Source organism: Trichosurus vulpecula, chromosome 7 (genome assembly GCF_011100635.1).
Source record: "Trichosurus vulpecula isolate mTriVul1 chromosome 7, mTriVul1.pri, whole genome shotgun sequence".
Classification (NCBI taxonomy): Eukaryota; Metazoa; Chordata; class Mammalia; order Diprotodontia; family Phalangeridae; genus Trichosurus; species Trichosurus vulpecula.
In genome coordinates this window covers 26797054-27317481 of record NC_050579.1, presented here as the reverse complement: position 1 = coordinate 27317481, position 520428 = coordinate 26797054, and the positions used below count along the sequence as shown (strand labels likewise).

Below are 520428 nucleotides of genomic sequence, written 5' to 3'. Positions count from 1 at the left end.
CAGGTTATATCTACAATTGGAAGGTCCTCAAAAGCCCCTGAGTCAAATCCCTTCATTTGACATATGAGAAACTGAGTCTCAAGGAGGTCAAGTGACTTAATCCAGGTCTCACGCATAGTTTAGTGGTGCATTTGAACCCAGGTCCTCTGACTATATTTCTGGGGTCTTTTTGTCTTTGTTCCCCAGAACACTGGCCACAAAAAGAGGGAAAGCAGATGTAGAAACTTTTGTTTTAGAACAAAGGTGCTGGGCTTATCCCACTGAGTCATGATGCCCCCCCAGGCACCTCCCCCCCCAGCTCTCAGCCAGCCTCTGAGGCGCTACAGCACCTGTCATTCCTGTCTCTCAAACATCAGCACTTAACTTTAATCTGCAAAGAAGGCAAGGGGGAACCTGAATAATTCCCTTTCATTTTGTTCCATGAATAAACAAGTGAGCCCGGCTGAAATATTTATGGGGATGCTCTCAGAGCTGAATTCTGAGAAGCAGAGGCCTCCCCCTTGATCTGCAGGGCGCCTGTCTCCATTTCTGGAGGAACAGCTGAATTAGTTAAGAATAGGAGGGAGGCCCAGCAGCAAACCAAAGCGAGTCTTTTTGTGCCGTGAGTGTAATCTGTTAGTGGCATAGCCAGAACACGGGCCTGGCTCCAGGCCTCTCCTAAGGGGGTTCTTTTCTCATCCGCCTTTGTCGTTCTTCAGTTCTGACAGCGACAAGCTCCTAACAAGCCTGACCCGTGGTCCTGTACCCCAGGGAGCACCAAAGAAGTTGTCCAGGGCTTAGCTACAAGCTCCCCCACTACAGATGGGGCCTCCTCAGGGGCCTGCTTGCCCCAGCAAAGCCGGGATCTGGGTGTTCTCTAGGGTACCTGACTTAGGCTACATTATTAACTGACAACAGGCTGCAGAGAGTGCCCCCTCCCAGGGATAGTGTTCTTTCAATAGCTTCCTAAAGGTCTAAAAGCCTTTAAGATGCACGTGAATTGATCTGTAAGAGGAGATGCATCCTGGTTCGGGGAAAAGAGTCCTGATTCTTTAATCAGAGGACTTGGATTCCAGGCTCTTCTTGGAGGCTTGCTACCTGGGTGAGTTTGGGCACATCACCTAACATTCCTGGCCTTCACTTATTTCATCGGGACAAAAAGGGGATTGGATGGATAGGTAACCTCTGAGGCTCCTTCCTAGATCTAGAACTCTGTTCTTAATATTTGGGTGGGAGGGGGAATGGACGGGGACAGGGGCCTTGTTTCTTTTACACTTTAATCAAAGCCGTGGGACAGCTGCCAACTCGTTCTACTCAAAAGGCAGATTCTGGGGAGGAGGGAGGCAGACGATTCAATCAGCCAGGCCTTTTTAAGCCATCTATTATATGCACAGCCTTGCCATGGGATCTAGAGGAGGACAAGCCCCTCTCATCCCTCCCCCCTCCAAAAGGAGCCTTCCAGGTAATTGCTGCCTCATAACAGGACAAAGACAAATTCAGGTAACACAAGAGTGTCTGGAGAAGGACATTAGGAATCTGTGAATCAATTAAATAGCATTTAGTAAGTGATTATTCTGTATGAAAATTAAAGTAAAAGCTTGAGGAACTTGCATTCTACTGGGGGCAAGAAATGCATAAATAAGGAGATTCACAATATATACAGAATAAAAGAGGTAAAGGTTTTGAGGGGGGACTATAGAAGGTGCCCTCACTCGGTATGTGACCCAGGGCAGGTCACGAAACCTCTCTGAGCCTCAAGCAATGTCAGAGTTCATATTCTTGGGCTCCAAGATCACTGAAGATGGAGACTGCAGCCATGAAATAAAAGACGCTTGCTCTTTGGAAGGAAAGCTATGGAATCTGGACAGCATGCTAAAAAGCAGAGACCTCACCTTGCCAACAAAGGTTCATATACCAAAAGCTATAGTTTTTCCAGTAGTAATGTACGGCCATGAGAGCTGGGGGTACAAGGAAAGCTGAGCGCCACAGAATTGACGCTTTCAGATCGCGACTTTTGAGAGTCCCTCAGACGGCAACGAGGCCAAATCAGTCAATACTTAAAAAAAAATTCAGTTTACTCACTGGAAGGTCAAATACTGAAGCTGAACTTAAATACTTTGCCACAGAATGAGAAGACAGGGCTCATTGGAAAAGACCCTGATGTCGGGAAAGATTAAAGGCAAAAGGAAAAGCAAAGCGGAGGGCGGAGAATGAGTGGATAGAGGCGTCATGGAAACAACGAACATGAACTTGGACAGACTTTGGGAGATAGTGCAGGACAGAAGGCCTGGTGTGCTATGGCCCCTGGCGTCACGAAGAGTCCAAACTGACTGAGCAACAAACAAAAATGGGGGTGATAATAGCACCTGCCTGACAGGGTTGTTTTGAGACTCCAATGAGATAGCATTTACAAAACGCTTTGCATACCTTAAAGCATTAAATAAGTACTAGCTATAATTATTATCTAATCCAATCCCCTTCTTTTACATAACACCAAGGAGAGAAGTGTTTGTTTAATCATTTTTCAGTTATGTCTGACTCTTTGTGACCCTATTTGGGGTTTTCTTGGCAAGGATCCTTTGATTTGCCATTTCCTTCTCCAGTTCATTTGACAGATAAGGAAACTGAGGTAACCAGGGTTAAGTGACTTGCCCAGGACCACACAGCTATTAAGTGACTGAGGCTGGATTTGAACTCAAGGATGAGCCTTCCCAACTCCAGGCCCAGCATTCTGCGCACTATGGTGCCGCCTAGTGGCCCCCAGGAGATAAGTAGTTGGGAGTGAAAATTTGATAGGCATCTTGCCTTGCTAAAAAAAGCCTCTCTGGGCATGTTTGTTGATTAATAGTTTCACAAGCACAAGAGGGATGATAATGACGGACATGATGATTTATGTTTCTATGGGCTCACAGGCCTAGAGCTGGACCTCAGAGGACATTTAGTCCACAACCCTCATTCTACCCATGAGGAACTTGCAGGATGGGTCCCCTAGTGGATAGCCATCCCCGGTTCAAGGTCCTCTTGTATGATATCTCCCTGGAAAGACATTCCTTTGCAAAAGAGCTTTACTGTGTTCAAAACTTTTCCGCATCCTTTGAAATAATCATGTAATTTTTATTGTTTTTGTTATCAATTTAACAAATGAAGAAGAATGATGGATTTGGAGTTGTGGAACCTGAGTTCAAAACCTGCTTCATTTGTTTGCTATCTCTGTGATCATAGACAATCACTTCATCTCTTTACGTTTCAGGCTCCTTAATTAACCAAAGCCAAACATTTATTAAGTGCTGAATATTGTGTCAGGCTCTGTGCTAGGTACTGAGGAGACAAAGATATGTATGGGCAGGTAGGTGGTGCCATAGTGCACAGAGCCCCAGGCTTGAAGTCAGAAAAACTCATTTTCCTGACTTCAAATCCAGCCTCAGACACTTACTAGCTGTGTGACCTTGGACAAGTCACTTAATCCTGCTTGCATCAGTTTCCTTATCTGTAAGATGAGCTAGAGAAGGAAATGGCAAACCACTCTAGTGTCTTAGCCAAGAGGGGTCACAAAGAGTTGGACACAACTACAAATCAACACAACAAATACGTGTACAACAACAGGAGACCCACCTTCTGGCCAGGGGAGTCAACAGATACCTAAAGGTTAAGTCCTTCTCTCTCCAGAGAGAGAGAAAGTTAAATATAGACTCACTGTTAAGTAAGGGCTATTAGTCCATGGATTCCCTTTTGACCTTTCCCATTGTGTGGTCCACTCCTTTATAGCAAATCGATACTCAAAAGGCAATGATAATCAGCTTATCTTTATCTTAGGATAAAACCCATATAAAAGGACAGACAGAAAATAAAGAGACTTTAAAAGAACAGAAAACTTCAAGCATAATCAATGCCAATTTGCCAGGCAATAGAGAAGGAGAGAGGGAAGAAGTTCGGGGAGGATAAATGTACCTGGTCCTAGGGATATGTGAGGAAAGAGCAAAATTTAGTCCTGGAAGATGGCTCTTTACATGGCTTGTTATGCCAGGCGGGGCTCCAGCTGCTCACAATTATATCCAGTTTAGGAAAGGAGCACCTTTCCCTTAAAATTGGGTGGCTGCTTATATGGGTGCATATCTACCTTTCAGAGAGCTCCAAGATTCCTTGGTTTCCCTTCATCCCTGAAGCTTCTGCCTCCTATCCTGCTCCTGTCATTCCTTCTATCTGGGGGGTGGGGGGAGGGAAACCAAAAATTTCTGCTTCCCACCAATACAGGGAGCTCTCTCTCTCTCTCTCTCTCTCTCTCTCTCTCTCTCTCTCTCTCTCTTTGTCTCTCATATGTGTACACACAAAATAAACACACACGCACACACACACACAAAATAAACACAAGGTTATGAAGAAGGGACGTTAGCAGATGTGGAGATCAAGAAAGGCTTTGGTAGGTCAATAAGCATTTATTAAATGACTACCATGTGCCAGGTGCTGTGCTAAGCACTTGGGGTACAAAGAAGGGCAAAGGACAATCCTTGCCCTCAGGAGCTTACAATCTAAAAGGGGAGACAATATGTACACGATTGTAACAAGATATAGGTAGGTAAATTGGAGATAATCACTGGAGGGAAGTACTAGCTAGCATTGAGATGGATCAGAAAAGGGAGGGAGGTGGGATTTTAGCTGGTTTGGGGGGGGAACACAGGGATATAAACCAAACTTCAGAAGATGCATGAGTTTGGAGGGAAAGACAATGAATTCTGTTTTGGACCTGTTGAATTTAGGTTGTCTATTGGACCCATTTCAAAATATCCAATAAGTAAGTAGTTGGAGATGTGTAATTGGAGCTTAGGAAATAGATTAAGACATGGTGCCTGTACCTGGAAGTCAAGCACATAGAGAGAAGACTCTTAAATCCCTACCTGTAAAATGGGAACGATAAAGTCTCTTTTTGTTGTGTTCTTCAGTCAGTTTTTCAGTCAAGTCTTACTCTCTGTCACCCCATTTGGTGTTTTCTTAGCAGAGATAATAGAGTGGCTTCTCATTCCCTTCTCCAGCTTCTTTTACAGATGAGGAAACTGAGGCAAACAGGATGAAGTGACTGCCTAGGGCCGCACAGCTAGGAAGTGTCTGAGGCCAGATTTGAACCAGGAAGATGAGTCTTCCTGACTCCAGGTGCTCTCTATGCCCTGTGGTGCCATTTAGCTTCCAATGAAGTCTCTAGGACCTCTTATTTGTTCAGGAAATCATTCTGAAGACCCAAAGTGCTCTTGTTAGAGCCCAAAGACTTGTGATTGTACAATTTAGAACTAAAAATATCTAGTCTAGAAGGTGTGATATTCACTCAAGGTCAGTGGCAGAGTTGGGACTGGGCTTGGGAGACAAGAGGCGAGCATCTCACAGCTTCTAACCTGTTCTCACTCTACTTGGTAGCGCTGTAGGAAGGCAAGAGAAAAATGAGGGCTGGAGAGCTTTTTGGTCACGTACTGCTTGGCTGCTGAGTGGTTTCATAATGGCTCCACTTCGCTCATCTCTCTCCAGTGCAAATGTTCCAACCATTTTCTCTTGGGGGAAACAAAAATACCAGATCTCTAAAAAACTCGATCTGGGAGTTTGGAAGAAAGGGGGGGTCAAGTTGGAGTAGGGAAGAGAGTAGAAGAGAGAAAGAGAGAGAGAGAGAGGGGAGAGAGGGGGGGGAGAGAGAGGGAGGGAGGGAGGAGAGACAGAGAGAGAGCAAGTGAGAGAGAGAGAGAGAGAGAGAGAGAGAGAGGGAGGGAAGGAGGGGGAGAGACAGACAGAGAGAGAGCAAGAAAGAGAGAGGGGGGAGAGAGAGAGGGAGGGAGGGAGGAGAGACAGAGGGAGCAAGAAAGAGAGAGAGAGAGAGCTTCCCATGTTTCCATGTTTTCTTTTCACATACTGAGCACTTGGTGATACATCATGGAGGAACTAGACATGTAAATTTTTTTCATCTCTAATGGCAAATGAGGAATGTGATTTCTAATAATTTGCCTATTTTAACTAGACTGCATGGCAACAAACCAATTTGGAGTATGTTTCTTGTAGCAAATCTCCCTCTAAAAAATGGCTCCCATCATGTGAGGTGGGAAATTACCTTTGTGTTAAACATAAACACGAAGCCCCTACTAGATTTTTAATGAAAACTCGGCAACAACAACATTTCCATGCATCGGTCCCCGAGTGGCTTCATTTAAATTGAGAAAAGAATGGCTTCTTAATGAGTTTGCTTTCTCTCTCGAGTGCCCTCCTTGCCACTAATTTCCTGATAGTCACAAAAAAACATAAGTCTCCAGACACTGCTAGCTGTCAACTTCTCATTTCCAAAAAATCTATCCACCAGATGCCATTAATGTTCCTGTCAGCACTTATTAAAGAGTACGGAATCAAGATAGGAAAATATCAGGGGACATTCTCTACCATCGACTGTGTCAAAGGATCACAGAATTAGTGCTAGAAGGGAACTTAGAAGTCATTAAACCCAACTCCTTCATTTTATAGGTTGGGAAACTGAGGCAGAGAAGAATTCAATGCTTTGCTAAGGCTTGTATAGCTTGTAAGTGTCTGTAGCAGGATTTAAATCCAAGGTAGTGGTTTTCCTTTGTTCACACAGCTGTGCCTAAGGAAAGACTTGAAATCCATAGCTTCCTTACTTTAAAGCAAAGGGTCGAAGTTCATAACCTGTGTGGATGACATCTTTCTCTCTCAATGTTTTTAGTTCTGTTTCAATCAACAAGCCCCTATTACTACGTGCTAGACTTGGCATACAAATACAGACTGAAACAGTCCCTATCCTATAGAAACTAACTTTTCCTGGGAGGATCCCTCATGTCCACAGACAAATAAACATTTATAGGATATTATGCACAAAATTAATATAGCTATTTGGGGACATTAACAACTAGCAGCACCTCCATGTGCCATCCCCCACCTTCATACACTTGGACAACTTGTTTAGTCGAGTTGTGACTTGGCCAAGGTCGCATAGGCAGTAAATAGCGGAGCTAAAAAAAAAACAAAAAAAGCATACTTTCTACTACACTCCTTTATCACTTTAGCAGTAAGAGAGAGGGAGTTGTTCACAGGTGAATGACAGATAACAAGGACTTCCTTCCTCTCACGTCGCCTTTGTTTCCGTAGACTCTTATCCAGGGACAAAAGAAGGAAGAGCTAGAATTTCAACTGTTTTTCATCTTATTCTACAGCAGCATGGAAGGAATATAAAAGATGTAATTTACCAATGTGATCGCACAGCTCTGATATCCCACAAAGTCCCTAGCAGAGCGATAGCACATAATGGGCCCTTTAAAAAGCCTTGCTGAATAGCATTTCACAGTTTCAGGAGGGGCATCAGAGGCTCCCTAGATTTAGAGCTGGAAGAGACTGTAGATGTCATTTATACAATCTGCACTTTCAATTGGTTTGACCCAAGATCATAGCTCAACAGCTGGGGGTGACGAGAGATTCTAATCAATTAACTCCACAAACAGGTATTCAATATCTACAACGTATGGTAGTACACTAGCACTGTGCATGTCTGGGAGGGGGGCTCAAAGAAGGGGATTTAATTTTACCAAGGAAGAAGCTGGAGCCCAGAAAAGAGAAGGATTTACTCAATGTCATAGTTCTAGAATAACTGAGCAGACATTTGAACTCCACTCTGACTCCAACTGCGCTTCCTGAAATAAACCGCCCCCCCATCCCAACACTTTACTAAACACACACACACACACACACACCTATTGCTGAGGAGATCTGCCACTTGGATATAATGCTTTTCAACAACAGGCAGTGGCTGATTAGAGGAAATCTATCACAAACATAGGTGCATTTACATGATAATAAGTTGTCACAAGCAATTAATAGAAAGTGAAGTACATTGCACCTTAATAAAGGATAATTGGATTGGATGACAAAACTTGGAGTCCTGATTAGAATTAACTGGATTAAAGAGACACCCATGAGAAGTGGGCAAAGGATATGAACAAACAATTTTCCGAAGAAGAATTTCAAGCCATTAACAGCCGTATGAAAGACTGCTCAAAGTTACTAAAGATAAAAGAACTGCACAGGACCCTAGATGCCAGCTGGGAGAGACTTCAGAGGCCATGGAAACCAGTGCCGTCATTTAGCAGATGAGGGAACTAAAGCAATGTGAGGTTAGCTGTGCTGTCCAAGGTGCTAGGGCATATGTGTATATGTACATATGTATATACAATACACCTGTATATACATACACATACATATATTATATTTATTGGTGTAGATGTAGTATTTGCACATACATACGTACGCACATGCACATATTATATGATGTGTATATATACACATGTGAACACACATGGGCATACACACATATAATGTGCGTGCATGTATATTATATACACACATAAATATATACACACACTATAATGTATATGTGTATGTGCATAGGCATGTATATGTATTGTGTATATGTATATGCATATGTGTATATGTGTGTGTTGTGGGTGTGTGTGTGTGTGTGTGTACGTAAGAATGTATGTATGTATGTATATCTCCCAGGCAGAATTTCACCTGAAGACCTTAAATCCGTGCCACATGAAAGAAAGAACTGGACATGTTTAGCTTGGACAAGGGAAGGCTAAGGGCGGAGGGTGGGCACATAAAGGCTAGTTTGGAGCATCTGAAGGCCTGCTTGTTCCTAAAGGCAGGATGTGAGGAAGAAACAATGAGGCAAATTTAGGCATGAAAACTTTCTATTAGAGCTGTTGGAAAGTGAAATCTCCCCTTTCTAGGAGGTCTTCAAGCAGTCAGTCAATAATATTTATAAGTATGTACTGTGTGCCAGGCACTGTACTAGCAGGTGGGTATACAAAGAAAGGCAAAAGACAGTCCCTACCCTCAAGGAGCTTACCATCTAATGGGGAAAGAAAACACAGAAAAAGGAACTGAAAAGGACTAGGAGTGGAGGTGGGAAGGTTGCCTGGTTGGGGGAAGGGAGCATGATAGAAAAGTCCAAAATCAAGAGGTGGCTGGTATGTTTCCATGGGGATTCAGCTTTCTTAAGCATTTGATTCTAGAACATTGGGCCTGGGAGTCAGGAAGATCTGAGTTCAAATTCAGCCTCAGACTAGCTATGTGACCCTGGCTAAGTCACTTCACCCCCTTCTGCCTCAGTTTTTTTCATCTGTAAAATAGAGATATAAAAGCATCTACCTTGAAGGATTGTTGGCCAGGATTAAATGAAATAATATTTGTAAAGTGCTTAGGCACAGGGCCTGGCACATAGTAGGTGCTTAACTACTTCTTGTTTTCTTCTTCTTCCTTGCAGATATGAGAGACCATGGGTGTGGAATACTGAATATACTATCTGACACAATTGCTGTGTTGGTTGGTTTCAATGAACTGCTTTGTTTCCTCTTTCCTTTCTAATCTTTGTTCTAGGCAGCAGGGGATATGTTAGGAAATGAGAATGATGGAAAACCAAGCTACCCAAAAGAGGGAGAGACATAAAGGCAGAGACAGAGACAGAGAGAGACCAACTCCAGTCTAGGAAAAGAGCATAGCATTGACTTTTGATTCAATGGATCTGAGCTCTCAGAGACAGACAGACAGACAGAGAAAGAGAAAGAGAAAGAGAGAGAGAAAGACAGAGACACAGAGAGACAGAGACAGGGATGGGGTGTGGGACAGTGTTGCAAAGTGGATAGAGATTTGTTTGGTCTTCTTGACTCCATGAACATTTCACAGCTTCCTTCTCAGAGCTGTAACTAGCAATTTTGATAGCCAGGAAACAACTCTGCACCCCCTACCCAAACCCACCAGCAACAACTTTTCAAGACAAATTCAGTTGAGTTTAGGGGTAGGGGAAAACCCAATCCCCAAGGTTCCCCAAGGTCCAGAGATCATCTCTGGGACTCTATGTATCTGTTTCAGAGTTGGGGGGTGATAGGAGGAAGGAACAGAGTGGTGCCTGACTGGCGAGTAGCTCACCCGAGGTGGTGCTACCAGTGAGAGGAAGCCTGCCATCTGGTATTTTCCTGTTTTAATTAATCATTTTTGTTCTCTTGGTGCTAAACTCAGTTGTTATGATCCTGAAGGAGTGCTCAGCAATCTGGCTTCCCTCCTCGTCCTTCAACATCTATTGCTTTCTCTAAAGTTACCAACCAATCTTATAATTGCCAAATCTAACAGCCTTTTCTCAATCCTCATCATTCCCAACCTCTCTGGGCCTTTGACTGTGCTGATCCCCTTCTCCTCTGGACTAGTCCTCTCTTCACTGAGTTTTTCTCACCTGTGGTTCTCTCCTGGCTTTCATTCTCCCAGTCTGTTTGCTACTTCTCCATCTGTCTTGTTCTTCATTCATGCCACACCCAGTAACTGTGAATACCCCTCCTTTTCTTTTGGCTCTATTCCACTTCACTGACTGGTCTCAGATCCCAAGGGTTCAATGGTCATCTCTATATTGATGGTTCTTTGATCAGCAAATCTAGCCCTAGTGTCTTTCTTGAGTAAAAGTATCACCATTTGGTCTCAGACATCTCAAATGGATGGCCCATGGGTATCTCAAATTCGACACATGCAAAAGAGAAGTCATTGTATTTCCTCTACTCTGAAATTCTGAGCCACTGTCCAGCTCACTCCTCGCAACCTCAGTGTCATCCTCAATTCCTCACCCTCATCTCACATGTTAAATCTCTTAGTTAATCTTATCCTTCACAATATCTCTTGAATTCCTCCCTTCTCCCCACTTACAGAGCCACCATCTTAGTTCCCTCTCTTGCTTGGACTAATGCAATAATTTTCCAGTTGGTTTCCCTGACTCAAGTCTCTCCCCATTCCAATATATCCTCCACTTGGTTACTAAGGTGACTTTTCAAAATCAGGCCTAACCATGTCACCTCCTTCCCTCCTTCTCAATGAGTTTCAGTGACTCCAACCTCTAGGATCAATATAAACTCCTCTGTTTGTCATTTAAAGTTCTTTATAACCTGGTCCCTTCTTATCAGTCCAGCCATTTTACATTAATTTCTCTCCTTCAGCTACAATCTAGCTACCCTGGCCACAATTTCTGTTTCTCAAACAGGCCACTCCATCCCCATGCATTTACACTGGCTCTCCCCTGTACCTGAAATGCTTCCCCTCATTATCTCTTAGGATTATCTCTTAGGATCTCCTGGATCGCTAAAAGGCTCAGCTCACGTCCTACCTTCTGTAGGAGACCTTTCCCTGTACCTCCAGCTGCTAGTGTGGTCCTCTCTCAAACTTCCATTTTGTATTTAGCATGTGTGTGTCTAGTTATTTCTGCGCTGACTCCCATTTGGAATGTAAATTCCTTGAAGGCAGAGACTGTTTTTTGCCTTTCTTTGTATCCCAAGCACTTAGCACAGTGCTTGACATATAGTAATCACCTAATAAATACTTGCTGCCTGACTAGTATTTTGGTGCCCTGGGTAAAGTCCACTCTGGTTAAGACTCTCTGTGGCACTATAATTGGGACTTTCCAGGTAGTGGGGAATTGTTCTCAGCCCTGTATGCTCTGCCTCTTTCTTTGGACAGGTTTCTACATAAGGCTTCTCTCTGGTCTCCCATTTCATTACTTGAGAGCCAGGGAGCCCCATTAAGCTGTATGAGCCGCTATTGAGCTGGCCTTAGAATTGCCAGGTTGCTGACTTTCTACTGCCCACTGTTTGTTTGTCTGAGAGCAAAGCCTCATTACCTGAGTAGGGAGACAGCTGGGCCTAATGACACTGTTAGGGCCCAGTGCTGAGGAGCCCCACCAGGTAGTGACTATTCTGCTGGCTGCTACTGACCTCTGGCTGGGTGAGCCAGGTGGTCATTGATGATCCCTAAGGTCAAATATTTTAAAAAGAATGGCAGGTTCTCCCTCTTGGATTCTAAGAGCCCTGGGGTACAGTATCGAGGGTTGAGTTTGGTGTTGAAACCTGGGTTCAAATTTTGGCATTGCAAATTACTGTCCATTTTACCCAGAGCAAGTCACAGCCTCTCTGAGTCTCAATTTCTTATCCCTAAGATGAAAGGTTTGAACTTAATGAACTCTGAGGTCCCTTCCAGTGGTAGATCTATTTTCTGAGAATCTGATTTTTTAGCTAGTATCATTTTTAAAAATTTAACAACATCTTCCCCCAACTACATGTAAAGACAATTTTTAACATTCATTTTTTAAAAAATTTCGAGTAGCAGATTCTCTCCTTCTCTCCCTCCCCTCCCCCTCCCTGAGACTGTAAGCAATTTGATAGAGGTTATACATGTGCAATCATGCAAAACATATTTCTACAGCATGACTCATATGGAAATATGTTTTACATGATTACACGTGTATAACCTATTTCAAATTGCTTACAGTCTCAGGGTGGTAGAGGGTGGGGATAGAGGGAGAGAATTTGTTACTCAAAACTTTTAGTATATTTCAATCTGCATTCAGATGCCATCAGTTCTTTTTCTAGAGGTAGATAGCATTTTTCATTATGAGTCCTTTGGAATTGTCTTGGATCATTGTATTGCTGAGAAGAGCTAAGTCATTCACAGTTGATCATCCTTACAATATTGCTGCTACTGTGTACAATGTTCTCCTGGTTCTGCTCACCTCACTCTGCATCATATAAGTCTCTCCAGGTTTTTCTGAAACCATACTATTCATCATTTCTTATAGCACAATGGTATTCAGTCACAATCATATAACACATCTTGTTCAGCCATTCCTCAATTGATCGGCATCCTCTCAATTTCCAATTCTTCATCACCACAAAAAAAGCTTCTAGAAACATGTTTAGTATTTTTAAAGGAATGTTAAAGTTGTCTTTACATGTAATTGGGCATAGCCATGTGAAAATTTGACCGAGTCCCAAGAATTCATGGCCCAAGGTATAAAAGTGTACCATAGGAGATATATATATATATACACAGAGAGAGAGAGAGAGAGAGAGAGAGGTGGAGCAGGGGGAGGGATAGAGACACACAGACAGCATATTAAGGGAAAGAGGATACACACAGAGGCATGATATGGAAATGGACAGGAAGTTGTATGGAGACCCTCCCTCCCCAGTTTAGGACAAGATAAGGGAAAAGGGCAAAAACTCATCTATCAGAGCCTGGTTTCCCAGAAATGGAGTCCTAGTTTCCAGTGGGGGCTCAGGGGTGAGAGAGGTGGGGACAGAGGCTATAGTGCAGCTTTCATGATGTAGAATGTCTTGGAAGTGGAAGAAGAGCTACGATTTATGTATTGATAGAGACACAAAGTTGGGTAAGACATGGTACTCACCTTGTAGAGTCCATAGTTGAGTAGGAGGATGACACTGACACACATAACTAACTCTACCACATTACATACAAAGTACATTCAAGAACAACAAAACAAAGTGCTGTGTAAAGTGGGACAGGGAGACAGTGGTTAACAGCCAAGGGATAAGAGAGGATTGCTGAAGGCAGTGGAATCTGAGTTAATCTAATGGATGGTAAGTACAAATAGCGATTGTTTCTGTTTTGGCCAGAAACCCTGAGGATCTTCCCCTCCCAGGCTGATAGATTGATTAATTTTTTTGAGTAGGTAAAAGAGGCCAGTTTTTTGGCTTCATTTCTTACCTAGCCTTAATCATTGAATTGGTGTTGCCTCTGTCAAACTGAGACTTCACAAAGAGCTGAGCTTAAAAAGGCCAAGGTCCTCCACTGCATCCAGTCATCCTGATCTATATCTTGCCACTGGACCATTGAGGTTGGTGACTTTGCACAGTCCTCCCTCATTTAAATCCAATTTACTTGCATTACATGGCATCACCTTCCCGATTTCATGGTCCTTTTCAAAAATGAAGGGCAAATAAGAATAATAACAAAGGATGGGTAGAATTCAACAGGGAAATGTGAGGAAAGAAAGCATTCCAGGAATAGGAAACTGGGTAAAGGTACCTGCCAGACAGGTAGTAATGAGGTACAGTAACGCTCTCTAGATTGGTGGCAGTGAGAATGGGGAACTGGACTTAGGAGTCAAGAAGATCTGTGTTTAAATCCTGCTTCAGACACTAGTCCTGTGATCCTTGATAAGTCATTTAGCTACTCTCTGTGCCTCAGTTTCCTCATCTGTAAAAGGAAGTCTGGTAAGAAGGCCTTTAAGGTCCCTTAGATGTCTAAATCTTTGATCCTAAGTCAGATACGACCTCCTCTGAGCTTCAGGTTCCTCATATATAAAATGGAGAGGGAGAGTTTGGGCCAGGCTCTCTAATGTTGCTTCTAGCTCTAAATCTATGATTCCGTGAATGTGCAGAAGAGAATAAGAGATAAAGCAAAGGTGGGCAGGACTTAGTCACTGTTTGCTTGGGGTGGGTGAGTCAGAGGGAAGAGAAGGTTCTGAACATGGATGACTGGGTGAGGGTTGGGGTCTCTTCCATCCTTTCTCAATCTCATTACCTCAGGAAATGGAGCATTTTGGCATTGTTTGTCCGAATTATCTAAATCCAACTCTCCTCTGATCTATTATTCCTTTCATCCATGTTTCAGGAGGTGAGAGCCCTCTTGTGGTATGAGGAGTCTCAGAAACCAAAGCACAGAATCTTAGAAGGGACCTCAGAGTCCACTCTAACTTCTACCTGAAGAGAAATCAACAGCTTTTTCTATTAACAAGCATTTATTAAGTACCTACTGTGTGCTAGGCACTAGTGGTACAAAGAAAAACAGTATGAAATTATCCCTCTTTGCATTTTAATGGGGAGACAAGAATATACTTAAATACTGCAGAATAAAAATAAGAATGAAATCAAGGTAGTTTGAGAGGGGAGGGCACCACCATTGAGGGGCTGGGGGAGAGTAGGGAGGGAGTTATCAAACAAAGGCCTCATCTAAACGGTAGTGCTTGAGCTGTTTCTTGAAGAAAGAATAGGATCCCATGGAGCAAGAGTGAGGAGGGAGTGCATTCCAGGCACATGCTTGAGAGATGGAGTGGCCCTCTGAGATGTTTCCAGGGATTTAGGTTCTGAGCTGAAGGGCCTTCCTAGAACCATATGCTGGAATTCACAATGCCTCAACATTCTTCTCTTCCTTCCAAACTCTGTTCAATGCCACCTCTTCCATTGAGTCTTCCCTGATTTCCCCTAGTTCCTCATGTTACTCTAAAACACTTTAGCTGGATTTTTCTTCTGCCCCAGTGCATCTTATGATACTTGTCTGTGTCTGTTGCCTCTCCTAATAGAATGTAGAATGAGGCTAGGGGCCAGAGCAGGGGCTAATGGAGCTCATCTTAGGCTGCCTAACCAGAGGAACGGGAGTCCTAAACTAGGCAGGTGATTGTCCCATTGCCCTCTACCTTGCTAAGACCACGTCTAGAGTATTATGTAAGGCCACATTTTAGGAAGGACATTGCAAGCTAGAGAGTGTCCAGGGGAGGATAATGAGCATGACGAACAGCCTTAAGATAATGCTAGAATAGCATTAGTTGAAGAAATTGGAGATAATTGGCCTGGAGAAGAAAAGTTCAGGTGGTGAGACATGACAGCTCTCTTTAAGCATTGAAAGGGGCCATGTGCTGCACATGTATAACCTATATCAGATTGCTTACTGTCTCGTGGAGGGGAGAGGGGAGGGATAGATTTTGGAATTCAAAACTTAAAAAAAGTAATGTGAAAATTTGTTTTATATGTAATTTGGGAAAAAATAAAATATAATTTTTTAAAAAAGAAGGAAAGGGGTCATATGGAATAGAATTAGAGCTAGGAGAGACTTTATAGATCATCAAGTGTCCTTTTCCCCTCTTAATTTTGCAAGTGAGGAAACTGAGGACCAGAGAGATTAAGGAACCTCCTCAGAATCACGCAGCTACTAAATATTTGAGGTGAGACTCAAACCCAGGTCTTCCTGCTTCTGGGTCTAGCCCTCTTTATATCCCACCTATGCCCCTCCCTCTCCTAGACTAGATTCTCTTGGATTCCAAAGGACAGAAGCAGGAACAGTGGCTAGAAAGTTGCCAAGAGGGAGATTTCAGTTCCATGTAAGGAGCCCCAGAAGCCCCAGCTGGAGCTGTCCAAGGTCCCAAGGACTGCCTTGGGACTTAGCGGGTCCTCCTTCTTGGAAAGTCTCCAAGCACAGGCTGGATGACACTGTCCAGCATTCCTTAAAGGCCGTTATTGGTTAGTGATTGGATGAACTCAACAGCCCCGGAAATTCTGTGACTTAGAGATTTTTTTTTTCCTTTTTGCCTAAGCACCTAGCACTGGGCCTTGTACCTACTAGGCATTTAATATGTTCATTGAATTTTTTTGATCTCTAGTTCAAACCAACTGCTTTATGGGTCTGCGCTGTTTACAATCGATCTGCCTTTGGGCACAGTGGGGAAAACACTAGGAATCTGTCATGTTTCATTCCTATCTCCCTTACAATGCTTGCATTTGTCTGCACTCACACAACTATATCTGAGTTCAAGCCCTCATCATTTCTGGCTTGGACTAGTGCAATAACCTCCTAATTGATCTCTGCCTCAAGCAGAGAGACCCTCTCCAATCCCTTCCCCAATTCCCTTTCCAACCTATTCTCACCGAGCTGCCAAAATTATTTTCCCAAAGCACAGTGGGGTCACTCCACTACTCAATAAATTCTAGTGCTTCATGGTGCCTGTAGGAACAAATATAAATTTCTTTGTTTATATTTAAAACCTTTCTCAAGCTAGTCTCCTCCTACTTTATCAATATTACCACACATTAGGCCCCTTCATGTCCTCTGTGGTTTAGGCAAACTGGCCTTCTTCATGTTCCTCATTGACTTCCTTTCTTTGTGTCTTTGCCCTGGCTGTGCCCTATGCCTGAAATGCCCTCCATTTTCACGACTGCTTTTTTAGAATCCCTGGTTTACTTTGAGACTCAGCTCAAGCACCAGCTTCTATATGAAACCTTTCCTCCCCCCATTTCTGGTGCCTACATCCATCACGTTTTACATGTAAGTTTGTATACTTGTGTATGCACATTTAAGTGTGTAAACACACACATATATAAATGTGTATATCTACACGTTACATCCCCAGATGACCTGTGATATCCCAGAGGAGAGGGACTCTTATTCTTGTCCTTGTATCCCTAGCTTAGTGCCTTAGAGGGGAAGGGAACAAACATTCATGAAGTGCCTGCTCTATGCTAAGCGCTTTACAATTGTCATCTCATTCGATCCTCACAACAACCCTGGGAGGGAGGTGCTATTATCCCCATTTCGAAGATAAGGAAATTGAGGCAGACAGAAGTTAAGTGACTCCCCCAGTGTCACAAAGCTACTAAGTATCTGAGGCCAGATTTGAATTCAGGTCTTCCTGAACATAGTCACCAGGCTCTATCCACCACTGTGCCACCAAGCTCCCTCTAAACACCTATGTGCCTGGCACTCAAGTACTTAACAAAATACCTGTGGATTAATTGATTGGTTATTTGGAGATCAGGGTTCTAGCCGTGTGACCATGAGCTTGGCCAAGATATGTCACTTTTCTCCATCTGAAAAGGGTGAGCATCACTAAAGCCCCTTCTAGCTTTGACACTCTATGAAGTTATAAATCCCCCCAAAAGTGACACAGGAAAAAATAAAGTTTAAAAAAGGAAAGTAAATGTTTTGATTCCTTCCTCTGTAGAGCAGGGTAATCATCTCTGGTCTAACTCCCTTATAGGATGAATTCGAGGAACAATTGAAGTCATGGATATCAAACAGCGTTTAAAAAAACCCAAAAAGTACCATCCAATCCAGCTCCACCTTACACACACACACACACACACACACACACACACACACACACACACCTCCCACCAAAAGACTATTATTAACGCTAAGCAGTAGGTCCATGCTAAGCCAGCCAGGCATGGAACTTTAAAAAGGGATGTGTTCCAGTAGATGTAGAGAGATAACAATGGCTCGCATTGACGTGGTGTTTGAAATTTGGGGAGACACTTAATCATTCAAAATTTACAAAGAATTTGACACTAGTTTTCTCATTTGGTCTTCACCAACAGCCCTGGGAGGTAAATGGTGTTATCACCCCCATCTTATAAATGAAGGAAATGAGGTTTGGAGGGATTATGACCGGCCCACTTAACTAGTCGGTGTCTGAGGAGAGCCAATAGATTGAGAACTAGGACTTAGAGGTCTTCAGGACACAAAAGGTTCTGGGGGGTAAATTGGCTGGCCCAGGGTCTTACGGCTATTTAGTGTTTAGGAAGAAGAATTAGGACTCTTGTCTTTCTGATTTCAAGACCACTATGCAAAACTGCCTCAAAGATGACAGAAAACTATCCTTCCTAATGTCCTCTTTCCCTTCCTCACCACCAAATGTGTTCAACCCACTTCCAAGTCACAAAATTGCCGTGAAGTTCTATTACTTTCTTCCAGCTGGGCCTATCCCTGGCAGAAATCTGCCAGTGGAGAAATGAGAAAAGAAGGGATTTGAGGTATATAAAGAAAGTCCACTTGCTAGCTGGCCCCTGAATAATGAAACAAGAGATGAATTAATTCTGTGAGGTGTAAAAGGTGCCTAAGTATATGATGGGGTGGGAAGCCATGAGAAGGATGCTTCCTCATCAGAGGCAGTGGTCTGTAAGGAGGCAGCTTCAGACTTCCTTTCCATGTTCAACCAGATCCTTTGGACTTTGGTCCACAAGATGGCAGTGCAGAGATGGCTTTGAATAGGCTGCTCATCTTTAGCAGGGATCATTTCTGTGGGGACCACAGGAGGCAAAGTTTGGGTCTACTTCCCCTCTACCCCACTTTCTACATCTCCTGCTGCGGTACACAGGACTCTGAAGAAACTGGATGCCTAAGATAACCACCTTGAACTTTTGTTGTTCAGTTGTTTCAAGTATGTCTGACTCTTCGCAACCCCATTTGGAGTTTTGTTCATTTTACAGATAAGGAAACAGAGGCAAATAGGGTTAAATGATTTGCCCAGGCTCACCCAGCTAGTAAGTGTCTTTGGCTGGATTTGAACTCAGGTCTTCCTGACTCCAGGCCCAATGTTCTATCCACTGTGCCACCTAGCTGTCTACCTTGAGCCTTCTAATTGTAATAGAGCACCCTGCCATCCACATTCACCTCTTGTTTCCATCAAAATCTCCCAGTACTACCTTCCATTCCCTAGGGCCCTGACAAATGACTGAAGCTGAAAACTTCATTTGAAGTTTCTGAAAACTTAATGTGTGCTAAGTGGATAATCACTTAGTAGGTGGCCTCTCCCAATTAATGTGTCTTTACAAGGGCCTTCAAAGTCAATCAGCAAACATTTATTAGATATTTACTAAGTGTCAGGCACTATTCTGGGGGCTAGGGGTACAAAGGAGAGCTAACTATTCCCTGTTCTCAAAGAAGGGAGACAACATAGAAATAAATAGGGACATAGAAGAGACATACAGAGTAGATGGATGGTAATCTTAGAGGAGATGGAGCTAGCTTCTGGGAGAGAGGGAAAGGCCTCCTGCAGAAGGTGATATTTTATCTGAGTCTTGAAAGAAGGAAGGAAATCTGAATGGTAGAAGGGAGGAAGGAGAGCATTCCAGGCACGGGGACTGGCCAGTACAAAGGTCCAAAGAGAGGAGTTGGATTATTGGATAACTGGGAAGATGGCAGTGTTCCTGACAAGAATAAGGACATTCAGAAGAGGGGAGGGCTTAAGGGGAAAGATAATGAGTTCTGTCTTGGATTTGGAGTTTGGGACACTTAGGGGACTTCAGCTTGAGATATCCAATAGGCAATGGGTGATGTGAAACTGGAGTTTGGGAAAGAGACTGGGACTAGATTTATAGATCTGGGACTCTAGGTCACCATTTGTAGTAAAATAAGGCCCTCGACGGGGCCTTAGAGGGAAGCAATAACATAAGAGGATGTCTTGTTGGAGGGAGCAATTGCAGCTTCTTAATTGACAAAGTCACTAGACTGGTTGATCAAGGTTATGCTATGGGCAAAGTTTAATTTTGTTACTGTTGCCATTCAGTTATTTTTCAGTAGTGTCTGAATCTTCATGACCCCATTTAGGGTTTTCTTGGCAAAAATACTGGAGTGGTTTGCCATTTTCTTCTCCAACTCATGTTATATGTGAGGAAACTGAGTCAAGCAGGGTGAAGTGACTTGCCCAGGGTCACACAGCTAGAAAGTGCCTGAGACCAGATCTGAACTCAGGAAGATGAGTCTTCCTGACTCCAGGTGTGACACTCTAAAGCACTTAATAAAATCTCTAATCCTTTGTAAATAACATTGGGAGTTATGGGTTAGATGAGTGTAGAGTTAAATAGACTCAGATGGAATTACCTGACCCAAAGAGCAGTCACTAATGGATAAATGGCAACTTGGGAGAGCAACTCAAGTGGAGTGCCCTAGGGATCTATTTTGGGCTCTAAATTGTTTAACATTTTAATCAATGCTTTAGATGGCACAGATGGTGTGGTCATCAAATTTGCAGATGATAGAAAGCTGGGAAAGAAGAAAGTGGAGGAGAGGAGGAGGAGGAGCTGCAGCAGCAGCAGCAGAAGAAGAAGAAGAAGAAGAGGAGGAGGAAGAGGAGGAGGAGGAGGAAGAAGAAACAATGTTGTCAAGGAATTTCTAAGGGTAGTAGAGCCAAGATCCAAGAAAATTTCAATGAGCTAGAACAGTGGACCCAATCTCATAAGATTGTGCAACTAGGTGGCACAGTGGATGGAGTGTCAGGTCTGGAGTCAGGAAGACTCATATTCATGAGTTCAAATCTGGCCTCAGACACTTATTAGGTGAACAAGTCACTTAACCCTGTTTGCCTCAGTTTTCTCATTTGTAAAATGAGCTGGAGAAGGAAATGGCAAACCACTCCAGTATCTTTGCCAAGAAAACCCCAAATGAGATTAAGAAGAGTCAGACACAACTTAAAACAACTAAAGAACAACAATTAAGATGAAATGAACACATGACATCTCACATATGAATTTTTAAAAACCTTGCTGGCTGCTTGCAGTATTTTCTCCTTGATCTGGGAGCTCTGGAATTTGGCAACAATATTCCTAGGAGTTTTCTTTTGGGATCTTTTTCAGGAGGCATTCGGTGGATTCTTTCAATTTCTATTTTGCCCTCTGACTCTAGAATATCAGGGCAGTTCTCCTTGATAATTTCTGGAAAGATGATATCTAGGCTCTTTTTTGATCATGGCTTTCAGGTAGTCCAATCATTTTTAAATTATCTCTGCTGGATCTATTTTCCAGGTCAGTGGCTTTTCCAATGAGATATTTCACACTGTCTTCCATTTTTTCATTCCTTTGGTTCTGTTTTATAATATATTGATTTCTCATAAAGTCACTAGCTTCCACTTACTCCAATCTAATTTTTAAGGTAGTATTTTCTTCAGTGGTCTTTTGGACCTCCTTTGCCATTTGGCTAATTCTGCCTTTCAAGGCATTCTTCTCTTCAATTGGCTTTTGGAGCTCTTTTGCCATTTGCTTTAGTCTATTTTTAAGGTGTTATTTTCTTCAGTATTTTTTGGGTCTCCTTTAGCAAGTCATTGGCTTGTTTTTCATGGTTTTCTTGTACCACTCTCATTTCTCTTCCCAATTTTTCCTTTACTTCTCTAACTTGCTTTTCCAAATCCTTTTTGAGCTCTTCCATGGCCTCAGACCAATTCATATTTTTCTTGGAGGCTTTTGATGTAGGGTCTGTAACTTTGTTGACTTCTTCTGGCTGTATGTTTTGATCTTCTTTGTCATCAAAAAAAGATTCAAAAGTCTGAGTCTGAGTCTGCGTCCGCATCCTTCTTCACTACTGGCCATGTTCCCAGACAACTACTTGACCTTTGAGCCTTTTGTCAGGGTGTGACTTCTTGTAGAGTAGATAGTGCTTTGTCTCAAGCTTGAGGGGCTACACTGCTGTTTTCAGAGCTACTTCTACTCCACTGTGACTGCAAGTTCTGCCACAGCAGCGCTCTTCTTCCCCCAAGAACAGCCAACCAGGATTGTGACCCAGATCCAAGCAGGGCAGAGCAAGCCCTTGACTCCCACCCTGGTCTGCTGCTTGATTCCTCCCACCATGTGAGCCAGGGACTCAGGAAGCAGCTGACACTGGAGCTCCACTGCCACACCACCTCCACCACCCCCAGGGCTGGTGGCAGGACCACTCTTTAACCCAATCTAGCAGTTTACTCACTAACCTGCCCCATGGTCTTTGGTGTTTGTGGGTTGAGAAGTTTGATAACTGCCACAGCTCAATGATTCATGGCCCTAAGGCCTTCTCTGTCGCCTTCCAGTCTGGTCTGTGCTGGCATGGCCCAGGCTGGGCTGTGCTCTGCTCCCAGCATGGTGCGATAGACCCTTCCTAGTGACCATCCAGGCTACCCTGTGCTGGAGACCTGCTTCCCTCTGCTATTCATGGGTTCTGCAGCTCTAGGATTTGTTCGGAGCCATTTTTTACAGGTGTTTGGAGGGATTCGGGGGAGAGCTTAAGCAAATCCCTGCTTTCCAGCTGCCATCTTAGCTCCACCCCCTGAATTTTTAAAAATCAATCACAGGATGGGTAAGGCATAGCCAGAGCACAGTTTCTGTGAAAATGATTTCTTCCTTACCTAGGCCTTTCCCTGTCCTTGCAAGGACAAGTGGGTTGGGCCCCCTCCAGAGCAAGACCTTTCTAGGAGCCCTGACTATTCCAGGTTATCATGTATTTGAGAAGCCAAGACGGTTTGCTCCTGTATCTGCACAAACTTTGCCCTGTTCTTCCTTGGAGTGTTAGAGGAAACAGATGAATTCCCGCAGATTCTAATCACAAGTGGCTTCCCGGCCATAACCATTAGTGATATTGACTAGACTGTCTGGATCTTCTTTCTTTAAAGGCTTAACTGAGAAGAACACCTTGCAACAGTTTGTTCCCTTATTATTGCTAATAATATCAGCTTGTAAGTGGACAACAGTAATAACTTGTCATCACAAGAAGGTTGAGGAGAACAAAGCATCATCAAACATCCAGGCGGGGTTGAATACATATCATTGATATGTATAAGCCCTTCAATTGCAGAACTAGAAAGCATTTTAAAGATGTTTCATCCAATCTGTATCCCCCATTTTACAGAAAAAGAAACTGAAGCAGAGAGTTGATGAGTGCTTTGTCCAAGGCCACAGGTCAGTTAGCAGCCGAGGCCATACTGAAATCCTGGTGTCCTGATTCCTATCTAAGACTCTTCACCCTGTAATCCCCTGGCAGAGCTATGTGTTTGTCACCATTCCAGCCAGGAACAAAAGAATATAGATTTTGTTTTAGTTTTTGACAAATTATTGAGTTACTTTTTTCTGTTTTTAAAGCCAGTATGTTTCACCCATTGTGATTCACCCAGTTAAATAATCCATGAAATCTCAAACCTTCCCCTTCCTTCATATGGGGACCTGTGACTGACACCATTTTTATCACTTGGCTGTTGTGCGGGTCTCAGGAAAAGGGAAGGAGCTGGTGCCAACACCTGTCACCTAGGGACATGGCTTATGATCTTATTGAGGTTTAGAGGCTGGTGAGGTATTGATCACACAAACAGACTGGGTCCCATGACCACTTGTACCAAAAGCTCACCCAAGAGAACACAAAGGGGAGAGGCTCTCTAGGGGAAAGACCTCAGAATGCAGAGCTGATGCAAGAGCTGGGCATGCTTAGTCTGATGCAAGAAGATTATGGGATGCAGGTGGGAGAAAAGGAATGTGACCATTTTCTTCAAGCACTTTAATAGATACAGTGGAGAAGAGGGATTAATCTTGTTCTTCTTGGCCCCAAAGGGTGCAATGGGTGAATTTATAGAGAAAAACCAAACTGTGCAACAATGATTCCCTAGAGCTGCATGGATAACCTCTCAGGATGTATAGGCATCTCCATCATAAGAGGTCATGAGGGAGAAGCTAGATGATTTCTTGTTGAAGATGGTAAAGAGGACATTTCGGAGGTAGTGTCATGTAAGAACATAGGATTTAGTCAAAGAACCTTGGTTGATTCAATACCTTTTCTGACAAGGAGACCTGTGTTATCTTGGGTAAGTCACTTTACCTCAATGTTCCTAACTTTAAAATGAGGGAGTTGAACTAGGTGGCCTCTGGGACCCCTTCAACTCTGAGACTCCATGATTCTTTGAGGGACATGCTTTGGTTCCTCCATTCGGGGCTGAGTCAGGGACAGGACTGTCTTCTTTTGGTTCTAATCCCTCCTAAGTCTCCCTCCCTTGGAGTAAAAGGAGCAGACTAACACCCACACCCTCATAGGCACTATGGCTCCAATCAGCTCATTCTTGTAAGGGAAATCTAAGTGAGCCCTGAGTTCAAGTTTTAGGGTTCTGACTAGGAGACTTATAGAATAATGTGTATGATGTGATATGATATGATATGATATGATATGATATGATATGATATGATATGATATATGTAACATGACATGACATAATGTAACATATCATGATATCATATAATATCATCATCATCATCTCCCAAGTCAAAACAGCTGAGTCCTAGTGTAAATAGTCAGTGAAATATAAAGCCTCTCAGGGCCCTTCCCCCACATCCACTCCGATGTCAAACACATTTGCCAGCAGCCGATGAGAATAAAGTGATTCATGAAAAAGAATCAGGCCTAGAAAATACTGTCAGCTGCGAGGAGTGGGGTGGTGGTGACAGAAATACATAGCAACTTTTGGCTTTACCTCAACAGAAGGAGAGAGGAAAGAGGGGAAAAAGAAACATGTCCCTCAGTCTCTTGGTTTAAGAGCTGAAGGAGAGGAAGCGGAGAGTGGATTAGTTCACCAGTTCTCAGCAGTGCTTAGAGACAGGCACGTTCAATCCGACAGCAAGTTCTCTCCCAGCCATTTGCTCTTCAAGTAAATCGGTGAGATGCTCCCAATTCTGTTGACATTGATCATTTCACCCACCTCAGGTATTGGCACCCTTCGTTTGCAATTGGATCTGCCCCTCGTCTCCCCTACACTGGCGCAGGTTCTGGTCACCATTCTCCTCTCCCCATGGGTCACAGCAACCTTCATTGCTGAAAGAAGGTTACAGAGAGTACAAGTATATATACAAATACACTGATGTTATTATACATGTAGGGGTATGTGTGTGTGTGTGTGTGTGTGTGTGTGTGTGTGTGTGTGTGTGTGTGTATGCCTTGGGAAAGGCAGTAGGGTATAGTGGATAAAAAGTATTTAGAATGAAGAAGACCTGGGTTCGAGACCTATCTCTGACATATAAAGTACTGGCTGTGTGACCTTGGGAAAAGTCACAATTTCTTAATATCCCAGGCAACTTTCTAAGGCTACAACTTGCAATGGAGGTGTTGATTTACATTAGCCTATGAAGTTCCTTGCCCAGAGCTCCCTGTACTAATGAAATCAGAGATCCAGTTAAAAAAATAACATGTTCACCCACATGAACACATAAATATTCATATATATTTATGTATATCTGTAATATATGTGTACATGCACATGTACATATATGTATTCATATATACACTACATATACACATATGTGTATTGAATATACAGGTACATATAAATGTATGTGTCTGTGTACATATATACATTTACATACAGGCCTACATATGAATATAATTTTTTTGGACCGGACCTATGGTTTCTTGTTGGGAACTCCCAGCATATTGGCACCTTTTTTATGACTTTGTACAGTCTTAGAAGCAAAAATGCATGTACATGTGTATGTATGTGTGTACACAGATAGAGTATTGTATATGCACTGACTCCACATGCTATAGAAACACCGATTTTCTCCTACTACTCCGCCATCGTTCCTCTGTATCTCACAGCGGCTGAGTGTTAGCAGCTATTTACTATTACACCTCTGGGAAGCTGTTACATAAACTTGGAGCCTGAAGGAGAGGTAACTTCCTGTGGAAACAGCTGGCTCAGCAGCTGTAAGTGCAGGTGATGAATTGAGAGGCAGAATGCACGTACAACTGGGAGTCAAGTATTCTAGGCTCCACTGATGGTATCATTGGATTCCCTTATAGACCTGAGCTCCTTGGACCCAGGGCTGCTTGGTCTTCCTAAATGGCCCACACAGCACCATGCTCAAGCTTTTAGAAATGTCATATGACTTTGTTGGAAGGGACAAGGGCAAGCTTCAAAAATCCAGTAATACTAAACATAAATAACCAATATACCCATCTTGAAAAATCCTGAGGTAAGAAGTCACAAAAGTTCTTCGGTCTCCCTCTCCTCTCCCCTCTTTTCTCCCTCCCTCCTCCTTCCATCTCTCTTCTCTCTCTCTCTCTCTCTCTCTCTCTCTCTCACTCTCTCTCTCTCTCTCCCCTTTTCCTCCCCTTCCCTCTTTCTCCATTTCTTATTGCACATTTCTCTGAGAATAACTTTTATATAATCTCTTACATTAATTATAATATGCTATAGACCACTTATACCCATGCCCACCACACATCCTTTGGGCATCCTGAAACTTCAATTCATTGGTCAATGCAGGATTACACACTTTAGAGCCTCACTGGAAGAATACTGGTATTAAAAAAAAAGTCTGTGATTAGTCCAACAAAGAGAAAACTTGAAAGGACATGATAGATTTAGTCAAAGATTTGAAAGACTGTCATGTGGAAGACAGATTAGACTTATTGTGCTTTACCCCAAAGGGTAGAACTGATAACAATAGGTAGGAGAGAGAGGCAGACTGAAGCCTGATGTAAGGAAGAACTTTCCAACAATTGAAACTTGAAAAAAAAGTAATATGAGTTGTCTCAAGAGGTAATGGTATTTCAGGGATACCATTTAAGTCATTTAAAGTGCTGACCAATTTCCCAAACACAATCAAGCGCACTCTCTCCCACCTCTGCAATTCTAAGCACAATTGATCTTTGTTCAAGAGATATTCTCACGTAGAAATGCACACACATACTGAGGGAGAAGTTCTATGGGCTGTCCATCCAACTGTATATTATGATTTGGACAAAAGGTACTCTTCATCCACTTGGTTTTTCCCATGTGGATTGTTAGGTTGAAATCTTTTGTGTTTTTATGCATCTCATTTGGGAGGCTATTCAATGTTTCCTTGCTTAATACAATCAAGCATAATATGATCCTCAGACAGAAGCATCTGGAGGACCTCACCACAGAGAGGGAATTGCTCTTCTATTTGGTCCCTGCTCTGGACATCCTCCATGACAGTGGTCAACACATTTGGTGAGAAGACTTCTACCAGTTTTATTGGGGCTTCATACTAATTAATACTAATTAATTTGGAATCACTTAGGGTTGGAGCAGGATGGGAAAGAGAGTACATATGAACAAATACACAATATTTAATAAGAAATGTGATTGTGTTACCTTCAAGTGTATATATTAATTAGAAGTAAGCTAAACCAGTCTTCCAAGTAGTGGCTTTTTAGAGACCTAGTTCAATAGAAAGAAGTTATTTATAAGTACCATATGGTTTGCTTGTTTGTAAAAGGATGTTTCAAAGGAATTTAGAGGGGTTTTTTTCATAAGAAATAGAAACATCCACTGTGGTCACTCTCTCCCTTTGTTATTCATTCATTTTGTTTCTATGGTGAAATCTCTGGGTCCACTCTCCCAACTCATGCTCTGATTAGTATCTTGGATCTTTATAGAGTGGCTGATTTCCCTACAGGACAGTGCTGTTCTGGCAAATATTTAACTGGTTCTTAAAAAGAAAAACATACTACACACTTTTAAATTTAAATTATATTATTACCACTTCCTCCATCACTTTCTTAAGTCTAGACAACAAAATATTAAATCAAACTTTGATGTGTAGTGTTTGCTGATTTCCAAGGTATAAATGAAAATTTTATAATTGGTTCTATCCTGTCTAGGGTAACCCTGAAGGCTTGGGGGGGATTCTCTAGTACTGTAACTCATAAGCTCCCAAATGTGTGCTTCCCCCACTGATGATATCTATCTATCTATTTGTCTATCTATCTATCTATTTCTGTTGTTGCTGTTGAGTTGTTTTAGCCACCTGTGACTCTTTGTGACCCTATTCAGGGTTTTCTTGGCGAAGATACTAGGGTGGTTTGCCATTTCCTCCTCCAACTCACTTGACAGATGAGGAAACTAAGGCAGACAGAGAACACTGATTTGTCCAGGGTCAGACAGCTAGTTAACAGAGGCTAGATTTGAACTTAGGTCTTCTTGACCCCAGACCCAGGGCTCTATCCACTGTACCAGCTAGCTGTCTTTATCTAGCTATCATGAGCCAGATTTATATAGCTTTTAGAAATGGGTATTAATTAAGGTACTGTAATTAATGGTTGATATAAAACTTCTCTGAACTAGGGGTGTATGTTCTCAAAAGTATATGCATATTCTAGGAGAAAGTGGGCACATGTGAAAGTGCTACTCTTTGGGGTAAAGCAAAATTAGTCTAATCATTCTTCTATATGACAGCCCTTTCAAGTCCTTGAAGGAGTCTGTCATGTGCCCTCAAGTTTTCTCTTTGTTGGACTAATCATGGATTTTTAATATCAATATTCTTGCAGTGAGAGTGTGTTGTGGCAAAGGGGCTAAGCCTTTCAGCTGGAAGTCCTTTTCTCCCGTTGGATGCTCCTCCCCCTAAGAATTTCCCCATTGTCCTGGTAAAGCTTTCTACTGGGCTTACCATAGAATCCTGCTACTACCTTTCCTTCCTGTGTCTAGGTTGTCCTTGGTTCCAATTCACACACTGCAGTCAATCACTAATGTTCCAGGGACACGGCTAGGATGCCCTTTGAGAAGCAAAAACAAACCTTTTAACCTTTTTTAAGTTCACAAGGAGAAAACAAAGGGGTTTTCCCCTCCTCCCTCTCTTTAGTGATTCCCTCATAGGGACTTTGTATTTGTATCATGAGAGAACTTATTGTTTTACTATTATATTAATAACTAGTTGTTAAATTGGGATCCAGGCTTATCTCCTCTGTTTCTTCATTGAGGCCTAGCTCCTGTGGAAGGTCAGCCTCTGAAGGGCATGACTGATTGAGATCACCCCTAATCCTCCAAGTACATCTTGGACCAGACCTTACTTTTGTTTAGAGTGTCAACAGAATTCAGTCTAGGCAAGTTCTTACTTCAAGGAAAAGAGGCCTTGTCCTTGTACCCACCATCAGAGTTTAGAGTGACTCAGCTCATGAGGAAGAAAACCAACCAGAGTGGTCTGGATGGAGATGGCTTCCCCTGTCCAGATTGCAGGAGACTGCTGAGTCTCATGATCAAGCTACCTTCTCAACAAGAAGAACTGGAGACTTCTAGCCCACCTCCTCATTAAATATCCACCAACCAGGGTTGATTTAAGAGCTGTGTAGCCCACCTCCTCATTAAATGCCCACCAATCAGGATTGATCTTCACTTGTCAGGAGCATTCCCTTTTACAAAAGTATTTAAGGCTTTCAAGCTCTTCATGGTTTTGTCTTTGCTTTTCAAGAGAAACCACTGGCCATCAATTTATTGATTATTAACTAGCCTAATTTATAAATTATTAGTTACCGAGAAACTCTATCTCTCAGGGTTTTTCATTTGTTACAATCCCCAGCATTTAGCATAGTATGTGGCACATAGTAGATGTATAAGTGTTTGTTGACTGACTGACTTTTCAGCTCTAGATTGGCACATGTTCTGGTTCCAAACTGGTATGTTATTTTATCAAAACTCTGCAGTGTATAACTGAATTTATTCAACCAATCCCAATATACTTTTTCTGTGGCATCAATTCATTTAATAGCTTTTACTCCTTCCAAATTAAATAAGAACTCCTGTATTAATGGCAGTGGTTAATTGATTGGCTCAACAGAGGTTTCCACAACTGGTTAATGTAGTTACCTTGAGTGGGGTAGGATGGAATCAATTGAGTTATTCATAAATGATTAAAGAAGTTACTTTAACTGGGGTGGAGTGGGGTGATTGACTCAGTCAGTACTCACTCTTTCACTTTAAACAGACAGAACAAAACCAGCATCAACCTGTGCTAAGTTCTCAGGGATGTAAATAGAAAATCAAGATAGTCCCCCTTCTCAAGGAGCTCCCATTTTCTTGGGAGGGAATACAGCAAGTTCAGAAATATGTAAATAAAAAACATAAATATATATAATACATAAAATATATAAAAATACAGATATGTAAATAAATATATAATGCAAAAAATAATAATAAAAAATAACTAAGGAAAGAGGTTCCTTCCCCACCTAAATCTATCATTTATGATATTCCTGATATATGCCTGGAGGAGGAAATGAACTCATCATGTCTGATAAATGAGAGATAACTGATGGACAGCCCGCATGCTTCATTGGCAGCTGCATAATGTCATGTGTTCCAGGGGGAGACCCTTACAACCTTAGACATAAATAAAGAAATCCAACATACAATGGATTTATGGGAGGACAAAACTTTATCTGACATTTCTATAACACTTCAATGTTTATAAAGATCTTTATGAATATTGTATCATTTTAAACCTACAATGGCATGACATGGGACTCACCCATTTTACACCCATTTTACAGATGTGGAAACTGAGGGTCAGAGCAATTAATTGGCTTTCCCAAAGTTGATGAATATTGGAGGTGAGGTTTGAGCCCAGGTCTTCCTGACCTTATGTTCTGTGTTCTGTTTTACCAGGTTCTGCTGTCTCCCTGTGGACACGGATTTGAATGACATGGAGTTCAGAGATTCATGGAAATCACAAAGCAGTGGTTTGCTTAGTCCATAGATAGAGCTGCCCTTTCCTAGATATGGATCTCTCTTGACCTACAACATTCACATAGAATCATACCTTTAGAGTAGGAAGTAACTTCAGAGGCCATTTAGTCCAACCCTCTAATTTTACGAGTGAAGAAACTGAGGCCCAGAAAGATTGAGTGATTTGCTGTGGTCATAAAGGAGGCACATCCAGGATTTGAATTCAGATCCTGGGACTCAAAGTTCAAGACTTTTTTTTTCCCAATGTACCACTCAGAGAGGAGCATTCCTTTCTTACACTGTTGCAGTGATTTGGTCCAGCTCAAGGTCTACAGCAGATGCCATCTTGTACATCTGGGAGATTTTCCATGTTTGTTCAGAGAAATCCAGGGCCCTGGTTCCCACTTTACGGGCCCTGGATCCCATCCTTTATCTTGATGCCCTGGATCAGAAACAGAGTAAAAAGACAGGCTAATAGGAAAGAAGGTGAGACTTATCTCCTTTATTCTTCATCAAATCTACCAAGGAGATGGCCGGGGAAGGTAGCAAGTGAGCCAGTGGGCTTTTAGCCTCTAACTACAAATCCAGGTTAAATACAAGGTCTGATGCTGAAGAGACCAGGAAAGACTGAGAATTCCAAAGTCTGAAGTGCCTCTAGTCCATTCCATTTCCCTATTTCATGGCTTTTACTGGCATACCTACTCCCATCCCACTGGCTTCCCCCAGCTCCCATCGTGGGGTGGGGATCAAGAGTGAGACAGGGAGGTGACCACTTTATATTCTGAACCAGCCACATTTTTGATGAGAATATTAACAGAATTGGGTACAGATGGAGTACATGCACAGCTCCTTGATTGTCTGGGATGAAGGAGTCAGAGGGAAACTGGCTAACTAAAAATATACAGAAAATCCTCAACGATCATTTTCAGCATAAGTTTCCAATCAATTCCACCCCTTCTCCCTGCCCCCCGCCAAAAAAAAAAATCCAAAATCTGCCTGGAGGAAACAAAATGGACAAGATTTTCAGTTTGAGATTTCTGGTCCTCTGCCTTTTTCTATTGATTATATCTAATTTAACCTGCCACTTATTTTTATACAGTTGTTTACCTTAGCTAGGGGTGAGGAAATTGTGGCCTTCTAGGTCCTTGGGTGCAGCCTTTTGACTGAGTCCAAGTTTTACAGAACAAATCCTTTTATTAAGGGAATTTGTTCTGTGAAGTTTGGATTCAGTCGAAGGGCCACACTTAAAGACCTAGAGGGCAACAGATTCCCCACCCCTGCCTTAGACTATGAGTTTCTTGACAGCGGGACCATCTTTTGTTTTCTTTGTATTATCAGTGCTTAGCACAGTGCCTGGCACATAGTAGGCACTTAATAAGGTTTATTAAATGACTGACATGGTAATGTGGAGGCATATATCCTTCCTCCCCCTTTAGAAATATTAAATAATAATATTTGACCAGTATTTTAGTCTGAAGTACTTTGTCTCACTGTAATGAAAGATTTAATCAACTTTCCCTTAAATAGAAAATTTAATGACAAGGACCCAGTGTGCAGATCTTTTGTTTATGGTGATCAGGCTCAGAATGGAGTCTCTGGGTTTAATTCATTTAGAGATATCCTGACCTTAGTGAATGGGGAATCCTTAAAAAGACACAAAGACCCTTTTGTTAAGGGAAGGTAAGTGTCTTCTTTATCATTGATTTAAGGGAGCTGCGTTTTAAAGTCCTTCACAACAAGGCTCCATCCTACCCACCTTTCCAATTTTCTTAAGCTTTACTTCCCTACATGTATCATAGAATCCAGGGACACTGGCCTAGTACTGTCTCTCACACCTGACACTCCATACCTGAAATGTTCTCCCTCCTCTCTGCCTTCTGGCTTCCCTGGCTTCTTCCTTCAAGACTCAACTCAAATCCCACTTTCTTTTATAGAGGACTTTTCCCCTGGCCTTGCCCCTAGTTCTCTACCCCCAACCTGCAATGTCCTTTCTTTGAGATTACCTTCCATATGGGGTGTAAGGGATGTTCAGGGAGGTCTAGCACCTGTGGTATGAGGACTTGCCAAGCCCTTTTCAGGGCTGTTCACCCATCTTTGGTGTCCACCTGGCACTTAACTCTCACCTGTGGCTTCAAGAAGCTGTAGAATGAACAGCAGCCATATTCCAGTAAAAACATCTCAGCAGGTAGGCTTAACCAGGTTGAAGGCCTCAAACCCACCAGTGAGTTAGGGAGTGTCTATGTGAAGACTTTCCCTGGTGGGATAGGCAGATGAGAATAATTTGTTCCAATGGCCATGAAAGTGGAGGCCTTAGAGCTTGGTCAGACACTGGAAATGCCAAGGTCATCCACTGCATCCTGGGCCATTACCAGTTGTCTTGACTTTTGTCTTGCCACTGGACTCTGATGACTCTGATGACTTTGTGCAATTCTACTGTGCTGAAATCCAATTCATATTATCAAGGTGTCACCCTCGGACATCATTAGGCCTCTTCAAAAATGGAGAATGAACAACAAAGGAGGGGATCCTTTTGTTTGGTTCACTAACCCTTATTTTGAGGTACCTCACTGTTTTCCAGGAAGACCAATCATTTTTAAGCTAGACCTCATAAGAAATTATTTTTGTCTATTATCTATTTCTATAATATCATTTGAATAGTTGCTATTCAGTCATTTTCAGTCATTCAGATTTTCATGACCCTATTCAGGGTTTTCTTGGCAAGGATACTGGAGTGGTTTGCTATTTCTTTCTCCAGCTCATTTTACAGATGAGGCAACTGAGGCCAACTGAATGAAGTGACTTGCCCAGGGTCACACAGCTAGTAAGTGTCTGAGGTCAGATTTGAACTCAGGGAGATGAATCTTCCTGACTCCATACCTGGCACTCTGTGCACTGCACCACCTTGCTGCCCTTTGGCAACTATAGTATTGCTTGATGAAATCTCATATTTGGTAAATCCAGAAACCCTTAGCTTAAACTATGTAGCTTTTGTTTTATTATGGAATTTTGAATTTATGAAAGAAAAGAAACAGAAAAAAGAATACATTGGCTACCATGTTGTCCTAAACTTCAATAAATTTGGATTTAAAAAACATATGGAAAATATTTTTTGTCTTAAACCCTGGAAATCATAAGTGGAAAACAGTTTGAGTCAAAAGTATTTTCAAAAGCAGGTTGGAGTCTATTCCTTTAGATTTCTCAAGAATTGTTAACCTAAGGTTTTTGAACTTATATTTTAAATATATATATTCATTTTAATCACTATTTCAGTATAATTTTTTTCATTTTAATCTTTTGTATTTTATTTCATGCATTTGAAACTATTATGCTGAAAATGGGACTGTAGGCTTTACCAGACTTCCAAAGGGGTCTACAACACACTAAAAAGTTAAGAACATTGGCTCTAAGAAAAATGCTTAGAATTTAATTAATAAACAGCCTCTTTTGCCAAAAATAAAGAGTATTAAGATTTTCTTCTACATCATCAAGCAAAGAACCAAACAATGAACCCTAAGGCCCACTGGGTCTCTCCATCTGATCTCCAGCTGAACTCTCCTATATGAGAGGTCGTGGAGAGCAGGGACTTAAATGTTTTTTTTTAAATTTTTTCCTTAAGTGGTCTCCGTGCAGCCTGTCTTCAAGATTAGTTGATTGGCTTGTATAGAATTCATATCTTCTTTAAAGTTGTTGCCTTTTTGTTCTCTTTTGTCAAATTTTCCTCTACTTCAATATTTTTGCATTCCATATCTATTATTCTCTCTGTTTCTCTGTCTCTGCTTCTCTCTCTTGTCCACTCCTTCCTTTATTCTCTCTCTTTCTAGATATCTCTTTCTATTAGAGCATCTATTTCTTTGGGAAATTTTCTGTGACATATTCATGTTTTAAAAATCCAGCTATTTGTGGTCTTTTTCTGTGTTGGAAGCTCTGATTTCCAAAATAAATTTATTTCTATTTTCTTCTCCAAGACTTTTAGCATTCTTTTGAATAATTCTGGAGTTTTATTCCATGATCTTTGCAATGTCCACAGAATTATATCATTCAGTAGGTAATACTGGTTTATTTTTCTTCAAATTATATTTGTTAAAGTGTTTTAGTTTCTCTTGAAAGTTGTATTCATTTTTCTTCCTGATTTTGTGGTTCTCTCTTGGTTTACTTGCCTGTAAACTAGATTTTTATTCATGCTTTTCCCCTTGATATTTTTGTTATTTTAGCATTTCTCTTATATTTTCTATAACTCAATTTCTTACTATTTGGTACCCCTTCCACCCTTCCCTTTCATTTCCCATTGAGCTGTGTGTCCCCCAAGGCTCCTTTCTCTCTCTCTCTCTCTCTTTCTCTCTCTCTCACTAGGTAAAGAGGCCATTCTCTGCCTCATTTCTTACTTAACCTAACCTTAATCACTGTATGGGCATTGCCTCAGTCAAACTGAGAGCTGTTAAAGACCTTAGCTTAAAAAGGCTAAAGTCTCCCATTGCATCCAGGGCCATCTCCAGTCATCCTGATCTATATCTGGCCACTGGACCCAGAGGGCTCTGGAGGAGAAAGTGAGCCTGGTGACTTTGCACAGCCCTGCCTCACTTAAATCCAATTCACTTGCATGTCATGGCATCACCTCTCTGATGTCATAGTCCTCTCAGAGAAGGAAGGACAACCAGCAATAGCAACAACTCTCATTTCCCTGTGGTTTAGACATTTGAGGCTATAATGTAGTTACCTTATCTTCCTCACAATGATAGACATGGGAGTCAGCTGGGCCGAGGTCCCTGCCTTAAATGACCTCCAAAGGGAGAGTCCTGGCTCCAGCTGGGTTTCCAGTCTTCTTTTCTTCTGGCTTGATACTAACTACCCTCTAGTATGTGGCTCTGAATTCTGTCCATATGTTATATCATGACTGAATCCTTCTGCCCACCCTTCCTCCAGTTGCATGATCTATGAGGAGTCCAAAGGATTCTAAGTTTCAGTGGGCAATATGGGCTCATGTTTCTTCAAGTTATGTTGTTTGTCCTTTCTTCTTGAAGAGGACCATGACATCAGGAAAGTGATGCCATGACATGCAAGTGAATTGGATTTAAGTGAGGCAGGGCTGTGCAAAGTCACCACCCTCACTTTTTCTTCCAGACCCATCTGGGTCCAGTGGCCAGGTATAGATCAGGATGACTAGAGATGACCCCAGATGCCAGAGGCAACCTTCTTCGTGTTATAATATTTGTTCAAAGTGCTTTGGTTTCTTTTGGAGGTTTTACTCATTCTTAATCTTGTTTTCAGTCTTCTCTTCTAGTTTATCTCGTGTGAGCTAGGTTTTTATTCACTCTTCTCTTCCTTTTATTGAAAAACCTTTTGCATAATCTCTCATTTTCCTTTTTTCCTCTTTTATCTGTTAACGACGTGAGCCTTGCCACACTGTGATCAACTCTGCTGTCAATCCTGTGCCTTTGATTCTTTCCCCTTTTGTCTTATCTGTCTTTTTACAGATAAGGAAATGGACTGGTAGGGTTAACTGCCATGCCCCCAGGTCACACAGGTAAGAGTCAGAAGTGGGATATGAAATCTGACTCCAAAGCCAGTCTTAAGAGGCAGTGTCATAGTGGAGAACATGCTGACCTAGATTAGAATCCTACACCTGAGGCTCATTGTGTAAACACCAACAAATCAATTAACTTTTCTGGGCCTCCATTTCCCCATTTGTAGAACAGGGATAATCATACCTGTAGTGTACCTCCTTTACGGGGATGGTTTGTGATAATGTATGTAAAGTACTTGGAAAACTTCAAAGCACCCTAGAAATGTTGGCTGTTTTTGAGTTGGCTAACGAGTATCCCATTTGCTTGACTCAGTCTGTGAGCACTTATGCATACTCATGGCTGCCTAGCCCTGCAGTTTTCTCTGATGTGACTCCAACTGGGCTTTTCCCACTGCTCTGCCATCATTGTTCCCCAAGTTCATTTGGCAGCAGGGAGGGGCTCTTGGACTCAGATGCCAGGCAGAAAAGTGGAGAAACTCAGACACTCAGCTTAAGTAGCAGCTGCTGAGCGATTATAATCAACCAAGTTAGCAGTCTAAGTAGAGAGGCAGAAATGGAGGGCAGGTGCAGGCATGGGACTGGGGGACATCAGCCATCATTCCCACTGGAGAGATGGATAGACTCAACCCTGAAACTGGCGATGTGATTTGTTGTAGATAAGGACCCAGGTCCTGAATGCAAGCCAGCCAGGCCCCACTTCACTGCACCATCATGGCGGATTATAGATGTTAACATCAGATCTTGGCCCAAACGATTATACCCCAGGGACCTGTGAGCCTATTGTCCTGTAGGTTAAAGGTTTATTTTTCCCCCTCAATCCTAACTTGATGATTTGCTTCATCCTCTGACCTCTTGACCAACCATCACATTTTAGAACTTTCTAGTTTTCATATCTAACCCTTTACTGCCAGTTCCAGACCCAAGGTTACTTATAGTCCTAGGAAAATAAATTCAGATAGTGTCCCCAAACCAGTGTGCTCATAAATAACTGCTTAGTGTCTGACTCAATGCCTCTAATGTTTCTTAGCTCTATGGAAGCTTCCCTGGCCTTACCCCTCTGCCCCATCTAATACATTATGGCCCTCAACCATATATTAACCAGGATACTTGGTTCTGTTTCTGTGTTCTTGATCCTTTGCGCCACCAGGTACCATAAAGGAATTTCTCCTTTCTAAGGCTTTACAAATCTTAGTTCCATCGGATTTTTAGTTTCCCAGATTTAGATCATTAGTAGTTTTATAGGGGCACGATGGATAGAGTGTCAGGCCTGGAGTCAGGAAGACATCTTGAGTTCAAATCTGGCCTTGACCCTTATTAGCTGTGTGACCCTGGGCAAGTCACTGAACTTTGGAGAGGGAAATGGTAAACCACTCCACTATTTTTGCCAAGAAAACCCCAAGTGGGGTCAAGGAGAGCTGGACATGACTGAAATGACTCAATGACAACAATCAGCAGTCTATTCTGACCCTAAATGTTAACATCTCTCTTATCCATTGTATCTGTTGGTTGACAGTTAAGGAAGTTACACGTGGGAATACAGGGTAACCCTTAGAGTGAGAGAACAAAGGTGCGAGTGGAAGGAGAGGAGCTGGACTTTTAAGGCAACAGAGACCTTTTTTACATCCATTGTGGTTGATGGGAGAAAGGGAAGGTTTCAGTTCCCCACTCAGTGGAGAGAGGCAGGAGAGAAGCCCTATGTGTTGTCTGCCAGCTCCCAGGCATAAAGTCGTGCACTTTCGGAACATATAGTGACTGTTAGAAGAGATGATACATGGGGACGATAATGATGATGGACAGGGAGCCACTGGTAGGAACTCTTCTCCTCTCCCTTGCCTCTGAACCCCACTGCCTGGCAACCACAACCAGTCAGTGCTGATTTCTCCCTAGAGTGACCAAACCAAACCATATCGAGGAGACGTGTCAAGGCCCTGTGACCCTAATGTTTGGAATCTGATGGTTGTTAATGGGGATATTCAGCATTATTAGGAAATGCCATTACTCAGTCTCTGACACAATGTCAATTTTCTCCCAGAAAATCTAACCCATCAGCAGATTTTTTCCCTCAGATTTGTTTTGTTTCTGACCAGGCTCTCAGGGAACAAGCAAGGGCAGAGAATTCTCCACTTAGATTCATTTTGTTTAGGCTAAGCTAAGATCTCTGTGCAATTATGGGTGAGGTTTTGACATCTGCCCTCCCCTGCCCGCTGACTGTCTCAAGGAAGCTGAGCTGTCCTGAAGTTAGAAGTTCATTAACCTCAGCCAGTCAAAGTTCTGGCTTCTTCATTCTTTCTCCTCTTCTTCCTAAGGATATAATCTGATATCCAGGGTCTCCAGTTGGAGGGGTGGGGCTTTTGCCTCCTTTGTCCTCTGCTAACGCCAGGTTTACACAGTCCAAAGGCTGTGTCTTTTGGAAATGGGGACAAAAGAGTTGGAGGTGGGGAGGATGCTGGGAGGTGATGAGTCACCTTTGGGAACTGGAACATCTTTGGAGGAAAAGCATTGAGATATGCTGCGTTCCTGGCCCAGAAAGCAATTAAACTCACTGGGCATTGGGCAGAGGCTCCTCTGGGCTATTCAAGACTCTCCCCTTTGAGGTTTGGGGCCAATCATGACGGGAATGACCACTATCAGTAATGACCATTTCACAGCTACCATTTCTATAGTGCTTTTAGGTTTGTAAAGCACCTTCTATGTTATCTCATTTGAGTCTCAAAACAACACAGTGAGGTGGCTGATAAGATTACCTCCATTTTACAGATGAGGAAACTGAGACACAGACTCATGAAGTCCTTTGCACAGGGTCACATAGTTAGAAGAAAGTGCCTGAGGTGGAATTCAAACTCGTGTCTTCCTGGCTCCATGTCCAGGACTTTATCCACTGTGCCAACTATGTGATCACAGATTCAGAGCTGAAAGGCACCTTAGCCATTAGAGTCCATCTTGCTCATTTTATAGAAAGAGCAGTAGGAATCAGTTCTAACGCTAATAGGCTACCCACCCACCCATCCACCACCAACACACAAATAATTTAATGTCCTCTCTGGATCTCTGTTTAGTGACTCAAAAATGAAGGTAATACTTGTTTCTGAGAATTTAAAATTGGAAGGAACATTAGCAATAGCTGGAGCCTTAAACATCCTGTTGTCTTTGCCGTAGGATAATAAGAGACCAATCATAATGTGTATTTGTTTATTGCTTAATGATTTACAAAACATTTTGCATATATTATCTCCTGTGAATCTCACAACAATCCTGTGAGGTACTTGCTTGTATCATCTGGATTATTCAGTTAGGAAATTGAGGCAGACAGATCAGACTTGCCTAGGATTACAGGACTAGTGAGTGTCTCAGGCAGCATTAGAACTCTGGTCTTTCTGATTTCAAGACCATCACTCTATTTCCTATACCACCTAGGATCACGGATGTAGGATTGAAAGAGACCTCAGGAGCCAATGAATCTATCACCTTCTTTTTACAGATGAAGAAACTGAGGCCCACTCAGAGAGATGAAAGGGATTTTCTCAAGAGCGGAAAAATAGCAAAGCCAGGATTCCAAGGCAATTTCAAGGTCCCCAAATCTAGAGCTCTTTTCGCCATCCCATGTTGCTCTTTTGTCTCCCAGGGAAGCTGTTAAGGTAAAATTAGTTGATGATAGATTGAAGGAGTGCTTTGGAACATGAGTGTAAAGGATTGTGGGTGGCCCCAGGATGGTGATTACTCACAGTGCATCTCCAGGATCCTAATCAGAGCTCTGATGCTTCCCTTCTCTGTCATCCTCCCTGCCATGCAGACACGCACCAGGTGGGTTTGATGCCAACACTCAAATAAATGACATCTAAGAAGAAACTCAGTTCAACAAGGGACACAGATGGATGTGATTCAGAAATGGTGGCTTGGTGGCTTGGACCTTTCTCAAGAAGACCATCTGTGCCTTTTTACTGTATAAAAACGTGAGGGGGGAAAAAGAGATGCAGACAGAGAGAGAAAAAGGCAGGGAGAGTGGGAGATGAGAGTACCTATGTCAAGAGGGGCAGGCAGGATGACATAATAGATATTGGGCCAGCCTTCTGGTTAGAAAGCCCTGGGTTCAAGTCCTACACATGCAGGTTGTGTGACCTCATGCAACTCAAGCTTTCCTTGCCCCAGACATTATTTAAGGCTATAAAGTGATAAGTGTATGCCAATCTGCACTGGGGAAGCAAAGACAAAAAATGAAACAATCCCTACTCTAAGAAGTTTAAATAGTGTCAGAGCAGCATACCTACAGACATAAGTACATACGTAAATACACACACAAAATTAAAAAACAGTGCAGTTAGGGAGGGCATTAGCAAATGGGGGTGGGGGTGGGGGGACTAGGAAAGGAGCTGAGGCTTGAACTGCCTCTTGAAGAAAGTGAAGGATTATAGGAGGCAGAGAAAAGCAGTGAATATATTCCAGGCTTGGGGGAATGGCCAGTGCAAACATCTGGAGACTGGAGATGATTGTTGTATGTGAGGGGCAGAAATAAAGCCAGTTTGCCTGGATGGTAGAGTCTGGTAGGAGGAGTAATATACAGTGAGGCTGGAAAGATAAGTTGGGCCATATTGGGACAAGCTTTAAAAAATTCAATAGATTTAAAAATTTATCCAGGAGTTAATCAGAAGGAGCCAATGGAGTTCATGGAATGGGAAAGTGACACGGTCATACCTGCATTTAAGAAAGATATTTTGGGCAGCTGTATAAAAGGTGGGTCAGAAGAGACTTGGGAAGGGGAGACCAGCCAGGAGGCCATTGTAATATTCTAGGTTAGAAAGTGTAAATGAGGGCAGTGACCATGAGAGTAGAGAAAAGTGTTTGGATGGGAGGGCTATTGTAGAGATAGAAAATGGAAGACTTGGCAACTGATCGGATATGTGGCATCAAGGTCCCGTACTTGGGAGATTAGAAAAATGGTCTTGTCCCTGACAGAAACAAGGAGGTTTGGTTGAGGGGTCAGTATTCTGGGGGAAAGATAATGAGTTCTGTTTTCAACAAGTTGACTTTGAGATGTGTCTAAGATATCCGATTTGAGATGTCTCAAATATGGGAATGGAGCTCAGGAAAAGGACTGGATAGGACAGTTAGATTTTGGAGTCATCTGTATAGCCATGACAATTAAATCTATGGAAACTGGTAAGGTCACCAAGAGAGTTGTTGTTGTTTGTTCTTTGTTCTCCAATAGGACCATGACATCAGGAAGTTGATGCCATGACATGCCAGTGAATTGGATTTAAGTGAGGCAGGGCTATGCAAAGTCACCAACCTCACTTTCTCCTCTGGAGCCAACTGGGTCTGGTGGCAAGATATATATCAGGATGACTGGAGATGACCCTGGATGCAGTGGGAGACCTTGGCCTTTTTAAACTAAAGTTTTTAACAGGTCTCTATTTGACTGAGGCAATGCCCATTCAGTAATTAAGGCTAGGTAAGAAATAAGGTCTCTTTACCTAGTAGCAAAAGAGAGAGAGAAAGAGAGAGAGAGAAAAAAGGGGGGCAAGAGAGAGAGAGACAGAGAGAGAGAAAGAGAGACAGAGAGAGAGAGAGACAGAGAGAGAGACAGAGAGAGAGAAAGAGAGACAGAGAGAGAGAGAGACAGAGAGAGAGAGAGAGAGAGAGAGAGAGAGAGAGAGAGAGAGAGAGAGAAAGAGAGAGAGAATGAGCGCCTTGGGGAACACACAGCTCAATGGTATTGTACCAATGGTGAGCCAGCAAGAGACCAATAACAAATAGTCAGAAAAGTAGGAGAAACAGGAGATAGTAGAGTCACGAGACCCCAGAGAAGAGAGACACAGCAGAAAGGTTAAGAAAGATGAGGACTGAAAAGACCATAAGATTTGGCAATTAAGAGATCATGGGTAACTTTGGAGAGAGCTATTTCAGTTGAATGATAAGGCCAGAAGCCACATTTGTAGGGGGGGAGAGAATAGAAAGTGGAGACAATGAGTGTAAACATTTTTTTTTCTTCTAGGAGTTTGACTAAGAAAGGGAGAAGAAAGATGGCGGCTGGTAAGCAGGGAATAATGTGAGCTCCATGGGAAGACCCTCCAAAAACTTATAAAAAATGGCTCTGAACCAATTATAGAACGGCTAAACCCACAAAACAGCAGAGGGAAGTAGGGCTCCAGCCCAGGACAGCCTGGATGGTCTCTGGGTGAGGTCTATCCCACACGGAGCTCGGAGCTGGGAGCTGGGAGCTGGGAACGGAGTGGAGCAGAGCCCAGCCTGAGCAGCATGGACCATCCAGACCAGAAGCTGGGCGGAGGGGGCCCTAGCGCCCTGATTCAGTGAACTGCGGCAGTTACCAGACTTCTCAACCCACAAACACCAAAGACTGCGGAGAAGGTTAGTGGGAAAAGCTGCGGGAGTGGAAGGAGTTCGCGGTTTGGCTTCCAGCCCCTGGGGGGCAGCGGAGGTGGGGCAGCTACAGCGGTTGTTACTTCCGGCTCCAGGCCCACCTGGTGGGAGGAATTAAGTGGCGGATCAGAGCAGGGGTGCACAGCCTGCCGAAGATCTAAGCCCAGTTCGGGTTGGGGGTTGGGGAAGGAGCAGTGCTGGTGTGGCAGAGCTGGCACCTCCCCCCCAAACGTGGAACATAGAACTCTGTAATCTACAAGCAGTCGTACCCCACTGAAAAACTCAAGGATCAAGTTAGTTGGCTGGGAATATGGCCAGGCAGCGAAAACGCACCGAGATTCAGTCTCAGACTTTGCATTCTTTCTTTGCTGACAAAGAAGACCAAAACATACAGACAGAAGAAATTAATAAAGTCAAAGAGCCTACAACAGAAACCTCCAAGAAAAACATGAACTGGTCCCAGGCCATGGAAGAGCTCAAAAAGGAGTTGGAAAAGCAAGTTAGAGAAGTAGAGGAAAAATTGGGAAGAGAAATGAGAAGGATGTGAGAAAACCATGAAAAACAAGTCAATGACTTGCTAAAGGAGACCCAAAAAAATACTGAAAAATACACTGAAGAAAACAACACCTTAAAAAACAGACTAACTCAAATGGCAAAAGAGCTCCAAAAAGCCAATGAGGAGAAGAATGCCTTGAAAGGCAGAATTAGCCAAATGGAAAAGGAGGTCCAAAAGACCACTGAAGAAAATACTACTTTAAAAATTAGATTGGAGCAAGTGGAAGCTAGTGACTTTATGAGAAATCAGGATATTATAAAACAGAACCAAAGGAATGAAAAAATGGAAGACAATGTGAAATATCTCCTTGGAAAAACCACTGACCTGGAAAATAGATCCAGGAGAGATAATTTAAAAATTATTGGACTACCTGAAAGCCATGATCAAAAAAAGAGCCTAGATACCATCTTTCAAGAAATTATCAAGGAGAACTGCCCTGATATTCTAGAGCCACAGGGCAAAATAGAAATTGAAAGAATCCATCGATCGCCTCCTCAAATAGATCCCAAAAAAGAAATCTCCTAGGAATATTGTTGCCAAATTCCAGAGCTCCCAGATCAAGGAGAAAATACTGCAAGCAGCCAGAAAGAAACAATTTGAGTATTGTGGAAACCCAATCAGAATAACCCAAGATCTGGCAGCTTCTACATTAAGAGATCGAAGGGCTTGGAATGCGATATTCCGGAGGTCAATGGAGCTAGGATTAAAACCTAGAATCACCTACCCAGCAAAACTGAGTATCATGTTCCAAGGCAAAATATGGATTTTCAATAAAATAGAGGACTTTCAAGCTTTCTCAGTGAAAAGACCAGAACTGAATAGAAAATTTGACTTTCAAACACAAGAATCAAGAGAAGCATGAAAAGGTAATCAAGAAACGGAAATTGCAAGGGACTTACTAAAGTTGAACTGTTTTGTTTACATTCCTACATGGAAAGATGATGTGTATGATTCATGAGACCTCAGTATTAGGGTAGTTGAAGGGAATATGCATATATATATATATATATGTTTATGTATATATATAAGTGAATGTGTATGTATGTATGTAGCTATGTGTATATGTATGCATGTGTATGTAGGTATATATATGTGTGCTTTTGTATGTGTATATATATATGTATATGTGTATGTGTATATATATATATATATATATATGTAAAAGAGAGAGAGCAGACACAGGGTGAGTTGAAGATGAAGGGACGATATCTAAAAGAAATAAAATGAAATTAAGGGATGAGAGAGCAACATACTGAGAGAGGGAGATAGGGAGAGATAGAATGGGGTGGATTATCTCACCTAAAGGTGGCAAGAGGAAGCAGTTCTGTGGGAGGAGGGGAGAGGGCAGGTGAGGGGGGAATGAGTGAACCTTGCTCTCATCAGATTCAGCCTGAGGAGGGAATACCATACATACTCAGTTGGGTATCTTACCCCACAGGAAAGAAGAGGGAGGAAGATGGAGGGGAGGGCAGATGGGGGTGGAGGTAATCCAAACAAACACTATGGAAAGGGGACAGAGTCAAGGGAGAAAATTCAATAAAGCGGGATGGGTTGGGAAGGAGCAAAATGTAGTTAGCCTTTCACAACATGAGTAATGTGGAAGGGTTATACATAATGATACATGCGTGGCCTAGGTTGAAGTGCTCGACTTCTTAGGGAGGGTGGGTGGGAAGGGAAGAGGGGAGAGAATTTGGAACTCAAAGTTTTAAAAAGAGATGTTCAAAAACAAAAAAAAAAAAGTTTTTGCATGCAACTAAAAAATAAGATACACAGGCAATGGGGCGTAGAAATTTATCTTGCCCTACAAGAAAGGAAGGGAAAAGGGGATGAGAGGGGAGAGGGGTGATAGAGGGGAGGGCTGACTGGGGAACAGGGCAACCAGAATATATGCCATCTTGGAGTGGGGGGGAGGGTAGAAATGGGGAGAAAATTTGTAATTCAAACTGTTGTGAAAATCAATGCTGAAAACCAAATATGTTAAATAAATAAATTTAAAAAAAAAAAAGAAAGGGAGAAGAGACAGAGGATGACAGCTTGAGAGAATAGTAGTGTCACCAATAGATTATTTTTTTAAGAATGGAGGAGAATTGGGTGTCTTGAAGGACAATAAGGGAAGAAATCAACAGAAAGGGAGAGACTGAAGATCAGAGTTTGGGGGGGGGGAATATTTCAGGAGATAGTCTTCTGAGCAGGAGATGTGATCTAGGGCACATGGAGATGGGTTGGTCTTGGTAAGAAGGGCTACTTTTATGAGACACTGGAGGAAAGGAAGGTAGATAGGGGGTGATATACAAAGATTCTGAGATGAAAAGAAAGACAGAAGAAAGATCTTTTGATGAATGGCCTCACTTATCTCAGTAAACTAGGAGGTGAGGTCTTTAGCTGAGAGGGGAGGGTGGAGGAGAAGGTGTGGAAGGCTTAAGGAGATTGAGTAATCAGGCATCCATCAGCAGGAAGAGAACAGTGGAGGTTAAATACTAAGATCAGTCATCTGATTTTCTCCAACTTCCTTGGTCAATATGTGAGTAAAAGTGGAGGAGGTGGATGGCAGGCACAATCCAGGATTGGAGTTTAGTGATAGACCGAGGGAAGGGCAATTTATTTGAGAGTAAAAGATAACGTAGAGTTAGATTTGATTGCTTTAGAGTTGAGATTGCTAAGCAAAGAAAGTGATGGCCTGAGAAGGTTCTGCTTAGTGACTAATCCAGGCTGAGTAGAGGGGAGGTCATGGCATCTGAGGATTTGGAAGCATTGGGAGGTTAGGGTGTTGGAGGGAGCATTACCATGCATGCTGAAGTCTTGAATGTAAGGGAAGGTGTTGGGGAGGAAAGGGAGATAGTGAGGTCTTGGAATGACCTGAGGTAGATAGACCACAATGAATAATCAATCAACAACCATTTATTAAGAACTTACTATATGCCAGGCACCGTGACAGGTGCTGAGGATACAATACAAAAAAGGGGAAAATCATTTTTAAAGAGTTTGATCTGTGTAGGATGAAAAATGTTAATAGAGTGAATTTTAAACAATAGGTTTCTGAGTGATGGTGGCAAAGGGAATCTGGAATTGGGAGTGGTGAGCAAAGAAGATGCCAATTCTCCTTTTTGTTGGGGCATCTGAGAGAAGGTCTAGCCAGGGCTAAAGAGAAGAGCCAAGGATGCAGTGTCATTTGGGGGAGCTAGGTTTCTGTGAGTACAAGTAGAGGAAAAGAGTATGAAAGGAAGAGTTCCAGAATGAAGGGACATTTATTCATGATGGAAAGGGAATTCCAGAGGGCACAATAGAAGGTCTGGGCAGAATTAGAATGGGATGGGTATGGTAGGGTTGGGGAACATGGTGATGATGGAAGGTCTGGGCAGAATTAGAGTGGGATAGATATGGTAGGGTTGGGCAATGTGGTGATGATGGAAGAGAGATTGGGAGTTGGGGATAGTTTTACTCCCAGGCAGTCAATGATTAAACAATACAGGGACAAGGAGTTTGCTAATCATAAGGAAATAGTGAATAGGCAGATGAATCAGAATATTCAGTCTTCATGAAGTACCATTGTAGGACTAAGGCCCAATTTGGTGTAGGTGGCAGGTCTGGTGAGGACACAGCTGTATAAGGATGTTTGCTGGATACTTTCGGTGGGGGTGGGGCAGTATGGTGTTGCAGGGATGGAATTGGGGGGAGGGAGAGTATGGGCTCCTTTGTCCTCCATGTCTTTGCTTGATTTCTCTGTATTTTCCCCCCATTTCTGCTTTGCTGCCTATTCTACAAGGTTAAGAAGGTGGGTCCGACGGTTAGACTCACCATTCGTTGGTTAGAAGGGTGACACACCATTCCCTGGATTATGCACCCAGGCCCTTACTTTTCCTGGAGAAGAGGAAGGAAGCACTTATTAGTTGTCTACTATGTGCCAGACATGTGCTAAGTGATTTACAAATATTTCATTTGATCCTCCCAAAAATTATGTGAGGTAGGTGGTATCATCCCCATTTGAGGAAACTCAGACAGTTGGGAAATGATTTGCTCAAAGTCAAACAGCTAGTATGTGTCTGATTTGAGCTCCAGGCTTAGTATGCTAACTACTGGACTACCCAGCCCTGTTTACTCCCACGGCCACACAAGTTGTAAGTGTCAGAGACAGGATTTGAACCTTCCAACTCCAGGTCCAGGATTCTTTCCATTGTATTATGTTTTTTCATGGAGTTTCTCTTGTCCTTTTTGACTTTTACTAATTTTTTCCCTTTCCTTTCTTCACTGCTCCTATGCCTGGATCATAGGGGTCATCCCTGTGGCAGTGAATTGAGTTGAATTGACAGGCAATTTGCTCCACCCCCTCCCCACCACCAAGAAGCAGGAGGGTATGACCAAGACACAAACTCCAGTCACGCCTGATTTTGGTAAGTGCTAAAACATGTTTATTTCACAAGGGATGATGCAACAGCTAATAAGAAAGAGTCCAACTCTACCCTGAATGCCTCTCTTGGCAATTCAGGTCTCCTACAGGGATGCAATTCCTGGGGCGGGGAAAACAGAGCAAAGAGGATGGAGAGGTGGGGACTGGATACTAAGGGGTCCTGTCAAGTTTGAGGCTGTCATCGGCTTCTTCCACATCATCAGGTGCCACAGAGGGAACTCGTGTTTCAGTCCAGCAAAACATGGCCTTGGGTGTGGAGCCTTCACCCACCCAAACCCTGCCTCAGATGTCCTTGTCCCAAGCCAGGTGAAAAGGTGAAGCAGCAAACTCAGCGGCACTTAGACCTACATGTTCTAAACACACACACACACACACACACACACACACACACACACACATACACACACACACACACACACACAGTCATATACACACATGCACTCACACATTGACAGTCATACACAAACATGCACGCACGCACACACACACACATACACACACACATACACACATATATTAACTTTAATTTATAAGTGTACCCTAACCAGAGGGCATCAGAAAAATTATTACTCCTAAGACAGGAAATCACTGCCTTCTCCATCCTCAGCAGAGTTTGGGATGGAAATATAGACACAGGCATAAAATAGCTTTAGTATGCACAGCCCCATAATCCCATGGCCTCATTAGGGGGCTGCTGTATAGGCCCCAGCCCCAGGGCTCTGGGAAAAAAGTCTGAGCACCAGATCCTGAGGTTGCTGAGGGCACATGGGAAACTGAGGTCTTCGGGTTTTCTCTCGATGGGTCAGGTTCCAGATAATATAGCAGGCTGTGACGGTGAACTCCTCTCTCACGGTGGGGATATCAAGCTGCCTTTTCATCCTCTTCCCCCAGAACATATGGGGACACTCAGTGGGAGTTACTGCTCAGCAGTCCCCAACACATGGAGCATTACAGTTTGATTGCCTCTAGGTAACTGAGACCCAATGATACGGGCTTTTCAAAGCTGATTTCTCCTTCTCCAGCTCAAGTTAAGACAAGAAATATCTTTTCTCATCTGCCACCAGCTGGCTAAAATAAAAGCCCCAAGAAACAAGGAGAGGCCCAGCTTGGCAGAAGCCACATGGCAAGCATTTACCCTCCAAGCTTCCAGAACCCTTGGATTCCTTCTGGGCATGTGCTTGGGGCTAGGTCATACCGAATGGCCGTGTGTCTGGGAGGGCTCTGGAAACATCCAGCAGAAGCTCAGCCAATAGATACCATTTGGAAGGGCTTTGTGGAGAAGGAACATTTGGGGACAAGAATGCATTTCAGGACCAAGGCCAGCTAAAGGCCCTGGTAGCTTCCCTAGGGTGGGGGTGAGGTGGAACAGATGAGGGAGGAGCTTAGCATCTTTCTTCTCAAGAGGCTGAGGAGCAGGAGCCAAATGTGCCTAACACATTCACAGAGAGAGGTGGCATTTAACTCCTACAGCAAAGTACTGAAAAGAGAAATGATATAAGCTATTGGTCCAAAAGAGAGGATGTTCTTTATCTCTTTAGACTGGGATTTTGTGTGTGTGTGTGTGTGTGTGTGTGTGTGTGTGTGTGCTTGTAGAGAAGGGAGAAAAGAGAAGGAGAAATAAGGGGCTGAGGGGGCAGTTTCTTTCCTTTGAATTATCAGCATCCCTGGCCAGAGACACAGCAGCAGTTTTCGTAGAGCTGAGAGTAAGGATGCTTTCCGAGATCAAGGGTGAGATGCCCCAGTGAATGATTCTGAGCAAACCCATCCGAGGATTGTCTGATCCAGGTGGGCTCCATCCAAAAGAAGCTTCATTGTTTGATGAGACTCCAAGAAGGAGGCAGAATGAGGCGGGGGGGATTGGATACCCCCACCAGCTTCCCCACTTATGAGAGATGAAGTGGCCCCTCAGAAGACCCCAGAAGGCCAACAAAGCCCCTGCATGGCTCTTGATTTCTCTCCCAGGCTCTGAAAGAGAGCATGGGGGAGCCAAGGCAGGTTCTGGAGGGCAGGGCTCCCCAGCTTCCCCTGCTCTACTTTATGAAGTTCTTAATTGTCCACCTTTGCCCTGTGCAGCTGCGGAGGATAAGGTCGATGCTGGGCCGGCTCTCAACTTCAAGGCAGCGGCCTGTCCCCTTATTCATGATTGCTCCATTCTGCAGAGAGGGACAGAGAGAGAAAGAGAGTGGAAGAAAGAAACAGAAAGAAGGCAGGGGGAGGGGAGAGAAACAGAGAGAAGGAGACAGAGAGCGATAAATAGAGAGAGACAGAGGCACAGAGACAGAGGGAGGGGGGAGGGAGGGAGGGAGAGAGAGAGAGAGAGAGAGAGAGAGAGAGAGAGAGAGAGAGAGAGAGAGAAAGGAGAGACATGGGCTTAGCAACAGGATGAAGGGAGAATGGCCAACCTCACCATAGAATTTGCACAAAGAATCAATGCCAGAGTCGAGGCCCTGTATTACTATCATGCTGGTTTCCTGAGCCCAGAGCTGAGTTATCTGTTTACTTCCTCCTCACCAGCATCAGGATTATTTTTGTAAGAGATTTTATTGATAGCCTTTATTTTTGTCTCACCAAGATTTTCCCCTATATCCTTTCCCCTCCTCTCTCCTTCTAACATTCCTTCTAACAAAGAATTTCTAGCTTTTTTAAAATGTGGTATCCAGAAGTGGACCCAGACTGAAAGCTGAATGGAATACCAATATGTTGAAAATGATTCTCCCAGGATGATGACTCATCATGATGCAGAGAAGGCAAAAAAGGCCTTGGGTTAGGAGCCAGGAGAGTGAGGTTTGAATGTGGATTCTGATTGGCTGGTAATCACGTGGTTATGTGACCTTGGCAAAGTCATCACCTCTTTAGACTATATATTTTTTTCACACAATTCAGGAAGAAATAATGATAATAATAATCCCATTAATATTCATCATCATAATAGCATTTATATCGGGCTTTAAGGTTTGAAAGCCACCTTATATGCAGGACGTCCTCAAAGTTTTAGGACAGTTTGATGCTTTAAAAGCTTTGGAAACAGTTTGTATTTTATCCCATTTGATCCTTTGTGAGTAGGCACAATGTTATTATACTCATTTTACATGAGGAAACTGAGTCTGAAAGAGGTTAGGTGACTGCCCCAGGGCCGCAAAGCTAGTGAGTGTCTAAGGCAGAATTCAAACTCACGTCTTCCTATATCCCGGTCCAGCGTTCTGGACATTGTGTCCTTTGGGTGTAACTGGTGATGAGGAGGGGTTGGGAGAGGATCTAACCTGTATGAAATTCCAGCGTTTGTGTAGGCTGCTCTTGACCTTGTCACAGTCCAGGAGTTGGGGGAAGCGGCTCTTTGAGTTGTCCACAAGGCAGCGGGTGTCCGGCAGGAGGGTAGTGGTTCCCAGAGCGCCCAGGTGCAGAAAGCCTTCCCTGGTGTAGCGGGTGAGCTGGGGAAACAACACTGATTGAGCTGAATGACACTGGATCACAAAGCCAGGAAATACTAAGAATGGCTTTCCTGCCCTAAACACGAAACCGGATACATCCAGCACCTGCCTACGGAGCGATGATGCCTGTACATCTCTAAGCTGGAGCAGCCAAAGGCCAACACACCTGGTCAAGAGCAAAAACCATCCCACAACTGTTCTACCCCAACAGGTGCTTTTCCCCAACAGGACCATGCCTTTTCCCTGTTCTGAACGCTGAGTCTGGAGCCAGGAAGACCCGAGTTCAAATCCTTGGATCTGAGGGATCCCTTTTGTTGGATGAAATCCATAACAAAAAATATGATTAAACAGAGGAAAGTGAGAAGGAAGGGGGACAATGAGCAGCAGACAGAGAGAACAGGGAGAGAGCAGGGTTGTGAAAACCTAGGGACATGCGAGTAATAAGGAGGGCATGGCCCAATGCTGGTCAACACGAATGAAGATTGAGAGGAGACCTTTGGGTCTAGCAATGAGAAAACCCTGGAGAGAGGGGCTGAATGAAACATCATCCCTGTTCTCCAGATAGGGAGACAAAACACAGAAGGCTTCAGCTACCAGCCAGACAGAAAGCTTCCTGAGGGCACGGGGACCAACAGATGGAAATGCATCTTCCTTAATGTCATCTCGTTGGTATCTGATAGTCCAGCATCTAATGATGCCAAGGACCTGGGTGAGAAGGGGGGAGACCACAACGAAGAAGGAGGCAACATGTTTCAATAGCTTTTTCAAAGAGACTGGATGGTAGGGGGGAGGGAAGAAAGAGAACACTGGCTTGAGGGGATGCTATAGTCAAGTGAAGACCTTTCTGAGGATGGGAGTGACCCGGGAATATGTGTAGGAAGCAGTGGAGACAGGTGATAGGGAGAAGATGAGGGCTAGAGAGAGAAAGGGATGCTTGTGGGAGTGATCAACTAGAGAAGACAGGACAGGATGCACAAGCAGAGAAGACCGGAGCAAAAGGAGACAGAGTGAGGCGTTATACCGAAGAATTTTAAGAAGAAAACTGAGGGAGAAGGAGCTCACAGTGAATAGCCTACTTTTTTGGTAAAGTATAAGCTATATTATATTATATTGTATTATATTATGTCATATTATATACTGAGCACTGGGCATACAGATAGAGGCTCTCAAGGAGCTCCCATTTTAATAGGAGAGATGCAAACCATGGAAGGATTGAGGTGTGATCAGATGGAGAAGTCCCATGGTCCTTAAAGTATGGTGGTCACGGGGATGTCAGTACCTCTTCTTTCATGCTGTTAAAATGAAGTGCTGTATAAATGCTGGCTATCAGTGTTAATGAGCAGCTGTTGAATGAATGAATTAGCCGTTTGCTCCCGTCCTTGGTTTCCGGCAGCCCTACCCCACACGGTCCTCAGATAAAATCATGGCGGCTAGGAGCAGGCACCCAGAACTGATGGGGCCAGTCTTTCATTCACCTGGGTGACCCAGGCCTCCTCTGTCTCCCCTCTGCTTTCCAAACAAACTCAAAGAAAATACTGTTCAAACTTCCCTTCCTCTTCTTTTCACTCTCTTCTCAACCTCTCACAGTCACAGACATAACCTGGCCATTTTCTTATTTGTGAAGGGAACAAGAAGGCACCTCGGCTGAGAAAGGGGGACCCCCCTGCTCTGGGGTCTGGGGGTTCATCTCCTGGCCAAGTCTGAGCCAGAAAAACAGCTACGACGGCTGAGAGCGAGGGATGGAGGGCCCTGTGCCTTTTAGGCAATCTTGCTCTCAGAGAATAATGACATCAAATTGATTAATTGCTCTCAAGAAAGATCCGGATCTTAGATGCTTTGGCTCTAAATTAGTCTCAGACGAGAACAATTATGAAAGGCAAAAGAGGGACCCATTTCAATGGAGAGAAAATCAGAGCTCCTCCTGCTACCAGTCCAAATTTGATCAGATTTAAATTCACCAAATGAAAGGCAATGAACGACACCAGGCTGCCTTCTGTAGTTCAGGGGAAAGACAGACCCAGGTGCTTATTGAAATGGTGAATCAAGCTATTTTCCCACTGACGAGCAAGGAACATTCTGAACATTAATTAGATGGGCATATCGGTGACCCAGATGTTTAAAAGGAGGAAGTAATTCACGCTGGGAGCTATGGGTATCGTCTGTCTGAAGTCTATCAATCATTTAACCCAATCAATGAATAAGAATTTATTAAGTATGTCCATTGCACTAGGTACTGGGGATACAAAGACCAGAACGAAACAGGCTCTGCCCTCAAGGACCTTACAATCAAGTCAGAGAGACAACAGGTATGTACGTTGTTGTTGTTGCTGTTGAATTGTTTTCAGTTGTGTCTGATTCCCTGTGACCCCATTTGGAGTCTTCTTGGCAGAGATGCTAGAGTGATTTGCCATTTCCTTCTCCAGCTCATTTGACAGATAAGGAAATTGAGGCAAACAGGGTGAAGTGACTTGCCCAGGGTCACACAGCTAGTAAGTATCTGAGGCCAGATTTGAACTCAGGAACAGGAGTCTTCCTGACTCTATCCATTGCACCACCTACCTATCCATATGCATGCATTTATGCCAGAAGTTATATGACATGCCCAAGGTTTTATACCTAGGATCTTAGATCTAGAGCTGGAAGTGATCTACATAGTCTAGTCCTCTCATTTTAATGATGAGGCAGCTGAAGCCCAGGGTAGTTAAGTGACTGCCGAATATCACAATGGCAGTTTCAGAGGTGTGTCAATTCCTCTGCTGGGAAGGTCCAATAGTTTCAGATTGTGGAGGGTCTTGAATGCCCAGAAAAAAGAGTCTACTGAACTTGGAAAGGCAAGCTACTAAAGAGTTTTGAGTAGAAACATGAAGAAGGGCAATGAGTGTGGAGGCAAGAGGAAAGATGGATTAGAATGTGGAGACAATGGAGATGGGAGGACTGCTAGGAAGCATGACCAAAGTCAAGGGAGGTGATGATGGATCACTATGAGGATGGGCAGTGGGAGCAGAGGGGAGGGGATGGTTTAGAAAGATAGTACACAGACTAAATGGCCAGGACTCAATGAGTGATTGGGTGTGAGAGGGGAGGAAAAATGGGAGAGTCAAAAATATCATTGGAGACTTTGGTCAATGGTGGTGCCACCATTGACCAAAGTCTCCATGGGAGGAGGAGGAAAGAAAGATTATTCAGCATCCAAAATGGAACTGATTATCTTATTCTTCCACACTGTTCCCCTCTTCCTGTCTCTGTCATGGGCCTCACCACCTTTTAGGGTCCCAGGTTCATAATTTCAGAGACATCCTCCTCCATCCAATCATTTATCCATTTTAGTCAATTCTAACTCCATGATATCCATCATTTTCACCTCTTTCTTTCCCTTCACACATCCATGACTTAGAGGGAACATTACCTTTGGAGTCTGAGAATGTGAGTTCAAATTCCACCCATGGAACTCACTGCCTGGGTGACCTTGAGTAAGTCAACCTCTCTGGGCTTAAGTTTCATTGCCTGAAAAATGAAGAGGGCTGGACTATTCTAGCTCTTATTCTAGATCTTTGCTCTTGTGACCTTAGTCCAATCACCTCTAGTGCAAGCTTCCTGACTGGCCTCCCTGCCTCTAGTCTCTGACCTCTCCAATCCATCCTCTGGCTAACAAAGCGATATTGCTAAGTCTTAGATCTGACCATAGCTCTCCTATACTCAAGAAGTGCCAATGGCTCCCTATTCTAAGACAAAATATAAACTATTCTGGCATCTAAAGCCTGGACAATCTGGCTCCAATCTATTCTATCAGCCCTATTATATATACATCCCTCCCTTAAAAGCACTGTATGAATCCAACTGTCTTTCTTGCTGTCCCTCACATACAATTCTCCACTTTCCATCTTCCCACCTTTGTGCAGGATGCCATTCACACCTGGAACACACTTCATCTTGGGACCTTTGTTTACTCCTCAGCTTATGATGATGAGCCTCCCGATACCTGTTGAGATTGATCCTATTCTCATATTCTTCTGGGAAAATACTCAAAGCCCTTCTAGTGGAGCAGAATCTGCTTGGGCATAGGCAGCATTTTCTCTAGCTGCCCCCATGTCTGGTACTCTCTCTCCCTCCTCATTTCTACCTCTTGGCTTCCTTCGAGTCCTGGCTAAAATTCCACCTTCTATAGGAAGTCTTCCCTGACCCCTCTTAATCTCAATGCCTTCCCTCCATTATTTTCTATTTATTCAGCATATAGATTGTTTGGATATAATTAGTTTGTTATCGCCCCCTATATTAGGAAGGCAGAATTTATGATTTCAAAGAGAATCTCATATGTGCCTAAAAGGTCCGGAACCGCAGGATATAAGGAATTCTCTAGGCAGAAGGCAGGAGAACTAAAGCATGTATTTACACTCCACAGTAACAAGCCCACAAACCAGCGTCCCCATTTTGATATTTTCATCAAAAGCTTCCAGGCCCAATAAGTCCGCCTCACAAAGGTAACCAGGAGGCCACAGAGAAGCGAGATGGTATAAGGCAAAATCGTATACATGCTTCCCCTCTACGGTAAGAAGATTACCCACTAGCCTCCAGTCAGCTCTGCTACCGGGGGCAGCTCAGCTTCGGCTGTAGGCGTCTCTGGCTCCAACCGGAAAAGGAAAGGAGGATCTTCAAGCTGTCCTCTCCCCTCTTATAGAGTTTTTGACATCATCAAGCGCCACCTGAACGACCAGGGCCGATTGGTTCTTGACTTGGCCCCTCCCCCAGCATAGACCACGTTAACACACCTCCCCTCAGCCAGCGCCACGACTCATCACACAGGAAGCTCTGGTCCTGCCCCGGAAGAGCAAGCCCCAGCGTCCAGGGAAGCTCAACGAGGCAAGCTGAGTCATTCAAAGAAAACAAAGTCCATTCTGGCTACACCCCCATTAGACTGGGAACTCCTTGAAGACAGGGACTGTCTTTTTCCTCTTATTTTTTCTTAATATCGTCAGCCCTCAGAATGGTGCCTGGTACACAGTAGGTACTTAATTAATATTTATGGGATTATTGACTTTGAGAACTCAGAGTTATCTTTCATGCAATAATGGAACATCAGAATAGTCTAGGATAAGTCCTATTTATTCTAGCAATGCATGACATGGATATCAGGCTGGGATAAATCTTTATAACCCTTTAAAATCACTGGAAAAGAATCACATGGTTATCAATTATTTATGCCTCAATGCAACTGAGTATTAGCTCTTTACCGAGGGCAGGTAAGGAGAGCTACTACTTGTTACTGTTTAGTCATTTTTCAGTTGCATCTGACTCTTTGTGACTCCATTCGGGGTTTGCTTGGCAAAGACACTGGAGTGGTTTGCCATTTCCTTCCCCAGCTCATTTTCCAGACGAGGAAACTGAACAAACAGGGTGAAGTGACTCTCCCAGGGTCACACAGCTAGTAAGTATCTAAGGCTGAACTTGAACTCAGGTCCTTCTAACTCTAGGCCTAGTGCTCTATCCAGTGGTTTGCCATTTCCTTCCCCAGCTCATTTTACAGATGAAGAAACTGAGGCAAACGGGGTGAAGCGACTCACCCAGGGTCACACAGCTAGTAAGAGTTTAAGGCTGGATTTGAACTCAAGTCCTTCTAACTCCAGGCCCGGTGATCTCTCCACAGCACCACCTCTCTGTGCTTGTTAAAGTTTTAGTTGATTTGGTTCACACACTGTTACATTTCTTACCCTTAGTGGGGCGCCCACCATGGTGATGTAGGTTAGAGTTATTATCCCATGGAAAGGTCATTTGGCTCTGTGAATGGAATAAGATAAGTCAAGTGGCCTCCCCAGCCTCAGTTTCCTGATCTGTAAAATGAAGAAGTTGAAATCAATGGCCAATGTCATCCTTTGCATGTGTACTTCTTTGATGGTGGTGATCCCATGAATGGGCAACCTGTAGTACGTGCAAAAAGCATGTTCTACCAGTTGGCGAAATGAGAGGGACCCTCTGGTGTAGTGGAAACATTCGTGGATTTGTTACTGGAAGACTTGGTTTGCAATCATGGCTTTGCAACTTATTAAGGAAATGATTAGGGGAAGCTAGATGGCTCAATGGATAGAGCACTGGGCCTGGAGTCAAGAAGACCTGAGTTCAGATCTGACCTCAGACATGTGCAAGCTATATGACCCTGGGCAAATCGCTTAATGCTGTTTGCCTCAGTTTTCTCATCCATAAAATGAGTTGGAGAAGGAAATGGCAAACCACTCCAGTATCTCTGCCAAGAAAACCCCAAATGGGGTCATGAATTGGACACTACTGAACAACAAATGCTCATTTGTAAAGTGAGGGGCATGGACTCAGTGACCTCTAATGTCCCTTCAAGATCTAAATCTATGATTGTAAGTAGAATTGAAGGCTTGGGCTCCATGTGACCTGAGCAGGCTGGCTTATACACCGACTTGCTCTTTAGACCCACAGACAATCAGGATTACTGTTCCCCAAACATACATATATAAGATCTGTATCTCCATTGGGTAGAGCCAAGATGGAGGCTGGAAAGCAGAGACTTGCCTACAGCTCTCCCCCAGATCCTCCAAACTCCTATTAAAAAAAGGCTCTGAACAAATTCTACAACTGCAGAACCCACAAAATAGCAGAGAGAAGCAGGGTTCTAGCCCAGGACAGTCTATATGGTTGCTGGGTAAGGTCTATCTCATGGAGCTGGGAGCGGAGCAGAGCAGAACCCAGCTTGGGCTGTGCTCAGACCAACCAGACTGGGAGATGGGTGGAACAGGCTGTAGTGCCCTGAGTTAGTGAGCTGTGGCAGTTACCAGACTTCTAACCCACAAATGCCAAAGACAACAGAGCAGGTTAGTGGGAAAAAACTGCTGGGACAGAGCGAAAGGAGTTGGTGGTGGGCTACTGCCCCTGGGGGCAGCAGAGGTAGTGCAGCTCTGAGGCTGCTTCCAGAGCTACAGCTGCAGTTGCTTCCAGCCCCAGGCCCACCTGGTGGGAGGAATTAAGCGGTGGATCAGAGCAGGAGTGCAGAACCTGCTTGGATCTGAGTCACGGTCCAGTTGGTGGTTCTTGGTGGAGGAGAAGTACTGGAGTGGAAGAGCATGCTGTTTAGAAATAGCTTTGAAAACAGCAGCGCAAGCCCTAAAGGTTGGGACAAAGTACTCTCTACTCTACAAGCAGTCATACTCCAACAAAAAGCTCAAAGGTCAAGCAGTTGGCTGGGAACATGAACAGGCAGCAAAAACGGACTCAGATTCAGACTCAGACTTTGGAATCTTTCTTTGGTGACAAAGAAGACCAAAACATATAGCCACAAGAAGTCAACAAAGACAAAGAGCCTACATCAAAAACCTCCAAGAGAAACATGAATTGGTCTCAGCTCAAAAAGGATTTGGAAAAGCAAGTTAGAGAAGTAGAGAAAAAATTGGGAAGAGAAATGAGAGTGATGTGGGGAAACCATGAAAAACAAGTCAATGACTTGCTAAAGGAGACCCAAAAAAAATACTGAAGAAAATAACACCTTAAAAAATGGACTAACTCAAAAGGCAAAAGACCTCCAAAAAGCCAACGAGGAGAAGAATGCCTTGAAAGGGAGAATTAGCCAAACGTAAAAGGAGGTCCAAAAGACCACTGAAGAAATACTACCTTAAAAATTGGATTGAAGCAAGTGGAAGCTAGTGACTTAATGAGAAATCAAGATGTTATAAAACAGAACCAAAGGAATGAAAAAATGGAAGACAATGTGAAATATCTCATTGGAAAAACCACTGACCTGGAAAATAGATCCAGGAGAGATAATTTAAAAATTATTGGACTACCTGAAAGCTATGATCAAAAAAAGAGCCTAGATATCATCTCTCAAGAAATTATCAAGGAGAACTGCCATGATATTCTAGAGCCAGAAGGTAAAATAGAAATTGAAAGAATCCACCATTCACATCCTGAAAAAGATCCCAAACTCCTAGGAATATTGTTGCCAAATTCCAGAGCTCCCAGATCAAGGAGAAAATACTGCAAGCAGCTAGAGAGAAATAATTTGAGTATTGTGGAAACACAGTCAGGATAATGCAAGATCTAGCAGCTTCTATATTAAGGGATAGAAGGGCTTGGAATATGATATTCTGGAGGTCAATGGAGCCAGGATTAAAATCAAGAATCACTTACCCAGAAAAATTGAGTATCATGCTCCAAGGCAAAATATAGATTTTCAATAAAAGAGAGGACTTTCAAGCTTTCTCAGTGAAAAGACCAGAGTTGAATAGAAAATTGGACTTTCAAACACGAGAATCAAGGGAAGCATGAAAAGGTAAACAAGAAAGAGAGAAATCATAAGGGACTTCCTAAAGTTGAACTATTTTGTTTACATTCCTACATGGAAAGATGATGTGTATAATTCATGAGACCTCAGTATTAGGGTAACTGAAGGGAATATATACATATATATATATATATATATATATATATATATATATATATATATATATATATATATATATATATATATATATGACAGAGGGCACAGGGTGAGTTGAATATGAAGGGATGATATTTAAAAAGTAAAATCAAATTAAGGAATGAGAGAGGAATATATTGAGAGAGGGAGAAAGGGAGAGATAGAATGGCGAGGGGGAATGAGTGAATCTTGCTCTCATCGAATTTGACTTGAGGAGGGAATAGCATACACACTCAATTGGGTATCTTACCCCACAGGAAAGAAAGAGGAAGGAGATAAAAAAGGGGGACAATAGAAGGGAGAGCAGATAGGGTGAGGAGGTAATCAAAAGCAAACACTTTCAAAAAAGGACTGGGCCAAGGGAGAAAATTGAATAAAGGGGGACAGGACAGGAGGGAGCAAAATATAGTTAACAACACGAGTATTGTGGAAGGGTTTTGCATAATGATAGACATGTGGCCTATGTTGAATTGCTTGCTTTCTTAGGGAAGGTGGGTGGGGAGGGAAGAGTTGGGAGAGAGTTTAGAACTCAAAGTCTTAAAAGCATATGTTCAAAAAAGGTTGTTTTTACATGCAACTGGGAAATAAGATATACAGGCCATGGGACATAGAAATCTATCTTGCCCTACAAGAAAGTAAGGGAAAAGGGGATGGGAGGAGTGGGTTGACAGAACGGAGGGCTGACTGGGGAATGGGGCAATCAGAATATATGCTATCTTGGAGTGGGAGGGAGGGTAGAAATGGGAGAAAATTTGTAATCCAAAATCTTGTGGAAATTAATGCTGAAAACTAAAAATATGAAATAAAAAAATAAAAAGACAAAACAAACCCTGTAGCTCCAAATCCTAGGGAAAGACAGCCCAGAAAGGTCCACTAATGCCTACACCAGGATGAATAAACAGAGACTGAAGACTGTGAGCATCCCAGTTCTGTGGCCCTTGTGACCCCATCCCAGTCTGCAGAACAGGTAACCCATTTCAAAGCCTGTGTTCTCCAGGACCAAACGGACTAGTTTGAAGAGTGGCAGCCCGCGCTGAGGCTGTCTTCAGTTAATCTGCTTTTAATTAGTGAAGGTGGGGACAGCATCTGAAGCAGTTTTCTCTAGGAAACAGCAAGTGAAAGCAGTGTCTGAGTCTGGTGTCCTTCCTCCTGGTGCAATTTCATCATCCCTTTAAAGGATGGAGCAGCACTGCCTCCTGTGCTGGCCTTCATCAAAGACCCCAATATCATTGTGCTCCAGCCTTCCCATGGTTCTGCCTTCCAAAAGCACAGACCACCACCTCATGGTGATTTAGCTGATAGTCTTCAAGAGAAACCATCCTTCAATGCATTGATAAAGCTTTTCATACTAGGCAAAAGTGGTCCTTGGATATTTTTTGGCAGGGAGGTGGTGGTGTGTGTCTCAACCTGCGATTTCATTGGTGTTCAGAGAGGAAGCATTATCTACACCTTTATATCATGACCCCATTTGGAGTTTTCTTGGCAAAGATACTGGAATGGTTTGCCATTTCCTTTTTCAGATCATTTTACAGATGAGGAAACTGAGGTAGACAGGGTAAAGTGATGCAAACAGGGTCAAGTGACTTGCCCAGGGTCATACAGCTAGTTTCAGAAGCATGGCCTTTCAGATCATAAGGTTACCTCTGGGCTAAAGCAAGGAATCAAATGAAGGCATTCGTGGACATCCCTGTGCCTCACAGAGCAAAAGTGTCTATCCGCTGATGGCATTGCTGCTCAACATTTCATTTTTTGTATTTGTATGCCCAATGCCTCATAAAGTGCCTCCAGATTGAGAGAAACCACGTGGGAACCCTGGGAGCCACTTACATCATTGAGGGAACCGCCATCACTAGAAATTCACATTTTTCCACATGCTTGGCCACTGATCCTGAAAGAGAAAGCCCTTGGCCCAGGGGGAAGCAAAAGTATCTTTCCCAAAGCTCTCAAAACTAGCCAGATTCCAAGTACAATTAGTCTTCCCTTAGAGGGATATAACAAGAACACAAAAAAAATGAACCTTCTGTCTGAAATGATCTAAGAGACAAACATGGCTATTGTCCCACATTTACCAACCTGGGCAGACAGGACAGATTGGCTGTGCTGTCTACTGACAATTACAGCCAGATAAATAAGGTCCAGGAAGCAAACAGTCATGGAGCAGCCCGGGCACACTGGGAAATCCATTGGATTGTCCATAAAAACACGGCTTACGGTGGCCTTAATATCGAATATCCGTTTCATCACTTTGAAACCAGGAGCCGATACTCCAAGCAACCTTGGCTGCATGAGAAATGAGTTTTCTGCAGCCTCTGTTTAGAGGGAAAAGTGCCGATTTCCACTGATTTACACTTGCTTCGGAGTGAATGCATTTATTTATAAGTGTGTGCAAACCTACATTTTAAAGCCACACGTCGATGAGTTTTGTGGCTCGGCAGAACAAAGGTTTCATGGGCCTACTAAATATATATGTGTGTATTTAAATCAAATAAACCTCCTTCAGTTTCCTGGGACTGTGTAGAGCTCATCTTAACCCAGCCAGGCATTTGGGGAGAGAAAACCTTGACAGGGTCACCAGAGAGACCTGAGCTGATGTGCGTAACGCAGAAGGCCCAATTCTGAGCATTGTCATCCTCCCAGCTTCCCAGGCTCAAATAATAATAATATAAATATGGAATTCTCAGGCTTGCCAATGGCTTCATTGAGATAATTTCATCTGGGGCTCAAAACCACCCTATGATGTAGGTAGCATATGGGAGAGCCTGGATATGACTCACGCTCTCTCACCCCAAATCCAGAACTCCTTCCATGTTGCTGCCCCCTCAGAACCTGGGTTTAAATCCTGGTACTGCTATATAGGACCTGTGGGGATCTGGGAAATCACGTCCCCAGATCTGGGCCTCAGTTCCCTCATCTCTAAAATGGGAGGATTACACTAGGCATCCTCTAGGGTCCCTTCCAGCTCTGGATCTATTCTGTGTCATGCCATTCCGAGTCACAGAGTGGCTATCTTTAGAATTGTCTTAGCCTGCTTACTTCTCTCTGAGCACAGGCCCAGCATTGAATTTATCTTTTTTGCCCCTTCATTGCCTTGCACGCACATTTGGAGCCAGTTTGAATTTGAGTCTCTCCTTTTCTGCTCCTTGGCAGGAAGCTCCCTGTAAGCACAAGAATGCCCCATTCCAATCCTAAGACAACCTTGCACCCCATCACTTGGAGCCTAGGATCAACACAACGCATGCAGTCTTCAACCTCTACACTTCCCACCCTTCTCTCCTGCCTTCATAACTGAAATCCTGACTCCTTTGGGGGGAAGGCACATCCCCAGAAAGCCTAGGTTAAACTCTCATGTGCTGCTTGGGTGGTGACACATTCTCACCCAATTAGCAAATCCATAAGGTGAGCTTACTGAGCAGAGAGCATGGCCCAGAGGACTGGGAGGAGGGGGAGGGAACAGGTAAGATCTGAGGGAAGGAAGAGAGACAACAGTTGGGAGCTGGCTGGGAAGGCAGGAACGCCAACATGACAGGAAGTCAAAGATCCCCCACAAAGGGGATGGGGCAAGAGTGAAGACCGAGGTCACCCACTTCACTCCTCAAGGGGGCCTCGAGCTAACTAAGTCTATACAGAAAGAGCCTTGATGTCCTTGCAGGAAACCTAAGCTTTGATTTTATTATCTTTAAAAAATTACTTTTATTTCATTAAATGTTTTCCAATTACATGTAAAAAATGTTTAACAATAACTTTTTTAAATCTTGAGTTCCAAATTCTCTCCCCCTGTTCTATCCCTTTCTCCTCTTTAAGAGAGACACAAGCTTTTAGAAGTAGAGCTTACAGGTGGGGAACTACGTGAGAGAGGGGGTTGGGGCAGGGTCTACCAGGCTGAGGCTGGTAGAGCTCTGAGATACAGGCAGCTAAGGTGATCAGATGGCTACAATAATGTAGGCATTAATATGATGAACCTCGAGAAGGACGGGGCACCAGGTTGCGCAAAGAGGAGTGAACAGGCCCAGGTCAGGAACAAAGCAGGTGCCACCTTCTGTGCCAATTGAGTAGCCCCTGTAACTTCTAGCCTGGGTCTCTCTGACTCCAGGCCCAGAACTGGCTTGGGTACATCTTTACAATGGCCACACTGAGCTCTCTTTTTCTTCTAAACTCTTTCTTGCTGGGCCAGAGGGTGAAGATGGCAGCCTGTTCATGAACTGAATGGTTAAAGGGGGATCCTCACCTCTCTCCTTTGAGACCCCAAGAAATGGGCCTGGGGACGGGGCGGGGGGGCAGTTGTTTCTGTTCTCTTGTCTTTCTTATCTTTATCCTCCATGGTTTCAGGTCCTGGCAGCAGACCCCACCAGCCCAGAGGCTCAAGTCATGGTGACCCTGGAGCCAGGATTCCAGAAAGGAAGTTGGAGCCAGTCTGCCCAGCAAAAGCCCTGAAAACAGGGGCCCTGGAAATAGAGCCTGAGGGGGACTTTAGAGTCAAAACATGGGACTGTGCTACATAGGAAATGGGTCAAACAAATCCAACTCTTCTCTCTCCCCAGAGACTGAAGTGGTATCGACCAGGATTTAAGCCCCATGTGTAAAGGAGTCAATTTGTAAGTTTGTGATTATACCTTTGATGTAAATATTTATTGGTAAAAATTAATCTGACTGTTGGTAGCTAAATGGAACACCGTTTAGTTTTTGGTGGGTATAGGGCACCCACTCCCTACGATTAAGGGGACATCATTGGTGGGTGCTGGGACCATTTTCAGAGAGCCTAGTCACTTTCTAATCTCTGTTAAGGATACTGGAGAACCCTAGGGAAGGGGGAGACGTCACATCCCTGGTCTTGAGGCAATGAGGCCAGGGTAATTAGTTACACATTGTATATTATCATGATGCAAAGTCTATCCTGTGCCCTCCACTTTCTCCCTTCCTCCAACTCCCCACACACTCCCTGGAAATGAAACCTTCTCTCCTGTTCAATGGATTTGTTAACTAGTCATCCGTTCTGGCAACCTCCCTGAATTTCTCATCTTGGAGGTATAGGCTTGCTTCTCTCCTTATACTGGGCTCAGAGACACAGCCTGGGCTGCATTTACAATCCTGAGAGCGGAGGCCCCTTGGCCCTGTTTGGGGGTCAGAGGAACAATCCACTGCTCCCTCTCTGGTTCCACTCTGCTGCTCCTGCCTCCAGCACAGTGAGTGATTACAGATTTACTGCCCCAGAAACTGTCCTTCACTTGATTTCCGGGCCTTTCTCATCATAAGCTGTGTCCAGGGAGGGCCCAAGTGTATAGTTGGACCGTCTGAGCTCTGGGTCTGGTCCTCGGCCACATGTTTCTACGGAGCCTAACCCATAATTTTCCATCAGAGAAATGGCCGAAATCTCAGCTCCCATCTCCCATAATTTGACTTAGGGGGCTCTCAGTGGTTGATAATAGCTTTTCACAAATTGATATGGCAGAACCTCTACTTTGGGGCCATTAGCTCTCAATGTTCTTCAGATTTTCAATCAGCGTTTTGAAATATAATTAAGAGGGAAGGGCAAGACTGAGGGAAGGGAAAAATCAATCACTGAATTTACAAATGACTATAATTTTGTGTGTAGGGGGTGGGAGAGATAAAGAAAACACAACCTGTAATCCCTTTGGGAAGGAGAGACTTCCATTGTTGAGCCGTCCTCTCCAAGGTGACAATATGGCGGCAGGGGAGGGATAGCCTGGGGAAGAGTGACTGGGTTTGCTTATTAGGCCTGTGGTCTGGTTCATTGATATAACCTTAGGTGAGAGCTGGGTCCTCTGTTTCTCTGTAAAACCAAAGGGTCTGCAAGGCCCACTGGAGACAGCATGGCTAGAACAGAGTGATGGAATGTGTTGTGTTCTTAAGAAAAGGATTCTGTGAGCAATGAAGAATGCGTCAGAGGTTTGAAAAGAATGGTCTCTTCATGGAGATAATTGACAGAATGAGAGAAGAAATAACTGTCAGAGGTTAAGGACCCTGCTATACATATGCATATGAGTGCGAATATGTGTGTATGGAGAATGAAGGACCTGGGTTCAAATCCTGTCTTGGTTACTTATTATCTGTGCGACTTTGGGCAAGTCATAGAACTCCCTGGGCCACAGTTTCCTTTCCTGTCAAATGAAGGATTTGGACTAGATGGCTCCTGGGGTCCCTTCCAGCGTTAGAGCTTTGATTAAATGTCCAAACCCCTCATTTTGACAAGGAGGAATCTGGAGTCCAGAAAGGAGAAATGACTTTGTAGTTAGTAGGAAAGCCGAGACAATAATCCAATTAATCAATCATTTCACAGGCATTCATTAAGAGCCTACTAAGTGCTAGGTGTTGGGGATACCAAGGAAAAAAGGAAGCACATCCTATAGGCCCCTTCTCTAAGGGCATCCATCACAGCCAGTCCAGGCCTTTTCATCCTGTATAAATGTCCATGTCCACAGACAATAGCTAGACAATAGCTAGCATGTCCATAGACAATAGACAATAGCTATGTGGCCCTAGGCAAGTCACTTATTTCTGTCTTCCTCAGTTTCTTCAGCTGTAAAATGGGGATGATAAGAGCACTTCACAGGGTGGTCCTGAGGATCAGATGAAATAATACTTCTGACACATAGTCACACTTAACCCATGGTGGTTCCCTCCCCCTTGGCCCGCTCTTCGAGCCATTGACTTCCTTTCCTGGACATATGGACGGTGACTTTTATGCCACTTCTCAGTCGATCAATATAATTTTACTGAGCACCTACTATGTGCCCGGCATTATGCCACGTAGTAGGGATACAGATGGAATGGTCCCTGAAGGTTGTGTTCTATGGGGGAAGACAAGATGTACACACAAATAAATATAAAATATTAATAAGTATAAGGTCAGTTCTGACATGTCATTGGTCATGTCATATAGCTTATTTCCATCCAACACACATCTCTCCCATGTTCCTTGGGTCATCTGCAACCTTAATTCCCCAGGGACTCGCTTATCTTAGGCAGGGTTTGTAGCCATGGAGCAAACTGCAACTTAAAATATTACTGGGCTAATGTAGTAAAATTCTGATTCATCAAAATGCTTAGAAAATGAGGTCAGATCTGGTTAATTAAGAATTAACCACCAAGTGTTTTTTCAGATTCAGAGAATAAGAGTAGTGGTAATTATAGGCTATGAGCTCCTTGAAGGCAGGATCTGTCTTTTGCCTCTTTTTGTATCCCTGGCACTTAATAAAATGCCTGGCAGATGCTAGGTGTGTAATGAATGTTTAGTGACTGATTGATATAAGCTAACATTTATTTAATACTTTAAGGGTCCCAATAATCCAATTAGTCAATCATTTCACAAGCATTCATTAAGTGCCTACTAAGGGCTGGGGATACAAGGAAAAGAGGAAGCACATCCTACGGGCCCTTTCTTAGCCAGTCCAAAGTGCCTTACCCAGGCCTGATCCTCATAACAGCCTTGTGAGGGAAGAGTTTTTATTTACAACTGGGGAACCTAAGTGCTGAGAGAAGTTAAATGCTTTGCTAGTGAATGAGGTAGGATTTGAACCCAGCTCCACGTCTAAGCCCTCTAACCACAGCCTTAGGTAGGTTGTTTCCTCCAACTCCCCCCATTTTACAGAGAAGGAAACCAAGGCCAGAGATGCTAGTAGGTTTTCTAGCTAGTAGCAAAACCACCATTTTAACATAATCAATGAGCATTTACTAAAGCGTTTATGTTCTAGGCACTGTTCTAGGTATTGGAGGGAAGGGAAGGAAATGAGAATTTACACAGTGCCTACTATGTGCCAGGCACTTTTTTTAAACAAATAGATTTCATTTGATCTTCACAACTCTAAGAGGTAGATGCTACTGTTTCCATGTGCAATTGAGGAAACTGAGGTACAGATTAAGCGATTCCCCCAAGGTCTTGACGCAGTCCCTGCCTTCAAGGAACTTTCATTCTATCAGGGAAATAAAATGTACAGATTATAAACACACTAAATATACACAAAAATGTAGAGATGAGGTAATTTCAGGCCCTGGCTAGCCCTTCAGGGTTGTTTCCATCCCTCTTTTGCTGCTCTCCACTGGACTGTGATTTCATCAGCATGGGGATCTTCCATTGTGGAAACTCCCCACATTGGGGCAGCTCAGCCACCAGTCTATAACTCATTGTCAGAGAGTCACCTCCGCTGCTGAGACTTGATTTGGTCACAGAGTTGGTTAGTGTACGTCAAAGGCAGACCTTGGATGAGATGACCTGGACTCCTCTTTTTCCCCTCCCTGTCCTTAACGCATGGATGAGATAATCCCTAAGGCCATTTTCATCTCTAGGATTCTCAGGACTTTTTCTCTCCTCCTTTCTCCCCTCTCTCATCTTTCTTCTTTCCCCCCACCCCGCCCCATTCCTGCTGAACACAGGGGCCTCCCTTTCCACAAGCCTACTTCAGAAATGCTAACCTGGGTGTTTTCATCAGAAATAATGACCACCTTGCTCTTCTGAAGAGACACTTGGTCCTTGTCCGGGAATCATTTCAGAAGTTGTATTCCCCACCCCACCCCCAGATTTCCCATATTCTCTTCCCTGATCTTCAGTACATCCCAGTAGAAATAGCATTGATTCTAGAGTCAGAGACTGTGTGTTTAAATCCTGCTTTTGACTTTGAGTCACCTTGGGCAAGTGTCTTGACCTCTTTATTATCAACTGTAAAATGGGGTGGTGGGGGAAGGACCAGATGATCTCTGAGGCGCCTTTAAGTTCTATATTTATGATCCTATTGTTTCTCTGGGTCTCAGATTCCTTCCCTGTGATATGAAGGATTTAGATCCGATGACCGTCCTGCTCTAAGGCCGTGATCCCACGATCCTTTCCAGGTCCAGACCCATAATCTTCAAACAGACAGGGGCTGAGAGGCCTCCAAAATACAACAGGCAAACACAGACAGTGTAGATCTAAGAGGGTCAAAAAGAGGTGGATCCATTCTCCTTCTGCCCCTCACCTAAAGGCCTTTTCCCCAGGCCCTCTCTGCGTCAGATAACCAACAGTTTTGAAGGAGACCCCCTCCCCAAGGCTCAGAGCCTCTCCACATTTTCCATTCTCATTAAGGTCCCAACAAATGAGATCATTTACGTGTTCTCTGCTTTGATTGCCATCTCCTGGATGCAAACACTCACAGCCTCTCTCTAATCAGGAGAATGACCCTAGAAGCCTTGCCTTGTCATTCTGAAATCAGCTTTTCTGGGTCTCTAACAATTCAGGGGAGAACCTTTCCTGCCCCCCTCTCCTCTCCCCCTTTTTGGTTGTTGTTAACTTGGATGAAAGAACGTGAGCAGATGATGTTGGGGAAAATGCTGGGACTAAGGAGGGCATGGCAGACATGGTGGGGGTGGGCAAGGCTGGCCCAGCTCGACCCTTCAATTTGCTTTCCTTATTCTCATGGCTGACCATAACCATGCATCCTCTCTGGTGACTACTCTAGTATGGCTTCTTTGTGATACAGGAAAGTTAATTAGACTTCAAAGGAATTTTATTTCCGTAGATGCTTCTTTGACCTTTGTGGGCAGCACTGAAAAATAACTTAGGTTCATTAAGCTGCTTCTTCTCTTTTTTTATAGAGAAAAGTGCATCTAAGTACTATGGCAAGAAATGGGTTTCTGTCTCTCTAGTGAATGAGGAATGGCTAATGCTCAGTCTATGACTTGTTGGATGGGGGGCCTATAGAATCAGTCAATTAATCTATGATATTAAACTAGGTGTAGAAAAATCCCTAAGAAATTTGGAAGGACACTATACAAGAGGTTTGTATATTGGGACTGGTTGGGAAAAGTCAGTAATACCTTGTAGGGTCTAGTCCATTGGGAGCCTAGGATTACAGTGGCAGGTCGCTGCAGCTTACAGGAGAGAGAGGTTGTGGCTAGTCCCCTGAAAAGGAATCATCTGGCAGGGATGGGGAGGGAGAGGTCAAAGAGCCTCTGTCTCCTCCTCTTCTCTTGACCAGAGGATGACCTTGTGTGCCCTGAAAGGTTGGAAGATTTGGGACTTCCAATGGAAGTCCTAACAGAATCCCTGGATTAGCAGTGTTTAAATAGGACAAACTAGACTTATCGGGGAAAGGCAGCTTCAGGACCCTGTGAGGAACCCAGTAGAAAGCTTTGCTACACCTACCTGGGGCTTCATACAGACCTACATATCTGAGACAGGGAAGGACTTTTGGCAATTGGGAGTTGGGAATTAACTACTGCCACATGTGTTTTCTAAGTTTGAATCCATTTTCTCCTGGATTCTGTATATATTTGTGGGTGAGTATGCCCCAATTTAGGGCTAAGTCTCGGTCAGAGAGTTGAGAATTCAGATTTTACTAAACTCAGAAGTTTAAAAGCAGCCAACACTGCTGATTCTGTTTTCATTGTCATAGAGTCCAAGGGAATTTATATGCTATACTTGGAGTAGTAGCTCGACTTCTCAGGACATTTGACCCTGTATCTGTTCAATTCACATTTTCTTTTGTATAAAATATTTTCTAATCTCTGAATGAGTGAACAATCCTTTTAGGTCACACGGAGCTTGAAAGATTAGAATCACAGTGGAATGGAGGAAAACATGAACTAGATGAGTCATGAATTATTGTTCAGAATCTATTCTTATGCCTTAGGCTAAATGAGGATCAATCCAGGTTTAGGATTGGGAGGAAAGAAGCAGATCTCATCCATGCATGGCTCCTGCTTTGGGGCTTCTCCCTTAACTAGAAATCTCACTCAAAGACCAGGGTCCAAGGGGTAGTGAGGTGACACAGTAGATGGAGCACTGGGCCTGGAGTCAGGAAGTCTTGAGTTCAAATCCAGCCTCAGACACATACTAACTATGTGACCATGGACAAGGCTGTGTGCCTCAATTTCCTCAACTCTAAAATGAGGCTTATTAACAGCACCCCCTTCCGGGACTGTTGTTCAGATTAAATGAAATAATAACCTATGCTCCTAGTGCATAACCGAAGTGGTGGATGATCAGAAAAGGAGATTAAAGTGAGAGCTAGAGACAGCCTGTGTGCTGCAGTGATGTCCACATAACGCTGAGGGAGACTCCCAGCTCCCTTGCAGTCATAAAGCATAAGAAGGTGGGGATGGGTGGCTACCAGCACCACTGCAGAGAGATCAGATTCGCTGAAGTATAAATGGGCCAGCTGTGCTTTTTCCTCCTGAAGACACCTGCAGCAGCTCTCTGGGGGCCCTTTCCCCAGGGTCTACCTAATGTTCCTTGCTTGGCATTCTTTTTGAGACCCCTGCCACCCCAGGACAGCATCCCTATTTATAATCTTCAGACAATTAGGAGAGTTCTCTCTCTGCTGATAGCTCATCACAGCCCCGTCACCGCACTGATGCATGCATGCCTTATTGGACTAATATATCATTACAGCAAGGTGTTTGGATGATGCATGGCTTCAAAGATGGAGCTATCAAAAGAGTGAGTCTAAGAGTAGATTAAATTTAATTACAGGATAAAAGACTGCTCTCCGTCACTCTGGTGATGAATTAACTGGGGGAAGGAGCATCAGCTTCCCAAGAATGAAAGCTGAGATGCCAGTAAACCATGGCAGCTGGATGACAAGGATCCCCCCCATCCCCCACCAAGACCTGGAAAAGTGCCAGGGACAATAAAGATCAAACTGTAGTTGTTTAAGCATTGTGACTGCACTCCTGGACCTTTCTATATCCTGGGATCTTATTTCAGGGTGAAACTTTCTGTTGTGTTCACAGTCTAGCGGTGTAAAGGATAGAATCTGAAAGAATCTGAATTCAAGTCCATCTGTGATGCCACATACGAGTCGTGTGACTCTGGGCAAATCCCTGATGCTCTCAGCTTCAGTTTCCTTCTTTTCAAATGAAGGAGTTGGGTCCCTTCCATCTCTAAGTGTCTGAAAGCCAGAGTGCAGTGGGAAGCTAAGCAAATGCCTTGGTCAGTGTCTGCTCTAGCATACTGGGTACTCAGGTGGTGTGTGGGCCCAGTCTGACCATGTCCTATTCAGTACCTTAGCTAGAAATGGAGGACTAGATGGCACCAGACTATGACAACAGCCACAGTTCCACAGCAGAAGAGTGTAATCAGCCAGGGATTGCCCCTTGGCGGTGCGCTGATGGGGCCACTGAGCTCCATCCAATGAAGGCGAGCCATTCCTTTACATGATCGGGCTTAGACACAAACTAGACGTGTAATGGAAATGGTAACAGGCCCTTCCGAGTGAGACCCAGGGCTTTTTAAGAAATCACAGGTGTTTCTAATTGGCAGATAAAGACATACTCTGAGAAAGGCACCTCCCCTCAGCAGGGGTGACCTCACTCAGCATTACTATTCACACAGAATCCTGAACAAAAAACCCATGGGCATCCCATTAGAGAACCATCACCATCATTTTGGAGTAGCAAAGACCCGATCACCTGGAAAGGGCCAAACAAATTGTGATCCATGAATACAATGGGATCTATCTGGGTCCTAAGAAAAGATGGATCTGAAGAATTCAGAGAATCATGGGAAGACTCAATGGACTGATGCAGAAGTGAAATAACTAGAACCAGGAAAATTTTATATATTACTACAATGATGTACATGGGAAGAACCATAACAACAAAACCCTGAGAGCTGCTAGGTAGCACAGTAAGTAGAGTACCGGGCCTGAAGTCAGGAAGACCTGAGTTCAAATCCAGCCTCAGACATTTCCTGGATGTGTGACCCTGAGGAAGTCACTTCACCCTGTTTCCTTCAGTTTCCTCCTTTGTAAAATGGTCTGGAGAAGGAGTTGGCAAGCCATTCCAGAATCTTTACCAAGAAAACCCCAAACTGGAGTCACAAAGAATTGAATACCTACTGAAATGACTGAGAAACAGAGAAGGACAAAAGACTGAACCCAGAGCAATTACAATAACCAAGCCTGGTCCTAAAAGAGAGATGAGGAAATGTTTTACCTAATCGCGTTTCCTCCTCTAGCTTTCATTGTTATTCTGTGTTATAGACGATGTCGTGCTAGCACAAAGAGAGGATATTAATGCTTTTTTAATCTAAAAAACAAACATAAAAAGGAGCCTGTGACTCCCTCTGGTAGAAGTTTGCTCCAAACCCTCTGGTGTTGGGGATAGGCTCTTACTCAACCACTTCCAAAGGGCTCTTTGGGCATGACTTGGTGACTGAGGAATATGGCCCCCTGTTGCAAATGCACTACAAACAGATAGGTTTTATATGTATGTGTTGTGTTTACCTTGCTATTTTACAGCTTCCAAATAAGATGTAAGATCTTTGAGGACTCAGACCCTCTTGGATATTAGCCAGGTTGCTCTGGGTTGTAGGATTGCTTCAGGGCTAGCCCTTGGCATAGGAGTCATGTGGGAGGCCACCAGCACAGAGAGATTCAGTGTACACAGGGGGTTCTCAGCCAGCCTTCCCCCAAATAATCCCCATCATTACGATCATGCCTGAGGGCCCTGAGCACTGAAGGCTGCCCCCCTTCCCCCCCCAGCCCCCCACTGTTAGAGTAGATGCTTGTTCCATAGGAGAGAGAGCATGGGAAGTCATTATCAGTCATCAAGGCTGATGGAGGATCTCATTGATAGGTCCAGCATCAGTCATCTGCAGGATGCAAAGAGCATACTGCAATTAGAGTTGGGAAGAACTGAGTTCAAATTCAGCCTCTAACACGTAGTAGCTATGAAATCCTGGGTAGGTCATTCACCTTTCTCAGCTTCAGTTTCCTCCACTGTAAAAATAGCACCCACTTCCCAGGGTTGGAAGGATCAGATGAGATGAGATTAAGTGCTTTGAAAGCTGTATGTCACCTGAAAGAAGTCACCCCAGCACCAGGTGACACTATTTTGATGGAGGAAAAGGGGGTGGAGAAGGTACGAGCTGGGCTCAGACGGGGAGGGCCCCTGAGCTATGGGAGCTTTTCAGAAACATGCTTGGGAGCTTAGCAGACTTTTCCCCTCTTCCAGCAGATAGTCACAGTGCCCCCAAGGCCTCCTCAGCAGCTTAGGAAAAGCTTCCCTTGCCCCCAGCCCACCAAACACAGGCAAAAGCCTGTGCCAGCATCCCCACTACCTCTGAGAGGATTTCTTTGCCTGCTTTCTGAGTCACTGGAAAAGCAGAGGCCTCTGAAGGCAAGCAGCAGGCATTTGATTATGCAAATGTGTGGTAAGCCCTTAATGAGACTGTCTTTATCATGTTATATTTCATCATTTTGATCCTTATTCATAAATGCAGTTGCCACACTGAGGCAGTCTATAAAATGCTTACTAAAGAAAATGAATGAGTAGGAAAACAGAACCTCCAGCAGGCCCAGGCTCACAGGACTGCAGAGCCAGGAGAGCAGCATTTTTGAACCCAGTTCTCCCATGACAGCCAGCCTCAACAACTCAATTCAACAAGCATTTATTTTAAGGTCTCCTAGGTATCAGGCCTGCCCTCAAACAGCATGATGTGTCTGGGTCTTACCAACATTTCTTAATTACCGACCAAACCTCTAGTCTATTTGTGACCCCTAACTTTCCTCCTTACCTCCTACTTCTCGTCTCTCTCATTTCAGTGAGGTCTCCTTCTCTGACATCCCCCCACCTCCAGATCTCCATTAAAAAGTAAATTTAAAGGACAACAATATAAATAGTATTGATCACCAAACCATCCCAGGCTGTTCCGCAAAGTGGCTCCTGATTCCTTTGTCCTCTGTTCTAGAAAGTCATGAAAGACCACTGCAGATTTAATAATTGTCCCCCTTGAACATGAAACATCTCTTCTAACCTGAGGCCCCCAGCCATGACAGGGGTAGAGGATTGCAGTGTGGTTCTCTTGGGGCCCCTGGTCCAAACAAACATCTTTAGCCTTGTTGTTGCGAAGCTGTTGGGACAGAAACAAACAACCAATGTTAGCCCTCATCAAGCAGATGTTCCTTCACATCAACACACCTGGCTTTCTCTACCATGAGGGATGTCTTTTATCCAATCCTTTTTCATGGAGTCAGAAATATAGCCTCCTCTCCACACAGTAGGTGCTTAATAAATAATTGTTGGTTGATTGACTGATAGACAATCTCTAAAGTCCCTTGTAGCATAATTATCTTTTAGTAATATTCTTTGATGATATAAGATTTGAGAAATGTTAATTAAACTACCACATCTGCAGCCCGCTTGTGCCTTGGTCCTCATCTTCAGAGAGGGAGGCAGTCTGGTAGAGTGCTTAACCAGAGTTCAAATCTTCCCTCAGACACTTGCTTGCAGTGCATTCTGGGCAAGCCACTCAGTGTCCTCATCTGTAAAATGGAGGGTTGAATTTGAGGCTCTTCATGGTCCCTTAAGTCTACATCCTGCCCAGTAATGAAGAATGGGCACCAAGAGCAGACATTGATACCCCACAAGGAGGCAGAGTAGGATGTGGTCGGAAAGGTGCCCAGTCTCCTCCGCCATCTTTCCTTAACTGGCCTGAACAGGGCCTAAATTTCCTGCCATGAGCTCTCTTTTGGGAATAAAGTATTGAAGGTCTCAGTTAACATGGAAATAGCATCTGGAGAAGGATAGGGCAAGGGGCAGGATGATACTCAAAGAAAAGCTTATAAGCCTTAAACATCATCACTCTTTATGTTAGTATAGAGCACAAGATGGTGACATTAAGCCTCAGGCACCCAGAAGCGCCATGATGAGATGGGACATAGGCTAGGTTTGGACAAAAGAGTAGAGAAGTCCAGAGCATGGGAGCACAGGCATATATGGGACCCCTGAGAACATGGGGGTGGGCAGGAAGATGCCATTAGAGATGATGAGCCATGCTGAATTTAATGGCACATATAGTCAGAGTGTAGAAGGGAAATGTCACTAATTCCTAAACTTTTTTAAGTTAACTTAATTTTTTTCAATGAACAAAAATCTATTTTCTCTACTTTTGTTTTATTGAAGTAAAAAAGAAAACTAAAATGATTATGATAAATATGCGCAGTCAAATAAAACAAATTCCTGTATTGGACATGTCCAAAAAAGAGACACCTCATTCTGCATCATGAGACTAATGCCTCTCTTCCAGGAGATGGGAAGCATGCTTCAGCAGAAGCCTTCTCAATTCCTAAATTTTACCTCAATTTCACCCAGACCTTACTCCAAGCTTAAGAAGTCCCCAGGAGATTCTCCTGGTATATATCTGTCCTTAAGTATGAAGAGGTCCCTAAGTCTCAATAAATCCATATTCCTTGAGGCTTCCATAATTTCATGGACACTAAATCAATGCCCAAGTTAAATCATGCCACTTCATTGATGGCAATAATTCTGCAGACTGAGGCTAGAGATGGAGCATTGATCAATACAGAGGGGGCTCTAATTGCTTTAACTCATTCATTTACTTTTTCTGGCATTCTGATGATTCTGTTCACTGTTATGACCCAGCACTGAATAGCTAATGGTATCCCAAGTTGTGATAGGTGAACCAACCATCAGGTCCTATGCTTCCCGTAGCTGCTGTCGTGATTCATTGTAACACTCACCTCCCCATAGGCAATGGTGTTATTGTATCTCCGCATCTCGGGATAAACATGGTCCAGGTACCACTGGAAATTCTTACACTTCAACCTCTTCCTTAAAGCTCTCCTTTCTGAGACATCACCGATGTCTATTCCTGGATTCTGAAAACAGAATTTCAAAAGGCACAAAGCTCAGAACAGCATTGATGGGGATGGAAGGAATCAGAGATTTTAGATGGAAGAGACCTCAGAACTGCTTCAACTTGAGGACAGGACCAACCAATGTCAGCTTCAAGGGAATATCTGCCTCATAGCTCTCAGGAAACTTAGACACCATCTGGATTTACATCCTACTTTTGGTGTTTATTTATACCTGGGCTGATTTGGACAGCTCACTTAACATCCCGTAGGCATTTCTTTCCTTGTCTACAAAATGATGGAGCCCAACGACATGGCTCTGAGGTTCCTTCTAACTCTAGACCTTTGATCTCATGATCTCTCTGAGCCTCTGGCTCCTCATCCTCAGATAAGATGGATTGAACTAGATGACTTTAGAAATCTCTTCTAGATGCTAGAAGGATGCTCCTAGTGGCACTCAGAGAGTTCACAGAATCTCGGGCAGATACTCTAAAAGCTGAAGAGTCCAATCTGGATTGCTATTCCTGAGAAATGGTCATCCAGTCTTTCCTTGCTTTCCTCCAATGAGGGGAAGTTCACTACTCCCCAGCACCAGCCCCTTCCTTTTCTAGATAGTTCTAGACATTAGGACATTTTTCCTGATATCAAGCCTAACGTCTCATTGAAACTTGTAGCTATCATCCTTGGTTCTCCCTGGGGCCACCAGAAAAAAGTCTAACTCCTTCTTTCACAAGACAGTTCTTCACATACCTGAGGATGGCTACCATATGCCCAAGCCTTCTCTTCTCCCCGCTAAGCCTGCTCCACTCCATTTGGGGTCATCAACTCCATTCATCTAAAACCCCATTAGAGAACAACATGCCTCCCTGCCCGTGGTCCAGAACATCTCACTCATGCATTGTGAAACAGCCAGTGATGGTGTTTTCTCTTTATCCGCAATGACTCATGCTCCACATTTCTTTCTCTAACCACCAGGTGTAATTATTCATATAATGATTTTATAGAGGCAAGACAAGAGAAGCTTGCAACCACTTCACTGAGCTCTTTGTTAACAGGTGTGTGATCCACTGCCCCCCATAACCCCCACCCCACCCCTTAGTTCCCAATTCTGTCTTCCCTGAAGTTCATTATATGCAGAAGGGAAGGTAATTTTCCATAACAAAGCTCATAATGAACTTCTAATGAATTATTCACTTGGATTTTGCCAAAATGAACAGTTAATAGGCTTCTGTGCACAGAGGTAAAAATCAGGCAGCCAAAATGTGAAACATCAGACCTTGCTAAGGGTTGCCCTGGATCAAGGGAAACACAAACCTCCATCACTTGGTGGTCTAGTAATGACAAATATGGCAGCATCTGGAAGGTGGGGGAGATGGCACAAACTATTCTATTAAAGTTTTGGCAAAAGTATGAGCAGAATAGGCTTCTCAGCCCCACTAATTCTTAGAGGGAAACTAATCAGGGGTTTTAATTTTATGCCAGCTATGGATGAATAATCTGTCTTTTTGGCTTCCTGTTTTTTTTTTTCCTTTTAAAAGCTCTCTTGGAGGTCTCAAAATTTCTAAGTCATTTTAGCTACACAGATACCAATTTTATAATAAAACAAAATGGCAGTTCAAGTTTTCATGTAGGATTATGGGATCTGAGATTTAGGATAGAAAGGACCTCAGAGGCCACAGAGTGCAAGGAAGGAAGGAAGGAAGGAAGGAAGGAAGGAAGGAAGGAAGGAAGAAAGAAAGAAAGAAAGAAAGAAAGAAAGAAAGAAAGAAAGAAAGAAAGAAAGAAACAAAGAAAGAAAGAAAGAAAGAAACAAAGAAAGAAAAAATATATATGTTTAGGAACAGATAGGATTATTAGAAACTGGGGCAAAGTGATTATACAAAACATGTTTTGGGAGTCCTTACCCACCAGCACCCCCCGTCCTATTGTGATTGGAGTTGTTTGGTTCTGACTGAGATGTGCATCAGAGAAAGGATGCTTAGCTCATACCTCCAGGGGCAGGTTCCAGGCAATGTACACATGGGACTTGTAATCATCCATCCAGACCTCGGCCACTCGAAGAGCATTCCTTTTGGTGTAGAAGCCGATGTTGTTGTTGTAGGGCTTCTTCTTCCTCTCAATGTGGGCCACTCGGGAACAGGGCAGGACCTCCATACTGCCGCCACAGAGCCACACCTGGAACCGGGAAGGACGAGGCACACAGCTGTCATCCTGAGGGGTTCTCTGCTTTTCAGAGGCCTGGATCCCTCACATGGAGATCATAGGATCACAGATGTACTGCTGGAAAGGACCTTAGAAGTCACTCAGCTTATTTTACAGATGAGAAAACTGAGGCAAATAGAAGTGAAGTGATTTGCCCAGGCTCACACAGCTAGTAAAGTGTCTGAGGAAGGATTTGAACCCAAATCTTCCTGATTCAAAGTCTAGTACTGTATGCATTATAATACCAGGCTTCTGGCATGAGATGTCCTCGTTAGCATGCAATTCTTTCTCTCTAAGACAGGAACATCTCCTACGGTATTTTCCTAGTCCAAAGACTGAGTGTATTAAGGCACATGTTTATACTGAAAGAACAATGGCAGCAACCGCCCTCTGATGAGGAAAAGGTGGCCCCTTTGCTGAGGCCTCTAGCTGAAACCTAGAGGCAAAATTCAATGACATCATGCCCAAGGGAGCCACACCTGACAGTGACCACAAGTCCAGGACAGCCCTGGTAATCATGCTAAAGCATGCTAAAGCAACAAGAAGTGATGCCTGGCAGGGACTACAAATCATCTCCATGTAGCTAGTGGCTAGGACACATCAAGAACATACTGCAGATATGTTGTACGCTGTGTGAGACTGGCGGCAGAAGGCCCGAGAATAACTTGATGACACCAGAAAATGCTGAAGCATGGACTAGCCCTCCAAGTGAGTGCCTTGCTATACATACTTCTTATATGTGTGCTCCTTGGCATGTGAATTCCCTTTACTCCACATATGTTCTTTAGGTAATGTCCACTCTTTCTACTGATTTTGGGTAAAGTGTATACCATGTCTATGGGTGGGATGGGAGTGGAGACCTTTTATTGCTACTTTTCTTACTATATTATTTCATTGAATGTCTTTACTTTGAACTAATCATCTCCCCTGGATGAATGGAAAAAAAGTAAATACATTGGTGGGGGCTCATGGGCTATGGTTTCGAGTGGATTCAGACTAAATAAGGGGCTTGAATCTGGGGTAGCCTTGTGTGAGGGGTCCATGAAAGGATGCTCCTAGATATCTTATACTAGCTTTTTGGATATCATATTGCACTGCAGGCACAGACTAGCTTGTAGTCCACTAAAACCTTCATTTACTTAAGTGTGGTGGTATAATCCCAGCTGTCAGGCTGAGACTGGAAGATTGCTTGTGCTTGAGTTCTGAGTTTTGTCGGGCCATGCCAATCAATCAGATATCTGTTTCAATACGGTGAGCTCTCAAGTTGATCAGCAATGAGACCCATGAGTAGCCTCTCCACCTCCAGCCTGGGCGAGAGAAGGAGACCCAGACTTTAAAAAATAATGAACTGCTATTAACCATGATCACGTCTCCCAGATCATGTTACCTCCCCTTTTGGACTTTCGAATTTGATTTTTTTAAACCCAAGTGGGATAAGCCATGTAGTTCAACCCTCTCCTTTTACAGATGAGGAAACTGTGATCCAGGGAGGTCACAGGCATGTAGATGTAGAATTGGGATGAATCTCAGAGGCCATCCAGTTTGACCTTATAATTTTACAGATAAGGAAACTGAGGCCAACAGAGGTCATCTTCCTCTTCTAGTCCAGTATTCTTTCAGATCTTAACTCTGCTGCAGATTCTATAAGCACATGGAGTCATTAATTAAAATGTTAATTAAGTTAATTAAGATAGGAGAGGGTATGGTACTGAATTAGAGACCACCACCCAATTAGATGTCATCAGAGATATCTCTTTGAATCTGATTCTTCTGCCCATTTTAAATCCACCTAATTGTGCCCCGATCTAGTCCACCAGGGTTCATGTTTTCTATGAGAGTAGCTTTGCTCCAATCCAGGTAAATTCTATCCCCAGCTGCCCCTTGATCTAAGAGCTTGGTGACCCTGTAAGAATCTGAGGTGTCCTGTCCTCGCAGCCAGACCTCCCTTCTTCCGAGGCCAGCTCTGCTTTATACACAGCAACGTGGCCTTTCTCGAACTGAGGGTGATAGAAACATCTTGGTTTTCTCCTTCTTTTCTATTTCAGAGAGGAGGAAACTGACACCTACAGGGAGTAAGTGCCTCATCCAAGGTCGCCCGGCTAATAAGCACTAGAGGCGAGATTCAAACCCAGAGCTGGAGTCGGGTGCTCTTTCTCACTCTACCACCCTGAATCATCACTTACAAAAAGAGACAACTTTTAATCAGAGCTCAAAGGAGGACTTTTTGTCCCAGGCAAGGATGTTATAAACAGTTATAGGGGATAAAAAAATAGAAGCCCTGGTGGGGAGGTGAAGGCAAAGGAAGGACATTCTAGTGGGTCCCCCAGACGCCCAATGTGGCCACAGTCCTGCTTCAAACCAACACATGCAGCTCCCAAAACCTGTCCTCTCCAGGCTCCAGGTGATCGCTCAGGAAGCCGGCCTGTTACACATTTTTTGCATCTCTGGGACGTCTGGCCCAAGCTTTATGGAAGTTTGTGGAGCATGGCCAATTTCAGGCCCACGATTGAGTGGGAGGAGAGTCATGTCTTGGAACTCCATGGTCAATTCAACCTGGATCCCAAGATGCCACCGCTTACAAATGCCCATCACTGCTGTACCCGTATCCTCCAGGAATGCAAAACAGCCGAGAATTATGGATATGGATGTCAGAAGAACGAAAGGGTTTTTAATCTAATTTTATGACTGTCTTTTGGGGTTTTATACATTACCTTCATTTCCAAAGATAATCTTTTCTCCTCTCTTTCCCAAAGAATCATCTCTTTTTTAAAAAATGTTTATAAAATACAAACGTGTTACATTTATAAAATATAAGTATATTGTGTTTATAAAATACAATGCATTATATTTATACTTACAAATAGAAATATATGATGTGTTCTATTTGCAAAATGAAGGGCATCTAGGTGGTACAGCAGATAGAGTGCCAGGTCTGGAGTCAGGAAGGAAGACTCATCTTCCCGAGTTCAAATCTGGCCTCAGACTAGCTGTGTGACCTGGGCAAGTCACATAACCCTGTTTGCCTCAATTTTCTCATCTGCAAAATGAGCTGGAGAAGGAAATGGCAAACTATTCGAGTATTTTTGCTAAGAAAACCTCAAAGGTAGATGTGACTGAAAAATGATTGGACAACAATAAAAATTTGTAAAATGTATAGTATATTTATAAAATGTAAGCATTTTATATTTTAAAAACATTTTATGTTTATAAAATAGAAATATGTAATATCATCTGAAAATATATATTTAAAGGAGGGGGAAAGCAGCTCACTAAAACCTATCAGTACACCCACCCACTGTGTTGAACAGCATTTGTAACATTTATTCTACCTCTGTAGTTCCCCCTGCTTCTGAGTTTTCTCAATTTAGGGAGAACCAAAGTGTCAAACAAAGGCTTGTGGGGAGTGAGAGAGAACAGGTGCTGAGGCCAGTGACTTGCCGTGAGGCAGGGCTGCAGATAGGCAAGGCCTGGCAAGTCTGTTATGTTCTTATTGAGAGCTAGAGATAAGAGCAGATGGACGGCCACTTCGATGGTACTGCTGGTATTAAAGGAACAAGAAGAAGGCCTAAAGGGCACTGGGCAGAGTGGTCTTCCAGGAAGAATCACAGTATTAGAAATTTACAGCTGGAAGGTACCTTGGAGGCCGTAAAGTCCAACATCCATTTTACAGATAAGGAAACTAAAGTACAGAGGGCTTACGAATGAGACATGGGGAAAGGTGGATAAACTTCATACGGGGTCAGAAGAAGGCAGAAGGGTTTGGGGCCTCCTTCTCCTGATCGACACCTGTGTTTTCAGCCCCCAGGACTCCTGATCTGACAATCTGAGACTTGAGGCAGATAGAAATCAGATTGCTTCCATAGGGGGAAATACGGCTTTTTATGGCATTCACCATGCATCAACGAAATGGGTTCAGCAGATAAATAACAGAACCTTCCATGCCCTTCTATGACAACTTAGCTCCCTTTCTCCATCTTCCTTCTCTTCCTTTTTCCTACAGATCTCTTTCCTGTATTATAGGATCGTTCAATCAATCAGTCAATAAGCACATGTTAAACACAAAATATGCTGGGTCCTGGGATACAAGGGGGAAACTGAATACTTCAGGCTCCCTCGGAGAGTTCTCACATGTGTAATAAACTTAGAACTAAAGGGATCTTAGAGGTAATCTAGTCTATCCCCACTTTCTTTATACAGATGAGTCAACTAAGTCCCAGGGAAGTCTTGCCCAAGGAATTGAGTGTCAGAGCAAGGATTCAAATACTGAAGTTCTCCAATGCCTGTTTTCCTCTTTCCCTATCCTACCACCACCTCCCCATCTCCCTTCCTTCCTCTCCTCTCTTTCTCCTTTCTTTCCTTCTCTCCCTCCTCTTCCTTCCTTTCCTTGTCTCTTATTTTTTTCTTTCCTTTCCTTTCTTTCTCTTTCATTTCTTCCTTCCTCTCTTTTCTCTCTCTTCCCTCCTTCCTTCCTTGTCTCCTCTTTCTTTTTCCTTCCTTCCTTCTCCTTCCTTCTCTTTTTTTTTCCTCCCTTCCTTTTCTGTCTAGTTCTCTCTTCCTCCTTCCCTTCCACATAATAATTCTAGCTGTAATATTCCAAAGCTACCATCATCACATTTTAGAATTAGATGATCCATCAAACACCAATGGAAATATGAAGACAGAAACATTTAGCAGCCTTTGGTTGGGTCTGTATTGATGGACAGAATCAGTGTGTCTGGTGGGGTGGGAATCCTGCCCTCTATTAATCTGACAACGGTCTCTTCTTCAGAGTTTAACATTGGAATCAGAAGAATAAACTGAGAACAAGCTTGGAGACAATTAGAATTATTTCTATGGCATTGGGGGAGAGGGAAGATGCTGTTATCATTCTTCCAGCTGGCATTCATTGCCCAGTCTGTTAGCATTTCTTTTGCCTCTTGCATAGGAGGAGGGTGGTGCTGGGCAGTTGTAATTACAGCTGGGCTTCTCTTCTGTTGTGGAAGCTTAGAGTGATGGCAGGAAGCTATCGGGCAAACGGCAGTGATCTATCTGTTTAATAGGTTTAATTCTGTTTATCCAGCCCCCAAAGTGCCTAGATACCTTTCTGAAGGATTAGATGGGAGCATAAAGCATCTTGGGATATGCCTGGCACAGTTACATGCTTGGAAGAGAAAATGACATTAAGTCTCTCCTAAGGTTTCCCAAAACTGGCATTCACTCCTTTCTCCCTCCCACAGTGAAACTCCACTGCCCCCCACTTATACAGACACACACACACACACACACACACACACACACACACACACACGCACACACGCACACAAACACACACCAGCCATAATATGTGGAGTTAGGAATCAGCAGGAAATAACAAATGCTTTGGAACCAAATTAGACAAAATGAAATGCCCGGCCAAATAAACACATACTTCCTGCCCCATGGATCTCTCTGGTTTAATACCTGCCTGGTGACTGTCATAAGAAGTCAGGTCTCTGACAGATGGGCAGGGAGTGGGAAGCTCTAGCATGGTTCTGTGAGGTTCTCAGCCCATCTGCCTTCTCCTAATGGGGACCTTCATTCTCCTTTTTTTAATCAAACCACCTGGAACTTGGAACACACCATGGCTTTGGCCCAAAGCTCCATTTCTGAGATTATGTTCTTATGCTAGAATTAAGCCAACAATCACATAGGGGCGATCTTTCATAGTATCCAATGCCAAATTTCCAGTGTTGCTCATTTTCTCCCCAATGAATTGAAGGATTACTTTAGTTTGGTGTAGGAACTGGGACCAAAATGTTACTGGTATGCCCTACTTTAAAAAACAAAAATAAACATATGTAATAGAAAATTGGGAGAGTGGTGCTATCTTTGTGTGTGTGTGTGTGTGTGTGTGTGTGCGTGTGTGTAGGTATATGTACACACATACATACACATGTATATGTATATATATGTATATGTATAAATACACGTACATACACACGTACACACATACATACCAATATAGAAATCTACAAACCAGAGAGCAAAAGTATCATCGAAAACATTTGAGAATAAGAGAAGGGAGAGATAGGAAAAGGTACCATTGAACTGGCTCATGACAGAGTGTCCACCCAGATGGAAATTATGGATGATGCTTTTCTAATGAATAGGACAAAAACAGAACACAGACATTTCAAACTCAATGTCTCCTTTGTTGTTCAGGCATTTTTTCAGTTGTTCTGACTCTTCATGACTCCTTTTAGAGTTTTCTTGACAGAGATACTGGAGTGGTTTGCTATTTCCTTCTGCAGTTCATTTTACAGATGAGTAAACTGAGGCAAACAGGGTTAAGTGATTTGCTCAGGGCCACACAGCTAGTCAGTGTCTGAGGTCAAATTTGAACTCAGGACCTCCTGATTTCAGGCACAGCATTTTATCCACTGTGTCACCTAGCTGCTAGATATCCCCGAGGCATCTTAAATTCAATATGTCCAAAAGTGAATTTGTTATCCACCCCCCGCCCCAAGTTCTTCTCTCTTCTGCACTTCTCAACTGCTAGAGAGGGCACCTCCATTCTCCAAGCCAATCAGGAGTGCGCCCTCAGCCTCTTGGTCTCACTCATCCCATGTGGCCACTCCATCACCAAATCCTGTCACCTCTACACACACACACACACACACACACACACACACACACACACACACACACACACGCACACAGCCACCACCTTAGTTCAGATATTCATCCTTTCTCACCTGAACAGGTGCAATAACCTTCTAATTAGTGTTCCTGTCTCAAGTCTTCCCCCACTCCAATCAATCCTTCACTCAGCTGCTAAATGATTTTCCTAAAACCAAGGTGTGGCCAGGTCACTATCCAGCCCCCTGATCAATAAACTCCATTAGATCCCCACCGAGGTGACTAGGTGGCGCCATAGTGCACTGAACACTGGGCTTGGAATCAGGAAAACTCTCCCTGAGTTGAAATCTGACTTCAGACACTTACTAGCTGGGTGACCCTGGGCAAGTCACTTCGCCCTGTTTACCTCAGTTTCCTCATCTGTCATAAAAGCTGGAGAAGGAAATGTCAGACTACTGCAGTATCTTTACCCAGAAAATCCCAAAGGGAGTCAGGAAGAGTCAAACATGACCGAAAAATGACAACAACAACAAAGACGCCCACTGCCTCCAAGATCAAATATAAAGACTCTTTTTTTCTCATTTAAAGGCCTTCACAAAATGGCCCTTTCTAGTCTTCTGACACTTGAATTTCTTCCACGCACTCTATGCTCTCAGCTTATTGTAATACTTCCCCTTCATTATATCCAATCCTCAACATCTCCAGCCTTTTGCATTGGCTATACCCCATGCCTGGTATGCTCTCTCTGTCTCTGTCCCTCTTTGTCTGTCTGTCTCTCTGTTTCTGTCGCTGTCTCTCTCTCTCTCTCTCTCTCTCTCTCTCTCTCTCTCTCTCTCTCTCCCCTCACTTCTGCCTCCTGGTGTCCCTGGCTTCATTCAAGACTCAGCTCAAATCCCACCTTCTGCAAGAGATCCTTTCCTGGTCCTCCAGCTGTTAGAACTTTCCCTTCTCTGATTGCCTTCTATCTACCCTATATGTCTCTTGCAGATACCCAACTATTTATGTGTTTTCTCCCCTATTCAAATGTAAATTTCTTGAGTGCAGGGGCTGCTTTTAATTTTTTTTTGTATATTCAATTCTCTAACCAGTGCTTGGCATTTAATGAGTGTTTAATAAATTCTGGTTGGTTGGTTAGACAAGAAAAAGAAACCAAATGCTGTGAAACTGTAATGCCCAAGTTTGTTCCCAAAAAAAGATGGAAAACTGCCTCTTTTCCTTCTAGTACTGTTGAGCTCAGTAGATATGTTGGCTAGTTTTTAGACTGTTTTTCTTTGTTCTTTTTTATTTTTTGATACAAGTGATAGTCAACTGAATGGAAGAGAGCTATGTATTTTTAAAATGAAGGTAATACAAAGACAAAAGACACCAATTAAAATTAAAACTAGAAAAATGATCAAACCCAAAGTGAAGTGAGGTGAGGAAGGCACTAAGAGCACAGATTTTGGATTAAGTTTGGAGGAAGGAGGAGGAGGAAGGGCATTCAGTGTAACATGGCAGATGGCAGCAGGAAAACACTACTCGACTCCTATGGCGTTTCTGCTTTCGGTGGCAAGGATGATGATCTTAGGCTTGGAAAGTGGAGAAGGAATGTGATTAAGAGAGAATGCAAGGCCAAGACAGGCAAGCCAATAGCAATGAAGTACTTTCTTAGATGCCTTGAGAGAGTCCACATTTCCCGAAGTCTGTGAAGAGAGCTGCTAAACGAACTTGGAGATGTGATTAAGGAGCCACTCAGGAATCTCTGAGAGGCCGTGGGGGAAGGAAAGAGATGTCGGAAGAGTCAAGACTGGTAAATTTCATTCTCAAGAAGGGAAAAGAAAAAAAAGAGAAATGAAGGATTATGGAAATGACTGGCTGGTGTCAATCCCTAGCAGAATGTTAGAACAAGGAAACAGATAGTTTGGGAAACGCTAAGCAAAAGAGACGGAGCCAGCCCAGAATAAGTCATGCCAAACCAACTTGGTTGTATTCCAGCACTGGTAGACTTAGGCATAGGACACCAGGATTTTAACAGCATAGGTTCTGAGCTGGGTCATAGATTTAGAGATTGAAGGGGGTTTAGAGGACATTTAGTACAACCCTCTTGTTTTACAGTTGAGGAAAGTGAGGTAGACAGAGCTTAAGTGACTTTCCCAGGGTCATACAGCTGGTAAGTGTCTGAGGCTGGATTTGAATTCAGGCCTTCCTGTCTCCAGGCTGAGTTTTCTATCCATTGTGCTGCCTTGTTGATTAGGGGCCATCTAGTCTATCCCCTCCTCCTTATAGATGATGAAACTGAGGCCTGGGAAAGTTAAGTCCTTTGACCAAGCTCACATAGGAAGTAAGAGATTTCAGCAGGATCTGACAGCAGAGAACAGTGGCCAAGAATCAATGGATGAAGCTGTCTGCTGGTATTCTGACCCATGACCTGGCTAGCTCAGACCCAGGGCTACATCTAGCTGAAGACTATAGGAAGGGCAATGGGGTCCTAGACTTGGTTCATTGTAGAGGGAAAGATGAAGGAAGGAGGGAGGGAAGGAAGGAAGGAAGGAAAGAGGGAGGGAAGAAGAGAGGAGGGAAAGAGGAAGGAAGGAATAAAAGAAGGAAAGAGGGAGGGAGGGAAGAAAAGAAGGAAGAAAGGAAGGAAGGAAGGAGGGAGGGAGGGAAGGAAAGGAGGTAGGGAAGGAGAGAAGGGAGGGAGGGAAGGAAAGAAGGAAAGAGAGGATGGAAGGAAGGAAGGAAGGAGGGAGGGAGAAAGAGAGGAGGGAAAGAAGAAGGAAGGAAAAAAGAAGGAAAGAGGTAGGGAGGGAAGAAAGGAAGGAAGGAAGGAAAGAAGGAAGGAAAGAGGAAGGAAGGAAGAAAGAAGGAAAGAGGTAGGGAGGGAGGGAAGGAAAGAAGGAAGGAAGGAAGGAAGGAAGGAAGGAAGGAAGGAAGGAAGGAAGGAAGGAAAGAAGGAAAGGAAGGAAGGAAATGGTGGATAGGACCTGAGAACAGGGATTACCCACAGCTTATCTTCAACAGGTAGCATTTCAGATGGTCTGAACCAGTTTTGTTGACCCAGAAACCCTACTTTGTCTGTGGGGTTAAGCAGAGAAAGGGGATGGCATTGGTCTAACCCCCTGATCTAGCAGCTGGTTCTACAACTGTTCAAAGACAGGGATAAACCCTGGGCCTGTGATTTCATTGATAGAGGCAATTCCCTTGGGGTGTGTGGGGGGACTTCCTCCCCATATTCAGATCGACGCTTTCTTTGAAACTTATGATTTAGAAAGTTGCCTAGTGGGCAGAGATTGCCCAGTGATACAGCCAGTGTATGTCAGAAGTGAAACTTGAACCCAGATCTTCCTGGCCTCAAGGCCCAGCTCTCTCTCTAGACTACACCATGTTGCTTCTTACCCAATATTTCTGGACTGGCATCTCTCTCTACTTCCTGCCTGATACTGCATAGAGGAGCCAGCAGCCTGGCTCCCACAGAATCTGCTAGAACCCCAGATGCAAAAAGGACGTTTGGTTTGACAAAACCCTCCTGTCTGCTGCGCAGCACAGACCCAGCAGGCACACAGATTTACATCGCCTTAATGTTCCCCAACCCCAGGCCGCTGCAAATGCTGAGCTGTGGCTTGTTGTCCTTGTGATGGCTCCGTGAATGGCATTTAACAGCATTCCACTTGAGACCCTAATAGACCGCCAGTTCGGGGCCCTCTCCCGATGCCATCATTAGCTACCTCCTCATGCATTTGCTGGCACGATGTACCAAGCAGACGGATGCCAGTTAGTTCCAGCTCTCTGGGTAGATGCTATTCATTCCTCCAGCCCCCAATTTTTCTAGCATCCCCTGGAGAGGCTTAAGAATGGGTAGAAAGAAATCACACGCTGTCTCCTCCTCTCTCTCCCACTCCCCTACCCCTTGCCATGTTTTCAATCAATTTAAAGGGAGGGTTAGGGACGTGGAGGATAAATGGCCTGACAGATGGAAGGTGCTTGGAGTTCTGAGCAGAGAGGTATCATTGTATACATTGTATGTAAATCTTCCTTTAAAAAATAACCTCGGATAGATTTGGACTGGTTGGCTGTAGGTAAAACAGCGTCTCCTGCCATTAGCAAGCTGTTCATTTCCAATACCATTCTGGCCCTTCTTGGGGGAACCTTCTAAATCATCTCTGTTTGAGACAAATGAAACTTAACTGCTGTCTGTTTGTTTTTAAAGGAGTCACAAATGTAGTAAGGAAGAACATGATGGTTTCTGGACTGCATGAGGTGGAAAAATACCCCTGCTCAGAATAAAATACCTCCCCACTCCCTGTGGAAATAGTCAGGGGACTGCCCCGAAGATGCTGACCCTTCTTGCAGCAGGAGTGGGATATTTTCAAATACTTCAAATAGGTTATTGGTTCATTACTTATATTCTTGGGGGAAAAGATCTTCAAATTAAAATTACCATTACAAGCACCTAGGACCACTGGGACCAATCCAGCTGACCCAAAAGATCACAGACCTAGAGCTGGAAGGACCCCAAGAGGTCATCCAGCCCAGCCCCCTCATTTTACAGAGGAGTAAACTGAGTCCCAGCAAAGTGATTTGCCCAAGGTCATATGATTAGTGAGAGAGGCTGAATTTGAACCCAGGACCTCTGACTCCACAACTGGGCCTCCTTCCACTGTACCACAATTGGTGACACACGCATATGCTTTGAAGCCCAGCATGACTCATTTATACCTTATCTGAAGGCTGGCAAAGGGCTGTACATATATTATCTAGCAATCCCCACAAGGAGATTCCATCCCCTGCCTTCACACCTTTGTGAGGGTGGATACTGTGTCTAGATGCACACCCCTCCTAATCTCCTTCTTTCCGAGTGGTGTTCCCTACCACTCAAAATCACTTTTTATTACTCTACAACTGTGTGTGTGTGCGTGTGTGTGTGTGTGTGTGTGTGTGTGTGTGTGTGTGTGAGAGAGAGAGAGAGAGAGAGAGAGAGAGAGAAGAGAGGGGTGTGGAGGGGAGGGGAAGAGATGATGGGACTATGATTATCTTGGTATAGGACCTCAACTCTCTAACTTTTTCATCTCAGGACCCTTTTACACTCTTAAAAATTATTGGAGACTAAAAAACAAATTTATTGAAGATCCCAAAGCCTTTTTTATGTGGGTTATATCTATTGATATCTACCATATTAGAAATTAAAATGTCTTCATATTATTAAGTCTCTGGACCACACTTTGAGAACTACTGGCATAGGGACTCGCCAGTGAGGAAACTCCCTTCACTAGTGCAGATTGACACCTTCTCTGTGACTTGGAGTCTTGGAAAGCACTTTCAGACAGAATGTCCATCTGTCCAAAGGTATAAAGGCAGGGGATGAAATCCCCTGCATAGGGATTGCTAGATAATGTATGGACAGCCCGTTGTTAACCTCCAAACAAGACATAAATGGGTCATGCTGGGTTTCAAAGCATGAAGGGCAGGTTGGGAGGTTGAGTGATCTGCCCAGGATCATACAACAAGTATGTATAAGAGGTGCAATTTGATATATTATTTTGTGTGTAATATAAGTATTATATGCCCCTCCTAGATGTAATTCCCTTGAGGGCAAAGGCTGGAAGTATGTGGGGGAATGTGGTGGTGGGGAAGCTTTGGGTTCTTTTTCTATACGTTCCCAATATCTAGCACATAGTAAGTTCTTAATAAAGTGTTTGCACAATTAAATTGAACAATCAATCTGGATCTGGAATATGAGACCAATTTCCATCTTTTAAAACCTAATTCCCATTCCCAGATGCTGAAGAGCATGTCCATTTGCTCACTGAAGAGCAAGGGAAATTTCTCCAAAGTCTGAGTTATGAGACTGAGACACTCCGATTGCCTCTGCGCAGTTGAGTTCTCCTGGATGCTCTTAGCAATGAGCTCAGCTCCTGGCTACCCAGGGATGGATTCTTCAGATTCCTGACTTCTCTTCCATCTGTCCATTTCCCACGTGCCACGGTGTTTGGGGCCATTTCTCAGTGTACCAGCACTCCACAGAAGGTGGAGGATGTCAGGGAAAGGAAGGGAAATGCCAGTCATCCACTTGAATACCAAGGTGGAATGGTCTCCCCAGCTGATGCCCATTCCTGGGTCCCTTCTGTCTACAGATAATTGACAGCTGGCAAAGTCTAATGTGCCTGTGGGTCAGACAGGAGAAGCAACATGGCCCTAGGATCAGAAGAGCAGTGGATTTTGAGTCAGTTTGTTGTTATGGTTCTTCAGTTGTTTCAGTCATGTCTAACTCTTCACGACCGCATTTAGGATTTTCTTGGCAGAGATTCTGGAGTGATTTGTCATCTCCTTCTCCAGCTCATTTAGCTGATGAGGAACTGAGACAAACAGAATTAAGTGACTTGTCCAGGGTCACACAGCTAGTAAGTGTTTGAGGCCGGATTTGAACTCAGATATACCTGACTCCAAGCCTGACACTCTAACCACTGTACTATCCACCTACTCCCAAGGACCAGGGTTCAAAAGCCAGCTCTGCTATATGCTGCCTTTAGAAGCCTGAGTAGGATACCTGGTCTAGAATATGGTTTTCTCCTTGGTAAATGGAGGGAATGGACTGGATTGTTCCTTTCTGTTTTTAGATCTAGGGACTGACTCTGTGATAAAATGGTTGGATTCATGTCTGTTCTCAAACCTGAGCCTGTAGTCATTTGACTCACAAAAGAGTGGCAGAGGGTGGATGGCTTATTATAAAGCAACTTTTGCCCATAAAGGGCTTGTAATCCAATGGGGAAATACCAGGAGTTCTTAACTTGGGGTCCATTAATTTTTTTGTCAATTAACTTTTAAAAAAATATATTTGATTTTTATTGTTATTCATGACATTTTTGACTCTTGATATTTTGATTAACTCTATTTCTGTTTAATAGGTTTCCCTTGTAATCCTATGCATTTAAAGTTATTATTCTAAGAAGAGGTCCATAGACTTCCACAGTCTGCCAAATTGATCCATGGCACAAAATAAGTCAAGAACCCTTGATATGAAGGTCAAGGTAAAAATATATATGTCACCCCAACAACCAGAAAATAATTCAACGCATATACCCAACTGATCTACTGAGTGCCACCTTCTTTGAGGACTGAACAAATAGAATGTAAACTTCTTGAGGGCAGGAACTATCTCACTTTTGTAACTCTGTCTCTAGTGCCAGGAAATACAGGAGGTGCTTAAGAAATACTTAATTGATGATTATAAATTAAATCCAGTTTCAGTAGAAAGTATGACTTTTAATCTCTCAAAAGGGGATACGAGTTATGGCTTGCCTGTAGTTTCTTGAATAAGTCAAGTGGACCAGAGGAGAGGCTAGCTGGCTGGGAATGACAGATGCCAAATTCAATAATTCACTTCTGAGTGGCAAAGCACCTCAATGGAGCTGGAAAGGTATTTGGGGAGAAATAATTGGTTTGTGACTGATAATTCAGAGTTTATCTTACTCACCCATCAAAGCCAGAAGTGTGGAGCCTGCCAACATGATAAAATGAATTTGTGTTTCTTCTCCTACTCTCAAGGCTAAAATGCTCTTTTAACATGCTAAGAGTCTCTGATGAAGACAACAGCCATTTCTTATAGAAACAACCTGGTTAAAATAGAGAACTCAAGTGTCAACAGAGATACAGAACCTAGGATTACGGCAACAATTGATGTTACCTTGTCAAGGGAATTTCTTGGCACACATTTTATAGGTAGAAGAACACATACAATATGATAAAGACAGAGGGGCACCATGATGCAATGGATAGAGGTGGCCCCAGTGTCAGGGAGATCTGAGTTCAAGTCTCCAAGATGACAAGTTTCAGAGAATGAATTGATTTTCGTTGGTAAAGGAAGTATGTGATTGAAATCACAAGGCTGCTTAAAAACCCCAAACTAGGAACATAGTATTATGTAGCACCCAGGGACCCCCACCTCCCCCATGTCTGGACCCCTTAGGTTCTAAGTACTCTGTGAGTACACTCTAACCATAGCTCATGAGCCCCTACTGATGTGTGTGTGTTTTTTTAACTAGGCAGCCAGAGGTTACACTTAATGAAATAGCATTGTGGTAAAAGTAATGGCAGAATTTTCCAGAGCTCACTGTCTCACATGGCTTCAGTGGGAAATAGATACAATGTATAGATGTTATAAGTGGAGTAAGTATACATAGTGAACATATGTGGCCTGGGAACCAACATGGAAGGATGCATATTTAGGGAACTTATGTGGTCAGGATACACGTTTCAAGGGGCAACTTCCATCTCTGATTCTGCAGAACTGCTATTTTCTGATGATGTCATTGCATTGGGTGTGTGTGTGTGTGTGTGTGTGTGTGTGTGTGTGTGTGTGTAGCATTCCATAGCTCTCTGCTGGCTACTGCTCTCCACTACAGCTGGAGACGACTGGAAAGGCTGGTGGCTTTTGTCCCACTTGCCCTCAGAAACAAATCACAGCTTCATCCACCTCTTGTCTCACTCTGGTTTTAAGAATAATTCATATTTTGTCTCCTTGGATCATGAGACCCTGGATCCAAAGCTGGAAGGGGACCTTAGAGGCCAGCTAATCCAACTCCATAATTTCTACTCAACATTTCTCAGGTGCTTTCTATTTCTCTGGCACTTAAAAGATTCAATTACTTGGTCTGGCCAATGGGGGAATTTCACTGGGGCATTTACCCTAACACACCCCATTTTTGACTGGCCAAGGCCTACCAACCACCAGGAGCTCATCATTGTCTTAAGGATAGCCTACAGAGATGATTTAACTGCCCAAATATGGTAAATTGCAATCATTGAAAGGACCAATTGGATGTTGCCATCACTTAATAAATGTTCCTTCTTTCTTTTTTCAGTTTCTCTTCCCTCTTACTCTGTCTCCCTCTCTCTTTTTCTCTCCTTCTTTAGGGCAGGAACTCTTCTGCCTTCTACCAGTCTTCTTTCCTTCCTTCCTTCCTTCCTTCGTTCCTTCCTTCCTTCCATCCATCCATCTATCTTTTGGGTCAGGAGTCCTTAACCTTTTTTGTGTCATTAACCCCTTTGGCACTCTGGTGAAGCCGTGGCTCAGTGTTCCCACAGAGTACTCAGAACTTAGGGGTAACTTTCTGGACTCCCAGGCAAGGGGGCAACTCTGGGTGCTCCATAATATTATGCTCATAATTTTTAATTGTCTAGTCCAGGTGTTCTTAACCTTTTTTGTGCATGTGCTGGACCCCTTTGACAGTCTGGTGAAACCTATGGACCCGATCTCAGGATAATGTCTTTAAATAAAATAAAACAAAACACATAGGATCACCAAGGAAACCAACTGTATTGAAACACAGGTATTAAAATATTGAAAAAGAACAGGCTCATGGACTCCTGGTTAAGAAGCCCCTTTCTAAGAATGCCATGGAAACTGAAGTGTATGGCAGCTCAGCCATTGTATGGTAATGCCCTTCAGAGTCATATGCTGCCTGCCCCAGAATCCCAAAGAATTGGATTCCAGCTTCGAGAGGAAGTACAGTATGGTGAATGGAGAACTGGACCTAGAATTGAGATCCAGCCACATCACCCAACAGCTTTCTGAATCTCTCTGTGCCTCACTTTCCTCATTTGTAACATGAAGAGATGGATTCCTAGCTCTCCATCTGTGGTCCCACGAGTACATCTCCAGACAGGCAAAATGGAGCCTAAATGGGGAGGAATTATTTGGCTAAGGACCATGGACAGTAAAGATGCTGTTGAGGTCTCATAACCCTCTGAGTGATGGCTTTGCAATGACACAAGATATATTAGGAAGGCAGAATTTATGATTTCAAAGAGAATCTCATATGTGCCTAAAAGGTCCGGAACCGCAAGATATAAGGAATTCTCTAGGCAGAAGGCAGGAGAACTAAAGCATGTATTTACACTCCACAATAACAAGCCCACAAACCAGCATCCCCATTTTGATATTTTCATCAAAAGCTTCCAGGCCCAATAAGTCCGCTTTATAAGGGTAACCAGAAGGCCACAGAGAAGCGAGATGGTATAAGGCAAAATCGTATACATGCTTCCCCTCTACAGTAAGAAGATTACCCACTAGCCTCTAATCAGCTCTGCTACCGGCAGCTCAGCTTTGGCTGTAGGTGTCTCTGGCTCCAACCGGAAAAGGAAAGGAGGATCTTCAAGCTGTCCTCTCCCCTCTTATAGAGTTTTTGACATCATCAAGCGCCACCTGAACGACCAGGGCCGATTGGTTCTTGACTTGGCCCCTCCCCCAGCGTAGACCACGTTAACACACCTCCCCTCAGCCAGCGCCACGACTCATCACACAGGAAGCTCTGGTCCTTCCCCAGAAGAGCAAGCCCCAGCGTCCAGGGAAGCTCAACGAGGCGAGCTGAGTCATTCAGAGAAAACAAAGTCCATTCTGGCTACACAAGGGCAGCCCACTTCTCATGTGACTTTCTGCTCTGTTTATGCATCTATCCAGCTGGGACCCTAATCAATGCTTTGGAGAGGCAAAAGTCTCTTGGCACTTTTGATAGAAAAAGCCTAACTTAAGAGTTAAGGAACAGAGACAATGGCCATGAAAAATGCTAAAAACCCAAGAACATAATCAAGTGTTCTTTGTTTTGTCACATGCAGACCTACCCACACATGCTTGCAAACACAGATTTGTGAGCTTTGGGGAGTTTGACTTTCAGAAGCAAACATAGGCACTGGCTAATTTAGGAGCCTTCAAGCACAGAAGGTTGAATTTTTTTAATAATAAAAGGGACGTGATAAATGACTGGTTTGAAATGTCAACAATCACAAGGGGAATGGTAATCACATGAAAGTCACATTTACATATGCAAATCATCTGAGAAGGAGAGAAATCATCCAGCTCTCTCTGTCTCTGGCTGGCTATCTGTCTCTGACTCTGTCTGTCTGTCTCTGTCTCTCTCACTTACTACCTCCCTCTCTGTCCATGTCTCTGCCTGTCTGTGTCTCTCTGTCTGTCTGTGTCTCTGTCTCTGTCTCTCTCTCCGTGTCTCTCTTTCTCTCTCTCTCTTACTACCTCCCTCTCTGTCTGTGTCTCTGTCTGTTTGTGTCTCTCTGTCTGTCTGTGTCTCTCTGTCTGTCTGTGTCTCTCTGTCTGTCTGTGTCTCTGTCTCTGTCTCTCTCTCTCTGTCTCTCTTTCTCTCTCTCTCTTACTACTTCCCCCTCTGTCTGTGTCTCTGTCTCTCTGATTGCCTCTGTCTCTGAATGTCTGTCTGTCTGTGTCTGTCTCTGTGTCTCTTTTTCTCTCTCCCTCTCTCTGTCTCTGTCTGTCTCTCTCTATCTCACTGTCTCTGTTTCTGCATATCTGTCTGTCTGTCTCTGTGTCTGTGTTTGTCTCTCTATCTCTATTTATGTCTATCTGTTTCATTCTCTATCTCTGTCTGTCTCTCTTACTGCCTCCCCCTTCTTTTTCGCTGCTTTTTCTCATTCTTTGTCTCTTTTTCCCTTTTCTTGTCTAGTGTCCTTAGTCCTTAAGAATGAAGGTTTTTGTTGCTGTTGCAGTTTTGTGTTGTCTTTTCTGTGCTTCCCCTAATCTCAATGGCATCAATCCCAGGTGGGAGAAAGGATGCTCTTTTTCATAGCAAATGGGTTCCCCTGATTTTCCACCTGCAATCAGCCATTGCCTCATTTCCTGTACGTTGGGTGAGGCCTTCTGAGTTCATCCACAGTCTGATGAGATTGCCCAAATGCTCAATCATAGCCAACAATAAAGGAAAGATCAAACTTGCAACTCTAAGCCACTCTCTCAGGCAGAATGTTGCTTGATGGGGGGAGAAAAGTACCCTGTTATTAGCATTTCACTAGGCAAGGGGGTAATGGGATTCTGCACATGTCCACCGAGCATTTAATAGCTTCGCTCCATCTCTCCATGCTGCATTTGGGCTCATGTCATGCTTTGGGAAGCTTTAAATGTCTTCCAGGCCCTTCAGAATTATCTGCCACAACATGGGGCCATAAAGCAAACAACCCTACTCCAACTGGTATGACATACGTTGTCATTATGTTCTCCTCGGTGTAATTACTCCGAAACAGACCCCGGATCTCAGGGAGGGGCCTCGGTCTTTGGAGAAATGACAGGAGCCTCGATGGTGACCACTTTCTTGAGAAAGGGGCAGGGGCTGCTGATGCATCCCTCCAACGTGATGACAGATGTCATCCCCAGCTGGGGCCTGGGCGTTTGTGGGGGATGCCAGATGGGATCTCCACAGCTGTCTTACTTTTATGCAGGTAGGCAACTGCTGAGGGGGGCCTAATCTAATCACAGGCCTAAGTTCAGATGTTGTTCTTCTGTGTTGATGTGAAGAGAGGAAGACCTCAGTTTGGCAGCATGAGCAGATATCTATGGGCCCTTACATCTGTGGTCCAATGAGCTCCCCCTTAACTGATCCAGTATGAAGATAATAATGATCACATGGTAGATTTAGAGCTGGAAGAAACCTCAGAAGCCAGGAGTCCAATCTCCTCCTTTTACTGAGACCCAAGGAAGTGGTCACATAGGCAGTAAGAATATGGAGGGGAATACTGACCCCAGTTTTATAAGTTGCAACAATGTGCTCATCTCATCAGGTACTTAAGGTGGGACTTTTTTTTTTTTTTTACTGTTTTCTCTTTTAGCGCTTATTTAGTCAAGTGCCCTTGAAGAGTCTGGCCTTTGTTTCTTTGATTACATCAGGAATCTTTGATGACCTCCTTGCCTCAGGGGAAAGCCTAGGCCACGTGGGTTTAAGTAAGCATGTTTGTGATGCTTTTAGGTCACATGGGTGAGTCGCATGTTGTGATGCCCTTTGACCCTGAACAGAATATATAAACTCTAGAGGTTGGCATCTTCCCTTGGAGCTCTCAGTCACTGGAAGAGTGGCATGGGACTCTGGGCAGCCATTTTAAAAGCCCCTGGCTTATAAACCCAGATGTTGATGCTCTCCTGGTAACTATGAATTGTGATGGGTCTGTTTATGTTGTGTATGTTTGCAATTTGTTTGTATTTGCTTCGAAGTTCAGGTTGCTGGCTTTTCCTCCTGAACTAAGTGAATGATATTTGTATGTTGGATTAAAGTAAGACTTTCAACCCCTCAACGTTGCTTTCCTTAGTAAGCAGATCAAAGAACCTGTGCTGGCAGCTTTTGTTGCTGGTCTTCCTGGGTCTTACACATCAACAGCAGCTGCTAGCCAAATTGCTGCTACAGTGTAGCATGGGTCAAGTCACTTAACCCTTTGGTGTAATGGCAAGCAAAGTGGGACTTGTGTTCTTTTTTCTTTTGGAGTTCTAGTTCTTCTCAGCACTAAGGTATTCAAATGCCTTTGATAGAGACTCAACTTTGTTTGAGTGGAGTCTTTGATTGAATCAATAGTCTTTGATGACCTGCTTAAGTCACAAGAAAGCCTAGTAGGTCACAGGAGTTTGAATCGCATGGTTATGACACCCTCTGTGGGCTGACCCAGAAGAAGTGTATATATATTCTGAGGTTAGCATTTTGCTTTAGGGACTCACTCATTGGAAGAGTATGTACGTGGAGACTCTGGGTAGCCATTAAGGACCCTCCCTCCTTTGAAAACCCAGATGTTGATGCTTCTCTCTCTAGTAACTAAGTATGTATTGAAATAGATAGATGGTTAGAAGCCCTGTCTGCTGATTTGTGTTATTTGCTCTGTTTATATAATTTTTGCTTGTAATTTCTGTTTGTGTTTTCTCTGAAGTTCAGGGTACTGACTTTTCCCCCTGAACTAAGTGAATGATATATGTATGTTTAATTAAGGTGAGATTGTAAACCCCTTAAAGTTGCTTTCCTTAGAAAAGCAGGTCAAAGAACCCGTGCTAGCAGCCCTCCTGTGTGCTGGTGTTATTGATCTTAAACCTCCACAGCAGCTGCAAGCAGCATTGTTGTTACATTTGGGCCCTCAGTTTCCTTATCTGTAAAAAGACAGCATTAGAGTAGGTGGCCTCTAAAGTTCCTTGTGGCTCTAGACCTACAAGGTCAACAATTTCATTAGCATAGAGACCTGGCAATGAAATTAGTGTTACCAAGGAAGATTAGCAACTTCTTTGTAACTTATACTTACAGAACATTGCCGGGGGCACCCAGGAGTTGCCCACAGTCCCATTGCCAGTATGTGTCAGAGGAAGGCCTTCAGTCTGGATCTTCCTGACTAGGAAGACATCTCTTTCCCTGCTTGCTCTGCCATGGCAGCCTCTGAATGAAATACATCTTTGCATTGGCTGTTTCCCTTGCCTGCACCGTTTTCCCTACTAACCTTCATCTCGTGGAATCCCTACCTTCTTTCAAGACTCATCTCTACTCCTATCTTCTGCAGGAGGCCTTTCTCAATTCTCCCAGCTGATTGCTAGAGTCTTTCCCTCCAAGGTCACTTCTCATCCACTTTGTATGTCTCTTTTTTATACATGTTTCAAATTAGAATATAAGCTCCTTGAGGGTAGGACCTCTTTTTTTAACCTTTTTTTTTTATATTCCCAGTGCCTAGCAGAGTGCCTGGTGCATAGAAAGCACTTAATGAATATTTGTTGATTGATTGATAAACATGAAATTTCTCTAAAAATCTTCTTAGACCAGTTTAAGCTTCTATGTTGTAGTAGCTCTTTGGGTAACACGTTTCAAGTGTTCATTACTTCCTTCCGGGTAAAGAAATCCTTCCTTTGACTTGATCTGAGGGTCTATTTCATTTAACTCAATTCAACAAGTATTTATTAAGTGACCAACCTGCCTCAGGCATGTTTTAACAACCCAGCTAGCAGCTTCTGTGAGGGCGTAAGATGCACCCAGGATGCTGCCGGGACGCTGGAAAAGCACAGGTTCTTTTTATCTGCTTAAACAAGGAAAGTACGGTGAAGGGGTTGGCCAGCTTGCTTTAATCCAGCATTCACTTAGCATACAGATAACATTCATTTAGTTCAGGGGAAAACGCCAGCATTGAGTTAGTTCAGGGGAGCATACAGACAAGCATCAAGAGACAGACCAGATACAGATTCATTGAGTTACTTCAGGGGAAAAACCAGCACCCTGAGGTTCAAAACATTCATTTAGTTCGGGGGAAAAACAAACCAGCACCCCGAACCTCAAAACCAAAATACAAACAAGTTACAAATATCAACAGACAGACCCAATACAATTCATAGTTACCAACATCTGGGCTCACCCGAGAGCAAGGGCTGGGCCAGAGTCACACTTGCTTGCCGCTGCTCCAACACCAACCGGAAAAGGAAAGAGAGAGCTTCAAGCTGTCCTCTCCCCTCTTATAGGGTTTTTGACATCATCAAGCGCCGCCTGAATGACCAGGGCCGATTGGTTCTTGACTTGGCCCCTCCCCCTAGCGTAGACATTAACACCTCCCCTCAGCCAGCCCCATGACTCATCACACAGGAAGTTTTCTGCTTCCTGACATGCTCTCTAGGCTTCCTGCCCTGGAAGAGCAAGCCACAGCATCCAGAGGCTCAATGAGGTAAGCTGAGTCATTCAAAGAAAACAAAGGCCATTCTGGTTACAAGGCACTAAAGGAGGGGCTGGATATACAAAGCTGAAGTCAAAACAATCTCTGCCCTCAGGGAGCTTAGATTCTACTATGGGGCATAAAATATAACTTCTCTCAGCCTTCGTTTCTTCATCTGTAAAATGGAAACAGTAGCACAGCGACTACTTCCCAGGGTGGTCTAGAATATCAGATTAGATGATACGTGAAGGGCTTTGCACATCTTAAAATGCCATTTTGATTGACAAGTAAATTCAAACTCTGTGTGAGACAAATGCAGCATGATTTGGGAAGGAGCAGGCATGCGAGCTCAGCCTGGAAAGGAGTCAGGCACATGAGGAGGCAGAAATGAGGAGGCATGAAGAGGCAGCCTGGAAAGGCGTGGAGGAGGGAAATGGCACAAGTGTGGTCGGAGAATAGAAGGCACTAGAGGGAGGCCTGTGATTTATAATTTACATCATCAGCCCAGAAAGGCAGGCTAGAGACCAGACAAGGTGACAAAGGTGAAGGGCTTTGCAAACCTTAAAACACTACCTCAGTGATGGCTATTATTACTATCAGTACTATTGGTGTGATTTTTACCACCATCGTCATCATGGCTGTTAGAATTTTCGCTACCACCATCATCATCATCATCATCGATGTTATAATTTTCATTATCAACTTTATTATTACTGTCGTCATCATTATTATAACTTCATTATTATTATTGTCATTTTCATTATTACTATTATCATTCCCAGGTTAATAAAGGATTTAAATGCTAAACAGAGGAATTTGTCTCTTGTTCTTAAGAGCAGGGTCTTTCTTTTTTGTCTTTGTATGCTTGTAGCCCAGCACGTAGTAGGCTCACTGGACTGGGTGGATAGGAGAATTCCAAACCTTCCTCTCTTAAGTCACTGTGCTCTTTCCAGACTGAAGCGTGCCAGTTATTTTAGTTTCCCTTTCAAGGGCTCCCTTGCCATGGCCTTGACTATTTTTATGTCCCTCCTCTGGACTCTGGATCCTGGCCCTTACACTGACAGCAGTCAATGCGGTCACCAGGGCAACCTGAGGGGGTATCATTCAGACCACCCACATCTGTGCCTGGCTCTGTTGGCACCTTTCCACAGTTTGGGTCAGCAGTATAGCCCAGCTCTGTAGAAGTGAGGAGGGCCATAGGTTGGTTTGCCAATGGGATCTAGGGAAAAGAAAGATGTTCCCCCAGCCTCCAACCCCATTGTGCAAAAACATCCCTGTCTCCTGCATGAGACTTAATTAAATTTGGGGAAATCTAAGCTTAATCCTCAGTGATGGCATCTGGCTCCCAGCACTCAGCTCAGTAACATTCCAATGGTGGTTGCCTTGTGGGATGAAAGACAAAGGGCAGACCGGCCCCCTCCTGGGGCACCTGCAAATAATTATGTGGTCTGTAAAATATAATAGGGGACAAATGGTCACAGATGAGCCACGGAGAGGGTCTGGCAATAAGGGGAAGGCCCAGGCTGGAGGCCCGAAGCAGGAGGGGATGATTGTAACCAGGGCTGGCTTAGAGGACAGATCAAATCACAGAATGCCAGAGACAGAAGGCGAAGCTGGAGAACAACCAATCCAATGCCATCATGATATAGGGAGGAATCAGACTCCAGTGGGAAAGTGATTTGATCAGTGTCACAGTTTATGAGTCAACAGGTATTTATTGGCCAGGAAGTACGCGGCAGTGGGAAAGACTTTTGCATTAGGAGTCATAAGAACTGAGGTCAGACACCAGCTTTGCTTCCCCCCATCTGGGTCATCTAACCCCAAAGTGCCTCAGTTTCCTCATCTGCAAAACAAAGAGTTTGGACTATGTCAAGGGTTCTTCAGATGGGATCCAGGAATTTGTGTGTTTAAAAAAAATTGAAGACCTGTATTCCTCTGTGATTGGTTTCCTTTGTAATGCTGTGAATTTTATTTTGTGCATTTAAAAATATGATTCTGAGAAGGGGCCTGCAGCCTTCACCAGACTGTGTCCATAAAGTCCAGGACACAAAAAAGGCTAAGAATTCCCGGACTAGATGATCTCATTTCTCATCACCTGATCCTAAGTGCTTACTATGGGCCAGGCACCGTGGTAGAGTGGAGAGAGAGCTGGTCTTGGAATGAAGATCTGAGTTCAAATTCTGCCTTTGACATACTTGCTGTGTGATTCTAGGCAAGTCAGTTAAACCCTTGGTGCTGTAGGCATTGAACAAGAGCACTGTCTTTGGAATCTGAGGAGGGGGTTTTGAGTTCCCTTCTCTGAGGCTGAGTGACCTTGAGTCAATTATTTAACTAAGCCCTGATTTCCATATTGGTGAAATGGGAGGGCTGGATTAGATAGTCCCTGAGGGGCTTTCTAGCTTTAGCAATGTGGACTGGTCTATGAAGCTGCAAAGGAAATGCCAACCTGCCTTAGGAGAGGGACTTTTTTCTAGTGGAAGTTCTCTGTATGAATAATAGCACAAGTAGAGAGAGAGGGAGTGAAAGAAGGAAAGAAAGAAGGAAGGGAGGGAGGGAAAGGAGTAAAAAAAGGAGGAAAGATTAATTGAAAACAGGAAGGAAGGAAGGAAGGAAGACTGGAGATTCAGCTAGAATTTCTATCTTAAAGCTTTGCCTTTTCTTCTGGAAAGAGCTCACTGGCAAGAAATCACCTGGGACTAAAGTGGCATTTAGAAGCATTGTCTCCCAAGGAAAACCAGGAAAAAGAGCCCCCAAGGAATCACAGGAAAAGACCACAACCATGGATCATAAGGTCTTTGCAAATTCCAAGACAGATGAAAACCTGAGAGTTTTGCAAAATGGTATCTCTTGAAACTATAACCATGTACGTGGGAGTAAGTGCAATCTGCAGGCCCTCCAAGTATGGTAGACCTGGACCTACTTACACATGGCTCGACCTTACTCCTTATATATGTATCTCTCTCCTAATATATGCTATGTGTATCTTCATTCTTCCCATTGATGAATTACATTATTTGAGGAAGAGTGTATGGCAGGTTTATGTGGGGTAAAGTTTCAAAGTAATTTTTTTAATAAATTATTCTCAATAAATGCCTTTATGTTGAGCTTATTATATCTATTGGCTGACTATTAAAGGTGTGTGCCTTGATAGGGGCTTGTGAACAATAGTTTTAGGTTTGTGGACTTACACAATACCTTAAACCCAAGGTAGTTGCTCTCTGCCCCACCTCGGAGACTCAAGCTACAATGGTGAGCTGGGGGTTAGGATTGCCACAGAGGGGGTGCTATATCTATATATGTGCATGTTCTCTTCCCCAAATACAATGCAAGCTCCTTGAGGTCAGGGACTACTTCAATGTGGTCTTTGGATTTCTAGCACCTAGCCCCACAATGCCTGGCATATCACAGGCATAGGAAGAAATGCTTGTTGATTAATTCTTTGATATGGCATGGCTTCTAGGCTCTCTCAAGAGTCGCTGGGAGCTGTATTAGGCCCTGGCAGACTAAGGCAAGCCTCTCATTAATCCCTTTCTATCCCTCTCAATCAGATTGAACCACCCTCCTATCTGTTCCTGTGAGGTCCAGAGCAGTGGAAAATGAATGGAATGGTCATCACAGCACTCTCTCCAAACTTACACACTCTATGCCTTGGCTGGAGCCCATAACACTTAATTACTTGCTTTGTTTCCTTAATCCCTAATTTAAAATAGCTCCATTCCTTTTGTGTCCTACATCTGAAGCTGAAATATATGATTTCTGTATTGCATTAAGGGAGCCAAACAACGTCTCCCTCTGCCTTCCCCAACTCTCTTAAAAGTAAGTCATAGTTTTTCATCTCTGGTTGGCCTCTTCAGGCTAAGCTGTCAAAATATTTTCTGTGCAAAGCACTGGGGTATGTTTCCGACTGCCAATTATCCTAGATGCCTTTTTGAGGAGCTCAGTGCTCACAATTCCACATGCTCATTCCTTTTTTTCATCCTAGGGAAATGTTCCATTCTATTTGTCCATTAGATGCATACTCGCATAGCTTGGTTTACCCGAGGATGCCCACTATGTATTTGTTTATGGGGGGGGGGCACCACCATGGCTCCTTTGGAAGGAGCTTGCTGGCAAGAATCTCCTCGGATTGAGTGGCATTTAAAGACCTTGCTTCCCAAGGAGGACCAGAAAAAAGAGCTCCCAAAGAATCACAGGAGAAGACCAAAACCTTGGATCACGAGACCAGAGATTTATACCTAGGAGAAACCTCAAAGGTCACCTGGTTCAACTCCCATGTTTTTCAGATTTACATGTTTACAGAGTGAGGGCCTGGGAGGTTGAGAGTTTTGCTCAGTCACACAGGTAGTGAGAAGCAAGGTAGTATAGTGGGATAGAGAGTTGACTCGGGAGCAGGAAGACCTGGGTTCAAATCCTAACATTGGCTGTGTGACCCTAGCAAAATCATTTTACATTTTGGTGCTCTAGGTAGTTCTCCAAGATTTGAAGGTGAGAGAATGTGCTGTCTTGTATTTATAGGGGAAGTTTCCTTGCCTAGGAGGTTAGTGAAAGCATAGGTCTAGTTCCTATCCCCATCTCAGATGGGTAGTGAGAGCTGGGATTCAAACCAGCATTTTCCCATCTTCCCTTGGTGTCTTCCATGGCCAACATTACTGTAGCATGTATGATCATTCAGTTCAATTCAGTCCATCTTTATTGACCAACAGAAAGCAGTGTAGTATGATAAAAAGAACACCATCCTTCGAGTCAGAGGACCTCAGTTCAAATCATGCTTTGGACACCAAAGGTTAAAGTTGCTTCATTTCCGTGGGGGCACAGTTTCTTCCTCTGTAAAGTAAGGGGGTCTGGCTAGATGGCCTCTGAGATCACTCCCAGCTCTAGGTCTGTGGGCCATGTTTGTCAGGCGCTGCACTACAGTGGTTCAATCCAAATTTTTTCTTCTTCAGTTGGTGCCATATCAGGTCTGCTACTCATACAATGTCAGGTGAAGGTCAGTACTCTTGCCTCTTTGTGCTATTGGCATAATCCATCTCAGGGGCATCATTATATGTTTCTGGACTTATACCAAAGTCCTCCTCTGATGTCTCATTATGGCCTGGGTTCATATCTGGGTTTGGTACTTGAGGCTGGGTACCTCAGTTTCCTCATCTGTAAAATGAGGTGGTTGGTCTCTAAGGTTGCTCCTAGCACTAGGCCTGTTATGTTCCTATGGTATCATGGTCTGGATCTTGAAGTTATGAAAATGGAGTATAAACTTTGGCATGCCCGACCAAGAGAGGAAGAGGCTTTTAGTATGAGCCAAGGATGTTAGACTAGCCATGTTAGAAAGGCCCATTCCCAGAAACTGAGCTACTAAGATATGTATGGGGTTGTTATTGATAGCAATTGATAAACCTCATCGACTGAGGCAGGAAAGGTTACATAGGCTTTATCAGGAAAGGGTGTGCCCTTCCGTATGGACTCACAGGCGGTGAAAGTAAATAAATGCCTTGGAAGCCCACAGGCTTCACCCAAAGTCATTTCCTGATAATGCTGAGTGTCAATCAATGACTAAATTGTGGTGAAACTCTTCTTACATGCCAAGGAATGGGGATAGAAAGAAAACACTGTCTGCCCTCAAGGAGATTACATTCTATTCTACTGCAATTGTTACAGAATCACAGAATCTCAGAACAGAAAGAGCTCTTAGACACCATCTAGGCTAACCCCTCCTCAAAGGATGGAAATCCTTGACGACGTACCGGACCAATGGGATGCCGGCCTCTCACCTGGACGTTAGTCCTGGTTCTACCACCTGTCTGACCTTGGCCAAGTTGTATCAGTGCTCTGAATCTCTATCTGCTCACCTTAGAGAACTGGGCTTGGGGTCAAGAAGCCCTCAGTTCAGATCCTGTCTCCACCACTTACTAGCTGTATGGCCCTGGGTCAGTCCCTTCCCCTCTGCCTGCCTCAGCTTCCCCAGCTGTGAAGTAGGGGTAAACAACAGCACCTGCCTCCCAGGATTGTTGTGATGATCAAATCAACTAATATTGTAAAGCACTTTGCAAATCTTAGAGCACTAAATAAATATTAGTTATTATTACTATTGTTATCTGTGTTATATGCAATGGCATATTATGATTACAATCTGTTATGATGATACGTCATAGATAGAGTGCTGAGCCCGAAGTCAGGAAGACGCATCTTCCTGCATTGAAATCTGGCCTCAGATCCTTACACTAGCTAGCTGTGTGACCCTGGGCAAGTCATTTAACCCTGCATGCCTCAGTTGCCTCGTCTGTAAAATGATCTAGAGAAGGAAATGACAAACTGCTCCAGTGTCTCTGCCAAGAAAACCCCAAGTGGGGTCCCAAAGAATCAGGTGTGACTGAAATGATTAACATCAACAAATGTGATATATGACATTATTATTACAAAATTCTGCTTCATTCCTGTGCCCTCCACCCTCCTTGGCACTGCCATCTGACCCGCTAATGGACACTTAGGACTTTGGGGCCTTTTCACCTGCCCTGCAGTGGAATCCTCCTAAGTGGGTTTTCTCCAATTAGAATGAGAGCTCCTCGAGATTAGGGATCATTTCCCTTTTCTGTTTGTATGCCTAGTGCTTAGTGCAGGGCTCGACATGCCATCGGTGCTAAATCAATGTTTTTTCATTCGTTCATTCATTTGTTCTTTCATTCATTCACTCACATCAGATGCCACAGTGTTGAACAAATGTTTGAAGAATTATTCTTTTGAGAAGAGAGCTTTATCCTATGTCTCTCCTGTGTCCCTGAGATCAGTGTCCACGAGTGTGAGACTGTTAGGTTCCCCCGAGACTAAATCAAGATGACAGTTACATGCTGGGGAGCAGAGGAGGGGCCAGAGATCTTGCTGGGGGAAAAGGGCATCGAACTAGCCTCTTCCTCATTTTTCAGAGAGATCTTTGCCACCTTTGGAAGGCAGCTGCAATGACTTGGAAAGGGGAGAAGAGAAAGAGAAGAAATCCATACACTCAGAATTCTCACCAGGCAAAAGGTTTTTTCACCTGAGAAATCAATTCAAACATGGGAATGCTGGCCCTCAGATCTAGGCTCCAGGATCTGTTTGCAATTAACTGAAATTTTTTGCTTTTGTTTTTAAGAACAACAAATTCAACTCTAGCTCCCTTCCTCCCGGCTATTCCCCAGCTCCCCTCTTGGGTCCCAGGTGCACACAACCCTATAGAAGGTGGGGAGTCTGTCCTCAGCTCCACCTGAGTCAGCACAGTCCTAGGAACTGAGAATTAGCAAATAATATTGAACCAGTAAAGGAGAGAAGGGGAGAAAATGTGCCCCAAATTTGCTGATTCTAGGAAAAAGAACTGAAGAAATGCATTGCTAGAGGGCAGGGGGAGAGGTCACTAGCAACTCAGCTGAAGAGTTTTGTGCTTTGCTGCAATTTGGCTGGAGTTTGGGGCATTTCTCTTCTTATCTGTCACCCTCACTCCATTTCTAAAAGACCCTCTGAACAAGAAGAACTGACCTCAGCAGTCTTTCAGAGGCAGGGAAGAGCAAGCAATCTGCTCATGAAAGGCCAGAGATGGAAGGGAGGCTTTTACCCTTCACTGATGAATATAATGTGGGATTTAGTTAAAAAATTTAAAAAAGAAAGAGGAAGGCACCAAGGAGAGTGGGTCAGCAATGGATTCTTCTCCATCCCTTTTGCTCTCTCACCCAGGAGATCTCCAGGGGCCTCGGGTACATGAAAGGGACCTGAGATGATGCTTTGGCTCCTGGGATGGTGAGTTGCTGGGGCTGACCAAGTGCTGGAGCTGGTGAAGTTGAGGGCAGTCTTTTCTCTATTGTGTGCTTATGTGAGACAGAAAAACAGACAGAATGACAAAGTAGCTCCAGTGAACCAAGCAAATTTCTGGCTTCTTGGCCAATTTTTGAATGGAAAAGAGCCCCCACCAGTTGGGTGCTAAAGTTAGATGTATGTGTTTGAGCATATGTATATCTCTGTGAGTATGCATACGTACATAAAACATATACACACATACATGTATACATATAAACATACATACATGTATAAAATGTATGTACGGGTATGCATGTGTATACATGTGCATATATAGATATACACACGTGTGTATGTATGTGTAAATAGATCTAGATAAACATACATGTGTGTATATATCTAGATATACACATATCCTGGCAAGATAAGGTAGCAGACGCTGAGGTCCTTACTTGAACTAAACTGCCAAGCATTCAAACTCTGCTTCTGAGAGTGCAACTCTGATGGACTGGTCACATTGTTCGAATTCAAAACATATGCTTGCCAAAAAGACTATTTTATGGAGAATTCACACAGGGCAAGCATTCACATGGTGGTCAGAAGAAATGATAAAAGGATACTGTGAAAGTCTCTCTCAAGAACTTTAGAATTGATTGTGTGACATGGGAGACATTGGCATAGGACTGCTCAGGATGGCACGCTCCCATCAGAGAAGGTGCTGTGCTCTATGAGAAAGCAGAATTGAAACAGCTCAAAGGAAACTCAAGATGTGCAAGTTTGTAGTATCTACCCCAAATGTTCACACGGACTATTTGTGCCCGACCTGTAGTAGAGCATTCCAAGCTCATATTTGCCTGATTCGTCACAGTCGGACGCATTGAATCTTGACTCAAGGATAGGGGTGTCATTTTGGTCCTCTTTGAGAACAGGGGACAAACAACCACCATATGTATACACATACACGCACACACACACACACACACACACACACATATTTAAAAATAATATTTTAAAGACAAGTTTGTTATGTAAGAGCAGGTACACTAAATTCATGGTCATGTATAACCTTTTTTCATTCAAGTGCTGAAAACAGACCCTAACACAAAGTCCTCTTGTATATATATATACAGCTGCCAAAAATAATCTTTCTAGAGCATAAATCTGACCTTGAAATTTCCCTGTTCTGTAAACTTCAGTGGCTTCCTATCACTCTGATTGAGTAACTCTACAGCCTGGCACTTAGAGCCCCTCATGAACTGGCTCCAGCAGCCCTTTTCGGGCTTACTAAATATTATTCTCCACACATTGTGTGTTCTAGCCAAGCTGGCCTATTTCTTGTGCCCCAAACTTGACATTCCATTTCTTATCTCTCTGCACAGTTTGCCCTCCACAGCAGAATGCACATCCTCCTAAACTTGACTTGTAAGAATTCCAACCTTACTTCAAACCTTTGCTGATTCCCTTAGTTGTGAGTATTTTCTCCTTCCTCCTTTAACCACCAGGTATATGTTTTTCCTGTGTTCATGCAGCATTTTCGCAATAGACTCTGCATTCCCTGGGGGAAGGGACTGGGTTTTTGTTTGTTTGTTTGTTGATTTGGGCATTCCCAAGCACTCAACATGGCACCCTACACAAAGTATTTCCTTCACAAATGCCTGCTGGATTAAATGGAAAGTGAAGAAAAAGAGGCCTTTGATTAGAAGGAATGTTTAAGGCAATGTTTATACAGTGGAAAGAGGCCTGGGGCTAGAGTTACATAGTCTGGGTTCAAATCCTGCCAGTGTTGTTGGGTATACTTGTGGGAAAGTGTGCCCCAGGTTTGTGGAGGGGAGAGGATCTTTTAAAGCTACAATTTCTGCAGTAATACTTTAATAAATTTCATTGCTTTGAGCTCATTGGGTCTTGTTTTTTTCAGTCATTTTCAGTTGTGTCTGACTCTTTGTGATTCCATTTGGGGTTTTCTTGGCAGAGATACTGGATTGGTTTGACATTTCCTTCTCCAGATCATTTGACAGGTGAGGAAACTGAGGCAAACAAGGTTAAGTGACTTACCCAGGGTCACACAGTAATGATCCCCATTATGTTGTATGCTAGTCATTTAAGGCCACATCTGAAGTAATGTGTCCATTTCTGAGTATTATATAGAAGACGTGGCCATGTGCTGTCAGGTCCAGGCACAGGAGGTGATTGACAATTTGGACTGCCCTACTTGTCAGTGCTCTACATGCAACAGAAATAACACTGACAATTAAGCATCATCCAGAGAGAATGATGACCAGGGTAACAAAGCAGGCAGAAACCATGTCTGACCTGCTGAAGAGGAGACTAAGGGTGTAAAGATTAAAGTGACCCAGTATCATTTTCTCATTGATCCTATCTACGAATAATTGCTTTTGCCTTGTAACTGCCTAAGTCATGGTTCTTTGTCTCTGAACTTAGCTCAGAGTTCAGTTGGCCTGTAATGGGTTAAGTTTAAAAATCCAGCTTTCTTGCCTCAAGGAATTTAACTGACCTTAGAGAATGTGTCTGAGCAGAAAGGGAGTTTGGGTTTAATATCTTTGCTCCACCAAGCTATCCTTCAGGGATGTCTGGTTTGTGGTCCAAAAGTCTGGGCTGCTATCTCACACCTGGGCTCAAACAAAGAGCATTTCTCAGTCTCACAAAAGAAGGGGGAGGAGGGGTCATTGCTGGCTGCCATTACCAAACTTCCAACTAATCCCTGTGGCTCAGCTCTGTGATCATTCACTTTACCTTAATTCCATGACGTCAACTAACCTGCTCTGTTCTTTGTTCTGTACCCCCAAATCCCTATATAAGAGGTACTTTCCTCTTACTCAGGGTCTTTAGTATTAATGGAGGCAAGTAATGGACCCGCTTATTGACAGATAGCATGCCGATTCTAATAAATACTTGGGGAGCTGCCTCAGTTTACCCTTTTGTTAAAATTCAATCATCACAAGGGAGATATATTTTTCTTCAGCTTCCATGGGAAAAATGAGAACCAGGGATTAGAGGTTACACATAGTTATTGAAAACCACCTAATCTGGATCTGTTCAATATGGAATGAGTTGCATCATGAGGAGTAAACTCCCTACCAATTCAGGTATTCAAATAAAGCTAGCTACATAGAATTATGGCTAGGGATTTTCTACAGAGGCATTGGGTAGAAAATTTCACTAAATAATCTCTTCTGTCCCTTACAACTCCAATGTTTCCTGCTCCCTCTTGGATGAGTAGAAGAATTGTTTCCTTTCATACAAAGGAAGCAATGCATCATTTTCTCCATTCCCAGAGATTTGAGAAGATTTTTCAGAGAGAGAAAATTTCTCCTGAGCTAAAAAGAAAGTGGTGGTATCTTAGCAAAAGAGGACGTGGCCAGGCAGCTGAAGTCAGAGAGTTAGAAAATAAAGAAATCTGTGATTGTGAAAAGTACAGGGAATGAAAGGGTGCCAACTTGTCTCCTCCTGCCCCATCAGTCCAAGAGAGGCCCAACCCTCAGCCTAGGAAGAGGTAAGCAGGGAGGTTCTCTGATGCCAAGTGGATGGATGGCGATGATGGAGCATTGGGGCGATAAGGAGATGGAGCACAGGGATAAAGGGAAGGAAACCAGCCAAAAGTTTGAAGGTCAGACATGATAAGGTCCTGATTTCACAATTAAATGACAAATTAAACATGATGAATGGTTGTTCAATAGCTCCAGGCACTGGTGATTAGGATCTATCTTCAAGCTAACTGCTGAATCTCAGCCTCTGCTTTTCTTCCCTTGTACTTTCCTTTCTAATAAATCCCTTCCCTTTCTGCCAAGAGCTGCCCAAGCTGGGACTCTGAAACACTTGACAACTGACTGGTTTTTGCAGCAATCTGGCAAGAAATAAGAGGCAGCCTCTTTCCTTAGGTGCTGAGCTTGAAACTGCTCTGAAAGGGACCTTGAACCCTGGGCATCATTCAGACGCAAAACTGAAATGAGCCCAACTACATGAGCAGTCACAAAAAACTTGGCTGTCTATAAGAGTGGGCTTGGTTGATTCTTTTTCTTTCTTTGTTCCTTTGTTTCTCTCTTTCTTCCTCCCTTTCTTCTTTCCTCCTTCCCTCCCTTTCTTCCTCCTTCCCTCCCTCCCTCCTTTCCTTTTTTTCCTTCCATTTTTAGGCTGAGCTATTCAAGGGGTTAGACATTTTCTTTACCTTAAGACTCTTTTTTCTGTTTTTGAAATACTTCAATTTTGGAACTTATTTTGAAATACCAGCTTTATTTCTAATTTAAATTTAATTTCACCCTTTTAGTGTTCTCTTATGCAGTTTATCGAGGAATCATAGAGCTCAGGGCTAGATTCAGAGTCATTTTGAATCCTGGCTCTGTCATGTATTAGCTATGGAACTTAAGCAAGTCACTTAAACCCTTAACCCTTTAGCTTCTGTTTTCCCATCTGTAAAAGGAGGGTGTTGGAAGAGATGACTTTCTAAGGTCCATTCTAGTACTAAATCTTAATTGAATTAAATTATCTATGTGGCTCTTAGAGATTTACTCCCATCCTCTCATTTTGGAGATGAGGAAACAAATCCAAAGACCTTGTCGTTTGTCTGAGGTCACCCAGGAAGCAAATGTCAGAACCATCATTCTATCCCAGATCTAGTTCTTCATCCTGGGCTCTTTCTACTGAACTGTATGACCTTTCTTTGATGTGATTTTGAGCCTTAAGAGTGTGTGTGTGTGTGTGTGTGTGTGTGTGTGTGTGTGTGTGTGTGTGTGTTTAGACTAGATTCCTTTTAAACGATCCGTCCATGACCTGGAACCAGACAACAGACACAACTATTACAAATATTTCCAAATAGTCAAACTGCCAGCAAAGGCATGGCCACCTGCCCTCTGACATTCTTGCTTGGCTCTTGAGAAAGCCAGGAATGACTTGCAGAAAGCATGGTGTTGACCTCAGCAAGGCCTTTGAAAAATGCCAGCCTCATGCCAGAGCTGCAGGCTTGTTAATTCTCACCCTGTAGCATTCTCTCCTCTGATTTCTTTCATGTTACTGTTAATTTTTTTTTTTTTTTTTTTTGCTGTCAGACAAAAGGTCATTTTCCCCCTCATCTCCCAATAAACAACCTGCCTCAGGCTGAAAAACCTCATTGACAGAGTGTGAACTCCAACATAAACTGACTACTCAGAAAGGTATGCTGGGGATTTTTAAATTCACCAAGTCTTTATTAAATGCCTGCTAGCAGTAAATGCTCCATTCTTGCTACTAAAGGATAAAATGAAGGACCAGGTATAGTCCCTGCCCTCATTGGTCTTATGGTCTTATGGCAAAGACAAGACATGGACCCAGACATTTATTATCTGTGTGATGACTGGCAAGTGGCTTAAACTACCAGAGCCTCAGTTTCTCCATTTGGAAAATGGGAATAATAATCATTGTACTACATACTTCATGAGGTTGTTGTGATCAGTTGGCATAAGGCTATTCATAAATTTTAAAGAGGAATAGAAATGTCAGCCATTGTTACTTTTGGGTCAGAAGTAACTTTCTTCTATTCCTCTATCTCTACCTTATGGAATGATCATATTTCTAATATCTCAGATTTATTTAACACTTTAATGTTATATAATCTTCATATATATGACTTCATTTGATCTATAAACTAACCTCTTTTTTTGGAAATTGTATTTTATTTTTTCCAATTACATGTAAAGATAGTTTTCAATATTCACTTTTACAAGACAAGTTGCAAAATTTTCTCCCTCCCTCCCCACCCTCCTCTCCAAGACAGCAAGCAATCTGACATAGGTTATACATGTACAATCATATTAAACATATTTTCACATTAGTCATATTGTGAAAGAGGAATCAGAACAAAAGGAAAAACCATGAGAAAGAAAAAACAACAAAAAATGAAAATGGCATGCTTCAATCTGCATCCATAGTTCTTTCTCTGGATGTGGATAGCATTTTCCATCATGAGTCTTTTGGAATCATCTTAGATCATTGTATTGCTGAGAAGAGCTAAGTCTATCACACCTGATCACTGAACAATGATACTATTACTGTATACAATATTCTCCTGGTTCTGCTCACTTCACTTAGCATCAGTTCATGTAAGTCTTTCCAGGTTTTTCTGAAATCTGCCTGCTCATCATTTCTTATAGCATAATAGTATTCCTTTAAATTCATATACCACACCTTGTTCAGCTTTAACTTCACTAAAGTTGTTAATTATTTAAAGTAGCTTTTTAGTTGATTCGCCGGGATTATTTAAGTATACCACCATATCATCTGCAGAGTCATAGTTTTGTTCCCTCATTTCCTATTTTAATTCCTTCCATTTCTCTGTTTTCTCTTGTTGCTTAAGCTAACATTTCTAGGAGATAATGGGCATCCTTGTTTTTCATCTCTGATCTTATTGGGAAGGCTTCTGGCTTATCCCCATTACGTATAATGCTTGCTGATGGTTTTAGATAGATACTACTTATCATTTTAAGGAAAGCTCCATTTATTCTTGTTCTCTAGTATCTTTTTAAAATTGGAATGGGTGCTATATTTTGCCAAAAACTTTTTTCTGCATTTATTGAGATAATCATATGACTTCTGTTAGTTTTGTTATTGATATGGTCACTTATGCTAATAGTTTTCCTAATATTGAAGGAGCCCTGCCTTCCTGCTTTAATTCCCACCTAGGCATGGTCTATTATCCTAGCAATAAATTGTTCTAATTTCTTTGCTAATATTTTATTTAAAATTTTTGCATCTATATTCATTAGGGAAATTGATCTATCTGTTTTGGCTCTTCCTGATTTAGGTATCAGCACCATATTTGTGTCATAAAAGGAATTGGGTAGGACTCTTTCTTTGCCTCTTTTTCCAAGTAGTCTATATAGCATAGGAATCAATTGTTCTTTAAATGTTTAGTAGAATTCATTTGTAAATCCATCTGGCCCTAGAGATTTTTTCCTAAGGGAGTTCATTGATGGCTTGTTCAATTTCTTTTTCTAAAATGGGGTCATTTAAGCATTTTATTTCCTCTTCTGTTAATCTGGGAAATTTATATTTTTGTAAATATTCATCCATTTCACTTAGATTGTCAAATTTATTGGCATAAAGTTCAGCAAAACAGCTCCTAATTATTGTTTTAATTTCTTCTTCATTGGTGGTCAATTCACTCTAACAACTGCTGTGGCTGAATCCCCTAAGTTTTGGTATGTTGGCTTATTATCGTTCTTTGATGAAATTGTTTCTATGATTTGTTGTTTTACCCACTCATTCTTTAGGGTTAGATTATTTAGTTTCCAATTAATTTTTGATCTATCTTTCCATGGCCCTTTATTCCATGTAATTTTATTGCATCATAATCTGAAAAGGATGCATTTAATATTTCTGCCTTTCCACATTTGAATGTGAGGTTTTTAATGCCCTAATACATGGTCACTTTTTGTGTAGGTGCCATGTACCACTGAGAAAAAGGTATATTCCTTTCTATCCCCATTCAATTTAACCCAGAGGTCTATCATATCTGCCTTCTCTTCTATCATCTGCTCCTTTCCTTTTTCTTTCCTCTTTCCCATCCTACTTCCCAATAGGGTAAGACAGATTTCTATACGCAACTGAGAATTGAGACAAATCCAATGAGAATAAGGTTCAAACAATACTCACCTGTCCCTTCTTTCCCTCTACTGTCATAGATCTTTTGCACCTCTTTATGTGATGTAATTTACCCTATCCTGCCTCTCTCTTTCCTCCTCTCCCAGTATAATCCTTTTTTTCACCCCTTAACTTTTTTTTATATCATCACATCAAAGTCAACTTATACCCACACCCTCTGTGTATACTTCTAACTGCTGTAATAGAGATACAGTTTTCAAGTGTCACAAGTATCATCTTCCTATGTAGGGATGCAAACAGCTTAATTTATTGAATAACATATTTGTTTGTTTGTTTGTTTTTCCTGTTTATCTTTTTATGCTTCTCTTGAGTCTTGTATTTGAAGATCAGATTTTCTGTTCAGTTCTGGTTTTTTCATCAGTGAAGTCTTCAAGTAACATATTTCATTGAATGTCTATCATTTACCCTGGAAGACTATGCTTACTTTTGCTCCATAGTTGATTCTTGGTTGTAATCCAAGCTCCTTTGCCTTCTGGAATATCATATTCCAAGCCCTCTGATCCTTTAAGGTAGAAGCTGGTAAATCCTGTGTAGTCCTGACTGTGGCTCCTTGATATTTGAATTGTTTCTTTCTGGCTGCTTGCAGCATTTTCTCCTTGACCTGATAGCTCTGGAATTTGGCTACAATATTCCTTGGAATTTTTCATTTTGGGATCTCTTCCAGGAAGTGATTGGTGAATTCTTTCAATGACTATTTTACCATTTGGTTCTAGGACCTCAGGGCAATTTTTCTTGATAACTTCAAGAAACATGCTATCCAGGTGCTTTTTTTGATCATGGCTTTCAGGTAGTCCAATAATTCTTAAATTATCTCCCTTGGGTCTGTTTTCCAGGTCAGTTGCTTTTCCAATAAGGAATGTTACATTTTCTTTTACTTTTTGATTCTTTTGATTTTGTTTGACTGATTCTGGATGTCTCATATAGTCATTAGCTTCTACTTGCCCAATTCTAATTTTTAAGGAATTATATTCTTCAGTTAGCTTTCGTACCTCCTTTTCCATTTGACCAGCTCTGCTTTTTAAGGAGTTGTTTTCTTCAGTGGATTTTTTTCCCATTTGGCCAATACTAATTTTTAAGCAGTTTTTTTCTTCAATTTTTGTGCTTCCTTTTCCAAGCTATTGAAATTTTTCATAATTCTCCTGCATAACTCTCATTTCTTTTCCCAACTTTTCTTCTACCTCTTTTACTTGATTTTTAAAAACACTTTTTTAGCTCTTCAAGAGGACTTTTTGGGCTTGAGACCAATTCATATTCCCCTTTGAGGCTTTGCATGTAGGCATTTTGACATTGTTGTTATCTTCTGAGTTTGTGTTTGGATCTTCCCTATCACCAGTAGTTCACAATGGTCAGGGTTCTTTTTGGGGTTTTGCTCATTTTTAAAAGCTGAAGTTTGCTTCTGGCATACGGGGGCACTGTCCCAAGTTTCTTGCACTGGGAGCCAGGGGCCTGATTACTGGCTTTCTGTGCTGGTGCCTCTGGGGCTGTTAACTTGCCCACTTCACTAGGATGGCCCAACCTAGCCGTGCCTATTATACCATGGGTTCTGGGGCTGGAGGCCTCACAGCTGGCCTGCTATGCCACCAGCCAGCTGAGCCAGGACTTCCGGACCTCGGGTGCTGATTTGTGCTGTGGCTAAAAGCCTCCTGTTGCCTTGCTCGGACACTACCTGCTATGGACTGTGCTCCCCTTTTATGTAAGTGAAACAGACCTTTCCTGAAGTCCTTCTAAGTCATCTTGGGCTAGAAAAATCGTTTCACTCCTTTTCACTCTTTTTGTGGATTTTCTTGCTCCAGAATTCTTTTAGAGGTTTGATTTAACATTGTTTCTGAGGGAAACTGGGGAGAGCTCAGGCAATTTCCTGGGTTCTCTCTACTGTCTACAATAACTTTATGATGGTTACTATGACCATTCTCCTGATGGGAGAATTAAGGTTTGTCTATTAACAGACAGCTAAAAAATGTCTATTTCCATGTCTCTAGCATTACACAAATACATAAAGGAATATAAAGGGCAGCTAGGTGGTGCCTAGCATAGGGTGCTGGCCATAGAATCAGTAGCACCTGAGTTCAAATCTTGCCTCAGACACTTACTAGCTGTGTGACCCTGGGGAAGTCACTTCATCCTGTTAACCTCAGTTTTCTCATCTGTCAAATGAGCTGGAGAAGGGAATGGCCAACCCCTCCAGTATCTCTGCCAGGAAAACCCCAAATGGGGTCACAGAGAGTCAGATACAACTGAAGCGACTCAATAGCACCAATAAAAGGAACAGAAAAAGAAGACAGGCATTCTAGGCCTAAGGAATGCTTTGATCAAAGGTGGAAAGTCCTAGGGTTGTACATACAAAGAATGTTTGAGGTGGAATTCAAACCTAGGTCTTTCTGATTCAAAGTCCAAAACTCTACCTACTAGGCCATACTGCCACTATTGTTGTATTTATGGACACTCACACAAAGACTGTCTATTATACAGACTATTATATCCAGCTGGATGGATAGACCATAGAGTTGGCCCATCAGGATATATGTCTTAGACAGACACTGCAAATGGGCCATGAGCAGGCTGAGAATTGAAGAGAAGGAGGGAGAAGAGAAGGAGGAGGAGGAAGAGGAAAGTGGTCTAGTTTACCTTGGGGAAACTAGGCAGTTCTTTTAAATGATCCTCAAGCTTCTCCCAAAACCTAAAATCTATCTTTTTAGCACCAATATTCTTTCAAGGATTCTGTATGGTTGTGAATTTGGAAAGAATTAAAATTGAGGATCTGGCAATCCACCAACAAATGTTTATTAAATACTCCCTTCAATCAATCACCAAGTATTTATCAGTTGGCACCAGGTATTGTGCCAGGTCCTAGGCATATAAAAACAAAAAGAGTAATCACCTGGATTCTCAAGGAACTAGTGCCTAGTTGAATGTATGGCAGTTGGTGATGGTGGTGGTGGTGGTGGTGGTAGTGTTACAGGTGGCCTGGTCAATAGAGGTCTATCCCTACAGTATATTATACCTACTGTCAAAATACATGGAAGAGGCCAAAGAGCCAGTTTTTGGAAAAGTTTGATGATATACCAATGAAGTATCATCCAATTATGTGTATCTATATATGTAAAGTGGTGATATATTGATGATATGTTGATAATACAAGGGTCTTGCTTCTGGATTTGGACAAGTTGAAGTGAAGAGATGGACTGTTGATTGGCCACTGAGACAGAACTGGAGTACATTAAAAAGGCATTAACCAGTCAAAGAGAGCTGCTTCCTTTTGTCCTTCTTTCCTGAATCAGTCTCCTCCCTTCCCTCCAATCAGGCATCCATGCTGGATTTTACAGCCAGACATAAGGATCAAAGTCCCAATCAATCTGCCTGCTCCAGCAGAGATCAAACGCAGCCCATAAAGGGCAGTGATCCATTCATTGGCTAAGCCACATTCTGATGTGATATATGTTTGTAGCAAGCAAAATCAGCTTGAACCCACTCTCCCCAGCGACCAAGGTGATGGAATAGGGAGAGCGTGCTCTTGGGTGTTGTTGGGGGAGGGGGAGCTTATAACTTCTTTTCTCGCTCTGTCTTCATAGAAAATATTTCTTTGTATGTTTGGTGTTAATTGTTTATAGGAAAATGCGGCCCTGATCAGTAGTGATCACCATGGGGTGAATAAACACGCTGGCTTGGGGCTCAAGATGATAGTACTGGAGAACATGTTCCTCCTCTGGGGCTCCTCCTCAGGAGTACCCCCTCTGGGGGAGTGAGTCCAGAGTCTCTCTAGCATTTACATACCACCTGAAATTTCGTATCTATTATTTCACTTGATTCTTACAACCACCTCCCTCTCCCCCACCCAAAGTGCTATTATCATCTCTATTTTACAGATGTATAAACTGAGGCCAAGAAAGGCTAAGTGACTCGTCCACAGTCAGCTGGCAAAGTGTCTGAGGCAGGATTTGAACTCAGGTCTTCCTGATTCCAGATCGAATACACCACCTGGCTGCCTCATGGCCTGGTGCTTATTATGTGCTTATTGACTGACTGATTGGAATACCAGATACATAGTTATTAATGATCGTGGGCAGCAGCTGCTCTTTTGTGAAGTGACAGCTTCTTTAAAACATCCCACTTCCCTGAACAGGCGGCTTTTTTTTTTTTACCTGCAGCTTCACTGCCTGGGACAACAGCTGCTTTTGGATTGGAAACAACAGACGGGCCTGGCTCTGACGGGCTGCCCTGGGTCTCGGCACTCAGAATATCTGCTGAAGGGGATTGACGAGGAGGGAGGGATCTGCCAGCTCGTCCACATGGAAGGGATGGTGTACTGGAGCCAAAGCCTCCCTTTCTCCCCGAGGCTGTCCATACTGGCGGCCAGGGAGACAGATTTTCCCATTTCTTAGCCAGAGAACATCTGTTCCACTTGGAGGCTGGGCCCAGGCTCATGCAGAAACTCTTCACCTTGCATAGTCTGCATCTTGTAAGCATGCACAAAACCCAAATGCTCCAACTGGGGAGAACAAAGGAGGCACAGAGGGATTTTATTTTCCAGGGCCATCCATCATTCGGCTGCCTGCCCCTCTTTTTGCCGCCCCCCCTCCAAAGGTCCCTCCTATTCAAGGAGAAAGCATTGGAGGGAACAGCCTTCCTTCCTTCTGTTACTAAGGCAAAAGAGCAGCATTCCAGACTCATCCATCACTGGAAGTCCTCATTCTATCAAGAAATTACTTAGAATCCACAGCTCATTAATTAGACAGGAAGACCCATCTCTGCAGTTTGATAAAAAGCTTAGACTGAATCAGAACCCCCTACCCTGTGGCTGGCTCACCACAGTCTCTTCCCTCCTTGCTCCTCTGATACAGCTGATTTCCTCTGGAGCCCAGAAGGACGCGGAGCTCTGGTCTGCACCTCTATCTAAAGCACCCAATCTCCTCATATGCAGCACAGCCACTGGCCTTTGGGTCCAAAGGGCAATTTCCCTAAGCTATGCACTTTGAAAAGGGACTCTGCCCCTTCCCATTACCAGTAAAGGTGGAGGGAAATTGGGACCATTCAAGAAAATCTTTCCTGGTCTCCCATTTATACTCAAGCAAGTCTAACCTCAATCTTTAGTACTGTCTTTGGCTAGTCTATGAGAATGCAAATCGGAGTTGTCTATCGCTTAGGTAATATTAATACGGAATTCACGACACATGATCTTTGCCGGGACGGCACTTAGATGTCTCAGTTAGATAGAGTGTTGGACCTGGAATCAGGGACACCTTATTTTAAATTTGGCTTCAGATATTCACCAGTTATGTGAGTCTTCTCTGCCTCAGTTTCCTTATCGGTTAAATGGAGATAAGAATAAGACTTTCCTTATAGGGCTGTGGGGAGGAACAAATACAATAACTTATGTAAAGCATTTTGCTAACCTCAAAGCACTATGTAAATGCTAATTATTATGATCTCAGATGAAGTTTATTATCTTTTTTATATGTTAAACACTGCTTTAGGTCTGGAGTGGTCTCACTTGTTGCTCCAAGGGTCTGCAATACATGCAAGCAGTCACCTCAGTAACCTCACTGTCTCAGCAGATGGGCTACATCAAGGCTGGTGAGTTAGGGGGGATGCCTGCCCCAAGCAAGTGAAGACTTTCCCTGGCAGAATGGGTTGATGAGAACATTTTGTTCTGACAGCCATGAAGGTGACTGAAACAGGCGCTGTGGAATGCTTAGTGCTTGGCAAGACATCAAAGACACCAAGGTCATCCACTGCATCCTGGGCCATTGCCAGTCATCCTGACTTTGGTCCTGCCACTGGACTGCGATGACTCAGGAAGAGAGGGTGAGGCTGATGACTTTGCACAACTCTGCCTCACTTAAATCCAATTCGCGTGCAAGTCATGACCCCCGTGATATCCCTGGTTCTCTTTTGGTCTGGACCTCTGATTTCATCAGCATAGAGAATTCCTGGTGTGGAAAATTCTTCTGATTAATCCATCACTCAATAAGCTTTTATTAAATGCTTACTATTGGGTATCAAGCAATTTTTCTATAATTTAAGAGTCTGAGAGAAAGCTATCGCATGCTAATAGAATGTAAACCCCTTGAGGGCAGAGACGATATCACTGCAGTAGCAGTAATTCCCAGCACCTAGCACAGTGCCTGTGTCTTTGTATGTTTGGTTTTTGGACAGGACCTGTGATTTCATGGATGTAGGAAGACCCAAGAGGAGACTCCTCTACCAATGGAAGTGGGTACCTGCTCTGAAGTGCATGGTCTTAGAGAGTTTCCTGAAACACTGACAGGTTAAATGACTTGTCTAGAGTCATAATCCACTATGGGTCAGAGGAAGGATTTGAACCCACAACTGGCACTCTATTCATTAAATCTTGCTACTTCTTGGTGGGCACCTAGTAGGCACTTAATAGATGCTGGTTCATTGATTGGTCAGTTGGTTAGCTGCTTGGTTGGTAGGTTGGTTGGTTAGAGAGTTAGTCAGAGCATCCAGAGGTTAACTAACTTTTTCAGGGTTACACAGCCAGCATGTGTCAGGGGCAGGACTTAAACACCAGGTTCATTCTCTGTCCGCAAATACCACACTACCTCTCAAGTTAAATAATGCCATTTGACAATAGCCACCCAAGAATCAAAATTGGAAAAGGCTTCCCAGAAAAAAAGAAGTCTTTCTTTGCCTGAATTACCAAGATTGGCTAATTAGAGCAGGTAACTTTGGATCTCCATGTAAGTGGCCGAGTGTCTTCTGGCCAGGCTGGTGGGAACAATAGATCTGTCCCTCATTCTATTCTACTTTCCCCCTTGTCCGTTGGACAAGCCACGTGAACTTCATTCCTACCTTGTGCCTCTGCTCATACTGAAGCCTGAAATGCCATCCCTTCTCCTGCTCCTGCCAAGCCTAATCCTACAGTCTCTTCTGGACACAACTCAAGGTCTCCCCTTTTATGGTATAAGGTGAGTCATCTCAGCTTTGCCACTAATGAGCACAGTGACCTTGGGCAAGTCACCTTAACCTCTCTAGGTTTCAGTCTCCTCACTGATAAAATAAGGAGACTGGACTAGCTGACCTCCAGGGTATTTTTCCAAACTCTGACATGACTACATTGGAGAATATACATGGGAGATTAACCAGGATGTCGATGAAGATTACCTGAAGGAATCAGTGAACGTCTAATTTGAAGAAGAGATTCAGTGAGGACGTGAGAACTGTTTTAATGGATTTGCTTTTTTCTGGTTGGCCAAAGAGGGTAAAAATAATGGGCAGAAACTGCTGAGAGGTAAATGTGGGCTTGATGTAAGGGAAAACTGACTAGCTGTTTCTATTGGTTAGTCATTTTTAGTCATGTCTGACTCTTTGTGACTCTATTTAGAGTTTTTTTGGCAAAGATACTAGAGTGGTTTGTCATTCCCTTCTTTAGTTCATTTTACAGATGAGGAAACTGAGGCAAACAAGGTTAAGTGATGTGGCTGGGATCACACAGCTAGTAAGTGTGCACAGGCAGTGCACTCTGTGCACTATGGCTCCACCTAGTTGTCTTCCTAGCTATTAATGCTATTAAAAAGGAGAAGGGACTGGCTTGGCAGGCAGTGAGCTTGCCCACCTGGAAAGTCTTCGCTCAAAGACTAAATGACCAGTTCTTGGGTATGCTGGAGAGGGGATTACTGGTGAGCTGCAGGTTAGACTGGAAAGCCTCTGAGGTCCTTTCCTGCCCTGAAAGCCTGGGATTCAGAAAAAGCCTCCTTCATCCAGCCCTCCCACCCCGATGCTGTTCATACCCTGATTTTCTTACGTACTTCTCTGACACTTCATTATATACCAGCTGGCACTTGGTTATACAAACGCAGCCTGAATCAGGAAGCTTCAATCAACATCATTTGCCTATAATGTCATTAAGACATTACCACCAAACTGCCATAAGCCAGCCCCAACTCCACGGTAATGTTATTATGCTGATCACCTAAGCTCCTAATCCATTTCCGACACCTCATTCCTCCACGGCTCATCATATTGTTGATCAATTAAAAAGCATTTATTAAGAATGTACAATGTGCCAGGCACTGTGCTAGAGGCCAAAATGGCATTTGGTTCATTTCCTTTACCAGTGTCCATGACCAAGGGCTACACATGCCTAAAATCATACCCTGCAGCTGAATCAGCCTCTTAGGGGCCAAGGCTATAATATGTGAGACATTTATATGTAACAAATAATATGGAATAATAATAAACAATTAATATGTAAGACACCAGCATTCCTCCTCTGTCTTCAGTTCTTAAATGCCCCGGTAAGATTTCATCTAGCACCCTATATAAGGGAAAATCCCTAGATAATCCTGTATACTGGACTGTGTTGGTTTCCAGTTGCTTCATGCACAGATACACACAGGTCAGCAAGTATTTGCTGCACACTTAGTAAACTAGGCTTATAGAAGATACAAGCAAACACGATAACCCCACTCATGGCACGTATGATCTAGCTGGGGAGACAAGACAGGACATATGAGAGAAATCCAGGAGTGGAAGCAAGGAACAGAGAGGCACTACACTACCCTACCTAGGTCATGGGTAGGGAGCATTAAGGCCACATGTGGCCCTCTAGGTCCTTGGGTATGGCCTTTTGACTGAGTCCAAGTTATGTAGAACAAATTCTTTTATTAAGGGGATTTGTTCTTTGGATTCAGTCAAAGGGCTGCACTTGAGGACCTAGAGGGCCACACATGGCCTTGAGGATGCAGACTCCCTACCTCTGACCTAGGGGGAACCCATGCATACAAATAAGGTGGTGGGATAGTCCATGCTCCAATCTCTCTCCCAATGGGGGCAATTGTAATTCTGAAAAGCTGAGTGACTAATCCAGAGAGTAACCTCCTCAGGTATATGTATGTAGGTGCCTTCTCTCAAGCAGAGTTCTAAATCTATTTTTTTAAATTAATAAGCATTTTTTTACCTTCCTGCCTCTGTCATCCCCACTGCCACAGGAAAAAAAATGAAATCCTTGTTACAGACATGGATAGTCAAGCAAAATAAATTCTCATGCTGGTCGTGTCGAAAAGCACGTGTCTCCTTCTGTATATTTAATCCATCCCCTCTCTGTCAGGAGATGGGTGGCATGCTTCATCATTGGTCCTCTAGAGTTATGGTTAGTTGTTACATCGATGAGAGTTTTCAGTCTTTCAAAATTGTTCATCTTTACAATGTTGCTGTTAGTTAAAACTGTTCTCCTGGTTCTGCTCATGTCCCTCTGCATCATACACGTCTTCCCAGATTTCTCTGAAAGTATCCCCTTCCATCATTTCTTATGGCATAAGAGTAATTTATGGGCATCCACTTAATTTCCAGTTTTTTGACACCACAAAAAGAGGCCAATAATATGTGTTTGTTAGCCTCTTTCCTCTTTCTTTGATCTCCTTAGGTTATAGGGACTCTTTCTCTTAATTAGGTACAGAGAAGAAACTTTCTCATGGGGATCCATGGAAAGTTCTTTTTCATATGCTAATAGGTTGGGAGCACAGTGTCATGGACAGAACATGGAATCTGGGGCCAGAGGACTTGAGTTCAAATATTGCCTCTCTAAAACTTAACAGCGGTGTGATCTCAGTCAAGTCGCTTCACCATCTTGGGCTGATATTTCCTTCTGTGTAAAATGAACTTGGATCAGATGGCCTCTGAGGTCTCTTGAAACTTGATTTCCAAGCATGGAACCCCTGCTTATGCTCCACTGGTGGAATCCTGACCTTCTCCCATCCTGCTCTGACTACAGCTGGTCCCTTACTTCCAGAGAAGTCAGTGAGTCCTGTTGCCTATACCCATGGACCCCTCGCATCTTGGATTGCGTTCTGTCTTAGAAATAAAGTAACAAATGGTGGCTGAATACTGTTGAAATATTACCAATGTGTTAGGAGCACAGGATGGTAGGCTTAGAGCCAGAAGGGAACTTTGAGGTCATCTCATCCTGGCTTCAAACATCCTTCCAGTTTCTCACATATTATTCTCCTTCACGTGCCCTATGGCTCAGCCAAGCTGGCCTTGCTGTTCTGCATGCAACAGCCCATCTCCCATCTCCACACCTTTGCTCAGGCCATCCCCTCTACCCCCTCCACAATCCAGACTTTATTCTCTTCTCCACTTTCCTAGTTTTCTTCAAAACTGCGTTCAAATGCCACCATTTCTTTGCTTCGCTAAGCTATCAGTACACCCCCAATTGCCTTTATTTGGTATGTATTTTGGAAATTTACAAAAGATGCATCAGGGCATATTGTCTTAAGAGCTGGCTTCAGAGCCAAGAAGTCCTGGATTTGAATCCTGCATATGACACGTACTGATTGTGGGACCCTGGACAAACCACTTAGCCTTGAGTTGCTCAAGGCCAGGGCTTCTTAAACTTTTTCCACTCGCAGCTCCTTCAGCGCTTCTTAAACCATGGGTTGAGACCCCAAGAGGTACAGACCCACAGTTTAGGAAGTGCTGGGTGAGTCTAGGCAACTCTTTAAGACCATCAGTTGCACCAAAAAAAGTGCTGACTTTTGGCAGTATAGGTAGTTTCTTTCTTTCTTTCTTTTTGAAAGGGGAAGGCAGGGCAATTGGGGTTCAGTGACTTACCCAAGGTCACACAGCTAGTAAGTGAGTCAAGTGTCTGAGGCTGGATTTGAACTCAGGTCCTCCTGACTCCAGGGCTGGTGCTTTTCTCACTGCGCCACCCAGCTGCCCCTTAGCTAGTTTGTTCATCTGGAAGTTTCCTGTATCAATGAAGTCACAGGTCCAGTCCCCATCTGCCATACCTGTATTTTGTACATATTTACATATTTGTTATATTCCCTTGAGAGAATGCAGGCTTCTTAAGCACAGGAATTGTCTTTGTTCTATTGTCTTTGTTCACCCAGTGGCAACCACAGTGCCCAGCATTTAGTAGGTGCTTAATAATAAATGCTTGTTGATTGACTGGTCAGCCTATTCCAACCCTTCATTTTATAGGGGCTCAAAAAAGGTCATGTTAGATACAGCCTGATGTAGTGGGAAGTGTTGGACTTGGCCAAGCCATGACGACTTGGGTCACATCCTGCCTGTGACATTTATGAGCCCAGCAACCTCAGTTAAGCCCTCTAATCCCTCTGAGCCTGTTTCCACATCTGTAAAATGGACATAATACCAGCGCCTAATTCTTGGGTTGTGGCAAGGGTCAGAGAAGAGGCTTCACTTAAAGTGGTGCCAACCTTGGAGTTCTCTGTGAGCACAAGCTGTTATTATTAATATTAATGGTGCAATTAATGAGAATAATGCTAATAAAACGATCTGCCCAGTCATCTGGTGGCAGAGTCAAACGCCATACATTCTGGGTTAGATAGGCGTTTGTTGGCAGACCTGCCAAGCTGCCAAGTGGCCAAGTATGAGATTGTTTCTATCAGAAAATGTGTCCTCAGTTCCAAGCTGCCAATCAATAGATGACCTCTGAGTGGCTGAGATTCAAGAGCCATTCTCTCCTTCTCCGTGCGTCCCCCGCCCCCGCTCCCCCCACCAAACAGCTAGGTGGCACAGTGGATATGGAGTCAGGAAGCCTTGAGTTGAAATATTGCTTTAGACCTTTGTTAGCTGTGAGACCCTAGGCAAGTCACTTAGCCTCAATTTGCTTCAGTTTCCTCATCTGTAAAATGCGGTTTATGTTGTAAAAGTACCTACCCTCCCAGAATTGTTGTGAGGATCAATGGAAGCGATATTTCTAAGCTGCTCTGCAAACCTTAAGGCACCAAATAAATGCTAATGAAAATAGCTATTAGCACCTTTCCTAAAAGTGTATCATTTGGTTCGGTGGACAGGGAGCACTTGAGTTGGAGTCATGGGCACTGAGTTTAAATTCTGACTGCCACTTGTGAGACCTTGACAAAGTTAGGTCCCCTTTGTGGGCGCGAGTGTTCTCCTCTATGAAATAAGGGAATTGGGCCAGATGGCCTCAGAGCTATGGTCGTTATTATCCTGAAAGAAAGGTCAGAAGGGAAGGAGCTGATTCTGGGGTTGGGGCATGGGCGGAGCTGGGGAACCTCCCTTCCCCTCTGGACAAACGATAGTAATGGCAGCCATCAGGGGGCAGCAGAAACCTAGAGGACAAGCCTTAGGACAAGCTTAGGCTTGACGGCTACCAGCTCCAGTGAAGAAGACACTTCCTAAGAGGAGTCTGGAATCCTGAAATGTTGGGGCTTGGGGGAGTGGGGAAGGAGGGACTGGTATTGATTTATTATGTGTGTCAAGGACTGGGCAGAGGCATTCATCCTAGATGTAAGGGGGGGAGGGGTAGATAGAGTCAGGAAATAAAATGTAAAGAAGAGAGTGTCATATAGAGGGGGAAAACCATGACTCTAGAGACAGAAGACCTGAGCTAAATGAACTCACTTGAGAGTTCCTTATGCCAATGGAATCAGAGATTTTCCCCCATTCCCATCCCTCCACATTAGACGGATCAATAGATAGATAGATAGATAGATAGATAGATAGAATGACAGACAGACAGACAGACAGGTAGATAGATAGACAGATAGACAGATGATAGATAGATAGATGGATGGTTGGATGGATGGATGGATGGATGGATAGATAGATAGAAGGACAGACAGACAGACAGATAGATAGATAGACAGACAGACAGATGATAGATAGATAGAAATGTAATTTTATTATTATCCCCTCTCCTTTTTATAAATGAGAAAACTGAGGTTAAGTGACTTGCCCAGGGTCATACAACTAATAATTATCAGAGAACCAAGGTTTTTCCTAATTCCAGCTTCAGCATGCTGTCCACTATACAATGTTGCTTTTTTTAAAATAGCATAAATACAAATATAATTCCCTTAGGATGACAAAACTAGACAGTTTTCTAGCTTCTCTTGAGTTAATAATATTAATAATTGCTAACATTTATACAGCTTTTGTGGTTTGCAAAGTAATTTACATATGTTATCTCATTTGATTCTTAGGAGGTAGGTGCTATACCCATCGTTATCCATTTTATACAGAGGGAACTGAGGCACAGAGAGGTTAAGTAACTTGCCCAGGGTCACACAGCTAGTAAGCATCTAAGGCAGGATTCAAACTCAGGTCTTCCTGACTCCAAGTCCAGAGCTCTATCCATGCACCATCTAGTTAGATGTTCATGGTGTGACTCCATTTATTGTTCCTGGACCAAATTCCCAAAATATCACACACACCGTGTTCCATACGCTTGATATAAACAAAGGAAAATGCACTTCATACCCAAATAAAAGTTATTTTTGGAGCTTCCACTGATTTTTTATTATCCACAGTTCTGATCAGTGTACTTATTATTCCATATGGTTTGGTCCTGGGAGGAGCCCAGATTGGGATAGAGCAGACATGGGAGGTGGGGGAGAGAAAAGAATCTAGGATGGGACCAAAGTGACAAAACCTGGATTGTTCGTGGGATGGTGGTACCTCCAAAGGAAACAGGGAACTTTTGAGAAAGATGAGTTCAATTTGATTTGAGTTTCAGATTTTGCTGGGACTTCCAAGCCCAAAACACACTGCACAATTAGGACCACATATGTACATTTGGAAGTCATCATGGTAAAGATGGAACAATGGAACCAATGCCTCAGTGCTGCTATTCCATAGGCCTGGCTTCCAACAGCAAAACTAAGGGTTTTATTTTTGCTGTTCAGTGGTTTCAGTTGTGTCTGACCCTTCATGATTCCATTTGGCAGAGATACTGGCATGGTTTGCCATTTCCTTCTCCAGCTCATTTGACAGATGAGGAAACTGAGGCAAAGAGAGTGAAGTGACTTGGCCAGGGTCACACAGCTAGCAAGGTGCCTGAGGTCACATTTGAACTCAGGTCTTCCTGACTCCAGGCCTGCTGTTCTATCCACTAAAGTGCCAAGCTGCCTTTTAAAAACTAAGGACAGAATATAAATATAAAGAGTCCATTTGGTCCAGTCTCCAGACTGGGTAATTTCAGGATCCTAAGGTCATCTATTTAGGACTTGAAAAGACCATTAGAGATCAATCAAGTAATCATCCAATCAATAAATACTGATCCTGACCTACTATGTGCCAAGCACCGTGCTAGGCACTGAGGACACAAGTACAAAGAATGAACAACACCTACTCAGGTGTTTTTATTCTAATGAGGAAGATAACAAGTAAACATTTAAAAAATATATGGCATAAAAAGTGACAGAATACATAGTTAAATATAAGGGACTTTAGAATGGAGCGAAGTAGAAGTTGGGGCAGGGAGATCAGAAAAGTCTTCATGCAGAAGGCAGTACACTTTATTTTCTTTGTTTTTTTGTTTGTTTGTTTTGGAGAGGGGAAGGCAGGGCAATCAGGGTTAAGTGACTTATCCAAGGTCATACTGCACCCTTCCCCGAGGACTTTCACTTTGTCTCTGTATTCTCAGCCTTGACATTGTAGGTGATTAATAAAGGCTGATTGGTTGTCATGGGTATCACAATTCCTGATTCCATATGATAAAATTCCCCCAAGTGGATCTGGCCCTCCTGAACCTTGGGAGTTTTTAACACAAGTCTTGCCCTTAGGTCTGTGTGAAACATTGACATCAAATGAGACATTTGTAAAGCATTCAGCAGTGCCTGGCACATAGTAAGTACTTAAATGCTTGTTCCCTCCTCAACATACTACCCCCCAGATTAATTTAAATCCCTTTTCTCCTATTCCATCCATGATCAGCATGGAAACTTCCAAGGCTATCTCAGAACTCCTACCCTACCCATCCAGCCCCCTTTGCAAACTCTTTGTCCAATGGGAAGGCCATGACCCAGTCTTCTCTTTGTTTGTACTTCACAATCTTTCTGAGCCATAAGCTCATTTCCCATAACCATCTTTTCTCTCACACTTGGATCCAAGGCTTGTGATTGCTGCTGCTGCAAGCTCTGTGGAGTGCCAGGTCCAGGAGGCTGGCCAGGGGTCCTGGAGGCAGCTGGAGGACCATTTGTCAGCCACGTCTTCATGGGGAGAGCTAGCGGATATCCATCTCACTCTACTTACTCAGTAACCAGATGCCAAGAACTCGAGAAAATGCTGGAAATGAGAACCAGGCTGGCCCGATGGGTGGGAAACACAGACATGATGGAAACCGCATGATGTCGCAGAATCAGGCAAAGCCGGATTCAAATCACGCCTGAGACACTCACTAACTGTGTGAATCTGGGATGTCACTGAATTTCCCTGCATCTGTAACTTAAGGAATTGGACTGGATGGCCCTTTCTAGTTCTAAATCCATGTTCCAATGATAGACCCCATTCTGGGAAAATGGGGGTGCCACCTGCACTGCGGCAAAGAGCCAATAACTCCCCAGCATCTCCTTCCTTTGGGTTTTCATGGTTATGATTTAGTCCTTTCAGTCATAACTGACTCTTCATGACCCCACTTAGGGTCTTCTTGGCAGAGATACTGGCGTGGTTTGCCATTTCCTTCTACAGCTCATTTTACAGATGAGAAAACTGAAGCAAACAGGGTTAAGTGATTTGCTCAGGTCACACAGCTAGTAAGAGTCTGAGTCTAGATTTGGACTCAGGAAAATGAGTCTCTTCCTGACTCCAGGCCCAGCACTCTATGCACTATGGAGCTCCCTAGCTGTCCTTGCATGGTTGAGTTTCCACTTTGTTTCATAGACAATATGGCAACCATCTTCATTGGCTATGCCCTTTGTCTTGAATATTCATCCTCCCTCCTCATCTCCACCTCCTACTTTCTCTAAGCCCTAGCTAAAATTCCAACTTCCTCATTGTCCTTAATTCTAATGCCTACCCTTTGTTGATCATCTCCAATTTATGTCTGTACATGGTTGTTTGCATGTTGTCTCTTCCATTAGACAATGAGCTCCCTGAGAGCAGGGATTGGTTTTTGTCTTTCTTTGTATCACCAGAATTGTGCTTAATAAATGATTATTAACTGACTGGCATATTACCCATGATGATTTGCTCACAAGAAGTGGGGTGAGGAATTTAATTCAGGAGAAACATTCTGGAGTATAAGTGGACTGGTGAGGAGGTGAGACCCAAGCCCTCCAATGGTACCCATCTAAGGTTAAATCACCCAGAGGAGACAGTGTGGTACAGTGGAAAGAGACTTGAATTGGAGCAAGAGGATCTAGGTCCATATCCTGCCTCCCTTGTGTATTTGTGAGCAAATTCCTTAACCCCTTCAGACCTTGGTTTCCTCATCTGTAAAATGAAAGAGGTTGCACTAGGTAACCTCTATAATCTCTTCCAGCTAAGGAGGGCCTATCTATAACAGTGGGTAGAGAGGGCCTCCATGGAGGACTGATGCAAGAACATGGACAAGAATCATTCAGAAGGAATGGGCATAAATGGGTTGCAATCTGTACCAGTGAAGAAAATGCTCACACAAATGAGAACATGGATTTGTTGAATTCTTGAGTGTTCATGCTTCAGACAGGAAGCACTCAGGCAGAAATGGATTCTCACTGGAGCTCAACCATGACCTCAAGAGGACTTTCCCCCCAGGCAGATGCTGCAGGAAGGGACCCAGACCTCGATGGAATCTGAGGTCCGACTCTACAATTTATTCACTCTGTGACCTGGGGAGAGTAACTCCTATTCTCTAGGATTCAGGATGCCCCTTGACAAAATAAGGGAGCTGGATTCTATGGTCCCCAAAGCTCCATCTGGTTCTAGCGTTCTAGATACCTAGATATGTAGAATGTTCTCCCAATATCTAGTGAATGGACAAGATACAGGTTCCATCTGAAACCTCTAATGCTCCAACTTAAATCCTTTGCCAGCTTAATCAATAAGTCAAATAGAATAAATAAAGCATGTTTTATGTACCGGGTGATTAAAATAAAAGTTAAAATACTATAAAACAAAAACAGTCCCAATTTCAAGGAGTTTTCCTATGATTAAGCTCTCTGGGTGTCAGTTTCCCCATCTGAAAAATGAAAGGCAGTTCAGTTGGATGATTTCTGAGATCCCTAACAGCTCTAAATCTATGATATGATGATATAACAAAGGGCAGAGAGGGTCACGAATGACTGATTGGCATGAAATCCTTAAATCAACCTTTAGCCTAGTTTCTGGGCAGATATTTGGTCTGAAATGCTCCCAAGAGCAGAACTGACTCAGCTGGGTTTCAGTTCATCTCCCCCATCTATTCACCCTCTGGTGAAGCTACAGGTGAGGGCATGAAAGTGAGCAGCCCAGGTAAAGAGCAAAGGCAGGATGAGATGTCCAGCCTGCTGACTCCCGGGTCAATTCATGGCTATAGGAACAAGCCGGGCATCTCATGTGGGCACCTACCTGGACTTCTCATCTTACTTCTGAACATTACAGGGAACTTTCCTTGGCAAATGGGCTTATAATACTGATATACCAATATTGATTTATCCTCCTTGGCTTGTATATGCTAATTAACTGCATTATCACTAATGAAATCCCCCTCTATGCCCAGCTGCTCTGGGCTCATCGGCAAGAACAGAATTGTTACTGCATGTAGGCACTGGGTCTAAATCTATCCGGAGCATGAATTATTTGTCTTCGCAGCACTGTTTCCTTCCATATTTGTGCAAATGAGGTTCTGTAACTCTCCAATAATGACAGAGTCATGGAGCTCAGAGCAAGAGGGATGCCTATTTATTCCAGAATTGGACCCAACTAATGATGGCGGCAGGTGGAAAACATGTGCATAATTTTCAGAATGCCAACAGCAAAGCTGCCTTGTCATTATGGATTTCCAACAAGGAATGGGGGAGGTGGTCCTGTTTCTTTTAGGGTTTTACTTGAGTTTCTGCCCAGACTGGTCAGGTGTTTTCTGAGGCATCTATCCTAAGCAAGTCTTCACACAGATCTTCTGGAGCAGGAATCCAAGAAGGTGGAAGTGTCTCAAAGAACAGAGTCAGAAGGCTCCTCGTAGATAATTAGACAAAAGATGTGACAGGCAGTGACCCAGTCACAATAAGCTAGAATGCCTTTTAAAATTTATCCTGTCTTTATATATGATAACCTAGTCAAAAAACCTACAACTAGACAAAAATGAATTAAGACTTTTTTTCTTTTCTTTTTTTTTTTACAAACTAAAAGCTTATTGAGGGATTGTTTCATTTAGGATTCTTAAATCCTTCAAAGGATTGTAGATTGAGAGCCAGAAAAGACATGAGATGATATCTAGTCCATTTTACAGATAAAGAAATTGAGACTCAACAATTATGTGACTTGTTTATGGTCACACAGCTAGGAGATATAAGAGGTAGGAGTACGATTTGAACCCAGGTCTTCTGATTCCAATTCTGACCTTCTACCTACTAAGCCACCTCCTCACCTTCCCATTTAGCTAAAAAAGGAGGAAACTGAAGCTCGGTGAAGGGATGCCATTTGCCCAAAGTTTCATAGGTGGCTGGCTATTAGCAAAGCCAGGATTCAAACCCAAGACTCTTAACTCAGAATATAGTATATTTTCCACTATACCTCACTTCCCAAAGAAGACTGATATACAACGTGAGCAAAAATGCCAAGTTTTTCACCAAAGCCTGCACGTGCCTTTTCACTACCAATCACTTCCATCCAGCTGAACTTTATAATTTCCAATTTGGCTGTTCTTGTACAAGAAATGGAGTTTGAGCGGATCTGAAAAGAGTTTTGTGAAAATAAAAAATTGCTTGAGAGTCTGCATGGTAAAAATAGTCTGTGGTTTAAGCTGTGCATTTCCATCACAGGGAAGAAAAGGCTTGGTTGCATCTTTGGAGACTGGTACACACTGAAATGGATAGAGTTGTCAAATGCACAATTAGGCATTTTCATTGTAAAAGCACTTCTCTTTGGGGCTTTGAAAAGAGAAGGAAATTAACTACAAAACCAGCCCAATATGGTGCCAGCTTCTCTTTCTTTAATGCAGACAATGAGAAAATTAGATTTTTTTTTCAAACTGCACACAGCTGGAAACTGAAGGGAGAGCTCTCAGAAAGGGAAATCACCTGCATTTTGACCAATGTGCAGGAATGGCTAATGACCCCACCTTTGGCGGCATAATGGGTAAATATGTCCATGATGCTTTAGTGTAGACTTCTTTTCCCACAGTGGGAAAGGGAACTGGATTGGAGACAGAGTGCCTTACTTGAAATGCTGTCTGTCTCTACCTATGCAATAGTGGGCCAATCATTTGGTCTCTCTCAGTCTCAGTTTCCACAGGTGTATGTAAGAGGGTGTCTCAGATATGAACAATTTTGCTAGTTGAGTGGGACAAAGACAAAGACAAATGTGAGATCTGTATATCTTTTTTTTAAAAAAAGCTGAAGAGCAGGTTGTAGAGAAAAGGCATCTATTTAGCAAAGATGATCTGTTCTTCATCTAACTTGAATATTCCTAATTAGAGAACTTAGAATTAAAATTTAGGAAATTCTGAACCTCAGAGCTGTTTTGGAGAAAGGGGGTCAATCTAAAAGTTGCCTTTCCCAGAAGAACAACCACCCTGCTTAGCAATGGAGCATTCCAGACACAGAACAGTCCAGCTCAGCAACACAGCCAGCTATCCGTCATGTCCAGACACCATGTCCGTCAAGGAGCTTTGTGTGGATTGTTCCTAAATAAAAAGATCTCAAGATACCAAATTCCAGGGGATGAGCTGTCCTGGGCACATGATATCCCCATTATACTTTAAGTTTGCAACCTCTCCTCCATTGACACTGCACACATTGGTGAGTACGTATTATTATTATTGTTGCTATTGATGTTGTCATCCTCCTCGTCGCCACTGCTGTTTCACCTTCCTTTGAGTAAATGTTTCTGATTAAGAGTCAACTGGAACAGCAACACTGTGTGATGATCAACTATGATAGACTTGGCTCTTCTCAGCAATACAATGATCCAAGACAACTCCAAAAGACTCGTGATGGAAAATGCTGTCCACATCTAGAGAAAGAACTATGGAGTCTGAATACAGATCGAAGCAGACTATTTTCACTTTTTTTCCTGTGGCTTTTCCCTTTTATTCTGTTTCTTCTTTCACAACATGACTAATGTGGAAATGTTTACACAATTGCACATGTATAACCTATAGTGGATTGCTTCCCAGCTTGGGGGCAGCAGGGGATGGAAGGGAAGGAGAAAAAAAGTTGGAACTCAAAATTTTATAAAAAAAAATGAATGTTGAAAACTACCTTCACATGTAACTGGAAAAAAATAAAGTACTATTTACCCCTCCCAAAAAAAGCCAACCGGCCAATTTGTCGTATGGGAAGGACACCGGTGGGGGCTCAATAGCTACAGTGTTAGCAGGAGGAGTATGCTTTCCCACCAGGGTTATCCCCAGAGCCCAAAGAGAGAATGACTCATAGGTACCACCTCCTTCTGGAGAATCCATAATCTGAAAGCATGATTGAGGGGAGTAGAGGGGAGGACACAGTGAGTGAGAACAGAAGGGCAGGCAGAACACACCTACTAACAAGTAAAATGAGGAGGTTGGACTCTGAGATCCTTTCCAGCTCCAAATCAACGATCCTATTATTCCAAGGCTAATTATTTTAATAAGAGCTTCTGCCTTGATTAAGGCCACTGAAGCTACTGACAGTCTGTAATGTTTTCTAGTTGTTTACCGTCAGCCACAAAATCAAATGATGGAAAGATCCAGAGCTAGAAAGGACCTAGTCTGACCCCCTAATTTTAGAGATGATAAAGTCCCAGTGAATGTAAGTGATGTGCCAGGGACCAGCCCCAACCAGTGTGACTGGCTTCTAATAAAATAAAGACTTCTGAAATGCCCAGGGAAGGATCTTTCTGAGAGTGCATGGGAGGGCCCTCCAAGGTCATCGAGCCCATTACTCTCTCAATTTGCCAATGACTCAAGGGAGAATAAGTGACTTTCCAAAGGCCACACAGGTGGTCAGCCAGTCAGTCAAGAAGCATTTATTAAGCACCTACTGTGTGCCAGGCACTGGGGATACAAAGCAAGACATAAGGCAGTATCTGTTTTCGAGGAACTCACAGTTTAATGGAGGTGACAGCATGTGAATAACTATGTATAAAGATGATACGGACAAGATGAATGAAGAATAATCAACAAAGGGGAAAGCATTAGCATTAAGCATTAGGGAACAGTGTCTTGTGGGATTTTTACTGGGACTTGAAGAAAGCCAGGGAATACAAGGTAGAATTTGAACCCAGACTACGAGTGACTCCAGAGCCTGGGATGATGCTACATAATACTGGTAGACTTTTAAATTCACATTTTCCCCAAATGGTCACTTTTATTTTGTTCATAGACTCAATCATAGATGTAGAGTTAGGAAGGATCTTAGAGGCCACCTAGCCCAACCCTTTCATTCTATACATGGGGAAACTGAGGTGCAGGTACTTATCCAAGGACACATGGGTAGTGTCAGGGGTAAGATTTGAACCCACCTCTCCTGATTCTAGAATTTTGTGTTTGTTGTGTGTGCATGTGTATGTGTGTTTAATCCCTTTCAAAGAGATCTATATATGTGTGATTAATTTGGAGGTGTAAGTGTGTGTTTGTGTTGGGGGTGGGGGTGGACAGCCAGTCTCTTAAAGTGCTCAGTCAATGCTCTTCATTCCAAAGGTTTGTGAGACTGAAGGCAAAACTTGGTGGGCATTCTGACTTGGAGATTTAAATGTATTCACAGAAAATCTAGGTAGTCAGCACCAGAACGAAAGGGTGGTTTAGCTAAGCCTGATAATGACACGGCACTTGAGGAAATATAAACACACTTTCACAGGCCAATGCTCCTATATATAGGATCATCGATCTAGGGCTGGAATGGACCTCAGAGGCCACAGAGTCCAAACCACCCATTTTACGGATTTGAAAAATGCATTCTAGGTAAGTGATTTGCCCAGAGTCACGCAATTAGTGTCTGAGGCTGGCTTTAAACTCAGGAAGAGTAGTCTTCCTGACTCCAGGCCTAATTCTCTATCCACTGTGCCACCCAGCAACCATCAGATAATAATAGCTACCATTTATACAGCATTTACTATGTGCCAGGCATCACACTCAGCACTTTACACTTATTATCTCATTCGGTCCTTACAACAACCCTGGGAGGTAGGTGTCCTAATTCTCTTTTTTACAGATGAGGAAACTGAGGCAAAAATACATTCAGTGACTTGCCTGAGGAAACACTGCTACTAAATGTCTGATGCTGAATTGAACTTAGGTCTTAACAGCTCCAGGCTCACTGCTCTAACCTAGTTGGCTCACTAGGAGTATAAAGGGTAACGTGTTGCTTGGGTAGGGGTGGAGGGTGAAGATGGATTACTTGAGTCCTGACTAGTTGTTCTAAAAATACATATAACACACTAGGAAAATCAATCACCCATGAGATCATGAGAAATGCACTCATTTGCCTGTTGGAAGTAATAAGTGATGGAACAAGTATATTTGAAGTAAGGATCCCTGACAAGAGAAGGCGACTTATCAACATGAGTGAGTTCCCAAGTTGGTTCACACTGAATTGCAGTCAAACAACCTGCTCCATTTCAGGTAAGTGGCTATTCTTCTCCTCCCAATCATTGCCTATAGGATAAAATACAAACTTAGCCTGGCATTTAGGACAGTCCATCATTTGGTTCCAAGTTATCTTTCAGATTTTGTTTTTCATTATGCCTTTTATTGTCTGCCTAAATAGATTAGCTATGGTTATCTCTGCCTCCATGAGTTTAGCATATTATCTATAGTAGGGCCATCTATCTCGTAGGGCCCTTCTTTGCAGGCTAGGCTAGCTTTTTCTAGGGCTCTACCCCATGAAAGTTAGGCTCATTTTCCTTTAAAAGGTACTGGTCCCATAATCAAGTCTTAATTGGTCTGGGGGCTAAGGCTCAAGAAATTGATGTCACTTCTCAGTGGCTTAAGCACAGTTAGGGGCACGAGGAATCAGGGAAATCTTCCTCCCTTAGGCTACACAAGTCTTCTGACCAGCTTACCAACCTGCCCAACAGAGCTAAGGAAGCTGGATTGATGCTGTATCCTCTTCGGCTATACTTGCCTTGCTTGTAAGTTATTAGATGCTCTTTCAGGATCTCATTTCATTCCAATCCCGACCCTAAGCCACTGGGGCAGCTTAAGTAAGTCTTGGCATTCCATGGCATTCTCCACACTTGGGATGCATTCTCCCTCATATCTGCTAAGCCAAAAGCTTTCTGGTCTTTCAAAGATTGGGAGCCTTCTTTCCACAAAGTCTTTTCCTGATTCCTCTTAGATGAAAGGGAACACTTCCCTCTGACTAAAAAATTCCCTATTGTATCCCCTCCCCTCCAAGCCTCCTTCACATTCCAAATGGGGTTCTTGAAAACCCAAAGGTTCTTATCCATGTAAATGAGTGCCCATGTTTGTCCACACCCAAGGGCTATTTCTGGGGTAAGTAGTTATGACTGCCTACTGCCTACAGGGTGACATCATAATGAGACATCCTGGCTAATGGGACAAATTCAGTGGAGCAGATGAGGTTGAGGCTGAGGGTGGGCAGTATATGTTTGGGGCTGGACAGCGAAAGAAGTCGGTGTAATTTGGTACAGTCAGGTCGGAAGAGAAAGGGACCTTTCCCTGAGACAGTCTATCCCCAGTCACTAGGGCATGGTTACTGGCCCTCTCAAGCCCTAGGAGGAAGTAGACAGGATGAGGAGTAACAGGTAGGGTTGTCAGGGTGGTATCTGGAGAGTGATGGGACCCTGAGTGGGGGCATCAGATGGACAAAGGACCATGAATCATAGAGAGGGCATGCTAGAGTGAATGATGGCACCTCAGGACAAAGCCCCATAGCTCCCCCAGTACTGACTGCCCACGACCATGAGATTTCAAGTTTCTCAAGAGCAAGAACTGAATCTTTTTTATTATTATTAAATCTTTGCATCTCAAGCACGTAGCACAATGCTTTGTACCTAGCAGGAACTTAATAACTTTTTTTTTTGCATTAAATTGACATAGAACACCAATCCTTGACATCGCCAGATTTGGTCATATTGCCTGTACCCATGAGGACTAACTGTGTGCTGTGCTAGAAAACGGAATCTTTTGTTCTCAGAGAAACCTGTCAGGAAAGACCCCGAAAACAAATTGAGGTGAGATTGATCTCTTTCCACTTGTTTCAGTGGAGATAATGGAAAGTGATAACCAATCATTTTCGATTAGGAAACAGACCAGAATAAGCAACGGGATGGCCAGCTTGGCCCCCCCTTCCTTCTGTCCCCCCTCCCCAATACACAGTTATAAACCAGCCAGGTCACCCAAGTTCTAATAGAGGAAACGGCTATAATCCAAGTTCACAGTCATAAGGGCTGAAACCTATTTCAGAGAGAATCAAATTACTCCTTCATTTCCTGGGAGATGAAGGATATGAAGAGACATTTTTTCCTCTCATCAAAAAAAAAAGATGCTTCTTAGAAAAATGCCTTATGAATGCTTAGAATGAATTGATGGTGGGCCTGGGAGCAGCCCAGCAAAGAGGAAAGTCCTGGAATGCCAGCCCAGGGAGAGAGCTCTCCTGGTAGAGAGTCTGACCGTGCTGACCAGCATCCACCGCCTCCTTGTAAATGACGCCTTTGCCACTAATAGAAATATATATGTGCTATTTATAAAAATATCAATAAATCCCATTATGTTTTGAACCACAACACAGAAATGAATCAAACACTATTTGCCGAGGAGGTGCTCACAAGCTTGATCAAAGTGGCTCAGACACCATCGTGCTCAGTGCGTAATGGCTATTTCTCTCAACATAGGAGAGACGTAGAGACCAGTAAGGTGTCAGCACCTTGAGGGCAGGGACTTTTTCATTGTGTTTTTTTCTGTTTTGCTTTGTTTCCTCTTTCTCTCATCAGAGTCTAGTAGGAGGCTTTGCTTTTCACATCCTCAGTGAATATAATAACAGTTAATAGCCGCATAGATAGTTGTATGTTGCTTTAAGGAGGCAAAGCACTTTACATATATTTTCTTATTTGATGCTCACCTGGAGAGGCAGGTGCTGTTACTATGCCCGTTCTACAGATGGGGACACTGAGGCAACAGGCCCTCATGGGACATGGAAGGGACCTCAAAGGCCACTAAGCCCCATCCCTTCATTTTACAGATAAGGATCTGAGCCAAGTTAAGAGGGAACGTAAATGACTTCTCCAGGGTGTGATTTGGACCTCTGTCTTCTGGACTCCATGTCTAATACCCTATCCAGTACAGCGCCTAACTGCCAGAGTGAACAGGAGAAAAATCTCTGGTTTTGCCAGCCTGGGGAGTTTCTAGTGTGGGAATTTTCTCCACTATGACAGGTTTCAGCCTCTCTAAGATCCAAGGTACACACAGGGGCATTTAGAAGTTCAGTGACTCACCCAGAGTTAAGCAGTCACTATGTGTCAAAGGTAGGATTTGAACCCAGGGCTTCCTGACTCCATGTGCAGCACTCTATGCACTATATCCAGTATGCCTTTGATTATATACAGACTAGGCAGAGAATGGACAAACTGGTAATAAGCATGTATGTGTGTATATGTGTGTACATGTATGTATGTGTGCATATACATACATACACACACACATAAAACACACTAGCAGGCACCTGCTCTCATCTTTGCACATACACTGAGATAATGAGACACAGACATGTGCTGTGGTGTAGCAGACAGAAGGCCAACCTCAGAGTCTAAAAGACCAGGGTTCAAATCCTGTTTGTGATACATATTAACTCTGTGACCATGAGCAAATCCCTCATCTTTCAGTGACTCTCTGAGGCTAGAAGCTACCAGTCAGTGAGTGTCTAATCTGTGCTGTTGAAGGGAGTTTCCATACCAGGAAGCCCCTATACTGATAGAATCAGCTCTCCCACTAAAAAAATACCGATACACTGAGCTTGTGTGGACAGTGTGATACGTGTGCATACACACATGGGGTTATAGGGAGGCACAGATATGTGTGTGTGTGTGTATTAGCTCAGCTCTAACCAAGTGTCTCCCACGTGCACATTGAGATCATAGGAGATTTCCAAGAAAGACAGAATCCAATTCCTGGGTGGCATTGTTCATGTCAAACAGGGCATGTGCCCTCCAGAGATACCGGTCACTTTCAGGGGGAGACGCCACCCCAGCTCCTAATGGGAGGATTTCCTCCAGATGCTCCCGTCCACAGGTGTCAAACCACTGCCTGAGCCAAGCTCCCCAACATTATGGTCTTCTTCAGGGAGATCCATGATTAACCAGAGATTGACTAGACTTCCCACTTAAAAGAAATCACAAAACAACTTGTGGCGCGTATGTTTACACTGTCCACACTGGTCACATTTATGATAGAGCGAATCAGGCATCGATTGTTCACCTGTGAAGTACCTGCACCATTGTTATTGTTCAGTCATTTCAGTCATATCTGACTCTTCGTGACCCCATTTGGGGTTTTCTTGGCAAAGATACTGGAGTGGTTTGCTATTTCCTTCTCCAACTCATTTGTCGGATGAGGAAACTGAGGCAAACAGGGTTAAGTGACTTGATCAGGGTCACCCAGCTAGTAAGTATCTAAGGTCAGATTTGAATTCAGCAAGAACAGCCCAGCGCTCTATCCACTTGCCACCTAGCTGCTCTTGACAATATGCTTCCCGAAGAATCCCCTCAGACCAGTATTCTCTTTAGTGGCCACAATTCCCCTACATGTGTTGCTTTTCCCTATTGGAATATAAGCCCCTTGAGGTGAGACTGTCTTTGCTTTTTATGTTTGCATGCTCAGCCCGAGAATAGTTCCTAGCACATGGTATAGAATCAACCAGCATTTATTAAGTGCCTACTATGTGCCAAGGACTGTGATAAGTGCTAGGAATATGAATACAAGCAAAAAGAAAGATTGTTCCTGCCCTCAGGGAGTTTACATTCCAATAGGATAGGATAATACACAAAAGTAAGTTGAAAAGCCAGGTGAGGGGAGGAGTACAGGGACATGATGGAGAAAGAAGTCAAGGGAGTCAGGAGTGGAGTGGGGAGAGGTGAGGGAATGAGCGCCTGGGCATTTCCTCAAAATGGAGGCTCCAGGAAGAACTCACCCAATTGGAGGATGGGACCAAAAGGGCAAAAAATCCTTCCAGGGTGAGGAGGCTGCTGGGCAATGGTGACAAAAGAAGTCGGGGAATCAGGGGAGGAGCGTTGCATTCAGTAAGTTTATAAAAATAAATTAATTCATTATGAATGTCAACATGAAGATGAACAAAACTCTTCTCTTTTTCAGCCTGAGAAAGCAGCGATATAAAACTCCCAGGGAGTCTGGATGGCCTTCTTATTAGAGCCCCAAACTTACAGAATTAAATAAAGCCTTTGGGAGCCCATTCTGATACTGACATCACATTTCCGGCTCTCGTTGGCAATGGATCTCTGGAGGGAGCTTGGGTATGAGCTTGCTTCGGCGTCTTACACACATCAGTCTCTTTCTACTTTCCAGAGGAAGGCAATAAATCTTTGTACAGGTGATAAACTATGCCTGCTGTCCAATGCATTCTGCTTAAAATGAAATTTCTGCTTTGTGAACCTTTGTGCCCTGCAAAATTACCACCTGGCACTCCAACCCAGCTTGTGCACCCAGTAAGCTGGGGAGGGGTAGGGATAAGCACTGGGGGAGCACAGGGCATATCACTGGTAAAACACTGTAGGCTGTTTAAGCAACACTGACAAGGATGGGGGAAGGGAAAGCTGGAGGAAAATCTATAGATTTGGACTCCAAGGGCATGGATTCAAATCATGGTGCTGCTCCTTACTTTGTGGGAAGGAGAGAAGTCACCTTGACTCTCTGGTCCTCAGTTTCCCTCTCTATGAAATAAAGGGTTAGACTAGATGGTTTATGAGGTCCCTTCCACCTGTAGATGCTGTGTTTCCTGTTAGAATGCAAGAGTAGGGATTGTTAGTTTTGAGGAAGGGGCTTCACTCTCTGAACTCGGCCACTCTGGTGTATGCCCTTCTCCCATCCTGAAGCCTCCATTTTGAAGAAGGGCCCAGACCAGCCACCATCCTTCCTTTTCTACACTTGGGGGGGGGGGCACCATGCCTCCAGGCACATACTCACACTCCTCTTTCCCCAGCTTTTCAGCAACCTTTTGTGTGTTGTCTTCTCCCATTAGAATACAAGCTCCTTGAGGGTATGGCCTGGTTTTTGGTCTTGCTTGTATTTACATCCCTAGTGCTTCCTACAGTGCCTGCCCACAGTAAGTCCTGTAGTAAATGTTTATTGATAGATTTGACTTATATTTGAATCCCCTGCACCTGGCACATAACAACTGCTTAATAAATGCTTATTGACTGATTGGCTGACCCAGAAGCCCAACTCTTCTCTATCATCCTAAACCTTTTTGGGGCAGCTGGGCAGTACAGTGGATAGAGCACCAGGCCTGGAGTCAGGAAGGCTCATCTTCCTAAGTTCAAATCCAGCCTCAGACACTTACTAGCTGTATGACCCTGGGCAAGTCACTTCACCCTGTTTGCCTCAGTTTTTTTTATCTGTAAAATGAGCTGAAGAATGAACCCTAAAATGGGGTCACGAAGAATCAGACACAACCGAAAAACAACTAAACAAAAAAAACAACAAAGCCTTTTTACCCTGTCGTTACCATTCACATCCAATCAGAAACCAAGTCCTGTCATGTGGAAGAAAGATTAGATTTGTTTGACTGGCCCAAGGTCAGAACCAGGAATGATGAATGAAAGTCACAAAAATGGAAATTTAGGTTTAGTGTCAGAAACAGCAATTTGAGTTGTCTGAAGGTGGAATTGGCTTCCTCAAGAGGCAGCGGGTTCTTCATCCTTGGAGGTCTTCAAGTAAGGATGGAACAAATATTTGTTGACCCTGAGCTAAATGGGAATCCCTAAGAGTGTGTGTGTGTGTGTGCAAGCATTCATACGTAATAGGAAACAAATATTTATTATGTACTATATGCCAGGAACTATAAATTTCATCTCATGTGATCCCTGGGAGGTAGGTGATATCATTATCCCCAATTCATAGTTGAGGAAACTGAGGTAACATTCTACCCACTATACCACCTAACTGGATTAAACTAGGTGGCCATTTTTGAGTAGAGGCCCACACAGTCTGATACCAGTGCCTTGGAAGATAATCTGGGTGGCTGTGCGGAGGTTGGAGCAAAGTACTGGAGGGAGGGGAAACTTCATCATTACACCTGTACTTCAAGACCGGATATTTTATCTTGCCAGGAAGCAGAAACTTCCTGCCGCGCCCCCTTCATGAATTGTGGCAGCCAAAAGTGCTGATCCTTTGGTAGCCAAGTTGGTGATGAGGCGCTATGAACCTAGCTAGGTCTTCGGAAGAAAGATGCAGTCACTTATTCTCAAAGAAGTGCCTAAATTTCTGCAATCATGCAAATCTAATCACCCCAATATGCACATGTCCTTGTGACTGCCACAAGTTAAATGTGACCTTCAAGTGCCAATCCCCCTAAATGATGCTATCAAAGGGGTCCTAATACCTTCATTATTACATTAATAAACAGCTGAAATGAGTTCCATTAGGAATGTGGGCCATGTCCATGAATCATAGCATTATAGAGTTTGTTTTTAGAATTAGAAAAGCTTCAAGAGATCATTTAGTTCAATCCTTTCAGGGAACATATGAAGAAACTGAGGCCCAGACAGACAGAGTCACTCAGGCTGTAAAGAACCAGGGTTTCAACCTAAGTTCACTGACTATAATTTCAATAGTCTTCAGTCATATCTCTTTCTAATAAAAATCCATTAAGGCAATTACAGATTTTATGTTTGGTGTTATCCTAAGATATCTTTGTGTTACTGTTCTTGTGGGTTTTTTATAAAAATATATCATAACATAGATTTTGAACTGGAAAGGGCCTTCAAGGTCTTCTAGTCCAACTCTTTGTTTCATAGATGAGGGCCAGAGAAAATGGATTTTTCCAAGGTCAAAAAGGTAGCTGATAGCCAAGACAGAATTTAACCCCCCATTCTTTGACTCAGGGATCCCTTATTCTTTTCACTATACCCTGGGGCTTCCCCAAATGTGTTCTATTTATTATTATCATTTTTTTAAATAAAGGCTGGTAGATCATTTATCAGGTATATTATAAAGGGACTTTTAACTTTTTTTCCCCAGGCATTGATTGTACAGCATGGCCTCTGAGGTCCTTTCCAACTCCCAGATTCCAGGATTCTGGGACTCATTACCCCCTGCTTTTGTGTCCACACTTTGCCAGGCATCCTGACCCAATTTGGAAACCTGGGCCAGAAAGTCCAGACGTAGCCACAAATCCAGATGTTTTGCAGCATATAGACAGAAATGTCGCCAAGATTTTTTGATGGGATTTTTCCAATATTCATGCATTCCCTCTCCTCTCCCACCCCCATGCAAGCTAATGCTATTATCTGAACTGAATTTAACATCTGCTTGAAAATGGAGGCATAGGAAAGGAGGGGGGAAGAAAAAACAGCTAAACTAAAACTACGGTTAAAAACCCAAACTCCACGGGGAAACTTGCAAGGCTGCTGGAATGCTTTGTGTTAAGAGTAAGTATACCTCTCCCTGGAGCCTGGCATTGGGGAGTGGTAGGGAGAGATGTAAGTAATCATTTGGTGAACGGCTCTGCTGAAATATAACCCCAGGCTCTTTCACCTACTGGGACCCTAATCATCCTTTCTGCCAATTTCCCTCCTGTTTTGCTGTGCCTGGGGAAGTGATACAAGGCCCCCAGAAGGATGAAGAATGTAAAAGGGATACAAAACATGCCCATCCATCCACCCACCTCTAGGCAGCACAGGCTGAACCAAGGCAAGGTAAAAGGAGCTCCAGGGAAGGATTTTTCACTGGTTGACTCATGGGTGAGGCCTGACCCTGGAGGGTTTAAGGTAGTGGGGAGGGGTCTTAGAGAGTATCCAGTCCAAACTAAGACCCAGGCCACAAGGCCAATAAGTGGCAAAGCAGAGATTCAAAGCCTTGTCCTCTGATGCCAAACCCACTGTTTTTTTTTAATTAAGAATAAATGGTCCTTCTATAGGTCATGAAGGTTTGTCAAGTGTTTTATATTAATAGTGTTATTCAGTGGAGAAGACTCAGCTGTCATTGCTAGATCTAAGTGACCTTGTAGAACCTTGGAGTGGCTCCTTCTAGCACTGACTCATCACTGAAAATTTGAGATGAGAAAGAGTCCTGTAATAGGCTACTGAGAAAAAAGAGCTGATTACTCTGTGGATGTATAGGAATGAGCCACCTGTCTACCTCTCTCTCTCTCTCTCTCTCTCTCTCTCTCTCTCTCTCTCTGGTGATTGCCTGTCTCCTATCCAGCCTCCACAGTGCCACGAGCACATGATCACCTCTGCCACATTTATGATTGGTCTTTCTTGATCTCAGGTAGATATGGCATATAGTAGGCACTTAGTAAATGCTCACTGACTGACTGCCATGTCTAGGGTTGAGAGTCACCTTTTGAGCTCAAATGATCCATAGGTCCTGGAACAGAAGAACCCTTGGTTGTGGTGGTGGGAAAAGCCAGCTGTGTCAGAGAGAACCGCTGCCATGAAAAGGAATGGCCCAAGCTTGGCCATCTGATTGGACACTGTGAACCCAGGATGACATGTAAATTACCTGACTAGAAATTCTGCAAAACTGCTTTATGTTTGGAGGTGGCTTAAATATTAGCTTCAGGCAATTGTAACCTTGGTTGTAAGTTAAGACAGGATCCTACTCAGCTAATTCTGCTAATGGGCACTGATTTTTATTTTTTGCGCTCCTTTTTCTGTGTAGAAATAAATTACTTTTCTCATCCCTGATACATATTCTACACTATTTTACTCCCCCATTTAGGAGAGAAGTAGACAGGAGCCATAAACTAAGGTTTATGCGATTTTCCCCCAAGACACTAGGCTGGCCGACTTCTTCTGGTTCATATTTAAAGCCCTTCACAATCTGGCTCAGTCTATTTTTCTAAATAGGTTTCACATTACATCTCTTCATGTGCTCTGTGATCCAGCCCAGCTGGCCTCCTTACCCTTCCTCGTATATGACCGTCCTGACTCTGTCCCACAGCAAAGGCTGTGCCCCGTGCCTGGAATACTCTCTCTCTTCTCTGCAGGCTCACAGAATCTCTAGCTTCCCTCAAAGCAAGGCTCCTGGGTCACCCAAGATCTATCCCAATCCCCATTAGTCATTAGTGCCCTGTGTCCCCCTCCCAGTCCCCACAAATTACTTTATACTTACTTTAAAAATTATCTTAGAATGGATTAGGGAGGCAGTGGTATGTAGTGGATAGAGAAACGGAATTCAAGAAGACTTAGGTCCAGATCCATCCTCTGACACATCCTGGCTGTTGGACAAGTCACTTAATGTTTCAGTGGCCTAGATAATTCTAAGGCTATGAGTCGAGGAGCACATGTTGATGCATACGGGTAGAGGTAATTCTTCATCTGTTGCTGCCTACACTGATGTAATCATAAATCTGATTTTAAATAATCATCCATCCTTCTCTCCCTCCATGTATCTATATCTATCACCATTAATCCATTCATCTCTATCTCCATCTATCCATCTCTCTCTCCCTTTTTCTCTTTACCTATCTCTCTGTCTCCATCCATATCTGTCTCTATCACAATTCAGCTATCCATCTATCTTGTCTTTATGACCTATATATATCTATGTATATATCTGATATATACTTATAATATGCTTCTATAAACACACAGTGTACGTATATCTGCACATACACATGTATATATGTGTGCGTATACATATAAGCAAATGTGAACACACACTTATTACATTCAGTAGAATGTAAGCTTCCCGAGGGGAGGGAATATTTTCTTTTTCTTTCTATATGTTTCTTTGTATATTCTTTCAGAATATCTTGCACATAGCAGGAGTTTGATGTTTCTTAAATGAATGAGTGAAGTCACTTGCACAAGGTCAGGCAACAGGTACAGGATTTGAACCCAGAGCTCCCCGATTCCAACCTGGCACTCTATTTACTGTATAATTCTGGCTCTCAGTACCATGCTGCTCTCTCAGTTAGACTGTAAGCTTGTTGAGGGAGAGACCATGTTTTGTGTATTTGTATCACCTTGGACAGGCTTAACCTCCCAGGGCTGGGTTCCTCATGTGTAACACGAAGGGTTTGGATGACATGGTGTCTGAGTTCCTTTCCCACCCTAGAGCCATGACCCTCTGATCTCCCCATCACTTAGCACAGTGTCTTGCTCATCTTGGGCCCTCAATACATTTTATTGATTGTTCTATTCTAGTGTTATTTATGACCGTCCTAGAAAATGAGCCGATTCTTAGAGACTGGATGAATGTACAAGCTTCCACAGTTACCAGATCTGCACAAGCTGATTTAAAAAGTCATTGAAAATATTTTTGAAAGATAATAGATTTTTAATTGGAAGGGGCCTTTGAGGTCATCTGGCCCAAACCCTTCATTTCACAGAGGAAGAAGCCAAGGCCTAGAGAAGTCAACTAACTCCGCTAAGGTCACCCAGGAAGATGCAGAACTGAGCCAAGCCTGGGTCCTCAGACTCCAGATTTAAAGCTTTTTACACTACATGCTTTCCTAAAGGCTTCTGAGGTATGAATGGTGGTCTTGGGGAAATTTTCGCATGATGCCCCAAATCTGTGAACTCAGCACGCTTTGTGCGGAATAAAAAATGTGGGTGATGAAAACCTGAGTTAACCTGACTTAAGCCTAATTAATTGATCAATCTACAAGCATTTATTAGTCATCTATCATATTCCTGGTGCTGGAGGGTGCAGAGAAAAAAACTGTGCCTGAACTCAAGACGCTGTCATTCTCTCATTTACGTGACAGTCCATGTTTTGGTCCTTCATCCCTGGAAAGCAGGCCTTCCTCACTTCTGTCTCATAGAATCCCTCACTTCCTTCACAGCCCTACTCAGGCACCTCTGCCTACATGGGGCCTTCCCATATATACCCCCAGGTACTAGCACTCTGACTCTTTCTTGATAATACTTTTGTGTTACTTTGTATATTCTTTGCCATTATCTATATATAATATATATATATATCTGTACTTTTTATCTATCTATCTATCTTTCTGTCTGTCTCTGTCTATCTATCCACCCATCCACCCATCTAACTATCCATCTGTATCTATGTCTATCCATTTATCCATCTATACCTCCATCTATCCATATCTATCCATCTCTATCTCTATCTTTCTATCTGATATATCGAATATATACTTATATTTGAACGCAGCATACATATATAACATACAGATATAAACACCTGTGTATGTATATGCGCATGTACATGTGTGCACATCAGATCCCTCTAGCACAGAGATTTTTCACCTTTTTTGTGTTTTGGGTCCCTTTGACTATCTGGTGAAGATTATGGACCTCTGCTAAGGATCATGTTTTTAAATACTTAATACGGACTATATAGGATTACAAAGGAGTCTGATTATATTGAAATAATTACTGAAATATAAAAAATAAGTTCTTAGGCCCCAGCTGAAGAGCTCCTGTGAGCAGAATGCTGGCCTTAAGCGTCTTAAGGAGCTTTGTTTCTCCAGCACATAGCACAGTGCCTGGGACCTTACAGCTACTAAATAAAAGGCTTTTTATAAAAAATTAATGGAATTGAACTGATGTCAGCCCCCAGCAAAACTCTAGAAGCAATAGCTTGTGAGCATTTTAGAAAGAGATTATCATGATTAGCCAGAATGAACACAGATCAAACTCACTTCTCTCCATCATTTAATAGGATAGACTAGTAGACGAGAGAAATCCCATAAATATGGTGGGTCTTGGTTTCAGCCCAGCACTTGACAAAGTGCCTCATTCTATTTATGTGCACAAGATGTAGTAAGAAGGAGGAGATGACAGAGAGGCTCTTGGTGGTACCACCACGCCCAGAGAGTGATGATGAACGGACAAACATCAAAGCCAGAACGAAGTCTCTAGAGGTGTGGCTTGACATGGACAAAGCCACAGGAAGGAGGCACGCTTGATAACATGAGATTGGTAGGGAGAACTCCCAATTTCATGTTATTAAGCAACACAGAATGCCACTAAGTGGTGAGATTTTATAGGACCTCAACAAAAGGGAAGGATAAGTTAACACTAATAAGAGAAAATATACACAAATTCTAGGTAGAGAGACAATTTGGGAAAATGAGTTAAGCACTGGATCAAAAGACTAAAACTTATGGGCTGCCATCTTGATTTATGGGCTGCCATCTTGACTTCGAATGTTGATTCTGGCCAATGCAATGAGCAACTCTGAGCTTCAGTTTCTTTAATGGCTGCCTTGCCTTATGAGGGGGATTGACAAATTGAAACATCCATTAAGGTGGCGCAGAATCTGCAAACATCCTGTAAGGATTGGTTGAAGAAACTGGGTGTGTTGAACTTGGAAAAGGGAAGCCTCAAGCTGGACACAGTAGACATCTACAAACACGTGAAAGACTCGTAAATGGAAAAGCCGCAGTCCCTTAATAAACGCTTGTGAATTGACTAACTGATTGATTGACTGAAAAGATTGAGTATACTGTTCCCATTCAGTGTAGATGCTAAGGCCAGCAAGGCTCCTGAATAAGGCTGGTGCTGTTCACTGGTGAAACCAGCAGGCTCCTGGCTCTCTTACCCAGCTCCTGTTAACCCCATCTGTTCTATGGCCCAGTCTCAGGCTATGACACATAAGGCAGAACTAAAAAAAGATCTTGGCTGGATATAAGGAACAATTAGGGCAGACAACAAGAGTTATCCCAAAATAGAATGAGTGGCTTTGGAAAGTCCTAAGCTCCCATCCCTGGAAATGTGTGAGCAGGGGGTTGGAGGACTTATTTACCAGGAGGTTGGCATAGAGGGTTAAGGGAAGAAGAATGTGATAGTGGCAACAATATTGGGGCTCGAGTCAGAAGACCGGGGTTCAAATGCTGCCTATAACATTACTCGTGCCATCCTGGGTAAATCATTTAATAATGATGATGATGATGATGATGATAATCCTTAACAAGTAGATCGTGCTTACTATGTGCCAGACACTGTGCTAGGCACTTTACAAATATTACCTCATTTGGGCCTCCCGATAACCCGGGACGGGGTGAGGGAGAGGAGCTATTCTTAATCTCATTTTACAGATGAGGTAACTGAAACAAACTGAGGTTAAGTAACTTGTGCAGGGTCATACAGCTAATAACTATCTGAGGCTGGATTTGAACTCAGATCCTCCTGACTCCAGGCCCAGTGCTTTATTCTATTGTGTGACCTAGTTGCGTCTCTGGGCCTCAGTGTGCTCATGTCTAGATGAGGGGATTAGACAAGATGGCCTCTGAGGTCTCTCCCAACACTAAGTTTCTCCAATTCTATGAAAATAAATATTGGTGAATATTCTCTTTTTCCCCATCATTATAACCACCTTTCATGAGCCTAGTAAGACTTAGCTGGAAGAAGGAACTATTTCCATTAATTACAATTTTAATTACAACAAAACAGTTCTCTAGGCCATTGTTTTCTCATTCTCAGATTCAGTATCAATGCACAAAGATTTAGATAGATTCAAATCACATGTGGGACGCAGTGTGGCCCAATGGATAGAGAGCTGGCCTTAAAACCAGGAAGACCTGGTTTCAAATCCTGACTCTGACATATACAAGTCACTCTAAGACCAGAAGTTACAGAAAAGGTGCCAATTGTTATGTGTACAGGGAGCATCCTCCCCTGGTAGTTCCCTATATCAATAAAATTGCAGGTCCAATCACCATCTCCATTCCAAATTCATATATGAGATACAGTGAAATCAGAAACGCTGAAAGCCAGCTGTAGGTTGGGAGATAGTGAGCCTGGTACTGGTCTTGCTCATTGGTACCAATATGCTCAAAGAGTACCAGGGTCATTCAGGAGAGGGATAACCCACTTGTAAATAAGGTCAAGTGACTTGTCCAGGGGTCACACAGCCAATTTCTAGCAGAGGCAAGTCTTGAATCTGGGTCTTTGTGATTTTAAGGCAATTCTCTGTTCACTATGCCATACTTCCTCTCAATTTAACAATAGACTCCATATATAATATATATATATATATATATATATATCATATATATTATATATATGTTACCTTAAAGTTTACAAAGTGCTTTACTAAATGTTATTCAAATCAACAAGCAAGCATTTTAATGGTCTACTATGTGCCAGGAATTAAGGATACAAAGACTTAAATGAACTAGTCTTGTCCTCAAGGAGATTATATTCAATCAAGTGAGAAAATATACACATAAACAAGTACATGTGCATACATGCATATGTATATATACATGCACATGTGTGTGTATATATGTGTATTTACAAATATATATGTGTGTACATATTTATTATATAATAAGCCTATATTTAATTAAGAGAAAAACACACATTAATGTATGTATATATGTGTGTACATGCCTATGTATATATACACACGTACATATATATGTATGTGTGTATTTATAAATATATGTATGTATGTAATTATAACATATGAGCTTATTTTCAATCAACAGAGACAACATACACATAAATAAGTAAATGTATATATGTATATATGTACACATATATATGTATATATGTATAGACATTTGCATGCTGTCTCTCAAATGAATATAAGCTCATATATATATATGTATAATAAGTATGTATCACACAAATATGTGCATATATATTATATGATATATATTATACGTAGGGTCACCCTTAATATGTCCCTTTTTGCTCAATTTTTTTTATTTAGCTACAAGTAGGACAGAAAGGTAGAATGCTCTCTAAAAGGTAAATCTTCTTCATTTTAAATGCTGTTGGTCACCAGGTAGAAGGTGCATTGGTATCTGTGCATTGATTGGCTTCCTTCATTTCTTTCTTTCTTTCTTTCTTTCTTTCTTTCTTTCTTTCTTTCATCTTTGGTACAGATCACAGAGATGCTGCATGAGTTGTACCTCTGGCCACAAGGGAGATATTCACACCATGATAACTGATTTCATGGGAAGACATGGAAAGAGTAGAACAGAAAGCTTGAATTACAACCTAGGTTAATCTTCTCATCCTACACAGCACAGGCTTGGCTTGTGCCTGTCAGTCTCTTTCCTCCAAATAGAAGCCAACAAGGGTATGTAGGGGAGGAAGATCCTTGTGACCCAATGAACCGCTTTTACAACAAGGATGATCTAACAGTCTTAGGGGCTAATTGTATAGGAGAGGAACGGGTGTAACCACTGACCTCTCTTCCTTCACTCTCCCTCCCAGAACCATGTGTATTAGTTAGATACTATTAGAACATTATCTGTACCTCTCCTCCTAAAACCAAAACAAAAAACATCTTTTCTGAGAGCTGATTCTTAATATGAATTTCAGTGGAAATTATAATAGCTCATAGACCTAACACTCCTAAATTAAATGCTATAGGAACACCAAAAATAGGGAGAAGAAACCGCAGTACAAACTGTTCTGACTCAGGAGAAAGAGAAGTAAAGGAAAAAAAAATAATTTGACTCCACAGTGTTAAAAATAAATAATATTTCTCTGCAAAAGAACTACCTGATACACATGCCAAGTAGAAGGCCACCTACATGGCCTATACACCTCTACCCCACATTACATATTATGCCTATAAATGAGGACCAGTAAAAGGACCCTCTAATCCCAAAAGAATCTTGGTCACTAGCCTGTTCCTCTGTCAGTAATTCCACCTTAGCATTATTCCTCTGGCAGAAGTGCTACATTCCCAGGAATGACTTATTAAAATGCAAATGTCCTTTCCCTGCTGTTATTTGATCTAGTTCTAGAAATGGTTGCAATACCAATTAGACAAGAGAAAGAAATTAAAGGCATAAACAGAGAGGAGATAAAACTTCCCTATTTGTCTATGACAAGATAGTTTTCACAGAAAACCCCAGAGAATCAGCAAAGAAACAAATGGAGACAATTAGTAGCTTCGGTAAAGTCAACAGTTGCAAAATAAACCATTAAAAATAAACATAATTTCCATTTAGCAAAAACAAAACCCAAGTAGTAATAACAGAAAAAGGAAGCTTATTCACAATAAAATAAAAATGTCTTCTAGTGCTAAAAATAATATGATTCCACCCTGGCGACAAAGAATCTAGGATTTTATAGGAATATAGAGCTAGAAGGGGCCTTACACATGATCCAGGAATCTTGCTCATTATGCAGAAGGAAATGAGATTTAAAGACGAGGACATGAAAAGTAGATGAGTTCACTATGACTCCAAACCCAATGTTTTTTGTTTCTACCATAGGACTTAAGCCATTATAAACTACTGACACTTTTTTGGGAATAAATTCGAGAGATTAACCTATCAAGACTCTTATAGGAGGAGCCATCAGAGGAACAAGTTCTAATGGAGGCAGAAGGGAGGAAGACATTCAGAATATCAAACTTGGGGCAGCGAGGTGGTGCAGTGGATGGAGTGCCAGGCCTGGAATCAAAAAGACTGGGTCCTTACAACAACACAAGAAGGAAGGTGATAGTAATGACTTACCCAAGGTCATATAGCTAGTAAGTATAAGCTAGTAAGAGGTAGGATTTGATATTAGGTCTTCCTGATTTCAAGTCCAAAACTATCTGTAAAAGCAGGTAAAAATGCATGATCTAGGATTGGAGACACAAAGAATGATGCCTGTCCACAAGAAGCTTACATTCTTTTTGGGGAAGGAGGGACTATAACATTTAAACAAGTACGTATATACTTTATAATTTGAGACAGATGGAGAGAATACTAACAAGTTAAGGAGATCAAGAAAGTCCTAGTGAGGACTCCCAAGGAGGCAAGGGACAACATCGGGCCACTGGGCATCTGGAGGTTTTGGACACACAAAAGGAATAAAAGACACTAAAAGGGCTCCGGGACAGTATCAAAGGCCAGTTTTGCCAACTTCCCTATCTCCCTGCTCTAGAACAGGCTTCATCTCCTTCCCTAAGACCCCTGGGGGCATAATTTGCAAACAATCAATTCACAAGTAATCCAATCCATTAGAACCCCTCCTTCCCGCCCCCCACCCCCAAATGGCTCTTTTATGGATCAAATCTCCAGTTGTTCATTGCTCTACAGAGCATGAAATATTTTTAACAGCCAGGGATTTGTCCTAGAATGATGAATAATGCATAGCCAGGCAGGCACAAATAGAAACTGTTGAGATCCATGAAAACTCGTTCTCATAGCTCCGTCACTTCCCACACATCCCAAAGTAAGAAGTGCCCCAAGCAGGTCCTGAGCATCTTTGGAGGTTTGCCAGCGAGATTCAGTCGAGGAAAAGGCGTGGCTTGTCAGCTGTGTCCTTTAGCGTGGTAACCAAAATTATCCCCTTAAAACAAAGCTGGACAAACAAAACTTAGCCTGTTGGGGCTAAGAGCTGTTCTGCATTCTTAGGATTTAGGAGACTCATTCATTCATTGCTTTTGTTCATTCATTTGTTTATCTATATATTGCAACTGATTTTAGAAACAGAGTAAAAAGGAAAAATGAAGAAATTAGGGTGAGCTGAAAAAGAGAATGTATGGAGAAGGAAAGGGAGAAGTCACTATCAAATTACTCTCATTGGAACTTTGAAGCCCCGGGCCAAGTTTCCAAAGGCAGTTAGTGTGCAGATGGTACCTCTCTTGCCAAGAGCAAGAAGGGTCGGTCACAGGAATTGGACCTGGTGTCTGTGCTAACAGGTGGTGGGAGCTCTGATCAACTAGGGACGCCCAGGGACTCTCAAAGAAACTCTGCTTGGGACAATAGATAGGATGCTGCCTAGTACATGGTACATGTTACTATCTCTTAGGGTGCCTCAGCAGCTAGGGAGCAGAGAGAGACAGAGCTGGGTTTCGGGGAGCTGGCAGCACATCCTACCTCTGGCTTTTAGAGAGGCTTCTGGTGGGTGGGAGTGAGCTGCACCATATTACTGATGAATAATTTCACAGGAAAAGAGATGTAAAGGAAATCACTAGAGAAATGACTTGCCTTACATCACAGCTTTGCCCAGGGCTAGCCTCAACTGTGCATACTTCCTGGCAGAGTATGTGTGGAAGTCTGATGAGGTTAACTTATTCATGATTAAACAGGGTTCTGTGGTGTGGCAGCAGCCTGAAACAAAGTCCTGAACTGTGCCTCCTTATCCCAACCACATCCACTGATCCTACTGGAGTGAGAAGGTTTTGGCATCAGGGGACTCCCTCCTGCACCAATCATCAATGTCACTCCATACTGCCTCATCTATAATAGGAGGAGGTTGATCTATTTTAAGGGTTCTTAACTTTTTTTTGAGTTATCAACTCCTTTGGCAGTCTGGTGAAGCCTACAGACCTCTCCTTAGAATAATGTTTTTAAGCATGAAAATAAAATAAAGATGATTACAAAGAAAACCAATGATGTTGAAATAATTATCTGAATGTTTTAAAAAGTTTACCCAACCTAGGTTAAGAATCCCAGAATTAGATAATCTCTAAAATTCCTTCCAACTTCAATATTTTATGATTCTAAGACTTTGTGGTCTATGTAATGATACATGAAACATTTGTGATTTTAACACTGCGGTATGTCTTGGTATGCAACTTCATTTCGTCAAGCCAATCCAGATTTGTCTATGAACAGAGAGCCTAAAAGGGATCATAATACAATAGAAAGAGCAATGAACTTGGTGTCTCAAGTTGGAACCTCAGCTCTGCTTCATTAGCTAAGTCATTTCTCATCTTGGGGCTGCAGTATCTTCATCTATAAAATGAGGAGGTTAGGTTGGGTCCAGGAACCCCCAAAGGTACTGAGGATGGATTTCAAGGTGACTATGAACATAAATGGGAAAAATGCATCTTTATATAAATATGATTAGTTTCCTTAGTAATCCTCTATATTTTCTGTTGTGCACTTAAAATCATCATTCTGAGAAAGAGTGAATAGGCATCACTGCACAAAGAGTCCATGACACATACAAGGTTGATGATTCTGGTCTAGATGTCCCTAAGTCTCTTCTGGTTCTAGATTTATGATGCTATCTATGGTTTAGTTTAGTAGATAGGTCTTGGGAAGTCTGTGACTTAGTATGTAAGTTCCCCATGGTCAGACTTGAACCCATGCCTTCCTGACTTAGCCCAGTCCTCTAGCCTTCATGACAGCCCATTTCCCCATGTAACTAGAGATCACATCAAGTGCCACAGAGAGAGCTATGTGTGTGACCACTTATATATTCAATCATCCCCAAAATAATGAAAACATTAGATGCCCATGGTGATATTTAGTATAATTTAATGGGGAAAACTCCTAAATCATAAATCACAAGATCTAAATTCTCGGATCATGGATGTACGGCCGCAAGGGGCCTCAGAGGCCATGTAGTCCAACCTCCTCATTTTATAGATGCAGAATTGAAGCCGAGAGATATTAAAGGACTCGACCAAGGTTGCACAGGTTGCCTTGCAGCAGAACTGAGGTCAGAACTCAGATCCTCTGACTGAATCCTGTGGCCCTCACTCACAACTCTCTCTCAGATCCAGCTTAGTCATTGGTATGCTTGTGCCAAGTCACTTATTCACCCTCAGCCACATCCATAAAATAACTACATTATGAAGACAGCGCAAAGATAAATGAGTACATTGGAAGTAAGAGCATTGTATGAATGTCCCAGTTTATCAAAGCAATGATGGTGTCAGGATTAAATTGTGGAAAAGGAACTTAAAATTAAAATTAAAACACCAGGAGAAGAAACCACTTCACAGACCTTGATTCCAAGTTCTATATTCTCTCCTCCGTACACATCCATCCCTGGGTCCAGGAGGCCTATTTCTCCAAAGAATTTCCTGTTGACCACAAAGGAACACCCGATCATTGCTGGAGTCCTGCAGGAGAGAAAAAAGAGACACTGAGCTTGTTTTCAATAACAGATGATGCATGTTCCCGAAAAGAGAGGTGGCCCATGGTGCACAGGTTATGAACTTAGAGGTGAAAGGTCTCTTAGAGTCCAATAGGTATGACTGCCTCACTTTACATATGGAGAAACTGAGGCCCATAGAGTTTAAGTAACTTCCCCAGCATCACAAATAACTCTTTCCACTGCACCCCTGCCTCTCCAGGACTCAGTTCCTTCCTCTGTAAAATGAGGTGAGATTAAATTATTTCTACATCTCTTTTCAGTTTTGATCAAGCCAAGACTCCTTAAAATAGCCCTGGTGTCTACAGGCCCAGTTCTGTCTTGGCTTGACCCAGGCTTTGACTGGATATTCCAGACCACATTGGTCTCTTTGTTATTCACACAACTTCCTATGATGGCCTCTGTAGGATGGACTGAGAGTCAGGAGACCTTGGTCTGAAAACTGGCTTTGCTATTACTTTGCTCTGCAAGCTCAGGCAAGTCATTCTCCCTAAACCCCAATCTCATCTTCTGTAAAATGAAGCAGTGAGTTTATAGCAGCTCTTTATATGGGGGCAAAGAATTGGAAATTGAGGGGATGACCATCGATTGGGGAATGACTGCACAAGCTGCAGTATATGAATGTAGTAGAATACTATTGTGGTATAAATAACGATGAACAGGCGGACTTCAGAAAAACCTGGAAAGATTTATATGAACTGATGCTAAGTGAAGTGAGCAGAACCAGGAGAACCCTGTACACAGTAACAGCTACAGTGTGCAATGACTAACTTTTATAGACTTGGCTCTTCTCAGAAATGCAAGGATCTAAGACAACTCCAAAAGACTCATGATAGAAAATGCTATCCACATAGAACTGTGGACTCTGAATGCAGATGGAAGCACACTATTTTCTCCCCTTTTATTTTGTTGTTTTGTTTCTTCTTTCTCGTGGTTCCTCCCATTGGTTCTAATTCTTCTTTGCGGCATGACTAATCTGAAAATATTTAATATGAATGCATGAGCAGAGCCTATATCAGACTGCACGCCATCTTAGGGAGGTGGAGAAATTTTGAAACTCAAAATCTTATGGAAATGAATGTTAAAAACTAAAAATAAAGTAATTAATTTAAAAGAAAAAGAAATGAAGTAGTGAGATCACTCTTAATGGAGTCTTAGTGTGGAGGCTAGATGGCCACTTGTGGAAGATTCTGGTTGACCTTAGAGGTCCCTTCTTTTATATTCTGAGATCCCATCACTAGAAAATCTCTGAGGTCACTTCCAGCTCTAAAATTCATTGGATATATAATAGAACTCACATTCTATTAGGAATGTAATGAAAGCTGATTCAACAGGGAAGCCACAGTCAATTGACTCCTCAGTCAGGGCAAAGAAAGCCGGAGTGTGGTGAGAGCCCCAGAGAGAGAGAGGGGAAGGCTAGATATACTTTGAGTGGAACATGCCCATGAGAACCACAGACAATGGATGCCTAGAGACCCCTGAGAGAAAGGGGCAATTCACTGAAGGTAATGTGCTGATTTTGAGAGGGGGAAAGGCTAGTAACCCAGGAGAAATGCCTCTAACCCCTATGACTATGAAGTAACCTGGATCTCTCAAAGTAAGACATTTCTATTACCAAATCATAGATTTTAGACCTTAAAAGGACATTTAGAATTCATCTGGATGAGGAGGTAAGGATTTAGGTTTTTGGCTTTTGGTTTTCCATTTCGATAATTGAGCCAAATACTTCTCATGAAGCCCTAACACATACTCAAAAAGATGAGGCTTGGAATGGATGGTGGGCAGGCATGAAATAGCGAATGATTTTTGATGTGGGATAGCTATCAGTCAACAAAAATTTACAAAGCACCTACTATATGCCAAGCACTGTGCTATGCTCTGAAAATACAGAAATGAAAATAACAGGATTTTGCCTTAAGGAGGTGACATTCTACTCAGGGAGCCAAATTTAGGGGTATCAAAGACAAAAGGTAGACAGCCTCTGCCCTCAAGGAGCCTACGTTCTATGAGGAGTCTTTTACTTTTTTGCATGTCCTGGACCCCCCAGACAGACAGACTGGTGAAGCCCATGGACCTCTTCCCAGAAAATGGATTTTAAATAAATAAATAGAATAGAATACAAAGGAAACCAATTGGTTTTTTTTTGAAGTTCACAAAATGCAGGCTAAGAACCCATTTACTATAGGGATAAATCATTAAATTTGGTCAGCAGAGAGGCAACAGAATATAGGAGAGAATGCTTCATTTTGATTCAGGAAGAGCTGGATTTCAATCCTGTCTCAAACACTAGTTGTTTAATCATTACCAAGTAACAGCCTACTAAGCCTCAGTGTCCTCATCTGTAAAATGTACTAAAAAGTCTCTAAGGTTCCTTCCATCACATATGTAGATATATGATTTCATGATCCTAAAAAGGAAGAAAAAAGTCTCCCTTACAGTGCTGGGTGTATTGATAACACAAGCAAAAATACATTATCAATACGCTAGGGAAGACCAACAAGTAGTGGAATCAGTAAAAGCTTCCTGGAAGAGGTGAGCTCCGAAGGGTTGCCAGGAGGCAGAGGAGAGAAAGGAGGACATTCCAGGCTTAGTATCTTAGGGCCCTCGATGAGAGCTGGAAGGGATGCCAAAGGCCATATAGTCCAACTCCTTCATTTTACAGATAAGAAAACTGACACTGGGGGGGCGGAGCCAAGATGGCAGCTGGAAAGCAGGGACTTGTGTGAGCTTCCCCCCAAGTCCCTCCAAACACTTATAAAAATGGCTCTGAACAAATTCTAGAACTGCAGAACCCACGAAATAGCAGAGGGAAGCAGGGCTCCAGCCCAGGACAGCCTGAATGGTAGTGGGGTAAGGTCTACCGCACAGAGCTGGGAGCAGAGCCCAGTGGGAACTGCACTTGGACCAACCAGACTGGGAGCTGGGCAGAACAGGCCCTAGCACCCTGAATCAGTGAGCTGTGGCAGTTACCAGACTTCTCAACCCACAAACACCAAAGACAACAGAGAAGGTTAGTGGAAAAAGTGTGGGGACAGAGTGAAAGGAGTTCAAGGTTGGGCCACCACACTGGAGGCAGCAGAGGTGGTGCAGCTACAGAACTACAGCTGCAGTTGCTTCTGGCCCCAGGCCCACCTGCTGGGAGGAATTAAGTGGCAGATCCTACCAGGAGTGCAGACCCTGCTTGGATCTGAGTCAGATCTGGGTTGGTGGTTCTTGGGGGAGGAGGAGCACTGGTGTGGCAGAGCTTGCTGTGTAGAAAAAGCTCTGAAAACAACAGCACAGCCCCTCAAGCTTGGGACAAAGTGTTCTCTACTCTACAAGCAGTCATACTCTGATGAAAAACTCAAGGGTCAAGTAGTTGGCTGGGAACATGGCCAGGCAGCAAAAATGGACTCAGATTCAGACTCAGACTTTGGAATCTTTCTTTGGTGACAAAGAAGACCAAAACATACAGCCAGAAGAAGTCAACTAAGTCAAAGAGCCTACATCAAAAGCCTCCAAGAAAATCATGAACTGGTCTCAGGCCATGAAAGAGCTCAAAAAGGATTTAGAAAAGCAAGTTAGAAAACTAGAGAAAAAATGGGGAAGAGAAACAATAGTGATGCAAGAAAACCATGAAAAACAAGTCAATGACTTGCTAAAGGAGACCCAAAAAAATGCTGAAGAAAATAACACCTTAAAAAATAGACTAACTCAAATGGCAAAAGAGCTCCAAAAAACCAATGAGGAGAAGAATGCCTTGACAGGCAGAATTAGCCAAATGGAAAAGGAGGTCCAAAAGACCACTGAAGAAAATACTACCTTAAAAATGAGATTGGAGCAAGTGGAAGCTAGTGACTTTATAGGAAATCAAGATATTATAAAACAGAACCAAAGGGTGGAAGATAATGTGAAATATCTCATTGGAAAAGCCACTGACCTAGAAAATAGATCCAGGAGAGATAATTTAAAAATAATTGGACTACCTGAAAGCCATGATCAAAAAAAGAGCCTAGATATCATCTTTCCAGAAATGATCAAGGAGAACTGCCCTGATATTCTAGAGCCAGAGGGTGTGTTGGCAAACAAAATGGGCTCTTAGCACTCAGCTCAACCAAGTGCCCTTGAAGAGTTTGGCCTTTGTTTCTTTGATTAGATTTGAGAGTCCTTGGTGACCTCCTTGCCTCAGGGGAGGCCTAGTTTACACATGAGTATGAGTGACATGCTTGGGACATCAGAGGCTTTTATACCACGTGGGTTTAAGTTGCCTCTTTGTGATGATTCTAGGTCACATAGGTGAGTTGCATGTGTGACTCACCCTTGATCCTGAAAAAGATATAAAACCAGGGTTTGGTTTTCTCTTTTTTGGAGCTCTTACCCACAGCAGTGGTAGTACAAGTGACTCTGGGCCAGCCCTTGTCATGAGCTCCCAGGCTGAACTTAGATGTTGGCAACTATGAGTTGTATTTGGTCTATCTGTCAATATCTGTAATTTGTTTGTATTTTGCTCTGAAGTTCAGGGTGCTGGCTTTTCCCCCTGAACTAAGTGAATGATGTCTGTATGCTGGATTAAAGTAAGCTTGTCAACCCCTTAACGTTGCTTTCCTTAGTAAAGCAGATCAAAAGAAGCTGGGCTTTTGCAGCATGCTGGTAGTGTTCTTGTTGTTCTGCTTGTGTTGGTTTTTCTGCTACCTGGATTGTTGAAACAGAGGGTAAAATAGAAATTGAAAGAATCCACAGATTGCCTCATGAAAAAGATCCCCAAAAGAAGACTCCTAGGAGCATTGTTGCCAAATTCCAGAGCTCCCAGATCAAGGAGAAAATACTGCAAGCAACCAGAAAGAAACAATTTGAGTATTGTGGAAACATAATCAGAATAACACAAGATCTACCAGCTTCTACATTAAGGGATCGAAGGGCTTGGAATATGATATTCCAGAGGTCAATGGAGCTAGGATTAAAATTAAGAATCATCTACCCAGCAAAACTGAGTATCATGCTCCAAGGCAAAATATGGATTTTCAATAAAATAGAAGACTTTCAAGCTTTCTCAGTGAAAAGACCAGAGCTGAATAGAAAATTTGACTTTCAAACACAAGAATCAAGAGAAGCACGAAAAGGTAAAAAAGAAAGAGAAATCACAAGGGACTTACTAAAGTTGAACTGTTTTGTTTACATTCCTACATGGAAAGATGATGTATATAATTCATGAGACCACAGCATTAGGGTAGCTGAAGGGAATATACACATATAATATTTTATATTATATATAGACAGAGGTCACAGGATGAGTTGAATATGAAGGGATGATATCTAAAAATTAAAATCAAATTAAGGGATGAGGGAGGAATATATTGAGAGAGGGAGAAAGGGAGAGGTAGAATGGGGTAAATTATCTCACATAAAAATGGGAAGAAAAAGCAGTTCTGTAGGAAGGAAAGAGGGGGCATGTTGGGGGAATGAGTGAATCTTGCTCTCATCGGAATTGACCTGAGGAGGGAATAACAAACACACTCAATTGGGTATCTTACCCCACAGGAAAGAAGGAGGAAGGAGACAAAAAAGGTGGGATGATGTAAGGGAGGGCAGACAGGGGGAGGAGGTAATCAAAAGCAAACACTTTAGAATAGGGACAGGGTTAAAGGAGAAAATTGAATAAAGGGGGATAGGATAGGAAGGAGCAAAATATAGTTAGTCATTCACAGCATGAGTATTGTGGAAAGGTTTTACATAATGACACACATGTGGCCTATGTTGAATTGCTGGCCTTCTTAGGGAGGGTGGGTGGGGAGGGAAGAAGGGAGAATATTTGGAACTCAAAGTTTTAAAAGCAGATGCTCAAAAAAAATTTTTTGCATGCAGCTAGGAAATAAGATATACAGGCAATGGGGCATAGAAATCTATCTTGCTCTACAAGAAAGTAAGGGAAAAGGGGATGGGGGGAGTGGGGTGACAGAAGGGAGGGTTGACTGGGGAATGGGGCAATCAGAATATATGCCATCTTGGATGGGGGGGAGGGTAGAAATGGGGAGAAAATTTGTAATTCAAACTCTTGTGAAAATCAATGCTGAAAACTAAAAATATTAAATAAATAAATAAAAATTACATGCTCAAAAAAAAAAAAAGAAAAGAAAACTGAGGCTGGAGACTATTCAGTGATTTGCCTAAGGTTAGAAAGACCATGAAAAGGTACAGAAACTAGAACAGGTATTCATGGGTCACAATGGAAAAAGAAAGCAAACTTAAGCTATGGACCTGGGAGGGGGAGGGCTGATATTAATCAATTAATCAACATTTAGTTGCATCTGACTCTTCATGACCCCATTTGGGATTTTCTTGGCAGATACTGGAGTTGTTTGCCATTTCCTTCTCCAGCTCATTTGACACATGAGGAAACTGAGGCAAACAGGGTTAAGTGACTTGCCCAGGGTCACAGAGCTAGGAAGCGTCTGAGATGAGATTGGAACTCAGGTCCTCCTGACTACAGGGCTGTTGCTTGATCCATGGTGCCACCTGCTGTATGCCAGGCACTACTCCAGCCACTAGAAATACAAGGACAAAGAATGAATCACCTTGAAAGGTGTTGTTGAATGTAAACTGGTTGAAAGGAGTCTAAATTTTAGTGGTCCTGCTTTCCCAGCTCCTCAACCAGCCACCCCACACCATTACTAGCAACTCCTTTTTGAGATTCCTTTCTATTTACTATGGATGTATCTTCTGTGAACAAAGTAGTTTGGATGGCATCTTCCCCATTAGAATGTCAGTTACTTGTGAGCAGGGACTATGTTTTCGCCTTTGTTTATATTTCTAGCTCTTAGCACAGTGCCTGGCACAGAATGGACGCTTAATAAATATATGTTGACTGATTCACATGACCAGGGAGAGTAATGCTTAGTGGTTGCTCTTAATCCTATAAGCTAATCAAGAAACCAGGGGCAGGTCTTCCCCCAATCCCAGAGACAGAGAGCCCTGGGCCATGGGAGGCAAACTATTGGCCCATAATCACTGAGAATATTAAGGCCATTTTCTGAGCTCCAGAGGTAGACTGAGGAAGCCTCTAACCTTGCCTAGCTAGAGCTCCTAGTTCTCACTTGGTTTGATATTTGAACAATAGCACTGAAAACACCCCAAGTCTGGCCAAGTTCCACCATCTGGGTAGAGGGAACCTGAACTTTCCCCATGTTCCCGTGGGTTTCATGGCTCAGCACTGTGGGCGGTGATGCTGCCGTCAGAGCTTCCATCCCAGCCTCCCTTGGTGCTGCCTGAGTCACCAAGAAAACAGCATCCGAGATATCTCCTCCTGGCCTCCCCTAAAGCCTTGACAACTGGCGTGTACCAGGGACAGAGGTGATGAGATGAAGGAAAAAGAAGCCTTCATTCTGGAACTGTAAAATGTCAGCCCAGCACAGAAGGGCCCAGGCTGTGGAAAAACACCCAAGGCACATGTATAAGAGGATCTGAGAATGAGTGGGGAGCAAAACTCGGCTTGGGAAGGCTTGGGGGCAGCCTGCAGAATCAGTGGAGGATGCTGAAGGCGGCTGTGCTTGCAACCCCAGTGCTGGCTTAGACTTCCAGAGAATGAGCATCGACCATGCTTTGCCACTGGAAATTTTGCTGCATTTGGATCCAGTCCCTGGAAGTGTTCTTTGCAGCTCAGATCTTGTGCTATTCTGATGTGTTTGTGGATCATGAGTCCTCTGCAGTCCTCAGTGACTCTTTTTGCCAAATAGAGTGAAGGAAAACCAGAGGACCACAGATTGGTTAGCATCACTCAGCTAGCAACTTTCTGAGGCAGGATTTGAACCCAAGACTTCCTTATTCCAAGTCCAATGCCCTAAACATTAACCCATCCCACTTTAAACCCAAATCTGCATCATTTTATGTTCAACTCTTTGGCACAAATCACAACTGGAAAGGAAATGGAGAAATGAGACACAGTGGGGCGTAAGGATAGTTCCAAAGGTTATGTGGAAAGGAGAACATATTTTTGACTCAAGTGGCCCACGATCTAAGATGCCTGGGGCTGAGGTTTTGGTTTTCTAGTTATTAAATTTGCCATTTAAATGATGAGTTTAATAATCACCAATGAACTCCAGAATTCTAAGATACCAAAAAAATTATATATGCAATGGTGAATTTCTATTGCATATACTTTAGTGTATGTTAAATTTAACAAGATTGTAACCAAACCGCTCCTTCTGTGTCCCCTTCAGAACATCTTTTTGTGTTCTTCTGTGTATTTTTGTGTTTTATTGATGCCCACCCTTTTCTGCATTTGTTGCCTCCTTGGGCCTGCCTTTGTAGCAAATGAACATTATTGGCCACATATGAACATGTCTGTCTTATCTGTAGCTCCAGCTCATTGCCAAGATGTGGGCAGCAGGCTTCATCCACAGAATCTGAAGCCAGATCAGTCACTGCACTGACCAGAGTGCCTCTCACTAAGTTTCCAGGAAGCCTAAAATTATAACGCAATTTCCTTGTACTCGCATAAAGCAAATTTGCCTAGAAAATCAACCCTGGGTTCATCTTTCATCACCAAGTGAGTGACCCAAGGTAACATCCCTCCTAATTCTTTCACTGACTACCATCTCTCCCTTCCACACACAAGTACAAATACTTTTAGTAAGCCTGTACAGCCTGGCCCCAAGGACTAACATGTTCCCCTGCCAGCCTCCAGACTCCCTTCTGGGAAAACCAAAGGGCAAAGCAGGAGTAGTCCTCCCCCACCCCTAGCTGTCGCCACGGCTAGGACCATCTAGCTGCTTACCTCAAGCCATCAGTCAGCAAGGATTTATTAATTGCCCACACACACACACACATACACACACACATTAAATACATAAAGAATAAATCCAAAAGAAGTCATTGGTCATTAGGGAGAAAGAGCACTAGCAGTTCAGTGGTTGAGAGGAATGGAGAACAAGGTATGGTGTGGATAAGTGGTGGTTGTTATTTAGGCATTTCAGTCTCATCCTCCTCTTGATGACTCCATTTGGGGTTTTCTTGGCAGAGATACTGGAGTGGTTTGCCATTCCCTTCTCTAGCTCATTTGGCAGATGAGGAAATGGAGGCAAACAGAATAAAGTGATTTACCCAGGGTCACACAGCTTTAGTGCCTGAGGCCAGATTTGATCTCCCATCTTCCTGACTCTAAGCCCAGCATTCTATCCACTGGGCCACCCAACTGCCCAGTATAGTGACCTCCAACTCAAACAGAAATAGGGTCACTAAACCAGGGAATTAAACTGCATACAAATGAGGAATATTGACTTGGGAAAATCACAAATTAATATTAACTATTCTATTGTATTTGTAATTTTTTTCCAAACATTTCCTAATTACATTGTAATCCGGTTGGCAACACTCATTGCTGGGTATGTGTTTGCCACTTCCAGTGTAGAAAAAAGGGGGTGTTTGAGGGGTATCTTGAAGGAAGTAAGAGATTCTATGAGGCAGAAGAGAGGAGAAAGTCCATTCTAGCTTGGCCAGCACAACAACATGGAGATAAGAGACAGGGGGATGTAAACAGAGAGGAATTCACTTTCAATGGTCAGCCTGGTGAGAGAAGGGAAGAAATGTACAAAAAGGCTAGAGAGGTAAGTTGGGGGTACCATAGGGCGACTGCCTCCTATTTCCTGACAACAGTAAATTGGGACTTCATTTTCTGCTGATGTCTCTTGTTTGGGCAGACCCTCCCGTGCCTCTAGTGAAGTATAGATAGCAATTGTTTCTGTTCTGGCCAGAAACCCTAAGGGCTTTCTCCTCCCAGATTGATTTTTTTTTCTTGAATAGGTAAAAGAGACCATTTTTTGCCTCATTTCTTACTTAGCCTTACTTAATGCCTGAATGGGTACTGCCTCAGACAAACTGAGACCTGTTAAAGACCTTAACTTGAAAAGGCCAAAGTCCCCCATTGCATCCTGGGCCATCTCCAGTCCTCCTGATCTATACCTTGACACTGGACCCAGATGGCTCCAGAGGAGAAAGTGAGGCTGGTGACTGCACAGCCCAGCCTTGCTTCAATCCAATTCACTTGCAAGTCATGGTATCACTTCCCTGATGTCATGGTCCTCTTAGAGAAGGAAGGACAGACAGCAAGTGAAGTAGAGAAGACAGGCACACTCTCTCATTCCTAGTCAAAGATTTCAATACAGTCTCCATTCTAGGATGAGAAGCACCACTGGTACCTAAATCTGCAATTCCTCTGCCCCACCCCTGGTCCAACAACCAGCATTGGTGGAAACAACTCATTTCAAAATCAACTGAATATGATAACAGTGCTCACCTCGCTCTAAGAGCTCCATTATCAAGGAAGAACAACGGGAATTAAAGATAATTACTTTTTATTATTGCTGTTCTTTACACATTATTTACGGGACGTGGTTGAAATGTTCTAATGCCGAATAAAGCAGAGGAAGAGAAATAAAAGCGAGCAAAGTTGGGCAGCCACTAGAAGTGTCATTAAGAATCACTCCTATTTATTCATTTCTTGATTCATTCAACAATCATTTCGTTCATTCAATAATTGCTTCCTTCCCCAACAATTTCATTCATTCATCAACACCTACTTATTGTTAACTACCTACTACTACATGCAGAATACTATATCCAGGTGCTGGCGACCCACAGATAAGAAGCACAATCTATAATAAGGCAAGCTGTTCTAGCATCTAGTCCAAGATAATCCCTATTTTGCAGATATGGAAAGTGACTGATCACTTGAGTAAATGGTGGAGCCAGGGCTGGAACCCAGGCCCAATAACTGCTTCAGCCATATTGGCTCTCCATCTGGCTGTGGGCTTCAAGGGGCTTCAGTCCATCATCAAGTCCTGTCCCTTTAAACTCCACTCCATTTCTTACCTCCATCCCCTTCTCTCCAGTCAGAGGGCCCTTATTGCCACTCAACAATCCAACAACTATTAAGGCCTCTTAATGGGTCTCTCTCGCCTCCATTCACCTTTCATGCCACTACCCACATCAAAGGTCTGACAAGGTCCTTCTCTCATTCAAGAAGCTTCAGCAGCTCTCTATTAAGTAGAAAATAAATACAAATTTGTTCACCTGGCTTTTCATGATACAAGCCCAATCCACTTTCCTATTCTTATTTCACACAACTCTTCTTTATACATCTAGTGCCTCAACTGAACAACTAGCTATTCCTTGAATTTGTTTCCCACCTCCATGCAGTTGCAGAGGCTGTGCCTGAAATGTCTTCTCTCCTTATCTTTCTTTCAGAATCCTTAATCTTCCTTCAAGGCTCAGCTAAGGTGCCACTTCCTGGAGGATCCTAGCTAAAAGTGTTCTCTCCCATCTCAAATTTTACTGGAGCATTCTTTCTGGTTTTCTGCTTTATACCCCCCTCCCCAGATTCCATTTCATATTATAAGTATCATTTCATATCTTGTAATTCCCCTAGTAGAATGTAAGCACTTTGAGGGTAAATTCTATTATATGCCATTTACATAGTACTTTATTAAGGTTTGTAAAGTGCTTTTTATCAATATTGATCATCTTCTTTGACAGTCACACAAACTCGGTGAGGCAAGCACTGCATATATTATTATCCCCATGAGAAAAATGAGATCCAGAGAGGGTAATAAACTGGACCAGGGTCACATAAGTAAGTATCCTGGGGACAATTTGAATTCAAGATTTTTTTTCTGATTCCAAGCCCAGTACTCTATCCATTAGGCCCTATTTAAGCTAAGCTTTGTATCCCCATCATCTTGTCGTGGAATCTAATCCATGGTAGATGCTAAATAAATATCTGATGACTATAAGAATAAAGTAATCTGTCTGCATTGTGGAAGATGAAGAATATCAAACCTGAAGCAATAAGTGAATTGAACAGCTAGGCAGTGCAGTGTACAAGACCTGGGCAAGTCACTTAAGCTCTGTCTGTCTCAGGTTCCTCATCTGTAAAATGGGGGTATTAATGGTACCTCTGTTACAGGATTGTCGTGAGTGTTAAATGAGATAGTATTTAGAAAAGTGCTTTGCAAATATTTAAGCACCATATAAACGCATAATAATTATATATAAGATATGCTAGGTGTTCTTCTCATTACTACTACTATTACTCGACATTTGGGCATTTACTCACAAGCCAATGAAGATAAATACATTTTAGGGGTTGGGGAAGGCTAAGTATATAAGTACATGGTTGGTGTGAAGACTAGGGAGAGTTCGTATGGGGGGGGGGTCCGCTTTCATTTTTAACATAACTACTTCTGCTAAAACGTGATATCTTTTGTTCTTACATCACTCACATTTCTCAATATGTCCCTCATGGGTGGAATTAGAAAGAGGAAAACAAACAGCTTAGCAAAACTAACCAACATATTGAGAAAAGATGAGCTTATCTACAATGTTCTACATCCATAGTTCCCCATCTCTGCAAAGAAACCAGGGGTAGGAGCCTTCTCATATCTCTTTTGTGTAGCCAAGATTTCACAGCATTCATTATCAATTTTTATTATTACTGTTTTTAGTGGTTGTTCTTTCCATTTATACTGTTGTGGCCGTGTGTGTGTGTGTGAATATTGCTGTGTTTTAAGAGGAATGTGGTAAATACATAAAAGTATGGGAAGTCTTATATAAACTGATGCAAAGTAAAGAAAGCAGAAGCAGTAAAAAATATGTGTAGTTTATATATATATATACACATATGTATTATATATAGACATATCTGTATTATATATATGTGTAATATATGCACATATGTATATGTGTAAGTATATACGTGTATATTATATATATATGTAGAACCAGTAAAAATACATATTGTTTATTATATATACTCATACGTATATTTTTTACTGGTTCTACTTTATTCACTTTGCATCAGTTTATATGTCTTCCTATACTTTTCTGTATTCACCACATTCCTCTTAAAACACAGTAATAGTTCATTACTTTCTTGGACTACAACTATTTGAGACTTTCAAAGCATCCCCTAAACTGAACAGGAGGAGGGAGGAGACGTTTACTAAGCATCTACTACCTCCCAGGCATTTCACAATGGGAAGCATTTCACAGACATCTCATTTGAGCCTCACAACAACTCTGGGAGGTGGATGCTATTATCATCTTCATTTTAAAGTTGAAGAAATGGAGGCAGACAAAGGTTAAGTGGCCAGCCCAAGGTCACCAGGGAGTGTCAGAATTGGGATTTGGAGCCCAGCTGCCTGGTCGCTGCTTGGGTGATCAGAGTGATCACTCTCTCCCCAAATAGGAAAAAATGAGGGATTATGACACTTCAGGGACCATTTTTGCTTCCTCTTCATTTAAAAGCACACAGACTTTGGGCCCAAATTTGAGGCAGATGAAAGGTGGCCAATGGATGATGGGGACGTAGGATTTGGGAATCCTGTTTACTATACTTCTATACTGAATGCTGGACCAAGACTCAGAAGGCCCTGAGTTTTGATTCCTAATTTAGACACTGGGTGACCCTAGGTAAGTTATGTAAAGCCTCTGAGTTTCAGTTTCTTCATCTATAAAAGAAAGGGGTTGAACTCATTGACATCAGAGGGAAGGAAGGAAGGAGGGAGGGTGGGAGAGAAGAAAGAAGAAAGGAAGGAAAGAAGGAAGGAATGATGGGAGGGAGGGAGGGAGGGAGGGAGGAAAGGGAGAAGGAAGGCGGAGAGGAGGAAAAAAGGGAGGGAGGAAAGAAACAGGAAAGGAGGAAAGAGGGAAGGAAAGGAGGGAGGGAGAGGAGGAAGAGGGGAAACACAGAAAAAAGAGGGAAAGGGGGAGGGAAAGGGAGACTGAGGCATTCAAAATTGATTGCAGCTGAGATTCTTTTTCTGTTATGAGGCAAGTGGGACTCACTTCAAGATTTCTCGTTGTTGCCGGAGACCAGGATAGATTTTTCCCAGAGATGTTGGCCAGCTTGCCTGGAATTCTCCACTGGCACAGAACAGCTATTTAACAGGGAGAGCCTTGACCGCCTCTGCTCTACATCAAGATGTACAAAGCAAGAAGTGATGTTTTCTGTCAAATTCAGGATCTGGGGCTCAAATCTCTTGCAAATACATTCCAACCCCAGGCCAACAGTCCTCCTATTTAATGAAGGACACACTGGCTTTCACTGCACAGAAGGGGAAGGGGTTATTCCGTCTACAAAAATAAGGAAAAGCTTCCTTCATTGGAACCGGGATGCTTCATCACAAAGAGTTTCCCAGCTCACTGTAAAACCCAGGCAAATATAAAAGAGATTGAATTACATTTGATTCCATTAAAATCACTTTAAGTCAACAATCTTTGTTGAGCACCTACTATATACACAACACTTTGTTAGGAAATGGGGACATAAATTCAGAAATTAAAAGGGTGTTTGCCCTCAAGGAGCTTCTATTCTGTTGGGGATAGGAGTAGGGTATAGGATCCACTGCCCCTGGGCACAGGCTGGCACTTGAAGATGCTCTCCTCTAAAGTTCAGCTCCTACATTCAGACCTTCCCTGATCCCCTCAGTCATCTGGATTTTCTTCTTCCTCCCTCGACTTGTATATATCTTTTGTATTTACTTACTTTTATACACATTGTTCCTACCCTTCACCTACTCCCACTCCCAGGATGTAAGCCTTTTGAGGGCAGGATCTTTTTATGTTTCTCTTTTTATATCAACAGGACTTAGCAACATGGTTCAGTGGAAAGAGTGAATTTGGGTCAAAGGCCCCAGGAAAGGTGACTTAAATCTGGGGCTCTTAACCCAGGGTCCACCGACCCCCAAGTGATCCTTGCAGAGATTTCAGGGCATTCATGACCTTGGATGGGAAAAACAATTCCATCTTTATTTTCACTAATCTCAAATTGAAATTTAGCATTTCCTTCGATTTCTTAAAAGTATTATCATTTTAAGAAGGGGTCCGTAGACCTCACCAGATGCCCAAAGGTGTCCATGACAAGTTAAGAATTCCTGTATTCGATGGTCTGTGAAGTCTTTTCAATCACAGAAATAGGATCTTATGAGCTTGTGCCCTTGAGGAAATCACTTCACCTCTTTTTGCCTTAGTTTCCTCACCTGTAAAAGGAGGGGGAGGACTAGATGGCATCTGACATCCTTTACTGCTAGGTGGCATTGCTGATAGAATGCTGAGCCTAGAGGCAGGAACACCTGCATCCCAATCTGGCCTCAGACACCAGCTGGACAAGGCAGTTAACGTTCCTTTACTTGTTTCTGCTTCTTTAAAATGGGAGAAATGATAGCAGCTGCCACTCAGGGGTATTGTGAGTATGAAATGTGATAATAGATGTAAATTGGTTTTAACAGTGGCTGGCATATATGTTAAGTATTATTATTATTATTATTATTACTGAGGCAGCTAGGTGGTGCAGTGGGTAGATAGCCAGGTTTGAAGTCAGAAAGACTCTTCTTCCAGAATTCAAATCCAGCCTCTGATACCCTGACCCTGGGCAAGTCACTTAACCCTGTTTGCCTCAGTTTTCTCATCTGTAAAATGAACCAGAGAAGGAAATAGCAACCCAGTCCAGGATCTCTGACAAGATAATCCCAAACGGGACGATGAATAATTGAACTTGACTGAAAACTGACTGAACATGACTATTACTACCAACTAGCAGAATGCCTAGCACATAGTAAACAATAAATGCTTGTAGAATGAATGGATTTTACTGAGGGGGGCACACAACATGTAAATACAAGCAAAATACAGTGTGTTGTTCAAAATGTATACACATTTCATCAGCTCATAACTCTGTAATATCTTTTCTTTTTCAGAAAATAAACATTACCTTTATTAATAACCTAAGTGTATGCACATTTTTGGGGGGACACACATTTGAGGGGCAGCCAGCATATAAAAAATAATATAGCTAAGTTAGTGCAGATAATGAATCTCGTCGAGTGGTCGCGTGTCTTTGAACTCATGCTTTTGAAAAATTATAATAATATAAAATATAGTCATTAGTTCCAGCCCAACAGAAACATGCATTGCAAATTCAAATAATGGGACTGCTTCCTGAGAGTCATTCTTTGCATTAATAAAGGCCTGGTGGTACAATATTGTTTCAAGAGATAGTGAGCAGCACTACCCTAGAAAGGAAGGAGAGGCTTTCGGAAGAGGCCATCCATCTGATGCTCCAAGGGATGCTTTAGAAGGGCAGAAGAAGGAGGAAAGAGAAGGCGGTGGGAATTCAGGGGAAGGGCCATGGGCTCTTTTCTTTCATGGTCTAAGCTCACTCAGGGCCTGTTGGGGTTTGCAAAGTACCTCGGTAACCCCCACCCACTTCATCTCTCTATCAAGTTCCCTCCCATAAGTCATTTTCCAGGCATAATATTATTTGTTCTTTTCGTAATCACATTTTCTTTAGGACTTTTAAACTCCTATCTGCCAATTTCATTATGTTTGACATTTTATTTCCCCTAACCAGAATTATCATTAATAATTCACTGGCACATCCTGGGGAATTCTAGTGTTCCTCTAGTTAAAGTGTTCCAGCTTTTATAAAGTGACTTAAAAAAAACTGTAAAAAAGGTTTTAGAAGTAGGTTCTGAAAATACCTTTATAAAGAGAGCTGGCCTCTGAGCCAGGAAGACCTGAGTGCAAAACCTTCCCTCTGACAGATCCTGGCTGTGGGATTCTAGGAAATCACTTGACTTCTCAGTTCCCTGGGAAACCGTCCAAGATGTAGGGAAGGTACCAACCTGCATCTATAGAGGATCCTCACCTGAAGCTCCCACTCCTAGTGAAATTATAGGTTTAGACTAAAGTAAGATTACCTGGCCTCCTGCAGCCTCAAGTTTCAATGGAGAAGAGTAATAATAAATAATAATAATAAATCTGGGCTGGGGGAATTTTTAAAAGCACCAATCAAGGCAGTGATGGCAGGCAGAAAAAACCTGGGGGATTGAGATCAGGTACTGAAGACAAGCTTAGCTTTCTTTGCGGTTGTGTTTAGGCTCATTCTTGATAGTGGCATTCAAGAATTCCATCCAATGAGAACCATGGGGTGCTTAATAATCACACCTTTCTGGGCCCCAGTGTCCTCCTCTGAACAAGGAGAGCTGGACTTGATGGACGCTAGGGTCCCTTCCAGGCCTATATCTATGATCTTAGGGTCCTAATTCACTTAACTGCCCTGTGAATCAGTTTCCTTGGAGATGGACTAGAGTCCCTCCTAGCTCAGATACTATGATCTCTTTCCATTTATCCTGTCAGCTACTAGGGTTATCTCAAGGAAGTTTTCTTAGTCTAAGGAAGATGAGCTTACATCCCCACCACTTTCATTCAATTATGAAAAATCATTTATTTTATCTGCTTATAACACTTTGCTAAACATTCAACTTGAAGCTTTTTTCTGTGGGTCATGGGCTCCTATGGCAGAAAGGGGAAGCTTATGGCCCTCTTCTCAGAATTAAGTTTCTAAGTAAGTGAAGGAAATGCTAAATTTTACTTAGAGATTATTGACAATAAAGATGTAATTTTTTGCCCCATCCAGGACCCCCTGGAATCTGTCCATGGACCCTTGGATCTCAGGTTAAGAACCTTCAAAGAATGAGAGCAGAAGAGGGAATTGTCTTGGGACCATTTTATTCTGAACACAAGAAGGGAGAAGCAAGTGAATGATAGATAGATAGACAGACAGACAGACAGATAGATAGATAGATATACAGCATTTTCAAGTTTACAAAATGACTTGTATGCATTAAGTCCTTTGGGACTCAACTATACCAAAACAAGTTATTTGTTATTTGTTCTTGTTGTTCAGTCATTTCATTTTTGTCTGAAAACCCCCATTTGGGGTTTTCTTGGCAGAGATACTGGGGCGGTTTGCTATTTCCTTCTCTGGCTCATTTGACAGATGAGAAAACTGAGGCAAACAAGTCAAGCGACTTGCTCAGGGTCACACAGCTGGTAAGTGTCTGAGGCCATGTTTGAGCTCATGAAGATGAGTCTTCCTGACTTCAGGTCAGGGTGCTCTATCTCCTGGTCCACCTAGTTGCCCATAATTTGTTATTAACTCCTGTTTTACAGATGGGGGAAACCAAGGCACAGGAAGATGAAGTGATTTCCCAGGGTCCCATGGCTCATGTCAGAGGCAGAATTGCTGCTTTTTCTGACCCCGAGTCTGGCGCTCTTCTTATTGTGCCAACAAGGCCTCCCAGGTAGGGATCCTTGTTAACCTGATCTTGTTAACCCTGAGCAAAAGAGACTGGCTCTTGATAGATAAATTTATTTGTGCCAGATTTCCAGTTGTTTCCCTTCACAACTCCCATGGCTGAAGAGGGAAAAAATAAAACAAAGCCCAGCATCTATTTCCTGGCTTAGGCTTGAGAAAGTCAAACAATTTGGAATGAAATCACGGGTCAGTTGCCTTAAAAAATGTTTATAAGCTTTTAAGCTTTCAAATGGAAATGGAAAGAAGCTGGAAAGCTTCTGAAAGCACACAGCTCTTTGAGCCTGCGTGTGAAAGCCAAAAAAAAGGGGAATCAGTAGCTAGCAGGCAATCCTCCTTCCCCAAGTGCCCCTGGACTGGTTTTCTCAACTGGGAAAAGACTGTTCTAGTCGCTTGACTGACGTGTGGTAACTGTCCTAAGAGCCAGAGAAAAAGTTGGTCTTTGGGATGCTATTTCACTCATTCATTCAACAAACCCACTATGTGCACAGCAAACATGGAAGCTGCCATGACGGGGTTGGGCTAAAGGGCTAAATGAGGAACAATATTTATATATCTTAATTTCTGTGACTTCAGAAACTGTAGGAAGTGGGTAAGGGGGCAAATATTTTGGTGCTGGGGAGATCTCACAGAACTAGATTTCTGGCACACTTGGAGTCTCCCTGGTGTCCCAAAGAACTACTTCTCCATCCCTAAAAACAAAGAAACTAAGAATTGTAAGGGGCCTTCAAGGTCATCATGTCCAACCTACCTGAACCAGACTCCACTCTCCAATAGCCTCAATGAGTGAGTCATTCAGGCTGCACTTGAGGCTCGGTCATGAAGAAAGCCCCATGACTGACTGCCCAAGGCAGCTCCTTCTAACTTCAGAAAGCTAGGTAATTATCATGAAGCTTTTCCTCCCCCTTCCTAGTTCTGTTGCCTGGGGCTGCACAGTCAGTCAGTTAAGACATGTCTATTAAGTGTTTACTATTTGCCAGGCACCATGCTAAGCATTGTAGACAGAGAGAAAGACAAAAACAACCTCTGATCTCAAGAAGCTCACGATCGAAGGGGGGGGGGGGTGACAATATGCAAGCGATTATGTACAAACAGGACACATAAGGATAAATCAGAGGCAATCCCAGAGGCACAGTGCCTTTCCAACCCCTTCTCAAGAAGTCCTACAATTAGCAGCTAGGTGGATACAGGCCTGAATATAGGATATAGGATACTGGATACAGATACAGGACTGGACCGGGAATGGAGAAGAGCTGGGTTCAAATCTAGCCTTAAATGCTTACTGGCTAGGTGATTCCAAGTAAGTCACTAAATCTCTGTCTGCCTCAGTTATTTTTATCTGAAAAATGGGAATAATACTAGCAGCGTCCTCCCAGGATTGTTGTGAGGATAAAATGAGATATTTGTAAAGTACTTTGTAATCCTTAAAGCAATATATAAATGCTGCTATTATTGTTGATTGTTATTTTTAGGGTTTGGAGCATTAATCCTCTAAGAGTTCTCCTATAAAATGCAATTTTTCTGGCACAGGCAGTATATTTAGCTGTATCAGCTACAAATATTTTCAGTGTCCATTTCTTTACCCACTCACTAAGCAGCTTCAAATGATTTGGCTCCCTTAATTTCCCAGAACTGCCATAGCAATCATCTGTCACTTTGGGTTTTCCCTACTCCCTGGGTACTGCAGGAAACGTCTCCAGGGCACTGCATTCCCCAAACACTGGCCTGACCCTTCACCTGCTTTTCTTCCTGGCAGTTCCCTATTGTCCTGATGAACTGGCTGCACATAGCAGTATCCTAACTCTGTGTTCTGGGCTTTCTCCTCTTTTGGACACTCAATAGGGAGGGGGTGTGGTACAGTGGGCAGAGTGCTAGATTTGGAGTAAAAGAAGCTGGGTTCAGGGCAGCTAGGTGGCATGGTGAGCAGAGCACTGGCCCTAGAGTCAGGAGGACCTGAGTTCAAATCTGGCCTCAGACACTTGACACACTTACTAGTGGTGCGACCTTGGGTAAGTCACTTAACCCCATTTGCCCTGCCTTCCCTCCTCCAAAAAAAAAAAAGAAAGAAGAAGCTGGGTTCGAATCCTGCTCTGCCAATGTGCTGTGTGACCTTGGGCAAGTTCCTCCCTTTTCTTACCTAAAAATTGTGATCTCTCCAGCCTCTAAATCCTATGATTCTGTGCGCTACCTTGAATTGGGATTTTTCCTTGTAGAGGGTCATATCCTGTCTCCTTAGCTAGACTATAAGCTATCTGAGGGCAGGAACCACATCCCAAATTCCATGACAGATACACTCATGGACCTGGTGCCAAGAGGATCTGTATTCACATCCTGTTTCAGCAATTAGATCTGTGGGCCTAGGGAAATCACTTAACCCTATGGGAGCCTCAGTTTATTTGTTTGTAAAATAAGGATTATAATAGCCCCTACCTCAGAGAGTTCTTGGGAGAATAAAAGGAAGAAATCTATGCAAAAGGTTTTGCAGACTCTAAAGTCTGTGTAAACAGACTGCACCCCAGTACCCAGCAGAGGGCCTTGAACTCAATTCAATCCATATGTCCATATTTATCAAGCATATTAAATATTTTTTAAATTGACTTAACCAATCAACAAGATTTTATTAAATACTTGCTATGCATAGCCCAAGCAATGTGCTGAGTATGGAGATAAGAATACAAAAAAAAATGAGACAATGCCTGCCCTCCAGAAGCTTATATTCTAACATCCAACTCACCCAGATATTCACAGATCAGTATATACTGGGAAGAGAGAGAAAGGGAGGGAGGGAGGGAGAGAGAGAGGGAGAGAGAGAGAGAGAGAAAGAGAAAGAGAGAGAGAGAACAGAGACAAGAGAGACAGAGGCAGCAGAAAGGGACACAGTGATATAGAGACCCAGAGACAGAAATAGAGAGTGATAGAGACAAGGGAGACAGTGTCACAGAGTCTATATGTATGTATGTATGTATGTGTGTGTGTGTGTGTGTGTGTGTGTGTGTGCATAGGCACATACATTTGTGTGTATATGTGTATGTATACATACATACACAGAATATTTTTACTTCGAGCTGGGGGTAGACCAGCTGGCCTCCCAACATCTTTTCCAGTCTGGAATCTGTAGCTTTTATTTCTAAGTTGGGATTTGTAATTCAAATCAGAAAAGAAAGAGGGCCTGGGTGGTTGTGAAGAAGCTTGCCAGTGGCGTCAGCTCCTAGAGACTGTCCTTTCAAGCCTGTGACAAGCAGGGCCAATTCCTTACCCGGGAAGGATAGTCACAGTTAAGTTACATGACTCAAGTGCCCTCAGCCTCTCTATCAGCCACCCCCTCTCCTCCAATACACTTTGTAAACTTCTGTTCTCAGGGACAAGGAAACCAAAGAAGAGAGAAATGACAGGAAGGATGGCCTAGGTCAGGATCTGTACTGGATTTCTATTGTGTAAAGAGTGGCCACTGGATACCCAGAATCTCAAGATGTGGATTGGTGGTGGGGATGGAAGTGATGGACTTGGAGGGTGCTCTGGATTCAAGTCCTACTTAAGATATCTAGGACCCTGGGGAAGACACTTCATATCTCTGTTCCTCAGTTTCCCCAAAAGGGAGGGGTTGAACTACCAGCTCTAAATTTATTTTCCTAGGCTATGTCTAAGGTCCCTCCTAGAGCTAGAGCCTGGCTCTCAACTCCGAAACATATGATGTCCTCAGTCTCCATTCTCCCCACCCTCCTCCTCCATAGTCTCTTTCCTGGAACAGACCTGGGCTCTCATAGATGGGTATTCACTCTCTTGCCCAAAACTAGGCTTCTGAACCACTTCCCAGACACCAGCTTGAACCCATGGCATTGTACATGTAGCCTTTGCCCCTTGTTATCCAGGCACTCTTTATAGGTTGTCTTCCCCCACTCAATTGTAAACTCCTGGAGCTCAAGAGCTGTCTTGCTTAATTGTATTCGTAGCACTTAGCACAATTCCTGGCATGCAGTGGCACAGTGGATAGAGTGCCAAGCCTGGAGTCAGGAAGACTCATATTCTTGAGTTCACATCTGGCCACAGACACTTCCCAGCTCTGTGATCCTTGGCAAGTCACTTAACCCTGTTTGCCTCAGTTTCCTCATCTGTAAAATGAGCTGGACAAGAAAATCTCAAACCCCTCCACTATCTTGGTCAAGAAAACCCCAAATGGGGTCATGAAGAATCAGACATGACTGAAAAATGACTGAACAAATGCTCTTTCTCTTTCTCTCCTTTCCTTCCTTCCCTCCCTACTTCCTTGTTTCTCCCTTCTTCTCTCCCTCCCTCCCTCCCTTCCTTCCTTCCTTTCTTCTTTCCTCCCTCCCTTCCTCCTTTCTTTTCTTACTTCATTCCTCCTTCCTTCCATTTTTCCTCCTTCCCTCCCTCCCTCCCTCCCTTCCTTCCTTCCTTCCTTCTTTCCTCCCTCCCTTCCTCCTTTCTTTTCTTCCTTCATTCCTCCTTCCTTCCTTCTTTCTTTCCTTCATCTCCTCCCTTTTCCTTTCCTATGAATATCTTTGCCTCTGACACCAGGACTCGGGCCATTCCTGATCTTTGCCCCACTTTGGAGGACAGCACCAGAGTCCCCACCTACATTTACTCTTCCAGAGTATTTTTTGCACCCCTCTCCATCAGCCTCCTGAAGTTAAGGAGACGTGACACCCCCATCTTGGGGGGAAGGACAAGCACCGAAGTGAGAAGCATCTTTTGTTGGACTCTCAGAGATGAATCCTGCGATGCCGCGTCTTCCCTTTGGCATCACGCGCTGTGGATATTTCGGGATCTCAGTCCCAGCTGCTCTGCCCTCTCTAACCTTGCTTAATCAACCAGTTCTATTTTCTCACCCACATATAAGTGCTACAGTAGCAGAAGTGCACTTTTTTTTTAAAAAAAAAAAAAGGATACCATATAAAAGATCAGTTAAATTTAGTGTCTTTTCTGAATTCTGTCTGAGCTTAACTAGTCTAGGCGGAACTTTTAATGACTCAGAGACGGGGAGCCAACTACACGCTCTTCCTCTCTCCTAGAGCTAATGAAATCTCATAGCTCATCTCCAGGCCTGGAAGCAGGCTGTCTCTAAGCAGACAGAGAGGTGAATATAGACAAAATGTTGACTCGCAGACAAGCCTTGAGGTTTGTTCCTCACCACATCCATTAGCCATTAGCCATCTTAGCATTTCCCTGGCCCAATGACACATTTGCTGGGGCATCCTTGGAATTCACTCTTCCCTTCTTTATCAATCACCTAGGTATTGACATTCCCTTTGGGCTGAGGAATTTCCTCCATGCCTCATCACTCCTGAAGCCTTCCCTGTACCCTGCTGTGGCAACAGCCACAGATTTTACCCTATGGTCCCTCACTGCATCTCCAGGGGTCAGAGGGGCTCAAGGCTCAGAATTAGCTCTCACAAATTTCATAGATTCTTCTTGATCCAGAAGAGCTTAGGGTTCGTGAGACTTAGGGGAATTTCAAATCATAGATCATAGATTTAGAGCTAAAAGGGCACAGCTAGGTGATGCGAACTGTAGACCTTTCCCCAAACCATTTTGAACACCCAAGATCTGAGAAAGGCCTAAAACCTGGATTGGCCAATTAGGAGAGGCATTGTGGCCCACTCTGAGCTTAATCTACTATAATGCTTTGCAATACTTTAGCATAGTAGACATACCTTGCTCTCTGAGTGAACTCAAAATGCCCCTTTCTGTGTCAATACTGCAAGGCCAGGTGAAGCTGACCAGAGTATTCTTCTATTAATGACTACCAAGGACAAGGCGCCTTAATAAAACCCTATCTTGAGCAATGGGACTTTTCTTATCTTAATATTTTATGGACATATACTATGTTATGGAGTGTTAATGGTAAAGAAAACAGGTATTCTGGATTGTACTTTCTATTGACACTTTGCCAACTCTCCTATCTTGTTGTGTTTGCAACCTATTCAATTAAGAAAATTTCTCTCTCATACTAGGGTTAAACATATATAGAGATGATAAATTTGAGTGATATAGACATCTTGAGTTGGGATTGTTCTAAAATGTATTTAAGCCTCCTCATTCTTTTTATCAGACAGTCAGAACTTACATTTTGGCTCTGTGTGCACATATCTGCTAGCTTTAAGGGAATTAACAATATGAATTTATATATCACCTAGCCTGATTGCCTCTTTTAACTAAACTTTCAGGTTGCCAATACATACATATATAATTTACCTCTCAGGGCCATGAGGTATTGCAGTGGACAGAGGGCTGGGCTTGGAGTCAGGAAGACCTCAGTTCAAATCCAGCCTCAGACACTTACTAGTTGTATGACCCTGAACAAGTCATTTAACCTCTATCTATCTCAGTTTTATCTACTATGAAATGGGAATAAAAACAGTACCTACCTCCCAGGGTTGTAGTGAAGAACATATGTGATAATATTTGTAAAGAACTCAGCACAGTGCCTAGTATGTAGTAGGCACTTAATAAATGCTTGTTCTCTTTCCCTTTTAGGAGCCATTGAGTCCAGTGTCCTCATTTTACATATGAGGAAGCTCAGTAACAGAGGCCAAGCGATTACTAGTCAGTAAAATAAACACTTAAATGCTTTTTTCATTCACTCATTCATTCTTTCTTTCATTCATTCTTTCATTCACGTGTCTGAGAAGGCATCTGGACTGAGGTCTTCCTAACTCCAACTCTGGCTTCCTATCCACTAGGCCACACTGTCAGGAGGGGCCTCAGGCATCATTGAGTCCTTAGAAATCTCTCATTGTACAGATGAGGAAACATTTCCATAAAGAATAGGGGACTCGCCTGAAGTCACACAGGAAATACATAGGAATTTGAACCCAGGTTCAAACGTGATACGCATAGCAGAATATGCATAGGCATTGCCAGGGTTGGTTCACAAAATATAATAAACTCTCTTCCTCTAAGACAAAACCAAAATATTTATTTGGAACATCACTATTAGGAAAACGGAAGGCAAGATTTAGCAAGGTACTCCTCACCAGTCCAGGGAGCACTGACACTGTAAGCATTCTTTAAATTTCCCTAGGTAAGCAAGTTTCTCTAAGCAAGTTCCTCCCTCCACCCCTTTCTCCATCCACCCCTTTCTCTCTCCACCCCTTTCTCTCTCCACCTGCTTCTCTCTCCACCTGTTTCTCTCTCCACCTGCTTCTCTCTTCACCCACACCAGTCCCTCCAAGCAATGCAATATATACAGTTTCCAATCAAAGAGTCTTGATTGGCTTAGTGCCCAGAAGTTTGGAAATCAGCACTTAATTGGAAAGGTGTGGAAATCCATGTAGCCCAGAGCCTAATTGGCTCTGCGTCAGGGCTCCATGTGAGGCCTATTAATGGGAGGGGAAGATCTTATATCCCATTAACCTTACACCTACCAATACAACATTTTTTCCATTATGCCTCAATTCATCTGACCGGGGGCTCATGGCTATGAAGAGGACTCTCTCAGCCACTTTTCATACTCAAATATATATATAACCTCATTGACTTGGATACTCCTCCAATGATGCAGCTCATACTCTGTGTCTGCCCATGCTAGGTCACTCCTGGTCATGTTCTCTCCTCAATTTGACATGCAAGGTCCATCTCTTGGATGACATTTCCAGGGGATTGATGGCTCACTCTGGCTTCCCCTTCATATGACAAGTACATCTTCTCTTCTTACCAAGACTTTTCCTCAATGACATCTTTTACTCCTGCTCAGCACCTGGCACAGAGGTGGTGCTTAATCAATGTTTTTTGTTCATTCATTCATTCACTCACCCATTCATTCTTCTTTGAAGCAACTCATTGGTTACATGTTTTGGTCTACTCTGAGGTGGTTTGGAAGCCAGCTGGCTCCAAGATCAGCTTTCTATCCACCATCTACCATGAACATAATGATATTAACTCCTTGCCATTTATTTAGGGATATGGATCTTAATCTAGAATCTATGAATTTGTTTCTAAAACATTCTGAAAGCTATATTTCAATATAATTAGTTTCCTTTGGAATCCTATGGATTTTATTTTATGCTTTTATAAACAATATCCTGAGGAGTCCATAGCCTTTGCCAGACTGTTAAAGGGATCTAGAACACACACACACACACACACACACACACACACAAAGATTAAGAACATGTGGTTTAAGGAGATGACATTATTAATGCCACAACATGCCTTTATGTGAAATTCATTTTCAGTTCTTTGGAAATGATTGTGTCCCATGTCTCAAAGCCCAACATTCTGGATTAAATCAATTTTGGGGAGCTGAGTTAATATGCCACAGACACAGTGATGCTACCTGGGATTAACAAGGCAATTTTCTTTTAGGGAGGTGAAGATACTCTCATGATTTATACTCCTTTCATCTTGCCCCTCTCTTTGCTATGTAAGAAGGGCTGTTTTTCCTCATTTCATAGACAGAAAACCAAAGTGGCCCCAAGAATCTGGGTGGCCAACAGTCCATAGGAGGACCCAGGCTAGTCCTCCGAATCTAGAGCACAAATGAAAGAATGTTGGAATCAGAAATCTGAGCACCTGAGTTTGAAACCATGCTCTGATATTTGCTATCAATGTAATGTTTGGCAAGGGACTTCATGTCCCTCAGTTTCACTTCCCTCATCTCTAAATGAGGAGCTAGACTCAATGACCTCTAAGATCCCTTCTACTTATAAAGAAGACAGGGTTTCCTGGGGAAAAGGCCAGCCTGAGGGCCCCTGGGTGGTCTATGTACTTTTCTCTTGATGTGTTACTACCTAATGTCAATAAAAGAAAGAGTACTGGGCTGAGAGCCAGGAGAGGCAGTGGGGTGGGTGCACTACCCAAAGAACTAGATTTAGAGTGAGGGGACCTGAGATCAAGCCCTGGGTCACTAACCACCAATATGTCCTTGGCAAACCATTTAACCATTGCACTTCAGGGTTCTCACCTACAGAAATAAGGAGGTTCGATGACATGGCTTCTAGGGTCCCCTCCAGATCTAAATCTATAGCTGTAAAATATATAAAAATATCTATAAATTGATAATCATTTAATATCATTTGAACCTCACTAAGGGCTAGAGCCTGAACTAATCAACCAGAAGAAGCACCTCAGTCTAAGAGATCTGAGTAAACTCAGAGACTGCCTCTTCTGTCCACAAGGCCAGAGGGAGCTGATCAGAACATTCTACTGTTGGTGACTATCAAGGACAGGGCACCTATAATGGGACTTTTTCCTCATCTTAACATTTTATGGACATATATTATGTTAGGGCATGTTAATGGCAAATTAAACACAGAGATCCTGGCTTGTAATTTCAATTGACACTTGGTCAACTCTCTTATCTTATTATATTTATAACTTATTCAATTAAGAAAATACCTTTTCTCATATGATGGTTAAACATATACGGAGATCATAAATATGAATGACATAGACATGCCTAGTTGGGATTGCTCTAAAACACACTTATGGTTGCTCATTCTTTTATAAAACAGTCAGAATTCACATTCTGGCTCCTTGTACATACAGGTTAGCTAGCTTTGCTAGCTTTAAGGGAATGAACAATATGAATTTCCATATCACCTAGCCTGTTTGCCTCTTTTAACCAAACTTTCAGGTCAACAAAACACATCTCCAGATCTAAAAATATCTATAAATACCTCTCTAAATCTGGATCTGTAAAATATCTATAAATACATCTCTAAATCTACAAAACATCTACAAATGCATCTCTAAATCTAAAACTATAAAATATCTATAAATATATTTCTAAATCTAAAACTATAAAGTATCTATAAATACATCTCTAAATCTAAAAAATATAAATAGATCTCTACTTCTAACCCTATAAAATGAGTGATGTCATTTAAATCACATGACCTCTGGGCCTCTGTTATTCCAACTGTAAAATGAGGGGCCTGCCTTAAACAACCTTCAAGGCGCATCCTGTCTCTAAAGTTCTGTGATTTGATGACTTTTCCTGTTTTTCCAGCCTAAAGTTCTCTGCATTTCAGTGTTTAGTTATGAGCATTTTGGTGTTCTTTTCATGCTTTCTCCTTCTCAATACCACTCCCTTCTTCCCCCAGCAATGCCCCCCATCCTTTATCTCACAGCCCTCCACCTCCTAAGGAGAGTGGAGAAACATCTGTTCCCCCATGATAGAATGGAGCAGTAGAGGACACCACATCAGAGGAGGCAGGCAGTTGCTCGAGACAAGGAGCTGAGTCCCTCTTCCCCTGAGATTGGATCTGGTCACCAGTGTCCACTGGCAGGCACAGTAAAGACTGCCTGCCTGCAGAGGCTGATGGATGATGAGTGTGTAGGGGTGGGAGCCGGTCACTCTGCTGGTGAGAACCCCATTGGTCCAGGGCCACCATCTGCCTGGATGATGCTGTTGTCTCCAGATACCTCATTCACAGCCTGCAAGGCCACAAAAGAGGGGATGATGACTATGAAAAAGCACTAGGGAGCCAAGGATACTGAAAATAGCAGGCATCAGCTGATGTCACCAAGCACTCAGGCAGACAGGAAGCCAAGCCTGAGACACAGGGCACAAGATTGAATCCATTTCCATGGATGTGCATGGATAGCATAGAGGAGTTAAAGGGGATAAAGGTGACATATCCCGAAAGATGATTCATTTTTAGGCTCTGAAACTCTAAGACGCCCTCACATTTGCACTGTGTATCTGGGCACGTTGGCACTACAAGGTATGATTGGAGGGAGGTCAAGCAGTCTAGGCACGGAGTCAGGAGCCTTGTGTTTGAGTCATTTCTCTATCACCTGTTACTTGTGTGAGCTTGGGTGAATGGCTTCACCTCCTGGGATCCAGTTTATTCATCTGAAAAATTAGTGGACTGGACTCAGCTTTCAAGGATCCTTCTAGTTCTCTTCAAAGATTCTTCAGTGAGAACTTGGGAAGACCTTAGCTTAAAAAGGCCAAGGTCTCCCAACAGCCAGAGCCATCTCCAGTTGTCCTGATCCATATCTGGCTCTGGAGGAGAAAATGAGGCTGGTGACTTTGCACAGCCCTCTCTCACTCAAATCTAATGCAACTGCAAGTCATGACATTATCTTCCTGACATCATAGTCCTCTTTGAGAATGAAGGACAAACCACACCACAACCTGGAATCTGTCAACTTTTTAGAAAAGCCTTTTGATGACTATATTTCAATATAAGTGATATCCTTGATAGTCCTTTGTGTTTCATTTTATGCACCTAATAACATTATTCTGAGAAGAAGTCTACAGGTTTCACCAAACTTTGAAAGGGGTCCAAGACACATAGGAAAAAGCTTAAAGATCCCTGGTGTATACGATATCACCTAGAAAACAGCCTGAGTGCCTAAAATGTCCAACATTATCTCCGAGAAGTTTGGACATAGATCACAGATATAGAGCTAGTGAAAAGCTTATGAAGTCATCGAGCCCAGCACTTTGACGTCACTGAAAAGGAAAGTGAGATTCAGAGGGAAAGCAACTTGCTGATGATCACAGGCTTGAGTCTGGGTCTTCTGCCTTCAGAGCTAAAGCATAGAGTGTCTTCTGTCGAACCGTTTAATGATCACAGTAAATTCTGGGAGATGAGAGGGAATTGCTTTTGATTTAGGGAAGAGAATCAGGAAGGGTCCAGAACATGAGGTGCTGCCAAGGTTGGCAGACACAGATGGAAAAGTACAATAGGAGGGGAATGACATGAATTTGTTTAGAAACAGGTAAAGAGATGGAACACTGAAAAGAAAAAGGGAGGCCGGAAGATGTAGAGGCAGAGGACTGTAGACTATGAAAAGAGAACTGGGGTCTTAAGGCTTCAGATTCAGAATTGAGTTCCACCTTCCACCAAAGCCGCCATGTGCCTTTGGGCCAGGCCTTAAGCTTCCTTGAGGCTTTTCTTATATGTCAAACAGGGATCATCACAATACCTGCTCTCCATATCTCACTGGGTCCTTGTGAGGCTCAGATGAGATAACATATGAAGAAACCATTTGTGGACCTTCTATTTATCAATGGATTATTGTAGGGTTCACTTGAGCCAGGCCTGTCTTGGCTGGGGATGCTCTGGGTTCAGATCACTCCCCTCGGGGCTTTCCCAACAGTTCCTTAGAGCAATCAATGGTCATGAGACAGAGAGCTTCTTATCCTAGACTATAGGATGGGGAATGTGCCAGAGCCAGACTGTCCCGGTCCCAACCCTCATTCCTGAGACTCTAACTTTCGGAAGCTTCATCTTCCCTTAGGCATCAGCTCAGTGGCCATCTTGCTTCTTAATTCCTCCAAACTAAAAGTATTTTTTTCTTCTCCTCAAATTTCCCTAGATTGCTCTGTCTTTATGTGGCCTTTGTTTTCCAGATAGTCCCTAATTAGTATGCTATTTATAGGTATAGGTGTCCTACCCCCACAGTAGAATGGAAGCACCTGGAGGGAGGCATTGTTCGAGTATGGTACCTTGCACATAACTAGGTGCTTAATTAATCTTCATAGAATTCACCAGTTTAACATCACAAACTGGGCTACAGGTGAGCGAGTGTGGGAGAGCTTCTTAACTCTTCTATGACTCTTGAAAGGGGAAGGCTGGGTTCTCTTCCCCCCAAACAGGCCCTTCTCTGACCAACTCTCATCCAGATCCTCCCTGCAATGTTATTTCAAAACAGAAGCACAAAATGACAGAGGGAGAAGACATGGAGAGGAGCCATGACTTAGTGGGTAGAATTCTGGACTTGGAGGCAGAAAGGCTTGGGCCTATGTCCTACCTGTGACCCTTATCAGCCATGTGACCCTAGACAACTAACTTCCCTTCCTTGGGCCACAGATTCCTTCTCCGTAAAGTGAAGGGGGTGGGGCAGGGGGGAGGGCTGGCCTGCATGATCACTAAGGTCCTGGCCAGCTCTAAATCTGTGAGATGATGAGGGATGTGTTCCAGGGTGACCACAAGCACTGAAAGAAAAAGGCAAGAACATCATCCCTGGCGTCTCCTTATTCACTGTCAGGGTAAAAGTATACACTCTAACTTCAGTCCCTTATTAGCCGGCGAATGCTGATTAGACAATAATTACTTTGGGATATAATGCATGTGATTAGCAAGATCTCCAGGGGAACGTGTTATTTGCTACCTTTCTCCTCACATTCTCATTTCTAGTCTGAAGCTGTGACTTCATCTACATGGGGGGGGGGCCCTGCATGGATATGCCCTTCACCAGTGCAGATCAGCCACCCGTGTACCATTCATCATCTTCATGATCACAGGTCCAGAGCCCAGAGGGGACCTCTGAGGCCATCTGGTCCAACTTCTTCATTTTACACATGAAGAAAGTGAGGACCATGGTGGGAAATGGCTTAGCCAGGGTCATGTAGCCAGTAAGCATCAGAGGCGGGTGGTCCCCAAGGTCACACAGTTAGCCCATGTTAGAGATAGGACTTGAACCTGGTTCTTTTGGACACCAAGATGGCTCCCTTTCATCTCCATTCCTAGTAGTCATTCTCACAGAAGAGACTGGATGATTCTGAGAGGATGGATCGTTCCCTGGCTTCCATCACAGAGACCCACTGCCTGAGCCCACTCCAGCAGCCTCCTTCCACATCTTCATGCCCAACAGACAGCAGTGTGGATGATGCCAGGTCCCTCCCATCATGAGCGCTGTGAGGGAGATTTTCACCAGATTCCTCCTCCACTCAAAGCCTCCAACATGATTAGCATCTTACATCACCATCTGTGCTTTATTCCTCTCTTGGTAGAGAAGTGTACAATTGTGTGTGTGTGTGTGCGTGTGTGTGTGTGTGCATGTGCGTAGGCTGCCCAAAAGGCTCCTACTTCTCCAGAGGGAGATCCCACCATAATTAAATCATAGATCCTTACATGCATTCTCCCATTAGGTCTTTGAAGACAGAGACTAAGTGTGATAGACAGAATGGTAAGAATGTCAGAATCATTGAATTTTAGACCTGGGAGGGAATCTTTGGAATCATCGTCACCCCCATTCTCAATATGAGGAAACTGAGGTCCATAGCAGCTAAGGAATTTCCCAACAGTCATAGAGCACAATGCATAATCCAGGAGAGGATCACATTCACACTACCCTACCTGCCTCCCTTAAATTAAAGACAAAACAAGCTTTCAGGGATTGTCACAGCCTCTATAGGAAACAGCAAAAGGAATCTTAAAAAATAAAACCAAAAATAACTAAGGGACCACAATCCTTTCTTTCATTTGCTCATCCCAACTTGGGAATTTTCATTTTCTCCAACATTAATGCTCGAAGCTATCTATACCCATCCTTCCATCAACTCACTAAGTTTCTTGGCTTTTTTCACATCCCAATGAATTTTCAAATCTCTCCTCCCTCATTTCATTAAATGATAGGAAGCCTCCACTAATCCTCAGCCCTCAGTCATTTGCATTTCCAGGCTCCAGCATAAGCTAGAGCTGGACCACTGCTTTTTAAATCCACGGTGTTTCTCCCCAGCTTCTCGCCTGGCCTAGGTCCACAACTACCAATCGCTTCCTCACTGTGGGGCATTCCTGCAGAGTAGTCCAAACATTCCCTGGTCCGGCATCTGGTCCTTGGAAAACTAAGGCTCTGCGTCCAAGGAGATCATCATGATGAACAGATACCCATGGTGATGAGAATGAAAGAACTGAGTGCCCAGGGCCAGAGAGCTGGGATTTCATTTCCCAGGCTTGCCATGTGACAACAGGATGGAAAAGCCAGGTTTGGTCTACAGCCACAGCTGGCAGACAGCTTTCCCCTCTGTGCTCTGACTCATATCTCTACTCCAGGTGATGCCAGGCTGCAAATGGGAAAACAGATTAACTGCCCCCCCCCAAAAAGTGGTGTTCTCATCCAAGAAAGGGGACTTGCTGAGTGATCCAGAAAGTCAGCTGTCAGGGCCAAAGGCATACGGCCCATCACTGTGGAGGCATGGGGATGTGGACCTGTAAGCAGGCAGGAAGGCCAGACCGGGGAAATGAAAGAAAGGATAGTGGTCTGCCACAGCCACCTAGGGAAGCATGGATGGGTATTTCGGGACAGGACCAATTCTCCAAACCACAAGGAAGTCTTCGGCAGAAGGTTTGAGGGGAAGCCTTTTTCTGAGAATGGGACTCATCTGAAAGGCTCCAGACCCCTTCCCAGAAACTAAGAAGCCTACAAGCTTTCTTGCCTGGTCTAGGTGCCGCCTCCCAGGCCTGGGCTGGTCTGGAGTCAGACAGCATCTTCTCTTCCCCTTGTTTCCAAACCCCTTAGCATTTAATACATCTGCTGGGTATCTCTGAGAACCTACGGGAGCCAGGAATTCTTTATCCATGGGAGCCACTTGCAAATTCATTTCTGTCCCTTTCCCTTGAAGATACTGATAAGAAGGCTCCCAAATGCCTGCTTCTTTCCCAGCCCACGCTCTCAAGGACAGGTTTAGGTCCAGGGTTCCACTCCCAAGGTGGGGCAGAGCAGAATCTTTTAGTTGCGGCTGGTGTTAGTTTAATTGTAAACTTAACAAAGACTAGATAAAAATGGGCATTTCCCTAGATATAATGGAGATCCACATACATGAAACTGAATCTCCGTTATGTATATTATGTATACCACTTGCTTTTCTTTTAAAATACATAATAAATTTAATGTTAACTTCCAAAACTATACTCTCTGTCTGATCCTTTCTGGGTTTCCTTCTCTTCTGCTTATTTTTTAAAAAAAGTTTCAGTTCATTTTTTAAAAAGTGATTCAATACATCTTTCTTCCTCCTTTCTGTCATTCCCCTCCTTCTCTCTCTCTCTCTCTCTCTCTCTCTCTCTCTCTGTCTCTCTCTCTCTCTCTCTCTGTTTCTTTCTTTCTTCCTCCTTCCCTCCCTAGGTTCCTTTTTCTTTCTTACTTCATCTCTCTGTTTTCCTTCCCTTCCTTTCTTCCTTCCTTCCATATATACATATATTTGTAATATATGCATGTTGGGAAATGAAGGAAAGTATATAGTATTTAGTCATATAAGGTACATATACCTATTATATATATAGTGTGTATATATATTTATAATATATATGCTATACACATAAGTACAATTATATACAGAATAAAATTTTTTGAGGGGAAAGGCAAAGCAATTGGGGTTAAGTGACTTGCCCGAGGTCACACAGCTAGTACTTGTGTCAAGTGTCTGAGGTCAAATTTGGACTAAGGTCCTCCTGACTCCAGGGCCGGTCCTCTAGTCATAGCACCACCTAGCTGCCCCCAGAATAAATTTTTTTTTCTTTCTGCTTTATTTTTTTTTAATTTAAATTTATTTATTTAACATATTTAGTTTTCAGCATTGATTTTCACAATAGTTTGAATTACAAATTTTCTCCCCATTTCTACCCTCCCCTCCATTCCCCCCCCAGTCAGCCCTCCCCTCTATCACCCCACTCCCCTCCCATCCCCTTTTCCCTTCCTTTCTTGTAGGGCAAGACAAATTTCTACGCCCCATTGCCTGTGTATCTTATTTTCTAGTTGCATGCAAAAACTTTTTTTTTTGTTTTCGAACATCTGTTTTTAAAACTTTGAATTCCAAATTCTCTCCCCTCTTCCCTTCCCACCCACCCTCCCTAAGAAGGCAAGCAATTCAACATAGGCCGCATGTGTATCATTATGTATAACCCTTCCACAATACTCATGTTGTGAAAGACTAACTATATTTTGCTCCTTCCCAACCCATCCCGCTTTATTGAATTTTCTCCCTTGACCCTGTCCCCTTTCCAAAGTGTTTGTTTTGATTACTTCCACCCCCATCTGCCCTCCCCTCCATCATCCCCCACCTCTTTTATTTTTCTTTTATCTTCCTCCCTCTTCTTTCCTGTGGGGTAAGATACCCAATTGAGTATGTATGGTATTCCCTCCTCAGGCCAAATCTGATGAGAGCAAGGTTCACTCATTCCCCCTTCACCTGCCTTCTCCCCTCCTCCCACAGAACGGCTTCCTCTTGCCACCTTTATGCGAGATAATCCACTCCATTCTATCTCTCCCTATCTCCCTCTCTCAGTATGTTGCTCTCTCATCCCTTAATTTGATTTTATTTCTTTTAGATATCTTCCCTTCATCTTCAACTCACCGTGTCTGCTCTCTCTCTCTCTTTTATATATATATATATACACATAGATATATACATACATACACATTCACTTATATATATACATAAACATATATATATATATATGCATATTCCCTTCAGCTACCCTAATACTGAGGTCTTATGCAGAATAAATTTTTAAAAGAATAAATACACAATAAATAAAAGGGGCTTAGGAAAGAAGGGAGGACTCTGGCAGTAGAGGGGATCAGGGAAGTTATCATCTAGAAGGCAGAGCTTGAGCTGTGCCTTAGAGGAAGAGGCAGATTCTATGAGGAGGTGAGGAGGGATGGCATTCCAGGCATGGGGACTGGCCCGCTCAAAGGTTTGGAGACAAGAGATGAGGGGGCAGATGTGAGAAATGGGAAGAAAGCCAATTTACCTGAATTGTAGAGTATGGGAAGAGGAGGAATAGATGATGAAGATGGAAATAGAAGTTGGAGCTGGGTTGGGAAAGGCTTTGAAAACCAAATGGAGACATTTTAATGTTGTCCAAGAGGCAATGGGAATCATTCGAGTTTAGGGAGAAGTGTTGTGACAGGGTCAGATCTGTGATTAAGAAGAATCCATGGTCATATTCGATCCTCACCATCAGCCTGAGAGACAGACACAATAATTGTTATTATCCTAACTGAGGAAGCTGGACTAGGCCCGGAGGTCTCTTCCAGCTCTAAATTTATGATCTTAATTTATTGAAAGATTGAGATCTCTGCTGGTGAATGGAATTTCCACACTGGAATTTCCCTAAGCATACAGACTCATGGAATCTTTGGATATTCATTCATTAAGCCGCTCAGACGGATGATGCAAGTGTCACTGTCTCCACTGTACAAATAAGAAATGGAGGTACCTTTAGAATCTTGGTAAGCCAATGACAAAGGTGGGGTAACACAAGAGTGACTGTTTAAGGACAGTATCTCCTCACATGGGTAATATACAGACTCAACTCAGAATTCCCAGTGTGGGTGAGCTCCTCCTCGACACTGGCTTCCAGTGAGCTGCCCCACAGAATGAGCCCCCCAGGATAAAGGGAGATTTTAGCCCACTTGAGGACCTAGAGGGCCACATGCGGCCTCGACGCTGCAGGTTCCCCACTCCTGCTCTAGAATATCTAGAACCGGCTACCAACCTTCTCAATTGGGACAATACCTCACAGAGCGGTTATGAAGATCAAATCTGATCATGGATTTTCCTTAAGCACAGAAATATGACCCTGTGATTTTGGTAAATGCTGAATGATAATGCTCGGATAGTTCTACTCAATCAATCAAGAAGCACTTAAAAGTGCCTACTATGTGCTGAGCACTGCACTGGTTAGGAGTTAAATGAATCCCATCATGCTGGTGCATAGAAGGAGACAATGGTGGATGGCAGAAAACCCCTCCAAAGAGGCATTAGATACTGGGGGGTTGGGGGCAAGGGAGGAGCCCTCTGCCACATCACAACCAAAAAAGGAAGCTGATAAGGATGATGAGGTATTTTAAACTTTAGAAGAATTGGAAAGAGCTTTCTTAGGCCCTGAACTCTTTCTCTCAAGTTTAAAGGCTTTAAAATCAATTTTATTAAGTTAATTGATTGCCATTTCTGCGAATGTGGAGAGGCTGTTTTCTACGTTCTGTTGGGCCAAGAGAGGTTCCCCAGCCTCCTGGTTGGATCTGATAGGATTGTGTGAACAAAGAGGAAGAAAGAAACCTCATTAGACATCATTATGAACTCAGCATTACAGAGTGGCAGAGCTAGCAGGGACCGTAGCCACCATCCCATCCAACACCCCTCACTTGACAGAAGAGAGAAGGGAGGACCAGAGAGAAGTGGCCTGCCCAGGTCATGCCTCCAGTTCCTAGCAGGCCCAGACGAGAAGCCAGATTTCCTAACCTCAGGCTCTTTCCATCTCCTTCCCTTTCCCACTAAAATAGACAGCCTTGCCTCACTTTCCAGGCTGGCCTAAGAAGACAGGAGCCCATCCCCTAGCTTCTATAAGAGAACAGTGCCCACCTTTCATTACAAAAGCTTTACTTCCCAGGACTCCAAAGACTCCAATAAAACTTTGCTCCAGGCGGAAGCTGAGTCCCAGTCTATAGTCTTTATTCTTACTTTATTTATTTTCATTTGAAATGGCTTTGACTCCTTGAAGTCCCCTCAATGAAAACAATATCTGTGTGACAGCCAATTTTGAAAAATGAAAGGTGCCTGAATTATCTTCCTCCAGGCAGAGACTAGAGTTTAGGGCAGGTCAGAGGCCTATAAGCTTACATTTTTCATGAGGCCAGTCTATGCTCTGGGCATCCTTGTCTCAACTCCATTCTCACAGATGAGACTTGGTCCTGGAATAAGACTATAATCTTCCCCTCAGTGTTATAGAGGTAGCAGGGGTGCTTCTTTAATGCCATGTGTTCACACTCTAGCCCAGCCCAAATTATCAGCTGAGAATCACTTTAGTAAGCCAGTCAATTCATTTTTAGAAAGAAATATTTACTAGGTGGTGTTGTAGGGGCAGTTGTTTCAAAACACACCCCCAAAACTCTGTGACAAATTCTCCTGCAAGTACAAACACAGCCAAAGGGAAAATGAGCTCAAACTCAGAGAGTTGAAGGGGTAACCACAGCTCCCAGGTGCCAAAAGTCCTTAGCTTACACTTTTGGGGTGCTTGAGAAGCAGGGTAAAATCTGTGCCAGTCTGGCCTTGGCTCCCAGATGCAACGCATTGTGTGGCCAGCCACTGCTGTCTGTGAGGACAAAACTAGGGTGCTGCCGAGAAGACGGGAAGCCAAAAATTGTCTGGACCCTTTGAAGCTGTGGCCAAAGTGGGAAGAGGAAAGGGAAAGACTTAGGCCAAAGCTGAAGCTGATTTTTCTCCTTCCTCCTCCCACCCCCTTATTCCTGGACAGTTGTTCCTCAGGGATGTGCTGGAATTCTCTCTTTCACAGGAGATTAGATAGATAGATAGATAGATAGATAGGGAAGATGGATAGAATGGATGGATAGATAGAATGGATAAAATGGATGGATGGATGGATGGATAGATAGGATGGATGGATGGATGGATAGGTACATAGATAGACAGAGAGACAGAATGGATTCATGGAGAGATGATAGATTTGTATACATACATAAATATATATTATAGTATATAGTATATATAAATACATGAACACACACACACAGAACCAGACAGAATGATGAGATCCCTCAGCTCACTAGAATAGACTTCCCATCATTTTACTTCCTCAGATGGCTTTTGACACTTTTTTGAAAGCTGATGGATTGCTGAACTGAAATGTGCTCTCACACAGTTAAGATATCAAGGCTAAGATGGGGTGGGGAGGTTTAGAACTCATCATTACATTAGGAAATACTGCACTGAGTTCAGAATAGTGTCCATAGGTGCTTAGTAAATGCTTGTCAATTGACTGGGTACCCAGGAAATTCAAATTATCTCCCTGGCTCTACCAGTAATTTACTATGTGACCTTAGGCCAATCATATAAGCATTTCTATGCGGCCATTTCCTCATCTGTAAAAGGAAGTGAATGACTCTAGTTTTACTCTCTTGGGGCAATAATTTCTTTTCCTATTTTGGGTCTTCAGATGTATAAAGATAGTGATGTCATCTCCTTTAAGTATTGCCTTCTCCTGGCTGAGGACTACTACCCCCATCACTATCCCCCAGGTTAACCACATATAAGATGCATTTTAGTCCACCCACAATCTTACTCATTCTCTTCTGGATCCATTATAGTCCATTAATGCTCTTCTAAAATGTATCAAGCCATATTTCACATCCTAATCCAGATGGGGTCTGACCAGGCCAGAGGAAAGTCAGATAATCACAGCCCTTGTTCTGTACCTTATACTCTCACCAACACAATTTAAGACTGAATTGCCTTCTTTTGTTATACTCTACCAAAACTTCCAAGCTAGTTAGCCATAGAGTGTGTTTGTGAAATGTATTTTTCAAACCCAACTACGTGACCTTATGCTCAATTTCAACTTCTTAAATTCAAACCATTGTTCTACCCTGTTAAGATCTGTTTGGAGTCCAATTTTGTCTTCTGATAGATTAGCTATTCCTTGCAGCTTTCCTGTCATTCATAAATTTGATAAGCATACTAGCTATATCACCAATAGGAATGTTGTGTGTAACACTGTGCTTCTTCTGCTAGGCACTAGAGGGACACCAGGAATGGAGAGTAGAAATTATGGAGAAGCAGATTCTAAACTCAATATTAATGGGAATGGATTAACAGGAACACTGGCGATTCTCCCAACAATGGAAGCCTTCCAATGGTGGCTGGATTAATACTTGGCAAAGATGTTGTTGAGGGGATTCTCACTTTGAGTAGTGGGTTGCACTAGTTGGCCCCTGAGATCCTTTCAAACACATCAATGCTATGGGTCTATTTTTAATAAAGCAGGGTCAATGACAGAGCCCTGTGGCATCCCGATAGAGACTCTCTTACACATATGCTTCATGATGCATGAATCAATATTCACCATTGTCAGCCAACAAATTCTAAGCCCACCTAACTCTATTGTCATCCAGTCTAAATCTTTCCATCTTGTCTATAAGTATATTATCATAATATTCTAGACTAGGACTTGGAATAGACTGGAAGGACACCATCTAGTCCAACTACCTTTTTTCATAGAGGAGAAAAACTGAGCCCCAAGAAAGTTAAGCGACTTGTTCAAGGCCATACAAGTCAAGTCCACCAGCAATTATTATTTATTATGTGTCAGGCATTGTGCTAATTGTAAAGCACAAGTACTGAGTGTTAGAATTTGCATTCAAACCCAAGTCTTCTGACTCCAGATCCAATGCTCTTTCCTTTGGAATCCTGCTCTTGTGAGAAAGTTTCTCAACTGCTTCTCTGAAAACCAAGGAGAGAATGTTTATGGCACTTCCCTGATTTACCAGACTAATAATCCTGTCAAAAAATGAAATGAGGTTAGTCTGGCATGACTTGTTCTTAATGAACCCATGCTGGTTTGTAATGATAACTGCTTCCATTCCTAAGTGCTTGCAAACTACTCCTTTCATAATCCAGTCAAGCAATTTTTCCCCAGGAATTAATGTCAAAGTCATCAGTCTACAGTTTGAATGGTACCATTTGCTTCTTTTTTGAAAACAAGGAAAAAGTTTGCCCTTCTCCAAGCCTGTGGTACCTGTCCTATCCTCTTAAAACAAGGAGGTAAATGGGACCTCTGACATCCCTGAGGCTTGGTGGGATTCAGCTCATTCCTGGAATACAGACATAAGGCTTGGCACAGTAGCACTACATATGGAGAACTCTGTAGAAACCTATAAACCTGAAGGAGAAAGCTTGATGGCTTAGCATTTGGCTAAAGATAAAAGGAGGGCCAAACAAAAGCAAAGCTATGTTGGGAGTATATTACATACTGTCTGGCCAGAGGGAAAAAATAGACGATAACTTCTTGACTCCAACAAAATTTGGCCCAGAGAAAAGAGACCCTTGTGATGGGAAACTTTAACTCCCTAGATATCTGCTGAAGACCTCTCTCTAATAAAAGCAGAGCACCTGACAAGCTCTTAACTTTCCCTGCTGATGATTTCATGTTTTTGGAAAGTAGAAAAAATGATGAAGAAAACTGTTTGGGCAGGCCCTGTGTCTTATTCACTTTCAAATCCCCAACAGGGGCTAAAATGCTTTGCATACAATAATCATTCAATAAAGGTACATTGAATGATTTCTATTTTCAAGGCCATTAAAAAATTACTCTACTTTGTTCTCAAAGTCAAGAAGATCAGGGTTCAAGCCCTATTTGACACAGATAGACTACATGGCCCTAGCCAAGACAATTAACCTCTTAGAGCTTTAAACTAGCTTTGTCGAACTCGTCAAACTCAGATCGAAATGGGACCAATAAATCATACTTAAAGATTCCTACGGGCTGCCTATTGACTTAGAAACCCACATATTAGCATTATCTATGTTTTACTATATTTTTATTTGCTAAGTATTTCCCAATTACATTTTAATCTGGTCCAGGCCGTACTAGAAATTGTTGCGGACCACACAGGGCCAGTATATTGGGTGTTTGACACTTCTTCTGTAGACAGTTCTCTAGGTCACACTTCCTGACCATTTCTACATCATGTTTACTCTAGTGAGACCATGTCCACCTCCTCCCCACTGGGGCTTTGGATTCTACCCTTCGGTTCCCTAGGGGAGATTCTTTTATGGTTTGTCTTCCCTGGTAGAATGTAAGGTCCCTGAGGGAAGAGATTGACTTGCTTGCTTTTGTATTTCCAGTGCTTTGTACAGTTTTTGTGCATTTAGCAAGTGTTGGCTCTTTTTATCTACCTATCTCTCTATATCCATCCATCCCTCTATATCTATCCATCTGTCTATCTGCCTCTTGCTATAAGTTACAGAGAAACTTCCCACTTGCATTGGTTAAGGGAATTTCCTCCCTGAGAAGTTTTCTATACATGATGTCACAGGCCCAGTCCCTACTCTTACCCTTCTTCTTCTTCTGCCTTTGCTGTCTTTTGACACATATTCGGGAGCTTGGCTGTTCATCACTAAGCAAAAGGAAAGGTTTGATGAGCTCTACGCTCTACCAGTCAAATAGGTCAAGGCATAAAATGTCCAAGAGAGAAGCAAACAACTTGTGACTGCCAAGATCCAGTAATCCCTGCTTCTGATCTGGGCCTGAATCCTGGCTTTGCTGTGTATGGTCTGTATGACCTTAGGCATGGCTCTTAACTACTTTGGTCTCAGTTTCATTTATAAAATGAAGAGATTGGACAGGGATTTTTAATGTTTTGGGGTCATGGACTCTTTGGCAATATGGATCACTTCTCAGAATTATGTTTTTAAAGCATAAAATAAAATGCAAAGGAAACTAAGTATATTGAAATACTAAATAATACTAAAACATCAAAATAAAATAATTATAGTTAAGGAGGTTCGCTTCCTTCTATGGAATGGGAGACTTAAGAAATGCAAAGACACAAGAAAAGGACTATCCATCAATCAATCAACATGCATTTATTAAGCACCTAGTATATGACAGGCTCTATGCAAATAGAATTAATGAAACAATCTGTATTTTCAAGGACGCTTCATTCTAAAGGCAATAACAAGGACATTAAAAAAGTACAAAATGAATTAGATACAAGGTAGTTTGAGAGGAGGATCGCTAGTTGTAGAAAGGATCCAGAAAGCGTTCAATGGAAGATACTTAAGCTGCATCTGAAGGAAGAAAGGTGGGGTTCAGGGAGAGTGAATTTCAGACATAGGGAATGGTTAGTGCAGAGGCATGAAGACTGTCATTTTTAAAAAAGAAAGAGAAAGACAACGAACGAAGATGCTAAATTTTCTTCTGGGATATGAACACCCATTGGAAAAACGGAACAATATTTTTCATTTATTAATGGGCCTCTTGTAATAGGGGTGGTTGGACACTGGAAAGATTACATGACCTATTATATTATATTACCTCAGTCTCCAAGACCTATTTTGAGTTTTCTGGACTGGAATCCTGTGAGATGAATGCCTGAGTAAAGGGATATTTTGTTATGGTTGGATATGGAGAGATTATGCTACCATTGGCAGAGCTCAGCAACTTTGGTGTATTCCTGGGATTCTAAGAAAGAAGGGAAGGAATCTTGAGCTGTGTTGAGCAGGGGGCTGAACTGGAGGAGTCTGATGTCATGGGATGCTTTCAACTGAGCAGGTATGCCTGGGACCCAGCTCAACAAGGTGGGAACGGCAGCACTCCTTGTTGGAACAGGTTATCTGAGGCATGGCTTTCACATGAGCTACTAGAATCTAGTTGGAATGAGGCAGGGGCCACAACCAAACGACAGCACCTAAGCCTGTGTGTATGGGCATGTAAGTCCATAGGAGATTGCATGTGGAGGCCTAACAGTAATTCTTCTGCTTGTGTTTCTATTCAATACTTTAACTGATTCAAGGTTTCTGCTTGGTCTATGACCTGGTATGCACTAAAACGGAGGCTCAAGCCAAATCCAGATAATTGTGATTATCTCCCCTATGTCTGAGGTAACAAGTGTTTCCAATGCTGATTGGGTCCTGTATTACATTTTAATCAAAGATGCAACTATTACTTACATAGATTTGTTGAACAGCAAAACAGCAACAAACCCTGACATTAAAAACAACAAAAAAGAATTCAAAAAAAAGACAAAAAATTATTTTAATTAAGTTTGTAATTTTTAAAAGAGAAAGACAACGAATGAAACTGCTAAATATTCTTCTGGGATGCGAGCATTCATTGGTCTTTAACTGTGACACAAACATGCACAAAGGGACTTGCTTTCCTGACAGTTGTTTCAGGGGAAAAAAAAATCAGTTGTGTGAATGGATTAAGGCATTCACTGACCTGGCTGTCGTAACAGTCTGTCTTGTGGAGCATGCAGACACAGCCTTAGGGGTAAAGCACAGATCAAATGAACCAACTATGAGAAGAAATTAAAAGCATCTATTTTACCAATTAAATTGCTCAGAAGGTGGAGGAGGGGACAGCAGCAATGGTTGATATGTAGCAACTAAAATCCAAATCGTCAGAAAACATTAGTGAGTCTTGGCCCAGGAATTACATCTGTCTTCTTAATGAATAGATAAAAGAAAACTGTAGCCCTGTGATCAAAGATTTCATGCCTGGTCCCTTTTTCTAGAGCAGATGCTTGACAAAAAACTCCAGGGATACAAATGGCCATATGCTGGAAATAGGAACAGTTTACGGGGTTAGCTTGGTTGTTTTCATAACCGGATGATGGCATCAGGCCCAAATAGATCTTAAAATGAGTTTCAGAACATGGAGAAGACACTTTATAAAGCACTTTCAAAACCATCATCTCAGCTCTCTATAAATCTGTACGGTAGACACTGATAGGATTTTCATCCCTATTTTAGGGATGTATAAAGCGAGTCTCAGAGAAGTAAAGTGATTTTCCCAATGTCACAGGTAAAGTTAAGACCAGATCCTACAATACAATACAATGTTGAACCTGTTTCCTCTTGGACATGGAATTGGAGTTGGTTCATCAAGTAATTGAGAGGGAGCCTAGAGTAAGTGGACAGAGTTCTAGCCTTAGAGAAAGGAAGACCTAGGTTCATGTCCTACTTGTGACACATACTTAGCTATGTGAGCATGGCCAAGTTAAGCAACTTGGTGTCCCCAGGCATCTCTAAGACAGTAAATCACAGAGGAGTGTCTGGTCTGCACGAGAAGCGAGTTTCTATATCGGGAAATCCACATGCAACTGAAATCCTAGGTCCAGATTCTCCTAAATCAAGTTAAAACAACACAATCCAGATGTGAAGAATAAAAGATGATTTCATTTGTTCCACCCTTTGTGTCTTGTTCAAAATACACAATTTCTAAGATGTACTCTAGGTCCTCTGCCCATGAAACTCTATTGAGTTTATTGAAAAGCAGCGAGAGAGAAAGACCAATGGGTAAAGGAGGCCCACTCTCAACGGGACTTGGAATACAACCAGACAACATTAACTCTATTACCCATCAATTCCCAAGGAATGCCTTGTGACAATACCATGAATACTTAATTGAAAGACTCTGGTGGGGAAGATAAGCAATAGCTCATTCTGCAGGGCATTCTGCAATGTAGATTTGTCTCTTTTGAATTTAATAAATAAATTGGCTACTCATCTATGTGGGGAACTGCAGTTGGCCTCTCTGTGTGTTCCTTAGCCAACTCTCTCACAAGTATGAATGTACATGTGTGCATGAGTGCATGTGTGCGTGAGTATGTGTGAGTGTATCTGTGTACATGTGTGTATGTGTGTGTGTGAGTCTGAGTGTATGTGTGTGAGTTTGAGTGTGTATGCATGCCTGTGCATGTGTGAATGCATGCCCCTGTGTGTGTGTGTGTGTGTGTGTGTGTGTGTGTGTGTGTGTGTGTGTGTGTGTAAGCACACTTGGGAGTCAGTGGGCTAGGGATCCTCAAAAATATCACCTTGACTGATTCCATGCTTGCCCAAGGTGACAGACAAAACAAACAACAAACTTTTTTTCCTCCTTCTTGAATCTCGGTTTCCTACTCTGCAAAATGAGGACCTTTGACCTCTAGACTTCTAAGGTTCCTTCCAGCTCTAAATCAATAATCTTTTGTATTAGAGGGAATTCCTACTTGAATGGGAGATTGGGAAGGATGGCCTCTGAAATCAATCAATCAGTAACATTCATTAAGAGCCTACTAAGTACCAAACACTGAGGATACCAAAAGAAGCAAAAGGCAGACCCCGCCCTCGAGGAGCTTCCAGTCTAATGAAGGAGAAATCTTTCACAACTCAAAAATTCTGTGAAATGCTTTAACACGGTACAGGAAAACTGCCTTGCAAAATAAAAGGAAAGCTCAGGATGTGTTCAAGGCACAGTTTGATTGAAGCAGAGTGGGATGTACGTTGGGAAAATAATGTGAGAAAAGGTTGGTCAGGTCAAGCAGCACTAGAATATGGAGGGCCTTGAATGCCAGACAAAGGAGTTTGAGCTTTATTTGGTAGGCAAGAGGGAGCCATGGAAAGATTCGGAGCAGATGAGTGACCTGGCTAAATCAATATAAAAGACAGATATGTGCAAAATGGAAGAACCATGTCTGAAATTTAAGCAAGGAAAAAAAAGGAAAATATTACTGAGGTACCAAGAAATTGGAAACATTAATTTTGAAATAGAGCCAGCAATACATGTGATTCTGTAATAAGTTTTGAGTCAGGAAGTATTTGGAAGATGTTCAGAAGGAAAAGGAACTGTGGGAACATAGGCATGTGTGTTCATCTCTCTAAATTTTTATAGGATGCATTTGTGAGCAATTTTAATATTGGCTTCCTTAAACTTCATGCTTTTTATTACAGATAAACATAGCAGCTAATAAAGTTTATGGATAATCTTTCAACTCTCTCTGGACTCCTCGTCCTACTCCTCCTCCTCACTTGCCACGTTGGAGGACTCTCTTTCATGAAGCCTTCCTCTCCTGACAGGTTACTCTATCTCCAGGAACACCATTTCAGGAAAGACCCCAAGGCTATGCTTCACTTCACTCATGCTTAGACCCTCAGACCATCAGACTCCTCTTCATCCTTCTCCTCACTGGTCTCATTTTCCCAGTTTTACAATCTTTCCCCTTTCCGGCTTCCCTTTATATGTTTTCTTCTCCCATTAGAAAGTTTTTCAGTTGTTTCAGTCATGCCCAACTCTTCCTGTCTCCATTTGGGTTTTTTTTAGCAAAGATCTTACAGTGGTTTGCCATTTCTTTCTCCAGCTCATTAGACAGATGAGGAAACTGAGGCAAACAGGGTTAAGTGACTTGCCCAGGGTCACTCAACTAGCAAGTGTCTGAAGCTAACCTTGAACTCAGAAAGATGAGTCTTCCTGACTATAAGCGCAGCACTCTATCCACTGTGCCACCCAGCGGCCGTACTAGACGGTAAACTCCCTTGAGGATAGAGACTGTCTTGCTTGTTTGTATTTGTATACCCAACACTTACCATAGTGCCTGGCACATAATAATAGGTTAATAAATGTTCTATTATGTAACTTATGTATACCATATATATGTACCCATTGTGTTAAAGGTCAAATGTCAACTATACATAGCACAGAAGAATAATTACCAAATTCAGCATGTTTCTGTTTACTCATATTTGTAAAGCTCAATGTTTAATTGTAAAAGTTTCTGTCCTAGTTATAATAAAGAATGGTCACTGGAAACCAAAAAGGGGATAGAGTTCAGAAATGCATTTTTGATTCTGATGAATTTTACTTTTCATTTTTGGAAGCAAAGTTTAACTCACAAATTTTTGAATTGACTCCTCAAAGACCTCACTCACATAATTATCCTTGAAAATAGCAGCATAAACAGAATAACGTAATCAATTTACTACATATTTTTCCTTACTGTGGACATTAGCCAGCATTCAGTAACACAGCTTTGCATATGTATTTTTAATCTTCTTAACAGAATTCCATTTAACTTGATTTGATTCATTTAATCTAATAATGTTCTTCCTTAGATATTTCTTTCTCTTGCTAAATTCAACTTAATCTTGACATTATTCATGCAAAGAAAACCCTCAGGGCATTTCTGCCAACTGACAAACTCTCCAAAATTGACCAGGGCTGGTGGTATCCTGCCCAGATCATGTCATGGTCAGGGTCAGGAGCTTCCTACCATATAGTTCAAGAACAAACACAGACGCTTCATTTATTTCTGATCCATGAACAAAACTGGGCAAAACCTTCGAGAAAACTTCCCAGACTGGCTCATTTACCTTCCAAGATCCAAGGTCAGAGAAAGAAAATGGCAACCGAGAGAGAGGAAATGGCTGGCTACCTAGAAAATGTCAGCCTTAGATTGCAAGGAAAGGAGAGTTTCTTGGGGTTTGTTTTGGTGCTTTTTTTTTAATTGTCAAAACATATTTTCAGGTTCACTGCCTGTTTCTGTAATCTCTCCAGTGCAGCTAGGTCAAGCATGGCATGCTCTCCCTGGACTCAGCCTGAGGTCTCAAGGTTCCTCTGGTGTTGACCTTGGTTTTGAAAATGCCATCCTAAAAATTATTCTTGTTATTGTTTTGGGGAAGAAAAAAATGATGCTGAATAACTACCAAGTTCATTGATACAAAGCTAGCGGGTACCTTAAGAGGTCATTTCATCCAACCCCCTTGCTCTACAGACAGAGAAACTGAGGCTCAGTGAAGTCCACTGAGTTGCCTAAACTCACACAGGTGATGAAGCGATACAGACCAGATTCAAACCCAGTTCCTCAGATTCCAAGTTCATTGGTCTTTCAATTGTGGATTGGGGGAGGCCATGAGGAAAGGTGATTAAAAAGATAGGGGTTAGTGTCTGAGCTCAGGCAGGCAGGAAAGAAGACCCTTTCTAAGTGTGGATTAGTGGCAAGAAAGCTGGATTTGGAAACAGAGGATCTGGATTCAAATCCTGACTCTCTTCTAATAAGAGTTAGGGAGGGGTGAGAATAAGGATTTACATAGTGCCTACTATGGGCCAGGCACTGCTCTGGTTGTTGTTTAGTTAGTCATGTCTGACTCTTCACAACCCTGTTTGGGGTTTTCTTGGCAAAAATATTGTAGTGGTTTGCCACTTCCTTGTCCGGCTTATTTTACAGATAAGGAAACTGAGGCAAACAGGGTGAGGTGACTTTCCCAGGGTCACACAGCTAGTCGATATCTGAGGCCAGATCGGAACTTAGGAAGAAGAGTCTTCCTAACTCCAGGCCCAGCACTCTATCCGCTGTGACATCTAACTGCCCAGGCACCGGGCTCAACATTACCTCATTTAATCATCACAACAACCCAGCAAGGTAGGTGCTGATAGTATCCCCATTCCATAGGCGCAGAAACTGAGGCAAGCAAAGAGACTTGCCCACAGTCATACAGCTGATCAGTGTTTGGGAATGGTTTCAAACTCAGGTCTTCCTGACTCCAGGCCCAGTGCTCTACGCGCTGCATCTTCTCAAGGCCACCTGTTTACCACTTGTGTGACCCTGGGTGAGCTGCATCCCCTCTGGGCCTCGGTTCCCTCATCTGAGAAATGAGAAGCATGGCCTATGCAGCTTCTGAGGCTCTTTTTAGCTCGAAATCTTTCATTATGTTTTTTGTTATTTTCTGTTAATTTCTTTGTTTTTTGTTATTTTCTCTGAAACCATGAATTAAGATGACTCACTAATGGGTATTCCTTGCCATGTGTAGGCAAGCCTTAAAATCTTTCTGCTGGCTCCCGTTCAGGGCTTCCATAATATCCACCTGTGAAGCCCTGACTCCTTCAAGGCTGGAGGATCCGGTCCGGCATCACCTCTTCCACCGTCTGCCCTGATCCAGACCTTCCTTCAGACACAGCCATGGAGAAATGACTCCCCACTCCCCAAATCTCCCAACCCTCTCAGGGGGATCTGTGCGTTTTTCAACCATACTCACCCCCACGCACCAATCAAGCAATCATTGAGCTTCTTCTGTGTGCCAGGCCCTGGGCATACAGACAAAAGTGAAACAGACTCTATTCCCAAGGAGTTTACATTCTATCAATAAGGCTTCTACCACTGGAGAGGAAGTTCCCTGAGGGCAGGGACCGAGTCTTGCTTCACCCTAGCATCCTCACTGCCTAGCAACCAATTACAAGCATTTATTCATTATTTACTGACATTGCTCTAAGTAAGCCTGGTTGATCCAGACAAAAAGCCAAAGTAGCAAGGATCCCTGCCCTCAAGGGGCTTATATTCTAATGAGAGAGAAAACATAGATTAGAAGATATAAGATAAACACAGAGCAGGGAGAAAGTAGCATAGGTCCTGGTACAGTCAGTCAGCCAGTCCAACATTTATCAAGCACTTCCTATATACCTGGCTCTGTGCTAAGGCTGGAGTTCACGTTCTAGTTGCAAACAACTATGTTCAAGCAAGATATACATGATACACACACGCATACATATGTGCCTGCTATTCAGTCATGTCAGAGTCTTCATGACCCCATGGACCATACCATCCCATGTTTTCTTGGCAAAGATAATGGAAGTGGTTTGTTAATTCCTTCTCCCATGGATTAAGGCAAATAGAAGGTAAGTGGCTTGCCCACAGTCACACAGATAGCGTTTCTGAGGCTCAATTTGAAGTCAGGTCTTCCTGACTCCAGGTCCAATGCTCTATCCACTGAGCCACCTAGCTGCTTTGTCTATCTATCTATCTATCTATCTATCTATCTATCTATCTATCTATCTATCTATCTTTATGTGTTCATATTTATATATGTATGTATATATGTGTATATATAGTGTGTGTATGTCTTATACACATGTGTCTGTATATATATAATAAATTGGAGATGATCAATGGAGAGAGGGGAGGTAGTAACGTTAAGGCTTCTTGCAGAAGTTTGGATTTTAAGTGAGGCTTGATGGAAGCCAAGGGAGGTAAGAAGAGGAGATGAGGAGGGAGAGAATTTCAAGCATGGGGTCAGCCAGTGAAAATGCCAGGAAAAAATAGAATATCTTGTGAGAATAGCAAGAAAGCCAGGGTCACTGGATTGCAGAGTACATTGTGGGGTGCAAGGGGTAAGAAAACTGAAAGTAGAAGGGGGCCGAGTTAAGAAGGGCTTCTAAGCCAAACAGAGGTTTTGTATTTGACCCTGCAGGGGATCGCCCTTAGAATTGGCTGAAGTGAGGTGTGTGGTGGTCAGAGCTGTGTTTTAGGAAGGTCTCTGGAACACTGGCTGGAGGAGGCAGGGAGATGAACCCTCAGGCTACTGCCATAGCCCAGGCAGGAGATGGAAATGGCAGCAGTTCAAGAGAAGAGATGAGAGGAAGGGAAGGGTACAGAGAAATGAGAGGTAGAATCAACAGGACTGGGCAGTGATTGCATATGGCGGTGCTGGACATGAAAAGTTGAGGATTACATCTTGTTTGGGGGTGTGGTGGACTTAAAGGATGGGGGGTTTTTGTTTGTTTCTTAGAAGATGTAGATAGCATGGAAGTCTTCCTCCCCAGAATGCCTGATCTTCTTTGATTTGCCCAGTTCACCAAGTGTGTCTTGAATAAAGATATTTTAGGGAGCAGTACAGATGGCAAATATTCATGAATAAAGCAAAGGGAGTGTAAGTGGAGAAAAGAAATGAAGACCATCCTCCAAAAATGTAGGACAAGGGGAAAGTCGTGACTCCAGGGAAAAATTAGATAAAATTAGCTGGGTGAGAGTGCACCCCTCCCTACCTCTCCCTTCCCCCCTCCCTGGGGCACTGGAGGGGAAGACAAGCTTCCTCAGGTAAGGATTTTTACCTCTTGCCAGCTGAAGTCAACTTTAGACCAGATACCGGCAACTCCTGGGTCCTTTAATCAACAAGTGGTAGGTGGAATGGGAGCCTTTACTTAGATACCATGGAGGGATGAGGTTATGTGTTTTTCCCTTCTGTGACCAATGTGAGAGACAATGGGCTATTGTGGAAAGAATGCCAGGCACGGAGTCAGATGACCTCAGTTCAAATTCCACTCCTGTCACTAAATAACTAGACCCTTGGGCAAGTCACTTAATCTCAGTGGGCCTCAGTTTCTTCATCCGTAAAATGAGAAGGTTAAATCACCTTTAAGTTTCCACTCTAGATCCACAATCCTGTAGTTCTTCTCAATTCAATCCTGGATATTTCTAGCACTCAGCTCAGTGCCCAGCATATAATAAAAAATTTAAAATAATTCCATGATAAAAGGGATGGCTTTCTGGCAGTGGGGATGTAGTGAGATAGAGAGGGAAATTCTGGGTAATGTTAAAATGAAAGATAGCAAAATTTATTATTAAAGAAATGTTTGTTGATTTAATTTAGTACTCATTTATTAAGTTCAAAGTTATCTTCAAGGCTGTGGGCTACATGCTGGAGATACAAGGGAGAGGGGAATCCTGATAATCAAGGATGGGAGGGAGGATTGTAAGAGCTTTGTGCAAGACTTGGCTGAGCCTTGGAGGGAGTTTGAGATTCCAAGAAGTGAGAGGGAAAAGTATGTATCACTCAGAATGAGCTCCGGTGCAGAGCTCTGGAACCTGGTACCTCGGATGTCTCTTTCATGCAAGTGTAAAAAAGCTTCAGCTCGAGCCACTAATTGGCCTCATGTACTTTTTGGTGTGGGAGGGGTGGAGGAGGGAATGAATTGTCTCTGACCTCCTTTGTAGAATTATTTCTGTCCTGGGGAGAAAAGAAAAACCTAGCTCTTAGTTTAGTTAAGCATCCTCTATTTTAAAACTGGAAGGAGGGAGGTATGTGAATATGGGCCTACCTGTCTCTAGGAGGTGTGAATTGCTTTCTAGGGGTCTGCAGGTAGGTGAATACAGTTTGCAAAATGTAAAGATTGAGAGGTGTGTCTGTAAGGGGTTGTCATGAAGGTGTTAAGAGGGACAGATCAAGGGAGTCCTTCATCGCTCCAATGATAAGTCTTCCAATCTTCTTGAGATGGGCACATCCTATGAAGGTGGGTGACAATGCCCCCCAGAGACCCAGCTAAGAGGGTATAAGGAACTTCTCTGCTTGGTTCTTAGTGACTGGAGCAGCCTCCAAGATGACTAACCATTGAGAGTCAGGGAGAATGGACTCTCAGGTTCTTATCATGAGCTGCCCTTACCCCATGGTCTATCCCAGCATGACTGAAGTCCTTTCTGTCCCTTGGACTTTTAGCCCTGAATGCAGCAAGGGATGCGAGGGAGGAGGAACTTCTCTCCCCTGTCTTCCTTCCCCTCCAGGACTCACACCTAGGTCTTCCTGCCTCCAAGAATGCTTACTTTGCACTGAGTCACACTGACTCTCATACTGGTCCTGAGGCCAGCTGTCTCTCTACACTCTCATAGCACTGGAATATTAAAATAGCTACCTCTCAGCTCAGATGAGACAACAGACGCAGGGTGCTTGGTGAACCCCACAATGCAACAGTCAGGCTAGCTAGGATTATTAAGGCATCATTTTCCTAGAAAGAGGAACCGTCCTCTGGATCCCTAGGCTGATGGATTTGCTAAGGTTTCTTTCCAAGGCAAGACAAAGGGCAGTTACCTGCCGAGGCTTGAGACGGATCCGCAAAGGCATTGCACATGCTAGCTGCCGGCTTCTAAACTGAATGTTAAGTCGCTCCTCCTCTGAGTCCCTTCTAATGCGAATGGCATACAGTCACCCAAAGCTGAGTTTCTCTGACTGCTCTGCCTGCCCTGAGACAGCACAGAAATGCATCTTCGGGCTTTGGCTGGTCATGAAACAAGGTTCTCATGCACTCGTCACAGACACAGGTGTGTGTTCCTCTGGTGTCATCAATGCATTGGCTCAAGGCCATATGGTGCTGTCCAAAGGGGCAGTGGGTTCAAATCCTGCCCTGGACGCCTTCTAGCTATCGTATATGTCATATAAGACCTTAATTTTGATCCTTCATCTCCTCAGACATCTTTACAAGGCTTTGGCTGTTTTCAGGGGCTGACTTCAACACAGAGCAGATGGGTGCCAAGATACCCTTTTGTCCTGGGGGCTTGTCACATATGTGTGACAAGTCTCTTCTCCAGAATCTAGCAACCCAAAGGGAACATCAGGGTGGGCAGGAAATGTGGAAAATTGTCCTAGGAGTCTGGCGATCTTGGATCTGAACTACCCTCCACCGTGGGAAGGAAGGAGCGAGAAAAGCATTTACTAAATGGCCTACTGTGCACCAAGCACTGTGCTGAACACCTTGCAAATGTCTCATTTGAGCCTCACAACAAGCCTGGGAGGGATGTGCTATTACTACCCCCACTTTACAGATGGCTAAACTGAGGCAGGCAGAGGTTAAGTGACTTGCCCAGGGTCACACTGCTAGTAAGGATATGAGGAAAGATTTGAATTCAGGGCTTCCTGATGCCATACTGGTGCTCTATCCGCTAAGACACCTTAGCTGTCCTCAGAGTTATCTCTGGATGCTATGTGGGCATGGGTCAGTGGAAAGAATGCTGGGTTTTGAGTCAAGGAAGGTGGGTTTGAGTTCTGGTACTCGACCATGGTCTAGTCACTTCTTGGCCTCAGTTTCCTCCCCTATAAGAGGAGAGAAGACTTGCCACCCTCTGAGATCGCTTCCTACAACAGCCCTCTATGATTCTTAGTATAAATAACAATTTCAAAAAATCCCAAACCTCCCTAGAATCATGGGAATACTCACAAAACCTACATCCTCGATAGCAACCATCTGTTACCATTTCTGATTTACCACAAACAGAACTCAAGTTATGGGCTGTTCATCTCCTGAGTTTTCTTGCCGTAAGACCCAGGATATTCCAAAATGCCACCAAGTGGATCGGGGAGGAACAATTGGATTGCTGAGCATGCACAAGGAATTTCTTTGGACTTGGAGAATAAAGACAAAAGGCCGATGGGGAATGGGCTGGCCACAGGCCCAAAGCTACAGAAAAGCAAAAATACAAACATAAAAAAAAGAGAAAAAAAAACAAACAAACCCAGAAACTTCTCATTTAAAACTATTCACTGCAGGAGAATCCCACCTACCGGGTGAAAAGTATCTGAGCCAGCAAGGCCTGCAGAAAGAATTAAGGGGGATTATTTCCCTTTGCCATCCATCCCCCAGGCCCACTGGCTGAACTCAAATCCCCATCCTGACTCCTTGGAAGGAGCCCTGGAGTCACAGCCCACACCCTAGAGATGATGTGGGGATATTCATGGGACTATTCTTTTTTTTTTTTTTGCACATGTCATTTTTTAAGGCCTTATCAAAATTTCTCTAAAAAGACTAGAACCAGGATCCCCAATTTGAAGAAAAAGAAAGAGAAAAAAATTCAAGTGATTCAGGTACTCAGGGGGGCCCTTAGCTGCTGCTTGGAAATTTTCTTTTATTTTCTATCTCCACGATTCAAAACTCAATCCCCTTCTCCTCACAGATCTAGTGGCAGAAGGGACATCAGAAGCCAACCCCCCTCAATGATCTTATCAATTTTATCAACTATTCATCAATAAGGAAATGGAGACCATGAAGACCAAGGGAATTTCTGACTTTCAAGACAGTTCTCCTTCCACCAGACAGCACTGGTTCCCTACAATGAGTCAACAGAGTTAAAATATGTGAAATACCAAGTCAAGGTCCAATGGGCTGAAAAGCTTGGGGAATAGATCTGTGCTCCCCAGCTCTTGGGCCTCTCCCTGACTCAGACAGGAGAAGCCCTTCTGGCTCCCCTCTGACTCATGGTCACAGGGTATTTGCATGCAGGTCAAGGAAACATCCACCTCCAGCTGCCCAAGAAACCCCACAGAGGCGACTGTACTTGTGGACTGTCAAGAAAACTAATGGCCTGCCCTGGAAGGCTGTGAAATCGCTCCATATCTCATCCTTGCAGACATGATAAGTGCAGGCCAGATCTAAATGATTCCCCCAGGGCTGGGCATCCACCCATCTAGGCATTGTCTTTGCTGTTTCAGCAACAGAGGTCTACAAACTCATGATAGGGGACTGAAAATGAATTGGTCTCCTGGAATTAGTGGTTCAGAGGGGCTAATGTTGTTCCCCTCTAAAAAAGACCAAGTGTATTTCTGGGGCCAGCATCCCCTGATAGGGGAATGTTATGTCTCTGAACCATGCATACCAAGATGCTGAGTGGTTCTCAAGTGCCTATTAGAAATTACAACAAACATTTATTGGGGCAGCTAGGTGTTGCAGTGGATAGACAGTCAAGAGGGCCTGACTTCAAATCCAGCCTTTGACACTTACTAACTGTGTGACACTGGGCAAGTCACTTAAATCTGATTGCCCCCCCCCATAAACAAATAAATAAATGAATAAACAGACAGATAAAGAAACAGAACCAAACATTTATTAAGTACTTGCTAAGTGCTGAGGATGCCAAGAAAGGGGAAAAACCCAAAACAAAACAACTCCAGGGCTCTGCCCTCAAGGAATTTACAATCTAAGAAGAGGACCTCCAGGTCACCTTGTCATCTCCTTAGAGACCTCTTCTCCATCTCACCTCCTGCTATGTTCATATATCCTGTCTCCAGTTCTGCCACCCCTATGACCTCTGTCTCCAGTCCACCGTCATCTTGCACAGGTAAGGGATCTTCCCCTACACCTCCCTCCCCCCTCCCTGACTTGACACAATTATTTACCCAAGTGAACTTGCCCCAGATGCCAGAATTCCCAGTTATGACTCTGCCTACAGAAGGCCCCTTCTACCCTTGACCACTGTAGAATCTGGTCTCTGGATCTTTTTTTCCACCTTCGATACGATGGGGGCTCATAGGAACCTTAGAGATCCTAGGATCATACATCTGGACACCAAAGGAAACTGAGGCCTGAAGCAGTGAGATCATTCACCCAATGTCACACAGGGTCTAAATAGCAGTCCCGAGATGGGCACTCAAGGCTTTTTCCATTGAAACCACATACCTGAATGTATGCTCCTTGAGGGCAGGGATCATTTCATTTTGCCTTTCTCTCTATCTCTTAGCATAGAGCCAAAGTAGGATTTAAACCCTGGACCTCCAACTTCACACCCAAGCCTCTTTCCATGCTGCCATCCAATCTCTCAAACACAGAGACCCTCCTGGGCCCAGGCCCCTCTGCTGCTCTCCAATTTCAGGGTGGACTTCCTTCCCCACATCCTTAATCTGGAATGTTGAAGAAACAAGCTGGGCCCAAGGGATCCAGGATGCTTCAGGAGGCTCTCCATGTCTTATTCACAGATGGACAATCAAGTCAAGATGAACACTCCTTCTGTGAAGGGCAGGACAGCCTACTCCCTATCGCTCCTCTGAGACTCCCTGTAATTCTGAGTCTCGGAGGCTTAGGTGGAGCCCCCTTCCCTGGCCCCATCTCACCCTACTCTGCCCTTCCTTTGTGCTGGTGATTCCCCTTCCTTTTTAAAAATAAAATTTGATTGTTCACTTTTGTTTTTCTGTCACCTAAATTTCCCCCTGGATCCCAGATTCCCTTCTCTCCTACTAGAGAGCCAGGCCTTCTAACAAAGAACTTTTTTTGGATGAAGAAAAAAAAATCAGCAAAATGAATCAATTCCCTGAAAAAATCTGACAGTCTATGCAAGAATCCACACTAATGGAGACCCTCTACCTCTGCAAAGGAGAGTGGGGAGGTTGTAAACAGGATAATAAGGAAGGGGGAGGGAGAGGGAAGGAACCAGCATTCATTAAGCACCTACTGTATGCCAGGCACTAGGCTAAGCGCTTTACAAATATTATCCCACTTGATCCCTACAACAACCCTGCAAAAGAGGTGCTATTATTATCCCCATTTCATGGTGGAGCAAACTGAGGCAGCCAGAGGTTAAGGGGCTCGCCCAGGATCACACAGCCAGGGAGTGTCTGAGGCTACATTGGAGCTCAGGTCTTCCTGACACCAGGCCCAGGGCTCTATCCTCCCTCCCACCCCTCACCCCACCCCTGCACCACCTGGATGCCTCCATTATTGCTAATAGACTGCCTAGAACACTGTAGATTCTTAAAACGTGCTTGTCGATTGGCCTGTCAGATATGCATCACCCATCTTCATCGTAGAAATCACTTTTTATTTAGTGTTTCTATTTTCTACCAGTTTCTATTTTCTGCAGTGGAAATGTAAACTGGGGGTGGGGGAGGGAGAGGGGAACAGGCTGTCTTGTTTTGTCTTTGAATCCTAAGTGTCTGGCATACACTAAGTGTTTAATAAATGCTTTCTGGATTTAAGAATATTTCTGAGAGACAGCCATGGCTGGCTCACCAAAGAAACATTCCCAGTAGTATATTCTAATGCCTTGTCCTCTTGTCAGTCTCCAGCTCTTTCTCCTTTTATTTTTAATTAGCAAACATTCACTTCTCTCTCTCCTACCCCAGTTTAAATGAAAAACAAACTCCCAGCAACAAATATGTGTGTGTGTGTGTGTATATATATATACATATATACATATATATATATGTATATGTATAGCATAGTATCAACACAAATTCCCATCTCAGTCTGCAGTAGAATGGCAGCTCCTTGAGGGCAGGGCTTGGTTCCTTTTCTCTTTGTAGGACAGGCTTTGCACAGTGCCTGGTCCAGGAGAACACTTTGGTAAACATTGGTTCCATTCATTGGAAGCTTTCCCTGTTTCTGTTTCTTTATGGGGAAAATCCATCTCTGTCTTCCAGAGAGCAACACATCAAATGAAAACTGAAGAATTGGGCATGGGGGAGCCTGGAAGGGTTAATAGGGAGGGGGGATAATATAGGAAGGAGGCCTCAGTGCTAACAGTCACCCTTTAATACCATGGGAAAACGGCTCAATCAGACCAAGAATGCCGAGGTGGCTGTTTGTGAAATTTAATAGGCATTTTAATGTGCTTTAATTGTGTAGAAATGCTATTTAATGTGGTGTATCCGTTTTCATTTGCTGCTCCAGAAGCTGCAGTATTTGGAAAGCTGAGAGGAGGCCTGGGTGTCTTGGGAGGAGGGGGACATGGAAGGAATCTTGGCCAGGGGGAGGATGAGATCATCATGCTGCAACCATCCAGCCAGGGGCCTCTGGGGCCCCTTTTCCTTGGTTCCTGGCCAGGGATATGTTCCTCCATCAGCCCTGCATGCCACACACAGGCAGGCATGGGTGCCCGGCTCCTTCACTTGCCAGTGGCCTGGCTGTCAAGATTGAGAGGGTGAAGTGCTAGAGTGCTGGTGTTTGCTCTTTATAAGGATACTTTTTTCTATACTCCATGGGTCTTTTCTAGGGGGTCCTTAGCCAGGACTTGTAACACTCAGGGGGATCAGGGAAATGTGTGTATAAAATGATATGAAAGGCAAGTATCTTCCCAACATGTCCTGTCACAGGGTTTGAGGTTCTAGATTCTAAATTCTAGATATTTCTTTGTGTGAATGAATGGATGGATGGGTGAATGAATGAAAAAGCATTTATGCTTACAATGTGCCAAGCCCATACTAAGAACTAGGAACATAAAGAAGGTGGGGGGGGGGGCGGGAACCCAGTCTCTGCTCTCAAGGAACTCACACTTTAATTGCAGGAGAAATATATATTTAAGAGAGCTCAGCTTCAAGGGAGGAGATCCCATAGGAACCACAAACTCTTAGCCCTGGCTTTGAATTCAAAGTATCTGGGTTCAAATCCTGCCTCCATTACTTGCTATCTGTGTGACATTGGTAAAGTCATTTCACCTGATCAGTCTCAGTTTCTTCATTTGTAAAACCCATGGGTTGGACCAAGTGGCCTCTCAGGTTCCTTCCAGCTCTAGACGGAAGAGCCTATAACCTTATATCCGGAACAGAACTCAGAATCTTTCCCTCCTTGGGGTGGGGGTGGGGATGCTTCCCTCTCCCTAACTTCCCTATTTCTGTAGAGGGTACCGCCATCTTTCTCATCACCCTACGAGTATAACCTAAGAGCCATCCTCAACACAGCACCCTGTCCACCCATTATCCAATCAGTCACCAAGTTTTGTTGACTACAATATAGTTATTACATCTCTTCTGTTCTCTCCACTCACACGGACACAGCTCTAGTCAGTCAGTCAACAAGCATTTATTAAGCGCCTGCTGGGTGCCAGACTCTGGGCTAAGCACTGGGGGATAAAAAACAAGCTCAAAAACAGTCCTTGCCCTGGAGAAGCTCCTGGTGTAATGGGGAAGATGATGGGTCCATAACGAGGTTCACAAAACACACATACAAAGAGGTTGGCAGGGTGCTGGGGATGGGGCTCCCCAGAATGGCCTCCTTCAGAAGATGGGATTCATCAGAGAACCCAGGAGGTAGCAGAGGTGAGGAGGGAGAGCAGTCAGACATGGCGGATGGCCAGTGACGAGAGATGGGGTCCAGAGAGGGATCGTTTGGTGTGAAGAACAGCACAGTTCAGAGTCACTGGATGGAAGAGTACATGGAACAGGGGAAGGAGTGAGAAATATTGGGAAGAGAGGAAGGGGCCAGGCTGTGAGGATTTTCTCTTGGATTCTGGAGGCAATAGGGAGTCACAGGCATTTGTTGAGCAGGGAAGGTGGAAGGTTGTGTGCGTGATGTGGTCATAGTTATGATTTAGGAAGACCAGTCTGGTAGCCAAACTGAGGCAGGGGGACTAACTGTGCTAGCACTGGGCTTGGCCCCTGAAAGATGCAAATTAAATTGAATTATTAAAATATACATAGTCCTTTGGGGTTGAGGGAATATGTATTACTTGATCTTAAGTTGAGATTTGCTAACACTGATGCAGGAAAATTTATCAGATGTTTTCCAGTCATGACCACCATTTGAGAGGGGAAGTCCTTGGGACTCCTACTTGGATTTCCCATAAGTATTGGTGGGAAGGTGAGGGTAGAAAAGGGGATGGCATAAGAAAGGGGCACTGAAAAGAAGGCTAGGAAAAGATAAACTATAACAACTTTATAATTTTATTGAGGTCTGTGATCCTGCAGAAGGGGTCTCTGTGAGATGAGCAAATGAATGAATGAATGTTTAAAGTTACTAAGCACCTACTATGTGCCAAGTATCATTCTGAGCACTGGAAAAATGAACACCAAAGTGAGACAATCCTTGCCATCAAGGAACTTATATTACAAATGAGTGTATTAATTTTTTAAGTTACTAAGCACCTATTATGTGCTAAGTATCATTCTGAGCACTGGGAAAATGAACACCAAAGTGAGAAAGTCCCTGCCATCAAGGAACTTTCATCCTAATGGATGGATATAACACAGGGGTCTCTTTCATCCATCTGTCAGACAGGGCCCTTGCCTGTATAACTGTGGGTAATGTCTTAGGCTTCTCTTTGTATCCCCAGAGCTTAGCACAGTGCCCAGCACCCAGAAGGGACTTAATAAATGCTTATTGACTGACTACTGTTCACCTGTCTCAGGCCTGGCTCAATTTCTCCTTTGTCAATCTATGGGCAACAGTGTCAGTAAATCCTAATGTGCCCAAGTCAGAATATCCTCACTCCTTATACCCTTCTCTCATTGCAAAGAAAATAGCTTCCCAAGGAGAAGGGCCCCTGTTTCAACAATCGGGCTAGCAGCTGCTGTGGACGGGTATAAAACTAACAACAACCAGCTCACAGAACACTGCAAGCCCAGGTTCTTTTGATCTGCTTTACTAAGGAAAGCAACTTAAGGAGTTAACAATCTCAATTTAATCCAGCATACAAATATCATTCACTTAGTTCGCAGGAAAAAGCCACCACCCTGAGCTTCAGAGCAAATACAAACAAATTACAAACATCAACAGACAGACCAAATACAATTCATTGTTACCAAGAAAACCATCAACATCTGAGTTCAGCCAGAAAGCCCTTAGAGCAGCTGCCCAGAGTCCTGAGCCTCCAGGAGTGAGAGCCTTCAGCAAATAACTCTGTTCTCTCTTTTATACAGTATCAGATGTCATCAAACATCATCTGAGCGACCAGAACTTAGGCTCCTATGATTGGCTCTGGGGTTAGCAACTCCCTTCATTGGCCCCACCTGGAGCCCCACCTTAGTTACCAATTCACACCCACATAGGTTTAGCACCTAAAAGATAGGGGTTTGGGCCTGGGGCTTAGCACCTAGTAAGACTCAATCAAAGACACTGAATTAATCAAAGGAACAAGGATCCCCAATACAGGCCCCTCTTTTATGGGTTCCCCTTGAAGTGCTGGGATTGCCTGGATAATATTTACAGCTTTTAGGTACCTCCGTGAGGAGAGGGATGGAAAGATTCCTAATTGCCAAGGTAATTACACCTGTGATTTCGAGTACAGGTTGACCCCAAAGTAGGGTCCACCTGCACATATGTCTACATAGAAACTGGAAGATCAGAAAAAGAAATTTTATCTTGACATTCTCTGTATTGGGTCCACCCAGAGACTGTTGCTTTTCTCTGCTAGGAGAGTGGCAGAAACCTTCAACTAAGGAGACAAAGGCCATTTCCAGTAGATTTTTTCCCACTAGAATGGAAGCTTCTTGAGGATAGGGACTGTGTCATTTTCATTGGCACATAAATAGATGATAAATAGATGGATAGAGATACATTGTCAGATAGACAATAGAGATAAAGACACACCCATACATACACACATATGTGTGTATACATATACAGTCATGGCAGCTAAGTGGAGCCCTAGTGCACAGAGCACCAGGCCTGGAGTCAGGAAGATCCTTTTTCATGACTTCAAATCCAGCCTCAGACACTTACTAGCTGTGTGACTCTGGTCAAGCCACTTCACCCTGTCTGCCCCAGTTTCCTCATCTGTAAGATGAGCTAGAGAAAGATATGGTAAACCACTCCAGTATCTTTGCCAAGAAAACCCTAATGAAGTCACAAAGAGACATGATTGAAATAACTGAACAACAACAGATAGAGACACACACATACATACAAACACACATATAATATATATGCTACATAATCATAGATAGAGATGTATACACACATTGGTGTGTATGTGTATTTTACCAAAGGTGTCTTTCTTCCTCTTTGGGATAATATTCTTGTCTTCTTATCCAAGTTGGCAGCCAATCATTATTGGGCACGTACGAGTACAACAGAGGGAGATACTCTCCTACCCCTGTGCTGTCCTAATGACAATGTCAACGTGAACTGGGACAGATGAGATTAGTCAGGGAAGGCAAAAGGAGCAAAATTTCATATTATTTAGAGCACTGGGAAGAGACACAGTTTGAGGGACAGAAGCAAGTGACAGACTATTCAGGGGCTTGAAAGTGGGAGCCAGGGAGATGTTGGGGGAGGGCTCACTAAGGTGATCTAAGACTTTATAGGGAGCAGCTGGAATGTGGGCTTTCTGAGTAACTAAAAGAGACAAAGTATAGGGGATGGGGGCTGTGAGAGCGTCCTGCAACCTGCAAAGGGGTGGCAGGCACCATGCTCTGTCCTACTTCCCCACTCCATGGATGGCTGGCTACCCATGACCTCCTTAGTTCCTCCTGTGTCTCATTTCTATATTATCAGCCACAGATGTAGCTGTTGCTACCACCTGAACAAAGACAAACGGAGATACAAAGTGAAGAGGAGATATGGGGGCCATAAAGTGAAATAAGTGTTTTCTCCTCTAAGGGTGACTCCAAACCTAGGAGAGTGCCATAAATTTGGAAGGCTCTACATGTCCCTGAGGGAGGTGGAGTCCACCAGAGAGGAAAGGAGAGTCGCTTTGGTGAGTTCTTTCTCTTTTTTCCTTTTTGCCTGGCTAAGTAAAATCCACCTTACGTTTGATATATTATTAGTGTGAATGCTTGTGTGGGATCTGAGTGCCTTTTCTTTAAAGAGCTAGACATGAGCTACATTCTGGTGTTCCTAGGAGAAATCCTACATGGGATCATAAGCAAAAAGGAGAGAGATTTCTAAGATTCTCCAAGACTGTGTTAAAAAACAAAACAAAACAACTTCAGATTGGGACCACCATTATAAAACATTTTTTTAAAAAATATAACAAAAAACCCACTATAGCATAGTCATGAATTTATTGTCTCTTTAAAAGCAACAGCAGCAGTAGCAGCAACATCAATAACAAAAGTCAGCCAAAGTCCCTTTTCCTGTTGCTACGGAGGAAATATACCCTTAAACTTCCCATAAGGGAGAGACATGGAAATGAAGAGTTGGGGTTCACCAAAGACCTGCTTGACTGGGCATTAACCGGAGCCCCGGTGTGCTCTCAATTTTGATGCTGGGAAAACTGTCTTTTCCCCAAATGCCTGAGTATACTTTCCAAGCAGATCTCATGAAGAGGATGGAATTTTTGACTCACTACGCATCTGGCAGGGTCAGCCTGACAAATGGCCAAGTCTCATTGGCCCAGCTTGCTCAGTTTTGGAAGAGGAAGCTGATTCCCAGAGAACATTAGTGACAAGTTTTAAGTGGTAGAGTCTAGATTAGTGTGCAGGTCAATTGACTTCAAATCCAATTGTCCTTTCCACGATACATCATGCTTCCTACCCACTCCATCAGTGCTAATCTCTCAAACTTTTATTTTTCAGACAGATTCTGAAGACCTTTTGACATACAGAATTTTACTATTTCTCTTGAGTGGGAACTGCAGGATATAACAGAAAGATCACTAAGTTTGGAATAAAAAGATCTGAGTTTGAATTCTAGCTTTTCTACTAATTAAGATCCTGGAGAGTAGGGACTGTTTCAGGCCTTGTCTTTGAATTCCCTCACATCTAGCATGGTGGCAGGCACACAGTAGGTGCTTGATAAATGGCTGCTGACTGATTACCTGGGTAACCTTTGATACTCTCTCTGTTCCTCAGTTTCCTTCTCTGTAAAATGAGGAGGGTAGACTAGATGATCTCTTAGGTACCTTCTAGCTCTAGACCTAGGATTCCCATAATTTGGTGAACTCTAAAGATTTTCCCAGATCTAAACCTATAATCCTATAAAATGTGCCAACTCCAATTCCATTCCTCCACAAAAAAGTCATTCAATTAAGTTTTTATGAAATCATCCATTCCCATTTCATAGGCCCAATGCAGTATGGGAAGGGGAGAGTGAGAGAGTGTTTCATATGCTATGTATACACCCTGCAGACACATGGGAATTAGACAAGTACAGAAATTGAGAGCTAGGCAGCTAGGTGGCACAGTGGATAGAGCACCAGGCCTAGAATAAGGAAGACTCATCTTCCTGAGTTCAAATCTGGCCTCAGACACTTGCTATCAGTGTGACCCTGGGCAAGTCACTTCACCCTGTTTGCCTCAGTTTCCTCATCTGTCAAATGAGCTGGAGAAGCAAATGGAAAACCACTCCAGTATCTTTGCCAAGAAGACCCCAAATGTTAGACATGACTGAAAATGACCAAGCAACAAAATATAATGCTCTTATTGAAGAAGTGCTGGGTTTGGCTGGGATCAGGAAAACCTGGGTTCCAATTCTGTTTCTGTTGTTATTGAAAATTGTTATCAAGTGCTGGCGTCTACTTTCTTGCCTTAGTAAACAGTCTTGTGAAGCATGCTGGGATTCATCATTTCTGACTAAGCATAGGCATTCAGAACCCCAAACCTGGAGATGCACAGAAGTTTAGGCATGGAAACTGCGAGTTTAGAATCATAGAAAATATCTAATAAATGCTTGTTGGTTGACTCTGACTAGCTGATTGTAAAAATTTAAAGTGGACCTCAGAAGTCAGTGAGTCCCAGTCCATTCTAGACACGTGTGCTAGGGCCAATCCCTTAACCAATCTCTGTGAGTCTCTGTTTCCTCCTCTAAAGACAGCAGTTAATAATCCTCGTAATGCCTCTATTACTAAGACTCAAATGACATAACTGGCAAAAAGTTCTTTGCAAACCTTAAAGTACTCTATCAACATAAGAGATTATTATGATTATCTAAGTTGCAAGGTTCTTTATGACCACCAGGCTGGCTCTGCCTGCTCATTAAACCAGCTCGCAAAGAACTCGAAAAATCACAACTGCCTGTCTCACCGCCTTCAAGGACACGCTGACATTTTCCACTCTGAGTGGTTAACATTTCTTTCTGAAATCTTCATGGTGCCAAAGCCACCCATAGGGATGATCAAGGAGATCCTCAATGAGCGACCATAAAATTGTCCCCAGCAGCATCCCCCATGGCTGCGGGCTCCTGGGAGAACCTCATCAAATGTCAGTAGGACAGAATGCTGGTCAGTTTCTAGGCTTGGTACCAGAGTTAACTCCCAGTGAATGAAATGGTATTTGGCTAAGGAATCCAAGTCTCCTGCCTCGGCTTCTCCCTGAATCCTGGCATCCTCCTTACAGAGACAAGGGCTGGGGAGTGGATGGGGGATGGGGGAGTCATAATTCCCCAGCACTCATGCAGATAATGCTGAGTTATAGAAAACACCCCAAATGGGAGAAAGCAATTTTCTGCTCAGTTTCCCTGAAGTGATACAACAATCCCTGCGCAGATCAGGTTCAAAGACCATGCTAATTATAACAGCAAGGTCAGTGAACTTATAATTTTCATGATGTAGCTTTGATATTCTCATTTTTTGTCTGCCAAAGCATACAAGGAAACAAACCTTCATCCCAATGCACAGCATGTGAAAGGCCTTGCTTATCTCCACCTCCAATTTCTTTTTTTTAAAACTTAGTAATATTTTATTTTTTCCAATTACATGTAAAGATAGTTTTTGACATTTATTTTTATAAGATTTTGAGTTCCAAATTTTTCTCCCTCCCCAAGACAGCAAGAAATCTGATGTAGGTTATACAAGTACAATCATATTAAACATATTTCTACATTAATCATGTTGTAAAAGAAGAATCAGAACAAAAGGGAAAAACCACAAGAAGGAAAAAACAAAAAAAGGGAAAATAGCACGCTTCAATCTGCATTCAGACTCCATCAGTTCTCTCTCTGGATGTGGATAGCATTTTCCATCATGAGTCCTTTGGAATTTTCTCAGATCATTATATTGCTGAGAAGAGCTAAGTCTATCATAGTTGATCATCATACAATGTTGCTTTTACTATGTACACTGTTCTCCTGGTTCTGATCATTTCACCCAGCATCAGTTCATATAAGTCTTTCCAGGTTTTTCTGAAATCCTCCTGCTCATCATTTCTTATAGCACAACAGTATTCCATTACATTCATATACCACAACTTGCTCAGCCATTCTGCAACTGGTAGGTATCCTCTCAATTTCTAATTCTTTGCAACCACCAAAAAGAGCTGCTATAAATATTTTTGTATATGTGAGTCCTTTTCCCTTTTTTATGATCTCTTTGGGATACAGACCTGGTAATGGTATTGCTGGATCGAAAGGTATGTATAGCCCTTTGAGCATAGTTTGAAATTGCTCTCTGGAATGGTAGGATCAGTTCACAATTCCACCATCATACATTTAGCATTCTTATTTTCCCACATTTTCTCCAACATTTATCATTTTCCTTTTCTGTCATATTAGCCACTCTGATAGGTGTGAGGTGGTACTTTAGAGTTGTTTTAATTTGCATGTTTCTAATAAATAGTGATTTAGAGCATTTTCTAATATGACAATGGATAGCTTTAATTTCTTCAAACTGCCTGGTCATATCCTTTGAACATTTATCAATTGGGGAATGACTTGTATTCTTGTAAATTTGATTTGGGTCTCTCTCCATATATATGTACATACACACATAATATATATATATATATATATACATACACACACATACATACACACATACATATATATACATGTATGTATGTATGTATTATATATTATATATGTATATACATACATACATATACATATATATATGTATTCATAATGTTCTCTATCTTGTGTGGTCATAAATTTTTCCCTTCTCCATAGATCTGACAAGTAAACTGTTCCTTGCTCTCCTGATTTGCTTATGGTATAACCCTTTATGTCTAAATCATGTACCCTATGTACCCATGTCTTGGTATCATGTGAGATGTTGCTCTATACCTAGTTTCTGCCATACCATTGTCCAGTTTACCCAGAAGTTTTTGTTAAAAGTGAGTTCTTATCCCAGAAGCTGGAATCTTTGGGTTTGTCAAATAGCAGATCACTATAGTCATTGACTACTGTGTCTTCTGTATCTAATCTATTCTACTGATCCACCACTCTATTTCTTAGTCAGGCCCAAATAGTTTAGATGATTGCCACTTTATCATATAGTTTTAGATCTGGTACAGGTAGGCCACCTTCCTTTGCATTTTTTCACTAATTCCCTTGATAATCTTGGCCTTTTATTCTTCCACATGAATTCAGTTATTATTTTTTTCTAGCTCTATAATTGGTATGGCACTGAATACATAAATTAATTTAGGTAGAATTGTCATTTTTATTGTATAAACTTGGCCTACTGAGGAGCAAGCGGTATTTTCCCAATTGTTTAGATCTGACTTTATTTGTGTGAAAAGTGTTTTGTAATTATGTTCATATAGGCCCTGGGTTTGTCTTGGCAGATAGACTCCCAAATATTTTATAATGTCTACAGTAACTTTAAATGGAATTTCTCTTTCTACCTCTTGCTGTTGGGCTTTGTTAGTAATATATAGAAATGCTAATGATTTATGTGAGTTTATTTTATATCCTGCAACTTTGCTAAATTTGTTTATTATTTCAAGTAATTTTTTGTGGCTTCACACGTAGGCATTATGACATCATTGTCCCCTTCTGAGTTTGGTCTTCTCTGTTGCCACAGTAGCTTTCTATGGTCAGGGCTCTTTTCTTTTTTTACTCATTTTCAGCCTATTTTGTGACTTTTGAGTTAACTCTGATCCTGGGGTACAGGGGCACTGTTCCAAGCTTCTTGCCCTGAGGGCCAGAGACCTGGTCACTGGATTTCTGCACTGGGGCCTCAGAGACTGGCAGCTTGCCCAAAGCACAGGGGGTGGCCCAGCCTAGTAGCTCCTGTTGTGCCAGGGTTCCATGGCTTGTAATTTGCCTTCTGCGTGAGGCTAGAGGCCTCACAACTGGCCTGCTGAGCCAGCAAGGGCCTCGGCTGCTGATCTGTGCTTCAGATAAGAGCCTCCTGTTGGCACTGGACTGCATTCCCCTTTTAACCAAGTGAGACAGACCTTTCCTGAGGTCTTTATAAGTTATCTTAAGCTGAAAAAATTGTTTCACTTTGTCTCTTTATGGGTTCTATCTCTCCAGAATCCATTTGGAGGCATGATTTAACATTGCTTCTGAGAGAAACTGGGGAGAGTTCAGGCAACTTCCTGGCTTCTTCCACCATCTCAGCTCTGCCCTTCTCCCCTCCATTTTCCACCAAGATGGTTGGATTCCCTGCTCCCTCCTCCATATATCGGAGAGGCAGCAGAAATAGTAGAAGTTCTTAACCTGGGTCAATGGGACCAAGATTTGTGAAATTGAATGGTGGGGGAAGGAAATAGGGGTGTGCGTGTGTGTGTGTGTGTGTGTGTGTGTGTGTGTGTGTGTGTAGGATGGAGAAAAAAAATATATATGTATATATAAACACACATAATATATGTATGTTTACATATGCGTGTATATGTTATATATAATGTAAACATGTGTATAATATATACATATATGTTAGACAGGCATAAATATTGTGTATGTATGTATGTATGTATATATATTCTTTTTCTTCTTTAAAATGTATTCTTAAAATGTAACCTTGGGACACCTGGAGATTTCAAGATCCTTTCAGGGGATTCTCAAGATGAAAACTATTTTCATAATAATATTAGGATGTTTTAATTTGTAATATTATAAATATTAATAAATATAATCCACATAACCAAAAGTTTGGTGGGGGACCTCAGTAATATTTAAGAGTATAAAGATCAAAAAGTCGGTATAATAGATAGAAAGCTGGTCTCCAGAGTTAAGGAGCTCCAGATTCCAGTCATACCTCAGACACAACTGATTGTGTGACCCTGAGCAAGTCCCTCCCTCTCTTAGGCAACTCCACACCTCAAAGCGCTGAAGAAACTGCCCATCTACCTTTGTAGAGGAAATGCTGTAACAGCTACTTCTTATAGTAATGAAATCATGGGTCTGGGCAGCATAAAACTGTTATTTGTATTGTTTTATATACATTTTAATGCATTTGCATATTTTGTGTATAGAAATATATTATATATTTATATATTTTATATACATTTTATATATTAGGTAGAATGAGATATAAGATTGTGAGGTGAAGAGTCTTGCTCAAAGTCACAAAGCTAGCTAGGACCAAGACCCATCCCTTTCAATGGAGAATCTGATGGTCCCTTCCAGCATGAAATTGAAGATTCTACAACTGTCTCTGTATAGGATGTAGAGCTACCAGCATGATGCCCATAATATCGTAGGCTGATAATGAAGACACATGCATTGACTGATTTATCATTTTCTCTGTGAAGGACTCCATTTGGTCCATGTTGGATAACCACAAGAAATCTCTGTCTTGGCATCTTTGTGTTAAGTACATCTGATGTACCCACACCCAGTTCTCTAAAGTCATCCCAATAAAATGCTGTAGTCATAGAGGAGAAGCCACAAATAGAGTCTTGGGAATTAGGAAGACTTGGGGTCAAGCCCTGCTTTGAACACACAGTGGCTGTCGGATTCTGGGCAAGCCCCTCTTGGTGCACCGGGCAGCTATCAAAGACTGCAAATGGCTCAGGAGTTTCTGATCTGCATCGGTAGAGAGAGTATTCACCCTGTGAACCCTCCCCAAAAAAAAGTCTATTAGATATTTTGACCTAGATGTCCAATAAAATCCAACCCTACCAATCTTCCCCCCCCACCCGAAAAAGGCCACAGATGCTCCAGGTTTATTCATCTTATTTCTTGACTAGTGCCTTTCTTCTGTTAATTACTTCTTATTTATCCCTGTTTGCAGGTTGTCCCATTAGATTGTAAACTCCTTGAGGGCTGGGACTATCTTTTGCCTCTTTTTGTACCCCCAGTACTAAGCCTGGAATGTTGTTGTTTTCAGTTGTTTCAGTCCTGTCTGACCCTTCATGGCCCCATTTGGTGTTTTCTTGGCAGAAATACTGGAGTGGTTTGCCCTTTCCTTCTCCAGCTCATTTTACAGACAAGGAAACTGAAGCAAAAGGGTTAAGTGACTTGCCCAGTGTCACATAGCTAGGAAGTATCTATAGCCAGATTTGAACTCACAAAGATTTGAACTGACTCCAGGCCCAGCACTCTATCTACCATAATATCTGGCATATAGTAGGCCCTTAATAAATGTTTACTGAATGGAGGAATGAATAAAACAGAGAATCAGGCCAAACTAAGAGGAAACAGTCTTCTACACAGGAGGAAGGCCTGGGAGAAAACACAAGGAAGAATTGCCCCCTAAAAATTAAGCTCCTGGTACATACAAAGAATCACACCTCCTTTTTTCCCTTAGAAGGGTAGGACAGAATGCTGTATTAACTATCAGACATCATCACTGGATGTTTTTGCCTAACTATTTTCCTTGGTTATTATGGAGGGTCCAATCTGGAGGCAGAGCATGGGGGATTTTAAAATATGCATGACTAAGACAGAGTAAAAATACACATTAATTAAGTTTTTAAAAAATGTTAAACTCTTGTGAGGTACTGAGGCTATTTGTATACAAGACACACACTTGTTTTGTTTTGTTTTTTTGAGGCAAGTGGAGTTAAGTGACTTGCCCTGGGTCACACAGCTAGTAAGTGTCTGAGGTCAGATCTGAACTTAGGTCCCCCTGACTTGAGGGCCAGGGTTTTATCCACTTCACCACCTAGCTATTCTGCATGCGTGGTATTGAAAAAGATGTATGTATGTATAAAAATGTACATTAATTTGGGAAAAATGTGATTTTACTAGTGTGAGGTCTTCTGCTCACTGCTAGTCACCAACCCTCTGGGATGTAGGAGGTATGTCTTAGAAAGTACCTGAGGTTCAGAGAGCTTCTCATGATCACATAACTATAAAATATTGGAGGTGGAATTTGAATCCAGGTCTTCCAAATTCCAATCTCAGATTTCTAATACTACTCTGCCTCTTACCACTAAATAAAAATATGATGGAATCAAAGGAATCAAGAGTGTTGTTATTTATAGTAAAGTATATAAGATGGACTTGAGAATTTTTATTTCTTTGCATCTCTTTAAAAATAAGGTACATGTTTGCTGAAAGAAATTTTGATAAACACTATCTTACAACCGGGGGCTATTGATACAATCAGGGAGGCTGGAAATTTAATCTATGGGGCAGGAAGGCAAGAGCTGTTGGAAGTATTCCTAATCAGGTACCTGTATCTTTTCCCCTCTAAGTATACCTCTACCAGGAGTTTTTAACCTGGCAGTCTCTCAACTTTTTTTTTTCAATATTTGGTAACTGTATTTCAACACAATGGGTTTCCTTAGCATTTCTATGTATTTTACGTAATACATTTATAAACATGATACTGCAAACAGCTTCCCCAGATACAGCCCAAGGGTTACATGATACAAAAGTTAAGAACTTTTTAGATAAAAGCAAGGTGATCCATAATCTCTGTATAGGCTGGTGTTTGACATAGCCTGATCTATGTATTGAAGTTGCAGGTGGGACTTCTGGGGGAGGAGGGAGCAGATCAATCAATCAGTAAGCATGATTAAGCAGCACTTTTGTACCAAACACTGGGCTAAGCTCTGGGGATAGAATAAAAGGACAAAAATAGAAGCTGCCTTCAAGGAGTTTATGGTCTAAAGGGAGAGCCAAGTGAGTCTTCTGTCTGTGTGGTGGAGTTCTGGTAGTTTCAGGGATTTGCTGTTCTATGGCAGATTCCCCTTGAGGAATTCTTATGGTTGGGCAGGGCTGTGAGCTATCCAAGGTCCTGAAGATGGAGACTCCCAGAGGGAAGTGATGAACTGCCAGGTGACCAACGTGGCTATAGCAGTATCCTTGACAATATCTGGTCCTCTCCCTGTTCTCTCTAGCACACTTATACCAGATATGCCAGACCCATGACAGTCAGAGATAAAGGACCCTAAGAATAGCACCATCTTGCCATGCCACAATCTCCATTAGGCAGCTGGGTGGCACACTGGATAGAGCACCAGCCTGGAGTCCAGAAGACCTGAATTCAAATCTAGTCTCAGACACTTATTAGCTGTGTGACCTTAGGAAGTCACTTCACTCTGTTTACCTCAGTTTCCTCATCTGTAAAATGAGCTGGAGAAGGAAATGGCAAACCACTCCAAGATCTCTGCCAAGAAAACCCCAAATAGGGTCACCAAGAATCTGAAACAAGTGATCACCAACAATCTTCATTTCCCACTGTTTGTTTGTAAATAAGACTAAATGACTCCTTTACTCTCTTGACTCTTAACAAAAGAATGTAGTAAGTACCTACCGTGTACAGCATACTGTGAAATTTTAAACCCGACCTTTGATTCTGGACCAACTAGACCAGTTAAAGAAAGCAAATCAGTTGATGCAGAGAGACAGAGACAAACCTGGGCTGGATGCCAGCTTGATTGAGTCCCTGATTCATGCAGCCTCCCTCAAATGCAGCAGCAATTTGCATTTCCTGATTACCGATTTATAACCTGCCAGACAAAATAATGACCTGCAGCACAGCCCACTTACCCATCTGGAAGAGAGGTGGCCAAAACGCAGGCCTCAATTGTAGGAAAAGTATTTGAATGAGGGATAGCAGAGGGACAGGGATAAAAGTGACCGATACCCAGAAAGATAAACATAATTGTTTTAAGCAGGGTGATTTAAGGTGCCACCCGTCCCCCATCAACATGCAGCTCACAATCTTGTTTCTCTTTCTCTTTTTTGCCTGCGTGTAAGGATAATCGCCTTTGTGAAATGCCTAAGGAGGGTATTTTCTACATTATTAGCCAAGTCAATAAAGATAAAACAAAATATTAACTATTTTAATCTGCCCTAGTCCACCCCCAAAGAAATTAAGCTGCCGTATTCTAATTGGTCTGAACCAGGCTTAGTCTAAGTAGAAGGAAGCTCAGATTTATAGATTAAGGTTGGGTGATTTCTGCAAGTCTTGGCTGCCTGATCCCTGGGAAGTTTGGGCACTTGCTCCATGTACCACACCCTCCCCCATCTCCCGGAATGATTTGTGGGCCTTGGGGTCCCATCCGGAGGCCCAGAAAGCTATAAATAAGACCCAAGTGGAGATCATTGGAACGTAGCATCTATCAGCAATGAATCTCTTCCCTCCCACCCCTAACTCTGGCAGCCACATCATAAATCAGATCCTGAATGAAAGGCAAGACACAGCATTGAGGAAGTCAATTAGTGCTGGACAGTGGCATTAATGAGTTAGCTCTCTCCAAGGGCAGAGGCTATCCAGCCTGACCTCCTTCAAACTTCCTGATGGGCATGAGTCACTCAGAGTCCACCAGTGAGTCATTCTATTCAATGGGAGGGTAAGAGGTAGCCTGAAAGTGATCCCTATTTCTACAGATGTGTAGGGAAGGGTCTTGGACTTGGCCAAGTCACTTCTCTGGGCTTCAGTTTCCATATATGCAGAATGTGGGCATTGGACTAGATATCTACTTAAATTCACAAGGGTAGAATTTCTCCACCACCCCAGATAAGCAGTCACTAAATCGATGAACCCCAATGATCCAATTTCAAATGTGTAAAAAAGAGGTTAGGTGAGTACAGTCAAACCAGATTGAAAGTCATTGAGAAATGCTTAACAAAATAAATAAAAATACAATAAAATATAGATAATATTAATTTGTAGTTTTCAAGTCACCATACAGCCACAGGGATTTGTTTCTATTTGACTTTGACATCACTGGTATGGGGCACCTGGTTCACCCATGAATGGGATCTGGGGAAGTAGCCTAACAGAACTGTGCCTATGAATCAGATGTGATTCAGGCCTCTGAAACATGATGCTATGGAACACAAGCGTGGGTACTTTGCCTGTGACAGATTAGTTTTCTGAAGACCAGCCCAGATCAACAGAGAGGCTAGCAGGCTGGCCATCTGAAGATGGGCCCTTTGACCACAGAAAGCAAGAAAAATTCAATCAATTAATGAGCATTTATGAAGCAGCTTTTAAGAAGACCTGGGTCCAAATTCCATCTCAGACCCTTATTGGCTTTGTGAACTTGAGTCAAGTCATTTTATACTCCTCTAGGCCTTAGTTTCTTCATCTGTAAAGGCCAATCCAATAAACATTTATTAAGTAGCAGGCACTGTGCTAAGTACTGGGGATATAATTAATAAAAAGAGAGTCTCTGACCTCAGGGAGCTTATGATCTAAAGGGAGAGCAAATGAGTAGGGGTTTTTATTTGTTTGTTTTTCATCCTTTTTAACTTCTCTGTATCCCCCTCATGCTCACCACAGTTCTTGGCACACAGTAGTTGCTTAATAAATGCTTGTTGACTAAGAAGATGAGAAAAGGATATCATACAAGGAATGTACGGCCTGGTCATATACAAAGAGGGTTAACTTACGGATGATGCATATTCTTCCTCAGTGTGGCCATAATGTCAGCCACAAGACAGGAAGGACCCTAGGCTCTTGCTATGGACTCGCTGGAGTGAACTTATGGGATGATATGGACAAGAGTCCTACAGGATGGACAGGTATGGATGGGCTGTGATTGGCACCATAGCTGGGGATATCCACATGGAAGGGATCACAGATCCAGTTTAATCTCTGAAAGTGTGCTTTGTATGTTTCTAGAAAAATAGAAGCTCCTTGAGAACATGAACACTTTTTGGATTTTTAAAATTTATATTCCCAGTGCCTTCCATGCAGTTTTGTCTACAGAAGGTGTATAATAAGTGCTCACAGATTTGCTTGTTGATAGTTCAATTCCGGCATCCTCCCTCTTTTGCCATGTTCATCATAATGAAGAGAACCTTGATTGTACATTATGATTCAGTGTGTCTGATGTGAAGATGGTAAATGGTCCATTATCTCCCCACTATTCTCCAAGATTCCACCATGGTGCCTGGGAAAGGCTATGAACTGTTTTGTGACATGGTGGGACGAGACACTGCCATATAACCCAACATAGATACTTCTGGGGATTGGAGCATTGCTTAAGCTCTGGCTAGAAGTACTGCCTCCACTGCCCTCTCCTCTGACCACCAGCACAATTTATCAAAATTGTCATGGTATTTTTAGGGTCCTACTCAAACTAAATACCCATCTATGATACTATCATATTCTTAAATGAAGGCATGATGTTCACTATCCTCCTTATGTTCCAATAGTCCTCCCATGGAATAGTCCCACCTCTGCTAATCATAGCTCACATTGATACCCTGCTTTATTTTATTTTATTTTACTTTATTTTATTTTATTTCTTATTAGGCAATCAGGATTAAGTGACTTTCCCAGGGTCACACAACTAGTAAATGTTTGAACTCAGGTCCTCCTGACTCCAAGGCTGGTGTTCTATCCATTGTACCACCTAGCTGTCTCAATACTCTGCTTTAGGAAATATGAAGCAATTTATATATATGCGTGTGCATGTGCATGTGCATGTGCGTGTGTGTGCGTGTGTGTGTGTGTGTGTGTGTGTGTGTGTGTGTGTGTGTGTATTAACTCATTTGACCCCAGGTACAGTAGAATGAGTACACTGGCTTTGGAGTTGGAGGAAGTGGGTTCAAATCCATAACAGTTACTCTCAGTATGAATCTGGTTAACCTCCCTGGGTCTCTGTTTCCTCATCTGTAATATGGGGAGATTGGACTAGATGGCCCCTTTCAGCCCTGGATCTGTGCCCCTATGACCATCACAGCCCTGTGAGGTACATGCCATGTTCCCATTTTAAAGATGAGCAAGCTGAGACCCAGAGAGTGACACGGTGACTTGACCCCTAGTCACCTGAATCCAAGCCCAGAGATCTATCCAGTGTGTTCCACTGTCTCTCCAGATACCCTACTTTTGTCAAGGAGCTGACAGGCTTTGTCCTTCTCATGGTGCAGAATGAACATCCTGTAAGAACACTCAGAAAAGCAAGATGGTGGAGGTATGACTTGTTAAGAGGCAGAACCTGGAGCCATCGGGAAATGAGATGTCAAACAGAGTCTGCTTGGGGCGGGGGGGGTGGGTGGGGGGAGATGGGCAGGTAGAGGAGGAGAGGACAGCAGCCAAAGTGGATTTTAGAATGAATATAACTCTTTAGTGTTCAGATAGGGTACAGCAGCCTTGCCAAGTACAGACAAGGTTGGCGCAAAGCTGCATGAGTCCCGAAATAGACACTCGAGGACTATGAGGCTGCCTGCACTCACTCCCCAGACAGACTCTCTCCCTACCTGCCCTGGACAAAGTTAAGCATCAGCCGCGGTGCAGACCCAAACTCTTGGGAAATTTGATGACTCTGGTAGAAGCAGATTTATACAAATCAGTCATAATCAACACCATCTTTTAATAAAGGTCCCAAAAGACAGCCATGGGGTATTATTGAAGGGGTCCCACTCATGAGTACAAAAATCCTTCCCCCAATGATCCATCTCTGTGTCTGAAATTTCCACCATTCAGGTCACTCTTGATATAAGGCAGGGGTTGGCAAACTAGGACCTCTGAAGCCCCTAATTGTACAGGAAAGGAAGGAAGATGAGGAAAGTGAGATTCATAGATACTGAGTAACTTATCCAATGCAGTAATGTAACCTCCCTAGCGTTATACGAGTGATGTGCATGTCACAGGTGAAATATGAGCCCAGGGTCTTTGTGACACTGAACCCAGCACTCTACCCACTACACTACACTGTCTCATCACAAATCATAAAAATCGAAGACAAGTGGTATTGTTACTGTTGTCATTTTAAAATCAAAGAGAGGCTACTAGTTCTCTTCTCAATTAATCGGGAGTCTCCTGGTGGCCCTGATCAGAGTGGTCATGACAAAGATTCCCATCCACAGATTCAAAGCTGGAAGGGACTCCAGAAGCCACCATTCCAATACCCCTCATCATACTGATGAAAAACAGAAGGCTGGGGAAAGTTGAGGGATTGGCTTACCTGACAGAGGGTATGAGAAGCTGGATTTGAATCCAAATCTTCTCACTCCAAAGCCAGTGCTTTTTTTCCACTGCCTCCCCATCAGACAAGCCTCTTTTTGTGGGGAGAGAAGCATAGTTTCAATCAATCACATATGCAATCACCACCACAGTATCTGACCTGTCGCTTTGGCTGCTTCCCAATACTTCCTGCTACAGGGAATTGGCTTCCTCACATCTTGTACTTATAAAATATCAGAGTGGGTTGTCCTGGATTAGAGAATGGTGTCCCTTTCTGGGATCAGCTACAAAAAATGCTTTGACATCACCCAAGGCCAACCAGCTTGTGGCTGAATCTGGTCCCTCTCCTTTCGGGGTTCTGGCCCCAGATGCTCTTCCAGACTTTCTTACTCCCTCAATATGGTCAGATGTTGCTTTAAATTCAAATTAAGCTTCAGGAAGTTTTCCTCCTTATCCTGAGTGGAAACACTTAGAGCAGAGGAAATAGCTTACTTTTAATAGGTCAGTTTCCTCATCTGTAAAACGGGGAGATTGGATTAGACAATCTTTGAGGTTCCTTCTAACTCAGTATCTAAGACGAAGCCGTATCTAGGCTGCAGAGTGAGCTACGTGATTCTGGGTACGGTCTTTTGTTTGGTTTTTAAATGGAAGTTTCCATTTTGTGGCTTCCCCTTCTATGTCAAGTTCTTTTGGGAAGGTTTCTTGTGTGAACTCCATGCACCTTGGCCCTTCAGTCTAAACAGATTGCAGGGAATATGGCATCACAGTTCTCTGCAGAGACACCAAGAGGTGGATGGAGAGACAGTGGAAAGAGGAATGGCTAAAAGTCTGGAAACCCACTTGCCCTGTCCCCATGTTTGAAATGTTTGTTACCTTCAGCTCTTCCCTCACTCTTGCCTCTCAAAATCAATTAAATTACAAAATCCTATGTAAGCACCTGGGATACAAATAAAAAGCAAGACAAGCCCCACCCTCAAGGAGCTTACACTATAAGGGGGGAAGGGAACAAACTGAAGGGACCTGAAAAGGAACAGGGGCGGGGTGAAGAGTGGTTAAAAGTCCAGACAGTCAGAAGTGGAGCCAGGAGGAGAGCGAAGGCCCTCAGTGGTGGGAGAAGGGGGATAGTATGGAGGAAAGATGTTCCAGGGTGAGGAGGTCGCAGGGACAAATGGATGTTTCAGGAGGCCCCAAGTGGTGAGGGAAAGTGTAGGGTGAGATGGAAGCTTCCTTAATGGTGGCAAAGTCCAAAACATCAAAAACAGAGTAAGGGACCTGCCCAAGGGAACACAGCTCCTAAATGACTGAGGCAGGATTTGAAATTCAGGTCTTTTGGACTCCAGGTCCAATGCACAGTCCACTACACCAAGTTAGCCATGAGCCCCTGACCTATCAGATCTCACTGCTCCTCTCTGATGTACTCACCCTTCAGCCGGACACATTTCCCTTCTGCATGTTGTTGTTCAGTCATGTCCAACTCTTCATGACCCCATTAAGGGTTTTCTTGCAGAGATACTGGAGTGTTTTGTCATTTCCTTCTCCAGTTCATTTTACAGATATGGAAACTGAGGCAAACAGGGTAAAGTGACTTGCCCAGGGTCACACAGCTAGTAAGTGTCTGAGGCCACATTTGAACTCAGGTCTTCCTGACTCCTGGTCCAGAACTCTATCCATTGTGCCACCCAGCTGCCCTTACACCACATACTATGGCTACAAGAGAATGCCAATCTGTATTGGGGGAGAAAGTGAATTTCCTCCTCTGGGAGTCCTTTATACCAATGAAGGTGCAGGTCTATCCTTTTCCTCAACACTTGAGGCTGACGCCAAACGAGATGATCCTCTGCCCTCTGACCAGGGGCTACATACATGCTTCTGCCTTTGCTCACACATTGTTCTGTCTGTGTGGGATGTTTGCCCTCCCTGTGTTTGCCCAACTCAAAAGCCATGCCTCTCACAAGCTTCCATGGACCCCCATCTCAGGGAGGTAACTTAGCTCATCCTAAGTTTTCCTTTATGAATTCATGAACCTGAGATCTTCCAGGATCCCAGCTCTAAGGACTTCAGAGGTCAGCAAGTCCAACTCCCTCATTGTACAAATGTAAAAACCGAGGCAGAGTGAATTGCCCAAAGCATGTTGATGGGGGACGGGTGGCACCTTAAATTTGAATTCAAATCCTCTGACTCACAAGCCTCTTTCTAGCACGTGTTCCCTTTGACATCTCACTGTTTCTTTCCCATTTTCAGGACTTCACACATGGCTTAGGGTGGGGCAGGACCCCCGCTAATGAGTTTCAAAATTGCTGGATTCTGATCTCCTGACTCCAGTCCAAACCCAAGTGGATTTTGAGGACGTTTTTCCAAGGTTATTACTCAGATGCCATTCACCACCCTAGGCTGTCATATACTACCCACCTCCCTTCTGTCATTGCCATTCTGCCCCCCCGAGGAAAGGTCACAATAGGGGACCACTCCCAAGAGACACTTCTGCTCCCTCCAGAATGGCTGCAAGCTGCTGACACATCGCCACACCACGACAGGACATGGCAAAAAGTGCTGAAGAAGGAGACTCCTCCCCAGCTTAATGGAAGCCTGGGTTGCCTGAAGAGGCTTCTGTCATTTCCAGAGGCAATGGGCTGGAATCCACTTATAGGGCTCCTGACAATCTGAGAAATCACTTGAAAAACACACTAAAAAAATTACAAATGGTGGGGTTGCTTCACCATGAACAGAACAATTAGAAGGAGTAAGATCCACTGAGCAAAGGTGTGGAGCTGTCCCCTCCCGGGAGGACTTGGGGCTAGGGATTCTCCCAGCATCCCCGGAAAAGGGAAAGGAAGGAAGAGGGGAAGACGAGGGAGGCCACTAGAGCATCTGTTAGGCCACATCTAAGAAAACAAAGCAATTAGCATTCTCCAGAATTTCTGCTCTGTGTGGCCCCTATGGATTCCATTTGGGCTGAATAAACAAACAGGAGATGCTTAAAGGACCATCCGTACCCCACCTACTGACACCCTCTCATCACCACAATGTTTCATGTGGGGCCCAGTTTGAGTGTTCTGTTTTCTAATGCATCCAGCCCTATGAATTTCACCCTCAGGTTTAGCTTTGTCATAGTCTGTCCTTTCTAATAATCCTCAACTCTAACTGTTCTTTGGGGTGGAAGAAAAGCTCCCCTTCAAGCCACTTGGCTAGGGCAGACTGGTGTTAGCAGAGGAGGTGAATCAAGGAAAGAGGGAAGGTAGAACCCCTGTTCTGAGGGGCTCCTGAGCTAAAGGAGGAGAGAGCACAGCCCTAGGTGGAGGAAATGGGCAGGAATTCCACTACTAGAAAATGCAGCCATTTGAATGCAGCATACTGGGTAGATGCACATTTGTTAGGTGGTTCTGCACCAGGTACTATGTGAAGGGCCCAAATAATACAAAAATAAAGGATTAGGGAAGGGGAGGAAAGGAGGAAGGAAGGAAGTAGGGATGGAGAGAGGGAAGGAAGGAAGGGAGGAAGGGAAAAAGGGAGGGAGGGACGGAAGAAGGAAGGAAGGAAGGAAGGAAGGAAGGAAGGGAGGAAGGGAGGGAGGAAGGAAGGAAGGCAAGGAGGGAAGGGAGAAAGGAAGGGAGGGAAGAAGGAAGGAAGGAAAATTTAAATCTAAAGGGTTTAATATATCTTCAGAACATTATAGAACATACCTATTTATTAGCATCACAGGGTACCTTTACAAAAATAGGTCATGTGCTAAGACATGGAGAAATTATAAAGAAATGTAAAAGGACAGACATATTGAACATATTCTTTATATGCTATAATTCAATAAAAATCATCATAAAATCATAGCTTAAAGAACTAAGGGGTCTTTAGAGGCCATCAGGTGCAGCTCCCTCATTTTAGAAATAAGGAAACTGAAGCACAGAGAGGTTAAGTGACTTGCCCAGGGTCACACAGCTAGTAAGTATCCGAAGCATGATTTGAACCCATATCTTCCTGAATTTTCCACTATCCACCATGCTACACTGTCTATTTAATTAAATATACAGATTATTACAATAACTAATAGAATCATTAACACAAGGAAAACAAAAGCAAGCAGATACAGACCTAAATGGAAACTTTAAAATGTCATCTTGAATAATGAATGGGTAAAAGAATGAATCATAGAAATATTTAATAACCATGTGAAAGTGAACAATAATGAGGAGCCAACACATCAAAATTTGGGGATGTTGCTAATATAGTGCTTGGAGAAAAAAATAATCTTTAGGAAATACATTAACTAAATAGAAAAAGAGAATTAATGAACTGAGTATGCAATTGTAAAAACAAGAGAGTCAACAAATTAACACCCCAAAATAAGCACAAGAGAAAAATACCAAAAATTAGAGAAATGAAATAAAATGGCAAACAAAGATACCACCAAAATGATCTTTAAAACTTCGTTCTTTCAAAAGACAAGCAAAAATCGATAAACCTTTTGCTAACTTAATGGGAAAAAAAGAGGAAAATCAAAATAATGAAATTTTTTAAAAAGGTGAAATCACAACAGAGAAGAAATTTAAAAAAGGAATTTTAACAACCTGCTATATATGTGTGTGTGTGTGACACATGTATATCATTTTCATATATACACACATATATGTATATATACATATATGTGTTTGTATACACATATATGTGTGTACACACACATATATAATACATATATATATGTATATATGTGTATATATATATGTAATAAGAGGAGGATAGGATTGCCCAGCTCTCAATTCAGTTGGACCCAATTCCAAGTCACTAAAGTATGGGCACATCTAAGCCCTGATACCTTTATGATATGACAGTGCCACCCTGCCCCGCCCCATCACTTTTTTTTGGATGGGATTAAAAGGAGCAACTCATTGACTAAATAATAAAATTAACCACCCACTCGGTATTCCTTCTTTTCTTCCTTATTTCTTTCCTTCCATCCTTCCTTCCTTCCCTCCTTCTTTCCTTCCTTCCATCCTTCCTTCCTTCCCTCTCTCCGTCCCTACTTCCTTCCTTCCATACTAGAATGATGAATAGCCTTGGCACACACGTGTTCTATATTGTGTATATATACATACACACATGCATATATTCACTGTCACTGTGCTCTGAGTTTGTGCCCTTTTTCTGACAGATGCTGTGTATACTAGTAGGGAACGTATCCCAAATTTTTTCCCTTAATGGCTCAGAATGCCACTGCCCCATTTTGATGGACTGATTCCCAATCAGTGACCTAAGGTATCATTTCCAACCCAGCCACATGCCACACAGAAAACAAACACCAGAAGCCTCCGCAGTGAAAGATGAGGAACACCTGTGGAGAATGTTGCCCAATATAGATACTCTAATTCTTCCCTTTGGGCATTGAGATGCCTGACCTCTACACCAAACAAATAAATAGGAGTGACACAGATCAGTCCTCCCCAGGGGCAGACCAGCTAACCCAGGTTCAGCAAATACAAGGAACAGGAGGTGGCTTTTTCTGGCTTCACTCTATAATCTCAAAATGCCAATTTGGGAATTGAGCCAAAACAGATAATTACGTTAGAAAGCTACTTAATTGTGTGCTTTTCAAAATGCATGACCAAATGACAGCGTGATTTGCGGGATCTTATTAGCTGAATTTCATTAGGTTATTGCATCTCCAACTTTAATGCACTCACGTGAAAGCAGGAGGTTGGGAGGAAGGCACCAAGGAAGGACGGCTGGTGGGTGCAGAGTTCCAAGCTCAGGGGAACATCTGGGGGAAATTGCTGTTGCACTCCTGGGGCATGCCATTAAGCAACTGTATGACCGTCACGTACCCAGGACCGCAGTAACTGCTTTTCTACTTCAGCTACTCTTTACTGGGGTCTCCAAGGACCCTTCCAGCTCTAGATATGCCAGCCTATAATCCTATGATTAGCTTTTCTTGGCTTCTGCAGGTTCCCTCCTAGGGATAACACCAGTCCATTCACCTCTCTCCTGTTGAAAATGCCTTTTAGACTGCTGCCTCCCTCAAAGTGTTTTGTTCAGCTCTCCCTGGAGATGTCATAAGGACACTGTCAATGATTTCATTTTTTTTCTTCTGTCCAGGTCCTTTGCAGCATAAAATCTCCTCTTCCCCAAGGGTCATGGTCATTCAGCATAGGAGTGGGAATTGATCCTGCCAGTCATCTCTGGGATTTCCAGCGGCTTTACTGCTGAGTGGGGTTCACCATATCCCCAGATAAGAAATCTAGTGTCCAGGACGACACAGAGCTAATTGGATTGCCAATTCAGGGCTATATTGATTAGGACAGGAGGCTGTTAAATGATACCTACTCCTGGGTATGTTTCCAACAAACTTCCCTTCATCTTATAACCAGAAAGTCTTTCACATAGTTACTCCTAAACCAGGGTTTTTAGCCTTTCTGGTGTCATAGAGCCCTTCAGCAGCCTGATGAAGCCCCTCCTCTTTTAAAAGCATAAAATAACATACAAAGGATTATAAAGGAAACAAAAGATGCTGGAATACAGTTATTAAAATATTAAACATTGGAAGTTCACAGACCCCCTGCCCCGAAATCTATCCACAGACACTCCTCCCAAGTGGTTTGTAGATCCTAGACTAAGAATCATTGCCCTAAATCCATTCATTTATTCATTCACTCATTCATTCACTCAAGAAGCATTTATTAAGTGTTGACTCCAGTCTAGAAACAGTGCTAAGTGCTAAGGATAAAAGGACAAAAGTAATCCCTGCCCTCAAGATGCTAACTTAGGATGTTGCAGGAGAGGTCGGATGTGTGACCAGATCACGATGCTGATGCTGCTGCATGAAATGTAGGCTCTGTATATGAGAACATGTGTTGATATGCATTAGTGTATATGTCAATTATTGTTGCATGTTTCTGTTTCTATTTTTCTGTTTACTTGTTAACAATGTGTTGTTACTATACAGGCCTATTTATTCTGTATTATTTTTGCAGTTTCATGCTTACTTGCTTATGTATTAAGGATACATGTGAACTATCACTATATGTGCACATGATGACCTGTGTATAATTTGGACGTAGTCAGTGAAGCAGCCTGTCAAATGATACATTGCCCAGTGTTGTGTTTCCTATATGTAATGCTACAGCACATGCAAATGATCACATTGAAAATTAAACAATCGACTCTCATGGGCTGGTAGGTGCTATCTCCAGGACACCCCTGTCTATGGGGCAATAAAGGATCACACCAGGAAGGGAGACTGATAGAAGCTGAAGGTCTTTTCCTCTCCACCTATTTCTTTTTTCATTAAATCATCCCTTTTGTCTCCCTGTAGACTTTGAAGCTACTGGACCAAACGTAGAAATAATTCTGACAATCCGGCAATAATATTTTACAAGTGTAATAAGCATTATTATTATTGAAATTTTATCATAAAATTATATTCTTTGCTTTTAAAGCTTTGATGCAATCTTAAGTATAATCTCACTACATCTCAAAACTAATTTTTTTTCCCTGGGAACACACATCCAATTTTGTGAGGAAAGATGATAAGAAAGTAGATGTTGTTGGGATGACAGAGAAACCAGAAGAGGCTGGACAAACAGGGTGGGGGGGTGGCTTTCAATGGGAATTATCTAAAGTGGAAGGAAGCTTTATCTTAAGGATACCTAAGGAGGACTGGAAGTGCATCTTAGAGATAAGAAGTCCATACTGAAGGTCATGAACAACAACTTGGAGCTAAGGTTATAAAGAGACCCAGAACTAGATGGATGCAAACCGGGGTAGATAGTCTAGCCCAGAGGAAACAACATGGCAGGAGATAAGTAAGGGAGGCTACCTGGGTTCGCTCTCTGTGTGGTATTTAACATTAACATAGGTTTCTGCAAGGAGCCAGACAGATGAGTTGGCCTTGGATTGTCCAATGAAAAATATCTTCCTAAAGCAAAAGTCCAAACCTGTTACTCTCTTCCTCAAGAATCTTCAATGACTTCCTCTTTCTTCTAGGATAAAACACAGAATCCTCAGCTTAGCATTTAGGGCTCTTTACAAGCTGTCTCCAACCTCTATTTCCAAGTTTATTTCACACTGCTCCTCATCCATTACAGTCAAACTGTCCTAATTTAGTGTTCCCCCAATCATTCATTTCCCACCTCCATGCTTTTTTTCCCAGGCAATTCCTCATGCCTAGAATTCCTTCCCTGTTCCCCTTTGTCTCTTTGAATTCTTAGCTGTCTTCCAGGCTCAATTCATGTGCTACCTGCTATAAGGACTTTTCCTAGTTGTTAATCCTCTTGACCGCCAGATCGTGAACATACTTATTGGTTAAAATGTCATCTTTGTGCCACCTCCAAGTAGAATGCGACCTTGAAGGCTATTTTTGTCTTTGTAGCCTCAGCACATTCATTGCCTTTTACATAATCGGTGCTTAATAAATGTTTATTGGTTTGGCAATAATGCTGCACCAAATGTTTACATCATAAACTACACAAGTTACATACATACACAAGTGCCCAAAATCTTGACAAGAGGGACTTAACATTCTGGTTTTTTTTTTACAATCCAAACATTATGTGCACCTGTATACACACACATTCACATACATATGTATATATACACACAGACACACAATATAGATAGATATTGTATGTGCGTGTGTGATAGACTTTACAGAGGTATGTGTGTATGCACGTATGTTTCTGTTTATCTTCGCCTGGTTAGTGGGTATTTGACAAGTGAGATTTCAACAACAGACCTTCCTCGCTCTGCGTCTGACACTGTTCCCATTGAAGATAACCTTGGTAGAAATATCAAAGATTGGGGGAAGAAAGAAGGGGAATTCTCTTTACAGATAATTTTCTAAAGCAGATCACATCATCACAGACATAGCTAAGAGGCATAGAAAATGAAAGGTGCTACTGTATTTACTGCTTCTGTACAAAAATAAAATAAACTTAACATGTGCTTAGTGAAAGAGAACACAACTCGCCAGCTGTCCCAACCCAAAGTGAATTAAGGGGTTAAGAGCAGTACCATTGCCCCCAGGGCTACCCATCCTGTATCTCTAATTCCATTTCTCTTGGTACTTCTCTCTATATAACATGGTATCTTCCATGTGGGTGCCGTCATCTTGGGTGGTCCAGGCATGTGACAACCATTACATCTCTATAGCCCACATCTGCAGGGCCTAAGTAACACAAGAGGAGAGAAAATAGGACCCTAAAGTTGCAATATTTTCAGCTAGAAGAGACCACACAGACATGAGGGTAGAAGTGATTCTTCCTCACCTCTAGCTCAAGCATCTTCAGAATCAATTTCTTATACCCAGAAATGGACAAGCTGAGGGCCATCCATGCAAGAGTAGCACATCCTCTACAACCCCCCAGGCCCCACAGAGACAACATTTCCAACCAGAGCAAAGGAAGGTAGAGGAAGGAATCCAGAAACATCCATGATACAGTTACCTTGGGGGCAGCCTCCCTAGCATAATCAAAACTTGGCAGACACAGGCAGCAAAGGGCAGTTGGGGGGGGGGGGCGCTGATGCCTATGATAACAGAAGTTATTCATCCTGAATTTGTTTGCTTTAGTTTAAACTATATTTATGCATCACTGAGTAAAAGGGACATGGAATTAAAAGGTCCATGAATGGGGCATGTGGCCCTCTCAGCACTCACGCTCAGAGCATCCTTTTATCTGTCTGGGATGAAGGACTATTCCACCGCCTCCAGAAGCCTGGCTTCCATTATCACCTCTTTGTTTTGAGGACTCTGAACACAAGGCATTGAATACTTGACTTCTTAATGAGAACAGACCAGATTCTGCGAGTGAATTATTTCAAGGCCACCTGCTACAAGGGAAGGCCTTTCAAAGGCCCCAGTGAGACCTCCCTTTCTTGCATCTTCCTCAGTCCCCCACCTTTATCTGCTTTCACACAGAACATATGAAGAGACTGCGGCAAAGCCTTCTAAGCCCTTTAGAAATGGCGACCTTCTGGGGCAGCTAGGTGGCACAGTGGGTAGAGCACCGGCCCTGGAGTCAGGAGGCCCTGAGTTCAAATCCGATCTCAGACACTTGACACATGCACTAGCTGTGTGACCTTGGGCAAGTCACTTAACCTCAATTGCTCTGGAAAAAAAAAATAAAAACAGAAACGGTCGCCTTTCTCACTTTGGGTGTTGTTTGCACCAAAGCCGCTCCCTGTGGAAGCATTTTAGAAAGAGACAAACAAACACATCTTCTTAGACAAGGAGATCGATTGCTGGGTCTGGAGTCAGAAAGACCTGAGTTCAAATCTGGCCTGGACTAGCTACGTGACTCTGGGCAAGTCGCTTCGCCCGGGTCAGCATCGGTTTCCTCATCTGAGAAATGGGAATAGTGAAAGCACCAACCTCTCAGAGGTATGGGGGGAAAATGCTGTGAAAACTGTGAATAAATGCTGTATGAATGCTAGCTAGCAGCGGTGATGATGATGATGATGATGATGATGATGGTGATGATGGTGATGATGATGGTGATGAGAGCTTACATTCAGCAGCACCTACCACGAGCCAGGTGGTGTGCTAAGCGAAGCAGGTTACGATTATTACCTCATTTGAGCTTCACAAGAACCCTGGGAGGCGGGCACCATGGTTATCCCCATTTTACAGATTAGTTGTGATAGTGATAGTAGTAGTAGTAGTTGTTGTTGTTGTTGCTGTAGTTGTGGTAGTAGTAGTTGAAGTAGTAGCAGCAGTTGTTGCTGCTGTTGTTATCGTAGGAGTAGTAGGAGTGGTAGTAGTAGTAGTTACAGTAACTATAGTAGTAGTAGTAGCTGTCATTGTTTAACGAAAAAAATATTGAGAAATAATATTTTCTCAAATCCTTTCCAGATGTTTCCCTTTAGGAACATGTGTCATGAATAAAGGCTAAAAATAGGGACTGAGGGTAGAAAGCAAACTTAGAGCAAAAGTGACCTCTTGTCCAGTTAAGTTTCTTGCTTTCCCCATCCCCTAAGGCCAATGGGCTGTAAAGTGCATTGAGGGGCAGTAGTCTTTTCTCCACTCAGAAAGGATGATGGTATTGAGACTGCGGGTCACCTGTTATCAGCTTGGGTGGGGTAGTGGGGAGGGCAGAGGAGAGATCTTGAAGAATGTGGTCAAAGAGGGAGGAGAAGTTTTAAGAGGATGGTTCTCCTGGGGAGTCTGGAATGGTTAAAAGGCTATTGTTCTATTTATTAGATAAAACCCCCAAACTGTGTTTCATCATTTTGTGACAGTCCTTGCTAAGATTCCTATAAATATTACCTTAAATCATCTTGGTTCTAGGAAGATGTCTAATGAAATTGACTATGGGTGGGGGAAGGAAGGCAGTGTCAGTTTGCACGTTTCTCTATTCTCCCAAAGCCTTTCTTTATAAACGGCAAAGAACTTTCCAGCTAACTCTTCATTTTCCACCAGCAGCTTTGCTCAGTTTTGACTCCATCAACCTCAAGTCCTCCATGCAGGGTAGCTTCTGCCACCAACCCCCTTTTCAGCTTCCTTCTGTGCAGTCTTCCTCCATTAGATTGTAAGCTTGTTGAGGCCAGAGACTGTCTTTTTTATTATTATTATTTGTATCCCCAGCACTTAGCATAGAACCTGGTTCACAGTAATTGCTTAATAAATGAACCTGGTTCACAGTAATTGCTTAATAAATGTTTATTGACTATAACCATAACGATTCTAGGCTAGAAATGCTTAGGTTTAGACTAATGTTAAATTAATAAAAATTGTGGCAGACATGTCTAAAACTCAGAGTATAATTATTAATATTTTTCCCCTTAAAACCTCAGGATGAAGGAGTCTCAGGTTCTGGTTATCAAATCTTACAGAGAAATGACCATTGGGAAAATCTATCATTGGTATTTTATAATTTACTATGCATTCAGAGCTGAAAGAAAACTTAAAGGTTAAAGGAAATTGCATAATAACAGTGAAAAGACTGAGGGCTCTGGAGTCATAGGACCTGTGTTCAAATCCCACCTTTGACACTTGTTACCTGTGAGATCTGTGACAAGTCATTTAACCACCAACGCTCTCAGTTTCCCCATCCATAATGGGGTTGGACTGAGGGCCTCTGGGGACCCTTGAAGCTCTCTATCTGTGACCTAGCCCTTCTAAGCAGAGGAAACTGAATCCTAAAGAGTAGTAAGGTCACTCAAGAACAGAGTCTGGGTTCAAACCCAGCTCCTTCCACTCCAATGCTCCTGGATTATGAGTCAGCCTATGTAGCAGGCATTCAATACATATTTGGTGAATGATATTACGAGTTCAGAAAACTCATTTCCAAAGTTTCTCCTTCCCCTCCTAATTCCACTTTCCCTCTCAATTTCTGTCCACAGACTCACTGTTGGCCAGTAAAGAAGACTCATGCTTCTCCTTAAGGTGACCAACACAGCTACTCTGAGGACCTTCCACCATTTGCTCTGCATTCATCTGACAGCTACAATTCTACCTCAAAGAAAGCCATCCTGAAGACATCCCTTTTGTTTGCTAGTATTCTTTGCCCCCTCTTCAAATGATCGTTTATGTTCCTCTCTTCACAAATGCAGTATCGCCCCAGTAGACTGGAAGCTTCCGAGGGCAGGGGTCGTTTCATTTTAGTCTTTGGATCATCATTGCCTAGCATGGTGCCTGGTGCAGGTATGTGTTTAATAAGTACCCACTAGAGTACCTTCTTGGACACAGGACAGCTGTGGCCACGATCCTCATCCCTGTTTTATTTCCTCCTCCCCCTTTTTTATTTTCTTGTTTTTGCTTGTGGGAAAAGTCTATTTTGAAGCAAATTGGTCCCCAGGTTGTTTGCCTTTCTTTTTTTCCAGTCTGTGGTCAATTGTTGTCATCCTTCCCAGATACTTAGAAGGAACAGCCAGTCAGAGCTCCATTTCCATGAACAGCTTTCCCTTCAGCGGGAACAGAATCTGGGGTCTTTGTTCTGCCTGGCAAACGAGCAATCAATCAGATGGGATCCTTCTGATGAGCAGAGGAGTGCCCCCAAACATTCGGGTGGCAGATGCTGACAAACTCCTAAGATTGGTACTGAGAGTCACAGCAGGAGCTGGCTAAAACTAGCCCAGGATTCAAGGGGTGCTGCTTCTAAACCAGGGGTGCTAAACCTGAGGTCTTTGATTTGTAAAAGTTATCTTTATAGTCCATATATCCATATAGCTGGTTCCCTTTGTATTTTATGCACTGAAATACATTATACGGAGAAGGGGTACATGGGCTTCACCAGATGACCAAAGGGATCTATAAACCAAAAAGGATAAAGAACCTGAACCCTAAGCTAAGGGAGTGGTCCTGACCATCAGGATTAGTTTCATTAACTAGTGGGGAATGGATTATATTTTGTAAGGGGCTGAGTCTTCTCCCACATCCCCAAGCTGTTAGTACCAGAGCCTCTCTCCAGGAGAAGCAGTCTGCCATAGGTGGTAATAGCACAGAACCTGGAGTCGGGAAAACTTGGAATCAAATTATGCTCTGGAAACTACCTATGGGAAACTATGAGACCATGGACCAGACAGTTAACCTCACCAGCCTCAGTTTTCTCACCTGTAAAATAGGCATAATCATACTCATCGTCTATACTTGTGATGTAATTCAAACAAATTCAGTTTGAAAAGCATTTATTAAGTGCCTACAATGTGCAAGACAAGAGATAATGTGGCATTGGAGAGAAGAACACCCAGGTTCAAGTATTGTCTCCAACACATATTTTCTGTGTGTCTGGGACAAGACACTTAACAGCTCAGTGCTCCCTGGGCACATTTTGGGATTATAAATGAAAAAGCAGGAGCTGATTTACATGGAATCAGTTCTTGAAAGAAAGAGTTTTTTATATGGAAAATGGAGAAGGCTTGAAAGTAGAGATGGTTTCATTTTTTTTCTGCATCCATATTTCCACTATCTATCACAGCTTATGGCATATAGTAAGCATCGAATCAATGTCTGTTGACTGATTGGTCAATTGAAATGACAGATCCAGTCCCTTCCCCCAAAACAAAACCAAACCCTTGCAGTATCTATTTCACAGTGAGGCTCAAAGAGATGTTGTGTGTAAAAAATTTCATAAATTTGACAGCAAAGCATTCTAGAGATGGCAGTTATTGTGGTTATTATTGTCGTGGTGGTCACTGCTTCACGAGTCACATGCTCACCATTTAGAACAGGGCCCGGATCCCTTGATTCCCAACCTACTACTCTTTCCAGGGTGCCATGTTGATTTTACAGATGACAAACCAAGTCAAGAGGTGAAGGATCCTGCCATGGTTGGAAGGGACCTGAGAAGTCAGTGACCCAATCTCCTAATTTTATAGCTGGGGAAAATGAGGCCTGGAGGTTAAATGGCATGCCTGGGGTCACAGAGCTAAGAAGGGGCTGGGAAAGGACCAGGACCCAGCTCTCCTGCCTCCCAAGCTGGTGCTGTTTCTACAACATCACCCTGCCCACACCCAAGAAGGTGACTAACCCAAAACTGTGATGTTAGGGTGCCAGTCTGTAAGCCCTTTATTCAGATTTGACAGGTAGCTGGCTCTGCTAGGCAAAACAGAACCAAAATAGAAATCACCTGATCTCCAAGGTGTTCTCCACCCTTGTTCTTATCTTCCCAGGGGCGGAGGATGCAGCTCCAATTCTGTTCCTTCCAAGCCCCCTCCCAGATGCCACTCAGAATAATCCAATTACTGAGCCTTAATTTCATGGCTGTCAGCCTCTGCTCCTCCCTCCGCACATTCTGTCCGATTGGGAGACCGTGCAATTAGAAGTTTCTTGGAGCAGGCCTTCTGGTCGCCATTTCCCCCATCCATAGTTACTTTCAAGATGCTACTGTGGCTTTTCCAGGGGAGGGAGGGAGAAGGGAATAGGGAAAGAGGGAGAGAAGAACGGAGGCAAGGAAGGAGAGAGTCAACAAGGGAGAGAGAGACAAGGAGAAGAGGACAGAGGAAGAGGGGGAAGGAAAGAACAGAAGGAGAGGGAGAGGGAAAAGAGAGGGAGAAAGAGAAATAAGGCTGAGGGGGAGATGTGGAGGGAAGAGAGTGAACAATGAATGGAGAAAGAGAAAGGAGAAGTGAGGGTGAAGGATGGGGAGGCACTGTGCTAAGCAGTAGGGATACTAGTACAATAAAACTTCTGTCCTCAAGGAGCTTACACTCTACTGTGGGGAGACAATACACAAAAGTAAGCTGGAAGGGAGAGTTGGGTTGGGGAATACCCCATGCACAGGCGTGTTGGAGAGAACTCCAAAAATGGTGTTGTTGGTAGGAAATGGGGAGAAAGATTATGCGAAGCCCCCTCCTTAAATGTAGTCCCAGAGCCTGTGGCCCTGCCCTCCAGTCAGAGAATCTAATCAGAATGGCAGAGGGAATGAGGAAAATGCGAGGACCAGGCAGACTCAATCTGGAAACATAATGAGGTTCAGACTATCTTGGGGTGCCTGATGCCAAGACATAGCACACCCAGCCGAGCATCAATAGCATTCAATGCATATTCTTGTCAGAGGCACCCTAACACTGGTGCTATGGGGGGCGGGGGGAGAGAAATGAGCCGGGTGGTCTGGGAAGACCATGAAATTGTTATAATATCAATATACTGAAATTAACAAGTGGCGGGCTTGGGCAAGGCCAAGGAAGTCAGCCTTGCTGAACCCCCAAAGCTGTAGTGATGTGAGGTTACCTCACCATCATTCTCTTTTGTGTGGCCTTGTGTGGGCCTCAATTCCCTCATATGTAAAATCACTGCATTGGATTAGACAAGGGAATCTTAACCTCAGATCTACAGACTTTGCCCCGTGGAAAAACATCCAGGGATCCATGGACTTGGATGAGAAAAACAAAATTCTATCTTTACTTCATCATAACAGGCTTCCTTTGTAACTCTATGTATTTTATTTTATGTATCTTATTATTTATTTTTATGCATTTTATTTTATTAAAAACATCATTCCGAGAAGCGGACTGTGTACTTTACCAGCCTGCCAAAGGGGATCATGACCCCAAGAAGGTCAAGAACCTCTGGATTAGATGACCTCTAAAATGCCTGTGAGCCAGTAACAGCTGTAAACTTCAGGGACTAAGGGTAGAAGATCTTGGGATCATAGAGCTTAAATAAGAAGGAACATAAAGGTCATCTGGCCCAACCCCCTCATTTTACAGCTGGGGAAACTGAGACCCAGAAAGGTCAAGTGCTTTACCCAAGGTCACATAGCTAGTAAATAGTAGGGATAGAATTTGAACTCAGGTCTTATTAATACAAATTGAGCGCTCTCTCTCTCTCTCTCTCTCTCTCTCTCTCTCTCTCTCTCTCTCTTCCTTATCATGCTTCTCAACTAATAAAGGCATTTCTTTAAGGGTATTCAGCCATCTGCACTTATTTATGTTTTACCTACAGTTGGGGGTAAGGGGAGTATATATTCTGAGAATATAATTATGAAAAAAATGAGTCTTTCCAACCACTCACTACTGAACCCATCTCCATTCCTGGAGCCAGATGGTAGTAGAAAAAAGATCAAAACTATCTGGGGTCTGGTTTAGGGAGAAGTAAGATGCCCCTGTTTCCTTTCCTGACTGCCCTTCCTATGATGCTGGCTTGAGTTTTAAAGCCTGTTGGGTAATTAGTATGCAGACTAAGTCAGGACTCTAATGGGAAGAGGGGCAGGGTTCCCAGCTCTCCATCCTCAACCCAACTAAAAACACCTGCTGGTGGCCAGCTGACTCCAGCTTTGGTCTTTTGTGGCCACACACATTTATTGCCTGAACAATTTGTCTGCGTAGAACCTGCAGCTCCCTCAGAAGGGTTGACCAGAGAGAAGTTCACTGCTTCAAGGAGGAGTAACTTCTCTCTCTCTCTTTTTTTCTTTCCTTTCTTTTCTTTTCTTTTTTTTTTTAGTTACACTTCCACGAAGCCTGGAGCCTCAGTTGAACTTAATGTGTGCCCCAATAGAGCCCTGTATGGTCATTTAACTACTGTCCCCAGCCCTTCACGTCAGTCCATATTAGCAGCCTACATGAGGCCTGTGATATCAAAATGCTTTTGAAACGAGTGCCACATTGAATCTGACGTTGGAGGCTCAAACGTTCTGATAAGTTAAGGAGTGTGGTCTGAATGAAGCTCTCCCTGTCCGCTCTCATGAGCTGCCAAAGCAGGTTAGCTGTTAGTCCGGGACAGCCTGTACCCCGGGGAGGGAACAGATTCTCTGGAGCTCGGGACTCGGTTTACAGAAACCATTCTCAGACTTGCCCTGGAAGTGAGGCAGGAGAAGGCTCCCAGCTCCCCTCCTCTGGACAAGCCTGAGCAATCATCGCTGCCCGCATAACTCCTTGGGCTAGAAGGGTGCTAATTACTGAGAGCCCAGAAAGTGAAAGGAAGAAGGTCATTTGTCCAGGAACGGCTCATTATAATAATGACAGTTCATTATATGGCAAAAATATAGACGGGCTTTGAAATTATTCGTTATTAGCATGCCAAGCTTAAAAAAAATCCATTTGCTTTCTCTACAGGTTAGGCAAGTCTGAATATTCCTAAGTTATTAAGTTTCCTGGGAGCGAAGGAAAACTAGCATAAATTTACCAAACTTGCCTGATAGGGAAATGGCTCCCAATGGAACACAACCTCAGCCTTCAAAGATTCAGAGAGACCAACTGGTGAGATGACTGGGAAAAGTGATTGAACATCCCTGGGATCAGTTTCCTCATCTGTAAAATGGGGGGGGGTAGGAATAGATCGGCCTCTGGGACCCCTTCCAGCCCTAAGTCTTTATTCTAGGACCTTTGAACCAAAATGATAAAAAAAAAAACACCAACCTTTCTTGTAATAATAATGGCAGCTGGTATGAATTGTATAGAGTGTTTTACCAGCATCATCTCATTCCATCCTCCCTCTAACCCTGTGAATTCTTATTATCCCCACTTTACAGATGTGCAAAGCAAGGATAAGAAAAGTTATCCAGAGTCACCTAGCTAGCAAATATCATAGAGGAGCCTCAAACCCAAGGCCCCCATGGCTCCCGAGCCAGCAGGCTCTCCACCACTCACCAGCTCAGCCTAGATGAAGGAGAAGAGAGACTAAGACCCCACTGCTGTGTCCCCAAGGCAGTCAGGACAATTTAGCTAATTCACCCTGTGGCAGCTTTCTTAATTTATGTGCAGCAGTATTTTGGGTTACAGACTTGCAACTCAGAGTTGTAAGTCAAAAGTAAGGCATCTTCCATAAAATAAAACACAAAACAAATTTTAAATAAAATCTCTTGGCTATCTGACAACTCGCAACTAGAGGTGGGGGTGGGGGAGAGGGGACCCTTCAGACAAAATTCAGATTTGTCTAATCACTGCCGGGGGCTGTCCCAATGAATGCTGGGCTGGTACAGACGAGGTCTGTCGTCTTGGAGGACAATCCCCCTGGCAAGGTCTGCTTTAGTCCAAGGACAGTAACCGGGCATTTTGCTCCCAAAGTGAAAGTGCTTGGCAGCAGGGTAAGGGTCTCTGTGAGACCCTTTAAAAACAAAACTAACCTAAAAAAAGCAGAAAGCAACAACAATAACAAGAAAATGTCCAGATATTTCTGGTCTGGTGTAGGTGGTTCATAGAAGGTATTAAGGAATCTTGAATGCATTTAGGAAGAATATGGTCATAAATCCACTGGAAGGCTCCTTTCCTGAAAGGGCTATACACTCTTGGAGATCCCCTAGGGTCCTTTGGGGAATGCTAGCTCTGAAGTCTGAGGCCCTGGGTTCAAATCCTATCCCTAATGCTCACCATGTGAGTGACCTTGGGCAAGTCACCTTAAGAGGTCATCTAGTCTGATCCCTGCATTTTGTAAAAAGACTGAAGCTCAGAAGAACTAAATGATTTGCCTGGGGTTACCTGAATAGTAAGTGGCTGAGCCAGGCTTTGACCCCATGCCCTCAGACTCCAAATCCACCACTTTGCACAGGAACCCACTCAACTGCCTCCTTTTCAGATCATGAGACCATATCTCCAGAGCTAGACCTGAGGGGCCATCTAGTCCAACCCCCTCATTTTACAGATGGAGAAACAGAGGCACAGACAGATGAAGTTATTTGCCCGGGATCACACAGCCAGTTCAACACTCTTTACACCATGCTGCAAATACCTGAAAATGTCTGGAATATTATCCTGCTGATCCTATAATTAATCACTACTAGAACTCCATCAGAAGACAAATTCTAGCTCTGACCTACTCCTCTCCTCTGTACAGGCCAGACAATCAATAAGGGGTTAAATGGGGTTTTCCTCTAACCTCTCCTACCCCCCCTTTGCAGAAGAGGAGAGAGAATTTCCATCTTTGTGGTTTCTATTCTGTAAGACCAAGGACAACACTGGCAGTTTACCAAGCTTAATGGGTCACATGTAGAGGGCTAGAAAGATCCTGTACATGTTCTCCATTGTAGATCAGTACTCCAGCACCCAAAGAGCCCCTCTCTCCCTGGGGGACATTCACTGGGCCAGCTCTTGGCAAACCTTTGAAGGATGATGCTATGATGGTTCCCCTCCCAATGGTACAATGGAATAGCATAGAACTTGGAGTCATGGGATCTGAGTTCAAAACTAGACTCTGCCACTTACTATACTACTATATATTATTTGGGCTGGTTGCTTAAACTTTCTGGGCCTCAGCTTCCTCCCCACCCCCCCTAAAATTAGAGGGTTGGACTAGATGGCTTCTGAGATTACTTCCCTCTCTAGCCCATGACCCTATTTGTGTAGACTCAGTTTCCTCATTTGTAAAACCAGAGGGTTCCCTCCTGCTCTAGATCTGAGATCCTATGAGCCTAATTTTGTGACCCTGGGCTAGCAGCTTAAGTAAGAGGGTTTAACGTGATGACCTCCAAACTCTCTTAAAGTTCCAACTCTGTGATCCCTTGGCCTCTCTCTCCACCCCACTCACAACTCACCAGGTGCCCAGTCTCTTCATCCTGTGTCCTGACTGCCTAATACCAATCCCTGTAATATCCTGGGACCAGGTTAGGACTCTCCTGACTACAGAGAGCGTGGCTGATAGCCTGGGCTTCCGTCCTCAAACACCCACCTTGAACCGTGATTCTCTTTGCCAATCCAAACCCCATGTATCCTTCAAGGCCAATTCTGCCTCTTCCAGACCGTAGCTCCTATCTCCGAATCTTCACAACTGCATCACCCAATCTAGCATTTCTCAGAACCTTAGAATCTTAGAGCTGGGAGGAAACCCCAAAGGTATCTCGTCCAAACTCCAAAGTGTGCCTGGGTGGTCACCCCGCTTCTGTTTGAAGACTTCTAATTAAGGACAATCTGCTGCCTCCCAGGGCAGACCATCCCTTTGGAGTTCCAATGATTAGACAGTTGCGATTTACGCTACGTGGACACAATACTGGGTCTGGAATTGGGAAGACTTGAGTTCACATCCAGCCTCAGACACTTACTAGCTGAGTGACCATAAGCAACTCACTTAACCGCTATCTGCCTCAGTTTCCCCAGTTATAAAAGATTAAATAATAACAGCACCCACCTCCCAAGATTGTTGTAAGGATCCAAGAGATAATATCTGTAATGTACTTAGCCCAGTACCTGGCATATAATGGGTGCTTAATAAATGCCTGTTGCGGGATGGATCGATTGGATCCTGTGTTTATTAACGTAGCCTAATTAGTGGTTTTGGCTGCTCCATTACCCTGATGATCCCCATTCACATCATTATCCACTAAGGCTTGCTTGTGGCTGTTTCCATTATTCTGTTTCCAGGTAGGTTAGGGTAGTGAGAAGAAGACTAAATTTGGACACTTACCACCTGGGTGACCCTAGGCAAGTCACTTTCTGTTTCTGGGCCTTAGTTTCTTCATCTGTAAAATGAGGGGGCTGGTGTAGATGACTTTTAAGGTCCTTCCCTCTTCAAATGCACAACATATGTAGAAGCCCTGGCTTAGGGGTGGGGAACCTGCAGCCTTGAGGCCACATGTGTCCCTCTAGGTCCTCAAGCGTGGCCCTTTGACTAAATCCAAACTTCACAGAACAAATCCCTTTAATAATCAAGGGCTGCACTTGAGTACCTAGAGGGCCACATGTGTCCTCGAGGCCGCAGGTTCCCCACCCCTGCTCTGGCTCCTTACAAGTCAGAAAACTCCTCCAGGGCAGAAGCTGTGTCCACCTCACCATCCTAGATCTCCCACCAGGAAAAGCCAAGCTCTGGATAAACAGACATTTAAGAAACACTTTGGCCAAGACTTGACAAATGACATCCTGATGCTAAAACCTCAAAAATACTTCTCTAGTCCAGCCTTTACTGGTGCTATATGCCAGTCACATCCCTCTAGGAAATAAAAAGAATCTCCCTTTGTGATTTTTGTTTTTGGGCCATGACTCTTCCATCTGAGATGGTAAATCCATATTGAAGAAACAATTTCAGGAAGGTGAGTGTGGAGGCACCGGACTGATGCCCTCCCGAAGAGCACTGATTACTCTGCTTTCTCTTCCAGAGAAGGGCATGGGGTCCCTAGCCTTGGGATTTACCATTAAGTGGTATGGTGAGTTAAGGATTACAAATTGTAATCAACAGCTCTTTATGATTTGAATCACTAATATCACTAAACAGGCAAATACAGAGCTACCTATCACAGAACGGGAAGCCGATGCAGAAAAACCATAGAATGTTAAGTGATTTGCCCAGGGCCACATGGTTAGTAGGCAGTGGTTTTGCTGTTACCCTAACTATCTTTCTCTTCCCTCTTGGACATAAATTATTATGCACAAATAAAGTACCCTCACCAAGCCCCTACTTCTCTATTTCACTCTTCCCCGTTAGGCTGGGAGGAACCTCTGAGGTCATTTGGCCCAATGTTAGTATCTTACTGTTGCCTTGCAATGAAATAAAATCTCTCCTGCTGTGGATTTATTAAAAGCCAGTCAACAAGCATTTATTAGCACTTAATATGGGCCAGACACTGGAATAAGTGCTGGGGTTACAAAGAAAATGAAAAAAAATGAATCTCAGAATTTTTTCAGAATTTCAGAGTTGGAAGTGACTTTAGTGGCCATATATTCCAACGCATACTTAGCTTTGGTTTGAAGACCACCAGCTAGGGGGAATCCATTTTATCCCAGGCAGACCATATTAATCAGATATGTTCAGTTTTGGCAAGCATTAATTAGACATCAACTATATTCAAGGCACTATGCCACGTACTGGGCATACAAAGACAAAAACAAAACGGCCACTGTCTTCAAGGAACATCTATTCTCATGGGTAAGAGAGAAAAACTCAAACTCAAAACTCACCCAGAAGAACTATGTGAGTGCAAGAAAACCTCCTTTGCCCCTTAATGTTCATTAAGTGAATTTATAAGGGTTTAGTCAGTCAACAAGCATTAATTAAGCACTTACTATGTTCCACGTACTGTGTTAAATGCTAAGGATTCAAAGAAAAGGGAAAACAATATCTTCCCTCAAGGAATATACATTTTTAACAAGGCAGACAACATGCAAATAACTCGATATAAATACATATAAAATCCATATCCCTATAGAGTTATCTATAGAGATATCACCATAGATACATAGATTTATCTGTAGACATATATCTATATAGATAGAGATATAGAAACCTATCTCTCTATATATTAGAGAAAGAGAGAAACAGAGACAGAGACAGAGAGACAGAGACAGAGAGAAACAAAAGAGAGAGACAGAGACAAAGAGACGGGGGTGGGGGAAGGAGAGAAAAGAGACACAGAGAGAGAAAAACAGAGAGGAAAGAAAGAAAGAATAAGGGAGAGAGAATTAAGAGAGGAGAGAAAGAAAGAAACGAAATAGTCCCTGCATTCAAGGAACTTACAGTCTAACGTGTGAAGACAGTGTGTGTGTGTGTGTGTGTGTGTGTGTGTGTGTGTGTGTACATTTTCACACACATATATACATACATAGAATACACATATACATAAATACAAAAATTAATACAAGGTAATTTTGCCAGCAAAGGCACTAGAAGCCGGGAGAGGGAAGGCAGGGACACCAAGAAAGCTATCATGCTTAAAGTAACATTTAGATTTAAGTGAATTTAAGCTCACACTATATATACATCGTGCTCGAAAGGGCAAAGGGCAACAGCCCCAGGATCAGAGATATACAGACCTGGGCCATTATCAGCCCTCACTGGAGTTTTAATTATCCAATTTCCTATCATATCCTCTGTGAAAATACTGAATGTGGTTGCTGCCTGATAACTTGCTCCTCTTTCAAAATGAAGCTGAAACCCACAGAACAGTTTCTATTCTCAGATAATATCAGGACAACTTAATGATGCAATCTTACCCAGTGCCTGGAGCAGAAAGATGCTAGTAATGTATTAGCTGCTGGGTTTTTTCTTGTTTTTTTTGTTTTGTTTTGTTTTTTCCTGTCAGTTACAGACTGATCGCCCAACAGGCTGCTTGTAATTTGAAGGAGACAAATTTAAATTCTATTGTAATCACCATGTGAGCTTTGTCTGAATGAGGCACTCAAGGCCGATGGCCATGTCCCAGCAGTTAAGACTCCACTCAGTAGTGTCCTCACACACAGAATCATGTCAGAAGCCCAAGAATTTCTATTCAACAAATTATGGAATGATTGAGGCTGGGATAAGAGGAGATGAGAAGGAATAGGTAGATGGGTACTTTGTATGCACATCATGCCCTTTGCAGACTTCTCTGACAGTGGTGGTACAGGTGTTATGTCCAAGAGGAAGAAGCAGGTGGAAAAGGTCCAACCCTCAAGGTCATTTAGGAAAGGCAATGGTGAAGCCAACATTGACTGACCACATGGCCCCGGGCACACTGCTGAACTCTCCTCACCTTAGAAAAGGATTCTTATCCTATCTACCTCAAAGGGTTGTTAGAAATTCAAAGGAGACCCACCCAGTCTCAGGGAAACATAGTATCTCAAATGTCCTGGTTGAGGTATGTATGTTGACTGCCCTATTGGAGGGTCCTGAGCGCAAGCACTGGTTTTGTTTTAGTTTTTTCTTTGAATCTTCCAGTGCTTAGCACAGGGCCTGAACCATACCAAAGACTTCATAAATTCTTATGGTTGCTTGCTTAAAACATTATAGGGAGAGGCTAGTTCCAACTGGAACAATGTCAAAAGCCATGGAATGACAGAATTTTTGAGCTGCAAGTGGCCTCATTGGCCAGCCAGCCCAAGCCATACTCTAAAGTAGGGTTTCTTAACTTGGTCTCCATTAACCTTTTTAATTTTTTTCTTTTTGCTAATTGTGTTTGAGTAGAATTAGTTTCTTTTGCAATCCTATGTACTTTATTCGACGCATTTAAAGACATAATTTTGAGAAAGGGTCCATAGGCTCTACTAAGCTGTCCAAGGGGTCCATGGAGGACAAAAAAATGGTTAAGAATGTCCTCTCCAAAGGGATCCCTTCCCCCCCTCCAAATTTACCCAGCAAGTATGGCCACCAAGCCATATAAGTCAACAGCTATACAATCTGACCACCTGTTAGGAGTGGGTGATAGTATACTGTCAACTTTGAACAACAGAGTCTGGATATAGAAGTCAATTCTATCCAACATATATTTATTAAGCACCAACTATATGCAAGGGACTCAAAATACAAAATCAAAATGAGACAGTCCCAGCCCTCAAGAAATTCGCATTCTACTGGAAGAATACAGCATTACGAAGTCGACACAAAGAATACAAAACCATTTCAAGAGGGGAAAGAGCCCTAAGAAAGGGGAAAATAATAAAAACAACTAACATTTGCATAATGGTGCATGCCTGATGCTATTGGCTTAGAAAATACAGTACGTGTGATTGTTATCATCTTAAATCAGATCGGTTGACTCTGAGTCCCTCTCAGCATCCTCCCCATAAGGAGGCAGGTTCTTTATACCCCTCACATTCCACTTACCAGGAGATCTAGAATTCAGATTAGCTGATGACCCTCTCTACTCACTCTCCAATGCTGTTGCTTTGTCCTTTGTTCTCAAAGAGGACCATGACATCAGGGAGGTGATGCCATGACATGCCAGTGAATTAGATTTAAGTGAGGTAGGGCTGTGCAAAGTCACCAGCCTTACTCTCTCCTCCTGAGGCCAGCTAGGTACAGTCTAGATTGAGTCTTTGCTTTTCAGCTAAGGGGAATTATGGGAAATTAATCCAGCTGTCAGGGTTCAAGATAATACAACTTCACTGTCTCCTCCAGAACCATCTGGGTCCAGTGGTGAGATTATATAGATCGGGATGACTGGAGATGGTACCGGATGCAGTAGGAGACCTTAGCCTTTTTAAGTTTAGGTCTTTCTAAGCTTTGTTTGTCTGAGGCAACACCCCTTCAGTGATTAAGGCTAGGTAAGAAATGAGGCAAAAAAAATGGACTCTTTTACCTACTCAAAAAAAATCCATCTGGGAGGGGAAGGCCCTCAGGGTTTCTGGTCAGAACAGAAATGACTGCTATTTACACTCACTCTGGGCCATCAGAGCCCAAACAATGACCAACAGAGCCCAGATGGCCCTCCAATGTAGCCAATACAGAAGCCACCTTCATAGCAAAGAGTGCCATCCCTTCACTCATGACCACTTCTGGCTACTACCTGGGGGGAGATGAGAATGGTACCACAGGCAGCAGAGAGAGACAAAAGACAACAAATGAGAGATGCGCTCTTCTCAGGCACCGCTGGCAGCCTCTATGGAGTAATATAGTTATTAAGCATCTTCTCTGAATCTTCCACTATGGGGGAGGTGAAGAAGTGAAGCTCCCCTCCTTGAGGTGAGGTACAGTGGAAGGAGCCTGGGCTGTGGAGTCGGAGGACCTGGGTTCAAGTCTTCACTCTTCTGCTACTACCAAAGCAACCTTAGGCAAGTCGACTCATCTCTGTGGGCCTCAGTTTCCATTGCAGTAAATTGGACTAGATGTTGTCTAAGGAACCTACTAGCTTGAACTCTGTGATCTAGAATGTTCTGGTGAAATCTCATAGGGAATGAATAGCCTTCCCCTCCAGGAGTTTGCTACCTGAAGAGGACAGGGCATGAGATATAAGAAAAATTCACTAATAATATCTGGATCCATGATTCCCTAAGTTTAAGTACTCCCTTCACAGATGCAGATTGAGACCCCTTTAGGATCATATTGTAAAGATGGAGGACTCAGCCGCCATTCACGTGAGTGGGAGGTGGAGATGGAGCCCCAGAAGGGGTACTACAACAGAATAACAATTGGAAGTTTCCCTCAAAGATACCTAGACCGATTACTTCATTTTACAGGTGAGAAAACTGAGGTTTAGCAAAGATTGCACAGGTCATTTGGGGACAGAGGCAAGATTTGAACCCAGGTCCTCTGAATTCAAATTCAACATTCTTCTCACCAAATGGGGCCGTTCCAGTCCTCAGCTGACCAGACCAGTGCTCGCATCCTTTCCATCTTGGTAGAACCATCCCCTTGGCCCAGGACCCAAAAAGGCTGTGAGATTTGGTTTTGGAGGAGCTGGGTGCAAATCCTGATTCTACTCCCACTTACTACCTGTATGATTTTAGGCAAATCACTTTAATCTCTCTATGGCTCAGTTTCCTCATCTGTAAAATAAACCTGGGGTAGTTAGATGGCACTGTAGTGCACAGAGCACTAGGTCTGTAGTCAGAAAAACTCATCTTCCTGAGTTAAAATGTGGCCTCAGACACTTACTAGCTGTGTGATCCTGTATAAGTCACATAACCCTGTTTGCCTCAGTTTCCTCATCTGTCAGATGAGCTGGAGAAGGAAATGGCAAACCACTCCAGTATCTCTGCCAAGAAAACTCCAAATGGGAACACAAAGGGTCAGATACAACTGAAACGGCTGAATAATAAGAATAAAAATAAAAGGGTTGGGCTAGCTGGCCCCTGAGGCCCCTTCCAGCTTTCATTCTGGGCTCCTATAATGAATGAACAAATGAATGAAAAAAATTAATTAAGTGCCCAGAGATACAAGTAAAAAAGTGAGACAGTCTCTGCTCTCAGGGTATCTCACATTCTAACAGGAGAAAAAAAAATAAGAAATGTCTGCAAGTCAGATGGAGAGGTCTCATGGTCTTTTTTTTTATATCATTTGATATCATTTCCACAGACAAAATCAGCTCCATTTCTGATATCAAGCCATTTGACATTGCCATGTAACAGACAGACAGATCTGTGACCCCAGCTTCTAATCTTCAAGGAGTCAGGCTAACTCTCCTTTGGCATCCAAGGAAGGACTGAGTCAAACCTGTTGGAACAGCAGCCAATGCTAAGCCCTCAGTGCCCAAGGACTGACTGAAACTTGAGGAGGGAGATGGGGAGAAACAGGAGGAAGAAAAACCATCAAAAGAAATGTGAAGGAAACATACCCAAAATACCCATCTTTGGAAAAATCTCCCTGTTCCATGTAATCAGGCAAAAGGTGTCAAAAATCTAAAGGAAGGTCATATGTCCTCATGCTATAGTGATTGTAGGAAGGCTTCCCCTTCATCCCAAGGATAAAATGGTGCTGTCATTACTAACAAGACATCGGTACATCTTTGAAGGGGAAAAGCACACTGACTCATCTGAGACAATCAAACATATCATCCGTCCAATAACTACAGGGGGAAAAATACACACAATCCTTCCCTCTGATGAGATACACACATAAGCTATTATCACAGGACATTCTCACTAATACCAATATCTATCACTGATGCAGCACTTTAAGGTTTACAAAGTGCATTACTATATACTAGCTCAGTTCAACTTCCCACCTTGGTAAGAAAAATACCCCAGGTGTTGTGATCCCCATTTTGCAGAGAAGGAAACTGAGGCTCAGAGAATAAATGACTTGCCCAGAGTCACACACCCGGGTAAGTGGAAAAGCTGGATTCAGACCCACTGCTAACTTTCCTCCAATTCCCATTCCTCCTTTCACTATTCTATACTCCAATATCTTCTAAGTTGATTTCATGAGCTATATAAGAACCAGCATGGTGGAGTGGATAGAGTGCTGGGCTTAGTGTCATTGAGTCATGGATTCAGAGCTAGAAGAGACCTCCAACTCCTTCATTAGATCATTAAGGAAACATGCCCAAAGAGGTGGTGACCTGGAGTCCTAGACCTAGAGTAGTGAGCAGCAGAGGCAAGATCTGGACCCTCTGACTCCAAAGTCTGTATTCTTTCTACAGTATTAGGCTGCCTCTCCAAGTTTAGAAGACAAGGCCTGAGATTTACCAACCATTCGCTTCACTCTCAGAACCTCAGGCCATTCTCAGGCTAATCTGCCAAGATGTAGATTGTTTCACTCTAATTCCAGGGGAGACCTTCCCACACCAACTAAACAGTAAATCCTGGGCATATCGACCTGATAATGACAAATCGCAATGGCAGCCACCCTTGTCTTATTTATTTTTGTGTCTCACAAAATAAATAACACCAATTACTTACATAAAGACAAGTTATTTTCTTAGGTCTTTCCAAAGAGCATATTAATCATCTGATAATGTTATAATTCATTATTCAATTTGTAGGCAACTGAATTATACAGGAGAATATCAGCCATTGCAAAGAATTTTCAGGCCTCCAGTGATGTTTCAGTCTGACCTATCTCTCTCATGTGGTCACTGACACTTACCTCCCTCCATCACCACCCCAGGATTTCAATCCACATAAGGGTTATATAAATCAGCCTTTCCCACAGCTGTAAAAATAGGCCTGTAATATTTCCCTTCCCTAGTCTCCTTTTCCAGTCTTAAAGAGGTTTGTACTTCTCTTCCATCCCCTTTCTTTTCCCTTCCTTTTTTTGTGTAGATTACCATAGTGATGAGGATGAGCAAGCAGGAATTTTCCATTTGTTTGTGTTCTTTAAAAATGTCACCCACTCAGCTAAGAATTGGTCCATTGACTTTGGAAGCAAGTAGGTATTAGGTTCAGAAAGTGACTAAAATGTCCTTACCTTCTATCCAGAGATCTCTCTACTAGACACAAACCCCAAGGAGGGCCATGTTAGACAGAAAGGTCCAATATAGACCAAACCTTTACAGCAAGATTCACAGTGCTCTACAGAGACAAAGAACCAACAACAGTGACATTCACCAATTGAGGAATACATATTGTGGTAGGTGAATAAGGAATAGAGATGGAGGAAAAAACTGTGATTTTATTGGTATAGAGAACTGGAGGAATAAATTCCCTCTACTGATGCAAGTTGTCACTTTCACTGCCACCTATAATCTGGGGTCCCAAGAAATTAAGTGATTTGTCCATGATCCCCCAACCATGAGATGTTGGAGACAAGACTTGACCTTGCTCTGAGGCCACTCTATCCACTGTGACACAGTGCCTATTAGACTAATGTCATGGGATAGTACTGTGCTATATGAAACAATGACTATGAAGAATTCAGAGAAACACCAGAAGACTTATATGAACTGATGCAAAGTGAAGTAGACACAATGAGGAAAATATTATAATCAATCAATCAACATTTAATAAGAGCCTACTAAATGGAAAATCAATAATAAAAAGTGAAAAAAAGGTTCTGTAATAACAGTAATGTTTTACCTAATAATGAAGGTTTTGCCCACTAAAGCTACTATTGCATTTAAGACCATCTCAAGGACTAAGATACATTAATAGACTCCATGTATTTGCAAATACTAGAGATAGCAGGAGGAAAATTTTTATTTCAAAGTAAAATGATAATATCTGCATGTATCAATTATACTTGAAATGCATTTTCACAGACAGGAGAAATTATAGTAAGATTACTAAAAATTATTTTAAAAATCCTTACATCACTTGACATAACATTCCTGATCTCTCTAATGTTAAGGTAACAGCACAGCTGAGAGAATTACCCTAAAAGAATGGTTCATAGCTGGTTGCCCCAGGGTGGGGTGGGGGGGAAAGAGCACATCTGGAGAAAAAGAAAGCCCACTAAAGGTGGCAGAAGGGGGTCAAAAACAATTTGCCTTCTCTCTGGCATTTTGCTTGAAGTTGGCACTGCTCCAACTTAACTCTGCCACCCCAAAGCATTTTGTGGCCCTTTCAGAGAAAGAATAGGAACTGTCCTTACGTGCTCAGAGAGAGGGTCAGAAATATTCAAGTCAGACTGAAGACTCCCAGATTCTTTCAGAGTTTGCATGAGATTTGTAAGCTCCCTAAGCCAACCCTAACCTAGAAAAAGATCCCTTCTACATTATACTTATACCAAGCCCACCTAGCCTCTGCCTGAAGACCAGTCTATCTTCGAAGAGCCCAAATCATTATGAATTTTCCTTCCATCATGCTCAGACTTGTCTCATTCTAACTTTTGACCACTGCTCCTAGTGCCATCCTTAAAGGGCCCAAGCAGAGCAATTTAAACTTCTCTACTATGTGGTGACCTTTTAGATACTGGAAGACACCTATAACGCCCCTCGTCCCTGAACCTTCTCTTGTCCAGCTCCCATTCCTTCAAACTATCTTGGTAAGGCATGAACCCAAGGCCTTTTGCTACATTGGTGACCCTCCTCTCAACTTTCTCCAGCTTAATGATGCTGTTTTTTTTTTTTTTTTTAAACTCAAGTGCAAGAAAAACCCTCAAAGCTCCAGGAAGCAAGCCCTGGCCCTTGGTTCACTTAGGTGCCCTATTACCCAACCACACTCGGTTCTTCTCCCTCTCCTAAAACTGGATGAAAAGCAAGACAGATTTATTCTCTCTTTTTCCTTGTGACAGGAGCATGGAAAATTTTGAGGCTTGCCTATGGCCTCCAAGTAATATTTACAGAAAACCATAGGAAGGCTTATATATTGAGAGTTTTACTAAAACACAAGCATTTCCATCATTCAAGAATCAGGAGAGAAAAATAAATCTCCTTCCCAACAGCCCTTACCTGGTCAAGATTTGAAGCAGGAAATTATCTGCTGCTAGCCCGTCTACTTTAAGAACTCCTGAACAAATCTCATCATTTCTAGAGGCAAAAATAAAGATGGGTCCAGTCTCACTGTCCCTTTGGAATCATTTGTCCATGGTGCCAACAAAGTCAGTGTCTGAAGAAGAAAATGCCCATCCTCAACTCATCATGGGGAAAAAACAAAGTCAGGTTTCCTAGTCTTTAAATAATTAGATTACATAATGGGTCCCACAGGCTTGCTTCCCCTCTTCTAACCTCCCACTGTATTTGGCTGTATCACAGAGCTATTATTAGCCTTGCCAGGCTCTCTTGGAACTGACCTGATGGGAAGCGAAGGGTCCCCGGCATCCCACCAGTCCTTGGGGGGGCTGATGTACATGCACCAGAGCTCCCAACTGTAGCCGTGGGCTGAGTTCTCATACCGCTGCACCTCAAAGTTGTCTTGTTTGATGTTGTCGATGGAGGGGAGGATCACCCTCTTCCGGTTTTCCTGGATTCTGGACAGGACGGGCTCAGCCCTGAGAAACAGAACAGAGGCAAGGTAGCCAGGTTAGCTCACCTGAGACATCCCAGCCCATGAACTGGACAGATTCTAGCCTTAAAATCAAATACTGTGTTTGAGGTACTTTGCTAGGCCCTGAGGGTCTGAAGATGAGAATGAAGCCGTCCCAGACCTCAGAGAATTCACATTCTATTAATGATAGGTTTAGCTGATAAGGCAAGGATGAGGCTTATCTTCTGGGTGTCCAGGCAGGAATGCTTGCTGAATTGATCATTTATCTAGAACAAGAAGGATACTCAGACACCATCTAACCAAACCCCTCAATTTACAGATGAGGAAACTGAGGGCCAAAGAGATTTAGGATTACAGGCTCATAGCTGAAAGAGACCTCCTTTAAAGGCCTCCTGACCTAACTGCTTTATGTTTATTTTGTTCTCATTCAATGGCTGAGGCTCAGAGAGATTAAGGAACTTAAGATAATTGGATTTAGAGCTGGGAAGACCCAGGGGTCATGTAACTCAACCCCCTCATTTTATGGAACAGCAAACAAAAGGGAATCATTCACTTGCTGAAGGTCACACAGGTCATAAGAATTAGAGTGGATTTGAACCCACTTCTTCTGACTCAAGAGGAGTCAGTGATTTTCTTTAACATTATACCATGCTCCCTGGATGCCCCTTGTACTAACTACACTAGGGCCTCTAGTGCCCACCCTCTGAAAGCGGGAAGCATCAGCAGCCACTTTAGAAGTGAGCTGGGCTGCCAAGTCATTCTTATTTTGGAGAATGATTTGCCTTACACCCAGCGTTTTTGAAAGGTTTCTCTCCTGTCAGTGATAGATTAGGCCAAATTTCCTGCAGGTACTTGTTTCCCATTCTAGAAAATAGGTCAATTCTGCCTGTGATGGAATGTTTTTAATATGAATTTCACTGTATTATGTATTCTCTTACACTGCATCGCAGCTAATTGATCAACCTAAATTGATTTTCTAAAAAGATTTAATTTCATTGATTAATGATGCTGGAGAGAATTAAGTATCATAAAGCAAAAGGCAGAGAGATGCCTGCCTTATCATCAACATCTTTTATTCTTCCAAAGTCCGAAGAAGAATCGGGGCTCTTTGTGGCAAAACGTACAGTAAAGGAGAACATTGGTGGTTTGTTGGAATGAGCACTGACTCTGTGGTCAGAAGACCTGGGATCAAATCCTGTCTCTGTGTGACTTTGAAGGACCTTGGTTTCCTCATCTGTAAAATATTTGCAAAACATGTAAAGTCTGTGCCAGCTCTAACCTACAATCCCACGTGCTATTTCCACAGGGGGATCATTTTCCAGAATCTTGAAGAAAACATGGTATAAGAAAGATAATGGCCCCAACTCATCATGGTGCCCACTCAGACTATGGAAAGAACTAGATGGAAATAACTTAGAGCTATATCTTTTGCCGAGAATTTGTCACCTTTAATTTGCAGGCACTGAAGTACCTACCTCATCTTTTACCTCTTTAAAGGAAGCAACAATATTTGTTCATTTACTCTCATTTACCCATTCATTAATTCATTTAATGACCATTAAGTGCCCTCTGGACACAGGGTCAAGACAGAACATGGTCCCTGCTTTGATGAGGCTCATAAGCCCAGTAGGAGGATCACACAGCCTGGCCCGTTGGTCAGCGCCTAATAGGCATTTAACAAATGCTTGTGGAATGTTGCACGCTCAATCGGTTTTCCATGTACGAATGAGAGGTGTACGAAGGGAACCTCATTTGTTACACGCTCGAATGAAAGCTATGGTTGAGCAAAGTGCTTTATAATGGGGCTTTATGTTCGTGAGGCCCCACTCAATAGAGATCTGCAAATACCATCCAGTTCATCACTTCTTATAAAAAGGATTCATTCATTCAACCATTCAATCATTCAACAAATATTTACTAAACAGCTATAAGAAACAGCATAGTATGGGGGTGGGGGTGGGAGGAGACATTGACTCTGTTGTCTGAGGCCTAGCTGGGATGCTGGCAATCTGGATGACCTCAGGCAGGTAACTTCTCTCTCTGGGTCTCAGTTTTGTCATTGTAAATTGGGGGTTTTGATCTCGATGGCCTCTGAGGGATTTCTAAATCCTAAATCTGCCGTGTGACCTTGGCCCTCAATTGTGTGGGGATAAGACTGGATGGCTCTCGGGGTCCTTTCCCAGCTACAGATTTATGTTGCTATGATCCTATGGACCTGAGGCTAAACTAGGTGCTAGTGATACAAAGAGAAAAACCGTACCTGCCCGCAAGGGGCATTCCATCCAGTTGTGTGTGGGTGAGTAACCACAAAGTGTGTACGATGGAAATGTAAAATAATGGGGGAAGGAGGATTAGAAAGATCTTGTGTTGAATTCTCACTCCCATATGGGCTGGAGTAAATGGTCTCAGCAGTGCCATCGCACGCCCAAATTATGATACGGTAAGTGGCTTGCTGCTAAGTGACTAACAACAAGTTCTCTCTCTCTCTCTCTCTCTCTCTCTCTCTCTCTCTCTCCCTAAATATATATATATACACATATATGTGTGTGTACGTGTATGTATACACACATATATGGCCCATTTCAAGCTTAATTTGCATTTAATAATGTACTTTCTCCATCACTTTAAGTCTGAACAATCAACAAATTAATAAACATTTATCAAGCACCTATTATGTGCTAAGCACTGTGGGCTGAGGATATAAAAAGAGGCAAAAAAAAACAGCCCCTCCCTTCAAGGAGTTTACAATCTAATGGTAAAGACAACGTACAAACACATATACACAAAGCAAGCTATATACAGGATGAATAGGAAATAATTAACAGAGGGAAGGCACTGGAGTTAAGAGGGGTTGGGGAAGGCTTCTGGTAGAAGGTGGGGTTTAAGTTGGGTCTTAAAGGAAGCTAAGGAGGGATCTGTACTTTCAGCTGATTTCTAAGGTTTAGATGCTCATTGAACACTTAATTGATAAGCATTTATTAAGCAGCTACTCTGTGCTGGACACTGAGCTAAGCACTGGTAGTTTAACATTTAACAACCAGCTCCTACCCATACCTGCATAGAATACACGATACTGCATATTAAGTGCACTAGGGAGGTGTAAACGAAATTCTACATGAGGCCTGAAAGGGAAGATGATGACTGACAGGAAAGATCAGGGAAGACTTCCTAGAAGAAGAGACAGGCTCTTCAAAGCATTGAGTGAGCAAAGGAGCTCAGGCATTGCCAGGCAGGTCAGAGGCTAAACGGCAGCTGCTCCATTTTGGATGGAGTGCAGCATTCGAGGAAGGAACAATGGGAGGAAAGACTGTAATTATACACAGTGGCACCAGATTGAAGAGAGCCTTGAATGCCACACACAGAAGCCTAAACTTTACTTGGGAGCTAATAGGGAATCACCACCCGTTTCTGAGAGAGAAGTTAAAGACAAAGGGAATGGCAAAGGGAAATTATTCCAATAGTCTTAGGTTGGAAGAAAAGGGGGATAGGGGTGAGAAGGAGGGACAAGAGAAGAAATGAAGTCACCAAAACCAAAATTTACCAACTTCCCCATTTTCCCCATTATCAGTCTTGTTCTCCTCTGAAATCCATCTCCCTGTTGCTGCTCAGGGCAGACAAACAGAGCTGGGCAGCACCTACCAGCCAGCAGTAAACTCCACGTGGGCATCGAAGAAACCGGTGATCTGCCCAGTGGCCACCTTCCAGCCTTCGATCCGTGCCCGGATCAGGCCTTCCCTCCTCTGGTTCCGTACCACCTTCACCAGCCCCGGATACCGTTTATGGACATACTCCTCCAAAGGCACCTTCAGCTCCTCTGCAAGAGACAAAACCATTGGAAACTCTGGTCACGATCTGATTTCAGGTTTGTGCCAGCCACACTGGAAAGTCAAGGGGGAATCCCATCACACCCAATCTCTGCCCCACTGATAATTCCACAGTGAGTCCTAATAAGGATTTAGCTAGTCCAAAAGTCAAGAGATCATCTCCAATCTGCATCTTAGATAACTATCTTCTTTACCTGATACTGAGATGAGATCCCAATGAAAATGCATCTAATGATCAGGGCTTGGTGTTTTATGGGGGAGACAAGAAAGAGAAGCCTGGAGGAGGTCTGAGAGCGAAGGCTATGTTCTATAGAATGAGAAGACTACAAGACACTCTTAACATGCATTGAACTAACAACAGATCTCGGTTCTCTTCCTTCCTCTTTCGTTGACTAGGTCTAAGACTTTGGACAGGTACTAGAATGGAAAGAACAATCACTCAGAAGTCAGAGGGCCTGGGTTTGAATCCCCACTCAACCTTTTAATACTGTGTGACCTTGGGCAAATCATCATCTATGGCCTCAGTTTCCTTCATTTGTAAAATGAAGGGGTTGGATTAGATGGCCTCTGAGGTTCTTTCTGACTCTAGATCATTGGTTCTGGGAGCTTAAATCTCTGCACAAGCTTCACTACTTTCTTCCCCTCCCTTGCCATTAGCACAGTATTCACATTTTTAATCATTTTTGCATCATGGACCCCTTTGGCAGTCTGATGAGGGCCGTGGACCCCTCAGAATGATATTTTCAAATAATTGAAGGAAATACTAAATTTCAGTTAGAGTCCAGTGAAAATAATGAGGTCTGTTTTGCCCATCCAAGTTCACAGAGCCCCCCCATCCATAGACTTCTTGGGGGGGGTCCTGTGAACCCTAAGTAAAATACCCCTGACGAAGAGGGAGCCCCACTAGGACTCGTTACAGTTTTCCTTGAATTTTTGTTATGCCATTTCAACAAACTACAATTAAATGCCTACTTTGTAAAAGGCACTACATTGAGTACTAAGGATGTGAAGATGGGAGTGCCCTGAAGGAGCTTACATTCTATGGGTAGGGGTGGATGTTAACAGGTACCAAAGTAAATGCAAAATACATGTAAAGTCAACACAAAGTAATTATATTGAGCTGGGGTGGGGCTGTGGTGTTGAGGAGGAATCTCATGAAGCTAGTGGCCCATGACTTAGAGGGGGAAATAACAAGAAACAGGGATTCCAAAAGGCCGAGGAGAGGAAGGAAAGCAACCCAGGAGTGGTGGCGAGGGCGTCCACAACAGGTGGCCCATCCCTGAACCCAGCAGGCTTTTTTTCCTTCTCTCCAGCTTTCCTACTTTTTGTCGCTCTCAGATCAATTCACAGCCTATGCCCAACAGTTCTCTTTGGCCAGGAGTTAATGGCCAATAAACTTTCTTCAGGTTCTCTGGGCATAGGTTCAAAAAAGGCAGGTGAAACGACGCTGCTCTCATGGTCACAAAATCCAAAGATGTGTCATTATCAACAGAAGTAGCTTTATTCTCCATCAGACTACCAGGAATTGATGGGACAGAGAAAAGACAACAAATTCATCAATATAACTAGCCAGGTCAAGTTTCGGGGGTCATCGGACTCTGCTTGCCACCCCCTCCAATCCCCAGTCCAAATGTTTGTGCTTAACAGCTCAGTTTCTATATCTATGATGTCTGCTCCTATGACTGCTCTAGAATCCACCTTCTAAGTCCTCTGATCCCAAGAATAAAGAAAGGATTTGTGCTTCTTCTGTGAGACCCCAAGTTCCACGGACGGTAAGCCCTTAAGCTCAAAGGGCAACACAAGGACACTTAATGACTTGGTTTCCAGATAAGTGGGAGGTATTACCCAGGGAGAAGAATGACAGATCACTGTAGGCTCATGGCTTCCCTGGCAAGGCCCTGCTTTCTATTTCCTTTCATCGTGTGCTCTGAGAATCTGCTCCTTTCATTACAACCTCACTTTTATCCTAAGAAATGCTGGCCTACACTGGCATGTTATGCACATACACACAACCTAATAAATGCACAAAGAGGCAGACAGGTCCACGGGTCCCCATTCCGTTATCCCACAAAAGGCACTGACATGTAAGATGGTCATCACGGCTAAGGACGACGGACTAGACTCAGATGTGGGAACTCAAAGCTTCGTTCTCCGTTTGCTTTATCAACAGTCTTTTGATTTTAAGCCTCTTCTAATAAATAAAAGTATTTCTGCTTTGAGAGCATCTAATAAATAAAAGCATTTCTGCTTTGAGAGCATCTAATAAATAAAAGCATTTCTGCTTTGAGAGCTGTTTCCCTGACAGCCCTCTCCCGTGGGTGCTGCCTCTCCCTTTCATGTGATGGAAAAGAGCACCCCTCCTCGTACCTACATCCCACGTCTCTATGTTTGCAGTGGCTTCAGTTCTCTGCTGAGTTCCTCAAAGGAAACCAAACATTTCTCAGAATTCGCATATACTCTAAAAGGTGTCAAGGAGGTGGGAAGTACATGTTGTCTTTTGAAAATCAGAACTTCAAGGTAGAGCAAAGATTTTTCAAATGTTGAACCAAAAGGTAAGACATCAACTTTGTTGAATGCGATAAATGGGCATGGGAATATTTCCTACTGGGTCTCAGTAGAATTCAGACAATAGGGGTTTGATTTGTCAGAGCCAAGTCCAAGGGTAGGGGAGAACTCAGATCCTGGGGACCAGATGAGGACTAGTGATAATAAACACAAGTAGGCTCCCAATTCCCTTCCCCCCACAAAAAAATCTTGCTTTATGGGCCCATTAAAGAGTAAAGAAAACTCCAGAGTGGGGATCTAGCTGAGAAGGATCGTGCCTTCTCTCACCCCTGAATGGTTTCATTATTTTCTTACATACTCAATATGGGTTTTCATTATATATAATCACCATCATCGTCATCATCTATTTATCAAGTACCTACTTTGTGCCAGGACCTGTGCTGGAAATTAGGGCTGCAGGTCAATAAGGTAAGTCAACAAGCATTTATTAGGCACCTACTATATTCCAGACACTGTGCTAAGTAGTAGGGATACAAATAAAGGCCAAAACAGTCCCTGCTCTCTTAAAAATCTGGTGAAAGAGGAGGATGTTTTTTAGTATATCCAACTGCCCACAGGTCCCCCAAATTCCAAGAGTGCTCCCAAAATGCTCCTGTGACTGCAGTGTTCTCTTGGCACCTCCTCACGGAAGACATCACAAGGACTGCAATCCAAAGTGGAGGCCAAGTTGGCGCCAGCCTCTCCAGCTCCGTGCAGCTGTTTGGCTGCCCTCTCTGACTGGCTGGATGACCTTGTGTGCTTCCCCAGTACTTGCTTCCAGGGGATGATATTCCCAACTACAAGCAGATGTGTAAACTTTCCTAGCCTTGAGTCCATCTAAAAAAATATTTTGATAACAATTTCAATATTTTGCTAACAATTTTCAATTGTTATTTTGATAACAATTTTTTCTGAGAAGGGGTCTCTAAGCTTCACTAGCCTGCCAAAGGGTTCCACAATACACACACACAAATAAAAACCTCTGGTGTATGTAAGGTGAGTTCTGGTTTCTGCAAGGCTGTAACACAGTTTGGGGTGGGGGCAGGGTGGAGCAGGGCTCTTTCTACACAGCTCACAAAATAATCCAGATCCTTCCATAGAAATCAGAGTTGAGAGACCATGGAGACTGTAGGCTCCAGAGGGCAGGATCTGTTTCTCTTTTGCGTTTGTGTTTTTGGTGCCTAACACAGTACCAGGCACATAGTAGGTGCTTAATGAATGCCTTTCAGATGATAAATGAATGACTTAATGAATGCCAGTTGGTTGATTGAATCCGTAGGCATGGTTCGAAAGGACTGAAGCATATCCAGCTAATAGATCCCACCTAAATCCACTTCCTTCGAGGTCACTGTGGACCAGTAAAGATATCTTCAGTATCTCCTCAAAGCATGGAGATGGAAAGTGTTGCCTCCTTATGCAATGGGTGGTGTGCCAAACCCCAGGAAAGCAAGTGATGGGCTCAGAAATCCACAGGTCACAAGAAACAGATTGGAGTAGGCTTTCTTAGTCAATTTCCAGTGTAGACACTGCTTCCTTACAAGCGGACATGCTCCTGCTTTAACCATTTTACAAATTAATCATTCTACAACACATTATATACTTTGGTGCTCTTAAAAAAAGTTTTTAGTCTAATTCACAAAATATTCATTAAGGGCCTAATGTATGTCAAGCACTGTGCCAGGCATTGGGGGTACAAAAAAAAATGAACCCTTTCCATTTTGGAATTTTAAATAATATTGTGGGGGTACAATAAATACCATACACAGAGAAGCAGAGAAATGGGGCAGAGGGGCTACTACCAGCTTGGGAGATCAGGCATGGTTTCCGGGAGCCCTTTGTAAATCTGGACATTATAAATGTAATAACCTTAAGAAATATAAATAATCAATGAGGAAGGAATATCCAAACAAGGCCATAAAACCTGAACTACTTACATTGTGAAAAGGGCAGGGAGCCAGCCAAACTTCTGGCAGAATGTAAGGAATTTTCCTAAATGAAGGAAGACTCTGAACTCTTTCGATCATACTCATAGTTGTCTGTGTGCTATCGAATTAAAAAATAGAAAAAGTGACCACGTGGACCTGGGAGCCATTATTATTTCTCCAAGGCTAAACAGCCGAGTGAAAACAGGGGATCCCCAAAATTCTTGGTGTCATTTTCAAGGTTTTATAGCTAAAAGCAGCAGTAAGACTTTGGGAACTCCTCATATGAGCACCCCTGAGTCTCTTTATGTTTGCAACAGATGTCAGTAAATGATTAAGTAAAAGAGATGGGCAAAGTATATTAGCAAAGCAACGCATCAAGAAACATTATTAAGGCCCTACGTGCCAGACGCAGCACTAAGAATTGGGGTTACAGAGACAAGCATGAAAAAGTCCCTGTCCTCAAGGAGGTTACAGTCTATCAGGAGAAACAACATGCACTGAAATAAGTTATAGATGGATGGACAGATATTCTCTCTCTCTCTCTCTCTCTTTCTCTCTCTCTCTCTCTTTCTCTCTCTCTCTCTCTCTCTCTCTCACACACACACACACACACACACACACACACACACACACACACTGGGGCAGCTAGGTGGCTCAGTGGATACAGCACCAGGCCCGAAGTCCAGAAGAACTGAGTTCAAATTCCACCTCGAAGTACTTACTAGCTGTGTGACCCTAGGCAAGTCACTTCACCCTGTTTGCCTCAGTTTCCTCATCTATAAAATGAGCTGGAGAAGGAAATGGCAAAGCATTCTAGCATCTTTGCCAAGAAAACCCCAAATGCGTCACAAAGAGTTGGACACAACTGAAAATAACCAAGCAACAAGTCAAGTGGTGGTTAAAGCGCTGAGCCTGGAGTCAGGAAGCCTTGGGTTCAAATCCAGCTTCAGACACTTATTAGCTGTGTGACTCTAGGCAAGTCATTTTACCTATCTTGGCCTCAGTTTCCTTTTCTGTAAAAATGGGATAATAACAGTACCTACTTCCCAGGATAGTTGTGAGGATCAGATGAGATAACATTTGTAAAGCACTTGGCACAGTGCCAGGCACGTAGTAGGGCATCATATAAACGCTATCACCATCATCACGCTTATTGCTGCTATTGCCCACATATTTGTATACGTGTGCATGTATAACATACAAGTATATGTGTGCAATATACATATGTGTGTGAAATATCATACTTATATTCATATCACATATATTTATCATAGTAAATGCGCTCACGCACATACATTCATGCAATAGTTTATGTGTATAGTAATCTAATAATGACTATGTTGCATATATACGTATGTGTGTAAATATAAATGTATGTATATAGATAGACATAAATATATGCATATATACGGTCATACCAATGTGCATTTATGTAACAGCATACTATACAGTAGTGTAACACTGGGTACACACACACACACACAAACATATATATATATATATATATAGAGAGAGAGAGAGAGAGAGAGAGAGAGAGAGAGAGAGAGAGATAGATAGATACATATAGATACATATATACACGTGATATCGTTTGTCTTTCATTTCCAAAGAGGACCAATGGCATCATAAAGTGATGTCTTGACTCTCGAGTACATTGGATTTAAGTGAGGCGAGGCTGCACCCCAGCCTTACTCTCTCCTCCAGAGTCGTCAAAGTCCAGGGCGTGTTGGCAGTCAGGACAATTGACGATGGTTCAGGGTGCCCTGGAGGACCTTGGCATCTTCCACGTCTGACCAAGCTCTAAGCGCTCCACGGCGCCTGCTTCAGCCGCCCTCATGGCCGTTGGAACAAATTGCTCTCATCTGCCCGTTCTAGCAGAGAAGTCTTCGCACGCTTGTGGTAGATATCTCCCCTAACTCGCCAGAGGGTTTGAGCCCTGTCAGTTACCTTCAACCTGGTTTAGCGCCTCTACCAAGACAGTTTACTGGGGTGTGGCCATTGAGCATGCTACAGCTTCTTGGAGGCACAGGTAAGAGTTGGGTGGCAGGTGGACACCAAAGGTGGATGAGAAGCCCTGAAAAGGGCCCAGCAGCCCTCCCACCAGAGATGCTGGTCCCTCCTGAACCCCCCATCTACATGTATATACATGATACGAATGTATATGCACCTAGAAGTGTACCTTGTGTGTATGTATACATACCTTGTGTGTGTGTGTGTGTATATATATATATATATATATATATATACATATATATCTGTGTTTGTGCATGTGTGTGACCATATGTGTGTGTATGCCTGTGTATATGTGTATATAACACTACAAAATAATCTCGGGGCCAGAAAGGCCATGGCACATGCGGTACTCATGGAAGGCCTCATGTAGGATGTGGCATTTGATTTGAGTTTTGGAAGAAATTAATGTTCTCAAGGAGCTAAAAGGAGAAGGAAGCACATTCTAGGCACATGGGACCAGCTGTGCAAAGTCACAGCGATGGGAGATGTGAGTGTCATGTGTGAGGAACAGCCAGAAAGCCAATCAGTTTGACCTGAGGAGCTCAAGAAGAGAAATAATAAACAGTAAACCAGGAAAAGCAGGCAGAGTCAGGTGGGGGAGGGCTTCAACTGGTAAACTGAGGAATCAGTATTTTATTCTAAAGGCAAGAGGGAACCCCCGGTTGCTTGAGTACCAACAATAAATATTGACTTGCTCCGAGCCTGCTAAGTGCCTCTCCATCTACGGGCTCATAAAGTTTTGTTGTTGCCGTTTTTCATATCATAATGGTCAATATGGATTTCCTTCCCCTAATTCCGCCTCCTTCCCTCTGCACCACTTTCTGCATCTTTCCATATTTCATTCAATTCTTCATATTTTTGGTGTACAATGCAGTAAAATTCCATTACATTAAAAGACTCTACTTCATTCCACCATCTCCCAATCACTCTATATATGGGCTATTTCCACTCTTTTGCAATCTCAAATAAAACAGCTTTGAATATTTTAATGCTGATGGGTGTTTTCCCCTTTTAATAACATGCTTAGGATGCTGCCCGAATGGTGGGGCCGGCAGATCAAAGGCTGTGATCAGCTCGGTAGCTCATACTGTAAATTATCGGCTCTCTCTGAAAAGACGGCCCTGATTGATGGCTATAGCAGTGAACATTCCTGCTTCCTGACGCTGGGTTTTGTATCTTGTGATTTTCGACTATTTGCATCCATCAAAGCAGAAGAGCACAAGGTGATGTTCAAGGTTGTTTTAAATGAGCATTTCCCTGATTATTAGAGAGTTCTGATCATTTTCTTTTAATGATAATAACAGTTTTTGTTTACTTGTTTGGAAATTGTCTGTTCCCATCCTTTGGGGGATTGTCCTGCCTTCTTAAAGAGAGGATATTCAATCAGATCTAGCCCTTTTTTTGGATGCTCTGAGCACTGATTCTGGTCATACCTCAGAGTACAGGTCAGTGCCTTCTTTTATCCCCCTCCAGGCCAGACAGTCATAGCTCACTTCTACGGCCCTTGTATCCACTTCTGATAGTTCTTCTATCATCACACCTGGAGCCTTGAAGGCGCCTACACCACTGAAGCATAACGGAGTCACAGGACCACTGATCTTCAGCATTGGAAAGGACCTCAGTGGCATTCTCATCCAGCTTACATGCAAGAGTAATCCCCAAAATGCCACAAGGAAAAGGGAAAGGAATAAACATACATATATAGCACGTACTATATACCCAAGCTAAGTACTTCGATTAATTTTTACAAATATTATCCCATTTGATCCTCAGAAAAACCCTGTGAGGTATGTATTATAATTATCCCCACTTTACAGAGGAAGAAACTGAGGCAAACAGAGGTGGAGCGACTTTGCCTGGGGTCACAACCATAGTAAGTGCTAAAGTTGGATTTGAATTCAGGTCTTCATGATTCCAGGCCGGGCGCACTATCCATTGCACCACCAGCTGCCCCCAAATGACAAGCAGTCATCCAGTCTCTCACTCAAGACCTCCAGGGAGGGCAAGTCCACTGCATCTCCACTCCACTCTGCCACCTCTGGCTAGACACCGAGGCTCGTTGGGCCACCATTGCTGTAAAATATACATGTGACGTAGAAGGTGCCAGATGTAAAATGGGAGGGTTTGACTAGCCGGCCTCTGGGATTCCTTTCAGCTCAAGATCGAAGATCCTATGATCCCCTCTCCACCTCCCCCACCCCAATGCCAGATTTAACACTGTCAGTTTCTTCAACTGACTCTCCTCGGTCATGAGCTCAAGTCCCTTTCTCCATCTTGTCATGAGCTCAAGTCCCTTTCTCCATCTTCCTCGGCCTCCTCTCTGGCTTCTAAAACTTCAAAGAGATCCAGGGGTACTTTTCAGGGCATCCATGAACATGAATGGGGAAAACATCACATCTTTATTTTGATATAAATCGTTTCCTTTGCAATCCTATGGGTGGTTTTTTTCTTCAGTTTTACACATTTAAAAACATTATTCAGAGAAGGGGCTCATAGGCTTCTTCAGACAGCCAAAGGGATCCAGGACACAAAAAAAAGCTAAGAACCTCTGATCTAAGATTATAAGTTGTAGAGAAGATACCAGCCTGCACTAGTAAAGGGAATTTCCTTACCTGAGAAGTTTCTTTGTCATCAAAATCATGGGTCTAGTCATATCACTATCTCTCTGTGCTACATACTTTACTGAAGGGTGGAGATACAAAGGGATAAGTGAAATGGTTCCTGCCCCTTACATTCTATTGGAAGAGAGAACATATCTCTATACAGATATATACACAAAAAAATCAGTCCATACCAACTCCGTAGTGACACATAGAAAGTGCTCCATGAATAGGGACAAGGCTGAAATCTGACCTTTGGAGAGGTCTGAAATATGGTCTCCCTATCATCCGCTGAGCTAACGAGCAAAGGTCTCTGATGGTCCAGAGCACAGCGTTCCAGGAATGGAGTTGCAGAAATGACTTACAGAATTCATACAAAGGGAAAGCCATTATATTTCTTGCCCTATGGATGAATGGGCCCAGTAATGGGAAGGATAATGAGATGCCCTGAGAACTTGGATTGACAAGACTACTGAATCAGTCATCTGTGCTAATGATACACAGGTTGGGGGGGAGGGGTGATCTGGAAAGAAGTCCTGAGTCTTAAGTATACTCTTGAGTTCTTCCTCAAATTCTACCGTTAATTAGAAAATTTCAGGGTGCTTAATTTCTTAATTTAATTCTCCTTTACCAAAATTTTTTTGCTAAGATACATATAAGTTTTAATTTAGAATTATGCCCTGGAAGCTATTAGATTGTGCTTACCCTTTGATGCAGCAGTAACAGCAGGAGGTTTATACCCTCAAAGAAAGAGGAAAAGACTCATGTGTATAAAAGTGTTTTAGGCTCTCTTTTTGTAGTGACAAAGAACTAAAAACTAAGGAAGTATTCATCAACAGGGGAATGGCTAAAAAATTGTATGTATGGTATATAAAGGCAATGGAATACTTCTATGTCAAAAGAAAGGATAAAAGATGTGGTTTTAGAGAAACACAGGGAGACTTATGCAAACTGCTACAGAGGTTAGTGAGCAGGAGCAGGAGAACATTTCAGACAAAAACAACACTGCAAACATAAACAATTCTGAATGACTAAAACATGCAGGTCAACCCAATGAGCAGCCATGATTCTAGAGGACTAATAATGAGATATGTTGCCCTTTCAGAACAGAGAGGTGATAGGCTCAGATTGCAGATGACAATCATTTTTTTGGACATAGCCATTGTGAGAATTTGTTTTGCTTGTCTGTGCATGTTATTTACACGGCTTTTGTTTTTGTCTTTATTTTACCATGAGGGAGGGTGAGATAGGAAGGAAAGAAAGCTTATTTTTGTTCAAAACATTAAATTTTATTTTAAAAAAATTAAAAAATAAAGAGTTTATATGAGCTTTTACTTAATGCATGGTGATCTACCAGCCACAGTAACATCGATGTTTCTTAATTATCAACTTGTCATCCATCCCTGATGGGTTCATATTCCTCATCATTGGGACCACCTGTGGTCCTCTCAGGACCTAAAGAAAAGCACTCCTGCTGAATGACCTCACCCCATGGATTAGAGCCCAGTCTCAAGTGCAACCCTCCTAAATGGGTCCTGACTTTGCTCTGCATTTTTCTCCATTCGACAGTGGCATTAGTAGGTAACATAGGCATAACAGCAGCATAATTCAACTTAACTCCCAACATGGCGCCATCTGAACAGGTGGCTGTAAGCACAAAACCAAGAGAGTGGCTGTATTTAGGTCAGGAACAACTCATTCATGTTCTTCCATAGAGTTTCAGAAATATTTTATGCCCCCAAATGTCATTTTTTTAGCATATCCTGAAGCCATATTATTGAACAAGATCAGGAATTGCTGGCATATAAAGCCAGAAAACTAATGACCGCCAAAGGAATGAGTACGCTTAGAAAAGTTGACTTTCATAGAAATAACCAAGTTCTCACCTCTGTGTCTCTACAAACTCTGTCCTGTCTCGGGCCATGCCACTCTTGTGCCTTCCAAACTAAATAAAGTCCTGGAGAAAGCAATGCCAATTTTAGAAACCGTATACTTTGGCAGGCTAGGTGCTCTCTCAATTTCTTTTTTGCTGGTTCATCACATAAGTCACTGACATTTATCCGTCCTAAAATATCAATGAGACAGCATGATGCAGTTGACAGGAGTTGGGCCTGAGGGTCAGGAAGACCTGGCTTCCAGGCTGGCCTCTGACACACACTAGCTATGTGATGGTAGACCAGTCAGTTAACCTCCCACGGTCTCTAGGCACCTCTCCAAGAGGGTAAGTTGCAGATGAACTGCCCATCAGCATTGGTGGAAGAAGTTTCCACCCTCTAAGGCCCCTCCAGGATTGAAACCGCAGGTCTTGACCACATTCCTCCCTTTGGTCCCCTCCCCCAGCAATGGAATACATCTTCTATTTATATGCCTTTTCAGGCTTCCCATCTCTAAGCAGGCACAAAGAAGGGGAGGAATGTAGATGACGACTCTGTTTTCCACATTTACCAACAGTTGTTCTGTGCACTGCCCTCCAGATTCTCACATTTCTGTCCTTTAATCTTCAGTCTTTTCCCATTCCCATGGATTTTCTCATGTTTTATTGGTCCCTTTGTTTTCTCTCTCAGGTATGCTCCTTTTTTGTTGCAAAGACTTCTGGGACTCAGAATTTCAGAAGTAGGAGGGATCTCAGAAACCAAGGAGTCTAATCTGTGCTTAAAGCAAATAAACTAGATACACTCTCACCCCATGGCCCTTCCCCCAATGGCTTTTGCTTGAAGACCACCAATGAGGGACAACAACAAAATCTTCCATTTAGCTTTGGGACAGCTATAATTCTTAGCTAGTTTTCCTTGCTTCAAATCTACATTTACTTCTACCCATTTACTCCTATTTCTACCCCCTTCCCCCCCTCCCAGGGCCAAGTGGAGGAAATCTCATCCCCATTGCCTATGACCATTCATTAAGGTACTTAGAGACAGCAATCAGGGCCCCCCACAAATCTCTTCTCCAAGTTAAACGCTCCCAAGATCCTTCAGTCAATCCTCGTATGGTCTGAACTCAAGGTCCTTCATTATCCTGGTTGCCATCCTGTGAATATTCTCGGGCTAATAAAAGGACAAGTTCTAGACCTGTGATTTTATTGTTGGAGGAAATTCCCAGATACCAATGCAGGTCAGCACCTTCTCTGTGACTTAGAGTCACCTAGAACACCGAGAGCTTAAGTGACTTGCTTATGGTCAGAGGCAGAATTTGAATTCAAGTCTTCCTGGCTCTGGGCTTGTCTCTCCACCTACTCTACTACATTATAACATATTTCTGTTGATTCTCCCCCTTTAAAAAATCATGTTTACAAGGAGAAAAGCCCAATGTCTTTTGTACTCTCTAGAAACAGTTCCCTTTCATTTTGTATCTGTTCATTTATTTGCCATCAAGAAAACAGTCTGCCTAAAAGAGAGGACAGACAATTGTAGAAAATGTTTACGATTCTTTGTGAAACTGTAGTTCACCATCCATTTATATCTGAAGGTTATTGTTATCAACCGTTATCTGTATTTTTGAGTTACATACAATGCATACACTGGAAACTTGTAGCTGTAAATTTGCAATGGAAATTTATCTTGTCCATAGCTAACAAATGGCCTTCCATAAAATGTGCTGAGCAGAAGTGAATGCAACATGGCAGCTGCAGGCAGACCAGTGACCCTTTTCAACTTCTGAACATGCATGTGGGCGGGTGACTCCTCTTGAGCTGCCATCACTGCGGTTTTCAACACTGTCCCAACAATGAGACACAAGACCCAGGCAAAGGGAGAGGGAAGGGTTCTCATCTGAGCTGCTTTCTCTCTAGCAGCGGCCAGTGAAATGGGGATGGGTCATTTGATATATTTGCAAGTAATAAACCAGAAGGTGAGATGCTGCCATATCTCCACACTCAGTCTCTCCTAACAAACACTTATTAAGCACTTTCTCTCTCTCTCTCTCTCTCTCTCTCTCTCTCTCTCTCTCTCTCTCTGTTGCTTTCTCTCTCTCTCTTTCTCTCTTTTTGTCTCTGTCTCTCTCTCTGTCTCCCTCTGTCTCTGTCTCTCTCTGTCTCTGTCTCTCTCTCTCTCCACACATATACATACATATATGTATGCATGCATACAAGGACACATGTATGTATGTATGACACTAGACGCTGTTCTAAGTGCTAGGGATGCAGAGACAAACATGAAGTAGCCTCTGCCTTCCCTCAAAAAGCTCGCACTCTATCTCGGGAGACAATATGCATGTACATGCCCCAAATTTCCACGTATTCTTACTCAAGACTGACGCCCAATAGTCTTAATATCAAGTCTCTGATACTAAGTGAAAGGCTTTCCTTTCTAACTCTGAGGGATGCCGATATTCTTTATCTTTCCTATCATAGTTCCCAGACATATCATGTAACAAACAATTATTGATAATAATAACTAATAAAATAACTAAATAAAAATAATACAACAGCTAACATTAATATAGAACTTCGAGGCTCACAAAAGGCTTTAAAAATGTTATCTCGTCTCTAACCTCACAACAACCCTGAGAGGGAGGTGTTATCATGAACCTCACTTTACAGATGACCAGACTGAAGTGACTTGCTAGGGTCACGCAGCTGACGAGTATCTGAGGCTACACTTGACACCACGGATCTTTATAGTAAGTAGGTAAGTAGGTAGGCAGATAGATGGATGGATAGATAGATAGATAGACAGATAGATAGGTAGATAGATAGATAGATAGATAAAATATAACAGACAGAGACAGAGAAGTATGTCCATGTATTAAGTATAATTTAAGAAGTCCCTAAAGGTCTGCTATCCCAAAGATTCTGCTTCCCTACCAGCTTACAATGGTGTTAGAAATTATCAGCATTTGTCACTCCTTTGGGTTAAGGCTTTCAAGTCCCCTGTTCAAGCATAAATCATTTCCAAGGGCGGGATAACACCATTAGCACCCACTAAGGTGTCAGAATGAAATAGTTGACCAGACTCCCTTTAATCCCCTAGCAGGACCCTAATGACCGGGAGCATAAGACAGGTAACTGTTGATGAAGGAGCTGCAGGAAGGACACTATGGAGCATGAGGAATGGTTAGAGAGGTGGGGGTGGGGCGGGGAAATAAAACCTCAAAAGAACATGAAGGGGTGGGAAGATTTGGTCAAGGGGAAAAGATACAAGAAAAGGGGTGGGGTTCTGAAGTCCAGATGCATCTGCTTTACAATCTTTTCTAAAGACCTATCATGTGCACCTATAAAAAAAAAGACATTTGAAAACACCCCACCAGTTTTTGTTTTTTTTTTTTTTTTAATTAAATAGCATTTGGTTCCCTCGGGACTGAAATCATGCAGGTGCTGGCAGTTTGCTGGGCTCAGCTTTCTCAACCTTGTCACCAAAAGGTCTGAAATTTCACACTCATTTAAGGAACGCTTATCACACCTAAAAGATTCAATCAGTCTTAGACATTTGAGTAACACCATGAAAAAAAATTAACAAATGATTTCTTGTAATTGAGTACCAGAGGAAAATGAGACTTCATCTTGGAAGGCAAGTGGAGAGACCACAGGCTCTCAGGTCAGAAGACCTCAGCTCACAAGTTATCTCTGTGATTTACTGCCCTTTGTGGCCTTGGGCAAGTCATTAGCCTTCCTGGGCTTCAGCTTTCTCATCTTAAAATATGGGGGCAGGGCCCACAGGTTAGATGGCCTCTGGGTTTCCTTCCAGTTCTAGATCAATGAGTTAAAGATGAGAGGGAGGTCATTGCATGCATGGAAACAATAGACAAAAGGCAGAGGTGTGGGAAAGTCTCTGACAGGTATAAGCAATGGGGAAAAGGCCAGGTGAGTTTCAGCCACGAGTCATGTGAAATAAAATTTCTATACCGGGATAATGTATTTTCTGATGGGGAAATTGGGGGACTGCATATGGTTGAAGTGGAATGGTGGGGGAGGAAGGAGAATTGGATGCTGAGTTTGGAGATTCCCCCTTCGCCACACTGCCTCTCACCCCCACTCCCATTTCTGAATTCCATCAACCTGAGCCAAGAGTGACAGAACCTCTCCAGCCAGGGGTCCACTAAGAACAGTAACTCTTCTAGGCACAAACAAACAAAAACCTAAGGTGATCTAAGAATCCCAAAAGGAACACAACTCCAGATTCACTCAAGAAGGCTTTTTTGGGGCTCTGACATTTCTATCTTTAAAAGTAGCAACAGAAGGAATAAATCAACCATGTGACAATGTTCCATCAACTATCCAAAAGGGTTTCCTTAAGAAGTCCACTGTGAGTCAGGCCCTGTGCTAAGCAATAAGGATAGAGACAGAGAGGCACTCTGCACCATCAAGGACCTGACATTCTATAGGGGAGGATGACATGAACAGACGATGAAATAAGGCAAGAGGCAGGTGGACTTTATTTCTGGGTCATCCCCAGCTCAGTGGAGTAAAACGATGCTGCAGCTGGCACAAGGGAGGGGGCTGATGCCAAGCATGGAGAGAGCCAGAGACTTGATAAGGAACAAAGACAGTCAATAAGGGAGGGGCTCTAGAGTATGTGAGAGTTTTCAAGGCAGCTCCATGGGGAGAGTAGAATCGGCACGGTGGAAAACAGGGAAGGGAAAGAAGAATGACACGAGGGAAATTATACTGTGTGATGGCAGGAAGCAGCCTCTAAAGGAAAGCCAGCCTGCCTTTAGGTATTTTCTTTAGTATAGTTATTATTTAAAATAATGATGATTGGGTACATAATATAGTGGGTACGGAATTTACCTGGAAGCAGGAAGACCTGCCTTGATGTGCCACCTCTACACTCCTAATCACTTCTTTTCATTCTGGCTTCATCCTCTCTAAGTAATATAAATAATGGCTCCCAACCTCAAGACCACGGTGTCATACCTGTGGGCAGCAGCCACCTGCCTCAGGGAAGCTGCCTCAGAATTCAGACTGCTTCAGTAAGGGAGCTGTCCACATGCTGGCTTCCACTCACCATTGGATGGGCTCCTTCCTCTTGAGTGAGCATAGGTGAGGGACCTGGCTCCTCACCAGGTGATCAGAGGAAGTCTAAGTGATGCAACGTGGCGGAGGGACCCACAGGAGCTCCCAGCTCCATCTCACCATCTGGTGGGCTCATTCAGAATGAGGGAGCCCAAGCGACGGAACATGGCGGAGGGACCCACAGGAGCTCCCAGCTCCATCTCACCATCTGGTGGGCTCATTTAGAATGAGGGAGCCCAAGCGATGGAACACGGCGGAGGGACCCACAGGAGCTTCTGGCTCCATCTCAACATCTGATGGGCTCATTCCTAGTGAGGGAGCCCAAGCGATGGAACATGGCCGAAGCTCTTTTTCATTATATTTATTATTTACAGGAATACTGATTGTCAGTGCTCGATGACTAGCAGGTAGTCTCTAAGCAATAATAGGTGCCAGAGCTATTGAAACAAAAAGCAAATACCAAGTCACGTTAGTGTCACCGTTTTCTTCTCTAGATTCTTTGAGCTGCAGGTTTGTCTGTTAGGGGAGAAGTGCCCCAGGTGCTTTTCTCACAGGCTCTGGAGACATAAGCCCAACAGTTTGTTAGCTGGTGCCACTTGGGGAGCCCACAGTGAGCAGAAAGCACCGGCTTAGGGACATCCCTTTGCTTCTCCCATTAACGGAGCCAGCCCTACACAAAGATGACCTAAGAAGCCATGTGGTCCCATAGAAAGAATGCCGGATTTGGAGTAAGAGGTCCTGAGTTCAAATCCCAGCTCTGCCACTGTGACCTTGAGTAGGTTACAACCTTACCAGACTTCAGTTTCCTGGTCTGTAAAATGAGGGGTGGGGGTTTACAAGATAATTTGAAAGGCCCCACTAGCTTTGATTCTACCATCTTCTCCAGTGTGGAGTCCATGTAAAATAGGGTTAGCAGCAGCATCTACCTCCCTAGGTTGTTGTAAGGATAAAATGAAATACACGCGTAAAATGCTCTGGATAGACAGACACCTTAAGTCCCTTTATATATGCTAGCTAGTATGAGAGCTTTCTTCCAATTGTCTTGTATATATCATGTATACAATAATAATATTATATTTAGCAATTTTTGTATGGTTAGTATTTAGGATCGTAGATCTAGGCCTGAAAGGGAGCTCAGGGGCCTCTAGTTCACTCTCCTTGGGTCACATGACCTGATAGACTATCCACCAATCAACAGTCATTGTAGCACATCTATTATATGCCAGGCACTGTGCTGAATGTTTGCTGAATGACCAATTGACCCAATATACTTGACAATGAGCTTTCCAGTCTTTATTTGAAGATCTCCCACAAGGAGCAACCTAGCAACTCCCGAGGCTGCTCGCTGCACTTTTGAACCATTTTAATTGTTTGTTGTTGTTCAGTTGTTTCAGTCATGTCTGACTCTTTGTGATGCCATTGGGGGTTTTCTTGGCAAAGATGCTGGAGTGGCTTGCAATTTCCTTCTCCAGCTCATTTTACAGATGAGGAAATTGAGGCAAACAGGGTTAAGTGACTTGCCCAGGGTCACATAGCTAAAAAGTTTCTGAAGCCAGATTTGAACTTGGGTCTCTGGACTCCAGACCCAGTGCTCTATCCACTGAGCCACCTAGGTGCCCCCTTTAATTGTTAGACCCTTCCTAATGTGTCACATAACCATGACTTTGTACAATTTCCACCCATTCACTCCTCCAAGTTATCCCCTCAGGACCCAAGTAGAGTAAATCTTGGGCAGAAGATCCCTATAAATACTTAAAGATCTCCTTCTTTACATAATGTCTCCACTCCAATCATCCTCAGTCCTTCAACTGGTCTTCATATAACATACGAGGCATCTAAGTGGTGGGTCAATAGAGCACTAGACAAGGAATCAGGAAGACCTGAGTTCAAATCCTATCTCACTTTGAAGATTCCTTTAAGTGCCAACTAAAATTCCACCTTTTACTGGAAGCCTTCCTCGGCCCCTCTTAATTCTAGTGCCTTCCTTCTGTGAATTATTTCCCACTTATCCTGAATATAGCTTTCTTTGTCTGGGTTGTAAGCCCTTGAGGGCAAGGACTGTCTTTTGCCTCTTTTTGTATTCCCAGTACTTTTTACAGTACCTAGCACACAGTAGGTGCTTAATAAATGTCTACTGATTGATTTTTGTGGCCCTGGGCAAGACACTTAATTTTTTGCCCCAGTTTCCTCCTCTGTTGAATGGGATAATAACAGTACCTACCTCCAGTGTTGTGAAAATAGAAAGAGATAATATTTATAAAGAGCTTCATAAACCTTCAAGCATCATATAAATCCTTGCTATTGTGGTTGGTGATGGTGATGATGGTGATGATGAAGGTACATGATCTGCTGAACAGAGTGACTCATCCATTTAGAGGCCATATGCCCATCTCCCTTGGTCCTGGTGGACACAAGGAGGAGCAATGGGTAGAAGCTTCCTACAGGCAGATTTCTCTCAGTCCCTAAAGAAAATTTCCTTAGCCATTCAAACTATCCCAAAGGAGAATGGATGGCCTTGAAAGAGAGTGGGCCCTCCCTTACAGGAGAGATCCACACAGAGACTGGATAACCACCCAGCGGAGAATTAAAGAGAAGATTCTCCATCTAGGACCAAATGGAGTAGAGGACCCCGAAGGCCATCTCTGAGACTCTGTCATCTCTCAGTCAGGTTTACAAAAATGGCCTCTGTGGTCAGAAGAACGTCTGATCTACAGAAGGGGTCAGGAGGGTGTTTTCAGGTTCATCATTGGCTCGACCTTCTTACTATCTGAAGCATGAAAGCCCTAGCCTGTGGACTCTGGTGGAGGTTTTAGGGCAGAAGTCCTTAACTTGGAGTTCCCAACCCCTACCCCACCTCCCATAAGAGATCTGTGGATAGATTTCAGGGGGTATATGAAATTGGATAAGGAAAAATGATAACGCTATTTTCATTAACCTCTAACTGAAATTTGCAATTTTCTTCAATTATGAATTTTTTAAAATCTGAGAAGGGGCCCACAGGCTTTACCAGATCAACAAATAGGAATAGGGAACAAAAGCAAAGTGAAACAAAAACAACCCTGATTTAGACAAATTCCCTCTTCCCTTTGGTAATATGTTACAGAATTAGCATGGCTGTTTGACATGGTGAATGCTGAGACAGGAAAATTGCCCACTTTAACTGAATTACTACTTTTGTAACCTGAGAATTCATATCCTTCTTATTCTTTGTTATCAGTAAAGCCATAAAATTCTCACTGCATTCTAAGCCCAAGCCTGAATCACTAGACTGGCCCAAGTTAGGCCTGGCCCAGATCAAATTCCTTTCCCCCACAACTCTCCAAAAAAGCACATTTCTTATACCTGCACTAAAGGAGGGAGAGAATGCATACACTGTTTACTCCAATATAATATAACCTCCTTGAGGGCAAGGACTAGTTTGTTTGTTTTTTTTTTCTGTATCCCCAGAAGCTAGTACAGTTTCTAGCATATATTCTATTCCCCCCTCCCCCAATTAGAGACTGAGCACTGAGCAGAGACCATCAAGTTGTTTGTTCATTTTTAATTTGTGTATCAGCCTGTCACAGCGCTTGCCACATAAAGGTAGCAAGGTGACAGAGTGGATAGAAAGCTCTACACAGAGTGAGGAAAAACTGCATTTCAGTCTAGCCTCAGGCACTTACTGGCTGTGAGACCTTGGGCAAGTCACAGCCTCTTTGGATCTCAGTTAGCATCCTCATCTTTAAGTGGCTATAACATAAGTACCTACCTCACAGACTTTTGTGAGGATCAAATGAAAGAATGTTCTTACAGCAATTCACAATCCTTCGAGTGCCCAATAAATGCTAGTCATTAACAAACCCTTTTTTTCATTCATTCACTGTCAACCGATGGTCAAATTCACCCAAAGTCTGGTTTAAGGGGATCCATGGGAAATAAATGACTATCTGGACAATCCAACTTTTGCTTGGTGAAGCATTTGGGCCTCTTTTTCCCCATCCTTCCTCTCTGAATGCCTCTACACCCCTTGAGTCCTGACACATATTCCTCATGGGCTGGAGCAGCCCACAGGTAAAAGGAAACACAGAGTCCAGTGGTAGAGACAGGTACCCTAAGCCGTTGTGGCTCATTCTGTACTATCATGGTGATTTGCCAGCATTCAGATGCAGTCCAACCTATAGCTTCCTCTCCTGAAGGGCCTTTTATCTGACGGCTTTTATTGGTAACAGTGGGCAAAACAGGTAGCAAAACATGGCTACCAATTATGAAGGCTCTTGAACAGTCGGGGGAAAGCAGGTGATGCACAAATGAACAAAACTCTATTGAATCGTGGAGCAGCAAGATAACAAGGTGTCCCTGGGCTACTTCACCCTGGGACTCCAACAACCCAAGAAGAATGTTATCACCCAGAAACACAAACCTTCCGGTGTCTCTGCAATTATAAACCAGAGAGAAAAGCAAAGAAAGGGAAGAGGGTGGGAAGTGGTGCAGGGTGAGAAGGAGAGGAAGTGGGGTCCTTTACAGGAGTCTTTTGTGAACACAGGAGGGTGTAACCTTCTGCTCAAAATAACAGGTTTCCAGATGACATGTCTTGGCTTTCTGTCTTTGAACAGTGCCACCCCAAACAAGGGGCTGCTCAGGGGAGGATTCTCTAGGCCAGGGTTGGGGAACCTACACCCTCAAGGCCACATGTGGACCTCTAGGTCCTCAAGTGCAGCCCTTTGATTGAATCCAAACTTCACAGAACAAATCCCCTTAATAAAAGGATTTGTTCCGTAAAACTTAGACTCAGTCAAAAAGCCGTGACCAAGGACCTAGAGGGCAACATGTGGCCTTGAGGCTGCAGGTTCTCCACCCCTGCTCTAAGCTAAACCATCATGAATCTGTTAAGTCAGTCATCCAGTATTTATAAAGAGCTTACTATGTGCTGGGCACTATACTAATGTGAAGGATGGCCCCAAAGATCTAACCTCCCCAGAAACAGAACATGATGTTTCGAGACAGGTAGCGTCAGAAGTCACTTAGTGAAACATTGAAGCATTAAACACAGAGGCACATGTTTGGTGTAACAACACCAGATTTCAGGTCAAAGTGCTAAAGTTTCAATCATAGCTGTTACGGGCCTTCTTGAGCTTCCTCAAGCAGGACCCTCCATTTTCTGACTCCACAACTTTGCACTGGCTGTCACCCATGCCTGGAATGCTCTCCTTCCTCATCGCAAATTCCACCTTTCACATGAAGCCCATCCCAATCCCCCTTAAGTCTAGTGCATTATTATCTCCAACTGATCATGTCTGTAGCTTGTTTGTCGTTATCCCCCCATTAGACTGAGAGCTCCTCGAAGGCAGGGACTGTTTCTGGTTTTGTTTTTTTTTTTTTGTTTTTGTTTTTCACATTTATTTGTATCCCCAGTGCTTAGCACAATGCCTGGCATAATATAATAGGTGACTGATAAATGTTTGTTGATCTACTGCACAGTACAGTGGAAAGACCATCATTGGCTCTGGAGTCAGAGAACCTGGGTTCAGACCTCACCTCTGACTTTCACTATTCTTGTGACGTTGGGCAAGTCATATAACCTAGCTGGGCCTCAATTTCCCCATGAGGAGAGTGAGTGGGTCGGACGAGATGGCCTCTAAAAATCCCTTTCAACATTAGTTAGGGCCCTGCTCTAGACCAAGGCAAGACATATTTGGCCCAGCAGCAAAAAGAAAGATCAAGATTATGGCCGAGGAGGAAAAATGGATAAAATGTTGAGCCAGGATGTCCAGTTGGTCAGTATTAGGGCATCAGAGACGACTGGGATTAAGAAACAGACAATCAGGGAAGGTCCCAGGAGTGGGCACTAGGAGGAGGTCTGGGGAATTGCTGCCAGGAAACTGTTGTCAGAGGAGGTTAGCAGCAAGGAACAGAGAGGCAGTAACTGGGGCATGGGGTGTGGCATCAAGGTGGTGCTGGTTCCAAAGTCAAAGGATCGGGGTCCAATTCCTTATGCCATTTGCTGCTTGTATGACTTTGGACAAGTCATTTCTCCATGGGTCTCAGTTTTCTCCTCCATAAAATAGGTGGCGGTGTGGTGGATTGGATGATCTCTGTGGTCTCATCCATATCAAGATCTATGATTCTATAAATTTATTGCTTATGGGCAGTAAAATGAGGGGGGCCTCCATGGTCTCTTCCAGCTCCAGACTTCCAGACCTCCTCAGGACGACTAGTCCTGGAGGAACCGGTGGTCAAGAAAATAAGCCGAACAAAGGATATATGGGACTGGGACAGTACATGGGAACCAGAATTTGGGTAGGATGGCTTAGCAATGAAAAGACCAAAAGGAACAAAAAAGAGACAGCTGGGTAGATAGAGTGTTGGAACTGGAGTCAGAATGACCTGAGTTCAAATTCTGCCTCAGACATTCACTGACTGTGTTACCCTAGACAAGTCACTCTATGCCTCAGTTTGCTCAGCTGGAAGATGGCCATAGTAATAGCTCCTACCTTATGAGGTTGTTGTGAGGAGCAATGAGGTAAGATGCAATGCTGCTTTGCAAACCTTTAACTACTTTGCAAATCCTAGCTACTATTATAGAAAGAGAGGAAAAGAATTAAAGGGAACCAGGGGATATGAAAATTTCATTAGCTAACTCATCAGCCACTTGAATGACTGGGTTCTGCCCATTCTCTGATTAGCACATCACGTGTGCACTTGGGGCCTTAATCAATATTGATCAGTCAATCCACAAGCAGGAGAGGGGGTAGGGAGAGACAGAGCCTGGCATCTTCTGGGCCGATGAAATATGGCAACGCTCAGCTTGGGTATCCAAGGGGCTGGCTGCTGTTTCTGGTACAAGACAGTCCACCTTCTCTAATGGGATTGTTGGCAATGCCCCAGGCCCTTCCAAAGCTTTCTCCAGACCTTGGAGCTAGGTCTAAGAGGGGAGGGTATCACCCCGAATGCAGAGATGAGGCAGGTTTAGTGCCATCTTAATCTGACTGCTCCAGATAAGTCAGGACTCATACGCTATAAAAAAGCAATATACCCAGGCCTTCTTTTATGTCCTAGGCCGGAGGTGAGGGGGTGTCTTTATCCAGGGGATATAGTAAAACTTTATGGGATACAAGCCAACACAATGAACATCTTTAATAGGAACCCACACAACCTCCACACAATACCAAGGCTTTATCTACTGCCGTCCCTCCGAGACACTGACAGAGGCTCCCTCAGTGGAATTGGAGATCTGCCTTTTATTAAACCCTATTTTCTTACACAGTTGAGCTCAAAAATGACTGCAGACCCAGCTCTCTACCACCCACCTATAAGTTTGCCCCAGTGTCTGGAGGGAGGGGAATTTTGATTTATGCTCTACGTAGATTCAATTCAACAAACATCCATTAGACTCCTGCTATAGACCTGGAACAGTGGCTTGGAATCAAGCGGGCCTATGATTAGATCCCACCATCGGCTTTCACTAACTTTGTGACAATCACCAAGCTGCTTGCAATCCTTTCTAACTCACCCAGGATCTCTAACTTCCTCCAAAGCCTAGGCCAACTGACGTCTTAGACAATCAACTCATCTCTCAATAAGCACCAATAAGCAAGGTACCAGGCACTGCATTAGCCGTGGGGGACACAAAGACAAAAATAAAATTAGCCCTGCCCTCAAAGGGCTTATATTCTATAGGGAGAGACAACATGTAAATACATACTTAGATGTCTATAAAATAAGTGGATACACGAGGCTTTTCCTGATTCCCCTCCAGCCACTGGTGTCTATCTTACTTGAAATCACCTTATATTCACTTTGTAGAAGCATGATAAATTATATGAGTGTGTGTGACAGATGATAAAGAGTGTATATATGTATGAGATTATGTGAGAGTTTATGTGTGGTACATATCTGTGGCATATAGACATCCATGTGATGCATATATACATGTAAATGTGTTTTGCAAATACACACCTATTAATATACATTATCTCCACCATGTATTAATCAATCCATCTATACAAATGGAGGAGACACTAGCAGCTGTTCATTGGTGGAGCTGGTGGGAAAGCCTCAGCGGCAAACGTGGTGGATGGTCATCATGAAGGTACAGACTTGAGAGGGCAGGATGAAAATGGGGAAAGGTGACAAGGGGGAGTCATAGTGTGGAATAAACTCATAGACAAGCTGGAGGAAAGCTCAGGGGTCATCTAGGCCAACCTCCTCATCTTACAGACTCGCACCCAAGTCCCAGAAAGCAAGTGATGCACCCAAGACCTCACAACAGTGAGAGTCATAGCCAGAATTTTAAACCAAGTCTTCTGACTCCAGATCCAGAGACTGGCCACGTCACGGGTTTAGCATTGAAGAAGAGGAAAGAAATAAGGCAACCGCTCTTGAGAATGGCTGGTCCAGGGAAAGAGTTGTTTTTTTTTTTTGGTTTTTTTTTTTTAGTTGGGGAGAAGTTGATTGTGGGAAGGTGGGTGTTTAGGAGGAGAGAGATCTGGGCACATTTGCAAGTGGAAAGTAAAGAGCCAATAGAAAGAAAAAGACCAGAGATGAGACAGAGAGAAAGATAAATGATCCAGGTCTTAGAGGAGATGAGAGGTGATGGGGTCAAGGATACACATGGAAAGGCTATACCTGGTAAGGATGGAGGCCGTCTCATCTTCACTGACTACAGTGAGGAGGAACAGGATGGGAGGAGGGGAGGCAGATGGGAACCAAGGAAGACCATCCTGAATGGCCTCAATCTTCTCAGTGAAGTAGCAGGGGATGCCATCTGCTAAGAGAGAGTGGGCTGGGGTGGAGTTGAGGGTTTGGGGAGTTTTTAAATAGTCTTCAGTAGCAAGTGTGAATGTGATCATTTACCAAGATCTCCTTCTCTTGGGCTCTTGGAAGATGAAAATTGAGAGGAAATCCAAATGCTCAGCTTCATCTGTTTGAGGTGGCGTGCAAAGGGGGAATTAATCTCAATATATAACCTGGAATTCTCTTCCTAAAAGCCCTGGAGGATTGTGGGAACAGAGAAGTAGTGATAACTTCCATTGAGATGCCTCCCACTCCATGGGCACCTCCAGAGATAAGCAGAGAAAAATGATGGTACAGCACTCTGCAAAAAAAAAACAAAAACAAAAACAAAACGCTCTGTGTGTGTGTGTGTGTGTGTGTGTGTGTGTGTGTGTGTGTGTGTGTGTGTGTGTGTGTGTGTGTGTGTGTGTGTGTATGTGCGGCTGCTGAGAAAGAAGAGAGACTTTTATGCCCTGCTCACGTCCCACATTTTCCTTCTCCCTTCCCAGAGAATGCCACCTGACTCCCCCAGCATCACTCACCTTCATCACTATTGTCGTCCACCAGGATAATCTCTTTCAGCAGATGAGCTGGCGTGTGATTGACGGCGCTGTGGACAGACCGCAGGATCACTGACAGGGCCTCATTCACAAAGATAAATATGATGGAAATCTGGGGCAGATCCTTGGAGTATTTCAGCTCCTTACACCTAGAGGGGAAGAGGCCAAAGCAAAAGAGGAATTAAGATGAAGACCCAGTGGGGCTGGGATGAGCCACAAGAAGAATTCTGGCTAAATGTATACAAATGATCAACACATGTTATAAACTCTAAATGAGCATTTATTAAGCATCTGTTAAACCAGTAAGCATTTATTAAGCACCTGCTATATGCCAGGCACTGTGCTAAATGCTAGGGATATAGTGACAAAAAAACCAGTCCCAATTTTCAGGGAGCTTTCGCTGTCTCCAGGAGATACAACATATAAACAGGTATATATCAATCAACCGATAAGCATTTTTTAAGTACCAACTGTGTGCTGGGCACCACAGTGGGAGTTTGGGATACAAATACAGAAAATGAAACATTTCCTCTTTTTGGGTAGTGCAGGAGGCAGCTCAGTGGTATCATGGATGGAGATCTGGACTTGGCGTCAAAAAAAAAAGAACAAGTTAAAATTCTACCTCGGACACTTGACTGGCTGAGTACCAATGAGTACTCTCTCAGCCTCAGTTTCTTCATCCATAAAGTGGGTGTGCTAATAGCACCTACTTCACAGGATTCTCGGGAGGATCAAAGAAGACAATATTTGTAAATCAATGTGCAAATTTTTAACAATGTTAGCTATTATTAAAGAGCTTGAAATCTATCAAGAGGTGACATAGAAGTAGGTAAGTACAAAGAACAAACATATATGAGATAAATTGAAGCATGATACCGCAGAAAGAACACTGGTTCTGAAGTTGGAGGACCTGGGTTCAAATCCTGCCTCTGATCCATGTTACCTAACTGACCTTGGGCAAGTCACATGGTCTCTCTAAGCCTCCACTTCCCCATCTGTAAAATGAGTGGGTTTTATAAAAGAGGCAGCCTCTGAGATCCCTTCTATCTCCAGAGCTAGGAACCAGAGACCTCGGATCTGGCCTAAGTCTGTCCCTCGGCAAAAGTTGTAGGAATGAACTGAATGTGACTGTGTATTAGGAAACTCACACATAGCTCCCCAGCACATATAGACCAGAAATCCAAGGGGAAAATATCTGATTTCATTACACGTTCAATGAATTCATGGTTGGCTTGAGACTGCACTTCCTCAAGAAACAATTCCCATCCCTGAATTCCCACCTAGCAGTGAGCTTTTAAATGTCCTCTCTCTGAAAGGCCCCCTTTATCTTGTAACCCCCCGAGTCCATCCCACTATCCAGACTGAAGCTGCTTTGCAAGTAAGATGCTGAATTTAGTGTTCCTAGATAACCGGCTCAAAGCTTTGTAGGCTGGGGCATTAGCTGGGGTACTCATGGGAATGAGATCGGGTACTGGATAGAACGGATTTGTTCACCCTCCCACCCCCAGATCTCAGGTTCCTCGCTGCAAAATGGGAACGTCTCCTTGTGATGCCCCCACTTCTAATTCCCCAGCTGAGGTTTTCTCAACTCTGCTGGCTCCCAAGGGCTCACTCCAACCTGCTTCAATGGGAACAAACCCAGATGTAGGAGGACAGGACCATCAGCCTTACAACTGCTTTTGTTCTGGCACACTTTGCTGCACCAGTATCCATGGTCTGTGTGAATCTTAGGCCGTCCTCACCCAGACTGAAACCTCAGATTCGCCACTGTTGCCCCCAGGTCAGCCTCCCTTATGATTTATATCCCTTTGGGAACTGATACCAGCTATTGTCTAGTCATCCGGTCCCAAGTCTCCCCCCTCTCACACACCATCAGTCACCAAGTCCTACCCATTCCTCCTTGGGAAGCTCGCTCAGCTCTCCCTTTCCATTTCTGTGGTCGCCATCAAGGTCTGGTCCCTTATCACATGCCAAAAGCCCAAGAACTTCTTGGCTGGGCCTTCTGTTCTAGTCCTTCCATACCTCTAGCTGTTCCAGGCATGTTCCACGCTTTCATCACTGTGGATTGGAAAGAGCACTAGATAGGAACCCTGCTTGAATCTGGTCACACCCATCTGCTAAGTGCTGGGCACACAAAGAAAAGCAAGACAATCCCCGCCCTCGAGGGGCTCACCATCTAATGGATTCCACACTACTTGGGGTACAGAACAGAGAGAGGCCCTTCATAGAAGAGGGAGAGGGCAAGTGCCCTGAGCCAGCCTGGCACTAGACTGGGCCCAAAGTACCAGAGCTAAGGGAAGAGGGAGAGGGCAAACACACCAGCCCTCTGCGGTCCCAGCAGGTCTGCATTACTTAACAAGATCTAATACAAAGCAATCTGGCTTCCAGGCCTTTCTTAAGTGCCTACTCGGTGTCAGGGAGAAAGGAATACAAAAATGAGCCATTTCCTGCCTTGAAGGAGCTTACTTTTCCACCAAGGGGAAATACCATGGTCAGATACACACACACACACACACACACACACACACACACACACACACACACATATACCCTCTCTCTGTCTGTCTGTCTCTCTGTCTCTCTCTCTCTCTCTCTCTCTCTCTCTCTCTCTCTCTCTCTCTCAATAAACATCTAATTTGGTAGTAGGTATACTAGCAACTTAGGAATCCAGGAAAAGCCTCATAAAGGTGGCAGACCATAGTCCAAGTTCTGGAGAGAGTTAGGAATTCCAAGGATAACCTGGGCAAAGTCACTCATGTGGAAGACAGAACGTCACCTTACTTATGGGAACAAGTACAAGTCATCCAATTTGGCTGGAGTAGCGGGGGTTTGAGAGGAAGTAAAATGTAATCTGCCTAGAAAGACAGGTTGGCTCCAGATTGAGTAGGGCTTTACCTGCTAATCAGAGGGGTCCATATGTTATTCTACAGGCAATAAAGAGCCTTTGAAGCATCTTGAATGGAGAAATGTGCTTTAGGAATATCACTTTGGAAGATGGACTGGAGACAAGAGAGAATGGATGTAGGGAGGCTGGTTAGGAAGCCACCTGATTATCTAAGTGAGAGATGGTGACTCAAGGCTAATGCATCTGGGTTTGCGATTCTCCCATAGCACATTTGTCCTGCCCATCCTGACACTGTGAGGGGCAGTGGGTCTAAGGAAGAAGAAGCAGGGCTGGCCACTTCCCTGATTCTCTCTCAGGCAATCAGTATCCTATGGCTATAAGGCTGGAGGCCTCCTTTTAGCAAAGGACGTCATTGATGGGGTGGGGGAGGTGGGGTGCATAGTTAGGTATCAGATCCCAGGGATTCTGGAATCTGGGTCCTCTGTCTAAACAGCAAGTGGGAAGCTCCTTTAAATTTTTTTTTTATTTTATTTTACACTTAGTCGACACCAAGTAAGAAACTCAGGGAAGAAATAAATTGGAATGGAAATGCAGGGCCATCCACTTTTAACAAATACTTTTTCCCCAGGTGTGAAATTGCAAAGTATATTGGAGAACCCATTCGAGAGCAAAATGGAAAGTGAGCGAGGAAGCAAGAGAGAGGGAGAAATATGGCTGTTTTTTATGCTGAACATCTTGGGTGATGTCAGGCCATATTAATCATGCAGGCAATTTTCAGAAGAAAATAAAGTTTTGTTACAATATACATTTGTGTCTCCTGGAGGAGCCTGTCCGGGGATCCATTGATCATTCCGTCTGATTCTTACCACTCAGCTGTAAATCCACTCCCGCGGCTGCTGGGGGATGAGAATGGTTATTGACTGACCCGTTTGCAGTGAGAAGGGATCATTTCATTTACTGTGCGGCAACTGCAGAGAGCAGGGCTGTCCTGAGGTCACAGGGAACTCCCTTGGGACCCATAGGACAACACTGAAGGGCTTGAAAGTGGACAGGCCTTTCCATGGCTCCTCCTTTGCTCATTTCACCCACAATCCCTGACTTCTCATTCCCTGCTAGTGCTAATTCATCTTTGATCCAGTTGGATATTCAGTTGGTTCTTTAGTGATGGGGATAGGGACTGCCCTTGTGATGTCATTGGTTTAGGGGACTCCCATTTGAGAAGCCCCCTCCACCAATGCAGATTGGCACCTTCTCAGTGATTTACAGTCTTGGAAAGTCTCCTGGAACACTGAAGAGTTAGGTGACTTGTCCAGGATCACACACTCAAGATGCATAAGAGGCAAGACCTAAACCTAGGTCTTTTTGATTTAGAGATAGACTCCCTATGCATTAATGGTCCCTCTCTTGGTTGATTAAAAGGGGTAATAAAAAAGTTTCTTATTTCTGAGATGAGGATAATGATGATGATAATGATGGAGGAGGAGGAGGAGGAGAAGGAAAAGGAGGACGAAGAGGAGGAGGAGGAGGAGAAGAAGAAGAAGAAGGAGAAGAAGAAGCAGAAGCAGCAGAAGAAGAAGCAGAAGCAGAAGCAGAAGAAGAAGAAGAAGAAGAAGAAGAAGAAGAAGAAGAAGAAGAAGAAGAAGAAGAAAGAAAGAAAGAAAGAAAGAAAGAAAGAAAGAAAGGAAGGAAGGAAGGAAGGAAGGAAGGAAAGAAGGAAGGAAGGAAGGAAGGAAGGAAGGAAGGAAGGAAGGAAGAAAGGAGGAAGAGAAGGAGGAGGAGGAGGAGGAGAAGAAGAAGATGTTGATGATGATGATGATGATGGTGGTGGTGGTGGTGGTAGTGTTAATGATGAAGCCACAATCTCCACCCCAACTCAGTAGAAGTGGGGGACTATGGGTGTGGAACACTGCATATAAAGTCAGACTTTTTTGATATGTTGGTTACTTTTAGTAAACTGTTTTTTTCCCCCATTAGCTATTCTTTGTAACAGGGGGTGGCTCTCTGGGAGGCAAAGAAAAGAGGGGAGGAATATATGGGGAAATACAGATAATGTAAAAACAGAAGATACCAATGAACTGTTATTATTTAAGATTTTTAAAATTTTTATTTTTAAAAAATTAAAAAAAATTTTAAATAATGCCATATATCCCTTGCTTGGGTACGGGAGTAGGAGAGGTTAAACATTTATTAAGCACCTACTGTATTTCAGGCACTGTTCTAATATACGTACAAATATAGTCTCATTTGATAACCCCTTCTATTCCTCTGGCCTCCAATGTCAAAAAAGGAAGATAGCCTCCGTGAGGCCTGCAAGGCAAACCTCTGCTTTTTCCCCATGTGCCCACCCAAGCCTGCTGGTGTTCTTCCTAGAAGGGGGAAACAAGAGTCCTTAAGGGAATTGAGTCTCACCTGTCTTGGATGTACTGGCAATCATCCAGACCAAAGGAGAGTCCCAGACTCTCAGTTCTGGGATGATTCTCTGAGCAGGGATGGGGAACCTGCAGCCTCGGGGCCATGGGTTCCCCACCCCTGCTAGGCTATCCAGCTTCACCTCTCCACAGCCAGGGATTTCTTCTAGGTTTTGTTATTTAGATAAAGATGGGAGTTCAGAAGGGATGAGATTGGAACTAAGAAAAACACATTTGACTCTTAAACTGCTGTCTCCGTTTGGTTTAATTCAACAAGTATCTATTAAGTGCTTACTGGGTGCTAGGCCAAGAGGGATGGTGTAAAAAAAGGAATTATTACTGGCCTTTGCTTGTTGGCCCCAGAGGACAGAATTAGGGTAAAAGTGGAAGAGAAGATGATTTCAGAGAGATGGAAAAAACAATCCTAATAATGAAAGCCATCAAGGAATTAAGTGGTTTTCCTTTAGAAATAGTGACTTGGGGTACAATGAAAAGAGCACTGGCTCTCAGTCAGAGGCTCTGGGGAACACGAGAGCTGCCTTCAAGGGTCTGAAGGACTGGCCTATGAAAGAGGGCACTTTGCCATCTGGTGCCAGAGAGTGCAGCCATGAGCAATGGGGAGAAACAAAGTTAGGCCAGAGCTCAATGTAAACTTCCTATCAATGAGAACTGTCCAAAGAAGGAGTAGGCTCCCAGAAGAGTAAATGTATATATATGTATGTGTGTATATATATGTATATTGAAAATCTAAAGATTTCTTTCAGAAGAAGTAATCAGTGCTATTTATAGTCACTTGAAAATATGCTCTGAATCACTTTTGATTAGAGAAATGCAAATTAAAACAATTCTGAGGTACCATCTGGCACCTATTGGATTGGATAGTGTGAAAAGGAAAATAACAAAGGTTAGAGGGAATGTGAAAAAATTGAGACACTAATGCATTGTTGGTGGAGTTGTGAACTAGTCCAACCATTCCAGAAAATGATGGAGACTTAGATGTACAAAAATATTTATAGTAGCTCTTTTTGTGGTGGCAAAGAATTAGAAACTGAGAGGATGGTCATCAAGTGGAGAATGTCTGAACAAGCTGCGACATAAAATTGTGATGTAATACTATTGTAAAGAAATGACAAACAGGATGGTTTCCGAAAAACCTAAGACTTATATGAATGTATACAAAGTGAAGTGAGCAGAACCAGGATGAGATCATTGTGCATATTAACAACAATGTTGTAATGACGACCAATGCCAAATGACTTCGCTGTTCTCAGCAATGCCATGATCCAAGACAATTCCAAAGGACTCGTGATAAAAAATGCTATTCACCTCCAGAGAGAGAGAGAGACAACTGATGAATTCTGAGTGACGAAGGAAGCATAAGTTTTTACTTCCTTTATTTTTCTTGTTTTTCTGTGTGTTTTCTTTTGTAATATGGCTAATAAGGAAATATGTTTTGCATGACTTCACATGTATAATCTCTATCATATGGCTTGCTTTATCAAGGGATAGGGGAGAGCTAAGAAGGAAAAAGAGAATTTGAAACTCAAATTATTTTTAAATGAATGTTAATTTTTTTTACATTTAATAGGGAAATATTTAACAAAGTAAATAAAAATACAAAAAAAAGAAAATCTAGGGATTTCCAAAAAGGAGATTACTCTAAGCAAAGACTAAAAGGAAAAGATGGATTTTCCAAGGGACCACTGAGAAAAAATAAAGCAAGTTATTTTTTAAAATGATGTAAAAGGTCTTGAGGAAAGAATGGAAAGGAAAATAAATAGCTTAGAAGACAAAGTGGTAAACTTTATTTTAGTAATAGATTCCCTGCGAACTAAAATGGACCAAATAGAAATCAATCACTCCATGAAATATACAGAAAAAGTAGAACAAAATCAAAGATTTTTTTAAAAAAGAAGACAATCTGACAACAAAAACAATTGATATGGAAAGCAGGTCAAGGAGAGATAATTTAAGAATCATTGGAATCCCAGAAAACCATTTCTAACAGGACAACCTAGATGTTACATTTCAAGGAATAATAAATGAAAACTTCCAAGATCTAATTGAATCTGAGAGAAAGTGAAAACAGAAAGGACCACCCAATTAATTTCTAAAAGAAACCCCAGAAGAAAAAGTCCCAGGACATCATAGTCAAAATCCAGAGCTCTCATATCAAAGAAAAAAAAATACTGTAAGCAACCAGAAAGAAAAAATTCAACTCAGGATCATACAAGAGCTGGTAACTTCTCTATAAAAGAGAAAGGACACTAGGATACAATATTCCAAATGGCAAGAAAATATGGAATAACAGCTATAAATAATTTACCCAGTAAAGCTAAGTATAATCTCTTAAGGAAAAAAATAGATTTTTAATGGAATAGAGGACTTTTGAGCATTTGTGATTTAAAAAAAGACTGGCTTCATGACTCATATTTCCTTGATCACTCACATAGACTCTTCAGACTGAGCCCTAAATCTCTCTGAGTTAATCACCTGGAGAACATCAGGATTGCCATTTCTTCTTTCTTCCTTGGGAGTGATCATCAATTTTTTTACACTCTCCCTTTAGTGACTGCCTGGCCTTTCTATTGCTCCTTGTAATATTTAAGATGTCTTCAGTCTATCACTTTTGACCTAATTTTCTTTTAAGACAGAGAGAATCTGCTCTTGCAGTTTACAGCCTAGTAAAGAGATACAACTTATGCAAAATTAAAATCATAGGAAACAATATAATTTCAGTAGTAATAAGAGTTTGCAATTATACAGTGTTTTAAGATTTGCAAGTACCTCGTCTCATTTGGTCCTTTCACCAATTCTATGAAACAGATGGGGCCCTCCTTAAAGTCTGATGATGTTTCTGCTCATCTTAGTTTGTGGATGTATTGGAACCAACTAATTGCTGAATTGGAATCAATTTAAGGAAATGTTATAGACCCTAAATTTTTTTTCCAGATTTCTACTGGTCTGGAAATCGTCTAGGACTCAGCAACCAGTAGGCAAGTTGGAATCAAAAAACACCAATACTTTAGGACACAGTCTAGATTTTTATCAAACATCTTTCACAGAGCTAGGATGCACAGCAGATAGAGCACTGGGCCTGGAGTTAGGAAGACCTGAGTTCAAATCCAACCTTATGCATTTACTAGCTTGACCATAGGCAGGTCACGTAATTTCCATCTGCCTGACTTTTCATCTATAAAATGAGAAAAGAATAGCACCCTACTTCTCAAGGTTATTGTGAGGATAAAACAAGGTATTTGTGACATGCTTTGCAAACCTTGAAATGCTATATACATGCTAGCTATCATTATTCATTTTTTGGGCCTTTAATAGTCTATATGTCTGCTTTAAAGGATTCCTATTTATGTATTTCTCCTTAACCAGTACCAGTAAAAAAAAATCTAATAAAACTGGCTCACATAAATTTCCTACCCTTACCTCCACCAGGAAAAAAAATCACATTTGGTTATTTACCAACTACCTGAATTTATTTCCTAAGAAACTCAGGGCTACCCAGACCGAACAGAAAGTATAAAATTGACCAGAAGGGAAACCTGGGAAGACCTATATGAAATGACGCAGAGTGAAGTGAGCCAAACCAAGAAAACAATTTATACCATAACAACGACATTGTAAAGACAATTTTGGAAGACTTAAGAACTCTGATCAACATAATAACCAAATATAACTTCAGAGAATGAATGATGAAGCATGTAATCAGCCTCTTTCTAGAGAGGTGGCAGACTCCAGATGTAGAATAAGATGTACATTTTTGACGTGGCCAACGTTTGACTGTATATTTATTACAAGGCTTTATTTTTCTTTTAAATGGGTAGAGGAGAATAAACAAGAGAGAAAATAAATTCTTGTTACTTGGGGGGAAAAGAAAATTTCAAATTAAATAAGCAAATAGGAAAGAAAGAGTAGGTGCCTTTAATTCAAGCATTCTTCAATGTCCTAATTGCTGTTGCTGCTGCTGGATTCTAGACCCATTGTCTTGGCCTTGGCCTCTATGGATTGAGAGTATTTCTTCCCATTTTGTTGACCTCCTGGCTCCCTCAGTCTTTTGGCTCATTCTGACTACTAATAAACGGTGACTCCTTGGCCTTTGTCTGAACCTCCTGCCTCCCCAACATTTATCTTACAGATAACAAATTACTCCCCAGCTTCATCAGTTTGGAGACCCTTTGGCTCTTTTTGATCTCCACTGACTTCAGACTATGAACCTTCACTCAGCTTGGGCTCTTTCCCAGTTTGGGTGCTCCAACTAACCAGCGCCGGCCTGAAGCTGACACAGGAAACAACCCTACTTCATCAAGGGTCAGGAAAAATCCTCTCATTGATCCTATGTGGCAGCTAGAGGCTGATCTATGTTTTAGAAATATGGGACCTACAGGCAATGAGGAGGCTAAACGGAGAGATCAGTCGCCTCTCCGGACACAGGAGGCTGGTCACGGATTTTACAAGCTTGGATTCTCAAAAGTTTGCGCTTAACCTGGCAAATGACTAACCCTGTGAGAAATGCTGCAGCATGGATTTGATGCTGGGTTTTGAATAAGGAAAATCTGGGTTCAAATCCCACCTCCAACACTCACCAACTAAGAAACTAGCCCTGGGTAGTCCTATCTGCTTGCTAAACCTCGGCATCCTCACATGGAAAATGGAGCCAGTGATCCACTCATATAACTACTGGGAGCACCAGAGGAGAAGATATTAATAACTGTTTCGTAAACTTTGAAACACTAGACAAAGGTGAGATATTATTGCTGTTCTTGCTGCCCAAACTTCTGTGTCTACGGTGGTGACAGATAAATTATCAGGGGCGGGGGGAAGAGGGGCAGCAGCAAGACCAGGTAAGGAAGTGTCAGGTGGGGATTTGAAAAGGATTTAAATACTGGATTGTAGATCTAAAGCTAGAAGAAATCTTCACTTTTTTATTAGATTACAAGCTCCTTGAAGGCAGGCATTGTCTTTGTCTATGTGCACCTGGCACATAATATATGTCTAGTGACTGATTGTATCTCAGGGTTCATCTAGTCATTGAATCACAGATTTAGGCTGGGAAAGGACCTTAGAGTGAGCCCACACTCCCTCATGTTACAGATGAGGAAACCAAGGCCCAGAAAGGACACTCTTCCTCCAACTTAAAAAATGCTCCATGTACTCCCCCACAGTCACTTAACCCAATCTTTTTTATCGGGGGGGGGGGGCTCTTCTGTGTTAGTGAATCAGTCTGAAAACCACCAATGACTATTCTCTATGTGCCAGCTATGACTAAGATTAAAAAAAATAAGACAGCAAACTCCTCTTGGAAGTTTATATTCTATTGAAAGACTAAAGCATGAACACAAACTAAATGTGTAAAAAACAAAAGGGAATTGGGAAGGGGAAAGGCACTAGAAATTGGGGATCAGGATAGATCTCATGTAGGAGGCAGAGCTTTGCTGGAGTTTGATTATTTCTGACAACAGAAAGACATTTTTTCTCAACATTAGACACATAAAAACAAATACTTGAGGCTAAGGGCTTAGGTTAAGTATACTCAGGCAGGAGAACAAGTGGGAAATTTAACTTTGGTTATTAAAAGATTTTTTTTTAGATCTCCCATTTTAAAAATGTTGTGACCCCTTTTGGGGTTTTCTTGGCAGAGATCCTAGAGTGGTTTGCCATTTTCTTCTCCATCTCATTTTACAGATGAGAAAACTGAGGCAAATAGAGTAAAGTAATTTGCCTAGAGTCACACAGCTAGTAAGTGTCTGAGGCCAGATTTGACCTCAGGAATGAGTCTCCTTGACTTCAGGCCTGACACTCTATGCACTGCACACCTAGCTGCCCTTTTTTATTAGAAAAATATTTTAAAGTATTTTAAGTATTCTTAACATACTGGTACAGAAGATGACGGCAAAGGCAGATGAATGCAAAGTGGGGCACAGTCCTACAAAAGGAGTGTCAGAAGGGCTCAGGCGCATGAGGAAAACTAAGGGTGGGTGGGAAGGGTTTAGTTTTGTTTTGTTTTGAGCTAAATTAGGTAAAGAAGGAAAATCAAAGAAAGGATAGGAGTGTTGCTCAGGGGGAAGATGAAAACTGATGAAGAAGACTAGACTGAACCTGATTTTGCTTTTTTTCTCTCAGCCAAGAAGAGTGACCGACCTCTGGATTGGGAAGGACAGAACAAAAATGGCAGAAAGGGAGTTGAAAGGAAGGGAGGGGGGGAAGAGAACACGGTGGTCGCCCTTGATGAGTTCACGCCTCCAGGCCTATGTGGCTTCATCTGAAGCCAGTAAAAGATCCATCCGCTGTGACTGCCGGGCCACAGTCAGGGTTCTGTCAAAGATCACAGAGAACAGGAGAGATGCTCCAAAACTGGACAACGGCAAATATCCTGATTTTCAGAAAAGGGAAGAGAGGAAAATCAGCAAGGTACAGGCCAGTAGTGTTGCTCAGTCATACGTGACTCTTCGTGGCCCCACTTAGAGGTTTGCCATTTCTTTTTCTAGCATGTCCCTATTTCACAGATGAGGAACTGAGGCAAAGAGGTTAAGTGACTAGCCCAGGGTCACACAGTTAATGAGCAGATTTGAACTCTGGTCTTTCTGACTCCAAGCCCAGCGCTCTATCCACTAAGACACTTACCTCTCTCCATAGGCCAGTTAGTTTGATTTAAATTAGTGGCAAAATACCAGGACCTATTTTCAAAGAGAAGGTTAGTAGACATCTAGAGAAGGAAACAATGATCATGAAGAATCAGTACAACTTGGACATGGACAGGTCATTCCAAATTGACCTCATTTTCTTTTCTGATAGAGTCACTTGACTAAGAACATGGTAGCTAAAACTTACCTAATATTGTAGCAAGGCATTTGACTATTATGTTATTCTTGTGGGCAAGAGTGAGAGATGTGAGCTAGGTGATGCCATAGTCAGATGTGTTCCAAACCAATCAAAGTGCCAGACCCAAAGTCCATAATGGTATGATGTCACCCTCATGAGGAAGCCTCAGGCAGAGGGTCCAAGGATCTCTCCTTGGCCCTGTACCATTTAAAATTTTTATCAATGACTTAAATTGAGAATATAGCACCATTATTAAATCTGAAACCAACCTTTTAAAAAGGGGGGGCGAAGTTTCTTTTTTAAGCAAAAAAAAACCCACCACACACAAACTTGGGTTCAAGAAATCAATTTCATTAATATAAAATGGAAGAAGATCTGAAAGTGTGAAGTGAACTTCCAAGTTGGCATGAGTCAGCACTGTTCTACGGTACCCGAAATAATAAATGGGATTTTAGACTATATTAAGAAAGGTAAAGTATCCAGATGGGGGACAGGATGAGTGTTCCATACTCTTCCATGGTCAGACCAAATCTAGACTTCCTAACTATTAGACCAATCTTAAAATTTATGCGAGATGGGGGCTTCCCCTTCCACAGGAAATCTTCAATCAGAGGCTGGATGAGCCTTGTTGGGTATATGGGTGAAGCCACTCTGGGTCACTTTTGGATTTGACTAGATGATACTGAGACCTGATCCACTCTAGTAGCCTATGATCCCACAATTACTGTGCTCTATTAATGATGCCTTATTTTAGGAAGAACATCAAAAAATTGGGAGAATGTCTAATGGGAAGAGAACAGGATGGTGAAGAGCCTTAATATTATGTCATATCAGAAGTAGCTGAAGGAAGTGGGGCCATTTATCCTGGAGAAGATAAGACTGGGGGGAAGGAAGATGACAACTGCCTTCAAGTATGGGCTGCCAAATTGAAAAGGGATTAGTATTGTTCAGCTTGGCCTCCAAGACATAAACAAAAAACAAAGGGTAAACTATTGCAGGGAAATATGTTTAGCCTCAATGTAAGGGAAGATGCCATTGGTGATTAGAGCCATATGAAAGGAAAATAGGCTGAACTGGGGGAGAGCGGACCCTTCCCACCCCTCCAGGGAGGGACCGGATGCTGACTTGTGGACAGAAGTCTTCTTTCTGGGACAGCTTGCTCTATAGAGCTTCTGAGGTCTTTTCAATGTGCTGACTCTGAGATTCTGTTGAGTATTTTTCATTTTAAATGGTCCACAGACTTCTCTCCTAATAAAGGGAATACAATCCCAGATAAATGACTCACTAAAGTGAGGTCTCTGTTTTCAATCTGATCATTTGGAATTTTGATTTGCCCATCTGCCTGTTCCCATGCCCATCTGTCTGTACCCATGCAGAATGGCATTATGTCTGCAACTTTTAAGTCTTAATGAGTTTTCTAGGGGGTCCTGAAAGTTTAGGTCAAACAGGGTCAAACAGCAAGTATGTGTCTAAGAAAGAACTTGAACTCAAGTCTTCCAACTCTGAGGCTAGCCTGGCACATAGTAGGTGCTTAATGAAGGGTGTTGTTTGATAGAAGGATAGGACTAGGCCTGTGCCTTGGTAGGTACGGAGATTTCACAGGTGTAGGGAATTTCAGGATAAGGAAAATCCTTCTACCCATGCAGTCTGGCACCTTTTCTGTAACTTATGGCCTCAGAGGGCACTGGGATGGTAAGTGACTTGCCCAGGTTGTGCCAGAGACAAGACTTTGCCTCCATGACAGCTATCTACTAAAAGTATTAAAATAATGCAAGGAAAGGGCAGCTAGGTAGTGCAATGGATAGAGCAGCGGCTCTGGAGTCGGAAGGTCCTGAGTTCAAATCCAGCCTTGGCCACTGACTAGCTGTATGATCATGGGCAAAGCACTTAATCCTAATTGTCATCATCATAATGCAAGGTAGCCATGAAAATGTGAAGTGAGAGGAATGACCATGAAAGTCCACCAGAGAAAGAGAATTCATTTTCAGGTTGGGGAGGGGGGCTAGAAAGGCTTCAGGGAGGAAGCGGAATTCAGTTGGGGCTGGAAGGGGAGACTAGAAGGAAGGGAAGAGGATGCAATAATAGGGCCCCTAGCGTAGCTGCCTTCTCTCAGATGACTCCGCAGGCTCCCTCCCTAAAGGTTCTTTCTCGATTCCCCGCCGGCGCCGTGGCCCACCAGCCCTCAGTCCACAAACTAAGGGGAAACCTTTCCAAACTATAGACTCGAGCCAGAATATGGAAAGACTCCTGCTGGGCGCTTGCAGGAGCTCGTGCTTCAGCAGCACCAGTGATAACAGGACCTTTTTCAAGGGCTCTGTTCATTTTCAAAATGTTTTACAAACATCAAGAGCATTAACTAATTAATGAAGGTCCTTTGGCGAGAGCCCAGCAGATCCTTGCCTTCACAATGCATCTGGCAGGGCCCCATACCTGGTCTCCCGCCTCCCCCGGCAGACTCTGGAAGACTAATGAGCACCAAAGCGAGAGTGTGCCAGAGCAGCCGGTAGGAGGGAGGATATAGGTAGGTGGCTTCAGAACACACCACTAATATTACATCTTAACCCAACTGCAAAAAAAAAAAATAGGTTTCTTTTTTCTTTTTTAAGCAAAAAATAACCTTTAGCAAACTATGACTTTGTCGTCCTCATTCTGCCTTTTGATGTTGGTAGAATGAGCTGATTGGCTCTTGGTGCCTGCATCCCTCTAAACCTCACAGCTCTATTGAGGTGGGGTCACCTTTAGCCACCTGTGCATTGGGCCCCACCGCACTCCAGGACACGAGAAGCAGAAAGAGCCCTCTGCCTCAATGTGGCTGGTCAAAGGCTCCAAGATTTAGAGTTGAAAGGAACATTAGAGATTACAATCTAATCTTCCCATGTTACAGATGAGGAAATCAAAGCCAAGACACATTTAGTGACTTACCCAAGGCCACACACACAGTAAATGGAAGAATAAGAATTCAGTCTTAGGTCTTCTGAATCTAAATTATAAGAGCTCATCACGGAGCACAAACTTTGGTCTCAACCCCCGTTAGCATTGGCCTGTTGGGGACTCGAGGGTAGCTGACTACCTTCCTCCTCAGAGTTGAAGGGGAATAATTTAACTAAAAAGAGCCTTTACCAATGTGATTAGCCAATTACTTTCAATTAGCCAGGAAGAGTTAATTAGCTTTTAGTTAGGGGTATTAGCTAGGATAGCACAGTAAGAACAGCTGGTACAAAATGTCCCCCTCCCCTAAACTGGGGGCAGACTCTGCCTCAGTGATATATAGAGTCCAGAGGAAAGTAGGCTCACATTTATAGAGCACCTGGGACGAAGGGGCCCCTGACAGCTCTTGATCCTGGCAGTCTTGGTCTCACTTTGTGGTGTCATCACAAAGCTCCCCTGAGATGCGTAGCTCACTACTGGGGACCTGAAGCTATCTTTCCAAGAAGTCCCTAGTTTGTGCTCAGTCCTCTGATGCTCCTGGTCCCAATGGAATGTTTGCTCTCCTGATGTTTGGAGTTCATAAGGTCATACTCTGGTCAAGGAGGATAGGAAGGAGCAGAGGCTCTCTCTTCACTTGCCCCAAATGATTACCTTGAGAGTTTGGCTGGAACTGTTACATCACTGGGCTGGTCTACTATTGGAATACTGGAGTTGGAGGAGGGGGAGAAAGAGGTATGGAGGGAATGAGGAAAAAAGAGACAGGAGGAAGAGAGGGAAGAAAAGAAATGGAAGAGAGAGACAAGAAAGAGAAAAAGAAGGAGAGAGAGAGAGAGGAGGGGAGAGAGAGAGACAAAGAGAGAGAGAGACAGAGAGAGAGAGAGAGAGAACAGAGAGACAGAGAGGGAGAAAGACAGAGAGAGACAGACAGAGAGACAGAGAGATAGAGAGAGAACAAATGGCAAGCACTATGCTAAACCCTGAGGCTACAACTACAGCAAGACAATTCCCATCTTCAAGGAACTTATATTCTAACAGGAAAAGATAACACATTAAAGGTAGTTGGATTCCTTGTCTAAAACCCTAGCATTCCAGGCTTGGAAGAGACCTCAGAAGCTACTAAGCCAACCTGCTTTTCACCAAGAATGCTCTTTACAATTTCAGAGATGTGTGGTCAACCAATATCCCCTTGAAAAACTCCAGTGAGAAGGAACCAATACTTTCTAAACCAATCCTTTCTGTGTGGACCCATTTCTAATAGCCTGGAAGCTGATTCAATTTTTACTTATTGTTCCTCCTTCACCCTCTTGGGCCAAGCAGAATACTATAATTTCTCTTCAGCATTGCAGCCTGTTGAGGGCTTAGACAGCTCTCCCACTCTTCAGAAGTCTCCACTTTTCCCGGCCAAAACTCCCCAGTTTCCTCAACCCATCTTCACATGGCATTATCTCAAGGGCGGTTGTTTGGTCTAGGACACAATGGATGTTTCATAAATGTCTGTTAGTTGACTACCTGGGTGAGAGTGAGGAGTTAAGGATGACATGTAGGTTGCAAGCCTTGAGGACTGGGAGGATAGTGTTGCCCTCTACAATAATAGGGAAGGTAGGAAGGGGGAGAGTTCGGGGTAAGATAATGAGCTCAATTTTACATGTGCTGAGTTTAACATGTCCACTGGACATCCAGTTTGAGATGTCTAAGAAGCATCTGGAGATGCAATTCTGGAGGACAGGGGAGGTTAGGGCTGCTTGAGTAGATCTAAGAATCTTCAGCATAGAGAAAGTCATTGAAACCATGGGAGCTGAGATCACCAAGTGAAATATTATGGAGGAAGAAAAGAAGAGGACCCAAGACTGGGGATACCCATCTTTAGCTGGTGTGACCTGGACAAAGATCCAGCAAACGTGATCAAGGAGTGATCAGACAGGTAGGAGAACCATGAGAGGGTAGTGCTACAAAAACCTAAAGAGAGTATCAAAAAGAAAGTGATTGATAGGGTCAGAGGCTGCAGACCTGCCAATGAGAAAAAAAAGGTCATTCTATACATACTTAAGGGATCGCTGGTAACTTTGGAAAGAGCAATTTCAATTGATTGATGAAGTCAGAAGCCATACTGTAGAGAACTAAAAATAAAATTTGAGGAAAGAAAGTGGAGGCACCTATGTAGAGGACTTTCTCAAGGAGTTTATCCTTAGGGGTTGAGAGATTGTAGGGCATGGTATAGACCAAGAATAGGGTTTGGGATTGCAAGGCGGACAGAGAAGTTGGGTAGGTTTTCACCATCCATTAGAGTTTGGGTTGCCTCTGGAGTCTGTTAGTCAGATGGACTCAGTTGTACAATGTCTATACATGTTGTCAAGTATTCTTCAAAGTATTTCCCTTACAATATCATCACAATTCTGGAAGAAGCTCCCTGATGGTCACCATATAGAAATACCCCATCTTCTCCACAGCTTTGTCCACACGGAGGCATTCTAAGTATGCTTCAGCTCCCCATGATGCTACAATCTTAAGTGTCAGAGCCCCAAATAGGAATCGGATCTCCAAACAATACATCTAGCAATCTCTCCATTGAATTATGCCATTCTCTCAAGAAGGAGTTGACTTGGTATGTGTCCCCTGTTGATCCTTTCCACACTCACCCCTAAATGAACTTGTCCTCTTGACCTAGTCCTAGTCTGTCATGGGCTGCTCATCTATAACAACAGATATATAGAAACATACTTCACTCCTTTGGTCACCCCCATCCTGCACCCCTTATGCCATTTCATCACAAAGACTCCACTGAAAACCTCCCAACCAAGTCTGTCATTAAGATTGTTCAAGATCACAATTACACCATTGGCGGTGATGCCCGAAAGCATTTAGGCTATATTTGTATAGAAGATGCCATCTTTTCCCACCTCTTTCCCAAAAAAATAGCAGTACCGTGATTAACAGATAAGGGTTCATTTTTTAAGCTGCCCAGGCAGAAAGATTTCAAAAATGCCTGGAAAGACTTACATGAACTGATGCTGACTGAAGTGAGCAGAACCAGGAGAACACTGTATACAGTAACAGCAACACTGTGCAATGACTAACTTTGATAGACTTAGATTTTCTCAGCAATACAATGATTCAAGACAATTCTGAAGGACTTATGATGAAAAATGCTGCCTTGCCTCCAGAGAAAGAACTGATGAAGTCTGAATACAAATCAAAACATACTATTTTTCATTTTCCTTTCTTTCTTTTTCTTTCTTATTCTTCCTTCCTTTCTCTTCTTTTCTACTTTCCTTCCTGGTTTAAGTTTTCTTCCACAAAATGACTAATACAGAAATATGTTTTACATGATTGCACACATATAACCTATATCAGATTGCTTATCATCTTGGTGGGTGGCAGGAGAGAGGGGGAGGGAGAGAATTTGGAACTCAAATTTTTTTAAAAAAGTTAAAAATTGCTTTTATGTGTGATTAGGAGGGAAATATCATTAAAAAAGAAAAAGAAAAGGAGGAAAAGGAAAATAAATTTAAAAATGCAAGCTGCTCAAAACAGACATAACCAGGAGTCCAATATTCCTTTTTCTATCTTCGTCGTCATCCTCCCTGAGTGCTAGTTGAATAATTTATAAATCACATCACTTTCAGATGCATGGGACTTCACAGGGAGAAATGAGATGTTTGGTTCGTCTTGGCTTTCAAGGGCAGTCTTTGCTGATCAGATTAATCATCCCCCATCCCTCTCCTGTCCCCAGGCAGGGATGCAGCCCTTCTCCTTAGCTGGGACCCCACCTGTGGAAGTTTCCAGTACAGACTGCCAACCCCAGGAGTGGAGTTCACCTAGGCCTTCTGTATCCATCCATCGCACCTTCTCCAACAGCCAGGATGGACACACGGCCATGCTACAAAGTAAGCAAAGCCCACAGAACTCCCTCTAATCAGTTTAGCCAGCCAATAAGCATGAATTAAGTGCTTACTGTGTACTGCGTGCTAAGGACACAAAGGAAGTTAAAAAAACAAGAGATCACATTCTAAGAAGGGAGACAACATGGAAATAGCAATACATACGAGAGAGATACAGCACAATAAGAAACATTCACAAGTCACCTTGTCAATCTTTTGGAGATCAATAAAACCTGTTACTTTCCTCTCGTCATGTTTCTGATCAGATGAGATAATACGAGGTATATCCCAAAATAACTCAAAACTGCACTAAGACTTTTGGGACACGCTGTAACGCGCCAGACAAGACTTGAAGCACCTTAGAAATTCTAGTTGTTGTTATTAATGGGGCTCCAAAGGATAACCATCTGCAAGTCTCCCTTGTGGTGGCTTTCACTTTGGCCAAGCTGACTCTGTCCTTGGACTGAGCCCTGATAACCGCTAGGTAGCCGGGGGAGAGGATGACAGAATAATGCTTTTTCTGTCAAGTTTTTGGAAGCCTGCTTTTACTGGGCCTGGCAAACCCAATCAACAAGATATCACTAAGATTAATGTATCATAAGATATAATGAGAGTCAGCATGACCCAGCGGATGCACACCTCACCTTGTAATTGGGAAGACCAGAGTTCAAGACCCAGCAGAGACACTTACAAGCCATGTGACCCTGGGCACGGCACTTCACTTCTGCCTCATCTGGAAAATGGGGACATGATGGCACCTACCTCCCAGGGTTGTTGTAATGAAATGTGATATCTGTAAAGTGCTTTATGAGCCTTAAAGTGCTCAGTAACAATGCTATCATTACTGTTGCTTCTTAGTGTCTCAGTGCTCCAGGGCACCCCAAGATGACAAGTGGGCATTCATGTGCATTGCCAGGCATCACAGACCTGGTCAAAAGTAAACCTCCTGGCATCGTGCTATCCGCTGAGGATACAATGTCAGATCCCTGTTCTCAAGCAGTCTGCCATGTTGCAACATAAGCGCCTGGCAAGTAGGGGTGGTTTCATCCATTGTCTTGGTATGCTTGTCAGTTTACTTACTGATCATTCTATTGGGACAAACAAGGGACACACTGAAGCATATACAAAGTGGATTCAAAGTCAACGTGAGACAACAGAGGTGGGGGAGGGAGTCATTAACAGCTTGAAGGCTCCCTGGAGGAGATGAGCCTGGAAGAAAGCCCAGGAGCCTACATGGCAGAGGCGAGGAAGAGGTAGAAAGGGCTGAAGGCCTTTACTTCACAGGTGTGTACCTCATAGATGTAGATCTGGAACAGACTTTAGAGCTCATCTAGTCCGACCCCCTAAATTTTATAGATGAGGAAACCAAAGGTCAAAAAGCTTGAGTGACCCGATCAAAGCCATACAGTAGTCAGTGACAAAGCCAGGATTTAAACTCAGGTCCTACAATGCTGAAGTTCAGCACTCTAGGCTCATACCTTGGCTCCTTTCTACCTTTCTGGTCTTCTTACACCTTCCTGTCCTCTACATCCTCTGAGATCAAGTGACACTGGCCTCCTACACAAGATCCTTCATCTCCCCATCCCAGGTATTTCCCCTGGATCTTTCTCTCTCCTTATCCCCACCTCCTGGCTCTCCTCCAAGTCTCAGCTAAAGCCCAACCTTCTTCAAGAAGCCCTTCTCCATCCTTCTTAATGTTAATGCCTTCTCTATCCATTGTCCCTAATGTGTCTATATCTCCTTGTGTCTAGTTGTTTGCATGTTGTTTTCCCATTAGACTCTAAGCTCCTTGAGGGCAGGGGCTGCGTTTTGCCCTTCTTTGTATCCACAGTGCTTAGTATGGAGACTGGAACATAATACATGCTTGCTAACTTAACTTTCCACTGACCCTCTTTGACCGAAATGAGAGAAACTCTGCAAAGTGATTTACTAAAATTGAAAAGCTATACCAATGTCAACCATTATTCTAAGGGATCTCTGGACCCCTCTTTCACTCTGCCCTGAAGCCCTGTCCAAAAAGCAGCTTCTTCAATAAATGTAGCCATCCTGCACATTAGCAGTCCAGAACCTGGTGTTCTGTAGCTTCGCTTGCTGCACTCAATTTAAAATAGGGGAATGAAAAGGAAAATGTTAATTGCACATCGATTCTGGAATGGAATTTCTAAAACAACAAGAGAAAAATAAAAAGGGTCCATTTCAGGCCACAGCTAAGCAAATACCAGCGTCTTCAAAACACTTGGAAGTGCAGCCCCAGAAATGATTCATGGGTCAAATCTTCAGGATGCTCTTTCTAACATAAGTAGAGGAAGAGAGGACAATTCCAACGAATGCAGCTGGGCCTGAGCACGTTTTAAAAAAATGATATATGGTGGAAATCTATGCATGCAAATGGATAGCTACGCTCCAAGTCCCTGCCAAAGCCGAGATTTGGTCCAAAAAGCTATGAATCCTTCTGCCTTCTTACCCCCTACAGCCTTCATTAATAGGGCTCAGGAGGCTGAGAAATCACAGATTCAGAGCTGGAAAGGACCTTAAAATTATTTAGTGCAGGCCACTCATTTTAAAAGAGGAGGAGACTGAAGTTCATAGAGGTTATCCAAGGACAGACGCAGGAGGAGTGGTTCCTTCTCAATCTCGTTTGTTGGATCTTCATCTATATCATTCTTCCTAATTATCCCCCAAGGTTCTGTCTCAGACCTCTTCTCTCTACATTCTCATTGGGTGACTTCGTCAGTTTCCAATGGGTTCAGTGTCCCAAGTCCATGTGTCCAACCCTATCCTCTACATTGCCAACCGCCTATTGGACATTTGGATATGGATCAAAGATCTAAGGCTGGAAACCACCTCAGTGTCTATCTAGTCCAACTCCCTCCTAATAGGAGATTAAGTGATTTGCCCAGGGTCACTCAGGTAGTACTTTTCAGGTACGGGACTTTGAACCCAGGTTCTCTAACAGTGTGCATTCCACAATCCCATTCTCAGAATTAGTAGAGACATCTCAAATTTAACTACTTTCCCAAAAAAGAACTTAATATCTTTTCCCTAAAAACCAATTCTCCTAAATTTCCCATCCATATAGAAGGCACCACCACACCACTCAATGGGAAGGCAGAGGTCTCATTATTTATACTAAAGGGAACCATCACTTAATAGCTTCTGGGTACCTGGATGGACAAAAAAGATAGAAAACAAAAGATTTCTTCATGTTGGAATGCTGTTCACCTCCTGATAGGTGATGAGTTCAAAATGCAGAATGAGATAAACATTTTAGGGCACAGGCAACACAGGAATATGGTCTGTTTGACCATCGGTGTTTATTACAAGAGTTTTGTTTTCCTTTTTTTACTCGGGATGTTAAAGCAAGAAAAAAATAAATGCTTATATAAAAAGTAAAATAAAATAAAATTGTATAAAAGTAATAAATAAAATTAAAGGGTTAAGCTAGGTGGCTTCTGAGGTCCCTTCAAATTCTTTTTCTTGTGAACCTTCTCATCTGACTTCAGACAGATTGCTTCACCTCTGTAGGCCCCTCTGAAAATCAAGGCACGTGGACTAAATGACAGGATACAGCAGTAGGAAGAACACTGAGTTCAAGTTCAGCCTCGGATTCACTACATGTGTGACTTGTTAGTCAGATTACTTCCTTGGGCCTCAGTTTCTCCATTGGCAAAATGATGGGGGGCTGGGGGCTGGGGAGGGGAACTAGTGGACCTAGGCTCCCTTCCAGCTCTCAGGTATAGGAGCATAGATCCAGACCTGGAAGGAGGGTGGTTTTGTCCAATCCTCTCACTTTCCTGAGAAGTGAATAACTTCCTTCATGGTCCCTCCCGGCTCTAAACAGTTGACGCTGTGATCCCAAGTCCCTCATCTCTAAGGCTGACATCAGGAAAGAAAACTAAGCCTTTCTACAGTCCTGTGCCATGATCAAATCATCATTCTGGATCTGACACCGGGAAGTATCTCTTCACATTCTCACTTCTGTTGAAATGCAGATTTTGGCAGAGGAAAGACATAGCTGGTATTTATCTGTCTATTTCAAAACAAAGTTTTAAGATAAAAGAAGACTGCCTACCTGTGTTTTCTGTCTCTCTAGCATATGTGCCCGGAGTCTATTAAGGGAGAGTGGCCTTCAGTAAAATAAATAAAATAAATCATTCCCCAGCTGGCTCAGATTCCTTCTCTGAAGCACCCCACGTGATGTGGCCTGCGAAGGACGAAGCAGGCAATGGCGGTACCACCATCTTTAAATGAGAGGAGTGTAGGTCATCCCCCAGACCCCTTCAGGATGATATCCAAACTGCTGCATGGGCAAGGGAGGCAGGAAGAGCTTGCGTTGACATTCTGCTAATGCCTCCCCTGTTGGTGCTGCCAACACTTACTTATTAAAGCCTGTTCATCTCACTTTATAAAGAAACTAAATGTGTCACAGGCCAGGTCTAGGTCTAGGCCTTTCTCAAAAAGACTGGTCAGTCAAAGCTCCCGAGACCTGACTCCTGACTCACAAAACCCAACCAAAAAACAAATTTGGGCAGCGATCCACATTTTGTACGACTTCCTACAGTACACCATCCTATTCCATGGTAGGATGGTTACGAAGGAGTCATTTCTGTTTATTGAAAAGATAATGGGCTTTTTATGCAGGAAATTTCACACTGGAGGAAGCTTCCAAATGGATCACAGTTAAATCTCATATCCATTTGCCTCTCGAGGGCCTTTACAACTCTCCTGCCATTTACACTAATTATCAGAGATGTAGTATTTAGAGTTTATGCATTTCAGGCCCCTCTCCACCCTCCAAATCACTCTTGTTCTGCCTCCGGGTACCACATTTAAGTGTGCATGCCCAAGGTGTGACTGACATGGCAACCCGCTGAATGTATGCTGAGCTGGGGAAGAAAATCCTCCTGTCCTCCTTCCTCCTTCTCCTCCTCAAAGATGAAAAAAAATGAAATAATGATGACTAATAAGCAATATACAATTGATTATTGGTAACATATTATTATAGAACAGGTTTTATCTACAATAGACATTATATATAATAACCATGTATTAATATTATTATGTATTATCTTGCAATAGTCTGTAGAACATTAAATAGAAAAGACAATAGCCGGGGATAGGCTGCCCCAGGACTGTTTCCATCTGAACTCCAGGAAATGAAGAAAAATCATGATAATAATAACCATTTTTATTATTAAAGAAGGGTTCTCCTGAAGCCGGCCAGATTTAGCGATCGAGGCATGTTAGGAGAGGAAATGATGAAAAACACACGAGATGTCACAGCAGATAACAAAGATTTAGTGCTTTACTGAATACCTAGGAAGAGACAAACTGGTGGCACTGGAAGCTTCTGGTCCTTCATGACCCGGCCTGTAGCTTCCCCCTCCTCCCATCCACGGCTGGAGTTGTCTTAATGATGACTTCGGCAAGCCTGCAGAGGGTGAGCTCACCTGCCAATGCTTTCATTCAATCAGAAAAAGCAACTGCTTCGTCCACCTGCATGACAGTCCGTGGAACATTTTATATATAACACACCCATATGTGTACATAAACACACGCATATACATGTGTTAAACAATATAATTTATTGTATATCATATGTATATTATATGTTTATATGTTAGATTATGTATATTATACTCTACTATTTCTATCAGGAAAACTCAGGAAGAGAAATCTTCCCTGTGCTCTATCTGCTATACCACCTGAGTTCAAATCCGGCCTCAGACACTTTCTAGCCATATGACCCTGGGCAAGTCACTTAACCTGTTTCCCCCAGTTTCCCCAACTATCAAACGGGGATCTTAACAGCGTCCACCTCCCAGGATTGTTGTAAAGATGAAATGAGATAATATTCATAAAATGCTAAGAATAGTACCTGGCATACAGAAGGCGTTTAATAAATGCTTGTTTTCTTCCCTCCCATCTATAGACAAGGACACTGAGGCTAATAGCAATTAAGTGACTTGCCGAGGGTCCCAAAGCTCATAGTTGTCTGAGGGAATCCCTGGATTCATCCGTAGGCAGTACGATCCTGTAGAAGGAATGTCGAATTTGGAATCGGAGTTCTTGTTCACTTGTTTAGTTGGACTCTTCACGACCCCATCTGGGGTTTTCTTGGCAAAGGTACTTGGAGGGGTTTGCCCTTTCCTTCTCTGGCTCATTTTACAGATGAGGAAACTGAGGCAAACAGGGTGAAGTGACTTGCCCAAGGTCACCCAGCTAGGAAGTACCTGAGTCTGGATTTGAACTCATGAACAAGACTCTGGGCCAGGCCCTCTGTGCGCTGTGGCGTCACCTAGCTGCTCACCTCACGCATTTTATGGATGAGAAAATCAGATTCGGGGCTTCACATACTGTTTCTATTGCTTCTCGCCCGTGTGAGCCTGGGTACGTTCAGGTTTCACGGGAGTTTCCTCAGCTGTAAAGAGATGAAATCCTTCACAGAGGCGGATTTCTGATCCCTGGGACGTGCAAAGGGCACTCGATTTCCATCTGGGACAGGTGGGTTTCAGTCCGGCATTAAGAGCCTCAGCAGGGACAGCTGAAACCTAACTGGACGTGGGTGGCTGAGTTTTATTTTGTCTTTCCGACCGTCTCCCTCTTTAGGATGTAAGCTTCTTGAGGGCAGGGATTGTTTTTGCTTTTCTGTGTACTTAGTATATTTCCTGGAATGCAGCAAGCGCTAAATAAATGCATAGCAATAATAATAAAAAGCACCTACTGTGTGCCATCTCATTTGATTCTCACAACAACCCTGGGAGGTAGGTGCTATCATGATCCCCATTTTACTGATGAAGAAACTGAGGCAAGCAGCAGTCAAGTGACTTGCCCAGGGTCACCCAGGTAATAATAAACTGGATTTGAACTCAGGTCTTCCTGACTCCAGGCCCAGAACTCAAGTCACTGCAACCCTCCTGCTTATAGTCCACAAGGAGCTCCCCATAGCTTCCCTGATGACTGACTGACTTCCGGCTCAGTGATCTGTGATCTTCCCTGTGCCTCAATTTTCCCATCTGTAAAATGAGCAGCTTGGACTAGAATCTAGTCACCAGATGGTTGTTAGTGTCCCTTCTAAATCTATGATTGTAAGGTCTGATTCTGCCGTTTATTTTGTTCTTTTTTGTTTTGTTTTGTTTTGTTTTGTTTTTGGAGGGGAGAAGGCCAGGCAGTTGGGATTAAGTGAATTGCCCAAGGTCACACAACTAGTAAGTGTGTCAAGTGTCTGAGGCTGGATTTGAACTCAGGTCCTCTGACTCCAGGGCCGGTGCGCTACTCACTGTACCACCTAGCTGCCCCAATTCTGCCATTTATTAGCCAAATTTCTCTGAGACTCATTGACCTCACCTGTGAAATGGGAACGAGAATCCTTATGACTCCTACCTCATGGAGCTGTTGGGAGGAAAGCATTCTGTAATATCAAAGCATGATGACAGTCATGCACAGCAGTGGGCCACAAAGTCGAGTGCAAAAGATTGTAATTATTACCACTGAGCTGGGACCCAGAAGAGACCTAAGAAAACAAACCCCTCCTTCCCATCTCTGCAGAGGTGGAGGCCAGTGGGTGCTTCATACTGCATATACTGTCAGAGACCCCAGGACACTGTGAAGATCAGGCCACCTCATGGCTCCCTCTTTTAACTCACTGTTCCTGCTAACCAGATACTGAGCTTGGTTGCTTCTATGTTGCTTAAAGAATGCAAGCCCTATCAGCACCCCCTCTAAATTTCAGCACCCGAGGCTAAAGCACCAACTGCCCCACCCTGGTTATGACTCGGTCTACTATGATCATACTCAACTGAATCTATAAATTCTATGATGAGCCTCAATTTCCTCATTTCAAAATGGGCTCAAGCTGGATTCCAGAAGCAATAAGAGGCTATTTCTAACTTACCAGTTAAAGAGCCCAAATTTAGAAAACTCTATAAAATACACCATGGAGGAAGTAAAAAATATCACCCCATATGCAGGTGTCGCATTGTCTCTTTTCCCAGAAAATTAGCCACCTTCCTCTGACAAGGAGCAGCATCATGGAACATTAAAGCTGGGATAAAGCCAAGAAATCCTCTTACCCAACCCACTCATTTTACTAATGGAGACACAGCTGGAGCCTAATGAAAGAACAGACTCACCCAAGATCATACATAGGAAGCTTTCAAGTTATTAATTCAACCAATTTTCAGGCCTGAAGCCGATGACATTTATTTTGGAATTTATTGAATTAAAAATTCATAGAAAAAATAATTGACGATTTGTCAAGAGCTCTTTGCATGTTGTTGTTGTTTTCAGTCATGTCCAACTTTTAATGATCCCATCAGGGGTTTTCTTGCCAGAGATACTGGGACGGTTTGCCATTTCCTTCTCCAGCTCATTTGACCAATGGGGAAACTGAGGCAGACAGGGTGAAGTGACTTGCCCAGGGTCACACAGCTAGTAAGCATCTGAGGCCGGTTTTGAACTCAGGAAGAGGAGTCTTCCTGACTCCAGGCCCAGCATTCTATCCGCTGCACCACTGAACTGCACTTTACATGTGTTATTTCAAATGATCTTCACAATGCACTTATGAGGTTATTACTAAAGTGAGGATTCTTTGTTTGTATCAATGACTCCAGGGGCAGTATGGAGAAGCCCGTGAGTCCCCCTTCTCAGAATAATGTTTTTAATCAAATAAAATAAAATGCATAAGATTATAAGCAAAACTCATTTTATTAAAAGACAGGTTTCACTTTTTAAAAAAAAAATTTCTAAGTTCATGGACCCCAAGTCCAGACCCCCTGTACTGAAGGTATTTTCATTCCCAATTTAGATGAGAAAACCAAAGCTCACAAAGGTGCTTTGCCTACAAAAACTACTTCCCCACCATTTCTCCCATCCAACCCCTTCTTTCTTTCTCACACAGTCACTCCTCTACTCCAGCAGTGGTCAAAGGTGGGGGGGGGGTGAAGACCCTGTCAGGGAGAGGGTCCCCTACAAGGTCAAAGCTATTATCCTAATAACATTAAGATATCTGCATTTATAATACAGTGAGTATCAATGTAACACACAGAAACAAATGCTCCTGGTTGGGGGAGAGGGCAGTCTGCAATAATTTTTGAGAGTGGGGTCCTAAAAGGATCTTAAAACAAAAAGGCTGAAAACTGCTCCCCTCAGTCCAGGCCCTCATTACCTCTCAGCTAGACTATCAAAATAGCCTCCTGTTTGGCCTCTTTGCCTCAAGTCTCTCCCATCTGAAATTCGTCCTACACGAAGCTGCCAAAGCGATTTTTCCCAAGTGCAACTTGTCATGTCAGTATAAACTGAATGATAAACTCCAATGACCTTGTTGGCAGCAGGAGGTACAGTCTTTAGCCTGGAGTCGGGAGCACCTGAGTTCAAATCCAGGCTCAGACACTTTACTAGCTGTGTGGCCCTGGACAAGATACTTAACTGCTGTTTGCCTTGGTTTCCTCATCTGTAAAATGGGGGTAATTCAGCACCTAACTCACAGATGGGTTGTGAGGGTCAAATCATATAATGATCACAAAGCACTTAGCACAGTGCCTGGCACAGAGTAAGCACTATGTAAATGTTAGCTATTATTACTGTCGTGACTGTTACTATTCCATATATATATGCATACACACGAGATATATACATATATCATATGTGGATGTGTGAAATAATAGACTTATAAGCATTATTATTATTTAAGATCTTCTGTTTGATTTTTAAATCCCTTCGGAAACTGGCCCCAACCCACCTTTCCAACATTATCATCAGTTTCTCCCCGTTTCACACTCTATGGTCTTGCTAAACAGGCTTTCTTGTTCATTTTTCTATACAACACTCTATTTACCACCTCCTTGCCTTTGCATTGGCTGTCTCTCATGCCTGGAATGCCCTCCTTCCTCACTTCCACTTCTTAGAATCCCTTATTTATTTCCAAACCCTGCTCAAATACCAGTCTCCACATAAAGCTTTTCCCAATCTCCCTCCCAAGTGCTAGTGCCCTCCTCCTCAACAAACATTTCTCCTTTACTTTGTATGTGAATTTTAGGTATGTATCATCTCCCTTGATAGAATATAAAATCCTTGTATACCAGCATTTAACATTAGTTGAGCACATAGTTGGCGCTTAATAAGTGTGTAACTGATTGCCCAAAGAGAAACCACATTATGTCAGAGGCAAGATTTGAACCCAGGACTCTCCTGACCCAAGTTTAGAGTTCTGTCCACTACAACAAGCCTACCCGGGAACCTCAGGATAATGCTGAACGACAACAACAAAAAAAAAAAAGTTTCTTTCCCTCCCTTAGGGTTAGGTCTCGGCATAAGCAAATTGGGATCAATTAATTATACATTCATCTTAATATTTGCATGGAGCCAGTGAGCCAAGTGCTCAGCGAATCGCCGCCTTCCATCTTTGGAATCACTTATGTCGCCAGTTAGCGAGAGTTTGTTTTCTACTGAGGTTCCTGCACAGTGGGAAGCCAATATCCTAATTGTCATTAAGTACACTTGCTAAAATGTATCCAGGGAAATGCAGCCGAAAAGGCACACACGTGTTCAGGCATGTACATGGTCATGATCGGCAACAATTCAAATACAAAATCTGATGTCAACATTTAGACCAGCCTATGACATGCACACACCCTCGGTGCCTAAGTCCGGTTTAAAAAGGTAACCTAATAGGGGCAGTGTGGTGCAGTGGGAAGCTGGCTAGATTGGAGGCAGAGGATGGGTGGGTGGGTGGATGGATGGATAGATGGGTGGATGGATGATGGATAGATGGGTGGATGGATGATGGATGGATGGATGGATGGATGGATGGATGGATGGATGGATGGATGGGTGGATGGATGATGGATGGATGGATGGATGGATGGATGGGTAGGTGGATGGATGGATGGATGGATGGGTGGATGGATGGGTGGATGGGTGGATGATGGATGGATAGATGGATGGATGGATGGGTGGATGGATGGATGATGGATGGATGGGTGGGTGGATAGATGGATGGATGGATGGATGGATGGATGGATGGGTGGGTGGGCATTTGTCAAGTGTACCAAACATGACACATAAAGAGTCCCATCTTTGAGGAGGTTATGCTCTTGTACAGTTACACATTTAGGACAGGAAGGGACCTCAGAGACCACCTAGTCCAGCCCCCTCACTTGACAGATGAGGAAACTGAGTCTCACAGTTGGCAAGTCACTAATAGAATAAGAGGAGAGATTTTAACCTGTGTGCTCTCATTTCCCCCTCCCATGCTCCCTTTCCCATCTGTCTGGCCGGCACACATACACATCCCCTCCTGGTCAGGGAGACCACCCAGAGCTTGAACTGGGCTGGCAGCCTCAGAGACACTGCCGTCAATGCTTCCTCACCCTAAGGCACCCAGACTGAACTCCGCATCTCCTCCTGCCCTCTCCCAGTTCCTCCTTCCGGGCTCAGCCAGGCACCATCTCTATAAGGTCAGGGCACACAGCACTATTTATAACCCATATTGGATTTCAGCCTCTGAGATCTGCAATCTGATGCATAGAGTAATTTCCCCCATCCCCACCAAGGGCACAAGTCTCAATGAGAAATCAGTGCCTGGGCTACTGTGGGAAGCTCTCTTCCTTAGGGAGGAGGAGGACAGAGCATTTTAATGTTAGAATAGATCTCAGAAACCAACCAGTCTGTGCCCATCCTTTGGCACAGGAGCTAATGGAGTTTTCTGTACTGACATCAGCAATGCTCCCGCATGACCTTGGACCCACCCTCACCCCCACCAACACTGCAATTACAATGAGACTTGAAATAGGGAAATAAGATCTCAGATACTGGGGGATGAAAGGGGGGGAGAGAAGAGAAGACACCCCCACATACCACGGGGCACAATAGAGTCGGTTATCAAAACATGTTCACCCATTAATTCAGGGGGCAGGGGTCCCAAACCTCATATGGTGGGCCAATGCCCAAATAATCCAGCCAGGAGAAAGAAAATGAAAAGGTAAACATCAATGGCCACACAAGTGGGAGATGATTTGATATCTGACGTATCCCCTCCATAAAAGGTCTGGGATGGTGGTGCAGCGGATAGAGCAGTGAACCTGGAGTCAGGAAGATATGAGTTCAAATCCCACCTCAGATGCTTCCTAACTCTGTGATCCTGAGCAACCGAAGACCTGACTCAGTTTCCTCCACTGTAAAATGGGAATCTTACTAGCACCCACCTGACAGCATCACCGTTAGGATCAAATGACATAATACTTGTCTGGTTCTCAGCACAGTGCCCAGCATATGAAAGGTGTTTAATAAATGCTTGTTTCTTCCTTCCTTCTTCCCTCCCTTCTTCCTTTCCTCCCTTCCTCCCTTCGGAGCCACCATCACCCAGGATTACAGATGTAAAAATGGAGGAGACTGGATGGATCCGACTGGAGCAGGTGAGTTAGTCATTGCCTTTTAAGTAAAACCCGGATCATCAGTTTCACAGACTTTTCAGATTAGGAGGAACCTCAGCCGCCATCCTGTCCAGAGCTCAACAAACAATGTCCTGCCCACAGACCAGTGTTTTTATACAGCCTATGAACAAAGAATGATTTTTTTACTACATTTTTAAACAAAATCTTATTGTATTTAAACACATAAAAACCATTCTTCACTCAAGTATAAAAATAGGGTGCAGGATGGATGAGGCCCTTGGGCCATCTAGTTCAACCCATACCTGCAAATGAATTTCCTCTTTGACAACCCTAACAAATGGCATTCCACTCCCTGCTTGAAGGCCTCTGATCAGGCTGCATTTACAGTCCTATACTTCCTGCCAAGGCAATCCTTTCTACTTTTAGAAAGCTCTGCTAGTCAGAATGTTTCTCCTACATTTCTCTCTTTACAACTTCCAGATTATCTCTGCCACTTCTGCCTTCAAGAACAAGTCCGATCCCTCTTGGATCTACAAGTCTTGGGCATTGGTGACAGGTTCCAGGTTCTCCCCAGGTCTTCTCATCTATCTAAGTACCCCCAGTTCCCTGAACCAGTCCTTGCATGGAGTGAACTCAAGCCCCTTTTCCAATCTGGCTGCTCAGTTTTCTCACAGTGACTCATTTTGGCCTCACTAAAGGCAAAGCAGCCGGACATGCCAGTCATGAAGTTTCTGGGTGTTTGGATTCCAGATCAAGGATTATTTACTATCCTGAAGACAGATGTGCCCAGGAGAAAGAGGGGAAAGGCGGGGAGAAATGAAGGAAACAGAATCAGGAAATGAAAACACTCACATAGGGCAAATCACTTAGTTTCACTTTGCATAACAATACAGACTGATGCATAATGCATGCAAATCCATGCTTCTAACTATGCAAAGGAAATTAAAGAGCAGGCATACCTACAACCAGGTGAGCCTTTAGAGGCCACCCAAACTGTCAGTCATGGAGGTCTGGTTTTCCTCCGAGAGGCCAAAGGGTTAAATAAAAACTATGCTAGACTTGGAGTCTGAGGATATGGGTGCAAATGCTGCCTGTGTAACCATCGACAAGTTGTCCATCTTTCATTTTGGAAGAGGACCAAAGACATCAGATTGAATCTCTCTGGGTTTCAGTTTTATTACCCCTAAAATGAGGTCAAATGAGACAACCCATGAGGTTTCTTCCAGTCCAAGGGCTAAGAGCCCACCAAGCCCGTTCCCACCTCAATGCCTTTGCTTGTAACAGCAGCATCATACCAGAGGCCAGGTAAGCAATGGAGCTGAAGCCATAGGACACGAGGGTGTGAATCCTGGCTCTGCCACTTACTATGTGCATAACTGGCCCTGTTATTCCCATTCCGAGTCTCAGTGTCCTTCCCTGGAAAATGAGGCAGTGGGACTTGATGATTTCAGAGTTCTCTTCCAGCTCTAAATCTAAGATCTCATAAACCTGAATATGGCAGGCCTGCCTCCTTCTCCTCCCCCTCTCTAAATCCTAAACCCATCTTTCAAGGCTCAGCTCAAATCCCATTCTCCAGGAAGCTTCCCCTCATCACAGAAAGGACTTTAGAGATATCTTAGGCCAATGCTTTTATTACAAGTGAGGAAACTGAGGCCCATGGAATCATAATCCACGGTCACACATCAGCAGAGGTGGGGACGGAGCCCAGTTCTCCTCACTTTTCATCCCTGCTCTCCTAAAGATGATACTCTGTCCTCAGACTGACATTTATATATATACATATATATATATAATTTATATAAATTTTACATATTTAATTTATTTAATAAATAATATTATATAATATATGATATTTAACATAATATATATTTATATACATTATAAAATTTATATAAAATATATAATTTATATAAACTGATATTTATATAGTGCTACATAATATATATAATATAGGTTAATAACAGTAATATTAACATTTCTATGGTGCTTATTTTGTGCTTAGCAGTGCGCTAACCACTTTATTATTTCTATCTCATTTGAGCCTCACAACTGCCCTGGGGGCAGGTGCTACTATTATCCCCATTTCACAGTTAAGGAAAATGAGGCAAATAGTAGTCAAATGACCAGGTGCGCAATGATAGGAAACTCGCAAACTTGTCCTTTTTTAAAGAAATTTACATTGGCAGAGATTGTATTTGGAGCATTCCACAGAGAACCTTATCCATCACTGTGCACATAGCAGACCACACAGATTAAATGAGACAATATATAAAGTGCATTAATGAATTATATAAATGTAATCTATTATTATGAATAATGATGACAATAATTATTAGTGACAATAACAAACATGGGAACCTAGGTGGGCTCAGGGGATAGAGTGCTGGCCTAGAGTCAGGAAGACTGTGGGTAAGTCACTTAACCCGAGCTCACACAGTTAGTGTCAGCGACTGAATTTGAACTCACGTCTTCCTGACTCCAGGCCCCAGGCTCTGCCCGCAGCATCACTAGTTGCTGCTATTTGTCGTTGTCATATAGGATTACAATTTAAGAGTTGGAAAGAACATCACTGGTCACCTAAGTGAACCCAGTCTTTTTATAGATAAGTTAATCAATGGCTGGGAAGCTAAATGACTTACCCAACTAATAGGGATTGCAGCTAGATTAAAAAACCAGGACCTCTGGCTCCAAATCCAGGGCTCTTTCCACTCTACCACGACGCTCATTAAACATTAAGTGCATCGATGAATAGATTCCCGGTGTCTTCTCCATCCGAGCTGAGTATTTAATTTGTCCTGCATAGAACTAACTCTACATCTAAAAATGGTTCCTACCTCCTACCCCCACTCCCACCAGTGCTGCAAACGCTGGCGAAGACTTGTGCATAGAGGCTGCAGGAGATCACCAAGTCCAAGGTTCACCAAACTTGGGATAATTGGACGGGTAAAAAGCCATTCTGCATTGCCCCTCATGTAAAATGGTATTGCATCACCGAGGAAGACGCTCAAGGTCAAATGATGATAGACAGATTAGTCTTTGTCTAATCAAACATTTGGAAGCGAAAAGGACTGAATCATATTAGAAGGGGTCAAACACACACACACACACACACACACACACACACTAATTCCATCATCCCAGCATGCCCCATTAAAGGAAGAGTCAAGGTACCACAATTTATACTCTCCCCACTTGAAGCAAATTTGTATTTATTTATTCACTTGAATTATTTATGTGGCACATAATGAAATGAAAACTCACCCCTTTCTGTTACAATGAGTTTTCTCATGGCTTGCCTTTTGTTTTCAGCATGCGACTATTTCTTATGCAAATGAGGACAGAATAACAAGTTAAACATTTTCTACTGATTTTCTGAGAAAGAATCTGTTCTCTCCTTCCTACAACAATGCCAACATCTCCCTTTAGTGATCAGAACTTCTTCTCATTTTCCCAAAAGGTCACCCCATTCCTGCCACTCATGAGCCTATATCCCTGTCCTCTTGTTTGAGCACCTTTACCTTTCTTTCATGTACTGAATCTGGATTTATTTCATCCCCAAAGAAGTCTTCGTTGTCCCTTGGTCTTAGGAGCTATAAATCACGCCATTGATTTTTGTTTTTTCCTTCCTGTTGTCATACTGGGAGATATTTACTGTACTCTGAGTCAGGCTAAGAACTCTACACATAAAGGAAAGATTATGATTGGAGGGAAACTTGACTCTACTGATTTTCCCAGGACTTAGAGGAAAAAGTCTACAGGAAAGCATTTCAAATAGCAACCTGCTGAAGAGATGTAATCCCTAGCAATCAATCAACTCAAGGAGTATTAAGCTTCTGCTATGTGCCAGGCATTGTACTAAGTTCTGAGGATACAAATAAAGGCAAAAACAAGGCTCCTGTCCTCAAGGAGCTGACGTTCTAACTGAAGAGATAAGAAGTACATATGTAAATATATACAGATTAATGTAAAATGAACAGATGCAAAGACATACAAATTAGTGAAATATAAAGTAGTCTGGAGGGGAAGACTCTAGTGATTGGGGATGGGGAAGGGGTGGCAAAGAGGCAGAATCAGGAAAGCCACCCAAAGTCACACAAGGAGTATCAGGCAGGATTTGAACTCAAGTCTTCTTGAAGAAAGAATATCATTTCTGGAATCAGAAATGTGAGTAACCTTGGATGCCTTTTTTAATTCAGTCTCTAGATTTGAATTAAGTCACCAGATTTGTGTCAAAGAGTCCAGAATACAGAAGAAGTTCAGAATTCTTGCTCTATACAAAACAGACCTACAACCTCATTGCTCTAGGAATTCCCTTCTACAGGGCTGATCACAACCCCCCCATGTTTGAGGTGCTTCAAATACAGACCCCAGGAGCCCTGTTGTGGCCCTATTGGAGGAGGAACAAGAAAAGCGGCAGAGTCGGGAAAATTTATGGAGCCGCTTTTCAGAAGAATAGTTTTAAATGCATAAAATAAAATACTGAGATTTTAAAGGAAACCAATTATATTTTAATACAGTTATCATTATATTGATATGATAATATCACATAGGCACACCCTGTATAGCTGGCCACATTCAGGTTCTTAAAAGCCACACCAATGGAGCATAAGCTCTGAGAAGTTCTACCATTCTTGAAAGGCCTCAAGTTTGGTTAAAGAATATAAACAGGAAGTTTTCAAAAAAATAATTCCAAGTTATCAATAATCATGGTGGGGGTGGGAGGGGAGGAGTAAGAATGATCTAAATCAATAACAGTTAGAAAAATGCAAATTAAAGCAACTCTCCTATCTGTCAGACTGGAAAAACTGACATAAGAGGAAAACGACAAATGTTGGAGAGGCTGTGGGAAAACAGGCACCCTCATGCATAGTTGGTGGAGCTGTGATAAAGCGATTTGGAACCATTCTCCAGAACTCATTAAACTGCGTATAACCTTTGATCTAGTTCTACTACTACTAGGTCTATGACCCAAAGCAATCAAAGATAGATGAAAATGATCTCTATGTTCAAAAATATTCATAGTAGCTCTTTCCACAGTAGCCAAAAATTGGAAACTGAGGGTAAGGGGGGGATAGCCACTTATTGTCAGTTCAATTGTTCTTCAGTCGTGTCCTACTCTTTGTGACCCCATTTGGGATTTTCTTGGCAGAGAGACTGGAGCAGTTTGACATTTCCTTCTCCAGCTCATTTGACAGATAAGGAGACTAAAGCAAATAGGGTGAAGTGACTTGCCCAGGGTCACCCAGCTAGTAAGTGTCTGAGGTTAGATTTGAACTCAGGAAGATGAGTCTTCCTAGCTCCAGACCCAGCACGCTATGCACTATGGCGCCACCTAGCGGCTTCTTAGTAGGGGATCGGGGAAACCAGCTACGGACCATGAATGCAATGGAACATTATCATGTCACAAGAAATGATGAAATGCATAATATCAAAGGAGACTAGAAAGACAACTAATGCAGAGGGAAGTAAGCTGAAGCAGAACAATTTATACATCAATAGTATTAAGGAGAAAAACAATGTAGAAAGATGTGCAAACTCTGATGAACACAATGATAAACCATGAGTCCAAAAGAACAAAGACATAACAAGCCACTCACCTCCTGACAGGGAGAGAAGTAATAAACTCAGAATGCAGAAGGAGGCAGCCTTGCATCTTTGGACATGACTAATGTTGGGATCTGTTTGGTTGGACTATGTATTACTATTCTTCCTTCTTTATTTGCTGTTTGTGGAGGGAGGGAGTGGGAGGGACAAACTAATTATAATACTTGTCAATAGAAAAATTAAAAAAATAAGCTATTTGGAGAAAGAAAAAAAGTCTCAAGTGTGGTCAAGTCTGTTTTTATAGAACCAACATGCAGAGGCATATCACCAGTAGGCTTGCCACCTTGGCTCTCCCAACCCACAAGACTTACACACTTTCAGATGTGAAATTATGTCCATATCAAAAGTATTTCTGTGTAGGCATTTTTTCAATCAATCAATATGCATTTTATCAAACATTTACAAGGTTCTTCAACAGTGATATCAAACTCAAGTAGGATTGGGGGCAATTAAACCATACATGAGAATCATTATAGGCACATATTGACTTCAAAAACCACGTATTAACATTATCTATGCTCTATTATATTTATTTATCTTCTTAAATATTTCCAATTTATATCTTAATTCTGGGGTGTGTTTGACACCTCTATTACTAGAGTATAGACAAAAAAGATGAAAATGAGGCAGGCCCTACCCTGCTTTGTAAAGAGAAGGTAGGGCAGAATGTAAGAAGCTTATATTCTATTAGAGAAAACAACACGTACTTAGGTAAGAACATACAGGTGATTTTATGGAAAGGGCATTAGCAATGGGTAAGGATCAAGACAAACTTCCTGTAGAAGCTGATGTTTAAGCTGCATCTGGGAGGAAAATTGGAGGAGGGAAGGCATCCTAGCCACGGAAAACTTAGTGAGGTGGGAAATGGATAGTCAAGTATGGAAAAGAGCAAGACGGCTAGTTGGCTTCAGATTCATGAAGGGAAGTATTGTATAATAAAGCAGAAAAATAAATTGGGGGCAGGCTAGGAAGGGAGTAAATGCCCTAGGATTTAAGAAAAAAGGCTCCATTTACTCCATCTGTTCCCCAACCATCCCACTCCCTTCATCCCATGCTCTCACACCCTCAGACCAGCCCTTAGAGGTTCCATTTATCAAACAACAACATTTATAGGGTGCTTGACAGCCTACAAGGTATTTTCTAGCTCCAAGGCCTCAGTGGTCATATTAGTTTGGGAAACTGACTTAGAGGATTGTTATTGGAATATGTGTGTGTGAATATGTGGGTTCACACACACACATAAGTATTCGGGGGGGACAACTGGATTTTGTTAGTGTGGAGAACTCCCAACCAAGAAATTCTCTCTGCCAATGCAGATCATCCCCTCCTCTCCAGATTATAAGCCATAGAGAGATGCCTGGGACCCTCCAAGGTCACATAACCCATGCAAGGCAGAGTCAGGCCTCCAGGTTGTCCAGAGTCTGAGGCTGGCTCCCTATTCCCAGATCACTTGGCATCTCCAGCCCTCCTGTAGCACAGCTCACAGATACCTAGAACCCTAGCCTCTAAGTTCTAAATCTCATCCATAGAGTTTGTGATTTGGCTTCCAAATGGATGGCATGGGAATTTTTTTAAAAAGACGATTATCACAAGACCATTATCACAAAGGTTCCCTTCTCCTCCCCACCAGGCTCTGTTTGTACAGAGCTAATGAACTCAGATTTTCTCTTTTTCACGGTAAACACCCACGTCTGCATACCACTAAAGCCAGAACTCCCAAGCCTGTACCCAGACACCAGATAAGGGTCATTTGCAGATGCTGGTTCCAAATTCCACCATGCATTTGTGAAGCATCATTTTGGCAGTAGAGCAGATTGTGTGTGTGTGTGTGTGTGTGTGTGTGTGTGTGTGCACGCATGCGCACACACACACACATGCCTGATTTAAGGGAATTTAGATAAGAATCCTCATAATGCCCCCCCAAAAGAAGATGAACAATAACTTTGTCAGTTCATAAACTATTTGGCAATAATGAACTCAGATATAGCCCTTAAAGAGAAAGGATTCTTTCTTCAAAAATAAGTTATTTTATAGTCACAATTTTTATAATGCTTTGCCCAGCTATCTCAGGGGAGGTCATGAAATCAAATTTTTTTAATGTCAAAGCAGAGTTGCTATAGGTTCACTTTAATTTAAGAAATAAATGGGTGATCCTTGACTCCAGATGACTGATGAAATATACCTTATACACCTCAGCAGACTTCTGGTGGACTATAGGCCAATGAAGGACTTCAGGAGTCAGGAATCTCTGTTCCAATTTGACCTCAGACATCTAAGAGCTGCATCATTGTAGCCATAATGGCTTTTGTTTTCTTTGAATGGCTCAGCTTGCCTCATTGAGCCTCTGGACACTGTGGCTTGCTCTTCCGGGGCAGGAGGCCCGGGGAGCATGCCGGGAGGCAGACGGCTTCCTGTGTGGGGAGTCATGGGGCTGGCTGAGGGGAGGTGTTAGCTCCAGAACCTGGTCTACCCTAGGGGGAGGAGCCAACTCAGGAACCAATCGGCCCTGGTCATTTGGGCGGAGCTTAATGATGTCAGAGACCCTATAAGAGGGGAGAGGACAGCTCGGAGAGTTCTCTCTCTCTCTTCCCTTTTCCGGTTGGAGCCAGAGGCAGTTACGACAGTTACATCGTCAGTTTCAGTTGCAGCTTCAGTTTCAGAAACAGACACAGCTGAGGCAGGAGCTGCCAGCAGCAGAGCTGATCTACGGGAGGAAGCTGAACAAAGACTTCAGTCCAGTGGGTAATCTTATTACCATCAAGGGGGAAACATGATTTTGCTTTACGCAATCATGTTTCTCTGTAGCCTCCTGGTTACTCTTTCAAGGCGTACCTATTGGGCCTGGAAGATTATGACCAACATATCAAAATGGGGCTTCTGGTTCATGGGTTGGTTACTGTGGAGCCTAAATAAATGTTTTGATTCTTCTGCCTTCTACTTTGAGAGTTTCTTCTATCCGGCGATTCCGAACCTTTCAGACATGTTTATGATCCTCTTTGAGATTATAAACTCTGCCCTCCTGATACATTTGGCGTCACGAACAGGATCGCTAGGTATAAGATCTCTATTTAGAAGCAGAACAATTCCAGAGGAAGAGATAAATATCCCAGGATGGGAGGATCCATTTTATTCCTCCCTAGCAAAAGAATTGGCTAAAAAAGCTGGACCCTGTGAAAACTGGGAACCAAGGCTACGGAGAGGAGATCCTAGGGATTTAGAAAAGTGTTTACGAGAAGTTGGGATTCAGTCAGGGGCATCACTATCTAGGCAAAGCTGGATAGTGTTATCAGCCTACCGGCTAGTATACGAAAGATTGAGATTAAGTGAAAGACATGGGGGCACTCCTACCCCACAGGAAGAAGGGAAATCTCAGATAGCAGAAGACCAAACTGACTCAAATGAGAACTTTTCTATTAATGTGGCTAAGAGCAACAGGAGACCAAAAAAGCCCAGAGTGCATTTCAACCCAGCCCAGAAAGAGCCGGCTGAGGCACAAAACACTACTGGGGTTCAGGATGTGCCTCACACAGAGAATAGGAGATGGTTAAATGATCAGACAAGGGCTCGACCCATACAAAGGAGGAAGACAGAAACCCGAGGTGAAGATTCAGTTACAAGGGAAATTCAGGAAGATTTCTCACCGCAAGAGGTCACAGATATTTTGAGTAGATTCAGCCAAAGAATAGGAGAACCATTGATATCTTGGATGGTAAGACTCAGTGATCAAGGGGCCGGTGGAATATCAGTAGATGGGACAGACTGCATGAGATTCATAGGTATCAGCCATGATCCTCTAGTTCAACAAGCTTTTAGGGAACATCATCAGCAAGGAGATGGTGATAGCAAGACTACTCTGTTGGCATTAGCCGCTGTGGGATGCAATAAGAGATATGATACTGATTCTATGTGGCCCACTGAGCACAGACCCTGGTATTCACTTAGAGATTGTATCATGAGACTAAAGGAGGAGGTAATGAAGACTGCCATTATGATAGGAACTGCAGACAAATATTACAATGATCCAATGGGACTGTCTCATAGGAATTTAATAATTAGGACAGCTCCCCCTGCTTATAAACAACTAATTTTGAATTTATTACTTGGAGAAGTAGGGAGCCGTCTTACAACAGTGATAAACAAGATTTTACAGTTACATGACTTAGGTGACTGGGGAAGGGATAGATCTCCTCGAGAGAGAAGGGTGAATAACCAGCAAACTTGGCGCCAAAGGAGAGTAACAAGGAAAGAAATGTTTACTACTTTATTGAGAGCAGGAGTAGGTTTTGAAATGATAGATGGAATTCCAACTAATGAATTATACAGAATGTATAGAGGACTTGATAACACGAGAAATAGGGAAATAAGAACTGCTCCTGCAAGCCCACAAGCCACTCAGAGTGAAGGTGACCTTGTGTGATCAACGGATGAAAACTTGTACATTTGGGGAAAGGCTGGGAGGACAATCTTAGTCTATATCTAGGGTGGGATCCTCTTGGCTTCCTCATTATGTTCCTTTTGAAAAGAAACATTTCCCACCTGAGTTTGGCTCTGATGTTGGATCTTTGCATAACTAAAATCTCAACCAAACTTGAGATGATTTTATTTGAAGAATTATAGTCCATACTTGTCTATTCTTTTTGTCCTTTGTTTTGGCTAACCTTGTTGCTAGTTTTGTTTCCTTCAGGCTTAAGCACCCTGCACTTTCCGGTGACTGCCTAAGCATGTAGCATTCTTGGAATTCCTGCCAGCTCGTTAAAGAAATGACCTCTGGAATGGGACTTTTTGGGGGCAGGGCCATCTCTACATCCAATTTCAGCATGAAGAAGCTATGGAAAATGAGACCTTCACCCCTCACCCCAAGATTTTGAGCCCCAATCGTTCAAGGGGGGTGGAAATGATGATAGTGTTCTGTTTACTTATTTTGTGTTATCCTTGCTGTGTTGTTTTATTGTTATGATATTATTGATCCTATGTAATGGATACAAGGATTTAGGGGTGGACATTTGAATTATTAATAATTATTTTGGGGATGATTGATTGAAGAGATTATCTTGCTGGGACCTAGGGGTGGATCGCATTTGAATCGTTAAACCAATGTTTAGGAATGTCACCAAATGATATGTTTTGCTTTATAATGAATGATATGTTTTAGTTTCCTTTGTAATTGAATCACAATGTATGTTCTAGGATACATGGCTGATTAGATTATGTATCCTATAACAAGGGGTGGAATGTAGCCATAATGGCTTTTGTTTTCTTTGAATGGCTCAGCTTGCCTCATTGAGCCTCTGGACACTGTGGCTTGCTCTTCCGGGGCAGGAGGCCCGGGGAGCATGCCGGGAGGCAGACGGCTTCCTGTGTGGGGAGTCATGGGGCTGGCTGAGGGGAGGTGTTAGCTCCAGAACCTGGTCTACCCTAGGGGGAGGAGCCAACTCAGGAACCAATCGGCCCTGGTCATTTGGGCGGAGCTTAATGATGTCAGAGACCCTATAAGAGGGGAGAGGACAGCTCGGAGAGTTCTCTCTCTCTCTTCCCTTTTCCGGTTGGAGCCAGAGGCAGTTACGACAGTTACATCGTCAGTTTCAGTTGCAGCTTCAGTTTCAGAAACAGACACAGCTGAGGCAGGAGCTGCCAGCAGCAGAGCTGATCTACGGGAGGAAGCTGAACAAAGACTTCAGTCCAGTGGGTAATCTTATTACCATCAAGGGGGAAACATGATTTTGCTTTACGCAATCATGTTTCTCTGTAGCCTCCTGGTTACTCTTTCAAGGCGTACCTATTGGGCCTGGAAGATTATGACCAACATATCAAAATGGGGCTTCTGGTTCATGGGTTGGTTACTGTGGAGCCTAAATAAATGTTTTGATTCTTCTGCCTTCTACTTTGAGAGTTTCTTCTATCCGGCGATTCCGAACCTTTCAGACATGTTTATGATCCTCTTTGAGATTATAAACTCTGCCCTCCTGATACAATCATCTGGACAAATCACTTATCCTCAGTCTTTCTCATCAGTAAAATGGGGATGATAGTAACAACTACCTTCCAAAGTGATTGTAAGGATTAGGTGAGATGCTATAGTCTATAGAATGGGGCACCCATACCTTGTCAGACATGCCTAGTGTATCGGTTTACTTTGTTTACCTGGATTTCTTTGTTAGAAGGGAAGATTCTAGTGGGGGTGGGGGGTAGGGGAATGGGATGTTAAGCGTTGGGAGATAATAGCAATGTTTTCTTTTTAAAAAAAAATCACTAATACTTTTTCTAAGAAGGAAAATAAATGGTTATCCATTCTGGAATATACCCTCAAGGAGGTCAAAAATACCATATACAAAAATAGTACTTTTATAATAGCAAAAAGCTGGGGGAAAAAGTAAGTGCCCATCAACTAAGAAATTTAGGGTTAGTGTGCAAATTCATTTGCCAAACATCAGTTTGGTAGGAGGGCAGATACTGTATGTGTGTGTGTTTGTGTTGCGTGTGCCTACACATGTGTGCCTAGTTCAAAGGAATTTGGATGGTGTTGAATTAATATGTGGTAGAGCAGTGGATAAATTGCCAGACCCGGAGTCAAGACTACCTGAATTCAAATCCAACCTCAGACACTTACTAGCTTTGTGACCCTGGGCAAGTCACTTACTCCTGTTTGCCTCAGTTTCTTCATCTGTAAAATGAGATGGAGAAGGACATGGCAAACCACTCTAGTATCTCTGACAAGAAAACCCCAAATGGGGTCACAAAGAGTCAGACACATTTGGAAAGAAAAGATTAAACAATAATAAAATGAATATGATAGAATATTGCATCCCTATAAGAAATGAGAATATGAATTCAGAGAGACAGGGACACTGGGATGAACTCCCACAGAGCAAAGAGAGCAGAAACAGGAGAATCTCTCTCTCTCTCTCTCTCTCTCTCACTCTCTCTCTCTCTCTCTCTCTCTCTCTTTCTCCCTCCCCCCCTCCCTTTCCCCTTGCCCCTCCTCCCGTCCTCCCCCCCCCCACACACACACACACACGCACGACTGCATCTCCACTAGTTCACCTTCCATGCCTCAAATGGTCAAGCCACACAGCCTAAGAGTTTAATAAGCAAGTCACCAAAGTTGTAGCTTCCCTGAGAAAACCGTCTTTCTCAAGGCACAAGGCATACACTCTATCAAAGGCTTTCTTCGTCCCTGTTGTTCCGGAGCTGTTCATGATAAAAAATTTATTCATAAAAACCATCCAAGTGCTCAGGCAAAGGCTTCCGAAGAAGCAGCAGTTATCCAAACCTCCAGGGCTAACCAATCCATCCTGGTTTCCTTCCCTTCCTAACCCCTTACCCTACATTACCACATTCAGCACTTCGACTTTTGCCAGCCAATTTCCCATCTGTTGACTCATTTAGTCCTCCTGACAACCCTGGAGGCCAGTTGGGCTACATATTACAGACCTCATGTTATGACTGAGGAAAAGGCAGAGGGACTTGTCCAAGGTTCTGATGTGTAGAACTCTACCTAGAACCCAAATCTTCTGACTCCACCACTTCTCAGCGTACTTTTTAACCTCCAAAGAACATGGCCACCCACTTCCCTGAGACTTTTCAGGATTGAAGACCCAGGTGCTGGTTGATGCATGCTGACACTGGTGGTTGCACCCTCTGTTCAGCACCAGGAGGAAATCAAGGGAAAATGCTAAGTTCTCTATGGCTCTCAAAGGACTGGCTAGCTCTGCCTGCTAGTCCCATCCCTTTCTGGGTGGTTGTGCTCATCTTGTTAACCTAGGGTGTATTTATCCATTTAATCTCTTGGTTCTGCCACATTCAGAGAATCCACCTTCTTTCTTTCTTTGTTTCTAATAATGGAATAATGGACCTCAATCACAATCACATGAAATCAGACAAGAAGCACTAAGTGCTGACTATGTGCCAGGGGTGGATAGAGAGCTGGGCTTGGAATCAGGAAAACTCATATTCTTGAGTTCCAATCTGGCCTCAGACCCTTACTAGCTACGTGACCCTGGACAAGTCACTTAATCCTGTTTGCCTCAGTTTTTTCATCTGTTACATGAGATGGAGAAGGAAATAGCAAACCGCTCTAGTATCTTTGCTAAGAAAATGCCAAATGAGGTCATGAAGAGTCAGAAATGACTGAAATGAACCAACAAAAACAACAGCAAATGGGCCAGGTGCTGGGATAAAAGAAAAGGCACAAACAATCCCTGCCTTCACAATCTAAAGGGGAAGACAACATGCAAATAACTATGGTACATCTAAGTTTTGATAGCTTAAAACCTCACTAAAACATCCATGTACAGGGTAAACTGATGGTAACCTCAGGCACTAGCTTTGAGGGAGATTGGGAAAGGCTTTTTGCAGAAGGTGGGGTTTAGCTGGGACTAAGGAAGCCAGGGAGGGCACAAGGTGGAGATAAGGAGATAAGCATTCCAGGCATGGGGGACAGCTGATACAAAAGCATGGAGTCAGGAGACTGATGGACAGCAGCAAGGCTTGACTGGGTGTGGTCATTCAATCATTCCTACAGAATCAACAGAACCCCAGGATCCTGGAAGTTACCCTAGAAGTCAGCCTGTCTAACTTCCTCATTTTACACATAGAAGACTATTGTCCACATAGAAAAAATGCCTGCTTTCTGTAAGTAAATACAAGCATCAGGATGTGAGTTCATCATTCGTAGGCTCCCAGAAAACATCTTGGGGACAACTCAGGAGCTGAAAGGACAACAGAAAGGCTGTGGACTTCACCCATCATCATCATCGTCGTCATCATCATCATCCTCACCACCATCACCATCATGACGAGGATCATGATGGATGAAATGCCCCAGTAAAAAACATTTACCTGTTATTATTCTTTTCTATTTAATGTTCTAGAAACCACTGCACACAATTGCTTTCTGTAGTTAAATAAAAGCATTAAGACTAGAAAGAAAGGAAACAATCTGTGAATGACTGAATACATCATGGTGTATGACTATAATGGAATACTATTATGCCATAAGAAATGATCAAAGGGATGGTTTCAGAGAAACCTGTGAAGATTTGTACACATTGATGCAGAGTAAGGTAAGTAAAGTCTAAAGAACATTTTATGCAATAATATCAACTAGGTAAAAGCAAACAACTTTTTAAAAGATTTAAGAATGATGATCAGTGGAATAATAAGCCACAGTTCCACAGGATAGATAATGAAGACCCTGAGTCTCAAGGGGCAGAACAAGACATACATTTGGACATGGCCAATGAGAAAATTTGTTTTGCTCGACTATATATATTTCTTACAAAGCTTTTTTTCTTGTTTTTTAATAGCATGAGGGAGGGGAAGATAGGAGAGGAAGAAAAATAAATATTTATTAATTGAAAAGAAGTAAAATAATTGAGTTCAAATCCAGCTCAGACACTTACTAGCTGTGAGACCCTGCTAAATCAGCTGGAGAAGGAAATGGCAAACCACTCCAATATCTCACCCAAGAACACCCCAAATGGGGTCACAGAGAGTCAGACATGATTGAATACAACTCAACAACTTAATAATTTTTAAACTATCTTTTTGCATGAGTCAGCTTGTCAGGACCAACGTCACTGCCTAGCAGATGTAGAAATAGCATTGGAAAGCTCTCAAAATTTGGAACTAGTGGGACACCTTCAGCCTCCTAATGGGCATAAATGTCCTTTTAGTGTCTTGTGGCTCTCTGCTGGAGACCTACTCATTTTACAATAGCTAACAAATGGTAATCTTAGCATTTGGGGCTGAGGAGTTCTAAAATGTGCACTTATTTCACCATTAATCGCTAGATAATGCCTGCTACCAACGCTGGTTTTCTCTTTTGAGTCTATCTCAGAATCAATGAACAAGTAGCCAGGTGACTCAGTGGATAGAGGATTAGACTTGGAGTCGGATAGATCTGAGTTCAAATCCTCCCTCAGATGCATCCCAGCTGTGTGACCCTAGGTAAGTCACTTCACCCATTTCCCTTGGTTTTCTCATTTGTAAAAATAAGGATAATAGTGGTGCCCCCAGCAGAGAGTTGTAAGGATCGGATGAAATGACACACGTACAGTGCTTTGCAAAACTGAAAGTGCTAATAAATGCTGTTACTACTGTTGCTTATTAATGGTTCACTCTCTGCCAGGACCTTCAGATATAAACACGAAAATGAAATAATCCCTGACCTCAAAGCCTCAAATGAAGGAGCATTTTTTTCTCCATGGGAGGGAAAGTTTATCATTTCGATCTACCAAAGACCAAACAAAGAGAGCAAATTGGAAGCAACAGGAAGAAAAACCTTCCGGATCACCAGTAAATGTGTTTGAAAAAAAAAAGGCTATGAATATAAAGTAGCTTCTAAGAGGCCTGGTGTGTGTTTTCTTAGTTAGATACAAAATTAATATATGTTTATCAGGCAGAGAGAGATTAAGCCAGTTTCTTGGCTAATGCTGCAATTTAAAATCCATTTAAGATAATTTTCTTTATCTCGAATCTATTTTAATCAGCAACCAGGATACTTGACTTAACTGGTTTATATAAAAACTTTATAGGGGGAAAAACAAACAATCTCCAGGGAAGAAAGCATTCTAGATGGGAAGAGGGAAACCCCAGGAAGCTGCCTGGGGCACACACAATACCCACCTGGAGATCTTTAAAGCAGGATGGATATTTCTGCTTTGAATCATTGAGGAATAGTTTTGCCAAAATAAAAGGGGAAAATGAGTTAACAGCTTCCAGAGGAAAAATAAGAGGAAGCCTAGAGGATCTCTCAAGTCTCAGCTCTGTCCCCCTCCCAACCCCAGGTCTTAAATTCCATGGTTTTATGGCCCTCTCCAGCTCCATTAGTTGATGGCCAACCTTCTTCCTCCACTCAACAAAGGGAAGATTTAAAAAAATTCTTCATTCTGAATGCACAAGAGCAAGAAAGCTTTTTAACAATATACCACCTCCTTGGAGGATGTCATAGATGGCCTGATTATTTAATTGGCAGATGGTACAAGCATGGAGTGGGCATCAGAAGATCTAGACAGGCTAAAACAAAGGTTCACACTGATAATATGAAGCCAAATAGGAATAAACATAAAGTCTTGTTCTTAGGTCCAAAAATCGATTGCCCAAGGAGGGATGGGGAAAGCTCTTCCTGTGGCAAATACTTAAGAATATTAATTAATTAAAATCTCAGTGTGATCTGGCTGTCAAAAAAAAAAACTATTCTGGGCTTAAATGATATAAAGAGTCCCCAAAGTCTTAGTGCAGATTTAAGCTTTAATAGCTTAAATTAGCTACTGAGTTTTAAGTTAAAGGAGCTTTTAAATCAAGCATTGGTAGCTTAAAATGGCATTGAGACTTTTGGGACACCCTGGACAGTTTCCAGAACAAGGGAAGTACTAGAACCAAAGGATCATACAAGCCTGATCAACAAATGAACCCCAACAACCTCCAGGAAATGATAGATAATATTCAGGCCCACCTCTTTGCAATACCTTTCTACTGAAGCCCAGAGAGGACAGCTTGGTCTACTGGATAAAATGGGCACTCACTGATTGCTTTATCTACCACCAGAAAAGCATGGATTATCCTGAATCCTTATGGTTCTTGGAAGGTCCAGAGTCCATCAACGCCAGTATCCATGATGATTAGCAGGTGAGAAGTTCATTTTTAAGAGCCAAGAACAGTTGCACCATAAGAAGATTATAAAGGAAGGGATTGGTTGACCTGAGACACATGGAAAGGGGATGCTAGGGGAATCCCCTTATCCATAGCAGTGAGTAGGCTGGTCTATGAATGGTGCCCCTTCTATCTGGTGTCAAGGGGTCAGGTCACAGAGTAGGCTTGACCCAATCATCCCCAAGCTGAAAAGGTTCTCCCATATTTCTGGGCTCATGACCTGATGTCTGTCCAGAATCCGCTTTCCTTCATATGCTCTCCTAGGTGATCACATCAGCATCCATGATCACCACCTCAATACAGATGACTCTCGAATCTACATCCTTCTGCCTTGTCAATGGGTTCGAATCCGAGCTATGCCATTTACTCCTTACGTGACCTTGGGCAAATCACTTAAATCTCTCTTAGTGACTTCCCCCCAAAAGTGGGGGTGTTAATGACAGTGATACCACCTTCCTCACTGGAAGTAAAACTGAGTGATGAATCCAGTCCTGCATTTCCAATTACCCGTCTCATGGGCATCTTGAAAAAATATGCGCAAATGGACCTTATTAGCAGATAGGGTGAGCACTATGTCCATTTTGTAGGTGAAGAAACTAAAAAAAATTAATAATAGTGACAATAATGGGCAGCATGTATGCAATGCTTTAGTACAGTATTTTACTGCATGTAGAATTTATATAATACTTCAAGGTTTGCAAAGAGCTTTATCATCTCACGGGATCCTCACAAAAACCCTGGGAAGTAAGTGTTATTATTGTCTCAGATGAGGAAACTGAGGCAGAAGTTAAGTGACTCACCCAAGATCACACAATCAGTATGTGTTTAAGGCTGGATTTGAACTCAGGTCTTCCTGATTCCAGGCCCAGCCCTCTATCCACCCTCATACCTAGGCTGTCCAGCGAGGTGAAGCATATATGTATATATGTGTACATATGTGTATATATATATATATAAATATATATATATATATATACACATAGTAAATGTATATTAATACATATCAAGTACTTTACAAACCTTAAGGTGCTATATAAATGCTGGCTATTATTCTTAATTTCTTATTTATAATGAAGGATTGACATCTTTACCTGAACATCCTATAGACACCCAAAATTCATCACTTAGCTCATTGCCTAGGTCATTGGACTTTGGTTAGAATTCTTCCCAGACACAAGATATGGGCCCCTGTGCACATCCTCAACCTCTCTGTCCTCAGTTTCCTCATCTGAAAAATGAGAGGTTTGGATGTTTTATTATTGTTCTCAGTCATGTTGACTCATAATGACCCCATTTGGGATTTTCTTGGCAAAGACACTGGGGTGGTTGGCCATTTCCATCTCCAGTGTGTTCCCACTTTACAGATGGGGAACTGACATAAAGAGGGGTTAGATGACTTGCCCAGGGTCACAAAGCTAGTAAGTGTCTAAAGATGGATTTGAACTCAGGTCTTTCTGACTCCAGCCCAGAGCTCTATCCACTGAACCACCCAGCTGCCCCTGAGGTTTGGATGAGATGGTCTCCAAAGGTCCTTCTGGGTCTTCTCAATACATGCTCTTATAATCCAATGTCCAAAACAGAACTTGTTATCATTCCCCTAAAACCAATCCCTCCTCCTAACTTCTGTTTCTCTAATGAAGGCTTGGCATCTTGACTCGAATCACAGAAGCAGAGATTTAGAGCTTAAATCTCTCATTTTACAAATGAGGGATTGGGGCGCAGAAAAGTTGTGACTTACCCAAGGTCCCACAGCCAGTCATTGTCCTGATTTCAAGTCCAACATTCTTTCAAACTCAGCTTCTCCCAAACAGAGCTTACTCTCTTGTCCTCCCAATCAACCTCTTTTCCTGACTTCTTGTGAGGGCTCTGCCATTTTCCCGGTCATCCAATTTCACAACCTCAGTATCCTCTTCCCCTCTTCACGCTACCTCACCAGCCACCATAGCCCATCCAATTCCAGGTTTAATGGATTCTACCTCCACCACATTTCTCCTATTGGCCAGCGCCCTCCTCCATGCCCATGACCATGCCCTCATCTCCTCTGGGCCAACACAAGGAAATCATCAGAACTGTCCAAAAGTCACAGGGGTAAGCCCCCTACCACTGACTGTCTAACCAGCAGAAGCTGCATGGCCGTGTCAGGAACAGATCCAAGAGGATTCATGATCTGGGCAGAGTTTGAACTGAATGACCTTCGACGCTCCTCTCTGTTCTTAAGTGGTGAAGTACTGTGACTTTATCATAACAACTCACCTATCTACAGCAGAAAAGAACCAAAATCCTCGGCATTATCAAGTGGTTCTGTAATGGAAACAGGGTTGATTGGAAATTGGGTTTATCCATGGAAATTACATTAAAAAACACACGACCGTCCTTTTCCAGCAGACCCAAAGGACCACGACGGGGCCAGATGGAAATACACTTGCAATGGGTGTTGATGCCTCTCTAGGGCAGAGTCTCTCTTGTTTTTCTCTTTGATGCACCAGCATACTCTCAGCACGTTGCTCGGAGCATAGTCAGTACTGTACAAATGCTTCTTGTTCATTCACTCATTCATTTGCAGAGAGTTTTCCTCACAATGGCCCCATGAGGTAAGTAGTCTGAGCATGATTACGCCCATTTTGCAGATGAGAAGACTAAGGCCCAGAGAGCAACGGTGATTTGCCCAAGGTCACACAGAGATGAAGTGATATGGCCGAGATTTGAACCCACTGATAGGTCAAAGCCGGGATTCAAACCAAGGTCCTCTCATGCTCCAACTTTCTTCACTACAGCAGATATAATTAGCCTTGATTAACGAGTAATCTGAAGGAATGGACCCTTTCACCAAACGGGCCCACATCCATGGTTGTGCAAAGCCTGACAGAGTTTAGGGCTGGGAATACCATCATTCTGCAAACTCATAAGTTGCCAGGGAAATGGGATTTTTTCCTAGTCATTCCTGTATGTTAGCAAGGAATAAATGCACAGAAGAACATTCAGAACATGATCTATTCAAGCCTCATGCCCATCTAGCTTCAGCCACAAGCAGATGACACCATCACTTCTCTGAAAATGAATAATCTTTTCTGAAACTCTCATTACTGGGCTCCCGGCCTTCAGTCTCTCCATCCTATTCCTCACTTCCCCAGCAATCTTCCTAAAACATTGTTCCTAAAACATCCTTCCTTTCATGAAAAAAAAAAGTCTTCATTCATCAACAACACACTTTGTATTAAACATCTACCATGTGAGAAGAGACAGGGCCTACATGGTAAACTCCAAATTTCTTAGCCAATTAGTGAAAGTCCTCCATGATCTTTTTTTTAAATCATTTTTTCAATTAAAAAGCATTTATCTTTTCACTCTTCCATCACCATCAAGAAAACTTAAAAAGAAAAGCAAAACTCGTAGTGAAGAAAAACAAATTCCCTCATTGGCCATGTCCAAGAATTTATATGGACCAACCTTTCTAGCCTTACCAGCCAATGGTCCCCAGTAAGCAATTAGAAAGCACCCTAGGTTATATCTGAACACAGTTCCTCTGAAGCTGGAGTAGCTGGGTAGTGCAGTGCATAGAGCACCAGCCCGGGAGTCAGGAGGGCCTGAATTCAAATTTGGCCTCAGACATTTACTAGCTATGTGACCCTGGACAAGTCACTTAACCCTGTTGACTTCAGTTTCCTCACCTGTAAATGAGGTGGAAAAGGAAATGGCAAACAACTCCAGCATCTTTTCCAAGAAAGCCCCAAATAGGGTCACAAAGAGTCAGACACAACTGAAAAACAGCTGAATAACCTCTGACTCCAGAATCAATATTTTTTGTACTATACCATACAGTTTCTATTCAATTCACATATTAAGAAAAAATGCGGTACACAGATGGGGAGTGGAGACCAGCACTGAACAGAGGAAAAAGAGAACAGGCTGGATCACATTTGGGAAAGAACCAAGTGTTTTCAACAATCCTAAACTGTTTTCTGCTGCAAAAACCCAGATTCCTAACACCAAACATGTACCCACGATGCTGTGAGGGTAGGAATAATAGAATATTCTAATCTCAGAAGAATTAACATTGCAAATGACTTTACTGGCCACGTGCTTAAAGAAAACCCTCAACCCACAAGCTTTTATTCAATGTCTGTTCAATTCCAAGGGCTCTGCTGGGCACTTGAAATACAAATACGAAGAAAGAAACAATCCCTGATGACAAAGAGCTTATATTCTAATGGGGAAGACAGCCAGTGCATCTGTAAGTATAAACAGAAGCAGCATAAATATACGCACGGTGACCCCTGTGGCATGCCTGGCATTATCGACAACATCAACTGTCCCCCATGCCTAGTACTCTGTGCCCTCTGCCTCTCAGAACCTTTCTAGACTCAGCTTGAATATCTCATTCTAAAGGATTTCCCTGATTTTCCCAGTTTTCAGTCCGCTCTGCCCTGCCAAATCCCTGTATACACAGTCCATATGTGATTTATGTTTGCTTTCTGCATACATAATGGTTTCTGCTGATAATAAGAATGAATTTAGGGGTAAAGTAAGACTTTTTGGCTCACTCTGCTCTTCATTTGCTTCCCTGCCTGATGCCCCTAGGCCAGGCACCTCCTGGTTCTCAAGCCCCAACTCCCTCCTTTCCTGACTCTTTTTATGTGGGGTCTCCCCCCACTAAACTGTAAGCTCTTTGAAGGCAGGGACCTACTTTCTTTTTATTAATTGCATACTTGGCACATGTTGGTTAGTCATTTATCAGTTGTGTCTGACTCTTCATGACCCCTTTTTGGGCTTTTCTTGGCAAAAATATTGGAGCAGTTTGCCATTTCCTTCTCTGGCTTATTTGACAGATGAGGAAACTGAGGCAAGCAGGGTTAAGTGATTTGCCCCAGGTCACACAGCTAATAAGTGTCTGAGGTCAAAGTTGAACTCCGGTCTTCCTGACTCCAGGCCCACCACTCTATGCACTGTGCCACATACCTGGCACATAGTAGGTGCTTAATAAATGTTGATTGGATTGGAGTGTAGCAAGCACTCACTAAATGCTGACTGGCACATATGATTGGCAACAGAAGCAGGTGGCTACTTAGGGAGAATGAAGGCAGTCACAGGCACAGTCTGTGACAGTATTCACAGAGATATTAAAAATCCCCGGAAGCTGAATTTATGGACAAGATATGGACGGGTCATCAACAGTATCAATGGAGGCAATGTCCACACTGGTCTATTGAAGTTTTCTATTAATATCTGTTCTTATGTTAATAAAATATTATTACATTAATGTTGATACTAATAATAAAATCGTGTTTTAAGAGCAGGATATGGAGACACATTGTGGTAGAGAAGAGGGTGATAGAGAGTTGGTCTCAGAACCAGAAATGAATGAATGAATATTTATTAAACACTTAGTATGTGCCAGGCATTGTGATTAAGTCCTGGGTATACAGATACAAAATAAGGTCATCTCTGCCCTCAAGGTGTTTATATTCTACTAAGGAGAAACCTGGGTTCAAGTCCATCCTTTGACTCCTACTATCTAAATGACCCAAAGGAAGTCACTTAACCTCTGCATAGGCATCTCTCCAAGACTTGCCATGCAGAATAGGCACTGATCCTCCTGGACAGAAGGAATTTCCTCCTCAGAAGTTCCTTATGCTGAAGAAATCACAGGTCGAGACCAGAAAAGAAAGAGGGAAAAACGGCTGGGATCTGAACTTTTCAAAGCTATTCAATGACGGGCCTATTTAAACACCCCCTGAGCTGCCAGCAGCTTGTGCTAGAATGTCAGAATTCTGTGACATAAAGGTTTGGTCTCAGTTGAACTGGAGGAATGCCTGAGGCGTTTTCAAAGCATCCACCAGACCAGGCAGAATTTAATTTACTGGATCCACCAGCACAATTTATTTCTCAAGAAGAAAACAGACGGCAGTTTTGATGGAAGAGAAGACACTCAGGTTCATGGGAGACACTGGGGGCTTCCAGTATTTAATGAGCTGGGGGAAGAGCTGAAGGGCCTTCCTGGGCTAAGTTCTGAGGGGGGTGGGAGGCAGAGAGGAGGAGAGGGAGAGGTGGGGAGACAAAGAGGAAGAAAGAGAGGGGGGGGGAGAGAGAGAGAGAGAGAGAGAGAGAGAGAGAGAGAGAGAGAGAGAGAGAGAGAGAGAGTGAAAGGGGGAGGAGGGAGAGAGTATATGAATGAAAGTATGAATAAGAAAAGAAAGAGATAAAAATATTATAGGATATTGGACAAGAAAGCTGTGGACTTGGGTTATGATCTGAAGTCAGCCTTACTAGCTGTTTGATCTTGACCAAGTTATTTACCTACTTGAGTCTCAGTTTTGTCTTCTATAAAATGGGGGGGGGGCATTCTGCAGTTGCTTTGTGGACTGAATGAGATAATGTAAATGCAGGTATTTTGTGAAACTATAAAAGCACTTTGTAAATATATTATAATATAAAGACAGATACAAGAAAATAAGGTCCAAGACAGACTCAGGAGCAGAGTGGACAGAGGGAGACAAAGCAAAGATATATAGAATCAGTTTCATTTAATGAGCATCTTATGAAGCGCTCTCTCTCTCTCTCTCTCTCTCCCTCTCCCTCTCTCTCCTTCTCTCTCTCTCTCTCTCTCTCTCTCTCTCTCTCTCTCTCTCTCTCTCCCTCTCCTTCTCCTTCTCTCTCTCTCCTCTTCCCTTTTCTCTCTTTTTCTTATCCCTCTTCCTTTCTCTTTATCTCTCATCTCTTTCTGTCTCTTTCTATCTCTATATACCTTACATGATATATGCGTTAATATATGCGCATTATATATTATAGACATGCATCATATATCATATTTTATATATGTATTATTATATGCATATATATTTTGTGTATGTGTTATATACCTAGACATACAAACACACACCATCTATGGCCACTCAGTTACCTAGTTCTATGATTCTTTGTCCCCAGATCTCTTGACTCTGCTGTCTTCTCTTCAGCCTAAGGGTTTACAGACCACCAAGGCCTCCCTTGCATCCAGCTTAATACAATTGCCCTCCAGATTTGATGAGGTCATTCTCTAGCTGTGGACACCATTTCCCATATCTGGGAATATTTTTTCCCTTATGAACTTAGAAATTATTGGGAACTTCTTCCCAAAATATATAATATATACAAATACATACATGCATATATATATATATATATTCATTTTAGGGGAAAAACCTTCTGAGAGATAAAGGCTCCAAGGTACTCTCTCATACAACACTTTAGTCAAAATCACCAATTTGCTGTTTCTTAAGCTTGCTATTCCATCTCCTGCCTCCATGTTTTTGACCAGGCTATCTCTCATACCTGACATGCCATCCCTCTTCATTTCTGCTTCTTAGAATCTAGAGCATTCTTTAAAGCAGTTCATGGGCTACCTCCTTCTTCATCTTCCCCAAACCTATTGCTCCATTGTAGCGACTCTCTTCATCCTGAAATTGCTTTGTAAGTACGTAATATATTACTTATCTATGCTCACGTTCTATCTCTAAGTGGAATATAAGCTCTATATGGGCAGGAGAGAAAAATCTGTATCTCCAGTAGCCAGCACACAGTAGACATTTAATAAATGCTTATGAATTGATTGATTCCGGTGCCCCCATCTGTGTGAGGTCTTTCCAATTCCTCTTCTTTCCCCTTGAAATGACTTTCTACAGCTTTGTATTTACTTCTGTGTGTACAGTGTGGTATTCTCACCCTAGAAGGTAAGCTCCCCGAGGGCGTTTCCTTTTTGTCTTTTTGTCCCTAGCACCTGGCACAGGACCTGGCACACAGTAGGCACTTAATATAAGCTTGTTGAATTCAAAAGAAGATCATTCTTTTGAATGCACAGCAAATGTTCAATTGGAACTTGCTTGTATGTCATCGGCCTCCATCCAAAGTGACCTGAAGGGGCTGGGGCGAGGGACGCAAGCTGGATTTTGAAAATTAATTGACTAATATTGCTTTAACCCAAAGTCCTCTCTATAATCAAGGAGGCTGGGCTGAATGTTCTCTAAGGTCTCTCCTAATTCTCAGATAATATATGTGTATTACATATTATATATAAAAATTGTATATTATATATACAAATACACATTACATATTTTGTATATAATACAGATACATGTCCTGTGATTTAATAGCTGGCATTTATATGTTGTTTTAAGGTTTTCAAAGTGTTGTATTCATTTCCTCATTTGAACCTCCCAACAACCCTCATGAGGTAGGTATGATTACTAGGCCTATTTTACAGATGAGGAAACTGAGGCACAGGAAGTCTGTCACATGTTCAGGGTCGCACAGCTAAGAAGCATCCAAGTCCAGATTCTAACTCCAGGCCCAATACTCAATCTGCAGCCATTTACGTCACCACCAAAGGCTTTGTACCACCCTAAGTGATGTGAAATGCTTCAAACAATGCATGTTGTATTTTGGTTCTGTTTAGATAAAAACATAGAAACACAGGATTTTGGAGTTGTAGGGATGTCAGAGCCCAAGCTGAATGAAGAGAAGACATCAGGAATAAGAGATACAGCTGTGAAGAAAAAAAATCACAAGACTGTATAAAGGGAATGAGCATGCGGAGGTAAGAAGGGTCTTGGAAGTTGGGCAGCTGAATGACTGCATCATCCCCCAATCAACAAGTATTAATTAGGCGCCTACTGTGTGCCAGGTACTAGGGTAAAAAGTACAAAAAATGAAACAATCCCGACTTGGGAGGCCCTTGCATTCTAAAAGGGGACGTAACAAGGACATGTACAGGGTGTCCTGAGAGTCCTCATGCCATTTTGGACTCTTCAAGCTTGGGGCTGCGCTAAGACCTTTGGGACATCCTGTATGAGTACATACTGGTTAGGAAGAGAATAAATGAAGAAAAAGTCTTTATGTACGTACAAAACTGTTCAATTACATAAAAGGTCATTTGGGAGGGAGGAGATTCATAGCTGAGGGAATCAGGAAAGGCACCGTACAGAAGGCATCTGGCCTCTAAAAGAAAGAGGATTCTATGAGAAGGAAGAAGTTCCTTCTATATATGTTGACATACGTCTATATAACACACATACATATATTACATGTCTGTGTGTATATGCATATGCATATATATGTGTGTGTTGTCTCTCCCATTAGAATGTGAGCTTTTTAAAAGAAGAGACAATTTTTGCTTTTTCTTTGCAGGATGTAACACAGAGTAAGTGCTTAATAAAGGTACCATTTATTCCTTTGGCCATTATACTTCCTCTAAGAGTAATGAGTCTGATAAAGTTCTCATCTTCTACATCAAATAGAGCTCACTTTTATTGGTCCCCGAATCTTTTCCTTTATATTAAATATTATAAAGAAATCCCCCTAAGTCAGTTGTCCAGGATCTTTGCTCATATTACTTTATACTTTAAATTTGCACAAAAACATACCATGCACAAGCTGGGGATGTATAAAACAACACTTATGAAGAACATAGAAAAGGGAGGAAGAAGGAAAGGCAAGGGGAAAGGTGTCATGTCAGCCTCCAAGGTGCCATCTTCCCAGTTAATGCAACAATAGACACTTACTTGGTTGGGCGGTAATCTGGTATGGATCGATCCAGTGAAATTTTCTCACTAAGGTAGGAATTGTAGCCATACTTCTCATGGGGACCCTTGGCCTTTTCTTCTTCAGCTGGGGAAAGGGTGGAGGGGAGCCCTCCTTTGCCCCGCCCACCATAGCCTTCAATAAGCCCAAGGGATTTGGATAAGCCTGGAGAAATAGGGAAAAAAATATGGAAAAACAGATGACTTTCAGAAGATCTTCAAGCACGATACATAAATTCAGCCTCCAGCCTCACTCCAACCCCAAGTACAATCTAAAAGGAATCTTTGAAACCCGCCAACTCAACGTGACTCCCCAGTACTCAGGGAAAGCAATCATAGGATCACAGATTTAGAGCTAGCAGGGACCTGAGAGACAATGGATTCCAACCCTTTCATTTTACAGATGGGGAAACTGAGGTGCAGAGATTCAATAGCTTGCCCAGGACCACACAGCTATTAAGTGATAGAGAAAGGTGGAGTGGAGACTCCGGAGGTGACTGGGGACTATATGGTGAAACACAAGGAGAGGGAGTGTGATGGAGTTGGAGCTAGGTTAGCAGAAAGGAGTTGGATTTGGAGTCTGAGAACCTGGGTTCAAATCCTGCCTCTTTCATTTACTATTTGAGCCTAGTGCTTAATAGTAAATGATGTGGATAAGCCACTTTCTGGGCAGCAGTTTTAATCATCTGTTTTTTTTCTTAAAGGGGGGGAGGGGAATCAGACTAGTTGACCTCTAAGGTCCCTTCTGGGTCCCAATCCTGGGTTCCTTGCTATCTTTGCACTGCAGATTCATCATATGCCAAATGAAAGGTTTGGACTAGATGATTTCCAAGGACCTGTCTATCTCTAAAGCCCTGATCCCAAATCTTTTAACCTTTTTGGGTCTCAATTTCCTCTGCTATAAACTGAGGGAGTTGGACTCAGTGACCTCTAAGGGCCCTCACAGCTTTAGGTCGAAGTTCCTATGACCTCTGTCACTGCAAAGAAGAAGCAATGCCTCTGCCCAAATGCTAGTGCCCTTGAAGCAAACACCCAGCACTGGTCATGGTTCTGAAATGGGACCCCAGAATGTGAAGAGGGAAGCAAGGGCCGCTCTGATCCTCCATCCTCTGAAGCCAGTCAGAGAACCAGCTCCTTCAGCTGGATGGCAAGCCATGGTTATTTATACTCACTTCCCTTCCTTCTTTAGTGAAGTAATCACCCATAAGGTTAGAGATCCCCGGAGGAGAAGAGGTTGAATGAAAACTCTGAACAGAAAAGCCTGGATAACTGCAAGGTGGAAGACACTTTGGCTTCACACCAAGTGAGCTGAATGCAGATTTCTTTGAGAGTGAGTTTTAAGGGTGCCTGTCTCCAGCCCAGAGCTTAGTGGAATGGGTTTATTTAAATTTCATCTAAACGGCAAATGGAAATATGCAAAGTCGGAGAATGAATCACAGATAAGGGGAGAAAATACATGAAACACTGTGATCCATGATAAGTAAAACGAAGCTCCTGTCATAAGCCAAGGCTGTCAAGGGGCAACTGGCATTTCCCCCTGCCCAAGGCCATCCCTTCAGATCAAAGGCTTGACCATCAAATGAACAGCCTGGTGGGCAATGTTTTTAACCCCAGATTTTCTTACCTCCTTCTTGGGAAGAGAACATTTGTTAGTATCTGCCCAAATGCCTTCCCTCTGAGATTACCTACCATCTACAGTATATGTACTGAAGAAGGAAATGGCAAAACCCCTTCAGTGTCTTTGCCAAAAAAAAAAAAACCCAACTCACAAAGAGTTGGTCACAACTGAAAAATGACGGACCAACAACAGCTCTGTAAATATCTTAAGCGTCATAGTTATGAGTTCCTTAAGGGCAGATACTGTATTTTTTTACCTTTCTTTGTAACTCTAGTGGCTCAACACGATGCCTGAAACATAGTAAGCAGATGGTATATGGATGGACGGAAGGAGAAGGTACAGAGAAGGAGGAGAATGGAGAGATGAAGATAGATAAATGGATAGGGATGAAGATAAGCATTTTTGATGACTGATGAAAATGAGGATGAATAGAGATGAGGATGGATGGATAAAAGAGGAAGGATGAGAAGAGGTGGCTGAGATGGATGGATAGATGAGGAATGGATAAAGGAGTGAGGATGAGAATTGATGAAGAAGAGGATGGATGGAAGAATGAAGAAGAGGATGAAGGTGAGGATGGACATGTATATGAATGGTGTGAATGCATGACAATGTAGATAGAAGATGATGTGGACAGATGACATGAAGTGAAGATGATGATGAATAAGGATGGAGCCAATGAAAGTGGTGTCCCATTTGCTCCTTCCATCTAGCCCCTGGGGACTGTTCTGTAACTACAGAGCACACATAGGGCACTTCATATCAACAAAGTGCATTGTGGTATAAAAAAGGGCAGCACTATCCCTAGAGTCAAGAAGATCTCTGTTCAAAATGTTGACTGAAACATTAATGGGATGACCCTCATTAGAATATGAGCTCCTTAAGGAGAGGGATTATTTTTGCTTTCTTTGTATCTCCAGAATTTAGTAGAATGCTCAGCCCATAGTAAGCTCTTGATAAATGTTTCTAGAGTCATTTTATTGACTGACCCTGGGCATATCACTTGTCCTCTCAGGGCCTCAGTTTCCTCATGTGTAAAACCAGAAGTTTTAACTTGATGGCCTCCAGGGCCTTTAAGCTCTAAATCTATGATCCTGTTATCCCTACCATCACTACCATTGGATATCCCTACCACCACCACCATCACCACCACCACCTCCACAATACCTAACATTTATATATCATTTAAGGTTTGCAAAGTGCTTGACACATATTGTCTCATTTGATCCCAATTGCTTCCATTTGAAAGGAGGGTACCAGCCTCAGCTGCCCCCCATCTCCCCTTCAGTGTCAGCAAAGAGACAGACATTAGAACACAGAGAGATCAGAAGCCACAAGGAAAACATTCTCTTTGTGGGATGGAGTGGGGAAGCAGACACAATTCCACTGAGATCACAGGCAAGAGAATGATTCTACTTGGCAGAAAGTCCCTGACAATGAATACAAGGCAGACATAGAAACATCTCCCTCCCCCGCTCCAATAAAGGCAGAAAGCAGGCCTTCTGAAAGACCTAAAGTACCTGATGAGCAGGGAACTAACTCAGCAACCCTCTCAGGCCGAGACTGTGTTCTGCCTTTCAAAATCCCCTTCGGGGACACTGACATTACAAGCATCTCTAATCCCACCAACACTGCCCTGCTTCCAGGCTTCATCGCTTCCCAACCCTTGACAGCCACAACTCATCTTTGCTTCTCTAGGGCCTAACATAGCTCATGGCCTGCTTAGTATGCACTCAATGAACTCATATAGGTACATGTTGGCTCCCCAATAGAATCAAGGCACTCTAGCAAATAATAGGCACTTAATAAATGCTTATTGATTGCCTCTTAAACAAATGGGAAGTGGCTGAGCAAATTATAGTTTGTGGATGCAATGGGATATTATTGCACTATAAGAAATTACAAAAGAGATGACTTCAAAGAAGGGCACATAGTATCAACTGATGCAAAGTGAAGTGAGTAGAACCAGGAAAATGATTTTTACAAGGAAAGCAACATTGTAGTGAAAAACAACTCTGAAAGACTCAGGAACTCTGAGCAGTGACTGGTCATGTCTCCTGAAGACCAGTGATGCAGCATGTCACCACCCTCCTACCAGAGGAAAGATGGACTCCATTTTTGGACAGGCCACCATGTGGATATGCTTCACTTGATTTTGCTTATTTGTTACCCATTTTTTTTCTTTCTTCCTCTAATTAATGGGGGCTGGAGGGTGCAAGCATGAGAGACAAGGACAGCAATAGTGACGAAAACAAAAGAACCACTGAAATGGGTTTAAAAATGCACAAAAGAGAACAGAACTTACGAAGGAGGCACAGGCAAGCAGGACGGTGCTGAAATTGACATGTTATTATAAACTTTTTTTAAAAAGCCATTGGTATAAAATAGAGATTCATGGTTTCATAGAGAATTCTTTTGTTGTTGCTGTTGTCTGTGTAAGAAAATGTTCCTTTTTTGGTCCCTAAAAATTTGATCTTTAAAAATTTTTAATTTAAAAATTTAAATTAATTTTTTAACTTAAAATCTTACGTGTGTGTGTATGTGTATATATGTATGTGTATATATATGTGTGTATATTATATATATATATATATATATATATATCTGTATATATATAATATATATTTTGAATTTATATTCCCAATGCCAAGCACTATGCCTGGCACATAGTAGGCATTTAATAAATGTAAATAAATAAAATGTAAAAAATAAAATAAAAGGCACATAGATAGGTACAAGACTAGACAGGTATGTGCAAGACATATATAAATCAAATACAAGTTAACCTTGAAAAGGAAGACACCAGAAGCTGGAGGGATCAAGGAAGGCCTCATGTTGAGCTGAGTCTTAAAGGAAGTTTCTAGATGAGGAGGAGGAGGATTCCAGTCCCTGGGTAAAAAGATTAAAATATGTGGCTCTCAATGGCCACTTAACATCCACATTCTTCTTCCTAGCATTCAAGGCCTACCATGACTCAACTCCATCCTAATAACCCTCCCTTCTCTCAGAATTCCCAGAATTTGCCTTCTACTGCGACTGAGTCTATTTCATCCCTGGCCTCTGAGTAGGTCATTCTTATTTCCACCTCCATGCTTTGCCTGCCTTCTCTTCTCCTTCCTCTCTGTACAAATCCATCCTTCCTTCATGTCCTGGCTTAAGTCCCACCTGCTCTAGAGGGCCCTTCTCTCACTATCCCAGCTGTCTCCTGTTCTCTTAACTCCTATTTATTTCTCATGAATGCCACATAGTTTTACACCAGCCTTTCCCCAATGACTCTTTCAATGCACATCTTGCCTCCTCAATGAGACCGAAGAGTGCGGACCATGCTTCCTTTCTGGCCATAGCACTAGGCCTAGAACACAGCTCCTTGACCAATTTCTCAATAATCTCAATAAATCAGCTCTATCAACAATAATAATTAGCATTCTGGTCCACTGAGAACCCAGAGCAATTTTCCCTCTGCAAATGTTGGGGAAAGAAGAATCAGACATGGAAGAGCTGATGGTATTTAGGGCCACTTTCTGTCTGTACCTCCCCTTCTCACTTCCCCTACCACCTTCTCTGCTTTTTCTCACAAGCCACAAAAACAGCCTTTGTGGCTTTCTTGAAAACATGCAGCCCAAAGGTCATTGAAGGAGCCTCCACTGGAATAAACAGGACTGACCTTCACTTTGACTTGGCTGCCACAGTGGAAAGCTCCTGATTCCTTCTCTTATCTCTAGGAATTGGGGGCAAGATGTAGTTGGCCGTTCGGGACCCTAAAAGGGGTGGCCTCCAACTCCAAGCCATCGCCTAGGACAATTGGGGCAGAACTGCATCTGAGCTGGGTTTGCCTCTGAGCACTCTCCCCCATGGGTCAATGTGCCAAGGAAGAACAAGGAGGAAAATGGGAACTCCATTTGGCTTATTTCAAAATAGCCCACTAATGGAAGTAAAGAAATTCATGCCAATGTTACTTAGGAAGCACAAGAGAAAAGATTATTGCAGGTTGGAATTTTCTCTCTCTGTGGTATTTTTTCCGGCAACATCAAGGACACCCACTCTCAGGGCCTCAAAAGGGCGGTGGGGGGGGGAGAAGAATCACTCCCTATTGTGGAGAAACAATGATGAATGTTATGCAATGAGTGGTCTGGGTATTCCCACCCCCCTCCCCAATCTAATGTCACAAAAGTTCATCAAAGCAGCAGAAAAATCATTCGCAGGACTGAGAATCATCTGTAAAGGTAAACTGAGGTGTTCACCTCAACACACACACGCAAGACTCACGTTTAATACAATTTAGCTAAAAAAATTGCCTCAGTAAAGCTGGGATGGCCCATAAACATTCACACACACACAGTACCTGTCCCAGGATTGGTCATTTGCCCTTGACTAGGATGGGATGGGACCAGACCTAGGATCTAATTGGCAAAGGAAGACCCCTCCCTGTGTGAGTCAGTACCTTCTTAGAGACCTTCCCAGAATCACACAGAAGTGGGACCCGGACCCAAGTCTTCCTGGCTCCAAAGGCATCCCTCTATGCACTATACTGTGCTGCCTGTTCTAAGGTCTTAGCACAGTGTCTGATACATAGCAGGTGCCTAATAAATGCCTTCTGACTAGTTGGCTATCCAAGAGGATAGAGACTTAGGGCCACCCTTAGGGGATGTGAGCCATAATAACCACCGCCACCTGTTATCATGTTCTGCTGACTTAAAATAAACATGAAGATCAACCTTGAAGGTTAAAAAGAATGAAAGATAAATTTAACATTTAGGCAACATCTAAGACTAATTGCAAGGCATTGTGGGATAGCACCTGAGGAAAATAAAGGAACACAAGACACCATCCCTGCTCCCAGGGAGCAAACCATCTAATACGGATTATGACACGTTCAGAAATTCCAATAATATAAAATTTAATAGATAAATTATAATTAATAATGATGAGCAGTCATGATTTATAAAATACTCTATGCACACTGTGTAATTATAATATGGTGAGATTTTCTTTTGTACCAGATTTGAGGTTTCCACTCCTCCGGTACACACCCTCATTGTCTCTCTCCTGGTCTATTACAACATTCTTCTAACTGGTCTACTCGACACATATTCCTTCCCACTCTAATCCATCATTCACTCAGCAGCCAAAATGATTTTCCAAAGGGGAATGTAGATTTAGAGTTGTCCTCTTTTTCCAGACAAGGAAACTGAGTCTCAGGGAGGCTCAGGGTGACAGGGCTAGTAAGAACGTGAGATTAAATTAGAACCCAGGTCTTCCTGGTTCCCATCCCAGGACTCTAAGTACTACGCCATGCTGCTTTTCAAAAGGTCTGGCTATGTCACCACCTCTAATTCAACAAACTTCAGTGACTCCCTATTATGCCCGGGATCCAATGTAGTCTTCTATTTGGCATTCACGGCTCTTTCCAAGCTCATTGCTTCCTACATTTCATTTTACTCCCCTTCAAACACCAGGTGCTCCATGATTGTGCCGCGCTGGCCTATCTGCCACTCCTCAGACATGACAGCCCCATCCAGTTCTGCCTTCCCATGAGCTGACCCCCATGCCTGGAATTCTTTTTCTCCTCGTTCTTAGAATTCCAGCTTCTTTCCAGCTGCCATCCCACCTTCTGCAGGAGGCATTTTCTGGCCCTTCCAGGGCCTTCCCTCTGAGGTTACCTTCTATCTACTCCCTAGGTTCTTAGATGGACATAGCTATCTACATATCATCTCTCCCATTAGACTGTGAGCCCCTTGAAGACAGAGACAGTGATTTATTTTTTCTTTCCTAGTACGCTCAATGCTTAGCACAGTGCCTGGAATATAATAAGCATTGAAATGCTTGTTGTCTGACTGATTAGGGTTGCCAAGACCACTGGGAGGTTGTGACTTATTCAGGATCATCAAGGCCAGGATGTGTCAGAGCGGTACTTGAACCCAGGCCTTTCTGACTTTGAGGTCAGTTTCCTATGCACCAGATCTCATTAAGCTATTATAAGGGCGTTAGAGAGAAACAATGTGGGAGAGAAAAGACCTGGGTTCAAGACCTACTCTAACTTATATTGTGTGACCCTGGTCCTGTCCTTTAAACTGTCGGTGCCTTTGGACCATTCTCTAAGACTCTGAGTTGCAGAAGGGATGCTGATCTGTCATGGTGGGTGGAAATTCCTCCCATGGAGGTCCTGATGAAATCACAGTCTGGTTAAAAGGGGAGGGAAAGAGATGCCATGAGACTTGAGGAGGGGAGAGATCACTCGCAGATGGCTGGTCAGGGAAGGCTTCTATTTTGGAAGAGGGGAGAATTTCAAAGGCAGGAATGAAAGAAGGGTGTTCCAAGTAGAGGAGATGGTGTATGCCAAGATGCTGAGACAGTAACAGCAATAACCATAATAAGAGCTGACTTTATACAGCACTTTAAGGTTTGCAAAGTCCTGAGCACATGGGATGTGTTTGGAGAATGGAGAATAAATAATCTGGTTGGACAGAAGGAGGCAGTGTGCAATAAAGCTGAGCCCCAGGGTGAAGGCTGATGGTGAAAGACATCAACCGTCAGAATCAAGAGTTTGGCCTTTATTCTGCAGTCAGTGGGAACAGTTGACGTGATCTGAAGTGGGCTCAGAAGGATTCATCCAGCAGTGGCGTGAAGGATGGGAGCATCAGGGCGATGCTACAAGTGGGGGGGCCTAGCAGGGAAGCCATTGCAATGGACCAGGAAGACCTAACTGAGGCCTTAACTGGGGTCATGGCAGTTGGGATGGGGAAGGAAGCTAGATTGAGACATAATTCGCAACCTACTGATTGGGTGTCAGGAGAGGGGTGTTTAATATTCAAGAACCAATGATGACTCCAAGGTTTTGAGCCTGATGGCTTTGGAAAACGATGGTTTCATTTACAGAAATATGGTAGAGTGGGAGGGTCACTGGTGCTGCAGACTTCCTGCTGGATTCAAATCCCAGCTCTAACATCACGTGTGACTCTAGCCAAGTCACTTCCACCCCTGTGGGCCTCAGTTTCCCCAAATGGAAAAATGAAGATGGCTCTGTGATCCCTTTCAATTCTATGTCTATGATCCTCTGGAAGTTTATGCTGTGTCTCAGAACAAGGGCTGAGCATGGCAACAGAAGAAGTGCAGAGTCCATGACAGGTCCAAGCCAGATCCAAACAGCCCCAGCTCAGCATCACACACACAGGCAGGCTCCTCTGCTTAAGAGGCATTTGCATTTTTTTCCCTAAGGAAATTGCTCTTTGTTTGAAGGTCAAAGAGTTACAGGCAGAAGCTGTGTCTATTCTGAGAAAAAGAGAAAACAGGATGGGACTCAGGTAGGCGGTAATGCTCCTTTAAAGACTTCCCACTGAGCCATGAGGGTAGATCCAAAAGGAGCTATAATGTTCTTTGCCAACTCCCCCAAGCTATGAGAGTATCAGGGATGTGTCCAACAAAGAGCCTTCAATCTGGGACTGGAGGTAAGCACCATCGTTAGCCTTTCATCAGTTCCAATATTTCTTAGATCAATCAATCAATGAATATTCATTAGATGTGTACCATATGCCAGGCACTCTGGCAGGACATGGGGATACAGAGACCAAAATCAACATTCCCTGCCTTCAAGTACCTTATATTCATTCTATCAAAGAAACCACACATACACATGTACAGACTGGATCTACAATAAATACAGGGGCATTTGGAGAGGGAGGTGCCGTGGAAAATGAAGCGATGTCTTGTACTATGCATCCATTTAATAATTATTGGGTGAAAAAATAATTTTATAGCTCAAGTGAATCTGAGAGTAGCACATTATAAGACCACAGGTCTACTTGTTTTGTTTGGTGGGGATTTTGGACTAGACCTACAATCCCATTGGTACACATCCTCCGTAAGACTACAGAGGTAGCCGGGGCATCAAAGAAACTGGTCCAGAGTCACCCAGCCAGTATAGGTCAGAAATAGGACTTGGACACAGGTCTTCCTGATTCCATCTCTCCAAGTCAACACATCAAAATATTCTTACATAGGGATAGAATGTTCCCAGGAAAATGTCAAGGACTCCAGAAGAGTGACTTATGAACTCATGGCAAATGATGATAGAATTCACACACCCACTTATTCATCACTATTATTACAGAATCACAGAGTCTCAGAAGAATGGGAGGTCTGAGGCTTACTTGAACAAGGATCCCCACTATCTCATCACCAACTAGGGACCCCCGTTCCTTCCTATAAGACCTCTAAAAGAGAGGAACCCATTAGTTTCCAAGGCAGCCGTTACACTTGGGGATCATTGTGACTATTAGGAAGTTTGGTTGTTTTCCCTCTTACATCAGTCCTAAATTAGCTTCTCTGTAACTTCACCCCACTGCTCTTGGTTTTAACTTATGGAACTAAAAACAAGAAGTCTTCACAAAAATAACGACATGCCACGTCTTTCACACAACCAACTTGCAATGCTTATAAACAGACAACATGCCCCCGTTAGTTTCTCTCTCCCTCACTTAACATCCCCAGTTCCATTAACTGATCCTCATGTAGAATGAACTCAGGACCTTTCCACAATTTGACAACCCTCCCCTGGATGCTCCCCACCTTCCTAAAATGTGGCACCTGAAAATGAATGCAATGTGCTATATTAACCTATAGAGGAAAATAGACAAGAGCGAAAGGCTTCTTTAGCTAGGAGTGAGCTGAGAGCTCAGCTGAAGCCATGAGAAAGAGTATTCTCACCCAGGAGAAGTCCATTCGTGCTCAAGCAATTCCACAGACATGGAGAGGCCTCGCATGAATGCCACTGTTTCTCAGTCTTTCTCTTCTGTGTCAATAGAGTGTCTTCTGTCCACAATGTCTCTCCCCAAGAGGGACTGGAAGGACCTCCACAAGTCCCTTACACACAGTATGCAGCGTCCAGCTCGTTATTATCTTCAGCAATCAGGGGTGACTTCTCCCTCCACATGCAGAACACAGCAAAACACCCCAGGTTTGGTTGGAAGCAAGGTTACCAAGACATTTTAACAACTCTTTCAAGACAACAGTTTTCCAAATTTCACATAAGGGAAGACTGTGCCTTAAGCACCGATTGAGGTTTAAGGGTAACAAAGAAGGTGGTGCCCTGTCCAGCACAGCAGAAATATTGCTGCACCTGGATTCAAATCTCACCTCAGGCACTTATAAACTATGTAACTCTGGACAAATGACTTCACCTCTCTAGGCCTCAGTTTCTTTATCTCTTAAATAAGAAAATTAGACTCAAAGAGCTCTTAGATCCCTGCTATGACCCTATGCCTTCTTTTCCATCTTTCATCAGACAATCCATGATTCATTGCATTGCAACATCTCTACATGCTATGCTGTGCTAGTCTACAAGACTGAATTAAACACAATCTTTTACCATCTCCACAAAAGGACACAGTCTAGTTAAGGAGGTACACCTCACACGTGAACCTGTCAGTAAAGGGAACATCCAATAAAATGTTAAATGATGTGGTACAGCCAATTAAAGAATCCCAGAATAAAATAAGGAGGGCCAAATTCCATGGAACAGAAAACAAACACAGAGGTTGAAGAAGGGAAATACTAATTTGCCCTGTTGTTACAGGAACGCAGATTTAGAACTAGAAGAACCCCAACATCATCTATTCCAATGCACTCATTCTATAGATAAAGAAACTCAGGTCCAGAGAAATAACCTGGGTAAACAAGCAGCAAGGCTAGGATTTGAATCTGAGACCCAGCTCTAAATCTAGTCATTATCCTCCTTGCCCCTTTTAATGTAATTAAACAAGTATTGATTGAACAGCTAGGGTATATAATCATCCCCCCAAAATTTATTGCATTTATTTTATACGTAATTTTGTACCTGCTTATTTATGTACCTGTTATCTGTCCCAATGGAAGGTAAGCTGCTTGAGCGCAAGGACCATTTCATTTTTATCCTCCATACCCAGCACAGTGCCTGGCATACAGTAGGTGCTTAATAAATACTTGTCATTCATTTGATATATTCTGTAACTACCAATACCACAGACCCAAATGTCATCCCCTCCAGGAAGTCTTCCCTGATCTCCCCTGTACACTTCCTTTACATGACAGCTGCCTCTCCCCAACACCCCAAATGCACTAAGCACTTTGTTTTACAATTCTCTGCCACACTTGAACTGCTTTATAATTTATCTATATTGGTGTCTTTTTCCTTATTGGGACATAAGCCCCCTCTGTATAGAAGCTGTGTCTCTTATTTTTTATTTTATTCTCCCAAGACCTAGCACAATATAACTAATGAATGTTTATCGCAGGGGTAAGTGACTAAATGACTAAATTAATGAAGGGCCAGGTGGTAGGAGGGTGCAGTCAAGGCTGAAGGAGGGGAGAACAGAATCAGGAAACATCATTCCTGTTTCTTGATTTTTTAAAATTATTCTTGCAATAAGGAAAATTCTGTGCTGCAGGCCACATCACACCAGGGTTAAGGTTGTGTTGTGCAAGATTATGAAAATCAGAACAAAGACTGGAAGTTCACAGTCAACACAAACTCAAAACTGCCATAAGTGCCTTCCAATTCTAAGGAGTAACACAACACGTACACCAAAGAAGGCACGTCAGCAGAGCAGCTCAGGTAAGACCCACAAAAGCAGAGTTTGGCAATACACTAACCTGGAACAGATGGAGGGGAGAGGCTCAAGGCATAAGCAAATCACGTGCCTTAGCCTGGTATCCTTTCTGCCATGAAGAAGAGAGAGAGAGAAAAAGCTGACCAAGTGGCAAGCAGAGGGACATAGTAAAGATAAGACAAATTGGACAAAATGCCGAAGAATTCTGCTGATGGGTAATGCATCGCCTTTCCCTGGAAAGCCACACAGAGCTAGCACTGCATTCCTTAGGCATCGATGCAAAACTGTTGACACTTTCAGCCATTTCCAATGAAATTGATCTAGATGGTAATGAAATACATTGGATAGGGTATTGACATTGGAATAAGAAAAACCTGGGTTCAAAACCCCTAATCAAATATCTTTCAACTGGGAATGAACATTTTCACTTGGGGAAATCAGGGAGAGGGAAAGGGGGAGGCAGCTCCTGAGTGAAGCCCCACCTGAGATCATTCCTAAAACCTTTTAAGTGATCTAATTCCCTCTTAGCTGGTTTTTCTGATTTCAGTCTCTTTCCCTCTCTGTCATCCCTCACACAGCTGCCAAATGAATCTTTCATGGCAAAGATCTGGGTGTATTATAGGGAGACAGGGGCCCTTAGCGGACAGTATGCTGGACTTGAGAATCAAGAAGACCCAAATTTGAATCCTACCTGAGGTATGATGCTGGGCAGGTTATTCAACCTCCCTGTGCCTCAGTTTCCTCATCTCTAAAATGAGGGATTAGGGCTCTCAGTTCTGTTTTAGCCATCCTAACACCTTTTGACTTCCCTGTTCAAAAACATCAGCCAGCTGGTCATTAGAACTGGTCACTGAGCTATTGTTTCACGGGATTCGGCATGGTTGATCCTGCCTCCAGATCTAACACAAGAATTCTACCCTCTGCCTTCCCAGACTCAGGGCAGCGAGAAGACAGGAAGAGGACAGCGAGGATCTGAAATTAGCAACTGATGCAAAACAAACACCAAACAACTGTCTCCATCCCAAAAATAATTCCCAGGAAAACGACTCTGGTCTGGTTTCATTCCTGACTGTGACGACCAGCCCTGCTTCTATACTAAGAAAAACCGGAGAAGTGAAACTTAAAAATTAAATAGATCAGACAATCTGGTTATGAAATGACAGAAAGAATCCCAGGCTAGGAGTCAGAAGATCTGGGTTCTAATCCCAGGTTTACTGGTACATAGTTACATGATCTTAAGTGGGCAATCTGTGACTTTATTTCCTTGTCTGTAGTAAAGCCAGAGCTTACAATACCAAGAACCACTCACTCCCCAATACATAAGCAATGAAAAGATATGAACAGGTTTCAAAAGATTCACAAACTGTAAATAATCCCATGAAAACAAGAAACAGCAGAGCATACTGGTTTGGACACTGAACTGATCTGAGTTCAAATCCTGCATCAGACACTTATTAGGTCTATGACACCGGGCGAGTTATTTAAGCTCTCTGTGCCTCAGTTTCATTTGCAAAATAGTGTGGACTCAATAGTCTTTAAGGCCTGCTTCAATTATAAATAAATAATCCTATGACCTCATGCTCTGAATGACTAACAGTAAGAGAAAGGGAATTGGAAGCAGTCATTGCTGAAGGGGCTGTGATGAAGCAGGCACAGTAACGGTCCACTAGTGGACCTGAGAAGCAGTTCAACTTTTGGAGATTTCAATTTGGAATTATGAAAGAAAAGTGACTAACCTGTCTGCCCAGCAAGTAGACGTGTGCCTTAAGGACATCAAAGAAAGAAAGAAAATTTAATTTTTCTTGAGGTTTTTTTTGTCTGTGTTTTCTTTCACAACATGACTCTTATGAATATGCTTTACCTGACTATAAATGTATAACCTATATTGAGTTGCTTGTTTTCTTAGTGAGGGAGGATGGGGAGGGAGGAAGGGAGAGAATTTGGAACTCAAAGTTCTAAAAACAAATGTTAAAAATTGTCTTTGCATGTAACTGGGGGAAAAATAAAATACTAAATGAAAGCTAAAAAAAGAAAGAAAAATATGGTCTGTCACAAATATTAATTTATTCATAGCACTCTATGTGGTGGCAAAGAATTGGAAATAAAGTGAGTACCCATAAGTTGTTGAAAAAAAAGAAACTGGGGTATATGAATGAAATGGAATATTTGAACTCGAAGAAGGATAATTTCTTTAGGAATTTCTTTAATGGCCATTAAAAATAGCTAATACATAGAAAACAAGCATGAGCTGATAGAGTGAAATGAGAAGTATCAAGAGAACTATATATTACAATGACTATAATAATGTTAATAAAAATATAAGTCTAAAAATATAGGTCACGAGATAAGGGCCCCCAGCCCTCTCTAGGCAGATTGAACTAGCTTCTCCATGAAAGGTGACAAAGCTGTCCCCAGGACTTGCTTGGCCCAGGAGTTCAATTGTCAAGGTACACTTCCCTTAACACAGCTTTCTGATTACCTCTGGCCATATCGTTACAGCTTCCCTGTCCTCTGAAGAGGCCCGCTCACGTAGAGTCAGGCTCCTTAGGACTTGGCAGGTATCCTAAGGTCAGCCAAGTCACCAGATCCAGCCTTGCTAACCAGATAGTTTCCATATCAAGTATAAATGGAACCAGACACTTCCACGTGGACCATTCCATAGGAGTTCAGTAGTCCAGATCCTGGTCTACTGAAGCTAAATCCTTTAAGATCCTTGTTGAATGTTCTTTCAATGCCATGGCTAAGGAAATCTCCCTTGTGAACTGTTGAATGACCTATAGGAAGACTTTTGCTGTAACACCAAACCTGAATACAAATCTGAACCAGCCTGAGTTGGGTCGACCCATTACAATCCCTATGGGAAACTGAATTCTGACTAATGGAAAAATCAATGAAGAATCTAGGGGGAGGAAAGACAATAAAGCATCCCTACTTCCCCATGGAAGAGAGGTGGGAGTATATCAAGGCAAAATATTGTATATATTGGCAGATATGGTCTCACCTCTTTATTGGATATTCTGATATAATTACATTTCTTTAACACCAAAGGAAGGGTTCAATCTGGAGAGCGGTAAGTAGGAGGTAATCAAGGTAGAAACAAAAGGCAGAGACCCAAATTATTTACTCAGAGACTCAATTATTTAATTATGTCACATATGTTAATGGATTACTGCAGATGTTTGTTTATTTTTGTACTCACCTACTGAATACAAACACATTCAGTTTAAAATATTCATGCGTAATTTAAAAACATGATTTGGCAAAACAAGAGTTCTATCAGCCAGAGCTGTTCAGAAGTAGACTGGGTGGATTGGTGTTGGTTTGGGGGCAGGGGCTAGATCCCCTATTTGGAGGTCTTCAATGAATAGTTGGATGGCCATTTGTCAAATAGGAGAAAAAATACTTACTCCTCCATATGCATGTATGTGGATATGTAAATATAAAAATGTGTGTATATGCACATACATGCATACATGTTTATGTATATGTATGCATTTATGTAACACTATACATCCATACATGTGAATTTTATATATATAACAATTTTAATTATATGTGGCATTTTAAAAAACCTTAAAGCATTATGTTTCAATGTTAGCAGTGTTGTTAGGAAATATTATGGTTGTTACTCCTTTCAGGTATGAGCAGGTTGCTGTTGTTGGGCTGAGGTCCCATCCAGTCCAGCACTCAATTATGTAATTTTCATGAAGACACACACCAAAAAAGGCCTTAAGGATCATCTACTCCAACACCATCTTCTTAAAAGATCAAGAATAAACATGGAATATCCCTGCTTTTGGCCCACTCCCTTCTTCCATTGGTGTGTTCCTCCAGAGGCCACCATTTTGTAAAGGGGCCCAGAAATTCTGGACAGCCTTCTGCTCTTAACTCCGCTGACTTTCAGACTTCAAAACCATGCCCCACCTCCACATTCTGGCACCAGGTACCTTCCTTCCCCCCACCTTTTCAGTTCCCCTTTGTGTATTATCTTCCCCCATTAGAAAGTAAGTTCCATGCAGGCAAGGTCTACCTTCCTATTTGCTTGTACTAGTATCCCCAGGGATTAGCATGATGCCCAGCATATAAAAAGCACTTAATAAATGCTTGCTTTCTTCCTCCCCACACAGTAGTAGGGAGGAGATAAAGAAGCTGAGGGAAGAGCAGGCGAGGGGGGAGCCAGGCCCAGAGGAGCTCATGGTGGTATGGGGCCACTGAGGAGGAAAAGCAGGCCATCTGGTGTCTTCCCAGTTAAATCAAGTGTTCATTTTTTAAACAGAATTGCACTAATATATTTTGTTTTTACACTGCCTAAATTTCCTTTTTTATCCCATCCCTGTCATGGAAAGCCACGTTTTATAACAAAGAATTTTTATAAAAGAGTGAAAAATGAGTAAAACCAATCAATATATCAGAAAAAAATCTGATAATATAGGCAACATTCTGCACCCATGTTCCACCTCCTCTCCTGCAAAGGGAATAGGGGAAGATATCTTTCCATAGCTCTTCCTGGGGCCCAAACTTGTTCTTTATATTCTTACAATAAATTATTCATGATACTTAGTTTCCATGCTATTAAAAGAACAAGAACACTATCAAAGCGAAAATGTACAAACCATGCAGCATTTTTAACCATTTTAAATTTCAGTGCCCTCTAAAATTTTAGGGCCCTGGGACAAAGTCCTATGGCCCTGCCCCAGTTACAGCTCAGATCACTTCAGCTGTATTATAATACTTTAGACTGGGCAGCTAGGTGGCACAAAGGATAGATTGTGTGTTTGAAGTAAGTCATCTTCCTGAGCTCAAATCTGACCCCAAACAACTCCTAGCTGTATGACTATGCACAAGTCACTTAACCCTGTTGGCCTCAGTCTCCTCCTCTGTCAAATGAACTAGAGAAGGAAACGGCAAACCACCCCAGTGTCTCTGCCAAGAAAACCCCCAGAGGGGTCACAAAGAGCTGGACATGACTAAACGATGACAATGCTTTGGATGTATCATAATTATGTTGGTTATTCTCAAATACATTCTACGAGCCTTTCAACTGGTCATGCTCAGTTCATCCTACTGGGCCTGCTAACTGAGGTCTCTCAAATCCAATGGGAAAGATCAAACACATCTCCCAACTTCCCTGACCTGAGGGATTTCTTGAGATTTCCAAAGCATGGGACACAGAACCACAGAATGTTAGAGACAGAAAGAATTGTAGAGACGCTATCCTAGAACCACCAAACATCGGAGCTTAAAAGTACCTTAGAGATCATTCCAGTCCAATCTTCCAACCTTTTTATCTTACATGGAAGGAAACAGAGACCCTCAGAGGTTAGCCGAAGTCTCTAAGAGCACACAGAAAATGGCAGTCAGCAGCTCTTTAAACTAAACTCGGAGGGATGTTCTCTTTCTTCTATATTCTGGACGGAATTGAGATTGAAAAAAGTGAAGTGACCTGCCCAGGGTCACACAGCTGACCCGAGGGCAGAACTCAGCCTAGTCTCACTCCCTTCCCAAAACATACATATATGGGGGAAGGAGGGAGATACATTATACAGGTATCTATAAGCCTGTCTCTTCGTGTGTATGACTTCTGTCCCTACCTGGAATATAAATCTCCTGATATTCTGTTGAGTCTCAAGGATGAGAACATCTGTTAGTTTAAGCATTATTCCTCTATAATGGTAAGTCCACGGGGGATCAAATTTCAACAGGGGGATTTAAAGTCCCCAGCTCCTCCTCCCTCCCATTAATGGGAGCACCAGGGCTAAGCCTCCTTTCTGCAGATTTATCCAATGGAGCATGTGGAACAGAGAGATACCATTCAAAAGAAGGGAGGGAAAGAGAGAGAGAGAAGGAGGGAGGGAAGGAGAGAGGAGGGAGGGAGGGAGAGAGGGGAAAGAGAGGCGGGGGGGGGGGGTGAGACAGAGAGAGAAGGCACAAGCTTTTCAAAGCCATGCTCCTCTTAAGAAATGACCTTTATGGCCACAGTCTGGGGGATAACCTGGAAGTTTAAAAAAAATCGCCCCCAGAATTTATTGTTGTTGGCTTAAGAAATCCTGTTTGTGCTCCAGGGAATTAATGGCCTACAAGGTAGGCAGACAGTGAGAGGCTGACATAAATGGTGGTTCTTGTCTTTCAGGGGGTGCCCCCACTTAGACTGGGGGCAAGACTCTATTGATTCATGGGCACACTCTGTTAACACAACATGCATCTATTCTCATTCCACTTGGATCCTCTCTCTCCTCCAATAGTTTCCTAGATGAGGTCAGTATCAGTCGACTTATTCCCCCACGTTTTCTCCTGGCCCATTCAGTTATTCTAATGGACCTATGACCTCAATTGAGCACTCCCTCCAATGATGCAGATTGCAACCCATACAGGCCTGCCCAACCTATACAAATCTTGTACTTGTCTTCCCTTAAATGGGTTACCTGGCATTTGGGGGATGTAGGGGCGTGGCTTCCTTGCTCTTGACATCGTGGAGATATCAATGGAGCACCCTGGATGTCAATCAGTTACCTGCTTTCTCTGGCCATATGATCCACCTATTTCCTTTTCAGAACACATGCTTCTTTCTTAAAAATGTAGATTGTATCTCTTCCAACAGCATATATGCTACATGAGGGCAGGGAGTGTCTCTCTGTCTCTGTCTTTCTCTATCTCTGTCTCTCTCTCTCTCTCTCCCCTCCCCACTCCCTGTGTGTTCATCCTCTGTGTGTGCTTCTCTCTGTGTGTGTCTGTCTCTCTCTGTCTCTGTGTGTGTGTCTCTCTGTTTCTGTGTGTGTGTGTATGTGTCTGTTTCTCTCTCCCTCCCTCCCTTTCTCTCTCTCTCTCTCTCTCTCTCTCTCTCTCTCTCTCTCTCTCTCTCTCTCTGTCTCTTTCTCTCTCTCTCTCTCTCTCTCTCTCTCTCTCTCTCTCTCTCCCCGCTCCAAACACATAGCCAGTTAGCCAGTAAGCATATAAAATAAGATTTGAACTCATGTCTTCCAGAATCCAAGTGCAGCACTGTGTCACCTTACAGTCTTAACTATCCTGCTAAGAGTCCTTGGGCAGATCAATCAACCTCTTTTGGAATAAGTTTCCTTCCCTTTAAAATGACCTATTTGGAAGAGATGATCTCTAAGATCTCATGCAGGCTTTAACACTATGAATCTGCGTTGCCCAAGAAGAGCAAATTTGTATGGGCTGCTTTCAACAAGCCTTTGTTTTCATTTCTGTCCCAGGGTTCCATTATTTGCAAACCAAGAAATCACAAGAAAATACACACACACACACACACACACACACACACACACAGCTCTCTCATGTTCCAATTTCCAAAAGGAAGCAAGAAGCGAACCCACCCTCACTACAAAGATGAAGGGCACCAAAGTACCTGATGTGATGGTTAACAGGGAGTCCAAATTAAATTATCTTTTCTCGTATCCATTAAGATGAAGGGTTTTTTTAAGTGGCCAGCCTAATGCGCTCCTGATGAATTTTCTTTACATCTCCCCGAGACACAAATTTTCCCTTTAATCCCTTCCCAAACCTAACAGTGGCAGGAACTCAACACTTGAAATTTAATTTCCCTTTAAAAACCTGGTTTCTAGGAGGACTCTCCATCTGACACAATAGCCACTCTGGAAGGAGTCCAATATGAAATAGCCAGGCCTCCAAACCAATATGCAATCATTGTTATGCAAATTGCCTTTATAGAGAGAAATTCTGAGTCGATAGATATATTTTCTCCACTGACTGGCTCGCTCTTTCTTACTAATTGGCTTTTTACTGAGCCAGGGTTTGCCACTTTTTAAGGTTAGGAAAGGATTTTGCGGGGTTTGACTTGGTGTATTTAATGGGTTTCTGAGGCCTGCCTTCCTGCTTGGTCATCACTCTTGTTCTTTTCTTTGTGGTTTGGCATTCTGCTCTAGGACGCCAAGGAGATTAGCTACATCTCAGGACTAGCTCTGCACTCTTCGAATAGCATCCATCTCTGTCCTGCCAGGTTCCATTTCCAGAAGATATCTACTGGGCACCAACCGCGGACCTAGTACGGTGCTCTATTTCTCAGTTTCCCCTAATTGTACTCATGTCCTCCTCCCTCAAAAACTTTCAATTTAACTACTATGATGATGCTTACAATGTATTTATTTAGATACTTCTTGTCTCCCCAATGAAATGTAAGCTTCCTGTGGCCAGGGATTCTTTCATTCTTTATACAGTGCCTAGCACATATTAGGTGATCAATAAATGCTTATTGACTGAAGAAGAAACACAAGATGCTTTGAGACAAATAAAATGAAGAAGATATGAGTGAGATAGCATCCCCTTTTCACCCTGTGGGTTGCTAATAATATTGTGGTCAGCCTTTAAAGGAAATCCCCTCCCCATCTAATATGTGCCAGTTATGACGAGTCAAGACTTGAACTAGACACAGTTTTTAGACAGAGTTTTTACTCACTCCACTGCTATTTGCTGATTTTGGCTGGTGTGGCAGAGGGTGGAGGTCACAGAAGGAAACATGAAGAAGCACAGAATCTGAGATCCCTCTAGAGGTGGAAGGGACCAGCCTTCAGGTGCCATGACGTTTGTAATATCACACAGGGGACAAGTATCAGAACAGGATGGGTTCTAGAACTCCCAATACAGTGTTCCACTGATCTACTCTCTTCCAACACCGCTACCCCCAAGCTGGATATTTGTTTCAACAATTTGGCTAGCAGCTGTTGTGGAGGTGAAAGACCAACTCAAGTCCAACAACAAGAATGCTGCCAGCACAGGTTCTTTTGATCTGCTTTACTAAGGAAAGCAATGTTAAGGGGTTAACAAACTTACTTTAATCCAAAATATACATATAAACTCACTTAGTTCAGGGGGAAAAACCAGCACCCTGAACTTCAGAGAAAATACAAACAAATTACAAACATACGTTATAAACAGACCAAATACAATTCATAGTTACCAAGAAACAATCACCATCTGGGTGCGTCAGGAGGCTCTTACAGCGGCTGCCCAGAATCCTATGCCAACACCCCTCCAAGAGTGAGAGCAAACTTCCTTTTGCTTTTTTCCCCCCAAAACAGCCCTTTGTAAGCCATTAAAATTTCTAGTTCAGTCAAATATATATAATATACATGTATATATACACATACAATGTGAATATATGCATACAGGTATATATAAGAGTGTATATATACATATATGTATGTGTGTGTATGTATGTATGCATGCATGTGTGTAGGTATGTATATATATCCACTGGAGAAGGAAATGGCAAACTACTCCAGTATCTTTGCCAAGAAAAACCCATGGATAGTACAGTCCACGTGGTCACAAAGAGTCAGACATGACTGAAAAACAACCAGCATACACACACGTATGTATAGATACACTACATGTGCATTGTGTCACATTTTATATGTACATGCATCGTGTGTGTGTGTGTGTGTGTGTGTGTGTGTATACATAAAATTGGATGCCCAATAGTATGCTAAGCACCAGCGGTCTGTGGGGAGGTCGGAAAAGAGTACAAGATGCCAACCAACCCCTTTCCTAAAGGAACTCAAAGCCTGATTCCTGCCAACTTAATTCAAGAAGTATTTTAAGCACTTACTGTATACCAGGCACAGTGCTACAGCTCTATTCTGGGGAATACAAAGACAAAAGTGGAGACAATTATTCCATCCCTTTCCCACCTCTGGAGCACCACCACCACCAAGGAGTTTCACATCAGGCCAAGGTGGAGATGAGATATTTCTACTTCAATTCAAGGAACAACAAACAAGCCACCAACGACAAGCACCTGACATTTATAGAGTCTTTTAGTGTTTCTGTTTCACACGCATTATTTCACTTGCTAATGGAATTAAAATAAAATTAGCATTTTCATCCATGACTCTGATACAAAGTCATAGATGCCCATCAGATCTACAGGAGACAGCAAACTCAGCCAGATGGCAAACACACTTAGGGTGAAAAGGTCTGCCTCAGAGGCCATCTAGTCCAATCCCCTCATTTTATAAGTAAGGAAAATAAGGCCTGAGGCAGTGTAGGGACATGCCCAAAGTCACACAGGTTGGTAGAGACCAAGGCGGGATTAGAAGCCAGATCCAGGGCAAAGTAGCCATATGTGGGGCTGAGGGTGGCGGGAAGGGGAGGAAGAGTCTTTCTTTGAATCTCTTCACATTGCAAGAATATCAATGAAGCAATGAAACAAAGTCAAACAATCCCCCAAAATGCTAAAGACGGAGAAAACATCTCTTGCTTCTTGGTGGATAGATAGCAAAATGCCTAGCCTTCTCCCACCCTACCCCACCCCCTATGAAAAAAAATGAATGGACTCCGTAGGTGATTCCACTGGTATAGAGGTGAAGACACCCCTTCTACCACTGTGGGTCAGCACCTACTCTACAACTCAAGAGTGGGTGATTGATTCACCCAGGTTTGACCCAGCTTGGTGTTTCAAAGGCAGCCCTTGAACTCAGATCTTTCTGAATCTGAGACCAGCTCTCTATTCACTACCCCACTTTGCTTCCCAAGTTCAAATCCAGCCTCACACACTTACTAGCTGTGTGACCCTGGACAAGTCAATTACCCCTGTTTGCCTCAGTTTTCTCATCTGTCAAATGAGCCAGAGAAGGAAATAACAAACCATTCCAGTATCTTTGCCAAGAAAACCCCAAATGGGGTTGTGAAGAATAGTAGGCTCTTAGTAAATACGTTCTCAGTGGGTAAATCATGTTCCTGTTCTGTGTATAAATAACCATCGTATTTAAAAATCAGTAAATACTAAAGTCACACACCCTGCAGTCAGCACCTACCCCATGCCAGGCACTGTGCTAAGTGCAGGGGAAGCATTATTCATTTTTCAACAAGTACCCAAATGGTGGAGGATTGACTGAGCAAAACTCGAACTCAGACACCACCAATGTAGAGGCTTCTTTCATTCAGCCCAAGCTGAGCTGAATATTCCTCCTGTATTGGCTAGAAAAGGAAGTGTTTCTGAAGCAAATTAATGGAACTAAGCTTGTAGGGGGCATGTTTAAACTACTGAAGGAAAGGAACCATTCTTAAAGATATAAATACATTCATTATTGGCAGAAAAATGATAACAAATGAATCATCTCTTTACTAATGCAGACCCAGGAGGTTATTTGCTTAGAAGCATTATTTGAGTTACTGTTTGCACTGGAAAACACATTTCTTTTTAAATTAGTCTTCAGTTCTGTCTTTTTTCTGCCTCAGATCAGCCTTCTCCCCCAATTCCACCTCAATCAGCTTAAATTATGAGACTGTGTTCTATGAAGCATGACTATGAATCTTTTTTTTTTCTTAAGCTAGACCTGTAACTTCATCCAGTTAGGGAACTCCAGGTAAGGAATCCCCCTTATCAGTGCAGATCAGCACCTTTTTTGCAACTTAAGAGTTGCAGGGAATTACTTGAGGTATAAATTTCAGTGACTTGCCCAGGATCACACAGTATTGCCAGAAGTGAGACTTGAACTCAGGGCTCTCTAACTGCTACATTACAATTCTTTTAAATACCCAAAGGGAGTAAAAAGTTTTATTGGCTTTTTTATTTCTAGATTTCAGTTATTCAGTCAGTTTTTCAGTCATTTCCAATTTGTCACGACCCCATTTGGGTTTTCTTGGCAAAGATACTGGAATGGTTTGTCATTTCCTTCTCCAGCTCATTTCACAGATGGGGAAACTGAGGCAAACAGGGAAAAGTGACTTGCCCAGGGTCATACAGCTAGTCTCTGAGGCTGGATTTGAACTCAGGAAGATGAATCTTCCTAACTCCAGGTCAGGCACTCTGTCCACCGTACTACCTAACTGCCCCTTTCAGACTATAAACATTTCTAGATTACTCCCACTTTGTGATATCTCTCTTAAAACAATAACAAAATTAACAATATAGTGATTTCATCTGAAGGACTTGCAATACTCCACATCTGTAGCATCCTCCTCTACTTTTAAAAGTTTTGTTTTTAATTAACATAAATATTTTCTCCTCTACCCCCCACCTCATTGAAAAAAAAAATGAAAACACAAAACCTAGGACTTCTATGCCCAAGTAAATATTCAACATAATGCCAAGATGGCAGATACACATGCCCAGATATGAGTCTCAGAATAAAAGTGGACAGCTTAAGAAATCATGAAGCTTGGTCCCAAAGCAGAGATATGAGAAGATCAGCCCACCTCCAACAACTTTGCAGAGGTAGAAGGCTAAAAGTGTGTGTGTGTGTGTGTGTGTGTGTGTGTGCGCGCGCGTGTGCGCGCGCATGTGTGTGAGAGTGTGTGTGTGAGAGCAAGAGTGTGTGTGAGTGTGTGTGTGAATGTGTGACAGTGTGTGTGAGAGTGCGTGAGAGTGTGTGAGAGTGCGTGAGAGAGTGTGTGTGTGAGTGCGAGAGTGTGTGTGTGTGTGTGTGTGCGCGCGTGAGAGAGAGAGAGAATATAATTCTAGATTTTTTCTTGTGTACCTTGGATATATTTGCTGACTTGTACTTTTCAGTCTTTGTTATAAGAAATGGTTTTCTGGGACAGGGAGGGATACATTGGGAATGAAGGAAAAAGGAAAACGAAAGATATCAATAACAATTATTTTAAAAAATGCACAGAGAGCAGAAATCTGGTTATGGCTGAAGGAATTCAGAATGAACCCTTGACCATGGTACTAGCAACCATAGAAATTAAGGGAGTTAAAAGACATTTGTTCATCTCAATTCAAAAGCCAAGCAGGCCTGGAGGAGTTCCTGTGGAGGGAGAAAAGAAGCAGACAGGAGGTAGACTTGACCTGAGGGATGCTTGCTGTGCTGGCTGGGTAAGACTGTCAGTCAGGCTCACAAAAGAGCCCAATAGTCCTGAGGCTCTGGGGGTATCTCACAAAGGAATTGCAAACACATGCCTGTGGGGAAGAGGTCACCTCACACCAGGAACTGAGTGAAGAAACAACTGATGACAGTAGCCACCAAGTATGAAAACAGCAGAAGGCAGTTCACTGAAGAAAAAAATCTAGTGGACAGACACTAGTAACTCTGGAAGGAGGCAGAAAGCAGCCGCTTCAGAGGCAGAAAGTCATTCCCCCGGGGATGCAGCCCTACAATGATGAGGTGTCTAGGTTACCTGTGTTCCCTCTTTCACCAGCAGCATGGAAAATCTGCAGGTAAGTATGCCTTTGTGCATGGGGGGAGGTAGGAAAGGAGGAGCTCCTAATTAAATGCCTTTGCATCAATTTCATCCATCCTTTGATTTTGTGTGCTAAAAGATAAATATCACATGGAGACTGTGGTTTTAAATAATGAATAAAACATTTATTAATAGATAGCAACCCAACAAATATGGACCTATGTGTAGTTTTCAAAGGCTCGGGTTACATGAAGAATTGTAAAATTTAAGGAGCCATTTAAAATGTGTCATTAAGACTGGATCTTTGGGAAAAGGAATAGTATTTGGAACTCAATTTAAAAAAAATTGATGTTAAAAATAAATAGTAATTGCTTTAAAAATACTGGATCTTATCTTGAGTAGGGGTGACATAATAATAATGGTAGTACATTAGAGTTTTGAGAATACCTAGGAGTTCTTTCCTATGCATCTGGCTTTTAAGAGGACAGCCTAGAATTTTTATAATCTCTCCACTTCCTGTTAACAGTTCACAATTAATCTGATTTGAAAGAGAGAAGAAGAAAGGAAAACAAGAGAAAATCAGACATTTCGGTGTGGAGGGGCGGGGAGCAGAGGAAAAGAGGAAGAGAGTAAAGGAGGAAAACAGAATCTGAGGCAGAAAGAGGAAATAAACAGACAGCACAAACACTTTAGAGAGAGACAGAGACAGAGAAGAGAGAAACGGGTTCCTAAAGGAAGGGAAAAGGCAGGCATACACAGGAGAGAAAGTGACGAGAAAGAATTGATTTAGGAGAGAGGTAAAGAGAGAAAGATGTGAGAGAGAGCTAGAGAGAGAGAGAGAGAAAGAGAGAGAGAGAGAGAGAGAGAGAGAGAGAGACAGAGAGACAGAGAGACAGAGACAGAGAGACAGAGACAGACAGAGACAGAGACAGAGAGAGACTTAGGAGGAAGAGGGACAGACAAGCAGAAACTGGAGGGGAAGGGGAGAGAGATAAATGGCTTCTCTTCCAAGCTAGGAAAGAACAGCTGCTCCTCATTTGGAACAGAAAATAACCACTTCCAGTTGATATCCTGTTCTACATTGTGATTGCCCAATAGCCAGGGCATCAGGAAATGCCAGAAGGAGCTTTGGAGAGGTTTTTGTTTGGAGGGGGAATGGAAGGGGGAGAGGGCTCAGGGAGAAAAGTGTGACTCTTCCTGTGGCATATCAAATTTTGCTATCAGCCTGGCTAATGATTTTGGATTTCTCCTGGCCCCTTGCAGAAGGGGAGACAACTGTGAGCAGCAAGCAGACCCAGTTTCTCTTCTTAATGAGGACACAGGTTCCCTTGCTGTACATTATTAAAGGGGCCAAAAGCTCCTGGGGGGGTTTTCAAAGTAATTTAAGCGATCTCCCTCCAAAGCTTTATTGAAATGGCAGTCACTGCGTTGGGCATCACCGAATGTCAGTATCAGCCAGCAGGGAAGGGTAGGCATTGTGATGGGACTTTAAAATTATCATGGTCTTGCATTTATTTATACCTTGTTTTCTCTCTGGGGAACTAAGGGCACAGGTTGGACAGAGCCATGTCCCCCATAGTCTGAAGCCTCAGTGTTGGTAATGGAAACAGACACACACACCCATACACACACACACACACACACACACACACAATCACACAATCATACCATGCACATCACAATGGTGCCTAGTTCAGGCCCAGCCCTATCACCTTTCACCTGGGCTACTAGAACAGGTCCCTCATTGGTCTCCCCAACTCCATCTCACCCCACTCTGATCTATCCTCCACACAGCTGTCAAAATTGTATTCCTAAAGGCCATGTCTGACTACCTCAATCACTTACGCAATGAATTCCAGTTCCAGAGTTTGCCTCAGGAATCAAACATGAGTGCCTTTGTTTGCTATTTAAAGTCTTTCCCAGCCAACCTGTCCAGGCCAATTAAACATTTCTCCTCTATGTGAATCTACAATCCAGGTTTAACTGGTATCCTTGCTGTCTCTCACACATGAAACTCCATATCTCATCTCCATGCCTTGCGCAGTCTATCTCCTCTGCCCAGGATGTACTCCCTCCTTATCTCTGATTCTTTGAACCCCTAGTTTCCTTCAAAGCTCAGCTCAAGCAGTACATCCTGCTTAAAGACTTTCCTCATTCCTCCACCTAGCTGCTGGTGAGGGGTGGGGGTGCCTCTCTGTCTCCTCACCTAAAAAAACTCCTTGTATTTTTATATATAAAATGTATATATGATATATAATCTATATTTATCTATCTATATCTATAGATATAGCTATGTTTTAAATGCTGAATTTTGCAGGCTGCTGCTTAGATGTGATTCTGGGTTGATGAAGGAAATGATTTCTCACTGTGTGCCTGTATAAGGGGTGGAGTTGAAACAAGAGTTTTGGAGAGCAGAGACACTCTTCCTCATCATGTTGCCTTTCAGAGAGGGCATGTCTTTTGGGGAAGAGAGAAAAGATTTTGGGAAGCAGCAGACAGGTAAAGGAGCCAGTGCCTTAATATATCCCTGATTTTCAGCTTGCCTCCCTAGAGATTCCAGGGAAACTCTCCTTAGGTGAGATCAGGGACTCTCCCTTAGGTGAGCTGAGACAGCTTGCTCCCAGTAGGAGAGTTCATTCTTTCTGTGTATTGTCTGATATATTCTAATCTGTATAACTTCTCTGATTTCTGTTAACTCTTTTCTTGAATAGAAGGATATTCATTAACTATTCACTATTTGTGATGGTCTTTTGTGTAACTAGAATTTGGTGGGAATCTTTGAGTATAAGCTTGGGGTTACTCCTTCTCTTTTAAGGGATAGCAATCAGAAAAGTGACTTGAACCTAAAAAATATGCCCCTAGACCAGCAACATTTAGGAGGGTAGATATAATTAGAGTCCAGAGCCCCTTTCTCTCAGAGGGGCTCTCAGAGGGGCCTCAAGGGACCTGTTGGCAAGAATCTAAATCTCCCTGGGAGAGAAGTGGGCAAAATTCCAGAGATATCTATCAATACCTCCCCATGAACCATGTACAGACCACATTTACATGTCTGTCACATGTAAACCATGTTCATATGTCTACCACGTGTAGACCGCATTTGTTATTTGTTGTTGTTTGTCCTTCATTTTTGAAGAGCACCAATAATATCATGGGTGATGTCTTGATTCATGCATAACTGGATTCAAGTGAGGCCAGCTGCCTTCATGGCCACTGAAACAAATTGTTCTCACCTGCCCATTCCACTGCGAAGTTTTCATATGCTTGGGGTAGACACCCTGCTAATTCACTGATGGGTTTGAGGCCCATCAGTTACCCTTAGCCTGGGTTAGCCCATCTGCCGAGATAGTTTACTGGGGTGTGGCCACATGCTACAGCTTCTTAGAGCCACAGGTGAGAGTTGAGTGCCAGGCAGACACCAAAAGTGGATGAACGGCCCTATGTAAGCCATGAGGCATACACATTTTACATAGGCAGCACACATACCTTACATTTATAATTATATGAATGCATATTATCTCCCCCAGTACAAAATGGAAACTCCTTGAGAAGTGAGGTAGCTTGATTTTTACCTTTTCATCCCCATCACGTCACCCTGAACCTGACACACAGAAGACAGTTAATAAGTGCCTTTTAAATGATTCTGTACCTACATCCTCTTTGGTAATAATGTGATTACGGTGGCCTAAGAAGGGTCAGAAACATCCAAAAGAGCAAATCTTTGTCCTCAGAGAGTTTAGTACATACCAATTCAGAGCAAACAGACAAAATCAGTAGTACCTGAAACAGAAAAGCTCATCATAGGTGTTAAAGGAACTGGCCTGGGTGCTGAAATGCCTTGGCTCCTCTGGGAGTTAAATCACTTCCGGATATGGACCTCCATTTCCTTCTTTATAAAAGGAAGGAGTTGGAACTTCCTCTTTAAGGATCCCATCTAGTTCTGACATTCCACAATTCCAAGTAAGGAGGGGAAGTGATTCAGTTGACAGCCTCAAGATTCAGATATGTCTAACATTAGCTTTGTCAGTCATCCAAAAAACATTTATTAAACACCTATTACAAGGCAGGCAGCGTGCTAAACGTTGGGAATGCAAATCTGAAGAAGAAACAGGCTTCCTCGCCCTGCTGGTGGGGCCACATTCATTTGTCCATCTCTGTGAATGGGAAAAACCTGAATCCCTAGGTGGTTTTCCCAAACAATGTTCCATAATCAGTACTGTGTATGCGCACCCATGTTGGCTCTCTGCACGGGAAGCTTACGACAGCACACAGTTTTAAAGCCCCTATTCAGCAATATTTTATTCAAACAAACCAACGAATCATCTCTACAAGTTCCAGATGCTTCCAGACAATTTTTGTACCATACTAAGTGGCACTTACCCCGCTATCAATGTACACATTTCGGGGGTGTTACTGGCAGCATCCCATCTCGGCAGGCATCTCACACTGTGCAATGGAAATTGGTGCATTCCTGAGAACCCTCCCAGCCAATGTTTTCTCGATTTTGAAAATTCCCATCATTTATCTACCACTAATGGATGTGTTAATGGGATTATTAAAATGCATTAGGATTTCTGATTCAGGGAAGGAACAATACTGCATACTGCCTGCAGAGTAATGGGAAGTGGGCTTAGAATCACCCAAAGTGAGGGCTGAAAGGGACCTCAGAGATGACCTGAGTTAGCTTGATTCCACAGCCGAGGAGACGGCCAAGAGTTTAGCAGCCAGCCACAGCTACAGGATCCCAGGAGGCTCAGAGCCAGAAGGGACCCCTTCATTCTACAGATGAAGAAAGGAAGTCCCAGAGAGGTCATAACTTAGAATCATAGAATGACAGATTTAGAGCTGGATCAATCTTGGCAATCATTGAGCTTGGATGACATCTGCAGGAGGGGTCCACAGACAGATTTCAGGGGGTTAATGAACTTGGAAAGGAAAAATAAAATACAGTTTTATATTCACTGACCTCTAGCTGAAATTTAGCTTTTCCTACAATAGAAATGAAGGCAATAAATACTATTCTGAGAAGTGAGTCCATTGTTTTTTCAGACTTCCATCAGAGTCCATGACATAAAAAAGGTTAAGAGCTTCTAATCTAATATGATCCTCTTCATCTTAAAGAGGAGGAAACTGTGGAAGTGAGTGATTTGCCCAAGGCAACGCTGGACATGAAGGGTGAGGCTTGCCTTGGAAGGAAGGAAGGAAGGAAGGAAGGAAGGAAGGAAGGAAGGAAGGAAAGAAGGAAGGAAAGAAGGAAGGAAGGAGGGAGGGAGGATGGAAGAAGGGAGGAAGGAAGGAAGGAAGGAAGGAAGGAAGGAAGGAAGGAAGGAAGGAAGGAGGATGGAGGGAGGGACAGAGGGAGGAAGGAAGGAAGGAAGGGAGGGAGGAAGAAGGGAGGGAGGGAGGGAGGAAGGAAGGAAGGAAGGAAAGCAGAAAGGACTTAAATAGGGGACTTTTTGAGTAGTTTCTAACATCTACTGCATTAGAATATGAGCTCCTTGAGAGCAGACTGTCTTGCTTTCCTATATGTGTCTTCAGCTTTTCTATATGTATTAAAGTAAATGTTTCATTCATTCATTCATTCGTTCGTTCATTCACGGTGCTCCACATTCCACTCCCTTACTTTCCAATGGGTTAAACTTTTCAGGTAGTCCAGGTACAGAGAGCTAACCCAATTTGTCCCAGATTTAATAGCAGGGCTAGGGCTGGACCCCCTCCCCCCACCACCACAGTCCAGGATATATTCTACAATGGCATGGGATTTAATGGAATCAGTTTTTAAGCACACACTCCTGACATTATCTGCCTGCAGCATGCAATAGTGGAGAGAGCACTGGAATTGGAGTCCAGAAGACCAGCATTCAAATCCCACCTTGGTAGCTTCCTAGAAAATTACTTGATATGTTCCTATCCCCTTCCTTCATTTTCCTCCTTTTTGAAGAGAAGGGGATTCCCACAGCCTCTCAGTCATTTCATTTTTCTGTGCCTCAGTTTCCTCATGCACTCCATGTAATGCACTCCATGGTCTCTCAGGTCCTTTGTAGCCCCAGATTTATCTCCTCACTATGACTGTGCAAAGCAAAAGTGCAGATCAGGAGAAGAAGGTGAAGGGAATAAGCATTTATTAAGCACCTACTGTGTGCTAAAAGCTTTATAAATACTATTGCATTTGGTCCTCCACACAACCCTGTGGAGTCTTCATTTTACAGCTGGAAAATTAAGGCAGGTTGTTTAAGTGACTTGTCCAAGATCCCACAGCTAGTGTCTAAGGCTGGATTTCAGCTTAGGTCTTCCACACTCCAATCCCAACACTCAGTCCAATGCATCCCCTAGCTGACTTTGGAGGATAAGAAAATGTGGGTGAGCTCTCCCTACACCGCTGCTTGGGGAGAAATGTCAAGGAAATGGGATACCTATGTCTACTTTAGGCCCTCGGACTCCTGCTTCTTCCAGAAGAGAGTCCCATCAGCAGCTGTTCCCTTCCCAAATTCAGCTCCAGGAGCCTCCCTCTACTGAGATCACCCAGCATCCTCTTCAAAGGCAATGGCCATCAGGAGACAAGTCTTCATAGTTGATTAGAATAGGTAAGAAAGGCACAAAACACCATAGAGGAGAGCCTCATTTAAGACAAAGGGAGAGAGGAATTTCCCCAAGATTTGGCCTGTTTCAAACCATAAAACAAAGATGATTGTTGTGGACAAGGACTTAATAATTGGTGAATTTGTAATTATTATTCTCAAATTTTGTACAAATGCAAAGAACAAGCATGGCCGCAGAGAAAAGAAATGAGAAGATCCCTCCCCTCAGCTCTTCTGCAAAGATATTGCAAATAATTTTATTGCATTTTTCAACAAAGTTATCAATTTTGCTGATTCTCCCCCCTCTTCTTCTTTTTATATATATATTTTTTATTTTTAGTTCTTGGTTATAAGGGATGGCTCTGTGGTTGGGAGGAGAGGGAGGATATAGGAAGAAATACAGATAATATAAAAAAAAAATTTTTAATTATATTTTGGACCAGATTTTCATTTCTTTGGTAAGGGGAAACCTGCTAGGTGGCATTGTGATGAGAGTGAAGGATTTGGAGTCAAGAAAGACCAGAGTTCACTCTTAGGTACCACATCTCTCCTGTCAGATTGGCTAACATAACAAAACAGGAAAATGAAAAATGCTAGATAGGATGTGGGAAATTTGGAACACTGTTACATTGTTGGTGGAGTTGTGAACAGATCCAGGCATTCTGGAGGGCAATTGGGAACTATGCCCAAAGGGCTATAAAAATGTGCATACCCTTTGACCCAGCAATAACACTTCTAGGGCTGTATCCCAAAGAGATCACACAAGTGGGAAATGGACCTTTATGTACAAAAATATTTATAGCAGCCCTTTTTGTTGTAGCAAAGAATTGGAAATCAAGGGGATTCCCATCAATTGGGCAATGGCTGAACAAGTTGTGGTATATGAATGTAATGGAATCCTATTGTGCTATAAGAAATGGACTTCATAATAACATGGAAAGGCCTATGTGATCTAATGCTAAGTGAGGGGAGCAGAACTAGGAGAACATTGTACACAGCCACACACATATTGCTTCTCTGATGACTAACTTTGATAGACTTGGCTCTTCTCAGCAATACAAGGTTCAAAGACAGCTCCAAAGGACTCATGATGGAAAGAGCTATCTACATCCAGAGAAAGAATTATGGAGTCTGAATGCAGACTGAAGCACACTATTTGCTCTCTCTCTTTTTCTCTTCTTTTTTGGTTTTGTTTCTTCTTTCTCATGATTCATTCCATTGGCCATAATTCTTCTTTACAACTTGACTATTGTGCAAATAAGTTTAATGCAAAGGTACTTGTAGAATATGTATCAGATTCTATGCCGTCTTCGGGTGAAGCGGGGGGGGAAAGAAAATTTGGAACTCAAAAACTTGTGGAACTAAGTGTTGTGAGCTAAAAATAAAAAATCTAAAAAATCTTTTAAAAAGAAAGACCAGAGTTCGAATCCTGCCCCCCACACTCATTAGCTGTATGACCCTGACCAAGGCATTCAACTTTTTAGTTTCCTTGTCTATAAAATAAGGGGGGGGGGTTGACTTAATGGCTTCCAAAGTCCCTTCTAGCCCTCGATCTATGATCTTATGATCCCCAGTGAGGAAACTCCCTCTACTAATGTAGATCAGCCCTTTCTCTGCAACTTAGAAAAGTCTTAGAGCAGTATATGGGGGCATTGAAAGGTTAAGTAGCTTAGAAAGAGCTGGAAAGGCCCTCAGAGGTCATTGGATCCAGTTCCGTCATGTTATAGATAAGGAAACTGAGGCCTTAAGGGAGTGACTTACCTAAAGTCACACAGGTGGTCAGCATCAGACACAGGACTGGAGTCAACAGACTGCACAACAAAAGGACCTTTTAGAGAAGTATCTATCGGAATCCAGTAGAAATCAACAAACATTTATTAAGCACCTACTATGTGCCCAGGACCGTGCCAGGCAGTGGGGTTACATGTATGAAGAATGGAACCAATGCTTTTAGCAATGAGGCTTCCATAGGAACAGCACAAATATGAAATGAATAAATATAAATACATACACACATTACAGTTAAATGCTGGGATCTGTTGAGTACTAGAAAGCCCTTTGCTTCTCCCCAGGGAGACTTGCTCAGGTTGGGGGAGGCAGGGAAGGCTACTTGAGTCTGTTAACTTTTGACTGTTTCAATGTATGAATTCATTTTTCCACATGAATGAATCTTTGTTGGTGGATGTCTTCTAACTGAGCATGCATATGTATACTAGGCTTAACAAAGCTTCTTAATTAACTGATTCTTGTGAGCCAATAAATCTTTTAAAAACGGAATTCACTGCCTAGAGTTCTATCCTAACTGCTTCCTCCTCTGGCCTCATGAATTGAGCAGTGCTGATGTAATTCGGGGTGCTGTGATTTGACCCAGTCTCTCTCTACTTACTTCCAATATAAAAAAAACAAAGGCACATGACTTTGGGGGAAAATTTTGGACCCAGGTATCCAGCCCTCCCAATCAGAGGGGGAAACTAGATTAGCAGAAGCCCAGGCAGGCTGCTGTCCAGCCATCCCAGCATGCTCATGGCCACAGAACCCAAGGAAAGGCCTCTTCCTCCATTGCCAAGTCTTCCATGATGGGGCCCAATTTCCTGACAAAACAAAATGGATATTTCTTGGCGGATCCCCTTATCTGGGCTCTTGGTTTTCCCTGACTGGGTCCTTGAGGTAAGATTCTGTACCAGGCAAGACTCCCCCAGTTTCTTAAGAGCCATCAGGATCTTCAACCCTGCCCTTCGGTGGACAGATATCATTCTGTAATAAAGTATATTAAAGAATATGGTAAAAAAAAATTTTAACCACATCCTTCCAGGTAAACCAATAATTTCCTGGTTAAATATAACAATCCATATGATAAAACTATGCAAATACATTCATTCAAATTTTACATACATTATTTCATTTGAACCTCAAGACAACCCTGAGGGAGATGCTATTCTGATAGACATTTTACAGATGAGAAAACCAAGGCTCCCAGAGTAACTTATCCAGGGTAACACAGGTCTTACTGATTCCAAATACTGTAGCACTACCTACAGAGCCACACTGCCTTCAAGAAAGAGATAGTAACTCTTCCTTTGACTCAATAGAGAAGAGGAAAGAGGACTGAGGATGTGAGATAGGACAATTACTGTATTGTTTGGTTTTGCTTGTGTTTATTTCTGGGTGGAAGGCATATCAGCAAATGGTGATTTTTTTAAAAGATTAATACCATTTTAAAAAGTGGGGGAAGGGTCACCAAGCTGCATGTCCACAGAAGACCATGACAATCCCTTTGGCTTCCACTTTTAACATCCTACAAGAAGGTATTCTCTACTCAGTCTAATAAAAGGGGACAATGCCTGTGGTAGACAGAGGTAGGTCGCTTCAAAGCCAAAACAAGAAATTTTGTCACCCAGGACACCACCCCTTGGTGGAGAGGTCCTAGGATACCACAGGACCCCTGCAGGGACATTGTTCCAACGGGCCAGGCCAGGTTGGGGCTCACTTGGCATGGGGCCACTACAGGGAAAAGTAGTCTCTCCAGTAACTTCCAAATTTGCTTATTCTTCTAAACTATCTGATCCCGCCACCACCACCCCACCTCCAACCAGTGGCTAGGTCCCCTCTAACCCCCCCAACTATAAAATTGTCTTGTATATATAATTTATGTACATGTCTAATTACTACATGTACAAATTTATGTGCATAAAATATGAGCTCCTTAAGAGATGCATTCTATCTTTGTTCCCATAGCCTCAGCACCTAACACTTCCTAGACATTTAATCAATGCTTATTGGTTAATTCATTGATAACAAAATTCTTAGTTTCAGAAGAAGTGAAAACATCAGCAAAATGTAAATCTTAGATCCCTCTAAACTCTGGTAGCCTCAGACAAAGTCCCAGGTGCAATACTATAATTTGGGTTCAGGATAGATCTGATATCCTTGGGTCCCCTGATACTCAAAAACAGGGAGTTTTAGGTAAACATTAATAAATAAAAAATTAGTAGGCAAATATGAAAAAAGAAAGAGCCATGTAGGAGGTAGGGCAAGGTGGGGTAGTGGAGGGCATGTCATCATCTGCCTTGGTTTATTCAGACTTCTCTTTTTCTCATTTAAAGCCAGTCACAACATGACCCTATCCTCCTTATTCATTATTCTCATCCATGTACTCTAAGGTCCAACCATGAGGCTCATAGCCCTTCCTCATATACATGAAGCTCCATCTCCCACCTCCATGTCTTTGCCCAAGTGCTGGAACATCCTCACGCCTTGATTCTGATCTCTCATTTCCTTCAAGACTCAGCTCAAGTTTCTTCATGAGACCTTTCTGGCTCTCCTCCCCCTACACCCCATTCCCTATATCTGTTTTGTACTTACAAGCTATCTTCCCATTAGAATGTAAGGCTCCTTGAGGACTGGAACTACTTTAGTTTTTGCCTCCATATCCCCCTTAACTGGCACACATTAGGTGTTTAATCAAAGCTCCTTGAATGAATGACAGATTCATTTTGTTTAAAGTTTGGGATTTAGCTTCATAAAAATCAACAAACAAATTTGAAAACATGCTGTATCTGCCAAAGACAAATTGAAAGGAGAAGCCTACCAAGGAAAGAGGGAGAAATTAGCTTAGTGGTCACACTTTCTGAAGGTCAGCACAGTGACCCCACTGCTAGTGACAGAGAGGGAATACATCTATCACTGTAGGGCTTCCTAGGAAACTGCTTCTGTGCAGGACAGTGGACAAGACAGACCCGAGGACCCACGGCCAGGCCAGAGTCAAATCAGTTCAACAACAGGAATCAGAGAACCTGGCTCAACCTGGGCTCAGCTCCTTAATACCCATGTGACACTGGCAAGTCACTTCCCCCAGGCATAAAGATAAAAATGAAACCACCTCTGCCCTCAGGGAGGTTACATATATACATACATATAAAATTCTATATAGTATATACATACACATATAATATACACATAAACTTATAAATTACATGTCTTTACATGTATATACATGTGTATATATGTATATGTGCATACAGGTAAATATTCATGCATATGTATATATGCAAATGCATATGCAAATACACACACATATGGGTTACAATATATTTCTAATTATAAAGGTAATATATTTATATTTTAAAATATATAAAATACATTTATAATTTATAGTTATATAGTATATAGATAAATATAGTTATATGCTATATACAGTTATAAATATACTATATTTACAAGAGTACATATTTTTATGGTATGTATGTGTATATGTGAATACATATGAGTTTACATGTTAGTATATATGTGTTCCTCTTCATATGTGCATGTGGGTGAGCGCTTACATACCAATCGATTGACATGTATTTGTTAAGTGCTTACTATGGATCAGACCTTGTACAAGTACAAAAATATAGGACAATCCCTATTTTCCCCAATGCAGTTTTCTGCTGTTAAAAGCTTTACATTCCACTAAGGCTTTGGGGGATGCCCTTAACATACTCATTCACATGCAGAGGAACACATTCACACATACATTTTTATGCACATACATGTTTAAGTCAGGATCTGTGTTTTCATGGGTCTGATGAGCTAACGTCTTCTCTTCATACTGCCCGGCCCCAGTTCTGCCCCTCTGATTCTCACTAAAGCTCCCGAGGTTCCGTGATTTAAATGGTGCCACCGTCAGTGTGTGACTTGACCACCGGATTGAGCCCAGGTCAGGGCCCGTAATAATAATAGCTGGCCCTGGTGAAGCTCCAGAAGCAGGGGAAGTCCTCTGCACATGTGAAGTCCCTCCCCAGCCAGGCCACAGGAGTGCCAGAGCAGCCAGCACCATCGCCATTGCCACCCTCATGGGCACAGGAGGCTTTAGGACAACTTCCTTTTTGAGAAGAGGCTCCATCCTAAGATGCATTTGAGAACAGAGAGACAAGGGAAGATGACCAAAAAAGGAGACGATGGATTTCAAAGATGACCAGATCTCTCGTTACCTGCTGCCTCCATGCCTAGCACCTCAAAGCGGTCTCATAAGCCTGTCTCAGACACCTGGGCTGAGTCCAGGCCGCTCCCCACCCAGGAGGACGGGGAAAGGCTCCTTCCTCATCTCTGCCCCTCTGGGAGCAGAGGATGGCCCAGGCACCTGGAGCCCGGGAGATCCTCCCTGGGCCAGATGGCAGCATCTCTGCCAACTGAAGCCACCAACCCCATCTAGGTGCCAAGACTAGGGCGGCCCAGGAGGTCTGAAATCGGGCTTTACTGGGAAGCATGGGGATGGTTTTCTTTCGCTTTACAGGAGATGGGGTGGGAGAAAGGAGGCAAAACCATAGCCTGAGTGCCTGGGACCTGTCTACAGGCATAGAACAGAAAGAGGGCTTCCCAGAAGAATTAGAAGGCCCATAAATGTAAAGCCATACCTTTTTCATTTTATATTATTCGTTACTTATTTAATATGTTATTTATTTTATTCCCTCAGTAGACTTTTTACTTTGGATATCTTTTTATTCCCTAGAGATATGTAGTTTAACATGAGACACCCGAAGTGAGAGGCAAGGGGAAGTAAAGGATACAAGATGGGGGAACGGTGCTGGACTTGAAAGCATGAAGACCCAAGTTCAAATGCTGCCTCAGATACATTGTAGCTGTGTGACCCTGAGTAAATCACTTCTCCTCAGTCTCAGTTTCCTTATCTGTAAGGAAAATACTGGCTCCTGCCTTGTTGTGAGGATCAGTGAGGGAACATGAAGTGCCCTAAAAGTTCATCCCGGCCCCTCCCCCACACCTCCCATCAGGTGAACCTATAAGCCTTCTCTTGGAAATGAAAATGTGCCCATAATAACAGTCTGTTGCTTTAAACACAGTATAAATGCCAGCTATCATTGTTATGGCGGCAGCTGCGGTGGTGGTTATTAAAGGTCATCATCGCTGATGAGACAAGGGTAGAACTGGAATCTGGAGAGGACAGGATCCCCGGGGTCTGGGGTGTTGGGCATGATGAAGCCTAGGCCATGGTGGGGTGGGGTAGGGTATCAGCGGTCCAGTAAGAGACACCTGGGCACGATGCCCAGTCTGTCAGGATCTCCTCAGATCACACTCTGGGGTCAATCAGACCCATCAGGATTGTCATATTCTTATAGGGAGGGAAAGGGTCTGACTCAGGTAGTGGGACTGGTTCCCCATCACTGATGTCACAGGTACATAGGTACCAGTTTCCACGGCTGCAGGGGCCATGGAAGCTTCTGGTCTGGAAGGTAGTCACAGAATATGGAGGTGGCACCATTCAGAAGAAGGAGGAGTGTCCGGAGCAGAGATACTGAAACCTCCTTGGGGGAACCAGGCTGAGGAAGGCCTGGAATGTTTGACTAGATTGTTTTATTACAACAAAGTACATAGAAAGGAGAAGAGGAAAGAAAACAAACAGGACTTAATCCCCAGTGCTGATGTGTTCCTCGGATGTACTGCCTTTCCACTTCCCTCTGAGCGTCTTTCTTGGTGTGTAGTGACTTTTGTAGGACTACTCAAGAACCAGAAAAATCCAGAAAAACAGAGTGGTTCTCCAGAGAACCATTTTCACAGCCAGTAGGAGAATTTCCCTAGCCCATGAGGGAGAGAGCAGAAGCGGTCTTCTATAACACATCCTCATTGATTTCTGCACCTGACAAGATGACAAGGAAACTGACCACAGACTTAGGGATAAAAGAGTCGTTAGGGGTCATCTGGTACAACCCCTTCATGTTTACAGATAAGAAAACTGAGGCTATAAATGACTTGCCCAAGGTCACACAGTGGTAAGTAGCACAGCCAAGAGTTGGCGAGGAAAGACTGGAAACCCCTCATTCCCCTCATCGAGGTGATGTTACCAAGCTAAAGACATTCCCCTTATCTAGCACGTCATCTGGTCCTGTCAATCTTTCTTTCAAAATGCCTTTCGTGGAGCGACAATGAAGGAACCCACTCCTATCCTGACAGAGAGGTGATAGATAGATGCAGGGGACAGAATGAGGTAGGAAGGGAAAGGAAGAGAAGAGAAAGAAAGAAAGAGGGAGAAAGAGGGAAAGAAAGAAAAAGAGGGGGAAGAAAGGAAAAGGAAGGAACGGAAGAAGGAAAAAAGGAAAGACAGAAAGAAAGAAAAGAAGGAAGGAAGGAAGGAGAAAGAAAGGCATTTGCAAAAATGCAAAGAAAAGCAAAAGAAAGTTCAGAAGGATGCATAGATAAGTAAGACAGCTTTGAAAGTAACATGTTAAATTAACTACTTTTTTAAAGCAAGCTGTACATAATAGAGATCCATGATTTTGTATCTGTTCTGTTTTGTATATAGGAATGTTCTCCTGGCAAGGGGTGGTGGGGTTCAATAAAGTAAGATCTGCTTTTTAATAATACCTCTTGCGTCCATCCCTTTTTCTCCATTCCCCCTGACATCACCAGGGTCTTGACTATGCCTAGCCCAGTGTATTAATGAACAATCTTGGCCTCTTCAGCCAAACTTCCCAGGCAGCAGGCAGCCCTGCCTAACCTCCCCAAGCTTATTCCCTATTCTTCTCCAAGGCTGGCTCTCCACTCTAACAAAGCCAGTTTTCTCGGAGTCCTTTCAGACATGCTCTGTCCTTTCCCTCGTTCGGGGTGTTCGCTGCACTTGGGATCCTCTTTCCAATTCCCCTCAAGCTATCCAAAAATGACTCCGATCCTTCACGGCACAAATCACGCCTCGTCTCCTTCACAAACCCTTCCCTGTCTTCTCTGGCCCTCAGTGATCATCCTGTCTTGTATCTCTCATCTGCACCAGGAGGTTCAGCACTTAAATGATTTTTATGTTGTTTCTTGTGCAGTCTTCCCTTCCCAACTAGGTCAAGGATCCATCTTTCATTTGGCAATTGAACATTTATTACCTTGTAGCATTTTTACAATTCTGAACAGGCTTCACCTGGGTCCTTATTATGACTTCTTACCTTGAATACATAACAAGTTCACAACTACATCATCTTTTTTTTTTTGCTTGTTTGTTCAGTCTTTCATAATCTTTGTGACCCAAATTGGGGTTTTCTTAGCAGAGATATTGGAGTGATCTGCCATTCCCTTCTTCAGCTCATTTTACGGATGAGGAACTGAGGTAAACAGGGTTAAGTGGTTTGCCCAGGGTCACACAGCTAGTAAGTACCTGAGGCTGCATTTGAACTCAGACCTGGAGTCAGGTCTGGCACTCTAACTGCCTCACCACCTAGAACCCAATTGGAAGTCCATGAAAGGAAGAGTGAATTCATTAGAACTAGACCCTAAATTGAAGACTTCCCTTTCTGACAGTAAAATCAGACCAGTCAGTGTACTCTCCCTGGGTTTTTAATAACTAATCAAGGATTTACTGAGCACATATGTTGCTAGATGCTTTGAGAACCACAGTAAAAGTATGAGCATGGTCCCTGCCAAAAATGAGCTTCCCCTCAAGTAGAGAGGCCCCAACTAACACACACAAGTCCAATCCAACCAGCCCTTAATAACCACCACCTACTCCAAGCTAGGCCCTATACCAGACCCTAGAGATACAGGGGCAAAAATGGAAACAGTCCCTGCCCTCAAGAAGTTTATGCTCTATTTCAGGAGAGGAGAACAGCATAAGTAAACAGATAAATACACAAACACGACAATATGAGGAGAGAAACACCAACTAGGACTTGAGTTCTTTACTATTTTTTTGTGTCCGGGGTCCCTAAAAAACCTATAGATCCTTTCTCAGAATAATGGTTTTAAATGCATATAATAAAACGCATAAGAAACCACTTATATGAAAACAAAGATGTGATTGAAAAAGCTTAAAATTTCACTAAGTTTTGGGGATACAATGTACATAGACATTCACATAAGGACACACATACGTGTACATTCACATATGTGCACACATCCAACCAAGTTCAGTTCATGGACCTCCTGAAATCTATCCACAGACTCCTACCTGCATACTCCAAGAATAGAAGCTCTGAACTATGAGGATCAGGAGGGAGTTTCTATGAGAGAAGCCACATGATTTGCCTTAAAAGAAGCTGGGATTCCAAAATCCAGAGGGGAAGAGAGAGATAGCATTCCAGGCATGAGGGTGGCGGGAGGGGGGACAGCAGTCCAAAAGCATGGTGACAGGAGATGGAAGAGGAGTGACAAGTAGGCCCCTTTGGGTGGAAGGTATAGTGTGTATAGGAGAATAACATGAACCATTAGAGAATAATTAATGGTGATCAGTGTGCTCCACATAGGAGTTCCAAGAAGGAAGAGAGAATGTGGACTGAAGTAACCAGGAACAGCTTCACCATGTAATGGAGAAGGCTCCCTTTTCCTAAGGGCACAGCTCCCACAGGGAAAACCTGATTGCTTTACAGAGGGTGATGATGCCATGGCAGGCTGGTCCACTGAACTTGAGTCTCTGTGGCATGCCTTCATGGGCTTTTTATTTCAATACTATTTATTAATTCTTTGAGAGTTTGTGGGGCATTAGAGCAGGCAGCTGGCCATCTGGTGTGAGAGCGATGGAAGTCTTCATGAGGTCACCTTCCTAGCGGGTGCCACGTGAAGAAAGCATCCTGCCTCCCTCTCTCCCCACAGACACAGAGAACCCAGAGAGACACTGCCCTGCCCTGCCCTATTAGGCTCCACCTCCTCTTCATTATTAGTAGAAAGGAGCTTGGTGACAAATTGCCAATTACCGTAGGTCCTAACCAATTACCTCCGGTCATATATTTCAGGTCTGTACACAAATTAATCATCAACAGAATGGAAAGATAATGGATTAAAAGTTTGCTCTTTCTTTCATAATTGAAATACTTTTCCTGTGCCTAGTGCCAGAGATAGGGCCTGGGACAAAGGAGGGTGAAAATAAATGTACAGACACAGATAGGCAGCAAGCACTTAATAAATGCTCTAGCTAGGCACCAGGGGCTGGGGTCAGGGAGGGTAATACTAGGTGGCACATTGGGTAGAGCTCCAGACCTGGAGTCAGGAAGACCTGAGTTCAAATCCAGCCTCAGACACTTCCTAGCTGTGTGACCCTGGGCAAATTACTTAATCCTGTTTGCCTCAGTTTCCTCATCTGTAAAATTAGCTGGAGGAGGAAAAGGGCAAAATCTCTCCAGTGTCTTTGCCAAGAAAACCCCAAATGAGGTCACAAAGCATAAGGTACGACTAAACAATAACACAATTTCAAGAGAGCAAAACAGTTCTGGCTCTCAAGGAGCTTACATCATTCTTGGGAATGTACATTCTAATGTGGGGGAGGACAATACAAGAGAGGATTCAAAGAGACTGATCCACTCTCTCAAAATATTTAAAAAAAAACTCCCCTATGGAGGAGGGAATCCTACTTTCTGGTGAGATGGAGATGACCAGAAAATTATAATTAGTGGGGAATATAAACGGCCTTCTGGTTCAACTCCCTCATTTTAGAGGTAGAGAAACTGAGACACAGAGAGCTTGGGTCGTCCAAGGCTGTTCAGGTGGTAAATTACAGAGTGGGGATTTAAGAAGCTCCAGCTACAAGGCCAGGAATCTTTCCACTTAATTTCCCAAGACCTTCCAACTTTCCTACTGGAAGCCGGCAGAGCCCCGACGGCTCTTCCAGCTAGCGCTGATGCCTTTCTGGGCCCATTCCCAAAGGGAAGGTTTCCAGGAGCCCACCTGTCTGGGCTCTAATGTACCCTCTTCAGGCGTCTCTGCTGACTTTCACTGAGGTTATGGAAGGGTCTGATGCCCCTTTTCTCACTTCACTCAGTATCTGGCAAGGTGCAATCGAGGCTTTGCTATTCATGAAGGTTACGGGGGCAACACTGGAGCCCTCATTCCAGGGCATACCAAGATGGTGGCATTGGGCTGTGAATCAGGGAAGTAGGCAGGAGCTGGCTCTGACAGCTGGTACTAATGACAAAAGGACCTACAGAGGTAACTAACTAACTAATAACAATAACGAACATTTATAGGGGCAGTTGGGTGGCTCAGTGGATAGAGCTCTAGACCTGAGTTAAAAATCCAGCCTCAGACACTTAGCAGCTGTGTGACCCTGGGCAAGCCACTTGACCCTGTTTGCCTCAGTTTCCACATCTGTAAAATGAGCAGAAGGAAATGGCAAACCCCTCTAGCATCTTTCCCAAGAAAACCCCAAACAGGAAGGAAGAGTAGGACATGGCTGAAAAACAACTCAGCAACAAAAAACAAGACAACAAATACAGCACCCCTACTACGTGAGGTAAATGCTATTACCCTATTCAAAGTGAGGCAGAATGAAGTTAATGTCTTGCCCAGGGTCTCAACAGCTAGTGTCTAGGGGAGAATTCAAACTCAAGTCTTCTGGTTCTGAACTCTATTCAGCAAGCCACCTAACCACTTTAAGGATCAGCTAAAGGAACTGGGCATTTTCTGCCTGGAGAATAGAAAATTTGGGTGCTGTGACAACCATGTTCAAGTGCCTGGAATCATGTGGAAGCTGGGTGATTCGTGCTGCTTAGACACCAAGGACAGAAGTGTAAAGAATGTGGTCAGATTTCAGTTCAACATTAGGAAAAACTTCCTAATAATTAAAGTCCTCCCAAAGTGGCTTCCTCGGGAGGTAATGAGCTCCCCATCACTGGAGGGGATAAATTCCTCCAAGAACAGGCTGAATAACCACTGATCAGGTGCACCAACAAGACAAGTGCCACCCAGCTGCTCAGGCCGATGCCAACCCTATGGAGAAGATGGTGGACCACTCCATCTTTCATCCTTCTAAACTCTTGATTTCTTTTGCTTTTGCTCCACTGGTGGCAGATGGACTTTAAATTCCTAGGCTAGTCTTCATCTGCATCCATCCCTACATCAGAGTTATACACAGAGACCAGAATTTAAAAAGTGGTACCTTTGGTAAGGTAAAACCTCTCTCCATTGAAGTCAGAGTCTCCCTCTCTTCACCATTCTCTAGACTCCACTCCTGACTCTTGGGATTTTCCCCACCATGCCTTATTACCTCAGTAGTTCACTCAACCCCTTTAACCTCTTCACCCTGGAAGTATACTCCCCTCCCCCCTGCAGCCCCTTCCTCTGATTGGGAGGTTCCTCCTAGAATGAGGAAGGTGCCCAAGCCAGCCATGTCTTCATTCCTCTCCAGCCTTTCTCCTCTGTGCTCCATAAAAGCTTCCTTTTGTGTGTTGTCTTCCCCAGTTATAATGTAAGCTCCTTGAGGGTAAGAGTTCTTTCTTTCTGCTTAAATCTGTATTCCCAGCACTTAGCCCACTTCCTGGCACATATTACTGGCTTAATGCTTGCTGACTGCCTGCCGGCTTGATCTTCTGTACAGTCAAAATCAGAGGCAAATGGGTTTCTTCTGTCCATCTAAATTCTGGTTCTAAGAACCAGAGATATCCTTACAATTCAGTAAAGTTAGTCCTACATGTCACAGATAGCACAGACTGGAAGTGAAGAGGCCTGGGTTCTGAGCCTGCCTCTGCCCCTAACTAACTAGATGGCTTGAAGGACATCAGCTACCCTCTTGGGGCTTCACTTTCCTCATCTCTAAAGTGAGAGCATCCAACAAGTTCATTTCTGTGATTCCTCCCACTTCCATTGGTCTATGATGGACAGGTGAGATCTGTGTGCAAAATTACTCTATTTCTTTCTCTGGATAGAAAGAGAGAGAAAGAGAGGAAGAAAGGAAGGAAGGAAGGAAGGAAGGAAGGAAGAAAGAAAGAAAGAAAGAAAGAAAGAAAGAAAGAAAGAAAGAAAGAAAGAAAGAAAGAAAGAAAGAAAGGAAGAAAGGAAGGAAGGAAGGAGGGAAGGAAGGAAGGAAGGAAGGAAGGAAGGAAGGAAGGAAGGAAGGAAGGAAGGAAGGAAGAAAGGAAAGAAGGAAAGAAGGAAGGAAGGAGGAAGAGAGAGAGAGAAAGAGAGAGAGAGAGAGAGAGAAAGGAAGGAAGGAAGGAAGGAAGGAAGGAAGGAAGGAAGAAAGAAAGGAAGGAAAAGAAAGAAAGAAAAGAAGGAAGGAATAAAGGAAGGAAGGAGAGAGGTAAGGAGGGAAGGAAGAAAGAAAGAGAGAGGAAGAAAGAGAGGAAAGAAGGAAGGAAGGGAGAGGGAGGGAGGGAGGAAGGGAGGGAGGGAGGGAGGGAGAGAGAGAAAGAGAGAGAAAGAGAGAGAGAGAGAGGAAGGAAGGAAGGAAGGAAGGAAGGAAGGAAGGAAGGAAGGAAGGAAGGAAGGAAGGAAGGAAGAAAGAGAAAATATCATTTTCAGGCAGAAAACATGGAGCTAGTCATGTAGCAAAGAAAATGAACTGGCGCTCAAATTGTTATTCTCAGCTGCTCCTACACGCTGGAATGATTCTTAAAAAGCTTCCATCAGCTTTCTTTTTTGGTGAGATTTGATATTATTAGCACTCTCTCATATGAAACAATTATAAGTGCAAATGCAATATTCATTTAAAGGGTCACGAGGAGCTTCCTGACAAATGTCGTCTCACTCCTATTTCTTCATGTCTCAGTGACTGAGGTCAGATAAGATGAGCACAAAGTCAAGGCTGCATGAAGAATATCGACAACACTTTTGTTGTCAGGCTTTGAGAGAGGATAGAGAAGGAACAGCTAAAGCTGAAACCAAGCTCTTTATGGCTCTGGTGAATGTCTGCCTCACTAGACAATGAAGGTCCCATCATCTCTTCTCACACTCCCCTCCTCTGAAAGCACCATCCACCTCAAACATCGCAGCTGCCCCTGCCAGAACAGCCCAATCAACTTCCCAAACACACTCTCTGTCTCTCCCCATCTCTCTCTCTCGCTCGCTCTCTCTCTCTCTCTCTCTCTCTCTCTCTCTCGCTCTCTCTCCCTCTCTCTCCCTCTCTCTCCCTGTTCCCCCTCCCTCTCCCTCCCCCCCATCACAAGATTTAAATTCAGAGCTGGAAGGAGCCACAGTGGCCATCTAGTCCAACATCTACACAAAAGGCATCTCCCCACCCCACAACATACCCGATGCATGATTACATGGCCTTTGCTTGCAGACCTCAGGGATGGCCCATGACATGACTATCCCATGGGACACCTCCTGTGCTCAGGAAGTCTTCCCTAACATAAAGTGAAATTGATGTCTTTTAAGCTTCTGCTCATTGACCCTGGTTCTCCCCTCTGTGGAACAAGGCTAACTCTTCCTCCATAAGACAACCCTTCAAACATTTGAAAATCCAGTTCTCATGCCTCCCCTGAGGCTTCTCTTGTCCCCAATTCCTTCATTGATTCTCACATGACATTAAATCAAGGTCTTTCCCCATTCTGATTACATCCTCTAGACACTTCAGTTGGGCAGTGTCCTTCATAAGCTGTGATATCCAGAACTAAGTACAATGCTCCAGATGAGGTCCAGAGGTGACAGAGGACATGAGATTTATCCCTCCAGTTGGGGTTATACCTAAACCTCTAGACCAGAGGTTCCCAAACTTTTTTGGCCTACCGTTCCCTTTTCTTTTATTTCTTTTTTCTGCAAGGCATCAGGATAAAGTGACTTGCCCAGGGTCACACAGCTAGTAAGTGTCAAGTGTCTGAGGCTGAATTTGAACTCAGGTCCTCTTGACTCCAGGGCACCACCTAGCTTTCCCCTCCCCCTCCTGCTCCCACTGCACTCCTTTTCCCGCCCCAAAAGAAAAAAATACTCAGCACCACCTACCCCCCTCCAAAATCTACTTTCTTTGACCCTTTAACATTTTTTAAATTTGCATCATTTCAAAAAATAACAAAATATTTTAAATGATGCATCTTAAATTTAATAATGTATTATAAATTTACAAGGTTTTTCCTGCATTGAAATTTTCATGATGCAATATTGTGTCATGTAACTGTATAGTATCGTATTATAAACAAGTCATTACACACATATTCCTGCTGATGCATGCTGGACTTCCCAACAATTCAAGACACACTTGCCTGCCAACACTTGCTTGTTAAGACCTGTCAGGGGACTTGACCACTGATAGGTTATAACTTACATTTTGTGTGTTTATTTGGAAAATAATGTAATTGCTATGACTTTAACTCTGTTACACAACTGATGAAACATGTACGAATGGTTTTTCAAAATTTTCTTATCTTTTCTTCTTCCCTTATGCTTCCACAACCCCCTTGTTTTTATTCAATGCCCTCCAATTGCACCCGAGGCTACTACTGCCCCCCGGATCATTTCAGCACCCCCCAGGGGGTGGTATAACCCACTTTGGGAACTTATGCCTAGACTTCCTTCACCTACACTATTGAATCAGGACACAATTAGCTCATTAATCAGAGCACAATGATGCTCTAATATAAAATCCTGATTACCTATCTTTCACTTTACCTTTATCTGTTCGCTTTTGATCAGGTTAGGTGCTATTATTATTCCCATGTTTTTATTTTTTAAATTTATTTTTTTATTTTTTTAAATTTATGTTTTTATTTTTAGCTGACAGCACTCAGTTCCACACGTTTTTGAGTTCCAAATTTTCTCTCCCTCCTTCTCCTTCCCCTCCCCCCACCAAGAGGACATGTGATCCAATGTAGGTTCTACACAGACCTTCACTTTGAACTTATTTGCATAATGGTCCAGTTGTAAAGAAGAATTGTGACTAATGGAATGAATCATAAAAATGGAGAAAGGAAACCAAAAAAGAGGGAAAAAAAGAGAGCAAAAAGTTTGCCTCCATCTGCATTCAGACTCCATAATTCTTTCTCTGGATGTGCATGGCTTTTTCCATCATGAGTCTTTTGGAGCTGCCTTTGAACCTTGCATTGCTGAGAAGAGCCAAGTCTATCAAAGTCAGTCCTTACAGATACCGTGTGTTTGTAATTGTGTATAATGATCTCCTGGTTCTGCTCCTCTCACTCAGCATCAGTTCATATAAATCTTTCCAAGTTATAATGAAGTCTGTCTGTTCTTATTTCTTATAGCACAATAGTATTCCATTATATTCATATACCACAATTTGTTTAGCCATTCTCCCATTGAAGGGCATCCCCTTGATTTCCATTTCTTTGCTACCACAAGGAGAGCTACTATAAATATTTTCGTACATATGGGTCCATTTCCCACTTGTATGACCTCTTTGGGATGCAGCCCTAGAAGTGGTATTACTGGGTCTATACACAGTTTTATAGCCCTTTGGGCATAGTTCCAAATTGCTCTCCAGAATGACTGGATCAGTTCACAACTCCACCAACAATGCATCAGTGTTCCAATTTTCCCACATCCTCCCCAGCATTTATCATTTTCCTGTTTTGTCACGTTGGCCAATCTAACAGGAGAGATGTGGTACCTAAGAGTTATTCTGATTATTCCCATTTTACAAATGAGAAAAATGAGTTAAACAAACTTCTGCCCAAAGTCAAAAAATGAGTGTCTGAGGCCACATTTGGATCATGATACCCAGTCCAGCACTCTATCCAATAGGCCACCTGCCAACCAGGCCAGGGAGTCTGGAGAGCAAGTATTTTTTATTCCCATTCCAAAGATGGGCAATGGAGGTTCCAAGAAGGGGAATTTACTTGCCCAGGCTAACACAGCTAGTAAATGCTAGAAATGAGATGTAATAATAAAGACATACCATTGGTGTATGGCAGAGATGGGGTCTGGGAAAGGCCCTGCAACCAAACAAATTGGGGAAGATATTTGCTGAACACCAAGCAGAAAAATTCCCTGGCACTGGTAGGGAATGGGAAGGAGCAGCATTAATTTGAAAACACACACAAGGGACCTGAAAATTTGTCTTCAGTGACACACACCAAAGTTATTTCCAGCTTTACAAATTATTTTATAGCACATTTTCAGCTACCAGATTTACTTATGGTGAGAAATGCCTACATTAAAGACTGCATCACATCTTAGAAGTCACAGTCTTCCTGGAGGAAGAGAGTACTATAAACTCAACTAGAGATGTCAAGGTTACTGGTTATTCCTTCCTTAAAGATGAAGAGAATGGGAGATCTAAACCAGTATGTGTTGCCTTCTTCTAGGAGCACCAGGGGAATTGAATGGTTAATATTCTGTAAAATCCGTATTCTTGAACTTGAAAATATACAGTCGCCCCAGGCTTGAACATGCAAACTTCTACCCTTGGAGCAAATCATTCAAAAAGTCATTTGAAAGAAGGCCTTAGTAGCTGGTGTCTGCTGAGCCTGACTAGCAGAAGTCAATGGTATTTGATGAGAATGCAATTATCATTTAGTACCAAGTAGGGAAGGGCTACATTTCCCAGGATGCCTAGGCCTGGTGCATAATAGCTCCATGGAAGACCAGTGCCTGAAATTCCCACGATATGGCTGTGCCCACCACCCAGGTCGATTCCACTGAGAGGATGGGGAGAGGTGGACACAAGAGAGACACTTAATGGAGATCTAGGACTACCTGGGACAGAAGTCACATGGATACCAGGAACAGCTAAAGAAATGAGGAGGGGAAGACAGAAATTTTCACAAAGGAAGGTCAAGATTGCCTGCAGGGAAAGGCTCCAAGCCACTCATTCATTCCTCATACAGAAAGAGAAACCTTACATATGCACTCCTTATCCCATCCTGAGCCTGGCCAGCCTTTATGTAACACTTAATCCCTTGAGATTATTTTGGTTCAGGAATGTGTGATGATATCCTTTTCTGTTATTTCACTGATTGTTTCTATGGCAACTATATTATTTTTCTTTTCTAAAATTCTACAAATACACATATATACAAATACAGATATAGTGACTATATATAATTACACATACACTTACATGGAATAGCTGTACCTATGTAGTAACTATATATAATTACTGTACATATCTGTGTAGTTAATATATATAAAACTATATGTAATTATTATGTGTATGACTATATGTAGTTCTATATTATAGCATATGTACTATATTATATATTGCATATTATGTATTACACAATTATTAAAACCATATTGGTCTGCTAGGGGACACAGTGCGTAGAGTACAGCGCCTGGAGTCAAGAAGGCTCATCTTCTTGAGTTAAAATCCGGCCTCAGACACTTGTTAGCTGTGTGACCCTGAGTAAGTCACTTCACCCCTGTTTGCCTCAGTGTCCTCCTATGTAAAATGAGCTGGAGAAGGAAATAGCAAACCACTCCGGTATCTTTCCCAAGAAAACCCTAAATGGGGTCGTGTTTGGACATGACGGAAATGACTCAACAACAAAATAACTACATCTTATATAACGGTATATAATATAATCCATTATCTCTAACATAATATGTCATATGGTCTATAATATGTGATAGACTATTACATAACATTATATATTGTAGTACATAGAATAATGTGTAACATAGACAACAATCTATACTATTAATATAGTCTATTACATGCTGTGTTGCATAGCTGTATATAATATATTAATAAATATAATTAATAGTACAGCATATATAATCTAGCATCTGTATACTGTGCATATACAACTGTACATAGTCATATGTGGCTGCATCTATAACCATATATATAACTACATGTGCAGTCATAGACAGTTCTCCCCTGCAGCCCACAATTCTGTTGCCAAGGCCACACTGCCCACAGTTAGAGCCCCAACTTCCCAAAGCACAGACATTTGCGCAGCTGAGACTCTCAGAAACCCTCCAACGTCCACCTGCCTAGAATGCAGCGGATATCTTGGGCAGCTGACGTTGCTCCGTGATGTAGGGGTTGCGATGTCCTCAAAGGTTCAATCCTGGCCATCCTCTCCTTTCGTTTTAAAATACAGCCTCACCTGATGGTCTCTTCACCTGCCGTGGGGTTTGTTATTGTCTCTATGCAGATCTATATAAAGAGCCATAATGTCTCTCCTGGGCATCACTAACCATCCCTGGGGCCATCTTGGACAGGATGTCCCATAGATGTCTCCAACTCCACATGTCCAAACCCTCCCCTCTTCTGAACTTGCTTATTACTGTCAAGAGCCCCACCCTCCTTCCAGGCACTCATGCTAACATCCTCCAAAATGCTAAGAATCAAAATCGCAGCTGACCATCGGCAGCTAGGTGATGCAGGGGTAGATTGTAGGAAGACCTGAGTAACATCTCTCGATGATGTCACACATGTAACCTTAGACTGACAGGTTCACAAAAACTGACATTTGGATTCAATTCAACAAAAATGGAGAAGCCAGTTAAACCTACTTGGTGGTGGGCATGTTGGTAAATGTTTAACAACCAGCTCTCTGGAGGGGGAGAGAAATAAACACATGGCACACTTTTAAGTTTAATATGCATTATTAACATTTTCTCCATCACTTTCTTATGCATAAACAATTAAAAATAAACAAATCAAGCCATGATTCATAGAGTTTGCCAGTTTCCAAAGTGTAAATACTCACACTGAACATTTAACGATCAGCTCTCAGGAGCTGGCTCCAGGAATGTCCTTGGTACCTGACAGAGGTCATTTATTCTCAGCTTTAATACTCGCATTGAAAGGGAATTCACAACTTTTGTCAAGAAACCAATTCCATGGCTTCAGAATTCCAGTGAATGGAAAGTTTACCCTTACATTTACCCCAAATCTACCTTTTTCTATCTCCCACCCCCTGCTCCTAGTCCTTCTCCATGCTGGTCTGATGAGGGCCTCCCATCATCTGGATCCTCACATCCTGGAATGCTGCCTGAGACAGCATTGGGGTTTTTAACAGCCATGACACAGGCTGGCTCATTCTGAGTTTGTGATTGATTCAGACCCCAAGGCCTTTTTTTATGTGAAAAAATCAAGCCAAATCTACACCCACCCCCTTTCCTGTATCTGGGTAATTGATTTGAAGCTAATGCAGGAATTTACATTCATCCCTATTAAATTACATCTTTCTCATCTGGGCCAATCATTCCAAACTATGGAGATTATTAGGAATTCCAATTTATGCCATGCAGCACATTAGCTATACCTCCAAGCTCTGAGTCAACCATGAATTTAAAAAGAATACTCCAGTCTTCCTCCAAGGGCCTGCAATAAAAAATGTTGGTAGCCTAAGCCAGGATCTTTACTTCTTCCTCTTTCTCTCATGGACCCATTTGGGAGAATGAATGCCACTTGCTGCAGAGTATGCATCCAACTCAATTCAATCACACAGACATTTATTAAGTACTCATGAGATCATGACACAGTAAAATAGATAGCTCCACAGACACAGGACCTGGGTTCCAATCCAGCCTCTGACATATACTACCAACATGTCCTTGGATATAAGGATCTCAGTTTTCTCATCTGTAAAATGGTTGAACTAGAGAGCCCCTGAGGCTCCTATGATCCTATGTCCCAAATGCTGCAATAGGCCCCGAGATACAAAGACATAATAAAAAAAAAGTACCTGTCCCCAAGGGGCTTCCATTCTATTAGCATGGGTGAGAACTACTGGCAGCGCAGTCTTCCTGTTAGGTTTATGCCAGAGTAAGACTGTTGAGACTCTCGGGTGATTTGAATAATCTCAACTAGATCTTGAAGACAGTTAAATGGGGGGGGGGGCACAACTGAAGGTGCATTCACTTGTATGGAAGATGTCCAGGTATTCTGTAGCCAGCTCATGCCAGCAAGGCTTTCTTGGAGAGCTGATTAAATGTGAGCATTTACATCTTCGAAATATGCCAATGCTATAAATCAGGGCTTATACTTAAGAAAGTAATGGACACAATGTTGATAAGGCAGATTAAACTTAAAAGTGCATCTTGTGTGTATTTTTGGAGAGCAGGTTGTTAAACATGTACCAGTACATCCCTGATGTTACCTCACTCCCATCCCTCAAAGGTAATCTGAGTGAAAGGACCTAAGTAAGATTTGTGCTCACTGTTGAGTTTGGGCTGGCAGTTCTGCTGAAGCCAGAGAGTTTCCCCAGGATGCTATTCCTGGGGAGACTGATTCTAACAATGGTAGAATGTCCATTAAGAGGAAATGGTGGTCTTAGTACTGTTAACACAAGAGCTGTGATGAACTATGGGAAAATGGAATCCTCCACCTGACAATAAAACCAAGAGGAAAATTATACAACAACAAGATCATAAAGACAAACGACTCTGAAAGCCTCAAGAGCTCTAGTCAACCAAGTGACTGATCACAGTCCCAGAGGACCCAGGAGGAGCCCTCACCTCCTGACAGAGACAGGGTGGACTCAGAGGGCATGCTTTTTTGGTCACGTTCAATGTGAAAATTTACTTGTCTCAACTATGTGGATTTGTTTAAAATGAGAGTTGTTTTTCTTTTGTTTGTTTTCCAGTAATGCAAAGAGAGGTGGAAAGAAAAAAATTGACTTGTGATCACTGAAGAGAGAGAAAGAGAGAGGGACAGACAGAGAGAGAGAGACAGAGAGAGGCAGAGAGACACAGAGACAGAGAGGGACAGGGAGGAAAGAGAGAGACAGAGAGAAGGAAAGAGACAGAGAGGGAGAAAGACAGAGAAAGAGGAAAGAAAAAGGGAAAGACAGAGAGAGAGAGAGAGAGAGAGAGAGAGAAGGAAACAGACAGAGGAGAGAGAGATACAGAGAGACAGAGAGATAGACAGAGATAGAGAGACAAAGACAGAGAGAGACAGAGAGACAGAGAACTCCTCAGGTCATAGGACCACAGATTTAGAGAGGAAAAGGATCATCAAGGTCATTGTGTCCAACTCCATCATTTTAAAGAGAAAACCAATGAGAAAAGCATGTACCTTTCATAGCAAAGACTGAACCATGGCCAAGAAAATTTTTAAAAGGTTTGCCCCACCAACAGGACATTACTGCCTCGCCTAGTCAAAACCACACTAGTGAGAGAAAAACACCTCTGGGGACCGGATGAGATCAGCGGTCTATTGGACAGGTAAAATACCAGGGTCTGCAAAGTACTCAGTGTTTGCCACAGACATTTTATTGCTGGTATGCTTGTAACATTCTGTCAATTCATCCATCTGGGGAAATACACCCAGGCAGTTGTTCCTTCATCCCCGGCTGAATGGCAGGGTTTACCCCCAAGGGTTTAGTCAAGGAGCTGAGAAGCCTAGGAGAATTAGGAAACTCAGCTCCACTGTGTGGTTGTAGAGCTATGAAGCCACTGATTACTGGTTTGTGGGACACTGAGGCATCCTGCAGAAGGGCTATTTGCACCAAAGGAGATACTTCATCTACCTGGGAGCAGCCAAAAAAGACACACATAGAGTCAAGGGTATGAAACAGCTTCCAGCAACAGGATCTCTGACGGCAGAGAAAGGAGCCAACTATGGATTCCAGAGAGAACTAGCCTGGGGAGCTGAGAGCTGAACTGTGGGACTCTGGGAGTCCATCTGAGCAAGCTGCCCAGTGGAGATGTTGCACTCGGCGTGGAGCATCCAAAGGACACTGGGAGAAGCCAAAGGACGTTGGGATTGTTTCCATGCCTGTACAGAGCTGCACTAAAGGCACTTTTAGGGGAGGAAGGAGGTAGGACCGAGGTGGGCTAGAACCAGCTCCATACCAGGGGCTCAAGCATTACCTTGGACACCAGCCCTGGTCATCTTCCCGTGTGCCCCAGGCTTATGGAATGGATTATTCTATAACTACTTGCCACCCCATCTCAGTAAATGCCTTGTATCTAAAGCCAGCTGTGTCCATTGGCCTATTATTTTCAAAGGTAAGACCACTGGCCAGGCGTGCAGTCTAGAGAAAGAAGGACTGATGTGAAGCCACATCATGAAGAGTTTACCAAGTCTAAACTGACCGTGTGCGTGCTTTGTGTTTCCAGATTTGTTCCAGATTTCTCAATGGGAGGGAATGTGAGCCAAGAGAAGTACTAGAGAGAAGGATACTCAGGCCTATGGTTCCAAGGGAATCTCTGAAATAAAGGTCCCTCAATGAACAGGACAGAGATGTCACTCAAGATTAACACCAATGAGTTACTTGTTGGTTATTTCGATGCCTTTGCAGAGCTGCACCAAAGACAGGTCTAGGGGAGGAAGGAGGAGGGGCCGAGGTGGGCTAGAACCAGCTCAATTTTAAAACAAAATTAAAGATTTTCAGTGTGAACATTTACATCTAGGATGTCAACACATGCTTCTATAAGTCCAGGCTTAATTCATTGTTTTGTTGATTGTCTAGACTTAAGAGAGTGATTGAGAAAATGTCAGTAACAAGGGAGCCATGTATACCGTTTTTTTCAGTCAGATGTTTGGGATGTTTGCACAAGGGTTCCAGTCAGATTTTCCAAAAGCTTCCTTGTTCAAAGTGGGGAGGAGAGGAAGAATGAAAATGAAAAAAATGAAAAGGGGGAAGTAGCTACACAATCGAAACTGCTTTAAAAAGACACTGGTGTGGCACAGAGCAGGTGCTTAGCTAATGTTGGTTCATTGGTTGATTTATTGATAGATTGGAGGGGCCCTCAGAAGGCATCTGTCATAAACCTGGAAGGAATGACTGCCTAGCTTTTTGGAGAAGCCATGTTAGCATGAATCACCACAAGCAGGTGGCCAGAGATAACATCCAGCTCCTGGAAAAGCCTCAGGTCAGCTCTGGCATGGAGGGCTTTCTTTCTAGCATTCTTCCAACAAAGGAAAACTCTAGCCAGGCTTTACATAAAGCTACATGATGGGGGGGGGAGGCACTGTGTTTAAACTTTGATGTCAGTCCAAGCCCAGCCAGGTCTCTTCATTCATTCATTCATTCATACATTTATGAATGCCTTCATTATATATTTCCTAAGCATCTCTAACCCAGTGCAAGGTATATAATCTCCCTTGGCATCATGCTTCCTCATCTATACAAGTAAGGTCATTGGATAGCCTCCTTCCAGCTCTACGTCTATGATCCAATGACTTTCAGGGAGCTCAGCAGGGTAGGGGAGTTAAGCTCCTGCCCAGTACCCACGGAGGACAGATCTTGATAAAAGCAGCCTTGCCCTGGGGCCATGCTGGTGAAGGCCCATCATATCTAGCTGTTCCCAGACCATTTGATCTCCCTTAGCTTAGGACTCCCTCTTGCTTTAGGATAAGAAATGGCCATAATTTCATTGGTCAGGAACTTCCTGAGGAGGAAACTCCCTCTATCAATACAGAAAGGTACCTTCTTTCCAACCAATAGCCTTAGAAAGTTGCCAAGACCATGGAGAAGTCTAGCAACTTGATCAAAACCACCATTTTGTGTCAGAGGCAGGACTTGAATCCAGTCTTCCTCACTCAGAGGCCAATTCCCTAACCATTTGCCACATTGCCTCTCTTGCTCTGGAAAGAGGAAGGAAAGGGAGATGGGAGAAAAAAGGACAGAGAAAAGAAGGCAAGGGACAGAGTGGAAGAGGGAGAGAGAAATGCCCTATTATGATGACCAGAAAATAGGGAGGGACCAAATCTCCCACATTCTTCATTAGACTCAAGAATGCAGTTTAAAACAATGTTGACCAGGACCAGACCTTCCTTGCCAAGGCTGAATATGCATTATCCTAAAGAGTGTGCATCCTACTACTGTCCCCACTAAACGTCAGGATTTTGGAGGGCTGGGAATGTGACCCCAAAACCCCTAAGTGTCTTGGAGAAACTCACAGCAAAAGCTCAGGAAGTGTTTGCTGATCGACCAATAGGCTTATGAAAGGGAAAACTTAACTGGGCTGTGCCCTGCTGTGTGGCCAAGGGCAGATGCATTGCCCTTCCTCAGCCTGACATTTATATGGTACTTACTATGTGCCAAGAACTGTGCTATGTACTTTATAATGATTATCTGGTTTGATCCTCACAATGACCCAGAGAAGTGGGTGTGGTCATTAACCCATTTTACATATGAGGGACTTAAGGCAGACAGATTAAGTGACTTGCCCAGGGTCACACAGATAGGCAGGGTTCAAACACAGGTCTTCCTGGCTCCAAGTCCTACTTTATATATCTGTATAAACTCATATATGTACTTGTTTTCTTCCCTTTAGAATGTAAGCTCCTTCAGTATCCAAATCGTTTCATTCTTTGTGTTTGTACACAAACACAGGCACCAAACATAGCACCAGCACAAAGTCAACGCTTAATAAATGCTTCTTGGTTGAAGAGTTGAACCAGATAACCTCAAAGACCCATCTCGACTCTAAATCCAATGAACCTCGTTATCCTCAGCAGGCAAGGGCATGCGTGACACATACAGACCCTAGCCTAGCCTTGCTAACAAAGGAAACAGTATTCCGTCTGTGCCTCATGATTATGACCCCAAAGAATCCCACTCCGGTGGAAGATGTCTGCCATAATCTGGCTCCAATGTCTCAAGCTTCTCCCCTCCCCATCATGTACACTCCAGTCAAACATTCACCATCGCCCAATTCCTTTATAGGATTTCCAGCATCGACCCCTTTGCTCATGCTGTTTCCTACCCCTGGCATGCCCTCCTTTCCATCTAATGTGGTTGGCAATCAACCTGCTCTTCAAGGCCCATTTCAAATGCTATCTCCTCCAAGAAGCCTTCCCTGAAACCTCTCCAGCCGGGCTTGACCTTCTCCTTGTTGGATCTTGTAATATTTTATATATCTCATATAATGATTCTATTCTGGTTCTTGGTATACCTAAACCTTTGCTAAATGAGATCCTTGAGGGGCCAAGCTCATGTTTTATTTATATTGGTTATCTCCCATCCCACTGTATCGAACACACCACTTTACACATAGTTAGGGCTGAATAAAAATCTGCTGAATCGATACTGAATCCTGGAGTCTCCTCCTTCTAATACGCTACAGCTCTACATTTCTTCCCTGATATGACTGCTTCAGAAAACAACAGAGTGGAGATTTTTAACAATCGGGATGCTCATGATGGAATTGCTTTCTTTAGGCTTTTGTTTTCAGATGGGTTTTTGCCTTGGATAGAAACAAGTGAACCCTTGTTCTCTGATGGTGGCATTTCCGGAGAGTCAAGGCTGTTTATATATGTTAACACTGAAGCCCAAACATGAGTTCATGTCAAGATTATTGACTAATCACAACATTAGCCAAGAAGAGCAAGGCACTCCAATGAGGATTTACTGACTGTTTACTGCTTACCTGGCATTGTCCTAAATGACAGAGGGGATAGAAGACACCACCACTACCCTTAGGGCACTTACAGTAAGGCTGGAGAGATATGAAGTACATATTCAATTCTACATGAAGTTAACAGGAGGCAGGTAAAAAATTGTTCAGCAGGCACCATAAGGTTTTGGATGCACTCAGTCTAAGGTCCAGTCAAACGTATGGCATCTGTATCATAAAACAAAGATCTGGGAAAGTTTGTGCTTCTAAAATTGGCTTGGCAGGCCGCTTTTATTTTTCATTTCCCTTTTCGTGTTAAATGGGGTGTGGGCATCCTTGGAGCAGATGATGGTCAAGACACAAGAGGGAGGAAGGAGAATTGTCAGCCAATCCACCCACCTAAAAAACATTCCTTGTGGGAGATGAAATTTGGGGAGGGTTTGTAATGAGTAGCCTGACTAATGGGAAGTGGGAGGTGGCTCCATCTGGTTAATTGCTTTTTTATTATTACTGTTAATAATAGTTAAGGTTTCTGATCAGAATTTCTCTCCTGCCAGGCCCCACTGCCGAATAAAATAGGGTCTCACTTCGTGTCTTCTATTCCTGTCCTTGAGTCAAGCACAAAGCTCTGTTGAGGACTTCTAAAGGTTTTAAGTGCTGATAACAAAGGGGAAAACAGAATTAAAAAAAAAAACCTCCTTAATATTTTACCTTCTACCCTTTTCCTTTTTTGCTTTAGAAGCAGTAGGGAAAGACAAGACAAAGTCCCAAGTGTGACAATGCTGGGGTGGGGGCTCGGGAATGGTTCCAGTTCTCCAAGATGGCGGAAAGATGATTATCTCCAACTATAAGCCAGTGATCTTGAGCTTGCTTCCTGGTAGAATGGCTGAATGGTTTATTAAAAGGATGGTTTGTGAACTCTTAGAAAGGGACAAAGCAAACAGTGAGAGCCAGCATGGGTTCATTAGGAACAAAACTGCCAGACTATCCTCACTTCCACACCAGCAGGGTGATAAGACTGGCAGATCAAGTGGTTGCTTTAGACAGAGTAACTCTGGATTTGAGCAATGGATTTGACAAAGGCTTTCATGACATCCTGTGGAAAGATGGAGGATGTGGGATGGATGACAGGTGGAGTGTGAAGCGCCTCGATGATGGGGCCTAATGTTGATTAATAGATGGATGCTGTCGTAGCATCCACGGGCTCTGCCCTTGGCCCTATCCTGTTCAGCACTTTTATCAACGACTTGGATGAAGGCGTAGATGACACATTTATCAAATTTTCAGGTGATATGAAGCTTGGAGGGATAGATAATACACTGCATGTCAGAACTGGGATACAAAAAAAGAAAACTCAAATGACTAGAATAATAGGGAGAAGATATGTAGGTGAAATTTAATAGGGATAGATTGAAAATCTTGCACTTGGATTTTTTTTTAAACCACAACTATATGAGTACAGGATTAGAAAGACATAGCCAGATTGCAACTCATGTGAAATTGCAAGGGGGGTTGAATGGACTGCAAGATTCGTGAGTCATTGGTACGAGAGCGTAGCCAAAAATACTAATGTGATCTTTGGGTGCATTAAAAGAAATATGACATCCAGTGTGAAGGATATGATGACCCTGTCATATTTTATCCTGATCAGCCCAGATCTCAAGCACTGTGCTCCATTCTTGAGGTATGGGAGGGCAGGAAGAAAGGTGGGCTTTACACTTTAGAATTGCTACCATTTAATAATACAAACTGGAATGTTTTTGGAGGAGGGGGTGTGACACATAGGAATGCAATCTGGATTTGGAAGTCAGCAGACCCAGGTTCCAATCCTGCTTGGCAAGCAGTCAGTCCACAAGCATTTTATTCAACACTTACCGTTTGCCAGGCACCCCACTAAAGAGTGGGGATACAAGGACAAGCAAAGAGATAACCCTTGCCCTCAAGGAGCTTACATTCACCTGGGACTATTAGTGTGCAACCTGGGAAAAGTCAGCTCTCTGGGTCTCTGTTCCCCTATGCATAAAATGAAGGCGTTGGACAAGCTGGCTCCTGGGATCCCTTCCGGCTCTCAATTCATGACCCTATAACTTCTCTGGGCTTCAGTTTCCTCTTCTGTGAAATGACAGGGTTGAGGTCCTTTCAGAATATATGATTATTTGACTTAAAACCATGTCCTACATAAGATTAATTAAAGAAACCGAGAGAATCAAAATGAGAGCAACACAGTTATTGGCTTCAATATTTTTTTAAGGATCACCCTACAGAATAAAGGGATTTGGTTTTCTTTGCTTGGCCCCCAAACGATATCTCTCTGAGCAAGAGAGGGGAGCTTAAGAAGTACACATCTTGGCTCAAGATAAGAAACATTTTCCCAACAATTAGAGAGATTTCAAAATGCAACAGGTTGTCTCAAAAGCTTATGGGCTTTGAATCACCCAAGATTTTCGGGCAGAAGATGTATGCCAGGAATGCCAGGAATATTATAAGACTGGATTCATGCTTTGGATAGAGACTGGACTAGATAACCTTTTGTCCCTTCTAACTCTGAGATCCTGTGTCTAACATGAATATAGCCCTTCAAGGTTTGTAATACGCTTGATATATTTAAACCTTATAACAACCCATTGAATTGACGATGATGACGACGACGACGATGATGATGATGATGACGATGACGATGATGATGATGACGATGATAGCTAGCATTTACATAGCACCTACTATGCGCCAGGCACAAAGCCAAGCACTTTACAATTATCTTATTCAGTCCTCACAACAACCCTGGGAGGTAGGTGCTATTATAATCCCTATTATAAAATAACAATAATAAAATTTATATGATGCCTACTATGTGCCTGGCACTATGTTAAGTGCTTTACAATTATTATCTTATTCAGTCCTCACACCAACCCTGGGAGGTAGGTGCTATTATTAACCCCCTTTTCCAGATGGGGAAACCGAGGCAAACAGAGGTTAAGAGACCTGCCCAGAGTTACACAGCTAAGTAAGTGTCTGCAATGAGATTTTAATTTAGGTCTTCCTGAGCTCTCTTTGATGCTATAATCTGAAAGAGAACTCTTCATTTACGGCCCCCCCCCCGCCCAAGCTAAACAAATTGAAATTGAGCCAAGAGCCTTAAAAGACGGAATATGGAAACTGAAAGGGATCATACATTAGAAATCCCATAAATAAATGTAATTACAAATGTGAGTAATCTAGAATAGTAGAATAATGTCCCAGGAGTACCCAACCGGAGGATCAATGCCTGATTAGGGACCTCATAGAAGGGATTCTGACCCTGGGTGGGAAATTGATGATCTCTCAGACCTTCTCCTACTCCAAGATCCTGATTGCCAGATTCCCAGACGTTCCTCTCCATTCCCTCAATGCATGACTGACAGCTGTCTCTTCTCTCCTAGTCGACGTTGTCACAGAAGCCTCCAAGTGACAGAAGGCTGCTCTACCCAGAGCTATTTTTAGGACTCTGTTATTAAGTGGGAAATGGAATTTTTGCCCTTTAAAGGGGGCTTCTTCACTCTGAGGCAAAAGAAGCCCCGGACTAGTGGTTAGAAGCACTTGCCAGCCTTCATTTCAGCAGGTCTGGCCTTGGTTCCTGACCCTGTGAAGGAAGGAGGTGTAGAAGCAGTGATTATAGCAGGGGTGGGGAACCTGCAGCCTCAAGACCCCATGTGGCCCTCTAGGTCTTCAAGAAAGACTTATTTGGAGGTCTCAGAGGAAAATGAACCGGACTAATGATGCTAGACTTGGAGCAAGGAACACCTGAGTTCAAATCCTTTCTCTCTTAAGCTGTGTGACCCTGGGGAAATTACTCTGAGCTTCAACTTCCCATCTGTAAAATGAAGCTGTCTTAAAAGTCCCTCCAAGAGGGTCCCTTCCAGATCCAAAATCTATGACCCTTTGATCTGGATTCAAGTCTTAGATAAGCTAACTGTATAAACTTGTGAAAATCCACTCAGCCTAACCTTCAGCTTCCTCTTATGTCAAAGGCAAAGGCAGCCGGGTGGTGCCCTGGATGGCACATCAGGCCTGAAGTCAGGAAGACCTGGGTTCAAATCTGACCTCAGACACTTACTAGCTGTGTGACCCTGGGTAAGTCCCTTAAATCTCAGTTTATGTATCTCTAAAATGGGGATAATAATAGCACCTACCTCCGAAGGTTTTTGTGAAGATCAGTAAGCGAATAACGGTAGTGCTCAGCACAGGGCCTGGCACACATAGTAAGCACTCTATAAGTGTTAGCGATCACTAGCTATTATGAAAACAAAGGGATCGGAGCTAAAGATTTTGAGGGCCCCTTCCAGCTCTGATAATTTATGAATCTGGATTTAACTTACTTAAAAGAAGAAAAGATTTTAGGAATTTTAATTTGGTACTTTAATTGCTTCCTGATAAATGCACCTTGTTAATGACAAGCGAATCCATTCATCCAAGCAGGGGCTCTGTTTGACACCAGTTTATTATCGGCAAATTCCTTGTACTGTTTCTGTACTTGGAAGTCATCGGTACATTTTTAAAAGTCTGTCATTTATTCTTTTTGCTAATTCATGCAACCCTCCTCCACCTCCGGTTGACATGAATTAGTGAAATCTTAGCCCTTTCTTCACCTCCAACTTTCTACCTCTAGGAAGCCAAGGGAGAGACAAGATCGCGCTACTAAAAAGCTCCCTGCACTAGGTTCTAGTCCCAGCCTGTCCATTAACTAACTGAGTGACACTGGCCCAGGCTCCTATCCCTTCCCAGATATAATATATTCTTAACATAAAGGGGTGTGGTAGTTGTTGTTCAGTCCTTTCAGTCATATCTGACTCTTCGTGACCCTATTTGGGGTTTTCATGGCAAAAATACTACAGTGGTTTGCCATTTCCTTCTCCAGCTCATTTTACAGATGAGGAAACTGAGGCAAACAGGGTGAAGTGACTTGCCCAGGGTCACACTGCTAGTAAGCATCTGAGGCTGGAGTGGAACTCAGGTCTTCCTGACCCCAGGTCCAACTTTCTAACCACTGGATCGCCCAGCTTTCTTTAAAATCCTTAATATTCCATTATCCTTGGACTTACCTACCAAAGAGGGAAAAAAATCCCGACACATACTTATAAGATCAAAAAAAAAACCCAGGCCCCTGCCTCCAAAGATAACACTAGTCTCAGAGAGAAACCTGAAGCCCCAGATGACCCATGGAAGAAAGATGTCCATTTGCTTAGAGGACCCACAATCCTCCCTTTACCCATCTCTCAGTGTCCTGGAAGGAAAGAAAAATGACCACCACTAAATGAGGAATAAACAAAAACACCTCTCCTTAACAGAAATCCATTGTTGTCCCTGACCTGCTGAGGGCTTTAGCATATTCTCTCTTCCCAACATGAATTCCTAGCTCAGCTCCCACCCTGGCCCTTCCCACTTGGACTACATCAACTTTCTCATCACACAAAGCAGCAGATTTCTGGGACCTTGTATTGTCTGAGCCGAACCAAAGCTGCTGGGTTTGAAGGAGGTGGATAAAGGGCGGGTGTGTGGGGGCCAAACTAATTAGAAAGTTGTTATTGAACCGTTATCTGCCAGCCAATGAAGACTGTAGATTACATGGTGTGTTTGAAAGTGTCTAGGGCCATTATGTAGCCACTAAAAAAATCGAGTTATCCCAAATATATTGTAAGCTCCTTGATCACTCTAATCTTTCCCGGGGTTTTACTAAGCCTGGTTCCATCTCTGTCTCCTGATATCTCAAGAAAGATGGTGAAATCCTCCCCCAAATTCTCAAGGCATAATTAATTTGGACTCATTTGGATTTTTAAAATGAGCTACGCAATATGAATCCTTCCCTCCCTGGGAGGGATGGAGAATTATAGGTGTAGAATATTGAAGATATTGTCAAATTCAGTTCATGTGTTTAGTTTTTCTAAGGTTTCTTTTTTGTTTTGTCTTTTGTTATAAAGGGATGGTCCAATGCAAGGGGGAGGAAGAGGAAAATATTTAAAAATGAAGATTCGGCAAAAACAAAAGATAGCAATTTTTTTTTCTTTTAATAGCTGTGAAACCAAAGTAGTTTTAGGTCTACTCAAAAGAGCATCATATTGGGGATCCAAAGGCATGGGCTTGAATTCCAGTTCTAACACTTATCTGTTTGATCTTGGGAAGTCATGAAACCACTTGAAACCTCAGTTTTCTCCTCTGTAACAAAGGAATAATGATGATGTTATCTTCATATGGGTTTTGTTGTGAGCAAAGGACTCAATTATGAGTTTTTATGTTTCTTTTTCTCCTTTTGAATCCAACTTGTGATTTTCATTAGTATAGCAGGGTAGAGTATGGAAACACCCTCCACTGCTGCAGGTTAGTTTTAGACCATTGCTTAAGTGACTTCTCCACTATTCTACAGTTACTATGGTCAGAGGCAGGATTCAAACCCAGGTCTTTCTGCCTCCAAGGCCAACCTTCTAACCACCTCTCAAGTTGTTAAATATCATTACTATCATTCTTATCATGACTGGAGTAGTAAAGGCCCTTCTGTGGTACTCAGGAAGACCAGATAAATGATAATCCACCAAGACTGAGAGGTGGGAGAGCCCGGATGATCCTGTGCTACCCAGGTGGGAAATGTGGTGATCCTACACACCCACCTCAGACCCAACCAAAACACTCATAGTTAGAGTTCTGATGGCTACATTGGTCTGTATGACACAGGCCTAAAATGAAAGGAGAAAAGAACCACGAATATGTACACAACATTACTATGCATATATGTCTGTGTCTATGCATATGGATTACTGTTGTTGTTCGTCCTTCGCTCTCAAAGAGGACCATGGCATCAGGAGGGCGATGCCATGACATGTAAGTGAGGGAGGGCTGTGCAAAGTCACCAGCCTCGCATTATACATATACGTGTGTGTATAGATATATGGATATATTTATGTATATTACATATATTTAATAGTATACATATGTACTACTGAAGGTTTTTAATTACCATGTAAATGTATACATATTATTAAATTATTATGTAAATGTATATACACACATATACATATATTACTGAAGATTTTCAAAATATTTCATTCAATTCAAATAAAGATATTTTTTAATTTTTGTTATCAACTCACTCTTCATTTTCATCATTCATCTTCCACCCTCATGCCTTTGCAGACTCTCATGCCTGATGGGCATGCCCTTTTTTTAGAATTCCTAGCTTCCTTCAAAGCTCAGCTGAAACTTCACCAGCCCTTGAGACCTTTCCTGATATTCCTATTGCCAACCCCAGAAATTACCTGATACTGATTTTGTGTGTGTATATATATGTGTGTGTGTGTGTGTGTGTGTGTGTGTGTGCATATATACACACACACATATATATATGTTCATAGGTGCATACTTATCTCCTTACCCAAAAGAATGTCAGTTCCCTAAGGGCAGCGACCACTTTCTATCTTAGTACCTCCAATGCCAAACACATCACCTGACACATAGTAGGCACTTAATAATTGTTTGTCAATGGATTTATTGATTTGGTGTAGACCAAACTCCAAGTTTACAGAGACCGGATTTGGGGAGGGAAATGTAGCCAGAAGTTTGGATTAGGACCCAAAGCATTCAAAAAACTGTACTCGGCAACTATTTTCTATTTTTAACTTCGTAATTTTGTTTCATTTCAATTTCTAATTGAAAGCTGTTTTCGAAAAAGTTAACTTCTTCTGAATATGGGAAAATAGTTTCCTGTAACATGATTAGTCTCACAGAGGATAAAAACACACTCAGGAAACTTTGCAGAGCTGACTTGATCATGGGATCGTAACTTTAGAGTGAGAAGGAGCCTTAGAAATTAACTTGTATATAAATGAGAAAATTAAGGCCCAGTGAGTTTAAATGATTTGCCCAAGGCCACATAGGTAAAGAGGGTAAATGGCAAAACCAATATATGCAAGCTCCATCCAGTGTGGCTGGGCAGTTATTTTTGAGGGAGAGGCACCAGCAGCTAGAGATGCAGAGATAAGTCTCCATCACAAGATGCCATTTATTAATAGTAGCTCAAATCTCAGGATGGGGAACAACATGGGATTACATCACTGGGGTACAAAGGCACCCTGGATAAAGTGCTACCCTGGGAGTCACAAAGAACTGAATTGAAATTCTTCCTCAAACATTTATTAAATGTTAGATCCTGGACAAATCATTTAACTTTCCTGCCTCAGTCTCTCCACCTGTAAAATCAGGGTCGTAACGTGTGAAATATTTCACAGAGTTGTTGTGACAAAGGATATAATGTGTTAAGAGCTTGGCAAACCTTAAAGCACAACATTAATGATTATTATTGTCATTGTCATTACTAATAGAAGGGTGACACTCCACAGTGATTGGGTGCTTCTGTGATGTGGTAAGCTGCATAGTCCATCAATAAACATTTATTAAGCACCTACTCTGTGCCAGGCACTATTTGTTGGCAAATCCAAAGGTCTTAAGAGGACAAACCAAAAGCCGAGAGGATGAAGAAGCAGCAGAGAAGAGGAAGGCGTGCCTGCCTGGTCCCTAAAATGCCACCATAATCTGTATCTGGATCCTGAGTTTTGGCCTCTTCTGAATGTGATGGTTCCTCCAGCTTCAGCCAAGGCTTGTACCCTCAGATCCTTCTCTGGTGGTTCTAGCTTTCTCCCTAAGAAGATTGCAGCAGCATCTTGGTATGTCTCCAAGAGAGTAAGCATATTTTAATGCCATATCCTCTTGGGTGAAAAAACAATGAAAATGTCACCTTTGTGGAACTGTGAGTCATTTCCTTATTTCAATGTGTCCAAGGAGCCTTTTCAAATACCTAACTTAGAAACCAAGTTCTGGTGCCCAGCTGGGACCATATGAGGAGGGGGCAGGCTGTTTTTCATGAAGCTTTGCAAATAGTCACTTGCCCAATTTCCAGAGGCTGGTTACAAATCTCTCATTTGGCAGAAGCTACTTCCCGGAGGCCACTCAGCTAGTTCGCAGCAGAATAAAACTAAGAATGAGAACCCAGGTCTCCTGACTCCCAGTTCCATGCTCTTTCTTAACAATGCCTGGAACATTCTAGGTACTTAAGAGATATTTATTAACCGATTGACTGATAATCACAAGCCACATTTAAAATGCTCAGCACAGTGCCTGGCACACAGTAGGCACTTAATAAGTGCTTATTCTCCTCCCTTCCCCACAACCCGCTGACTCTTTTTTTACCATCTTTGCCTGTTTAGTGGGTGCAAGATCAAGCTTCAGAATGGTTTTAATTCAGGTTTTTACATCAACCCCTCTGTTATGATGTTTTACTTAGCTATTTTCAGAGATAGTACAAATTGTGGAGGATTCAATCAAGAAGATGCCAAGAATTTATGTGACATATTGGAACAAAATTTTATTAATAAAAAAATCTTAAAGATATATTCCCAACACTAAGATCTGTACCTGTCTATCTAGACATAGCTGCCAGAAGTCATTGGAGGAAAGTGGGGATTCTCTGTGTAGAATATCTAGTAGATGGTAGGGCAGGGCTAGCCCCCAGATCACAATAGAGAAGACCACCAAAGAGTGCGGCTAAATGTTGAAACTCTCTGCCAGAAATCAGATGTCCCTGCTCATTATCTGGTTCATCTCAGGCCTGGGGTGTCTACCTACCCTTACGGACACAGAAGACTGAGCACTGAATCTTGCGCTTTCTGGATGCTGACAATATGAACTTTAACCTAGATTTCACTAATAAGACCACTCTCTGCACCTCTCATCCCTCCATAGACTCAGATTATCACAACTCTGGTCTTCCCTCACTCCAACTCATTTCCCTTCTTCTTGGGTACCACACACCAGCACCATGAAATGCCCCCGGAAGCTTCCAATCTCAAGTCATACACATCCCCTCCCCACTCCTCAGCCCACTGAAACCAGATCAGGTTGTCACACCCCCAGAAAGTCTCCATCTCCTGGGCACAGGGCATGTGACTGTCTTCTAGTTCCCACTAGCAGAGCCATTGGCCCAGAATGACCTAAAAAGATGATCGTAATAATGAGGAGGAGAGAGGAGGAGGAAGAGAGGATTGAGAGAGATAAACAGATCCGTGATTTTTCCTTGTTTCTTGAAGAGGACCATGACATCGGGAAGATGATTCCTTGAGTGAATTGGATTTAAGTGAGGAAGGGCTGTGCAAAGTCACCAGCCTCACTTTTACCTCCAAACCAGTGAACCCTTGGGGTCCATAGGTCAGACGTAGATCAGGAAAACTGGAGATGTCCCAGGAGAGAGAGAGAGAGAGAGAGAGAGAGAGAGAGGGAGGGAGGGAGAAGGAAAGGGAGGGAGGGAGGGAGAGAGAGAGAGAGAGAGAGAGAGAGAGAGAGAGAGAGAGAGAGAGAGAGAGAAGGAAAAGAGAAAGGTGTGTGTTTGTGTGTGTGAGAGAGAGAGAGAGATAAAGACAGAGAAAAAGCACATTTATTAAGCACTTCACTTCGAATTCTGAAACCACAAAAACAACCAAGCAAATATGCTCCTGCCCTAAAGGAACTTACATTCTGCTTGAGGCAGGGAGCTCATAAGAGGTGCTGGGATTGTGGGATTGTGGGGAAGGGAAGGAGAGTGCTCCTCTGGTAGGGCATAGCTTGGAGCTGGTGACTGAGACTTGAAGTCGTAGCTGAACTCTGGGCAAGATAAAGCAAAAATCTCACCTATTAGAGTCCAAGGGGATTCCCAGAGCACAGTACAAGTTTCTGGTAGGGAGAAGACAGGGATGAAATACAGAGCAGAATCAGAAGGGACCTTGTGGCCAGGAAGTGAAGAGGACAGGTAGATTCTGAAGGGCTCTGAAAGTCAAAGGGTCATACATATCTAGTACTAGTCATACATACATACATACATACGTACATACATACATACACATATCTAGTACTCATACTAGTACTAAAGACAGTAGGAGACCACTGAAGAAGCCTGCCCACTTCTTGCTTAGTCCTGTACTATAGGAAGAGATATTCTCAGCACTCAGACCATGACCACCCTAACCCAAGCCCTCATCACTCTCAGAGGAACAGCCCTGAAGGACGCCAAAAGTCAGAGGCAAGAAAACACCTGGTTGGGGGGAATACCCAGAAGCAACTGAATGGGAAATCGGGATCTCCATCGAGTAGCTGACCGGGACACCAGCGATCAACCATATTCATCTCCTACTAAGCTGATCATGATAAGCTCCCCCTCCCCAATTCTATACTTCATCTCAGCCTCACCACTCTCTCCCACGCTCCATTCTTTATTTTTTACAGCAGTCTCAGGGGATAAAGAGATCTTGTTCTTTGTCAATACCCACCATTCACCCCTCTACTTATGCCCCTGATCCCTTTGTCCTCCAGCTCATCAGCAACTTGCCTTCCCCTACTTCTTAATCTCTCTTTATCCATTTGCTTCTTCCATGCTTACTACAAATATATCTAAATAACACCCCCCTTCAAAAACCTTCACCTGATCCTTCTTGTGCCAGAAAATTGTCATCTCACATCTTCCCTCCTTTTCACAACCAAACTCTTAGGAAAAAAAGCTCATTACCTCTCCTTTCTCACCTCCCACTCCTTTAAAAAATGTATTGGTATCTTTTGGTTTTGCATGACTCATCTTCAAATATGTCTCATTCTTCTCCCTATCCAGTCATTCTTCACTTGTAACAAAGAAAAAAAGGGGAAAGGGAAAGGGAAAGTGATTCATCAGGACTAACACATTAACTGTCCCCCACTCAGTCCTCTACCCCGGGAAAGAATCGAGAGAAGAGCACTTCCTCCTCTCTTCGGGCCGGCAAGGTCATTATAAGTGTCGCCATTCAATTTGGGGTTGTTCTTGGTGAGCTCTTTCCATTGTCTGTAGTCTTATGCATTTTTTCAGGTCTTTGTTTACCTCTTTTAACACCAACTCATACACTGCTTTCCTGTATTCATTATATTCCACATTTCTTAGAGCACAGTAATATTCTATCACATTCAAATGCTATGTGTTTGGACCTTTCCCAATCAATGGGCATTTTCCTTTTTTTCAATCGTCTGTGACTCTTCATGACCCCATATTTTCTTGGTAAAGACACTGGAGGTGTTTGCCATTTCATTCTCTGGCTCATTTTAGAGATGAGGAAACTGAGGCGAACAGGGTGAAGTGACTTGCCCAAGGTCACACAACTAGTAAGTGTCTGAGGCCAGACTTGAACTCAAGAAGATGAGTCTTCCTTATTGCAGACCCAGCACTCTATGGCTCCACCTAGCTACCCTACTTGGTTTCCAGTCTTTCTGCTACTACAAAAAAAGTGCTACAGAAAATTTGGGAGGACTTTAGGACTTTTCTTTCCATCTTTGATTTCCTTAGGTAAACAACTAGTAAAATATCAAAGATTACAGCCATTTTAATCACTTGATTTGCATAATTCCAACCTCTTCTCTAGGATAGTGAATGGATTCACAGCTCCACCAACAATGCACAACCTCGTCAATGTAGACTAGTCCTGTATTTTGATCTCCTGATCTCTTTTCAACCCATCTTGCAATCTAACTTTTGTTCCTGTCACTCAGCTGAAACTGTTCTCTCCAGGGCCATCAACTAATTCATTTTCTATTGCGAAAAACACACAGCACCTTCTCAGCCCTCATACTTCTCGATTTCTTGGAATCAACTGACACTGTTCACATTCTTCCCTTCTGGATATTCTCTTCTTTCTTGGTTTTCACGATTTTGCCAGGCCACAGTTCTCCTCCTACTCATCTGACCAGTCTTCATCACATTTATTATAATTATGAGCCAAGTCTCATTGCTTATGGCTGGGTGTGTTGGTGGACTCTGTCCCAGGCCCTCTTCCCCCTCTAGGCAGCCTGAGTGATCTCATCAGTTCCAAGGGTTTCCACTGTTATCTCCCTCATTTTTAAATCTCCCACTACCTTCATTTGAATGCCCAGAAAGTAACTCAAAGTCAACAACATGGCCAAAAGGAGCAACTTGACCTAGTTTCTCTATTTGTAGAGTGGGCCAAGATTCTTCCAATCACAGATTAGAAACTTAGGATTCTTCACTCTCACTCGATTAGTCACCAAATCTTGCTGATTCTATCTCTACAATAGGTGACAACTGTTCTCCCCTTCTGATTACCACCACATTCTCTCTAGTCTGAGTTTTCATCACCTTTTGAGAAGATTATTGGAGCAATTTTCTAATTGTTTTCCTAGCATCTAGACTTTCCCATCCTCAATCTATCCTCCATGTAGCTGCCCAAATGATGTTCCTAAAACACAGATCCGACTGTGTCATTTCTCTGCTCAAGAAGCTTCAATGACTCCCCGATGTCTCCATGATAAAGATACACATTGTTTCCATTTGACATTTAACATCCTTCAAAAAAGTACATGGCAATTTTTTTCTTTTCTCATTCTGTATCTAAGTTTAATATTTTTTTTAATTTACGAAAGAAAAATTAAAATGAAGAAGAAAATATGTGCCTAGAACTGAACATGATGTGAACATAATGTGTGTGGTCTGACCCAGATGGAGTCCAATGGAACTTAGTCCCAGAAGCCCAAGAGTCCTTTAGTTTTTCTTGGATGCTACATCACACTGATAACTCATACTGAGCTTTCACCAAAAGATTCAGCTCTCTTTCAACTTCTACCCAGTCATTCCTCCCCTATCTTGCCCTTGTAACATTGATTGTTTGGAGCCCAAGTATAGGATTTTACATTTTTCCCTGTAAATTTCATTTTATTAGTTCGAAAATAAAGCTCTCATCAGGCAGGACCTTAAACCCTGACTCTGTCAAGGTATTGTTACCTATTCAGGCAAAAATCTGTCTTTTCCTTTTTTTTTACCACCACTCCTAAATCTGGGGCCACTCTCATTGTCTGTGTGGCCTCTTATAGAGGCAGCTAAGTGGCTCCCTGGATAGAGCATTGGGCTTGGAGTCAGGAAGTTGTTGTTCAGTCATTTCAGTCATATCTGACTCTTCATGACCCCTTTAGGGGTTTTCTTGGTAAAAGTACTTCGATGCTTTGCCAAGACCTGAGTTCAAATTTGACCTCAAACAAGTGCTGTCAAGGTAAATCACTTAATGTCTGCTTGCCTCAGTTTCCCTAACTGTAAAATAAGGATAATGAGCACACCTATATTAAGGGTTGTCATGAGGATGAAAAGAGTAATATTTGTCAAAAAAAATTCCTGGCACATAGTAGGTGTTACGTAAATGCTCATTCACATTTCCCCCACATTCCCCCAGAATTCTGGCAGATAACACAGGATGCTTTGCCAAGACAACAACCTAAGACAGAGTTCTCAGGTGATTTTTCTGAAGGTCATTTGGTGAGTACATAGAAGAGATAAAAATAGAAGCCTGTTGGGAGGGAGCTTGCAGGCTCTGGTCTTGCTCTTGCTAACAGTCTGTATTGTGACTTTTCATTGTGTGATCAGGAACGCTCAGGGCAGGTATTTCTTTATAAACTTGGCCCGAGGTTCCTGAGCACAAGGTCATTGAGCACAAAATAAGGACACATGCGCCAAGGCCGCTGTCCTGCTATTGCTGCAGATGCCCGGGGCCAGGCTTAGGTTTCTCGATGAACAGCAGCACCATTTGGGGGGGGGGTAGCCTCGATGGTGGGTGGGAAAATGTAACTCCTATTTCTAAAGGGCCTAGGGCTTGGAGAGTGGTTTTCCTTCCAGCCATCCCATAAGGTAGGAGGACTTAGTATTTACATCCCCGTTTTGCTGACGAGGACACTGAGGCTCTTCCTTGCGCAGGGCTGGCATGCATTTGAGGCAGGATTCAAACCTTCACTGTGCCCAGAACACAGCACACAGTGGTTGCTTCATCATTACTCAATGATTGAAGGACTCCAAGTCCAGTGTTTCTCCTATGATATTACAGTGTCTCTAACTCATCCCACAGTGACATACATAATAACTGTTGTTCAGTTGTTTTCAGTCATGCCTGACTCTTAGTGACCCCAATCGGGGGTTTTTTTGTCAGACATACTGGAGTGTTTACAATTTCCTTCTCCGGCTCTTTTTACAAGTGAGGAAACTGAGGCCAATAGGGTTAAGTGACTTGCCCAAGGTCACATAGAGAGTTAAGTTTCTAAAGCCAAATTTGAACTCAGGTCTTCCTGACTCCAGGCCCAGTGCTCTATCTACTGTGTCATCTAGCTATACTATAAGACCCTGTTCAAAAACAGAACTCTCCTTACTTACTTGCTGATGCCTAAAATTCCACAATTAAGGATTCATTTTTTTGGCTTTGACTACTCCTCCAGGTAAAATTGCTACCCTATGGAAGGGGCAGTATCCTTTCATCAGTCACTTATATCTTAACATGCATGAGTTTCTCAGATGCTTTCCTGAATGCTACAGAAATGAGGGAGGAAAGGGGCCATAACAGCAGGGGAGGCCTGGGCACAAAGAAAGAGAAACTCACTCCATTCCAATTTTTTTCTAATTTATTACTTTAATTTTTTTTAAATTTTGAGTTCCAAATGCCCTCTCTCCCTCCAGCCCCTCCCTCACCCACCAAAAAAGCAAGCAATGATACCCATTAGACATGTAATATACATGTACAGCCTAGGGGCTGACCCTCCAAAAACACGTAAAACTCCATCTGGGAAAAGGCTTTAGATGATGTAAGTAACAACTGCTTCCCAAGTCTTAAGGTCTTAAGGCCTGGAGGGGTTGGGGGTGGGGGTTGGGTGGGGGAGAGGAGTGATGGAAGATTAATAAAATCTAACTCTCTTTCTCTCTCTTTTTTAAAAGAAGCCCAAGACGAGAACATCTAATGATTTTCTCGTCTAATCTTTTGTTTGTATTTGCTGGCCAGACCAACCCTGGTCCTTGACAAGAGTGGTATTTCTTTCTTCCTTTCTTTCCATCTTTCTTTCTTTCTATCATTCTTTCTTTCTCTCTCTCTCTCTCCTTCTTTCTCTCTCTCTCTCTCTCTCTCACTCTCTCTCTCTGAGGGGTGGAGTTAAGGGAGAGGAGTGATGGAAGACTAATAAAATCCAACTCTCTTTCTCTTTTTAAAAAGGAGCCCATATGACAAGAGTGCGTGCTCGCTCTCTCTCTCTCTCCCTCTCTCTCTCTCTCTCTCTCTCTCTCTCTCTCTCTCTCTCTCTCTCCCCCTCCCTCCCTCCCTCCTTCCCTCCCTCCCTTTTTCCCCCTCCCCCTTTCTCCCTCACTTCACTGGGCAAAGATTTCTCATTTCATACACCATTTATTCCAGCAAAGCTTCCATCCAAGTTACTTTATGCCCTTAACTCCAACAAGAACAACAAAAAAAGGAAATGAAATCTTGTTGGCATGTTAAGATCAGTGATGCTGGGTCACCGATGTTTCCATGGAATAATATCAGAAACTGCAAGCAAGAGACTCTCTTTCTTAGGAGAAAACCCCAAAAGCACAGGAAGGGCTAGACATGCCCTTGGAATCTTAAGATGCTGCCTCCCAGGCCCTCTGAGCAGCCAACTTGGAAACTCTGATTCATAAAAAGAGTATTTTTTAAAAATGAAGTGAAAATATATGGGCCACAGTGCCCCTTGCATAAATAATCAAAGACAGGAAGGAAAGGAACAAGCATTAAGCACCTACTATGTACTAACTGTGCTAAGCACTTCAGAGATATTATCTCATTTGATAGGATAGGAAGAGTTTTCAAAAGAAAAAATTGGAAGTTAGCAACAAGAAAAACGATTGTACCAATCATTCATAATTAGAGAAAAGAAACAACTTGGAGGTTTTACCTGACAACCAGAAAACTAGCAAAATACTGGAATGGTAAAAGTCACAAATAGTCAAATGTTGGAGGGACCGAGGGAAATCAGGCACATGGATGCACTGGAGGGAGAGCTGTGAATTGCTCCAACTTTTCTAGAAAATTATGTGACAAAAGTCCAAAACTTCTCATGTCCTTTGACCCAGAGATCCCACTGCTAGAGGGGTCAAAGACAAAACAAAGGCATCCTAAATTTTCATTCCTAAGGGTGTAGCCTTCCCTGCAATACTTTTTGTAGCAGAAAACAAAACAAACTGGAAATAAAGTAGGTTACTCCAGCTTGGGAGGGCTGACAAGGTGCAGTCGATAAATGTAATAAAATGTGATGAAGCCAAAAGAAGGAGGAATATGGGGAACTCAGAGAAACTTGGGAAGATTTTTATGGACTGATGCAAAATTCAGTTAGCCGGATGAGAAAGATAAAATACACAATGATGTAAACAGAAAGAACTCTTTTTAAAAAGCCTAAGCTATCTTCTTCCTCTCTTAATGGAGAAGGAATCACTCCTTCAGAGAGTCCCTCCTCTGAGAAGAGAGGTGAGGGGCTACAGGTATTAAATGTTACATGTGATTCAATCACTGTACTGACTTATTTTGCTTTCCTTCTTTTCTTAGTTACAAAGAAAGCCTCACTGGGGGTAGAAATAGAGGCAATATCTAGGCATTACTGTAATGTAGGGGAGAAATACATCAATAAAATGTATTATAAATATGAATGCCAAGGTATACAAGGTCACCAAATGTGAAGATTGGTTCCTTCTGTCCATGAACATAGGATTCTAAGGATTGATAGTTAATGTCATTCCACACTAAAAATTAAACATTTCTACCCAAATTTAGGTTGCGTTCCAGAAGCATCCCCATGTAACACCATTTCTTATTATATAGAATGGGATACATGGGGATCAAACCATGTCCTCTCCTTTGGATATAACCTCAACACAGGGAAAAGTTTGAGGTAGCCCACAATCTAATCCAATCCAATTCAATTTAATTCAGGAAAAATCTAGTAAGCATGTACCATAGGGATGACACAGTGCTAGGGAGCTTATGTTCTTCCAGAAGGCATAACAGATACACAGATGAGTAAATGCAGTGATTGGCAGTGGTCCAGATGCACCAACATCTGGAGGCATCAGGAAAGGCTTCCTGTAGGAGGCAGTCCCTGAGCCAAGCCTTGAAGGAGACGGGAGATACTTATCTATACGGTAGAGCGGTCCTTTCCAGACACTAGTGTTATTAAAGCACACCATGGTATCTGCTAAAGCATGTGCCTGCTCGCACTGAGAAGGCGGCATATATAAACCAACAACTTATAAGCCTCAGTTTCCTCTTCTGTAAAATGGGGATGATAACAGCACCTATCTCATAGGGTCATCCTGAGGCTCCAATGAGATGCAAACATTAAAGCCACGAATGATAAGAGTTGACATTTAAATATCACTTTACATACATTATCTCATGTGAACCATACCCCTAAAAGATGAATATTAGAAGTATTATTCTATTAACTCCATAAAAGGGAAGAGACTTACCTAAGGTCACATAGCTAGCATCAGAGGTGGGATTGGAACGCATGACTTTGGACTTCAAGTCCAGCACCCAGAGTAGGACAATGGGACCAGAGCTGAGACACAAGACCCGCTCTGTCTTTTTCTCCCACTCAGTCCCTCTGATCACACAAAGTGAAATTTAAGCCCATGTTTTCAAAGATTGCCACCCGAGTCGGGCAGCTGCCATCTAAAATGCTTTGCTAGGCTAGGGACAGAAGTCTGGCTTAGAAGGGGGACATAGCACCTCTGTGACTACTCCAGGAGTTGTTGGGGGAGGGAGAGGACAGTTTGGGGGATAGAAGTGATGGAGGGCCCCCAAGGGCCCCGATAATAAGGAGCTTCCTGTACACTCCACTATGACCCCTGCAGGGTCTCCACATGCCATACCACCCCCTCCCCTTTCCCATCAATTTTCTCTCTAATCAACCAACCAGGCCCTGTTCAGTTTTTCCAGGTCCTTCCTCCCCTCAGAGCTCAGCAACCTACCTCCTAATGACTCTAGAGCATTTTTGCAGAGGAATCACTGGAAATATTACAACATGCACAGGCACACCTCCATCAAAGTCACCGGTGTCCTACTTCCCAGTTTTCCCATGATGCTCTTCTCCAACCTGCTCTGCTTCGGGTTTGATCTAGGGACTGATGGGGAGGAAGCTGTCATGGAATGAGGTCGAGAAACTCAAGCAGGAGTGAGGCCAGAAAGTTCCTCCCCGTCACTCCCAAGAACCTCGCTAATTAGCACTGATGGAGAAGTCAATTTAGAAACTCCCCCTAGCTTGGCAAAAACTGGCTCATTTACACGCTCAGATGAATTCTACGCGTCATCTCAACTTCCCCTAATCTGCAGCCTGAAAACCCATATATCAGCACCTATCTGACTTCTGCTCCTCCTCGCATCCAGAAATAAAGACTTAGCCAAGGTCTTTGGACAATGAGGAATCACAAAATCTGGAAAACCAGCTGTTCTCACTCTATCACTCTCTTATCTCACCCTCCACATCTTACACCCGTGCCCGCCCCCTTCTCTCTACTCTCACAGGGCACCACCCTCGTTCAGGCACTCATTACCTTTCACCTGGGCCACTGAATGGCCTCCTAAATGGCTGACCTCTATCTCCTTTCTCTCTTTTCAATCCATCCCTCGTTTTACTGCCAGCAATATTTTCATAAAGCCTAGAATTTTGTCTAAAATCGAGTACAAACTCCTGTGTTTGTCATTTAAGGCCTTTTACAACCTGGTTTCAACTTATATTTTCTGCTATATTATATACATTCTATGTTCCAGTTTAAATGGCCTATTTGTCATTATTTACATATAACATTAAATCTACCACCTCTACACTTTTGCACAGACTGGCCTTCATGCCAGGAATGCCCTCCTTCTTCAATTCTACCATATTAGTATCCCTAGTTTCCCTCAAAGCTCAATTCAAATATTGCCTTCGACATAAGACCTTTTCTAATTTCTGTCTTATTGCTAGTACTGTCCTCTCTGAAATCACCTTCTAATTATTTTATACATATTTAAAATTATGCAAACATGCTGTCTTTCCCATAAGCTCCTTGAAGGCAAGAATGGTTTAATTTTGGCCTTTATATCTCCAGCTTCTAATATGGCACTTGGCATTTAGGAGGCTCTGGATAGGTACAGAGCTAAAATACCCAGGATGCTCAGGACACATGGTCACATTCTCCTCTTGAAGATTACCTGAAACAATACCCTCATTAAAATAAATAGCTTCTTTTAAGCCTAAGAACCACCTAATGGCCCATATGGTCTACATGGTTCCCTTCTTCAGAGCTTTGGGAAATTTGTTTTGGATGAAAAATTATGAATTCAATCACAATTGCTCTGAGCCCCCAGTTAGAAAGATTCCTAACATTGAGGCATTTGGGGTCTCTGCCTTAATTTACATTTACATCCATCTCGAGCTAACACCTGACTTCTTAGTGGTTGCTCCCAAACCTGTATTCTCTGCCTCATCCTTCCACTTAAAGCCACATCCACCTTGAGTAAGAGACCAGGACCACCGGGAGACATCACATGGTATAGGCAGACACACTCCCATGCCCAGGTCCTCTTCTGTTAACACCTGCACTGGGACTTTGCAACTGTGTCCAATCCTTACCTTTAACCTTGCCTTCAATGTCACAACTTTCCTTGGTCTCAGTTTCCTCATTTGTTAAATGAAAGGACTGAACAAAACCAATGGCCCTGGAGATGCCTTCCAACTTTAAATCTATGACCAATTATTTCGATTAAGACAGAAATTCTGACCTTAATAAAGTATGTTGCCCAAAAAGAATTAATTAAAGTTCCTTTAACAAGCAATTATGGCTGAAAGAGCACACTTTCTACCTCAATTTACCATCTGTTAGCAAAAAGGAAGGCAGTGTGTTTTAAAATTAATAATCTGGAACAACTTTGACCATTATATTAGACTTGAGCTTTGTCTCCCTTGGCCCAGTCTTCATTCACATCATGGTAGTCACCGAGTCCTTCACTTCCGCCATCATCAATCATCTGGCACCCCCCAGAAAAATCTTGCCACAGTTTTTTTCCAAGTTGTGTCATTCATTTTGATCCCCTAGCATCTTGTTGCCTTCATCTGCCATGCTGTGTTGACCAAGTCCCCAGTTGACAAGCACACAGCTGGTGTTGGCTCTTGGCTAAGGGTCTTTTCTTGCTGTCAACAGACTACCTACTCACCTATCAGGTAAGGGCTAAATGCAGATCTTCTGCCTCTATGGACCCTGCTCTTTCCAGTCCAATATGCCCAACCACCTTGGGCAAATCAGACTTGAAGAACTGCTGAGTCAGCAGCGCCCTCCTAGGTCAAGACATCTAATCTATGCTTTCCCTTCTACAACACATATAACAAGAACTTATTCAGCCTTATTTAACTCTTTGTTCATTTGCTTATTTATTCCGGAAAACCCACTAGTGGTAAAGCAACAGCCTTGGAGTCAGGAAGACCTGAGTTTGAATCCTGATCTGTGTGACCCTGGACAAGGGATGTCCCTATCTGTAAAATAGGGATAGTAATAGCATCTACATGAGGATCTGAGGAGATCAAACCTGTCATTGTCATCTCCTCCCAGGCAGCCCATTCCAACCTGGAATAACTCTAACTGTTAAGAATGGTTTTTTTCTCCCCCTTTTATCCAACCAGTAACTTCCACCTGGCGCTCCTCGGGGCTTGAGCAGAACCAGCCCACGCTACGTCCCATGGGACAGCCCTTAAAATTCATGATGCCAGCCCTCCTTGCCCTGTTAAACATTCCCATTTCCTTCTATTGATACACCTTATCAATGGTTCTACCTTATTGATTCCATAGGCTCCTCAGGGACCTCAGAGGCCATGGAGACCAACCATCTTCTTTTTACATATGAGGAAACTGAGGCTCATGGAGTGAAAGGGATCTCAGAGGGGACATCATCTAACCAATCTCACCCAGTTTGCCTTCCATCCTAAGGAGTCCCTAGCTATCTGGCTCCCACCTTGATTCTTTTACAGAAACTGCTCTTTCAAGCCCATCCCTCACCACCTTAACCTTCTCACTTCTCCCCATGGGTTTTGGGCTCCCTTTTTGTAAATGGGAGGCATTTGGGGAATACTATGAATCTGTCACCTCATCCCATGTCACTTGAACACTAGACCCAGAAAGAGCAGCGTGGCCTGGAACAAGTCACATAGCCCAGTCCCCTGCCATCTGTGCAGAGACATCAGACGCTGGTGAGCCCATGGCCTGGGACGGGATGTTGCCATTTGATGAGGTTTCCAGCAAACCACTCATCAAAAATTCATGAGAGCAGCCAACCCCTGTTAGAATGTGTTTATTAAATTAAAACATCAATCCCAGGAATATTTGTTTGCTTAACAGACAGAAATGATTCGGGGACCTCATGCTGGATGCCATAAACTCAAATCAAATGGTGGGAACAAATAGAGTTAAGCCATCAAGTGAAGGGTGTGAGGGGGATAGCAAAGGCTAATGGCCAAAGTAATGGGGTGAACCCTGGCTGGAGGAGCCGGAAGCTTTCAGAGTGTGGCCACAGAGTATAACACTGGGGGATTCCCATATCCTCCCCTGCCTGGCTCTCCAACACAGCTTCTTAACCACTTTAGGGTCAGGGGACCCCTCTGGCAGTCTGGTGAAGCCTACAGACCCTTCTCAGAATAATGCTCTTATAAAGAAAACTAATTATGTTGACATAAAGTTATCCAAATACTTTTTTCTCTTTTAAGTCACAAACACCAGATCATGACACCCCCTCAAAGTCACATCAAGTCTAGAAGAGACCACAAGACCCTAGAGTCAGATTACTGGTGTTGCTGTAGGATTCAAATCCCACCAGTGTACCCGTGGGCTCTGTGACCTTGGACAGCTCCCTCACCCTCTCTCAGCCTCAGTTTTCTCATCTGTAAAATGAGATGGTAGGGTTTGATAGATTCTGAGGTCCTTTCTAGCCTATGGTTATGCTCCTATGATTCTGTAACTTGGGGTCTTGGGGGCTGTCATGGTCCCCCATGCTTTCTGACACCCGAATGCTATCAGAGTCTGACACTGAGGCTTGCCAATGTTCACCACAGCTCTAGAGCTGTGGCTCCAGGTCTGATCAAAGTCAGCCCCAGCATCTCCCGATGCTGGGCTCCTTCCTGGAAATAGGAGGACCCAGAGATCGCCCTGCCAAGCACACACCCCAAGGACATCCAAGGCAGAAAGAAAAGTCCTGAATGCACCAAAAATTTTTCCAGTGGGAATTTTTGTAGTATCTTAGAACTGGAAACAAAGTCAAGTCACAAGCATTTATTAAACACCTATTATGTTCCAGACACTGTGCTAAAGCACTGGGGATACATAGAAAGGCAAAAAAGAATCCCTGCCTTCAAGGAGCTCATGGTACGATGGGAGAGACAACATGCAAACAACTATGTACAAATAAGATGTATACAGGAAAAATTGGAAATAAGTGTAGGGGGAAGGTGCTAGCATTAAGGAGGATCAGGAAGGGCTTCCTGTAGAAGGTGACTTGAAGGAAGCCAGGAGGTGATTAGGAGGGACAGCATTCCAGGCATAGGGGAAAATGTCCTGATACAGGAGGTGGCTTGTTGTATGCTAGGAACAGTGAGGAGGGTCCAGTATCACTGGATCACAGAGTATGGTGTCGGGGGAGGGGATTAGAAAGAAGACAAAAGGGAAGAAGGAGCCAGGTTATAAAGGTCATTAATGTTGGGAAAATTTGTAATGATTATACATAGCACTCTAAGGTTGGCAAGTACTTTGCCTATGTTAACTCACTTGTGGCCTCAGGTGCTGCTATTATCCTCATTTTACAGATGAGAAAACTGAAGCCCCTAGACGGGTCCTCGGGTGATTGTCTGAGGCAAAATTGGAACTCAGGTCTTTAGTCCCCCAGATCCAGCACTCTACCCATTATTCCACATAGCTGCTGAAACCCAAATTTAATGAAATACGACCACAACATTAGCAAGAAATACGAGAGATTCAGAGAAATAAGGGAACCCTTATGTGAACAGATGCAGAGTGGAGTGTGCAGAGCCAGCAGAAGAAGATGGAACATGCCTACAAGAATGCCGAAGAAGACAACACGAAAGCAAAGATAAACGTTTTGTGGTCACAATGACCCATCTTGGCCCTGATAGAAAAGAAGAGCAAATGGGCCATCTTCCATTTCTTTGGAGAGTTGGAAGTTTTGGCCATGGAATGCTGCCTGCCTCATCAAAAATGGCAGCTACATGCTTTGGTTTTGTTTAACTGTTTTATTTCCTTATTACATGATAAGGGGGTTGGAGGGAAGGGTAGGTAGAAGATTGACTCAGAAGTAGTGTGGGATAGTGGATAGGGCTTTACTTGCCCAAAAATCAAACCAAATCTCTTTGAGCAAAGTAAATATTTAACAATTATCTGGGTAATCTAATTCATGTAGACAGTAGCAAGGGGTCATTCAAGACCCAAGGGAGATTCTTTCAGATGTTAGATTCAGTCCTTGCACAGAACTTAGGTGAACCAGATGTGTGTGTATGTGCATGTGTGTGTATGTGTGTGTGTGCGTGCCCCAGAGCACCAAAAAGACAGACTTCTAATTGACCACTTATTAGCTAATTAGTTACCAGCCAAATCAGTCCAAGCCTTTGTCTTGAGGGTCAGTCAATAAGCATTTATTAAGTACCTACTATATGCCAGGCACTGTGCTAAGAGCTGAGGAAACAAAAAGAGGCAAAAAAAAACCGGTCCTTGCCCTCAAGGAGTTCATAGTCTAATGGAAGTGCTCACAACAATAGCCAATACACACAGTTTGTTCCTGTGGGAGATTTTGAGTCCATCAAAAAAGTATAAGCTAAAAAAAATATTTTAGTCTTCACTAATACTCAGCTAAATAAGTTGTGGTATGTTGATCAATCAATAAATATTTAGTAAATACGTGCTGGGCACTGTGCTCAGTGATGAAAACATATTAAAACAATTATATATGAATATATGAAATTTCATATATGTGAAACATATGAAAATATATTACTTGCTATAAGAAATGAAGAAATAGGAGATTGCAAAAAGACCTGGAAGATTTGTGTGAACTGACGCAGACTGAAGTCAGCAAAGACCAGGACAACAATTTGTACAATAATAACACTATATAGACAAATTGACTTTGAGACCATGATTCCAGAGGACTGAGGAAAAAATGTGCTGTCCACCTCCAACAGAGAGGTGAAGGATTTGGGATACAGAAGGTGACAGAGACATTTTTGTGTACAGCCAACGAAGGAACTGGTTTTGCCTGACGATGCACAATTGTTACAAGGAATTAGCTTTTCTTTTTTCCCTTTTTCAATGGAGTGGAGGTGGGAGGAGGAGAAAAGAGATTTCTGTTAATTAAAAGAATAATTGAAAAAAGAGGGAAGGGGTTCCTGTGTGGAATGTTGCAGGAACTTTCAGATGTGATCCACTGTATTGTTTGTTTAAATTTTTATTTTGTTATAAGAGTACATCTTGGGATTCGGATAATCGATAAATGTTTATAATGCAAAAACAAAACATCAGTAAAACTTTTTTTAAAAAAATGTATTCATTGAGTCAACCATGCGCCTAGTGTGGGGGAAATAGCCAGATCTGGAGGGACCTTGATTCAAAGCCCATGTCTGACATTTAATAGCTGTGTGACCTTGAGGGAGTTTTTAACCTCTCTGGGCCACAAGCATCTCTCTAAGATGTATCTACTAAGCTACAGACAGTTTGCAATTCTGTATAGATGGTTAATAACTAGATTTCAATAAAAATTGGTTTCCTTTTTTAATCCTATATATTTTACTAATTCAAAAACATTATTCTGGGTGGGGGGAGGGTCTGTAGCCACCACCAGATTGTGAAAGAGGTCCGTGATACAAACAAGATTAAGAACTCCTGGTCTAGAAATTCAGCCAAGGGAGGGGGATGGTGGAGAAGGGAAGAGAAAGGGAGGGGTGGAGGGAGAGAGAGAGAGAGAGAGAGAGAGAGAGAGAGAGAGAGAGAGAGAGAGAGATTGAGAGAGATCCTTCGGGGCCTCTTCCCTGGTGCAGTCAGGGGAGGCTTCCAAGAGGAAGTAGAATAAAAATGAAAGGATCACAGATTCCACGACACAATAGACTTTACAGATGATCTAGTCAAACCCTCTCATTTTATAGATAAGTAAACTGAGTCCCAAAGAGAGGAAGTGACTTCAGATCATCAAACCCTTGATTTAGAACCATAAGAGACCTCAGAAGCCATCTGTCCAACTCCCTTATTTTATAGAGAAGGAACTAGAGCCTGGAGAATTAGAAGGACTTGGGATCATAAAATCCTAGAAACAGAGCTGAAGCTGGAGAACCATCTAGTCCAGCTCCTTTATTTTACAGATTCAGAAATTCAGGGTCCAGAGAAGGTAGCTGACTTACCCACGGTCACACAGCTAGTAAAACACAGAGCTGGGGTAAAACTGAGTCCTTCCAAATCCCACATTTGCAGCATTATTACTATAGGATTTGAGCTGGGACTGGATGTGAAATCCAGGGAGGATTTGGACGCGTCTCCTGCATAGCCTATTCTGTCTTCTAATGGAATGAAGGACCCCTTGTTGCTGGAGGGGGCCCCCTGAGCCCATTAGAAGGTCATTTCTCAGCCAGGAGCGTGACTCCAAGCCATTGGAAAGGTAACACAAACTCTGAAAAGCCCTTTGCACAATAAGAAATGACTAGGGGAGAAATTGTCTTTTATTAGTAAACAATTTATTTTCCCTGCTTTGTGTAAACAAATCCATTAGGCTAGAATGAGCAGGAACAGCAAACAAAAGCAAGGGAAGATATGGTGCCACCCAGTATGTTTTTCTTCCTGTCTATGGTCCTGATTCCTCAACCCCTCCCCCTTCCTGACTTCACAGGATTAGAAGGTTATCAGCTAAGACTCAGAGATGTCCTTCTGTGCCGGCACATCTGAGCATCTTCTTTGGGCAAACAGCTCCTCCTGACCTGGGCAGCTCAGCCTATTTTGATGCGGTTTTAAGCCTTGTTTTTCAGTACAAAACCCACAGGGGGATGTGGGCGGACTGAGGGGGAGGCTGTGCATTCGCCTGTGAATTTACCTTTGGATTAAAACACAAAGAAAACACAGCCTTAGTCCCTAAGGGAAGTGAGTTGCTGAGTTACAGCCAGCCCAGCCGTTCTTGCCCTGTGGAAATGATGCTCGTTTTGGGTTCTTGCTGGTTATTTTTTTTTCCTTCCTGTTCAAATGCACCACCAGGTGCATGGGAGAGGCTCGAGTCTCACTTCCATTTCCCTCCCAAGGAGGAAAATGATGGTTATGATGGCTTGAGTCCAGGGGTGGGAGAGAGGTTATAACATGAAAATTGTGGAGAAATCAGAAATTCATAAAGGGCTCCATTTTGAGAACCATAATGCAGAAAAGTCCAGTGTGGTCCAGAAATAGCAATTCTGGTTAAACCAATATCCCCAGCAATTGAGAGTTAGCACAAACAGTAGAATTTAAAGGAGACATCCTTAACCTGGGGCCCATGAGCTTGTTCTGGCTTTTTTAATTTTGATTTCAATACTTTCGGTTTCCTTTGTAATTCTGTGTGTTTTATTTTATGTACTTAAAAATAGGATTCTGAGAAGGCATACTTAGGCTTCACCTATGGCTTTCACCACAGGCTTTGTCATTGATAAAGTGGGAAGAGGGAAGGGAGGGGAAGAGAATAAGCATTTATTAAGCACCTACTATGTGCCAGGCACTGTGCTAAGCACTTCACAAATATCTCATTGGATCCTCATAATAAGCCTGTGAGGTAGATGTTCTTATTGCTTTCATTTTTACAGTTTAGGAAACCGAGGCAGACAGCAGTTAAGTGACTCGGCCAGGGTCACATAAAGGACCAGGACACAAAAAAAGGTTAAGAATCCTTTCCTTAGAGGAATGATTTTATAACAATTACCATAGAATCATGGATCCTCAAAGCTGGAAAGGACCAGAGTGGTCCCTGGAGGTATCAGGAGAGAAAGGATGGGATAATACAGAGGTTTTCATTCTTTTTTCTGTCGTGGGCCCCTTTGAAGCCAATAGACCCCTTGTTGGAATTGCTTTTTGGTGTTTTTTTATTCATAATTGAAGAATATAGAATTTTCAGTTAGAGGTTTGTGAAAATAAAGATGTAATTTTTTCTAGCCCAGATTCACAGACCCCCCAAAATCTATTCATGGACCCCAGGTTGAGAACCCCTGGTACAGTGGATAGCGGGCTAGGTTTGAGTAAAGAAAACCTAGGTTCAAACTCCATCCCTGATATTTACAAACTTCGTGAGGGCAGGTGGCTCATTGGCACAGCAAATAGAGCTGTGCACCTGGAGTCCAGAAGACCCAAGTTCAAATCCAGCCTCAGACACCTACCAGCTGCGTGGACACTCAACCTCCCTCTGAGTCAGTTTCCTCATCTGTGACACTGAGCATGATAATAGCTGCACAGTGGGCACAGAGCTGGTCACAGAGTCAGCTACCGAGTCTGGTGTTATCCATAGATCAAGCGACTTAGAGTCAAAAGACCTGGGTTCGAATGTCACCTCAGACACCAATTAGCTTTGTGATCACAAAACAAAGTTCCTTCATCTCCCAGAGCATGTTTCTTCATCAGAAAAACAACACTAGGGATGATAATACTGAGACCTGCTGCCACACTATAGAAATGAACAGGAGTTATTATTATTCTGTCACGAGCAGGAAGGTGACAGCTAGGAGAGAATTCAAGTGGATGCCATTGCTAGGGGAATCAGCTTTTATTAATATGGTGACAGGTCACTTTGTATTGTATTTTAAAATGTTTGTGTCCTGAGGTTGGATATAGCCTGTAAGATGGAAGAAAGCCACAAAGAAAGCCCTTTAAAAGAATTTGCATATTTGAATGCTCTTCCAACACTGGAGAGCCAGGGGACGACAGGTAAGCTACATGTAGGTGAAAAGAGTCTATTTCTTTTTTTCCATTCATTCATTGTTCAATCCCAATGGTACTTAACATTCCTACTGTCTTTTTTTACATTAAAAAGATTATATTTCTTTTTTTCATTCATTTATCCATTTTTCAATCCCAACGTTACTCAACATTCCCAGTGTCCTTTGTCTTTTTTTTACATTTAAAAAGGAGTATAATTCTTAAATGATCCCAACAAAAAAAAAAACAAAAACAAACACAGACACATTAATTACACACCTTACAAGGAGAAAGCGCTGTGGGTTAGAGTTTTTAGTGGATACAGAATCTTAGGAAGACATGGCATCTGTCCTCAAGGAGTATCCAGTCAGGGGAGACATGGGTCTCGATAACTGTAAGAACACAGCATCTAACTATGCCCAGATCATGTTTCACATCCCATCCAGCCAGCCATCTACTCTGGATATATTATCACCATTGGCCCTGATGGCAAGTGTTCTATCTGTGGGGTGTTTGTGTTGGAAACATTTAAGAAACAGACTCCTCCCATCCCCCTCAACCTGATATCTTAGGGGCAATCTTCACTACTTGCTGGTTGATCGATTTCTCTCTTTTTCTATTTCTCTCTTTTTCTAATTCTTCGTTAGAAGGAATGGCTCTCTGGGTAACAGATGGGGAAGGATGTTTTGGGAAAATGAAGTGATGTCAAAACGAAAGAAATCAATGATGTTTTAAAGAAAGGAATTGTAAATCTTTACTGAGACTTTTGTAAAACCTCAAAAACTCCTAAAAAAAGAAAATGCCAGAGAACTGTCACAATTCTACATTTTGGGCAAAAGTGGAGGAGGCCAGGTGGAGAGGAAAACACCTCGGCTGGGAGCATTTTGTGCATTCTGAGCGTGATATCGGCGCAGAAGGGAAGTGTTTGCTTTGTGGCTTTCCCATCTGGGATCGCCATTCTTTGGAGCAGGTACAAGAATGTCATTAGGATTTCAAGGGCAGGAAGCTACATGGCCATGGGTAAGAATGATGGTTCAACCCCATCACAGCCACGCTGTTTGTAATGAAAACTCCCCTTCAGGGGTCCCTTCTAGCTCTAAATCCTGTGATCTCAAGGCAGACAGGTCCCTTCCATCTCTGTTTGGTTTCTCAGTCTTGAGCTAAGGAGGAATTTCTTGGTGGGGTATGAACCACTCTACGAACACTAGTGAAATGCAAGCTTTGATGGCTCCCTATTATCTCAAGAATAAAATAGATCCTCAATTTGGGCATTTTAAGCTCGATCAAGTATGATGCCAGCCTTTCTTTCCAGAGTGATTTTATATGGCTACCTTTCTGCTTGGAAGCCAAACTGGGCTACCGACTGGTGCCTGGACACGACTTTCCATCTTCTCCCTTTTGTCTCTCATGCCTTGAATGCCCTCTCCTCTTCATCTGTACCATTTCCAATCCCAGCTCTTTTCAACGATCAGCTCACGCGCCAGCTCTATTGTGAGGCTCTTCCCGATTTCCCCAGTTCTTAGCCTTCTACCTATCCCTGGACTAATTTGTATGAGTTTTGCATTTATTTATCTGTGTGGATAATGGAGCTTCCAGCCCAGATGAGAACAGTTTGCATGCTGCTGGTATGGGAAAGAAGATATGAGTAGCAGAAAAAAATTATTTGAGCACCGTAACACATACCTGCATGAGGGGAGTGATATTGGTGTCAGAACTTCTTTAGGGAGAGATTCCAGTTCCAGACACTCTTTGAGAGGGATGTGTAAAAAGACTTTGGAAGCTACAGACATGTAGGGGAAGCCAGCTCAACATGTTCCTGATTTCCAGCTTGCCTCCCTATAAATATCAGAGACTTTCCCTTGGGTGAGATCCGGCCCCTTTTGGCCTGAGCTGATATCTCATCTCATTCCCAGCTAAAGCATTCATTCACTCTTTATTTATTTTCTGGTACATTCTAGTCGATAAAACCTCTCCAGATTTGCATTTGCTGTTTCCTTGAATAAATGAATTTATTCAATATAAGTCATTTCTGATGGTCTTTTTTGTAACCAGTATTTGGTGGGAAGGGACGAAGCCAGAAGGTAGGAAGTATATGTAAACTTAGGACTACCCTCCCCCTTCAGAGGGACCAGAAAAACAGCTTTTGTTCAGTCTTTTGTACCCCCTAAAGCAGCAATATGGAGGAAAAGGAGGTATTTAGATATAAATCCAGCCCAATATCCCTCTTGGAGATAGGCAAGGGAAGGAGCCCTTTTCCTGCTCCCCTCAAGAAGGAAATCAGAGCCCCACTCACAGAGGGGTAGACCATATTCCAAAGCTATCTATCCATGCTGCCTGTAAGCCCATCTGACATAAACATACATATCTTACAGGGGCATGCAAATCTTCCATAAGTAAATGCAGTTCCCTGGACAGAATGTAAGTTCCTTAAGGGGAGAGACTGATTCATTTTTTGTTTCTCTATCTCTAATACCTGGCAAATAATAAACTCAGTTTTTTTAATTGACATGGTACTCAATACCTGTAAAAATGTCCATGCTTCTGCTCTAAAATTCAGGAACCTTTGCCACACACTAATGTATATTTTATTAGTGCTCAAATACCAAAACTATTAGAGGAAACAATTACTGTCCACGTTCAGAGCACTGCATTTGGAAAGCCCAAATAATAGTAGAAGGATCATTAACACAAAAGGTTCTTTCTAACCCAGTCTGAGACCTAGGTCCAGAAAGAATATATTGGCAACTTGAGATGTGAAAGTATGACTCTCCAGGTTAACTAGACAGGACAAATGGAACAGGACAGCCATGACCGAGGTCCATCTGGCACTGGTACCCCAACAGCTCGCCCATGCAGTGCACATGGTCCATAATTCCCCCTCCATGACCCTCTTGCTCAGAGTTTGCTCTGCTCTTGAAAATGATCCCCAAGAGCTCCAGAAACACAGCTCTGCTACTTCTCATTTAAACAAAGTAATGAATTAGATTTCCTACAAATGTTAAACTGTGATTAACATTCCCCAAAGTCACCTCCTTGACTTTTCCCATCAGCAGACAGGGCTGGAGATTTTGTGTCTCTCAGTAGAGGCCTCCTGCCCTGTCAGCTTTGTGACTTGCACCATGGGCAGAAAACTGAGTCTCCAATGGACTGGGTGGGTTTAAAAGCCTTCTTTGATTGTGACCTTTGTTCTCTCTGAGCCCCTCCCCTTTCCTTTCTGGAACCATAATCAAATCAACTCTTTCACTGATTGTGGAAAAGAGTGTGCCAATCTTCTCCCCCATGGCTTCATTCTCCATACCCCTGGAACTTTCCAAACCAAAATATCCCACCCCCCCCCCACCACCACCACCACCATTCTCCTATATGAGCTTTCTCCTCCATCAGAATGTAATCTCCTTGAGGGCAGGCAATGGTTATGCTATTATATTGGTAACCCCAATGCTTAGGGCAGCTGACACTAATAAGTCTGTGCTGACTCCTCACACCTTCCTTTGAAAATCCCAAGCTTCCTTCAAGGCTTGGGCTCAGATATCACCATCTAGTCTGCCTTTCCCTGTCCTGATCCCTCCCCATCACTGGTGCTTTCTTCTCCAAAAAACATCCCTAGAGCTCCTCTGGATCTCTCCTTTGCCCCCAACCCTCCCTACTCTATAATATTTAGCTTGTGTGTGTCATATTCCCCCAAGAAGAACATAAGCTGTTTAGGCTAGGAACTTGTTCTTAAAATATATGTGTGTATGCGCGCGCGCGCGCACACACACACACACACACACACACACACACACACACACACACAGATATCCCCACCCCCTCCCTGATTACCCAGTAAGCAATTCCTTGTAATAAATGAATAGATAGATAGACAAGACCATGGAAGACAGACAGACAAACTGATAGATAGATAGATGAATGAGTAAAGAAAAAGAAAGTCACCAAAAACGAAACTACCAACCCAACAACCAAGTCTAAGTATATATCCAACTTTCCATACCCATAGTCTCCCACCTCTTTGAAGACAGGAGGGAAGCACATTATGTCCACTCTTCTCAAAGGTAAAGCCTCTTGGTCATTATAATTTACACAGTGTTCAGTTTCAGTTTTTCATTATTTCCACTTACATTATTACGGTCATTGGATATACTGCTTTCCTCATTTTGCTTACTTCATTTTACTTTTATTCGTTAAAATCTGTCCATTCTTCTTCCTCTCCATCATTTCTCATAGCACAGCAATAGGTCAGTCAGTCAATAAGCATTCATTCCATATCTACTATGAGTCAGGCGCTGTGCTAAATGCTGGGGCTACAAAGAAAGGCAAAAGACAGTCCCTGCCCTCAAGGAACGAACAGCCTCCATTACATTAGCGTACCACTACTTGCTGAGCCCTTCTCCATCAGATAGGCATCTACTCTGTTACCAATTCTTTGGTATTACAAAGTGATACTAATAATAATAAAAATGGATATTTTAGTGTATAGGGAGCTTTTCTTTCTGTCTCTGAGTTCATATGCCTATATGCCTAATGTGGGAATTCTGGGTCAAAGGGTTTGGATATTTTGGACTGGTTCATTTTTACCTTTATATTGTACCTGGTCCCTGGCATGGCTCTTATAAGTAGACGGTGTTTACTAAACTGAATCCAAACCCTACCCATTCCTGCAGGGCCCACCTTCCTCTGCCTCTGACCATTGTCCACTCTGAACTCCTATTACACCCCTTCAGTGTGGACTAAGCCTAAGTGTTCTCTGATCCTCTAACATGGGTGTTTGGGGATTAATTAAAGTACCATGAGATGTCTGTTGTCATTGTTTTATTAGCACTACTCTGCCCTGACTAGCATAGTGTTGGGCACATAGGCATCAGGCATTCGGGGAGTGCCTGCTTGTTGATTACCCCATCTAATTCCACCTTGGTATCACAAACACGGGTGGTGTTGCATTATTCAGTGGAAGCCCAGGAAACAAATTTTCTTCCAGGGTTTGAGACTTACATGACTGACACTAAAGTAGATTAATCATATGTATATAATTCAGTCATGCAAAGATCACCGATTAATGATGCAGCAGACCAAGCACATCAAAAGTCTCTTTCTTGCAGGCAAGCTTCTTGTGCTGCACAGGCTTCTGGGCTTGGCCAAGTCTGACCAAGTTCTATGTGGTGCACTGGAGTGGGAGCCTGAGAAGTTGAGTTCGAATCCTCCTTCTACCACTGACTACCTAGGTGGCCTTAGCCTCTCTGGACCTCATCTGTAAAATGGCAGGGTGGGGTGGGGTGGGGTGGGGTTGGTCCCTTCTAGTTTTCTAGTTCTAAGATTCCTAGGATTCTAATCCAAACACATCCTGCCCTGCCCCTCAGCGACAACAGGTTTACGGTCAAGCCTTTTTGCTGCTGTTCAGTCATTTCAATCCCGTCCAATTCTTTGTGACCCAATTTAGGGTTTTCTTGGCAGAGATGTTGGAGTGGTTTGTCATTTCCTTCTCCAGCTCATTTGACAAGTGAGGGAACTGAGGTAGACAGGGTTAAGTGACACAGCTAGTAAGTATCTGAGGCTGCTTTAGAACTCAGATCCTCCTGAGGTCCTCCGGGCCTGACGCTCTATCTGCTGTGCCACCTAGCTGCCCTTGTCAAACTAACCCACGTTATCATGGACTACCAGGCCACCCCGACCAAATCCTTTCAGGACAAAGGAGAGCAAAGCACCAATGGGTCATTTTTCCCTGCCTGCCTTCCTTGCTATTTGGATGGTTAGACTATCAATGGACTGCAAATCATTTAAAAAATAAATTTCATTTTAAAATATTCATCCCCTTGAAGTAGGTCACTCTCCTCATGAATCCCAGCTGCTCTTTGAATCTGGGGCCCTGTGTATTTCCCCCTTATCTCTGCTCTAATAAAAATGAGCAGTGCATCTTACTTTTTTAAAAAAAATCCAATTCCAGGCTCGTCTTACTGATTCCTTCCATTGTCTCCTCATTTTGAATGCAAATTCATGTTTGTTTTAAAGAGGAGGGAAACAAAACAGCCCTTTCGAAAACAATGCCTTAAAATCTGTAAAAGCCAACACATTTTTATTCAATTATGAATGAGTTATGCAAGGTCTCAATCACTGACTGGAATTGGAAATTGAGCTGAATTCATTTCAGAACGCTCAGAACTCCCTTAGATAATCCCGGCTTCTTCCTGCCACCTGAATGAATGACTGAAAGAGATGGTGCTGACCTTGGAACCACACCTCACTCTCATCCCTTCCCACTGGACTTCCCAATGCCAACGTTTATTCCCAAGAGATTCGGTTCTATTTCCCACCATGCTGGGGTCAAGCTATCTTAATTACTGAATGAGAGAACACAAACTCACATAGCCTACTACATCATGGCAGCCTGCTTCCCAACCCCTCCGGCTATCTAGCACCTTGACCATTTCCTTCCCAGTAGCTGCACCTCTCATGACGCTGGACCACCCTTTCATGAGTAGACCCTGGGGGAGTTTTACTCAACTCAGGCCTTAGAGATACTGATTAACTGAGGATAAATGGAAGAAAAGGGCAGTTAGGCAGTGCAGTGGATAGAGTACTGGGCTTGGAACCAAGAAGACTTATCTTCATGAGTTTTTAATCCAGTCTCACACACTTCCAGCTGTGTGACCCTAGGCAAGTCACTTAACCCTGTTTGCCTCAGTTTCCTCATCTGTGATTTGAATGGGAAAGAGAAATGGCAAACCACTCTTGTATGTCTGCTAAGAAAACCCCAATGGGGTCACAACTGAAAAAAAACTGAACAAAATTGAAAGAAAGAATGAAATAGCATTTAAGCACTTGCTCCCTAAGTGCCAGGCTTGCACTCACTGAGTGAGTGATTACTCTATTATCCTAGCCCCAGAACACACTCCAAATGCCGTTAAGACACCCACCCCTGGCCCTCTTCTCATATCCGTCTTGCCATGAGTGTAATGCTTCTCTCCGTGCATCTCTTGCTCTGGGACCAGTAATCAAATCAAGTACTTGTAGAAATGCCTCCCCTGTGGCTCCGCTCAACATCCCTGTAACTTCCCAATCAAAAACTCCCTTCTTTGGCTTCTATTCTCTTAAAGGTGTTTTTTTTTTCTCCCTATTAGAATCAAGCTCCCTGAAGACAAGAACTTATTTGTGCCTTGGTATCTCTCATGCCAACACAGTGCCTGGAATCTAAGTGTGCCCCTAATAAATGTTTGTTAACCTTTTGAAAGACTTAACAAGTCACAACCACAATTCCAGAGGACTTGTGATGAAAAAGGCTGCCCACCTACTGATGGAAAGATGAAGGATTCACAGTACAGATGGAGACGTGATTTTTTTTTTTGGCCAATTCAGAAATTGGTTTTTGATCAGCAAAAACCCATTTCTAACAAGCGGTTTTATTTTTCTTGTTTTCTCAGTAGGAGGGAGGGAGGAAAGGTAGATTAATCTTCCTTTGAAATAAATTAAATTTAATTTTTTAAAAGTTTGTTGATTGATTTCCTCATTCTCCCAGCAATTAGTACCCTCTCCCTTCAATCACTCAATCAGTAAGTATTTGTTAGGCACTTACAATGTTCCAGGGACTGTGCTAAGTGCAGGGGATAAAAAGAAAAAAATAAAAAGTCCTTTGGAGAAAATATAGCCCTCCTCTCCCTCCAGGTCTCCTTCTCAACTCCTACACGAGCAATTCAGGACTCCAAAGGAGGGAGCTGACTCCAACTCTCCCCTCCAAGGTTTTGGGTCTAACCCTGAGAAGTGCTAGTGATTCCAGTACTATTAAAAGCCCCCACCGGCATTCCCCATTGATTATCAGCCAAATAAAGTTAGATTTTAGAAAGGGCATTTGCTAAGCAGGTGGATCAAGGCTGGGGACATGATTTCCCCTTGCACGACAACATCCTTGGGGAAGAGTGGGCTTGAAAGCAGAGATCCTATGTGGTCAAAAAGTAAACAGTGCTCCTGGTCATTGGAAATCACTTTCTCCCTCTGTGGAGTCAATGAAGTGCTCCTTAGGCAACGCTATCTGTTGGGCTTCAAGGATTGTTTCCCTCATAGAGCCCTGAAGCAGCCTGTCTTTGGTGCATCCGTTTTATCCATGGACTGTCTCTGAGGGTAGCAGATGCTACCATTATCCACTACTACTCAAGGGTCTTGACCCTCAGACACCCATACCCCAATGGGGCAGCTGGGCCTGAAGAGTTGGTCATTCTGCCTTGGAAGAGCAGGGAGTCACCAACTGAGATCCTTCAGGTGAGACGCGGAACCAAAAGAACTTTGGAATTGATTGTGTGACATGGGAGACACTGGCACAGGACCGCGAAGCATGGCGTGAACACATCAGAGAAGGCACTGTACTCCATGAGCAAAGCAGAACTGCAGCAGCTCAAAAGAAATGTGAGATGTGCAAATTTAGAGAATCCACCCTAAATGTTCACATGGACCTGTGGTCTGATCAGTCACAGTTGAACACCCTATCGCTTGACTCTAACATAGTGCTGTCATGCTGGTCCTCCTCAAGAATGAAGATCACCAACCAACATCTCTGGACATCTAGGCACTGCCACCACCCTGCAGCTGAACTCTCTTAAAGGGGCTGTCTCCCCGAGTTGTGTCTGAGCTCTGTGAAGGGTCTGTCTCGTGCTATTTGTATCCCTAGTATTTAATAAAGTGCTTGGCATAGCAAATGCTTAATAAATGCTTTCATTCCATCATTCACTTAACTGATTTGAAATGAACTGGAAGATTTAACTGACCCCCCAAGCTACTAACCTAGACTCCAGAGTGAGAGGAGGTATTCCTAGATCTTTGCTAACTCAATCGGTTTAAGCTTCAATACTAACTCTTCCCAATTAAGAGGCCACATCTCACGCAGGAGTTTATCTTAAACTGCCCAACTGACTCAAGACGAGTTCTTTCCCAGAAGAATAAAGCCAAACGCTGCCCAAAAAATGGCACCGAGGAAACATTAATTAGTTACAAGAAAGCAAGGGGAAAGGAGGCTCTCTCTGTTACTTCAGTTAAATTTCTTGACTCTTCTCCTTTATTCTCTAAATAGGGCCACTTGTGTCTTATCTATTATTCCTTCAAAGTGTCTCTCTCTGGGGCTTCCTCACCCTCCCTACTGACATCACCCCTTCATGCCTGGATTATTTCTGCAGCCACCCAGCTGGCCTTCCCCTCTCCATTCCCTCCACACTCCAATTCACTGCACATCTATCTGGCAGACACATCTTCCTTCAGTCATTTACAGAATGTCACTCCAGCTAAAAGAGAAAAGAAAAACTTTCTATGGCTCCCTACTACTTGTCGGGAACAGACAGAGAGAATAAACAACAGACCCTGGCATTTCAAGGGGTAAAGATTGGAAAATCATATCTATTTTTTTTGGATGGGGGAAAGCAGGACAATTGGGGTTAAGTGACTTGCCCAAGGTCACACAGCTAGTAAGCATGTCTAGTGTCTGAGGCCGCATTTGAATTCAGGTCCTCCTGACTCCAGGGCCAGTGCTCTACTCACTGTGCCACCTAGCTGCCCCAAGGAAAATCATATCTAGAGCTCAGAAACCATTTAGTCCAATGCTCTAATATTCCAGATGGAAAGATCAAGGCCATGAGAAGTAAAATCTTTTGCCTAAAGTCACAAAGGTAGTAAGTATCAGATCCTGGAGTCAGAAAGACCTGAGTTCAAATCCAGCCTCAGGTACTTACTAGCTGTATGACCCTGGGCAAGGTGCTTCACCCTGTTTGCCTCAGTTTCCTCATCTGTAAAATGACCTGGAAAAGGAAATAGCAAACCACTCTAGTATCTTTGCCAAGAAAATCCCCAAGGGGTAAGTCAGTCCGTCAATAAGCGTGTATTAAGTGCTTTCTTTTGTGCCCAGCACTGTGCTGAGCTCTGGGAAAGAAAAGCAAAAGACACTCCCTGTCCTCAAAGTATATTGGGTATGTGTCTCATATTCATGGAGGAACAACAGAGGAAGGTCACTCCTCTTGCCAGCCTGGGGCCATGGCGGCAATGGCCATGGTCATTAGGGTCATTGGTGTCTCCATCAGTATTGGCTCTCATCTCCTTGACAGATCTGTGATCTGCTGACCAAACCCCCTTCTGTCCAGGTGAATCAGCAGGTGTCCAGGTGGTTCATAATATACTTCTACCACAAGATTGCTTCTGTTTCTCCATCTACTAACCCTCATCCAAATGTTCATGACCCTGTTTCCTTACTGTGAAGCAGCTGTAATGAGGAAGATCCAAGTTCAAATCCTGCCTTGTACACTTACAAGCTGCATGACCCTAGGTAAGTCACAGCCTTCTGTCTCAGTTTCTTCATCTGTAAATTAAGGATAATAATAGCACCTACCTCCTAGTGTGGATGTGAGAGCAAAAAGATATAATATGCAAAGCTTAAAACACCATGTGAATGCTCACCATCATTATTAGTTATTAATATCATTATTATTAATTATTCATGTTTCCCCATTGGCTCACGGATCAATTCAGTCCTTAACATAAAGGGCTACTAACTCCGTGGCCCCTCTTCCCCAAATTCTTCCTTTTTAATAAGGTACGCTCTTTCATAAACGTATTCCAGTCATGAATTAGATCATGCCAAGTCTCGGTGAGATCTCAGGTAAAATGGCCCTTCTTACGTTAAGTTCTCAAGGTTGTTTGATTACCTGGGCCCTGACACCTGAGATCAGAGGTGCTATCATTGACCCTTCCTCCTGGGAATTAGAGAGTGCCACTGAAACCCTTCCTGAGTCACTGCTGCTGCTCTTTGAGGCAGGTGAGTGTCATAAGGCAGAAGCCTGGACTTGGAATCAGGATGAGCTCAGGCCAAATATCCGCTCAGACTGCACTAGCCATGGGGGGGGGGGCAAATCCCTTCACCTTTCTCAGCCTCAGTCTCCTCCTCTGTAAAATGGAGCTGACAGTCATACTGGCATCTACCTCACCAAGTTACTGTGGGAATCAAATAAGACAACAGATACAGAGTGTTTCACAAACCTTAAAGACCCTTTTGAAGTCTGTACCTCCAGTGCTTAGCACAGCCCATGGCACATAAGTGCTAACTAAAATTATTATGAGGCATAGCAGGTGTATAGAGACAGTCTTCTCCCTCCCTTTCCATTCAGTTTAAAGTCAATGGGTGAGATGCACTCTGTCCCAGGGTATAGGCTTTGCTATTCCTGACTCTGAATTACTGGTTCTAGATCCAGGGTCTCCAGAAGGCAGGGCTAGGAGGAAGATGTGTCAGTCACCTCCCTGGACTCTGAAACTCCAGGAGAATGAGCAGGAAACATGGCAGGGGCTGGACCTTTGGCCCTTGGAAGAGGAACCCTGCTAGCAGCTGTTGTGGGGGTAAAAGACCAGCCCAAGCCCAACAACAAGAACGCTACCAGCATGCTGCAAAAGCACAGGTTCTTTTGATCTGCTTAACTAAGGAAAGCTATGTGAAGGGGTTGACAAGCTTACTTTTAATTCAGCATACAAATACCATTCAGTTAGTTCAGGGGAAAAAGCCAGCACCCTGAACTTCAGAAGAAATACAAACAAATTACAAATGTCAACAGACAGACTTTGTCTGATTCAAATCCCAATATATAGTTACCAGAGTTTAACAAAGTCTCAGCATCTGGGTTACAAGCTGGAGGGCTCCTAGCTACAGCTGTCTGGAGTCTCCACCTCAGCACCACCACAAGTGAGAGCCCTGAGCAAATGGCTCTGTCCTCTCTTCTTACAGGGTTTCAGACATCATCCAACGTCATCTGAATGACCAGAACTTAGGCTGCTATGATTGGCTCTTGAGTTAGCCCCTCCCCTTAGGACCCTGGGAGGTTCATATCCACATAGGTTAGGTCAACACCTAGTAGGGGTTACAGCCTGGGGCTTAGCACTTAGTAAGACTCAAGACCCACATGGCTCTGGAGTTGGCACCTCCCCTTACCCAGCTCCACCTTGGGCCCCACCCCAGTCACCAATCCACAGCCACATAAGTTCCACACCTAATAGGGGTTTGGGCCTGGGGCTTAGCACCTAGTAAGGCTCAATGAAATACACTGAATTACTCAAAGGAAACAAAGGCCAACTAAGTGCTAAGAGCCCATTTTGCTTACCAACACATCAGTGTGGTGGCTAGGCCCAGGCGAGGGAACGGGCCATCTCACTGTCTGTCTGTCCCCACTGCCTTCCTCTTGTCCCTTGGACTTCCTTCCAGAGACCTCCACAGTCTAGGCCCCCAAGCCTGGAGAAATTAATCCACTCAGCGCGGGAGCCCTGGCCGACATTCTAGGCTGCTCACATACTACATTGATAGCTAGCATTTATATATGAAAATCAGAGCAGCAGAAGTTAGGATCAATCAGGATGTAGTCCTCCCCACACTGACTGAGAGCAAAGCAGTCTATTTAGCCTACTCTGTGCACAGGCTGCCCCCAGGCACAAGACCATGCCTTGTTCCCTTTCCTTCATCTCCCATCCAACTGCCTACCTGGCTATCTCCCCCCTGCAGGCACCCTCCTGGCCTGTCTCTGCCCCCCTTCCATCTCTTTCATCTCTGGACTCAACAATCCAATCAACGGTGCCATTACCTTTGGGAAAATCATGTCACTTACCTGCCCCCACCCCGCCTCTGACCCCCTCCCACCATCAAAACTCCCTTCCCTGGACATGGGCTGATTCCTGGTTTTAGAAGGTAGGTCTCTTGAGGGCAGGGGCTGTCTTCTTATGGCTCTTACCTCTAGGGCTTAGCACAGAGCCTGGCACATGGCAAGTCCTAAGAATTGCTCTTCCCATTTATTCACTGGGGGCAGGTGCTGAGGGGGCAGGGCTGGCAGCAGCTGAGACGATGGATGGGTCCCTCGGTTTGCGCCTCCAGTCCTCAGCTCCCTCCACTCCAGAATCTTTTGATCCCCCTCTGAGTTGCTATGGTAACCCCCTTCTTGCTGAGGCATCTCGGGCAGATCCTGTAGATGTTAAAGCTTTTGAAGCTACTCTGGATTTTTTCCTGGGATTGGGAGACGAGGAGCAGAAAGGAAAGATTTTCACGGTGGAAACCTCTAGGCTCAGCCTTTACCAGAAGCTAAGGCAAAGCCTGCTTCCTTGTGGCCCGGCTTACTCAGCCTGGACGGCTCTCCCGCTCACACGGGCTGGCCTGACAAGGTGAGCGGGGCCCTTACCCCGGGAGGCAGAAGCTTTGGCTAGTGCTTGCAAGGGGCCATGCTGGGGGAGTGACTTCCAAAAGGGACATGAACCAGGATTAGAGAGGGACGTAAACCAATATCATGACTTATCTGCTGGGCCTCTGCCTCCAGAACACTTTGCTGAGAAGATCTGTGTGTAAATAGCATTATCTGGGGGAAATGTACTTCTGGAATAAATGAGTAAAAGAATTGCTCTTAAGAGGATACACACACACATACACACACACACACACATACACACACATGCACTTACATACACACATGCACATACACATACATACATACACACATGCCCACACATACACACATGTACACACACATATACACACATACATACATACACACATACATACATACACAAATACATACACATACACACATACACACACATACACACATACACACACATACATACACACATATACACACACATACACACATACATACACACACATACACACACATACACACACATATATAAACACACACATAAACACACATACACACATACATATACACACATACACACACACGTATAAAATTGGATCCACAAACTGACCCTGCCCTGTGAGACACCGTTATTACATCCGTTTTACAGACGAGGCAACGAAAGTTCAGAGAGTTGATAGATCTGACTTGCCCAGAGTCCCTAGTGAATAACTGGGGAATGGGGCGGGGGAGAGGGTCGGTGCACTCAAACCCAGGTCTTACAAGACTCCAAGCCCAGCACTCTATCCAACATTCCAGGCCACCTATGGAGAGCTAGCATTTCTATATGACCATCGGGGCAGCAGAAGTTAGGACCAGTCAGGAAGAAGTGCTACCCACATGGGCATCAGAAGGACCACGCTCTGACATGACAAATTCCTAACACCGCAGGGTCACAGAAGGCTGGATTTTAATTCAGGCCTTCGTGACTTCAAGGCCAGCTCCCTGTCCACCACCCCATACTGCCTTGTGTCTGATTCTGCTGGCTAAATTGTCTGTGACCCTTTGGCTAGGGAAGGAAGGGATGCCCCTCTAAATTTTGGCACCAGGGATAAAGGCCTTTTTGCCCTTATCTTGTTCTAGCTCTGAGGTTCTATAAAACCACAAGGCTTCGTAGAACTCAGTCAAGGTTCAAATATCCAGAGGGAGAGATTTCTGGCATTTCCCTCTCAAAGATACACCCCAAAGCACCTCCGATGGTAAAAGAGACTCAGAAATATCCATAAACAGAATCTACCCCGGGGGTTTTCTCTAACTACCCCAGGGAACAAAAGCAGTGTCTATAACTAATGAGGTAATTCGTTTACAAAATATCACCAAGAGTTCTAAGAAGCCTTGCCCATGAAGCTCCAAGGGGAGCAACCATCTTCATATTCCTGGCTTACAGCAGTGAGCCCCAGATAAATGTTTGTTGACTGACTAATTGACTGAAAGCAGCACCTTTGAGCCTGAATAAGATGCCTTTCCCAAGGCATGGTGTATGAGGACTGCAAGGGATCCCTCAGTTCTGCCAAGCCCACAGGAAGGGAGCCACTGGCCAGCTTAGTTTTATATTACCCACTCCAGAGGGAATCTAATGACCATGGAGTTCAATGATATATTTTTTTCAAGATCAAACATTTCTTTCCCATCAAAACCTTAACTAGAATGGATTAGAACAAACATGAAAAAATGTAATTTTAAAAAATGGTATTTGCAAAAGATGAGGGGTAAACTCAGGAAGCAAGACATTACATACAGAGGCCTTCTTCAAATATCAGGAGGAACCAGACTAGCGCAAAAGGAAACATTGGTCCCACCAGAACATTTAGCAGCTCTCTGGTGCTCATAAAAGCCACTGATGAGCCTAGAAAGGCAAGCCAAGAAAATAGACCACAGTGGTTTCCAAGTTCCCAATAGGCATACCATATGAAAAGGGTTAGTGTGAGGAAGTCCCAGGTTTAGAAAATGGGAAACTCCCTCTATCAATGCAGCTTGCCGCCACCTCTACAATCTCTACAAACTCCTAAAGAGTTGCCTGGAGCCCAGCAGGGTTGACTTGCCTAAAGTACCAAAGCTAGTGTTTGTCATAGGTGAGGCTCAAACTTCAGTCTTCTGGCTTCTAGGCTGCTCTCTGTCCACTACTGCCTCAAAATATGGAACAAAAGCAACAAATAAATCTGGAATCCCACATCTAAGTTCTTAGGCATTAACATAGAGGCGAAAATCACAGAATTTGTTTGATTTTGAGTCAGACCAACAGCCAATTCATCCAACTCAACAGACAAAAGGAATCCCCCCTGCAATAAAAGTGTTAAGTTTGGAATCTTGAAAAAATAAAAGAAAAGAAAAAAACCTTGTGGTCATCCAGTCTTTGCTTAAAGACGTTTAAGGAGAGGGAGCCCACCAGCTCTCGGCACAGCCCATCCCAATTTGTCCCAGAAACCCTCCCAGAAGTGACCCATCCCAAAAGGCAAAATGATGCTTAGGGAAATGTGTGGCATTTAGCAAATGAACTCATCTCCCTAAAATTTGGGGGGGGATCCCCAAGATCTCCTCAGGAAACTACCAATCTCAAACTTTGATGAATATACATGCTGAGGAGACAGCCCAATACAGCTCACTTAAAAGGAGGAACAGTATCAAGGTGAGGCCATTTGAGAAGAAACTGAAAAAAAAGAGAGACAGACTAAGGGGAAGGAGACAAGGTGGGGGGAATGTTTCTTATTGGAATAATGAAAATTGAGTGTATCGAATGTGACAGAGTGCATAACTTCTTCCTCTCTCCTCACATTTACCCATGAACCCATTAAGACTGGTCTGAATTAATCATAGAAAAAAAGAATTGCAGTATATAGGCTCTCAGATCCAGAGAGGGCAAAACACTTAACATCTCCAGTCTTCAGCTTCTTCCTCTGTAAAACCAAGAGGTCAGATAAGATGGCCTCTTGAGTCCCCTCCAGGGCAAAAATTATAATTCCACAGTCTATCAAGGTAACAGCAGGAGCTTTTGGTGGCTAATAAGGCACATTGACAAAGAATGACAGGATTCATCAAGGCGGGGTGTTGGAGGAGAACTAGTCTAGGCCATACCCCCCAAAAAAGGATCCCCACTCAAATACAGCAAGCAGCCATTCAGGCCCCACTGAAAGATTTCCAGAGATGGGGAGCTCGCTTCCTACCAGACAGAATCTTGCCTCTAAAGCCAAGCAGAACCAGGCTAATCCCACCACCACAAGACCACCACACAGAGACTTGAAGACCACTACCACATACTCCCCCCATATATGCCCCTCCAGGTGTCTCTTCCAGAATGGTCAATCTCTTCTGTTTATCAGCATCCTTGTAAAAGCACTTGCATTGACTGGCTCATAGTAAGCCCTTGAAAATGGTCATTCCCCTCTCTTCCTAAACTGTGCCCCCCCCCCAGAAACGAACTTGGCCATCCTGATCAGGACAGAGTAACCATCGAGAAAACTGTCACCTCCCTTGTTTGGGCCAAAGATGACCTCAGCACTTTTTGGCTGCCAAATCAGTCTGCTGACTCATAGGAAGCTGGCAGTCCACTAAACCCCCAGGCTTTCTTCACGAGAAATGGCATCTGGCCATAAATTCTGTACTTGTAAAGCTAATTTACTGAACCTACATATAAGACTTTACATTTCTCCCTATCACAGTTCATTGGATTAGATTTTTCTACCCTGCCAAGGTCCTTTTCAAGATCCCCGTCTAGGCATCCAATGTGTTGACTCTCTCTTAAGGCTTTGTCTCAATGGCAAGCACATCCTTTGGGCCTTCAAGCGAGCAATAATGTTTGTAATTCATAATAATTTAATTCGATTTCTATTTAAATCTATAATTGATTTAACTGCACAATAATAATTTTTAGCAAAATAAATGAGAGATCTAAAGGAGCTGAAAGAGATCTTAGAGTTCACTGACCTCGCCCTTCATTTTTACAAATGAGGAAGATGAAGCTGAGGAGGACGAGGTGACTTGCCCAAGGTCGTATCGGTAGTAAGTGGCATTGGTAGGACTCGAACCCAGGTTCTCTGACTGTGTTCCACATTCCCCTGGGGCTCCTCAGTAGAGATTTCTGTCTACAGCAACACTAACCTCTGAGTATTCTCATTCAACCACATCCCAGTTCCTCAGTAGCAGCCTCATCCTTGGCCCTCCTCATCTCCAGCTCCTATCGATCGATCACTAAACATGAAGGGAGAGCCCGTTCTTTGGTCCCTTCACCCCAGATGATGATCAGACTCCTTTATTTTAGCTTTCTCTGGCAGGATTTTGAAAAATACTTTTCTTGTTGTCCTGAGCATCCACAAAAAACAAGAACAGAATAACAAGACAAACGTTATAATAATGACACAATAAATAATAAAATAAGAAGGTCATTGCATTTGATCCTCAGAGAAGCCATCTGAGGCAGGTCCTACTGTTACCCTCATTTTACAGATGAGGAAACTGAGGCCCAAAGAGGTTAGTAACTCTGCCCGAGCCATACGCCTAGAAAATGTCTGAGGCGAAACTGGAACTCAGGTCTTCCTGTCTACAGATCCAGCCTTCTAACCAGCATGCCCTTTAGTGGCCTCTTTGCCAACCTTGACTCCTTCTGGGCTTTGGCTATATTTGCTCTTGAACGTGATAATACTTACAGGGCCGCCCCTCTTTTGTATTCGCCTTCACTTACCTGTCCTTGCTTCCACTTTTTAAACAAGGGTTTAAAACTCTAAGTTGTTCAGTGAGGGAAAGAGTAATAAGTACCTACTATGCGCCAGGCACTATATTAAGTGCTTTTCACAAATATCATCTCATCTGACCCCCACAACAGCCCCACAAGGTAAGCGCTGTTATAAGGCACCTACTATGCGCCAGGCACTATATTAAGTGCTTTTTACAAATATCATCTCACCTGACCCTCACAACAGCCCTGCAAGGTAAGTGCTGTTATAAGGCACCTACTACGTGCCAGGCACTGGGGATACAAAGAAAGCCAAGACAGTCCTGCCCTCAAGGAGCTCACAGTCTAATAGAGGACACAATGTGCAAACAACTCTTTACAAACAAGACATAGTCAGGATAAAGTTAGAGATAACCAGTGAAGGGACTGACTGCTATTATCCCTGAGTGGTTTTAGCCACGTCTGACTCTTCGTGACCCCGTTTGGGGTTTCCTTGGCAGAGACACTGGAGTGGTTCACCATTTCCTTCTCCAGCTTATTTTACAGATGAGGAAACTGAGACAAAAGAGCTACGTGACTTGCCCAGGGTCACACAGCTAGTAAGCGTCTGAGGCTGCGTTTGAACTCAGGTCTTCCTGATTCCAGGCCCGGTGTTCTATCCACTGTACCACCCAGCCGCCCCTCTGACATAAGTAAGTCTGGCCTATTGGGCAATCCTACGTGCAAATTAATAACCAGCATTCCGGTTCACTCATCAATATCCTATGACATTGCTTGGTGTGAATTGGAGCTTGATCACTCTGGAGGGAACAATAGCATAAGCACTGGTTCTGAGTTCAAATCTTACCTATGCTGCTGGCTTCCTGAGTGCTACTGAAGTCACCTCACCTCTATGGGCCTCAGTTTCCTCATCTGTAACATGAAAGAGTTGGACGAGGTGGCCTCTGAGGGCCCTTCCAGCTCTAGATTGGCGGTCCTATGATGTTCTGTTATGTAACCTTCCTGGGCCTCAGTTTCCCCACATGTAAAATGAGGAAGCTGGACCAGATGGCCTCTGAGGGTCCTTCCAGCTCTAGACGCCAAGGCCTGTGACCCGTCAGAGCAAGGAGGAGACCTAATAATGTGATGAGCTCACCCGGGGTAGCAAGCCTGGGAGACCTGCGATCTGGCTCCCTCTCCTAACATTCAAACACTGTGTGACTGCACAATAACCAGACTGAAAGTCTCCCTTTTGTCATTTAACCCAGGGGTCTGCCCATGATTTCAGGGGCTTGTTCTTGAGCCCAGGAACCCAGTGCTGGGAACTCTGCCTACCCAGGCTAGCACAGGGCTGGGCACATTGGTCTAATGTTTGTGAAACTGAATTAAATCTCTTCTTTACAAGTAAATTCCCTAACCAGGAAAGGGCAAGGCGTGAGCGAGGCTGGCCTCCTTCTAACAGGATTTAGGGTTTCCTCAGGCTCCTGCTGGTTTCAAATCCTACACCTCAATCCTACTGCCTGATTAGTCCTGAAATGGCAGCTCCATAGGAAGAAGGATTTATTTCTTATCTGGCCAACAGTTAAGGAGGTTTTCGTGGTCATTTTAACAGCAAGTGGGGATCCAAATCTAAGTTTTTGCTTCGAAAACTCCCTCCCAACTTCCCCTTCCACATTGGCAAAAATCAAAAGAATGAGAAAATAATTTGGGGGAGGCCAACACAGAAAAAGCTCCCTGCCAGTGACTGCGAAGAGTTTGACTCCAAGGAGCATCAACTTAAAAAGAGGTGCCAGTAGGAAAACTGGAATAAACAAACTCCCTAACTGCGGCTGAAAACCCACTCAGGCTGACTCCTGAGGAGATCCAAAGGGCTTTGCGGAAAATGTCTGCATCTCACACACCAATACAGGTGGTAATTAAATCATGATGTGCAGATTGGGAGTCCTCCAGCTGTCGCTGGAAAACCAAAAAGTCAATGAGTCCCGATTTACAAATCCCCACTTTCTGCATCTCCCACCCCACCCCAAGACTCTGGTCTGGGCTCTCACTGGTGTGGATTGCCCTTCCAATGGTGAAGATCCCATGTCCATCCATGACTGCCCATATGCCCTGAGAGATTTCATTAACCCTTTCAGCCCTGGAATGTCCACTGTGATGACCCACTGTCCCAACTCTTATCTAGGCCAGCTCCAGCCATACTTCCCTGTACTACCTGACCATCTTCTCCCAAGCTGCTCTGCTTCTACACATGTGCCCCTCACCTCAAGCCCCCTCCAGTTCCACTGCATCTGTCAATCCTCATGGCCCCATCCTTCTAAATCTGCAAACCAAAATATCCTTCCCTGGCCACCCCTCCCCATATATGTTGTCTTTCCTTATTAGAACATAAGTTCCTTGAGGACAGGAATTGCCTTTGGTTTCACATCTGTATCCTCAGTGTTTGGCACACAGTAATCACTTAATGCAGGCTTTTTAATTCCCTCCTTTGTATCTTCTTATTTACAATGCCCTGCAGCCAGTTAACTGCCACCCTATTCCTTGGGTGGTCCTTATATTAAATTCTTCAGAGACTTTAGTGTTCCTTGGCTCACAGCCATACATCACCTTAATATTAAATTATTATATACAATATAAATATAATATTAAATATTAAAAGGATGATCCAATCTTGACTTGAAAAGACTAAAGAGGAAGCAGTGTCACCTGCCCCTAGGCAGTGAGGGGACACACTACAGGTGCCCAAGGAGGTTCTTTCAGACATGGCCAAGGCACTCATCTATGGTTCTATTAAATGACAGTGATATAAAACAAATACATTGATAATATTTCTTTTTAAAAAAAAATACGGCACTCTATTGCAAAGAAAGTTTGGGGCCAAAAGAACTGTGTTTTTCAAAAGCAATCCAGCCCCTCTCTTCTTTCTGTTGAATTCTGTACCCAGCTCAAAGTTCATTTGCAGTGTTTGTCCAAGGGATAGATAGATAGTAGATAGACAGACAGACAGACAGACAGACAGATAGATAGATAGATAGATAGATGGATAGATAGATGGATAGACAGACAGATGGATAGATGGACAGATAGGTAGATGGATAGATAGGTAGATGGATAGATGGATGGATGGACGGAAGGACAGATAGATAGACAGGTAGATAGGCAGGCAGGTAGACAGACAGACAAACAGATAGACAGATATGTATATATGAATATGTGTAAATAGGTATATGCGGGGATATATACATGCATATGTGTATATATACATATTGATATGCATTGGTTGACTAATTTATTAAGTCATCCCTAGCATGTCTATATAGATCTACATGAATATCCACACATATATCTCTGTGTGTAGATTGATACATGTATGGATAGCTTTACACACACACACACACACACACACACACACACACACACACAGATAGACCAGCTCTATGAGCCATACCCCCACACACACCCCCAGAGGCCATCAGCGCTTTATACCACATCATTAACTAACAACAAGGGCTCCAGAGCCACCTCCCCTTCCCCAAACTCAGAGGCACTTTATGGCCAAGGAAAACAGCTCCCAAAGCTGCTATTGGAGAACTCCCTTATTTGGTCATCTCGGAAGCAGTTCAGCGGGCTCCCACACTGAATAAATATGGCATTTGTAGTACCAGATAGGATGGCCGGGAAGGTTTGGCTCATCTACCCTGTGGATCCAAGGATTCTTTGTTGTTTGGTAATTGTGTTCTGGCTTTGTTCTCCCATGAATGGTGACTGCACTATGGGGCTGGGAGAGATTAAGGTTACTTAGTCCTTCTCTTCCAACCCATCCCAGAGGCAGGATAATAAATGCTTATTGACTGATGGAGGAATGCATCTTAATCAGAACAGTCATTAAAGGTTTTCCAGAGAGAAGAGACAGCCATCTTTGCCAGACCACACCAGTGTCAAAAGATCCTCATTAGAACTCTCAGAGACTATTTTGTTTGTTCTTGTCCAGGTCTTCTCAGTACCAAGAGAGTCTTAGAACCCTGAGAGGTTAAGTAACTTACCCCGGATCAGACAGCAAGACTGTATATTATAAATCACATAAGCATGGAATTTCACAATTGAAGGAACCATTTATCCAACCCTTCCCAAGAAGGAGCATTTTATTTCTCTCTCTCTCTCTCTCTCTCTCTCTCTCTCTCTCTCTCTCTCTCTCAACAGTCAATAAACATTCATAAAGCACCTACTATGGGTCAGGTACTGTGCGAAAGGCAAATACGGTCTCTTCACTCAGGGAGCTCACAGCCTAAAGAGGGAAGATGATACATAAAAACCTCTGTCAGGAGTTTCTTCACCTGGGGCCTGTGACTTTGGGGTTTCTGTGTGTATTTTTGTAACTACATCAATCTATTTGGTTTCCTTTGTAATCCTCTGCATCTTATGAATTTTAAAAGTACAATCCTGAGAAGGAGTCCATGAGCTCCACCACACTGATTGTCCCAGGGGTCCATGACACAAAAAAAGATGAAGACTGCCTGCTCTACGATAGTCCCTAAAAGTCATCATCCAACCTCTTCTTAGCATGAACTATCTATAAACTCACGCTACCTCTTCATTGAGATTTCCAAGACAGAATCCAAATTTGGGTTCAGTGGATCATGATAATGGTAATAATATTAATTACCAATAATAATAACACACCTAGTGTTTATATAGCTATGAAAACATTTTATATATGCTATCTTATTTGAAACTCACAACGTCCCTGGGAGGGAGGTGCTATGAATGTCCCCATTGTACAGATGGGAATCTAAGGCAAAGAGAGGCTAACTGACTTGTCTGAGATCACACAGCTACCAGGTTGTAGGCACTGTGCTAAGGACTTGGATACAAAAAAAGCCAAAAGACTTTCTCAAGGAGATTACAATCTAATGGGAAGAGCTCACAGTCTGTGTATGCTCAGAGCTTGGTGCCTTTTGTCAATGCTTGTCGATTTAAGCTCGAGAGCAGGCTCCTTGCCTTCCTTTGTATCCACAGAATTTAGCACAGTGTGACACACAAGCACACAGTAGGTGTTTAATAAACGCTTATTGACTTGCTCGACTAATTTATTAAAACTCATCCCTCACACGTCTCTAACCCTTCAAGGTTTGCAATATAGATCAGGCAGCTAGGTGGCACCATAGTGCACAGAGCGCTGGCCTGGAATCAGGACGACTCTTCTTTCTGAGTTCGAATCTGACCTCAGACACTTACTAGCTCTGTGACCTTGGGCAAGTCACTTCACCTTGTTGCCTCAGTTTCCTTATCTGTAAAAAAGGAGCTAGAGAAGGAAATGACAAGCCACCCCTGTATCTCTGCCAAGAAAATATCAAATGGGGTAACAAAGAGTTGGATAGACTGAAAAGTGACCAAATGACAATGACCCCCAGTTTCCAATTTCTAATAACGTCAAGCTCATCTTTCTTTCCACGACAAAAGACTGCTTTAGAAGAATTAAGATTATCAGGATGATACCAAAGCAGGAGAAAGCCCTTTTTAAAGGACTTGAGCATCTAAGTTGTTAGCATACTCGAACAAACCAGTCTTAATTATTCATCATGGCAAGTCTGGAAAACCTCTCCTTGGACACCCTGTGTCTGCCGTGGTTAACAATCTACTTGAAAGTAGTGAAATGGTATTTCTTCCTTCTAATGATTCAGACCAGCCTCACTAAACATTTACAAGGAGTCTTAGGGGAATAAGAACACTGTTCTCCACAGCTGGAGGGGAGACATTTTGCAAAAAATCCCAGACTCTCCAGAGTTGTTGCAGATTGGAGAAAGTCACCATCTAGGGTATGAAGAAGGAAAAAAAAACTTGCTTCTCACTCAGTTCCTATAACTCTGCTGAGAGACCTTAAACCCGAGGCCTGGGTCTGGTGGACAAGATGCTGGGGTTCTCTATGGGCTACTCTGGCCTGGCAGAACACCTGGATTTCAAGTCTCAGTGTCACCCTGTGCTAGCTGTTTGTGAGGCCCTGGACAAGTCATCTGGTTTCTCTAAGCCTCAGTCTGCCCATCTGTAAAGTGGGAATAATACTTGAACGCTGCCACCTCCCAGAGTGGCTGTGGGGACCAAGTAAGATAGTGAGTGAAGGGCTCTGCCAGCCTTAAAGCAGATGTTACAGTAGTGGTATTTGTTGTTCACTCATTTTCAGTCCTGTCCAACTCTCTGTGACCCCATTTGGAGTTTTGTTGACAGAGATATTGGAGCAGTTTGCCATTTCCTTCTCCGGCTCATTTGACAGGGTAAAGTGACTTACCCATGGTCACACAGCTGGTACATATCAGAGGACAGATCTGAACTCAGGTCTTCCTGACTCCAGACCCAGCGTTATATCTACTGTATATGAATTCTCAACACCAGATAGTAACCTTGGCATATGTTAGTATTAGAAAGATGAGCCTTTGCTTTCAGAGGAAGCCCTGGGTCAGTACAGGAGCATAACAATTTCCCCAAAGCAATCTAAGTCCACTCTCTTTCTCCCACTGAACACTATTCCCCATCTGCACCCTCTGTCCCAGACGCACGTTTTGATAGACAAGCTCCCTAAAGCCCTTTGTAAGCCACAGGTCAGCCTTACATTTGTCTAGGTATTAACCTTCAATAAAACAAGGGGGAAAAAAATCTTTGAAACACACAGAATGAGAATTTCCCAATGAGAAAATGAATTTATGGTGTCCTAATAAACCTTAAAGCATTCTAGAAATGCCAATGATAACAATTATTATAGTTATTATATTATCATAATTATTATAATATTTATTATTATCGTGGTGGTGGTTTTCGTTGTGTTGTTCGTTGTTTCCAGCTCCTCCCTGGAGATCTTCCCATAATCGGTTCTACCATCCCAAAGACTTAAGAGGGCCGTGAAAAATCCAATGCAATTGTTTATAGAAACAACAACAGCAAACTGATAATAACATGTTAACTTTATTAGGGAGCTTTAGACAATTCTTCCCTGAACTCCACCTTGCCCTTGTGGCTACCTCCCAGTAATTGCTTCGGAAGGCTTGGCACAAACATAAATGTTTGCTTGATTTCAGGGAAAGTGCTGCACCAGCAAAGACTGAGATTAAAATCATAATTGCTCCTTCTTAAAACTCACCTTTTTGGTACATCTCTGTTTGGGAAAATGTCACAGCGCCCGGCAGCAGGGAACGAGAGCAAAAGCAAGTCATGTATTATTTAGGGTTTTATAATTGCCGAAAACTTAGCGAGTTTTCATTCACCGTTTTCTTTTTTTTCCAGAAGTGCCCTGGGGGATTAAGCAGGTGATAAATACAACTGCTTCCATCACTCTTTGGAGGGAAAGCTGAGGGCTGAGCAAAGGTGGGTGGGTTTTCTTAAAGCCAGAAATTTGATCAGTCTCCAAGCAGAAACAAATTCTCCAGCCAAGCTCTCTAGGACGGCCGTCCCCCACCCGGATCCTCCCTCATCCCCGGAGGTTCTCCCTCCTCTCTTCCTCTCTCAGCAGCTCTAGCATCCCTTAAAAGCACAATTTGGGCGCCCCCTCCCACCCGAGTCCTTCCCTTTTCCTCCCAGGTGCTAAGCCTTCCTTCCAAATGACTCCGCAGTTAGCTTTCAGTGCACTTGTTGGTTTCACCTAAAGGATGGAAGCCCCTTGAGGGCAGGGATTGTCTCATTTTTGTCATAATTCTATCCCTTTTGTCCAGCACAGTGCCTGGCACTTTGTTTCTTTTATCAGACCTGCGATTTCATGGCAGTAGGTAACTCCTCAAGTGAGGAAACTCTCCGCCGACGCACGTTGTAGTTTGAGTACTAGAGACCGGAGTGACGTCCACAGGGTCGTACAGTCAGTATTTGTCAAAGGAGGGATTTGAACTCAGGCCTTCCTAGCTTCCGGAGTGACGATCTACACTAAGCACATAGTTGCTGTTGAGTTGCTTCAGTCGTGTCCAGCTCTCCATGACCCCACTTGGGGTTTCTTGGCAGAGATACAGGAGCGGTTTGTTGCCATTTCCTTCTCCAGCTCATTTGACAGATGAGGAAACTGAGGCAGACAGGGTAAAGTGACTCAGCCAGGGTCACACAGCTAGTAAGTGCCTGACTCCAAGTCCAGCACTCTATGCCCTGCACCACTTAGCTGCCTCTTTACATATTGGCTGCTTGGAGAATATGAGTCAAATGGAATTGCTCGGAATTGGATTGACTAGTACTGAAGTGAATCTAAGGTTGCCTAAGAGCTGTCTCCCAATCATAACTATTTATCTTTCACCCCAGTGGGTACTAAGTGATTTCACAAACTAAAAGAAAATAATGTGTTGATTTAAGCACTCAGACCCTGTGTAGTTTTGTTGTGCTAATTTCTTTATAAACATAGGCAAAGCCATTTAATTAAAGGAATATCAATTTCACTTTTTCACATTTTGTTCTAATTATGGGTTGTATTTAAATTTCACACAACATAATTTAGTGCACCCAAATTAATACCAGCCTTACACGCTAGTGACTGCAGAACTTAAGGGAGAAGGTTTGCCACGAGGAGCGCGTCAAAAACGAGATTCACCATCCTCGGGCAACCTTTCCCACCTTGTCACACTCTGGACCATGCGGTCGACGTGCTCACTTTGTTCACTCCCCTCTGCATTTGGGAAGACGGAAACGTGCAGACCGGATACAATACTCTGCCGGGCCTCAGTGTCCTCATCTTTAACATGGGCAGGGCCAGGCTGGATGGCTTCCGAGGTCCCTTCCAGCTCCACGTCTGCAATCCTACCGGGTTACTCCAGCCAAATCCCAACTAAAGCAAGTCAGAGAAGGCGCAATCCTGGTGACTTAATTACTAACAATTCATTAATCCACCTCTCTCACCTTTTATTTTTTTAAAGTATAGCATAGTATAGTTTAGTATTGGTATAGTATGGTATGGTATGATAGAGTAAATATGGCATTAGTATGGTGTGGTATGGCATGGGAGGGCATGGGAGGGCATGGCACAATATAAGATAGAAGAGTACAGTATTAGTATGGTATGGTATAACCTTAGTACAGTGTGGTGTGGCATGGTTTAGTATAGCATGGAATGGAATAGTGTATGTGCTAAACTATACTATAAACTATGTACTAACTCATATAATATACTAGCATGGTATACAACAGATTAATATTAGTATAGTGTGGAACAGAGTAGGATCAGTAGAGTACGTTACAGTATTAGTGTGGTGCCGTGTAGTATCAGGTTAGTACTGTGTAGTATTAGTACTAGCACACAGTATGGAATGGTGTTAGTCTGGTACAGTATACTAGTATCAGTGCAGTGCAGCATTAGTACAGCGTGGTGTTAGTACAGTATGGCATGGTACTCGTATAGCACAGCACGGTATTCATATAGCATAGGACAAAGCAGTATTAACACAGGCTATGTAACACAGCCGGTATCAGTGCTGGTATAGTAGGCAGTGTATAGCACAGAGCCATGAAAACGATCCTGAGTTTGGAGCATAAGAAGGTAGCTTCGAATACCCGTTCTGCCCCCGTCACCAGCAGGACCTTGGGGAATTCATTCCAACCCTCCGTAGAAGGAGGAGGTCGGCCCAGGGGGCCCCCCAGCTCTGCTCCGGCCCTAAGTCGGTGTCGTCGTTGGACAGGGGTCAGGGGTCCTCAGACTTTTTTGTATCCTAGACCCCTCTGGCAGCCTGGTGAAGCCTATGGACAGAAGAATATGTTGTCTGTTTCCACCATTATTAGATCACGTGTTGGATCATGGAGGCTCCCTGAGGGCATCGTAGGGCTTGGGGTTATCTTTCTACAATCAGCACCTGTTGCCTAGCAGGTTGGCCCTTAATAAAGGTTTGATTGATGATGTCACATGGCTTGCCTTCTCAAGGGATGGGAGAGGAAGGGAGAGAATGTGGAATTCAAATTTTTTTTTTACAATGAAAGCTGAAAAAAATTTACACGTAATTGGAAAATATTTCATGAACTAAATAAAAAGATTTTTTTTAATTTTAAATGCTTGATTGGTTGCTATGTATATCAATTCACTGATTGTTAGAGCTACAAAGGGCACCGTTGGATTGTCTAATCAAACTCATTCATTTTGCAGATGAAAAAGGAAAAAACAATTCTCGACCGAGGTCAACGCAGCTAATTGCTGGCATGCCAACTCAAGGATGTAGACAACACTGGCTGCACAGAGCCTGGTACCAAGAACACCTGAATTCAAATCCAGCCTCAGACACTTACTAACTGGGTGACCCTGGGCAAGTCACTTATTACTGCCTGCCTCAGTTTCTCCATCTGTAAAATGGGGATCATAATAGCACCTACCTCCCAGGATTGCTATGAGGGATGAAATGATACAGTATTTACAAAGAGCCTACCATGGTACCTGGCACATAGTAGATGCTTAATAAATACCTCGTTTCCTTCCTCCTGACTTTCAGTTCAGTCCTATATCTGTCCCATTCCACCAAGTATGTATGCTACCAAACCAGTGCTGGTAATTTTAAAATAGCCACTCTAGAAGCTTCTACTGTTCTTGTCTCCCCATCACCCTGATCCCAAGCTCCACCAGAGTCAATTAATGACTCCGTTTCATTTTGCAGCCTGAGCAGGAAAGTGCCACCTAACTATGGCGCCAGCACCTGTCACGGTGGCTGTTAATTTTCAGTGTGTTAGTGTCCAGAGTTGTCTGTAAGTAATTATGGTAGCCAGCTACTTATTACTCACCCATTGCAAGGCTGAGAATCTGTAGATAACAATGACAGGCAAATTATTAAAAGGGGAATTTCTCTATCAGCACCTACTAAGACCAACTGTCATGGAACCGTCAGAACAGCATTAAAAACTCCAACTAGAAGTTGCTAAGAAAAAAGGCCTTTCACGCAATGACTACGGGGCATACATAGTATTCTCGATAGGAGAGTTATCACCATGAAGGAGATACTTGTCTTACACTTTCCCCTTTCTGAACCCATCATGGTGGCTGTTAATTTTCAGTGTGTTACTGCCCAGAGTTGTCTGTAAGTAATTATGGTAGCAAGCTACTTATTACTCACCCATTGCAAGGCTGAGAATCTGTAGATAATAACGACAGGCAAATTATTAAAAGGGGAATTTCTCAATCAGCACCTACTAAGACCAACTGTCACAGAACCATCAGAACAGCATTAAAAACTCCAACTAGGAGTTACTAAGAAAAAAGGCCTTTCACACAATGTTGGGGGGGGAGACGGGGCAGGCAGAAAGTGTCAGGTTTAGTGCCTTGAGTTTTGAACATTGAAGGAATCTAGGAATTCTAAGAGGCAGATATAAAAGGAGGCTTTCCAGGAAGGAAAAAGTTAGCAAAGCAGTTTAGATGGAATATATCGCTCTAAGGCATAATCAGCTCAGAAACATCAGGGGTAGCCACGTTATGAAGGGCTTTGAATGCCAAATAAAAGTGTTTGTACTTGATCCTAGGGATAATGGGAGTCAATGGAAGGGGTTTTTTTGTTGTTGATGTTTGCAGGGGAGTGACATGGTCAGACTCAAGCTCTAGGGTCAACAGTTTGGATGCGGTGTGGAGGTTGGATTGGAAGGGGAGAGATTTGAAGCAGGGAAGCCAACTAGGAGGCTGTCACAAAAGTCTGGTTGAAAGTGGCGAAGGCTTAAAGTAGGATGGTGGCCATGTGAGTACAAAAAATGGACCAAGTACAAGAGATATTGCAACCTTTTTTAAAGTATGGGAGATCCCTGGACATATTTGTAGGCAGTAGGAAATGAGCTAGTGACCAAAGACTACTATGGTGGATGAAGCACGGGCCCAGGCATTCCTTATGTCTATATGTGTCCTGGGTCTCTAGATAGATAGATAGATAGATAGATAGATAGATAGATAGATAGATAGATAGATAGATGGATGGATAGATGGATAGACAGATGGATGGACAGATAGATGGGTGGATGGATGGACAGATGGATGGATAGATAGAAAGTAGATAGATAGAAGATAGAGGTGAGATGGATATAGAAATAGTAATAGGTGAGAGACAGAGGCAGAGATAGACACAGAGAGAGAGAGAGAGAGATGAGATAGATATAAATATAGAGATATACCCTCACCCTACATACACCCCGAAGTATATCTACGTATTGAACCTTCCTTCTCCCGCCTAGCAACCCCACTGCCCGTTTGGCCTTGGCAAAGATCAGAGTGCTGGATTTCTTTTCACTCCACCCCTGAATTCACACCACCTGCCTCTCTCCCTCTCCCTCTCCCCCTCCCCCTTCATGCCTGGCAGCTGCTCCTGGCTCTCCCACATGGCACAGATGAATCTGGCTTTGATAGTTTTCCAGAAACAAAGCTTCCACCCCCAACCACTCCCGGGAGAGGCCCTGCTGCAACTGGGTGATGTAAAGCCATCAGCCTTCAACCCTATGTAGAGTCCTAGTGGAACCCACGAAACTTTACATCACACCTCCCGGGGGTGAGGGGGGTGGGGGTGCAGGGCACTGATGGTGGTTTCTGGGTGGGGTTCTCTGTTATAGCTAATTCATTTGTGGGGGCCATCTCCAGTCATCCTGATCTATATCTGGCCACTGGACCCAGATGGCTCAGGAGGAGAAAGTGAGGCTGGTGACTTTGCACAGCCTGCCTCACTTAAATCCAATTCACTTGCAAGTCATGGCATCACCTTCCTGATGTCATGATCCTTGTAGAAAACAAAGGACAAACAACAATTCATTTGTATGTATCTCCCTAGTCACTGAATCTTTCCAATAAAAAATGATCCTATTTCTCATACCCTGTAACAACTACACTGTCTTTTAAAGAAGAGAGAAGAAGGTCCTTTGGCAGCCCCAAACTCAAATCTTTTAAAATGCCATTCCAGACTTTCTAACTTTACCTCAGAGGCCTAAAAGTGTGTAGATTGGCATACATATGTGTACGTGTATACATGTATTACCATTTGTAGTATGTTATTTTAGTGTGTTACATGAATATATGTGTGAATACATGTGTGTGTTTAGATGCATAAGTTTACTGTGTTGGCTGTGTATCTCTTTATGTATGTACGTGTATAAGCATGTATATGAATGTTTATATATATATAGCATATATTGTGTGTATATTTGTTTGAATTAATATGCAATTGTGTTGGCTATGTATCTCTGTGTACATGTATATGTGTGAGTATGTAACTGTATGTTTATATAATTTATATGCATGTATATAATGTGTGTTATATGAACACATGTACCTAGATGTATAAGTATGTGTATATACATGCATGTGTCTGTGTACACATAGACACATGTGCAAATATTTCTATATACATATAGATATACAAAACTTTCCAGTATCTCAAGCAATTCTTCATACCAATAAAATCTATGCCCCTTCCCCCCCATCGGAAAAGGGCTATATCCAAATTAAAGTTCTCCTTGGATGATTCATCATGACCTATGCCTGAACCTTGGCTTTCAAAGATGGGATCATAGACTGTGCGTCCCTCACCCAAACACCTGCCTAGTTATATTTAGAGAAGCTCAGATCATCAGACCAGGTTCAAGAGAATAGATTTTTCTACCACTGAAAGTTATGAAGATTTTCTCCCAAAGTACAGAAAGCTTGTAATCTCTCTGGGAGATGCTGTCAAAATTACATTTCCTATAAATACTGAAGTGTGTGTATGCATGTATAGTATACACATATGTATACGTATATGCGTACACATCTGTATGCGTAAAGTATCCATAGAATAGACACACACATTCCAGTTTAGCTTTTCTACTTCTTTAAATTTAGCTCATGAATCTGGGCTGGGCAGACTCCTAGTCTGGGTACACTTAGTCCTCTCATGTTCAATGACCTGGGTCATGGTGAGAATTGGTCTGGTTTGCCTTAGATTAAATTCCCACCGAAAAAAGGCCCAGTTCCTTCCAGCCAGCCTGTTTTCATTCCATCTCCCTCCCCAGCCTCAATTGAAAACCTCTCCTGAATTGATCACATTCCTCTTCACCGCCAGGAAGCCCCGGGCTCATCAGGAAGAACTCTCATCTGTCATCAGGCCAGGCTCCTTCCCAATGCTCTGCTAATAAAGGAGCATTCCATATCACTATCAGGGGCCTGGCACTTTTAACAGGAAATTATCCAACAATGTTTGGTTGGATGGGCAGCCTGAGGAGCCAGCCCGGTCAAATGTCTTGGACAGACACCATGGACGGACCATGAGCAGGGCCCAGAATTGAGGAGGAGTGGGCGGAAGAGAGGGGGGAGGAAGAGGAGGAGGAGAAGAAGAAGGAGAGAGGAGAGGAGGGGGAAGAGAATGAGGAGAAGGAGGAGAGGAAAGAGGAGAAGAAAGAAGAAGAAGACAAAGGAGAGAAAGAGAAGGAGGAAGAGGAAAGTGGGTTGAGTCACAATTGGAAAATGACACCCACATAATCCCAAAATGCTCCACTATTGCTTTTCAATGCTAATATATTTCTAATATGGTACACCAGATAGATAGCCAGTCATGGAGGATTTTGGTCCCACTTCTGACAATACACTGACTGGGGGACCCTGGGCAAGCCATCCAACTTTCCAAGGCTTCAACCAATTCTGGGAGACTGTAAATTGCAGAACAGCTGATAATCTGTTGGTGGGTATTGGGGTGGGTATTGTCATGTGGAACTTCCTATAGGAATGAAATCGCATATCCAGACAGGTAGATCTAGAGAAAGAGAGACAAAGACAGAGAGATAGAAAAGGAGATGGAGACATGAAGAAGAGAGAGATAAGACAGATAATGCTAGACCTAGAGAGGAGATTAAGATAAAAATTAACTAGAGATATGAGTGTCTACAGATCACATATTAGAATGTAAACTTTTTGAAAGGAGAGATTATATCATTCTTTGCATCCTATGTCCTCAACACCTCACACAGTGCCTGGAATATAGCAGATATCTTAGAAATGTTCACGATTAGCTGATGGTTTAGACAAATATATATGCTATATATTAATCTTGAGGATACTTTATATATTTATAGTGATGCTTCAAGTATGGGGTTCATAAAATACCATAACTGCAGGAAAGTCTAATTTACAGGTAACTAAAAAGACAATTGCCCTTCTTCCCAACAGATAAGTGATCAAAGGATATGACAAGTTCACAAAAGAATTCCAAATACTCAATATCTACATGGAAGACCGTTCCTATTCATTAATAAGAGATATGCAAATTTATATAAATTTTCAGGCTTCACCTCATACCCATCAAATTGGCAAAAATGATGGAAAACAGAAATAAACAATGTTATAGGGGATACAGGAAGACAGGAACACTAATGCCTTGTGGGTGGAGTTATGGATTGGTCTAATCATTCTGGGAATCAATTTGAAAATATAGAAGGAAAGTCACTAAGCTGTTCATACCCTTTGAATCGGATGTGGGGCCTATGCTACAAGGAAACCAATGACAGAAAGTAAAGGTCCCTATATTCCAAAATAGAGCTGCTAGATGGCGCCATAGTGCACATAGCGCCAGGCCTAGAGTCAGGAAGCCTCACCTTCCTGAGTTCAAATCTGGCCTCAGACACTTGCTAGCTATGTGACCGTGGGTGAGTCACTTCACCCTGTTTGCCTCAGTTTCCTCATCTGTAAAATGATCTAGAGAAGGAAATGAAAAACCACTCCAGTATCTCTGCCAAGAAAACCTCAAATAGGGTCATGAAGAGTCAGACACAACTGAAACAACCAAAGGACAAAATTTTTATAGCAGCGTTTTTTGTGATACCACCAAAAATAATGGAGAATGGCTGAAAAATTGTAGTATAGGAATATCATGGGGTGTTATTGGTGTAAGAAACAATGACCACGAGAAACTCAGAGAAACACAGGAAGATTTCTATGATGTGATGAGGGGGTGAAATGAGCAAAACAGGAAGAACAATAGATGTAATGATGTAATAGACAATAATAGACACTAATAGACAATGATGTAATTTACAAAAATGTAAGTGACAAGAATAAGGAGACATCTTTGCACAGTAAAAGTATGAGGTGAAATAACTGGTATAAAACCAAAAGGCAAGAATAAAAGTTTTTAAGGCAATTGTATACCTATAATTTCCTCTCATTACAATGGAGACTCCTTGAAAGGAATGAATATTTCATTCTTCCTCTCTGTATCTACAGTGCTTTGCACAGTGTAGACCCATTATAAATATCTATTGAGTTTTGTTCTGGATCAGTTGATGAAACTGTGATTTTATCATGTTCTGGAACTTCCTGTACCAAGGTAGATAATCACCTTCTCTGCTCTTTCTAATCTCAGGGAGTCAGTCGTGGTCACTGAAAATGACTTGCCCAAGGTCACACAGCCAGTGGGTATCAAACTGAATCTGTCCTCTATCCACCATACCACTCTTTCTCTCTTGTTGAATGATAATGAATGGAGGAAAGACACACCTAACAAGCAGGCCACAGAATAACACCAGCAATGATTCATGAATGGGGAACAGCATCAAACCCAGCATTGAGCACCTGTTGGACCAGTGATGGTGACAAGGAACTAAACTAAGATGGCAGGGCAAGGAAAGACGGGTGGGTCACGAGAAAACCTTTTGTAGCTGCCACCGATGTTCTCTTCTACATCCATCCCTCCAACTCCCTTTCCCATTTGCCTGGTTCATCCCCTCCAAAAGACCCAGGGGAATGCCAGGAATGTCAAGGCATCAATAAAATACAGTGGCCTTCTCTAAATGATGGGATTCAGGTCATACTTTCCTGAATTAGCAGAAAGTCTGTGTCCAAAACAACTTTGCCCAGCTGGGATTTAGGAGCCCACCTTCATTAAATAAAATTTGGTCCATTTTGTCTGGTTGAGATGGTTCTGATCCAATTCTGTTTAAAATCAAGAGGGTAGTACAACTGATGGGAGGCCTTTTCCACCTGACCACTTGATGAATCCACAGAAGACTTAGTTGGTCTGAAATAGCAGTTTCTTCAAAATGCAGTGCATATTCAAAGCTGCCCTTAAGAGCAATGTCCCACTTGGAAGAATGGAAGGAAAGCATGGAACATAAGAGTACCGGGCCTGGAGTCACGAAGACTCATTGTCCTGAGTTCAAATCTGGTCTCAGACACAGACCAACAACTGTGTGACCCTGGGCAAGTCATTTTACTTGCCACAGTTTCTTTCTCGATAAAATGGGGAGAAAAACAGCACCCAGCTCATGAGGTAGTTGTGAGGATAACATAAGTTATTTTATTGTTATTCACATGTTTCAGTCATGTCTAATTCTCTGTCACCCCATTTGAGGTTTTCTTGGCAGAGACACTAATGTTGTTTGCCATTTACTTCTCCAGCTCATGTTACAGATGAGGAAAATGAGGCAAATAAGGTTAAATGACTTGCTTGGGGTCACCCAGCTAGGAAGTGTCTGAGACCAGATTTGAACTCAGGAAGAGGAGTCTTCCTGGCTCCAAGCCCAGCACTCTGTGCACTATGGCACCACCTAGCTGCCCCACTATAAGTTAAGCATTCTCTAAAATGCTATATAAAATGTAAATGAATGTTAAAAAGTTATATTAAAATATTACCTAGCTTGCTAAAGCTGCCTTTGGGAGCAACATCTGACTTGGCAAAGAGGCAGCATGCCTCAGGGCTTAGAATGACAGAGTTGGAGCCAGGAACATCTGGGTTTGAATCTTACCTCAGATATTTACCGGGACTAGACAAGTTACTCAACTTTGATTTGAGAGGGGTGGGGTTAGGGAACAATCATTTATTGCCTTTATGTGCCAGACACGGTGCTAAGTGGTTTACAAATATTAACTCACAGGGTCCTTTCCAATCTTAAATTTATGAATCTCCCTCCCTTGGCTTTGCACTCAACCTGGACTCCAGCTTTCCTGCTCCTCCTCCTGGACCAAGGTGCTTCCTAAGAACAGGTGGGCATAGCCTTAGAGCAGGGGATCTCAATCTTTTTGCATCATGGACCCCTTGAGCAGCCTGATGAAGACTATGGACTCCTTTTCAGGATCATAGTTTCAAATGTCTAAAATAAAATCCATAGGGTTACAAAGGAAACCAATATAGCTACCAAATATTTTTCCTGAATATGTGTCAAGAAATAGTTACCAATTTATTTTTAAATCAAGTTCATGGTACCTAGACCTTCCCAATGCAATTCTCCTGCCTCATGTCCCATTTAAAAGCCCCTTTTTGGATAGAAGAAAAGAAAAAAAGAAAAAGAAAGAAATATGAACAAAGTCCTGGAGGATCCGGGGGCAGGGGGATTGGAAGAGGTCTTTAAATTGCAGAACACCACAATATTTGCCTGTTTCCTCTTCCAAATTTCTAGACACCCTGCCAAAACCACAACCATCTATCTTGCCCTGCTCAAGCTTGAATTCCTGGCTGTCCTAGGAGGAAAAAAATCCTGACATTCTTGGATCTCCATGGGAATTACAATTTTTTCCCTCATGATACCTACTGAAAAGCCATGTCCAAGGATGAAATCTCAATCCCTTCGATCCTGAATAGGGGCATGGGCTGCAAGGAGAAAAGGGATGGGTATAAGGTGTAAGAAGGTACCGATGCTGTTGGCCAATCCGTCTCTCCTGGACAATGTCCTCCAGGTTTTTAGTGACAGTGTTCTCACCTGGTTCTCCTCCTCCCTGTCTCACTATTCCTTGGCAATACCCTTTACTGGATCACCATTATGTCCTGACCTCTAACCCTGGGTATCCCTCAAAGCTCTGCTCTGACCCTCTTTTCTCTCTCTGCAACTTTCTCTTGGCCACCTTCTTGCCCACCTTCCATGGGTTTAATTTTCAATTTTCACCTCTATGCACCCTGATTCCAAGATTCATATACCCAGCCCTAGTCTCTCTCCTGAGTTCTGCGATGAATGAAAAATCCCAAGAGACAGAGTTTCTGGGTAATTAAGAATCAATGTATTAATTAGGACAGTTAATAATAAACTGGTGATCAGCAGTCTCTCTCCATAATCAAAGACAAAAACATGAAGAGACTGGAAACCTTAATATGCTTTTGAAAAAGGGGATGCCCTTGACAGGTGAAAATCAATCCTTATTGGTGAACAATTATTAAAGGAGTGGGCATTGAGATGAGCAGATGAGCTAAAAGTCATAAACTCCATTTGCCGAGAACCTAGCTTGATCACAAGACCCAGATACCTCCAGCAATCCAGACAGAGAAATCCATCTCCACTCAGACCATTCACCTTCTTGAACTGGGTGCAAGGTCATGGGTTTATTCCCTCAGAACAAGAATTTACCTAGATTAGATTCTGTTTGCACTTCAAACAGAAGTGAGGTCTCCTAATTGGGTGGGGTCCTCAAGTACCCCGAGGTTTAGGGCCATCTCCTCTATCAACCATGCCCATCAGAGACTGGTTGGTCCCTGAATAAAGAAATAAAGGATTAAAAAAGACTGGATCCTAACTTAATGATTGGTTATTAATATAATAGAAAATTAATCTCCCTCAGTTCCAAAGCATTTATTAGTTATCTATTTTTGAAACATTGCATTAAAAACTACCAACTCTAAGACAAAAGCAAACAAGCCTGCCCTCAAGAAACTTATCACCAACTGTTTGTTGGAAGTCTCCAAATGGCACGTCTCAAACTCAACACATCTACATAGAACACATTATCTTCTCCCCTAAAATGACTCCTTCTCCAACCTTCCCTGTTTCTGTATGGGACACTAACATCTTCCAGTCGCCCAGGTTTGCATTGTTGGAATCATCTTGTGTCCTCATTCTTTATCGGTGGTCAAGTCATGCCTGATTTCTCACATCTAGCCCCTTTCTCTCCACTCACAGGGCCACCACCCTACTTCAGGCCCTCATTAGCTTAATTCAATTCAATTCAACCTCCAATGTGCGCCAAACACTATACTTGGCACTAGAGACATAAAGACAAAAAACTAACCAGTCTCTGCCCTCAAGGTGCCTACATTCTACTCCTCACTTAAACTACAGGAACAGCCTCGTACATGGACCCCAGGCTGCTAGTTTCTCCCCTCTCCAGTTCAGTGTCCACTCAACAGCAAAGTAATCTTTTTAAAGTATGTGAAGAAGGGAAGGCCTTGTGGAGGAGGTAGCTCTTGAGAAGAATGTCGAAGGAAACACCTTGGAGGTGAGGAGAAGGTGCATTCCAATCATGGGGAACAGCAAAGTCACAGAGGCGGGAGTTAGTATGGGAGGGACAGCAAAGTCATTTTGCCAGGACTAATGGTAAATAATGTCTAATAAGTCTGGAAAACCAGGTTGGAGTCAGGTTGAGGAGAGGTTTAAATCAAAAGGGAGGAGATGCGGAGGAGGTAAGGCAGGTCCATGATAAAGATCCAACTTTTTTGCAAGGCTGTGAAGAGGGTTCAGACCTCATTTAGTGGCTCAGTGGAATGTGAGCTTCTTGAGGTCAGGGACCGTTTCCTTTCTTCCTTTGTATTCCTGGCACTTTGCCCCCTTGCCAACCACATTTTAAATGTTTGGTGCATAAATGAATGAATCCTAAAAGGGAAGAAAATGGTAGTATAAATCTTTTTAATCTTTGGATCTCTCTTGTTGCCACATCATAGATCATAAGATGTAACAGGTCTAAAGCTAAAAGGGAACTAGAGGCCATCTAGTGAATTTTACAGATGAGGAAACTGAGTCCCAGGGAAATTAAGTGACTCGCCCAGAGTCACATAACTACTATGGCGGGATTTCAACCCAGGTCCTTCCTGCCTCCACATCCATCACTGTAACCATCATACTGTGCTGCCCTTTAGCAGGACAGACTGATTCGATGATTGATCGATAGAGGAGAGACAGAGAGGGAGACAGGGAGACAGAGAGACAGAGAGACAGAGAGAGACAGAGAGACAGAGAGAGACAGAGACAGAGACAAGTAGAGAAACATATAGATAGACAGACAGAGATAGAGAGAGAAAAAGAGAAACAGAGAGAGAGAGACAGAGAAAGAGAGACAGAGACAAATAGAGAAACAGACAGATGGACAGACAGAGATAGAGAAAGACAGAGAAACAGAGAGACAAACAGAGAAAGAGAGACAGAGAGACAAAGATAGAGAAAAAAGACAGAAACAAAGAGAGACAGACAGACAGATAGAGACAGAGAGGAAAAGACAGAGAAATGAGAGACAGAGAGAGAGACAAACAGAGACAGAGAGATAGAGACAGAGAAAGACAGTCAGAGAAATAGAGAGACAGAGAGAGAGACAAATAGAGGAACAGATAGATAGACAAGCAGAGATAGAGAAAAAGATAGAGAAACAGAGAGACAGAAACAGAGAGAGACAGAGAGACAAAGACAGAGAAAAAGGACAGAAACAAAGAGATAGAGAGAGACAGACAGACAAAGAGAGAAAAAGACAGCGAAACAGAGAGACAGAGAGAGACAGAGACAGAGAGACAGACAAATAGAGAAACAGATAGACAGAGACAGAGAGAGAAAAAGACAGAGAAACAGAGAGAGAGAGACAGAGAGACAGAGAGAGACAGAGAGACAGAGAAAATGTCTTAGGTGCTTTCTATGTGTCAGGCCTAAGCTAATCCCTCTCTCAACCTCTATTAACTAGAAACCTCCTTGAGCTTCATGCCCTGTTGTTGACAGTTCTTCTAAGAATGCCTGAGTCTCCTTGCTTGCCTTAGCAAGGCCAGCTTGGTAAAGATAATTGAACCATTCTTTGACAATTCAGACTGTATCTCGCAGAACCTTCAGGGGCGGCCCTCAGAACATTAATTATGATTGTCCAGGCCTGCAGATGTGAGTATAAAAGGTGTACAAAATGTATTCATTCATTCAACAAACACTTATTAAGTGCCCAAGGCTCCAAACCAGATGCTGATGGAATCACAAAATGGGTATTGATTCTGGAAAATATTTCTCTTAAAAAAATAATCCTGTGCAAGCTTGTTTTCTTTCTTGTAAAAGTCAAGTACATTTGAAGGTTTGATTATCTGAGGGTTCTAGCTGTGGTTAAATAAGGTTCTGCTATTGTTCATTTCCGTCCAAGTGGAGGAGTCCCTTCATGGAGTACTACTACCTTTTATAACACTAGCTGTCAGTTATAGAGTATTTTCAGGTTGCAAAGCCCTTTATACATCTTATCTTATTTGATCCTTGCCTCCCGACCCTGAGGCAGGCAATGTTGTCATGCCCACCCTACAGATGAGTAAACGGAAGCAGACAGAGGTTGACTTGAGTTCACATTGCAAATAAGCATCTGAGGCTGAATTCAAACTCCAGTCTTTGAGACTCAGAGTTCATCACAGTCTCCACTATGCCACCAAGTTACCTAAGTCTTAAAAAAATTTAAATTTGTTTTGGTTTTTTGTTGTTGTCGTTTTAATAAGTACCACCCAGTACTGGAGCTGGGCTGTCTTGGGAGGCAACAGACTTGGTCTGGGCACAAGGAAAGTCAGAACCGTGAATCGTCACGCTAAGGGGCCCATCCTGGACTGGCTCACTCCTTCCCTTTAAAATAAAAATGATGCTTCACCAGGGCATGCTGCTGAAAAGAGTCATCATAGAAAGATGTATGGCACAGGCTTCAAGCCCTCTTTCTGCCTCCTCCAGACACTGCTCACTCCACTAAGTCTGGGTCAAGACAAAGATGGGGCAAGTCAAGTGTGGTCTAATCTCAATTATCCATGGTGATTCATGGATAATACAAAAACCTTATCCAGTTGGATTTTTAATGCATTATTCTTTTCCCTGAACACTTAATACATCTAATCCCATTTGACTGAATAATAATAATAATATGGCTAATCCTAGCTGACTGCAGCCAGGGAGAGTGGGTGGAGGGCCGGGTTCAGAGCCAGGACCACGTGGGTTCAAATCCTACTACCTAGCTAAATGCTCCCGGGGTGCAATGTGCCTAGGACTTCACTACTAAGTCATGGATAGTTCTGGATTGCTGCAGAATCCTCCTTGCTAAGGAAATCAGGGATTTCATTCAATTGAAAGTAATATTAAAATGAGTCTTCTATGCTATAAGCATCTCATTAAGTGACAATGCAAGCCAGAAACACCCTCGATAGCAAACCCATGTTAAATATTTGCCTTGGATAAGCTACAGATTGGAAATAGGGAGAGATGACCAAATCCAGTCATGCTTAACTCCCTCCCAGCCACCCTGTGGGCTCCAACAAACACCAGTCAGGTGCTAGATACTGGGGACAGAAAGGCAATATGAAAATCAACCCTTGTCCTAAAGATGCTTATATTCTACAGGAGACATACCAAACAAACACAAAAGACATAGACACAAATTTGAGCATGAAAAAGAGGAAGGCTGGTGTTACAGACAGACAGAGAGACACCTCCCACACAGACTGGCCACATGTCCCTGGGCAAATCACGCAACATCTCAAGGCCCAGAGCAAATCTTGAAGATTCTCTAAATGTATAAATTACAGAGCCAGCATTGGGAGAGAGAATTAGAAAAGGAAATTTATCTAACCAGGAGTTTTCTATGCCAATGCAATCATAGGTCAAGTCCAAATTATGTGTGTATGTATTTATGTATGACTGTATAGAACTTGGCTTGTGTGTGCACATATGTATAATATATATGACCTGTATATAATATGTATACACACATATATATGACTTGACCTATGTATATATGTGTGTGTGTGTGTAGTGTTTGTGTGTATACTGTATATACAGGCTAAGTCCAATAGCGTTATATATGTTGTGTATGCTGTAGGTGTGAGTGTGCGTTTATGTGTGTATACTATAGATACAGACTAAGTCCTATAGTGTTAAATATGTTGTGTATGCTGTAGCTGTTTGTGTGTGTGTGTGTGCGCGCGCGCGCGCGAGTGTGTAGGGGCAGCTAGGTGGTAAAGTGGATAAAGTGCTTGGCCTAGAGTCAGGAAGAGCTTACTAGCTGTGTGACCCTGGGCAAATCACTTCAACCTGTTTGCCTCAGTTTCCTCATTGGCCAAATGAGCTCGAGAAGGAAATGGCAAACTGCTCCGGTATCTCTGCCAAGAAAACCCCAAATGGGGTCACAGAGTTGGATACAACTGAACAACAGTGTGTGTATAACACACATACATCCAGGTTAAGTCCTGTAGTGTTAAATATCTATATAGATATTCCATTTCTATATAGATTTAGATAGATCCATGGATGGGTGTGCATGTATGCGTCCATATGTATGTAACTGCCCTCCAGAACCTGGTGGGTGTTTTAACAGCACTTTCCCCAACACACACAAACACACATGGACCTATACACATTTACACACGTGTGCCCATGTACATACATGCCATGCATGCATACATACACACACACATACACATACAGCAAGTGGCAGGGATTGTTGTGAGGAGTGAGGTGCAGTAGGTCTGGAGAGGCAGGTGGAAGCCACATTGGGAACAGTTTGCTATGCCAGGTAGAGGAGTCTGTATTTCACCCCGGAGGATGCGATAGGACTGGCATACAATTACCCATATTTGACACTGGGCAGACCACTTATTTCTCTGGGTCTGTTTTCTCATCAATAAAATAAAATTGAGCCAGACTATCTCTAATATTCCTTTGGGGTTATCCAATCATAGACCACATCGTGCATAGAGCATTGAACTTGGAGTCAGGAAGACTTGAGTTCAAATCCTGCCTTAAAAACTTAGTAGATGTGTGACCCCCAATAAGTCATATAACTACTCTGTGCCTCGGTTTCTTTATCCACAAAATAAAGAGTTTAGACTCAATGGCCCCTAAGATCCCTTCTTGCTCTATGCTAGCCTTGACCTAGAACAGACCTTAGAGGTCAGACCCCTCCTTTTAACAAATGAGTAAACTGAGGCCCAGAAGGTTTAAAAGCCTTGCCCAAAGTCACACATGCAATGGGTCAGGGGCAGGATTTAAATCCATCTTCTCAGACTCCAAAGTCATACTCTTTCCCAGGTACTGTGTGACCCTGGACAAGTTGCTTAATCTCTGTTTGCCTCAGTTTCCTTATCTGTAAATTGGGCATAATAATAGCACCTTTCTCCCAGGAAGGTGGTGGGGATCCAATGAGATGGTGCTTGTAAAACAATTAGTATGATGCCTAGCCCAAAGTAAGCACTATATAAATATTAGCTATTATTATTAATTATTACTTAACATTAGCATTCTGTAGTCCCTAGGGTTTTCAGATTCCAATCCTGTATATTCAGAATTCAGAGCCAGAAGGCAAAACTCTTCTCCCTTTTGAAGTCCCCAGGCCGACAGGGCCAGGCATATCCACCTTGAATAAACTCACCTCAATGCTAAGAAAAAGCTGGTGGAAACATTTTTAAATGGGGCAGCTTCTCCCGATTGTCCTTTTTAATTAGATGGCTCGCCTCTCTTTCAAAGTCTTTTCAGCCTGCTTCCCCAACCCAACCCACACCTCCACAATCTCCTCTCTGCAACTCCCCTCGAGGACCTGGTGGGTATTTTAATAGAACTCTCCCCACCAGACGCGAGGAGAGAAGGGCTCTAATTAGAAGCTGTTCAGACATGACTATAGAGAAATGAGGGGCTATTAATCTAGCTTATCGCAAAAACGCTTTGGCTCCAGGACGTTCAATCTCTATCTATTCTAGGTCACGGATTCTTCGCCGTTGTGTTTGTCCTGGACCCCTCTGACAGTCTGGTGAAGCCGGGGGACCCCTTTCCCCCATGAGGTTTTTAAATCAGTGAAGGAAATGCTAAATTTCAGTTAGAGATGTCATTTCTTCCCCCATTCCCCTATGCGAGTTCAGGGAGCCCCACACACATCAATCCACAGAGGCCAGTTTAAGAAACCCAGCTGTAGATCGCCTCTCCCCCTCTCCACCTCCAACTTCAGAAATAAATAATCATAATAATGCCTGGTGGTAAAAGCTATTTCCTCCATCAATACGCAGCACGCTGGTGCAAACCTCTCCTAGTTTCTGCTCTCCTGATGGAAAGGATAATTTCCTGACCTGCACAGGGGAACCCAGGGCCAACGTTATGATTGCAAATGCCAGACACTGCTGTGTTTTCCTAATGAAACCAAAGTTACAGCGGTGGGCACGGACTGCAAATCGCCCCCTCCCCGCCCCCAATTCCCAACCTCCCACCTCCAAGTCAGGGTGTCCCGGAGGCGGTAGAGCCCCCCGCCCCGGAATCTCCGGGAGCCCCCTCTTTGCCCGAGCTGCCTGGGTACCAGAGTGCTGTGGGATGCGAGTGCGGGGGCTCTCCTACCTACCATTGAGCTGCCTGTAGACGATGTCCTCTAGCAGGGAGAGCCGCTTCAGCACCCCATCCTGGACGGGGCCTGGGCCGCGCTGGCTCAAGTTGGCCGCCTCGGCCCGGGGGTGGACGTCCCGGAAGGCGTCCGCGCTCTTCACGGCGATGGGCCGACACTTGGCCAAGAAGAGCACGAAGCCGGCCACGGCGATCAGATTTAGCACCAGCAATACTTTGACCCTTCTCAGTGAAGCCATCAAACACGCGGGGCTGGCTCCTCCGGCTCCTCCCAGAGCCCCGTGCCTCCAAGGCGGGGAGCCCGCGCCTGGGGCGCCCTGGCCGGCCCCTTCAAGGACGCGCCCCCCGGGGACTGGGAAGGGGGTTTCCCAGCTGCGGAGCGTGGGGCGCGGGCGCAGGGGTGGGGGGAGTCCCGGGCAAACTTCTGGTCCCCCGGGAGCTTGATGCTCCGACGGCCCCGCAGACGGACCGCCCCGCAAGCGCGCAGAGCGGGTGGCTCGCCGGGGCGCCTCCTGCTGCCGCTGCTCCCCAAAGGGCCAAGTTCAGCCGGTCTGCCCACTTCCTTCCCCGTGGAGGGTCTGAGTCCGCGAACTCCGGGGCTCTGAGGCGGGGGCGGCGGGAGATTCCCAGTCCCGTCAGTCTGCGCAACTTGGGCCGGTGGCCAAGGGCGTCCCCGCGGGTTCAGAGCCCGGGACGGCGGCCCCCGGCTGCCCGGCGTCCAGCCTTCGGGCCCGGTCCCAAGGGGGCTTCTCAGGCTCGCTGGGCTTTCCGGGGGCCGCCCCGGCTGCGCTCGTAGGCGCGCTCCATGGCACGGCGCAGGACCGAACCCCGCCGGAGCGGCTGTTAAATCCTCCCGTGGCCCAGAAGTCTCCGAGCTGGGGGGAGGGGGTGCTGCCGGGGGTGTCGCCGCCCCCTAGGGAAAGGAACTCGGACAAAACCCCGCCGAGAAGGCGGGTCCCGAGCGCGGGGCAGAGACCCCGGCGCGCCGCAGCCCAGCAGTCCGGGCGTCCGTCGGGGGTGCGGGAGCCCCGGGGGCTACAGCAGGCGCTGCAGGGAAGGAGGGCTCCGGCTCAGCCCTCGGGCGCCCCCAGCCCCGCGCGCGCGCCCCTCCGGAGCGCCCGGCAGAGTCCGAGCCGGCGCGGGAGGCGGCCCGTGCTCCGGAGGAAATCAGCGAGGCTCCTAATGGACCCACGCAGTCCGATCGACGCTGCGGCAAAAGGGGGGGAGGCGGCGGCGGCGCGGCCCGAGCCGGGACCCGGGGCGACCGGGCGGTCAGGCGTGGGGCGGCGGCGCTAGGGGCGCGGAGCGGCTGCGCCCATCGCTGCTCCAGCCGGGCTCCGGGAGCCGGCAGAGGCGCTGGCCCCGGCCCCTGCCTCCTCCTCCTCCTCCCCTTCCTCCGCCCGCGCAGCAGCAGCGGCGGCGGCCGCCGAGCTCCGGGTGTCTCCCAGCTCCCGGCTTTTCAGCGGAGGGGGTTCAGCTAATCCTTCGGCACCTCGGCGCGTGCACATGCACGCAAACCCCAGCACCGCAGGGACCCGGAGGGGGGAGGGGGCGGCGAGAGCGCGGGCAGGGGGAGGCGGAGGGGTGGCAAGCGGGTCAGGGTCCCTGGGATTCCGAGGCAAGGAAGCCTCGGGCTCTCATTCCCGGGGAAGCGTGCTGCTCTCGGGGCTGCGTCTCCATCCCCTGTTGGCAGATGAAGACATCCTTTCTGTGTGTGCCTGAATCTCCCTTTTGCATGCCCCGGGAATGGCTGAAAGGAAAACCTGGGCCGGAGGAGCGGATTTAGTTACCTTCCTGGCACTCGGGGGCTAGGGGTGGGGGTGGGGGGGTAGGTTCTCCCTGGCTGGAAATGCCAGCCAGCGGCGATGTGCGTATCCACATTTACGGGGGAGCCGTGGGACACGCTTCTCCGACACACTTCCAGCGCAGCACCTTCTCTGCAAAAAGTCCCAAACGCTCTAAGATGAATTTCCAGTCCATTCGAGGTCTGAAAGAAATCAGGCTGCTTCAGGCCTAATGGAAACAAGACTTTGGAGCCCAAATGAAATCGAATAGAGTCTTCACCTCATCTTTCCAGTCTCTTTGGATTTAACAGCTGGCATCCATCTAGCCTTTCCAAGCGCAGGATCCAGGGACTGAAGAAAACCTGTGTTTGCTTGCTTGGAGACAGACGCTCAAATAATTCTCCCCAGTCAAGAACAGGTTATGACAATCAGTAGGAGGGGGTGAAGACGTCTAGCAAAAGGAAGGGAGGAGGGGCAGAGTGTGCACGATGGTAACTGAACTCAAGTGGAATTGTATTTGTGCAGTGGAATGATTTTTGAAGGCAATTTGCAAGGTCGATCTGCTCAGTGCAGACCATAGGTAGGCATTCCTGAATTCTATTACCCCAGGACTATTCCTTACCCTTCCAGAATAAACATTGGTTAGGGGCCGAACTGATACAAGAAGTAGTGCCCTGGCTGCCATCCCTTCCACTAAACACCCTGATAGTAAAGCTATACTACCTGGACATCACGCTGGTATTTAAGACAAGAGGGTTTAGGCATTAGCCATATATAAAGATGAGACCCAGAGGCTACAGCTACTTCAAGAGGTCAGTCAAAAAGCATTACTTAAGCACTTACACTTTAGGACAATGCCAGGCACTGTACCAAACAGTGAGAATACAAAGAAAGTAAAAACCAGTCTCTGACCTCAAGAAGCTCACATTCAAATAGGGAAGACATTATGTAAATAACTAGAGAAACACACACTTTCTCTCTCTGTATGCAATTATAACATAATATAATACGCAGATATACACACATACATATATACACACATACTCTATATATGGTGTGTACGGATATATGTGTGTCTACAATATAGACATACTATATTATAATATATAATGACGTATCATATATAGTATATGTATAGACACATATATGTTATGTACATATATACACATGTATGTGACTGTCCAGAATATATGTATTCTACAGAGAGACAAAAAGTAGATGGAAAGTAACCTGAGAAGATACTAGTGCCTGAGGCCTGGGGGGATAGGGAGCAGGGGTGGGGGGCCTAGGGAAAGGCCTCTTGAGGAAAGAGGACCTGAGTAGGGTCTTGAAGGAAGTCAGCGAAACCACCAAGTGCAACTGAGTGGGCCCAGCATTCCAGGCATGGGGGAGAGCCAGCACAAAGGAACAGAAATGGGAAATTGTTACGTTTGAGCACCTACAAATAGGTCATCGTGGCTGTGTGGAGGGGAATGAAGTGTTAGAAGAAGGGAAAGGTGGGAAGATGCTAGGCAGGGTAGGGTTTTAGATGGCAAGTTTTTTACATTTAGGGAGCTGCTGAAGCTCATTAAGTAGAGAGATGACACGGTCAGACCTATAATTTAGAAAAATCACCTTGGCAGCTGAGTGGAGGATGCGATGGAGTGGGAAGAGACATGAGGTTGGGAAACCAATTAAAAGGCTATTGCAGTAGTCCAGACAAGAGGTGACAAGGGCCTAAGTTAGGGTGGTGGCTGGGTGATCCGAGAGGAGGTGTACACAAGATCTTTTGTGAAGGGAGAAATGACACATTTGACAACAGACTGGATATGAGGGGAGAGTGAGAGTGGGTGGCTGAGTATGACACCGAGGTGGCCGACCTGAGTGACTTGGAAGATGGTCTCCTCAACAGTAATTGGGAAGTTTAGAAGAGCTGGAGGAAAATATAATGAACTCTGTTTTGGACATGTTGGGTTTAAGATGTCTAGTTCAAAATGTATAAGAAGCATTTGGTGGTGAAGGCCTAGAGCTCAGGAGGAGAGAGAGAGAGAGAGAGGGAGAGAGAGAGAGAGAGAGAGAGAGAGAGAGAGAGAGAGAGAGAGAGAGACTGGGAATCATCTGCATAGAGATGATAATTGAACTTTCCCAAGTTGATAAGATCACCTAGTAGGAGAGTACAGAGAGAAAAGAGAAGGCAGAGAAGAGAACCCTGGGGGGACATCCTCAGTTAATGGGTATGATACAGAGGAAGGCCCGCAAAGGAGAAAGGGAAGGGAGAGAGACAGATTTGTCACCAAACCCAGAGAGGAGCGAGTTCCCAAGAGGAGAAGGTGATCAACAATATCAAATGTTGCAGAGAGGCCAAGAGAGGTGAAGAATGAGAAAAGGCCGTTAGATTTGCCCCTTCAGAGACCAGAAGTTGCTTTGGAGAGAGACGTTTTCGATGAACAATGAGGTTAGAAGCCCAATCCTAAGGTTTAGAAGAGAGGAGTGGCCGTAAGGGGCTGGCAGCCAGCCGTCTCTTAAGCAGGATGGGTCTTACGAGTAACCAGAGCAGGCAGGTTTCATGGAGCCAGAAAGACCTCGGTGCTCAAAAATTATTTTCCCCTTGGCTGTCATGATGCTTAAAATTCTCCTATTAGAGAGTCATTTCTTTGGGCCACAGGATCATCGATTTAGCGCTCAAAGGAAAGTTGGAAGTCATCTAGTCCAACCCATGTATTTTATGGATGAGGATATTGAAGCCCAGAAAGAGGTTAAGTGCCTTGATCAAGGTCAGGTGCCCAGTGAAAGAGTCAGTATTTAAACCCAGGTCTCCTGACTCCAAACCCAGCACTTTTTTTCTGTACATGTAGCTTTGGCACAGTGGATAGAGTGCTGGGCCAGAAGTCAGGAAGATGTGGCCTCAGATACTTACTAGCTGTGTGACCCTGGGCAAGTCACTTCACCCTGTTTGCCTCAGTTTCCTCATCTGTCAAATGAGCTGAAGAAGGAAATGGCAAATCGCTCCAGTAGCTTTTCCAAGAAAACCCCAAATGGAGTCACAAAGAGCTGGACGCAACTGAACAGCAACAAGTTTTGCATTCAGACTCCCTCATTTCCAAAGCTGGAAAGGTATCAGTGGATATCTACTCCTTCTCAAAGCATGAATCTGATTTGCAATGTTCCTGGAAACTAATAATAGCCAATGTTTATATAAGACTTTAAGGTTAGCACAACACATAAATTGTCTCATTTAATTATCACATATGTGAGAGGTCGGTGGTATTATTCCTATCCCCATCTTACGAGAGAAAACACTGAGGCTCGGAGGTTAAGTGACTTACCCAAAGTTCCACAGCAAGTCAGTGTCAGAGGCATGATTCAAAACCAGGTCCTACATCCCAAGTTCCACATTCTTTTTGCTGCCACTCCCTGGTCACCCACTGCTTTAAGGACCTCTAGAGATGAAGAACCCAATACCTCCTGAGACACTCTCTTCCATTTGTGGGTAAGGCTTTTTCCTTCTATTGAGGTGAAATCTATTTTACCTGTAACTTCCATCCATTACTTTTAGGTCCATCATCTGGGGACAAGGAAAGCGAGTCTTAATCAATCTTTCCACTTGGCTGCCCTTTAAATACTTGAAAACGGCTATCACATCTCCCCAAGTCTCCTCTTCCTTTGGCTAAAGGGACCCAGATCTTCCAAATAATGCATGTCTGACATGGTCTTCAGTCCCCATCCTGGTCTCCCTCTTCTGAGTAGTCTCCAGTTTGTCAATTCCTCCCAAAATGTAGTAACCAGAGTTGGACACAACACTCTAGATGTGCGCTAATCTGGTGACAAGCCAACAAGCATTTATTAAGCACTTACTATGTTCCAGGAACTGTGCTAAGTACTGGGGAAACAACTACAAGCAAAAAGATAGTCCCTGCCCTCAAAGAGCTTACATTCTAATGGGGGAAGACAATATATAAAAGGCAACTGAAAAATAAGAGGGAGAAAGAAGCTATCCACTCTCTTCAAAGTCCAGGAGAGAATCAGGAGCATAGCCTGGAGAGGAAATAAAGCATGGCAGGCCTTGGAAGGAGCTCACCAAGGGAAGGAAGGAACTGACATGAGATAGGCATGTTATATTTGGTTTCTCACCTCTCTCTCCCTCTCTCTCTCTCTCTCTCTCTCTCTCTCTCTCTCTGTCTCTCTCTTTCTCTCTCTCCCCATCCCTCCCTTCCTCCCTTTCTCTCTCTCTCACTCCCTCCCTCTCTCCTCTCCCCCCATTTTCTGTGTCTATGGACACTACCCAATACACCTAAAGTTTCATTATCCTATTTGCCGGTCCTTCACACTACTGATCCACCAAAACCTTTGGTCACATGACCTGCTTTCTAGCCAAATCTTCTCCATCCTTTATTTGGACCTCTTGAGGTTTTTTTTTTTTGTTTTTGTTTTTGGAATCCTGACTCTAGACAGTCAGAATGAGGAAACCAATGACCCACAAAGTCAAAATGACCTATCTACCCAAGGTTGTACAATTAGTAATTGATCGAGCCAAGTTTTGAATCCAGGTCCTCTGACTCAAAATCTAATTGACCAAAGAAACTCAAATACTGTTAATTAATGGGTGGATGAGTGATGGATATCACCCTGGGTGTCAAGTTCAGTCCTCCTAGGGATGGTATTTTTCTCTACTAGTAACCTCAAGATGTCAAGAGAAAGCAAGGAAAATGCCCAACATGTTGGTAGACCCACTATGGAAAGCTTTGAAAGCATGTGGACTGTCATGGATTGGCTGTGATATGCATTTTAGAGAGAATATCCATGTCAACACAATTTGTTGGGGTTGTTCATTGCAAGGAACTGTACTGTTGGAGCAGCTAAGCCCACCTGGTTTGGTGACACCAAGAATGAGACCACCATTCCATATATGGCATCTATAAGAAGTTGATAAAACTCCTGAACAGGGGAAAGTCAAAGACAGGCTCATAGATGCAGAAATTTAGAGCTGGAAAACTTCACTTAGAGTGAGCTCAGTAAGAGCTCACTTAGGCCAACTCTCCTCCCCCTCATCCTTGCTCCCTCCCGAAACTGGAGTTGGAGATAATTTTACAGAGAGAGGAACAAAAGTCTGGAGTAATTTACCCAAAATACCATCATCTAGTATTTGCCCATCAGTCCTATTGCTTCTGCTTGGCATTGAACACCCTTCACAATCTGGTTCCCATCTACCTTCCCAGGTGTACTGGCCATTACTTCTCCTCACACAACTTGGTATTCACTGTTACCTAAATTTGCTTTTTCCAGGGGCTCACAGATCTTTGAGGCATGCCACTAGAGATTGCCCCCTTCCAGACTGACATCTATCCATTACTCAACGGGTCTTTTTGGTCAACTAGATTATTTGGTATGTTTGGAATCAGAAGATTTCAGTTCCAGAACTGGCTAGGTGACTTCATGTGTGACCTTAGATAAGTCAGTTCTCCTCTCTGGGTCTCAGCTTCCTCATTTAGCTGAACTAGAAGGCTTCTGAGGTCTCTTCCATCTCTATGATCCCATGATCCTATCACCAAGCAGCATCATAAAGGAGTTTTGTAATTTATTGAAATGCCCTTTAGGGACCCGAATGAGAATAATAAACAAAGGCCTTAAAATGGAAATGCTTCCAAGAGAGATGACAACTGAAAGCCTTATCAGTTACTACCGTACTCCACATTGGTTTACCTAGACAGATTATTCAGAGTAAACAAAGCCCAGCTGGGAGAGGACCCAGAGGAGGATGTTGAAGGAGTGCCAGGATGGGGATGGAAAGGGGAAGTGGAACAAACCTGGACACCTCATGATTTTCCCTTGGCCTAGCCCTACCTTATACAAAATCTGAGCTCACCTTGCACCTAAATTTTTGGATATTATGTAAAGGCTTGACCACCTCTCCCATTTGCTATGTATTAGTAATAGCCAGAGGGTTTTCCTATTGGTGGATGAAGGGGTGAGGAAATCATCCATTTCATAAAGAAATTCAAATCTTCCTGAATAGTCTCCATCAGCATATTCTACTAGGAACAAATATGTGGGCCCTGCTTTAAGAAAACCAACTCAGCCCATTGAATCTACCCCAAAAAGGAGAGGATAAAAGAAGAGGTCAGAAGGGAGAGAAATAACGGATTCATAATGGACAAGGACTGAAGGATTATAGCTCTAGAACTGAAAGGAGCCTCAAACACCATCTGTTCCAACCCCTTTGTCTTACACATGGGGAAACTGAGGCCCAGGGAGATTAGGTGACTTGTAGTCATAGATGTAGACCATCTAAGCCAACCTCTTCATTTTTTAGATGAAGGAACAAGCTTTGGGGGGTGGAGGTGGGAGGAAGCATTAAATAACTTGCCTATTTAAAAACTCTTCAGTAACAAAAAGAAGTACAGCATTTCTAAAATTGTAGCATCTCAGTGGTTGGAGTGCTAGGCCTGGCGTAAGCAGGACCTGTGCTCAAATCCAGCCTCAGACACTGATCACTCAGCTGGGTGATCCTGGGCAAGTCCGTTAACCCTGTTTGCCTCAGTTTCCTCATCTGTCAAATGAGCTGGAGAAGGAATGGCAGTGGAATTGGCGAACCACTCCAATATCATTGCCAAGCAAACCCCAGATGGGGTCATGAAGACCGAAATGATTCAATACCAACTTTGGAATGACAATTTTAGTCAATGGGAAAATAGAAGAAAAGTTACCCAAAATAAATTTAAACAACTCTTTTTTAAAGGATCATCACATCAGTGATATTACTTTCATTTCATTTTCAACCTGAGAGAATATAATGGTCAGAGAGGTACTGGAGGGAGCCAGTTGTTAAATTTTCAGTGGGAGCATTTACACCTCGGGAATCAGCAAAAGCCACAAAGCAGGGCTTGGTTTACTGTTTTGTTGATTGTCCGGACCTAAGAAACTCATGGAGAAAATATTAATAATGGGGATTATACTTTTTTTTCTTTTATTTATTTATTTAATATTTTTAATTTTCAGCATTGATTTTCACAACAGTTTGAATTACAAATTTTCTCTCCATTTCTACCCTCCACCCACTCCAAGATGGCATGTATTCTGGTTGCCCCATTCCCCAGTCAGCCCTCCCTTCTGTCACCCCACTCCCCCCCCCATCCCCTTTTCCCTTACTTTCTTTTAGGGCAAGAAAGATTTCTATGCCCCATTGCCTGCATATCTTATCTCCTAGTTGCATGTAAAAACTTTTTTTTGAATATCTGTTTTTAAAACTTTGAGCTCCAAATTCTCTCCCCTCCTCCCTCCCCACCCACCCTCCCTAAGAAGGCAAGCAATTCAACACAGGCCACATGCATATCATTATGTAAAACCCTTCCACAATACTCACGTTGTTAAAAACTAACTATATTTTGCTCCTTCCTATCCTATCCCCCTTTATTCAATTTTCTCCCTTGACCCTGTCTCTTTTCAAAAGTGTTTGCTTTTGATTACCTTCTCCCCCATCTGTCCTCCCTTCTATTGTCCCCCCTTTTTATCTCCTTCCTCCTTCTTTCCTGTGGAGTAAGATACACAATTGAGTGTGTATGTTATTCCCTCCTCAGGTTAAATCCGATGAGAGCAAGATTTACTCATTCCCCCTCACCTGCCTCCTCTTCCCTTCCTACAGAACTGCTTTTTCTTGCCACTTTTATGTGAGATAATTTACCCCATTCTATCTCTCCCTTTCTCCATCTCTCAATATATTCCTCTCTCATCCCTTAATTTGATTTTATTTTTTGAGATATCCCTTCATATTCAACTCACCCTGTGCCCTCTGTTTCTCTGTATATGTGTATTCCCTTCAGCTACCCTAATACTGAGGTCTCATGAATTATATACATCATCTTTCCATGTAGGAATGTAAACAAAACAGTTCAACTTTAGTAAGTCCCTTGTGATTTCTCTTTCTTGTTTACCTTTTCATGCTTCTCTTGATTCTTGTGTTTGAAAGTCAAATTTTCTATTCAGCTCTGGTCTTTTCACTGAGAAAGCTTGAAAGTCCTCTATTTTATTGAAAATCCATATTTTGCTTTGGAGCGTGATACTCAGTTTTGCTGGATAGGTGAGTCTTGGTTTTAATCCTAGCTCCATTGACCTCCGGAATATCATATTCCAAGCCCTTCAATCCCTTAATGCAGAAGCTGCTAGATCTTGTGTTATCCCGATTGTGTTTCCACAATACTCAAGTTGTTTCCTTCTGGCTGCTTGCAGTATTTTCTCCTTGATCTGGGAGCTGTGGAATTTGGCAACAATGTTGCTAGGAGTTTTCTTTTTGGGATCTTTTTCAGGAGGTGATCTGAGGATTCTTTCAATTTCTGTTTTACCCTCTGGTTCTAGAATATCAGGGCAGTTCTCCTTGATAATTTCTTGAAAGATGATATCTAGGCTCTTTTTTGGATCATGGCTTTCAGGTAGTCCAATAATTTTTAAATTATCTCTCCTGGATGTATTTTCCAGGTCAGTGGTTTATCCAATGAGATATTTCACATTGTCTTCCATTTTTTCATTCCTTTGGTTCTGTTTTATAATATCTTGATTTCTCATAAAGTCACTAGCTTACACTTGTTCCAATATAGTTTTTAAGGTAATATTTTCTTCAGTGGTCTTTCGGACCTCCTTTTCCATTTGGCTAATTCTGCCTTTCATGCGTTCTTCTCCTCATTGGCTTTTTGGAGCTCTTTTGCCATTTGAGTTAGTCTGTTTTTTAAGGTGTTATTTTCTTCAGTATTTTTTGGGTCTCCTTTAGCCAGTCATTGACTTGTTTTTCATGGTTTTCTCACACCACTCTCATTTCTCTTCCTAATTTTTCCTCTACTTCTCTAACTTGCTTTTCCAAATCCTTTTTGAGCTCTTCTGTGGCCTGAAACCAGTTCATGTTTTTCTTGGAGGCTTTTGATGTAGGCTGTTTGACTTTGTTGACTTCTTCTCTCTGTATGTTTTGTTCTTCTTTGTCACCAAAGAAAGATTCCAAAGTCTGAGACTGAATCCGAGTCCATTTTCAGTGCCTGGCCATGTTCACTTATGTGACCCTTGAGTTTTTCATTGGGGTATGACTGCTTGTAGAGTAGAGAGTACTTTGTCCCAAGCTTGAGGGGCTGTGCTGTTGTTTTCAGAGCTATTTCTACACAGCAAGCTCTGCCACACTAGCGCTACTCCTCGCCCAAGAACTGCCAACCTGGACCGGACTCAGATCTAAGCTGGCTCTGCACTCCTGCTCAGATCCACCCCTTAATTCCTCCCACCAGGTAGGCCTGGGGCAGGAAGCAACTGCAGCTGTAGTTCTGTAGCTGCACCGCCTCCAATGCCCCGGGGTGGTGGCCGAACCAGGAGCTCCTTTCACTCTGTCCCAGCAGCTTTTCCCACTAACTTCTCTGTTGTCTTTTGTGTTTGTGGGTTGAGAAGTCTGGTAACTGCCACAGCTCACTGATTCAGGGCACTAGGGCCTGTTCTGCCCAGCTCCTGGTCCGGTTGGTCCAGACACGGCTCACGCTGGGCTCTGCTCCACTCTGCTCCAAGCTCCATGCGGTAGACCTTAACCCGCAACCATCCAGGCTGTCCTGGGCTGGAGTCCTGCTTCCCTCTGCTATTTCGTGGGTTCTGCAGTTCTAGAATTTGTTCAGAGTCATTTTTTATAGGTGTTCAGAGGGACCTTGGTAGGGAGCTCATGCAAGTCCCTGCTTTCCAGCTGCCATCTTGGCTCCACCCCCCTCACTGAGTGTTGAGTTTTTCTAACAGCTAGATCAGGCCTCAGACAGTAGACACCTGGTCCAGGATCCAGTCTCTACTCACAGCCTTTCCAGCTTGGTAGGACCACCCAGAGTTGAGGAAAGAGCACTTACTCTGGAATTTGAGGATTTGGGCTCAAATCCCACTTTTAACACTTTGAGCAAATCACTTAACCTCTCTGGACCTCAGTTTCCTCATCTGTAAAATGAGTGGGTTGGACTAGATGGCCTCTGAGGTTCCTTCTTGTTCTATGTCTATGATCCTCTCGGGGATTATACTTTTAAGGGGATCATGCATACATTACACACACACACACACACACACACACATGAAGCCAATTATTAAACATTATAAGCACATCCCTACTGCTCTCCCATTCTAATATTAACCAAAATGATCAGCATTCTCCTGGTTGCAACTGAACAGGCAAACGAGCACACATCATACTGATTCTGTACAATTCCAAACTAAGTGTTTTTTTTTTCAATTTTTCATGATTTATTTCCAAAAGGAGAGTAGGAGGAAGCCTGTAGTCTGGGTTCCATCCCAGAGAGGAATTCAGTCTGTGAAAACTAGAAGAAAAAAAATAAGGTTTTAACAGAAAGCCCCAAAGGTCCTCTTAGTTAAGGCTGAACCAACATTCCAATATTAACTCTTGTTTTCAGAGGCTTTAGGGAACTCCGGTGCTGAATTCAACATAGATCAGGGCTGCCTGTGTAAGTCACTAATTCACAACAAGGCTTCCCCATCAGCCTCTGAAAATCAAGCCAAATAAAGACACAGCTATCTCTGTTCTCAAGTATTTCCAAGGGTCAGGTCAGTGGGAATGGTGAGGGCAAGAGGGCCTTTTATCATTTACCTACCTTTGTCATGCCCTTGCCCCGACTTAATCCCCCAAAGCTGAACTGTGAGGATCAAGCTAAGAGAGGGCTGAGGGCTCAGAGGGGCACAAATCATCTGCGTTTGGGTCAGTGGATCAAAGGGTTCTTAGACTGACAAGCTCCCTGGAGGTTTTCCTCCTTTAGGAAAGCTGCCCAGCATTAGATTGTGTACCTGTCTCCAGAGACTCACTGGCTCAAAGATTTTGCTCAGAAATGTCATTTGGATATTTTCCTGGGTAGCTGCCATTACAATATTTTTCAGGGATGTGAAGGATTAGAGCTTTGAACGTCTGACCCACCTGCTTCCGGGAGCTGGACTTGGTGACTTTGACCTTGATCTTGGGCCTTCTCCATTCACAATTTTGCAGAACCTACTTGGTTCTTGGTTGTTCAAGAGCTCCTTCATTGATGGATTTGGGAGGAAGGCGACGAAGAGGGGCAATGAATACATATGTAAGTAAAGTTGATATAAAACAAAAGCTAACAATAAATTTATTTTTTAAAAATAACTTAGCCCTCTCTCCCTAACCCCTGTTACTATATCTCGATGTCCAATTCTGCTATCTGCATCTGTTTTTGTTGTTACTCCTGCTGCTACCACATATTTCAAACCCCCAGAGAGCATTTTCTGGGATTTATTCCCAAGGGAAAAGAATAAACACATTCAGAATAAATCTACATAGGTAAGGTAATTTGAAGTATCAATGAAATTAATTTCTAGCCTGGTTTGGTGGAAAGAATGCTGGATTTGGGGGTAAAACACCTGGATTCATAGTCCCACTCCCTGAGCAATGTGACCTGGGGTAGATTAATTAACCTTTCTGGGCCTTATCTCCCTCCTCTCTAAACTGAGGAGAGGGTGGAATTTATGTTTTCTGAATTCCCTTCCCGCTTTAAATTTACGAACCCCTATCCCAGTCTTCAGTGATGGTCAAACATTCCAATACAATGCTTAATACGGTACCTGGCAAATGTGTTGTTATTTAATCGATTAATCATGTCTGACTCTTGGTGACCCCAAAGTTACTGGAGTGGTTTGCCATTTCCTTCTCCAGCTTATTTTACAGATGAGGAAACTGAGGCAAACAGGGTCACACAGCTGATAAGTGTCTAATGCCAGATTTGAACCTAGATCTTCTTGACTCTAGGCCCAGTGTTCTATCCACTGCACTCCCTAGCAGCCCAAGATTGATAAATTGCTTGGCCGAACCCTGAACTAAAGTTTTAATCCTTGATTATATTAAATTCTGTGCTTGATTACCAATTGCTTTCTAATCGTCCCACCTGAGTATAGTTCCCCCTACAAAATTTCAGCGTCCATGAGAACAGAGATTAGGTCTTTCACTAGCCTCACTAAATAGCCCATGATTCCCCTCTCAGAGACTAAGCCCTGAGCTGAACTTTGAGTCATGGGACTGACACAGGACAGTACAACCTTTGTCCTTATGGCTGACCAACAGGTTACTCCTCAAGTTCAAATTCACATGTGCTGGGATTTTAATTGTTAAACCTCAATACTTTTTTGCACCAATAAAAATAGAATCAAAGTGATGTTGGGGAGAGATCGGAAGTGTGTAATACACAGGAGGAATTCTTTATCCCTCTCCATAAGGCCAACACCAAGAGCATCTACTTGGTGGTTTCCTTGCTTAGAAATACCCCCTTTATGTACCTAGCATCGAGATTTGTACATAGTAAGCACTCAATAAATGCTTCATTTATTCATTCATTCATTCATTCATTCACCAAAGGATACCCATGCCACAGTGGCTATTCTGTGAAGTCATGTTAGTAGAAATGTCTTGGAGCCAGAAAACCCTGATTTCCCATCATAGACAACCATTTTCTCAATTAATCAATAACGGCTTATAAAGTACCTACCATGTGCCAGCCATTTTATTATAGTACTTTATTAAGTACCTACTATGTGCTAAACTCTGGAGATAAAAAAAGAGGTTCTCTAGAAGCTGACAATGTAATTGTGGAGAGGAGACAACAAGCAGACAAACACATACAAAGTGAGTTATGTACAGGATAAAGAGGAGAGAATGAACAGAGGTCAGGCACTGGAATTAAGAGGAGCTGGGGAAGGTTTCCTGAAGAAGATGGGATTTTAACAAAGCCAGGGAGGTCAGTAGGAGCCAGGAGCATCCCAGGCATGGGAACCAGCCAGAGAGAAAGTCCAGAGCCAGAGGTGTTTGTGGGGCCTCCAGGAGGGCAATGTCCCAGGATCGAGGAGTACCTACCTGCCAAGGGGAAGGTGTTAGAAAGGCAGGAAGAAGCCAAGGCCAGAAGGGCTTTGAACACCAGGCAGAGGGTTTTGTACTTGCTCCTGAAGGCCATAGGGAGTCATTGCTCTTTGAATAGCCTGATCAGTGACACTTTACATAGGACCACAGTCCTTCCAAGATTACCAGCCCAACCAAGGACAAAACCTGGGGATCTGGGGAGAAAACTAGGGAATAAGTGAAAAAGTCTCTGTCCCCGGCCCCTCCCATGAAATCATGGGATCATGGATTTAGAGATGGAAGGGAGCGTCAAAGGGTCACATACATAATGCAGGAGGAGGAGGAGATCCCATCTAGCTCAACCCTCTCACTCTATGGATGAAAAAAGACTGAGTCCCAGAGAAGTAACCTCACACAAATACTAAGTTTATAGAACTTTAGACTGAAAGGCAGAAGGAAGCTCAGGGGCCAACTGGCTCACCTCCTTTATTTTATAGGGGAAGCAGCTGAGGTTCAAAGTTAAGTGACTTCCCCTAGATCACACAGAGAATAAGGGGCAGAGTGGAGAGTTGAACCCAGGTCTCAAACTCCATATCGAGGGTTGTTTCCAATACCCAAAGGAGAGATGCCAGGATTCCTGGTTTCTACTGGTTCAGGGAGTTCCAAGAGGGATTCCCTCAATCTCTCCAAAGGACTTCTTTTTATTGTCTTTGTTGTTCAGTCATTTTCAATCATGTCTGATTCTCTGTGACCCCCTTTGGGGGTTTTCTTGACAAAGATACTGGAGTGCTTTGTCATTTCCTTCTCCAGCTCATTTTTACAGATGGAGAAACTGAGGCAGACAGGGCTAAGTGACTTGCCCACGGTCACATAGCTAGTAAGTGTCCACGGCTGGATTTGAGCTCAGATCTTCCTGACTCCAGGCCCGCTGCTCTATTTACCATACCATCTAGCTGCCCCATTTATGGTCTGAATCATACTAATAAATATCTATACTGTGTTTTGCTTTGGAGGGAGTCTAGAATTGTGATTTCCTAGGAATGGCCACCCGCGGGGATGGGCAATTCCTCTGTTACTTGGGGTATTGGAGACATTACCTGGGACACTGGGAAGTGAAGTGCTTCACCCATGGTCACATAACCAAGACTTGAATCTAACTCCTCCTAATTCTGAGGCCAACACTCCCCTGTCTTCCATCCTGGTCTCTCACCAGTTCACATAACTCATTTGCGCCTCTGAAGGTAACTTGTGATTTTATCTTTTGGTATGGACCCATGATTTCTTTGGATCATAAAATCATAGCTCTAAACAGATTCTTCTTTCTTTGTAGCCCCAAGGCTTAGTTCAGTGCCTGGCACATAGTAGGTGCTTAATAAATGCTTGTTGATTTGATTTGCAAACTTTAAGGTGCTTTATAAATGATAGCTATCATCACCATCATCCTCATTAACTTGGGGCAAAGGGGGAAAGGTAGGGATGTAGAAATTGTCCCTCTGCTATACAGCACCAAACAGTGAAGGGAGAATGGGCAAGTGCTGGCATAGGAATACCTACTATGTGCCAGGCAGTGTACTAAGCAGTTACAAGGCTTGGCCTTGAAGTCAATGAAACTTGACAAACATTCATTAAGTTCTTACTATATTCAAGTAACTGTGTCTACAAGGCCTTTGTAGGGTTATCTCATTACAACTGTGCGTCCAGAGGTTAATAGGACCATAAATCTGAGCTGGAAGGGACCCCATAGGTCACCTAGATAAAGCCTCACATTTAAGAAATAAAGAAACTGGGCCTCAGAAAGGTTTAAGTCATGTGCCCAAAGTCACCTAGGTAATACACATCAAAGGTAGCGTTTGAACCCTCATCCTTTGACTGAAAGTCAGTATGTTTTTTCCATGCTTCATAAAGGACATAACTTGGTTTTGACAGCACTCCCTTCCCTATCTAAAACCATTCCCTACACTCCCCCCTACTCATCTACCTAGAGTGCCTAACCTAGTGGTGTGCACACAGTAGATGCTCAATAAATGCTTCTTGACTTGTTGACTGAATCATAGATTTACAGCAAGGACATACCTTAGAGACCATCTAGTTTAAACCCATCCTTTCACAGATGAGGAAACTGAGGTCCAATGAAATGAAGTGATTTACCCAAGCTTATACAGATAGCAAGTGGCAGACATGGGATTTGAACCCTGGTCCTCTGTTATCACAGTCTTTCAAATTCATTCAGATTTCACCCTTTCAAATCTCCTACCAGCCAACTCCATTCAATATATAGAAGGCCTAGAAAATGACAGTGGAAGTATATAGTGAAACATCCCCCCACAATAATATTCAGAAGCCACTATGAGTAGGAACTCATGTCCAACATTTTGGCATATAATAGGATCAGAGGTCTCCTAATCTAACCTCTTTGGTTTGCAAGATGAAAAGAGGCCCAGAGAAGTCAAGCCATTTGACCAAGATCACACAGCTGATCCAAGTCAGAATTTGAACCCAGAACCTGTCATTCCAAATCCAGAGCTCTTCCCGTAATGCTGCACAGCCTCCGGAACCTTCAAATTTTAATATCCCCATAAGCTCTTCATGTTCCCCTTAATTTTGGACATTACTGTCAAGGAATTAAGTTACCGAATTTTCATTCCCTAATTTAAGAAATTCCTCAAGTGTCTCTGCCTTAAAATGAATAATTTTCCAATTTTCCTCATTAAGGTAATTTTTTTTTCAACTGCTGATTTTTATAGGCTTGAGTGTGTGAAAAAGCCTGCTACTGTATGTCTTTTTAATTAGCTTCTTTACAAGATAATTAAAGCTTCTCTGGCTCCTCCACCCTTCCTTACCCTGCGCTATAATGTGGTGATGGTATGCTTTAGCCAACAGTGGTGCAGAAACTTTGCTGGCCATCTGGAAGCAATAAAACATTTTAACCTTAAAATGCAGACTGCCAGTTAGAAGTAATCCCCGATCAGACCGACCGGTCATTGTCTCAATGGGTAAACATCAGGGTCCACCCATCATTTTGTTCAAAAGCAGCTTTGGCAATGTCAGGGTTGGGATGGGGGAGGGAGCATTTCTATAATACCAGGTACCTATGTGCCAGGCGCTGTTCTAAGCATTTTACAAATATTATCCCATTCAACTCTCACAACAATTAGGTGCTGTTATTATCCACATTTTACAGTTGAGTAAACTGAGGCAAACAGAGATTGAGTGACTTGCCCAGGATTACATAGCTAGAAAGTGTCTGCGACCAGATATGGACTCAGCTCTTCCTGACTCCAGGCCCAGAGCTCTCACCTATCTGGGGTCTGTTAGAGGATATCCAATCCACCTTCCTACCCCAAATCAAATCTAACCCCTTCTTCAGAGTGATAATAACTAAGACAGGAAAACTAAGGTTTTGTCCCAGGCTACTGAAATCTATAGGGTAGAACTAGCACTTACACCCTTTCTGCAAAAGAAACAACTTTAGCACCTAATTAATGAGAATACTTAGTAAAAATAGGAAGCTACTAGGTGAAAGCTTCCTCTATAGGATAGAATCAATATCCAGAAAGAGATTGCTGGACTGAATCTAGTAAGACAAAATTCAGCAATTATAAATGTAAAGTGTTATACTTAGATTCAAAAAAATCAATTTTGTAAGTATAGGATGGGGAAAACAGCAGTTTGTCTGAAAAAAGATCTGGGGGCCTTAGTGGATTACAAGCTCAATATAAAGTCAACACTTGTCGCATAGAAGCCAAAAATGTTCATGAGCTCCTGGGCTGCATGGAGAGGCATAGCTTCCAGGAATAAGGAGATCCCTCTCAATTAGGCCTGAATTTACCACATCTGGAGTACTCTGTTCAAGTCTAGGACCACAGTTGAAGGAGGATATTGACTAGCTGGAGAGTACCCAGAGGAAGTCATCTAGGATGGTGAATGGTCTTGAGTCTACACCGGATGAGGATACCATCTGGGCATTGGCTCAATTAGCTAGATGTTTGCCTCCTTTCCAACTCTAAATTATGTGATTTTGTGACTCTCCTGTCCCACCCCCATTTCCCCAGGGGAATCCTTAAAGAGCTATTAGGAATCTATCTCTCCCACCCCAGCCTCATGGGATTGTGTCCCACCACAGAGTAGCCTGAGGATTGCAGATCCCTAGCTATGGTTTGCCCCTTCCCTCCATCTCTCTTCCAATGTGTTTCAGTCCTATGATGAGTGGCCAAGAGGATAGAAATCTATATTTAGAATCAGAAAGACCTGGGTTTGAATTCTACCTCAGTCATTTACTAGATACATCCCCCAGGCAGGTCATCACTGAGCCTCAGTTTACCAAACGGGGTAAATAAGGGCACCTATTTCATAGAGTGGGTGACTGGGTGGCCCAGTAGATAGAGTGCTGGGCCTGAAGTCAGGAAGATTCATTTTCCTGAATTTGAATCTGGCTCCAGACCCTCACTAGCTGTGTTCACCCAGTTCACCTCAGTTTCTTCATTTATAAAATGAATTGGAGAAGAAAATGGCCAATAACTGCAGTGTCTTTGCCAAGAAAACCCCAAGTGGAGTCATAAAGAGTCTAACATTACTGGAAAAAGAATGAACAACATCTCACAGAGTTGCTATAGGAACCAAATGAGCTAAGGTGTGTTTGCACATCTTAAAACACTATAGAAATGCTACATGTTTTGTGTATGTGTGTGTACACACACATACGTACACCTACACACCAATGTTTAATATATATGTATGTGTATATATACACTATATTATATTTAATTTTATATAAAATATATTATGTTTATACATTTTTATGCATTTATATAGATATATTACATATAAAATAATTATATTTTTATTTCTAAATAATTTCTATATTACTTACATTTATACTACATATAAATATAAATTATTTTTTTAGTCTGAAAGTGTGATTTCATAACAAGAAACAGGCAGATATTGAGAAATAAATCACAACCATGGGAGCTAAGAATCATCGGAGGGATAAAATATGGAACTATGTCTGATACTCTGTGCTAAGTGCTCTGGATACAAAGACAAAAATGGAAAATGGTCCCTGCCCTCAAGGGGCTTACCTTCTTGTAGGGGGTATAATACATACTCACATACAGAAATTCCACGTAGGTTTGATGAGGCTAAGATAAGAAATGAGAACTGAAGGAACAGGAAGGAAAGGAGAAAGTGCATCCCAGTCATGGGGGTGTGAGGTGTGAAAATGCCTGAGGAAAAGCCTGGAGATGGAAAGTGGAACGTGCAATGCCAAGTTCAGGGAACAGCCAAGAGAGATGAATGGGGCGAAGTCTAAGGATTAAGTGAAGATGAAATCATTCAGGGAAGTAAAGTAAGAGTTTAAGCAATCAGCCAGTCAATAAGCATTTATTAAGCACTTAATTTGTGCCAGGCACTGTGCTAGGCACTGAGGATACAAACACCAACATGGAGCAGTCTTTTTCTCAAGGACTTTATGTTCTGTTGGAGGAGACATTAGATAGATAGATAGATAGATAGATAGATAGATAGATAGATAGATAGATGGATGGATAGATGGACGGACGGATAGATAGATAGACGGATGGATAGAAGGATGGATGAATAGATAGATAATACGTAAAAAGATAAATGGATGGAGGGATAAATAGATAAATGGATAAATAGATAATAGATGTTAGAAAAATAAAGAGAATATAATAGACAGATAAATAGATGACAGAAACAGAGATAGATAATGTATGATGGATAGATAGATGATAGTAGACACGATAGGCAAGATTATACTGGTATATATTTAACAACCTTCTCTCAGGGGAAAAATGTCTATACCACACACTTTTAGGTTGAATATGCATTACTAACACTTTTTAAATTCTAGAAAACAAACAAAACAATAAATCAAATTCTAATTTGTAGCATTTGCTGTGTGACCCTGGGCAAGTCACTTAACCCTGTTTGCCTGTTTCCTCTAGAAAAGGAATGGCAAAAAAATTACAATATCTTTGCCGAGAAAACCCCAAATGAGACCATAAAGAGTCAAATATGATTAAAACAACTGAACAACAACACAGTAAAAGTGTGAGTACTTATACTGAATATTAGCAACCAGCTCTTCCAAGCTGGTTTGAGCTAGCTCCAGCACACTCTTGGGTATAAATAAATATATAAACATATTTACTGTAGACATACTTATATGGGGCAGTATACTGGCTCTTTTAGGTTACTGATCCAGGTAGCGTTAGCCTTAAGTGTGAATGGAATAATCTGGCCACATAAAATGCTGTCAGGAAGGCCATATCCCCAAATATTTCCCCTTCTGACACCTGAGATTCCACCATTAGCAATTCATTCCTTTGTCTTAATTGTTGTCTTCTTCAGACACATTGCTTTCTTTTTGTCAGAAAATGAGTCTGCTAAAAGACCCTCCTGGGGTCAGGAAAGAGAAGAGCAAGAGACTGAGGTCAGTAAAAGGGCAAAAAAGCATACAAAAGAAGCATATATCTGGAACTAGATACATATTTTATATGCACTTGCATGTACATACATTGTCCCACCTCCACCCCAGCAGAATAAAGAAATTCGAAGGTAAGGACTGTTTGTTTTCATCTGGCACACAGTAGGTGCTTAATAAATGCACACTGACTGATTTTATTGCAGTATTGCCCCTGCACCATTTCTGTTCTCTGTTCTTGCTGGTTCTTTCCTGTTCTCTTCCGCGGCTCCTTGGTGACCTGGAAGAGCTGAAACATGTGCTAGTGTTGAGATGGGGAGGGGGAAAGGACATTTTTTTCATTCCATTGTCCCTCACTTCTGGAGTCAGGGGACCCCAGACTAGTCTCCCTTCCTGCTTTGCTCCCCCTTCCTTCTCTAGTCTCTTCCCTTTTTCCCACTGGTTCCCAAAGCAATGGCTGGGGAAACCGAAGGATGGTTGAAAGTTCTCCCAACCTCATTATTCACCAACCCAAGCACTATCCATTACTATACTTAGTAAAGGATACAACCCAGGAGCCCTGCATCTTGAGCAAGGAGCTGCCCTCCCACCATCACCTCCTCTGATGACAGTGCTCATTCCTTTTCCACCATGACACAGAGGATTGAGACTCTGTCTCTGGTCATGCCTGTGACCTTCAGAAAGACATGTAACCTCTCTTTTCTTCTCTCTTCTTCCTTCCATTTCCTCTTTCTTTATCTCTTTAGCTTTTTCTTCCCAACTCTCTTCTCCATCTCTCTTCTCTCTTTTCTTCTCTCCATCTCTGCTTCTTTTTCAAGATATTCAAAAGCCACTAATTCTTTTTTTCTTGTTTCTATTTCTTCTAACAGAGTCTCTGGAGTAGATTTCAGTTCCTGACATCTACAGATTCCCTCATCTGTGAAACAAGAGGGTAGAAGTAGATGGCCCCTGAGGTCCCTTCTAGCTTTGCATATATTCCAGAAATAAACAGTCACTTGGGGGAAGTGGGAAGAGTTTGTAGCATCACAGGGAGTGGAATCATGGTACCATTTTTCCCCAATGGGAAAAGTTCTGAATTTTTTCCTTTTCCTTGGCACCCTATATGATTAAACATCCTTTTGTTTTGGGCAGAAATCTGTGTTATGTCTGAATCACAGCACTGAGATTCAAAATGATCTCAGCAGGTTGGAATGATGGATTGAATCCAAAAGCATTAAACTGAACAGAAATGAATATAATGCCCTGCATTTATCTTTTTAAAAAATTAACCACATAAATGCAAGATAGGGGACACCTGGTTTGACAGTAACGGGTATAAAAAAGACTTCAGGGTTTAACAGACTGCAGACATAATATGAGTCAGCAGTGTATTGGGACTTCAAAAACAGCCAATGCCAACTTAGACTATGCTGACAAACATGTGGCATCCCACCATACCAACAGGAGGTAAGAGTACCATTTTATTCCATGCTGGTCAGTCCATTTCTAAAGCATTGGATCTTGTTCTGACAAATGATAGATGGAGGTAACCAGGGGAAGACAACGGGATGGGTACTGATGCCTCATGATAAAATACCTGAGGAAACTAGGGGTGTTAAACCCTGAGAGTTAAGGGAGGGAATATGACAGCTCTCTACAAATATGTGAAGGACTTTCACACAGAGATAGAAGTAAGTAAATTCTCATCTAACTCCAGAGGGAAAAACTAAGACTTAATCAATCGATCAATAAACTTAATCAATCAATCAATAAACATCTATTAAACACCTACTATGTGCCATGTCCTGTACTTAGGACACAAAAGGGGGTAAAATAAAGTCCTTACCCTCAAGTAGCTTACATTCTAGAAGTGTATATAACACTGGGTCTGGAGTCAGAAAGACCTCAGTTCAATTCAAGCCTCAGACTCCAAACTAACTGTGTGACCTTGAGTAAGTCACTATAATCTCTATTTGCCGCAGTTTCCTCATTTGTAAAGTAGGAATAATAACTGCACCTACTTCCCAAGATGGTTGTGAGGATCAAATGAGATACTAATTATAAAATTATAAAGTGCTTAGCACAGTGCCTGGCACATGGTAATCACTATGTGTGTATACATATATGTATATATATGAAGAGAGAAAGAAAGAGTTAGTTATCATCGTCATCATCTAGAGGCCAGGTATGTACACAATAAATACAAATGGTCAGGGAGAGGTACTAGTAGCTGGGCGGGGTGGGGACTGGAAGAGGCCTCATATGGGTCAAGTCTACATGCAGTTATGAGCTGCCTTCTCTGTTCCAGGCACTGTGCTAAGCTGGGAAAAAGTACAAATAGAAGAAAGAAAGTCCCTGCCCTCAGGAAGCTTACTTTCTTTGTGGGGGAAGGTAACAGGAAAGGGAGTGGACCAGGTGGGAGGGAGGAGGGGAAGGCAACACAAAGGCTTAGGAAGGAGGGATGGTAGAGAATGTCCCAAGTACAGCCTGGAGAGGAATGAGACAGGGTGGGCATGGCCTTCTTAAATGAAGACTTTGGGAGGAGCCATCCAATCAGAGGGAGAAGTCGCTGGGGCAGAGGGTACTTCTAATGTATAAATTCCAGGGCTCTAGTGAGCTTCCAGGATAATGAGCTCTCCAGGGCATGGTAGAGAAAAAAGACTTCATGGAGGAGGTGGATTGGGTCTGAAATGTAAAAGGAAGCTGTGAATTCTAAGAAACAGAGGTGAGGACTGAGGGGTGAAAGTTACAGGGGGAGCTGGATGGAGATTTAAGCTCAATATAAGAAAGAATTTTCTTTTTAAAAATAGATTTTATTGATTTTTTTTGTTTTTACATCACCTAGATTTCCCCTTGTATCTCTTCCTCCCTGAGAGCCACCCCTTATAACAAGAATTTATTTTAAAAGGAAAAGAGGAAGAGGAGAAAAAAAAATCAGCAAAGCTGATCAAAACATTGGGGGGATCTGACATTACAGGGAGAGAAGAAAGGATAAAAATTCAGGCTTTTCACTGGGGATTTGGGATTTGATCAGTGTAAAAAATCTCGGATATGGAACTTTCCATACACACAGAGGAGCATCAGCATCTTCTCCGGAATGGAAAGTTAAGTAACCTGCCCGGGATCACACATGTACGTGTCAGAGGCAGGCTAATATTAATGTGAATACTGAGGACAAAAATAGTAGCTAGCATTTATACAGCTCTTTATGGTTTTCAAAGCACTTTACACATATTTATCCTCACTACAACCTTGAGAGATAGGTGCTAATATTCCCATTTTATAAGCAAGGAAACTGAGGCTGAAAGAAATTAAGTGACTTGACCAGGGTCACAAAGATAGGAAGTATCTGAGGCCAAATTTAAATTCATCATGGAAGCATGGACTTTGAGAGTTGGAAGGGGCCTCTGCTGCCATCTGGTGTGTCTTAGACCCATAAATCATTCCCACTATAACATACCCAACAAGTGGTAATCCGCTCTCTACTTGAACCTCCCTACCACTCGAAGCAGTCCATTCTGTTTGGGGCAGCTCTAATTATTAGCAGCTTTGCCTTGACATTAAATCTAAATGTGTCTCTTTGCCTAAATTTGCCTTCTACCTGTTGCTCCTGGTTCTGTTCTCTGGGATCAAATAGAATGATTCTAACCAATAGCTTTTCCACATGAAAGTCCTTTGCCTACTTGAAGACACTCTCCTCATCTGCAGATTAAACAACCAATTCCCGTAGGTCATGGACTCAAAGACCTTCCTTGTTCTCATCCTCTGGATTCTCTCCAGTTTATCAATGTCCCTCTTCAGACTGGAACATGGTGGTCCCAGTACGGTCTGGAGATGGGTCTTCCTGACTCCAAGGCCATCCCTCCTTCTACTACCCCAGACCAGCTTTCATTAATTAGAGCCACACAATGATGGAAGCTGTAAGCATCAAATGAGATGATAATCACTGGTCGATTAGTAGAGGCTAGATGACCAACCAACTACACAGGATTCCTTGCTTGGTAGAGGTTCAACTTGCGCTCTGAGTGTCTCTGTTTCAATGTCATGATTATGCACAGTAATCAGTAGGATGGATGCTCAGTAGTAGTCAGACAAGGCCTGTAACAGGAAAGAAAATGGAACACATTGATCATCTACCTGTCATTCCTCACCCTGGACGCATGACCAACCTGTCTTCTCTTCCTATCATCCATTTCCCTGATGACCTGCTCGATGCCTTTTCTTTGAAGTTCCTCATTAACAAGTATTGATTAATTAATCAATAAGCATAATTATATGTTAAAAAGATAATACATGAGAGGTGACAAGGCACAGAGTATAGAGAGCTAGCCTCAAAGTCAGAAAGACCCCGTACAAGTCCTAGCCCTGAGACATTGTGACTGGATGACCTTGGGCAATCAGTCAGTGCTCCCAGACAACTCCCTAGGATTCTAAATTGCAGAGAAGGGCATCATCTATACTATTGAAATCATGGGTCCAGCAAAACAAGAACATTGCCAAATAAATAATCAATGTCATTCAGTCATTTCGATCCCATCCAACTCTTCACGAGCCCACTTGGGGTTTTCTTGGCAATGGTTTACCATTTCCTTCTCCAACTCATTTTACAGATGGGGAAACTAAGGCAAACAGGGTGAAATGACTTACCCAGGGTCACACAACTAGTAAGTGTCTGAGGCCAGATTTGAACTCAGGGAGATGCATCTTCCTGACTCCAGGCCTGGAGCTCTGTGCACTATGGCACCTCCTAGCTTCTTAGCCATCCTATCCAACCTATAATAACCCCATCCCTCCTAATCTGATCCTAGTCTGGGACCAAATGAACAATTTTTAACCCATCCTCCCCATGGCAACCTTCAAATTCTTGAAGAGATCTTTGATATTAAAAGTCCTAGGTCAATGATCTTATGCTCTCTGCTCCCTTTGATTATGATTGTGATTTAATCTAGTTTTCCTTTGCTCTTCTAACCACTAATTTTGGAAATTGGGGCTGTTGGATTTTTAATTGCACAATAAGGAAATATAGCATGCAAACCCTCAAAGTACTATAGTGTTTAAAATGAGCTTTTTGTGGGATAGAGATTCCAAATTAGTCAAAGGATATGCTCAGATAATTTTCTAGGGCCATTTTCCAAGTCCAAGCCATCTTTGTTGGCCCATGGAGAAAGTAAAGTTGTTCCTGGCCTGGCAGAATCTCCTTGTTCTCAATAAAGAAACAAAGAAGCCCTTAGGAAATGATGAAGAAAAGAATTCCTTCCCCACCCCCAAAAAATTGTGTGCACAACAGAGAAGGCTGAGGCAGAGATCTGAGGGATTTTTCTCGTACCAAGCCACTAATTCGATGTGGGCCCTGCAATGTCTCCCACGGAATATGCCGCCTTGGATCATTGGGCAGAAGGGAGGAGGCACCAAAAATGTCATCTGCGCAACTGGGATTTTGACCAAAAAGACAAAAATTAAAATGTCACTAAAGAAGGCTAAGGACAGGTTTCCGTGTCATTCTCTCCCCTCTTCTTTCCAGCCTCGGCACCCCATGCCCCCAACCCTTCTTTCTGACCCTTCTTTCCCCCATCTGATCCCCCCATCTACCATTTTAATATAAAGACCCAAAGAGGCAATCATCCTGCTAGTAAGCAAAAAGCTCCCTGCCCACTCTCTGACCAGAGTCCTTCCTTCTGCGCCCACAACACTTGCTCTTGCCTGGGGTTTTTCGGGCATGAAATGGAAACACTGCCTGGCTTTGTTGTTCCTGTCTCTCCTGCTGCTGTTTCATCGCTCTCTTAAAGTGCCAGGCACATCAGTAGAGCCTATAAAATGCCTCATAAAGTTTACTATCCACCCCCCACCACACACACACCCCAAAGCCGATGGATGGCAGGATCTCCTTCCCTTTCTCCCAACAGTGAATCTAAAGTCAGTCATGAAAAACTGCTAATGTGTTTCGAGAAGTGATTAGCCCCCTTTTACCCAGGGCAGTCCTAATTTGTAAGACTATTCTGATAATTATACATGAATACAGCAGGCATACATCTCTGAAAAAAAATAGGTAAATGCTGTGAATTTGTACATGAGACCTATGGATAGTGAGATCTGAAACTAGATTTTCAGACAAAAAGGAGAGGTCAGTGACTATCTCCATGGAGTTTCCCATATGCAGTAAAGTATGGAAAATCCCATACTTGAATCCTGGATCCAGGATCTCTTAGGTGTGGGTACTCACTCCATTGGTTCAGAAATGTGGCCAGTCCACTTTCTTATTCTGTTGTACCTGTCAAAGTCTATCCATAGATCCTCAGCGGTGGGTCTACCCAATCGATTGATGACCTTCCTTGGAGTATTTGTTTTTACATTTCAGGAATCCCAGCACAGCATTTGAGGGGCTGATCCTGTATAAATCCTGTATCGACATAATTGTTCATATGCCACATGAAAGATTTCCCAATTTTGGACAAAATTCTATGACATCCTCTCATATCAAGATTGAATCTAGGACCCGATTAAAATGTGGACTTCTTGAGAGCAGAGAGAGTTTTTGCCTTTCTTTGTGTCTCTAGGCTTAGTAAAGTTCCAGGTACTTTGTAAGCACTTAGTAAATTCTGGCTGGCCAGTCCACATTCTCTAGTCACCATCTCCTCAGTTGCATTCTTTAAATCAATTAAGCAGTCACTCAACAAGCATTTATTAAGGACTTACCATGCCCCAGGCGTGGTGCTAAGGACTGGGGGCACAGAGAAGGGCAAAAACAGTCCCACTCTTCAAGGAACTAACATTTTAATGGAGGAGACAACATGCCAACATCTGTGTGTAAGAGGTACATTGGAGATAATCTCAAAGGAAAGACGCTAGAATTAAGGGGGAATGGAAAGGGGTTTTTTTTGGCAGCAGATGGGATTTTAGTTGACCCTTAAAGAAAATCAGGAGACAGAGGTGAGGAAGGTGACAGTTGTTGAAAATGCCTGGAGTCAGGAGATGGGATGTTTTGTTCAAAGGTGGTAAGAAGATGGATCAGGAAGGGCTTTATAAGTTTAAACTAAGTAGTTTAAGATGTCAAGAAGTCTTCATCATGGTGGGCTGACCACCACAACAAGTATGGAAGCTGGCCTACCTTGGTGACAATACTCTAAATGGTACACTGAAGAGAGCGGGTGGCATGAGAACAAAGGAAGCATCAGCCAAAGAGAACAGTTAATTCATTAGTTATGATGGCAATATGGAAGATGATGTCTTTTTAATTAAAAAAAAGAGAGACAACCATTTTCAAATACTCCTAAATGATGAGACGTACCTGATGAGATGCTCCAAGTTCATCTGGCTACTTCTTCCTGGTTTATGCACCTTAACTAATGGTCGTTAACAACCATTTTCTTCAGCATTTCTGGATGAATCATGATTCCCCTTATGAGAAGCAAGGGAGATCTTATGAAGTAGCTTTTCCCCTTTGATGAAACCTTTTAATGTAGTTAGGCTAAGGAGAGTTTTTGAATTAGGAGAGTGGAGAACCTATTGGGGGGAGTAAAAGAATGAAAGGGGACACCGCCTTTTATTGTTATTTTGTTGTTGTTCAGTCATTTTAGTCATATCCGATTCTTTGTGACGCCTTTTGGGAGGTTTTCTTGGCAGAGATACTGGAAGGTTTGCCATTTCCTTCTCCAGCTCATTTTACAGATGAAGAAACTAAGGCAAACAGGGTGAAGTGACTTGCTCGGGGTCACACAGTTAGTCAGTGAGAGGCCCTCCACTCTATCCACTGCACCACGTAGCTGTCCCACACTCAAATGTTCTAATGCCTCAACTCAATGGATGGGGCCATGCAATGGCATGTCATGATGTGACAGCTGTTGTGTGGGCTAGGAACACACTTAGTGGTGCTGAAGAAACAGTAAGAACTCACATCTGGCTTGTTTCCCTGCTAATCACTCAATAAGCATTTATTAAGCACTTACTATATGCCAGGCACTGTGCTAAGCATGCTGGGGATACAAAGAAAAGCAAAAGACAGACCCTGCTGTCAAGGACCTCATAGTCTAATGAAAAGTAGGCTGTCCATTAAACAGCTGGTAAGTGTAGTTTACACTTTTGGCCACCGGGTAGTCCAGCCTTCAAGCCACTTACCTAGTAGTCAAGACAGAGGTTATCAGTGCTCATGCCCTGACTTTCCCAAAGGATGAAACATCTTCACTGCTCACAAGAGGGCACTCTGTAAACCCTTAAATTACTTTTATTAAACTCTTAAATTATTACACACTTTGTGGCTCCATGGCACTTGCTCTAGGTACAATCTTGATCTAAGAATACAAAATAGAATTTATTCCAAAAATAATAAAATAAGAAATCTCTCCTCTTTTCCCTTCAACCCCCAACTCACATTGGGGAAATCTAGTGTTCTTGTCAATCAACTTAATTCATAAAACAGATCATTGATGTGTTATGATTTAGTAAACACAGTAATGTATAAGAGTTTGTAACACAGTATTAAACACAGGAAAGTAAAAGAGCTTAAAAGTAGGAAAACAAAAACTGTAAGGGGTTAAAGATAAGACCTAGGGGAACTCTCAGGTGAGGAAGGTGGCTCTAGCATGCAGGTTGGCACCTTTCTATAACCTATTGTAAATTTTTATACATACTTTTCTCCCCCAATTGAATATAAGTTCACATCAAGAAGGAATTCTTTCATTCTTTTTTTTATTTTGTTTCGTTTGGTTTTTTGGCAGGGGGAAGGCAGAGCAATTGAGGTTAAGTGACTTGTCCAAGGTCACACAGCTAGTAAGTGTGTCAAGTGTCTAAGGCTGGATTTGAACTCAGGTCTTCCTGACTCTAGGGCCAGTGCTCTACTCACTGCACCACCTAACTGCCCCCAGTTCTTTCATTCTTTGTCCCTGTGTCCCCAATGCCTTGGACAATGACAGAAGTCTCTTCATGATCAAAAGATTATTGGAAAATCTGTAGGACACTTTGCCTAGGGTATGTCTCACTTCCAGGAGAGAAAGGGGGAGCCATTAGGAATATCCCATCACAATAACCTGAACAAATTGTCTTTTTCAAATATTTAGTCTTACATTTTTCTTGTGTGGATTCTTAGGCTGGTCTCCTGGATAACCGGATTTCACAGAAGAGGTCGTGATGTGTTCTGGGACTTGATGCAATTGACACAAGCACATCCCCAAGCAGGAGCATGTGGTAGGTCTCACCATCCAAACATAACAAGTATGTTTAATAAATATATTTTGATGATGAAATGAAGGGTTTCATCTACAGAAGTCAAGACAGGGGTGACAGTTCGGTGTCTGAAAATATTCAAAAGACTCATGTGGAAAAAAAAGATTAGACTTATTATGCACCATTTCAAAGGATAAGAACTCAAATTACAGGGATGGAAATCTCAGCCCTATATAAGAAATACGTTTTTACCAAAAAATCTGAAAATTAAATGGGCTGTATTGTATGCTTCCTTACATTGGATATTTTCCATCAGATTGGTCAGGAATTTTAGTGGGTGACAGATTCATGTACGCTCAACTGAAGGGGAGCTGGGTAGTGCAGAGGATGGAGCACCAGGTCTGGAGTCAGGAAGACTCATCTTCCTGAGTACAAATCTGGGCTGAGACACTTACTATCTGCATGACCCTGGGCAAGTCCCTTAACCCTGTTTGCCTCAGTTTCCTCATCTGTCTAATGATCTGGAGAAGGAAATGGCAAACTAGTCCAGTATCTTTGCCAAGAAAACCCCAAATGGGATCACAGAGAGTCCGACATCACTGAAAAATGACTCAACAACAAAAAACAAATGCTCAACTGAAAGGGACATTAGAGGTTATCTGGTACAACTTCTCATTTTAGGAAACTGAAGCTCAGAGAGGGGAAGTAATTTGTTCAAGGTCAATCAATCAACTAGTGAGCATTTATTAAGCACCTACTGTGTGCCAGAAATTCTACGTAGACACTGGGGATACAACAACAATAACAGAATGTAAACCCAAAAGAAGCTTACATTCTGCCAGGTAAGGGAACATATGCATGTATAAATGCATACAAAATAAATATTGGGTCCAATAGGTATTAAGCGGCAGAACCGGAATTGGAATCATTGACCTTTAAGGTCACTTCCAACTCTAGGTCACACAGTGGTTGGAACATTGGACTTAGAATCAGGAATACTTCCTTACTAGCTTAGTAATTCTAGGCAAGTCAACCTCTGTTTCCTTCTGGTTGCTATCCTTGCCTCAAGTCTCTCCCCATTCTATTTCATCCTCCACACAGATGTCAAATTGATCTTCCTAAAACGCAAGTCTAACCATGTCACCCCATTCCTCCCACCCTTCTTTCAATAAGCTCCAGTGGCTTTCTATCACTTCCAGGATCAAATATAAAAATTTCTGTTTGGCTTTTAAAGCCTTCTATAAGTCAACACCTTCCTGCCTTTCCAATCTTCTCACTCCTTGTGCCCCTTAATATTTTCAATCCAGCAACCCTGGGTTCCTTGCTGAACCTTGCACAGAACCCTTCCCCATCTCCCCCATGTCTGGGACTCTCCCCCTTTTTATCTTTACTTCTGGCTTCCCTTGGTCACTTCAAATCCCAGCTAAAGCCCTACTGTGTGCAAAAAGCCTTTCCTGATTCCCCTTTATGCTAATGCTAAGCTGCTGAGATTGACTCCAATTTATCCCTTCTCTAGCTTGTTTGTACATAGCTATTTGTATGTTTTCTCACTCGTTGGACTGTGGGCTCCTTGAGAGGAGGGATTTTTTTTCCTTCTTTTGTATCTCCTGGCATTTTCCAAATGCTCCTTGACTTGACTACTTTATAGGGTTTTTGTGAAGATTAAATGAGAGTAGATATGCAAAGCACTTCCTAAACCTTCAAGTGCTATAGCTATTGTTATGATGATTCTGAATATGACTTAAGAAAGGAAAGGAGGACAAAGGCATCAAACTATGAATTATAGTTATAGACATTAACTATGCCATGCTTACCCATTTTGGGAAAGAGAAAAACCTCACTAAGTTATTGTTTTATCCCAGTCTTTAAAGAGCCCTTAGCCAACATTAGACAAAAATTCCCAGTGGGAATGGAGAGTTCATACTACAAAGCCACCGTGGTTGTCACCAGCTGCCCACTCATCTTGGACAAGCAAACCCTGGGCCAAGACGCATTGCAAAGAATGTTCGCTCTTTCATTCATTTCACCACCTCAGGACTTAGTGGGGGCTGCTATGCCTGGCACTCACCAGGAGGCAGCTCTCACTGGAACACATTGTGCCTGCAAGATTGCTACTGAACTCCAAACAAAGTATACCCAGCTCCATGCCCATCTTCAGCTCCTCAGCGTTTCCATGGGGGCACCTAACCCAGGCTGATTGGTGGTACTCCATGTTGTTTACTTTCTTGTGTCCCTATATTGCCCCCCCAGGAAGGAGCAGTTCTCATCTATGTGGTCATATTTGAAAAGCTCCATCAAGTTCCCATCCCACATCTATCTCCTCCACAAGCCCACCATAGTACCAGAAATGGCCACATGGCACATGCTTTGGATCCCCAGGAGTCCCCACTTAACATCCCCTCTAACAAAGTAAACAGTTTATCATTTAGTAATACCATATTAAGGATTTGTTTACAGATGACTTGTTTGTTTACAAAGATGAGAATAAGGGCCATAGAGAATGTGTTGACTTCTGAGAGAAGGGGGATCAGAAAAGATCTGGAAGCCTAGGGTGCAGCTAGGGAGATGAGGTTGGAATTAAGTTCTACATAGTCAAAGGTCAACCCAATGGGACAAGTATAAAAGGAGGTGGGGAGGAAAGAGGAAGGAGGAGAGCATTGAAGAAGATTCTTAGTTCCTCTACCATTGTACTGACAGCCATCCCTGGATACCTGGGTAGATTACTGACAGAAGACAATGATTATCTTGGGCACCCCCAGGGAACACTTACCAGCTCCTGAGGAGAGCAGGGTTGGTACCTGTGATCCCTGACAACAGAGTACAAGACAGTGGCTTGATGGTACTTAAAACAAGGTCTGTTGTCTGTCTTATCTACAAGTGTAGCCCTGCCATTGGTACCCTAGCATTCTCCTTGCCATCCTCAGTATTCCTGCAAATGTAGGCACATCCATGATATGAGGCCTACTTTCTGGGTTGAAACCAAAGAGGATTTCTTTCTAATAATAATCAATCCATGATCAATAAACACAAACAAATAATGATATAAGAATGTCACAGAATACAAGTGTGCAATGAAGAATGCTAAAAGTGATGATTGCAGGAAAAACTGGGACCAATTAGATGAACTGATCCAGAGTGAAGTGAACAGAACCAGGAGAACAATTTACACAATAGCAGCAATACTGTGAAGACGAACAACTGTAAAAGACATAAGAACTATAACAAACACAATGATGGACTACCATTCCAGAGGACCATTGATGAATGCCACCCACTTCCTTACAAAGAGGACATGGAGTCAGGACACAGAATGAGACCTATATATTTTTGGACATAGATAACTCAGAGATTTGTTTTGCTTGAAATATATATAATATTTGTTACAAGGATTTTTTTTTCCCAGTGAAGGTGGGAAGGTGGGAAAGATAGAAGGCAGATTTTTGTTCATTGAAAAGTATTTGATTAAAAAAAACAACAATAATAAACAACTGTCAAATGCCAGCTATGGCAATGTGCCAGGTCCTGGGGGTACCAAGACAAAAACAAAACAGCCCATGCCCTCAAGGAGCTTGCATTGTTTTGGAAAAAATATATAAGTAAATATACAATGCATGTACAGTATACAAAAAGTAATTTCTGGTATTGGAGAGGGAACACTAGCATCTTGGAAAGGCCTCATAGGAGAGGAAGCATCTGATCTGACCTAAGAATCTCAACAAAGGATGACCTGGGAGGGCATTTCAGGCATGGGGGGCAACGTGTGTAAATTCTTGGAGGTAGGAGAAGAAAATGTTGCATATAGAGATCAATAATGCATGAAGACAAACTATAGGATCATAGTCCTAAAGATGGGAGAAATTTCAGAGACCATCTTATCCAACCCACTCATTTTATGCATGAGAAAACTGATGAAAATAATAGAGATGGACTGACTAACCCAAGGCAACATGAGAAATAAGTATCAGAACTGAAATTTGAAATAACTCAGGAGTTTGTTTTGCGCTCTCTCTCTCTACCTCTGTGTGTGTGTGTGTGTGTGTGTCTGTCTGTCTGTCTGTCTGTCTGTCTCTCTCCATATATATAATATGAGTGTGCAAGTATGTATGTATGTATGTATTTGTTATGAGGGTTACTTTTTTCGATGAGTCAATACTGGCTTTGACTCTAAAACCAGCACCTTTCCATTGTATCATGCTAAGCTTGGAAAGGTAGATGGGTAACCCGGGGCTGAAGGGCCTTTGAATTCATTTTGAGTGACAGAGAGGGTTCATATTTTATCCTCCGAAATCCACTGTAACTTCCTAAGCGGGTGAGTGACATAACACTGCCAACTCAGGGGATGGGGGACCCCTGTATCTTTCAGTTAACCTTAAGGAAGATAGGGGAAGGAAAAAATGAAATATGCAGAGCTGGAGCTCAGTTCTTTTTTTCATCTTTAATCCACTCTCCTCTGAAAAGCAGACATAAAAGGCTTCAGAGTATCCCCTTCACCTGCCACTTTTAACCTCTAATCTGCCTTCTCCCTCTCCTCATTCTTTTTCCAAACTCAAAGTACCAAAGCAGTGTTGGTTGGAGTTGGGGTTGAGCCATGAAGAGAGCTGAGGAATGAGGCCAGAGTTTGCATGGACAATAATTGAGAGGTAAATGTCTTCATTTCCTTTTCCCCACCCCAAGACTTCGTAAGGGGCATCTCAAGATTCTCTCAGATTTCTTAGAATGCAAT

The 520428-nt window shown here is 43.0% G+C and overlaps 1 protein-coding gene across 1 annotated transcript; it reads right to left on the bottom strand.

The window, feature by feature from the left end:
- Nucleotides 1–48831: 48831 nt before the first annotated feature.
- GALNT17 (polypeptide N-acetylgalactosaminyltransferase 17) lies at nucleotides 48832–364306 on the bottom strand. The gene is given in 12 exon segments (XM_036768136.1): nucleotides 48832–48839; nucleotides 49464–49587; nucleotides 50695–50862; nucleotides 74040–74135; nucleotides 75766–75903; nucleotides 77869–78054; nucleotides 158149–158266; nucleotides 266481–266678; nucleotides 270314–270488; nucleotides 295823–295989; nucleotides 353912–354145; nucleotides 364251–364306. Coding segments are annotated over 12 exon segments (1668 nt in total).
- Between the last annotated feature and the right edge of the window lie 156122 nt (nucleotides 364307–520428).